The 525,294-nt window shown below is 52.3% G+C and overlaps 169 protein-coding genes across 169 annotated transcripts; 92 read left to right on the top strand and 77 right to left on the bottom strand.

The window, feature by feature from the left end:
• Positions 1 to 5,304: 5,304 nt before the first annotated feature.
• Positions 5,305 to 6,698, top strand: PG997_013457 (uncharacterized protein; the record flags this gene model as incomplete). The annotated part of the gene is made up of 2 exons (XM_066817771.1): positions 5,305 to 5,612; positions 5,660 to 6,698. 2 exons carry the CDS (start codon positions 5,305 to 5,307, stop codon positions 6,696 to 6,698), a joined length of 1,347 nt encoding a protein of 448 aa, XP_066663463.1.
• Positions 6,699 to 7,439: 741 nt separating this feature from the next.
• PG997_013456 (uncharacterized protein) lies at positions 7,440 to 8,164 on the top strand (the record flags this gene model as incomplete). Its single annotated transcript, XM_066817770.1, has 2 exons — positions 7,440 to 8,092; positions 8,146 to 8,164. 2 exons carry the CDS (start codon positions 7,440 to 7,442, stop codon positions 8,162 to 8,164), a joined length of 672 nt encoding a protein of 223 aa, XP_066663462.1.
• A 2,198-nt stretch (positions 8,165 to 10,362) lies between these two features.
• PG997_013455 (Intradiol ring-cleavage dioxygenase) lies at positions 10,363 to 11,513 on the top strand (the record flags this gene model as incomplete). The annotated part of the gene is made up of 4 exons (XM_066817769.1): positions 10,363 to 10,726; positions 10,799 to 10,927; positions 10,986 to 11,428; positions 11,454 to 11,513. The coding sequence occupies 4 exons, from the start codon at positions 10,363 to 10,365 to the stop codon at positions 11,511 to 11,513; spliced, it is 996 nt and encodes a 331-aa protein (XP_066663461.1).
• Positions 11,514 to 14,277: 2,764 nt separating this feature from the next.
• On the bottom strand, positions 14,278 to 15,489 carry PG997_013454 (uncharacterized protein; the record flags this gene model as incomplete). Its single annotated transcript, XM_066817768.1, has 2 exons — positions 14,278 to 15,251; positions 15,357 to 15,489. The coding sequence occupies 2 exons, from the start codon at positions 15,487 to 15,489 to the stop codon at positions 14,278 to 14,280; spliced, it is 1,107 nt and encodes a 368-aa protein (XP_066663460.1).
• Positions 15,490 to 15,970: 481 nt separating this feature from the next.
• Positions 15,971 to 16,873, bottom strand: PG997_013453 (glutathione s-transferase; the record flags this gene model as incomplete). Its single annotated transcript, XM_066817767.1, has 1 exon — positions 15,971 to 16,873. One exon carries the CDS (start codon positions 16,871 to 16,873, stop codon positions 15,971 to 15,973), a length of 903 nt encoding a protein of 300 aa, XP_066663459.1.
• Positions 16,874 to 17,402: 529 nt separating this feature from the next.
• On the bottom strand, positions 17,403 to 18,601 carry PG997_013452 (uncharacterized protein; the record flags this gene model as incomplete). Its single annotated transcript, XM_066817766.1, has 2 exons — positions 17,403 to 18,235; positions 18,313 to 18,601. The coding sequence occupies 2 exons, from the start codon at positions 18,599 to 18,601 to the stop codon at positions 17,403 to 17,405; spliced, it is 1,122 nt and encodes a 373-aa protein (XP_066663458.1).
• A 1,028-nt stretch (positions 18,602 to 19,629) lies between these two features.
• On the top strand, positions 19,630 to 20,667 carry PG997_013451 (uncharacterized protein; the record flags this gene model as incomplete). The annotated part of the gene is made up of 1 exon (XM_066817765.1): positions 19,630 to 20,667. The coding sequence occupies one exon, from the start codon at positions 19,630 to 19,632 to the stop codon at positions 20,665 to 20,667; it is 1,038 nt and encodes a 345-aa protein (XP_066663457.1).
• Positions 20,668 to 21,313: 646 nt separating this feature from the next.
• On the top strand, positions 21,314 to 22,303 carry PG997_013450 (uncharacterized protein; the record flags this gene model as incomplete). Its single annotated transcript, XM_066817764.1, has 1 exon — positions 21,314 to 22,303. One exon carries the CDS (start codon positions 21,314 to 21,316, stop codon positions 22,301 to 22,303), a length of 990 nt encoding a protein of 329 aa, XP_066663456.1.
• A 1,633-nt stretch (positions 22,304 to 23,936) lies between these two features.
• Positions 23,937 to 24,770, top strand: PG997_013449 (uncharacterized protein; the record flags this gene model as incomplete). The annotated part of the gene is made up of 1 exon (XM_066817763.1): positions 23,937 to 24,770. The coding sequence occupies one exon, from the start codon at positions 23,937 to 23,939 to the stop codon at positions 24,768 to 24,770; it is 834 nt and encodes a 277-aa protein (XP_066663455.1).
• Positions 24,771 to 25,332: 562 nt separating this feature from the next.
• PG997_013448 (uncharacterized protein) lies at positions 25,333 to 27,502 on the bottom strand (the record flags this gene model as incomplete). Its single annotated transcript, XM_066817762.1, has 7 exons — positions 25,333 to 25,420; positions 25,473 to 26,292; positions 26,353 to 26,602; positions 26,676 to 26,864; positions 26,921 to 26,951; positions 27,009 to 27,154; positions 27,398 to 27,502. The coding sequence occupies 7 exons, from the start codon at positions 27,500 to 27,502 to the stop codon at positions 25,333 to 25,335; spliced, it is 1,629 nt and encodes a 542-aa protein (XP_066663454.1).
• A 1,199-nt stretch (positions 27,503 to 28,701) lies between these two features.
• PG997_013447 (uncharacterized protein) lies at positions 28,702 to 30,076 on the top strand (the record flags this gene model as incomplete). Its single annotated transcript, XM_066817761.1, has 2 exons — positions 28,702 to 28,861; positions 28,935 to 30,076. 2 exons carry the CDS (start codon positions 28,702 to 28,704, stop codon positions 30,074 to 30,076), a joined length of 1,302 nt encoding a protein of 433 aa, XP_066663453.1.
• A 209-nt stretch (positions 30,077 to 30,285) lies between these two features.
• On the bottom strand, positions 30,286 to 31,804 carry PG997_013446 (integral membrane protein PTH11; the record flags this gene model as incomplete). Its single annotated transcript, XM_066817760.1, is given in 4 exon segments — positions 30,286 to 30,411; positions 30,422 to 30,863; positions 30,932 to 31,385; positions 31,648 to 31,804. 4 exon segments carry the CDS (start codon positions 31,802 to 31,804, stop codon positions 30,286 to 30,288), a joined length of 1,179 nt encoding a protein of 392 aa, XP_066663452.1.
• Positions 31,805 to 34,221: 2,417 nt separating this feature from the next.
• PG997_013445 (uncharacterized protein) lies at positions 34,222 to 36,431 on the top strand (the record flags this gene model as incomplete). Its single annotated transcript, XM_066817759.1, has 4 exons — positions 34,222 to 34,318; positions 34,366 to 34,640; positions 34,775 to 35,182; positions 35,265 to 36,431. The coding sequence occupies 4 exons, from the start codon at positions 34,222 to 34,224 to the stop codon at positions 36,429 to 36,431; spliced, it is 1,947 nt and encodes a 648-aa protein (XP_066663451.1).
• Positions 36,432 to 36,760: 329 nt separating this feature from the next.
• PG997_013444 (uncharacterized protein) lies at positions 36,761 to 37,315 on the top strand (the record flags this gene model as incomplete). Its single annotated transcript, XM_066817758.1, has 3 exons — positions 36,761 to 36,990; positions 37,071 to 37,171; positions 37,239 to 37,315. 3 exons carry the CDS (start codon positions 36,761 to 36,763, stop codon positions 37,313 to 37,315), a joined length of 408 nt encoding a protein of 135 aa, XP_066663450.1.
• Positions 37,316 to 37,662: 347 nt separating this feature from the next.
• PG997_013443 (uncharacterized protein) lies at positions 37,663 to 38,685 on the bottom strand (the record flags this gene model as incomplete). Its single annotated transcript, XM_066817757.1, has 2 exons — positions 37,663 to 38,248; positions 38,624 to 38,685. The coding sequence occupies 2 exons, from the start codon at positions 38,683 to 38,685 to the stop codon at positions 37,663 to 37,665; spliced, it is 648 nt and encodes a 215-aa protein (XP_066663449.1).
• A 450-nt stretch (positions 38,686 to 39,135) lies between these two features.
• On the top strand, positions 39,136 to 40,062 carry PG997_013442 (uncharacterized protein; the record flags this gene model as incomplete). Its single annotated transcript, XM_066817756.1, has 2 exons — positions 39,136 to 39,238; positions 39,341 to 40,062. 2 exons carry the CDS (start codon positions 39,136 to 39,138, stop codon positions 40,060 to 40,062), a joined length of 825 nt encoding a protein of 274 aa, XP_066663448.1.
• Positions 40,063 to 40,199: 137 nt separating this feature from the next.
• PG997_013441 (uncharacterized protein) lies at positions 40,200 to 40,797 on the top strand (the record flags this gene model as incomplete). Its single annotated transcript, XM_066817755.1, has 2 exons — positions 40,200 to 40,449; positions 40,490 to 40,797. 2 exons carry the CDS (start codon positions 40,200 to 40,202, stop codon positions 40,795 to 40,797), a joined length of 558 nt encoding a protein of 185 aa, XP_066663447.1.
• Positions 40,798 to 40,927: 130 nt separating this feature from the next.
• PG997_013440 (uncharacterized protein) lies at positions 40,928 to 42,376 on the bottom strand (the record flags this gene model as incomplete). The annotated part of the gene is made up of 1 exon (XM_066817754.1): positions 40,928 to 42,376. One exon carries the CDS (start codon positions 42,374 to 42,376, stop codon positions 40,928 to 40,930), a length of 1,449 nt encoding a protein of 482 aa, XP_066663446.1.
• A 235-nt stretch (positions 42,377 to 42,611) lies between these two features.
• PG997_013439 (uncharacterized protein) lies at positions 42,612 to 43,399 on the bottom strand (the record flags this gene model as incomplete). Its single annotated transcript, XM_066817753.1, has 2 exons — positions 42,612 to 43,257; positions 43,305 to 43,399. 2 exons carry the CDS (start codon positions 43,397 to 43,399, stop codon positions 42,612 to 42,614), a joined length of 741 nt encoding a protein of 246 aa, XP_066663445.1.
• A 521-nt stretch (positions 43,400 to 43,920) lies between these two features.
• PG997_013438 (uncharacterized protein) lies at positions 43,921 to 45,384 on the bottom strand (the record flags this gene model as incomplete). Its single annotated transcript, XM_066817752.1, has 1 exon — positions 43,921 to 45,384. The coding sequence occupies one exon, from the start codon at positions 45,382 to 45,384 to the stop codon at positions 43,921 to 43,923; it is 1,464 nt and encodes a 487-aa protein (XP_066663444.1).
• Positions 45,385 to 46,412: 1,028 nt separating this feature from the next.
• Positions 46,413 to 49,558, bottom strand: PG997_013437 (uncharacterized protein; the record flags this gene model as incomplete). Its single annotated transcript, XM_066817751.1, has 2 exons — positions 46,413 to 46,517; positions 46,595 to 49,558. 2 exons carry the CDS (start codon positions 49,556 to 49,558, stop codon positions 46,413 to 46,415), a joined length of 3,069 nt encoding a protein of 1,022 aa, XP_066663443.1.
• A 1,528-nt stretch (positions 49,559 to 51,086) lies between these two features.
• Positions 51,087 to 53,900, top strand: PG997_013436 (uncharacterized protein; the record flags this gene model as incomplete). Its single annotated transcript, XM_066817750.1, has 6 exons — positions 51,087 to 51,242; positions 51,311 to 51,629; positions 51,687 to 51,866; positions 51,919 to 52,076; positions 52,124 to 53,001; positions 53,051 to 53,900. 6 exons carry the CDS (start codon positions 51,087 to 51,089, stop codon positions 53,898 to 53,900), a joined length of 2,541 nt encoding a protein of 846 aa, XP_066663442.1.
• Positions 53,901 to 56,366: 2,466 nt separating this feature from the next.
• On the bottom strand, positions 56,367 to 57,862 carry PG997_013435 (glycosyltransferase family 1 protein; the record flags this gene model as incomplete). The annotated part of the gene is made up of 2 exons (XM_066817749.1): positions 56,367 to 57,502; positions 57,625 to 57,862. 2 exons carry the CDS (start codon positions 57,860 to 57,862, stop codon positions 56,367 to 56,369), a joined length of 1,374 nt encoding a protein of 457 aa, XP_066663441.1.
• Positions 57,863 to 58,696: 834 nt separating this feature from the next.
• On the bottom strand, positions 58,697 to 68,586 carry PG997_013434 (uncharacterized protein; the record flags this gene model as incomplete). Its single annotated transcript, XM_066817748.1, has 7 exons — positions 58,697 to 58,802; positions 58,858 to 59,834; positions 59,894 to 63,643; positions 63,766 to 67,613; positions 67,674 to 67,828; positions 67,880 to 67,998; positions 68,056 to 68,586. The coding sequence occupies 7 exons, from the start codon at positions 68,584 to 68,586 to the stop codon at positions 58,697 to 58,699; spliced, it is 9,486 nt and encodes a 3,161-aa protein (XP_066663440.1).
• A 941-nt stretch (positions 68,587 to 69,527) lies between these two features.
• Positions 69,528 to 74,685, top strand: PG997_013433 (uncharacterized protein; the record flags this gene model as incomplete). The annotated part of the gene is made up of 17 exons (XM_066817747.1): positions 69,528 to 69,624; positions 69,684 to 69,814; positions 69,870 to 70,398; positions 70,463 to 70,674; positions 70,731 to 71,247; positions 71,295 to 72,001; positions 72,075 to 72,237; positions 72,310 to 72,781; positions 72,836 to 72,907; positions 72,963 to 73,013; positions 73,067 to 73,153; positions 73,208 to 73,256; positions 73,310 to 73,327; positions 73,395 to 73,879; positions 73,933 to 74,282; positions 74,333 to 74,399; positions 74,457 to 74,685. The coding sequence occupies 17 exons, from the start codon at positions 69,528 to 69,530 to the stop codon at positions 74,683 to 74,685; spliced, it is 4,236 nt and encodes a 1,411-aa protein (XP_066663439.1).
• A 1,203-nt stretch (positions 74,686 to 75,888) lies between these two features.
• PG997_013432 (uncharacterized protein) lies at positions 75,889 to 77,761 on the top strand (the record flags this gene model as incomplete). The annotated part of the gene is made up of 8 exons (XM_066817746.1): positions 75,889 to 75,912; positions 75,987 to 76,075; positions 76,133 to 76,228; positions 76,282 to 76,531; positions 76,576 to 76,899; positions 76,958 to 77,137; positions 77,192 to 77,491; positions 77,552 to 77,761. 8 exons carry the CDS (start codon positions 75,889 to 75,891, stop codon positions 77,759 to 77,761), a joined length of 1,473 nt encoding a protein of 490 aa, XP_066663438.1.
• Positions 77,762 to 77,994: 233 nt separating this feature from the next.
• PG997_013431 (Orsellinic acid synthase) lies at positions 77,995 to 84,431 on the bottom strand (the record flags this gene model as incomplete). Its single annotated transcript, XM_066817745.1, has 12 exons — positions 77,995 to 78,048; positions 78,108 to 78,538; positions 78,590 to 79,372; positions 79,411 to 80,660; positions 80,713 to 81,138; positions 81,200 to 81,565; positions 81,789 to 82,114; positions 82,189 to 82,506; positions 82,569 to 82,600; positions 82,783 to 82,976; positions 83,036 to 83,601; positions 83,652 to 84,431. The coding sequence occupies 12 exons, from the start codon at positions 84,429 to 84,431 to the stop codon at positions 77,995 to 77,997; spliced, it is 5,526 nt and encodes a 1,841-aa protein (XP_066663437.1).
• A 925-nt stretch (positions 84,432 to 85,356) lies between these two features.
• Positions 85,357 to 86,411, top strand: PG997_013430 (Amidohydrolase 2; the record flags this gene model as incomplete). Its single annotated transcript, XM_066817744.1, has 2 exons — positions 85,357 to 85,458; positions 85,512 to 86,411. The coding sequence occupies 2 exons, from the start codon at positions 85,357 to 85,359 to the stop codon at positions 86,409 to 86,411; spliced, it is 1,002 nt and encodes a 333-aa protein (XP_066663436.1).
• A 78-nt stretch (positions 86,412 to 86,489) lies between these two features.
• PG997_013429 (uncharacterized protein) lies at positions 86,490 to 87,860 on the bottom strand (the record flags this gene model as incomplete). The annotated part of the gene is made up of 1 exon (XM_066817743.1): positions 86,490 to 87,860. One exon carries the CDS (start codon positions 87,858 to 87,860, stop codon positions 86,490 to 86,492), a length of 1,371 nt encoding a protein of 456 aa, XP_066663435.1.
• Positions 87,861 to 88,702: 842 nt separating this feature from the next.
• PG997_013428 (glycosyltransferase family 1 protein) lies at positions 88,703 to 90,178 on the top strand (the record flags this gene model as incomplete). The annotated part of the gene is made up of 3 exons (XM_066817742.1): positions 88,703 to 88,786; positions 88,840 to 89,285; positions 89,341 to 90,178. The coding sequence occupies 3 exons, from the start codon at positions 88,703 to 88,705 to the stop codon at positions 90,176 to 90,178; spliced, it is 1,368 nt and encodes a 455-aa protein (XP_066663434.1).
• Positions 90,179 to 90,583: 405 nt separating this feature from the next.
• On the top strand, positions 90,584 to 91,785 carry PG997_013427 (uncharacterized protein; the record flags this gene model as incomplete). The annotated part of the gene is made up of 4 exons (XM_066817741.1): positions 90,584 to 90,722; positions 90,785 to 90,903; positions 90,970 to 91,036; positions 91,121 to 91,785. The coding sequence occupies 4 exons, from the start codon at positions 90,584 to 90,586 to the stop codon at positions 91,783 to 91,785; spliced, it is 990 nt and encodes a 329-aa protein (XP_066663433.1).
• A 521-nt stretch (positions 91,786 to 92,306) lies between these two features.
• On the top strand, positions 92,307 to 93,389 carry PG997_013426 (uncharacterized protein; the record flags this gene model as incomplete). The annotated part of the gene is made up of 1 exon (XM_066817740.1): positions 92,307 to 93,389. The coding sequence occupies one exon, from the start codon at positions 92,307 to 92,309 to the stop codon at positions 93,387 to 93,389; it is 1,083 nt and encodes a 360-aa protein (XP_066663432.1).
• A 1,738-nt stretch (positions 93,390 to 95,127) lies between these two features.
• PG997_013425 (short-chain dehydrogenase/reductase) lies at positions 95,128 to 96,061 on the top strand (the record flags this gene model as incomplete). The annotated part of the gene is made up of 2 exons (XM_066817739.1): positions 95,128 to 95,937; positions 95,996 to 96,061. 2 exons carry the CDS (start codon positions 95,128 to 95,130, stop codon positions 96,059 to 96,061), a joined length of 876 nt encoding a protein of 291 aa, XP_066663431.1.
• Positions 96,062 to 100,239: 4,178 nt separating this feature from the next.
• PG997_013424 (dihydrodipicolinate synthase) lies at positions 100,240 to 101,292 on the top strand (the record flags this gene model as incomplete). The annotated part of the gene is made up of 1 exon (XM_066817738.1): positions 100,240 to 101,292. One exon carries the CDS (start codon positions 100,240 to 100,242, stop codon positions 101,290 to 101,292), a length of 1,053 nt encoding a protein of 350 aa, XP_066663430.1.
• A 2,065-nt stretch (positions 101,293 to 103,357) lies between these two features.
• PG997_013423 (uncharacterized protein) lies at positions 103,358 to 105,297 on the top strand (the record flags this gene model as incomplete). Its single annotated transcript, XM_066817737.1, has 6 exons — positions 103,358 to 103,609; positions 103,735 to 103,798; positions 103,869 to 104,078; positions 104,133 to 104,659; positions 104,718 to 104,924; positions 104,980 to 105,297. The coding sequence occupies 6 exons, from the start codon at positions 103,358 to 103,360 to the stop codon at positions 105,295 to 105,297; spliced, it is 1,578 nt and encodes a 525-aa protein (XP_066663429.1).
• A 356-nt stretch (positions 105,298 to 105,653) lies between these two features.
• Positions 105,654 to 107,024, top strand: PG997_013422 (uncharacterized protein; the record flags this gene model as incomplete). Its single annotated transcript, XM_066817736.1, has 2 exons — positions 105,654 to 105,907; positions 105,968 to 107,024. The coding sequence occupies 2 exons, from the start codon at positions 105,654 to 105,656 to the stop codon at positions 107,022 to 107,024; spliced, it is 1,311 nt and encodes a 436-aa protein (XP_066663428.1).
• Positions 107,025 to 107,181: 157 nt separating this feature from the next.
• Positions 107,182 to 109,053, bottom strand: PG997_013421 (uncharacterized protein; the record flags this gene model as incomplete). Its single annotated transcript, XM_066817735.1, has 5 exons — positions 107,182 to 107,634; positions 107,815 to 107,969; positions 108,026 to 108,505; positions 108,572 to 108,594; positions 108,662 to 109,053. The coding sequence occupies 5 exons, from the start codon at positions 109,051 to 109,053 to the stop codon at positions 107,182 to 107,184; spliced, it is 1,503 nt and encodes a 500-aa protein (XP_066663427.1).
• Positions 109,054 to 110,779: 1,726 nt separating this feature from the next.
• On the top strand, positions 110,780 to 111,642 carry PG997_013420 (uncharacterized protein; the record flags this gene model as incomplete). The annotated part of the gene is made up of 3 exons (XM_066817734.1): positions 110,780 to 110,846; positions 110,919 to 111,237; positions 111,294 to 111,642. 3 exons carry the CDS (start codon positions 110,780 to 110,782, stop codon positions 111,640 to 111,642), a joined length of 735 nt encoding a protein of 244 aa, XP_066663426.1.
• A 677-nt stretch (positions 111,643 to 112,319) lies between these two features.
• On the top strand, positions 112,320 to 112,911 carry PG997_013419 (uncharacterized protein; the record flags this gene model as incomplete). The annotated part of the gene is made up of 2 exons (XM_066817733.1): positions 112,320 to 112,532; positions 112,570 to 112,911. 2 exons carry the CDS (start codon positions 112,320 to 112,322, stop codon positions 112,909 to 112,911), a joined length of 555 nt encoding a protein of 184 aa, XP_066663425.1.
• Positions 112,912 to 114,546: 1,635 nt separating this feature from the next.
• On the top strand, positions 114,547 to 114,920 carry PG997_013418 (uncharacterized protein; the record flags this gene model as incomplete). The annotated part of the gene is made up of 2 exons (XM_066817732.1): positions 114,547 to 114,635; positions 114,710 to 114,920. 2 exons carry the CDS (start codon positions 114,547 to 114,549, stop codon positions 114,918 to 114,920), a joined length of 300 nt encoding a protein of 99 aa, XP_066663424.1.
• A 1,584-nt stretch (positions 114,921 to 116,504) lies between these two features.
• PG997_013417 (uncharacterized protein) lies at positions 116,505 to 117,200 on the top strand (the record flags this gene model as incomplete). The annotated part of the gene is made up of 1 exon (XM_066817731.1): positions 116,505 to 117,200. One exon carries the CDS (start codon positions 116,505 to 116,507, stop codon positions 117,198 to 117,200), a length of 696 nt encoding a protein of 231 aa, XP_066663423.1.
• A 666-nt stretch (positions 117,201 to 117,866) lies between these two features.
• On the top strand, positions 117,867 to 118,553 carry PG997_013416 (uncharacterized protein; the record flags this gene model as incomplete). The annotated part of the gene is made up of 1 exon (XM_066817730.1): positions 117,867 to 118,553. The coding sequence occupies one exon, from the start codon at positions 117,867 to 117,869 to the stop codon at positions 118,551 to 118,553; it is 687 nt and encodes a 228-aa protein (XP_066663422.1).
• An 878-nt stretch (positions 118,554 to 119,431) lies between these two features.
• PG997_013415 (cytochrome p450 protein) lies at positions 119,432 to 120,868 on the top strand (the record flags this gene model as incomplete). Its single annotated transcript, XM_066817729.1, has 2 exons — positions 119,432 to 119,764; positions 119,807 to 120,868. 2 exons carry the CDS (start codon positions 119,432 to 119,434, stop codon positions 120,866 to 120,868), a joined length of 1,395 nt encoding a protein of 464 aa, XP_066663421.1.
• A 2,325-nt stretch (positions 120,869 to 123,193) lies between these two features.
• Positions 123,194 to 124,012, top strand: PG997_013414 (uncharacterized protein; the record flags this gene model as incomplete). Its single annotated transcript, XM_066817728.1, has 1 exon — positions 123,194 to 124,012. One exon carries the CDS (start codon positions 123,194 to 123,196, stop codon positions 124,010 to 124,012), a length of 819 nt encoding a protein of 272 aa, XP_066663420.1.
• A 7,677-nt stretch (positions 124,013 to 131,689) lies between these two features.
• PG997_013413 (uncharacterized protein) lies at positions 131,690 to 133,213 on the top strand (the record flags this gene model as incomplete). Its single annotated transcript, XM_066817727.1, has 4 exons — positions 131,690 to 131,908; positions 132,040 to 132,229; positions 132,284 to 132,612; positions 132,833 to 133,213. 4 exons carry the CDS (start codon positions 131,690 to 131,692, stop codon positions 133,211 to 133,213), a joined length of 1,119 nt encoding a protein of 372 aa, XP_066663419.1.
• Positions 133,214 to 134,193: 980 nt separating this feature from the next.
• Positions 134,194 to 135,675, top strand: PG997_013412 (uncharacterized protein; the record flags this gene model as incomplete). The annotated part of the gene is made up of 2 exons (XM_066817726.1): positions 134,194 to 134,749; positions 135,521 to 135,675. The coding sequence occupies 2 exons, from the start codon at positions 134,194 to 134,196 to the stop codon at positions 135,673 to 135,675; spliced, it is 711 nt and encodes a 236-aa protein (XP_066663418.1).
• Positions 135,676 to 137,787: 2,112 nt separating this feature from the next.
• Positions 137,788 to 139,193, top strand: PG997_013411 (uncharacterized protein; the record flags this gene model as incomplete). Its single annotated transcript, XM_066817725.1, has 2 exons — positions 137,788 to 138,723; positions 138,798 to 139,193. 2 exons carry the CDS (start codon positions 137,788 to 137,790, stop codon positions 139,191 to 139,193), a joined length of 1,332 nt encoding a protein of 443 aa, XP_066663417.1.
• Positions 139,194 to 139,717: 524 nt separating this feature from the next.
• On the bottom strand, positions 139,718 to 140,242 carry PG997_013410 (C6 zinc finger protein; the record flags this gene model as incomplete). Its single annotated transcript, XM_066817724.1, has 1 exon — positions 139,718 to 140,242. The coding sequence occupies one exon, from the start codon at positions 140,240 to 140,242 to the stop codon at positions 139,718 to 139,720; it is 525 nt and encodes a 174-aa protein (XP_066663416.1).
• A 1,369-nt stretch (positions 140,243 to 141,611) lies between these two features.
• On the bottom strand, positions 141,612 to 145,234 carry PG997_013409 (NAD(P) transhydrogenase mitochondrial precursor; the record flags this gene model as incomplete). The annotated part of the gene is made up of 6 exons (XM_066817723.1): positions 141,612 to 141,643; positions 141,706 to 141,780; positions 141,840 to 143,210; positions 143,261 to 143,863; positions 143,925 to 145,049; positions 145,138 to 145,234. The coding sequence occupies 6 exons, from the start codon at positions 145,232 to 145,234 to the stop codon at positions 141,612 to 141,614; spliced, it is 3,303 nt and encodes a 1,100-aa protein (XP_066663415.1).
• Positions 145,235 to 146,546: 1,312 nt separating this feature from the next.
• On the bottom strand, positions 146,547 to 147,038 carry PG997_013408 (uncharacterized protein; the record flags this gene model as incomplete). Its single annotated transcript, XM_066817722.1, has 1 exon — positions 146,547 to 147,038. The coding sequence occupies one exon, from the start codon at positions 147,036 to 147,038 to the stop codon at positions 146,547 to 146,549; it is 492 nt and encodes a 163-aa protein (XP_066663414.1).
• Positions 147,039 to 147,462: 424 nt separating this feature from the next.
• On the bottom strand, positions 147,463 to 147,917 carry PG997_013407 (uncharacterized protein; the record flags this gene model as incomplete). Its single annotated transcript, XM_066817721.1, has 3 exons — positions 147,463 to 147,683; positions 147,752 to 147,814; positions 147,884 to 147,917. The coding sequence occupies 3 exons, from the start codon at positions 147,915 to 147,917 to the stop codon at positions 147,463 to 147,465; spliced, it is 318 nt and encodes a 105-aa protein (XP_066663413.1).
• Positions 147,918 to 150,009: 2,092 nt separating this feature from the next.
• Positions 150,010 to 152,331, bottom strand: PG997_013406 (uncharacterized protein; the record flags this gene model as incomplete). The annotated part of the gene is made up of 3 exons (XM_066817720.1): positions 150,010 to 151,138; positions 151,195 to 151,482; positions 151,547 to 152,331. 3 exons carry the CDS (start codon positions 152,329 to 152,331, stop codon positions 150,010 to 150,012), a joined length of 2,202 nt encoding a protein of 733 aa, XP_066663412.1.
• Positions 152,332 to 153,103: 772 nt separating this feature from the next.
• Positions 153,104 to 153,812, top strand: PG997_013405 (uncharacterized protein; the record flags this gene model as incomplete). Its single annotated transcript, XM_066817719.1, has 2 exons — positions 153,104 to 153,113; positions 153,436 to 153,812. 2 exons carry the CDS (start codon positions 153,104 to 153,106, stop codon positions 153,810 to 153,812), a joined length of 387 nt encoding a protein of 128 aa, XP_066663411.1.
• A 755-nt stretch (positions 153,813 to 154,567) lies between these two features.
• On the bottom strand, positions 154,568 to 155,558 carry PG997_013404 (NAD-dependent protein deacylase; the record flags this gene model as incomplete). The annotated part of the gene is made up of 2 exons (XM_066817718.1): positions 154,568 to 155,154; positions 155,225 to 155,558. The coding sequence occupies 2 exons, from the start codon at positions 155,556 to 155,558 to the stop codon at positions 154,568 to 154,570; spliced, it is 921 nt and encodes a 306-aa protein (XP_066663410.1).
• A 573-nt stretch (positions 155,559 to 156,131) lies between these two features.
• PG997_013403 (uncharacterized protein) lies at positions 156,132 to 156,741 on the top strand (the record flags this gene model as incomplete). Its single annotated transcript, XM_066817717.1, has 2 exons — positions 156,132 to 156,341; positions 156,385 to 156,741. The coding sequence occupies 2 exons, from the start codon at positions 156,132 to 156,134 to the stop codon at positions 156,739 to 156,741; spliced, it is 567 nt and encodes a 188-aa protein (XP_066663409.1).
• Positions 156,742 to 156,798: 57 nt separating this feature from the next.
• PG997_013402 (uncharacterized protein) lies at positions 156,799 to 158,141 on the bottom strand (the record flags this gene model as incomplete). Its single annotated transcript, XM_066817716.1, has 5 exons — positions 156,799 to 157,132; positions 157,199 to 157,359; positions 157,492 to 157,565; positions 157,635 to 157,869; positions 157,965 to 158,141. 5 exons carry the CDS (start codon positions 158,139 to 158,141, stop codon positions 156,799 to 156,801), a joined length of 981 nt encoding a protein of 326 aa, XP_066663408.1.
• Positions 158,142 to 158,645: 504 nt separating this feature from the next.
• PG997_013401 (GMC oxidoreductase) lies at positions 158,646 to 161,037 on the bottom strand (the record flags this gene model as incomplete). Its single annotated transcript, XM_066817715.1, has 9 exons — positions 158,646 to 158,675; positions 158,750 to 159,149; positions 159,176 to 159,282; positions 159,347 to 159,474; positions 159,566 to 159,661; positions 159,721 to 160,173; positions 160,238 to 160,642; positions 160,710 to 160,742; positions 160,818 to 161,037. The coding sequence occupies 9 exons, from the start codon at positions 161,035 to 161,037 to the stop codon at positions 158,646 to 158,648; spliced, it is 1,872 nt and encodes a 623-aa protein (XP_066663407.1).
• A 1,038-nt stretch (positions 161,038 to 162,075) lies between these two features.
• PG997_013400 (HET-domain-containing protein) lies at positions 162,076 to 163,742 on the bottom strand (the record flags this gene model as incomplete). The annotated part of the gene is made up of 2 exons (XM_066817714.1): positions 162,076 to 163,373; positions 163,445 to 163,742. The coding sequence occupies 2 exons, from the start codon at positions 163,740 to 163,742 to the stop codon at positions 162,076 to 162,078; spliced, it is 1,596 nt and encodes a 531-aa protein (XP_066663406.1).
• Positions 163,743 to 164,522: 780 nt separating this feature from the next.
• PG997_013399 (mitochondrial fusion and transport protein Ugo1) lies at positions 164,523 to 166,076 on the bottom strand (the record flags this gene model as incomplete). Its single annotated transcript, XM_066817713.1, has 2 exons — positions 164,523 to 165,599; positions 165,663 to 166,076. 2 exons carry the CDS (start codon positions 166,074 to 166,076, stop codon positions 164,523 to 164,525), a joined length of 1,491 nt encoding a protein of 496 aa, XP_066663405.1.
• A 1,027-nt stretch (positions 166,077 to 167,103) lies between these two features.
• PG997_013398 (Adrenodoxin-like protein) lies at positions 167,104 to 167,745 on the top strand (the record flags this gene model as incomplete). The annotated part of the gene is made up of 2 exons (XM_066817712.1): positions 167,104 to 167,309; positions 167,397 to 167,745. The coding sequence occupies 2 exons, from the start codon at positions 167,104 to 167,106 to the stop codon at positions 167,743 to 167,745; spliced, it is 555 nt and encodes a 184-aa protein (XP_066663404.1).
• A 521-nt stretch (positions 167,746 to 168,266) lies between these two features.
• Positions 168,267 to 169,292, bottom strand: PG997_013397 (Rrp15p-domain-containing protein; the record flags this gene model as incomplete). The annotated part of the gene is made up of 1 exon (XM_066817711.1): positions 168,267 to 169,292. One exon carries the CDS (start codon positions 169,290 to 169,292, stop codon positions 168,267 to 168,269), a length of 1,026 nt encoding a protein of 341 aa, XP_066663403.1.
• A 989-nt stretch (positions 169,293 to 170,281) lies between these two features.
• PG997_013396 (uncharacterized protein) lies at positions 170,282 to 171,442 on the top strand (the record flags this gene model as incomplete). Its single annotated transcript, XM_066817710.1, has 1 exon — positions 170,282 to 171,442. One exon carries the CDS (start codon positions 170,282 to 170,284, stop codon positions 171,440 to 171,442), a length of 1,161 nt encoding a protein of 386 aa, XP_066663402.1.
• A 338-nt stretch (positions 171,443 to 171,780) lies between these two features.
• Positions 171,781 to 174,373, bottom strand: PG997_013395 (amidase chyE; the record flags this gene model as incomplete). Its single annotated transcript, XM_066817709.1, has 7 exons — positions 171,781 to 171,966; positions 172,023 to 172,249; positions 172,302 to 173,024; positions 173,086 to 173,344; positions 173,409 to 173,492; positions 173,549 to 174,051; positions 174,175 to 174,373. The coding sequence occupies 7 exons, from the start codon at positions 174,371 to 174,373 to the stop codon at positions 171,781 to 171,783; spliced, it is 2,181 nt and encodes a 726-aa protein (XP_066663401.1).
• Positions 174,374 to 176,868: 2,495 nt separating this feature from the next.
• On the top strand, positions 176,869 to 178,028 carry PG997_013394 (uncharacterized protein; the record flags this gene model as incomplete). Its single annotated transcript, XM_066817708.1, is given in 2 exon segments — positions 176,869 to 177,371; positions 177,383 to 178,028. 2 exon segments carry the CDS (start codon positions 176,869 to 176,871, stop codon positions 178,026 to 178,028), a joined length of 1,149 nt encoding a protein of 382 aa, XP_066663400.1.
• A 1,354-nt stretch (positions 178,029 to 179,382) lies between these two features.
• PG997_013393 (uncharacterized protein) lies at positions 179,383 to 180,356 on the top strand (the record flags this gene model as incomplete). The annotated part of the gene is given in 3 exon segments (XM_066817707.1): positions 179,383 to 179,473; positions 179,545 to 179,966; positions 179,979 to 180,356. The coding sequence occupies 3 exon segments, from the start codon at positions 179,383 to 179,385 to the stop codon at positions 180,354 to 180,356; spliced, it is 891 nt and encodes a 296-aa protein (XP_066663399.1).
• Positions 180,357 to 181,546: 1,190 nt separating this feature from the next.
• PG997_013392 (uncharacterized protein) lies at positions 181,547 to 181,861 on the bottom strand (the record flags this gene model as incomplete). Its single annotated transcript, XM_066817706.1, has 1 exon — positions 181,547 to 181,861. The coding sequence occupies one exon, from the start codon at positions 181,859 to 181,861 to the stop codon at positions 181,547 to 181,549; it is 315 nt and encodes a 104-aa protein (XP_066663398.1).
• A 31-nt stretch (positions 181,862 to 181,892) lies between these two features.
• PG997_013391 (uncharacterized protein) lies at positions 181,893 to 182,363 on the top strand (the record flags this gene model as incomplete). Its single annotated transcript, XM_066817705.1, has 1 exon — positions 181,893 to 182,363. The coding sequence occupies one exon, from the start codon at positions 181,893 to 181,895 to the stop codon at positions 182,361 to 182,363; it is 471 nt and encodes a 156-aa protein (XP_066663397.1).
• Positions 182,364 to 182,713: 350 nt separating this feature from the next.
• Positions 182,714 to 183,521, bottom strand: PG997_013390 (uncharacterized protein; the record flags this gene model as incomplete). Its single annotated transcript, XM_066817704.1, has 2 exons — positions 182,714 to 183,106; positions 183,312 to 183,521. 2 exons carry the CDS (start codon positions 183,519 to 183,521, stop codon positions 182,714 to 182,716), a joined length of 603 nt encoding a protein of 200 aa, XP_066663396.1.
• A 573-nt stretch (positions 183,522 to 184,094) lies between these two features.
• On the bottom strand, positions 184,095 to 185,786 carry PG997_013389 (uncharacterized protein; the record flags this gene model as incomplete). Its single annotated transcript, XM_066817703.1, has 7 exons — positions 184,095 to 184,691; positions 184,759 to 184,830; positions 184,880 to 184,960; positions 185,017 to 185,076; positions 185,139 to 185,247; positions 185,332 to 185,398; positions 185,471 to 185,786. 7 exons carry the CDS (start codon positions 185,784 to 185,786, stop codon positions 184,095 to 184,097), a joined length of 1,302 nt encoding a protein of 433 aa, XP_066663395.1.
• A 703-nt stretch (positions 185,787 to 186,489) lies between these two features.
• On the top strand, positions 186,490 to 189,025 carry PG997_013388 (uncharacterized protein; the record flags this gene model as incomplete). Its single annotated transcript, XM_066817702.1, has 5 exons — positions 186,490 to 186,566; positions 186,615 to 186,921; positions 186,988 to 188,112; positions 188,214 to 188,699; positions 188,750 to 189,025. 5 exons carry the CDS (start codon positions 186,490 to 186,492, stop codon positions 189,023 to 189,025), a joined length of 2,271 nt encoding a protein of 756 aa, XP_066663394.1.
• An 805-nt stretch (positions 189,026 to 189,830) lies between these two features.
• On the top strand, positions 189,831 to 190,873 carry PG997_013387 (SGT1 and CS domain containing protein; the record flags this gene model as incomplete). Its single annotated transcript, XM_066817701.1, has 2 exons — positions 189,831 to 189,911; positions 189,962 to 190,873. The coding sequence occupies 2 exons, from the start codon at positions 189,831 to 189,833 to the stop codon at positions 190,871 to 190,873; spliced, it is 993 nt and encodes a 330-aa protein (XP_066663393.1).
• A 2,762-nt stretch (positions 190,874 to 193,635) lies between these two features.
• PG997_013386 (uncharacterized protein) lies at positions 193,636 to 195,424 on the top strand (the record flags this gene model as incomplete). Its single annotated transcript, XM_066817700.1, has 3 exons — positions 193,636 to 194,672; positions 194,745 to 195,165; positions 195,227 to 195,424. 3 exons carry the CDS (start codon positions 193,636 to 193,638, stop codon positions 195,422 to 195,424), a joined length of 1,656 nt encoding a protein of 551 aa, XP_066663392.1.
• Positions 195,425 to 196,020: 596 nt separating this feature from the next.
• PG997_013385 (heterokaryon incompatibility (het-6OR allele)) lies at positions 196,021 to 197,560 on the top strand (the record flags this gene model as incomplete). The annotated part of the gene is made up of 2 exons (XM_066817699.1): positions 196,021 to 197,527; positions 197,550 to 197,560. The coding sequence occupies 2 exons, from the start codon at positions 196,021 to 196,023 to the stop codon at positions 197,558 to 197,560; spliced, it is 1,518 nt and encodes a 505-aa protein (XP_066663391.1).
• Positions 197,561 to 201,212: 3,652 nt separating this feature from the next.
• PG997_013384 (uncharacterized protein) lies at positions 201,213 to 201,848 on the bottom strand (the record flags this gene model as incomplete). The annotated part of the gene is made up of 1 exon (XM_066817698.1): positions 201,213 to 201,848. One exon carries the CDS (start codon positions 201,846 to 201,848, stop codon positions 201,213 to 201,215), a length of 636 nt encoding a protein of 211 aa, XP_066663390.1.
• Positions 201,849 to 202,427: 579 nt separating this feature from the next.
• Positions 202,428 to 203,159, bottom strand: PG997_013383 (uncharacterized protein; the record flags this gene model as incomplete). The annotated part of the gene is made up of 1 exon (XM_066817697.1): positions 202,428 to 203,159. The coding sequence occupies one exon, from the start codon at positions 203,157 to 203,159 to the stop codon at positions 202,428 to 202,430; it is 732 nt and encodes a 243-aa protein (XP_066663389.1).
• A 1,219-nt stretch (positions 203,160 to 204,378) lies between these two features.
• PG997_013382 (uncharacterized protein) lies at positions 204,379 to 206,298 on the bottom strand (the record flags this gene model as incomplete). The annotated part of the gene is made up of 1 exon (XM_066817696.1): positions 204,379 to 206,298. The coding sequence occupies one exon, from the start codon at positions 206,296 to 206,298 to the stop codon at positions 204,379 to 204,381; it is 1,920 nt and encodes a 639-aa protein (XP_066663388.1).
• A 554-nt stretch (positions 206,299 to 206,852) lies between these two features.
• PG997_013381 (uncharacterized protein) lies at positions 206,853 to 207,762 on the top strand (the record flags this gene model as incomplete). Its single annotated transcript, XM_066817695.1, has 2 exons — positions 206,853 to 207,197; positions 207,289 to 207,762. The coding sequence occupies 2 exons, from the start codon at positions 206,853 to 206,855 to the stop codon at positions 207,760 to 207,762; spliced, it is 819 nt and encodes a 272-aa protein (XP_066663387.1).
• Positions 207,763 to 209,268: 1,506 nt separating this feature from the next.
• Positions 209,269 to 211,303, bottom strand: PG997_013380 (Clock-controlled protein 8; the record flags this gene model as incomplete). The annotated part of the gene is made up of 2 exons (XM_066817694.1): positions 209,269 to 210,503; positions 210,595 to 211,303. 2 exons carry the CDS (start codon positions 211,301 to 211,303, stop codon positions 209,269 to 209,271), a joined length of 1,944 nt encoding a protein of 647 aa, XP_066663386.1.
• Positions 211,304 to 215,003: 3,700 nt separating this feature from the next.
• On the top strand, positions 215,004 to 216,511 carry PG997_013379 (Adaptor complexes medium subunit family protein; the record flags this gene model as incomplete). Its single annotated transcript, XM_066817693.1, has 5 exons — positions 215,004 to 215,042; positions 215,105 to 215,233; positions 215,285 to 215,839; positions 215,938 to 216,378; positions 216,431 to 216,511. 5 exons carry the CDS (start codon positions 215,004 to 215,006, stop codon positions 216,509 to 216,511), a joined length of 1,245 nt encoding a protein of 414 aa, XP_066663385.1.
• A 1,596-nt stretch (positions 216,512 to 218,107) lies between these two features.
• On the top strand, positions 218,108 to 220,028 carry PG997_013378 (HET domain-containing protein; the record flags this gene model as incomplete). Its single annotated transcript, XM_066817692.1, has 2 exons — positions 218,108 to 218,430; positions 218,813 to 220,028. The coding sequence occupies 2 exons, from the start codon at positions 218,108 to 218,110 to the stop codon at positions 220,026 to 220,028; spliced, it is 1,539 nt and encodes a 512-aa protein (XP_066663384.1).
• Positions 220,029 to 229,554: 9,526 nt separating this feature from the next.
• PG997_013377 (uncharacterized protein) lies at positions 229,555 to 233,206 on the bottom strand (the record flags this gene model as incomplete). The annotated part of the gene is made up of 4 exons (XM_066817691.1): positions 229,555 to 231,998; positions 232,107 to 232,581; positions 232,851 to 233,136; positions 233,181 to 233,206. 4 exons carry the CDS (start codon positions 233,204 to 233,206, stop codon positions 229,555 to 229,557), a joined length of 3,231 nt encoding a protein of 1,076 aa, XP_066663383.1.
• A 1,180-nt stretch (positions 233,207 to 234,386) lies between these two features.
• Positions 234,387 to 235,424, top strand: PG997_013376 (FAD dependent oxidoreductase; the record flags this gene model as incomplete). The annotated part of the gene is made up of 1 exon (XM_066817690.1): positions 234,387 to 235,424. The coding sequence occupies one exon, from the start codon at positions 234,387 to 234,389 to the stop codon at positions 235,422 to 235,424; it is 1,038 nt and encodes a 345-aa protein (XP_066663382.1).
• A 244-nt stretch (positions 235,425 to 235,668) lies between these two features.
• Positions 235,669 to 237,360, bottom strand: PG997_013375 (uncharacterized protein; the record flags this gene model as incomplete). Its single annotated transcript, XM_066817689.1, has 3 exons — positions 235,669 to 236,161; positions 236,370 to 237,205; positions 237,340 to 237,360. The coding sequence occupies 3 exons, from the start codon at positions 237,358 to 237,360 to the stop codon at positions 235,669 to 235,671; spliced, it is 1,350 nt and encodes a 449-aa protein (XP_066663381.1).
• Positions 237,361 to 238,229: 869 nt separating this feature from the next.
• Positions 238,230 to 240,074, bottom strand: PG997_013374 (cytochrome p450; the record flags this gene model as incomplete). Its single annotated transcript, XM_066817688.1, has 5 exons — positions 238,230 to 238,845; positions 238,912 to 239,658; positions 239,727 to 239,778; positions 239,831 to 239,836; positions 239,891 to 240,074. 5 exons carry the CDS (start codon positions 240,072 to 240,074, stop codon positions 238,230 to 238,232), a joined length of 1,605 nt encoding a protein of 534 aa, XP_066663380.1.
• A 1,412-nt stretch (positions 240,075 to 241,486) lies between these two features.
• Positions 241,487 to 243,134, bottom strand: PG997_013373 (Protochlorophyllide reductase A- chloroplastic; the record flags this gene model as incomplete). The annotated part of the gene is made up of 3 exons (XM_066817687.1): positions 241,487 to 242,069; positions 242,335 to 242,625; positions 243,010 to 243,134. 3 exons carry the CDS (start codon positions 243,132 to 243,134, stop codon positions 241,487 to 241,489), a joined length of 999 nt encoding a protein of 332 aa, XP_066663379.1.
• A 189-nt stretch (positions 243,135 to 243,323) lies between these two features.
• Positions 243,324 to 244,784, bottom strand: PG997_013372 (uncharacterized protein; the record flags this gene model as incomplete). Its single annotated transcript, XM_066817686.1, has 5 exons — positions 243,324 to 243,726; positions 243,803 to 243,901; positions 243,957 to 244,404; positions 244,465 to 244,521; positions 244,583 to 244,784. 5 exons carry the CDS (start codon positions 244,782 to 244,784, stop codon positions 243,324 to 243,326), a joined length of 1,209 nt encoding a protein of 402 aa, XP_066663378.1.
• Positions 244,785 to 245,629: 845 nt separating this feature from the next.
• PG997_013371 (uncharacterized protein) lies at positions 245,630 to 247,395 on the top strand (the record flags this gene model as incomplete). Its single annotated transcript, XM_066817685.1, is given in 5 exon segments — positions 245,630 to 245,700; positions 245,873 to 246,515; positions 246,535 to 247,136; positions 247,160 to 247,263; positions 247,328 to 247,395. Coding segments are annotated over 5 exon segments (1,488 nt in total), but the record flags the coding sequence as incomplete, so codon positions are not given.
• Positions 247,396 to 247,825: 430 nt separating this feature from the next.
• On the bottom strand, positions 247,826 to 248,173 carry PG997_013370 (uncharacterized protein; the record flags this gene model as incomplete). The annotated part of the gene is made up of 1 exon (XM_066817684.1): positions 247,826 to 248,173. The coding sequence occupies one exon, from the start codon at positions 248,171 to 248,173 to the stop codon at positions 247,826 to 247,828; it is 348 nt and encodes a 115-aa protein (XP_066663376.1).
• A 2,090-nt stretch (positions 248,174 to 250,263) lies between these two features.
• Positions 250,264 to 252,245, bottom strand: PG997_013369 (MFS multidrug transporter; the record flags this gene model as incomplete). Its single annotated transcript, XM_066817683.1, has 7 exons — positions 250,264 to 250,377; positions 250,454 to 250,695; positions 250,758 to 250,823; positions 250,889 to 251,036; positions 251,098 to 251,377; positions 251,443 to 251,742; positions 251,818 to 252,245. 7 exons carry the CDS (start codon positions 252,243 to 252,245, stop codon positions 250,264 to 250,266), a joined length of 1,578 nt encoding a protein of 525 aa, XP_066663375.1.
• Positions 252,246 to 252,851: 606 nt separating this feature from the next.
• Positions 252,852 to 253,898, bottom strand: PG997_013368 (alpha/beta hydrolase; the record flags this gene model as incomplete). Its single annotated transcript, XM_066817682.1, has 1 exon — positions 252,852 to 253,898. The coding sequence occupies one exon, from the start codon at positions 253,896 to 253,898 to the stop codon at positions 252,852 to 252,854; it is 1,047 nt and encodes a 348-aa protein (XP_066663374.1).
• A 396-nt stretch (positions 253,899 to 254,294) lies between these two features.
• On the top strand, positions 254,295 to 255,254 carry PG997_013367 (uncharacterized protein; the record flags this gene model as incomplete). The annotated part of the gene is made up of 3 exons (XM_066817681.1): positions 254,295 to 254,489; positions 254,551 to 254,667; positions 254,751 to 255,254. The coding sequence occupies 3 exons, from the start codon at positions 254,295 to 254,297 to the stop codon at positions 255,252 to 255,254; spliced, it is 816 nt and encodes a 271-aa protein (XP_066663373.1).
• A 996-nt stretch (positions 255,255 to 256,250) lies between these two features.
• PG997_013366 (uncharacterized protein) lies at positions 256,251 to 258,477 on the bottom strand (the record flags this gene model as incomplete). Its single annotated transcript, XM_066817680.1, has 4 exons — positions 256,251 to 256,373; positions 257,604 to 257,664; positions 257,760 to 257,854; positions 258,181 to 258,477. The coding sequence occupies 4 exons, from the start codon at positions 258,475 to 258,477 to the stop codon at positions 256,251 to 256,253; spliced, it is 576 nt and encodes a 191-aa protein (XP_066663372.1).
• A 1,567-nt stretch (positions 258,478 to 260,044) lies between these two features.
• PG997_013365 (uncharacterized protein) lies at positions 260,045 to 260,872 on the top strand (the record flags this gene model as incomplete). Its single annotated transcript, XM_066817679.1, has 1 exon — positions 260,045 to 260,872. One exon carries the CDS (start codon positions 260,045 to 260,047, stop codon positions 260,870 to 260,872), a length of 828 nt encoding a protein of 275 aa, XP_066663371.1.
• A 381-nt stretch (positions 260,873 to 261,253) lies between these two features.
• PG997_013364 (Isotrichodermin C-15 hydroxylase) lies at positions 261,254 to 262,946 on the bottom strand (the record flags this gene model as incomplete). The annotated part of the gene is given in 5 exon segments (XM_066817678.1): positions 261,254 to 261,604; positions 261,699 to 261,789; positions 261,800 to 262,225; positions 262,248 to 262,810; positions 262,863 to 262,946. The coding sequence occupies 5 exon segments, from the start codon at positions 262,944 to 262,946 to the stop codon at positions 261,254 to 261,256; spliced, it is 1,515 nt and encodes a 504-aa protein (XP_066663370.1).
• A 604-nt stretch (positions 262,947 to 263,550) lies between these two features.
• PG997_013363 (uncharacterized protein) lies at positions 263,551 to 265,290 on the top strand (the record flags this gene model as incomplete). The annotated part of the gene is made up of 11 exons (XM_066817677.1): positions 263,551 to 263,741; positions 263,810 to 263,939; positions 263,997 to 264,015; positions 264,070 to 264,224; positions 264,283 to 264,295; positions 264,373 to 264,396; positions 264,452 to 264,587; positions 264,667 to 264,756; positions 264,808 to 264,841; positions 264,899 to 265,116; positions 265,179 to 265,290. The coding sequence occupies 11 exons, from the start codon at positions 263,551 to 263,553 to the stop codon at positions 265,288 to 265,290; spliced, it is 1,122 nt and encodes a 373-aa protein (XP_066663369.1).
• Positions 265,291 to 266,426: 1,136 nt separating this feature from the next.
• Positions 266,427 to 274,274, top strand: PG997_013362 (uncharacterized protein; the record flags this gene model as incomplete). Its single annotated transcript, XM_066817676.1, has 5 exons — positions 266,427 to 267,009; positions 267,092 to 270,702; positions 271,086 to 271,538; positions 271,591 to 271,659; positions 271,713 to 274,274. 5 exons carry the CDS (start codon positions 266,427 to 266,429, stop codon positions 274,272 to 274,274), a joined length of 7,278 nt encoding a protein of 2,425 aa, XP_066663368.1.
• Positions 274,275 to 274,913: 639 nt separating this feature from the next.
• Positions 274,914 to 275,870, bottom strand: PG997_013361 (HYD1; the record flags this gene model as incomplete). The annotated part of the gene is made up of 1 exon (XM_066817675.1): positions 274,914 to 275,870. One exon carries the CDS (start codon positions 275,868 to 275,870, stop codon positions 274,914 to 274,916), a length of 957 nt encoding a protein of 318 aa, XP_066663367.1.
• A 918-nt stretch (positions 275,871 to 276,788) lies between these two features.
• On the bottom strand, positions 276,789 to 277,772 carry PG997_013360 (uncharacterized protein; the record flags this gene model as incomplete). The annotated part of the gene is made up of 1 exon (XM_066817674.1): positions 276,789 to 277,772. One exon carries the CDS (start codon positions 277,770 to 277,772, stop codon positions 276,789 to 276,791), a length of 984 nt encoding a protein of 327 aa, XP_066663366.1.
• Positions 277,773 to 285,332: 7,560 nt separating this feature from the next.
• Positions 285,333 to 286,638, bottom strand: PG997_013359 (uncharacterized protein; the record flags this gene model as incomplete). The annotated part of the gene is made up of 2 exons (XM_066817673.1): positions 285,333 to 286,388; positions 286,453 to 286,638. The coding sequence occupies 2 exons, from the start codon at positions 286,636 to 286,638 to the stop codon at positions 285,333 to 285,335; spliced, it is 1,242 nt and encodes a 413-aa protein (XP_066663365.1).
• Positions 286,639 to 288,651: 2,013 nt separating this feature from the next.
• Positions 288,652 to 289,878, top strand: PG997_013358 (kinase-like domain-containing protein; the record flags this gene model as incomplete). Its single annotated transcript, XM_066817672.1, has 2 exons — positions 288,652 to 289,162; positions 289,289 to 289,878. 2 exons carry the CDS (start codon positions 288,652 to 288,654, stop codon positions 289,876 to 289,878), a joined length of 1,101 nt encoding a protein of 366 aa, XP_066663364.1.
• Positions 289,879 to 291,890: 2,012 nt separating this feature from the next.
• On the top strand, positions 291,891 to 292,964 carry PG997_013357 (uncharacterized protein; the record flags this gene model as incomplete). The annotated part of the gene is made up of 1 exon (XM_066817671.1): positions 291,891 to 292,964. One exon carries the CDS (start codon positions 291,891 to 291,893, stop codon positions 292,962 to 292,964), a length of 1,074 nt encoding a protein of 357 aa, XP_066663363.1.
• A 1,393-nt stretch (positions 292,965 to 294,357) lies between these two features.
• On the top strand, positions 294,358 to 295,878 carry PG997_013356 (uncharacterized protein; the record flags this gene model as incomplete). The annotated part of the gene is made up of 1 exon (XM_066817670.1): positions 294,358 to 295,878. One exon carries the CDS (start codon positions 294,358 to 294,360, stop codon positions 295,876 to 295,878), a length of 1,521 nt encoding a protein of 506 aa, XP_066663362.1.
• Positions 295,879 to 296,166: 288 nt separating this feature from the next.
• PG997_013355 (uncharacterized protein) lies at positions 296,167 to 296,346 on the top strand (the record flags this gene model as incomplete). Its single annotated transcript, XM_066817669.1, has 1 exon — positions 296,167 to 296,346. The coding sequence occupies one exon, from the start codon at positions 296,167 to 296,169 to the stop codon at positions 296,344 to 296,346; it is 180 nt and encodes a 59-aa protein (XP_066663361.1).
• Positions 296,347 to 298,067: 1,721 nt separating this feature from the next.
• PG997_013354 (uncharacterized protein) lies at positions 298,068 to 298,658 on the bottom strand (the record flags this gene model as incomplete). Its single annotated transcript, XM_066817668.1, has 1 exon — positions 298,068 to 298,658. One exon carries the CDS (start codon positions 298,656 to 298,658, stop codon positions 298,068 to 298,070), a length of 591 nt encoding a protein of 196 aa, XP_066663360.1.
• A 571-nt stretch (positions 298,659 to 299,229) lies between these two features.
• Positions 299,230 to 300,188, bottom strand: PG997_013353 (mitochondrial 54S ribosomal protein uL15m; the record flags this gene model as incomplete). The annotated part of the gene is made up of 2 exons (XM_066817667.1): positions 299,230 to 299,809; positions 299,869 to 300,188. 2 exons carry the CDS (start codon positions 300,186 to 300,188, stop codon positions 299,230 to 299,232), a joined length of 900 nt encoding a protein of 299 aa, XP_066663359.1.
• Positions 300,189 to 300,842: 654 nt separating this feature from the next.
• Positions 300,843 to 301,816, top strand: PG997_013352 (uncharacterized protein; the record flags this gene model as incomplete). The annotated part of the gene is made up of 4 exons (XM_066817666.1): positions 300,843 to 300,901; positions 300,953 to 301,170; positions 301,221 to 301,545; positions 301,696 to 301,816. 4 exons carry the CDS (start codon positions 300,843 to 300,845, stop codon positions 301,814 to 301,816), a joined length of 723 nt encoding a protein of 240 aa, XP_066663358.1.
• Positions 301,817 to 302,403: 587 nt separating this feature from the next.
• PG997_013351 (uncharacterized protein) lies at positions 302,404 to 303,087 on the top strand (the record flags this gene model as incomplete). The annotated part of the gene is made up of 1 exon (XM_066817665.1): positions 302,404 to 303,087. One exon carries the CDS (start codon positions 302,404 to 302,406, stop codon positions 303,085 to 303,087), a length of 684 nt encoding a protein of 227 aa, XP_066663357.1.
• Positions 303,088 to 304,959: 1,872 nt separating this feature from the next.
• On the top strand, positions 304,960 to 305,699 carry PG997_013350 (uncharacterized protein; the record flags this gene model as incomplete). The annotated part of the gene is made up of 2 exons (XM_066817664.1): positions 304,960 to 304,984; positions 305,029 to 305,699. 2 exons carry the CDS (start codon positions 304,960 to 304,962, stop codon positions 305,697 to 305,699), a joined length of 696 nt encoding a protein of 231 aa, XP_066663356.1.
• A 1,069-nt stretch (positions 305,700 to 306,768) lies between these two features.
• Positions 306,769 to 308,006, top strand: PG997_013349 (uncharacterized protein; the record flags this gene model as incomplete). The annotated part of the gene is made up of 2 exons (XM_066817663.1): positions 306,769 to 307,487; positions 307,598 to 308,006. The coding sequence occupies 2 exons, from the start codon at positions 306,769 to 306,771 to the stop codon at positions 308,004 to 308,006; spliced, it is 1,128 nt and encodes a 375-aa protein (XP_066663355.1).
• An 812-nt stretch (positions 308,007 to 308,818) lies between these two features.
• On the bottom strand, positions 308,819 to 310,608 carry PG997_013348 (uncharacterized protein; the record flags this gene model as incomplete). The annotated part of the gene is made up of 3 exons (XM_066817662.1): positions 308,819 to 309,010; positions 309,082 to 310,474; positions 310,550 to 310,608. The coding sequence occupies 3 exons, from the start codon at positions 310,606 to 310,608 to the stop codon at positions 308,819 to 308,821; spliced, it is 1,644 nt and encodes a 547-aa protein (XP_066663354.1).
• A 926-nt stretch (positions 310,609 to 311,534) lies between these two features.
• On the top strand, positions 311,535 to 312,655 carry PG997_013347 (hmg box protein; the record flags this gene model as incomplete). Its single annotated transcript, XM_066817661.1, has 4 exons — positions 311,535 to 311,550; positions 311,633 to 311,919; positions 311,985 to 312,144; positions 312,183 to 312,655. The coding sequence occupies 4 exons, from the start codon at positions 311,535 to 311,537 to the stop codon at positions 312,653 to 312,655; spliced, it is 936 nt and encodes a 311-aa protein (XP_066663353.1).
• Positions 312,656 to 313,998: 1,343 nt separating this feature from the next.
• On the bottom strand, positions 313,999 to 314,313 carry PG997_013346 (uncharacterized protein; the record flags this gene model as incomplete). Its single annotated transcript, XM_066817660.1, has 1 exon — positions 313,999 to 314,313. One exon carries the CDS (start codon positions 314,311 to 314,313, stop codon positions 313,999 to 314,001), a length of 315 nt encoding a protein of 104 aa, XP_066663352.1.
• Positions 314,314 to 315,550: 1,237 nt separating this feature from the next.
• Positions 315,551 to 317,368, bottom strand: PG997_013345 (uncharacterized protein; the record flags this gene model as incomplete). The annotated part of the gene is made up of 3 exons (XM_066817659.1): positions 315,551 to 315,627; positions 315,693 to 316,044; positions 316,100 to 317,368. 3 exons carry the CDS (start codon positions 317,366 to 317,368, stop codon positions 315,551 to 315,553), a joined length of 1,698 nt encoding a protein of 565 aa, XP_066663351.1.
• Positions 317,369 to 318,619: 1,251 nt separating this feature from the next.
• Positions 318,620 to 320,177, bottom strand: PG997_013344 (uncharacterized protein; the record flags this gene model as incomplete). The annotated part of the gene is made up of 5 exons (XM_066817658.1): positions 318,620 to 318,777; positions 318,870 to 319,429; positions 319,510 to 319,855; positions 319,920 to 320,063; positions 320,123 to 320,177. The coding sequence occupies 5 exons, from the start codon at positions 320,175 to 320,177 to the stop codon at positions 318,620 to 318,622; spliced, it is 1,263 nt and encodes a 420-aa protein (XP_066663350.1).
• Positions 320,178 to 321,198: 1,021 nt separating this feature from the next.
• PG997_013343 (60S ribosomal protein eL43) lies at positions 321,199 to 322,048 on the top strand (the record flags this gene model as incomplete). Its single annotated transcript, XM_066817657.1, has 3 exons — positions 321,199 to 321,248; positions 321,709 to 321,860; positions 321,972 to 322,048. The coding sequence occupies 3 exons, from the start codon at positions 321,199 to 321,201 to the stop codon at positions 322,046 to 322,048; spliced, it is 279 nt and encodes a 92-aa protein (XP_066663349.1).
• A 3,867-nt stretch (positions 322,049 to 325,915) lies between these two features.
• PG997_013342 (uncharacterized protein) lies at positions 325,916 to 328,145 on the top strand (the record flags this gene model as incomplete). Its single annotated transcript, XM_066817656.1, has 2 exons — positions 325,916 to 326,333; positions 326,413 to 328,145. The coding sequence occupies 2 exons, from the start codon at positions 325,916 to 325,918 to the stop codon at positions 328,143 to 328,145; spliced, it is 2,151 nt and encodes a 716-aa protein (XP_066663348.1).
• Positions 328,146 to 330,039: 1,894 nt separating this feature from the next.
• On the top strand, positions 330,040 to 330,872 carry PG997_013341 (uncharacterized protein; the record flags this gene model as incomplete). The annotated part of the gene is made up of 2 exons (XM_066817655.1): positions 330,040 to 330,458; positions 330,542 to 330,872. 2 exons carry the CDS (start codon positions 330,040 to 330,042, stop codon positions 330,870 to 330,872), a joined length of 750 nt encoding a protein of 249 aa, XP_066663347.1.
• Positions 330,873 to 331,184: 312 nt separating this feature from the next.
• Positions 331,185 to 332,446, bottom strand: PG997_013340 (GroES-like protein; the record flags this gene model as incomplete). The annotated part of the gene is made up of 4 exons (XM_066817654.1): positions 331,185 to 331,335; positions 331,413 to 331,464; positions 331,542 to 331,664; positions 331,735 to 332,446. The coding sequence occupies 4 exons, from the start codon at positions 332,444 to 332,446 to the stop codon at positions 331,185 to 331,187; spliced, it is 1,038 nt and encodes a 345-aa protein (XP_066663346.1).
• Positions 332,447 to 338,815: 6,369 nt separating this feature from the next.
• PG997_013339 (uncharacterized protein) lies at positions 338,816 to 342,661 on the bottom strand (the record flags this gene model as incomplete). The annotated part of the gene is made up of 4 exons (XM_066817653.1): positions 338,816 to 341,060; positions 341,116 to 341,338; positions 341,401 to 342,222; positions 342,427 to 342,661. 4 exons carry the CDS (start codon positions 342,659 to 342,661, stop codon positions 338,816 to 338,818), a joined length of 3,525 nt encoding a protein of 1,174 aa, XP_066663345.1.
• An 11,041-nt stretch (positions 342,662 to 353,702) lies between these two features.
• Positions 353,703 to 355,219, bottom strand: PG997_013338 (2-nitropropane dioxygenase; the record flags this gene model as incomplete). Its single annotated transcript, XM_066817652.1, has 5 exons — positions 353,703 to 353,808; positions 353,911 to 354,087; positions 354,186 to 354,271; positions 354,382 to 355,017; positions 355,100 to 355,219. 5 exons carry the CDS (start codon positions 355,217 to 355,219, stop codon positions 353,703 to 353,705), a joined length of 1,125 nt encoding a protein of 374 aa, XP_066663344.1.
• Positions 355,220 to 356,118: 899 nt separating this feature from the next.
• PG997_013337 (uncharacterized protein) lies at positions 356,119 to 356,739 on the bottom strand (the record flags this gene model as incomplete). Its single annotated transcript, XM_066817651.1, has 1 exon — positions 356,119 to 356,739. One exon carries the CDS (start codon positions 356,737 to 356,739, stop codon positions 356,119 to 356,121), a length of 621 nt encoding a protein of 206 aa, XP_066663343.1.
• Positions 356,740 to 357,105: 366 nt separating this feature from the next.
• On the bottom strand, positions 357,106 to 359,173 carry PG997_013336 (uncharacterized protein; the record flags this gene model as incomplete). Its single annotated transcript, XM_066817650.1, has 4 exons — positions 357,106 to 357,521; positions 357,605 to 357,964; positions 358,034 to 358,946; positions 359,009 to 359,173. 4 exons carry the CDS (start codon positions 359,171 to 359,173, stop codon positions 357,106 to 357,108), a joined length of 1,854 nt encoding a protein of 617 aa, XP_066663342.1.
• Positions 359,174 to 359,717: 544 nt separating this feature from the next.
• On the top strand, positions 359,718 to 360,297 carry PG997_013335 (uncharacterized protein; the record flags this gene model as incomplete). Its single annotated transcript, XM_066817649.1, has 2 exons — positions 359,718 to 359,985; positions 360,059 to 360,297. 2 exons carry the CDS (start codon positions 359,718 to 359,720, stop codon positions 360,295 to 360,297), a joined length of 507 nt encoding a protein of 168 aa, XP_066663341.1.
• Positions 360,298 to 360,458: 161 nt separating this feature from the next.
• Positions 360,459 to 361,342, top strand: PG997_013334 (uncharacterized protein; the record flags this gene model as incomplete). The annotated part of the gene is made up of 4 exons (XM_066817648.1): positions 360,459 to 360,554; positions 360,602 to 360,956; positions 360,995 to 361,027; positions 361,080 to 361,342. 4 exons carry the CDS (start codon positions 360,459 to 360,461, stop codon positions 361,340 to 361,342), a joined length of 747 nt encoding a protein of 248 aa, XP_066663340.1.
• A 632-nt stretch (positions 361,343 to 361,974) lies between these two features.
• PG997_013333 (uncharacterized protein) lies at positions 361,975 to 362,674 on the top strand (the record flags this gene model as incomplete). The annotated part of the gene is made up of 3 exons (XM_066817647.1): positions 361,975 to 362,224; positions 362,292 to 362,602; positions 362,660 to 362,674. 3 exons carry the CDS (start codon positions 361,975 to 361,977, stop codon positions 362,672 to 362,674), a joined length of 576 nt encoding a protein of 191 aa, XP_066663339.1.
• A 579-nt stretch (positions 362,675 to 363,253) lies between these two features.
• On the top strand, positions 363,254 to 364,084 carry PG997_013332 (uncharacterized protein; the record flags this gene model as incomplete). The annotated part of the gene is made up of 2 exons (XM_066817646.1): positions 363,254 to 363,509; positions 363,573 to 364,084. 2 exons carry the CDS (start codon positions 363,254 to 363,256, stop codon positions 364,082 to 364,084), a joined length of 768 nt encoding a protein of 255 aa, XP_066663338.1.
• A 1,272-nt stretch (positions 364,085 to 365,356) lies between these two features.
• PG997_013331 (uncharacterized protein) lies at positions 365,357 to 365,994 on the top strand (the record flags this gene model as incomplete). Its single annotated transcript, XM_066817645.1, has 3 exons — positions 365,357 to 365,606; positions 365,665 to 365,880; positions 365,936 to 365,994. 3 exons carry the CDS (start codon positions 365,357 to 365,359, stop codon positions 365,992 to 365,994), a joined length of 525 nt encoding a protein of 174 aa, XP_066663337.1.
• Positions 365,995 to 366,607: 613 nt separating this feature from the next.
• On the bottom strand, positions 366,608 to 381,685 carry PG997_013330 (uncharacterized protein; the record flags this gene model as incomplete). The annotated part of the gene is made up of 5 exons (XM_066817644.1): positions 366,608 to 369,727; positions 369,774 to 370,237; positions 370,303 to 372,844; positions 372,925 to 375,678; positions 375,752 to 381,685. The coding sequence occupies 5 exons, from the start codon at positions 381,683 to 381,685 to the stop codon at positions 366,608 to 366,610; spliced, it is 14,814 nt and encodes a 4,937-aa protein (XP_066663336.1).
• A 482-nt stretch (positions 381,686 to 382,167) lies between these two features.
• On the top strand, positions 382,168 to 382,926 carry PG997_013329 (mitochondrial 54S ribosomal protein bL12m; the record flags this gene model as incomplete). Its single annotated transcript, XM_066817643.1, has 2 exons — positions 382,168 to 382,374; positions 382,603 to 382,926. 2 exons carry the CDS (start codon positions 382,168 to 382,170, stop codon positions 382,924 to 382,926), a joined length of 531 nt encoding a protein of 176 aa, XP_066663335.1.
• A 691-nt stretch (positions 382,927 to 383,617) lies between these two features.
• On the bottom strand, positions 383,618 to 385,192 carry PG997_013328 (CTD kinase subunit gamma; the record flags this gene model as incomplete). The annotated part of the gene is made up of 3 exons (XM_066817642.1): positions 383,618 to 384,379; positions 384,527 to 384,882; positions 384,940 to 385,192. The coding sequence occupies 3 exons, from the start codon at positions 385,190 to 385,192 to the stop codon at positions 383,618 to 383,620; spliced, it is 1,371 nt and encodes a 456-aa protein (XP_066663334.1).
• A 508-nt stretch (positions 385,193 to 385,700) lies between these two features.
• On the top strand, positions 385,701 to 386,977 carry PG997_013327 (pyrroline-5-carboxylate reductase; the record flags this gene model as incomplete). Its single annotated transcript, XM_066817641.1, has 2 exons — positions 385,701 to 385,764; positions 386,016 to 386,977. The coding sequence occupies 2 exons, from the start codon at positions 385,701 to 385,703 to the stop codon at positions 386,975 to 386,977; spliced, it is 1,026 nt and encodes a 341-aa protein (XP_066663333.1).
• Positions 386,978 to 387,432: 455 nt separating this feature from the next.
• Positions 387,433 to 389,061, bottom strand: PG997_013326 (histone acetyltransferase type B catalytic subunit; the record flags this gene model as incomplete). Its single annotated transcript, XM_066817640.1, has 4 exons — positions 387,433 to 388,282; positions 388,327 to 388,654; positions 388,713 to 388,985; positions 389,049 to 389,061. The coding sequence occupies 4 exons, from the start codon at positions 389,059 to 389,061 to the stop codon at positions 387,433 to 387,435; spliced, it is 1,464 nt and encodes a 487-aa protein (XP_066663332.1).
• A 789-nt stretch (positions 389,062 to 389,850) lies between these two features.
• PG997_013325 (uncharacterized protein) lies at positions 389,851 to 391,076 on the top strand (the record flags this gene model as incomplete). Its single annotated transcript, XM_066817639.1, has 4 exons — positions 389,851 to 389,883; positions 389,950 to 389,966; positions 390,030 to 390,827; positions 390,884 to 391,076. 4 exons carry the CDS (start codon positions 389,851 to 389,853, stop codon positions 391,074 to 391,076), a joined length of 1,041 nt encoding a protein of 346 aa, XP_066663331.1.
• Positions 391,077 to 392,046: 970 nt separating this feature from the next.
• Positions 392,047 to 392,772, top strand: PG997_013324 (uncharacterized protein; the record flags this gene model as incomplete). The annotated part of the gene is made up of 1 exon (XM_066817638.1): positions 392,047 to 392,772. One exon carries the CDS (start codon positions 392,047 to 392,049, stop codon positions 392,770 to 392,772), a length of 726 nt encoding a protein of 241 aa, XP_066663330.1.
• Positions 392,773 to 393,402: 630 nt separating this feature from the next.
• Positions 393,403 to 394,195, top strand: PG997_013323 (uncharacterized protein; the record flags this gene model as incomplete). Its single annotated transcript, XM_066817637.1, has 2 exons — positions 393,403 to 393,936; positions 394,136 to 394,195. 2 exons carry the CDS (start codon positions 393,403 to 393,405, stop codon positions 394,193 to 394,195), a joined length of 594 nt encoding a protein of 197 aa, XP_066663329.1.
• A 666-nt stretch (positions 394,196 to 394,861) lies between these two features.
• On the top strand, positions 394,862 to 396,472 carry PG997_013322 (uncharacterized protein; the record flags this gene model as incomplete). Its single annotated transcript, XM_066817636.1, is given in 3 exon segments — positions 394,862 to 395,019; positions 395,036 to 395,634; positions 395,691 to 396,472. The coding sequence occupies 3 exon segments, from the start codon at positions 394,862 to 394,864 to the stop codon at positions 396,470 to 396,472; spliced, it is 1,539 nt and encodes a 512-aa protein (XP_066663328.1).
• A 1,193-nt stretch (positions 396,473 to 397,665) lies between these two features.
• PG997_013321 (uncharacterized protein) lies at positions 397,666 to 399,532 on the top strand (the record flags this gene model as incomplete). The annotated part of the gene is made up of 4 exons (XM_066817635.1): positions 397,666 to 397,902; positions 397,976 to 398,083; positions 398,140 to 398,960; positions 399,049 to 399,532. The coding sequence occupies 4 exons, from the start codon at positions 397,666 to 397,668 to the stop codon at positions 399,530 to 399,532; spliced, it is 1,650 nt and encodes a 549-aa protein (XP_066663327.1).
• Positions 399,533 to 399,831: 299 nt separating this feature from the next.
• PG997_013320 (uncharacterized protein) lies at positions 399,832 to 400,868 on the top strand (the record flags this gene model as incomplete). The annotated part of the gene is made up of 2 exons (XM_066817634.1): positions 399,832 to 400,163; positions 400,421 to 400,868. The coding sequence occupies 2 exons, from the start codon at positions 399,832 to 399,834 to the stop codon at positions 400,866 to 400,868; spliced, it is 780 nt and encodes a 259-aa protein (XP_066663326.1).
• Positions 400,869 to 401,043: 175 nt separating this feature from the next.
• On the bottom strand, positions 401,044 to 403,036 carry PG997_013319 (uncharacterized protein; the record flags this gene model as incomplete). The annotated part of the gene is made up of 4 exons (XM_066817633.1): positions 401,044 to 401,763; positions 401,858 to 402,604; positions 402,677 to 402,901; positions 402,998 to 403,036. The coding sequence occupies 4 exons, from the start codon at positions 403,034 to 403,036 to the stop codon at positions 401,044 to 401,046; spliced, it is 1,731 nt and encodes a 576-aa protein (XP_066663325.1).
• Positions 403,037 to 403,886: 850 nt separating this feature from the next.
• Positions 403,887 to 406,292, bottom strand: PG997_013318 (alpha-L-rhamnosidase; the record flags this gene model as incomplete). The annotated part of the gene is made up of 4 exons (XM_066817632.1): positions 403,887 to 405,111; positions 405,191 to 405,723; positions 405,781 to 405,813; positions 405,870 to 406,292. 4 exons carry the CDS (start codon positions 406,290 to 406,292, stop codon positions 403,887 to 403,889), a joined length of 2,214 nt encoding a protein of 737 aa, XP_066663324.1.
• Positions 406,293 to 407,507: 1,215 nt separating this feature from the next.
• Positions 407,508 to 410,850, bottom strand: PG997_013317 (NAD-specific glutamate dehydrogenase; the record flags this gene model as incomplete). Its single annotated transcript, XM_066817631.1, is given in 4 exon segments — positions 407,508 to 407,538; positions 407,599 to 409,771; positions 409,786 to 410,517; positions 410,571 to 410,850. 4 exon segments carry the CDS (start codon positions 410,848 to 410,850, stop codon positions 407,508 to 407,510), a joined length of 3,216 nt encoding a protein of 1,071 aa, XP_066663323.1.
• Positions 410,851 to 417,775: 6,925 nt separating this feature from the next.
• On the top strand, positions 417,776 to 419,143 carry PG997_013316 (uncharacterized protein; the record flags this gene model as incomplete). Its single annotated transcript, XM_066817630.1, has 3 exons — positions 417,776 to 417,987; positions 418,037 to 418,197; positions 418,248 to 419,143. 3 exons carry the CDS (start codon positions 417,776 to 417,778, stop codon positions 419,141 to 419,143), a joined length of 1,269 nt encoding a protein of 422 aa, XP_066663322.1.
• A 350-nt stretch (positions 419,144 to 419,493) lies between these two features.
• PG997_013315 (uncharacterized protein) lies at positions 419,494 to 421,029 on the top strand (the record flags this gene model as incomplete). The annotated part of the gene is made up of 4 exons (XM_066817629.1): positions 419,494 to 419,623; positions 419,685 to 419,927; positions 419,977 to 420,047; positions 420,103 to 421,029. 4 exons carry the CDS (start codon positions 419,494 to 419,496, stop codon positions 421,027 to 421,029), a joined length of 1,371 nt encoding a protein of 456 aa, XP_066663321.1.
• A 1,974-nt stretch (positions 421,030 to 423,003) lies between these two features.
• On the top strand, positions 423,004 to 424,605 carry PG997_013314 (uncharacterized protein; the record flags this gene model as incomplete). Its single annotated transcript, XM_066817628.1, has 3 exons — positions 423,004 to 423,204; positions 423,255 to 424,320; positions 424,397 to 424,605. The coding sequence occupies 3 exons, from the start codon at positions 423,004 to 423,006 to the stop codon at positions 424,603 to 424,605; spliced, it is 1,476 nt and encodes a 491-aa protein (XP_066663320.1).
• Positions 424,606 to 425,110: 505 nt separating this feature from the next.
• Positions 425,111 to 426,819, bottom strand: PG997_013313 (WSC domain-containing protein; the record flags this gene model as incomplete). The annotated part of the gene is made up of 2 exons (XM_066817627.1): positions 425,111 to 426,612; positions 426,678 to 426,819. The coding sequence occupies 2 exons, from the start codon at positions 426,817 to 426,819 to the stop codon at positions 425,111 to 425,113; spliced, it is 1,644 nt and encodes a 547-aa protein (XP_066663319.1).
• An 824-nt stretch (positions 426,820 to 427,643) lies between these two features.
• PG997_013312 (uncharacterized protein) lies at positions 427,644 to 429,018 on the bottom strand (the record flags this gene model as incomplete). Its single annotated transcript, XM_066817626.1, has 2 exons — positions 427,644 to 428,441; positions 428,506 to 429,018. 2 exons carry the CDS (start codon positions 429,016 to 429,018, stop codon positions 427,644 to 427,646), a joined length of 1,311 nt encoding a protein of 436 aa, XP_066663318.1.
• A 1,218-nt stretch (positions 429,019 to 430,236) lies between these two features.
• PG997_013311 (uncharacterized protein) lies at positions 430,237 to 432,954 on the bottom strand (the record flags this gene model as incomplete). The annotated part of the gene is made up of 5 exons (XM_066817625.1): positions 430,237 to 430,890; positions 430,943 to 431,713; positions 431,899 to 432,453; positions 432,564 to 432,817; positions 432,879 to 432,954. 5 exons carry the CDS (start codon positions 432,952 to 432,954, stop codon positions 430,237 to 430,239), a joined length of 2,310 nt encoding a protein of 769 aa, XP_066663317.1.
• A 2,078-nt stretch (positions 432,955 to 435,032) lies between these two features.
• On the top strand, positions 435,033 to 436,241 carry PG997_013310 (uncharacterized protein; the record flags this gene model as incomplete). The annotated part of the gene is made up of 1 exon (XM_066817624.1): positions 435,033 to 436,241. One exon carries the CDS (start codon positions 435,033 to 435,035, stop codon positions 436,239 to 436,241), a length of 1,209 nt encoding a protein of 402 aa, XP_066663316.1.
• Positions 436,242 to 438,516: 2,275 nt separating this feature from the next.
• Positions 438,517 to 441,034, top strand: PG997_013309 (tyrosyl-DNA phosphodiesterase domain-containing protein; the record flags this gene model as incomplete). Its single annotated transcript, XM_066817623.1, has 6 exons — positions 438,517 to 439,225; positions 439,369 to 439,463; positions 439,530 to 439,966; positions 440,126 to 440,441; positions 440,512 to 440,708; positions 440,797 to 441,034. 6 exons carry the CDS (start codon positions 438,517 to 438,519, stop codon positions 441,032 to 441,034), a joined length of 1,992 nt encoding a protein of 663 aa, XP_066663315.1.
• An 11,259-nt stretch (positions 441,035 to 452,293) lies between these two features.
• PG997_013308 (uncharacterized protein) lies at positions 452,294 to 453,898 on the top strand (the record flags this gene model as incomplete). The annotated part of the gene is made up of 1 exon (XM_066817622.1): positions 452,294 to 453,898. One exon carries the CDS (start codon positions 452,294 to 452,296, stop codon positions 453,896 to 453,898), a length of 1,605 nt encoding a protein of 534 aa, XP_066663314.1.
• Positions 453,899 to 456,018: 2,120 nt separating this feature from the next.
• On the top strand, positions 456,019 to 456,306 carry PG997_013307 (uncharacterized protein; the record flags this gene model as incomplete). Its single annotated transcript, XM_066817621.1, has 1 exon — positions 456,019 to 456,306. One exon carries the CDS (start codon positions 456,019 to 456,021, stop codon positions 456,304 to 456,306), a length of 288 nt encoding a protein of 95 aa, XP_066663313.1.
• A 235-nt stretch (positions 456,307 to 456,541) lies between these two features.
• On the top strand, positions 456,542 to 458,053 carry PG997_013306 (uncharacterized protein; the record flags this gene model as incomplete). Its single annotated transcript, XM_066817620.1, has 4 exons — positions 456,542 to 456,554; positions 456,884 to 457,213; positions 457,616 to 457,862; positions 457,954 to 458,053. The coding sequence occupies 4 exons, from the start codon at positions 456,542 to 456,544 to the stop codon at positions 458,051 to 458,053; spliced, it is 690 nt and encodes a 229-aa protein (XP_066663312.1).
• A 2,201-nt stretch (positions 458,054 to 460,254) lies between these two features.
• Positions 460,255 to 461,503, bottom strand: PG997_013305 (uncharacterized protein; the record flags this gene model as incomplete). The annotated part of the gene is made up of 3 exons (XM_066817619.1): positions 460,255 to 460,290; positions 460,581 to 461,063; positions 461,171 to 461,503. 3 exons carry the CDS (start codon positions 461,501 to 461,503, stop codon positions 460,255 to 460,257), a joined length of 852 nt encoding a protein of 283 aa, XP_066663311.1.
• A 1,275-nt stretch (positions 461,504 to 462,778) lies between these two features.
• On the top strand, positions 462,779 to 463,872 carry PG997_013304 (uncharacterized protein; the record flags this gene model as incomplete). The annotated part of the gene is made up of 3 exons (XM_066817618.1): positions 462,779 to 462,905; positions 463,044 to 463,560; positions 463,662 to 463,872. The coding sequence occupies 3 exons, from the start codon at positions 462,779 to 462,781 to the stop codon at positions 463,870 to 463,872; spliced, it is 855 nt and encodes a 284-aa protein (XP_066663310.1).
• Positions 463,873 to 464,372: 500 nt separating this feature from the next.
• PG997_013303 (zinc finger protein) lies at positions 464,373 to 464,895 on the top strand (the record flags this gene model as incomplete). Its single annotated transcript, XM_066817617.1, has 2 exons — positions 464,373 to 464,377; positions 464,511 to 464,895. 2 exons carry the CDS (start codon positions 464,373 to 464,375, stop codon positions 464,893 to 464,895), a joined length of 390 nt encoding a protein of 129 aa, XP_066663309.1.
• A 441-nt stretch (positions 464,896 to 465,336) lies between these two features.
• On the bottom strand, positions 465,337 to 466,422 carry PG997_013302 (proteasome component PRE6; the record flags this gene model as incomplete). Its single annotated transcript, XM_066817616.1, has 5 exons — positions 465,337 to 465,655; positions 465,726 to 466,113; positions 466,211 to 466,263; positions 466,323 to 466,329; positions 466,392 to 466,422. 5 exons carry the CDS (start codon positions 466,420 to 466,422, stop codon positions 465,337 to 465,339), a joined length of 798 nt encoding a protein of 265 aa, XP_066663308.1.
• A 1,523-nt stretch (positions 466,423 to 467,945) lies between these two features.
• PG997_013301 (uncharacterized protein) lies at positions 467,946 to 469,107 on the bottom strand (the record flags this gene model as incomplete). Its single annotated transcript, XM_066817615.1, has 2 exons — positions 467,946 to 468,082; positions 468,177 to 469,107. The coding sequence occupies 2 exons, from the start codon at positions 469,105 to 469,107 to the stop codon at positions 467,946 to 467,948; spliced, it is 1,068 nt and encodes a 355-aa protein (XP_066663307.1).
• Positions 469,108 to 471,052: 1,945 nt separating this feature from the next.
• Positions 471,053 to 471,596, top strand: PG997_013300 (uncharacterized protein; the record flags this gene model as incomplete). The annotated part of the gene is made up of 3 exons (XM_066817614.1): positions 471,053 to 471,163; positions 471,253 to 471,402; positions 471,498 to 471,596. The coding sequence occupies 3 exons, from the start codon at positions 471,053 to 471,055 to the stop codon at positions 471,594 to 471,596; spliced, it is 360 nt and encodes a 119-aa protein (XP_066663306.1).
• A 303-nt stretch (positions 471,597 to 471,899) lies between these two features.
• On the bottom strand, positions 471,900 to 472,371 carry PG997_013299 (uncharacterized protein; the record flags this gene model as incomplete). Its single annotated transcript, XM_066817613.1, has 3 exons — positions 471,900 to 472,112; positions 472,190 to 472,249; positions 472,321 to 472,371. The coding sequence occupies 3 exons, from the start codon at positions 472,369 to 472,371 to the stop codon at positions 471,900 to 471,902; spliced, it is 324 nt and encodes a 107-aa protein (XP_066663305.1).
• Positions 472,372 to 475,038: 2,667 nt separating this feature from the next.
• On the top strand, positions 475,039 to 476,972 carry PG997_013298 (metal ion transporter; the record flags this gene model as incomplete). The annotated part of the gene is made up of 2 exons (XM_066817612.1): positions 475,039 to 476,330; positions 476,432 to 476,972. The coding sequence occupies 2 exons, from the start codon at positions 475,039 to 475,041 to the stop codon at positions 476,970 to 476,972; spliced, it is 1,833 nt and encodes a 610-aa protein (XP_066663304.1).
• A 1,585-nt stretch (positions 476,973 to 478,557) lies between these two features.
• Positions 478,558 to 480,875, top strand: PG997_013297 (Aspercryptin biosynthesis cluster-specific transcription regulator atnN; the record flags this gene model as incomplete). Its single annotated transcript, XM_066817611.1, has 3 exons — positions 478,558 to 479,520; positions 479,589 to 479,732; positions 479,805 to 480,875. Coding segments are annotated over 3 exons (2,178 nt in total), but the record flags the coding sequence as incomplete, so codon positions are not given.
• A 544-nt stretch (positions 480,876 to 481,419) lies between these two features.
• Positions 481,420 to 482,045, bottom strand: PG997_013296 (uncharacterized protein; the record flags this gene model as incomplete). The annotated part of the gene is made up of 2 exons (XM_066817610.1): positions 481,420 to 481,904; positions 481,997 to 482,045. The coding sequence occupies 2 exons, from the start codon at positions 482,043 to 482,045 to the stop codon at positions 481,420 to 481,422; spliced, it is 534 nt and encodes a 177-aa protein (XP_066663302.1).
• A 1,061-nt stretch (positions 482,046 to 483,106) lies between these two features.
• On the bottom strand, positions 483,107 to 485,067 carry PG997_013295 (uncharacterized protein; the record flags this gene model as incomplete). The annotated part of the gene is made up of 4 exons (XM_066817609.1): positions 483,107 to 483,716; positions 483,780 to 483,861; positions 483,919 to 484,635; positions 484,692 to 485,067. The coding sequence occupies 4 exons, from the start codon at positions 485,065 to 485,067 to the stop codon at positions 483,107 to 483,109; spliced, it is 1,785 nt and encodes a 594-aa protein (XP_066663301.1).
• A 1,579-nt stretch (positions 485,068 to 486,646) lies between these two features.
• PG997_013294 (FAD/NAD(P)-binding domain-containing protein) lies at positions 486,647 to 488,233 on the top strand (the record flags this gene model as incomplete). The annotated part of the gene is made up of 3 exons (XM_066817608.1): positions 486,647 to 486,815; positions 486,868 to 487,481; positions 487,541 to 488,233. The coding sequence occupies 3 exons, from the start codon at positions 486,647 to 486,649 to the stop codon at positions 488,231 to 488,233; spliced, it is 1,476 nt and encodes a 491-aa protein (XP_066663300.1).
• Positions 488,234 to 488,674: 441 nt separating this feature from the next.
• Positions 488,675 to 490,367, bottom strand: PG997_013293 (cytochrome P450- family 51 (sterol 14-demethylase); the record flags this gene model as incomplete). The annotated part of the gene is made up of 3 exons (XM_066817607.1): positions 488,675 to 489,586; positions 489,647 to 490,081; positions 490,149 to 490,367. 3 exons carry the CDS (start codon positions 490,365 to 490,367, stop codon positions 488,675 to 488,677), a joined length of 1,566 nt encoding a protein of 521 aa, XP_066663299.1.
• Positions 490,368 to 491,979: 1,612 nt separating this feature from the next.
• On the top strand, positions 491,980 to 494,018 carry PG997_013292 (uncharacterized protein; the record flags this gene model as incomplete). The annotated part of the gene is made up of 3 exons (XM_066817606.1): positions 491,980 to 492,145; positions 492,212 to 493,549; positions 493,603 to 494,018. The coding sequence occupies 3 exons, from the start codon at positions 491,980 to 491,982 to the stop codon at positions 494,016 to 494,018; spliced, it is 1,920 nt and encodes a 639-aa protein (XP_066663298.1).
• A 1,209-nt stretch (positions 494,019 to 495,227) lies between these two features.
• On the bottom strand, positions 495,228 to 496,399 carry PG997_013291 (uncharacterized protein; the record flags this gene model as incomplete). Its single annotated transcript, XM_066817605.1, has 3 exons — positions 495,228 to 495,399; positions 495,462 to 496,265; positions 496,356 to 496,399. The coding sequence occupies 3 exons, from the start codon at positions 496,397 to 496,399 to the stop codon at positions 495,228 to 495,230; spliced, it is 1,020 nt and encodes a 339-aa protein (XP_066663297.1).
• A 5,460-nt stretch (positions 496,400 to 501,859) lies between these two features.
• Positions 501,860 to 503,348, bottom strand: PG997_013290 (uncharacterized protein; the record flags this gene model as incomplete). Its single annotated transcript, XM_066817604.1, has 2 exons — positions 501,860 to 502,843; positions 502,926 to 503,348. The coding sequence occupies 2 exons, from the start codon at positions 503,346 to 503,348 to the stop codon at positions 501,860 to 501,862; spliced, it is 1,407 nt and encodes a 468-aa protein (XP_066663296.1).
• Positions 503,349 to 505,444: 2,096 nt separating this feature from the next.
• PG997_013289 (uncharacterized protein) lies at positions 505,445 to 506,260 on the bottom strand (the record flags this gene model as incomplete). The annotated part of the gene is made up of 1 exon (XM_066817603.1): positions 505,445 to 506,260. One exon carries the CDS (start codon positions 506,258 to 506,260, stop codon positions 505,445 to 505,447), a length of 816 nt encoding a protein of 271 aa, XP_066663295.1.
• Positions 506,261 to 525,294: the final 19,034 nt, after the last annotated feature.

Raw genomic sequence — 525,294 nt, 5'->3', positions numbered from 1 at the left:
GCTAGGGAACTGCCCCCAAAGCCTAATGGGGCCACTAAACCCCACCGCGCCCACCCCCCATCCAGATTGCTGGGTGATGCCCCCCTACCTGCGTGCGCTGTAGCTGGCGTCCCCGGCGGGGAGCTGCTGGCCGGCGCAATTATTAACGGGCACCTGCGTCTAGGCCCTGAACGTTCTTCCGCTTAAGGCACCGAAGGTTGGAAGCCTCGAAGCCACTTTTTCCCTTGGCATCGCTGGGCCTCTGCAGCAACGGCACGCACGTGTTGCCTTCTCGACGTTTGAGCCGTTGATTGATCTCGACCTAGTCGTAAGTGCTGAGAAAACCTTACTCACTATCAACCAAGCTTGCTCGGAGCTGCTGACGCGCAGAACGTGAGCTGGGCTTGCGTCGGTTCACCCTTTGGAGCTGCTTTTGCGCGTTTTTATCCTCCCGTTTGGTCTTAGGTGTTCGCCTAGCCCAGCCATGCATCGATCCGGATCCCGTCATCTTCCTTGAGCTGGAAAAGAAACGCCTCGGTTTACCGAAGCCATCCCCACCATGATGATGATGATGTTAGTTGCCGCCTCCCTTTGGATTCCCAATGCGACGACTCTCGTCGACTCCAATTAAGCCTACGGTGGCCGCAGGATCCGCCTCGGCCACTTAGTTCCTGTAGCTCCAGTCATGGAGGATAGCCACCGACACAGCACAAAGTAGAGACTCGATCGGACAAGACCGCAAAGCCACAAGAGAAAAAAAAGTAACGAAAATCCTGACAACCTGGACACGCCGTCGCATTCTTCTGGAAGCATGGGATGCCTTGCAAGTATTTGCCCGGGAAGGCTTCCGTGTTGACACTGACTGCGTGAAACGGCGGGGCCGACGCACACCTCTGCACTGCATACATACTCTCTCTCAGCTCAGCTCGACATGCAAACGCTATCCACTCCCACGCATCACTTCCCTCTCCAAATGCCAGCCCTCAGCTCGATATCACGCACACATAATGGTGGCAATGCGAGCCATGAATGCATGGTGCTTTCTCCACTTACCCGATCTGGAGACCGGGTCATGTCTGAAGGAATCATCTGCACGCACGACACATTTTCCAGGCGCACTAGCCGCCCGTCTGCAAGCCCTCCGTAACATTATCTTGAGATGACGGGTGACTGGGCCATGCCACGCCACTGGAAGACGATGAACTGATCGACTAGCGATGGCCGATCCTGTCCGTTCGTGCCTGGACCTTCCCTCAAAAGAGTCGTGGGGGTGGTGCGAAGAGGATGTAGGTACGTTACCTCGGTGTCAATAGAGCCAAGCATCACGACTTGATCTGCCCTGTCACATAGTATAGTGCGACCCTGTCGGTCCCTAAAAAGTATTTATTATTAGCATGATGGATGACGGAGATAAAGAAACACTAGCGTCAACCAGTCAGTCTAGCAGAGTCTGAATCGGTGGCGACAGGGGACTGAGGACTTCCTCTTTGGCCACCCTCCGTCCCGATGCGTGCAATGGTCCGGGCTTGTTCATCTCATGTTGCCCTCTTCTGGAGATCATAATTCTGTCAAACGAACCAGGGGAAAGGTTCGACGCTCCGGCAACACCCACTTTGCGGGTTTTGCAGGCTTCCCTGGCTCTGCCTCACAGGGGTATCGCATCGTACAGATGTCAGTTTACTGCGCACGTGTTCTCCTCGGAACAAACGAACCCCCTAGAAAACTCTGCACACTTTTCTAAATGATGTGCAATGCCATTAATGACTAATCTCTGTTCCTACTGCCAATTACCCGGCCGAGTCAGACTCCCAAGGTTACAAGCACTTCCCCCCTGAATCCATTTACATCGAGGTTGCTCAACTCTCAACTTCGACCATCTTCTATTCTATATCGATTTCAATTGCAGTCATTGCTTCTAAAATGAAACCTGCTATATTCATCATGAATTCGGGTTTCAATAGTGGCGATGGTGACTTACCAATCAGATGGCTCTGACACAACACAACAAACACGCGATACAGCCATCCGAATTCCAAAAGCAAAACCACCCACAGCCAAAGGAGCCTGGCGACTATCGACGCTACTGGTATACTGACCAAGAGATGTGATGTGCGTCCGCGCAAGGTGACGAACCGCTCAGAAATTCCACATAGGCTATGTCTGACAATTCGATCACCGAACGGACGTCCCGCTGTCCCCAAAACGGCCACCGAAGAAAAGCAAATACGCAACGCGTCTGGCCGCGGCTGAGGGAATAGTCAGGGTTCTAGACAGCGCGGCCCGCCACACAAGGTCGCCTCGGTATGATCATCTGGCCATATATTATTTGTCGATTTTCATGCCGGGGGTGCCAGCGGCATGCCTTCGGTCAAGTAGCCAGGCCGCCACTACCTCTCAGTCATCTGGAACCAATGCGTATCGTCATGTGCGAGCTCGAGTTAGTTCGTTATCTCCTATTGAGTCGGGCACGGCATCCTCTCATTCAGTGTGCTTGAGTCTGTCTGAAGCGGATTGCCCCTTTAATGAGCGTCCGATCCCGGACTGATGAAGATCAGAGGCCATCACAGCATCAGTTTCCCCCGGAAAGGCAAGCGCCCGTCGAATATGGGCGTCTCTCAGTTCAAGTACGCCATCCAATCATGCGCCTGCGCCTGCAATACACAGCTAGGGACTGGGACTATATGACTGAAAGCATCTGTAGAGACCATGAGTGATAGGTTCAGGTTCCGAGACCAGCATCAAAACGTTGATCCCTCCAATTGCCAGATCGGCCGGCCCGCGTCGTTGCCAGGATCCGTTCCGCAGCCGTAACCTGCCAACCTACACCCTGATGGTTCTAGTCCGACGGGTGGGCCAGGCACATGTTACATGCCGGCAGATTTCGGGCTCACGTAATACGCTGGCTGGTTTGAGTATCAGACAACGCATCATTTGTTGTGGACTTGGGTGAAGAGGCTGTAGAATCTAGTCTTGGAAGGGAGAGTGTGACGGCAATGTTTTGCCGTTCATGAGGCTGATTGTCACGATATAGCTGATGTGAGAATGGGTCGCAATCCTCAAAATCATGAATCCCATTCGGCGAGTGGGTAAAGGGGTAATATGGGAGGAATTACGAACAGACCAATCGTCTTCAGAACAAGAGACATCGACCATCATGCCACAATCCCCCATCCACACGCAAGTAAGTTCCCTAGATCTTACGTGCATAACCTTTGATGGGTGACGACACCTAAGTATGGGGGCCGGAACGCTCATGCGGCCAATCAGAATATATATTAGGGGGAGATCTTCGGTATGGCCTCGTAATACTGTAATCTGGGTTAATAGGATGACGCATGTTTCTAGAATGAAGAAGCATATATCAACCTGATATCCTCTCCCACTCAATCGTCATGTATAACTCACATATATTGGTTGTAGCATTTGCAGACTTCACTTGATCTGCTGCGGTTAATGCCAAGATTGTCTGTTTTGTTCATTCTGTTTAAGGCTTAACTTGATAATGGAACTTACGAAGAGCGGGAGGGACATATTAATAATCAGTGTTGTGACGTGCATTATCATGCTAGCATCCACCTCCTTGCGCTTGTGGTGCAAGGTCACCACGAAGACTGGCATTCACTCGGAGGATTGGACAATGATCTTGTCTGTCCCAATCTTCGTCACGGCTGCGGCCTCTAATATATGGGGTAGGAACCTTCTTGAACATGGCTATATACTGTCTAATCGATGGCAATAGGTATTCACGATGGCGGCGGCGGCAGGCCAGCCAATGAGCTCATTGCGGCTGTTACACTCGAACCCTCGCCCGAGAACGTTGCAGTAATGGAGAGTTACTTTAAGGTGATGCATACGAAGTCTGCCTATTCCTGAAAACCCCTGCTCATTATTTCGTGGACAACTAGGCCACATATGTCGGACTTTGCACTTCCTCTTTCGCCCTAGCAGCCGTGAGGATCTCCCTGTGCCTCTTATACCGGCGCATCTTCGTGACGCCATCTTTTCAACGAAAATCTGCCGTGGTTATAGCCCTGTGCATTGCCTGCCTTATAGCCAGTTTTGTGGTGCACCTCTGCCTTTGCTTCCCACTCAGCAAGTTTTGGAATCCTTTCGAATCAGGAAAATGCCTCAACGGGGGCCTCTTTTTCCTCATTGTCTGCATCACCGAGACCCTTCTGGACATTATGGTCATGGCATTGCCTGTCGGAGCCATCTTCTTTGTCCAAATACCCCTTAGGACAAAGGTCATCGTCGCCGGCATATTTCTGCTAGGGGGCTTGTAAGTGACACTCCCCGGTGGCTAGAGTTTTACAGAGCTCTAAACTCATCGAATTCATAGTGCGGTCATTACGAATGTGCTTCGTATATACTACACATACCAAGCAAGCGGATTAGAAGGTGAGTACTACGGCCAGAGACTCAGGTGTCGCCCCTTTCCTTCCCTTTCTATAAACCAAAATCAAGACCGAGGGACAAAAGAAAAGATAGAAAACCCTGAAAAGCAACGATACAATAATCTGTCGATAAATGCTGACTCCTTTATTCAGTCCAACAGGACAAAGCCGTGATATGGGGTTCTGCTCACTCTGCGGCGGCGGTTCTCTGCGGCAACCTTCCAGTTTACCAACCCATCAGAGCCAAAATAGGTAACATCACAAAAAGACTACATAATTTTGTTACCTCCATTGGGTTTCTCCGAATGTGTCCGATGCGACAAATCAGGGTTAGCGAGTGCGACACAGAGTCGATACTGGAGACTACTCGACCACACACACCGAATGGCAATCAAAGGCGATACAATATATCGGAAGATTCACTGGGTATGGACGTCTATCCCGAGGAAAGTCAGCATGTATTCGGGAGTTGGCAGGCCGAGTCGGGCCGTGATGACGGTGGTGATGTGGATCTCCCCTTGCGCGGAGTTGCGCTCATGAGGAACTCTCAGGTCGCTTAAAGCATCGTATATACCGGAGTCCTCCACTCGGCATTCAGCTGAATCAAATGAAACCCACCACAGGGTCCACGCTTTTGCCCGTTATGTGTGCCGTATCGTATGTTGCCGTACAGTAAGCAGCGAACAACGATGCGAGCGGCCGCCAATCACTTCATTTAGCGGCTTGTATCCCTTGTTAGCGCCTGCGGGTTTCGCAAATAGATAGTGTCACGGGCGCTAAGACCTAAAGATGGACAGGTATGTGTCAAGTCAGCCCTATTTCTTTCAGTTGATACCCCTTTCTCGTGACTCTGAGACATATTTGAATACCCTCCAAATCCTTTTGCGATCAATCACACTCTTCCTGCAGCAGTTACCTACAATAGCCAGGTATGTCAGAGAAAGCAGCCAAACCCTTCCGTGCAATTGTCGTCGGCGGCGGGCTCGTTGGCCTTACCGCCGCCCACATCCTCACCGCAGCTGGCATTGACTTCATCGTCCTGGAGAAACACACGTCCATATTTACCTCGCGCGGGACTCAGCTGGCAATCTGGCCGCAAACGTTCCGCACATTCGATCAGCTCGGCCTGCTCGAGGCGGTGCAGCCGATCTTGGATTGGTGCAAGCGGACGATCGTCCTCTCCGCCGAGAATGGCCGCTTCAGGGGAGAGGATGCGACATTGGAGCTCATGGAGAAACAGTGAGTAGGAGAACAACACGTCACGCTTATATTCCAGGCACTGACAGATACTTGAGGCTTGGATATGCTGTCAAATTCACGCAGCGCCACCAGATGATCAAGTTTCTCTTTGATAGTCTGCCAGAAACCGTAAAAGCTCGCATACTACTCGGAAAGGCTGTGGAGAAGATTACGACTTCCGAAGACGGCGTGACCGTAGTCTGTGAGGATGGTACTTCGCACGAGGGCTCCATCGTCATCGGGGCAGACGGCGTCCACAGCAAGGTCCGTTTATTAACGCGGGCTTCCAGGTTGTCTGTGGAGCCAGAGGAGCTGCCGCAAGTCCAAAAGACTCCATTCACGACGACATATCGACTATACTTTGCCGACCTGCCCGTGCTACCCGGGCTGACGCCGAACACCAAGTATGATGCGACCCACGACGGCATGTGTGCCCAGATTGTCTATGGGACAGATTCGGGGGCGCTTGGCATCTACGAGAAACTTGAAGAGCCGACGTGCACGCCGAAACGGTACTACACGGATGCGGACAAAGAGGAGATGCTTAAGCGTTGGGGCGATCTCTACATCGCGCCTGGACGTACTGTGTCCGATGTCGACTCATTTCGGCTGGGGGAGGCTGGCGTTATCAACTTGGAAGAAGGACTGATAGACGATTGGTACCTGAAGCGAACGGTGCTGGTTGGCGACGCGGTCCGCAAACTGGAGCCGCACGCCGGCTTGGGCTACAACTGCGGCGTGACTGACCTTGTCGTTCTCGTCAACAAGCTGCGAAGGCTCCTTCTCGAGGACAAGAGGCCGAGCAGGCAATCGCTGGAAGACCTCTTCCGCTCCTACCAGGCCGATCGGGCGAAAGATACGCAAGCCCTGTCGGACACCTCCATGAAGGCTGTCAGGATGCTGGCATGGCCTGACTGGAGGTACAGGGTCATTGCCAAATATATCATACCGTACTTGCCGGTGCCCCGAATGATGGTAAAAAGAGTCATTGGACCGCTGGTGGTCGCGTCGCCCGTACTCGAATGGTTGAAGGAGGGAGCGTTGCCTGCTGCCAAGGTGCCATGGAAGCACCATCCCATCATTTGAGCACATGAACTGGGACGCGATGAATGTGTTATAATCTAATATATTCATATATAACCTCTGTCATGTCGTTTCAATACCAAAAGTCCACTCGTAAGCAACGGTGCGAAGTGTTATGTGCTATCATACAACTCAGAGACTCGCCTAATCATATCTCTGGTGCTATGCTACGAGGTTGTTAGACACCTATGCCTCGTTAAACTGGGGCTCTCAATATGCTTAGAGTATAAGCTTTGAACTAATCCGATGTTCTGTAAAACCTAATGAGAATTTTGACGATATCTCCGCTATAATGCACAATTTGTGGTTAAAAGGCTCAGCTCAAGCCTCCCGCCGGCCAATTTCCATGCCACCTTTAACCATGAGTCCCCTACCTGCACCAATTGGTTCCTTGTGTGGGTTCACTGATCACTCCATCCTCCATCCCTCTCCAATACGGGTTTGACTACAGATATTACCTCTGAGTTACCACCGTCATACGGCACTTTCGGGCATGAAATAGTCTATAGCTACAATCTCGTCGAAGATGAAGAGATTACGAGCGATTCGGAACTCCATGAATTGAACGAGATATGTCTACCTAGATGGGAGACTTGGACCAGTTCTCCACCAGTCGAATCTTGCCCAACGGAAACACACGATGGCCGGCATGTCGCACGTCCCGAAAGGCCAGAATATGCAACTGTTATGGGCCAGCCGCCGAATGCGAGGTGGAGGGCAATCTTGATGACTCTCCGAGACGACATGCATCGCTATGGGTTATCTTTGGAAGATTTCCGGCCGTACCGCCTGGTGCTCTTTCCCGTTATCGCAGGTGTATTATACACTCGAGATTGTGAACAGTCGCCTCCGTCGGCTCCGAAAAGACCGGCTACCTTCCCTTACTACTCGACCGACTTGGAGGTCCTCGAACACACACCGAGCGCTGACCTGTTCTCGCGCGCATGGAAGCACATGCTGTGCGTGGATTATGGCGTCCCCGGCGTAACCCCCGTGAACTCCATAGGCAATAATCGGCCCACTGACGTTGCATTGTTCGACTTCGCCGAGTCCGTGGTCAGTGTGGCAACCCATTTCTGCCACCACTGGTCTGTCATGACGAAGCGACAACGCGACCGGCTGTGGCACTGCATCGCCGGGGCCACGCGCCAGCTGGACCCTTCCGACTTCGGTATGATGCTCTATCATCTCCACACGCATCATGAGAGGCCCTACCGCAATGCCAAACTCGGGTACGACCGGAACTACATGGGCGCCCTTCAGTCACTCGTCGACAGTATCCCCTCCAGAGGGACCGAGTGGCTAATTCGCAAGCTATCCGTCGATTATCACGTCATGGTGCCGGCATTGCGCCTCGACCATCCTCGGGAAGCGAGCAGAATGAACGAATCCATCAGGTCTCTTGCAGCGACATATGGCATCTGCCTGACTGTGCCAACTGAAAGGACAGTGGAACGGATGGGTCATGACTCTGAAGAAGAGAAAAGTCAAAGTCATCGAGTCCACATCCCGACAGCAATACACATTCCAACATCGACACGGCTTGCGCGGTTTTCTGGATGGGCGACGTCTCATGGACAGTGATGGGCATTACTATATATTCAATATAGATCGAGATATCACCGACACAAAATATTAAATCTTTCTTAGGCTCTGTTACCCGCAACCCCATACTCGACCAGAGTGCTACTACACCTGCGCAAGTATGCAAGCACTCGGCGTGTAGAGAGACGTGGATAGATCAACAAAAGGAAATGCAAAAAGAAAAGTGTGAGTTTATGTACCTCCGATACGGGGAATCGAACCCCGAGCTCCGCGGATCTTCTCGAGATGAAAACGCAGTATGTTGACCGTTACACTATATCGGATTGGGGTGAAGGAAATAGTGGCCAATACGCCCTATGATTCATCAGAAGTGCAGCAGAAAATTCAAAGAGGGTCTGTTTTCCGACTGACGTAGACTTTCCTGTCCACCTAGTCTCAAGCCGGGCTAGTCTCGAAGTCTACAATGGGTAAGCTGAAAATCAAGGTTGGGTACGGATGGGCTAGGGATGAACTTTGTCTGCATCTGTCTGCATCAGAGTTTAGGTCGGCGACGTTTCGACGACTCGCCCACATATTGGTTTTGACAGGGCGACCAGAAACATAAACAGAGGGTGGAAAGGCAGCGGAGCTTGTGACTTGTCGAAATCATGGTATACTCAGAAATATTGGGTCTGCTCTATCTCCCGTGCTGTCTAAGGGGCCCACCCAGACGTTGGCACGCTTGGTTCGGTGGAAAACCGAGCAGCAGACGAAAGCAGAGCATCGCAGGCAAGCTTCGAAAGAGGCCTCCGTGTTAGAAGATAAACACTTCCAATAGCCGACAGAGACTCCGGGTGCAGGTTCCGGCTGCCCGCCTCTTTGCCGATTTCTGCCGGATTTCATGTTCGGTTCGGAGAGCTATCGCCAACCGGGGGTGAACAATCTACCGAGATCCTTGTCGCGGGGTCCACCACACAGCTCCATCCATGCGGGCTCATGTAGATATAGTAGTAAGGTACGAGCCAGGGAGAGAACCCCGCTTGCAGGCCGGCTGGCTTGACTCTGTTCCGATCCTTTCATCAGATCTTAGATTGGAGGGCAAGAGTGGGTCGGCATCTAAAAATCTCATCGATGTATGTAGATGGGGGGGGAAACAGAATTCGAAACCAGATGAAGAACTCCCGGCATGGGCCATCATATCCTGCGGTGCGCCAATCACGGCAACAATAGTACTAAAAAGACGATGCTTCAGTTTATAGCGTTGTTACCCGAGCGAGTACCGAGATCTCCATGACGCAATCCATGAATTGAATCAGACGATCCTCAAATCATTGGCGAAGTTGGCGCTCAAGGGGATGATAAGCCATGGATGGCATCGCATGTACAATAAAGAAACGGACATAAACAAATATATGAAAAAGCCAAATGAAACTTGGTCAAAAGGTTGACGAACGAACCCCTGAGGCCACAGCCACGCCATTCCGGTATTTACCTAGGTAGGGAAACGTTTCTTCCTCGGTTGGGCCTATCGACTATTGCCAAAAATCGCCCCTGGAATATAACTCGGGGGCAGGGGGGTGGGGGTGGAGACAGATCCGGCAGGGGGCCCACGTACTAAATGGCCAACTGGAAAGATGCTGATCTATGCCGACGCCTTCATTGACTCCGGAACGCCGCCACGATCTTGATCACGATGGAGCCGCATATATTGGTGGTGGTCTCTGTGGTGGGGTTGCCTCCAACGCCGCTGCATTCGAGGTGATGCATCGGCAGGACCCATATTTAGATGCTGATCCCAGGTTGTTTAACGGGTGCCAAGGCTGCGGAAGTGGGCTACGACCCCCGGCTGGTGACTGAATCGGGTTATATCTGCACAGGTTCTGCCGCGTTGTTGCGCCATCCTAGCCAGGGCAGCATGCCAAGACAAGAGGACGCAACGTGAAAGTCGCGGGGGATGGAGACTCTGACGGATACGGGTGATTTGTAAGTTCTTCTTGAGCATCCAAGTGGTCCGCTGGAGGAGCTGATACGGGACTGCCATAAATAAAGCCACCTCGAAGCCGACTTCAGGCGTTCCTTTTGTGGCCAGCCAGACACCATCAGCATCTCGAGCATAGCCTTCAGCCATCCGCCTCACCTCAAAATGCATTTCTCCGCCGCCCTCATCGGCGCTTTCGCCGCCACGCTCGTGGCCGCTCACCCGGGCGCCAACGTCGAGGAGGAGGCCCAGGAGCGCCGCGACTACCTGGCCACCGCCAAACGCACCAGCCTGGACCACTGCTCGGCCCAGATGCAGGTGCGCGGGCTCGGCAAGGCCGCCGCGCTGCGCCGACGGGCCGTCGCCGAGAAGAAAGCGAAGCGTGGAGTCGTGGCCCGGCGTGACTTGGCGGATCTCAACAAGTCGCATCACTCCGACGCCGACTACGACGCTACCACCCCGCTGGACACCCTTTTCGCCAAGGAGAAGTCGTGTGTCCTGGCACCCGAGACCACGGAGGGCCCTTACTGTAAGTGTGTGGAGAGAAAAGAAACAATGAAGGTGTTCTGGGAGCCTGAGGGACTAACCTCGACCACAATAGACGTTGCGGGGGAGTTCATTCGCCAGAACGTAGTTGAGAAAGAACAAGGTGTCCCTCTGACCCTCGACCTCGCCATCTACGACGTGGAGACGTGCGAGCCCATCCCCGATACATGGGTCCAAATCTGGTGTAAGTTACTGTCCAATACCCCAACTGTCGAGGCAGTCGACTAAACTCTGGTATACAGCCTGCAACTCCACCGGCATCTACTCGGGCGTCCCCTCGGGCGCCGACTACACCCCGGCCCCGGAGAACCTAAAGACGACCTTCCTGCGCGGCTTCCAGCAGGCCGACGCCAGCGGCGCCGCCCAGTTCGAGACGCTGTATCCGGGCCACTACTCGGGCCGGACGCAGCACGTGCACGTCGCGGTGCACCCCGAGGCGACGCCGCGCGCGAACCAGACTATCCTCGAGGCCACCGTCAGCCACGTGGGGCAGTTCTACTTCGACCAGGCCCTGAGCGACCAGGTCGAGAAGCTGGCGCCCTACAACGCCAACCCGCAGCCCGTCACCACCAACGACAAGGACAGGCTGCTGCTCGTGGACCTCGAGACCACCGACCCCATCGTCGAATACGTTCTGCTGGGCGACCAGGTCGAGGACGGTGTCTTGGCCTGGTTCAGCTTCGGTGTCAATATGACGGCTACTCGGGGAGGCCAAGGTTGCGGCGACCTACTACGAGGGTGGTGGAGTCGCTACTCCCAAGGAAGAGTGAGCGGATCTATGTGCCGAGGTGAAGAGGGGTTCTTTGAACATTTTCAACAGGACATAAACGCTGCAAACCTGATATATAGGAAAACCCCATATAGCATGGCAATGACAATTGTGAATGGACGCGAGTTCCCAATGCTGACAATGCCGGCCGGCAACAAACTCCCACTGGTTGTATTGTGTCAAGCCAGGTGCACAAGCTCACCCACGTTAACGATTTCGCTCGAGAAGACAGTGAGCAATCCCCGGCAGCGACGGTGCATGAAGCAGCCTCACTGGGAAAGCTGGAAGTGTGTCTGCATGGTAGGCGCAAGGATGACCTTGGCCAGCAAGCGTGGTCTTGAAATTACCCTCCTAGTGATCAGCCGGGCGCCTTCCTCCAGAGCCTGGACGCAGGCTATCATCGCCTGAAGCCGCCTAACCCCAGCTAAGTACTTAGCGCTCCCGCACGCTACCCCAGACGCTAGACGCTAGATCAACGCTATCGCTAGCGCCTGGACCGTGCGCGGATCCTCGGTCGGCTGATAACCGGCTAATAACCGGCTAAACCTGCCGAATTCCGCTGGATGTATTGATATCGCCAAACAACGGCCAATTTCTCTGCGCTGGGTTGGTCTGACCCCTCGACCTCTCACGGTCGTTGTGTTCGGAGGGTCGGATTCGCCTCTCTTTCGAGAGAGGGCCTGTAACTCCCTCTGTCGGACCGGCCCTTTGAGCTGCTCGCCGTCCAACCTGCCTCGAGCTATTGGTGTGGTTCACTTGGCTTCGCCTCGTGGCACCGCCCATTCTCAATATGGGGCACTGGGTAATTCAGTACGGGACCCTGTCCATAGGCACATAGGACAATCCCCGAACGGTTATAGGCGTTTATTTTTTTCTCTCCCTCCTTTTGGCCACCTTCGCTCCTTCCCCCTTGACGATTGCCACTTGGGCGTCCTCGACCGACCCAATCTCTACCCTTTTTCTCGCACGTAGGGCAAGACACTGCTGCCGACTCGCTTCTTACCATGGAGAACTTAAAATTTTACTTATACCGTTCGGGGGTGTGAATATGACCAGTAACGACGTCACTCCAATGTATTGCTGCAAGCTCATAGTTTTTGTAAGGGCTTTTCTTCCAGGGCGGCTGCATGGTGGCACACCGACTGTATCCCCATTGTAAAACTGGATGTATGTAATTGTATTTCCGCATCATAAAGAATGAGGGTTTGGTGATTCCTTTCGTTGTCCATTTGGCTAAGGAGCGTGTCGCCCTCACTCCTTCCACATGGTGCCCACGATTATCAAGAGAAACCGCGTGAAGCAGGATAAAAAGAAGAAAAGACCGGATACAAATACAGGCAGCTTGGGGGAGACCGGGTGGTGCAGATGTGTATCAGGGCGAGCCTGCCACTTCGGCGGCAGGGGGGCGATAGGGGGTGTAGCTAGTAGGCAGATTTTCCTTTTTGGTTCTGTAGGTTGGAAAAAGAAGATAAAAGAAAAAAAAAAAAAGATGCTCCAGGTCGGGCTCGAACCCTGGGGATCTGTAGCTGTGCTGGCGGTTTGGCTTAGTGGTCGATTGTGTAGGTCTGGCACGAATTGAATTGCTTCAGCTATCTGATTGTTGCTGTGGTGCTGTGGGTAGGTGCTTGTACCCAACCGCATAAGCACTGACGTGCCTAGGTGTACTACCTGTAAGCTCCCTGATATGCCACTACAGGCTGCTCCATTGCTACCTAGATGACCTGCGAGAGCTCACTAACTTGCCTGCTGATGCTGTAGAGGAGTGGTCGATCGGGGGCTGCGAGGCACCACGAGGGACCTTGATCTACGCACAAACATATTTCGTTGCCCACGTAGCTACACATGGAGAGATCCTCAACTGTAATGCAAATAGAAATGGAAATGTGTCGTAACAGAAGAGATATCATGGCTGTTCGTAGTAGTAAGGGGAGAACTGCACGTTGTTGCTTCCACCAATTATTTGGCACGATGGTTGCCTTCTTGGGTGCTGTACTACAGGGCCTTCTGGTTCTGGGAGCTCTGTTCAGCTTCATGCAATTTCGACAAAGAAGGCAAAGCTTCCCTACATAAATCCTAACAACAGAGAAATCCAACGCCTAGGGTGCCCCCGGAGCAGTGTCGCTACACCACTGGGTGCCCGCCTGGCCGGACCAGGTGCCCCAAGGCTACTCAGCACGCTGTTTATTTTTTTCTTTTCTATTATTTTTAGGATTTATTTCCCCTGTTCTATTATGTCTGTCTCGGGTGCCACAGGGCTGTGTGGTAAACCGAAAAGTCGTGCTGCTGGTGGGATTCGAACTGCTCTACTATCTACGCCTTTCTTGGTCGTGTGGCTCAGTGGGTTATTGTGCCAATTTGATTTGATGTGAAGCTCTACCTAGGTTATCGAGATGTACCTTGATTAGGTACCCATTACCTTGGGCACGTATCAGCTGTAGGTAATTCAGTTCCCTAAAACCTACGTACAACCCACTCGGCCTTCCTAAGCTGTGGGCAATGGGCGCTTCACCATATATTGGGACACAACCAGCCCTGTAGTTTGGAAGGGCAGTGCTATTTTACTCCTGGAGATCAACACCAGAAGACAAAGCCACCTGACATACCGAACCAAGCTTCTTCCCTATTACTTGTTGGCTCACTTGGATCAGACCACGCCCACATATGGAAAGGGTACGTTCTTTTCGTCTACTAAATGCACCATCCTACAATCCGCAGACCTACCACGATCCATCATCTGATCATACCACAGCCCCAAACAGCGCCATCTAGACTGGCTCATTGACTCCTCGAACAACCCATAACTGATCACTGTGGCCCATACCAATAACACCGAACAAACCGTTCAGCAACCCGCCCTGCTGCTGAGGGCCCGATTTCTGCGGCTGCCCATCACTCAACTCGACAATTTCAATCTTCTTCCAGCCCGCGAAATGCAGATAGTCACCGACCATCTGCAGCCTCTCCTCTTCGCTGATCTTCAGCCATCGGGCAATGGCCTTGGTCGGGAAGCAGCGGTTGCTGATGGTGAGATGAACGGCGCCGCCGTCCTTGGTGACGTCTCTCAGGCTCCTGAGCACCTCGACCGGGTGGATGAGGTAATCGATGGATACGACCAATGTGCTGGCGTCGAACTTCTTATCCTCCTGAGTAGCAGTCCCACCAGCTGACGATGTGTTTTGCATAGGGTCGTTGCTCTCCCTGAGAGCGCGGGCGACATCCGGTTTTTCATTCAAGTCCACCACGATCTTTCCGCAGTTGAGGACCCTATTCGCTGCCAACTCCTCCTGGTTCATGCCCATCCCCGTGATCTGAATTCCTCCTTCGCCCGCGGCGGCCTTCTCGATGTCCGGCGGGTAATGGCTGACCCACGAGCTGCACAAGTCGAGGATCCGGCCCTGGCGGGGCAGCACGGCGTCGTAGTAGTCCCGCAGAGATGCAATGGCCTCGTCGTCGATGTGCGTCACAAACCGCGGCGTGTCATAGAAGGACGTGTCCGGACTGGGGTCCTGCCGCGCAAGTCGGCCTCGCCGTACGGCCACGCCGCGTGCCGTGGCTGGTACGGCCGAGTCTTCCAGGCGGAGGAGGTGGGAGGAGGCATGTCTATTGTTGTCTTCTGCTGTCCGGCCATGCCAGAATACGGTCGATTTTGCTTCGGCGGTGTTAGGAGCGAGGCGAACAGCAGACTGCTGGCGATGGATGTGGGGCGGAGGCGGCGTATTGGCTGCAGCATGAGGGCCGACTTTGAGGAGAAATTGCAGTGGATGTAAGTTTACGTGTTTCCCGGAATAATGTGTTACCTGGGAAGTGACATATTCATGTTTCTATGCATGAGTGAAGAAGGAACGTGACGTGCCAAGTGTTGTCGCCCGACCGGTCCGGATCCACCACCAATCGATGACGTCGGAGATATTGCGCCGGCGCTTTTTGACCCGGGGAATGTGGAGGCAAAAGTTCGGACCTGTGCCCCACAACTTCATGTCCGAGTGATCATCACGAAGATAATCGATTCACCCTATCCAAGATATTTGTTGATCTAGGGAGAGTAACAGAGTAGATCAGTCATTGCATCTAAAGGCATCTCATGAGCTATATTGAGAAGCGTAGTAGTTGCTATTTCTAGTTGGAAGGAGAAAGGCCGATTCTGGCCCTACTCAGGTAGGCAGGATGAATAAACAGTTTGTACATAAGCGGCTTTACCCAATATGAACTCACTTTCATAGGGAAAAAACAGCTTTATAGCGAGGAGGCCGCTTTTGAACCATACAAGTCTTTCTGACGTGCCAACACGACTGGGTGATCGATAGAGCCTGGTTGCATGCTGCTGAACTGCATCTTGCTGCCGGCCTCAATATCAGGGAAAGGTCCCAGGGGTGTGATTGCAAGTGGGTTAATGTCGCCATGGCTTTTGGTGTACTATTGTTGTCCCAAGTCAGCAACAGTGCAGCCGAGATCAGGAGGTCACGGGCGGTTGTCATCACTCACGTTTTCTTTGATATGCCTAAAGTCCGTGGTTTCTTTGAAACCAGGGACGTTCCAGTACAGGTTCTTCAGCCAGTTATGAATGACGGGATAGTTGCCACGGATGGTGCCCAGGTTACATTTGAAGTGCTGCACGTAAATGGCATCAAACCTGACGATGGTCGCATATGCGCGTATATCGAGCTCCGTTAGCTCTTTCCCGAGAATGTAGGGACCGCCGTTCTGCTGAGTGATGGACTCCAGGTGGTTGAGAGCCGCAAAGACCGTCGGCACATTCTCCTCATACTCTTCCTGGCTGCGCGCAAAGCCGGCCTTGTACACGCCGGTGTTCAAGTCGCGCTGCATCCACTCGCTGATCTCGTCGATTTTGGCCCTCAGGTGCTCGGGGTACAGGTCCAGCTGCCGCTCGGGGCTTCCGTCGGGCAGGAGACTGTCGAAGGCGGTGGGCATCCAGCGGAGGAGCTCGTGGCTCTCGTTGTTGACCATGGTGTCCGTCTTGGTGTCCCACAGGACGGGCACGCTGAACCGGCCCTTGTACTCGGGGTCGGCCTTGAAGTAAACCTCGTGCATGAACTTGGACCCGAACAGCATGTCGGCCGTCGCACCCTCGTAGAGGTCACCAGGCCCGTTGGCACCGGGAAACTGCCAGCCCGGCCAGCCCTCGTCGTTGCCCTTCGGATAGGGCTTCACGACAGACACCCCGATCGCATCTTGCAGGCCTTTCAAGTGCCGCACAAGGTAGGCGCGATGGGCGAACGGGCAGAACAGGCCGATGTAGAGATGGTAGCGTCCGGCTTCTGGCTGGAAAGGGCCGTTGGGGCTCACGATGCCATGCCAGGAATCGTCGGGCCCGGCATGAATGACCTTGCTGGCTGAAGTCATTGCTAAGAGAGTTGCGAGGGTGGGCACTTAACGTTTTTATCGTTGTTTGGTCCGTCTGGTTGTTGAATTCAGAAGATCACTGGTGATGCCTTCCTTTTTACCCGCGGTGAAACGAAACCAACCCCTCCCCCAAAACAGGGCCCAATAAACCTTAAACACCCCCTGGAATCCACCTTTTAAGATGCTACGAGATCTAGGGCTCGGAATAATGCTGATAATGCGACATTATGCAAGATGGCGTATTATCATGAACCTTACGGTTTTAAGTGTCATAATCGCATTATTACAATATATCATATAATTATGCGTACCAAGCACGCTAATTGGCATAATGCTATTATGCCAATTCTATTATTCCGAGGCCTAACGTCGAGATCCGATAATGACCCCGCATTGATGGTGTGGAAGGGAGTGGGACGACATATTGAATTTGGCCAGACTTGACCTTGATTAATCCACGGCTGTCACCTAAGCAAGTAAACGTGAGATTGAATTTACTTCGTAATAATATACTGCGTTTACTCCACTCTTAACGGTGTTTTCCGCCGTCAAGGGGATACCGCCTAGTGAAAGTGTCTCCATTCCAACGTTCTACTCCCGCCACCAACGTTCTGTCTGGGAATCCAATCTGCTCAATAGCGAAGCTGGCCACCACGCTCGCCCGGACGATGGTTTCCGTTATCTGAGAAGCGTCGCCCATTACAGGCGCTGCAGCCGTCACCTCCTGTTGCTGAGTTGCTTGTTCCGAGGAATCCGTCTTCTGCGCGGCGGCCACGAGCGACACAGCCAAGGCACCGAGAAAGGTGTTGCCAGCCCCCGTGGCATCCACGACGGCTTTCTGGTCAATGTGGTATGGCCGGAACATGTTGGACAGTCCACCGCCGGCAGCGCTCTTGGCGAAGCAGCCCATCTCGGCGCAGCGGACGACCAGCATACCTTGCCAGGCGCCGTCGGCCACGCCCTCAAACAGCTCCGTGCCGCACTTCTTAATCACGGCCTGCTGCGACTTGGCGCCGTCGTCGTTGGGCGTGTCCGTGCTGTTTGGCTTGGCGTTCCCGAAGAGGCCGAGCAATTCGAGGTGGTTGGGCGAGAAGACGCTGACGAGCTTGCTTGCTTCCTTGTGCGCTTCCAGGTTCTCGGGCGTGCATTTCCAGGGCAGAGGTTCCCAGACAATGAACGTGGGCTCGCGGATGCCGGCTGCCTGGCGTCGGCTCAATAGCCTCGGGAACTTGGGCCATGACGGCTTCAGGGGGAAGTAGCATATGGAAGGCCCTCGCGGCGAGCAGATTGCGGGGTAGCTGAGCAGGCGTGGGCTGAAGCGGCTCGGTGAGATACACGAACGTCTTGTCTTCATGGTGAGTACTGTAGTTAGCGAAAGGGAAACTGGGGGAATATAGAGGGCACGAGACGAGTTACTGTTGAATGCATTGTCGTGATACACCAGCTTGCCTCGGTGGACTCGCGCGTCGGGTCGACCATCATCTCGAGCGTGACGCCCAACCTACGCACCGCCTGCGTCACCGAGTCGGGAAAGTCGTGACCGGCAACGATGAAGCTGCCGACCTTCTGGGCGTCAGGGTGACCCATGGCGATGCGGGCGCCGAGCATGCTCCAGGCGCCGGACCCTCCGATGTCGTCGCGCAAGATTTGACCATCGGGCAGATGCAGCTCGTCGAGGACTAGCATGCCCAAAGAGACGAAAGAAATGTCATCCGAAGCCGAATCCATCACTAATGTTATAAACGCACAACACGTACCGGTGCTGTGGTCGGCACTTACTGACTAAGGACAGAGGTCCTTGGCAGCAGACGGCCTACTAAAGGAGACAGAATAGAATGACGGAAAAGGGGGTGTATTGATATTGAATCTAAGTCTAAGTAAAGGTCGGTCGGTCTCTGAGATAGAGGAGATAGAGCCTTCATGCGCACGTGCCACCTGACCCCTAAGCTAGGATCCCTGCCCCTGCTACAATGTCTGTTTGAGGAATTTGGGTTGTCGTTGCCAATGCAGTGCTGACAGTCCTGTAGGAGAAAAAGCCGAATCGGATCAGCACCCACCAACTGCAGTTTTGTCTGTACACTGGAATAAACGCGTCTCAAATGGCTAACCGCCGAATAAGAATATGTGTAAATGAATAATATTGAATAATTGATATTCTATATAATAAGAGTATGAGCAAGTACCGACCAGAAGTCCAGGGCAGTGCACACCCACCTAAGCCACCTGGATAAAAGAGCGCGGGTAGCTACATGTAAAAGTGCTGCAAGATGCCTGTTTACCACAGTAGGTAGCCCCAGGCAGCAACAACCTTCTCAACAATCAACACCCACCAACCTAGGTACAGTTCAACTGTACACTGGAATAAACGCGTCTTAAATTGCTAACCATGGAATAACAATAGTATGACCAGTGCCGTAGGTTGAGTCAACGTTGTTCCTGGCATTCGCTGGCCAACTTTCTTCATAAACACCTAATTGTTTCACTGTCTTTCCAGTACTACCAAAACTGGTCCCCTTCGACTCGGCAGGTTGCAGCTGCTGCACATTGACCCAGGTGTTGCTTCCCCGCACCAGCACGGCATATATTATTCTCTTTCACTTCGCATGGTTGGAAATTCTTGACAATTGCCTACTTAGGTACCTTGGCTTGTGTCCATCTGCCGGATGGTAGGAGACCATCCTGGAAGACTGCAGTCCACGAACTAACAAGCAGCAGTTTCATTGTAATCGTCGCGTCAACACTGCATCTCCGACACCATGCCCAAGCCACAGTCACGCACCCGTCGCGCCACTGCTCGCAAGCGCAGAGCAGCAACACAGCAAAAACCAGCGCCTCTCGATCACTTCCATCTCTTCCCCAAGTTGCCCCCCGAGCTTCAGTTGATGGTATGGACGATGTGGCGCCAAGACGAGCCAATCCTCCGCCATTACATGAGTCTGTTCCATGACACCCGTTTCTATGCAGCCCTTAATCCGGCAGCCAAAGAGTTCGTACAGACTTCGGCACGCAGTGCTGCCAGTGACCAGGACGACCCATTGGACCCCATGGAATACAAGATTCGCTTCACCAATGAAATCCGGACGGTACAGGGCAAAACCGAGCATCCATTGGCCGTCGCTTTCCGGTCTCATATGGTTTTCAACGAAGGAGGCTACCGCCATCTCAAACCTGCCTTTGCCTGGGTCAATTTTGAGAAGGATATCTTCAGTATCGAGAACATCAGTCACCGCCTCGGTGGCCGCTTCCGATTTCTGATGCACCAAATCGGCGCCAAGGTTCCTAAGCCGCTTGCTCCTGGTCACTGGGCATCTCGGATCCAGACTCTGGCTCTCCACACTGATTGCAGGCCCGTTCTCCGTCAATACGATATGTATACCCATCTGTATCCCAATCTGCATCATTGGGATTATCGCAGTGTGGGCGACCGTTACGGATCTTACCTCATTCCAGCTCCCTCCCTCACGGGTATCGATGACCAAATCCTGGGTATCATGACGAGTCTCAAGCGTATCCTACTTGTGATGAAGGGGTTCCACCTATGCGAAAAGGCAGCATCTCTCATTTCGGCCACAGAGAAGCATACTGGAGGCTACCTTGACTATGCTGCTATACAAGCAGCCCACGACGTGGAGACGCAAGGTACGCTCATTCGGTTCGGGGTAAAGTGCTACAACGATGACTGCCCCGTAGATATCGAATCACTGAAGGTTGTTGGCGATTTGCGCCAGAAGCTGGATGGAACGGGCAAGCGGAGCGTCGAGTTGAAGTTGGTTGTGGACTTGATGACGGTTTGAGGATATGGCCTTGCATGCAACTGCAGGAGGGCCTCGAGCAGGGCCAGGGGCACCAGCAGGAAGGACATCGACATCCATAGCTATGTACCTGTGTAGCAACCGACCGCTCGGCTCCCAGTGGTTAGGTAGCTGCTCATATACCGAATTGACGTCCCTTGGCCGTTGAATGAACTTACTAGCGGAACCAACGTTTAGATAACTGATTATTCCATTCGTATTCAATGGTTAGTGATTTAAGAAGCGTTTATTTTAGTGTATAATTATACTGCGCTGTCGTGGTTGGTACTTGCTCATATTTATACTCTCATTTCAACTCCAGTCACTGACGTAATATTCCACGTCGAATAACTGTTTATTTCACATTTATTTGACACTCAGTATTTGGCGAGTGGCTGCAGTTCATTAGCGACATTCCAGAGAGTTGCACTTGTTACACACACACGGAGCCTGCGCTATGCCTAATACATCAATTAAAAACAACACTCTTAGAAAAGACAAAGTGCCTTTATTAAGGGAGCCCCATGTTTCAAGTCTTTGTTGCCGAGTCCTCTAATATATAAGAACGAAAATATTCGAGTGGTGCTTACTCTAATGCGTTTTGCTCAGCACCACGGGATATACCTGCATTGTTAACATTGTATTCACAATGGCGAGAACAGCTAACCACTGGCAGGTGTCTACTTTCAAGAAGGTGACCGACGCTGATGGCAAGTGTACAACGGAGCAATTCACTGAAAATGTCGAAACTGGCCACAAACTACTCGACCAGTCCTGCTCTCCGACTTTCATCAAGGGGAAACCCGGGAAGCCTCAGTGTGTCGTGACCTCTTACTTGTCGGTTACCACTGCTGACACCGTGGCCTATCGCTGGGGGGCCCAGGAATACACCGTTCCCGAGTACCAAGTTGTGGATCAGGCCCGGCTGACCATGTATTGTGAAAGAAGGTGGACGTCAAGGTTTCGTAAGCTGGTGCATCGCTACTGCGGGCTGGAATCGGTTATGTGGTGGGACTATCTCGAGGGCAAGACAGCCGAATTCACCCGTTTTCTCTTAAGCTTTGCAACCGCCAAGGCTTTCAAGATTGCTGTTTTGCTGTCCATGTTGCTTCTCATCGTACTTGGGTTGCTGGCACAGAGCCTTCCGGATGAAAGACTGGAGAGAACCTTCGAAACCCATCACAGCATTCTGAAAATGCTAAACGACACCAGGCCTGTAAGGAACCTTTCTATCAACATGACTCGCCAAGCCAGCGAGGCCGAGTCCATTAGCTTCCGGATCGAGGGTACTCACCTGCCAGACAAGGCGGTTATCGTCGATGGTATCAAAGACACTGCCGCATCCATGTATGTCATGGGGAGCATGCTGGCGGAATTCAGATATGGCGTTCGCGACATGGCCACGGATCTCCAATGGGCTTATGAATCCGTCCTCTCCAGACTGACGGAACGGTCGCAACGGCCGTGGTACTCCTTCTTGAGCATCGAAAGGAGGATGTCACTTTCGGAGAGGCAACTTCGCCAGGAATGGATTTCTGCCACGATCAAGTTAAAGGGTACACTGGCAAACCTTGTTATAGAAGCCGATCTCACCAGGGAAAAGCTTCAGGGGTATTGGCAAATCTCTGAAGGGTGTTGAGAGAAAGATGACCATGAGCCAGGACGCCCAGAAGAACCTCCTCAAATACAAGGCGAGCAGTTGGCTGTCCCGATTCAACATATTTGACACTCCGATTGCGATCTATGAGTCGGATATCGCGCTGGTAGATTCGTTCCTCCCACAGGTTAAGGAAGCGAGTGAATGCGTCCTCGGTCTGAGGGAAGATATAGCGACGGCATACCAAAGTCTGGTAAGACTTGAGAATATGTCCCCGGTGGGGAAAGGTTTCGACCTGATGCACAATTTTGCGCGCCACCAGTTATATGCTGCACAACAGTTGGAGGAGTTGATGAAAGCGATCAAGTACGAAATAGGTCCGATCAGGGAGACGCAACCGACTGAAATGGCCACGGTCACAATTTCAGCGACAACGGTACCCACTGATTGATCCAGATAGCACGGAGTTGTGGCGTTACTCTAGGGTTTCTGGGTCTCTCAAGCCCATAATGTTCATCTGCCTAGCAATTATTCTTAGCATTGTTTTGTTGTTTTAGGTAGGTATGTATCAAAGTAAAAATAAAATAATACACCTATTTGTCAAAGTTTGTGTCGAAAACAGTGCTATGAAGCACCTGGCAAAGAGTGTATGGCCGATGACTTTTAGAATGTTAGACCTGGCGTCCTTTTGTTGCTCCAGTACCGGCAGCGGCTGACACCTACCGGTCATCGCGGTGTGCCAATATTGGTAGAAAATGACACGATCTTTTAGTCTTTCGTGATAGTGACGATTATCAGCAAGGAAAAAGAGTAATACTGACGCTCTTCGAGTACACCCTTGTTCCAAGTTTTAGCGCAAAGCGATGCGAAGGCCGTGTATTACAGCTGGCGATGGAGCATAGTACGTGTAGAAAAGGAACAGCCATAGTACATGTATTGCATCGCGGTTCTAGATCCATATGTAATCAGCCAGTATACAACGTGAAATCTGCAACGCTTTTGGTAGACAACGTCCTCAGCAGTCCCAGATAAAATCTACGTATGCCCCATCAGACACAGAGCTCCTCGTCTTGTAGCCAGGGCCAACCGACTGGCGGTCACCTGGCTGCTAGGTGGGCAACTTCTTCCCTTTCGTGTGATGTATTTCTTTCCCGCTTTGAATAACGCATTCTGTACAACTCAGGACGTGTGTGTAGGGCACTATGCGTGTGCTCGTGCCACGGAAACAAAACGCCTGTGTCTTTGTCTGCCGAGTCTTTCGCCTAAAACCAAGCAAACAAGCATATTCTTCTTCTTTCAACGCCCATGTCCAATGAACAAACCCTTTCAACCCCGATCTGTTCATGGTATATATAAAGACCAAGTGTATCGAGACCCTAGGGGAGGTTACAGAAGCAGAAGAGTTCGCTACAGAAGCTTCGCCTGTTTGCAAATCCATTCTTGATTGGCCCCCTTTACCAATGACCCTGCAGATCAATCCAGGCGAATCATACACCGAAGCTATGGCAAGACGTATCACGAATATCCTATCCATTGGCACTTCAGTGCTTTTGGTGTTGCTACTTATTGCTGCTGCTGTTGTACCCAGACTAGGGACTCTCCATCTCCCCCAGTTGAGATTTCTCCAGATCCCCTACTCGGGCTCACATTTCAGCCGAATCATGATATTGCAGACATGTACTACAACAACACCAGGCCGAGGCTGATGGTCCTACGTGACCTACTTCAGGATTCGTCCGACGAGGCCTACAAACTAGCGTCAAGTATAGCCAGGAACTGGCTTCCCGACAACTATGCGATTGCTAGGGACCTCCGCGATTCTTCTTTACCCATGCACACCACGACAAATAAGTTTTACCCATTCAAAATACAAGCCAGAAGACTGATCTATCATCTCCGCTTAGAGTATCGTAAGATTCTAGTCGAACTGAAAGATCGACAGGGCTCACGGAAGGTGCAAGGTGATTTAGATCTACGTCGGAGGTGGATGGAAACTTCAGCCCATCATTCTAATATCCTGGTAAGCTTGGTTGCAGAGGCAGATGGTATCATCAACCAACTTGAGTTCCATGGCCAGACAATATGGGAAACTGCCCAAAGGTTAGGAAACAGTGAGAAAAAGCATAAGGAGGATATCAAGAAATTGCAGAACCAGTGGTCTTATCGGTTCAATCCATGGGCTGCTACGATTCACCCGTACAATTACGAAGACGACGCCAACCTCATAGGCACCTACCTTGGCCGGATCCATACAGCGAGAGAGGGGTTCAAGGTACGCCGAGAACTGTTGCGGGCAGCCTACGAGAGTCTAGCTTCGCTTGAGTCAATCGACTACCAAGAAGAAGAAGAAGAAGCATCTCAGCAGTCCTCCTCCGGCTATCCTCGGTTTGGGCATGACGACCAGAGACTGGCGGACTCCATGGTGCGGCATCTGGGAGCGGCGTTCGATTGCGAAGAATGGGCAAGTGATAATGCAGAAGATCCCGAGACCTGCGACGATATGTGGTAGAGGCCCATTGTTGAAGTTATGCGGCACTCGCAAGCCCTTTCGGAACACTGAAGATTGGCCGTGATCTTGGTTTTTGCGAGTTTACCAGGCGTTGGGTAAGTATAGTATCTTCTATTTGGCCTCATGTACTCGAGGGCTATATGCTCCTCGTGTTTCGTTTGTTTCCACAGGCCTACCCATGCTGACACCCAGTCTGGGTGGGTCTTTTGTTTCTGCTGGCGTGCCCGGTATATTGCAATAGTTAAGAAAAAGATGAAAATAAATAAATACACATGAGTAGAGGCAAATCCATAACATTTCAACCGCATTCAACATGTTCGAGTAGAGTGCGGACCTGCACGCGCGGTGCCACGTCAGATCCTTGTCGAGTGATATGAAATACAAGCCGTGGAGGGAGCCGTTTTTCAAAAATAGACAAGAAACATTGATAAAGTTAAGATGGGACCATGGAAATAGTTGATTGGACACCCGAACAGTTATATAACATTATTCTAGACAAAGACATGTCTCATTCCTTCTTTAACTCGCCTGGAAGCTCGACCCATCCCACCCGTTCTGGATATTATACTCGTCCTCCTCCGTCGTGCCGTGCAGGACCTCGTACCGCACCATCTCGCCGCACACCCCATCCCCCTTGCCACGCCGTCGCACTGCCCATTAACAAGACGCGCGAGCCGGTTGCCCACGTCGCGGCCCTCGTACCAGGCGCCCTGCATGTAGCCGAAGTAGGACGCGCTCGTGTGCTCGCCCGCGAACCAGAGCCGGTCCACGTTGGCGCGCAGGTTCTGGTGCTGCTCGAGCGTCGTGCCGGTCGGCCAGCACGAGAAGGAGCCGTAGGCCCAGGGCGTCGTGCCCCAACGCGGGTACTGGAACGCCGTCGGCTCGGGCACGTCGACGTCCGGGAACATGGCGCGCAGGACGGCCATCACTTCGGCTTGCGTCTCGGCGTCCGTCATGCGCTCGACCCGCTGCGATTCGCGTTCGGTCACGGTCACGAAGATGGCGTGCGAGCCCGGGAAGAAGCCCTCCTTGTCCAGGGACTGCCAGATCGGGTACCAGCCGCGCTGCACCGGGTCCGCGTACAGGAAGAACTCGGTGTCGGTCGGCCACCAGGTCTCGTTGAACTGCAGGAAGATCTTGGTGTACGTCCCCAATAGGAACGACTCGATGGCGACCTGCTTCCACTCGGGCAGCGCGGGCTCGAAGGTGACGACGTCCTCCTGCTGCAGCACGCCGAGCGAGAAGGTGGTCACGGCGTAGTCGGCCTCGATGCAGGAGCCGTCTTTGTTAACCACGACGACGCCCTCGCCCGAGTAGCCGATGCGGTCCACGATGGTGCCGAGGTGCAGGCGCGGGTCGTTGGCCGCCAGGAACTCGGAGGCCTCGCCCTTGAGCCAGGTGTTGTGGCCGCGCTGGTCCACGATGAAGTTGTTCTCGTCGCTGAACTGCAGGAATGTGAAGTTGGAGACGGCCGCGTTGAACACCAGAGACGTCTCCTCGGGGGTGTAGGCTTGTTCACCGTCTACGAGACACGGGTTAGTCTGTTGATTTTACAGCGTGGGAATTTGAAGAGGGCTCTTACCATATAGCCACCACTCGATTGCGTCAGCGGCTTGGGGGTACTCTCGCTGGTTCGGCTTCCAGCCGACATGGACCAGACCTTCACGCATCGTGCGGTCCTGGATGTTGTCGGCCAGCAGTTCTCCGGCTACGGCAGCCATGCGCTCGACGGCCTCCTCGTACTCCTCGATCTCGGAAATGAAGTCCACTTCGCCAGTCTCATTGTACGTCAGGATGGCCGAGAAGTTTGAAGGCGGGTTGCGGATGTTCCACTTTTCTCCTATAATATTCCGGTCAGCGGACGTTTGGGTTCTGAAGCGCAATCCTCGATAGACCGTGACATACCAGTGTCCAGATAGGATTTCTTTTGCCACCGGGCTTGCCTAACCCTTGCGCCCAGTTGGCGCCGTACTCGACGAGTAGCGGTTTGCCGTCTGGCCCCTTGCCAAAGTTCTCATGGTGAAGTCTTCCGCCGATCTCGTCCTTGTATTCCACAATGATAAAATCGGTAACTGACGCGTTGGCCAAAGTTTGCTAGAGCTGTTGTTAGATCCACGGCAGGTTGGAGGATAGGAGAGGGTATAGCGCACGGCAATAGTGATACCGGTGATGCCCGCGCCCCTATAAGTCGTCTTCGTTAGCCCACCATACCTGCACACTGGAGACGATTTCCCTTACAAGATGGCCACCTTGGTCTTCTGGCAAGTGCCACTATGGCGACGATGATGTTGATCCGCAGGTATAACAGTGGCCGACGCACCAGGAAGAGTAACGGAGAGAGACTGAAGTGCTATCAGGTTGAGCAACGCCACGGCACCGCCGATCTAGAAGAGAAGCGAAGACATGCTGAAGGGCTTCCTGTGTAACGGTTTGTCTGAGGGTTCAAGGTGGTTGTGTGGAACCGAGAGCAGTTGACGTGTGTAATCTCTGCCCTTTTATATATTTGATCTGAGCAACACGAGCATGCCTCTCTCTCTCTCTCTCTCCATTCAGAGACCGGAGAATGCATTGAGGGGCGGGCATGTGCGAGTATCTAGCGGATCCCAGTCGGGCCCTCCGACACCGACATAGCGGTACGAGGCGGGAGGACTAAGGGATATGGCAACACTTGCTGGAGGGGATATTCCGTCCCATGCGACTTTTCCCACAGGAGATGCGCCAGGTCCAGCCATTTCTGGGGTTGGCGTTTCCCATGGCAACAAAAGAATGCAATATGGACTTTCTGAAGCCTACTGGGCCGTGCCGCTCTAGGATATCCCGTGTCTCTGATCTAAGACACGTACCCCAGTAAGACATATAGCCGCTTTGCATCGTCCGATCCGATTTCTTCGTGTCGCCCAAGATACTTCCAGTCACGTCAGTGGTCCTACCAAACTATTTTGCTTCTCATATACCAGGACACTACTAAAAGTAGCCTACTTTGGATACTATTCCCGCCCTTTCTTGGCTCAACCTAACACCAGCCCCAGATGATTGCAACGTGGAATAGTTGGCTTCAAATCGAACGCATCAGTTTGCTACTTGGTAGACCCTCACCAAAATATGGGTTGCACAGACGGTCGAGGGTGGCTGCACAATCACGGTGCAGTGGCTGGCGGCAGATGTCTCGGAACCGACAACGACGAGGGATCGGCTCGGATCTAGTGATATACGCAAAGGGACACCCGGCTGACCATTCCCAATATAGCCAACTGAGCGCCGCCACAGCTCGATAGTGCTTGAGGTCCCGTGGTGGCGTTATGTAGATATTGATGAAGCAAGTTCTCCCTCTCGTCCCCAAAATGCGGGGCATGAGGGAATGTGATCTTCGAATCTGAGGGGTGGCTGGTCTCTTTCCTGCTACAGCTCGGGCAGCAAATCCATCTGAAAAAAAAAATATGGATTGATATATTGGTATTATCGTAGTGCATTCATAGTCGCATGGAATATGCAGCACGATATCTGTCATACATTGGGGTGGTATCCAGATGAGGAAGGTCGACGGTTAGACGAGGCAGCTAAACCCGGGGCTCCTCCCCTAGAAGTTGCTTTAGTGGGGGTTGGCCGTTGGCGCTGTGGCCAGTGACAGTCACCCCCAGCGACACATGCCAACAACGTCCCGCATCCGATCATTGACTCAGCAATTAACATCACCGCCTAACCTACATTACTTACTCGAGGGTAGCATCCTATTAAGCCCGAGTCGGCTGGTGACTACCACTCTAATGCACTCTTATCACCTTCTCGAGAGGCGTGGCCACGACGATAATGACGCTGCAGGCGCAGATATAAGATTGCAAGATGGCTCGCTGGAGAAAGATGGCGCTGCTGTCCAGCGTCATCGCATTCCCCCAGCCAACCCGCCGCTTGCTGGCAGCGCTGTTCGCCCGCCATGAAGTTTGCTCTTTTTGCTGTGGCGTTCTTCGGCACCCTTTCGCTCCAGCGCACTTTGCGGCACAGAACAAATCAAACAGACTTTAGCGCACCGCTTCAGTTCAAAAAGGATGGCACATTCCAGATTTCCATCTTGGAGGATCTTCACTTCGGAGAAAGTGCGTATCAATCTTTGCCGCGGTATCCGCCACTGATTGAAGTCCCCGCCGCCCCGTGCTGATCAGCCTGCAGATGCGTGGGACACCTGGGGCCCCCAGCAGGACCTCAACTCCGTCAGGGTCATAAACCAGGTCCTCAACGCCGAGAAGAGCCCCGGCCTAGTCGTGCTCAACGGCGACCTCATCACCGGCGAGAACACGTACCTGGAGAACAGCACCGCGTACGTCGACCAGATCGTCGGCCCCCTGGTCGAGCGCGGCCTGTCGTGGGCCTCGACCTATGGCAACCACGACCACAGCTTCAACGTCACCGGCGCCACCATCCTGGACCGGGAGCGCCGCTGGCCCAATGCGCGTACGATGCGGATGGTCTTTGGCGACGACGCGGGCGTCTCCAATTATTACCTGCCCGTGTACGACTCGGTGTGCGCCAGCCCGGACGTATGCGCGCCCGAGCTGCTGCTGTGGTTCTTCGACAGCCGCGGCGGCTGGCGCTACCAGCAGAAGGACGCTGAGGGCAACAAGGTCGGGCAGCCCGACTGGGTCGACGTCGGCGTGGTGAACTGGTTTACGCAAACCAACGCCGAGCTGACGAACAAGTACCAGAAGACGATCCCGTCGCTGGCCTTCGTGCACATCCCCGCCAACGCGTCGCTGGCGCTGCAAGAGGCCGGCATCGACGGGCACCGGCAGCCCGGCATCGATGACGACGTGCCGCTCGCACAGCAGGCGCAGGGCTGGTGCCCCGACGGTCGGGACGACGGCACCTGTGCCTACGGCGGGCAGGACGTGCCGTTCATGCAGGCCGTGACCACGACGCCCGGACTCATGGCCGTCTTCTCGGGCCACGACCACGGCGACACGTGGTGCTACAAGTGGGATGGCGTGCTGCCGGGCATGACGGTCGCGGGTAACGGACTCAATGTCTGCTTCGGGCAGCATACGGGCTACGGCGGATACGGCAGCTGGGAGCGGGGATCTCGGCAGGTGCTCGTCACGCTGGACAAACTCAAAGAACAAGCGGTCGACACCTGGATCCGTCTCGAGTCCGGCAACGTCGTTGGCCATGTCTCGCTAAATGCCACCTATGGCCAGGACAAATACCTCAAGACGCCAAACACCAAAACCTCCTGTCCGACTTGCAATTATACTGTCGTAACGCCCATGCCGGGGACGAAGCGAAAACGGGCTTCGAGTGATCCGGTTGATTTGTAAAGGGGTAATGGACAGATCTACCTCAGTCAAAGAAGGTAAACCCCTGTTCCCATGATTGCATCTCTTAGTCTTTGTATTCTGGGTGAACATCCCTGCCGGTTGAACGAATGATTTGAATTCATATATCCGGGGTATATACTATGTTACATAGAAAGATTGCTTGAACAAAATATGAACGGCCGTTCCCTTTTCAAAGATATTAATACAGCTCAGTCGAAGGACCCACGCGAGGGTCTCCCGTTCAGATTCGTCTCCGTCTTCTTCAGCGGCTCCGTGTCCTCGTACTGCACCTTGACATCCATGGTCCGCATGATGCCGTTGTACGTCATGATGGCCTCGTCAGACCCCGTCGGCGTCGACCCGCGCACCTCGATGTGGCCCGAGTGATTCGGCGAGTCGAATCCGCAGCGGCTTCATGGCGATATTGTTGCCGTTCTGGTTCTTCTGCTGGTGGTGCAACGACCGGGTCCGCGACATGTCGCCGCCGCCGCCGCCGTAGGCCTTCTTGCTGCTGAAGTTGCGGCTGCCTTGGCCGTACGGGTGGCTCTTGCTGCCGGTGCCGGGGCCCTTGGGGTAGTAGTCGTCCTCGCTCGACAGGGCGAAGAGCGAGGGGAAGAAGTGGCGCAGCAGGGGCCGCAGGGCGGGGGCGCAGGCCGTCACGATGGCCGTGTTGACTTCGACGACGGAGAGCACCATCTTGATGTCGTAGAAGGTGTCGCCGCTCGGGTCCGGGTAGTAGAAGAGCTGGATCACGCCCCAGATGCGGACGATGCCGACGATGGTGACACTGTAGGAAGGTGTTAGGTTAGCCTAGGGGTAGGAGTAGAAAAGGGGGGAGGGGGCCTGAGAACTTACACTCCACCCATCGCGAAGATACAAATCACCGCGATCTTGGTCGCCCTGCGCATCTTGAGGCCCAAAAACACGTAAAACGGCAGCGCCACCACGAGGATGTCGGTAAGAATAGTAATGCTAGAGATGGTGACGTGGAACGCATTATCGATGCACCTGGCGTCGGCCTTGGCGGCCATGTCCCAGTTGGCCTCGATGGGCAGGCACTGCAGCAGGACGGCGAAGAAGATGGCGACGGCCTGGAGGGAGGTGAAGGTGATCAAACCAAAACAGGCCCAGCGCACGCCCTGCCGCAGGCCGCCGACGCGCAGGATGAAGACGAGGACGGAGCACTTGACCAGGGCCAGGATCGGGTTGTAGAAGATCTGCGAGAGGTAGAACCACCAGAGGCCCGGGGCCGGGTCAAAGTCCGGGGGCACGTCGGCTTTGTGCCAGCCGAAGTAGCCGAGTTTGGCATCTGTATATTGATTAGGTTTGGTAAGTCAAGAATGAGACTCCAGGTATTACACTTACACATATAGAAAGGAGGCGACATTAGCAATGAGCATAACTAGTTACATGTCAGTCGATATTCTCATGGTCAGTGTGTAAGAAAGTCATCATACCTCAGCCGGGACCATTAGTGTATCGTCTATCCAAAGCACAAGGATCACAAGTCAGCATAACTATCCTCCAACGGACACCACACCAACCGGTCCGGTGTCGGGGAATAGACGTACCTAGACCCCATTGTCGAGTGACCCGCAGCCGGGTCCATACCCTCAACGAGAAGGCGATGAAAGCGAGCACCGTGAAGAAGACAATAATGAAGAGAGCGACAGCCTGCTTGGGCGGCGTGGGCATGGCCAAGATATCTGGAGTGGCAGGGACGGCCATGGTAGCGGGAGGCGACTGCTGTGGCGCTCCGACGCACGCTCGGACGAGAGAGATGGATAGAACGAGTGATATCCTTCTCCTATGCTTTGGTTCGACTAACCGGGCCCTGCGGTTCCTCACTGCAAGTCCAGATGAAAACGGGATGGGCACCGGGGCTTAAAAAGAAAAACAGGGGACGGGAAAATGGCGTAAGTCGCCAAGGAGGCAGATTATGGGGCTTCCAGTCTTTTAAGAATACTGAGCCGCATATGCGCGTGACCCCTGGCAGGTCCCGGGTCTTGACAAGGTCTGGTTGGGGGATGATAATAGAGTGAGATTGTAAGCCGATTGCCCGGCAGGAGAATTATTGGAAAGAAATACGGTAGCGACACGCATTTATGAAGTGATAAAGAACTTTCCCACATATATTACATACTGTTCCCGTTCTGCTTTCTTGCTCTCTTATGTCTCCGTGTTAGAGAATGGAAGTGTTATGTGTGTGTTACATTACTCGCAGAATCAGGGGAGCACGTCGCCCGGACCGCCGATCAGGCAGGCACAAAGTAAGTCATTAGCCTCCGTTTAAGCTGAACGAGCTGCCCCCGGATTGCGCTCCGGGCCCGTGATGCGATTGGTGAGAACCGACCGAGCAGATGGCAGATTGGTGTTTCGCGGTCAGGGGTCACGAGAATGTGACCTTTGGGAGACATTTCTGTAGTTGGCGGTTTCACAACATTAGTTTCTGTACATAGGCGATGGAGGGAACCGAGGGGATTGCAAAATTTGACGTATTGAGGTGATGAGAGTGCATCCAGTGTCGTCTGGATGCGTCCTCAGGGTCGTATTGTGTAATATGGGGAGGCCCGCAATACTGGCGTCGCATCGCTCGGGCTGTCAAGAGTCTGGCTCGGACCCTTTGTGGAGAAGCAGCCCAATCACAGCAGCCAATTTGTTTCTCGTCACAACCGGGTTTATGTTTCGTTTTATGCAGGACTACCCTCATTTGCAACGGATTCAAGATATCGCTTGCCCAACGAAACGTGGAATACCAGGTAATTGAGTCAGTAGCTCGAAGATCTCTGCCGGGCAGTGTATCAATGATAAGAGATAAGCCGGTTGTCCATAGGTACACAGGCAGACTGTGAACTACTGTGCTGATCCGGGGCTCACTGGTTAGAGTCATCCTGGACATGACCCGATAAAGGGTTGCACTGTTTTGACCACGACAGTAAGTTCGCGCAACAAGCGGATGGGTGAGTTCTTCGGCCCAATGCCCTGGATCGGGTTCCTGAACCAACTGATCACTGCCCGTTTCTGTACGAGTAATACGACCCTGCTAGTGATCCTTCTTCCCCGCCAGTCCTGGTCGGGCTGAAGCGGCAAAGATCTTCATCAGGGCCGGTCTTGGCGACGCCGGCAGAACAGGATTGCACTCGTCCCAGGTCAGCAGGCCCAAATGAGTATTGCCAATATGCGCAATGCAGTCGCGCCGGATAAGTAGGCCTAGGGAGAAGCTGTAAGAATAATATGCAAATTTAAAACTCGCATTTATTTACCAATTATTTATTCGCAAACTGACGTGACTGCATGCCATTCCATAGTCGGCCGAATCTTGGATGAGCTGGCACGTCCGTGCCTGGCCCAATTATCTTTGTCTGTCGGCTCGTCACCCGCGGCCGTTTCTCCTCCCCCTGCTCCCCTCGTCCTCGTGGGGCCCCTTTGGGCCTGCAGGGGTATCGTCATGAACCTGGTCAACATCACGGTATGTGGGCCTACGCCTACGCCGGTGGCACAGGTGGTCCATCCCAGGTTTGTCTGGAGTCTGGTCGCTTCTGGGCTCCTCTCACTCGGAGTCACTGCACTTATGGTCATTTTGAAAAGCTATATGTCGCGTATTATATTGCATGCCCAGGCGGTGGTGTTCAACCGGCCTCACAACACCGAAATGAGGGCGTTGGTAGTTGCTGGTTGCCGCGCCCCTTGGGAGCTTGTCAATGGTCTGATATCACGAGCTCGAGGCCTTTCGGGCCACAACTGAATGAGTATTGGCCATGCCGAAGCCGAACAACAGTCCAGTGCTTTCCATTTTTGGCATGCAAGTGTCCCAAATAAGCCCGGTTTCCCATGCGTCCATTACTCGAACCGGGTGGTAGCCACCGAGAGCACCACCTTTCGTGGCCGTTTCCGATCGAGATTAGTCATTCTCCACCAGGCAGGGAATCGTTGATATCCTCTCAACGTTCCTCCCGCGTCTGGGTGTCTCAGCTTTCCATTCCCTCTCCAGCCCATCTGAAGTGATTCGGTCAATTGGTCAAGAGAGCTGGCTAGTAAGTGACTCGTGTCACCAAAGGGAGACACCCTATCCATTCGTTTATCCGCCGATCAGCATCTGTCATTCATTCATCTTACCAGCCCCCGGGCCGTGCGTACTCTGTATAATGTTTAGTCCGTCAGTCTATGCTTTCTTGGCGGCGGCCGTTGCGTTGTCGCCGCTTGCTTCATCGCAGAGCGTTCTGCTCCGTGGCAAGCTCTCACGTAGGTTGCTTTCCCCATACAATGAACAAGAGGCTGACAATGATCAGTCGCTACATCTCTCAATATCGGTGCAGCCTTCGAAACCGTTATACCAGGATCCAACCGCCCTGAAGCATTCCAGCTCACCGACGCCGTTCTTGCTAACCTCACTTCCCTGAATCTGGCCAACGTTACACTCTTTCGATTCGACGATGGCTCACCGCCTCAAACCCCCAAGTGCAAGGCATTCCCAGGAGAGAGTACATGGCCAACCGATGAGACATGGGTGACTTTAAACGTACTCACTGGCGGCAAGCTGATCACGCCAGTGCCCCTCGGTGCTGTATGCTACGGTGGTGACCATTACGATGCCGCCAAATGCAAGGACCTGTTGGACAAATGGGACGACTCGACCATTCAGTGAGTATTACCTACACGAGGCCCTCAAAGCCGCATATTCTAATTACTTCGCAACAGCACCTTGGACCCAACATCCATGATGTGGCCCCCTTCCAGGGCAGCACCTGCCTACCCCAGAACGCCGGGTTCGCCGGCAGGACCTGCGAACGCGGTGGCTCTCCCGTGTACGTGGTCAACGTGACCCGGGTCGCCGACGTGCAGCTCGCCGTCAACTTCGCCCGCAACACGGGCGTGCGCCTGGTCGTGCGCAACACGGGCCACGACTACGTCGGCAAGTCGACCGGCGCCGGCGCCCTCTCCATCTGGACCCACCACCTCAAGGACATCGACTTCATCCCGGCCTACAGCTCGCCCGCCTCGTCGTACACGGGGCCCGCGATCAAGATGGGGGCCGGCATCGTCGGGTACGAGCTGTACGAGGCCGCGGACAGGTTCGGCGTGAGCGCCCTGAGCGGCGAGGGCAGAGTAAGTTGAGCCAAAGGGCCACCGACTGTGTCTATACATAAATAAGAACGAACTGCTGACTGACCATCGCCACAAAAACCAGACTGTCGGTACTGCCGGTGGCTACACCGCCGGCGGCGGCCTCTCGCCCCTGACGGGCAAGTACGGCATGGCCGCGGACCAGGTCCTGAGCATCGACGTCGTGACGCCCGACGGCCGCTTCGTGACAGCGGACGAGGCGAACCACGCGGACCTGTTCTGGGCGCTGCGCGGCGGCGGCGGCGGCACCTTCGGCGTCGTGACCTCGATGACGGTGCGCGTGCACCCGCGCATGACCTTCTCGGGCCTGACCTTCATCGTGACGTCGGGCACCGACCCGAAGACCGCCGCCGTCAGCAACGAGGTCCTCTACGCCGCCCTCGAGGCGTACATGCGCCGCTTCCCGGCCTTCGCCGAGGCGGGGACGTACGCGTACGCGACGCTGCTGCCCTCGGCGGACGGCACGGGGCACACGTGGACCATGATGCCGTGGCTGATCCCGGGCATGGAGCTGGACGAGTACCGCGAGCTGGTGGCGCCGCTGCTGGCCGATTGGGCGGACCTGAACTTCCCCGTCGAGCCCGACTTCTTCACCACCGACAGCTTCCTCGAGGCCTACAATCACCACTTCCCCTCGGACCAGGTCGGCATGCCGACGGTGCGCACGGCGTCGCGCCTGATCCCGCGGGAGAACTGGGCCAACCCGAGCGTGCTCAACGACACCATCAGCACCCTGCTGGACATCGTTGCGCAGGGCTCCTCGCTCATCTTCTACTGCATCAACGGCGGGCACCCGCCGCCGGGGGCCCCGCCGAGCGCCGTGCAGCCCGCGTGGCGGAGCGCGTACATGTTCGCCATCGTGGGCACCATCTGGGACGCGGCCGCGCCCGCGGACGAGGTCGAGCGCGTCAACGTGCGCATCTCGCAGGACTGGATGGCGCGGCTGCGCGCGCTGACGCCGGGCGGCGGCACCTACCTCAACGAGGCCGACGTCATGGAGCCGCAGTACCAGGAGGCGTTTTACGGCTACGACAACTACCAGCGCCTGCTGCGCATCAAGCGCGACCTCGACCCGCGCTCCGTCTTCTGGGCCCCCACCGCCGTCGGCAGCGAGGGCTGGTACGTCAAGGACCAGAAGAGCTGGCTGACGCTGCAGACGGGCCAGCTTTGCCCCGTCGGCGCGTCGGGGGCAGCCCGCGGCGGCGTAGGGAGTCGGGTTAGAATGGGCTGAGTATTCCGCCAATTGCCACATCTAAGCTTCTTCTAGATGACTTCTACCATCAATTTCCCTAATGTTTATTAGCTTGGTATAGTCTGTGCATTGTAAACCATGAAATGCCAAATCATTAGATGGCATTCCTCTTCCAGCGTCCCTGAGGTGGCTAGTCGTGCTTTGTTTCGAGACCACCGTCTTTGAGCTTCGCGTCCCCTTTGTCTTTCCTCTACCCGAAGGCGGTGCCCCCTTATGAGAGTAGTACATTCCATGTATATATTGAACTCCGGTACCTTTGATCTTTTGCTTTCTCTCCATCAAACTGTTTGGGCAACTCCAATCTTACGATGAAGCCAACCACCACCGCGACCGCGATCCTCGCGCTCACCGCCAAGGCCGTCCTGGCCCAAGAGAACCCCAAGACCTGGTCCGACAAGTGCAAAGTCCTCCAGTTCGCCAATGCCGTATCCGAATCGGCCATGCTCAAGGTGGCCTGCGACGATGGACCTGCGTGCGTCCAACTGGACCTGAACCAATGCCTCGGAATCAAGGATAACAAGTTGGTCGGTTTGGAGAAGTAAGTTATTGGCTTTGTCCAAGTATCACGATTTGAAACGGCTCTGCGTTTCGGTGCTGACCAATGGATCCGACGTCTAGCGGCAAGTTCTCGAGTGATGTCGAGGAATGCATCATGTCGCCCCGAACCGGCATGCTGAAGTGCAAGAAAAAGGGCGGCGAAGTCCTCGCCGTCGAGACAGGTAAGTGTTGACTCTGCCGTTTCCTAATTGCCCAATCTCTGCACCCTGGCTGATATCGTGTACATAGACTCGCTGATTGAGCCTGACAATGGTGGCATCAAGTGTTTCGGGCATTCCAGCGTGCCGTGTACGTCAGAGCTCTGAGATGCACCGCCCATCCCACCATGCCGATCGGGCACCTATATCCTGAATGCAGTCGATAGTGTTCGCGAAGCAATATCACCATCGATTTCGCGGGCATCTTGAGACGGTGTATCGTTTTCCCTGGTCTATATATATATAGTCTTAATACCATCCATCTCCTCATGTCTGTAACCCATTCTATATAAAAACCGTCCAATGAACCGCGTTTCGAACCTCTACCCCTCTGTTAAAGCTGCGCCAGGTCCTTGAATTTGAAATGATAAGGTCAAGAACGCCGCGCTATATAATCTCGCATTTTCTTTTCCGCTGTGTCGCGCACCCTCCCGCCCAATTGCCCAAACCTCTCCTCATTCATCAATGAACCCCATGGACTCGGCCGTCTGCCACTCGAGGAAAATGAGGTTGAGCCACCGCTTGCCGTCCCAGTAGATGCACTTCCAGTCGCCGCTAGCCTGCAGCAGCATCATCGCCCCGCGGACGGGGCCCTTGGGCTGGAAGGTCTTGCGCGCAAAGTCCTCAAAGGCCGGGATGAGGGCCTCGGCGGCGTCGTTATTCATGCTGCCGTGGGCCGAGACGTAAAAGTCGGGCTCCTCGTCGGCGGCGAAGACGGCCTGGCACAGCACCAGCGTCCCTCCGCGCACCTCCGGGTCGGGCGCCGTCATGACCCAGTTGTGCAGCTGCCCCTCCATCTGCGACTCCGCCGTCGGCGCGAGCGGCTCGTGCACCCGCACCGCGTCCGCGCCGCCGCCCGAGAACAGGGCCAGCAGGCCCGCGCCCGTCTTCATGAACTCGGCCTTCTTCTCCGCGTACGTGGCGGGGCGGGTCACGTCCTGCACCGTCTTGATGCCCAGCTCGCAGCGCTCGTCCCAGCTCAGCGACTCGTCCGGGACGAGCAGGGCGATGGACAGGAACAGGGTGCCGTAGATATGGGCCCTGAGAATTATGGGTTTGGGGCGGCGCCATGACGGGAGTGGTGGTGATGGGTTTTATGCGGTTTTGCTACCACCCTAGTAGGTGGTATTGGCGGTTGTCGTTGCTGCTGTTGTAGTGCTGCGCTGACTGGGAATGGCCGGTGTCGGATGAGGCCAGGCCGCATGTGAAGAGATGAGGCACAGCTCCTCCAGCCCGCAGCACATATACGGCGCGACATGATGCGAGATATAGAACCAGTTTCAGCCCTCGTCACCAGCTTAATAGTGTGGTGAAAGCAGTGCGAAGAGAGGCGCCAAACATGACAACAAGAAGCGGTAATCTCTGCTGCGTGCGGCTGGACGGATAATGACGAGTTTTGCCCGGGTTCACGTTCACTGGTGATTGGCGACGCCCTCAACGTGGAGCTGAAATTGGGTTGGGCCCGTGCGTTGGGCCATCTTGCCCATCTAAGGTCCCCTGTACAAAGCCCTGTAGAGCCTGTAGCACCTCGTCGTAGCAGTGCAACCCGCTGTGTTTCCAAGGTGCTTAGCGACCAAGCCGCCTAGTCCAGCACCAATTGGAAGAAAAGGAGTCGGCGCGACAAGACAGATGAAGCATTGCTGCGAGTTTGTCAACGCCAAATCCGGTTCTGTTTTCCATGAATTCGCTCAATTGCTCAATTATTCAGGTTTATCTTGTTAAGCCTTTAGTTGAATGGTGGATGTAAATGGATTACAGGGGTGCGATATTGCTGGAGCCTGGATCGTCTGAATCGCGGGGTACAATAGTGACTTAACCCATCCTAGATTCCCAGTAGACAAACCACCCATCTAGTCTAGGCTGGTGTAGAACTGACTACTTCCCGCAACCACAAATCTTCCATCTGTATTATCCCGTCAAGGCTCAAGATGCGCATCCTAGATCTACCCAATGAGCTAATACATGGCATCCTAGTCTCCTCAATTGACGTGAGAGGCGTGAAACGCGGCCTTAGGTTGAAGCTCGTGTGTAGTATGTTCCAGCACTCCCTTCGGTACGAGAAGTATTCGCATGCAGTTTAATCACCAATTCAACATTCACGATACCGTCCCCATTACTAACGAAGGTCTACAGAGCGGTTCAATAAGAACTTCGTGCGCGCTTTGTACGCATCGCAGGCCCTCGACCACTTCTCGGCGCCGCACGTGGGCAGCTTCTGGTGGATGCGGGACGACCGCTACGGCGCCGGGAAGCTATGGCACGACTATCTCGTGTACCGAGTGACGGGGGAGACGGACCCAGGAGTGGGGCGATACGTCGAAATCCGCGAGACCGCCGAGGCGTTATTGGCCAGAACCTCTTCCTCGTCTGGTAGTGACGACCGCCGCCGCACTCTGCGCGACATCGTAGACGGGCTTTGCTGGCTGGCCCTCGAGCGCGGCACCAAATCCCCCGGCGACCGGCAGAACTGGGCGATCCATCCCCACCGCCACCGCTCAGATAGCCCTACAAGCTCTACCCTCAACCTGCTATGCGCCGCGGCCTATTTCAACGAGATCTCGGTCGCCGCCTCCCTGCTAGAGAAAGGAAGAAGTACGCCCGTGTACGAGAGGAACCTGTTCCCGCAACCCATCGAGATCGCCGCCTTCCGGGGTCACGCCGAGATGCTCGACCTCTTCCAGACCCACATCTGGGCCGTGGCGGAAGCGGCCGGCGCGCACAACGTTAGCCTGCCCGACGACGTCCACGAGGAGTGGATCGAGTGGTCGGTCGACCAGTGGCCCGGCGCCATCCAGGGCGCCCTGCTCGCAAACGACCTCGCCATGCTGCAGCGCGCCATCTTCCCCCGGCCCTGAGCGCCCACCCGCCGCCCGCGCCGTCCAACTCCAAGTCCAAGCACAGCTTCGCGGCCTTTCCGAGCATCGCCGGCCCCTGCGCCTCGGAACTGTCCAGGCTGCAGTGTTTCGCCAAGTCGCCCGTCCTCTGGGACTACATGACGCAGCTCGGCGCCGCGCCCAACCCGATCTGGGGCCGGCTGGAGACGTGGTATGCCGAGAACGGCAACCTGGCCATGCTGCAGCACTACCAAGTCCGCTTCGCCGAGGCCGAGTGGTCGGCGCGGATGGGTAGTGGTGGCAGGATGCCGCGGGGAAGTCCGGCCTACACCATGGCTCAGGATAGCAGCCCGCTGAACCACGCGTGCCAGAACGGCTACGAGGACGTGGCGGACTACCTGCTAGGGAGTACGTTGCTGCTGCTGGCGGCGACAGCGGACGCAGAGAGGACGTGCCACCGCCGCCGCCACCGCGGTCCGACCTGTACCTGGTCGCGGCGCGCGCCGGCAGCCTGCGCATCATGGCCATGCTGATCGACTCCGGGATCTTGTCAAAGGCGTTCGGGGACGGAGGCTGCTGGCCGAGGCCATGCTGGGCGAGCACTGGGCCATGGTGGAGCTGCTGGTGCGGGAGGGGTTCGTGTTTACGGACAGTCACCGGCGATTTGCCATCGACAAGGCTTCAAAATCGGGTCTGGATTCGATGGTGGACTACTTACAATCTTGGGAAACGACAGTATTATCTGATGCCCAGTAGGTAACCAACCGGGCATCCATCCAGCTTCAGCGTTACCACTATCTTTCCATGGAAACTTACTGCATCCAGCGATTGAGGCAATAGATGTAGGATATAGTGCGTGTGTTGTACTTACATGTACATCAGACCGCTAGCTTCGGCGTACAGTTGGCCTTTCATCTGCTGGCTCGTCCTCTCCTCTCTTCCTCTTCGGCGTCTTCATAATCCCTTTGTCATCGCCGCCCTCCGTCGAGACGATTCCATCGCGCTTTTCGTGGTTAGTCGACGGACCCTTGAGCCTGGCTTCAAGGTACTCGATCAGCTCCTCCAAAACTTTGGGCCTGGGATAACCATACCGCATGCGTTGTCTCATACAGTTGTTGAGAAGTAGGGAACGCTGGTGGGCCTTGTCTCCTGCCTCGCCGCTTAGCTCCATGAGCCGATGAGCAGCACGCACGCGTTCCGCAATGCCCCAGTTGAAAGTCAGCTCAGTCTCAAAACAAGTCTCCAGTATCGATCTGGGATAAGCGCCGTTTATTGCGGGTATCACGTAGTTAACGTCCGCCCCCAGCGTCTTGAGTGTCTCGAGGACCGGGTCTCCACCGTCCATTGCTGCCGCTCGTGCCAGCGGGGTGAGGCCGCCGGCATCCGTGGCATCGACCGGGACATACTTTTGCTGTATGAGTATCTCCATGAATTGGCACGCCTCCTTGGATGGCGCGAGGGTGGCCAAGAGGTGCAGGAGTGTAAACTTTACGGGACGGTTGGCGCGAGTTTCGCGCATTTCGACAGCAGCTCCATGCTGTAAAAGCAACTTGGCGATGTCGTAGTTACCAAATTGGATAGCAAGGATTAGGGGTGTCACAGCGATGTTGGCCACCCACTCTAGCAACATCCTCCAGGGTGCGAAGAGGGAGGGACGGAGTGTTTCGTAAGCAAGTTGTTGCAAACCAATTTGGTTCGAGACGGCATCGACATTTACACCGCGGTCCAGAAGGAACCGCACGGTGCTTAGATGACTGTTAAGAACCGCGAGGTGCAATGGCGTACAGAATGCGTGGTTGTAATCCGTCAAATAATCGTGGTCTTCGTATACCCACTTGCGATGTAGCTGAGTATTCCCAACATCCTTATCTGGTTGAATTTTATCAAGAAAATTGTCAATAAGATCACCAGACGTTTCCCGAGCGTCTCGAAACATATTCCAATCGATACACCCGGCATCTGGGCATACTGGTTTGCAAGCAGTGGCACAAAGCTGTTTGTCAGCAGCGTCAATCATCTGGAGAATGGAAGTATGACCACGCTCGGCCGCCCAGAAGAGGACAGACCACTCGCTGTCTGCGCAAACCGTTTCGTAGACGATAGGGCGTACGATGACGTTTAGCCATTTGCTCGCCTGGGCCAACATTGCCTGGTCTTGAACACTGTCGCAATGATGGGCGATCAGAAGGACAGTTTCCACTGGCAGGGCCTCGAACGGACACGTTGTTGGGTCTGCCAGGTCATGGTATGGTGGACTGAACGCACCGCCTTGAAGCTTGGTATCTGCTCCTTCTGTGCGTGGAGATGGAGACGTTCCAGTTTTGCGTTCCGCCATTTTTGATGCTTCCACGTAGAGATGTGATGTATCGTTCGGTGGTAATCGGCTTGTGGTAACAACAGGTGGTTGGGGTCATTGATGTAGGAAGAACTCAACGGCAGCCGGGAACTTATATACAAATCGCGACCTGTATTCGGAGATAGCCTATGATGTTTCTTCGGTACTTGAAAAGCTGGTAACGCATGTGTTGTGGGCGGAATAGAGTTCAGACTCACTCTGGAGAACGAGCATCTTATTGGGCGACACTGGAATCCACCATACCCAAAGCCTTGATCAACGCCATTACCACGCCGTATCCAATCTCCAGCTGCTCCTTGCCGATAAGAAGCGGGACGTGCAAGGATACTGCTTTTCCCTCGACGTTCATCTTCCCTGGCGTCTCCTCGGTGATGCGCACAAGTTCCGCCAGCGTCGCGTAGTAAACCAGACCACACACATAGCTCCCCACGTCATCCGTACGCCTGACCTCTGGCAGTAGGCGATGCTTTGGTCTTCCTGCTTCATCCGCATTTTTGCTCTTCTTGCCTTGACCATAATGAACACGCGCGAGTTCTTCGTGCCAAGCCTCCACCACGACAGCTAGGTCGACACTCGTAGCCAACCTCTCGCTGCTCTTGCACCCCCAGATCTTGACCCCTTCGCCATTCGCGAGCGTCCTCCGGTCCAGATCCGGCACCTCGTGGTACCCGTCCCGTCTCGCGCTCTGCTCCACGGAGTAGTACTCCTGGCCGACCGCGACGCCGATCAGGAGGACCAGGTCCACCGCGTCGATATTGTCGCGCATGAGCGCCGGAATGGTATGCAGGAGCCCGTGGTACGACGAAGGTAGTGGTACAGGGTGAGCGACAATTTCGAGGCTGCGGTGCGTGTCACCGTGGCTGGTGGGCGGGAGCGTCGACGACGGTAAGCGCTTGATATCTCGAACGCTGGGTTGGGTAGGTCCCGCGGCTGGACGTGGGAGACGCTGCCGAAGCCGGCGACCAGGATGCGGAATGTGGTCTTGTCTGTTGTCGTGGCCATCTCGTGGGGATTGCGAGAGCAAGTCTTCGTGGAAATCAAGAAGAGATCAGCTGCTAGTCAAGACCATGCTGTAGAACCTCAGTGCGTACCTAAAGTAAATAGCGCTCTCAGGCGGTAGGCACCAACCTTAAGCTCGATTTCTGAAGCTTGCAGTGCCGCCTTCGATCAGGCAGGCGCCATGCAACAGGGTCCATTCACTAGAATTGCAGTGACACCCCAACTGAACACAACGGCATCAGTTGAGAGCACCTAAATTTGTTGTTGATATGTTCTTCGATTCATACATACCTTACCTATCTTTCCTCAAACGAGGTATATACAACACATGAAACAAAAGACATCCCTATACATAAGTAGGATGAGAAACGCCGCCCCAGGATGTTGCATGGAAAATGACCCGAGAATAATATGTCGCCGTCGCGCCATTAAACATTATTTCCCAGTTAGATTCGTCCTCGAGATGTCCTGTATCCCCCCTTCCCAAAATTGCCCACCAGGAAAACAAGCCAAACCCATCATATTCATGTCCGCTGTGTCATTAGTAGTTCCCGCGCCGCCTCCTCGCCAAACACGTCCCGCACGTCCCGCACGTGCTGCCGCGCGAGCTTCCGCGGCGTGAAGTTCTCGAACGCGAGGTTCCAGATCTGCTGCGCCTCCTCGGTCGTTGTGTTGGTGGCGCTCACGATGCCGACGTGCTGCGCCATCATGGGGTACGCGCTCAGCCGCGACAGGCCGTAGTCCCACGCGAAGTCCTTGCTGAGCATGTCGCCGCGGCCGCCGCTCTTGTCGCGCGAGCGGCGCATGAAAAAGGTCGACAGCCGCGTCGCGTGCGCGCGGTTGTACACGAGCGCCTGGTTGCAGCAGCCGAACCACTCCTCGCGCACGCCCGGCAGGTTCGGCACCAGCGACGCCTTGCCCGACGCGAAGAAGAGCCAGATGCAGAGCGGCACCGCGAGCCCGCACACGATCATGATCGTCCAGCCGTCGATGTGGCGCGCGATGGAGCGCGGCAGGCACCAGCGCCGCCCCACGATCAGGAGGACGGACAGGGGGATGGCGACGGCGAGAGAGATGATGTGGGCGTTGTTCTCCTTGAAGCTGGTGCCGCCGGCCCACCCAACGCTGCGATCCTGGTTGAAGAGGCGCAGGTAGATCCAGTCGTTGACCTCGCCCGGCTTCGGGACGCCCTTGGTGGGATTCTTGCGCTCGGGCTCCTGCATCATCTCCCCGACCTTTTTCAGGTGCTTCAGCGTGCGGGCGGCCCACCCCTCGGCGAGCACGATGTCGTCCTCGAAGACGGCAATGTACGCGGCGTTGGTGGTCTGGACGCAGCGGTCGATGGCGTAGCCGTAGTCGTAGAGGCTCTTGCGCTCGAGCGAGTGCTTGTTGGTGCGGTCCGAGGCCAGCATCTCGAGTTGCTCGAGGCGCTGGTCCTTGACGAGCTCGGGCAGGGTGCTGTTGTAGGTGTAGAGCTCGTCGGCGACGTTCAGGTCGTGGAACTCGCGGTAGCTCTCGTGGGCGGCGGCGGGGTCGGGGACGTCGGCGAAGAAGACCTTGATGTGCACGGCGCTCCGCTCGGCCCGCGACATCTTGGCAAGGGCGGACCCCACGGCGGCGTCGACGTACTCTCGGCGGCCGGCGTCGGACATGTTGCGGCCCACCGTGATGAAGGTCGCGCAGATGGGGGCGTCAGTGCTCGCCTTGCCAAGGAGCGGGGTGTCGAACTTGGCGGCATCGTGGAGGTAGCTCAGGGCCTCGACCTCGCGGGTCTGGGAGTAGAAGCGATCGTAGCCGTGCTCGGTGGAGAAGAAGATCGAGAGAGGGTCCCGGTAGAAGAAGCTGAAGCCATAGAGAGTGTAGAGCGAAACGAAGGTGAAGAGCACGAGGGCGGCGCGAATGCCCGGCTTGGTGAGGGCATGCTCGAGGCCTGACGTCAGTTTGGTGGATTTGGCAAAAGCGCCAAGTTGGCGAGAGGGAAGGATCATTGCGGCTTTCATTGCCTATTAGGAAGCAAGCATGGTGCGGGAGAAGAAACCTCTCTCTCTTTCTCTCTCTCGACAGGTCAGCAATAGAAATTAGAGGATGAAATAATGACAGCAAAGTCCAAAAAGGCAAAAAGCATTAGAGACAGTCTGTGAGAAGGGGGGTGGTTGTCTTGATTTTACGAAGGCAAACACGCGGCCTGCCCGCTGGGCATGAGAATTACCTAGAACCTTAGCGGTTGGTTGGTGGGTGTGTAGTGGTGGGTGGCAGGATGGTCAGAAATGGTCATGCTGCATGGGCGCTTTCGGGTGAAATTTCCCTGATTGCTCAGCCTACCGCATTGGAGCAATCTAGACTGTCCTGCGGCCCAAATGCCCCTGCTCCCTTGCATACACGACACGATCTCAGGGGGTAGGCGAGCTAGCATCGCGCCCTCATTACGAACTACAGTTAGTTAGTAGGGGGAGACGAGGGGCTTGACTGGCTCTGGCTGGCTCTGACTGGTCCCGACAGGCCCTGGCCGGCCCTGACTAGGTTTATCGATCGGCAGCACACGCAATACACCCGTCTGAGCCTTCCTCTGAACTCAGCTGGTCCCGGTTCGGTCCCGCCCTTGTTCCTGGAAAGGGTCCTGTCATATTCTGTCATGCTCCCCACAATGGAGCCCAGCGATGGTTTTTACGGGTATCGACCTGCATGGCATGTCAATCCAAACAACACCTCACAATATTTATTCCACTCTTTTTCGTCGGGTTTCGAAGCAACTTGTGTTTTGTGTCTTCACTATCTGATTTGGCATCTATGCAGGCAACGCGGGTGTCCATGTGCTGTTGTTATCTGGCAAAAAAAGACGGTATCCTACGACAAGGGCCAATTCTCCGCCGCCCGCAGCAAAATGTGACGTATCGACTCTTTCTAGCTCAAATGCAAACTCCACTCAGATCCTCTTTCCGAACTCCGTAGTATGAGTCTACTGGTCGTTGTATTGTCAGTAGTAGCGAGCCGCACGTCGCATTTGGCGAGCAAACCACTAGTCGTCGTCGGAATCCGAGTCGTCGTCCTCTTCGGAGTCGCCCTCCTCATCTTCGTCCTCCTCCTCTTCCTCCTCGCCCTCCCGTGCTTCGAGGCCATATGCCTCGTAGTAGTCAGAGAGAGCTGCTTGGTTTGTGTCTTGTAGCCCATGGCGCCGAACTCGGTCTGGAGATTCTCGACCATGATGGGGGCGCAAGTCACAATGACATTGCTGGTGGCCGGGTCAAACACCGGCATGATGAATTGCTTGATGGCGTCCCGGATCTGATCTTCTGTCACGTTGCGAATCTTGGCCAGCAGCTTCTGGTTGAAATCGGGCTCAAGCCCACGGACAACCCCTACCACGAAATTCTGCGCGGCAGCTGCCCACAACGTCGCCTGCTCATCAGCCTGAAGCGAGATGATCTGGCTAATGGCTCCCTCAATCATGGGCTTCTCGAAAGGCACAGTCCCATCCGCCAGAGTCGAAATGGCGTCCTTGGCAGCAGTGATGGCCTTGGCGGCATTAGGCGAACGGTAAGTCTTGAAGTGGATATAGCCGCCGTCAACTTCCTTAGCAATGAACACGCCGTAAGCCAGACCGTTGCCTCGCACCGCGTTCCAGAGCGGGCCCTCCACCGTCTCGAGATACTGAATGGCCACGAGCAAAGCGGGGACCGCAGGGTCCGACCACGACGTCAACCCACGGGCCGTGCTGACCGAGAAGGATGAGTCGATCGATGTCATCGGCAGCAGCACTGCACCTACTGATCCCGGCTGGCGGCCCTCCTCGTTAAGAAGGCTGTACGGTTTGACGATCGGGGTGTTAGTGAGTGGTGCTGGCTCAAGCATCTGGGTCAAAACATCCCAAGACTTAACGGGCTGCGTGAGCTTCCCGTTCTCAATGTCGGCAATGACCAGAGCCCGGATGTTGGCGAACTGGAAAAGCGACTTCCGCAAGGCCTCGAACCAAGAAACGACAGTATCAGGTTCGTGTTCGAGGAGCTTCTTAAGTCGGCGCAAATACACAGCCTTGACGAGAGCTCGCTTAGATACCAGAAGAGATGTCGGCTCGTTATGGATTGCCATCTCAACCTCGCTAGCCATGGCTCTACCATCCCGCTTCTCGTAAGGAATGTCGGCCAGCTGCTTGCTGATGGTTGCCCTGAGCCGTGTAACGTCAAAGACACTGTCGAACATCAGTGTTTTCAGCCAGTCAATCGCCTTGGTGTAATTCTCCGGCTCTATCTGCATCTTGATGACAACGCTTTCCGTGTCTCCGTAGCGGTGGGCAAACTCGATCGAGTAGTCGATAGTGTCCTTCTCAAGCTCCATGACGACTTCCTCGAAGTCCACACGCTTCCCATCGCGGAGGATAGGCGTGTTGAAGAAGTAATCGTTAAACAAGCTAACGAGAGGCTTGTACTTGACTGGAATGTCTGTAGTGCCCACATGCAGAACAACTTGCACGAAGTTGGTCGGCACGCTCTCGAATTGAATAAACAAGGGACTTCCGGGCTCGGCGTTGTCGATGACCTTCTGGGCCGCATTATCCGCCACTCCGGCCTTGCGGGCAAGACCGGATCGCGCCGTCAAGGATTGAATGAAAGGTATGGACTCGGCCGGCGGGATAGGCCACTGTTGCAGGACGGACGCGGGAATTTCGACGTCGTTCTTCTTCTTCGCCTCCTCTACAAGGCGTTTCTTCTCTGCAAGGCCGTCGGCTCCGAGTTCCTCTTTGCGCTTTTGAATTCTTGCAGTCTCATCGTCCTTAAGCTTGTCCGCAAGCTGCTGGGATGGCTTGCCCAGAACAGAGATATGAGGTGCGTCGACTATCCACTTCTTCATGAAAGTTCGCCATTGCTCGTCTGTCCAGGCTTCGATCACATCGTGCTCTTCCAGCGTCTTCATTTCTTGTAATGTTGAGCCATCTCTGTCGCCGAAGAGGAAGTCCTGAATGATGTTGTCGGAATAGAAGTCCTCACGACTCTCCGCATAATACCTTATTTGCCGCTTTGAGCGCAAGATGCATTCCTTCATGTAGGTCATATCCAGAGGTTTCGAGGCTGTCTCCGCGAGAATCGAGTGCAGACGCTTCTCGACAAACTCCAATTTCTCAGTCGAGACTCCCGTCGGCTGGAACCAGATGACACTAGTAGGTCGGTGGTCTATGTAGTAGCTGATGGAGCTGGCCAGTTCTTCCCGCTCCACCATGATGTTCTCCAAGACCGAAACGGATGAACCGCAAAGGTATGTCAATAGACAGTCGAGTGCAGTGGAAGATATCAAGTCATTGAAAGGCGGTCCAAAGAACGCAATCACACAGTCGCCAGAGGATTCATCCTCCTCGGGGAATTCGACGGTTTCGACGACTGTTTCCTTGATAGGAGGGGCTTGCTCGGAATCAACCCAGGGTCGCTTGAACGGCGCGTTGGGAGATGGGAATTCGTCCTCAATAGTCGTCTCGAAAGTGTCAAGGGTCGACAGAAGATCGGCATGATCCACCTCACCGATGATGAGAAGACACAGGTTCTTCGATGTGTACATCTGCTGATGGAACTCTCTGATTCGTTCCGGGGTGAGAACTCGCAAGGGGTCCATCATACCACCAGTCTCATACCGAAAGCCCACGCCGGGGGGATACATCAAGGCACGTGTCTTTTTGTTCATCAGCTCCCCACTGGTGTTTTGGAGGGCCTGCATCTCAGAATAGACGACGCCGGCATCGTTTCCTTCGCCATCTATGTGATGAACCTCTGTGAGGCAAGCTTCGTCTTTGAGGGTCGGCTTGAGTAGATGCTCGAGATAGACAGGCAGTGTCTGAGCAAATCCCGCCCAGCCAGCCGTCTCAAGGGTATAAGCTGTATGATCAATCGCGGTCCACGCGTTAGTGTAACCGTAGGCTCTTGATGCCAGCTTATCCAGAAGACCCTTGTATGCATAGGTCTTTGATCCGGTGAATACAAGGTGCTCCAGGGTGTGAGGAGCTCCAGAGTCGTCAAAGATTTCAGTCGCGAGTGTGAAGTAGCCATAGACCTTGGGCCCAATGCGGTCCACGACTATAACGCGCATTCCACTCCGCTCAGATTCGTACTGGGTGATTGTGGTAGACTTTGCATAGTCAAGCCCGAAGCTTTGCAGCTTCTTGAAGCGCGGAGAGGCCATCTTGGTGCGAATGAAACGGGTAGAGAGATCCTGGGATCGCCTAGGCTGAATGTCAGTACGGTCTGGGAGCCTAATAGATGCTGTGGATTGCAATGATTTGGGTAAGTGAATATATTTATATGTTGGAAAGGAGGCCTGTGGAGTTATATGAATGCAACGGCCCTTCATGTAGGGAGACTGCACGACTCCACAGGATGGAATGATGAAAGTTGAGCAAGAAGCCGCAAAGCAGATTTTATGACGACAACGGCGAGCAGTAGTTTGCTTTCCTGAGGCAATTGGACAGAGTTGTGAGGAGGATGTATGCAGAAGGTCCAAGTTAGCCCTTATGCCATTGAATACACATGGGACTTCAACAAAGGCCATGCATACCAGATGTGAACGGGGTACCGATGCAGAACGAAGCCCAAGACCACAGCTAGAAAGCCGAATAGCAACGTTCTGAAGTATGGCAATGATCTCGTGGTCATGCTGCGATCATCGCTGCCCTGAAGAAAGTATGTTGTGAAGCAAAACTTAGGGACAGGATTGCACAGAGACAATGCGACCAAGCCTGCGACACCCAAAAGCGACACCCAAATACGATGGAGTTTGTGCGACAGTGTGTGGACCGTTCGGAAGAGGAGGTGACGTTTGTTTGGCTTGTGATAAGAAATGACTTACCGGCAGTAGCGTGGGCGCACAGCAGAAGGCCAACGAAGCCGTGATGCTGTTGCTAGAGGCCTGATCAAAGAGAAAGAAATCTTTGCAAGTTTAGACCTGACGTGTGTATGGTATGCGATACCTTCCTGGCCCTCCAAAGCAAGTGGCCTCTTGGAAGTTGGTCAGAGTCAGAGGGGGCATATACTGATCGAACCGGACAGCGAGCGGTGTGATTCCGAGTGAGCGATTGTTCTGTATTCACAGGAAGTAGGAAAGGAACGTCGCGGCTCTGACTTTTCTCACACACCAAGACTCTCGAGCGCAAGTCTGGAATGCGTGTTGAAGAAGCTGATGGGGGTGGGTTGTATTGGTACCAGCGGTATAACCTTGCCTGTCAGCTTGTCCGCTGTGAAGAGCTCTCATCGCCCACCTCACCTTCTTACTTTCCCCTCCCCCGCATTGCAATCACCAGTGGAAGCGTCCGATAAGGCGTCCGATAAGCACTAGCCAGCTCTGTCTGACGCTAATAAGCGCTAAGCGATCGGATAAGTGATGAGCTGCCTGGATGTACAGGCCTGACACCGCCTGGAGTTAGGCGCCAAAGCATGGCAGCGAGCGCGCTGTTCACTCCGTCATAATTGCTGGGCTGGAAAGCTGGCACGAGCTGCCACAGTTGCAATTGCGCCCATCGCCACATATTGCTTGCACGACTGCGACGGCCTTTGCGCGAATTGCGACTCGACGTTAATCCTAGGACTTTTATTAGCGACGAAGTATACGAAGAGACCACGGCTTTCGGCTTTCCTTGGCTTTCTGCGCATTATCGCATTCTACAACAAGCGACCGTGACCCGGCTCCGGCGCCTAGACCGATCGTATGCATCGACATGGCGACAGCTAACCCTGCCCTCGTCGGCCAAGCTCTGGTTGATTTCGCATTGCATGGAAACTTCCCGGAGGACGCCATCTCGTCAAAAAGAGTCGACAAAGAGGACTTCGGGCCTGCTTTGGAAGCTCTTACGGCTGCGAAAGTTAAATTAGAGGTTTGTTGCCAAGTGTATGCTTGCCGGTGCTGTATCGAAACCAGGCTGACAAAGGGCTACTGCAATAGGCCGAGGTACACACGATCAACGAAGAAACCGCCCCCGATGTGCAATCATGGGTCGCCAATGCTAAGACGGTCGAAGACGACATCAACCGGTCCCGAGCGCTAGCGAACGAGATTGTGCGACGAGCGGAGGCACCAGAGGTCTCGGGGCAAACGATCAGGGAAACCGAAGAGAAGGCCGAATTCCTCCAACGCGAAGTCGTCTATAACCAACAAGTGCGAGATGCTTTGACTAGTATCAAGCATGTACATGGGGTACTTGACCAGGTCGAGCAGGCTCGGAATGAGCGGCGAGTGTTGGACTCATTGCATCTTCTTGAGAGTAAGGATACTGTCCGACAAGTGCCGCTGGCGACAACTTTGGCTGACTAGTGAGCAGAGTCTTGGACCGCAATGGATGCAGTAAAGGTCAACAAGTCGTGCCGGGTCATGAAGATCCTGGACATGCGCGCCTTTGAGCTTAAGTCGGCTGTGCATGAAGTCTTCGAACACGTCTGGAATTCACTCGTAACGGTCGATGTAGACGGGCATAGGGTCGAAATCCATGAGAGCCGTGAAGGTTGGTACACTGAAGTGCTTTCGATCATTTTGGCAGTTCTAATTTGGAACAGATGAGCCGATGTCGCTTTCTGAGGCTTTCATTGGTCTGCAGGCGTATAAGGAGGTCCAGCAGCGGATGGCTTTGTTTTGGCACAAGGTGGATGCAGCCATCATTGCCCCACGGACAGCGACGAGCCATGAGAGCCTCCCAGGGGTTGCTGTTCAAGATGTAAGTCCGCCAGTCTATCATGAGGTATCATTGCTGACAGATTTCAGCATGTTCTATCGCTACAAGGAAACTCGGACCAAAGTATAGCATCTCTGTTCTCCGACCTAGGGCATGTAATGGGCTACTTTGCAAAATTGATGCCGACAGAACTGCTCCAAGCTTTGTCAAATGTGATGATGCCCGCTCTAATACCGCGAATCATCAGCTCATGGCTGGATTCGGCTGTCCCCGCTACACTTAAGGAGATGGACCAGTTCCAGGGGGTGATAGCGTCGGTCAGGTTATTCTGCCAGTCTCTGATGGACCTCAAATATAACGGATTTGCCGAACTACAAGATTGGGTTGACAATGCACCCAGAGTGTGGTTGGCCAAATGCAGGGAGAACGCTCTCGACTCGGTACGGACTCAAATGGGCCATGGCTTGGGGTCCCCGAAAGCTGTGGAGCGTGTCGAGACCCAGACCGTGTCGTGCTCTGAGGGGAAAGAACTCGCAGCTAACGGAGCTCCCACGAACGACGAAGATGACTGGGCCGCATGGGACGATGAAGGAGAAGGAAACGCGACTGAAGCACCCCAGGCTGCCATCCAAGAAAACGCAAATCACGGCGCACTCGATATTAACGAGGATGACGCAGATGCTTGGGGTTGGGGCGAGGAAGAGCCAGTGGAGGAAAAGCCTACGGAGCCAGCAGTGGCAGGTACCAGCGTGGAGGATGATCCCGCAGACGCATGGGGATGGGGTGACGACGAACCCATCGATCAACCAGCAGCACCGTCGCAACCCAAAGCCGTCGAGTCTAATCCCGCAAAGAACTTGGAAACACGTGAGATGACACTTAAGGAGTCGTATCACATCTCTTCATTGCCCGAGCCCGTCCTAGACCTCATATCGACTATTCTTGAGGACGGCGCTTCGCTGGTTGGGTAAGTTCTTCTCGCTGATTTGATTCGAGATATTTGCTAACTTGGCCAGGTCTCACAGTAGCCCTGTAGCACCTGCGGCGGCAGGCTTATTTGGTTTGCCAACCCTGGTCCTGGCGATGTTCCGCGCCGTCGCGCCATACTATTACTCGCTCGATCCCAGTGGCGGGGGCAACATGTTCCTTTACAATGACGCATCGTATCTTGCCGAGCGGCTTTCGGAGTTTGTTACCGCTTGGAAATCACGCGGTGATATAGAACCCCGCGCCGTTACTATGCTTCGTCTTGATAACGAGATCAAGAGTCTGCGCTCATTCGCTACTCGCGCTTACGCCTCGGAGATGTCTACGCAGCGCACAATCCTCCGCGATTTATTGGGCGGAGCCCAGAATCTGCTCCAACAAGCTGCAGACACCTCGGATCTGACGGCCCAGATCGAGTCAGCGACGGGCCGCACCCGTGCCATGGCGGCCACGTGGTCTGACGTGCTTTCTCGCTCCGCCTGGTGTCAAGCGGTCGGGTCCCTGGTCGATACGATTGCCACGAAATTGGTGGCCGACGTCATGGACCTCTCCGGCATTGGGCAAGACGAGGCTTACAATATCGCCAGCATGATCGCCAAGATCACGGAGCTGGATGATCTCTTCATAGCGCCCGGCGCCGCCAAGGACGACGTGCCCGCGACTGCGCAGTACGCCGAGAACTGGCTGCGGCTCAAGTATCTGTCCGAAGTCCTGCAGAGCAACCTGCCCGACGTGAAGTTCCTATGGCTCGAGAGCGACTTGAGCCTGTACTTTACTGTCGATGAGGTGGTGGAGTTGATCGGCCTCAGCTTCGTGGATAATGCTCGGACGAGGGAGGTGGTTCGAGAGATCACCGGCAACCCGCATCCCAGGGCCTAGGATTATTGAAATTAGATATACCATGGAAAGAAATAGAGAGACACGATTCATATCACCTGCTGTATTTTTTCTTTGAAAAGACATTGAATTTTAAAATTGGTAATTGTCCACCAGACCTGTAACATCCACAGTATGTATCAAGAAACAATAACATGACATTCTTAGTAGCAGATATATTATACAAGAGCTGAAGCATCTATATCTGTCGCCATGAACACGGTCCCCTGTTACGAACTGTCATTCCCCATCGGACGCAGTAAAACGTAGAATTGGCATGTACCTCACTCCGCGCCGATCGCACAAGGGACTCGACTCTGTCACTGCGGCCTGCCAATTCGGAGCTTTACATTGCATGCTGGGATTTTCTCGCGTAGAAGGCCACCTATATCCCAAATTGAAATCGGAGGAGGATGCCCGGGATATTCGCCATCTTGCAGCCTCGCCTATCTGAGCAAGCCCCTGTACGTAGCATACAGCGACTGGTGCAAACGCTGTGGAGGACCTCGATGCCATTGCTACCATTGGTCTATCATAACTTCAAATGCATACATACGTACTGCAGGTACTAGCTGTGTCTTCCGGGTGGCTTATTCCTGCTTTATTTCATCGTTTACCTCCAGTGGCAGCTCCATCATACCCGAAACCGCATCGCATCGGTCGTACAATGCGCAGCGCGGTTGGCCCACGGTAGGTACGCTCAGCTGTTGCCTTCGCATAATTGCAGAAGCGATGAGACAGCCATTCATGCCATCTTGGACATAATAGAGGCGCGGGAAGAACCTGGCCACTCTATATGTAGTATATGATATACTTGCCTATGTCTGGCTTCGTAGACAGGCCTACTGTCAGACGATGGGATGAGTTCAGGTCCTCAGAGAGGTGGGGAGGGTACTTATTTGCCAATAACCCACTGACCCACATCTCAAATCCATCGGCCGGATGGTGTAGTGGAATCATGTTTGCTTTACATGCCGCAATTCGTTGTGTGTGATCGCAAAAGGTCGCGAGATCGAAACTCGCTCTGGTCATGAATTTTCTTTTTGCTTCATGGTCCTCCAATCTTTTGTTATTTGATCGGCCCAAACTGAATTGCTTCTGTAATTTTTGTCTTACTCTTTTGCTTGGTCACAAAACTTCAAGCCTGCACAACACCACTTGACCCCGCCTAAGTGCACACACAGCTACTTCAAGAAGACAACCGAGAATCAGAAGCGACAGACGTCTGTCTCACAAGCAGACTGCGCCAAACACTCTCCCGGAAAGCAAAAGGTAAGAACTCATATGATGAGTTCTGGAATACGTGATTCGGCTGGGGCTCGATCCCAGGACCTTCAGTGTGTTAGACTGACGTGATAACCAACTACACCACCAAACCAATGATTGCTTGTTGAAAGACAGTCTCGTATGGGACACTATATTAGAGGCGTGGATCTGGTGAAGACTTTTCTCAATAGGCCGGCGCATTGTACGACGGCGTTGGGGTTATGCGTGTTGAACGGGGGCGGCTTCTCCTTGGCTTGCAAGTAAGTGGTTGGGTCGGCCACATCTATCCGGAGACTCAGGGTGGGTACGACACCTTGTTGTAGTGTGAGCATATCAGTATGGAAGACTACGTGTATGTTAGTTGCTTGCAATGTTGTATCGGTTGGAATTTTGTTTCGAGCTTTTGATATGGACATCGCAAGTGTGCAACTGTCGCTCTTGGACCTACGCAGGTAGCGAGGCCAAGTCAAAGGGGGTCCGACGCACATATTGTGAAACGGTGTTTATTCACTGATAACTGTCGCCGCGGTTATGTATTTGATGACCATGGGTTAAAAGATCTGAGGGGGGTAGTGTGCATCGAACCCCCAATGAGGTATTTCCCACGTTTAGGATGTTTACTCTTGACAGTATGTTGTACCATTTGGGTGAACTTGAATATGGAGCATTCACGTAATCTGTAAGGTTGTAGACGGGTTCCTAGAGTGGAAGTAATAATACCTTTGAATACAATAGCTGCCAATTGGGAATAGCTAGTAACCTTGGTGCTTCTAACTTCCCAACTTCAGGACCAACGTGGTTGTATTATTTAGACAGTGTAGAAAAATACATTTAGAACAACAAGAGACGAATAGCATTACAGCGCTCCAAGTATATATGGTGTCTATTTCCCTGAGACTAGAATACATGAAGCACATCAGTGGGGGGAAAAGAGGCAAAAAAAAGAGAGCCCATAAAGGGAGCTGAAAAAGTGACCGCAGAGGGAGTTGAACCCTCTTGCCTCTAAGTATAGGAATAAGACTACTACCGCTAGGCTACCCCGGCCCGGTCAAAGGAGTCCTATGCTGTTACGATTTATATATTGGTAGAGAGGGAGGTATATGCGTCACTTTTCTTCTGGAAAGCTTGGTTGTGGCTGAACTTGAATATATGCCTCTGAGTTGGATCACGGATAATCGTTTACACCGTCGAATCCTCCAGATTCTAAAATGCCACCTTATGCTGGTCTTCCACCAGCTCTTCGATTGTATCAATCACCACGCCGATAGGATTCTGAGTCGCCATCTCGGTCTTGATCTTCAACGCCTTGAGCTTGTACTTCTGGTCTTGGAGAACCTCATCGACAGCTTCCCCTATTTGACGAACGGTAGGGTAGCTTGTCCGGAGGTTCAGGCCCACACCGGCCCATCCGCCCCTGGCAGCCGTCTCTGGCTTCTCTTCCGTCGTTCCTGCCATCACCAGCGGGGTTCCATGGATCAACGCACGCTGGAAGCTTCCGTACCCGGCAGTCGTGACAAAGACGTCGCAGTAGGGGAGTATGTCGTCGTACGGTATGTACTCTTCCACGACGCAGTTCTCAGGGACACGGACATCGGATGGCAGGGCAGCGTACTTCCTTCCCAGAGCAATAATGATTGAAACGTCGGTCCGGTCCTTGAATGCGTTCATGGTGGGAATCACCAGCTGGCTGAAGTCCATGGCCACGGTCCCTTGGCAGACAAATACGATCTTCTTGGTTTTGCGGAGGATCACTCTGTTCCACCACGAGGGCCTCACAGGCTCTTTCGTTTGGCGCATGGTGGGGTAGCCTCCGGCGAAGCGGAGGGTCTTGGGAGCATCGCTCCGCGAGTACTCCACGCTCGGCGAACACATCTGCACGAACCGGTCGGGCAGAGTGTAGAGTGCGTCTAGCAAGAAGGCCTCCGGCTTCCTGGCGCCCACGCTCAAGAGAGCCTCTGTATATGCGGCTTGTGCCGGGGCAAAGACCTGTCTCTGGGCTTCGTTGGCTAGTTTGTTCCGCTTTCTGCCCTCCGGCGAGCTGTCCGGCGGCATGCCCGAGCCAAAAGGCGGGTGGTCCACGCTGGTAAGTAGAATGGGGTTGAGCCCAATGACAACAAAGCCTTGAGGGCGGATCCCTGGAGCTCCTAGCAAGGTTGGCAATCCTCCGAAGTTCAAGGTTTCTGTCATGAGGACGACAGGTCTTTGGGGATGCTTGTCGTTAAGCATCCTCAAGGTCTTCTGTATGGCTTCGTGTTGTGAAGGAAGCGACTTGCAGAATATATGCACCAGGTCGTGGATGAAGCACTCCGGGCCTTCTAGATGCCTCTTGCCCTCAGGCCCTGCATATGGAGGATTGCAAGTCAGCCTAACCAGCCAGGGCCGGCTTTTGGGGAAGTGGGATATTGGATTGAACAGGTGTAGATTGCATGAGAGCCATAGAAAAGGGACTGGGGAAACTTACAATCTTGATCTAAGTCCCAGGATGTAAGATCATAGAAGTCACCGTACCCCTCTACCGAGACGAAGGTAGCACCAAGCGCTTCGATTTGCTGCCGATAGCCAGAACCAGACACGAAACAAACTTCATAGCCGGCAGCGACAAGCTGTTTCGCAATGGCCATCATGGGTATGATGTGCCCCGAGACAGGGGTGCTACATATTAGCACGATGGGCTTTGCCGTCGCTGGTATGATGGCCATGGTGGATGCGGGTTGTGGTAGTGTAAGTGTGATAGCCGGTCACGTGACTGGCGAGGTGCGAAGTTGATGAAAGGCATCCGGCCGCAAGAGCAGAGGAACCAGCACAATATATGGAGGGAGGCTGGGGACAGTTGGCATGCCGGGGCCACTAAAAGACAGTCTATATTTAGGCGATCAGCAGGATCATTTAATCTCCCCAACCGTTTAAGTCGATCTTGCAGTGAACGGGGTTTCCGAGATCCAGCAAGCCAGCCTCCAGCTGCCGTATTGAAAATCGCATGGCGCCGGGGTTAGCACTCGTTCAAAAAGCACGTAGGGGTTACAAATTAATTGTTCGCTTTCATGAGCCATTTCTGATTCCAGGAATCTTCAAAAGGGAAAGAAAATTCAGATGAAATATGAATTTTCCAAGACAAGTAATGTCGGTAGTTCTCGGCATGTGGGCGCAAAAGAAGAAATATGTGTCGCCTGTAGACTATGGTCACGACATTTGGGCAGTCTTCAGCTTCAAGTTGCTTGTTTTGTAAAGTTGTGTTCAAATTGATTCGGGCCCCAGTAACCAATTGCAGGGTCCTGTCAGCGCTGTGTAGGGGTCCTCTGGTTGGGGGTTTTGGGGTATGGTGGGGTAAGGACAGGCGGCTTGTGCGTCTTGTTGCTACTGCTTCGTGCTTTGGCCACGGGAAAATCAATCCCGTCTTTCAAACGTCATGCTACACCAATGCCTACTTCCTTGCCAATAGTATATCGACATACGCTCTTCATCTCTCGCAACGGGCAAACCAACCCGGAATCTTTTAGATACATAGTCCATCTAATAATCGCTGCTGTTCCTTCTCACTTGGTCTCCACGATGCTGCGCACCATTCCTGCCGCGCGGTGAAGGTCGCGCACGAAAGCTGCAGTCCGTTCCTGCGAGCCGCCTGTGAGAGAGAAACGAATCCTGTTTTTATGGTCAGCATAGAAGTACGCCTAATCGCACTTTGGGATGTACTCACTCTTTCTTGTCCGGTACGATGAAGGACCAGAACCCCTCTGTATCGCCTAGCAAGTGCACAAAGTCCTCCACGATAATCTCCGACTTGTCTGACTCCAGCACGTTGACCTGGGCAAATATGGGAGGGTCCGGTCTGCCGAAAAACACAAACTCGCCCAAGAAGCGCGGCAATGGCGTGTCACTCGGCCAGAGGGAGATCAGCGCCTCAAAGACGCGCAAGTAGCTACGTCCGCTGATCATGGTTTCCATGCCCGCTTTCATCTCTTTGGTTGCTCCCAGCAGAAGCGCCCTCAGGCCGGAAAGGTCTTGGCTGTTACCGTCGCACGCTTCCGCCGCTGCGTCACAAAACGAGTTTACGGCCGGCGAGGCTCTCTGCACAGCGTCCGACCGCCCCATATGGAAATGAGCTGAGCTTGTTGGCTCCCAAGAGTTCATGTTCCGCCCAAAGAATAGGCGCACGGCCAGCTGGAACGTCAAATCGATGACTCCCTTGACGGGCGTCCTGGACTGCACAAGGAAGTCGGTGCCGAATTCATCCAGTGGCTCTCGGACATATGTGGACGCAGAGGTCTTCTCGAGAAATCTCGTTCGGAGACATTCAATGTGATTGTCAATCTCAGGTGTCGTTTGCAACACCAACTCATCCAGCTCTACGCCGCCCGGGTTCGCCTTAGGCGCAACGGGGTCAACTGAGTAGTTTTCCAGGGCTGTCCCGACCCATTCCAGAAGCCGGGCCGGGGTGGTGCCGTCGATGGTTCCGTGTTCCTGGATCTGACCGGATCGACCATTTGCGCTTACGAAGAATTGAAGGACTTTGTCGAACCAGCGATTCGAGCCGTCGCCAATATAGCCCGCTCGTGCAACCTCTTCAGGGTTCTCCGGGCTTCCGGTGTCTAAGCAGAGAACGAAAATTGCCGAGTCAATGACATGAAAGTATTGCGCATTGCCAGGATTCATGTCGACTAAGTTCTCTCTGATCTGTACCCAAACACATTAGTCCCAATTGTTGCAACGCGTATTAGACAGCAGCGACTTACCTTGGCCCAAGAATCTCTGTTGTCAGTCGTCAACATACCTGACCAGAGATCATCTCCGTCCACCCTGTCGATTATGGCATCGAAAGTCGTCTGCAGCTGTTGGAATGTCACATCTTGTCCGTCTTTATCTTGAAGCAAGACTTTGAAGACACGGCCTTTCCTCAAGACGGCAATATGATCGTGCATCATCTGGTCATCTAGACTGTAGCTCATCATCTTATCGCACCTGATCTGCGGCACACGCGTCGAGTTCAATAGCCATTTCCAGCCCCACGTACATTCGGGATTGCCGCCAATATCCAGCGGCTCGACTTCGCCCGCCTTGACAGCTCGCTTGAAGGATCGAATTGACGACGCAATGATGGCAGCACGCTCTGCCTGTGAATGCCGCACGCTCATCTCGCGATGCGCACCCATAATGCTGGAGCCGGGGGCAATCGATGCTCTGCTTCTCAGGAAGCGGCCGTTTGTGACCACGTCGGTGAACCAGCCATTGCTCTTGTCGAGCGCATGCGCTTCGTACAAGTCGTTGAGTACCCGGCGTGCTGTACTTTCAGGGCATCGCATCGCTTCAAGCTCCCCACGGATCGACTCAAGCTGCTCGCCGCTGAACATGAGTTCATTTGCCTCGAGCCAGAAGTCCAACGCATCATCCAAGTCGGGCAGGGGCTGAGCCGGCAAGATCTTGTGGTGCTTGCAGCAGTCCCAACCATGTAATGATGCAGTAACGTCATTGCCTTGAGATGTCAAATTGGACAATTCATCCGACTGTGGCTCTGTCTGTTTTCCACCACTCTCATCTCGCAACTCCTCTAGTCCAGCTGCTACCGCTGCGATATCATCCACCTTACAGTTGAGCGCCATTCTCGAGACTATGAGTTTTGCGAGTGCGACGATGCTGGGTGCACTGCTCAACTCGGATGTTTGAAGAGGCATCTGGAACGAATGTTTGACCCAATTCTTGAGTTCGATTGAGACCAGCGAGTCCAGTCCAAGCGCGGCCACGGGCTGGTCGTCCGGCACATCATCGCCCGTGAAAGCTGCAAACTTTTCAAGCAAAGCCTGCTTGACAATGTCCTCAGCTTTAGGGATAGACGATGCTTGCCCCACGGCCTGGATTGCGCTCTGCTTCTGCTTGTCCGAGGTGTTGGTCGTCGTCGTCTGACCATGTCGTCTCTTACTTGGGACATGGTCGAAGATATGGTCGCCTAGTGCCTCAGGACCCATTGCCTCCTCCATCGTATCGCGATTGAAGGGCATGAGGCACTGCCTGGCTCCGTCGCTGCGTGCTTGCGGTGTCATGGCATATGCGAGCGTCTCCATGACTTCATCAAATGAAACGGACCCGACAATGCGCACGAACTCGCTGTTCTGACTAAGGGCTTGAGAGATCAGCCCCGAACCCTCGACCGCGCCAACGTTGACGGTGGTGTAGTGGGTAATACCTTGCGAGTACCGGCCCTGAGCATGAGCGAAGGCATCCAGAAACGCATTGCCCGCCGCGTAGTTGCTCTGGGAGCTTGAGCCAAAGATGCTGGCCACGGACGAGAGCGAGACGAAGAAGTCTGTTGTTTCGCCAGAGCAGAAATATCGGTGCATGTTAATCGTTCCCTGAACCTTGGGCATTATCGCGGTCCTCCAATCCTTGTGGTCCATGTACTCCAAGGGATGGTCAGCAAGTACCGTTGCACTCTGCACAATACCTCGGACGGGCGGCAGCTTGGCTATCTCCTCGGAAGCACCACGCGTGCTGTCCGCGTCGTTGATGTCGCATTTCACGATGTGGAGAGTACCGCCAAGCTTGCTGATTGCCTCCTCAAAGGGCGCGCGTTGCGCGGCGTCGAGATGGCGGCGGGTCAACGCCACGATGTGGCCGGCTCCCTTTCCTGCCAGGAGGTACCCGATCTTCTGGCCCAAATCTCCGAGACCACCGCCGATGATATATGTCCCGTCCTCTTGCAATCGCAGTGGCATGGCTTTCGGTTTGGTGGCCTGGACAAGAGTTTGATCATCGGCGGTCAAGACGACTTTTCCGATGTGCTTCCTGGCAGCCACAAGGCGGAATGTATCTTCGATATCAGCCATAGAATACGTCTTCACGGGCTGGACAGGCTTCAGTAAACCCTCGTCGATCTTGGCGAGAACCTCTTCCAATCCGCGGGTCACAAGTCCCGGTCGCTTTTGGTACATGAGCGATGGGTCAACAGCCGCAAATATCACCTGTCTCTCAAAGTTTGCCATGCTGAGCTGGCTGCGCCCGTTGATATCCGATTTACCAATCTCCAGGAACGTGCCAAACTGGGCAACGCAGTCCCAGCTGTCTACCAGATGCTGACCTGAGAGCGAGTTGAGGACTGCATCCACGCCCTTGCCTTGGGTGGAGGCGAGGATGCGTCTCTTAAAGTTCGAGTATGAAAGGATATGGCTCTCGGGTATGCCGTACTGCTCCGCGAGCAGCTGTTTCTTGCCGGCGCTGCTTACCGTGGCAAAGATCTCGGCTCCGACAAGATTGGCCAACTGGATAGCCGCTTGACCGACCGCTCCCGCAGCAGCGTGTATGAGAACACTCTGGCCCTTCTCAAGGCGAGCTACTTGAGTCAGACAGTACCAAGCAGTGTAGTATGCCCACGGGATGGAGGCTGCGTCGGAAAACGATAGAGAGTCTGGGATGGCCACGGCACCATTGCTGTCAATGCGCACCAGGTTGCCGAAAGGAGCCACCATGAGTCCAATGACCCTATCACCAGCCTTCCAGGATTGGACATTGGCTCCCACGGCTTTGATCACACCGGCGACCTCACCGAGCATTGCTGTTCCAGGCGCTGATCGACCGAGAGCCACGGAGACGTCCTTTTGGTTGAGCCCGTGCGCCCGGGCTTCGATCTCAATCTGGTCAGGGCCAAGCGGCTCTGACATCTTGTCGTTGTCCACGAAGCCGATGGTGTTCAGCAGACCCGGAACTCGGACGTTCAACATCAGAGGTCTGTTGTTGTTCAGATAGGGTGTTGGCTCTGACTGGTCCTGTGCCGGGCTTAGGCTATCGAGGTACGTAGAAAAGCGCTCGTCGGGGATGACTCTGGGGATGGCCAACTTGCCACCTCGAGTGACATACTCGAGCTCTTCTGCTCTTGTGGAGTCCGGCCCAGACCAGAACGTCGAAGTGGCGATCTCGGTCAGAGTCTTGATGATTTGCTCTTGGCTTTCATTACTTGAAGGATCAATTCCGTCTTGGACATCGACCGTAACCAAGCGGAGGCCAGGGTTCTCACGTCGCATGACTCTTGCCATGCCGTTGACCATATTAGCCATCGCTTCGGCCTCTCCCGATTTCGGAGATGTTTGGAAACTGGCCCAGAGGATATTCTTTCCTTGAAGTAAGAGTTGCTTGAAATGCTCGAAAATCTCGGGAGTAGGATCCAACAATAAGGGATGCTCGGCGGAGTCGACGACAATCGTGAGCCCGTCAAAGCTAGCTTCGTCGCTGGTGGTGTCCCACGACTCTTGGCTGCACTTGATCCCCAACTCCGTGAAGGCATCGCTTATCTTGTCGCCGATGGCGGATTGGAATGCATCAGGGTGGCCAGAGCGGATCTTCGCAGCTAGATTCGTATCATGGCTGCTGACTACATTCGAGGATTTTGCTAGCCGTGCAACGATCATGGTGCTAAGGCTGCTGCGCCGGCCGTCGTGTGCTGGAATAGCCATATCAGCGCCATTGAAGCCATGCCGCTTCAGGCACGTATCCCACTCCTGGGGAGTTAGAAGGGGCCCGTCTTTGCGCCCATCTTCGGATACCCACCAACTCGCCAGGGTGCCAAAGATGGCATTGTGTGCCGCCGCAGGTGCCGTGAGCTCCAGCAGAACAAGCCGACCCCGGGTTTGAGCAGCGCTTTCACATTCGCCAACGTATCGTCTATACGGGGTGTAGCATGCAGCTCCAATGAGGCGACAATGACATCGAAGCTGTGGGCTGTATAACCCTGAGCGAGAGGATCGTGTGAGATGTCCAGTGTCTTGAAGTTGATCTGGCTCTCCCACCGGCTGAACTTATCGCGCGCCCGCTCAAACGAACCCGACGAAACGTTGGTGTAGGTATACTCGTCCGCAAGAAGACGTTCGCCGCGCTCCATGCTCTCCAAGACCGGCAAGGTCGCGCCTCCCGTCCCCGGGTCGATCTCCAAGAACTTCATGTATGGGTTCTTGTGGATCAGCGCCTGCATGTATTCGGCCATTTGGGCATAATGACATCTGAACAGGGTGTGTTCGGAATACAGGCGTCTGAGAAGGTCGTCCTGGGCCATTAGCTCGACGGCGCTCACTTTCCCAGTGAATAGGTCTAGGTACTGCGGCCCGAGACGGTTTAGAGCGACACCGACGATGCCTGATTCTTCTGCTTGATGTATGAGTTTATCCTCATCTTCAGCTGCGACACCGTCCAGTAGCTGCGCCCCTTCGCCTTGGTCCCATTTCGTCATCCAGTCTAGCAATTGAGATAGATGGGGGTTACAAGCCGAAGAGATGCTTTGTTCGTGAAGGGCCCGAACTGTGCGCCGGATGAATATACTTGCAGCTATCTCGTTTAGATGCAGCTGCGACTCGGCCGACATTTCCGACTCATCCTCAGATGCACCGACATCGAAGAGGCCCTGTTGGGATAGATGGTCCATGAAGTCATTTTGGGTGACATAGTCGACATCAGGCTTCCACTCTAGGCGGTAGGTCGTTTTTCTGGGAGCAGAGTCGCCCGAGCCGCCATCACCAACAGCCTGAGGACGAAGCTTCTTCGCCGTCATCACTGGGCGGAAGCTACCGTCAGCACGCTGCTGGTATGCGCAGAAGTCGGCGGTTCCCTCTCGACGGCTCTCTGAGAAGAAGCCGGAAGCAACAATGATGTCGGTGCCCGGGGTTTCGTCCATATCAACAGCAATGGACAGCTCGGCGACCGAGACGGGCATGATGGGCGCCACGATGCATTCTCGGTGGAACATGACAGCCACCAACTGGATGATGGAGTCGAACGTTGTGGGATGAATCGTGTGCGGCTGTTGATATTGACCGGGCATCCGCTGCACGACATCCTCAATGACCACCTTGGCGAAGGACTGGCATTTGGTGACATGGACCTCTTTCAGACCCTGGAAGCTGGGCCCATAAGTGTTACCAATCTCGGCCAGACCGTGATATACGTTTGTCGCATCGAGGGCCACGTCGCATTGGATTTGGTACTGCTCGAGCATCTCCGCGGCAGATGAGTCAGTGAGATGACCGAGGCCGCTATCCTCAACATCGGCGACCTCTTCCCCAACGTCGCAATCCCAGGAGGTCATGCCACTGAAGTGTTCTGACCAGGATTCACTCTGGGGGTCGTAGGAGAGAACCCGGAAGTCCTCCCACGAGCTCCCGACATGTTGACGCGAAGGGCTGATGACCAACTGCAATTCCACATCGCGGCTGCCTTCTGACTGTTCGTCAGGTACCACGACTGCCTTTGTGAACTTCACGTTCCGGAAGTTGATGTTCTTGAGCTGACCAGACGTCTTGCGTAACTGGAACAGCTGCTTCATGGCCTCGATGACCATAATCATGTAGCCCGCGCCGGGGAAGATGACGAGACCTTCGATGATATGATCGCGAAGCCAGGGCAGTTGTTCCACGCTGACTATGTTCCTCCATCGCGGCTCTTGCGGGGAACTGGTGACGTCGAAGAGCCCGAGCAGATCGTGGCGCGGGAAAGGACGGAAGCGGTAGTTCTTGCTCAGGCGAGACTCGTGCCAATAGGTGTTACTGTGATCCCAGGCATAGGTTGGAAGATTGCCCACTACACGTCGGGAAGAGGTTATATCCGACTCTATCTTATCCATGCTCGTCACGGCATCGAGATTTACTGAGCCGCCGAACTCGAACACCTGACCTGCCAGCGCCAAAGTGGCGTCCACTGCATTTTGATTGCGGACAAGGCAGGGGACGTAGCTATACTTGAAGGTCGCCCCCGAAGCCAGTGTGAGATTGGATAATGTCTGTCTCAACGGACCCGAAAGTGCGGCGTGCGGGCCGACCTCCATCACCACGTTGCTGGCGCTGCTGCTGCGGGAAGCTTCCAGGTGCTCGGCTACTAATGTGGAGGCGGCGCTGAACTTGACTTGGGAAACCAGGTTGGAGACCCAATAGTACGGACCAAAGTCTGACTTCTTGCGGGCTCCAGTCACTGACGAGTAGAATGCGACCTCCTTGCTGGGCAAGCCATGCGACAAATCACCTAACGTCGAGAGATAAGCCTTTGCCACAGCCTGCATGTGGTGTGAATGGTACGCCGAGTCGACCTGGAGTCGGCGATTGAAGACAGAGGCATCGTCCAGGTCAGCTTGCAGAGCCAGTATAGCATCCAAGTCGCCAGAAATCGTGGTGCTCTCGGGACTGTTCACGCACGCCACAGTGATTCTGCCGTGCTTAGCGTCCAACGCACGTATCCGCTTGTTGACGGCGTTCTCGCCCTCACCCACCGCCAACATCGCCCCGACCGTCGCGTTCAGCTCCTTCGCCTGCGCCGAGCAGATGCCGCGGTTATACGCGACCTGCATCGCGGCCTTCCGGCTCAGCGCGCCCGCCGCGTACGCCGCCGCGATCTCGCCCGAGCTGTGCCCGCACACGGCCTCGGGCCGGATCCCCAAGGACGCCAGCATGTCCACCAGCGCCATCTGCACGGCGGTGGTGCAGGGCTGCGAGAAGCGGGCGTCGCCCAGGCGCGTCGTCGCTTTGTCGCGCAGCAACTCCTCGACGAGGTCCCAGTCGCTGCCCGCGGATCGGATCATCTGGTTGCACGCCGCGATGGACGTCGCGAACACGGTGGAGCCGCCCCGGAGGAGCAGCTCCCGGCCCATGCCGAACCATTGCGCGCCTTGGCCCGTGAAGATGAAGGAGATGGCGACGTCGCGGGCGGACTTGATAGGGCGGGCGATCTTGGTGTTGAGGAGGGCGCTTGCGAGATCCTGGGGGTTGCGGGCGACGATGCTGCAGCGCCAGGGGAGCTTGGATCGTCGCACGTTGAGGGTGTAGGCCAGGTCGGCTAGGGATGTGGAGTGGCTTTGCTCGGAGTTAAGCCATTGGCTCAACCTCGTCATCATGTTGGTAAGTGACAGCTCCGAGTTTGCTGACAGGACGACTAGTCTCGCTGTATCTTCTTCGTCACTTTTCACTTCGCCGGCATGCCCATTGGTATAGCCGTTGCTGTGTCCATTGGCGTGCCCATTGGAGTGACCATTCGTATACCCGTTCGCAACGCTTCTGTCGCCATACGCCTCGAGGATCGCATGGGCGTTCGTTCCACCGTAACCAAAGCTGTTTACCGAGACTCGCCTGGGTCCGACGTATCCCTTGGGCGTGAGCGATGTAAGTTCAAGCGGTACATGTATGCCCCTCTCCTCGAGTTTGAGTGTTGGCTTGGGGTTTTTGAAGTTTAGCTGCGGCGGGATCAGGTTCTTTTTCAGCACCATAATGGCTTTGACCATGCTCGCCACGCCGCTCGCTGCCTCCATATGCCCAACGTTCGTCTTGACGCTTCCCACCGGAACGTCGGTTGTGCGACCGCCTTCGCGACCGAAGACCCTGGATATCGATCCGATCTCCTGGTGATCGCCGGCCACGGTCCCTGTACCGTGGGCCTCCACGAACAGCGTGTCTAGTGGATTGAGGCCGGCTTTGGCGTAGACCGACTTGGCCAAGACTTCTTAGGCTTCGCCATTCGGCACAAAAATGCCTCCCATGGTCTTTCCGTCGTGATTACTGCCGGTATTGAGAATCACGGCGTGTATCGGATCGCCATCAGCTACGGCTTTATCAAGCCGTTTGGTAGAAAACACGCCCTGGCCCTCGCCTCTCGCGTAACCATGGCCACGGTCGTCAAATGTGTAACACCTCCCGTCTGCGTTTGTGAGTTGTCTAAGGTACAGTCAGCGATTGTCACGACTCGTAGTTACAGGTACAACTTACGCCATGGCCATTGACTGGTCAGGGGTCAAGATCAGCTGACTTGCACCGGCAAGTGCCATATCAGCTTCGTCTGCCTTTAGTGTGCGGCATGCTTGGTGGAGTGCTACCAGGCCACCAGACTATATCACGATTGTCAGCGAAACTGTATTGATGGCCAAAGAGCTTACAATACTTACGCATCCTGTGTCGAGTGTATTGGAGGTTCCTTTCAGATCCCATACATACGATATCCTGTTCGCCAGGATAGCCTCTCCGGACCCTATCACGTGTGTCTTATGCAGATTGGGGCCGTCTCTGAACCCCATTCTATCATAATCCCTGGCGAACATGGCTATGTGCACCGAGGTGTTGGAACCGCGGAGGCTCTCGATAGGAATGCCAGCGTTTTCCACCGCCTCGTATGCCACCTCGAGCAACAGCCTCTGCTGGGGGTCCATGCCCGTCGCCTCGGCCCCGAGGATGCCGAAGAAGCGCGCATCGAACGCGGCCACATCCTGCTGCAGGAAGTAGGCGTGGCTGAAGTTGGTCACTTCGCCCATGTCTGGGTTCTTGTGGTAGAACGACTTCCAGTTCCACCGGTCCTTGGGCACCTCGGCCCGGCCGTCGCGGCCCTCGGCCAGCATCGACCATAGACTCTCTGGATCGTGGGCACCTCCAGGTAGGCGACATGCCATCCCAATGATGGCGATGGGACTCTCTTTCTCCATTTTTGAATGTTGGGTATAATACAAGGACACTGCTGTTGGGTATAGAGAAAAAAGACAAAATGATGCTGCAAAACTAAAAGGGACACAACAAGAACCGTTAGGGAGTTAGAACACGTGTGGAAGCTCAAGTCCCGATCCAGGGTATTATGATAGTCAAGTGTTTCTTCGCCAGTCCAAGTTGCTATACCGAGTATGTACATCAATCGCATAATGCGATTATTACTGTATCCGAGTCGCAGGTTTGCATCAAGGCAAGGGTCCTTTTCGACCAGCCCAGAAACCCGTTTTCAGCTAGTGCGGGGTGGTGGATATGCATTTCGGCGGAGCACCAAGTATGGAAACGGGTACAGTAAGATTTTAGTAAGACTATACAACATTTACAAGGATGGGCCGAAACAGCGCATAGCCCTATGGGGCGTGCTGATAACAGACGCAGGGGTCACGGCAGGGGCTAAAATAGTGCCGAGACTCGTCTTTCACTCTTGGGTCAACTAAGAACTTTTCGGGCGGACCTAGGTGGACCTAGCCAGTCAGCCCTCAGAGAAGATGGCGCTTGATGCGGGTGAGACGTTTGGAGGTTTCTTCTTTTGTCGAGTGAAGACAGATATGGGCTTGAGTGTTGGTGCCTGGTGTGGGAATATCCCTGTACGAGGAAGGCATGGTGACAGGCGCAGCTTAATAATTCTCCTGTTAGCCGAGGTAAATCTTACATAGAATTTAGCTATGGAACGGTAAGTGCATAGTGGTTCCAGTCTGCCGGTGCCAGGGTGGCTTGCCGTATTTCGTCCCAAAGTCTGTCCGTCTGCATGCAACTGCGCACGAGGCAGGTAGATGATCTGCAAGGTTGGTGCTATCGTTGAACGCCAAAGTCTATCTACTGTTTCGGCAAATCCAGAGAGTCTCAGTGACTCCGAGTTGCTTCGGCTATAGTCTTCACCAATATGCGGCTCGCCCAGTACGCTCGACTATGTCGTGACGGCACATTTGGCCCGTCTATAGCAGCAATCCCAGAATGCCGTGGTGGTTTCGACTTTACAGGTAATTACTTTTACTGCATTTCCATCGTTGTGTCGCAAAGGCTGACACTTGGTGAATAGTGACCTTCGAAGAGAGCATCTTCTCCATCGGCCCAGCATGCATTGTCATGTTATTCTTTCCGTGGAGGATGTTCTTCCTCTGGGATAGAGCTCAGAAGACCAGAAAGTCGTGCAGGTCTGGTGCCAAGTTGGTGAGTCACGGTCAGATGGTAAAAGTGCTGCACAGCGTGTCTAATGGTGATATAGGCTGGCTTTGTAGCCCTTGTCGTTCTCCAGGCCGTGCTCCTTGGGGTAATATCCATGGAGCATGTCGCCTATCGGACGCTGTTCTTGGCGTCGGTGACGGTGCAGCTGGGTGCCCTTATCCTATTGGCATTGCTCTCGTCATGGGAGCATAACCGAACGGTGCGGCCTTCGTTTCTCATATCGACGTTCCTCATCACCACCTGCATTTTGGATGCTGCAAGGGCCCGCACCCAGTCCCTCATTCCAGGGGACTCTCCCGTTGCTGGCCTGCTCATAGCGAATGTGGTGGTGAAGCTGCTGTTGTTTATGGTTGAGACAATGGACAAGACCAGCGTCCTCTTGAATGAGCATTCCCAGCTGTCTGCAGAGATGCGCAGTGGAGTACTTTCCAGAGCTCTCTTCCTGTGGCTTATCCCCCTTCTTTGGAGGGGTTTCCGGAGCGTCATTGAGCCATCCAAGTTGCCAGCCATATATGAGGAGTTGTCATCAGAAGCGCTCACTACCCGGGTGGAGACCAGATGGAAAAGGGGTAAGTACTTTCCCGAAAGACTACTTCCGACAATTCTATACTTACAACCTTGTCTTGATAACAGGCCATGACGGAAGTCTTCTTGTACAGGTTCTTGCTAGCTTTCCCAAAGAGCTGGTTATCATCTTCGTATCAAGTACTATTCAGGTGGCACTGCACATATGCCAGCCTTTCCTCATCGAGAAAACAGTCACATACCTGGATTCACCCACAGCGCCCATCAATATCGGATATGGTCTTCTTGGGGGCTTTTTCTTCGTGTCGGTGGGAAACGCGGTAAGTGAACTGCCCGTACACCCTTTCCAGCATCGACTGACATTGAAGATGGGAAGCTGGTTACTCCGTGGTGTTTCCACTATCTCTTCCGTCTCACCGTTATGGTTCGAGGTGCACTGGTGTCCATGATCTACTCGAAGCTCTTACAGACCACAGCAAACAGTGCCGACCAGTCTACGGCCTTCACACTCATGACTACCGATGTGGAGAACATCGTCGAGACTTTCTGGAGGCTCGTACTGGAGCCTTGGTCCTGTCTCTTGCAGATAGGCATTGGCACCTATCTTCTCTACTTGCAAGTCGGGGCTGTATGCTGTGTCCCCATACTCTCCATACTAGCCACCTTTGTGGTGGTGGGACTTGCGGCGTCGAAGCTCGGCGATCACCAAGGCGCCTGGTTTCAAGCCGTCGAGAACAGAATCAAGCTGACGTCCCAGAGTCTGGGATCATTGCATTCTGTCAAGCTGCTGGGGCTCTCCAGGCACATGGAAGAGGCTATCAGCACCAAAAGAAAAGACGAACTGCGTATCTCGCAGAAGTTCAGATTTGTCAATTGCGTTGCAATGACCATTTGTAAGTATTTATCCAGTCTCTATTAATACTAGTCTGATGCAGTATAGCATTCTTACCCGTCTATCTCTCGCCATTGATCACATTCGGAGCTTTCGCCATCATGAAAATGGTCTCCCATGACGCTCCGATGCCTGTGTCGACGGCAGTTGCTACACTGTCTATTCTCAACCTCATCACCACCCCGGCTAGGCAGCTTCTCTTTACAGTCGCCGTGGGGCTTCAGTCTATTGGAAGTTTTGCAAGGATCCAGACGTTCCTCAATCTTGGGAGATATCCCAAAGCCGGTATCTCTGATGAACCACAGGAAGCGTCCCATTTCCTGGACCAGGGCGGTGAAGAAGAAGAAGATCACCATATACAGCTTCAACAAATGTGGCCCACAGATACCACACTGTTGGATATACCACCAGTTGCTGCCTTTGAGACCTATTTCTCTGCTGGCACAGTCACCGCCGTTACGGGCCCGATCGGCTGTGGCAAGTCGACATTTCTACGAAGTCTCTTGCCCAAGGAAAGCGATAGCATGCTACCGCTTCACGCAATCGATATATCGTATTGCGGGCAGACACCCTGGATCCACGACGGTACTATTCGCGACAATATCGTCGGCCAGTCCGATTGGGATGCGGTTCGCTACGGGGAAGTGCTCCGAGCCTGCGCGTTGACCGTCGACCTGAAGGCAATGCCCGATGATGACTCTACCCTTGTCGGCAGCATGGGACTGTCTCTCAGCGGCGGACAAAGACAGCGAATAGTGAGTTTAATACATTTTCACCCAGAGAATCATATTAGATGAGAACCCACACTGACGACTTTACCAACTATAGGCCGTCGCCCGAGCCTTGTTTGCGAACAAGAAACAGTGCATATTTGACGACGTGACCAGCGCTCTCGATGCCCACACGTCTCATGCCGTAACCGAAGCTGTTTTCGGCCGAAACGGGCTGCTCCGCGCGTGCGGGAATGGCACAGTCGTTGCGACGCATTCTCGTAAGTCGTCACGTTGCTTCTGAAGTCGAAAGTGATGTCCTCCTGGATGCTGACACAGTTTATTTGTAACAGAACAAATTCTTCAGCTCGCCGATCGGATAATCCTGCTGGGCAGAGATGGCAAGATCGTTGACTCAGGATCGTATGAAGAGCTTTCGGCGCGACACCCATTAGGACACGGTCAAGCCACCGAGCACATATCGACCCTCTCAACCACAGCCCCGAAAGAGGAACAAGAAAAGCCTGTTACAGACGGGGCAGACCTGGTAGAGTTCCGAGCCGAGCTCGACACCAAGATCCAGGACATGCGAAGGCAGAAGGGCGACTGGAAATCATACTCAATCTACATCGGCACGATGGGATACCCACACTTTTCCGTATTTGTACTCGGATCAGCTGCGTGTGTGGCTCTGAGCGCCCTGTTCCAGGTTTGGGTTACCTGGTGGGCTCAGGACTCCAGAGGGAAGCGCAGCCTGGGCTTCTGGCTCGGCCTGTACGCGGTTTGGGCAGTGCTCTCGATGGTTGGGCTTCTAGCCATTGCCCAGTTAGTAAATACAGTGGCTTTGAATGAAGCAACGCCAGCTTATTCGGTTTACAGATTCTTTATGGCAACATTAGCATCGAAAGCATCGAATGCAATACACGCCAAGCTACTGACAGCAGCAATGAGGTACTTTTCCGATAACGAATTCTGAACTACTAGATGACTGACACATTTATCTCAGAGCTCCGATGGTTGTGATTTCAAAGATGGAAATAGGGTCACTGATCAACCGGTTTGCACGATCCTCCTACTGACATCCGAGCATGATGCTAATGTCCCCTGAAGGTTTAGCCAAGATATCAGACTCATCGACTGGCAACTCCCTTTTACCATCATCTTGGCCCTCCTAGGCACGTATTGGAATTTTCCCCAGTAAATATAAAGACCTGGCTAACCAGCACTAGAGTTCCTAACTGCAATTGCCAGTATTGGCGTTGCTATTGCAGCTGTCCCGTTCATTGCTGTCTCACTGCCGGTTCTTATTGGGATCTTGTTCATCCTCCAACTTTTCTACCTACGGACCTCAAGGCAACTGAGGCTTCTCGAGTAAGTAAACCTTCCAGACATGTTGCCATTGTCCGCCTATGAACCACCATGACTTACCGAATAACAGAATCGAGATGAAAGCCCCTATAGTTTCACTATTCCTCGACACTATACAGGACCTCACCACCATCCGAGCTTTCGGGTGGAGCCAGGCGTATATCCGCAAGAGCTTAGCACTCCTGGACACCTCCCAGAAACCGATATACCTGCTTTTTGCATTCAGCGCTGGCTCTTGCTTGTGCTCTCCTTGATTGTTGCCGCACTTCAGATACTCGCCGTGGGCATTGCCATCGCTACAAAGTCCAACACCAATGCGGGCTTGGTCGGCTTGGCCATCATCCAGATCGCGACGCTGACCGAGGCGTTGAGCATGCTGATTATCCAATGGACGGAGGTGGAGACCACCTTGGGAGCGGTGACACGAATCTTTCAGTTCACGCAGGAGATGCCGCGGGATGACCAGCGTCGTGAAACGGAGAAGGGGGTTGTCGCTGACTCAACTTTCGCAGCCCCTGGCTCCATAGTCTTCGAGGACATCAGCGCCACTTACGAGTAAGTACTTCATCTCTTTGACTTTGGACAGTACGAGGCTGATTATTGACCAGCTCAAACGCGGGAGGCAACTTGGTACTGAAGAATATCTCACTCTCGATCGAGCCGGGAGAGAACATCGGCATATGTGGACGGACTGGCAGTGGGAAGAGCAGTCTTGTGTCTGCATTACTATGCTTGCTTCCATGTCACCAGGGTCGTATCCTGATCGGCGGCGTGGATATCGCCACCATGGACCCCGAGGCCGTCCGCTCAAAATTGAACGTTGTCACCCAAGAGCCGTTCCTCATCGAGGGCACGGTTCGGGACAATCTTAACCCCTGGAAGAGTACAGTTTCCGACGAGTCCATGATGCACGCCCTGTCCAAGGTTGAACTCTTGGAGAAGATCACCTCCTTAGGCGGTCTTGATTCGCCGCTGGAGGATAAGTCGCTATCCCATGGCCAACGGCAGCTATTCTGTCTCGCGCGGGCACTATTGAGGAGAGCAGTATACTGATATTGGACGAGCCGACAGGCCAGTAAGTCTACTCTCTGTGCTAACTACGAGCTTTTGTTTGGCTAACGATGTTACGTAGCGTCGACCCAACTACTGATGCCACGATGCAACGGGTGATTCGGGAATGCTTCCAGGCACAAACCATCATCATGATCGCTCATCGATTGAAGGGACTACTTGATTTTGATAGAGTCGTTGTGCTGGACACTGGGCGTCTCATCGAAGTCGGACCACCAAAGGACCTCCTGAGTGATGCGGCATCTTCATTCAGGTCACTCTATCAAAGGGTCAACAACGAGGAACAATGATACCTAAGTAATTAAGATAGAAACTTCCTAATTGTTGTATCATTGCATTTTCCTACCAACCAGGCATTTGGTCCTCAAACCTCTGCTGTGTTATTCGCCATCTCTACCATTGCCGGTTTCGGTCACCCATTTCTCTATTTCTTTGCTGGGAGGTGCTATCTTCCAAGCATCTGCCGTATGCAATTAACGGGACTAACCCAGTTCCTGGAATTACCGGCTGGAGCTTGTTTTGATGGGCCCTCAATCTAGGATGAGTAAGCTTACACTGGACTAGTTGTATACTAGACTATAAAAAGCGCCCCCACTCTACATAGTCAGGGGGTGTATCTAAGAGCCCAGCCACCTCCGCGCAGGCGGCTAGCAGGGTCCCACAGGGTCCACGGATATACCGAACCCTTCGGCGCAAGACCATTTTAGCGTTCCTTATCTTCGGCGTCACACCAACCTGTCACCACCTGCGGCGCGGTTCCTGGATCTTCGCAAGTCCCGAAAAAAAAAAAAAAAATTGGGTTCTGGTATCTGCCGCACTTGCTTTTGCAATGAGCAAGTCAGCCAATATCGGCACTGCCGGATTTGGATATTTTCCCGAGCTGAGATCTGCCAGTAAGACGGCGCGGATCTAGCAGCATGTCTAAGCCTGTTCTTCCCGGCGGAGCTGGTCCTGTAACCCCGTTCTAGTGGACTGCTATGTCTGCCTGTTATTGCTTTATTGCATATTTTGCCGCGAGAGAAGCAGACTCGCAAAGGAAACACGTGGGACGCATCAACCAGGGTTGACCTGAGGTGTGGCAACTTCATGCGTTGTTTCAGCTCCGCTCGTGCAACGTTTTTGACCACTTGCAATGACCAGAACGCCCATCACGTTCAGGGTATCAGGCGATGCCTCCAGGAATAGCGCCTCTGAGTCCATGACGCTCCGCCGGGCCCCAAATTTGGAACACGAGTCCGGAATTTTGCTTACGGGCATACCCAGAATTCGATCAGACCATGGTATGTCACATGTCGAGATAGCCTGTCACGCTAAGCCCATGGAATACCGGATTTGCATGAGTGGTGCATCATATGAAATCCGACCGCAGGCGTTCCGAGCGGCTATTCGTGAGTGTCTACGCCTAGTACTGGCTAAGGTCTAGTTTTGGGGTGCACGCAAACATTCACTCTCCTGGCAAAGGGCATTACATTTTCCATAACGGTTGAGCGAGAATGGGCTTCCTAGACATGATGAGCGTATCGATGCTAGGACTCTTGTGTCTCTCTGTATCCACGATCATATACGCATTCTTCAAATACTACACTGCAAGCCGCCGGCCCCGAAACTTCCCGCCCGGCCCCCGACGATCCCCTTCATTGGAAACATTAGCCAAGTCCCTAAGGCAAAGGGCTTCCTAAAGTAAGTACACAGTCTGTAGCAATTTCAATATGAGGTACTTGTAGTAACAAAAATCAGATTTCATGATTGGCAAGCCGAGTACGGGTCAATCATTGGTCTCAAGTTTGGGTCTCAAAATGTCGTCGTCTTGAACAGTTACAAACATGTGAAGGCGTAAGTGCATGAGTCAAAGGTGAAATAGAAGTCATACTAACGAGACCTTGAAGTCTATTTGATCAAAAGGGCTCAATCTATTCGAGCCGACCGAGCACCTACGTCGCCAACCAGCTCGTCTGCCCCAACGAAATCCATCTCCTGCTCCTCCAACATGGCAGCGAGTGGCGCAAGCAGCGCAAGATCGTGCAGTCCCTCCTCAATGTGAACGTCGTGGACAAGCTGCTGCCCACCCAGCACGCCGAGGCAACGCAGACCATGTTCCAGCTGGCCACGGACCCCGGGGGTACTATGACCATATCCGCCGCTACACGACGGCGGTGATCCTGGCGTCTGTGTACGGCCAGCGCGGGGAGCGCTTCGATTCTCCCAACGTGCAGGCCTTGTATCATGCGCAGGACCAGTTCACTGCTATCATCGAGCCGGGCGCTACGCCGCCTGTTGACGACTTTCCCGTCCTCAAGCTGTTGCCGGAGTGCATTGCGCCGTGGAAAGCTCGGGCGCGGGCAGTGCGCCAGGAGCAGAAGACGTTGTATCTACGACTCCTGAGCGAGGCCAAGGAGAGGATGCAGTCTGGGAAGGGTCCGGCTTGCTTGCTACATCAGTTGCTGCGGGATCAGGAGAAGCTGGACATGGACGACGAGCATCTTGCTTATCTGGCCGGGAATCTGGTCAGCGCACCCCTCACCCTAACTGCAGTGAAATGTCCCCTTACTGATCTTCTGATAGATGGAAGCTGGCTCGGATACGACTGCGTCCACATTGCTTTCGTTTCTTCTCGCCATGATCAAACACCCCCACGAGTTCAAAAGAGCGCAGGCAGAGGTGGATCAAATATGCGGCCCCCTGAGGTCTCCGACCCCTGACGATATCGGCCGCCTGCCCTTTATCAAGGCCTGCATGGACGAAGTAAGTTCGAAATGGCCCAAGTTGAACTATGCGTAATTTGACCGGTCCCGACAGACACTTAGGTGGCGTCCCGTAGCTGCCGGTGGAGTCCCCCATATGCTGACGCAGGACGATACCTACCAAGGCTATTCGCTGCCCAAAGGCACCATCTTCTTCGCCAATGCCTGGTCGATCCACAACGACGAGACCGAGTATGATCGACCACAAGAATTTATCCCCGATCGGTTCTTGAACAACGACTACGGGACCCGGGTGCCCGTTGACCCTACTAAGGATGACCATCGGCGGACATCCTACGCCTTTGGCGCCGGCAGGCGTGTCTGTCCCGGCCATAGGCTTGCTAAGAACTCGCTCGTAAGTGCGTTCCAGCCCCTCAAGTGCGTAGGAGTTCCTATCTAATACGTGCCTCTGCAGATGTTGAACATGGCTAAGATCGCCTGGGGCTTCGACCTCACCCCGGGTCCGGGGCCGCTCAATGATGATATCGCCACAGCATACACCGATGGGTTCTTGATAGCGCCTAAGAAATTCCCAATTGAGATCACGCCGCGCTCAGAGATGCACCGAGACATTATGGCGAAGGAGTATATGGAGATGAAGCCATTTTGGAAGAAGTACGAGTAACGCGAATAAATAGTAAATAAATTTGGATTATCTGAACAATTTTTACTGGAACCACTGTAGCCTACAAGTCGTTTTTGAAATGGCTAAGATATCAATTGACTGTTACTCCTATTCTGAACCCGGGACTCCGGGCTCCGAACCCAACTAAACCCTAATCCCGATAGCTAAATTTAACTACACAACAACGCAACCCCCTTTCGCAAAAACAACCTTCGGATATCTTCGAATTTTAGCTAACTCACTATATACTGACAAGCTCTCCAAATTTGTGCTCCTGTCTTTCGAATCTGGACAAAGGTCAGCAATGAAGACTTTAGCTGCGAGCACAGAGAAGAATGGGACTTACATTGGAATTTGAGAACGGCTCAAAGTGGTTTCCCGGGATAGGCATCACCTCGACTCGCTCCCCAACAAGCCCTTCCCAAGCAGCAACCGCGGCGTCGCGAGATACCTGGCTGCTGAGCCACTCGTATTGAACCCCGCAGAGGATCTCAGTGTCGAATAATTCCTCACTCCGCAACATCACAGTCTTGAGCCTGGTCTGGCTGTTACTGAGAAGGGGAGTTGGACGGTAATCCCCTAGTAGTGATGCGTTGAACTGGAACTCCTCTTTCAAGGCGACATTGCCACCAATCACCTGGCTAATGACCTCGTTTGGAAGCGGCTCGTGGTCAATCGGACTCGGCGAATCGATGAGAATGAGGCCTCTGACGTCGAAGCCGTCAGCCATGAGCTGGCGAGCCGCTTCAAAGGCTACCACGCCACCAAAGGACCATCCTGAAGGTGTATTAGTGAGGAGAATTGCCGTAAAAAGGGGACAGCACTTACCACTAAGGATGATCGGGGAGTGGTCCAATTTGGAAAATTGTGAGATATATGACTTGGCCATATGGCTGATGTTGTGGAATGGTCTCTCATGGCTTCCAAAGTACGGGTCTGAGAAAGCATATATGCTGCGGTCATGACCCTGCAAGCGTGAGTACATGCTGATCTGTCCGCTGCCATCGTGGAATAAGCATAGCGGTACCTGTATCCCGTCCGCTATATGCAATGTGGCGAGGCTTTCCCGCGCATCCGCGATAGGCGAAGAGTGTGAGGGAGTGACTTTGAGACTGTTTGGAGATGAGAAGCTGTCCGAAATGCCTGGATTGGGGAGTGCAGGTGGTTCCTGTACCGGGCCTTGCAGCATGGAAGACAGTCTTGCCTCCAATGCCCGCAGGGTATCGCATTCGGATAACGCGTGGTGGTCCAGTCCGGCTTGACTGGGAAAGGCACGCGTCAGCTTCGAGACGATCTCGATTTGCATGAGGGAGTCGATGCCGAGCTCGTCCAGGGACTTTCCGTAGTCCATGTCCCGCTCCGAGAACCCGCCGACCTCCATAACGATGCCATTTAGCGTCTGGCTGATGCCTTGGGCCAGAAGGGTACCGCAAGTGACCGACTCAACGGGGGAGTTCGGGGCGTCGCCAGTGCTCAGGGAGTGATGAGACCAGTTACTACATGTTGGTGCTGCTGCTGCTTCTTCTGCGGGGACGTGGTTGGATTTGTGCTTGGCAATATGGCTTCCTGGCGAGGCGATGGGTTGGCAATGGACTTTCGTGACAGCATATGCTGGAAGGCCGATAGCCGCAGCCTTCTAAACTCCATACCACGGACGACTGCCACCACCTCACCGGCGGCATTGAGAGCCGTGGCGTCTGCCAGAATCATTCCCTTCATGTCTAGCAAACTGCAGTAGACCGTGAAGGAGCTATCGTAGTCAATGTCTCGGTACTCCACCTCGACTGATTCCACACGGGCACATATGCTGACCTCATCCGAGTTGACGGCAAGGTTCGCGATGAACCCCGCAGCATGGAGGAGCGTGTCTGTGAAAACGGGGTCTGCGATGCAATTGCGCCCAATTAGGTCGGATGGAAGCTTGAAAGAGCCGATTCCCTCGTGATTGGAGCCGGCCACTTTCAGGTACGCCAGGCTTTGGTATTCCGCCGAGTATTTGACCACGCGTGTGAATATCGTTTCGTAGAGGACCTTGGTCCGGAATGTGCTAACGTCGTCGTTTCCACCTCCGGAGAAGTATTGCCTTTGCCTCGCGACCAACGCCGCGTCCCGCCGCCAGTGCAACCGTTCGGACCGTGACTTGATGGTGATGTGACCAGTACAGTGTGCTGTCGGCTGATCTCCCTGGACCGCGTGTGATGTGATTTTGAAGTCTGCTTCAGCGATCGAGCCGACACGGGTAATGTGGACAGTAACGATGTCTGTATCCCGCGTTGGGGAGTAGATCAAAGGACTCTCAAAGCTCATGTTGCTCACGACGAGATCCTGTCCATCGAGGGGCTCAAGGGCAGTGTGCGCCCCCTCCAACGCAAGCTCGTGGAATACCGACGCGGGGCAGATTGGACTTCCGCCGACATCATGTCCGGTGATCAGCGGTCCGAGTACTGCCAGAGTGGTTTCGAGAACCGATTGACTGTGCGAAGATGCCTCGGTGTTCAGCCAGGGCAAAAGCGGGAACCCACTTTCTCTACGAGTATCAGCCGGTTCTCCCTCTTGTGGATCGGATGCACCCTGGAAAGGTTCTCGGTATGGGATCAGGTAGGAGGATCCCTCGAGCACGTGGCCCGGCACACTTGTCATCTTTGCTGAAGAACCATTGTTGACGGCTCGCCAGTCAACCGAGATCTTGCGTTGTGCCAACTCAGCCAAAGCCGAACTCAGGGACTTCCACGCAGCCTGTCCCTTGTGCAAGGTGCTAAGGTAGGTGGCGGAACTTGAAGCAAAAGTGTTCCGCAGCATGGGTAGTGTCGTAGGCTGGGGACCAATCTCGAGGAACACGGCGCCTTCTAGACTGACTCCTCGACTCCAGGGCTCTAAGCCCATCACTGAACCGCACGGGCTGTCGCGCGTGCAGCGCGAAGTAGTTGCTAGTGAAGTCTGCTTCTTCGAACAAGCGCCCGTGTACGTTCGACATGACCGGGATCGTGGGCTTAGAGAACTGGACAGAGCGTCCTAGTTCCCGCAGAGGTTCCATCATGGGCTCCATTGCCGGCGAATGGAACGCGTATGGGACATCGAGCAGCTTAGACTTGATTCTGCGAGCTTTGAATTCCTTCTGGAATGCCTCCAGCTGATCGAGCGGGCCCCCAACGACACAGTCGCTCGGGCTATTCGAGCATGCCACGTTCATACCCGACGTCTCGTGGGTCTCCGATATCATGGACTCGGCTGATTCCAGAGACAAGTTGCATGCGAGCATTCCTGTCGCATCGGGCACGCAGTGGTCCACCATAAGCTTTGCCCTCGTCGCCACCATACGTAAAGTGGTTTCTAAAGTCAACACGCCGGATATACACAGGGCGGCGTATTCGCCAAGACTGCAACGATCCGGTGATTAGTATGTGTGCCAAAGAAAACTCGTCATAGGGGAAGACGTACCTGTGTCCCATAACATAATCCGGTATTATCCCCCAGGACATGAACATCCTAGCGAGTGCGTATTCGAGGACAATGCAGGCGCATTGGGACGGGATGATCGCGTCGACAGCATTCAAGGGCACCGAGTTCGTTTCGGAGTCTCTGAACATACTGAGAATACTTGGGAATCCCAGTTCCTGCAGTATACCCTCGCAAGTCATGACTGTGTCCTTGAAGACCGGGGAGGTGTGGATCAACTCGGCACCCATGCCTTGATATATACCTCCTTGCCCAGAGAACACGAATGTTGTGACAGAAGCCTTGGGAACAGGAGTGGAATTTCGTACGCTGGACATCTGCAATCCGTCTCGCAGACCTCCCAAAGAGCTGCAGACCAAAGAGATCCGATGATCATAGACTTGACGCCGCGCCGTAGCGGTGTAACAAATATCTTTGAGGGAAGGCTGGCTTCGGGAGTTCAATATTTGGCGATATTCTTTGACAGTTTCTTGCAAAGCTGCTTGAGATTTCGCGGATATAGCAAAAACATATGCCGACCGTTCCGGGCCTCCGGGTCTTAAACGCGCAGTCGGCAGCGGCTCAACCCCACTCTTCCAAGAGGAGCGACGTATTCGAACCGGCGGCCCCGAAGTTGTTCAGAACGGCCCGTCGTGGCGTTTTATGCAAGTGTGTCCACGCCGTCGTGCTCCGCGGTATGATGAAGCCGGAGCTTTCCAAGTCGGCGAACTTTGGGTTGACGTTCTTGAACCCGGCCTGTACCGGGATCGTCCGCTCGCGCATCATCAATAGCAGCTTGGCAAGGCCAGCTGCGCCGGATGCTGCCTCGCAATGGCCAATGTTACCTTTGATAGAGCTAATAACTAGGGGGTTCCTTGTCGAGTGTTGAGGACCGAAAACAGCTCTTAGGCTTTCAATCTGCGTGCGTCTCCTGCCTGAATACACGGTACCAAGTCAGCAGCCATAATGAAGGAGAGGATGATGCTATTTACCTGTGTGCCGGTGCCATGTGCCTCTATAACGCCAACGGATCCAGGGTCGACATTGGTCTTCTGGAGTAGTCGCTGGAAAAGGTCGATCTGGGTTGGGCTGTGAGGATGTGTTATAGAATGGGCGTTGCCACTCTGGTTCATCTCGATGCCCCTGATGACTCCGTGTATGCGGTCGCCTTCGGCAACGGCATCAGATAGTCGCTTGAGTACGAAGAGGACACATCCTTCTGCGCGGCAGTACCCATCGGCAGATGCGTCGAAAGGCTTGCAACCGCCCGTGGAGCTGAGGAAGTGGCCTCTATCTAGGCCAAGGTACATCTGATATAGCGTCAGCAAAGGTTGTCCCTGCAAACGGTCTTGTTAGAGAGGGTGATACTAACATCCGGGCTTGAAATGACGTTGACACCACCAGCTACGGCAGAAGTACAGTCACCACTCTGTAAGGCACGACACGCCTGGTGTATAGACACCATGGATGACGAGCAGGCGGTGTCTGTCACCATGGAAGGGCCACTCAGGTTATAGAAGTAGGATATCCTCCCGCGTGAAAAGCCCTTAGTGTCCCAGGGGAGTAGAAGACGTCGATGTCGTCACGCAGGTTGTCTGTGTAATCGCCAGTCGCCACGCCAACGTAGCATCCCATGGAGGCTCTCTGGAAGGACGGTGTTGAGTCAGGCACGTATCCGGCGTCGTCCAGGGCCTCTTGGGCAGCATGGAGCAGCACCCGCTGCTGTGGATCCATGGACATTGCTTCGCGTGGTGATATATTGAAGAATGCATTATCGAAGCTGTTGCATTCTGGTGTTAGCGGTTGAGAAGTGAGACTGTGGCGGTGTAAGGGACTTACGTAAAAGGATCACGAATAAATGCCCCGTGCCTAGCGGACATGGATCGCGGCTTGTGCGGTTCCTCGGAGTAATAGTCGGAGACCTTGAATCGGGTCTCCGGGATCTCCTCCACAGCACTCAGCCCCTGGGATAGGGTTTCCCACAGCTCATCAGGCCCCTTACCCCTAGGGAGATTCACGCTCATCCCAACAATCGCTATGCTGTCTGGAGACTCGAGATATGAACGGGTGCTTTTGCGAGGCTTAAACGGTGAAAAATCCACAAGCTCTACCCTGGGCTCAAATGGTTGTAATTCAGGGAAAAGGGACTCGGAGCCTGGGCCAAACGAAAGGAGCTTGATAGCTCTGATACGGCCTTGACCCAAAGCTTCCCTCGCCGAGAGTGTGATTTGACTGGTGGCCTTGTCCCAATGTACACAGTGAACCAGCAAGTGTCGGACCAACCATTCAGACAGACCAGCCTGTGACGCATCGTATAGCGTGCCGTCTAGGCTGGATAGAATAGGCTTCGCAGAACCAGAGCTTTCAGAGAATACAATGGCCTGGCGGCGGACATCTCCAAGAACCTGCCTCACGACGGGTTCAAGTTGCTCCCTCCATGGTACCACCCATGCACGTGAGCGAAGGTAGTGGGGAGATCAGGAACGGCCTGCGACCTGAATACAGCGAGATCGGCCCTAGGGCCAGAGACTGATGTCACATTGGAGCTTGTGACGACAGAAACCTGCAACTGTCGTGAGCTAGGCAACGATACGTCCGCCGTCCGGGTCGCATAATGCTGGGCTAACCGGTATTCGACCTGATCTGCTGAAAAGCCCCTGATCACCAGCGATGCCGTCGCCTCTGGTGCAGCGCTGTCCCCGGTGTTCTGCTTCTTCTCAAGTTCAGATCCGAAGAGGAACGTGCGGCATGCTATCCAAAAGGCCAAGCGGAAGCCTTCCACAGCGGTAGTGACAAAGTCGTCCAACGTCCGTGAGCGAGAGGCGACCGCGGCTGGGATCAGACCCGAGGAAAAGCCAGCAGTCTCTTGTATTTGGTCGAAGAATCCCTCAAATGTGACGTTCATGTGCTCCACCTCGGCCAGATAATGAAGGACCTGGCACAGGTAGATGGTGGTTGCCTGGATGATAGCATGTGAATGGTATTGCGTTGCCGGTTTGAGAAGAGCAAGTGGACCAGCGAACAGGTCGAGATCAATGCCCAGTTGGGATTGTGATCGCTCGTCCAGGCTCCGTATCTCCTGCAAGAAAGCAGCATGGCATCTCGACAAGAGGATGTTAGCGGCACTCGATGTGCGTGTATCGCTTTCCACAGTTGTGCTCGCAGTGTCCGAGAAGATCGTCGACGATCCCTGACCGCCAAACAGCAGCACATATCTGTCTCTGAATGCCGCCATTGAGTCTTGGCTCAGACCCGGGTGTTCGGTATGCTAGCGAGCTGGCATGCGTCGTTATGCAATTGTGGAGTCGGGCTCAGTCTGATCTGCCACCGACTGCAGACTAAAAGGACTGGCGATGAGGGATCGTTGATCTAGTGCCGCCTCGAGAGTCCTGTCACCGAAAGTTCTACTGCACTTCTTCAAGAGTCCCTTTCGAATCTGTCTGGTTCTTTTCCATTGCCCTGGCTACCCTCGTGTATTTGCATGCCCGGAGCATATTCTTCTAACCGAGTCTAACTTAACATACAGCGCTACTGTGATAGCGAACTTCAAGCACTCAGCACTGCCTAGTCTGGGGCTATATTCTTCAATCCTCGTACGGTTCGGTATGCTATTAGAGCTACATGTATATCGTGTCCGCATCCATTCACAACAACGGCCCCGGAATTCATTACTAAATCTGGTCGCACCATGGGTCTCGGGCGGGACCGTTGCAGTAGCGCCGACCACGTTGATGGAACCATCACTAGTGCTTACCCGTCAGCCGCACCATGATCCCTGTTGCAGAAGAACGGATGTTTTACATTTTTTACTAGCATGAGGTATGCATCTATCGGGTATCTTTGCTGATGTGCGCTCCCAAAGCCCACACAAGCTGACACTGCCACTGACTCGCATGTTGGTTTGGCATGGTGAGTAATTGGAGCCGAGTAGGTTCCCGCTTCGCCCGTCCCTCGGGTAATCGGACTTAGCGTAATGGAACCGGATTTGGCTTTTGACATGCTGCCATAGTTGTATTACCAATAATGTGCGTTGACGGGTCAGGTTGGTACTTGACCTCCTTTGTTTTGTCGTTACCTTTTGGCTGGTATTCCCGGCATTCGACTGCTCCTACGTGTCACTTTCCCATCCACACGATTTGTATCCCTGGCCATCTTCCACGATGAAGCGAATTGACGTCCACTGTCATGCCGTGGCACCTGGCTACAGACAATACGCCATTGACAATGGCCATGAGAGACCTGACGGCATGCCGGCTCTCCCTGTAAGTCGACATACCCCTGTCACGTGCCATAGCATTCACTAAACAAAGTCTAGGCCTGGTCTCCAGAGCAGCACATCGCGCTCATGGAGAGGCTCGATATCGATAAGTCGATTTTGAGCATTACGTCTCCGGGCACACATCTCACTCTCGGTCACGACGTTGATGCTGCACGCATGACCCGCAGGGCCAATGAAGATCTTTCCGAGATCTGCAGGTCACACCCCACGCACTTTGCCTTCTTCGCATCGCTACCTCTACCCGCCGTTGAGGAGTCTGTTGCCGAGATCGACTATGCATTAGATGTCCTTGGCTCAGTCGGGTTCGCAGTCCTGTCCAACGCCAATGGGGTCTACCTCGGGGACGAGGCGCTAGAACCCGTCTTCGAGAAGCTAAACGCCAGGCGGGCCGTCGTCTTTATCCACCCCACGACCTGCAACCTGCTGGGAGACGACGGCCAGGTCCAGCCGGCGAAGCCCCTCTCGAACTACCCCCGCCCCATGATGGAGTTCATGTTTGACGAGACGCGCGCCGTCGCCAACCTGCTGCTGTCGGGCACGGTCGCCAGGTACCCCGACATCACCTACATCATGTCGCACTGTGGCTGTGCCTTGCCCTCTCTGTTGGACCGCATCGGCGGTTTCGCGGCGATCACGGGCGGGGCCGCGAGCCAAGGCGATGATCTGCGGAGGCTACTGCGGGAGAGGTTCTACTTTGACTTGGCAGGGTTCCCCTTCCCAAACCAGATCCATGGACTGCTAAGGATCTTGGGTGAAGGCGGAGAGGAGAGACTCGTGTATGGCACGGACTACCCGTTTACGCCTGAGAAAGTGGCTGTCTCTCTAGCAGATCAGTTGGATAAGGGCTGTGAGGAGCTCTTTGATGACGTGCAGAGACAAGCAGTGTACTCGGGTAATGCGCAGAAGCTTTTAATTTCCCGGATAAACCATAAGTAAAAGATGTCAATAAAAATACATGGACATTTGACATTTTGCAATAGGTTAAAAGTTATATGTTTACATCCGAATAAGTAGCTAAAGGAATCTTCCCACGCCTGGGACGTAGTCGATCAAGAACATACTCGTGGCATAGGAAGCCACAACATCCGCCGTGCCCACCACCCCAGACATGATCAACGGGCCGTAATTCTGCCACACCTTCGATTCCATCCAATCCGGCTTCTTTCCGTCAGGACACAAGACAGAGTCTACCGTTTCTCCTATAACCCACGACACCGGAGAGTGCAGCAGGAACGCCCCGTATGCGTAACGCGGCGACCAAAGCTTCATTTTGGTGGGGGTGGAGTGGTTTCGCTCCATGTAGTTGATGTGCGCAGGAGAGATGGTATTGAAAAGGACCTCTGCCCATATAGCGGATAGAGCGGCTGTCGTGGTCCAGCCCGCTAAAAGGTTCGTCTCCGAGGTGATGTCAGGGGTCTGGTCCGCCTTCTCGTTGTTCATGCCACTGCCCTCTGGCGATGAAGGTTGCTTCTTATCGGAGTCGGCGGGTGCCGTTTTCTTTCGCGACAGATACTTTTCGACCATACCAGGAACGAACAGCACGGGCAGTGTCGCAGCAGCAAAGGCAGATGCCTTGAGCAACGATAGCTTCGGGGATGTGTTCTTGGGGGTGTAATCCGGCAGGCCACCCTCGACCAAGCTCATCAGCCTAGGCTTCTTCGCGTGGTACGCGAGATGACCCATGGCATACGCGTACGCGTACTGCAGCACGAACGACGGCTCGACGTCGATGAGCGGCATCTTCCTGCCCGGCGGGAACTTGGTCCGGATCAGGAAGCTGCCCGCGGCGACGGCGGTCCAGCCCCAGCGGCACAGCTGCACGTAAAGCTGGCCCAGCCGCGGCGACTTGGCCGACAGCATCTGCCGGAGCCCCATGACGTAGACGAAGCGCTTGAGCAGGACCACGAGCAGGTCGAGACTGAGGATGGTCGCCGAGTGCCAGGCCGAGCCCACCGCGCCCTTGAACTTGAGGAACGCGTCGACGTAGGCCTTCTTGACCGAGGCCCAGTCCCATTTGGGCAGCTCGAAGACGGCTTGGAGCGGGTGCAGGAAGATGGAGTACAGTAGCGCCGGCGCGCCCAGGCGCATCAGCTTGTTCTTGATGAACTTGGCGTCGCTCGACTTGGTGAGCGACTCGGCCGAGAAGTAGCCCGAGATCCAGAAGAACTGGCCGAGGCCCCAGGCCAGGTCGACGGCCAGGCACGCCGTCACGAGCGGCGAGGCTTTGTCGAAGCAGGCCGAGTGAGGCCCGTTGGGGCCGCCGCCGTAGCCGTAGGAGGCCGCGGTGTGGTGTAGGATGACGTGGGCAGTGCCGAAGTTTCGCAGATTGTCCAGGTAGTGCTTGCGCCGGGGGCGCGTCGGTGGGCTGGGTTTCGTCACCTCCATGTTGGCAATTGAACTAATCTGATCTGCTGTGATACTGCCAAAGGTATGACGGCCAGACAGAATGACACAATCAAGCGAATATGATATCCCGTCTTCTGTGACCCCAGATCAATTCCCAGCTAAGACTCTTCTTAGGTAGATCTGAGGCAAGCAACCTACTTAGTCGGCCTCTGCTACTGTGAGAAATCACGCTGTAGCTTCTAGTTGCATACCGGGCATTATGCACATATACAGCTTAGGGGCTCAGGGTCCAAGTAGTCCCGGCCGAGTTCCAGCCAGCGTTGGCATGCAGATGCACAATGTCTAGTGTCAATCCAGGGTCTCCTTGGGGCTGACAGAACTTTACTATTCTAGTTGGACATGCCCCTGCAGCATGGGTTGTTTATATCACTTGCGGATCGTGAGTGGAGAGGGGTGTAGGTGTAGATATGATGGCTCCCCACTTAGATAGTAGTCCACTATAATATTTGGCGGCTGTGCGTATACCCACTTCAGCCACTTTATCTATGCAGTTCAGCTCGTTTCAATTTCCTATCTAGGCTCCTCCGAGATCTTGCTTTTGCTTACGTACGCACTAATGATAGTTTATTCTTGAAAAAGCATGGGTTTACTGTAGTAATCTGACGACGTTTCGGCGGCTAACTGGTCGTGACTTGCCTCAATGCAAGTGTATATTTATGCACTTGTCGAGTATTATTCGGTTACCCAGGAGAACGCACTTATCCCGGGCGGATAGCAGTGCCAAACTAGAGCGGCTCGTTGCTTGTTTTGGTTAACGGACATGTCGCATCGCATTTGATGTTGACTCCAGTACAACAGCGGTAAATTTGAGAGATCCGATCATGTCATCCAGCACGAAACCACTGCTTGTTTTGACCTGCACGCCAGGCGCCGGACACATCAATCCCATCAAGGGTCTTGCCCAAGTAAGTGGTGTCAGTAAGTGAACACCGGGGATCAAATGCTCACAGAGGAATAGGCACTCGTTCTCGACGGCTACGAGGTAACCGTCGTGTCGTCTAGCCACTACCAGTCCGTCTTCGAAGGGGTCGGATGCGGCTATGTGGCCGTCCAGGGCTACGGCGACTACTGGGACGAGGATCGTGATGCCAAATGGCCCGAGCGAGCTTTGATACCCCCGGGTCCGGAGCAGTTCTCGTGGACCATGGAGCACAGCTTCATCAGGGTTATACCTGACCAGTTTGCCGCGATCCAGAAAGCCATCGAGATGCTCAGAGAAAAGAACCCCGATAGGCCGGTCGTCCTTCTCAACGAGTCGGGCTTCTTGGGCGCCCTCCCGATCATGAGGGGCGCCAAGGGTCCGAAGCCGGACGGAGTCATCGGAGTCGGCGTTCTGCTCGTTTCGCTGAACAGCGTGGACACTGCCCCGTTTGGGCCCGGCCTACCGCCACCAACTTCAGCTGCGTAAAACTTCCTCTTTCACCAATGCAATACTCTCGTCGCGCTAACTATCCTGCAGCGAGGTCGCCCAGTACGCTGAGACGAGGAAGCATATTGATGGCCTGATATGGGAGAAACCACTGAAGGTTTGCAGAGATATTATGGGGGCGCTCGGTGCGCAGATACCCGATGACGAGGCCTTGAGTCCGGATGTCGTCTACTTCTGGCCAGACCGGTTCCTGCAGCTTTGCCCCCCATCAACGCAGTATCCGAGAAGCGACGCGCCCAAGACATTTCATTTTACCGGAAGGCTTCCACAACTCCCGAAAGAGCCAGGGGCGAGTGCAGTCGAAAAGCCGGTGTGGTGGGACGAGGTGGTCGAGAGTCCGGCCAAGAAGGACATCATTCTCGTTTCCCAGGGTACGGTGGAGCTGAACTACGAGAATCTGATCATTCCGACTCTGGAGGCGGTGAAAGACCGACCCAGCACTCTCGTCATCGTGGTCCTCGGGGTAAAAGGGGCTTCACTCGGGCCCGACGTCACCATCCCCGACAATACGCGCGTCCTGGACTACTTCCCCTTCGACGACATCCTGCCGCACTGCTCGGTCCTGGTGCACAACGGCGGCTACGGCGGGGTCCAGCACAGCATCCGCAACGGCACGCCCATGGTGCTGGCGGGCGAGACCGAAGACAAGCCGGAGATGTGCGCGATTGCCGCGTGGGCGGGGGTGGCGATCAACCTCAAGACGGGAAAGCCCTCGAAAGTGGCTCTTCGGACGGCGATTGATGAGGTTATCTCGGACTCGAAGTACAGGAAGGCGTGTCAAAGGATACAGGAGGAGATAGCGAGCTTCGACCCGTTGAAGATTATTACGGAAACGATTGATGAAGTTGTTGGACAGGATAAGAACTAGTCTTAACTATAACATTAAGAATAAATTGTTGATACAGGTTTTGATATTCCCACTTTGATATCAATAATATAGAAAAATTAAAGCATCACACCCAACGGTTGGTGCTGACTCGGTTCCAAGGAGTCGGAACTCCCCCACTGTCCACGGAATGTGGGTCGGCGGCTATGATAACCAACATCCAACATTTGTGCAGGGTTTCGTTTATGACCAAGATCCAACCGTGAGGGGTGAGCATTCCAGCCAAGACTGCTTTTGACAAGCCCTCGACGTAACAGGCCATCTACCCCCATGACCTGAATCTGCACCCACAACTTTGACGGATTCGCGTATCCAAGCAGCCAACAGTATATTGCTGATATCCATTTCATTCTTGAATTGTCCTCCTGCATCCAAAGGGCCTGCAAGATGGGAACGACTGCAGACTTGGGGCTGCCCCAGGCAGAGAGCAACGGCACGCCGGCTGTCGGAAAGGGACATCTCACCATTAAGGAAAGACTCTTGCAACTCAATGGCGTGTTTCCGATGGACGACGCTGTTATTGAAGGTATGATACACCAGCTTCACTCAGTTATACTTCCAAATGAAGACGCTGACCGCATTTGCCAGCCCTGCCTGGAGGATCAACGTTCGTGTCAGCGGAGCATTTCAGCAAGAGTGCCTTTACGATTACTGGAAAGGTTACAGCCCGGAATGAGAAAGGGGCTGAACAGTTATACTTCTTGAAGGTGTGTCGAGCGTGATTCTGATGCCTCTAGGGCCCCCTGAGCATCTCACATATCCTTCTGAGACAGGTTGCATTTGGGGACCAAGGAAGGACGATGCTACGGGGCGAGTACGAATCCTCAAAGATCATCTACAGTATTATGAACCACTTTCTGCCCAAGCCGTACGGGTTTGGGGATTAAAAAGCCTCAAGCCCACCGACCTACTTCTATCTGTCAGAGTTTGTTGACATGGATGTCATAACCGCTCCCGACCCGGCCGAGTTCACCAAGAGACTTGCGCAGCTGCACAAACTTAGCGAGTCGCCTACAGGGAAGTTCGGGTTCGCCGTGCAGACGTGTGATGGTCAAGTCGCTCACACAGTTGACTGGAACTCGAGTTGGGCTGACTTCTACCTCAAACTGCTGCTCGGAGTTTGCAAGAAAGATCTCGAAGCCAACGGCCCCTGGCCAGAAATGGAACTAGCGACCAAGCAGGTGGCAGATGCCGTGATCCCGCGATTATTGGGAAGGCTCCAGGAAAACGGCAGGAAGCTGACGCCCTGCATCGTGCATGGAGACCTGTGGGAAGGCAACATGGGCATCAACATGAGGACGGGCGACAGCATCCTCTTCGATGCGGGGTCCTATTTCGCTCACAACGAGATGGAACTGGGCCATTGGCGGTGCGAGTTCAGCTCAGTGTTCCGTGCGGAGGAGTACACGCGTCATTACCTGCGAAATTACCCTCCCGCCGCACCAGCAAGCGAGTTTGATGACCGCAACAGGCTTTACTCCCTCAAGGGGGCTATCAACTATGCAGCAGGTCATCCTGGGAGCACGTTGAGGAAGACGTTCGTGATCCTGACTTCTCGCTATGAATCAACTGCTGACCTAGGCTCTTAGGGCGTATAATGACATGTGCTATCTGTGCCAGAAGTACGCGCCAATCAAGGGAATCGACAAGTATGACCCGCGGATTGATCTTTCAATCACGGGTGCAAGAATCACCCCTCATCTAGCTGACGGTTTGCTTTGAAACTCATCGTAATTGGGGGCGATTCAAGGGTGGATCCTTAATGATAGCCGGGGTTGAGCGTCCATTCTCGTTGTCATGGCTGTGAAATAGGGGCGTTTAGTATTATGAATTTGTTCCAAGTAATGGATATCATCAACTCAAAGTTGTACTTTGTGGGCTTTGGCCCATGGGCGATTACACTACTAAATTATATAATGCGTTTGCTGCCTACGGAAGTTGCAACATCCAACAGGGCTTATGCCAGTGTATCTCCCATTTGCGGCGATGTCGGCATTCGGGCTGTTGCTGGCCAATTGGATGCGTCATCAGGCCCAGTTACTACACCCCTCTTCTATATCTCTCCGCAAAGCAAACATGGTTCAACTTGCTGACAATCTCAAATTCAACCATGAAGAATACACTCGTACCAGACGGCGAACAGGCCATGGGCTCGTTTGAAGCATCACCACACAATGCACCAGACCCTGCGGAGACAGGTAACCATTCGGTTTTCTCCAGTCGCATGCGCGTTTACCTGACGTATCTTCTTGGTTTCGTCATCATACTATCGACTCTGACGGCCAACATCTACTTCCCCCTGATCCCCATGCTCAGCGAAGAGTTTTCCGTGTCCATACAGGCCATCAACCTCACGGTCGCACTGTACGCCATCTGCCAAGGGGTGACACCGCCTCTATTCGCATCTCTCGCCGATACGTTCGGTCGACGCCCCGTGCTTCTTGCTTTGGTGATCATGTATGCCTGTGCGAGCTTGGGGCTCGCCGTGAATCGCGACAGCTATGCCTCTCTTTTAGCTCTCCGGGCACTACAAAGCATCGGCGGATCAGCGACCCCGGGCATCACCTATGGGATCGTGGCGGACGTTGCGGTTGTGTCAGAGCGCGGGCGCATGCTCGGCCCAATGCTGTCCTTCTGCAACGGTATATCCGCCATTGGGCCGGTAATTGGAGGAGTGGTGGCCCAAAGCACCGGTGCGTACACATGGGTCTTCTATGCTCTCTTCGTGGTCGCAGTCATCTGCTTCGTCCTCATCGGATTCACGCAACCCGAGACGGCACGAAATGTTGTCGAAGATGGCTCGGTACCACCACCAAGGATCTCAAGGCTCTGGTGGACTGGTGGTCTCGTGAGGAAGTACGGCGTCGATACGCCGACGGCCTCAGTTGGCACCACAGAAAAGGCAAAGCCTATGCCCAGATGGCGACCCGTCATGTTGCTTCAGTCTCTGCGCATCATATTCTACGCAGACGCCGCGGCCGTGTTGTGGATGGTTGCAACATCGTATTGTGTTTACTACACGTTTCAAGTCGCCATACCGGTCATCTATCACGACGCATACGAATACAACGACCTTGAGGTTGGCCTGACGTTCCTACCTGGTCTAGTTGGTATGACTGTTGGCGGCATCATTGCAGGCAAGTTGCTCGAAAGAACAGCTTCCCGATTGACCGTAAAAAGGCCCAGGAGATGAAGGACTTCCCCCTTGAGACTGCCAGATACCGGCGAACTTTGCCATTTGCGTTTCTGGAGGTGGCCCTGGTAGCTGGCTACGGCTGGGCTGTGGTTCGGCGTGTTCATCCCACTGGTTTGCTCATCATGCAGTTCTTCATTTGCGCCTCCTCCACGCTGCTTAGCCATACAGCCAGCGCCTTGCTTGTTGATATGTTCCCTACTCAGCCGAGCTCATCATATGCTGCAGGTCAGCTGATGCGCTGTGGGCTGAGCGCTGCATCGGCCGCCATATTGGAGCCCCTGGTAGAGGCCGTGGGTAGGGGTTGGTATTTTACCATATTCGCTGCCTTTACTGCACTCAGTGCAATAGCTTTTGTGCTGCTTACGAAGTCAAAGGGGATGGCTTGGAGGCAAAGAAGGCATGCGACTTGAAAACTCGTGTTGGCCTCACTTTTCTTTCTGTACGCTACAGCCACCATGCAAGGGGCGAGGGGGCGCGACGTAGCCTTGGACCAATGTACGTGTGATGCATTCATAAAACGATGGAACAAGAACCCTTTCTTATCCGCTAATCCAATTTGTTAATCAGAGGATAAGGCAGCGCTGAGTTTCTTTGCAGCAGTTGCTGCCGAACCGGGGGTCGTCAAGCTGCTCTCGTTAACAAGTGGAACACTTGGGTGACTGTTTGCTACACTAAGCTGCACGCTTCGTATGGGCAATTTTTATGTCCAGTTTGGTGTTTGCAGGGGCCGCCGTAGCAAAAGGTAAACCCGACGTATTCGTGTTGGTTGTGCCTGCATAATCCGAAAGTTGTCATCCAATTGCGACGGAGTTGGTTATCCCACCTAAGATGCAACCCCTATCGGCTGCCCCCCCCCCCCCCTCAAAGGACCCATACATTCCGCAGTTTCCCACTTAAATCGGTAAGATTTAAAATTTAATATAAAACTAAATAAAATAGGTATAAATAAAGAATTTTAAGTATCAAATAAAAATAAAAAATAAAAAATTTAAGCACTTAGTATTGAAATTTAAAATTTTTATTAAGGTTTTATTTTAAATAACGTACTTTTAAAAATATTATATAAATTCGTGAAAAATTAACTTTTTATTTAAAAGGGATATAAGATACTATTTAAATGTAATATTTAAGTAACTATAAAAGAAGGATGAATTTTAAAAAACGGAGTTAAAAGCTATTTTATTTAATTTTATATAATTATTTAAATATTTTATTTAAAGTTTACTAAGAAAAGCTTCTGAGAGAAAATTTTATTCGAAAATAAAATCCGTAAAGATTTTTTATTTTTTATAAGGAAAAAGTATTTTTTATATTAATAATATAAATAGTAGACATTACAATATTAAAATATTACGTAATAACTATAAGTAATAATAGAAATATTTAAAAAATAAAAGATTTTATATACTAATATACCTTTAAATATTTAATTAAATAAAATAGCTATTAAAGTATAGTTTTAATATTTATACGCATATAGAAATGAATTATCAACGTAAAACATAAAAATAATTTATTTAATTTATTATTTAATTTTTAAGTAACATTTACTCTAAGGGTCAACAGAAGGGGGGGGTCAGCCGATAGGGGCTGCATCTTACCGTTTAATCGGTAAGCTTCTAAATGGCTTGGGTTGCAAACTTCACTCCAGTCAAATGCAAAGATACGTCATCAACGTTACATCAACCATACCTTCTCCTCATCTCTTGTTCACCACTCCACGACCACGCCCGCAATGTCGCACAAGACAGTCTTGATTACGGGGTGCGGCCCGCACGGCATCGGCGCCGCGCTCGCCTCCGAGTTCCACACGCGCGGCCACCGCGTGATCGCCTCCGGCCTGTCCGAGTCCCTGCTGGCACCGCTGCGAGACCTGGGGCTGGAGACCCTCGTCATGGACGTGACGTCCGACGCTGCCATTCGCGAGGCCGTATCGCACGTCTCTAAGCTGACGGGCGGCAGGCTGGACATCTTGATCAACAATGCGGGGCTCCTGCATATCATGCCCTTCGCCGACACCGACCCCGCCGACGCCCGCCGCGTCTTCGACGTCAACGTCCTCGGCAACATCGCCGTGACGCACGCGTTCCTGCCCCTGCTCATCGATTCCTCCTCCTCCTCCTCCGAGCGCGGCGGCGACTCCGTCGTGGCGAACCTCGGCAGCATCAACACGATCCTGCACCCGCCCTTCGTCTCGGTCTACAACGCCGCCAAAGCCGCCGTCGAGGTCCTATCCTCTTCCATGCGCGCCGAGCTGGCACCACTGGGCGTGCGCGTCGTTTTGCTCAAGACAGGCTGCGTGCGCACCGACCTGTTCACCAACGCGACACCGCTGCCGCTACCCGCAGACAGCTGGTACGGCTCGCTGCGCTCGTTCCTCGAGAAACGGGAGCTCGCCCAGGCGCCGTTCGCCTACATGGAGCCCGAGGTGTACGCGCGCGGGGTGGTGACGGAGCTGCTGCGGCCCACGGTCAAGGCGGTGGTGTGGCGCGGGGCCATGACGTTCGGGGTGTGGGTGCTGAGCTGGCTGCCTGAGACTACCATGGTACGTGATATGATCGCTGTCTCCATCAGCTTCTGGAACTGTACTAATCTTTGATCAGGATTGGATATACGGCACGAAAATGTCGAGGGTCGCCCAAGCTAAACGAGACTCGAAGGCGGCATGAATAAGGGGATAAGGCTTTTCATCAACATTAAGTTGTATGATTGGTGGCTTCCCCTACCGGTTAGCCTTAGCATGGACTTCATGTACCTCTCGATGTCTTCTGGCCCCTCACAATTGGGAAGGACGCATCATCATGCCGTGTAGATTAATGAGACGTCCGGAGGGCCATTGACCCATCATGTTAAATCAGACGCTGTTGTCTCCACGCCAGCCGCCAGCCATGCTCCTTTTGGGTCCTTCTTCCGATCAGCAGCTATCGTATAATCACAGTCCCCAACCCCCAGTCCCCATACCCCCCGCCTAAGGTGGGACCAGTTGGTGCCAAGGTGGAGGAACGGCTCTGGGCTGCGGCTACACATTTTGCGAGATATCATACAGTTTGGGTAGAGAAAGGAAAGGCAGAAGCAAAAGCTCGGGATTCCCCCGGGGCGGGTTTACCTCACCGAGGGGGCGATGGAGGATTAGCAGTTCAACCTGTTGACTTGTTTTACTCACCGTGTAGAAACCGGGAGCCACTCGTGACTTTGGTAAATATAATGAGCAGAACCTATTAGCTTACAACACAACGTCATCCAGGAATGTCGAGTCTCGAAGTTGTCGACTGGTCTCAGGTACTGACCAGGGCCACAACTCAGCTTAACAATCGTGCTCTGGAAGTGAATGATGACCATCCGATTATATTAGTCTATGCCGGAGTTGGACGGGGGCGAAGTCATTCCTTCGAATTCGAGAATGGCCGCAGAGCGTCTCTCTGGAGGCTGCCGCTCATGATCGAAGCTTAGCTCCCCCGTAAATGTAACATCTCCCCAGGACCTGACCCCCAGATGGAACAGACACGTTGCTACGTGGGGGCTTAGTGAATGTAACTGAGCCGTAGAACTGACAGCAGGAATTTCCAACGTAAGCCGACTTTCTTTCCCAGGTAGTTGGGTTGAATGGCGCGGGACCGGAGTTGGCTCGGTGGTTCGTGACCACGGTGCTAGATAGGAACGTGATATGACCCCTAGTTGCCCATGAGGTTCAAAGCCCCCAGAATAGTTTTCGTGATGTGTTTCAGGCCACTGTATGTCAAACGACATTGATCATGGGACTTGTATACTCCGCCCGGGCAAGTACAGTGGCAGTCACATGTTTCGTCACACCTGTATCATGGCCGCATGTTCGTAGACCGGTCGAGATCCGTAAATAGTTGGGCCGAGCATCAAATGTACCCGTAGGTTCTGTTTCCCCACCGATGGATTTGTTTTCTGTCGCCTTCCGGAAATAGCAAGGAGACCGACGTCGACACGGCGTGACTTCGAGAAAGGCCTTGAGCATCGCCGCGGAGTCCCATCTGTCCGGGGTTTGGCCAAGCTATTCGTTTAACAGATGCCGGTGTCGGAAATATTATGGCGCATGGCCCAGTTCCCCTCATGGTGTGCGTTATATCCATGCATTTGGCCAAAAAGAGAGTCCCGGTCCGTTACGTGAGGCACATACTGCAGTGACATACATGCCTCCAATTCAGCAAGAGCATGCATGTCTTGGCGGAATAGGCATGCTTACACGTGATGCAGCAAATGCCTGTGTCGGCAGGTTTGATCGGTGCGACTTCACTGAACATTAACACCTCCAGCGGGTGGAGTAGTGCAACCCATCCACTAACCCGTCGCCTAATAATTCGCTGCTTGGCGGTAAGTCTTTTAGTTGCAGGGGTCTTCTGAAAAGCCCCCGCGTCTTGCAAAAAAAGACCTAATCAATTGCTTGTCCTTCCACTGGGCCAGCAGCCACAATGCAATATCGTCGGTTCCGGATGAGTGGGAGATGCAAGTCATCATGCGTTACTTAAACCATTGGTCTGTGGAATGGGCCGATGTTTCCCTCCCCTTACGCCAGCCATCCATGGATGGAGAGTTGTTGGTTCTGGATGACGAGGTTGCGAGGGTACCTAATGTCCCGTCAGTTTTGCGGATGCGGGGTTTAGGCCCCTCCCCCGTTGTATCTCCACGACACTGGGGGAGGCATCTTGGGCAGGAGCTTGAAAACATGAATCAAAACATAAATCAACTGTCAGCTCCATTCTTGCTAAAGCCGTGGGGGTCGAACCTATCATGAATTCCCGTAAACTCATGCTTGGGTAAGAACCTTCCTCACCATTGGAAAAAGAACCTTTTGGGGAGACCATCCACTCGTGTGACTTGTTTCTTGCCTGGCGCTGCCCCCAACAGTTCGCCTTGGTAAGTCTGACCCCCAAATGTCTAACTGCCCCCACCTATGCCACCTATGTATGCAACGCCGACAGCGCACGCGGTTTTCGGCTAATCCTTGAAGCACATCCTCTCTGCCGATGGAAACGGTGTCCTGGCTGAAAAAAATATCAAAATTCTTTGCTTCACGCTGGCCTGTATGAGTTTCGCCCTGTTCCCCAAGCCATACCTAGTGCATCAGACAAAGGTCTTCTTCCCGGGGTGCGTAGTCGGGCAAATGGCTTTTGCCAGTATGTAGAACCAGACCCAATGCCGACTCCGAGGCTGCGGATCTTGAAAATGACTGGCTTTATCCGACCAGCGGTCAGGCCCTCCTCCTAGGAGACACGTGGATTATTGAATCCTGCCACGTCCTCGAGCTTCGCGGTCTCGCTTGCCGCACCCCAATTATGATTGGTAAGCGGGAGATGGTCCAAAGCGAGCTCAGGTTTGGGGGTCAACACGAACATCAAAAACAGCATCATGTTATGAGCAAGGGGGATAGCATCATGCAGAGGCCTCACAAGCGCCTCAGACTAGGAACATCATGTGGCTTGTCAGCATCATGGTTGGGCTCCTTCAATCGCCCAGCATACACGAAGTAGCCCCCGACAGTTTCCGGACTTTTTGTAAGATCAGGGCTTCTCAATGGGGGAAGATATGAAGGGGTCGAGATGAAGGGGTCGATATGCATGACCCCCACGTTTTTCCTCCTTACAGTTGACCACTCAACTCTAGGGGGGCTGCAAGGTACAGGCCACAGTACGAGTACAGAAGTACAGTAGGTTCAATACAGGGGCCTAGAGGGTGGTGCTGGCCGGGATGGATGCTACACGCTTGGCGTGGGGTAGCTTGTTCCCTCACCTGGGTTGGGGTTCTAACATCAAGGCACGTAGAACGGCTACGATGCCCAGAACAGGGCTAGATCGTCAGCCAGACACGGCAAGCATTGGGCGAATAGCGGCGATTCGAACCTCACTGCATTTTCATGTGCTTACGTCTCGCAGTTTTCGAGGAATATATGCGGCCACATTGCCTCGGAAGAGTGTTTTGGCGAGAACTTCCAGTCAATCGCCCAACACGCGGGCGGACAGTGGACGCTGTAGTCTGGCTGGAGCCGCACTAACCGGAGAGAGCGTATGACGCCTTCACCCCGCTGGCCCACCAAAGTCCATCGGGGATCGTCCGGGGCCTCCACGGGCACGCAAACTCAACAAAGAAACGTCCGGTCCCCGAGTTCATATGGTATGTATGAGGTTGGCATGACCAATGCCTGGCAGCCACCACACGTGTGCCCCATGAAGGTGTATGTGAATTCGCCATCGAGAATACCTTACACTGGGTGTACCCTGACATCCAATTCATGGACCTTGGTCCAAATGCCGTCTGAGAATCCAGGGGAAGAGGGAGCCCGTTGCACAGCCAAGGGCCAACGCATCCCGGCGTGGCTCCTGCACGTGTAACCCGTTTTACCATACCAAAGGAATCTTTCCTTCCACTGATCCCAGTGCCAGGGCCCCGGCCCGTCGCCCTTGCTTCCATTCGATGTGATTGAACCCGTCCCACCTTCGACACACACCGGCTTCCCTAGTATGGAACATGGTGTGGCTGCACCTACCCTGAGGGGAGGTTTCCAATGTATCTTACCATCCTCAATTCGCTACCTCGTACATTTCAGCATGCGACACCACTCCTCAACACGACCAATGATCTTCCTCTGTCATCTAAGCCCGGCCCGGGCGGACGGCTTTGGAACAGAATCCAGCCAGCCGCACAACTATAAAAAAGACCCGCACACTCCATCCGAGATTCCACAGCAAAGTACAAGGATCGACCCAGACCCTCTTCTTCTGACCCCATCTTCTTTTCATGATAGCCCGAACTGACTTGTGTCGACTCGGCTTGACCAAACTCTATTTGCAACTAGTCTATCCCCCGTCTATTTATCTTCGCCATGCCTCCCTCCGCAGACTTCGACACCACACAGAACGGTAATGGTCGGTCTGCCAGCCACTCCAGCGGTCTTCATCGCGCCAGAATGTCTCACACCACCCGCCCCCTAGTCCCCGGTGTCTACGTGCCCACGGTACTCTTCTTCGACCAGGATGAGGAGATTGACACCGAAACTGTCCGCCGTCATGCCGTCCACCTCGCCCGAGAAGGCGTGGCAGGCATTGCCGTGCAGGGCTCCAACGGAGAGGCCGTCCACCTGACGCCCAAGGAGCGAGACACCGTCACCAGAGCCACAAGAGAGGCTCTAGACTCCGCCGGCTTCTCGCACACCCCCTTGATCGTCGGGTGCGGAGCCCAGGCTACTCGTCAAGCCATCGAGCTCTGCAAGGAGGCCGCGGCCGCAGGCGGAGACTACGCCCTCATCCTACCTCCCTCTTACTATCAGGGCTTGTTCACATCTGATAGCATCAAGAGCTTCTTCAAAGACATTGCAGACGCCTCGCCCATTCCCATCATCCTCTACAACTACCCTCCAGCTGTCGGCGGACTCGACCTCAACAGTGACGTGCTCATCGAGTTGGGGCAGCACCCCAACATTGTCGGCTGCAAGTTCACCTGCGCCAACACAGGCAAGCTCGCCCGCGTGGCTGCCGCCTTCAAGGGGTCCAGCAATGGAAAGCAAAACGGATCCAACTCCGCGGCCGGTAAATTCGTATGCTTTGGCGGCTCGGGCGACTTTACGCTGCAGACGATGATCAGCGGCGGCCAGGGTATCATTGGAGGCATCGCGAACCTCGCACCCAAGACCTGCATCCAGACGATGAAGTGCTACGACGAGGGCAAGATCCAGGAGGCCCAACGGCTGCAGGAGATCCTGGCTCGTGGGGACTGGGCTGCCATTCAGACGGGCCTCGTGGGAACCAAGGTAGCCATGCAGGAGTATATGGGGTATGGTGGGTGGGCTCGCAAGCCTCTACCTAAGCCCGAAGGCGCGGAGAGACGCAAGATTGTCGAGTCCTTTGCTGAGCTGATGGAGCTTGAGAACAAGTTGTGAGGCATGACTGCATGAAAAGGGGCATACTGTGAACAAGTCATGATATGGTATGGTCTGGTTTATGGTATCTAGTGGTTCTAACCATCAGGTACTCCAAAAAGGCTTTCGGATATTTATGCATTTCTTCCAAATAGTCACAACTTAATGGCAACACGATTTTACGATTGAAGAAATGACATTTACCACAATATCTCTGGGTTCATACCATCCGCGCCACGATATGAACTTCTGGGTTGGACACGAGACTTCAACTATGGTGTCAGTTCACCCTCTCAAGCCCCGGTGGTGAATTCGTAACCGACACGCACACACCGTATCTTCCCATCATCAGTATCGGTCAGATCCGAACTTGCTGCCTAGGTATCGCATGATGCTTGCTTACTCTACCCCTAGCCAACTCTGATTTCGGTGTGCCAGGCGATTGACAAAGTACCGGACCCAAGTGCTGCAGTCACCTAGATGGGATCGACTCACACATATTAACCTTGCGCCTGTTTGTGTGACACTTCGGTACTCGGGGCGATCCGATTGGGCCGATCCTCGGCCGGGATATGTCAATGCAGTGCAGGTGATTGAACCATTACGCAGGAATCATGATTGAGGTTGATACGAACGTGAAGTTGTTCTACGACCAGGGGGTGACTTTCGTGGTTCGCACTACCGCACTGCACCGCACCGCGCCGGGGGCTTAAATTCCCGCCTGCAGCACATCGCAGGGGGGTTCAAATTCTGGATCAGCGATCGCCCATCCTTGGCAGGGCTGCTTGCCTTACCTGCTCACCGAGTGTTGAAAGGGCGAGCAGAAAAAGACGAGTCTTTTTTTCCCATTCCATATCATTCGATTCCTCCTTCCATAGCACGCCATCCCCGACGCTCGGGGATGCATGTAGCCGCCCGGCGCAGGGAAAGATGGGCAAGGGAATGCGAGCCTCATGGTAGCATTCGCGTGGGGTTGGTCGAACGATAGTCGAGAGCCGTGGGGGGCGGGCAGTTAGGGCAGTCAGTGGTCAGGGAAAGAGAGGATGTCTGCCGTGTCACCGCCATCCGATGCGATTGATTGGAAATGCAGATGCGACCTACATGTGCATTTCTGTCGGTATCCAATGTGATATGCGATCGGATGCAGGAATTGCAGTTCTCGGCGTACGCACGTAGTACGCCGATCGCAGGTTCTTGGGTTGGTAGTGGTGGTGGTGGTGGTGGTGTCTTGAAATAGACTACAGCACTGGGAGGGCGTGCGGGCGCGCGCGCCCGAATACGTGGGCGCCCCCATGTGGGCTTTCTCATGGAGAGTGTCCCGGCCGCCAATCTGGGTGCTTTCCGATCCCATCGTCGCTCATCCGCCAATTCCAGCAATACACGCGAGACCGCCCGAACGCCCTGGTGGGAAAAAGGAAGTAAGCAAGCAAGCAAACATTCAAGCTGCTATGGACAGGCAAACCAAACCACCCACGGCGCAGCCTGCGGAATGCGACTCTTGGATGCCCGCACCAAACACTCATGGGACCTTGGTATTACTTGGTGCTGGTCACCGTATTCGGATGAAAAGAGCTGACCATGCGAAACAGGTAACCGTCGCAGCAGCAATCAATTCCAAATGATAGCGACAGCCGCATGAGCTGAATAGAGTACCTAATAAGAACATCCCACAGCATTACCGACGATACGGTAATGCCGCACACGACACCCATGTGCCTTGGTGCTTATCAGGAGCCCGCAGGCAGGGGAGCTGACTCGGAGGCCCAAGAGATAACGAGGATCCGGCCGCCCGCCAATGAGGTACCCGCAACCGCGGCAGATAACGACCCCGGAAATGACGGTCTCTCGGATCAGCGATGGGGCCCCCGATAAAGAGTCTGGGGATTCATCGAGCAGACTAATACATACCACGCCCTTATCAAACGTCCGCGTCGGGCTAATTGCCGCGCCCTCGTCGTATATAGTAGTCGTGGTGTTTCGCGTGGTGTTTCGCGGTGGCTTTCGTCTCAGTCAGCGGATACGTACGTCTTCCTGATTGGAATTAAACTCATCTTTGACCCTATTGGAGGAAGATCGACATCAAGACATGACCGCCATCACCACAACCGAGGACGGCGCCATGCGGCCCGGAGACGACGCCTCTGTCACCAAGAGCTCCATGGTCGGCGGCGATAAGGTTGCCGACGCCGAGAGCGCCCGCGGCGGCGATGTCGATATTGGCGAGACGGCGAGGGTCGTGGACACCCAGGCCGAGAGGGCGCTGTGTCGCAAATTCGACTTTCGATTACTGCCGGTATTGGCCGTTATGGTAGGTCCTACGCCCCTACGCTACGCCAAAGTCCCGTCCCACATGTGCTACGCCCCCAGCTTCTCGGCACCTAAGCTTTAGGGTAGCTGCCGCTGGCTGCGGTAACCACTTACATGGAACCAACCAACTGAGACTGACATCAATTCGTTCATCAGTACCTCTTCAATTCCCTCGATAAAGGAAATCTGGGAAATGCACAAACCGATGGAATGTCAGAGGGTCAGTCGGCTCCTTTTCGATGTTATCCGCATCCGATTTGTGTGCTGTGCTAACGTGCCGTGCCAATTAGACCTGGGGTTCGCACCTGGCCAGTACAACCTGATTCTGGGCATCTTTTTCGTCCCCTATGTCATATTCGCACCACCCTTTGCCATGCTCGGCAAGAAGTTTGGGCCTGCTCGCGTCTTGCCTATCTTGATGTGCAGTTTCGGATGCATGACGCTCCTCACCGCCGCTGCCAAGAACTTCAGCGGCATCTTCGCACTACGATGGTTCCTTGGTATGCCCCTCTTCCTTTAACTACTGGATCGTCGGCTAATCAGTATACCAATAGGCATGTCCGAGAGCGCCTTCTTCCCGCTCGTCATCTACTATTTGACTACGTTCTACCGCCGAGGGGAACTGGCACGACGATTGGCCATATTCTATGCTGCCTCCAACATTGCTAGTGCATTCAGTGGCCTTCTAGCCTTTGGCGTCTTCCAGATCCACTCGCATCTGATCGACTACGCCTGGCGCTGGCTGTTCATCGTGGAAGGCACCGCCACCGTCCTCTTCTCCCTGTTCGCCTTCTGGTACCTGCCCAAGAGCGCCGCCGAGGCCAGCTTCCTGAACGCCGACGAGAAGGCGCTGGCGTACCACCGCATCCTGGTCGACAGTTCGTCGGTGGTGAACGAGAAGTTCAACTTGAAGGAGTCGCTGAAAGTGTTCAAGAGACCCACGACCTACGGCTTCTTGCTCATCGAGATCTGCCTTGGCGTGCCGCTGCAGGCGGTGCAGCTCTTCCTGCCCCAGATTGTGCAGAGGTTGAACTACGACAAGGTCAAGACCAACTTGTACACGGTGGCGCCCAATATCACCGTAAGTTCTCGATATTCCCTCGGCTGAACAAGATCAGACATGCTGACTTAGGTAATAGGGAGCGGTCATGCTACTGCTGTTGGCTTTCAGCTCCGATCTGACGAGAATCCGGTTCCCATTCATTACCCTAGGGTTTGCTTTCACATTCATTGGTTTTGTCATCTACGCCACCATTCAAGACGTATCATCTCAGATCCAGGTCGCGTACTTTGCGACATTCATGATGTGCTGGGGCACCAGCGCCCCGTCCGTCATACTGAGCACCGTAAGTATCTGCTTTGCATTTACCAAATGCCACCAATTACTAACCTTCCTAACAGTGGTACAACAACAATGTCGCCCACGAAGGCGAACGCCTCACGCTGACCTCCGTCGGCGTGCCCCTGGCCAATCTCATGGGCCTGGTGGCCAGCAACGTGTTCCAGACCAAGGACGCGCCCAAGTACGAGCCCGCGCTCATCACGACCGCCGTCTTCGGCGCCGTCGGCTGTCTCGTGTCGGTCTGCCTCGGTGCCTTTATGATGTTCGATAACAAGCGCCGGAACCGCCTGCAGGGCGTCAACCTTACGGCGCGGGACGTGCCCACGCTGAAGTTGAGGGACGGGCCGAGGGTGGCGGAGTTTAGATGGTTCTTGTAGATGATAGACTCCTGAGTGTACTTCGATGATAGCGTGGTGAATGCATTTAATTTTGATTTCCGCATTACTTCATTCCAAGCTGTCTCGTGTCGAGTGGAAGAATGATTAAACCGGATAGCTGGAATGTAATAACCAGATACTAATGTAGGTCTTGCATCGGATACTACATCCGAAGACTCGACCCCCTATTAGAGGTGATAAGCTAAAGCGGGGCTTGTATGGCGTGACGATACCCAACTCCTGCTGTCCCTAATCAAACCCCAAAAGTCACCAACACAAGGCTATTTCCTGACATCTCCGTTCACTTCAATTTGGCGTCTATTGAATATTTAGATCGGTAAGTTATAGCTAGCGTCATGTCAGATCCATCAAGGTTTCGTATAGCCATTATCGGCGCCGGCATTGCGGGGCTCTCCGCCGCCATCGCACTGAAGGACGAGCCCAGAGTTGACGCGCAGATCTACGAGAAGACGTCGGAACTTCGGGAGGTCGGGGCAACGATCGCTTTGGGCCCGAATGGAATGAAGACTTTGGAGAGACTCGGGGTTTCCGACGCCTTGGACGAGTCGGTGGCCTTTCGGAATGAGACGGGGCATCCCATGATATACCGGTTTGGCTACCCCCTGTTGGCCAATAGAAAGATATAAATGCTGACTCTGGACGTACTTAGTCACTACAAGACGGATGAAGTAGTATCGTTTGATACACACAGCGAGTCTGTGGAACAGCATCATCACACAGCTCGTTTCTTCCGTCCGCATCTTCAGCAAACTTTAGCAAGACATCTAGACCCATCGACTATTCACCTCGGCAAGGCCTTCCAATCATGCTCCTTCGACGAAGAATTGCAAAAGCTGGTCATCACGTTCGTCGATGGATCGAGCGAAGTCGCCGACATCCTATTGGGGGCAGACGGCATTCATTCCCCCGTACGCCAGTTTTTCGTCTCGACCTCGAAGACCCGGATCACCGGCTGGACCACATTTCGGTCTGTTTTCCCGATCTCGCACGTGGAGCACATCCCCGACCTCCCCCGTGAGGCCGTGCACATCTGGGGTCCGGACCGGACCCTCTTCGTGACCCCTCTGGCCCAAGGTCTATTCTCCGTCGTCGGGAGTCATCAAGAAGACCCCGACGCGCCGCCGGCGGAAGCCCGGCACCAAGCTGCGGCATGGGACTCGGCCGGCGCGGTGGATGATCTGCGCGAGCTCTACAAGCCCTGGAGCCCCCTCGTCCGGTCTATCGTAGACGCGACGCCGTACACCAAGGTGTACCCCAACTCGGCCGCTGATGGGCTGGAGACCTGGGTCCTGGGCGGCGGCCGTGTCACGCTGGCCGGGGATGCCGCCCACGCGCACGGCGGGGCGTACGCGGCGGGAGGGAGCCTCGCCGCAGATGACGGCTGGGCGTTTGCGCAGGCTGTGAAGAATCTACTAGCGGGTGATAGCTTTGTCGGCGGCGCGGACATCGGGGCGGCCCTCAGGCTTTATGAGAGGACGCGGAAGCCGCATACTGACCGTGTGCAGAAGACGGTACGGCGACGAAACGAGAACATGGTACGGCGCATAGGAAAGACGGAGTCCGATGAGGAGTTGCGGTCGAGGATCTCGAACAGGCCCGATCTTAGATGGATTCATGAGCATGATGCGGTACATGCATTCTCGGAAGCGTTAAGTGCATCAACCTCTGGTCCAACGGAGCTCAATGGTCGGCTGGAGTCCCTCTGAACCGGGAGCACGACAGTGACGCACGTCTAAGCTATACTGGTGATGGTATTGGACAGGGCAGGACATTTGATCATGTGGATGAATAGAAACATGTTGATAACCCATGTGTGCCTAAACGCTGTAAGAGCCTTGGAAACTACCACCTTCAAGGAGTATGTTACGCCGCCTTGACTTTCGTGTCCTTCAATCCAGACATGATAGCCGAGTCGCTGATATCCGCGGGGCATTTCCCCACGCCATCGCCCTGCACCTGAGCCCGAAACACGATATCAAACAGCGGAAACGACGAGGGCTTCCGCGCCGGACTGTCACTCAACCAGACCCAGCCCACCACGCCCGAGACAAAGAGTATGGCAATGATCTGCAGTGCCAGAAACAAAGCAAACATGCCCTTGTCCACGCGGAGCTTGTCGTAGCGCTCTACCAAGGAGGCTTCCGTGTAGAACTCAGGCGGCAGCGTCGAGATGGTCTCATTCTCCTTGATCTGCGTGTTGCCCCAGTTGTGGGCGTTGAACAGCCAGAAGGGGAAGACGAGGATGCTCTGGAAGTTCTGCTCGAGGATCCCCCAGGTCGACGGGTCGGAGAGCTGCTTCTGCGAGTTCCAGAAGCTCTGCGCGATGGAGGTGGGAGGGGGGAATGTTGGCGTCCGTGTAGTTTAGGAGCCAGCGCAGGGCTTCGCGGTAAGCGGGCAGCTCGAGGTCGAGGATTGGGGTCGCCTCCTTTTGATGTGGCCCGATCGTCAGCAAACAGTTTCAATGCGAGGTACGTCTGGTCCGTCCTTATTACTTACCGTGGTGTCTACAATACTGGTGATCGTGTAGTTCTTCCGAGAAGAAACAAAGGAAGCTTGTAGGCTGTGGAATGACACTTGGGTAGTGATGTTTGGTGTGGGCCGGCCCGTAGCGCATGCCCCTTGGGCGATACCAGTCTGGCAGACAAACATTCCTGTACACAATATTAGTAACTCAGGTTCATTGCTATGGAGTTGTGCTCTGACGTACCCGCCATCAGTAAGCTTGGGTCTGAAGGATTCCTTTTCAGGCACAGCCGGATACCAATTAGAACATCGTTCTGTCCGAAGATATCACAGTCATCGCTGTGGAATGATATGTTCTTCGCCAATGGCCCTGTGAAATCGGCTTGGATAGAGGGGGCATGTTTCACCCGCACCAGGGAATAATCCGTATGGTCCCTGGGTACCCAAGGTATGACCGTGGTCAGCCCGCCAGAGAGCAGGTATGAGATGCACGGCTCGGCAGCGCATCCCTTTGGCTCTGCCACTGTCGCGATCAAGGGGTTCACAACCAGGGTGTATGCGGACGCGAGATAGTTGTACGGTACTGTCGTATAGGGGTACCCCGGTCGTAGGGTGTGCAAGAATGATTTGAAGGGGTCTACCAGCGATCCGTTGAATCTACCGACTCCCGCAGTGACTGGGTACGTAAATGCAGTGTCGTATACCGTGACGGAAGAAGTATTGACTTAAGCATCCATGGTTAGCATCCATGTTACAGCTACAAATGGTGGTTAGCCTTACAGAATAGCACCAAGCCGGAGATCCATACAAAGGCTGGAAGGGATAACCTGCTCATTGTAAGGGATGTTGTTCACAGTATCAGTGGGGCTCGTATGCTCACCTCAGTGCCGCCAGGCCTTTGGTTGACAGCGAAGGAAATCCGGACTTGATGATACCAAAGACTCCCCAGGCGCTTGTGGAGGGGGATAACGACAGGACTGTCTGGTACGGCAACCCCTGAGGGAGCGCCATCCCGTTCCAGTGAAGAAGAGTAAAAGTACCATCGATTGTGATGTGGGTGATCATGGACAGTAGGCCTTGCGACGTTCTGAGGATCGCAATGATGGTGCTGGCCTTGGTTTCGAGGAGTCCGCTGAGCGGTAGTCCCTGCTGCGAACTCCTTTGGGCGGCGTAGGTGGCCTGTACATAGGTGATGACAAAGGTGAGAAGGGCTAGAGACGCAATGATAGTGACAAGCTGCAAGCTGTAGAGTACGGAACTTCGAAGGGACATCGCTCGGCTTGCTGCCAGGGACACTTGACCAAGGATTGGGGCTTTTCTTAAGACTCCCGTCGCTTAAGCCATCTGTAGATGAGTACTTTAAAGAGGAGACCACAACAGTAGCCCTGTCACCTGGCTGCTTGGGGGATGTACCGTTTGCTGAAACTCTTGGTTCGGGATGTTGATATTCCATGCCTGGTTCTGGCCTGGTCATAGCCCCAGCTGCATTCACCGAGCCCTGGGCATGAGGGACAGAATGAGTTGACGATTGGATCACTAAAGGAAAGTCTTGAGCTGAGTGAAACATTTTAACCTCATGCTTTGTTGTTATGTCGGTATGGGTGTTTTCTGCCTTGTCAAGTATGATTGAAACAGATATGCGTGAGTCGCATTCGCGCTGACTCGAAGGCGGCCGCCATTGCTACTGGCCTCTTATATATCCTGTTCATGGGGAACTACCCCATCTATACCTATAAGCGTTGATCAGCCTTGTACGGACAGTCTATTACTTTCCCCCTATGTGTTGCCTAGTGTGGGTTCCCAAACCCGTGCTTGCATGTCGCATCCACTGGATTCAGGTCGGGGGCTACCCAATGAGAATTGGGCATGGTATAGGTGCCAAGTGACCATTGCAGTGAGGCGTTTTTATCTCAAAGTAAAGGTATTCAGCTGTCTAATCGAATATCTACTAAACTTGAATGGACTAATAATAGTTTAAAAATACGTACACCACAATAACTCTACATACGCCGTATTTCATGTTCGTAGATTCTAGCCACTCAAAGACAGGCCTGATTGATCAACAGGGCCGAATTATTATCTGCATGTTAAAGAGACTGTCACACTCTCTACTAACTGCATGTGATTGTTCCGTAGCTGCATAGCTTCGCCATGGCATACTTGGCGAGCCGTGTGTGCTTGCATATTTGGGGTCCATGCCAACAGCTGGCCAATGAGAGCATTGATTGGGCCCAATGACATTCACTCATAGTTGTGGCATTTATCTTTGGGGGCTGCGGGGGTTGCTTTTTCTCTTGGAACCTGGTGGCGTATCGGCCGTTCATTGGTTGATGGTGTTTCAGGGGCTGCTTTTGTTTCTTGAGCCTGGCGACATGCAAGGCAAATCTGGTTGGTGGAATTCCAGGAGTTTGATATTGCCCGTCACAATTAACCAAAAATAGCATATGGCAGTGCTGACGCGACGATCTTTGGCTTCATATAGCTTTCAGCTCTCACTGCTTTTGAGCTTACTGCCGCAACCTTTACATCTGCATTTCCCTTCTTTTCACCCCCTTTTCTTTTCTTCGACTCAGACCAGGCAACCTATCAGAGACAACATGATACATACTATCGGGTTCTACGTAACATCTCACGCGGCACTCATCCCCTGCCCAATAGACATTGCCTAGTTATGGATACCAGGAGGCCCCCAAAAGCTGCGGGCATGTACTTTATATCCGTGCCATGGTCCGGTGAATGCAATTGAACACTGCAATAAGACAAGCTCATTGGTCCTCTTCTGTCCAATCACCGACATTGTTGTTCATGGCCTCAACGGGCTACTCTGCAGCTTAGGCACTATGGCCATGGGTGTGGACTCTCAGGGTCTTGCCTGAGAGGCACACTGCGGAATGCGGACAGCCTGGTTTATTGAATATAATAGCCGGCTGCTTACTCTCTGTTGATTAAAATAAAATCCAATTTCACTAATTTCGTTACGAACTTTCATTTCATCACGATGGTTTCTTCGATATATTATACCGCATTCTTGCTATTCTCCTGTATCATTGAGAATGTTATTGCTCGTATGTCTTCTTCAAACAAGCCCATTTTTCGAAAGAAACAAAAGAGAAAAGTATTCTGACCTCTTCAAATAGTCATCGCAACCCCGACGACGGTGCAATCTGAAGTTTCAGATGGTGCCTGCGAAAGACAATGTACCTTGATTGCGAATTGGTTCGGTGCAGTAGACGGATGGTGGGATTTGGCCTCCCAGTCGGACTTCCCAGCCAATGAGGCTGTCGCAGGCCCAGCCAGCGTGCATGTCACGGCAACAATCATTACCGTCATCAACACTATTTCCAATACAACGTCGCTGGAGACCAAAATGCCCATCGACTGGATACCGTCTCCTACCAATGCCGCGGGAACCCAGGTGCGGGTTGTGACTGACAGCCTCGAACGCACGACAACGATGTAAGGTGCTCTGCGTTTCCCCTATTCGAACTCATATTGATGGATTACCATATCAGGGCGTTCCCAACTTCCTTCGGCCACTTTGGAGACAGTTATACGAAGTTCGAATGGTGCGGGAATTCGACCACCAGCAGTGTTGTTACCTTCACACCGCCTCAGTTCAGACTCGGCAATGAGTTCGACTTTTCCAATGCCACCTATGGTAATGCGGCAAATCTTTCCGACCCAAGGGGTCTGTTGGCCAACCCCGCTTACGCCGCGGGCCCCGGTCTTTGGCTTATGGGGTTGATGCCATCTCTTTTTCCTCCCTTGCCAACGGAAAGTTGCGATACATTTTTCGGGGGGCCTGTTTGGGGAGGGTTTCTTACGGCCTGGGCAACTGTAACCTCTACAGCCTACCCTTGATAGGGCCAGGTGGTGATGTGACCCATTTATTATTAATGTCTCCCTTTCTTCGACTTCGTTTGTTTCGCTGGAGCTTCCCCTTAGAGTATCTTGTAGTTTCTGTGCGTAAAATATCACTTGTTAAATTTTATCAATAACGTGACGGCCTACAGTTGATCGATTCTTGAGTCTCTCTGTTCTTGAACTACACAGTCCCTGTCCTCACCATATGCTATAGATACTACTATGTTAGGGGCCTAAGTGTACTGGGTAAGACGTACGTAGTCTGAGCATGGAAGGATTGGGGTCGATTTATCCATTGTTGTAGTATCCAATCTTGACACGGTAGGCCTCGTATATTCATAAGCTATACGCGTATGCAGTGCTGTTTTAAGATACATTGGACGTATTGTGGTACAGGACACTGCTAGAATGTTTTGAAGTTATTGTCTTAATCGTTGTGTTGTGCCAGTATCATGACAATGATCTCAGGTGCCCTCTTTATTGTCCGATTCAATACTCGAGAAGTACTAAAGGCTTGTATTCAATGATCTCTTACGCCATAAAGCAGGTTCCCGTCACCGACCTCCCCAAATCTTTCTCTTCCTTTCCCCAGCAACGTTCCTTCATCCACTTCAGCCCCCCTAGAACTGCCATCCTTAATTCGACCAAGCATATCCTCACACAACACCGCCACCATGTGCCTTGACACAACCAAGACAATTCATGCATGCGGCTGCACCACCGCCGAACATAAACCCGGCAATTGGTGTCTCTTGGGCGACCAATGCAAAGAGATTGACCACCGTCACATCACCACAAAGCGCAGCAAGGAGACATGCGCCAAGTGCCTCGAAGCCAAAGAGCACAAGGAAGAGGAGGAGTTCCTCGAGCAGGATGGGTTCACTGTGGTCACCAAGAATGCGGAACCAGCCGACACAGCCACAGCTCCCAAAAAGACCGACGTTCACGCACAAGCAAGGAATTGATATCGCCGAGACAGCCCGCAAAACTCTCCATGATACTCTTGAGAATAGCTGGATTGTCGGCCGGAAGAACCTAGACCTCCTTGAGTACATCCTCGGTCTACCTAACTTCATTCCCAAATCGCGACTCATTGAGACTTGGGTCTGGTGGGCGGTTGGTCGAGAGCCGTACAGCCGACTCCGATCCGCCCGCAACATGGCAGCACGACGCAATTTTGCGAATACATTCGACGTCGCGATGGCGAGCGCACAGAACGAGCTGCAGCAAGAGATGGAAGCGAAGAAGGCGGCCAAGGAGACTTAACGCCATCAACACTGAGAGTGAAGGTTTTACATCGTCGTCGAGACCACAGATGAATGGGAGGACTATGTGGTAAGGCAATCAACGGCACCACAGTTGCCGTCGAGGAGCTCATAAAGACCGACCATGGGCCTGTTGCTCACCACAATAAAGAATAGCACTAAGTGCCATCTTGCTTGTACGTGTGATTTGTAACACCACGATTAGTATACATGAATGGAATCGACTGCAGAAGACTGGAATTGTGTGAATTGATCATTGTCCTGCTACGTATAGCAAGGGGCTGAACTAATTGTGGAGATGGAGCAGCTTTAGGGGGAATTGAATTGGTGGTATGACCTTTGTGTCGATCACTATTGGCCGCCCTAGGAGTTCGTCGGAGTTCGGACAGCTCCTAGAAATGGCGGTTGTCGGAACCTACCTGAGAAGGTCGGATCATTGCCAAAATGCACAGCCCTGTCAGCAATGCGAATATTGACATTGACACATGCAGCGAAAAGAGTTCGAGTGGGTTCGGATGGTAGATGGCATGGTCCAGGCATTCTCTCCATTTCCCCAGTTCCGATTCAGTCATCCATCTCGTACGTTCTGGAGTTCGGTTGGTTTTCTGGTAGCGTGGGGAATGGACCGATTGACAGACAGCAAAATGCAACACCAAACCCAGCCGTTGGGACGAACAGGTTGCATTCCATGGCCGCCAAATACACCCGCACCCTTGAATTATTGTTAAATGGTGGATGCTGTTTTAACCTTCGGATAAAGTACAGACAGGCCAAATTTCTGTACGATATATATCAGCGTCCCTTTCGAAACATAAAAACCGACGAAATACTACACCAAAATTCATGCCGTAATAATTATACGTTTCGGATCGTACGTATCGACAACGTATAAGATACACACACAAGGGCCCTGGCAAAGGGTACAAGCAACTACAATAATTCAAGGGTGCGGGTGTAGACGGTCGGACTCCGCCGGGAATTCATTCCCCCAAAAAGCGTGCGCATCCAATTGACAAATTGCTTCCCGGCTGACCCTGGCGATAAAAACACGGGGAAAGCCTTACCTGATTGCGGACCGGCGGCTGTCCCTGGGTTTTCTTGGGGGCCAGGCCTTACAGCGCCTAAGTCCGGCGGGTGTTGCTGGCCCTCCTGGTCCTTGCTGGGCTCCCGCTGACTCCTGCTGGTCCCTCCCCCGCGGGAGTCGCCGCTACCAGCCCAAGCCGCTGGATCGCTACGTCGAAATCCGGTATGGCTCAGGGTACCGCTTGGGCCAAATCACACCACAGTGTCGTGAGCAGCCAGGAAACATCGGACCACTGCATCGCGGATCTTCTTCGAAGGATTCTCGTCTTGTTCGGATGGTCTTGGGAGCTTGGGGTCTAGAGTTATTGCCGTAGAGTCATCTTCGGCATATGGAAACTGTATATAATATGGGGGGAACAGGCGGGTTCGTTCCAAGATGTTTCACTGCAGTCTGCATCATTCCACCAAAGCAATATCTCGTGCAACGCGACAATCAATCACCACTTAATTCAATCCAGTGCAACGCTGCTACTTCGACCTTTAGCGCTTCGGTCTGACACCCGCAACCACTTGCATCGACATCTGCATATTCCATACCCACCTATACAACACCATGGCTATCACCCACCCACAAGGCATGCGCCCTCAGATGCCCGCAGCCGCGAGAATAGCGGCTACTCGCAGCCCCGTCCTCAGCACAAGGTACGTTTTTCCTAATACGCTTTTATGAAATAGCAGTAATGAATTGTGCTAACATGCAATTCCCCCACCTTCAGGGTCCTCCCCGCTCTGGCCGTCGTCGGTGCCACTTACGCCGTCGTCTCCTACGTCCGCAACGAACTGGGCCGTGAACAAAGCACCTTTGATAAGATGTTCGACCAACAAAACACGCCCGAAGTCATGGCCGCCCGGAAGAAGGCTCTCGAGATCGAGGTCAACGGTGACCCCCGAAACAACCTCCTCAACATCCTGGGCTGGACCAAATAAAATCGCACAAATACCACAATGAAAGAAAGAGGGAAAGCCACCGGGGGATATTGATTGATGGGTTTGGGAGTTAATCATTTTGCATGGGTCGGAGTTTAGGTCATCATCAAATATCCATCTGCGTTTTCACAGACATGGGAAGCGCTAGAACCCCTAACCTATACCATATCACTGCGAACATTATTGTCGCATGCGCTATTCAGTAATTTCATTACATTTACCACCTTACAATATTTAAAAAACACCATCTATCGTATTGACACTTGAGGCCGTGGTTTCTGCTCTGCTACACGTGATGCACAACGATTGTCCCCTACGTTAGTGTGCGATTGCCTCCGCCGCCAGCACCCTTTACCTCTCCCAAGAGGCCTGGAGCCCAATGAGTAGACGCAAGCTAGGGAATAATATTGTTGTGTTTCGTTTTACCTCAAGCCATCGCACGTCGCATCGATATCGTTATCCTTTCTTGTTCTCTCAGCATGGTTAGCCAGAGCCCTTCATCCACTGAGGGGCGTATTCAAGTAAGCGACTTCATATTCTTATCAACGAACATCCGATTACGACGCAGCCGTTCACAACCTTGCTGGGACAGATGTGAGCATAGAAGTAGTCAACTTTTCTAGTTCATTCAAGCTCATTCAGTAAGACTCGAGACATATAGGACATGCTTCGATTGACTTCCCCACTGGCGTCAATTGAGATATGCACCCGAAACCATCGGACAAGACGAGCCAATTCTCGGGCAGTACACCAAAGTGCCGCCCACGTAAATCTCGTGAACGACTTCAACCCCAAGGAAACAAGACACTATGCATGTGCTCAGTAGTGCTCTATGCTCTGAGACGCTGGTCTTAGCTAACGGAAAGCCTACGTCGCCATTACTGAAAGACTCTGGAGTCCATTCGCCAACCCGTAGCTTATAATGTTATGGACGTTTCATTTGTGCTATTCCCCCAGTCACCGTCGTACTCCTGCGCAATGAGATATGGCGTGAATATCTTCAATCCAACTTTGCGATCATACTCAAATATCCCGTTAAAGTCATTGGCTGCTCGTACATTGAGGACATCGGCTGTTCCCGGCCCAGTGTGGAAGTTGAAAAGGTCATGGAGCCTCCTTACCCATGATATACACGCGTCTTTTCAACTGTGGAAGTTGATGAAAAGTGAGGAGCATTATGGAACATGGGTATTGGATACAGCAGCTTCAAGAATAGATGGGCATCCAAAATGCAAACAAGGCCCAGCTCAGGAATCAAACCAGCATTGGGAATTTCCACAAGCACACATTCGCTACAACCCAGTTCTTTCCGGCTTCACCACAGCACCACATGAATCAGTTTCTGCAACTTCTCGCTTCCATCAGGTTAATTGATTGTCATCACGTCCGCAGTAACTCACATCATCCCGATATCAACGCCGTTTCACCGCCCACCTCATCTTTCACCACTCTCGATTTGATTTCTTCCATGGATATCGGCGGGCGATGCTGTCAACCCAGTCGTTGACCTGGTAAGTTTTATCTCCAAAACACAATCACGTCTCCCAATTTACTAATTTTTCGTGATTATAAGGTCCCGCCAATATGCCCGTTAAGCGCGAAGCCAGCAGTGGCTCTGGGCCCCCCATCCCGTCCAAGGCTGCCAAACTTGACGAGTTGGCTGCCATCGACAATATCATAGCTCGCATGACGAGTTATATTTGCGATGGGAACCTCGGTGCAGTCTCCAGTTACATTCGAGCAGCCCTGGCACTACGTGGTAATCGAATTTCGCAATTGACCGAGGAAGTCGACAAGCTCCAGAGAAGTCTGGAAGAAGAAGGCAACGTGGTTCAGCAACTGCAAGAGCAGAACGCAGCCCTCCAGCAGGAACTGAACAACGCCAAACGGTCACGAGACGAATGCATAAAAGACACACAGTCACTGATTCGAAGCGAGAGTGCCTTGCGCAATGATGTAGCCAGGGCACAAGACGAGAACCGTCGTAAGACCGAGCACGTGGAAAAGGCCCTGACGGTGGCTCAGGGTCTGTGTGCGGGAATACGAGCATGGAAAGACGCCCAAAAGAACCTCCAGTCGACACTCTCGGATGACGATACCACTGCAATCGATGTCGGAAGGGCCAACGCTTCTGAGACCCCGCCCAGCTACCTCCTAGACCCTGTCATCGCACAGAAAATTGTCGAGCACTACGAGCACCAAGTTAACCGATCAGTCGAGAAGATGTGCCGCCATCTCGCGGATGTTGAGCCAGATAGGGAGGTACAGGATGAAGCCTAGGTTCCAAGCGGCATCCACGAGCCTGTTGTACCACGGCATTTGGCGAATGAGATGGGGCTGCAAGTGTCACCTTCGACATGGAATTTAGGCAGAATGCTGAGAGCTAAGGAAACTACCGGGGGCAATTCATTGAGATAATCGGCGGAGAGAACCCAGAGACTCGGTTAATGAAGTAATGGCACAATACGAATAAGAATTACGATTTTCGAGAACCGTGTGCTACCTCGTGTATGTGGTATAAACTCGCGATGTCTTCCAGATTAACCTGGGGGAAACTGCGTCTTTTCCAACCTCGATACGATGCCATGTTCTCCAACCATCAACAAAGAAAGGGTTTGTGGGAGCCAGGTTTCCCGAAACTAATTCATAAGACATTTGAAACCTAAAAGCCTATATTCTTCTAGAAATAAAACACTATGAAGTGGCACATTCACCGTGCAACCCCATCTTGACAGCACGCGTATCTCCGAAAGGGTTCAAGCAACTATTCAATTTTCAAGCCACATGTATTTATTGTATAGAAATGTTTCAACCTCTGCACAGTGAAACCCCTACTCAGTGGAGGCGACAGACCCCGAGCGATCAGAATCCCCCCCAGACATAGTATATACATCTGTGAGATTTGTCGACATCTTAGGCCACTAATCCAGCCCACACCTAGTCGAAATGCCATCCAAGCGCGACGCAGAAGACAGTTCTACTGCCTCGCCATCGCCTAAGCGTATTAAGCCAGGCCCCTCCGCGGAGGATGTCTCAGTCCAGTCTATATGCGAGCAAAGCGAACTCGGGGTCGTCAAAGTCGAACTCGCCGACGCCCAGAAGCATATTCAAGAGCTGAGCGATACGGTTGCCAGTCTCACGCACCAAAAGGACGAAATTGTCGCGGCATACAGAGACCTGGTGGTGGAGCTGGAAGAGGACGCGAAGAACAAACAGAGCCGAAACGAACGTCTCGAAGAAATCAAAGGGCGGTACCAAGAGCTCGTATTCACCATGGAGGAGGACCTGATAGAGGAGCGGAGCGAGAAGGACCGCCTGGAGAAGGCGAACGCGGCTGTGCACAATAACATCAGGCATCTCGAGAGCCGGTATGAGGCAGCCCAGACGCAATGCGAGGAACAGAAGTGCAAGTCCAGAGAGGCCCTGATAGTCGTCGACCAATTGTCCATTGGTCTCAAAGCACAAAGAAATGCGGTCAAAGACCTTTTATGTCCTCAGCAAGGCTCCAAAGCTTCTCCGGAACTCCCCGGCTACCTGAACGACCCCGAGGTCAAACAGAAGATTCTTGATCACTACGAGGATCGAGTGGACAAGAAGCTCGAGGACATCCGCGAAAAGCTCAAAGACGAATGAGCATCGATGGTAGTGGGAAGAGACGCCTACATGGACAACTGAACTCCATCCTGGAAGCACTGGATTTCGTATCTTGACCCGATCGGTGCTGGTTCCTCAATTGCATCACGAGTGTTTGTTCGGCTTTTGAAGAGATATTTACATCGATAGATACGAGGCTATCCTGCTGTCGTTTGGCCTACAATATGTCTTTAATATCGTAACCCGCCAGGCGTGCCGGTGCAAGTGTACATATTGATGGAATGATACCCTGGACAACAAAGAATACAACGTTACATCCAGGATAAGAACTAGTGATGTGGACGACATCGTGAAACTTGATATCTACTCCAAAAGTCTCTTGCTGTTTCTGGTAACGCCTACTGAACCGCATTCTGTGCCGCTTGCTGTGCCACTCACCCCACCATATTCTATTAATTCCTGCAAGGGATGGCCCAACACCCAACAGTGTAGTATCAACCCACTAATTACATATCTTCATACCGCAACGCAAATCTCCCATACCCGCTTTACCCTGCCTACCTGGCTTCTGTCCCAGGATATCTGTAGTAGACACCAGCATTCTGTTTTTTCCTCCCCAAAAGCCCTTCCTGTCTCTCCTATACACCTGCAAGGCCCTTTTTCTCACGCAACGCAATGTCGTGGCTCACGGTATTTATCGCACCAGCCCTGATTTTGATGATAGCTTCATGGTTCAGCTGGGCCCGGTCCCTGTACCAAAACTATGCCGCCGCCCGCACGATTGGAATTCCCATTCGAGTCGTGCCCTTTAGCCCTTCCAACCCGATCTGGTGCCTTGGATTGGCTCAGAAAATAGCATTAGCCGCTTCGGCTGGCGCGGCTGGGACATGGAAGACCGCTGGCGGTGCCATTACGAGATGGGCGATTTGTTCGTCCTGGTGACGCCTCAGTACAACATGGTGAAGCTGAACGACCCAGAAGCTATCGTCAATGTTTTCAAAAGATCCCACAACTTTCCCAGGCCGGTCTGGGTCAACGATGTACTCGGAGTCTTCGGACCCAACATCTCCTGTGCGGAGGGTCATTCGTGGAGGACGCAGCGGAGAGTCGCCACGCGCTGTTTCAATGAAGCTAATAACGAAATCGTATGGTCTGAAGCCCTAGGCCTAGCCGAGGGCATGCTCCGTTACTGGTCTTCTAATACCTCGGTCAAGTCCAGCGCAGAGGACATCCGCACCCTCACGCTCAACGTACTAGCCCGGGCCGGCTTCGGCAAATCGTTCAGATTCTAGGGCAAAGCAGAGCAGAGGCCGACCGGCAAGGGGCGATCACTGAGCTACCGGGAGTCTCTGGCGCTCATCCTCGAGAACCTGATTCTTATCTTGGCCGTTGGTCCCAAGAACTTGGCAACACTTTCCCGGTACTGGCTCCCTTCCAAGCTGAGGCAGGTCAACCAAGCCGTTATTGCATTCCAGGCGTACATGACCACTATGTACGAAGGGCAAAAGCGCGCTATTGCTGACGGAGAAGAGAGCTCAGACAATAATCTCATGACACTCCTGGTCCGCGCTTCGCAAGAAGCGGCCAAGGATGGGGAAGTTGGGGGCCTCACCGAAAGCGAGATATACGGCAACATGTTCACGTTCAACTTTGCGGGTCATGATACGACAGCTCACAGTTCGACGTTTGCTTTGTATTTCCTTGCCACCAATCCCGAAGTCCAGGAATGGGTTTCCGAGGAGATCCAACTAGTTCTCGGAGGTCGGGAGCCGCACGAGATAGACCACCGCGTCGAGTTCCCTCGCTTCAAGCGCTGTTTGGTTATATTATACGAGACGCTACGACTATACACCATCGTCCCTGCTATCAAATGGACCGGAGAACAAGCCACTACTCTTACAGTGGGCGACAACACCTACGACATGCCCCCAAAGACGATCATACTTCCCAGTTACGGTTCATTGCACACGGACCCCAAGTACTGGGGGCCCGACTCGCTGGAGTGGCGGCCCTCTCGCTGGATCCGGCCTGGGTCTGGCTCTACAACTGTAGCTAACGAGTCGAAACTGGGGAATGAGGAAATCGACATGAACCAGCGCGGTGTGTTTCTTGGATGGTCTGAGGGTGCGCGTGACTGCCCCGGCAAGAAGTTCTCCCAGGTTGAGTTCGTGGCTCTCATGGTGGGACTGTTCCGGCAGTGGCGGGTGGATCCGGCGGTTAGGAAAGAAGAGGGTGAGACTATCGAGGCGGCGCGGAAACGGGTCATGGGGCTTATCCGGGAGGATAGTGGTTGGGTTCTGCTGCTCCAAATGTTCCATCCAGAGAGGGCACCATTGGTATGGAGGAAAGTATAGAGATCGTACAAGAGACTAGTTGGTTCTGTGACTAACGACTATCGTTGTCGATCATTTTATTCGTATTACCCCATTACCAACTATTCCATTTCCTATCACACCACTGGCAACCATCACAATGCTAGATATCTATTGTATTCCTGGCTATCCTATCTTTGAATATCCAACTCCTCGCCCAGTGCCATAGTCAGATCGTGAAGAAGGCCGGGTTTCGGCCTATCCCACTAGAATCCCTGTTGGCGAGGCTCTATATCATCCAAACCAGTATAGAAATGACATGCATCCCATGCCAATCCAACATCTCGGTACTCCCATCACGGTTCCTCGACGTTTACCCCTAGCCTGCGAGAAATCCGCGAAGTATCTGACAGTGACATTAGCTTCGATTATATAGAGGCACAAAAATGATGTCACTTACAGATATTGATCGCAAACCCGGCCAGCGAAAAGATGCTGAGAGCGAATAACGAGACCAAGGCAATGATTGTGGCGGTCGGCCATTGATCTGGTGCCTCCGTAGACATGGCAACTCCAGCAAATGATTCGTTTTGCATGATGATGCTGTCTCGTAGCGATTGGGATGGTGAATGGTATGTGGATTGTGTCCTGGCTTGATCTAGGGTACACCAGGATCGAGCAATGGGATTGTCGGCGTGTGGGACGATTATATATACACCTGAAGTCAGCTTGATATCACAAGAATTCCCGTATTCACTCTTCAGGATCAGTACGCTATGAGAGGTCGTCGTTGGACCGGAACAAGAAGACGCTCACCGGGTGGCGTTTGTTAACTGTCCAATGAGAGTGTATGCGCTTGGACCGGAACGTGTAGCAACACCAATCAGCGTTTGGCCAGGAACCGGAAAACCGAATTGGGTCAGATCTACAATTCCGGCTGGATATAAGCACACTTGATTGGTCTGGCTTCTTGTGATCTTACGAAAGCTTGCATGTACAATATACCTGACATCCTAGCCTCGCCGGAAACTGGCGGTTGACTCAGGGTATTTAAACGGAATCCGTTCTCCAAATTCTCCAAGGGCTCCAAATGAATTCTCTCCCTCCAGTCTTTCAATCGCTTTCCTCCCAGCCACCTTTTCAGTCCCGGTAAAGTCTCACCATACTTGTCATCAACAGCCTACCATCATCACTGCTCCCTGTACGCATCATGGATAATGCAGCAGGAGATGCGGACTCCCGTCGCTCTCCATCTCAGCTAGTACACAGCGTCCTTGACCCCCTGATGTGCCACTGGAAGCCCTGCTGGGAGATGATCTGCTGGAGCTCCTCAACAATAAATCTCCAAACGAATCGTTTGTCCCGCCGGTCAATACCACTCCCTTAAACAGTCAACCAACTGAGCCTCATGAAGTCGAAGATCCACTTGGGAGAATCTTCTTCGATCACAGCGCTTTTGATTGGACTCAGCCCGCCTCTGAAAGGGATTTGATGGAATTTCCATACCTGGATCCTGCCCTTCTTGATGCCTCCAACTCTGCCGCCAACCATGAAACATTAGTCGACCAGGCCATTGGCCCCATGGGCAACCCCGCCCAGGATTTCATCTTTTCAGGTGCTATCCCTCATGTCAAGGGAATGGACGCTTCCAGACCACTACCGGAGACCATATCAGGAGCCAACCTGCCATATATACGTCAAGAGCCCCAAAGACTGCCCGTTCCGATCCGGCCTAAAGCACCCTCTGCCTTCCGTGAGAATTCTCCGACGGGAGCTGAACACTCTAGCACCAGCCTATCTCGAGATAATAAAGTGAAGAGAAAACTATCATTCTCGAGTATCCCCGACTGCGATCTCTTTATGTTCAACGGGCAGCAGAAACCAGTGTACTCGTCCAGGATCAAAAGACAGAGACGTCCGTATGCCAAGAAGACGTGTCTAAGATGTCAACTGTACAAGGAGAAGGTATGACAGAGAAAACGGGCTAAGTAGAGGAAATTCTCTACTGACTTATTTAGTGTTCAGGAAGTTTCCCTTGTGAAAGTTGTGTCCGCCTAAGGGACAGATGCAACACGCAACGACAGCGAAAGACCCTGACGTGGACAGCGTGTTTCAGTTCAGACCTACGGGATCTCAATTATTTCTCTGCCTGTGAGTCAACCCAAAGTGTAGATTGGCGATCGCTGACCTAGACAAGTGGATTTCTTCCACCTCGGCCTTTTAAACAGAGATATCTACAACCGCATTACGTCGGGGGATGCTCATGACAGGCTTCACAGGACGGATGCAGCGCCGTTCATCTCGTGCTTGGACGACCTATTCGCAATTGCTGATCAGGGGTTCACCAACGACTACACCGAGCCCTTCATGGCTCGAAACCTGGTTGCGCTCACCCACAGCCGTGCCTCCACCACTCTAAATTCGAATGATCTGAGTAGCATCCGACTCTATGGTCCAGAAAAAGTTACGATTCAAAACAGGGACGCTTTGGCGTTCTACGTACTCCGTATGCACCCGCGATACGTGGCGAAGCGGTTGGGGCTCTATGAGTACGAGGTGGCTGTTCTCAGGCGGTGCGCTACCGACGAGCTCTTCAGCCAACTAGCCATGCTTCTCCGGCACCTCAAATCCGGCAAGCCTCTCGCATCCCCAGCCGCCTATGTACTCGGAGTGGTCTTGCGGACGCTGTGGATTGTCGTCAATGACCCGTGGCTGAGCCTCGAGGACTATTTCTCTGATGCTTATATACAGCCTATCTTGCGGGGTGTTCCTACTTGCAGATATTGTGGGGCTTTACTTGGCAGAGAAGTCCAGGTATCGAGAGAGACCTTGCAGAATATTAGGGAACAGCGAGAGCATTTGAAGGAGTATATGGACTGGTGTCTCAGGAAGTACACCGACGACAATTCGTTAGAAGTGCAGGTCATACAGACCATCTGGCTCTGCTCTCATGGATTCAACTGGAATCCAAACAACAGCCACGCCGTCTCTGGCACGATTGACTTGGCTAACAACGACGAGAACAGTGAAAATGAAGAAATTGAGGATAACCAGGCGGAGGAGAAGACGACGGGAGAAGGCAAGGAGACTCATGGAAGCCAGGCCATGGGGTATAATGATGAGGTCGGGCGCGGAGCGGAGATAGAGGATAAGGGCCGTCGCCGATCTTGGTGCAATGCGATGTAACCTTGTCGGAAAAGAGCAAATAAACACTTTTGGGTGGGAGACAGGGCCTTGTACTAGATATGACGGCATGGTTCCCCTAAGGATTCAATCGAGTATCTGTCTATGGCTATTCTCAGATGACCCTGTACCGGCACCTATGCATCTATTTTTGGAAGGAAGCCTACCATTGAATGTTTTCGCCGTCTTGCTGCATCCCTCCGGCAGTCGAAACACCGGCTTTCATACCCGGATCAGCTATTGCACCGAGATAATTAGGTTATTGTTATTATTATAATATTTAACGTTTAAAGAGCGGCGGAATCGCTTTAACCTTTTTAAGAGTATAAGACGCGTTATTTATTTATCTTTTAATAATATATATATAATCGCGGGATTAAAAATACGATTTATGTCTTTTAATTAATTTTTATAATTATTATTTATTTCGATTTAAAAATTCGTCTTTATTTTTAACGATATTTTTTAAAATATTTTATATAAATTAAGAGGATTTAACCCTTTTTATATATTAATTAATTTATAAGCTATACTTTTATAACGTGGTTTACCACTACGCGACGCATATCACTTAGCGACGCACTTAAATTTAATTTTAATATAATTAAACTTTAACGCGTAATACTTCTATAATTATAATATTTAATTAATTTTAAAAAGATCGGATAGTTTTAATAATTTAAACGATACGAAACGAACCGAATTAAATAAATTAAAAAGCAGTAGTAAAAGCTTATAATATACCCGAATTAACTTTACGTTATCGAATTTATAACCAAACTTTAAAACGCGAAATCCGACCGAAACGACGTAAATTAAATCTAATTAAAAAAAGGTACTTCGTAAGTATATAATTAATCTAAATATCCGAGGGATACCTCCCGATCTCGCTAATATAAAAATATAGCCAATCTCCTCACCGCGTCGCGCGGCGGCGACCGCGTCGGCAAGCACTGGGTTAAACGCTTTATCGACCGTAACCCGAACTTAAAAACTAAAATAAATCGTCGGTACGATTATTAAAGGGCTTTTTACGAGGATTTTAAAATTATTTCCGGTTAATTTACGCTAGTCGCGAATATAAAGGCGAAATACGGAATTATTAATGAAAATATTTAAAATTTCGACGAAACCGGCTTTATAATAAATATAATCGGGTTAATACTCGTCGTAATACGCGCCGAGCGGCGTAGAAAAGCGAAGTCGGTTTAGTTTAATAATTAGGAATAAATAACGGCGATTAAATATATTAATTCGTAGGGCTAATATATTCCGCCGTTTTTAATCGTTTAAAGCTAATATTACCTCGCGAACTAGTCCCGCGAAACCGATTTACCGGGCGACTAAGTAATTAAGCCGACTTTTAATAACTAAATTAATAACGAAACAAGCTTAAATTAAATTAAACACTTCGATAAATATATTAAAGCGTAAATAAAAAGTTCTCACCGCTTTTTAATTATTAATAGCCACGAAAGCTATATTTCGGCCGAATTTAAAATATATTACTAAAATAATAATATTATTATACTTAATATACCTCTTTATTTATCTCACTTACTCTAGCCACTCGATATAACACTTTATTCGGCTTTAAAACGTATTTATTTAAAAAAAAATCGAGCTGTTTATTAAAGCCTTAATAAATTATATCACGAAACTCGAGTTTTTTATCGCTTTTAAAACCGCGCATTTCGCTATTTTTACGGAAAATAACATTAAATCCGGATTTAGCGTTTCTAATTTAATCTTTTATAATCTTAACGAAGTAATTAATAAGTTAAATATACGTCTCCGAACGCTTACACTTAACTTATCCCGTTCGAGAACGGCTAATACTTACGACCTTTAAACGCCGTTTAACTTTTAATAAATAACTAAATACTTTATTTATATTAAAAAAGGGTATTTACTTATTAAAAAGTTCTCCGACGCCGATTTTAAATATAGTAGATTAAATAGCGAAAAATATAACTAAAATAATTTATAAAATAACCTTTATACGCGATAAAATATATATATTAAAAAAGGTTAATTTAGTATTTTTTAAACGCTAGAAAGCTAAAAAATCGCGAGTCCAGCTTAAAAGAGCCCTTATTATTAAGGAATCTTAGTAGCTATAGAACGAAAAGGCAAAAAGAAGCGTTCAACGCCCGATAAAAATAAAAATAGGGGTTCGTCGAAACGGAGGGCGACCGGTAAAAGGCGCTGTGGTGTTTACGGCGAGATAGGTTACAATACGCGAACATATAAAAAAAGATATAAAATTAAGCGAGGAATCGGATAACGAGTAGTTTTAATTAATTTTAAACGTTATAATTAAATTAATTTATATAAAAAGGTCGAAAAGTAAAAAAATGCGTCGCTAAGTAATATGCGTCGCGTAGTGGTAAACCACGTTAATATATTTTATAATATATTTTTTATATTTTTATATTCTTTTATATATATTCTTTAATTTTTAAACATTAAAAAATAAATAAAATAAATAAATAACGTGGTTTACCACTAAGCGGATTATATTACCTCTCGCATTATTTTTTTAATTAATTATACTAATTAAACTTTAACGCGTTTTATTTTTATAATAATAATACTTAACGAGTCACTAGAATATCGAATCGTTTTAACGATTTAAGCGATACGAGACCCCTTAAAACCTATTAGTTAAAAGGCTGCTGCGAAGGCCTTCCGAGTCCCATAATCTTTTATAAGCTACCGATTCTGCGGCCGAATTCTACGACGCGAAATCGTATATAATTAAGGTCGATTAAACCCGATTAAAAAAGAGGTGCTCCGCGAGTATATAATTAATTTAAATACCCGAGGGATGCCCTTTAATTTCGTTAATATAAAAGATTTAGTTAATTTATTTATTACGGCGCGTAGCGGCGACCGCGTTAATAAGCATTAAATTAAGCGCTTTATTAATCGTAATTTAAACTTAAAGATTAAAATAAATCGTCGGTACGATTATTAAAGGGCTCTTTATAAAGATTTTAAAGTTATTTCTACTTAGTTTACGTTAATCGCGAATTTAAAGGCGAAATACGGGATCGTCGATAAAAATATTTAAAATTTCGACGAGACCGGCTTTATAATAAATATAATCGGGTTAATACTCGTCGTAATACGCGCCGATCGGCGTAAAAAAACGAAGTCGGTTTAGCTTAGTAATCGGAAATAATCGACGGCTATTAAATATATTAATTCTTAAAACTAATATATCCCGCCGTTCTTAATTATTTAAAACTAATACTATTTTACGAATTAAGCTCGCGAATATAATTTACCGGGCGATTAAATAATTAAACCGACTTTTAACGGCTAAATCAATAACGAAATAGGCTTAAATTAAATTAAATATTTTAATAAATATATTAAATCGCGAACGAAAGGTCGCTATCGCCTCTTAATTCTTAACGGCTATAAAAGCTATATTTCGGCGTAGTTCGAAGTATATTATAAAAATAACGATATTATTACGCTTAGTATACCTCTTTATTTTTTTTTACCTGCTTTAACTATTAAATATAGTACTTTATTCGCCGTTAAAGCGCGCGTATTTAAAAGAAATCGAGTTATTTATTAAAGTATTAAAAAATTATAACGTGGTTTATTATTAAGTCGAATATATTATTAAGTCGGATATTTTTTTATGTCTCGATATTTTTATATAAATTTATTTAATTATAATGTTTTAAATTAATTAAAATTACTCGCTATCCAATTCGCTACTCAATTCTACATCCTTTTTATACGTTCGCGCATTGTGACCGGTTTCGCCGCAGTTACCACAGCGCCTACCGCCCGTCGCGCGTCGTTTCGACGAGCTACCATTTTCGCCTTCGCCGGTCGGTGGACGCTTTTTTTTACCTTCTCGTCCTATAGCGCTTAAAATTCCTTAATAATAAGGGCTCCTTTAAACTAGACTCGTAATTTTTTAGCTTTCCGGCGCTTCGAAAAGACTAAATTAACATTTTAAAGGGTGCGGACCTAATCTTTTAATATAGTTACCTTGTGAGCTATTCGGGTTATACTCTTCGCTATTTAATTTACCGTATTTAAAATTAACGTTAAAAAACTTTTTAATAGGTAAACACCTTTTTTTAATATAAATAAAATACTTAGTTATTTATTACGAATTAAACGGCGTTTAAAGGTTATACGTGCTTAGAGTCCCGGGTCGCGATTACTCCGGTATAGGCGTCCGAAGTTATATATTTAGCTTATTTATCACTTCGTTTAAATAGTGAGGTACTAAGCCGGATACGCTAAATATAGATTTAATATTAACTTCCGTAAAAATAATAAAATATGCGGCTTTAAACGCGATAAAGAATTTAAGCTTCGTAATATAATTTATCGAAGCCTTAATAAATAACTCGATTTCTTTCGAATAAATACGTTTTAAAGGCGAATAAAATACTATATTAAAAAGTTAAAGCAGGTGCGATAAATAAAGAGGTATATTAATAATAATAATGTTATTATTTTAATAGTATACCTCGAATTCGGCCGAAATATAGCTCTCGTGGCCGTCGAGAATTAAGAGGCGGTAACGACCCTTTATTTACGATTTAGTATATTTATCGAAATATTTAATTTAATTTAAACTTATCTCGTTATCGGTTTATTTATTAAAAATCGGTTTAATTATTTAATCGCTTAGTAAATTACTTTCGCGCGATTAATCCGTAAAGTAATATTAGCTTTAAACGATTAAAAAAGGCGGAATACATTAGCTTTACGAATTAATATATTTAATAGCCGTCGACTATTCCCGATTACTAGGCTGGACCGACTTCGCTTTCTTACGCCGATTAGCGCGTATTACGACGAGTATTAACCCGATTATACTTATTATAAAACCGGTCTCGTCGAAATTTTATATATCCTCGTTAATAATACCGTATTTAATTTTAATATTAATAATTAAGCTAAACTAGCCGGAAATAACCTTCGGATTTTTATAAAAAGCCTTTTAATAGTCGTACCGACGGTTTATTTTAGTCTTAAGGTCCGGGTTACGGTCGATAAAGCGCCTGGCCTAATGCTTGCCGACGCGGTCGCCGCCGCGCGACGCGATGAGGAGATTGGCCATATTTTCCACACCAGCCATCTTTAGAGGCATCCCTCGGGTATTTAGATTAATTATATACTTACGAAACACCTTTTTTTTAATCGTATTTAATTTATACTTTAAATATCGGATTTCGCGTCGTGCGGTTCGGCCGTAAAGTCGGTCACTAAGGGTAAATAATAAAATAACGTAGTGTTTCGCCGTAGCTTTTTAATTAATTCGGGTTAAACCGTTTTATAACGTTTAAATTATTAAAGTTATCCGCTTTTTTTAAACTAAATAAAATATTATAGTTATAAAGTTATTACGCGTTAAAATTTAATTAAATAAATCGGTAATAAAAGTATTCGACTTAATAATATATTCGATTTAATAATAAACCACGTTAAATAATAATTTAATTATTCGGAGCGAGCTTTATACTTTTTTATAAACCCCGTAAAGTTTCGAGTATTTTTACGTCGAATATTATTCCGTATTTAATTTTTTTTTATATATATTTTTTTACTTTTTATAAACTATAAAACCGTATCTTAACCCTTTATTTATTTATAATTTATCCGAGAAGATCGTAATATTTTAAGGCGGTAAGTCCTTAAATTACGCTATAAATTCTTTTATAGCCTTTTCTTTCTTTATACCTTTAATAGGGTTACGCCTTGAACCGGTATTGAACCTAGGTACGTAAAGCACTGTCCTCGGCGTCGAGGGCAACAGTTACGCTATTATTTGTAGGTTTAATCGGGGGGCCTGGACTTGCCTGGCCTTTTTTGAGAGACAGTTGGGTCTCAAGACGAATGCCTGTCTATCTTCTCCGCACTGATTTTGCCAGACCCCAGTGTGATTCAGGGCCATAAATAGGACAGGACATAATTCTCATTGGAGATGCTCACTTGGCGCCGTGGAGCTGAAACGTGTGGTAAAGAAAGGTGTCGATGGCGAAGGCAGCTGGACACATCCATTGCCTACACATTTCCACTTTGGTGTCGATTATCTCGCTGAGATGGTTGGCTCATACTGTTCTTCTTCTAGGGTTGCACGGGTGATAACGTTGGACAGATCAACAGCACCCTAGTGTTGATCCTCTCCGGAGCCGCCATCTGATAATCCAAAGCAGATCTCTTGGTGTTATTTTTAGATTCCAGCGTTCTCTTGGAACACGAAACAAGCAACCGCTACGGCGATAAGGGATGCGCTAACCGTTTTGACAGGCGCAAAGTGGAAGCATGGCCGTTATCAAGGTTTCAGTTGGAGGCTTGGCGAAAACGGCGCTGAATCCTCAAGACCTTTTTGTTCCCATTGCAGAAAGACATCGTGTGCCTTGTTGCCTTTTTTCGACCCCAGGCCCTTTTATCCAATCAGGTCAGGACACCCAAATACTTGGGACGTTTCATCTTTTCTTAGCTCTGGGGCTTCTCTCGATTCGCCCGCTAAATGCTTTCAAACATCAAACAACTGCGACATGGGACGACATCGTCCTATCACAATCCTTGGCATCACCATGACACGTCTTGGCGCTCCTGCAGGGTCAATGTTCACCCCCGAATAACCTCGGCACCAAGAGACTAGATGTACCGGGACCCGGCAATTGAACGTCGAAGGCTAATGTCCAATCTCCCGACTTTCTGAGTTCAATTGGCAATGTGACTGAGCTGGAGGCGCGCAGCGTTTTTGAAGGTAGATTGGCATTCAATGCTAGGATCTGCCGACAACAGCGTGCATACTTAGACAACGGGAATTTCCAAGAAGGCAGACTTCAAGGCGCGAGTTCCGTCTATCCTGTGAGATATTACCGACCACTTCGGCACGTGAAATGACGGGGACCCATGTCTTGGCCGCCTCTCCGGATCGACCTTACATGCCGGGATTACCCACTTACCGATCAGGAAGCACCTTGCTACTAGTCGCCGGATCGTCACCCATCAAGATACACGAGATCTTCTCAGACACAAACACTATATTCGATACACTCATGGTACAAACGAGTGCCATCCCATGTCGCCCACCTTGCGCACCTGCGGATGGGACCTGACTAGGTAGCCATGAATGCGTTCTGACATAACAAGCAATCCGCTCGTGTTAACCTGGCCAGGGGTTCCATGTCTCTCCTGCAGCTCCCAATCCATGCAACTCTGTCGCTGCTCGCCAGCAGAAAGCAGTGATTGGTCGTCTCGTTGCTGACCCCTTGGCGTTTGAGCCGCATCTTTGCCAATACCCGCTTGGCCGGATACATGCTAACTGGGGACGGCAGACCATTCCTTGGGGTTTGGTAAACGTTCCAGGGGGCAGCAAGCAATCAGTGTTGCCAAGATATCTCGTAGATGAGGGTTCGCGAAGCTTGGTATCCTTTGCCTTCACTCGCCGCGTATAAGATCAGCGTTCCCCGCCAAGTCACATCCCAGGAGTGCTTAGGAAGAACCACCAAGATACAGCACCGTCCGAGAACACTGTGATTCCTGCTTGTTCGCTTCGCACGGTTGATCCGTTCCTTGTTCACCTAACCTTCATTCCACTATATCGTGGTATTGTTTTTATTTATTTCCTAGTATCCTTTTGACCATCCCTATCAACCCCCCAATCCCTGACTGCTATCCAAGATGAGTCTCTTATTCGTCACACTCTCCGCGCTCCAGCTTGCGCCGGCCATCGCTTTTCCCGCTCAGTCAGTTCGTGCCGCCAAGCGCGTCAGCCTCGATGCCTCGCACTTCGTCTTGGGACCAGATCGTAGGGACATCGCCGCTGCCGGCACCTTTGATCTCCAGATCAGAAAGTCCGGGCCCGAGATCCGAGAAGAGAAGAAAGACGAGATCGAAATCGTGGGCACCTTCGGAACGCCCGTGCCTCTTATTGGGGGGTAATAAGAAGCAGGACACTGCTTTCAAGTCGGTGGGTTTCGTTCGTTCTGCGTGGTTGCTTTACCAAAGAAGGAAACTAACAGTATGTTCAGACCGTCGGCAAGTTTGAGGTGGAGTTCTCGGCCGACACCGCTCGAACCCTCACCGTGACGGAGAACAAGAAGCCCGGCGCACCCCCGAAAGGATTCAAACTGCTTGAGCCCAGCTCGTTCAGGGTCAGCATGGCCGAGGGTGGAGACAAGTTGACCTTTGGCGGCATTGACTACATCTTCGACCCAGCCAGTGAGTCTCCCACACGTTACTCCGACCTGTGTATGACGCTAACCCCCATTCCAGGTGCCGGCCTCAAGGGAGTCGACATCAGCAAATCCCAGGTGGCCAAGCTGGATGCCGCCACCAACGCATTCGTCGTCGACCCCAAGCTCGGCGAGCTCGAGTTCGAGGCCGATGAGAGCGAGGTAGCTTTCAAGAATGTCAAGGACCTAACTGGCGAATGGGCCGTCGTCATCGCTGATGGTACGGCGCCGCCACCCGCAACCGGCGGGGCTGCTGGTGGTGAAAAGAAGAAGGACGACAAGTCTGGGCAGATCGAAGTTCCCGCTGGCTTTGGCACGGCTAATGTGGTCAATGCCAATGCCTTCACTAACCTCAATTTCCCCACGAACGTGAGTTTGCTACTCCTTACCTGGGTTCTTCCTCTACTTGCATGTTCTTGGCTGCGCGCTGTGCCCCAGTAGTGGTTTGGTGGTCTGGTCTTCCAAGCCCCCTTATTGCTGCTGTTACGAGGTGGGATCCCGTGGCGACTTCATCGTCCGTTTCTCTCCTGATGCATACACATATATCTACATGAATAAGGATGCTAATGCCTTGGCCTAATCACAACAGGCCGCCGGCTCTCTCGAGGTCGAGCTCAACAGCACCACCGCGAACCAAGTCGTCGTCGCGCCCATCATGGCGACGCTCCAGCCGCCCGCGGGCCACATGTACGTGGACCCGCTGACGTTCTCGGTCAGGACGGCGAACCCGCCCGCCCCGGGCGGCACCAGCAAGCTCGACTACAAGTTCACCGAGGGCATCAAGGCGGCCATCGACCCGACCAAGGCCGTCACCGGCAAGCTCGACGCCGCCACCAATCAGTGGGTCACGACGGGCCTCGGCGAGTTCGAGTTCGAGGCCGACGAGAACGAGTGGAGCCTCAAGGTCGCCGACGTCAACGGCGTCTGGGCGTTCTTCGTGCCCGCGACGGCTGTCAAGGCGGTGGCGTAGTCGGCTTGCCTCGTCGGTTGTGCCTCCTATTTAAGTCGACTGCTGTCTTGGCGGAGTTGCCCTTTGAGTTGGGTAGAAGGTACGACAAAAGACCTAGATTTACTGGGCAGGATCTTTTACTTCTTGTGACGGGTTGAGGGTGATGTGTGTTGTACATTTGGACCACGTGTCTCACCTAACCCCTAGTTGTGTACCATTTCATTAGCGTGTTGATTTTCGGACTGGGTCGGGTGCATCTCTATGTACATAACCAAATGGCAAAGAAAAGAGTTGGGGAGTGGACTTGGGGATGATATGCCAGTTGGGTTGCCCAATCTATACCCTTGAACCCTCGTGTGTTGCTTGATCGTGCATGTCATTTGGCATGGTTCTGCTAGTAGCCACGCCTCTTGAATTCTCCATGTCATTTCTGAAAAAATACGTGAGCCGTAATTTGAAATACCTTTAACTCATTCTATCTATTGTTGCGTTCGATTTCGTAATTTGCAAGACCGCTTGTGCAAGCAACGCGTACCACATAATGACAGAGTGCGATCAATCACTTCATATATGACGTCGCCCGCAGAACCGATTCCCACTAGGAGTGGGTGGCTGGCTTGAAGTGCATCGTATTGAGGCTTTCCTTCGTCTCTGCATGATTTCCGGAATTGGTTTTCCTGAAACGCTCCTGCCATTTTGTCAAAATTGGAAGGGGAAGGCGCGAGGTACCCTCCTACTAAAAAAAGGATTCTCAATCAATTACAAGCGGAAGCTGCGACGTACGGAAGGAGCCCCAGTCATTCACAAAGAATGATTTTCACCGCAAACACCACATCTGCTGCTTGCCCACCACCCACCAAACTTCAACTTGCCCAAGTACGAGCACCTGACATTCACGGACTTCTCAACACACTTCAACCTACCCCAATACGCCCATCTGATATTCCAGCACTACTGGAGAATAATCAAAGGTCAGAGGTATTGTCGACAGACTCGAAACCATGCCAGCGAACCAGCAACCCGAGATGGCCGGCTCACAGCATATCATCGAATCCACCCAGATATTAGACGAGGTTCGAACCAACACGAATGCCCTAAATTTCAGTTTGAAAAAGTTACGCCATGCTATCACCGCCTTGCAGCACCGCGGCGCATCCCTCGGCAACGATCGGGTAGAAGCCATGTTTCTGATGGGGCAGATTACTGAAGGACACGAGGACATCAAGTTGACGTTGAAGTTCATCGAAGGCCAGCTGTTCATACTGGTCTTGGAGCACAAGAACACGGAGAATGAAATTGGGTGGCACGCCATGCTCCATGCTCATTTGGTGCGCGTGAATAACAAGATACAGGCGGTCAAAACTAAAATTGACCACCTTCACGGCACATGCCTGAAACACATGGGAGAGATGGCCGTCGAATTCCAAGCAGACACCCAGTCGATGGGCGCGGGTGATTTACCGCGAATTTTCCAAGCAGTTGGACAAAACAGCGCCAATGAGCGACCTAGCCCCTTGCCAGGCAATCTCGTCAAACCTGCCGCCGACCATTTGAATGGTACATCTTCCAGCACTCGGGGGATGCAAATGAAGGATCCAAGTAGAGTTGACCGGCTCAAGCACGTCCACAAAGCTCGGTGTTGGTCATGATGGTCAAGGGACGAAAGGCTGGATGACGTGGTACGCCGCGCAATGCGAGCCGCGAGCGGCCTTTCTGGTATGATCTCGACGAGTAGAATGAGCTTCGCATACCAATCTGCGCGCTGTGCAAAACTGCGAGATGATCTGGATATCCAGTACACGGCCAACGACGGGAGACGGGGACTAGTGGATTTATCTATTCATAAGGTCTCGACGAGGACGCGTCACATTCGAGTCATAAGTCATTAGAGAGATCAAAGGCTATGATGCAAATTTCTCGATTCTGCTAAAGAGATTCTATGAAAGACGCAATGCGCGCAGTCAAAGTAGTTAAGTAGCCCATTAAGCTGGGCAGGAAACCGACTGCAGAATTCATTCCCATGTTAGCTGCCTCTCGCACCAAGCGGCAAGATTTCGGACACTGTTTATGAAATGAAAGAAAACAAATCCATACCTGCCCCTCTCTCAGGCCAGTCTAGACGCACAGGTCAGCAAATGGACCATTGCCACGCATGACATTCTGAGATCATCTCAGTTCATGGGTAACAAGGCGAAAAACGAGTGAATGTGTGGCGCGACTTCAAGTTGCAACTGGATTCTTCGCTTTGGCCAACTTTCTCTTGGCCTCCTTGAGCGACTTTCTGGCCTCCTTGCGGGACATATCGAGCTTTTGATGTAGTCCTTCCAGAAGCGGACCTCGGCCTCGCGCACGGCAAACGCGGCCTCGCTCTGGTTCCGAGCAACAGAGCGTTCATGATCGTCCTTCTCGCTCATGCTGCTATTGCTGTCGTCAGAGGAGTCGACATCGCCTTCGACGTCAGCGACAGAATCGACGTCGTCTGAGGCCGTCACGATAGCCTCGCCTTCAGGCATATCCTCATCCTCTCCATCGACGGTAGCCTCGTCGCCAGAAGTGTCGCTGGGCTCATCAGGAATGACGATGCGCTCTCTAGCGTTGATCTCACAACTGTTACAACGAAGAGGGATATCCTCATCGGAGACATCATCGTCCAAGGTCAAGTGACGTTGGAACGACGACATAGTCGTGGTGGGTTCAGAGTTTGACGGCAGGACTTGAGAGAGTGAGTACAAGATGAATTTTCGTACCACCAATGATGAGGAGCCTACCTTCAGAGATCCACGTGTGATGATCGATGGCCGCGGGTGTCGATAACCTGCGAACGATTTGGTGATTAACTGCGCGTTGTAGTTGTAGATAGTGGGAGGGTTGGAAATAAACGATGAAAAAGGATTGAATTTCTTGCCACTTGTGGCAGTACTGAGTTGTTTACCTCGCGAGAAGCCAAATGTACTTGCTTTTGGTACGATGCCTGGAACTTAGGGCTTCAGGTGTAGTTGCCTTGCAGTTGAGTCGATGGTTAGTTGCGCCCTGAAGATGTAGAGGATAGGAGAGGTTTAGGAAATGGACAATGGAAAGGTAAATTCGTAGCAGTTGGTGATGTGATGAGAAACCTACCTTGCGAGATCCAAGTTTGCTTGCTTGATTGTTAGCGATGCTTGAAGATTACAAGTCTCGATATCCTGTCGAGAAGGATGGGGAAGAAAACAACTTGGTGGCGATTTTGAGCAGGAATAGAGACAGATATCAGTGCAAGGGATGGGGGAACAAGGAAATGCTGGGTGGAAGGAGGCCTGTTTTGCAGGATCAAAGTTCCGTATTGAATTCATGCCGCAATCCGGGGCGCCCCGTCCCGGCGGTCTATCCCGTACTTTCCTATCCAGTTTGAATCCGAAGTACACGCCCCGGTTCGGCCGTGTGACGACGGGTGACGGCATTTGGAACCCCGGGTCGCTTGCCACCGCCTCTCCTACGAGTTATTCCTCTTCATCTTAGTCCGGGCCGTCTCTTTTGTCGCGTGATACGAGGCAAACAGACTACGCCGCTCGACCAAGGGCATGGCGGTAATTACGCCTTCTGTGGCTCTCTTATCCAAATATGTCGCATAGCCAGATGGCCGCTGGCAGGCCCTCATGACATAGAATTTCAATTATGGCAGGTGCGGTAAGAACGTACCAAATCAGTGTAGATGCCATTTCTTAAATTCAATATAAGGCTCCTTCTTTCCGTATTTGATATATTGCATTGAATGCAACATGTCGGCCCTGCAATTTTGCTGCCACTGTAGATGTATAAGACTATTAATTCCTCCCTCTCCTTCATTCCTCATCCCACCAACCCACAATATTCTTTTTCCCCATCCCCTCAACACACTTCCACAACTTCGTCAACGTTTCCTGTGACGATCCTCTCGTTACGCGTAACCGAGTTCCTCAGGTTGACCTCTGGACTACAACATTTCCTCATTATCTCTCCTTTTTCGAGGCTTCTTATCTTCCTTAGGCCTCTCAGGTACAATTAAATCTGCGAGGGTATTCACACCTGCAATTCCCAACACTTTTCCTCGCTTTCCATCTAACTCGGCTTTCTCGAGGTTCACGAATCTTGCGATTCACGGGACATTTCATCACGCTTCCACCTGTTCCAAGCAACTCGAGGATTCTTTTCCTCTTCAACAACCTTGCAAGTACCACGTCACTCCGTCACTACCACAACTGCCTCATCTACCTCGAGGTTTGTCGACATCTCCCGTTCGTCACGCAACCAAACGAGCATCTACAACATCGTAAGTACACGCACTGCTACATCTCTTTTGTTCCCATCCTCCAACCGTCATCCTCTACCTACAGCCGCGCACTGGTTTGTCATCTCACACCTGTCCTTTCAGATCTCATCTCACCTTGAAGTTGCCAAACCGCCTCGCAACTTTCACCTTCAACACTGTAAGTAAAGTTGAAGTGACTGAATAAACATACCCTCTGCTATCACTTCCTTTGACACCGACCTCCAGACCACAAACAAAATTTAAGCCAGTTGGTTGTCATTGGCGCTCAATCGGTCTCGTACTCACTTTATACAGAGCGCCATCTATCAAGATGTATGGAAACTTCTTCGCCCGCAAGCAGGCTTTCCATGCCGATAGCGGCATCGACCGCTTTCCTTTTGGCACCCGTGATGTGAACGAGCATGCATTCGCCTCTCCCCCTGAGGGCCCTGCGGGCGTAAGAGGCTCTAGACGCATAGCTCGTGCTCGAGGTCGACGTGTCAACCATGCTCAGCGCCGCAACCACACTCGAAACACAAGCGGCGTCAGCGATGATGAGCCCGGCGACACTTCTGGCAACGATACAGCCTCTGGCGGAGAAGATGACGATGAGGTCATGGCTGAAGGCGAGACTACCACCAAGATATCAGACGACGCCGATTCTGAATTCGAAGGCATCTATACGCGTCAATATTTGGCGGACAACAATGTGAAGACGGCCATGGAGTACTACAATCTCGGTCGCGCCAAGGAGTGGCCTGATCAGATGGAGAACAGCCCGATTGATTTTCTCGACAACCTATTCAACCACCATGACAACCAGAACACCATCTGCCTCAAGCCCACCGTTATGGCTCGTGTCTGGTACCTCTTTCCCAACGCAAATGAAGAGGACTTAAAGATCATCGCCAAGGGTGTCGACAGATTCTTCAGATATTGCACATCGACCGTCGATATGGAATTTCGAGGCAGGAAGAAGGACATTCGCAACAAGTGTCCTAAATATTCCCGTAATCCACTCGTTCTTTCCGTCCGCGCCAGTTTCCGTCGTGCTCTGAATTCCTGGATCATTGGTAGGGACTTCGAGCCTGACTTGCCCGAGCGCGGATCCGTTGCCGCTTGCTGGCTTTGTCATCAGCGGCTCGAAATCGATCCGTTTATCTCCGGCTGCGCCATAACCCTTGGTATTCCTGGCATTTTGACTGGCGGACTGGGCATCAACCGATTCGGCAAGCCGCACCCCTTCGGCATTGCTGCCGGTGGCACTGTTCCCCCATCGACGAGAATCTCAAGCGTGATATCCAGCAGTCCAAGGCTAATATCGAGACCCTCACCGACAAGGTTGAAGACCTGAAGAAGACGGCCGTTACGCAGGACTATCTCACCACCTTTGGTGGCCAGCTCCATGAGCATATTGACACCAAGCTCGAGGCGTTTGGCCCTCCCGTCCAGGATGCACACGCCGTCCTCCAACGTATCACCGACTTGGAGAATCAGATCAAGGAGTTCGCTGGAAAGAATGCCACCCTCGAGAATCGCGTTACCAAGTATGGTGAAGTTCCGCGTAGCAACGCCATCATCCCTAACGAATACGATGACTCGTCCGATGATTCCCCTGGCCCCATTGCTCGCCCTGGTCGCCTCCACCGCTCTGGCATCGCTAGTGGTAACGACATGTCCATCGACCTCACCCAGCAAGAGGATTCGCCCTCTTCCGATGATGAGGTTGGCGAGTAACCTACTCATGCGGCTTCCACCGAGCGCGATGCCAAGAAGAGCAAGGCCCTCGCCACGTCGGACCGGAGCGCAAGTTAGACCCCTGGTGATGTGAATACTCTCTTCGTGGCATTTGATAGTAAAAAGAGAGCATTGGCCTAGAATTCAGGAGATGATTCCCACGTGAAGTCACGTTTTTGGAGATTGAACCGCGCATATTTTGCAGCTGTGATTATAGACCAGATTGTCCGGCTCGAATAATGCCAAAGGCAGGTGGCAGATTGTATGTCCTACGAATACGACTTTCACCCTGAAAATCCCCGAGATGACTAATCAACAATAGATTGCCAGAGATGCATCTGTTATTAAATTGCCGAAATAAGAAGAGCAAGACCGCGTTTTACAATCGCATAGTAGTGTCAATACAAGGCCCAGCAACATGAGCCATCGGTATTATCCGTATATATCCAACGCCCAAAACCAAACGCCCTCATCTCACAACATTATTCAAGGGTATCATTCTCTTTTCCATCTTATCTCCTTCTTCAACCCAACAGGCCGCCGGGGACCTTGGGCAGGCTGGTGGGCAGGTAGCTGCCGTTTTCGTCCTTGCCCTTGCGCTCGGCGCGGTTGGCACCTTCCTTGGAGAGCAGGTCGCCGACGGGCTGGAGGAGGCCGCCCTGGCCGACCTGGCCCGCGGCGAGGTTGTTGACGCCGTCCTGCAGGTTGTCGACCTGCTCGACGCCGGTGATCTTGGTCTTGCCGAGCTGCTCTGTATTGGGGGATGACATGTTAGCGACGTTGAGGTGGAGACAAGTATGGACGGAGGCTGAAGGATGAAAGAACCAAGGCTTACCTTTGGTGGCGTAGCTGGCCTTGTTGTCCTTGGTGAACCACTTCAGGAAGTGGTCCTCGATCCAGGGTATCCAGGCCTCGTACTGCTCGTTGTACTTCTGCTTGGCCCACTCCATGTACGTCTGCTGCTGCTCCTGCTCGGACATCTTGTTGAAGCCGGCCGGGGGCTGGAAAGTGTTGGAGTCCGAAGACTGCTGCTGTTGGGTCGAAGACATGGTGGTTGATGTTTGTCTGTGTACGGCGAACAGTTAGTCTCTGATGTATGATGTCCCTGGATGTGTACAAGACATGTGGCTTGGGAAGGTAGGAAGAGGATCCACCAGGCTCGTTGCGGGCTGGAAACAACTTACAATATTCGGGTTTGGGAGCTGGGGATATGCAGCTTTCGCATGAAGTTGATTTAGAGATGATAAACGGCAGTAATCAGCAAGAGGATGAGAAGAGTGAAATCACAGCGAGAAGCACCAGAAGTCAAGTTTAGATTTAGTCTTAGATATAAGGTTGCCCTGTCACTGCCTACGCGCACCATGACCTCAACCCCCGACCAGGCCAGACCGGGCGGAAATCAGATCAAGGCCACTCAGCCACTTGCTTGGACGACCTCATCGCTGTGTAATGCACCCCAACCGGTTTTGCTGGGCTGGTGCCATCATCCGGGCTTCAATCAGTCATGCCTTGGACGAGGTGGTGTGTGGCTGGGCTACGTCATCCTCCGCTAGCCAACCCCGCGATCATTGGCTGAGGTCATCTGAAACGGCCCCAAACAGGGCATCCTGGCCTTTCATCATGAGCCACACTCTGACTGACATCCACTAACGGCCAGACGTTTGTGGGTGCCAGAAGTCTCTTGCTGGCTTCAGTCCATGTGGGCTGGCAAGTGGTGCTAAAAAAAACAGCCCCGGTTCCTTCTCGACCCTCAAAGCAATATTCTTTAAAATTCGTAGTAAACCAACCACAACCGATATAAAATCAGAGAAAATCTTATAATATAGAATAATCACTTGAATATTTTATACGTCTTACAGTATAATCGTGCCTGTGATAATTGATTTTATATCGATTTTCAAAGATATAGACCCAAAGAGGTTAAATAGAAACCGGAACTGTTTTTTTAGCACCACTTGGCTGGGCGTGAGCGACCGTTGGGAGCATTCCACCCGCCCGGTGCTCAAACCGTTGGACTAATTGGATCTTGTGTCTTGTTGGCGCACATTTGTTTTCGTTGGTCTAGATGCCGCGTGGCAGTCTTTTATCTCGTGCAAATCCACAGATGGCACATGCATCGGAATGTGCACAAAACATACCAGATCGCTGGGCAGTGGTTAATGCACACCAAGATGACGTATTAGCACGCATCATCGGTCCAGCCCACCAAGAGACCAAAACACCCGACAACAGCCTGAATGATGAAATTTGATATGTAAAGTCGTAAGTAATGTGCATAACTCGGCAACAAGAATATTTATATGCCGAACATGATATATCATAAGACTCCATGAAGTAAAATGCCACCCTAGAACGTGACCCAATGCGGAGAATGAAGCAAAGACATCTAGAGAAGATGTAAGGATGCCAGATTCTACTCTAGGCCCGAGATTCGATCGCAGATTTGATCGCTACGTCATTTGTCAGCAAATGGCAGAGAAGCGAGAAATAACAAGCATGCTGGGCGACTTACCGTCACAAGTGACTTTGGCATCCCCGAACAACATCTTAGTGCCAGGCATATAAAACATAGGGTTGGGCACATCCGCTGCATCAAGTGGTTAGCTGTCGATCAATCTAGAGGACTTCTTATCGCACGTGACTTACCGTAACCACTAGACATGCCACGCTTCATGACAATGACCTGCTTCGCCTTCCATGCATGAAGCACCGGCATGCCCGCAATAGGGCTGCCCGGCTCCAGCGCGATCGGATTGACCGTGTCGTTGGCACCAATAACAAGCACGAGATCCGTATCGCCGAAATCGTCGTTGATCTCGTCCATCTCGAGCACAATGTCGTACGGCACACTGGCCTCGGCCAAGAGCACATTGCACTGACCCGGCATGCGACCGGCGACGGGGTGAATGGCGAAGCGCACGTTGGCGCCCTTGGCACGCAGCGCGCTCGTAATCTCGCTGATGGCATATTGCGCCTTGGCTACGGCCATGCCGTACCCAACCACGATGATGACGCTTTCTGCGTTGGCGAGCGCCTCGGCCGTCTCCTCGACGTTCGTCTGGGTTACGGTACCCTCCATCTTGTATTCGTTGCTCGTCGGTGCTGATATGCCGCCAAACAGAACATTGGTGAGCGATCTGTTCATGGCCACGCACATCACATAAGACAGGATGGATCCAGAGACTCCAATCAGAGCACCGACCGTGGTGAGCAACGGGTTCTGCAACATGAATCCTTCAGCGACCAAGGCGAAGCCACTGTACGCGTTCAGTACCGTGATGACGACCGGCATATCAGCGCCACCAATGGCCGATGTCGTCGTGAATCCCTTGGCGAAAGACAAGATCGTGTTAGCGCCCAAGGCCATGGCCGCAATCGTCGGTGATCCAGGCGCCATCGCGACGAAGGCACCCATGGTCCCGACATTCGTAGCCAACATACCGGAGTTGATGAAATGGCGGCCTGGTAGGTGAAGCGGGCGACTGGACAGTTTTCCGGCTAGCTTCATGAATGCGACGATGGAACCCGTGAAGGTGATACCTCCGATGAGGACGCCGAGGTAGGCAGTGACCAAGTGCAAGGTTGTGGCGTGAGACAGGTCGCCCATGACACTACCAATACTGGTAAGGACGGCAGCGAGACCAACAACAGAATGCAGTGCAGCGACAGTCTGCGGAAGGTCTGTGGGCGTGATTCGCTTTCCAATGAGAAATCCTGCGATGCCTCCGATGGTAGCAAGTGTGCCGAATTGCGTGAGGACCTCGGGCGAGAAACCGACAGCAAGAAGAGACGCCAGAACACCAGAGCCGACACCGAGGATACCGAGAAGATTGCCCATTCTCGCGGTCGCTTGGGTCGCCAAACCAGAGATCGAACTAATGCAGAGTACGGAGCTGACGAGGTAGCCAGCTTGAACGAGCCCAGCCGCGCCGGTCGAAGCGGCAGCTAGGGAAGCCCCCGCCAAACAGTACACCGGGAACAGCCCAAAGCCACGGGTACTCCGGGGGTCAGTCGGGCCTTGACTATTATTAGCCTGATGTTGAAACTGATGCATGGGGTAAACTTACGCTTGAACATGTCAAGCATGCGCTTGGTTATCACGAAACCTCCTGAGACGTTCACGAAAGCTAGCAAGACGGAAGCTGCCCCCAATGTCTGCGGGAGAGTCTCGGGCAGGTAGCCACCGCCCATGACGAAGAAGCCGCCAATACCGACCATACCGGAGATCGCGTTGGTGACACTCATGAGAGGCGAATGCAGAGCTGGTGCAACGCCCCATACGACACGGTACCCGATCAGCGAAGCCAAGGCAAACGTAAAGACATTGCCCATGAATAGAGGGCCCGTCATCTTTCCCAAGGCAAGAGCAGTTCCCATTCCGGCAGTTACGCCGGCGACCTCACGCGATGCCTTTTGAAATGGTGTCACGGCCACGACCTCTTCGATCTTGGCCGCAGGCTTGGCGGCTGGAGCTGGCGGAGGCGCTGGTCGTGGGGCAGGTGGCAGAATGTCACCTTTGAGGGTGACGATAGAGCCACGGACGACTTCATCATTCAGGTCGATGCCGAACTCCTTCTCCTGAGGGGTCATAGACAGCAGGAATTTGACAATGTTGTTCGAGTACAGTGTGGAAGATTGGGTAGGCAGCCGGGACGGCAAGTCGGTGTATCCTATCATTGGTTAGCGCTGTCAAGCTTCTCACTGCAGTCTCACTGCGTCTAGGGGACCTACCAATTATCTTGACATCGTTGTATGTGACCAGCTTCCCCGCTTCTGTCTTCTCACAATTGCCGCCCGCCTCAGCAGCCAAATCCACAATCACAGATCCGGGTTTCATGACTTCTACCATGGATTTGGTGAGAAGCTTAGGGGCGGGCTTTCCAGGAATCAAAGCGGTGGTAATGATGATGTCGACGTCGCGCGCCTGCTCCGTGAAGAGCTTCATTTCGGCCGCGATGAATGCTGGGCTCATTTCCTTTGCATAGCCTCCAGCACCAGACCCGTCTTCTTCAATTTCGACCTCGATGAACTCGGCCCCAAGCGACTGCACCTGCTCGCGAGCTGCGCTGCGCGTATCGAATCCACGAACAATGGCGCCCATTCTGCGCGCAGTAGCAATTGCACTCAAGCCAGCCACGCCGGCCCCGATCACCAAAACCTTGCACGGAGGGATCTTCCCAGCAGCAGTGACCTGGCCAGTCAGGAAGCGTCCGAAGTTGTTCGAAGCCTCCAAGACAGCCTTGTACCCCGCAATGTTGGCCATTGAGCTGAGCGCATCGAACACTTGAGCACGCGAGATTCGCGGGATCATGTCCATGGCAAATGCCGTAACTTTGCGGGCCGCAAGTCTCTCGACGACATCCTTGTTCTGCGCGGGCTGAAGCATCGAGATGATGGTCGCGCCCTCTTTCAGGCGGTCAATCTCAGCCGTGTTGGGCCCACGAACCTTCAGCACGATATCAGCAGCGGACCAAATAGCACCGGGGTCGACCAGGGTCGCGCCCGCACTTTCGTAGGCATTGTCTAGAAAGTCGGCTTGGGCACCCGCGCCGCGCTCGACAAGCACCTTTCCGTAGCCTTTCTTCTTCAAGAGGGCAACATTCTGGGGCGTGATGGCGACGCGGCGCTCGTTCGTGAAGGTCTCGCGCGGCACACCGACGGTCAGATTGGCAAAGGGCGTGGTCGGTGGTTCGATGGCGGTCGAATAAGCCGTCGTTTGAATAACGCGCGGTGTCACAGCATGTGCGCCATCGCGCTTCTTCGACGGCAGAGCAGGTATCACAACCGGCTTCTTGACGTGGACGCTGCTCCATCGCTTATGACTGGAAAATACAAAAGCCGACGAGGAAGGCAATTCTGGAGAGAGGAGAATGTCTTAGCTTTCGGGCGCCCTGTGAAGAGGCTGGTCGCATTGGTTAGGGGGTTCAGAAGGGTCTCCACGAACCTAATAGTCGCGATGTCGAAGGGCTAAGACGTTCCAGCGCCCGCAATGAGGCGTGGTTAGCGGCCCACGCTGGCCGGAGCAGGCTCGGCGATATCATGGCACCGAATCATTCAAGGTGTCTGCCGAACACACGCGAGCAGAGCAAACATCCGTCATTCGCTAACCACAGGTGTCCCGGTAGCGAAGACGGGAACTACTCTTCATGGGAGAGTGAGGCACTTTGAGGAATCAGAAAAGAAATAGAACGCGATGAGGAAACGAGAAACAATCTGGAGTTAGGTCCTTCCTGCACGAATAATGGGACGAACGAGGTGCAGCCGGAAAGAGCGCTCCCTTGGCGAAACAGATGCACACCCTGGTCGAATCACTTAACCTTTCCCCTCCTTCCCCTCGATCCAGAGCCACTGTGACAGGCAAGCTGGCAAGTATCACGGCAAGCTAGGAAGCTTGGATGCTGGGATCCATGCCTTATACGCCGCAGCCTAGAAGGGTAAAACGCCCAACGACCCAGCCAAAGTACAGGAGGTACCCCGCAAGGTTACCACTGCGAGGGCGTTTGAGGAACTGCACGCTTCTTGCCCCGTATCAAAGCCACCAACCAACCGACTGTCCGGTCGGTCCTAATGGAAATGGGGGATAAAAGAAAGGGCCGGTTAGACCAGCCGAAAGCCCGATTCCGACTTGACACGGTCGACGTGCCCTCCTCGAAAGGGGAAGGACCGGTATCACAGTGTGTCATCCAGCATGCCCATCTATCTCGCCAGTTCGCCAACGGCCCAATGACCCATGGATGATGGCAGTTGGTGGTGTGCACTATTTTGTGGGGGTGGAGACGCGTGAGGATGCGCTGAGGAACGGTCGATGCGGATGCGGGGGAAGCTACGCCGCTGATGCCGCGGGCGCTAAATCCCTGTACGAGCTACTGCCTGTAGCCTGGTAGCTCTCCCCCACTACGGCCGCTATTTGCAGTCCCAACATTGAACGTCGTCTTTCTGTCAGTGCTGCTCCGGATATTGTTTCTAAACAAACACCTGTCAATCAGATGCATCGGTATTTTCCTCGTGTCTCTGACGTGAGGTATCCTTGTTATACATTTGATTTCAACCCAGGTCTTCCCCGACCGTGGCATTTATAGCAGGTACGCGGCTAAATAAGGGTTATATTCATCATTGGGGTCGTTGGCGTCGTCGCGCAAACACGTAAATTGGGGTTTTCGTGCAACACCACTACTGACACACTCTGGCCAATTGCACAAACCCACGTTACTGGGAAATCGTTTATCAAGTCCATGTTCTTCGTTCCTGGTCCTTGGAGCTACCAATCTGTAATATCCTTTGCCAAACCTCTCCTTTTTTTCTGGCCCCCAGCTCAAGGGAACTGGGTCTAAGGATAGATCCGATGGCGACAGGCTATCCCAGGGCAGCTGGATGTGCCAAGTCGTCCAGGCCCTTGTCAACCCATGCAGTCACACGATTTTGGCAATGTCCCAAACTATGCCCGGGACCCTTATCGACAGATCTCTCCATGTAATCTTCGACGCTGCACGAATGCCTTGGGGCAGTATCGGCGACAGGTAGCCGTAGCCCATGCTCAAGTCGTCCGGCCGGTACTGCCTCGGATCCGTAGGGTCCGGGTTTGGCGACGTGGTCCTGAGCTCCACGCAGTCCCAGTGAAGACACACGTGCTCGCGCGGAGGACCGCGACATCCTATTGGTGCCGGACCAGAAGCCCCTCTCGCGGTAGAAGGCCGTCGTGTTGCAAGTGTCCGCGCTGCAGTCCTCTCTGTTGGAGCTCGGCGCGGCCGGCGCGCCGCCCGTCGTTTCGCGGCACCGGTGCTGCAAGCACAGCGCAAGCATGTTCAAATGCCCGGGCTCATCAAATGAGTGTCTCGCTGCACCCATCATGACATGTATGGTAACCGACACGACGTCTTCATAAACCTCAGATATGGGTACAAATTTACATACACTAGTGAGCACACTCAACCTTTCCAGTTCAAAATTTAGATTATCATATCGTATCACATTGTAGAAGAAAAGAATTGAGACTGATCCGCTGCGTTGGGTTTCACATAGTTTTTATTGCTACGGAGAAGGCGATGTGACCTTCGCCATTATTGTGAGATTATGATGATGCCTCGTGACTCATTAGACCCACGCGCAATCAGGGGCCATTTCCAGACCTCTGTGCTCCTCCATATCGACACCCGGCGGCAGTGTCAAGAGAAGATTGGGTGGCAGAAACCGTTCTCGGCAATATTATGCTAGCTACCTAAGCTAAGCCTCTCGTTTGGCGGCGGCTGGAAGGTGGACGAGCTTTCGCCGTTTAGAAACCCTGCTTCTTGACCTGGGCCTTGGCGTCGGCGATGGTCTGGGCCGAGTTGGGGTCCTCGAAGCCGCAGCCGGTCTTGCCGTTCTGGAACTCGGCGCCGATGCCAGAGCAGATACCGGCGGCCTTGCCGGTGCTGGAGGTGGCGCCGCCGGCGCAACAGCCCTCCTGGCAGTCGGCGTCGGAGACACAGCCACCAGTGGTGAACTGCTTGCCGTCTGGAAGGGGAAAGATATGTCAGTGATGAGTTCCCTTTGGGATATGTCCTGTTTGGGGAGCTACTTACTGCCGTTACCGACATCGCGGGCTCCGGAAGCGTTGGGGGTGACAGCCATGACGGCGACCGCGACTGGAAGGCCAGGTTAGCAAGACGTCCTTTTGAGCAGGGACTGTATGTATCTCGGGTATAATGACTTACAGGTCATGATGGCGGCAATGCTGATCTTAACCATTTTGAAAGAGTGATTTGGGTTGTTTATAAAAAACTGTCAAAGTTTGTAGTGAAAGTAATGGGTTGTGTAAGAAACGAAAGACGACGCCGGGCCGTTGAGTGAAAGTGATGAAGCTGGTAGTAGAGAGATGGAACTGGTTGGTGATGAGGAAAGGGAAATTCGTCTGAAGATTGGGAAGATCCTCAACTTCTTATACGCCTCCCGCCGGCTTGGAACCGTCAGCATTCCCGTTCGCTCTCGTCCCAACCTGTCACCGCGCTGTTTGTGTCGTTTTAGAGCCCGTCGTTGATGGATGTCCATAAACAAAGGCCAAGTTTGATCTGCGACAAGTGACGGTTTGGCTGTTGGGTTCTTCGTCAGAAGCGGTGTTTCATCGACGCCTTCAGACGTTCATCAACGTCTTCAGACGAGCGCTGGGGACCCGCTGGGGACCCGCTGGGGCCCGCTGAGCCGCCCCGCCAATTGCGCAAAATAACCTTAGAATTTAGCTGATTAACCTTAGAAGTTAGAACCATCTAAGCCTAATTCCCAGCGCTTCAGGGCTCCTCCTGGGTCTCCACTCACGTAAAACCAACTCCACCGGGCATCTCCTTGAAATCAACACGGCTCGACGGTTCTCACCCATCCCGGAGGCCCCTGGGCTCGTTCATGCCAACGCCATGCTCCTGCCCTCTTTCTCGCTGCTGCGAATCGCCAGCTCGTTTGGGAAAGTTTTGCAGGCCCAATGACACACACACCGCCGCCAACACGCGAAACTCGCTTCCACTTGACCCTGTTGCAGCGGCTCATACCAGCAACAGACGGCAAAACTGGCATGCGCTGAGTTCCCAGATCCTGGACGTATAGAGGCCGGGGTGCATTAGTCTCGGCAGCCAAGAAACAGCTTGGATCTGCATACAACCACGATGGCCCGCAATAGCGGCCCAGGGGTCTGATCAGTCACGACAAGTGTAGATGAAAATGGCTTGCCCGTCTTGCGCTCTTTCCGTGGACGAGATGAGGTTGGCTTTGCCTGGTTCTTGGCCGTCTGTACAATGCACATCAGGCCAGCTCTCATCCCCAGAACGAATGATGGCCCGCAGATCCGCATTGAATCGCCTCGATCGAGCAGAAGATCGCGCATCTCGCGAATCCATAATTGTTTCACATGGCGTCCTTGGCCACCCCTGTCTATCCACTCGAAAAAGCTGAGGCTTGAGTCGACAACGTGGCAGGCAGTGCGAACGCGAACACCTGCCCTCCATTTGTCGTGGCTCAACGTGGCTCATGCGACTCCGGAGCAGGTGGCAGGTGGCCGCTTGACTCCATAAGAGCAAGCGAGCGCATTCCCTGAACTTACCAGAATGAACCCAGGTCTTGCGCATTCAGCGCGAACCATCTCTGGACTTGCAGTTGTGCGAATGAACTAGTCAGTCCCCCAATACAGCCGAATAGATGGAGTAATTATTCCACGGATTGATCCAGTTCTATAATTCCAGTGCTGCTGTTGGGGCTGGCAAGTTTATCTACACGACCGCGAGCTGGACTCGACCGGCATCATCACTCAGCTCTCGATCAATGCCCTCTTCAGCTGTCTCGCCGTCGCCGCCAATTCAGATCTCCTCCATATCGGGATACTGGTTGCCGTTACCCGCAATGGTCCAGCCCGAGCTGCCGGACATAGACGGAGGTAGGCCGCCATCCACGTCCCCACGGACCGTGCCTGGAGTTCGATTACCCCATAAACAAGAAGGGAAAAGGGGAAAGTAGTAAAGCATGCTGCCAGCTGTGGTCTTTGCTTTCACGCAGCAAACCACTGCTTTATTTCCACCCAACAGGCGCTGTACATCCATGTCAATTTGTCGCGGCTAGACGTCTCCTATGTCACTCACTCAATGTTAACGCCTCCTATCAAAGGCAGAGTTTAACGCGACCAGTATATTCACGTTACAACATAGAAAGCTACCCGGCGACTAACCAAAGATACATTGAAATTACACCTTCCAACCCCGAAGCCGTCTATCCACCCGGGGACTCTCGGGCTTGGAACTGTCCTGCTCCTACCCCATACTCAGAACTATTCAGCCGTTGGCCTCAGCCTCGCATGTCTTCTCTAGCTAGACTTTTGTTTCTTAGAAGGAGGACCGCTGTCGTTTTCCTCTTCCTCTTCTTCCTCCTCCTCCTCCTTCCTTTTCTGTGCGGCTTCTGCTGCTGCTTGTTCTCTGTCATATTTGAGGCACGCATCTACCAGTGGTGCCTTAAGCACACCTTTCGGCAAGGGCAATTGCAGTCTTGTGAGTACCGTTCGGAGATGTTCTGATGTATAATAGCTATAGTCCCGTGGGCCATTATAGTGACGGTAGACCATGGTCTTTGAGTCATCGAAATTTTTATTTCTTGGAAGGCCCAAAGTCCCCATAAGCAACCTAAGGGGTCCCACTTCCATCTCCTGGCTAGCGTCCACTGCAGCGTCATCCGGTACTACAGGAATCGCATATGCCTTCGGCCCCCTTGGTGGCTGCGGTGGAATCTTCGGCTGCTTTGGGTCCTTCTTGTCGACATCATCGGTGCCAGTGTCTCCAGGGCCTGGCGTAGGGCCCGGGCCGGTGTTAGGGTCCTCGTCATTGTCGTCAGGCCAGTCGTCCTCGTCATCTGACAATGGCCTTTCCTGAGTTGCCAGGGCCTCTTCCTGCCGGAGAACCCGTCTTGGGTTATTGACATTGATCCTGACGGCGGTCCCATCGATGTCCTGGACACAGCTCCTGTTCAAGAACCCAGATCGGAGATGAAACACCAAACTCAAATCGAACTCCACCTCATCCGTGGAGTCTACGTCGGGATCGTTGTCATAATTGACTTCGGTCTTTTCCTCTGTAGGAGTGGCCGGCTCTTCGGTGCTCTTTCTGGAGCACTCCGGGTTTCTCTCCTCAAGGTCGGGTTTCTTCGCCACCCAGTCTCGAACCCAGAACAGCATCACTGGCCGGTAATCGTCGTCGTAGAGAATGTCCTCAAACGAGACCGTTTCGCTGGTCTCTTCGTCATCAGTCCCGTGTAGCCGGGTCCAGACGTCCTCCCTTCGATGCAGCTGGGCGTAGTAATCTTTCACAAACTCATTCCCGTCCCATCGGCAAGAGATTACTGCTTGGAGTCTGTATATCTTTTCGTACTCCTCCTCCATCTCCTCCTTCTTCTTCTCCCCTCCCCTCCATCCGGTTCCATCACGTCGGTCAGGTCCAGATATTCTGGGAACTTCAGCGAACCGATGCTGTTGACTCCATCCTTGTCGATAATACTGTACGCGTGCCTCGTTATTAGGATCTCTGGAGGGTAAAGCATGCGCGGGAATTCGTCAACGAGGGTGGACAGCTTGCACTTCGGACACTCTATGGTGAGCTTCTCGTTGGCGATGAGACGCTCGATCCTTGTTTCTTCGGCCCTCGAGAGGTCCAATGGCCACGAGTATCCTTCATTACTGAGTATGTTGTGCCGGGGCGTCCATTGGGACTCGCCACAGCTGCACGGTTTTAATTGCTCACGGGGTATGCGGACTGTGGACAGGATGCGATCAAAGATCCGCACCGCTTCCCTGCATTTATGTGTTAGCCCATTCTACGGAAGTAGGCATATGCCGTCTGGGACGGGCTACTTACCGTGCTCCGCCATCGTCGTCCTCTTTATAGTTCCCTCTATCTGCCAGTGCCCCCTTGAGGGTGTCGAGAAACGCTTCGGGATTGTCTTGATTGACGGGGAGATTCACCGCTTGACGGAAAGCATCCAAGGTGGAAGCAACGAACCCGGCTTCCTCGTATCGTTGTTTATCCCGCTCGTCTTGGAATGTGACTGTACGCGGTAGTTCCATGCCAGCCCTATTCAAGCCGTTCTTGGACTTTTCCCTATCTTCTTGAGTGACCTTCAGCTTGTTCTCGCCTTCGCCCTTCGGACCATACTCCGCCGAGAATGCCGTCTCCGCCTTCTGAACAAACTTTTCAACGAATTTCTCGCTGTCTTGGACCCATTTCATCTCATCCCGAAAGATCTCGCTGAGCTCCAGTAGCGTAACCCAATCAGAGCGGGTTTCGTCATAATATAGCTTGTGCTTTTCGCCAGTGCTCTCGAGCAGATGGAGAAGCGGCGATAGGTTGAGCAGGCACGGCACCAATGACGCTTGGAACCTGTTTTCTACGACATCAGGTTGTATGGGAAGAAGTCTGGCATCATTGTTGGTTGCTTCGTTATAGTAGGCCGAAGGAACTTCCTGATTCACCAAATCCCCATATTCGTCAAGCCCGAGCACGACTCCGCGGGGATCGTTCGGGATGACGCCGTCCCCAGGTTTGCACGGATTCTTGGCCGTGACAACCTTAAAATGCCCAGCCTTCTTCGGCTCCTTGTCGCCCGACAACTGGCTGCCTGCCGATGAGCTTGTATCAGCCATAGCGTTGGTATAGGTGTGTATCGTTTAACTCTCAGGTGCGAAGTTGAGATAGGAGTTTGTCCGATATCCGAGGAAAGTGGCAACAGGGAAGACATCACCAAACTCTGACTCTTGGGATCTACCGAACTGCTTCTTGCGTCTTCATTCAGCCTTTGTTGGTTGCACCGCCGGATTCGACCTCGGCAATTCGTGTAGTCCACGGGGGTGAAACCGGAGCGACAAAGGAAATTACAACAAGGCTTTATCCCACCCCAGCATTCCAGACTTCGAATTTAGTACACTCAGAAAACTCGTTCTTCTTTCTTAAAAAGAGTTTACTAATCAAACAAACAGATTCTGACATTATCTGGCCTATTCCGGTAGGCCATGTTTGTAGCAGGCAAAGTTGCTGTGCTGGGCTCGAATTTCTGTGATACCCCTTGCAGAACCGACTACTTATCTGTATTGAGTGAGAGTCGACACTATTCATACTCAATCCCCATGATATTCGTATCCATAGGCCGCGGTTAGAGAGACCGTGTTTCCTCGACAGCCTCAGTCTCTGTGAGTAGGGAACAAAACAACGACCGGCCAAAGAGGAGTTGTCTAAGACGACGAAGCCCCGGGTTGTCAACAAATGGAAAGAACATACAGAAACTACAGGAGATAGCGTAATTACGTGTAGTCAATAAAAACTATCCGTAACCCATCCGTTCTTACTTCGCGAGTCAGATCGATGGGAGATAGCATGGCGATCCGGCGATAGTGGAGTTAACCGGAGCCGAGAGCGGCTATGGTCACCCGTTTCGATTCCGGCTTGCCCGATGGACTTGAGCGACATCTCGAGCCACAAGATAAAAAGCAACAAGTCCCTAGACCTTGTGGAGTGTCTACATTCTACCACTAGATCGATATTCTCGTGCTTCTCAGCCGTTAACCAACCGCTTCCGAGATTGTACCAACATTCCAATACCTCACACACAATGGCTAGCGAAGCTTGCTGCCGGATCCCTCCGGTGTCAGCCGACTACACACCCCGAGGCACTTGGGATACAGTAGCCGACTACAAAACCTGTAAGCCCCTCCCCCATCGCACAGCGCCGCACGACTGACCCATCCCCTCAGACATCGCGAAATCCCCCACCGCGACCGCGGCCCCCAAGAGCGGCCTCATCTTCCTCTACGACGCCTTCGGCTTCGCGCCGCAGACCCTCCAAGGCGCCGACCGCCTCGCGCAGCTGCTCGGCGACGACGCCGTCGTCGTCCTGCCCGACCTGCTCGAGGGCACGCACCCGGAGTTCGGCTGGCTGCCCGCCGACACGCCCGAGAAGCAGGCGCTGGTCAAGGGCTGGTTCGACAGCGTGGGCGACTACCGCCGGTCCAAGCCGAAGCTGCTGCGCGCGCGAGGCCGCGGGCGCCATGTTCCCGAGCGTCGCGAGCTGGGGCGTCTTTGGGCTCTGCTGGGGCGGCAAGCCTGCGGTGCTGGCGAGCGGGGCGGATAATGAGGGCGAGGGGAGGCGGTTCAATGTTAGTGGGACGGCGCATCCGGGGTAAGTTCTTGCTTTCTTTCTCAATCAATCGAGCGGCATGCAGGTGTTGGGGAATATGGAAATGATTACAGGATGAGCGCTGACACTGTGTTGCGTTGACTGTAGCGCCCTGGACAAGACCGATGCGGAAGCGCTGAATGTGCCGCATATTGTCCTTGCGTCCAAGGATGAGCCCGCCGATATTGTGGCACAGTACAAGGAAATCCTCGAGGGTCAGTCGGACAAGACGGGGGTCGTGGAGACATATTCTACCATGAACCACGGTTGGATGGGAATCCGGTCCAAGCTTCACGTCGAGCACGACAGGAAAGAGTACGAGAGGGGTACAAGCAAGTTGCCGATTTCTTCAACAAGTATCTGTGATGAACAGAAACAGCCTCACAGTTATAAAGATAAGATTCCTACGATAGACTTCACATGAGATTAGAGGACACTTCAAGGTTCTGGTCGTTTTAAATAATACACTGGATTAAATTCAAAGGCTCAATTGCTATTGCCTAAGGCGGGCCACAGAGGATCTGTGGTGGCAGCTCCAACCATGCCCCTGATGGTGATTCCAGAATCGTTACCCTATTTGCCGGTATAGTTTAAGTCTTCAAGATCCAGCTACATATTTGGGGTACTGGAGGTGACAATTAAACTGCGAAAAGGGGGCAGTTAAGGACTCGTCCCCACTAAGTTGATGGTGTTGCGATAGTCCCCACCTCTTAGGCTGCCTGGCCTGGGATCTCAGGCTTGCCGATAATACCTTCGAACAGCTTGGGCAGGATCTCGGCCGCGTCGGCCTCGAAATAGAAGTCCCTACTAGTCAGCCCCTTCTGGGCGCTCCGATCCGGGTTGATCACGGCAATCCTCGCACCCTTTTTCCTGGCTGCGTCGGTGTAACCTGCCGCGGGGTAGACGGCTGCCGCAGTCCCAATCACCAGCATGATATCGATACCTCTGGGCTTGGCCACCCAAGCGTCGACCTCCTTGAGCATATCGCTATCCAGAGCCTCGCCGAACCAGACGATGCCGGGACGCAGAAGCGACGTCTTCCCCGCGGCCTTGCAGGTGGGGCAATGGGGCAGGTCCTCTCGCTTGATCTTGGGGGTGGGCTTCGTCGGATCCAGCAGCGGCATGGTTTGGTCAGCTGGGTAGCGCTCTGAAGCAGGCGCAAGCGCTGGACATAGCGGGTCGCTTAGGTTGTTGGGTTCTATGTAGTCGCACTCCTTGTCGAAGCATTTGACGTCAAATATGTTGCCATGGAGCATCCGAAGCATGTCGGGCGAGTGCCCTGCGCGCTGTGACAGACCTGCGGGCACCTTGTTAGCATCAGCAACCCCCGGGAGAATCAAGCAAAGAGGGGTGATTCTCAAACTCACCATCAACGTTCTGAGTGAGGCACATGAAGTCCTTGTTGTGCTTGGCTAGTTCGGCTAGGGCGTAGTGGCCGGCGTTAGGCTTCGCCTGCAGGGCCATGTGCCGTCTCCACGCGTAGAACAGCCAGACAAGAGCTGGGTCTTTCTTGAAGGCCTCGGGTGTCGCCAGCGAGGTGGCTTGGTGGTTGCGCCATAGTCCACCGGCTCCTCGGAAGGTTGGCAGTCCAGAGGCAGCGGACAGGCCAGCACCGCAGAGGGCCAGCACGCGGTCGGAGTGCTTGAGGAGCCTCTGGAACTCGGCGATGTCAGTGCAAGGCCGGTGGTAGGCTCGAGGCATCTTGGGAGGACTTGGGAGAAATTGATAATCGAAAACGTGAACTTGTGTAGATGTTTATATATCGGAGTACACTTGATAGGATACTTCGATACGTTAAGTTCGTGGGTGAGCAGGCAGGATCTTACGAGAACAGAAACCTGAGGTTTGCAAATCGTGATTGTCAAATGAATGAGCACACAGCGCTTGTATGAAATCAAATACAGCAACCATGGAAGCTGAAGACTAACCGGTGTGACTCCTTCTCGAATTATGGTTTGGAGGTTGAACGATCCCTCCCTACATTGACTTTGCGGCAAAGCTGTAGCCAGCAGATAGGTGTGACCTGCACCGCTTTTGGTGGGCTGTAGCTTCCTTGCGTGCTCTTACAGGCTCCCGCTATGCCACCGGCAGTTGCCTGAATTGAAAGCGGGGCTTAAACACAGCCTCCCAAACTGGATGACAGTTGGTAACCTTCCTTCTGTCGCATGCAACTGTGCAGTGCAGGCAGATATAACGGAGACCAGGCACGTATGCAGTTGGATGACGATCAATTTGACTGTTTGATAGATGCCTACCATCTTGGAATTGGTAAACATGCTCCCTGGATCTGGTGACATCAAGGTACCCCATTTCTCCCCAGACCCGCTTGGAGAATCAGTACTCGTAGAGGGTGAGGGTGGTCACTGTCCCAGCTCCGACGACACGCCTAATCCGCTCGTTTTCTCGCTTCAGAAGAACGCGCATCACCCAACACAAAGTCACGGCTGCAAGGCAGGCTACCGCCGATGCAGCAAACCCCATAACGTACCGCGGCCCGTTCCAGCTGGGCCATAGATAAGGCCCATAGATTGTCCCAATGGAGGAGCTAACGTTGAGCATCGCCACTACAACCTACATCCGCACATTGCGCACGTCAGCGTGGGGAGTGAGTTGGTTGGCATTTCAGCCTGAACTTACAGCCCTCTTTTCTGGGCTCTGCGACAGCGTGCTTGCCGCCCAGCTGAAAATCAACGCGGTGGCCGAGTATCCTCCAAGTGGAAAGATGAAGCAGGCCACATACCGACCAGCTGGGCTCAACGTGGCTGCTGCGGCTGCAAACCCGATCCCCGAGACGGAAAAGCAGCCGGTGAGGTGCCAAGTGCGCTCATGGAACCTACCCGAATTCCATGCAAGAGCTATGCTTGCGAGCCCTGCGCAGAGATAAGGGGGACATGGAAGCAACAGCGCCTTGGTGTTGCTAAAACCCAGCGCGGAGATCACCCTAAGAAAGAACTGTGTCAGAAGCGACAAGATGGGCTGGGAAGTATCGGTCTCTCACATACGTCGGGAGGAAATAATTGAAGGACAAGGGGGTTTGCGCAATGTGTGCCAGGGCACAGAATAGCCACGTTCTCTTGTCCGAGATTGCATGGCGGACTGCAATCCAAACTGTTTCGGTGTCCTTGGCTTCATCAAGGCGGTCTCGTCGCATTCGCTCACCTTCAAGCAGTCTCTCCTTTTCACTGAGCCACCACGTTGTTTGGGGCGTGCTGGGCAAGAGCCAGTAAGAGGACACTGCCGTGAGGGCAGATGCTGTGCCTAGAATAAAATACAGCCTGCAAGACACCATTGGCGCTGAGGATCAGCAGTGGATCAATCTGGGAACGAGAACAAGCGATTACCATCTCCAGCCCTCGATACCACGTTTTCCGTCCAGGCCGCTGAAAATACCAACAGCGATCAGATTGGCGAAGCCTAGCCCCGTCAGGGTGGCACTGTACATGATGGCAATGCGCGACGCAAGCTCTGTTTGTCGCTCATCAGCCTGCATGACTTCGCAAGCCTGATGGCCACAAGACAGCGAACTCACCTTTCCTGGTGTAAAACATGGCGAGGAGATAGACAGCGCCCGGCCAAAACTGCGATATCTCTCAACCTTCTTTACCGCATTCACAAAGGTAGGGGCTCAACTTACCGGGGCCTCAACAAATCCCAACAAGAACCGACAAGCGATAAGAGCGCCATACGAATGTACGAGGCCAGTGCAAGCTACCCAGGACGCAATCAGTATGGCGTTTGGAAACCACCATTACGCGTACTGGTTTGATGTCTTCATACCAGACAGGACAGACCAGATGAGCATCACAGCGGCGAGATACGTGCTGGGCTGAATGCGTGTGAGGAGCATGTTGCTCGGGACCTGCATCAGTATGTATCCGACAACGAGTATGGAAACGGCGGTGTTGAAGTTGGTTCCGTGCATATCCAAATCACGCTCAAGGTGATTGAGACGCGCCTGCGCCAGCGACGAACGATCGATATTATTGAAGAAGTACATGAGCCAAAGGACCGGCTGCGAGGAATCATTTGGTCAATGATGAGAACCTCTTGGCCCAATACCATGGAATTTGATGCCAGTGAGAGCTCGGGGCTCTCATGATCACGTACCATGATCCATCTATCCATCTTTCGTACAAGACGAATCTCCTCGGGGTCCGTTTTGGCCTGGCTTCCGGCGTAATCGATTTGAGCTGTCAGCCCATTGGCAGGATGCGTGGACTTGTCCTGCTCTTGTGCCATTTTGGCAGGGTCTGGAGTCTTCTCTGGACTATGGCATATAGTCATATTCCAAAACTGGCCGGGGGAAGATGAGGAGAGTACACCAAAAAGCGAACCCCCCGACTCCGGCATGCAAGATGAGGGGTTATATATTTGGGTCGCTTGAACATCATGCAAGTCACACGGGGATCTCCTACCTCATCATATCAGATGCATCACTCGGATGTCACCGTAGCACAGCATATGCACCCACGTGCCGTGACAGCTAAATCTTCATGGTATTGGAAATCATACCGGCCCCGTGCAGGATCTGGAAGCCATATCCATTCTACTTACTCAATGGCAACATTTCGCGAGTCTTACCCCACGCATGACCTCGGAACCTGGAGATCTCGGATGGAGCTTGCGAGAGTTGGTTTGTAGAAGGTCGGGAAGAAACATGTACATGTATGCTGATTTGCTGATGCTACATATCTAAGGATTCACAGGAGTGCTAAGACCCAATTAGCTCTTGGCACCACACATTCCCGCATTCCTTCGATCGACTCAATTCTTCCCACCAGTTGGGTTTCAAGCGTCGTCTTTGATCAGATCAGCCGCCTGCAGCGGTCATTGGTCAGCTCCGAAAGGGTTCAAGCGGTTCTCTGGCAGTATAGGCATCTTCATCAACTCACCTTCTCAGCGATGGCATACACGGTCTGGCACGTGTTGGCGCCCGGCAGTGTGGGCATCACGCTCGCATCCACAACGCGCAAGCCCCGCACCCCATACACTTTCAGCTGCTCGTCCACGACGCCGCCCAGATCACGCGGCAGCATCGCGGCCGTGCCGCTCGGGTGGTACTCGGACGGGCTGACGCTGCGGCGGATGTAGGCCGCGAGGTCCTCGTCGCTCGTCACGTCGGGGCCCGGCATCAGCTCTTGCGGGTCGTAGGCTGCCAGCGACGTGTTGAAGTGGTACGTCCGCGTGAAGCGCACGAACTCGGCCAGGATCTCGAGATCCAGCGGGTTACTGAGTGTCCGATAGTCCACGATGGGCTCGCTCGTGCCCGGAGCTGAGGCGTTCAGGCGCACGCTGCCGCGGCTTAGGGGTGTAGGAACACGGTTGAGCCGGCGGGTACGTTGGAGCCGTACAGCGAGAGGCTGTAGAAGGCGGTATTGGGCGAGCGTATGGAGGTGGCTAGGGCGTTCATCTGGGCTTTGTAGCCCTGGAGAATTCTGTCAGTACAATCATCCAGAAGGCCAGTTAGAGTCGAGAGGGCTATTGCTTACGGCAACGACGGTGGGATCGGTGTCGGGCGGCAGGTAAGCGGCGTGGTCTTGGGCCTCGAGTTTCAATGCTATCGTCTCGTGTCGCTCAGGCGAGATGACGGGCATCCCGAGCCACGCGGCTACATTGCCTATGCCAAGGGAATATGGGCCTGCGGATGTCCAAGTTGGTCAGCACTTCCAGTCATGAAGCGGCGTGCGCACGTGGTCACGCCGACTTGCCTGTTCGGTTCTTCGCCCACATCGCCTTGGCCCAGTCACTGAAGTTGCGGTTCGTGATCAGGTCCATTGGACTGGGGTGCACCGTAAAGTTCCGCACTGCGTTTTGGTGTCAGCTACCCAGTTTCGGCCAGAAAATATGAAGGGATTGAACGTACACACGATGGCGACACCGAGCATAGGATGGTCTTGGAAGTTCTGTCCGACGCCCGGTAGATCGACGACTGTTTCAATTCTGGCTTCATCCAGCTGCTTCTCCGGTCCCACGCCACTCAACTGCAGCAGCTGAGGTGTGTGCACAGCCCCTGCGGCGAGAATAACCTCCTTGTTGGCCTTGACCGTCCGCAATTGGGTCACGTTCTGGACAACCGTTTGGAAAGCTACTCCAGTCGCCTTCAAGTCATCGATGTGAATCTTTGTCACTTTCGAGTTGTAGGCGAGATCATAGCTCTTCCTGTTGATGCCATCATAGTGGCCGGTGCGGGCATACGACCGCTGCACTTTTACCGGATCCATGAACGATGGCTGCCAGTACACTCCAGCACGGCCTGATCCACTGTCGGGAGGGAACTCAACGCCAGGAATGTCGCGGAAGGCTTCGACTTGTGGGACTACACCACGTCAATTGCCAATCCAACTTACAGTCCCCTCTCAATGATCTACCGGGAAACTTACCAAGCCCAGGGTACTGATACGTCGGCCACCCCGCATACACCCTCGACGTGTTCCCCCAGTACGAAGCATCATACGTGATATTGACCGCGTCCCGTACCGCGTGGTCCGGCTCCGTGAACATCAGGGCCTTCCGGAAGTACGGCAGCAGCCCGTCCCAGCCCCAGGGCGAGGTGCGCCCGCTGCCGCCGCCGCGGTACAGGAGGCTCCAGCGGTCGTAGTCCTCGGACGTGCCGCGCACCGTCATCATGGCGTTGACGGCGGAGCTGCCGCCCACGGCGTTGCCGACCAGCACCGGGTACGACGAGTTGTGCAGCTCGGGCTGCGGGGCCGACTGGATTCGGTAGAAGTAGGGCGAGCTGAAGCCGCCGAAGCCGCCGCGGACTTCGGTCACGTCGTCGGAGTCGGCTGGAAACTGCTCAGTATCGTTTCATTCTCTAGCTCCCAGACCCCGGCGGGATGGGATTGAACTTACGAAGTGGACCGTTCTCGATTACCAGCACCGTTACTATGGGTTCATGTTAGTTCAGTGTTTCCGAATGATGTTGTCGAGATTGGCAAAAGGGGATAGAGTAGTCATTACCTTTTCCATCCTCCGTCAAGCGGTCGGCCACCGTCAGACCTGAGGTCCCGCCCCCTACGATCACGTAGTCGTATACATCCTTGACGAGAGATGAGTCGTTTATATATCGTGGCTGTAGCAGCCTGCCAGTGTGAGGGCGGGCAATGGCGGCGTTAGACAAGCTCAAGGCAGCGACGGCCAGAGCCACCGCGCACGACGTGACTTGCTTCAGTAAGTACATACTGGTGAAGCGTCGCAGCTTTTACCCTGAGAATGAAGCACGATGGCCTTCCGCGCCGGGCAGATCCATGGCAGTTATAAGAGATGGATGAAGTCGGCGCCGGAACCAGCTTGGACGACATCCGATACCGCCCTACCAATCTATACGAACTGTGCCTTTCAATGGCATGGTGCTCTCCGGGACGTAACCATCAGCATCTTCTTGGCTATATGGTGAAAGCCAGATAGGGAAACAAGATCGTGTCACCAAATGACAGAAAGCCTGGGCAACTCTTTGCGTTCGGCGAATCAGTGGCCAAAACATTACGTGAATGGTCTATAAAAAGGATCACGTTCCTACTGTAAGCGAGAAAAACGCACGTTGGCTGCATACTACCCCGGATTCCTGCTTAACCAGATTGCTTGGCAATATCGCGGGCATATTGCTGCTGACCCTCGCCTGAAGCCATTTGCAGTTTAACCGAGCGGGCTACGGCAGGCGTGCATCGGCAGGTCACAACATTTCCCTACGCTGGAACGACCAGCCTCGATGATTATTCCCAATCAGTTAGCTAGGTAAGTTAGGGCGTCCAATATGCAAATAAAGAAACCTACCTATCATGTACGTAACACTAAACGATTGTAATACTTGTCATCCTGGCGCCTCTCATCCAGTCCCACCTGATCGCGACATCATTACCTACTTTGATGATGCCGATGCGTTGAAATCTCAAACCACTCCTTCGTGCGTCAGACGATAAATCTTTCAACACGAGACAGACCAAGGGGTATAACATGAAAAGGTAAAATCGTGGCATTGTTACACGTCCTCCGGGGCCCAATTCGGGTAGGCACTCGTCGTCCGGGAAGAAGGGTAGAGTCAAAACCATCAGCTCTGCACCAATCGCATTACCGCTCGGGTACTTAATCTCCAAATCGGACATGCCCCCATCCCCACCATCGCAGAGAACGACTTGCTTCAACGGACCTTCGACTTGCAAGGCGGCGAATTGGACCTCGCCGAACGGGTTCTGTCCCTTGGTCTCCACAGAGCAGGAAATTATGCGAGGGGTTTCCATTCCTTCATTGCTCTACCCGCCGGACTCCATTGCCTCTGAGGCATCATGGCTAGCGGCCCGATGGGGGACCGCATGTCCTTCTCCTCCCAGAACGTGACTTTGGCATCCACGGATGCCCATGACCAGGTCGGCCATCTGTACCTGGGCCGTCGGTGACCAGGAGATATCGTGTCGACTCTCCAAGTCAGATGACGACGGATCGATGGCGCCCAGAGCCCTGCCTTATAGCTTCCGGGTCCTAAGATGTCGGCCATCCTGGCTACCAGGCCAGAAAGGGCTGGGAGCCGGTCTGTACCTCGGGTCAAGCTCAGCGACGAGTATTGCTCCACGATGCGAATCCATGCCGTCTCGGCGCATTTCAGAGCCGACAGGTCTTTGCTTTGGTAGCTGGGGTGTACCGTAGGGTCGGTATTCCATTTTGGGGCGATACTGCCATCATTCGCCAACGAGATATTGTTTGCATCCACGGCGAATTGCTGTTTGATACTCGGAAGGACGGGCATGCTTCCGCACTCGCAAGTGGTTATTGACCTGCACTCCCACACCAGTTCTTCATTACAGAAGTGAAGGACCCGGGGAGAGAGAAGACGTTCCTGAAACGCCCATCCCCTAGTAAGTAGGGGATTCTCCCGCATTGATTTCGTAGACATCGGGAAGGTCCAATGAGACAGGCGGTGACGAACCCCTATCCAGGAGATAGACCCCGATGAATCAGTGAAACTGACTTTGGGCTCCTTGCTCCATCTGGATTTCCTTGGGAACATGCCGATATCCCCGGATGCAGCTGCTGTAGCTGCTAGAGTGATATAAGAGTTCTGATAGATATCGGCCATTTTTGCCGACTCCACTTGCCAATCGCCTGGATCGTCTTGGATGATACAGAGGGAATCAATCCATAGATAGTGCAGGTCAAGGCGCAAGCAGAAACGGATGGCATCTTGGAATGTCTTTGGTAGCTCTTTCCACGGAACCCCTGCCTTCATATCTTCAAGATTGGCCTTGGTTAGGGTGCAACGCAGTCCTTGGCCCCAGCAGTGACTCAAGGCGGCATATTTTTCCCTTGCGGTTGAGCCGTCTTTCTCTACGACTTTGACCGATACAGTTCGATGGGAGGCATCGAGAGCGAGTATTCGGCGGGGGAGCGGTGTCTTCGCCTGGCCATAGCATGCGTGCTCGTCGTTGCAAGTTTGAAGCTTCGAAATCACCCAATTTAATGCTCGGGCTGACATTGGGTGCCCGTTCATGGACGCCCGTGGCCGTATTGCCTCACATTGTAGGGCTATGCAGCATGAGTTACCGGAACGCGTGGTCCAAGGAGACAGCAGCAGAACCCCTGAGACTAGTACTCACGTTTTGTAAAGTCGGTAACGAAAAATTCCAGTACGACTTTGGGACGTTCCTGGACGAAGTAGATCTCGAGGGTCAGGGTATCATGTTCGCTTCTAAACCCATAGCCGTATACGGTCGACACGTCCTTCAGCGACCAACTGCTGTCCTCCTTTGCCTGCAGCCCTCTGAGCAAGAAGCCGCAGGATTCACACCCAAGATTAGCCGACTGTAGAAGGTCGTCCGGTTTGCATTCGAGGAACAGTCGGGATGTCCCGCTGTTGGGTTGGAGCCCATGGCAGAGTTGGCATGGTCTTGGCATACTGTGCGACCGACCGGCGGCGATTTCTCATAAAGTTGAGAAAGTGAACGTAAATACTTGTTGGGTGGTCTTCTTTTCTGGCTCGAAATTAATAAATGCTTCCCTGATGATAAGTGAACTTCCATACGAGAAATTTTACTTGCATGTATATGACCAAGAGGCGGCCGGCAGCCAGAGGAATTTGCACGATGCCGATGACTGATGCGCGCATGCTTGCCCCTCCAACTCGCCAAGCAGATCGACAACCACCCAGATTGAACATAGTGCTAAAATCTCACTTCGAACATTGTGGCCTGAGGGTGGGTGGCCGGCAGGCTCCGGTCTCCTGTCTGGGCGCCTACAAGTATCTTTCTGTTCGAAGCTACCCCTAAACCGACAACTTCAGAGTGATACTGACTTGAATCTGCTCCGTCAGTGAAGGATCCAGTACAAGTGGTTAAACTATATTTCAAATAAGTTGCCAACTGTTTACTGAAGCTTTGATCCGTTCGCACAATCTAGATAGGGTGAGCTTCGTTGTGAGACCGTAGTATATATAAAATAATACTGCCTGATCTATATATTGGAGTAAACAAAAAGTATGGAAGGGGGATATCATGCCGTGGACTCATTACATGCGGTGCCCGCAATCTGTGCACTTCTGGGCCATTTTTCAACACCGTTTTTTCGACCGACTGAGACCTACAGGGCCGCAGCACTTCGGCTAGTGGATTGGATAGGGGGAGACTACCGATCTTGCGTCAAGAGGCCCAAGATCGGAAGAAGATGACGGGGCTCGACTCAAAATGCGCCCTCGCCACCACCACCCACCACGCTGGCAGTCCAGAGCCCGACCAGTCCCCACCAACTGACCTTGTAGCCTCGCCAGAGTCCCTCCATCCCCTGGCCCTTCTTGTACACCACCTCGGCGGGATTGGGCTGCTTGTTGACCTTCTTGCCCTTAGCGTTCTTGGTGATAGTAACCGGGACGGCGTGGGTGCCCTCCTCGGTCGTGATGCTGTACATAGTACCCACGACTCCGTAGTATGGCCCGGGCTGGACGATGGTCTCCATTTTACCGGACTCCTCCAGCGCTCGGACGTGTTCCGGATTCCGGAGCACGGCGGCCTGGCCTCTGCGAAGAACCGTCTCGAGCGGCAGCTTAACAAACAGAGATACACACGAGGTGCAGAACTTGGCGACGGAAAAGGTGGTGGGAGAGAGCTCCTTGTCGATCAGGAATTGGGATCGGAGGACCAGAGGAGTAGAAAGAGTAAGGATCGGGTGGATTAGGGAGTGGAGAATGGTGGGTGGGATGAGGGATGAGGGGCAGAGCCACGACGGCAAAGCTCGCATCGTCGCAATGGTTCTTCGCGAGCCCTTGCCTGTGGGTGTGAGGATGAGTCGTGTTCGCACAAGATCCAGAGGGGCCAGGATGAGGCCAGTGGCGACAGCTGCGGTGGCAGCCACGCATAGCGATGCCCACGGATATGGGGAGGCGATGTCGATAAGGCGGTCCACATCGTCCTTCACTCCCAAGTCGGGCACGTTCAGCAGCGCACTGAGAAGACTGCGCGACCAATTCTCCAGCAGGGACTGCAACACTGTATACAGGAAGGTGGCATTGGAACCCTTCCACACACCCCAGGCGCTCTCCTTGGACCACAGCTGAGCTATCACATCGAAAATCGAGTCTGGTCGTCGCAGGTTGAGCTGGTGCGGCGGCAGCTCGGGTTTCTTCGCAATCTCTGGAGACTGCATGGGAGAGGGTGCCATATGCCTGGATCCCGAGGATCGACTCGAGGCCGTTGGTGTATCGTCCCAGGGCGTATTGTTGGTGAAATACGAGCGCTCGTCGTCTGACTCATCTTCGTCATACTAAAGAGGGTTAGCAAAGACCAAGAATACCCCTCTCCCAATCCTCCGGGTCTTTCAACATACCTCGTTGGAAGGCTCGAAAGCCGGTTTCGCCTGGTGTTCGATTCTCGTCCTTTGGTCTTCGACGACGGCGGCAGCAGCGGTGGCCAGCCTTTCCACATCATCCTGCAGGCGGACCTGGAGGACCGTCTTGGCCACCTCGAACGGCTGGGCCATGAGGACACTGGTGTACTTCCATAGCAGCTCGTCCACGAACTCCTTGACGCTCCGGATCGTCGAGGGTGAGGGGTCATTCATGTAGTCCCGGTAGTCCAGGTCGGGAAACATGTCGCGTGCCTTGGAGGCATACTGGGCATTGGCACTTGGTGCCGCCGTAGCGTTGTTCGCACGTGTGTAGGCATCCGACTGCTCGCCTATGGTCGGAGCTCTGTAGTAGGGCCGCAGGGGATTGACCCCATCTCTGTTTGTCGAAGTCATGTTGTTGGTGAGGGGTCTATTCGCATTCTCTTGCTCGATCGGCGGCTGGGTATGAGCAAGAATGGTGGCAAGGGGTGGATAAGATATTTATTATCTTGGTGACTACTGCAAGCACAACCAGAAGATAAGAGGGGAGGTGTGTCTCCCGTTGGACTGCGGTTTTCTCGGATTGATTGGTCGCATCAATGAGGTTGGTGTTTGCATGACAGAAAAAAAGCAGGCCATTTCTAGCGTCCATGCAGCTACTGGCAAGCCGCCCGCTATTGGCCTATTGGCTTTCTCAGAATTCACTTACATAAGGCACCCAAGCTGGAAAAGGCTCCACCACCCACCAACCAAACCGCTGTATCTCCATTACCCGCAGTCACCTCACACTCTCTGGGGTGAGGGGTTCAATTCAGTTCAATCCACTGGAACACCATCAACTATCATGCCTGGGTTTTGTTTTATGCTGTGTCCGTGTGCGCGGCTGCTGTCATCCAGCTTAAGAGCACTTATGAAGTGCATCATGGACCAAATCTGCTAACAAAGCTCGTGTGTTGGTGATCGGACATATCGGCCAGCCGAGAAAGAGCTGCGAAGGGGATACAGAAAAATAAGCAACCTGCCTTAGCCCCGAGAGTGGACATCCGAGAGGCAGGGCACTAAACTGAGAGCAACCCCCATGTCGTGCTGCCTGCCCGCCTGGGCGGCTCGGTGTTGGTGCCGGCAAAGCTAACCAAAAAGCTGTGATATTTTTTACAGATGGGATTTTATTACGTCGCATATTGAACCACCAATAAACCCATTGCTCTGGACATGTGCGTTGGTTCTTGAGCAGCCCTGACAGCGACCATCTAAAAGCAACTTCCAACAGCCAATTTCTAGTAATTTCTAAAGAAGAGAGGGAGAGAGTTGCATCTGTTGGGCGGAAGTTTTCTTCTGTGTGTTGCTCTGGTACATTAAAAGAGCTCCTGCTGCTGCAACTTTGCCGCAGTGCAACACCATACCTCCGACCCTCCGTTTTCCAGTACCCTCACGATCCAAAATGGCCGCAACTACCTCGCGCAGCCTCAGCCGGGCTCTCAGATGCCTCAATGCCCCTTCCAAGTCGATAATCTCATGCGATTTATCGTCCCGCTCGCTGTTCAGCCCGCGGTCCCGGTTACCGAGCCTCACACAGTCCCGCGCATTCAGCATAACGCCGCTCCGGCTCCATGGCCACATAACGCCCCCAAGCCCGGTGAAGAGTCAGTCCACCTACCTCCGGGCCCCTCCTTCCCAGGAAGATTTCCCAACCAGTGCACCATGCTAACCTGTCGTCTTGCGCTCTTACTCTAGACTCCACGTAACCTTCGTCGACAAAGACAGCCGCGAGCACACCTTCGAGGTCTCGGCGGGCGACAACCTGCTGGACGTGGCGCAGGCCAACGACCTCGAGATGGAGGGCGCGTGCGGCGGCAGCTGCGCCTGCAGCACCTGCCACGTCATCGTCACGGACGAGGCCATGTACGACCGCATGCCCGAGCCCGAGGACGACGAGAACGACATGCTCGACCTCGCCTTCGGCCTCACCGAGACCAGCCGCCTCGGCTGCCAGGTCGTCATGACCAAGGAACTCGACGGGCTGCGCGTCAAGCTGCCCAGCATGACGCGGAACCTGCAGGCGAGCGACTTTGGCAGCAAATAGAAAGGAAGCGTAAAAGAAAATAAAAGAGGAAATGGAGGGGTACGGGGATCGCTACAAACCGTGGTTGATGATGATGGCGGGAGGCGCCCGCAAGCAGTTACGTCTTCAATTGTATAGAGTACTCATGTTAGACGGCTTGTCACGATATGCGAAGCCAGGGGCAATATATTGCCGAGAGTTGAAAGGACGGAAGCAGGGCAGAGTTGCTCGTCTTACAATGTACATGTACCGTCACGCAGAATAGGCGTTGTTATTACGACGCACCACATAGACCATCTCCACGAGATTATGAGAACTATACTTCAAAATCTGGGTGTAAGGCATCCTACAGATTATCTACGGTGGTGGCGAGGTGACTTAATACTTCAACCGGATGTGGGATGGGGAGTCACGTACGGAGCAGAGTTCACGGTTGGACAACATCAAACGGCAGATTGGAAAGGATGCCAGGTGCGGCCGGATTGGCTTTATACAAGTGTCTGTCATTACATAGAACTTTTCAGGGGTATCTCCAGCCTCCACTATGCCTCCTCGATCGGTCCCTTCTTCAAATCTCCACCACCGCTTGCAATAAGGTCCAAGAAGCCCTTCCGGCTCATGTCGGTAACCTTGTCCTTGCGGCTCGACACGCCGACGAAACCATCCTTGCGGGCCTCGCGCTCGGCCTCGACACCTCGCACCTGGGCGGCGCGGACGGCGTTGAAGAGCTTGACGACACCGCGCTGGGCGACCTTGCGCAGCTGGCGCTCCTTCTCTATGACCTGCCCCGTGCTGGCCTCGGGCTCGCCCGTGGCCTCGTTGCGCGTCGCCACCAGCACGTTGCGCACGCGGCCCTTCTCGAGCGCCGCCAGCTTCTGCACGCGCAGCTGCTTCTTGGCCTTCTGCTCGAGCGCCGAGTCCGTGATGGCCTGCGCCGCCTTGTGCGCGTCCACGCTGCGCGACAGCACCGGGTCCGCCCGCCGCGTCGTCGGCAGCTTCGTCGACAGGATCTTGCTCAGTGAGGTGGCGAAGGCGCCGGGGTCGTTACGTTTCGACTTGGGCTTCTTGCTGCCGGATAGCGGGTCGTCGTCTTCTTCATCTTCAGCGTCCGAGTCGTCGTCGGCGGCGTCTATGTCAAACTCGTCGTTCTCCTCTTCTTGGTCGTCGTCAGAGTCTGATTCCTCTGCGTCTTTCTTGTCTTCTTGTTTTGCCTTCTTAGGTTTCGGCTGAGCTTTGGTCGGGCCCGCTTTCCGCTTGGTGAGCTTGTCGCGTGTAGATGTCTCGTCGTCGTCGCCTTCTGAGTCTGATTGGCCTGATTCCGAGTCGGAGCCAGAATTGGCAGATGAAGCGCCGTCGTCTACCACTGCATTGTCGAGGTCGTCTTCCGAGTCCATGAGATCGACCGGCTTGAAGCCCTTGCCGCCCTTGTCGTTCTCCTCGGCATCTTCCTCGGAATCACTGTGGTAATGCTTTTGTTTCTTGTGCTTTTTTAAAGGCCTTTGTGCCTTCATCCGTCCTTTTAATGTGTAGTCCTGATGACTCCGTTTCTTTGCGTTGGGGCCAGCCATTTTGTCGTGGCAGTGTGTGGTGAGGAACACTGGAAGCTGTTTCTGTTGCGGGCTGGTGGTTGACTGACACTGATGCACTCAACTCGACTTCCCAAGGCAATTAATTGGATGCAATGCTTGCAGAAAAAAAAGTTGGAAAGTTCACAGGCGATTAGCGAGGGGCCTTCTCTTATCGCACTCTCTGATTGGCTGGAGCGTTTTCACCGCCTGCCTCCACAGCGGTTTGATAGCGCCAGCAGCTGTTTTTAGTACAAACTCCAATGCCTTAGGTAATCAAGCGGGCTGGCCTGCGAACTGTGGATTCGCATCGACTTTACCCGGTGGATACGTCCTCATCTAGATCCCGAGGTGTGACAGTCCACTGGGCCGACTATTTTCAGGCCACCCCTCCTCTCATTACGAGGATGTGTTGTTCCTTATGTTCTGACATGGTTGATTGCTTGTAGACTCTCGAAGATTTATGCGAAAGTCTGACTAGAACATTGTGCGTTCTTTGCTTTGGTCGTTTCTCGTCCTTCGTTACTGCTCGCATCGTCAACATCGCGATCATCTTGCCCTGTGGGGTCAAAGAACCAATACTCTACAAGAGAAGAGAGCTTCGGAAACCAAGCATGCTTAGCAAGCACCAAGAAACACGCCGCTAGACCTGAACTTTATGTGTGGCGAACACAAACCACTGTCCGTTTCAGTGTCTGAACCTGTCTTCGACTTAGATAATGGCTCGCCCATTGAAGATACCTCGGGCCCTCGCCTCGAGAGCTTTAATAGCATCTCCCGCCCACGTCTCGCACCCCGCTTCGGTCTCAGTACCTACTTCATGCCATCTTGCGGCATGTCTCAATACCCAGAAGCGTCTAATCAGCCAACAAACACCTCATCCGCCGTTGTGGGATCCTAGGAATGTGTATGTCCCTTCCAACACACAGGAAGCTACCGCTGGCAGCGCATCTCACCAAGAGAAATGGAATATCAAGGGAGATGGGGGTGAGATGTTGACTGGCAATACTGTCACCCTGACTCATCACGAGACGACTCGACCCAAAGCTTTGGACCGCCATTGGCTTCGTGACGGGTGTGAGTGCACCGCTTGCGTCGATCCTCACTCGGGCCAAAAGAACTTTGGTACAACCGATGTTCCCCTTGACCTGCCAATCTCAAGCTGCCGAAAGACCAAAGAAGGCGCTCTTGAGATTGTATGGCAGAATGACTTCCTGACCGGTGGTCGCGAAAACCACACCTCGACGTATTCAGCCGAGCGGGTTGAGTCGTTCTTCTCCAAACCCAAGAAAGCGGGGTTCCCACCTGTGGTACTGTGGGACAAGAAGACGATTCAGAGAGATCTGTTGTTTGTTGAATACAATGATTGGATGACGAACGAAGAGACTCTCGGGGCCGGTGTGAGAATGCTTCACAGTCATGGCATTTTCTTCATACGAAACGCACCGCACTCGGAGGAGTCTGTCGTCTCCATGGCGAGTAGGATTGGCAACCTCAAGGAGACCTTGTACGGACGGACATGGGATGTGCGCTCGAAACCCGAGGCTGAGAACGTCGCCTATACCAGTGCTTTCCTTGGCTTACACCAGGATATGATGTACCTCAAGGACCCGCCTCGCCTCCAGCTGCTACACTGCCTCGAGAACTCATGCGAGGGCGGAGAATCCCTCTTCAGCGATGCCAGTGTCGCCGCTTTCCTCATGAAGATCGGACCTCCAGAGTTACGGGAAGCGCTAGGCAAACAGATGGTGGCGTATCATTACAAGAAGCATGGCCACTTTTATGAAAACCACCACCCTGTCATCGACGACTCTGACCATGTCCGCTGGTCGCCACCCTTCCAAGCACCACTTCGCAATCTCATCAAGAACGAAGAAGGCTGCCACCATTACCGCCAGTGGGTCATGGCAGCCGTCAAATTTCAACGGCTACTGGAGAAGGAGGAGTTCCTCTTCCAGTACAAGATGAAGCCAGGGGACTGCGTCGTGTTTGACAACCTGCGGGTCGTCCACGGGAGACGTGCGTTCGATACGAGCGCCGGCAGCAGGTGGCTGAAGGGCACCTACAACGCGCACGATGTCTTCATGAGCAGGCTGAATACAGTGTGTGCAAACCGGCCGGTCCCCCGTCGTGGACAATGGCATCGATGGTAGGACAGGCGGTACGGCTGAATGGCATGTATAAGATCTGGGACAAAACGAACGTGGCGGAACCAAGGACGTTCAGACAGATAAGGTCGGGAGGACGGAACAAATCAAGATAGAGGGTATAATGATAGTAGCTGATGGGGGAATGGATTTCCTTCAACTAAGATGATTACCTGGTCCATTCATTGGAATTGGAAGCATTATGTCGGAAAGATTGTACTTTCACGGTCGCTGGGTTTGCCTCCCAAGAATATGGTCGCATGGTCAAATTGGTAACTAAGCACAACGTTTCGTTTTATTTATCGGTAATCCAAGATCTCATCACTCACGCCCTATCCACTCACCTACCCCACGACCGCCGTAGCTACACGGAACCTCTGTGCAATGACCACATAGCCCGCCGCCAGCAGACACCGGCGCAGCGCCGTCGGGTCCGCCTTGTCCTCCTCAGGCCTCTCCCCCGCAAACCCGGCCTCGAGCGACGCGGCGACCGCGGGCCAGTCCAGGAACCCGACCGCGTCCACGTTCGCCTGGGTCAGCAGCCGCCGCAGCATCTGCTGCAGCGGCCCGTCCCGGGCCACGTCACCGGCGCCGTGTACGGGTGCTTGCGGCGCCGGTACAGCTCGTCCGTGATGAAGGGGCGCGCGACCTCGCGCAGGATCCATTTCTCCCAGAACTGGCTGAAGACGGTCATGTTGCCGTTGCTGTTGCCGTCGTCGTCCTTGCCGTAGTTGTCGCTGCGCCACCAGGCGCTTTTGCCGCTTTGCAGCCCGAATCCAACATTAGTGTCCCCGTTGCTGTTGCTGCTGTTGTCTTGTGGTGGGGGCTGGTAGCGTTCCTTGACGCTCGGCGGCATGCCGTTTACCAGCTCGACGAGGTGGTGGTCTAGAAACGGGGGGGCGGCCCTCGATGCTGTGCGCCATCTCGCAGCGGTCTCCGACGACGGTCAGGATCATGGCCGGCAGCTGCTTCTTGTTCCAGCTGTATAGGGAGCTGTGCAGCGGGTGCCAGCGGTGGCGTATGTTGGCTTTCGCTTCCGGCGACCACGAGGCCGCTACAGCTCGCAGGCGGGCGCGCTCGGCACAGAGGGGTCGCAGGGTCGGGTGCAGCATGTCGACGTCGGACATGCCGAAGGAGACCAGATAGGGGACGAAGCGTTCTTCAGTTTTGCCGTCTCCGTTTTCGCCATCCTCCCTGTCCAGCGTCCTAAGCGTCGTCGTAGTCGTCCCCAAGTTCCGATCCTTGTTGCGCACGTGGTCACGTACTTGCTCGTGTAACGCCTCGCGCAACTTGGGGTCTTGCTGCAGCGGGTCTTGCGGCCGCGAGTGGTCGGCCTCCAGCAGGAAGTCGTCTAGGAACCAGTGGTAGCCGGCAAAGACCTCGTCGGCGCCCTCGCCGCTGAGAATGACCTTGAAACCGAGATCGCGGGGTAGCTTGGACAAGGCCCACTTGCCGACGGTGTTCAGGTCGCAGGTCACTTGCTCGTTGTGCCACACGGTGTCCTCGAAGTGCCGGGCGAAGTCGGCTTCGGTCATGTCGATGGTATGCATCTGGACGCCGAGGTGGTCGGCCGTTCTCTGAGCGATTTCTTGGTACCCTCGTAGTTAGCCCAACTGTTTAGATAGTATGCGCACATTTTTATTTCTTACCGGACTCGTCGAATCCCATATCAGTCCCGAACTTGACGCAGAAGCAAGCAATCCTGTCGGTTGCCTTTTGACTACCCATGGACTCGCCGCGCTCCTCGACCAGATGTTTGGTAATACCGGCGACGGCCGAGGAGTCGAGTCCTCCAGATAGATATATTCCGACCGGGACGTCGGCAACCAGTCGCAGCCGCACAGCTTCTATTGCCTTTTCACGCACTTGCTGGACCATCTCCTCCATAGAGCGTGTCTCAACTTGCTTCTATCCACCAATTTGTCAAAGGGCCCCATCCCTACAGACGGTATGAATCGCGAGCTTTACTTACTTTATCAGGGTAATCGAACTCCCAGTACTGTTCATGCTTGATCGTGCCATCCGGAGAAACGGCCATGTAGTATCCAGGTTCGACCTACTCCCGGACACACATTAACGTCCTCCTTTACTACTCTTGCTGCCGTAACTTACCCGTTTGACCCCCTTAAAGTTAGTATTCGAGCCCAGCGACCAGGTATCCAGGGCAATAGCCTCGACATCCCATTCCGCCTTCCATCCCAACGGAAGAAATGCTTTCATCTCGGCCGCGATCCACATCTCCTCTTCTGCCGCCGAATCATTGCCGCTGCCACCGTCGGCCCCGGAGATGGTCCAAAACAGCGGCTTGATGCCGAAGCGGTCCTTGGCGGCGACAACCTCGCCGGTGCGGTCGTCGTACAGCACGAGTGAGAACTCACCGCGCATGTGCCGCAGGAACTCGGGCGCGCCGTAGCGCTGGTACAGCGCGACGGCGACCTCGGAGTCGCTGTGGCCGCGGAAGGCGTACCCGCACTCGCGGATGCAGTCGTCGCGCAGGCGCGCGTGGTCGTAGATCTCGCCGTTGATGACGGCGTGGACGTGGCCGGTGTCGTCGTGCAACGGCTGGCTGCCGTCGGGTGTGAGGTCGTTGATGGAGAGGCGGCAGTGGCCGAGACCTGTTTTCTCCCCGCGCCGGCAGCAAATGCCCATTGTGTCAGTCACGTTGTCTCTCTGTCACCCACCATACCATCCATCTGAGCGCAGGGTTTGAACCGTAACGGATCAAAAGGAGGCCATACCGACTTTGTTGGTCGGGTCTATCCAGACACCCTGTGCGTCAGGCCCTCGGTGAGCGATTTGCCCTAGACTCGCATAGAGTCTCTTCTCCAACTCGAGCTTAGCAGCGCTGTCTGTGCTGCTTTGCGCAACTTCCCCAGCGGCGGCGACGTTGTTCGGCGCGGCACGATTGAACTTCACGACGACGCTGATTCCACACATGGCGAGTTTTCTTCACGTTTCCCTAGCTCGATACGAATGTTACTGGAAGAACTGAGCGACGCCTGGAACTGTAATATATTCCACGCCGAAAAACTACATTGTTGGTGTACGAGCACGAGGTCGGGAATAAGCCGTCGTTGATATCACTGATACAGCTGCCTCTTCCGAGTACCTCGGCGTTCTCCTCTCGTAAGTTGTTGAGTTCGTCATCGCACATTGTTCAAGACGTCCGTCTGCCAGACGATATTGCGAGTTCCGGCATGTTGGACAGCTATGCTCGGATGAGGATCGCCGTGCACCGTTGCCAACGGCAATCTCATCCATGACTTTCCATTGAAAAGCATAATCGATGTCGATAACCTTATCGACGGTGATAGTTCGTCTGATCTGGTTTTGGTGTCAACGGCAGTTGGTTGCGGGATATTCTCGACTGCCTTGAGTGAATCATTACTTCGGTGTCGAACTGGGAGTACTACACGAGGGAAGTGAGGTTCGATTCCCGACAGCGCTATTGTATTCTTCTCATGTTCTGTCGACTGCCATTTTAATGGGATGACTAAACGTTGCGAGTCAGGGCGGCTCCACACCCGAAACTGCTTATTTCCGCATGGCCCTGGCCCTGGAAAGACAGAGGCCTGGCCGCCGGGGGACTCGGCAGTGCCACTAAAACTAACCGGCTTGTCAACTGCCACCTGCATACCAAGCAAGAACAAGCAACGAACCAGACATCAAACAGTTCAATGACGTCTGTAGGTCGAGACTTGGCTTATGATCTTGACCTTTTCTTCGTCGCTTGGCTTCTCACCGACTTCATATTTCAGGAAAAGCCAGCTCACAACTGGCACTGACCAACGCTTAGCTCAAGGTCAGTTGGCAGTTGCAAGTTGCGCGTCACCTTACTGCTTGCTCTTTTGGGGTATTCGCGCAATCGCGTTCGGGGGCAGTTGCAACATTTGAGGCTGCCTAGTGTCCAACTCTGTACCGGCGATGGATTGATAAGTATTCGTATTACCAGCTAGCACTTCCGTGACGGCAAAAAAGCAAGTCCGTTCCATTATATTTCTTCCGGATTGACACTCCACTGCCCTAGGACACCGACACCGACTTCCAGAAGACTCCTGTCAAATCTCTTGATTTGCGACTTGGCGAGTTGGCATCGCAAATCTTAGGTAGTGAACAGGCCTTCCTTTCGTCTGAACTAACCTACCTAGTGCAAAATTCCAGGTCAAGGTGTCAAGTCCGCCCCATTGCGGTTGGCCCGTGTATCCTTCCAAGAACACCAAACTGCCAAAGGATCAACCGATCAACGGTTGATCTCGTCAAGACGGGACGGGTTGCGACATCAGACCAGTGAATCCTTTTGAAGGCGCATCTTGGTCAATCATCTTGGAGCAACTATTTTCCATGTATTTCTGCATGAGCGCTTACTGCGACGCACAGAGTATGGTGAGGCATCACGATGTGGGCAATCCGCCAAACCTCGGCCGGGGCGGACAGTCCGTCCGAAGCTGGTTATCCGCCGTGGTAGCGGGACGTGACTTGACCAACATGTCCAGCTGAGCCGCACGCACAACTGATGAGAATTTCCGTCCAACGCTATTAGCGGACAGCTAAGGAGAAAGCCATCAAGCCATTGATTGGCCAACTCGGACGTCTTCAGGGGATCGACATGGATTCTACAAGGATCGCCCTCGCTATGGAGCCGTTTCAGATCTTCACCAGGGGATTTTCCTACCGACGGCCCCACAGCTGTCATTAATGTCAAACTTGGGACCTTACCCCTTTGCATGAAAATTGCTGTATTAGCGCTCTTGGCATCCTCAGATATGGGCAGAACCGAACAGCTCGAAGCCGCAACGTCACTCTGTGCGCTGTGCATGGTAGGAGCCGGGAGCGAAAGGGGGCCCGACAGGGGACCTGGCAGGGACTTGGTTCAAGTCCAGGAGAGGGTTCGCGACGAGGAGGAAAGCCTCGATACCACCAACGAACCCCCAAGTGCCCCCCAACCCAAATACTGGCTCCCGACGCCCTGCCGAGCCCTGTCTTATTGGTGGAATTTATGAGGCTCTTTCTGCTCCAACGGCATGTACCAAGCGGATGGGCCCATCATGCCCATCATGGTCCTTGCTCATCGAACGACGACCACAATATCTTTGAATCTTTCGGGTGTCGGTAATGTGGACCTCGGAACCATGACCCAAACGAGCAAGCCTCCTTCGCGCCCTGGACCTGGGCACCGCCCGAAGACATGGTGCCAGAACCGGTAGTTATAACAGATGGGATTCTCGCTTCGACTTGTTGATGTTTTTTCCTCACTCACATTCACACTTCTACAGTTTATTCTTGCTCTACTCTCTTTCACATTCCAATCCTCGGCCCTCAGGTTCAGTGGCTCTGTTCCGTTCCATTCTTTCTAGTATCTACTGAGCAAGTTCTCATCCGTATTCTTCTTCAACCAACCACCTCTTTCACCCAACCTCCCAACCAATTTCAATATGAAGGCTGCTACTATCGCTTGTCTCTTGGCCCCTATGGGCGCTCTGGCCGCTCCCGTTGCGTGCCCCCAGCCCCAATCCGCAGCTCCCGGCAACTTCGGTGGCTTCCCCGGTAACCAGGGCGGTAACCCCTTCGGCGGTAACCAGGGCGGCAACCCCTTCCCTGGCAACAACAACGCCGCTGCTGGTGGCAACGCCGCTGCTGGTGGCGCCCCCGCCGCTGCCGCTGGTGGTGCCGCCGACGGTGCCGGTGCCAAGGGTGCCTTGACCTCTGCCATCAGGGCCAAGGGCAAGGTCTACTACGGCAACATCGCCGACCCCGGTACCCTGGGCAACCCGCAGAACACCAAGATCCTCACGGACAACTTCGGTCAACTGACCCCCGAGAACTCGATGAAGTGGGATGCCACTGAGCCCACCCAGGGCAAGTTCAACTTCCAAGGCGCCGACCAGCTTGTCAAGTTCGCCACCGACAACCAGATGAGCGTTCGTGGCCACACCTCGTATGGCACAGCCAGCTGCCCCAATATGTCAAGAACATCAAGGACAAGGCCACCCTCACCAAGGTCATCCAGGACCACGTCACCGGCGTCATGTCCCACTTCAAGGGCAAGGTCCGAGCCTGGGACGTCGTCAACGAGATGTTCAACGAGGACGGCTCCCTCCGCAAGTCCGTCTTCTCCGATGTCCTGGGTGAGGACTTCGTCCGCATCGCCTTCGAGGCCGCCCGCAAGGCCGACCCCAACGCCAAGTTGTACATCAACGACTTCAACTTGGACAATGCCTCGGCCCCCAAGGTCACCCAGGGCATGGTCGCCCACGTCAAGAAGTGGGTCGCCGCCGGCATCCCCATTGACGGTATCGGCTCGCAGACCCATCTTCAGGAGGGCATGGCCGGTAACATTGAGGGTGTCCTGAAGGCCCTTGCCTCCACCGGTGTCAAGGAGGTCGCCATCACCGAGCTCGACATCAAGAACGCCCCTGCCAACGACTACGCCACCGTCACCAAGGCCTGCCTGAACGTCCAGCAGTGTGTCGGTATCACCGTCTGGGGTGTCTCCGACAAGGACTCGTGGCGCAAGGGCGAGAACCCCGTTCTCTTCGACCAGAGCTTCCAGCCCAAGGCCGCTTTCGGCGCCGTCAAGCAGGCCCTCGCTTAAGAAGGTTCGCTTCTCGCGTACAAAAATACTTTGGTGGTGGTATCGTGATGTATAACAATATTCTCATCGGTATCGGGTCTGGGATCGGTTAGAAAGGGTGTGTAAGGTTTTTCTCGAGTGTATCATATTCTCTTCAGTGTATATAAAAAGCAGCAGTGGGCCTGTGATTTGCATAAATGCAAATATCGTATATATCAACTACTCCGTGCATCATTGCCGTCCCTATGTGACTAATTGCTATCTTTTTGTGACATCTAACCAGTTATGATTAGTTATGCATGCAGCCGCCCATAACATCTGAACTGCACCTCGTGGCAGCTGCCCAGGGTCTTTAAGGTCAAAGTAATGCACTTTTTTCAGATTCAGGTTCGAATGCTTGTTTCCCCAGAATAGGACAAGTTGCTTGGATGCACTTAGAAGCTTCCAATGTTGTTCATCAGTGCTATGACGATGAAGGCCAAAGACGGGATTTTTGATGATGTTTGCCAATGGATACTGTAGGGTCCAGCTTGTTGCATCAACACGCACGCTTGAGCTATCAATAAAACCGCTTGGATTCATCTTGCTGATGAATGTAAGTCTTGGGTATCCATCACGTTGTTTGTGCATGGTTGATCATGAAATCAGCAATCCGTATGATTTGCAGTTATCCTCAACTTAATTCATGACATTCATTTGACGCCGTATTTCCGCTTCCGAATTATCTGTGCTAATGGAAACGTGAGTCAAGGTCTGGAGCACCTCAAGCAGCATGGACAGCTCTCACCTCTTTCTGTGTGTAATTAGAATTAATTGTCTGAGATCGATGTCACAATAGGATGTGGAGGTAAGTCGCAAATGATTGTCTTCAGAAGGTCAGATGGCAACTCCTCTCGACCACGAGACATACGACCAACGGCAGAGGTGGCAAGCAAACTGTTGTTGTCTAGCAAGTTAGGATAATCAATTTGGAGTTGTTCACTATAATAAGGGAGGAGAGCATGTTACAAAGTGTAGTAAAGCACAGCATGGCTTATAGGGTTACACGTTGCCTGGTTGTTATGAGCATATCCTGATTCTATAGAGAAATAATATCCAATGCTTTATCCTTATCATAATCATTATATAGACAAGTGCACAGATCATGGATCCTGAGTTGGCATTGTAGTGGCAGAATCAGGTGAAAGTGAGGTGAGTTGGAAATCATTTTTGTACGGTTCAAAAGCTATGTTCTCACTGGGGAACCAAGCAGAAATTTCAACACTGGACTTTTTCACACGCTTTTTCCTGGAAAGAATCCCAACGCACCAGAGCCTGCAATTCTCTCCGTTCTCAAACCACAACTGTTCAGCTCGTCCACACTGTTCAGAGAAAAATGGATCAAGACAAGACGATCCCCGGCTTTGTTGCTCCTGACAGCAACAAGGCTCTTGCTATGCGCGCCCCAGCCCGCACCCATGAGAATGGTAGGTCACTCATTCTGCAAGCAGATAATCGGAAATGAAATGCCCGCTAATGTCATCGTTGTGGGATACAGAGCACTCGCCCAGTAGCCAAGTAGATGGCCATCACACCCTTGCCTCATTGGTGGCCGACTCAGTCGCCGAGGACACCGCCAAGGGTACTGTGGATGGCACCAAGCAGTTGAGCCCTACCGATGGACCGGATGCTACGTCCATTATCCCTTCTCCTCCGCGTTTCGTTCCCAGACCTGTCCCCGCGGCCCACACGACCGTTGGAGGAAATCGACACGCTTCAACCAAGTACCGTGGCAACCGGCTGGCACCGTCCAACATTTCGGCCGCCATACCCGAAGAGCAGAGCTGCGCTCTCTTCATCCGCAATCTGCCTCCTTGGCTGACATACGCCCAACTCTTTGCCGCCTTCCGCGGCGTGGGCCGATTTGCTTCGGTCCACATCAACCAAGCCAACCAAGAGCATGCAACCAGCGCCGCCAGGGTTGCTCTATAGGACAGAGCCTCCGCCGCGGAGCTGATGCGAAGAATCGAGAACGGCGAGATGGTTCTTGATGGATACTTGGCGAATGCAGTGTGGGGTCGGGTCAGAGTGCCCGCCAAGCCTCACGTCGGCGGCTCTCGTGCGATCCGGGTGACAGGCCACCCCTTCGTTGTCAACACTGAGCACTTGTTGTCCTACTTCAATGCTCACTTCCACTGCAACCTGGAGGGCATGCGCCTTGTTAATCGAGGATATGCCACAGCCACAGTGGAAGTCGAGTTTGCTTCGTTCACCAACCAAGCCGAGAACGCATTTCGGCTCATCCGTAAGGACGGGGTGTTCAATGGCGACAGGGTCTCGGTGAATTATATCCACGATCCATGCGAGTAAAGAGGTGTACGTCCAGGAGGCCTTTCGTCTAAGATGTTGTCAGTATGAAGAGGCCAGCAAATCGAAGCCAGTAAGTAGGCCTGGAATCGATTCTGCATGATACGCTGCTAACAGCTACAGGTCTCAGCTCGAGCTTACGAAACCACGCCGTCTACACGACTGAGAGCCTTTGCATTGCTCATATCTGTATGTGCTCCTAGATGAGACACCAGCAAGGCAGCTTCTTTATAGATCCCCAAGAGGTATCGGTAGCTACTTGAAGGCAGAATACACCACTTCTTGATAATCGTAGTCGTCTTTCTCTTATTTTGCCATACATTTCTACAATCTCTCGCCTACGATTATCTATGACATAGTGCGTAGGAACAATGGATAGATGAAAGTAGACAATTTTGCTTCATGCCATCCATTATTTAAACGAACGAGTCGACACGGAGGTAGCTGAAATGTGTAGAAGCAACGGCAGCATTGGATTAGACAATCATCATCATAACACAAAAGTCCAGGCCTGTTGGACATGTGACATGGCATACGATTCACAAACATCGTCCCTTAGGACCCAGGAGGAAGAAGAGCAAAATTGAGAATACTACCAAGTCATGGATATCAAACTGATGGACTGTCTGGCTACGATAACTTGACTCATCTTCCGGAAGTGATAGCAAACTAGGAGGTTATTTATTTCTGGACTGCCTATAATAGGGACTTGCAGGCCTTCATAGGACACAAGAAGCAAAAGATTAAGATAACAGCAATAGTATCACTATGTGAGGCTGATATGCCCTGTTCTTTCTTTCTATTAGTATCAGTAATTCTTTCTTCCCCCGTATTCCCAGTGGCCATAGCCACTGAACATAGCTGTATGAATGTGAAGCTAGTGCGAGTAGGTAGTTCCTACTGGAGCTTGGGTGAGGTACAGTTGAAGCCAGGTTATAAAAAGCCCTACCTGGGTAGCAAAATTTCCCAACCAGGCAACCACTCGATTTTCTCAGCACAAAATCTTTCTCTCTACCTCTCCAAAGATTTCACTGAATACTAGCACTTTTCCATCTGCTTTTTTGTAACAACAAAAACCAACTACAGTAAAATGGATGATCAAACCAGCATCCCGTTTTTTGCGCAGCGAGACGCAAACAGCGCACGACTGGTAGGAGGCCTGTCAGGAGGCCCTACTATGGGTAAGTAATTAATCAGATCCAACACCAGTCATATAAAGATAGGCGGCTGATGATGTAGCAGCACAGCATTTGCGTCGCTTCCATGACGCGTCTCCCAGCCAAGAGGAGACGCACCCGACGCTCGCGTCCCTCGTTGCGGATTCGGACCCGCTCGTCGCCGTCGAGCCTACCAGCGACGGAGCTCGCCGACTCGACACCACCGCCGGACCCAGCAACGCGTCCGTGATCGCACCGCCTCCGGCCCCCGCGCTCGGCCCCGGGCCACGGGAACCCAACTCGCTCGCGCCCTCCGACGAAGCGGCACCCGACTTGCGCTGCTAAGGTCATTCTCTAGGACAGAGCGGCCGCGGAGCGCCTGATGGTGAAGTTCAACCGACGACAGATCGAGATCGACGGCCACGTTCCTAACGCTCTCTGGAACAAGATCCGCGTCGCTGCGCAGCCGCCCGGACCCGACGGTGGATACGGATCTCGCGTGGTGCGAGTCACGGGCAACCCTTCCATCGTCAACGAGGGGTACATGCTGAACTACTTCAGCGCGCACTTCCACTTCGAGCTGGAGACTGCGCCGAAAGTGGTTCACCGTGGCGCGTCCACGGTGTCGATGGAATTTGCCTTTGCTGCATACATCATCCAGGCGGAAAATGCTTACCGCCTGCTCATGCAGGATCGAAGCCATAGCCGTGGGGCCGGTCGGGGTCGCGGTCGTGGGCATGGATACGGCCGCGGCCGTGGAGGACATGATGGTCTATTTGGAGGAATCGGACGCGACCTTACTGTCGCGTACGTTAGAGACCCATGTGAAAAGGATGGCAGTAACTCTATCTAAGTTGAAGCGAGCTCTGCAAGGACTGAGACGTTAGAAAGCGTCTCCGCTACGAATCGTTCGTGATACGACCTCAGAAAATAGAAATGCGTTTGTTATATCAAACAAGATCCCTTTTCAGGCCAACCTGTAACCACTGGTTGAGCTCCAGTCAATTAAGCATTCCAGTAATGCTTCTTTTCCCCCTTCGGACTCTGGATGTTAATAAGATGAGTACCTGTGTAGGCATCTCTCGAACTTTGGCCACATCTATGTAGTAGAATCAGTCACTATGAGGAAAGGTCACGTTCTAAGTATGTGGGATGGTAATGTTTAGAATAAACAGTTTACGATTTTTACGACTTGGTGATATGCTATGACGAAGCTCCCGCACCCGCCTCCGCCTTGCCCTCCACTTTCGCATCGGCCTCGGCGGCGTCCATGTCGACGTCCTTGACGGCGCCCTCGAACCCGCCCTCCTTGGCGTTCTCGGCCTCGACGTTGCGGCTCTGGCTGAGGAAGTACTCGACGATGGCCATGTGGTTGTTGAAGGCGGCCATGTCGAGCGGGATCTGGTCCTTGTCGTTGGCCAGCGCCGGCGAGGCGCCGCGCGACAGCAGCAGCTTCACCGTGTCCAGGTGGTTGCCCAGGCACGCCCAGTGCAGCGCCGTGTTGCCGAACTGATTGGCCACGTTGATGTAGCTCGTGGGCTGCTGTGACGCCGCCGACTCCTCGGATGAGGGCTGCGCGGGGAGCCGGTGTGGATGCTGTAGGGAGATATGAAAGAATGTGTGTCACGGTTTCTGGAGTGCGTGTTAGTCTTGGGATTTGGGAACTCATCCAGCAGGAATATGTTTTGCTTCGATCCGCCGCAGTGAAATATGGTGCCCCTCACCACATTGAACGTATTTAGTCTGCGATGCAGCACTGGAGGCAGGCACTCCGCGATCGATGCCAGAACAGTCATAAAACGAAGATGCACTTACTAGAATGACCGTTGGCAGCTGCCATATGCAAACATGTCGCGCCGCTTTCATCCTTGGCGGCATCTAAGACGTCGGCGATCGTGACCTTCTCCCGGTCCGCCAGCTCCTTCAGCAACACCGTCAGCTCGGCATCTTCGCCGGCACGCGAGAGATAGATAAGATCATCGATCTCGTCGGCCGTGAGCTTGGGCGCCATGATCAGAAATTGTGCGATCGCTGGTTGACACTCTCCCCTCCAAATTGTGTGGCTCGTGCAGAAAGGCGATGCAACACTTGCCGATTTTGGCTGGGTGAAAATTTTTGGGGGGGTTTTCGGGTGCGGAGGTTCTCAAAGCCCAACGGTATTTTCCTCGTCAAAATTTGAGAGTAACGAAGCCAACACGAACACAATCTTCCAGTGTATGAGTGACAATACTTCAGTTTGATCTCGAATTTCCACAAACAAAGCAGCGGGGATTGGGTTGAGTCTTGGTGCACCCGACGAGCAGCAGCAAGGTGAGGTGGATACAATCACGTGATGCTATGTGTGTTTAGGTCGCAATTGCCCATCACCATCAATTGATTCCAGCTAACCTACAGTGAGCGCCAGTGTCGTCAAGCTTCGTTAGAGGCCTCAGGACCCAACGACACAGTATTCCCCGGCTACAGAACCTCTTTGCGCCTATTGAACAAGCGAGCAGCAGTTGAGTCGCCTTGTAAACCACCAAGCAAATAGGACTCGCGCCAACCCCCCATTTCCATAAGTTGCCGACGGAACCAGTTGCCTCCTCTAAACCCAAGCACTGATCCTGGAAAGGCGCTCGTCCAGCCAGTATGCCATATTCTCAGCCCGGTCCACTGCTTGGATCTCGAACTTCATGTTGAGCATCAGCATCAGCTGTAACTCTGAAGCCAGCTCCATCTCATCTGCATCCTGGTGATACTGATCACTCAAAGTAGACAGGAGTCGGATTGCCTTTGCACGGTCTCTGCAGCTCAACGACAGAAGTTTCCATCCTGCCTCGTGACGTCTCGTCGAGTTTGGCAGGTATCGAGCAAGAGTCTCGCTTGACCTCGCATTGCTGGACTGACTTGATGCCAATGTAGATTGGGATTCTCCACCTCCATTGCTTGGTTCTGAAGGAGCCGCCGGGCGCAGTCGCATTTGTAATTCGAGGAGGTCGCTGTTCTTCACACCAAGCCACAGCAATCCAGGCACAGTAATGCGCTCCTCGTGGCGCATGCCTTGACTGCCATGTTTGTAGGTGCGCAGAATAGATACTCCGTCAGGGTCAAAGTCCACCAGGGCATAGATGGGAATCTGAGGCCAGGTCGAGTGAATGCGGTGAAGGAATTGCCGGGAGGCCAGATCAGGATACCCCTTGGCCTGGATGTCGACCGGTTAGTTCGTAGCTTAGAGATGACTTGCTCTCGTCAAACGCGGGAATGCTTACAGTCATTAGTATTCCGCGTCCGGATCTTGAGACTTCATGGTACCGTAAAGACACCAAACTGCGAAAGGTAGCCTGTGTCCATGTGAGCATTGAGCTCTCAGTGTCTTGCTCATACACATACCTCTTTCTCTACAACAAGAATCCACTCGATCGGGCGCAAATCTAGATCGACCACTGCCTCCGCCGGAGGAACCACGACAACCTATAAGAGGTCAACATCCCCGTCTAGGAAGCGCAACAGTAGGATATCGATCATACTTCGTCGCCATGTTCTGTCCCAAATGGTTGCCCGACCACAAGGCCTTTGGAGGCAGCGACCTGGTGGTGGTGATGTTAGCATCGCGTTGCTATCTACCAAGTAAGCATGTTGTGAGACTCACAATATTCAGCTCGTTTCTACCTACACCAAGAGTGAAGGCGACATCATCGACTAGCTTATTCACATAGTCCTGACTCCCAAAAAGCTCGGGATTTTGGTAGTATATATTCCTAGAGTGCGACGTGTCAGTCTCCGTTGGGCCAAGAATCTTGCTAAAGCATTGATGCCCATGGGACGGGAAGATAGGTACATACCGTTTGGTAATGATAGTGCCTGAAACGAGGGCTTCGTGACAAAGAAAGAGAATCTGGAGAAGAGAAGCTGTAAAGAAGTCGAAATATGTGAGATATGCAGCAGATCAAGTTTCGACGGAAGATCGCGAGCAAAACCCACTGAATTTCTTGACGCCATTGGCGGTGGTCGAAGGAAAGGAGACGGCGTACTCATTCCCGGACCGTCGGCTTCGAAGAGGTAACGTTAGAGGTTGATTCTCACCCAGGGAGTCGACCATGGATTCCACAATGTCTTCAATTCTGTCAATGATACTACCTCGCCCTTGGCCCAGGTCGTTTGGGGACTGTGCACTTTCACCAGAGCCTTCGAAAAGGGCCTGGCTATCTTCGGAAAGAAGAGTCTGCGACGAAGCGCGGCCATGCCTTGATACAGATGCATCAAAAGAGGAGGTCGTGCTGGACCGGCGGTGGTCCATTGTGGCTTGCTGTTATCGACAACTTGTCAAAATACACTTGTAGATGTTGCGTATATATGTTTCGGCACCTCAATCTCATAGTTTACTGCAGTGAAGTAGATATAGACAACGATGCGCAAAAATTGTCAGTTCGCTGATGATAAGCTGAGGCTGACTCCGAGGTCGTGATGAGATTCCATGCAGCAGATGACTTCGGCTTGCTGTCAGGCAGATACATTGATCTGATAGACATTTTCACGGACATGAGGAAGGTGCGAACTTGTGAGATTTTTTGCAGGGCGCGTTTTCTTGCGCGCCTTCCTACACATACCCATGGATGACATGACACTTATGTCAAGTCAGTAATTAAAGGCTTCTCAACACATAGAATGACAGTCATATTGGATCGCCATCACAGTCGCTGTCACGTTCATCAAAACGATTGAAGTGACGTGACGAGATCAACTTGCAAGATGGCAAGGGTGGTTTGATTATTAGTGGACACATTGATAGCTGCAGCTCTAGACAGCTAGAGGCTCCCTGCCCATTGGATATACCCCTGCTCTTGCTCACAAAGATCTGGAGCTACCAGGCTTGGCAGGCACCCGCTAACCACAAACAAACTAATTCTCCAGCGTGGGGACACCGCCAGACCCCAGTACCGACTGACTGCTAACCGTACGACTAAGTCGGTGAATTTCAGGGACCCGTGATTGCGAGAGAGATGACAGACAACCTACCCGACAAGACCGCTGACGCCGCCAAAGGCTTTCTTCAACCACCTCCCACTCAACCTGCAAGGTTTAGCTGCCTGTCTCCTAACTTCACCAGCGATTGACGGCACGGTAGCTCGCCGCCATCAAACCTACCCGACATGGTGACCACACGATCCAATGGCGTAGCCAAAACCAAACCAGCCAATGCCACCGACGCTAGCGGAACGATCGAGAAATCCTCCCGGAAACGCAAAAGCGACGCGCAATTGACCAACGAGCATTCCCTCAAAGTCGCCAAACACCAGGAGGAAACCGACATTTCGCGATGGCGCTGCTTGGACGAGAAAGGCCGTCTGACCTGGCGGTACTTGGAGGACGACGATGAAGCTGAGGAATGGCCCCAGAGCTATGCTGACAAGTGGTTTCTGGGTCTTGACCTGGTGAGCACCGTTGGATACTGAATTGGCAGTCCCAGACCCCGTTTGACTGATGAATCACAACATCAGGGACTACCTGACCTTCCCGAGCCCACGAAACCCATCGACTCCTTCCGCAATGGTCTCACATTCTTCGAGAAACTCCAACTCCCGTCCGGCACCTGGGGCAGCGAGTATGGTGGCCCCATGTTTCTACTACCAGGCATCGTCTTCGCCTGGTATTGTACCAAGACGCCCATTCCTTGGTACAAGGCGACCGCGATCAAGAGCTACCTGAAAGCAAGGGCGAACCCGGATGACGGCGGGTGGGGGCTACATATCGAAGGCGAGAGCACCGTTTTCGGCACGGCCATGAACTACACAGTCTTGCGCCTATTGGGGGTCGATGCCGATGAACCCTTCATGGTCAAGGCACGCGGCACGTTGCACAAGCTGGGCGGAGCCACACATGGACCGCATTGGTCCAAGTTCTGGCTCAGCGTATTGGGCGTTTCCAAGTGGGACATGGTCAACCCCATTCCGCCTGAGATCTGGCTCTTGCCCGATTGGGTGCCCATCGCCCCTTGGAGATGGTGGCTTCACATCCGCCAGGTGTTCATGTCGATGGGCTACATCTACTCGAAGCGATGGGTATGTGAAGAAACAGAGGTGATACGCGAACTGCGCAAGGAGTTGTTCGTACAGCCGTGGGAGAGCATTGACTGGTTCAGTCACCGCAACAGTATTGCCGACATTGACAACTTCCATCCGAAGTCATGGCTGCTCAACACAGCCAACTGGTTCTTGGCCAACATCTGGAACCCCTACCTCCGAACCAAGGCTATTGCGGACAAGGCCGAAGCTTGGGTCAGTAAGCTAGTCGACATGGAGGACGCCAATACCGACTATGCGGATCTCGCGCCAGTCAATGCCGCTATGAATACTGTTCTATGCTACATTCGCGACGGACCTGGAGCGTACTCGGTGCGGAGGCATGTCGATCGCCTAGAAGATGCTTTGTGGGTCAAGGACGAAGGGTTGTTGTGCAACGGGACCAACGGTGTACAGAGCTGGGATACGGCCTTCGCCATCCAAGCGGTGATTGACGCGGGTCTCGCGGAGGATCCACGATGGAGGCCAATGCTGACGAAAGCGCTCGAGTTCTTGGATGATCAGCAGATTCGTGAGAACGTCCCGACCAAGACATTTGCCATCGTCAGCAACGGAAAGGAGCATGGGCTTTCAGCAACAAATACCAAGGCTATGCTGTGTCTGACTGCATCTCCGAGGCTTTGAAGTCTGTTATCCTGCTACAGAAAACGCCCGGCTACCCTCAACTTCTGGATGACCAGAGGATCTTCGATGCTGTCGACACCCTTCTGACATACCAAAACCCTTCCGGCGGATGCGCCTCGTATGAGCCTACGCGCGGTAGTGAGCTCTTGGAGATGCTGAACGCCGCGGAGGTTTTTGAAAACATCATGGTTGAATACGACTACGTCGAGTGCTCAACGGCAGTTATTACTGCACTGTCGCTTTTCAACAAGTACTGGCCAGACTACCGCACTGCGGAAATCAAGCGTTTCAAGGACGGCGTCCTTGCCTTTATTAAGCGAAAACAGTATCCTCACGGTGGCTGGTATGGCAACTGGGGAATATGCTTTACATACGCCACCATGTTTGCTCTCGAAAGTCTAGCAAGCATTGGCGAGACCTATGCCACCAGCTCTCATGCCAAGAAGGGCTGCGAGTTCCTGATATCCAATCAGAGGGAGGATGGAGGATGGTCTGAGAGCTACAGGGTAAAATGACCCCAATAACGCCGTGCATGCTGCTGCTAACAGGAATATAGTCGTGTGAAAACCATGTGTATACTGAACACCCGTCCGGGTCCCAAGTTGTCATGACTGCCTGGGCACTTATTGCTCTGATCAAGGCCGATTACCCCGACATCGAGCCGCTGAAAAGGGGCATCAAGCTCATCATGGACAGACAATGTGCGAATGGAGAGTGGAAGCAAGAGGCCATTGAAGGTGTCTTCAACAAGAGCTGTATGATTCTCTACCAGAACTACAAGTTTACCTTCCCCTTGAAGGCGCTTGGAATGTTTGCGAAAAAAGTACCCTGATGAGCGACCCTGATCGAAATTGCTTTTGGAAACAACCATTCTGGATGAGTATCCCAAGTAAGGTAATGTTGCAACATGGTTTCAAATATCCTTATTCTTACAAGGGACGGGCCGCCATTGCCCTACTGTCCAATATATATAGTTAATTGATAATGTCCTCTCAAGTTCACTTTGTTTGGTGCTTTGTAGTGTACCAAGTGCGCTGGACTGCATGCTTCTGGGACGTATTGTGCCACCCACATCTACACCAACTCACACCTCCCAATCCGAGAACCAGGCACTGAGACAAACGATGAGATTGGTGGGTGACTACCCAACGCTGCTGATGGCGAATGAATTAGGTGATGTTTGCAAATCAAACAAACACCACAAAGTGGTTTCGGCGTTAGGGGGCAGGAGTAAGAGCACCAGTGAGCCCAAAGAAGAAGGCGGTCCATCCTGGTTGGTACACCGCCTTCCCCATCCAAAAGGCAACTCCCGCCAACTCCGGCATTCCATCTAGAAGGACCGGATCTATTCTTTCAAGCTCCAGCCCACTTCCATACTGCCCCGCTCGCTGCCTGCCTGGGACTTGACTTTGCCTGTGTGTAAGCGACGGAGAACCAACAAACCCTCCATTCAAGTTTACATGAGGTAGATCCATCTCCGATTCCTTCAGCTTCTCTGCGTCGCATCTATTTGTTCACCAAGTTCGTAAGGGAACTTTCCGCATTACGCACATCCTCGATTGTTCGACCAAGCAAGTCTTGATTACTGCCCCGCACCAGAAGCATCAAGTCAATCACCACTCACCAACCCCGCCAACATGTCCAACAGACTTGCCAACGACGGCATCGACTTGGTGAAAGCCGGCAAGTATGCCGAGGGCATCGAGAAGATCACCCAGGCATTGAAGGACCACCCCCGCCCCCCCTGTGGCTACTCGAACGATCCAAGGCCTACTTGCGCACCCAGGAACTCGACCTTGCCCTCTACGATGCCGAAAAGGCCCTCTCGATTGCTTTCAACCGAGGAAACCGCCCCTTGATGACCGAGGCCCAGCTGCGACGTGCCATCGCGCTCTATCGGCTGGGCCGGTTCGCCGATGCTGACGTGTGTGCCACCTGGACCGCGAACCTCCTCAAGGGCGCCCGAGCTACAGAAGACGACGGCCAACAAAACAAGCTCGACAAGGATGGCGATTACATTGTCACTTCGCAAGAGGTTGCCGAGGCGAACAAGGTCTCCAAAGAAGATGGAATGGCAACGGCATTGGGCGGGGGCGGCAACACAAAGGAGAAGAGTCTCCAGAACCAGGCCTACACTTGGCGCATCCAAGCTCTGAATGCCATGGAGAAGACTCCGGCCGGCAGCCCTGGCCGCAAGGTCACTGTGGTTAAATACCCTACCCCGTCGGCCACGCCGCCTGCCGCAACCGCCAAGAAGGCTCCCGATGCGCCCAAGAAGACGGAAACGCCCCCTGCTGCCGCCAAAGCAAGCACGGAGAGTGCTCCCGCCAAGACGGCTTCGTCAGCCCCCGCAAAACCGGTCGCTCAGCACCCTAAGCCCGTGGCCTCCTCGAGTTCGGCAACGACCAAGCCTGTCTACCCTACTTCCTCAAAGTCCGGCCCGAAGAACTGGGATTTGATTGCAGCAGAGGCCGATGACGAGGAGGACGAGTCGAAGAACGATCCCAACGCCTTCTTCCAGAAGATCTACAACGGCGCCGACCCAGACAGCCAGCGCGCCATGATGAAGAGCTTTGTCGAAAGCAACGGAACGGCTCTGAGCACCAGCTGGGCTGATGCCAGCCAGAAGAATTACCAAACGCAGCCCCCGGATGGCATGGAGCCCAAGAAGTGGGACTAAGTGGAAGGACAGGTATCTAGGAACAGGAAGGAAGAAAAGCATCAATCACAAACGGAGTCCAGGTGAAGTTCTTGGGGAAAAGTTGTTTTTGTAGTATGATACCAGTTTGTATGTGACTCTTGGCTACGGCGAGGTCCCATCAGTTTCTGATTTTTCCATCATGATGCATTCCTATGCGACGTTCAGAGTGTCAAATAGTGTCTGGTGCTGTGGCGCTCTCGATGTGGGATCAAAGCACACAAGACGTAGCATTCATTGAAATCCAAAACAAAATCTGATAGCCTATCATACCATACTCCATCCCATTGACTTTTAAGCATACGTGCCTGAAACGTCACTTCTCCGGGGGGGCATGGGGCGGTCAACAGTCAAGTTGCTGGCAGGCTGGCTGGACGCCCTTTGGCCTTGTGTACTCCGTAGATTAACGTAGCGGTTAAAAGTGGCCGTGCTGATCGATCAAGAGCCACTCGATGGCCAGGATGTTATGTCACACTGCGTTATTACAAGCAAGTTGGTAAGCTACCTGTTACATCAGGAGCTCCAGTTCTCTACTTAGAACGCTACTTAGAGCATGATACATAGGTATTATGTGTTGTAGTCAGAGCGTCCAGCTAGTTAGATGCGAGCAAATTAAGACAATCCAGGCTACGACTTCTACAAATGGCAACCAGGCTGCCAGGCAGTGTTGAGTGTCGAGGTGTGTGCTCTGACCACGCAGCCACGGGTACTACGCACATCCATATTCGATGGAGAATGGCGCTGCAGCCGTGTCGATCCCGTTGCAGGAGAAGTGATAAAGTCACGGCCAATGTGGGTTTTGCGTCGCGATCATCTGTTTCCACGGTGGATTGCGTTCGGAGCGCGGATTTCTGGTCGGATTTATGCTTGTTTCCCCAAGATGCCCCAGTTTCGGCACTTGGGCAAGATGATAGTGTCGAGATAGTTCCATGAGGAATACTGTAAGTCCGCCATGTATGTGGCATCTGAACCGAGACACTGTCTATGTAGATCTGGAAATATGTCGCTTGAGTGCAGGGCATCTCGCAAGCCCTATGAGCCCCCGGGCCATGAGCTCCGGGAGCTGCATACTGTCGGAAATCGAATGAAATCAAATGATTGCTTGAACTGATATGTGATGCTCCTTTGGGGGCTCTGCTCCTTGGTCCCGTCGTGGTGAGACGGACAAAGTTGCAAGCCTATAACGCTCTACCCTGCTCACGAAACCGATAATAGAGCGTGTATCATAGGTAGGTAGTAGTAGTCATCAGAACGGCGTTCGGATTTAGGCGTTATTGTCATCGTCAAGTCTATCGGTCTCCCAGTCCACAGTATCTTGGCTCAATGGACAGCTAGGCAGGTGCCAGGAAAGAAAAGGCTACGGGCCATTCTTCTATGTCCGAGAAATGCGCCAGCATGATCAGCACTGACTGACTGACGCCATAACATTGAACAGCGAGCAAACCAGTCCTCCGCATAGGAATAAGCGTAACTTCCCCAACATTTTAGTGGATTGCTAAGTGGACTTTTAGTCTTTTAGCACCCAGAGAATCTCTCCTAGTGGTGCTACTCTCCCCGCAATCTGGTTGCGCTAGCATCCCCCTCCCAATCCCTCAGTCGCCAGTCGCTCTCTCTGGCCTTCTTGTTCCAGTTCCAATGCACCTCTCGCTTGTCGGCAACGATTTCCGATGCCCGACGAAACGAACGGCAGTTTCCTGATTGGCTGCGCCGGCTACACCATACCGGTGAATAATTCCTGAGTCAAGCAGGGGGAGGCTCCCTCTCCTGCGTGGGCACTACTGCAGACCTGCTCAAGGGGAAGCAGAGCGCCAAGCTGCACGCGAGTGGGCTGAGCCTCTGAAGACTGGAACACAAGACTATTGGCAAGGATCGAGGGACGTCATGCATTGGCGAGGCGATAATTGACTTCCAGAACAAGAGTCTATTGAACCTCGCTTGCCTTGTTCATCAATGTCCTATTGTATCCGGGCCGGGAACACACGTACACGTGTGGCTTATTCCGATCATTATCCGCGATACCGCCGCAGTTCGTATTTTTTGTTGTTTTTGTGTTTGCGTTTCATTCACGCCGGGGGAGCAGGGAGGCAAAGACGTACGGCTCAGGCTCGACGGTCGGGCCACGAAACGGCTACTGGATACGGCAGCTCAGCCAGGTCAGGCCGGGACAGACTAGTCCCGGTGATGGTGGGTAATGGGGAGGTCGTAGGAGAAGTGGTTCCCCCTCTCTTGGGTGGACTAGAGATACATCGCGTGGTGTCTTATTCCTTCCCGCTAGCCAAGTGTCTGGTCTTCCCACAGTATTTCCTGACTAAGGGTTATCAACGCTGCTTGGCTGGACTGTGGTGGACCGATTCGCCTGCGGCTGCTGGGTTCGTGTGTAACCGATGTTGTGGCAGCCACAAGATGGACAAGATGGACAAGATGGAGGTGAGTATAGAAGCTTCGTGGAATCCCGTGTTGGTTGAACACAGTGATTCCCTTTCCCTATGACTGTTTCCTAGAACATCGTGGCTACACACCGACTTCCCCCCTTCTCCTGATAAACCCAAGCACCTCCCCTTCAACAGGCTCGCCCTTCCGGCTTACTCTACGTTGTCTACGTGGTTTATATATATACATACCCAATAACGAGTGTTGTTCAACCGCAAAGGACTCTGTTCTCATCATATATTTCACATCATCTCTTATTCTATCAACTCCATCGAACCCCAAGTATATCCGTGCACATCTTCAACTTCCCCAAGATGCCTGAAGGAGAAGTGGTATCTCCGATCCGGGCACTCGCCTCCTCCCTCGCACCCATCGTCCGCGCCAACTGGCCGCTGCTCCTCGTGGGCTTCGTCCTAGTCCGGCTCTTCTGGGCCCGCTATGCCTCGCCCCTGCGCTCGTACCCCGGCCCCTGGCTTGCGTCGTGCAGCCGGCTGTGGAAGGTGCTGTCGACGGCCTCGTGCAACACGCACTATGACCACATCGCGCTGCACCGGCGGTACGGCCCCGTCGTGCGCATCGCGCCCAACGAGGTGTCGCTGTCGAGCCCCCGCGCGGCCCGGGCCGTGCTGAGCGCGGGCAAGCACTTCTACAAGACCGACTTCTACGCCGTCTTTCCGCCGCCCGAGAACCCGGACATCTTCACCGAGATCCGCGAGCCCGTCCACGCCCAGAAGAAGAAGGTCGCCAACGTGCCCTACTCGATGGCCGCGATGCGCCAGCTCAGCCCTTTCATCGACGACACCATCGACCTGCTCGCCTCGCGCCTCGCCGAGTTCTGCCCCGCCGACTCGGGCATCATGACGCCCGGTGGCGGCATCGGCGGCAGCGCCCGCGGCAAGGTCGACCTCGGCGCCTGGCTGCACTACTTCGCCTTCGACGTGCTGGGCGAGGTGGCCTTCTCGCGCTCCTTCGGCTTCCTGTACGCCGGCGTCGACGTCGAGCACGCCATCCGGACCATCGACGAGATGCAGCGGTACAACGGCATCGTCGGCCAGATCCCCGAGGTCGACTGCCTGCTGCGCCGCAACCCGCTGCGGAAGTGGATCCCCGCCCTCGACCCGAACAAGGCCCTCATCACCCGCATCGCCCGCGAGGAGATGGCGAAGCGGAGGCCCTTTGGCGGCGAGAAGAACGCCCTCGGCGAAAGCGATGTGGATGGAGAGGTGGGCATGCTGGGCGGTTCCAACGGCGAGGGCCGTCGGGATCTGCTGGCCAGTTTGATCAAGGGTCACCTGAAGGATGGCAGTGGCTTCTCCGAAGGTGATGTGTTTGCCGTGGCTCACGGTGCAATGTAAGTGCCCCTGATCATTGCATTTAAACTTAACTTCTTCGACCGATTGACTAACATGCCTTTCAAAAACAGCTTCGCCGGCTCCGACTCGACCGCCTCGACCATGCAATCCTTCTTCCACCAAGTCCTCTCCTCGCCGCGCGTGCACGCCGCCCTGACGGCCGAGATGGAGGAAGCCGTGCGCTCGGGCGCCATCGCGGCCGAGGGCAACGTCGAGTGGACCGAGGCGCAGGCCCTGCCGTACTTCCAGGCGTGCCTCAAGGAGGCCATGCGCGTGCGGCCCGCTGTCGGGCTCAACATCACGCGCGTCGTGCCGCCCGAGGGCGTCGAGATTGAGGGCCAGTTCTTCCGCGGCGGCACCCGCGTCGCCCTCAACGGCTGGGTCCTGCACCGCGACCGCGAGGTCTTTGGGCAGGATGCTGATGTCTTCCGGCCAGAGCGCTGGCTGGAGGATGAGGAGGGGGCTAAAACGATGGAGCGGTACATGTTCCAGGTAAGTCTATTGTCATCACTTTCTTCAGTTACGAGAAGCGTGCTAATATCTTCTCTTATAGTTTGGCGGTGGTAGCCATGTCTGCATCGGTCGGAACCTCGCGCTGCTGGAGATCAACAAGGTCATCCCGCGGCTGTTGCGCGACTTCAAGTTCGAGCTCATGTACCCGAACCGGGAGCTGAGGGCGAAGGCGACCTTCTTCGTGGTGCAGGAGGGCTTGGAAGTGTACATTGAGAAGAAGGGCCCGACGAAGGCGTAGAACAAGTAACGATACCCACTTACGACTGTGTCCGAGTAACACTCGGTAATGACCCGAACATGACATAAATTGAACTAAATACAAATATTTCACACTTTAAATCGCCGTCTCACCGCTGCTGATATGTCCAGTACTGATTTCAATCACAAGCCACAAGACGCAAGACAGCAACTCTTTCAGCATTAGCGTCTGCCACCTCCGGTTGCTTTTCTACTTTTGTCGCACCTCGTTGCGTTGGCTGTGCTCCCGCGTGCCCGGTTCGATTGGTTGTTTGTCCAGTAAAACGCCTCGAGGGGGGCTAGCTCGTGCAGGACAATGTACCGACGCCGTCGAATCATGTCGCGGCCCTGCCAGGACGTTTGCTGCAGGGCGCAGCAACTGGATCGACTCGTCCCACGCAAACTGGGCAAACTGGGCAAACGCGGGTCGATCAACGGTGATGGCGCCGCCCCGAGCTGATCTTGGGGTGATGCCCCCTTTCGCTCTGTGCGAATGTGCTCTCTTCTTTTCTATATTCTTGGACTTGGGGCCTGTTTTGGATATACCGAGGATTGACTGCATCTACTTCGTTTTGATCCACCCCTGATCTGAACGCTATGGAGCGGTTCAAGGGCATATCACCTCATCGCCCCCTGGGTGACAGCCCCACGGAGATCCGAATCGTCAATCTGCTCCCTGGCGAATATGGCGATCCGATCGAGTGTGAGCTGGAGCATATTGACATAGACATCACCAAGGATTACGACGCTCTGTCGTATTGCTGGGGCGAGGCCTCCATCACCAAGCCGATCCGTTTGGATAGCATGTCGTACCCGGTGACCACCAATTTGTTCGACGGACTCCAGCGCCTGAGGAAGTCGGATGGGCCACAAAGACTCTGGATCGACAGTCTATGTATTAACCAATCGGACCTGGTCGAACGCAGTCACGAAATCCAGAAGATGTCCATGATCTATAAACACGCGTCTCAAGTCCTCATCTGGCTCGGCGACTATCTACCGTGGTCGGAAGCGGCCGTCCAGTCCGTGGCCGACTACGTCGCCGACATCACCGCCATCCGTAAGAAAAATCAGCACGTCGAGGCCCTAGTCGCACGCTACGGCTACACCGAGCTCTGGCACAAGCAGAAGATATTCAACGAGTTCTTGCGGCAGCGCCAGTGGTTCGAGCGCTGCTGGGTGTTGCAGGAAGTCGCCGTGCGCTGGCCGAGATGGGCGCACGCGTCCGACAAGCGGCCTGAGATCCTTCCCATCTTTTGGTGCGGCAGTATCCAGATATCGTACTTTAGCCTCCGGCTGGCGCTCATGTTTTGGAAGGTAATGCCGACGGAGTACGGTTCCCTGAAGTTCCTGGGTATCTATCGGCCTGCGGAACAGCACCTCGAGATATGTTTCGGGTACGACCAGCAGCTGCGCAAAGGGACAGTGACGATGACGCAGCAGCTTATTGGGTTCCTCATGGCAGGAGCGGCTCATTTCAAGGCTACCGATCCGAGAGACCGGATATACGCCGTGCTCGGGCTGCTCATAGGCGGCACCTTGCCCGCACACCTGCTTCACGACTATCGGAAGTCTACCCGCCAAGTACTCGTTGAGTTTGGGAAATATCTTCTAGAAGAGAGGATGACCATGGATGGTATTCAATACCGGTCCGGAACAAACCCTGATCTTCCCTCCTGGGTGCCGGACTGGAAGCACAACCCGGCTCACACCATGATCCTCGCGCAAGAGGCTTCCACTAGAAATTTCATCAAAGGAGAAGGCGATGAGTGGTATCTGCAGGCTGATTTTCTCCAGTTCGATGTCCTCAAAGAAGACGGGCTCAATGCAACCTCCGATGCCAGGCCAGATGACCCGGTGGAGTTTGTCGAGGAATTCCTCCGCTCGGCATCTGCGTGGCTCTGCGAAGGGACCCAGAAGCACCGATACACCTCTGCCGAAGACGCCAAGGTCTTGATCAAGGAACTCATTCTCAAATATGATTACACCATGAACGGGACAAACGGCCCCTCGTGGCACCAGCTGATCCTGGATAGCTCTATGTTCCTTCCCGTCGGAGAGGTACCGACAAGAATAGAAACTTCTTCCGAAGACTCATTTCTGGGTATGCCGGATACTGTCAATAGTTTGGATATAAAGACGGCCGTCACCGAATTGTGGCGATCTGTGGCAACATCCATACGAGATAAGTCCCTTTTCGTCGGCGCGAGCGGATCCGTCGGCGTGATGGAACAGGCGGACTTACAACCTCGACGCGGAGATGTAGTGGGTTCTCTACGGGGGACGTGCTGCGAGATGGTCCTACGGCCTTGTGGTTTGGAGGATGGATATTACACGGTCGTGGGGCAGTGTCACAGGACGTTTCAGGCGATGTTTATTCGGATGGAGGATTTGAATGTCAAGCATTGGGGGAGGGGCTCATCTTGAAGGGACATCTGGACGATGCGTTTAAGAAACATGCATCCCGAAGAGTCACATTATGTTAGAGTTAGCCAGACAATTGTACCTCCAACGGTGAACTTGGTTTCCTATATATATCCGTATACTAAAAGCCTATGCAGCCACTCTTATAACGCTTTTACCCACACCGGCCTATTCCCTGAATTTGGTTATCGCAACACTGAGTACACATGTCGTATTGCCTCGAAGTTGCCAGTGGTGTCAGGGGGGAGCGATGCCCACAACTACATAGGCATTGCACCTGCCTATCATATGGAGGATGGACAAATTGTGGTCCGGTTGTGTCTGTTGTGTTTGCCCTTGTATGCGTGCTGCTAGAGTTGGTAGTCCCAGAAGCCTGGCTTGAGATGCTGTCATTCCTGTAGAATCTAGTCTGATCTTCGCTCCTTGCCCCTGGCTGCGTGCTGCTAGGGTCGGTGGTTCCGAAAGCCTGGCATGGGATATTGTGATCCCTGAAAGATCCGTGCTGATATTCGCTAGTATAGCGAGCTGAATCCCAGGCTCTGTAGCTGGTAGTTCCGGGAGCCTGGCTTGGCATACTGTGACTACTGTAGGATCTAGTTTGAAATTCGCTCCTTTCCCATGTCTGCGTCCTGCTAGACCCATAGGTTTCGGAAGCTTGGCTTGGGATCCTGTGACCCCTGTAGGATCCAGTCTGATAATGGCTCCTCGTGGGTTCCATGCCTATAGCTAAGAAGATGTCGCTTCGCTTGCTAAGATACAAGAATGTGTCTCCAAAACGTATTCGTCTGCTTGTGCCTTCTGGTTAGAATACTGTTGGCTCTATGGAAAAGTACACGCAGGGATAACCATTTCATTATATCCTAAGTGCTCAATGTCCAAAAGCTGTGGACAAAGAATGTCAAACCATGAAAGACAGACCAAGAGTCAAGTCGAGCAACCAACAATCAACCTTTCGCAGGGATGACTGGTTCTCTCGCGGCAGCATTGATTTGTGTAGCTTCCGGTAAAAAGGGGAACTGACCAGGAGCAGGCGTGCTATTGTGGTGTTGAGCACGTAGGACTGTCTTTTCTTCTCGGAGCAACAGTATTCTGTGATTCTGGGGAGTGTTGGCTTGGGCTCAACCCCTTTGTGTGGATGCGTGTAGTAGGCGACTCGACGGTATGGAACACTGTGACTGAGCAGGAGGAGCGCTGACTGGGCTCGAATCCTATAGCTGGTGTGTATGTGTGGTCAGGGAAGCGATAACTCGGCTCAACTACTATCGTAGAAGCGTGTGTAGGATAGGGGGCTGTCAACAGCAAGACTAGATGAAGCGTGACGAGGAGTGAGGTACTCTGTCACTGTGTGATGGGCTGGTGGGCGTTGCTTTGCTGGTCGTGTGTATGTGTGTGAGCCATATCGCAACGAAGCGTCTCTCCCAGCCATGACTGTTAGCCATGGCCAGCGTTTTAAAGCTCGACTTGGGAGCCATCCTGACCACGATGCAAACAAAGAAGATGTTTGTCAGTGACTGCCGAGGACTTGTTGGAGGGTGACTTTGCCACTGTATCCATAGCAGAGGCATTACGAGGTTGTCGAGAACAAAGAACATTATGTTTGCTGGCTCCCAACAGAGCCTCCATGGGTGGTGATCCACCGTAGAACGAGTTGGTATTGGTCAAAGTGAAGGAGAGGAAAAGGGAAGAGATACAATGTGAGTGTATATGAGTGAAGAAAACATGGTCCAGGTGTGGTGACTCGACTCGACTTAAGATGCAAACAACTGCGGGCTGTGGTCCGGTTCAGGGGTAAGTCGAGGTCGACAACTAACAGCAGACTACCATTCAATGCAGCTGACTCTCTTCAAAGAGCAAACATGCATCGAGTGTAGGCAAACTGTTCAGTTTAAGTTGCGCATTATTTGATCAAGTTGGGCATACTGCGTGATGATCCGGACATGCCCCCAGAGCAATGGCCTTTAGCCGCGAAGACTGTTCTACAGTCAACATGACGAGAGTACACAACTCGAATGATACGCCATGATGCTAAGCAAAGTACTTCTGGGTGCGAAAAAGAAAGACATCAATTTGTGCTTCAACCAGTTACTACGACTCTTGAAAACAAAGAGCAATGCTCTTGCTCTCTTCAACACGGTTGCGGCAAGTACAGGCTTTGGAAGACCCAGTACTACCCTCGACGTGTAGGCTGTAGGCTCTTTGGGCAATGCCTAATCATTTACAGGGCCATCCCAGCCATTACGTTCACTTTTCGTCAGCATACATTGTGTTTTCACGTTTTCGCACAAACATCGCGAAGCATAGCGCCTATAGGACCATTGCCACGATGTTTGCTCGTTCCTGAGGATCAAGTGGTGGTGTGGGTGGTGGGCACTGGGCAGGGGTTCGGCTCCACAGCCGCAGTCTGCAACAAAGAAAGCGACGCTGGAGGATATGCATCCTGCAGGTCCTGCAGGTCATAGGGCCACGAGGGCGCTGGAACTGGAGGCGCCCCCCTGCCGAGAACGCCCAACATCAGGCAGTGGGCTATACCTTTATCGAGCAAACATTCAAATAAAGGAAAACATTTGCAACCACCGCGAATCAGCGATAAGCATGACGAAGCAGCGTCGCATCGGCGCGAAATCCCAATGCAAGACGAGAACTCGCAATGACTCTGCGCTGGTCATCTGGACTCGACCGGCTGAAGAGCCGCATCCCAGCGCCCAGAAGTTTGCAAGTGCCCCAACCCACCTCCGGCTGACATCCCCGGAACCTGTAGCAAACAAAGGACTATACCCGCCTGAGGCAGCCCAAGAACGAGGACTCGGGGTCTCTCTTGGTCCCAGCTTGCAGGCACTAGTATTGAATTGTCTTTTTCATTGTTGCGCAACTTCTTCTTCCCCTTTCAATGTCTTGTCCTGCTAATGCTGGATTTTCCCCTCCGCAACATGCTAAATCACCATCAGCGAAGCCGCTAGCAGCGCGGGGGCTCAATGACCATTCCCCACTGAGTCGAGGGCAGTACAGCAGTCATAGCGAGCGACGAGCGCCTGATCAGCTCAGAACCACAGAGCAACAACCCCCGCATTCTATCGGCGTGCACGAACTCGAGATTGAACCTCACTCCCTACGCTGGCGAACATCAACACTACTCCGTCAATTTGCAAGGAATTCGTTCATCACTTATCTGGTTTGAAGGCACGTAGAGAATTAGTATTATCACAAGAGTACCAGCCTTTTGTATTAACCTCCCTCCAGCTACAGCTACACCTACGTTTTATCCAGTGTCGACTCTACTACAGTTCCATCGACTTACCTCTATTGACTTACCTCTTCAATCCATGAAAATCGGGCACTCCGGGATGACTAGATGACACGGTCACTCATTAGAAGAATCCAGCACCACCTACCGAGATCGGGTTGGCCTTGCCCGGCTTGCAGTTAACGACACGAACGGCCGCACGTTTGTCTCGGGATTGGCGGGCATCGACGCCGGCGGCCTCCTCCTCCATCACCGGCGCCAAGGGAGCGGCGCGGGCGCGGGCGCGCTCGCTCTCCTTCTTCTGCTGTTTCAGCTGCTCGATCTGGGTCCAGACCAGCTTAGTGATGTCGCGCTTCATCTTCTCGGGGATGCGGTCGGCCTCGATGACGTTGTGCTTGTTGAAGAGGCGGAACCCGTCGATGTGCAGCCGGCTCTCGACGCGGTGGACGACGACCTCGAGGTCGCTGACGGCCAGGCTGTCGAGCTGCGGCACCAGCTCCCCCAGGAACATCATCAGCTCGTCGAACTTGCCGCCGTACCCGCCCTGGCTCTGGCGCTGCTTGTCCTTGGGCGCGACCGTCTTCCAGGACCAGCTGTTGAAGTTGCACGGCTTGCGGCGGCACTCGCCGCAGACGCGGTTGACGACCGCCGTGTCGAAGGGGACCCGCTGGATCTTGATGAGCCGCTCGTAGTTCGACCGGGATGTCGATTGGCCTTCTCCACAACCACACAGGTAAGTAAGTTCGTAGATACGATCCATCTTCTTCTATTCTTCTTTTATGTTTCTTTCTTCTGAGGGTGACGGAGTGAGAGTAGCGTGGATGCTTCTTCTCTCACTGGTGATTCAAAAGAAAAATAGAAGATGGAATGTCAAACTTACTCGGTACCTGAGCTCCTGGCTGGTAGTGTGTGTGGTCTGTGGGAGGAAATGGATTGAATGTGCTGAAGAGTCAGGAGTACATGATGGAGGAGTGAAGGTGGTGGCTTATATAGGCCCAGCTACTGCCAGTCACACAATAGGTACAATGCGTCGGCAGAGACAAAGCTCTCTTGTCCTCTAATTATGGATAGGTCTTTATTTTTACTGCAATACAATTCAATTCATACGTTCTTTATCCATCGTTGTCCGCTTGACGTGGGCCAGACCTCTTTGACAGCTAGCCCGGGACTCTCAAAGCAAACATCATGCGTGATATACTTCTGCAAGCAAACACGATATACTGTATCGGCAAGCACAGGCACAAGATGAGGAAATCGGAACATTGATGGTTTCTGTGTTCACTATGTCTCTACAGGCCGCGGACTCTCCTAGCCAGATCATGCCCACGGCAACAGCCATTCACGGCAACGGGCAAACATCACCTACAAACTCGCACCACTCGACCAAAATTCCCATCTCCGCCAAATTCCGCACCTCCGCGGCAATCGACTCCTTCGCCTTCAACCTCGCCGCGTTCCACTTCCACCGCACCGCCTGCGCCGCCAGCAGCGCCTCCGTCTCCACGGGCCCCTCCGCGACGGGGCCCAGCAGCGGCAGGAACTTGTGCAGGCCCGGCCCGACCAGCACGAGCAGCCGGAAGACGGTGCAGTCGCGCAGGAACCGGTGGCTGTTGGTGACGGCGTGTCTTTTGACGTCCCGCAGACGGCGCCGGGGGACTTGGTGCGCGAAGTAGGCTAGGGTGGTGCTTAGGGCGGCGTAGAGGAGGTGCGACTCGTCGCGGTAGGCGGTTAGGAGGGTGTCGCCGTTGTAGCGGGAGTGGGGGCCGTAGTAGGCGCAGAACCGGCCGGTCCAGGTGCTTTCTTCTTGATTCTCGTCGGTGTCTTTGTTGTTATTGTGATTGGTGGCAGCGGCGTGTTCGTTTACTCCGTCGATGAAGACGGCTATGCTGCGTTGCTGGGGGTCTGATTGAGTAAGGTGAGCCGGGTGGTTCGCGGCTTCGTTGCGGCCTTCGCTGCCGATTAGGTAGGCGAGCTGACACTTTGGGCAGTAGATGAACCAGGTATTGTTGGGAGTTGAGTTGATGGCAGATAGCAGTAATTTCTCCCCTAGAAGTTCCTCCGAGCCTCGCATAACATCCTGTTGTTGTCTGCAGTGAGTAGCGGTATCAAAGCGTGCTCTGCTACCAAATAGGGGCTGCTCGGCCCAATCTCCTGGTGCGTAGACTTGGGGACCTTGGCGGAGTCTGCCGTCTTCCCAAACTCCATTGTCGGGGTCGAGATAAAATACACACGATGGGCAGTATATCCGCTTGTGTTTGCGGCAAACATTCGGGTTGTCTCCCACAGTCCTTCGTAAGGCGGACTTGGGATGTTTTACAAGGCGAGTGTCAGTATCCGGCAGTTTGTGTTGCATAATGCCTGGAGCGGTATGAACAACGACACGCGAGCAGTACTTTCGAAATTGAATACCACAACCTGCAGCGTAGTATTCTCGTTGTTGATCTGTCCCTGGTGGTGTGGCCTCTGTATCTCGACATCTTGGCACTGGCGGAGGATTCCCTGGGTTCTCAAAATGCCTTGCTCCAGACACCATAGATAGAGTACCTCGTATACTGCAAGCTAGCATATGATTCAATTCTTCTGATTCTGATTTTGTTTGGTTTGTGCAGGGATGTGTTGGACTCTGGCTTTTTGTCATATCGGCCTACGATGTCGGCTGGAAGTGCTGCATGCTTGATGAGCAATCCAACTTATACGCGTCTTGAGTGTTCCAGGAATTATGGACAAGTAAACCCATGATAGAGTGGGAAAGGGAAAATAGGTTTAGGATATCACAGGTCATCAAATCAGTTTATAACCCAGAGGTTTATTTAAATACATACATCGGGCCGCACAATCATATAAAGCACCCCAAGTCAAGGAACATGACCCAAAACAGTTTGTGTAGCAGTCTCTAGACAGTCTCAGATGACGCTATTCAGCCCATTGTCAGTTGTAGTGACGGCTATGTCCACATTAACCTTTACGTATAGTGAGACATTGATCACTTCCAGCACTCTCTTGACTTGGCTAGATAGTCTCTTTGTACGAACTGTGAGAATGAGACATGACTCTTTTCGAGACTCATTGTGTTCGGAAGATGTTTCCAGACAATTCACATAGGCACCCTGGAGACCAGTTTCTATCTATAAAGCACTGCTACCGTTAATGTCTCCTCGAAACCTGGCACGGCATTCAGTTCGGTTCGACGACTCAGTTCTACATCTAGTCGACGGGCACAATGCGACAAGCCAAGTCACGGGAAGAGTCTGGAAGAGACAACACTATCATGGGCATCAAGTGTACTCCATTCATACCAGTTTAATAGTCGTCTCCTGCAAGATATAGTTACGGACCAACAACCTCCAGACACCGTCGTTGATACGGACGAACTCCGGATGATGGACCGAGTTAGGACCCTCTCCGCCCGGGTTCGGTTCGTTGAGTGGTGTTTGCAAGCGCGCCGAGGAATTTTGCAAGGCCTCGATCCTTACCAGATTGCCAGCCCGGTACTCATTCATCCAGAGGTTCTCGAGCTCAGCATCGGTGGGTTCTTGGTGTCGAAGAGCCTGGACTCGATGCAATAGATCCACCATGGTATTGTTGACGTTTTCCTCGGTGGGGAGCGACTGATCAATCTCGGTGCCGCTGAATAGGCCCAGGATTCGAGAATAGTGCATCTCGGTGATGGTCATGGTGAAGACCTGCACGGCGATCCGAGCAGGCATGTACGACCAAAACACTGGCTTATCGGAGCAATTACTTGCTTCCAGGGTGTACGAGTCTGCTCCCGCCGGGCGGCAGCGCAACTTTGCATAGTGGACTGGAACCTGGGGCAGGCCGTAGTAATCTTCCCCCGCGTTCTTTAACATAAGAGTCAGGTCTTTTTCTGCAGTGGTATCTTGGCATGCAAGACGAAAGTCACCTGCGAGGGCCTCCACAATGCCCCAGGTCGAGGCATTAGCGTCGCAGGGGAAGACCAGATTCTTTGCGCCACCTACAAGGTGTTCTTCGTGGATGAGAAGCCCTGCCTCCCATTCCCGCGGCCTCCAGGCTGGATGTCGAATGAACTTCAGAGTAAGAGTGTTGGTGATCTCGTCCCACTCCCCTTTTTCGAAGCTCTGCATTGGAAGGCCCTTGAGCATCGTCGGATCTTTGCGCAGGGGGCGTGTCCAGTCGGGTGCCCAAGATGGGATCTCGGTAAGGAAGGCGTTCTCCACCCCGGCCCTACATAATACGCTCATCCACCCATGTTGAGATGCCAGATAGTGCGCCGTCTTGGCGTACAACTGCGAGGCGGTCAGGCTGTAGTCCGCCTCGATCGTGCCCAGCCGCCCTCCTGGTATCACGCCGAGTAGTGAGAAGATCTTGTCCCTGGGATCTGTGGCGATGCAGTTGCGAGCGGCGAAGTCCAGCAGTCTCAGTTCTTGCCCCGGAGTGGAGTAAAGGGAGTGGTCGAAAGCGAAACAGGGCGGGATCGACTGTCGGGCGGAGTCGGCATAAAGCCCGGATCGGACCAGGCTTGCGATCTCACCTGACTTGACCAGCGTCCACGGAACGGATATGTTGCCACAGATGACGGTAGCCTGTCTGGCAAGAGCAACCTCTTGCATGATCCAGGCACGGCTGAAATACCGCCGAGAAACAAACTCAAACATGCCCTGATGGAAGTCGTAGACGTTCCCGTTGCCGACCTCGTCGCCGTAGGACTGGCTCACCAGACCTTGCAGAAAATGATGCGACTGCGGCGTCAGCTCGCCGACGTAGATCTGCACCGCCTTGGCGCCGGAGTAGATGCGCGGCATGAGCTGGACCTGGTGTCCGCGCTCTTCCAGATTGTCCTGGTCAATGCAGATGGCGTCGATCCAGAGCTTGCGGTACGAGAACTGCCGTCGCAGGCGCCGGAGGGCGTTCTCGCAGTTGACGGTTACCTGGTACGGCTTGTCCCCGATCTGGATGGTCCGGGACCTCGTCGCGTCGCCCGACTCGTCGGCCCAGGTGTAGGACACGGCCTCATATTCCGGGTAGAATGTCAGGTCCTTGGTGCAGACCTCGCAGACGATGGGATCGTCGAATGCGCCGTGCTGAAGACGCAAGATGCGGATCTCGGACTGCTGACGGATCGGGGATAAGATGGAGCGGGGCTCGATGGAGCCGCAGGCCAGGCAGCTTCGACCATTGCCAAAGTCGACGATGTCCGGCCTCTTGCAATCAGTACTATGCCAGTCCATGCTACATACAATCCCGTCAGTATGTCAAGCACAGGGCAGCAAGTTGTCGCTCAGTGCTGACGCGCAATGCACAAGTTCGAAGACTGTGGGGATACCAATGCGCGAAGATGGGCTCAGCCCTACAACTGCGTAGCCGTCAGCACCGCTAGCGGGCATAGCCTCCAAGGAACACTCGGCCTCATGGCAGTTCAACTGCGTAGGATAGAGAAATAGAAAGCTTACTCAATAGGAGTTACCAATCCTAAGTCCTCAATGTGTAGTCTTGGCCAGAATAACAAGAGCCAGGAGGGTCGCACCCAACTCCAAAACTCGGGCCTAGCTGACGCGAACCCCGGTCAGACATACCCGGGCATCCACTGCAATAATATAGGCTATTTAGAGGCCGGAGGAATTAACGAGTGGGAGGCCAAACCCCGCCGGTCAGTCGGTCGGTACGGGACCTATATATGAATTCAAGCTCAGGCTGTTGCCGGAGCTGGCAAACATGTAGATGAAATTGCATCGCCAGCATAAGCGTGAGGGCCTGTCTACATACGCGGGCCCAGCAAATCAGCATGCATCTCAACGCCGCGTTCCTCGTAACTCTCCTGCTGTCCTCGGCCACCTTGGCGGGGGCGAAGTCACCATGTAACCCGTGCACATCGAAGCCGCCGGCTTTCATCCTGGCCGGCGACTCCACCACGGCAGTGCAGTCGGCCGGCGGCGGCGGGTGGGGCAATGGCTTCCTGTCGTTCTTAGAGGCGCCGCCGGCGTGGGGTGTGAACAAGGGCCACAACGGGGCAACGACGGTGTCGTTTGTCAAGGGAGGCGACTGGGCTAACGTCACGCGGCTGATCGACGAGAAGAATGCCGAGGGGTTCCAGGTCTGGGTGACGGTGCAGTTTGGGCACAATGATCAGGTAGGCTTACCGTTCTTAAAGTGGTGGTGGTGGTGGTTGAACTTTTGGTCGTCACTCACTGTAGGAATCACGAATGCAGGCCAACTAACAGTGTCACCAGAAACCCGACAAGAACATCTCCCTAGCCCAATACACCACCAACCTCATCTCCCTCACCCGCTCCATCCGGAGGCACTCCGCCCACCCCATCCTCCTAACCCCCCTAACCCGGCGCTCCTTCCCGGCCGACTCCCCGCACAACTTAACAGACACCCTCCAAAACGAGCGCCTCGCCACCATCGCCGCCGCCGCCTCCTCTTCAAACAACAACACGACAGAAACAACGACCCTGCTGGACCTGAACGCAGCGTCCCTGAAATACGTCAACCGCATCGGCAGCGACGCAGCGCACGCCTACGACCTGAAGGAGGGCGACAACACGCACCTGAACGACTGGGGCAGCGTCGTGTTCGGGCGCCTGGTCGCGGACCTGCTGCTGGCGACGGAGGCGGGGGAGTGCCTGGGCCCGTGGATCCGGCGGAACGAGACGCTGAGCCAGGCGATCCGGGACGGGGCGCCTGCCTAGATAGGCAAGTGAAGAGCGGTCGGTTGGCACGTGGTGATGGACCCGTAGTAGGGGGTGAGGAGATTGCGGGGGACAGTAATCTTATTTCGACGGAGGCTGGGGGGACGCTGCAGCGGATCCGATACGCACCGCGAGAGTGGTTGGGACATCATCTAGGTTTGAGAAGGCTGGGAAAGATACATCGTATCCCAGAGTTTGAAGAATATGCAACCTCTATGTAGCAACACAGACCATATGACCACCCGGCTGAGTGAGGTCCGTCAAGTGTCAATCCACAGAAGAACACTGGCACTTCGTTCTCGGCCATCTGTGGTTTCCGACCTGCCCCAGTGATTCTAGCGGCATATATTGACAATACTAGCATGGGCGGGAGGGAATAAGCAAACGACGGCTTAGTCAGTCAAGGAACTTTAAGATTTTAGTTGGGTATTCGAATCCCGAGTTCAGCAGCTGAGCTTGCCAACAGCATGGTTCGTTTACTAAACTGGCAGGAGCCTAATAAGCAATGATCCGATGGTGAATAAGACCCTGCTGGTGACAAGCTATTGAGCTCCATGGCGGGAGTCAATCCCGATCACGATGGCATCGGTCCACAGAAGGTTGGACCCGCGGAACCCGACTTATGTCAAGCGGAATGCCGCAACTCAAAAAGCTGCTAGTGACGCAATTCGGAGCATGAGTCGCCAACTGGTCGTTGCTCTTCCATTGCTCGTAAAGGGAACCTGAGGGCGAGAAAGCGTTCACTACAAGATTGGTGACTATGATAGTGTGCGGTCGTACGATATATATTCAGTAAATAGCAATAGCCCAATTGCGAGCCACGCGAGATTGATATGCGCAAAATGAGTACAGACAACTCCTCCATCCGTCCTTGGTAGAGTACGTAACGACATCTTCAAAAACAATGCCCAGCCACGTACGGCCAAATGTGCCTCGTTTTCCGTTTCTTTTTTCAATCCATCCCGGAAAGCGATGCCGTGCCCGTAGTGAAACCCAACCAAAAGAAGCCCTAGTATAAATTCCCCTAAATGTGAATAGAAGGAAGAGGTAAAAAGTTTGAAAAAGGTATGCATGCGGCGATTCAGCAAGCAGGCGAAAGAATCCAAGCTTGAATACATGTACAAGGCGTTGATTAATCTGCCGAAAGGGTATAAGCTGTCTCACGCAACACGTTTCGTAAAAGTAAGAGAAAATCGTGGTTCGTAGAGATGATGTGCATGTCGTGCCAGGCGACATGGGTGGGTGTTGTGAAAGGTGAGAGGGGTCCGTCGAAGAATCTCGGTATCGGTAGAAAGGAAATCGGCCAGTCCGTCGTACTAGTGATGTGGTGTACTGCCGATCTTGTACGTCGGCTCCATGAGATGCCTGGTGAACCCCACACCCTAGCTATCCCATCTCCCCTCGGCATCGCTCGTTTTTTTTTCGTTTTCCCCGGAACACCAAACTTTTTTGGTCTTGATATGCCTTCCCGCGTCGCTCATCACGTCTTGCTTTCATCGTCATCTTCTATTGGTCGGCCATCTTGACGTCCATCTTGCCATCGTAAATAGGGAAGTGCGGCAACCGCGGACCTTCGAGGAGCTCCTCACGCTGTTGCCTCCTCTTTCGGCCTAGCCTCTCGCACCACTCTTCGGCACTGACAATGGTCCCGTCCAGAACACCAGACACCTGCGCCATCATGTCGAGGCCCTCCTTGGCAAGGACGAGAACCTTCTGCACACCTTCACGCATCTCCTTCTCCTTGGCGATGCCAGCCTCCTCATCCGACATGTCAGTCTGCTGGTTGGTCCTCTGGCCATCCTCAGCCATGGACGCAATGCGGAAGCGTTGAGGCAGGCTAGTCAGGTGACGGCGGACGAGGATGCGGGCGTTGTCGGGCAAAGCACCGCCAGCGTACTTGCTGACTGTGCTAATGACGTCTTGAAGAGTCTTCAGAACATCGGCCCTCAAAGCGTTGATTCGTGCTGCGATTTGTTGCTGTTCGGCGCTGCTCGATGCACTGGACCCTTCCATGGTCGCATCGTTCGTAGATCGCTCCATGACCGACTTCAATGAGTTGATGACATTTCCGATATGTACGTTAGCCCAGCGTAGCCAGCTGAGACAATACTTCAGACTCCTCAGACTCTCTTCGCTCATGGCAATACTCAGGCCCGACGTCGACATGATGAGTCGTGATTGCCATGCGGATGCGCTTGCCGGTCGCGGTTCAGATTGCTCAGTATAAGCCGGGGATCGGTAGTCGTCGTATGCGGGTAGGGTGTCGATGGTGCTTGCGACAGACAGTCGGCGATCGCGAGGGTCGTTTGTCGCTCTGGGAGTTGCCGTCCCCGACATGTGTTCATCCTGGCCCATCGTCTCTGCCGATCCCGCATCGACTCTGCGTCTCTTGTTTGAAGACCCATAATCGCCAGCTTCCAGATCCGACCCGTGGGATTTATGCCTCCGCCCTCCGCCCAAGAACCAACGCACGCTTCCTTCCACGCCGGTTTTTCGACCGACAGTGCCGACCGTGTTTGCGATAGGGGTCACATACCCCTCTACGTATTCGGCGCCCGACTTGAAGCGCGGAGAGTAGTTCTTTCCGGCAACGTATGCCGATTGTGTTCCCTCGATCACATTTCCAAGGAGTGGGTGGTTCGTAGTAAGTAGTTGTAGCAGTGGTTCTGGCGGTGCGTTCGATTGTGACCTAGGTGTTGATGGTAATGTTGTGCTTTGATCTGGTGGTGAGGATACGAAGTCTATACACAACGACAACCAATTAGTACACCCCCGACGGGATTAATACAACATCGCTTGCTCTGGACCGGAGTCCAGACGACCACAACTTACCTGCTCTCAAGTCGCCCAGAGCTTCAGCGGCGAGCCTCACGTCTGGGTCATCTAGACTAACGCTGCTTGCCCTGCCCGTTTCGTATCGTTCCGGTGAAGCCGCGCTTGAGACGCTGCTGTTTGTTGAGTCCCCTTCCATCTGCATTGGCTCTGCACCTTGCACATGGCTTGGGGCGTAGTAGGCTGTGAGAGGGTTGAGGCTCGGCCAGTGGGTTTCCTGGGGCCGAAGGGGTGCCGCGACCGAGTTCGAGGATGAGGCCGATGCTGTCACTGATAACGGGGGAGGCGGCGGGTTGTAGGTCGGAGCCACAGGGATGGGCGGGTTGGCCTGAGCCAGCGACGAGGTGTATGGAGGCGACGACGAGGCGGTTAAGGATGACAGGGACGGTAGAGTATGTTTCTTTTTGTCGTCGTTGACGGTGCCAGTGAAGGTGTGGATCGGGGCGAGTTCCGTCTTGGGAGCGTCGGGGAAGGCAAGGGCTTTGTGGTCGTGGTGGTGTGTTTGAGCATATGACGGTGGAGGATACAGTGGAAGCTTAAAGGTACGATCGAATGTTTTGAAAGCCGCAGGGTCGGTTGAGGGAGTTTGTTGTCGATGGTCCTGCTGCAAGATGGCCGGCTTCTGATCGAGAGGGTGGTGACTCGCAGCGGTAGTCGAGGTAAAATCAACAGTGTTTGCCGGCCGGGGCAACATGTGATTCTGCTCCATGGTGGGTTGTTGGGTGTGCGCCGGTGCTTATTTGTTGTTGCATCAGCGCGTAGACAACCGAGTAATAAACCGATAAAACCAGTCCAGGAGGCGCAGAGGGTAGGTAGTAGGGTGGCCAGCAGCGAACTCAACTCAAGCCTCAAGCGCCTTTCTTCTTTTGGGGGGAAGAGGAGCCTCTAGCTTGCCAGTATGTCACTGAATACTGTATGAAATCATTTGGGGCCAGTCCGAGAGGAAAAAAAAAAGGCTCGAGCGACAGAGTTGGCACCGTCCGAACAATCCAGGTTGTATTTCCGAGGCGCTCTTGCAAAACGTCCGCCGCAGTCGGTCCCGACCCGTGGAGATTGAATGGAATATAGGGCCCTGACTCGTGCTTGTGGGAGGAATACACTTATCAGCACGAAACAGTATGTATGGGTAATGGTATATAAGCGGAGAATCCGGGCGTGGTTTTGCTTGGTACACGTGCGAATGGGAAAAAGGAAAGACTGAGCTCTGCGCTCATGCAACGCTCAGAGAGAGACGGGAAGGTTCACAGTCTCAGAACGGGGAACGGGGGTGGGGACGGGTAGTAATAGCAGTACAACAGTTTTTGTCAGAAGCAGAAGTAAAACGGAAGGGAAGATGATGATGGTATGGCTATCATGAGACGATGATGCCAGTCAAGACTAAACCGATCTCAACGAAAGAGGCGTGGGGGGTAGTGCCGTAGAATAGTGGCAGCTTTGCTTATGAAAATGGCAGCGGCCGCGAAATGGTCCCGCTGAACAGTTCAAATTGAGCAGGCCCAGCTCGAAACGGACTCCAAGTCGTGCAGTAGTGGGTTGGATGATGAGATGGGATTAATTAGAACGGGAGGTGCCAGGTGCGTGTGTTGATTGACCAGCCAGGGAAAATCTGGGGGCGGCAAACCACCGGCAGCAGGGCAGGCGAGTGTGAGACAGGGGACAAGGCGCTCCCCGTCTTTTAGGCCGTCGCTGGTTTTCTGGTCCTCCCAATCAACCGGCGACAAGCAGCATCATGTGGCAGTGGCATAGTCCCATTGCCGTGCCAGGCATTACGTTGGGTTATGTAACTAATTCCCAGGTGGCCGCACCGTCTGCTCGAAACCCCCCATCCTGGATAACCGCCTGCCTTTCTCCCACTTGCTCAAAACTAACGTGATCATATGCCTTGCTGAAAAATCCCACTCGGAACGACCATCCATGACTCAATCCGGGCCCCTTATGTGCCGCTCGTCTGGGTAAGAAATCAACATCAGCACCCTTCTGCCTCCCCGCCGGTTGACGTATGCGGTCAGCAGCGATCGTCTTCCTGCTTGTGAAAGAAACACACCACCGCCCGCTCTTATTGGTGCAGACGTAGCCGGTTGTCGTCGTGTTTGCATGTAGGGTCCGAGGTTAGCAGGTCCCAACTACAGGGGGGTTGTGCTCAGGTGCGCTGTTCGGTGGAGCAGATCCTCTAGAAATAGCGTGCTGTTTGCCCTGTCCTCTTTTTAGGGGCACACTCTTCTCTGGCTTCCATGTGAAAGGGCAGGCTTCTTCTGGCAAACGCTGGGCGGCACCCAGCACCGGCTGCGGGCAGCCAGCAGCCAGAAGCAGGAGGATGGGGCAACCCGTTCCAACTTCCAACAGATTCGGGGGTCGGAAGGGATCGATCATTTCCACAGCCAGCCCAATTATTCCAGATTCCACGCACAGCTGAAGATGCATTGCCGAAGTTTAAAACGAACGTCAGCATCTTCCCGTTTTACACGCACAACCTCGCGAGAGCAGCATACCGCTGTATTTCATCTGCATCCTTCCTTGCCTCACGCCATATGTTGGGGAAAGGGGGCAGCACAAATTGCTAAACCCCCGATTGATTCCTACCACTCGATTTGAAAACGGTTCCAAGGTACATTCGTGTTGTCACAATTTGTGATTGCGCCCCTGTCAGCCGGTCCTCGCTGCTCGCTCGACACGCCATGCTGCTTCCAGGGCTGTTTCCGTTATGAAGTCAGCCATGACGGGGACGGGTACTTACACAAGGCAAGGCAGGGCAATGCATGTGTTTGGCTGTTTAATCAGAGGGAGATGCAGCCAAGAGCGTGGGCTTTTTGCGGAACCGACTCTGCCAGACTCGATCACATGCGACACGCTAACCATGCTCGCGATGTACAAATACATGGCATGTCTTTCTGCAATTTGGAGATCCGTCTCCACTACAAGCTCGGAAACTCGCTTCTGATTTGCCCAACTGCTGGTAATGGTGGCCCACATGAAGCATTACAAGTAACGATGGAAAAAAAACATCTGACAGTCACCAGCGAGTACCGTTTTTACCGGTGGCTGTCGTTCTGACGCTGTCGGACTGCATTTTTTTTTCATATGCGTGCCAACCTACCGACGCCGGATATTGCCCGGCTCTAAGGCGATAGATGTTTGAGATGGACTCGATTGGGCCTGCCTAAGGCAGACTATTTTTGTTCTAGTGGTAGGAGTCGCATGAAGATTGGATATCGGGTAACCAGTTTTTCCCCCTGGACCACAAACATCTCGGGATTACTTACGTAGACCCCAGTACTGCAACATGTTTGACATGAAAGGAGCATAACCTGGATTTCATTGATTCCTCCTCAACGCCGAGAACGTTGGGGAGAAAATGCTGAAAAAGAGGATCTGGTGAATAGGATCATCCGATAAAGCCCTGATGTTGCACCCTTATTACTGTCGAATCTCTACTGCCCGAAACCGAGATCTAGATCTGGCATTCAGCGGTAAAGGTCGACCGACAATCACGAGATGACGGCTCCTAGCTTTAGCAGCCGGTGAGGTGGTTCGATATGAAATCGCCAAGTGAGCTCGGGGTATCGCACTACACTCTGTCACTTGTCTGCAGCCGAGGATTTTCGCTGGCAGCTGCTGCCAGATGGCAGATCTAGATCTGAAGCATCAAGATTGGAGACAACGCTGTTCTGGCAAACAGACATGGCAGCCAAAGCGAAGGCCTTCACCTTGTCATGGCAAAATTCTAGACTACTGCTGAGACGCTGGCAGCTACGTAGACAGAAAAAAGAAGAAAAAAGAAGCTACTCAGTTTAATCGTGATGTTCGGTCCCTCTGACGCCGCCAAAAGCAACAGAAGAATTTGCTCGGGCAGCTCTTATGGTACCATATTCAATTGAATCTTTCTCCGCGCCTCGAAATCGCAAACCACTTCCACGTCAAAAGCAATGGCCCAGCAGAATGCCGGCATTGCGAGGGTTAAGAAGTCGTGCACTGTCTAATGGACGCGTTGTTGTAAAGGAAGAAAGGAAACCAGAAAGCATGCAGCGATTTTTGGTGATAATATATGTTTTCGGAAGCTCCACTTCTTGGATAAGCTGGGCGATTGCGTCACGTGAGCCCGGCTGCTAAGATGTGGTCTGTGCCTCCTTGAGCTCGTCGACGTCCACTCCTGATTACGTGGGGTCAATCTGGCCTGCTCAGGTGTTATCGAGGTTAGAAGGGTCCAGCTCGTGTATGTCCTGTAATTGCGCCTGTTTCGACGTTCGTCAATAGTTCCCAGGCACCAGCATTTCGACCTTGACGGAAGCCTATTCGAGCACCGAGACGCATGAATTAACGCTCCTGGCATTCATTGTCTGGCCTGAGTGCCAATTGGCGTCCCCCTTACACAACATCAACATCCACTCCTTACCGCCAAGCTCCTGTACATCATGGCTTCCGCGCTGTTCTTTCTCGACCTCAAGGGCAAGGTATGCGATGATTACCATTGGAATTTCCGCCCAATTATGATGCTAATACATGACTGCCATAGACCCTTCTTGCCCGAAACTATCGCGGTGATATTCCCATGTCAGCGGTCGAGAAGTTCCCTGTTCTCCTGAGCGACGCTGAAGAAGAATCATCGGCCGTGCCGCCATGCTTCTCCCACGAGGGTGTCAACGTAGGATATTTACGACCCTTGCCCATCAGAATTGCTTCTCACAACCGATAGTATCTCTACATCCGACACAACAATCTTTACCTCCTCGCCCTGACGAAGCGCAACACCAATGCCGCCGAGATCCTCCTTTTCCTACACAAGATCGTGGAAGTGTTTACAGAGTACTTCAAGGCCCTCGAAGAAGAATCCATTCGCGACAACTTTGTCATCATCTACGAGCTGCTAGATGAGATGATGGACTTTGGCTACCCGCAAACGACCGAGTCCAAGATCTTACAGGAGTACATTACACAAGAGTCGCACAAGCTCGAGGTCCAGGCGCGCCCGCCCATCGCAGTTACCAACGCTGTGTCATGGCGCTCCGAGGGTATCAGATATAGGAAGAACGAAGTATTCTTGGACGTTGTGGAAAGCCTCAACCTGCTGGTGTCAGCGAACGGCAATGTCTTGCGATCCGAGATTCTGGGCGCCATCAAAATGAAGTGCTACCTCTCGGGTATGCCCGAGCTGCGATTGGGCCTGAACGACAAGGTCATGTTCGAGACGACCGGAAGGACGACACGAGGCAAGGCCATCGAGATGGAGGATGTCAAGTTCCACCAATGCGTGCGATTATCGCGCTTCGAAAACGACCGCACCATCTCCTTCATCCCCCGGATGGCGAATTCGAGCTCATGAGTTACCGCCTGAACACACAAGTGAAGCCCTTGATCTGGGTGGAGTGTGTTGTAGAGAGCCACTCCGGCTCTCGGATAGAGTACATGCTGAAGGCGCGCGCACAGTTCAAGAGGAGGAGCACAGCCAACAACGTCGAGATTATTGTGCCGGTGCCCGACGACGCTGACTCGCCCCGCTTCCGCACCAATGTTGGAAGTGTCCACTACGCCCCTGAGCAGAGCGCCATCGTCTGGAAGATCAAGCAGTTTGGTGGCCAGAAAGAATTCTTAATGAGGGCTGAGCTGGGCTTGCCCAGTGTACGCGGAGACGACGAGCACGGTGGTGGTATGACGGGTGGTTTCGGTGGCAGTATGGGCGGTGTGAGCGCTGGCAAGGGTGCCAAGCGACCGATCCAAGTCAAGTTCGAGATCCCCTACTTTACGACAAGTGGTATCCAGGTGCGATACCTCAAGATTACTGAGCCCAAGGTACGTCCCCACATATTTGCTCTTGCTGCTACAAGTCCTGACCTGTCACTAGTTACAATATCCGTCCCTCCCCTGGGTACGGTACATTACGCAATCCGGAGATATCGCAGTGCGTTTGCCGGATGCTGTATGATGATGGACAAGATAATGTTGAAATGTGGCCTTTCTGTCTGTACGACAAGTGCCAAGGAGGCAAGGCTAGAGAAAAAGCGACAAGTATAGCGAATGGCCAGGATGCGATGATTATGACGGAGAGCACAGAACATCTATTGAGGATCGAAAATATCAATGACCATATCCTCTTCAATCTCTTCTGCTTTGCATATACGATGTGATCATTGGCCTGGTTTCTCCACACACACCGGCATAGCTACAAGAGCCTAGGTGGGATTCCCGGCCTTTCAAAACCTCAACTTCTAGCAAAAGAGATCAGTCAACTCTTCTGTTCTCTTGAGCCGGAGAAATTGCTCAGCTCTGATGTGAATCCTGAATCCTTTTTCTTTGTTCTTCACACCGACTGTCTCAGTGCTTTGACCAATAGTTCGTATCCTCCACCATAAGTTATCTATGTGACAGCCGCGTATATCTGACTGAATGTCACCTCTCACTTCTACGGCAGCCATCAGATACCCAGATATGACGGATAGAACCCCCGCCCTCAATTGGTCATGATGCTCCTGTCGTTTTTGATGTCACTGACATCTTCGAGATGAATGCTGCGTAAGCGTTGGGATATGACGGGAGGTTGCCTGCTCCGTTTGTCGATATCCCACTCATGCAGTTCCGGGTTTACCGTAAATATGACCAGCCACCTGACAATGCATCCTTGCTCGTACAGTTGCCCGACTTGTACGAATCGGTATCGCTCGGGAGCCAGGAGCTAGCCGATCGATCTTGCAGCTGAGATCCTGTCATATCTTGCTTTCTCTGACGCATATGATATGCACGGCTGGATATTGGGCTCGGTTTTAGACAGACCCTTTTGATACGCGGAAATATTCAGCACTCGCGAAGTACGAACTTTTGGACGCAACAAGATGGCCTTCGTTTACTGGTTCTATGTTTGTTGTTGACATGGAGATATAGTTCTTGGACATCGCCCATTCACCCTGCATGACTTGAATATGATGATAGATAATCCAGACTAGCCCCGAAGATCCAGTAAAGCTGGTGGTTTCTTGCAATGCAGCTTGCCGGCTCTCAAGCCAACCAGCCATACACAGCGGTCCATACACACCGAGATGTCGCATCAAACGCAGCAACGATCATGTAGCCGACAAACAACTTGACCAGGGCCATCTGATGCCACTACTTTCGGAAGTTACCTGTAAGCCAGCCTGACTAGGGGCTGACGTCCTGTTGAGCTATCAAGACAGCCGGTAAGTAATCTCGGAGTATTTTCTTGCTCATATGTTATATTTCATATTCACCTCTCATCTGCATGTCTCAGGGCAAGGCGCCTGTGCCTGTTAGCGAAGGAGGTTTCCAAACAGGGGCGAAGATGGAATATCCAACATGTTGACAATGTGGGATGATCCTAAATATCTGCATCGGCTCGATGTCCCAACTTCTTCAACTGCCAGACAACACAGTTTTGTTCTCTCCATCACTTGTTGTAACACCTCTCAGCCAGGCAGTCTCCTACAACATTGTAAGCATCACTTCAACGCACAAACACCTTTTCCCGTTACTTCAGTACTCCCCATCGTCTCGACAGCACACCTTCGCCATGCGTCTCATCAACACCAAGACCTTCCTCCTGGAGTCCATCTACACCCAGGTCCCCTACGCGATCCTCTCGCACACCTGGGGCCCCGAGGAGATCAGCTTCCAGGAGTGGGAGGTGGTCCACGACTCCGGCGCCATCCAGGGTCAGTGCCCGCACACGCAGAAGATGTCCAGGCCCAACGTCACTCGGAAGAAAGGGTACGAGAAGGTCATCGGCGCGTGCCAGCAGGCCGCTCGCGACGGGATTCAGTACCTTTGGTGTGATACCAACTGCATCGACAAGACGAGCTCGGCGGAGCTTAGTGAGGCTATCAATTCTATGTTGTAAGTTCCATTCGTTTGTCGTCGATACGCCTCTCAGAGGTTGAACCGTGACCCAAAGCCATCATGTTTGGTTGTTGCTGATGAATATCATATATAGTGCTTGGTATCGAGACTCAAAAGTTTGCTACGTCATTCTCACCGACGTCCAAGTCCCGACCGCCACTTCCCTTCGCGGTTACAAGAGCTACACCGAAGGCTGGTTTTCTCGGCAACAGAAAACCAAACACCAGAACATCAACATCTGGGAAGGTTTTCAGAATAGTCGTTGGTGGACCCGCGGTTGGACACTTCAGGAGTTGTTGGCTCCCAAGGATCTGGTTTTCTTTGCCCGGGATTGGTCACCTCTGGGAGGCAAGACCAACCTATCAGATTGAATCCTTAGATTCACGACCATTCACCGCAAAGCTTTGGAAGACTCCTCGTCCATACCGACATTCTCTATCGCCCAACGCATGTCCTGGGCTGCTGACCGACGAACAACTGTACCCGAAGACATGACTTACTGCTTACTCGGTATTTTCGACATCAACATGCCTATGCTATATGGGCAAGGAACTAAGGCTTTCCTCAAGCTCCAAGAAGAGATCATCAAGGTCTCGGATGACCACAGCATTCTAGCATGGGACCATACCAATTTGCCATCGGAGCCAACAAGTGGGCTTGCGAAATCACCCGCAGCATTTAAGACATGCGGTGATATTTCCAGATGCAACGATATTAAACAATCGTCTCATGCAATTACGAATCTTGGCATATCTATGCGATTGGAACTCATGAGAACGACAATTCCAGATGTCGTCTTAGCAGGACTGAATTGTTGCCGCGCTTTGTATCAACCACAAACCCAAAAGACGACTTCTACTCGTCTAGGTCGAGAAGAATTCCAGATTTGGATACCTTTGCTGGCAACGGGAAATAAAGGTGACCACAGATGGTTGCGATCTCATACTCCTACTTCAAAAGTTTACTTGGATGCACAGTTTCAAGTGATGGGGAATTCAACAACCTGTGACTTATTCATTTTGACGGAGCTAAGGACACAGCAAATTGCTGCCAGTGTTGAGCCCCAAATTCTCCAAGCCCGATATTGCCCAGAATCCTCCGGCTTCCTCACGAGGATTGGCTTTGGGGACATCGACCATATCCAGTCGTACCTTGACGTTTACGATGTTAGGGGCTTTACTATCACAACAATGAGACGATGTAGATCGCGAGACTTTTCACATCAACTCGTATCCAGTGGTCTATTTAGTGTATTGTTTTCTGCTGTATGGGGCCTCAATGGAAGCCCCGTCACAACTCGTCACACAGTGATACAAGCCAGGCCCTCGGATATATTCGCAAAGACACGCAGTGAAAACCGATGGGATATTTTATACGACCAGCATGGCCAGCATGCACAGACAGTCGAGGAACTATGCGTAAAGCTATCTACACTGCACGAGGAGGTGCTAGCATACTTCCCCGAGGGATCACACCATTACAGTGACAAGGCGTGGCCACTCGTCCAGCAATCAGAAAGCCCACTTCATGACTTTCGTCGCCGATCAGTGCTTCCTGTAAAGGTTATTTTCAGGGACCCGACTCACATCCATTAATTGTGGATGCCCATCTCCTTATTACAATGGCCACGTTCTTGAGGAAATCCATCAGGTCGTGAAGTTTGGGAAAGCCGTACGGCACAACTGACACCTGAACCTTGAGAAAGGCGCTGAATCTTGTAAGATTGTTGGTCGCAAATAAAATATTCATACTCCCAGATATTACGGACTATACTATTATGTTTAATAAATCGCAACGGTTTTTATTAAATTAAGAAATTTTATTACTTAATTCGTAATATTGAAATTTCGGTTAAAATTATTTTTTATAACGTAATCCACGGTTTAATTAAATACACGGTTTAATTAAACACTTTCTTTTAATTTTATATAACTTATATTTTATACCTTATATTTTTACTATTTACGATAATAAATTAACGTGGTTTACTATTAAGTCGGATATATTATTAAGTTAGACACTTTTTTTTATATCTCGATATTTTTATATAAATTTATTTAATTATAACGCTTTAAATTAATTAAAATTACTCGCTATCCGATTCGCTACTTAATTTTATATCCTTTTTACACGTTCGCGCATTGTAACCGGTTTCGCCGCAGTTGCTACAGCGCCTACCGCCCGTCGCGCGTTGTTTCGACGAGCCACTATTTTCGCCTTCGCCGGTCGGTGGACGCTTCCCTTTTGCCTTCTCGTTCTGTAGCGCTTAAGATTCCTTAATGGTAAAGGCTCCTTCAAGCTGGACTCGTAATTTTTTAGCTTTCCGGCGCTTCGAAAGGGCCAAATTAGTATTTTGAAGGGTGCGGACCTGATCTTTTAATATGGTCACCTTGTGGGCTATTCGGGTTATACCCTTCGCTATTTAGTTTACCGTATTTAAAATTAACGTTAGAAAACTTTTTTAATAGGTAAACATTTTTTTTTATATAAATAAAGTATTTAGTCGTTTATTACGGGTTAAACGGCGTTTAAAGGTTATATATACTTAAAGTCCCGGGTTACGACTACTTCGGTGTAAGCGTTTAAAGTTATATATTTAACTTACTTATTACTTTATTCGAATAATAAGGTATTAAGCCGGATGCGTTAAATTTAGATTTAATATTAACTTTCGTAAAAACAGTAAAATATACGGCCTTAAACGCGATAAAGAACTTAAGCTTTATAATATAATTTATTAAAGCCTTAATAAATAGCTCGATTTCCTTCGAATAAGCACGTTTTAAAGGCGAATAAAATACTATATTAAAAGGTTAAAATAAGTGCGATAAATAAAGAGGTAACGTGGTTTATTAATAAGCGGGATATATTATATACCGGGACACTTTTCCGACCGACTATATTTTTTAAACTTTAACACGTTTTAATTTTATAATTATAATACCTAATTTTTTATTAAAAGAACGGATCGATTTAGCGATTTAAACGACGCGAAACCCCGTAAAGTATATTAATTAAAAAGCTGCTACGAAAGCTTTTAATATTTCACGAATTTCTTTAAACTACCGACTCCACGGCCGACCTTTACAACGCGAAATCGGACACTTTCGACGAAAATTAAATCCGATTAAAGAAAAGGTGCTTCGTAATTATATAATTAATCTAAATACTCGAGGGATGCCTCTTAATATAACTGGTGTGAAAGATATAGCTAATCTCTTTACCGCGTCGCGCGGCGGCGAACGCGTCGGCAAGCACTAGGTTAGGCGATTTATTAACCGTAACCTAGACCTTAAGACCAGAATAAATCGTCGATACGATTACTAAAGGGCCCTTTGCGAAGATCCGAACGTTATTTTCGGTTAATTTAAGCTAGTCGCGAATATTAAGGCTAAATACGGCATCGTTAATAAGGATATATATAATTTCGATAAAACCGGTTTTATAATAAGTATAATCGGGTTAACCCTCGTTATAATACGCGCCGATCGGCGTAAAAAAACGAAATCGGTCCAGCTTAATAATTAAGAATAGTCGACGGCGATTAAATATATTAATTCGCAAGGCTAATATATCTCGCCGTTTTTAATTATTTAAAGCTAATATTACCTAGCGAACTAAGCTATTAAATACGACTTACCGAATAATTAAATAATTAAACCGACTTCGAATAATTAAATAAATAATAAAATAAGCTTAAATTAAATTAAACACTTCGATAAGTATATTAAGTCGCGAATAAAAGGTTTATATCGCCTTTTAATTCTCGACGGCCACGAGAGCTATATTTCGGCCGAATTCGAGATATACTATAAAAACAACGGCATTATTACGCTTAGTATACCTCCTTATTTTTTTATTTACTTTAGTTATTAAATATAGCACTTTATTCGCCCTTAAAGCGCGCGTATTCGAAAGAAATCGAGCTATTTATTAAAACCTCGATTAATTATATTACGAAGCTCGAGTTTTTTATCGCGTTTAAGGCCGCGTATTTTACTATTTTTACGGAAATTAATATTAAATTTAAATTTAACGTATTTAGTTTAATACTTTATAATTTTAACGAAATAATTAATAAACTAAATATGCGTCTCCGGATATTTATACTTAGCCCGTCGCGTTCGGGGACGGCTAGCACCTACGACCTTTAAACGCCGTTTAATCTTTAATAAATAACTAAGCATTTTTTTTTATTAAAAAAAGAGTGTTTACTTATTAAAAAAGCTTTTTAACGTTAATTTTAAAAACGGTAAACTAAATAACGAAGGGTATATATATAATCGTATATAAAATAACTTTTATAAAAGATTAAATACATATATTACAAAAGGCTAATTTAGCCTTTTCGAAGCGCCGGAGAGTTAAAAAGTCGCGAGTCTAACTTAAAGGAGCCTTTACGATTAAGGAATCTCGAAGGCTGCAGGACGAAAAGGTAAAAAGAAGCGGCCAGCGACTGATAAAGGCGAAAATAGTAGTTTATCGAAAAAGCGCGCGACGGGCGGCAAGCGCTGTGGGATCTGCGGCGAAACAGGCTATAATGCGCGAATATATGAAAAAAATATAAAATCGAGTAGCGAATCGGATAACGAGTAAATTTAATTAATAAAGCGCGTTATAATTAAATAAACTTATATAAAAATATCGAAAAGTGAAAAAAGTATCCCGGTATATAATATATCCCGCTTATTAATAAACCACGTTATATTAAATATAATAATATTATTATTTTAATAATATATTTTAAATTCGGCCGAAATATAACTCTCGTAACTATTAATAATTAAGAGGCGGTGGGAATTTTTTATTTTACGCTTTAATATATTTATTAAAATATTTAATTTAATTTAACGTAATCCACGGTCTAATTAAATACACGGTTTAATTAAATACTTTCCAGGCCTCGTATAACGAAACATAAATCAATTCTACTATAACGTATTTAATATATTAAAATTAATCGGAATCCTTTTTTTAAATACTTTTACATTATTTTAACAAGTACGCGTATTATGCCCGGGCTCCCCGTAAATTTTACAGCGTCGCGGGCGCGTTTTAAGCTTTTTTATACGACCACTACTCCGGCGCGATTTATTTTATAACTGTTTATTAACGTCCTTTTAAGATTATAAGTTTTCTTTAGTTTATATATAAAGTAATCCTTTATTTTATAGCCGTTTTTTTTTTATACGGCGGCGCCGGCTAAGCATTTTATTTACCTCTCGTAGTGCGGTCACTTTACCCTTTAAAAGAGCGAGCCGGTATATTATTTACATTATACTTTTCGTAATTTAATTAAGTTTAATTAAAATTAACGTCGGAGAGCTATTTTAATGCTATATAATACGGTTTCGAACGTATTCGGTTTAAGATTAAGCTTTAATCGGGTTATTTAAAGTTTTTAATTTTTAAGAAATAGGTAGGCCGGAAAACGTCCCCGGAGGTGTTAAAGTACGTAGCTTTACATTTAATTATAAAATAATATATTCCGGATTATACGGGACGAGTTTTATCCCTCGAAAGCTTTTTTATATATTTAAAACGGTAAAAGTCGCTTAAAACGCTTTTAAAAACGCTAGTAGGAAGTCTTCTTTTAAAATATAAGTAATATGCGCCCGTATAAAACCTTTAATTTCTTTCTCGTACGCCCTTTTTAACGCACGAAAACAGCCGATATTAAAAGGCTAAAGCTTATATAACGAATAAAAAAGTATATAAAGTATAATAATCGAGTTCTCTTTATAATAAAATTCGAAAACTATCGAGTAGTAATTTTTATAACTATTAAGAATTAATAGGCGGTAAGTATTTTTCGTACGAGATTTCGTGTATTTATTAAAGTATCGAATCTAGTCCTCGTTTTTTTTATTCGTGGTCCAGCTATTTTTAGTAACTGCGATTACCTAGTCTTTCGGTAATAGGCTGTTTTCGTACCAGGAAGAGAGGTACGTTTTCCCGGCAAAGATAATATACGGAGGGATAGCGTAACCGTATAATCCGACGCCCTGGATTATTATAACTTATTCCCGGTTCCTTTGCTGTACTACCCTAGGCCTTCCGCGTCGATCGGAGGTAGTTACGACTATTTTAAACAAGATTTAGCCTATAAAAAACCCGGTTTTATTAAAATTATATATATCCTCTTTTTAAATCTTATATTTATTAATTATATTCCGTACGAGAATAAACTACGCGCGATACGCGTCGGGATTTTCGTAAAAGACTTTTTAATAATCGATTTTTCGGTTAAAATACGTCCGGAGATTTAATTATCGTTATATAAAGTTAAAGGCCTAATTAACGCCGACGCGTCCCGCGTTACGTAAATTAAATAATTAATTCGCTATATTTTTAATATTATTTATTCGAGGCGGAAACGATCGCGAATTTAAATTAATTATATATTATACGATTAATTACTTTTCGGAATTCGTAAACTTTTACGTTAGCGATTACGTATTTCGTCGTAGAATACTACCGCGACGCCGGTAATGTAAAGTTATATAGGGAATATTATATATTCGCGCTGCGGCTCGTACGCGTAATATAGGGTTTTTTAAAACGCTTAAAACGCTAATTGTATATCGTTCTTTTTTTATTAATTTACTATCGTAAATAGTAAAAATATAAGGTATAAAATATAAGTTATACGGAATTAAAAGAAAGTATTTAATTAAACCGTGTATTTAATTAAACCGTGGATTACGTTAAGCTTATTTCGTTATTAATTTAATTATTAAAAATTAGCTTAATTATTTAATCGCCCGGTAAATCGGTTTCGCGAGACTAGTTCGCGAGGTAATATTAACTTTAAACGATTAAGAACGGCGAAATACACTAGTTTTACGAATTAATATATTTAATGGCCATTGTTTATTCCCGATTACTAGGCTAGACCGATTTCGCTTTTCTACGCTGCTCGGCGCGTGTTACGACGAGTATTAACCCGATTATGCTTATTATAAAGCCGGTTTCGTCGAAATTCTATAACGTAGTTTATTACTACGCGACGCATATTACTTAGCGACGCACTTTTTTTACTTTTCGACCTTTTTATATAAATTAATTTAATTATAACGCTTAAAATTAATTAAAACTATTTATTATCCGATTTTTCGCTTAATTTTATATCTTTTTTATATATTCGCGCATTGTAACCTGTTTCGCCGTAAACACTACAACGCCTTTCACCGGTCGCCCTCCGTTTTAACGAACCCCTATTTTTACCTTTATCGGGCGCTGAACGCTTCCTTTTTACCTTCTCGTCCTATAGTTACTAAGATTCCTTAATAGTAAGGGTTTTTTTAAATTAAACTCGCGATTTTTTAATTTTCCGGCGTTTAAAAAGTACTAAATTAACCTCCTTTAATATATATATCCTATCACGTATAAGGGTTATTTTATAAGCTATTTTAATTATACCCTTCGCTATTTAATCTATTATATTTAAAATCGGCGTCGGAGAACTTTTTTAATAAATAAATACCCTCTTTTTAATATAAATAAAGTATTTAGTTATTTATTAAAGGTTAAATAACGTTTAAAGGTCGTAGGTATTAACCGTCCCCGGATAAAATAAATTAAGTATAAACGTTCGGAGACGTATATTTAACTTATTAATTACCTCGTTAAGATTATAAGGGATTAAATTAAAAACGCTAAATCTAGATTTAATGTTATTTTTCGTAAAAATAACGAAATACGCAGCCTTAAAGGCGATAAAAAAACTCGAGTTTCGTAATGTAATTTATTAAGGCTTTAATAAATAGCTCGATTTCCTTTAAATAAGCACGCTTTAAAGCCGAATAAAGTGCTATATCGAGTGGCTAAAATAGGTAAAATAAATAAAGAGGTATACCGAGTATAATAATATTATTATCTTAGTAATATACTTTAAATTCGGCCGAAATATAGCTCTCGTAACTATTAATAATTAAGAGGCGGTGAGAACCTTTCGTTTACGCTTTAATATATTTATCGAAGTGCTTAATTTAATTTAAGCTTATTTCGTTATTAATTTAATTATTAAAAGTCGGTTTAATTACCTAGTCGCCCGGTAAATCGGTTTCGCGGGACTAGTTCGCGAAGTAATATTAGCTTTAAACGATTAAGAACGGCGGAATATACTAGCCCTGCGAATTAATATATTTAATCGCCGTTACCTATTCCCGATTACTAGGCTAGACCGATTTCGTTTTTCTACGCCGCTCGGCGCGTATTACGACGAGTATTAACCCGATTATACCTATTATAAAGCCGGTCTCGTCGAAATTCTAAATATCTTTATTAATAATCTCGTATTTCGTCTTTATATTCGTAATTAATATAAACTAGTTAAAAATAACTTTAAAATCTTCGTAAAAGCCCTTTAATAATCGTACTAACGATTTATTTTAATTTTTAGGTCCGGGTTGCGATCGATAAAGCGCCTAACCTAGTGCTTACCGACGCGGTCGCCGCCGCGCGACGCGGTGAAAAAATTAGCCATATCTTTTACACTAGCGAGATCGGGAGGCATCCCTCGAATATCCAAATTAATTATATATTTACGAAGTACCTCTTTTTTAATTAAATTTAGTTTACGTCGTTTCGGTCGGATTTCGCGTTTTAAAATTCGGCCGTAGATTTAATAATATAAAATTAATTCGAGTATATTATAAACTTTTATTATTACTTTTTAACTTATTTAATTCGGTTCGTTTTATATCGCTTAAATTATTAAAACTATTTAATCTTTTTAAAATTAATTAAATATTATAATTATAAAAGTATTACGCGTTAAAGTTTAATTATATTAAAATTAAATTTAAATGCGTCGCTAAGTAATATATATCGCGTAGTAGTAAACCACATTATATCTTTATTAATAATACTATATTTAGCCTTTATATTCGCGATTAGCGTAAACTAAACGGAAATAATACCCGGATTTTTATAAAGGGCCTTTTAATAATCGTATCGACGGTTTATTCGAATCTTAAGGTCCGGGTTACGGTCGATAAAGCGCTTAACCCAGTGCCTACCGACGCGGTCGCCCTCGCGCGACGCGGTAAAGAGATTAATTATATCTCTCATAATATTAAAATTAAAAAGCATCCCTTAAGTATTTAAATTAAATATATAATTACGAAGCACCTCCTGTTTTATTAGATTTAATTTATATTATCGCTATCGGATTTCGCGTCGTAAGTTTCGGCTATTAATTCGGTCGCTTAACGTGGATAGAGGGATATCGTACGCTTTCGTAGCAGCTCTTTAGCTATTTTTATTCGGTCCTTTTCGTGTCGCTTAAATTATTAAAATAATATAATCTTCTTTAAATTTAATCGGTATTATAATTATTAAGTTATTACGTATTAAAGTTTAATTAAATAAGTTAATAAAAAAAGTGTCCGGCGAGGTGATAAACCACGTTATATTATTATTAATATATTAAATAAAAAAGAAAAATATAAAAAAAGTAGTAAAAGTATATATAAAAGCTCGTTATAAACCCGGTTAACGTAAAAACGAAAAAAGAAAGTAATTACGCCTTTAAAAAAAGCTAGCAGTTTAAATATAAATCTAGAAACCACAGTGCAGCAATTTAATACTGTCAGGAAGAAGGCCGATGTAGTGTAAGAATCCGTAGAATATAATAGGCATTATTGCCAGCACTTTGTTGACGTGGGTGGATATACGAAAGAGAAACCTTCTCGATGCAGTCCTTTAACGTGGGATATCCCGGACATTGCTGCTTGTGGCACCATATTTTTTCTGCATCTAATAGGGGGAACTCCGCTGGTAGCCTGAGTGGTGCTATGTTCGCGACTGTCTTGCCGAGATTGTAAACAACGAGAACAGGCTTGTAGTTCTTAGTTGTGTAACGAAGTAATTGGCGGCGCAAGAGCTCCCTAATATCTGACGCCAATATATTGAATCTTTCAGTGGTGTGGTCTTCACCTGTAGTAGTCGGAGTCGGGTTTTCCGCTTCTTCCAATAACGAACTTCGGATGTACCATTGGAAAGTCATTGTATTTGTTGTTTCTCAAGGAATCCATACAGATAAACCCAGTTGCGAGATGCCATCATCTGATGATGTTGCTGGAATTGTGTCTATCCCCAGAAACAAAAGCTTTGAGTCGTTGGCAGTCCTGACGAGTTCAACGAACTTTTCGTAGTCTTCCGCGCAGGAATCAACATATGATATTTGGCGTGACTCTCCAGCGGCACTCCTGATGAAGGGCTTGGGGCATTTTATCCAGATCTTGATGAGAACATTTTGACAAAACTCTGGTAGTACCCATCCCAAAGGGCGCAGTTGGCTGAAAGCCGAAAGCCAGTGAAAAAAGCCAATCATGATCTCAATTTTTGCTACATCACAGCGAAGGTGACAATTGAATATGATGTGATAGGGCGTCTTGCGAACATTTGTAGGGAATCTCTTTATGAACCAGCTCCCACCGTTCGTATGGCGTTTTTGGCCGCAAGCAACAAGAACCGCCGAAAGCACGTTGAAATTCAAATTTGTCTCAAAACTCACCCAATTGGATACTTCCAATATAGCCGATTGGCCATAAAGAATGCCATAAGCGCCGAGTGGCCTCGATCACGGGCCTGTGTCACCGTGTGGCGTGCTTTGTCTGGCATGTACGGTGCCGCGTTGAGGAATGCCCGGGCGACCATAAAGGGGGCAGTGACCCAACTGGGCCGCGACTTGCCGCACTCGGCTTTGAACGGCTCTACGGTACATAAAGGCGAATGATGTCCACGAGATAAAGAACACCGCCGAAGTGCACGTCATGAGGTGAACAAACCGAGGCAGATTAGTGAACGTGTGATCGGAAATGGAGGCAGAGATTAGTGATGGTATTGAGAAAAGGCTCATTAATCAGGTCCATGGCTCGGCATGTCGAGCTCCAATATCTCGTATCACGTAAACCGCAAGCTGCCGCTGCATTCCTGCGCCCGAACTCCCGCGCTGCAGATATCCGTTTGCTGCAAACACGCTAAACCCAGCCGCGACCAACCAAATATGTAGGCCTCTCGTGAAATATACCGCTTGCTAAGCTAAGACAACATTCATGAGGTCAGCGATCGCCTCGTACCGCAGAAAGTCACATGCGTATTGACACCCCTGCGTCATCGCATCGCTCTTCCTAGTGCTCTCCCCGCCAATATCTCTCTACACTGCTCCAGCCGCCCATGCGCCTCCTGCAGGAGCTCCGAATGCGACTCCGCCGCAAGGCTACCCACGGTATCCAGTAGATCAGGCAGCCCCGCCCCCAAGTTAGCCGAGGTGTTCTTGTCCAACGCGTGCAGGCCTGAGACACTCGTCAGATACTCCGCGAGGCTCATTCGCGATGGAGTGTTGGCCATAGAACGTAAGTTGTCGTGTCCCAGAGCCTGGACGAAGCACCAGATGCTTAGCGTGGCGTAGTACAGGATCCACGGGCGATGCGGGTCCGGGTCACTGCGGCACGAGTATTGCCTGTTCTGGATCAGCCCGCCAGTGCCCACGTGGTACCTCGGCCGCGGGCGCTGGAATGGATCCACGAGCACTTGGTTGAGCAGCTTGAAGGCGTGGAGCACCGCGTGGCGCGTGGATGGCTGGCTCGACCACGTCCTCATCCTGGCTACGACGTTGCCGAAGTCGCGAGCCGTGATCTTCCGCCCGAGCAACCGCTTGGCACCGGCGTACACCTGGCAGTCGACGATGTCGATGTACAGGCTGAACTGGGCGAGGTGGTAAAGGACGGCGGCGCTCTGAATCAGACCATTGGCCCCCGTCTTTGCCTCGCCGGTCGGGTTAGACTCGTTCGCCCCCATGGCCCTGTCGAAGCTGGTCTTCCACCCGTCGAAGGCTGTCAGTAGCATCTTCGACCATTTCTCTCGCCGGTCCGAGGATACGCCCCCTCCGAGCTCCAGCCAGCTCAAGTGTGTCTCTCGGTGGTTGAGATGCCACCCGACACTAAGAAGCCCGCTCATGATGATCATGCGACCGAAGGAATGTGTCTGTACTTCCTTGCCGTGGATGGCCCGTTTCAGCCCATCGAGGAACGACACCGGCTTCACGCCGTACATGCGAAAGCTCGCCTCCTGTTCGCGCACCTTCTCCGGGGTAGAGGCCAACCATAGAGTTTCGTCGCATGGCAGTGGCAAGCGTATCTCGTGAGGGGCCATGTCGGCAGTGTGGCCGAACATGGCGGCATGGATGATGTCCATCATGAAGGCTGCGTACACGACCCGGTGCATCGCTTCGGTGTCGGCCCAGCGGGACCACCATGTCTTCGCATCTGTCGCGGCCGGGTTCTCGGTTCCGCCTTGGGGTTCTGGCGGCGACTCGCTTCCAGCACGTCCAATCAGCGGACTGCCGCGCCTCAGAAGAGTCAGAGTCACGCTGTGGTAGATGTGGGCTCTTTCATGGAGCTGGCGGTTCGAGAGCATCTTCTCATAGAACTCGACAAGCAACAAGGCCTGGGCGACCCACAGCTCAGTAGGAGGGGCGGAATCATTGTCCGTAACAATCTCCCACCGGGAGTACGTGATGACCAGATCCGCGAATGGCCGATACTCCCGATAAGCGTCCGTGGGGGCTTGACTGCTGAGAGAGGCAGCGCCCAGAGCAATCATCACCATCAACAGCAGGATGGCACAGCGGTTGGACGAGAAGGTGGGCTGGTGCACGATCGGCACGCGTGGTGACACGGTCTCCCAGAACTGTCGCACACACGCCCGCATCATCTCCAGGCTTAATCCCGGCAGGTCGCCGTTAGCCCCTTGCATGACCAGACCCGGCATAAGCGCGTCGGACGACGGCTGCTTCTGCCGGAACACCTGAACCCAGCTTAGGAATTTGGCGGCGGCGCATTTCCGACATGAGATCATCCGAGGGCTCTGTAGCATGTGTCGAGGTTGACTCAATTGCGACCGACTGGTCAAGGACTCGTGGTCATAGTGGATGTTGTTGTTGAACGCCGACTCGAGACCGCCGTCGAAGAAAGGGGCGTTTGCCATGCTAATTTCACCATAAGTACGCTGAGGGTCAAATAGCCACATGGCAAAGTTGTCCCGAGTCAAGGGACTGTCATAGGGCGAGATTGGCATGGCACTGTAGGGGAGAAATGTGGTATGCTGTTGCTCGGATGCCATGGGCGGTAATGCATCGCGGCTCAGGAAGCTTGGCTTGGGGCGCATCATGTTGGCCGGGTCCATTGGTCCAGTCGGCCATGCGGTGCTTGGAAGTATCGGGGCTGGTGGGATAGGCGGAAGCGGGTGTGACTTTGGCCTTGAGACATCCGAGTCTGGTGTCAAAAGAACTGATGCATTCATAGGTGCGCTCTGTAATGATGGTTGGGGGAATGGCTGGGCAGATTGGGTCTGCCTCTCAGCTAACATGGCCGGCGACAGAGGTAACACTGGTGGCTCGAGAGGAGGGGACTCGGGCGGCATGTTGAAGCTGCTCGCGCGGTTCCTCGGCTGGTAGCTTGCAGAGTGGCGTTTCTCGTGCCTGTCGAGGAGATCTTTGCGCACGAAGGCCTGGTAGCAGCCGGCGTGCTGGCATTTGTACACCACCTTTGGGTTATCTGGATACGTATCCCAGGACGAGTCAATGATTCGCAAGCAGGTATTCACGAATCGTTTCCCCTATCTGGTGACCAAAACATATTGTAGCCCAAGAAATCAGGACTTACGATTCAATTGATGGCGCTGAAGATGCTCAGCCCTAGAGTAGACCTTGGAGCAGTCGGTACATCGAAACTTCTTCTCAGCGCCTTTGCGACTCGCGCGCTTGTAGGTGTAGCCGGGCGCACTTGGAGACTGTTGCGATCCCGTGGGTGACTCCATGACTGGGGACGGAATCATGCATTGCCGCAGAATGTCGACACGGCGAATTCCAAGATACGTATCTATGCAACACGCCGTTGAATGTAACACGCCGTTGAATCGAGTTGCAATTGAGTTATAGATAGAGTTTGGGGAGACGAGATGAGATGTAGGAGCTGTCGAGCTGTCAAGCTGATGTTCGAGAACGGAAAAGTGGGGAGGCGGACTTTCTGGGCTGGCACCGCTAGAAACGGTCGGGTTGACAGCGCGTGGGGGCTTCTGGGGGGAAGGAACCTCTGGGGAATAGCGTGGGGGCTCCCCTATTTTGGGTTGATTGGGGTGCTACAGTGTCACTGGTGCAGCTGCAGCAAGTCCCAGTGCTTTCAAGCTTTCGCCATTCATGGCCACAGTCTACAGCTCTCAGCCTACCAACGGCGTGCAGGTTATTTGGTATATCATTGGTAGAGTTTACAGGGCCTATTATCTATGTATTATATTACGTGTATTTAGAAGAAGAAGAAAATAACCAAGAACAAAGCCTCCGTGATGCCTCCCACCCAATCCGAAATGCACCAACCGCGCAGCCCAGCAGCCCCTGGCCTGATGCTTACATCCCGGTCCTGAAACCACCTTGCTAGTTGCAAGCCACCAGCTGGCGCAGTGCGACCTGGAATCCCCTCCGCGTCGCAGGGACGGCAAACCCGCTGCGCGAGCGCCTTGACGTACCGTCTGGTCTCGTCGGGGCTCATGCCCTGCATCTCCCCCTTGACCTCGCGAATGGCGCTGAGGGGCAAGCAGGTGATGGTGCTGCTCACGGCCGAGAGCACGACCCGGCGGATGCACAGGCGGCAGTGAGCCTCCACGGGGAGGATCTCCTTGATGACCTTGTCGTCCCCCCTCGCGAAGAATGGCGCAGCTCCTGGGTGTGCCCACAGGCGTACTCCCAGACGGTGGCGAAGGAAGGCATTTTTGGGTAAGTGAAGAAGGGAAAGTCTAAAAGTAAAGCGAGTGAAGATTGGAATACCTGAGAATGAATGTCTGATGCTGTCTGCTATTTTTGGCATTAGTTGCCTGACTAGGGGGTCAACTATATACATGCCAGCTTAATTTAACGGATGATCTAGAACGTTACTCATAATCTCATTGAAACAAAGAAGTCTCTTGTATAATCCTATTCTACGGGATTACTCTTTGTTCATACTTCTTTGTCGTCTGGGCTCTTTCATGTTGGATGAGCCTTCAAGAGTTCAGGTGAAGGGTTACAGCTCAAAGGATCCGGCATCTGCAAAGTCCGATCTGAAGCCTCTTGGCTGATCAATGAATCCTCATCTGCCACACAGGCCTTGTCGCACCTTCCGTCGACAATATTGGGCCTATAATCTAGCCCCTATATGTCCCTTTCCAGACCTCATCAGTTTAGGGTTGGGCATAACACATACATTAGCATAACTCGGTGGGTGAAACGTCAATATCAATCACGATGATAAACTCTCTAGCGTCTTCTCCCGACCCAGGTACTCTGATGTTAGCGTACAGGATCCGATTAAAGTAGGAGCTAGTTGCGTAGGCGTTGAACTACCGCCGGGCAACTTAGGCACCCCAAACTTCAAACCTGACAGTGGTCTATTGGGAACTAATTATCAGGGAAAACGTATCACCGCCATAATGGCCACACTTTTGTCACGGCGAAAGGCGGAGTTGTAGGAGAGTTTCTCCCTGTCGGCTCCGCGGGGAAGTTGCCGATCATGATCGGATAAGTGCCGGGAAACCTCCACACACCCCCGCTCCGCTATCGCTAACTAGGACCCTCTTGGTGATAACGCCATCTTGGCACAACCCACCGCGATATCTACAGACTACCATCCCCACCTCACTTGGTTTTTATTGCTACACAGCGCAGACGGAGTACAATATCAGCCAAGGCGGGGAATACGCGCCCTATCACGGAACCGTCCCGAAAAGGCAGGAGAGTCTGTAACGGGCAACCTCAACAGTTCAACTCCCGGGCAAAGTGATATCGGCCATTAAAAGCGATGATGCGGCTCTTGCAGATCTGGGATAGATTTGCGACTATAAGTATGACAACCTCCAACTTCATCTCCCAACCCGCCGACTCCCAGGCACCTCTAACCTCCCAATCCACCAAAATGGCCTTCCAACCCCCCTCCAACGTCGTCGTAGTCGGCGGCGGCATCGTCGGCGCCTCCCTGGCCTGGCACCTCGCCCACGAGACCAACGTGACCGTGGTCGCCGAGCACCCTGGCGGCGTCGCGACGCCCAACTCGTTCGCGTGGGTCAACGCGGCGTACGACAACCCCAAGTTCTACTACGACTTCCGCGTCCGCTCCATGAAGCACTGGGCCGAGATCGCCGAGGCTGTGCCCGGCGGCCTGCCGCTGCACTGGGGCGGCTCCGTCACCTGGAGCATGCCGCCCGACGAGCTCGAGAAGTACGAGAAGCAGCACCAGGCCTGGGGCTACGACATCGTGCGCGTCAACCGCACCGAGATCGGCGAGATCGAGCCCGGGTTCGAGCTCGAGTCCGTCCCGGAGTGGGGCCTGTTCGCCGGCGGCGAGGGCACGCTCGAGGCTAGTGTTGCTGCGCAGCAGCTGCTTGACCACGCCGTTGAGTACATGGGCGCCAAGGTCATCGTCAACACCGTCGAAGGCTTTGCCAAGAGCGACGCCGCCGAAGACGGCAGCACCAGAGTCACCGGCGTCATCACCAAGGACGGCAAGCAGATCCTGGGCGACCACGTCGTCCTCGCCGGCGGCTTGGGCAGCGTGCCGCTTTTGGCGACGGAGGAAATCAAGCTGCCGGTCAACGGCCGGCAGGGCATGCTCGTCAACTCGAAGCCCGTGGCGGAGAAGCTGCTCAACACGCTCATCAACTCGGACCAGCTGCACGTGCGCCAGACCGTCGACGAGGGCCGCATCCGCGCCGGGGCGGACTACACCGGCGGCGACCCCGGCGACAACCCGCAGGAGGACGCGGACAAGCTCTTCGAGAAGGTCAAGGATGTGCTGGTGGGCGGCGACGATCTGGAATATGATTACTACACGATTGGCACACGCCCGGACCCGGAGGATGGCATTCCCATCCTCGGCAATACGGGGTTGGAGGGCTCACGGTTGCTGTCATGCACTCCGGAGTCACCAATGCCGCTATCGTGGGCGACCTCTTGACGAAGAAGATCATGACAGGCGTCAGCGATCCTGCCCTTGTCGATTTCCAGCTGGACCGATTCAATAAGGAACAATAGATGAAACACGTATTATCGAACATAGATGCGAGATGCGTAGCGGCGTATCCAAATCCTCTATTCAATGACGTTAGAGCAGCTCCAATAATCTACTCACTTCCGCATATCTTTGGTCCCTTGGGTAGCCCCTATTCACATTCTTGCCCTCCTAGACATCATTGCTTTATTCAGCGAGCAGCGTGCCCACGCTTCAGCTTATATCCTCCCGGCATCAAGCTCTGAAAGACAGCATCCGGGTCATACTCCGCGGCAGTGTCCATCATAAACGCCCTGTTTTCCTCGCCATAGGTGGAGATGGGATCTTGGATGTGGGAGGCATGGTTCATCTCTACCCAGTGCCAATCAGCCCCCACCGACTTGACCGCGGCGGTGCAGTCCGCCAGCAGCTGGTCTGCCGCCCGGCTGACCCTGCTGTAGTCGGCAGCATCAGGGAACGCCGCCGTCAACTGGACCTCGTGCAGCCCCTCCTTGGGCGGCCGACCAATGCCGAGCACGTTACCGCCCCGAGCCGCCGATGCGTCCGTCATAAGTCTCGTGAGCGGCTGGAACGATACTGTCCATTCTAGGCCATGGACGGCTGACACTGAGGCGATGCTCGCGTTATAGGTCTTGTGTAGCTCTGCCAGGGCATCTGGGTCATTGACGACCGTGATGGAAAAGCTAATCTGTCTGCCAAATGCACATCGGCGTCAATGCATGACCATTTTCTACCTGGAAAGAAGGACCTCTGTAAAATAGAAATACGGGAGAGGAAACGAAAAATATGACATACTGAGACCCCTTTGGCGTGTTCAAGTTATAAGCATAGGACAATCCTGGTAGTGTGTTGGATGCGTTGGTGGCCCTGTACAATTCCCCTGGCAGGGACAGCAATTGGTCAAAGCCAGCTGGTGACTGCACAGTAGGGGCCGTATATACACACTGCACGTAGTAAATGTTCCCGATCATAGGGGTGTATGAGAAGGTAAGCAGCAGAGTCTCTTTCGGGTCAGGCTCCGGGCGACCTGTGAAGCCGGCAGCGGCGTCTAGAAGGCGTGGCAGTTGGCTGTCCGGGAGCGCGTAGACGACATCTGTGGTCCAGATCCGTGACGTTGTTGGCACCGTCCGGAGTACGAAATTGGTGACAATGCCAAAGTTGCCACCGCCTCCCTTCAGCGATTTCCAAAGCTTGGCATTGGTTTGCTGGCTGGCGGTGACAATGGCGCCGTTGGCGAGGACGACTTCATACTCGACAACATTGTCGCAGCAGAAGCCAGCCTCATTCGACAGCCACCCCCATCCGTTGCCCAGCGTCGAGCCCGATACCCCAACATCGTAGGACCTCCCGCCGGAAATGGCGATGCCGAGGGGGTGCAGTGCGTCATAAACGGCACCTATCCTCGACCCGCTCCCTACGGAGACCAGCTTTTTCCCCGCGAATGGTTTGATAGAATCCAAACCCCGAAGGTCAATCGTCACACCGTCTTGGATGTTTGCGAGGCCTGCCAGGGCACCATGCCCGCCACCGCGGACGGCGAACTTGCAGGCTCCAGGCACGAGAGTTTTGAGTGCCGTTGATACATCTTGAGCGGATGAGGCGCGCAAGACGCACGCTGGATACGTTGTTTGCTCCTGTGCGGACCAATACGATGCCAAGGAGCTGGAGTAAGCAGTCGAATCTGGATATAACACCTTTGATCCTAGTGAAGCTGCGAGCGATTGACACTTTGGTGTCATACGTGTTAGCAATTACGAGAAAGAAGATATCTGGAAGCTGCACTGAGTCTTACGCAGGAAACGGCTTCAGCGTATGGTATCAGGAGGCACCAAGTGGCCAAAGTTGCGGCTATGCTGCGTACCGACAGACATAAGCTGTACATGATGGTTTCACTAGCTGGAAGAAGGCGTAAATGTTCCTTGAAGATGTAATTTTGACGGCAGTTCTGCCAGAGATCAATTTGTACGCGTGTCCTGCCCCAAGGCAGCTCCTGATGTCACACGCATGTTTTGTTGGGTGCCTGGCTACTTTTAAGAGTCCCATGGGGTGGGCTTATCAAAGCATCCCTGCAACCTGAAGTTGGATACATACACTTATGTAGTACGTGGAATCAGAGACATATTTCTAAGATTATACCACAACTCGGTTGCCAATTACCACATCATCTGGTGGAAAGGAGGCGTGAAGGTTGAGGGGTAGCATTGCAGTGGGATATCCGGTTATTCCGCCGCGCCCCCAAAATGCGGGGTTTCTTGAAAAAAGGAATTGATCGTTGGCGGTGCGAAGCCCACTCCAAGAGAGGCGTGTGTGTAAGAGGGCGGGTGTGGTTCACCTGCATTCAGAACCCTGCTCTGGCTGTTGGTTCCAGTGTATTAGGATCGTGCATTGCTCCGCCACCAACGGCCTTGGCAAAGCCGGAGAGGTATGGGACTGCAAGCAAACTAGCTGTGATGGGCAGATATTGTGAGGCTTCAACAAATGAATACTAGATAACCAAAATGGTGAGCGCAGAGGGGTCTCGATACATATCAGTAGAGACATTTATGAAATATATTACTTAAGTCCATTCCCTGTTTCTTTGAGAGCTGCCATAGCGCTATCTCAAATCGGCGATATGCCAGAAAAGAAAACAAAGAGTCCAATTAAGATATGAGCCTATTGCCTATAGCTAGAACTTAATATGTACGCATTGCTTAGTCAAAGTCGTGATACCCTTCATGCCTGGACCATACATATAAACCACTGCCGCCTTTAGATCCTAGAGGTCAATCTCACAGACACATCCTGTCCCTCTTTGCGATCGGCCAGTCCTAGAACCGGCTTGCCCAGGTCGAGTTCCATCACCGTAGCGTCACCATCCAGCTCGATATCGAAACGCTGCAAAACCATCGCCACGAACATGACGGTCTCACGCTTCGCGATGAAGTGGCCAGGGCACATGGTTTTGCCACCGCCAAATGGCCGCCAGCTTGGTCCCTTGGTGAGCGCGGCGGCGCGCCCATTGAAGCGTTCTGGTCGGAAGCGCTCGACCTCGGCCCCAAAGACCGCCTCGTTGTGATGGAGTAGGCGGTAGGGTATCAGTATTTTACTTCCCTTGCGCACGAGCCGGCTACCGATGACTGTGTCTTCGGTGACAACGCGTGCAGATGCCGAATTGGAGCTCAGACGCAGTGTCTCGAACCAGGCATTCTCGAGCGTGGGACATCGCTTGTGCAGATAGTCCAAGTTGGTGATAGTGGCGCCGTGGAACGCCGAGGCGGTTTCATCGCGGATCAGGGGGATCAGAGATGGATTGTGGAGGAGATGGTATAGCAGCCAAAAAGGCCACTTTGCGGGTGTTGGTGCTAACACTGACATACGTGTTAGCCTTCAGGTAAGTCTAAATTCATTTCGTTGCAGCCTTGTCATCGAACGAATCGCAGTGGTTGCTTACACCCAGTACACAGTACACATGAAACGTGCCATGTCTTTATTCGAGATATCGAGAGCTCGGCATTCCTCCTCGATGGCTTTTGTAAACCACGCATCCCCTTGACGATCGTCTCGAGGTACCTCAAAGTAGCGCAGGAATATCTCCTGGATCCTGTCCATGGCTGCGTGCATTTTTGAACTGAAGACCCTTGGATATTGATACAACACTTGCCAGCTCAGGTCGTCATACTCGAGGAAGGTTGTGGCCATGTTTGGTTCGACTTCGCCGAGAGTACGCCCAAAGTATGCCATCTCACCGGCCCGAGTGAACAACTCCGAGCACCACTTTGCAAGTGGGACCTTGACAGCTTTCGGGTTGATGGAAGTATCGTAAGGGGCACACAGAACCTTGAGTCCCTCGAGGCGAAGATGGTTGTCAAACCAGTTCACCATAACTTCCTCCAGAAGATCGAGGTTCTGACCGGGAAACAGTTGGTGGTGGTGCATATCCCGGACGAAGTGGCCAAGTGGTTGGCCCTTGGGGTTGGCGAACCCCGCCTTGTCGGCGGGAAGAGGTGTGTGGAATACCGCATTGATAGTATGGCGACTTAGGCCGAGATATTTCATCAAACCGACAATGAATTCCTCAAATGAGAGAGACTGCGTGTTCTTATAAACCTCTGTGGTATGCGAAGGTTCTGTGATGACGCAGAATGTTGAGCCGAAGGCGGTTATGGTAAATGGATCTCGATTGTTTCCGAAATACTGGCTAGACGGGAAGTGTGTGTAAGCCAGGGAACGCACTCGGACTCTGAATCATTGTGATATACGCCTTACCTTGCCTTGGCCAATAGACGACTAGAGTTATGAAAAAAGGGGAACCCATGGCCTGCAATTCCGTCAGTGGTTTTTTTGGCCAAAAGTGAAAATCTTGATCTGACCTAGAACTAAAAGAATTTCAGCATTTGGATGATGTGATCAAGGGGGAATGATGCCTTTACCTGGAATCCAGCATGGAAACTCCTTCGGCTCATTGGGGTGAAGAATAGGGTACACAGTAAATTTCCACACTCTCCATGACAGCAAAAGCAGTATGACAGTGAAAACATAGCTAGAAAGCACAGTATGACCCAGTGCTAACAAGCTCTGCCAAGCGGCGTATAGCTTACTGTCTGATAGATCCATGACGACCTCACGGGTTCAATGAAAAGGGTATGAGAAGTCGTTTCAAGGTTTGAGCAGCGACAGTAGAAATATCTGAGAAAGTGCAAAGCTAAACCTGATTCTCGGAATAGAGGTGGTAAAGGCTTCGCTCAACAGTGACATGAATGCTCCATCCATCATTCTATACTATCCAACGACCAAATGCGAAGATGAAGCCGGATGTGACAAACCCCATACGCTGCCAACCCAACACTACCCCCATCTCATTTTGTGTTACTTCTTTTTGCTCAGCTTCATCTTAAAGTTAGTCCCATGGAACCAGAAATACAACAGCATAAGCATGCCTCGATCCAGTTAAAAATTGGGCGGGTAAGTTCTGGTGCAACCCTCCAACCTAATAGTATATCCAGGAAAGGAGGCATTGTTAACAATGTTTGATGCAGAAATACCATGCTGCATGGTTGTAATCTGTTAGACGGGTCCAACGTATGGTCACAGGTCCTACGTTACCGATTTGAGGTGCTGAAGCCGATGACTGTATGAAGGGCGTGTTGATATCCTGTTGATCGGTCCCGGTAGCGTTGGTTACGCCTGCAGCTGCTAACGAAGCGTGTGATTTCTGCTACTACCCAAGGAATGTCGAATACGAACGCATCATTTCAGCTGCATGCGACTTAAACGGATGAAATTACTGCAAGGAAACGCTTGCTGCGAACAGGTGATGAGGGCGGCAGGCCCATCCTTGCGTAGGACCTATATGAATGAGATCATGTAAAGTCGTGCAAGCATACAGAGTTGTAATATGTCCACGCTTTGATGGATGCATGGCTCACTTGGCCAGCCGGAAGGTCTTCATCTCCTAAACAGTATGATGCCGAGAACGTTGAAATGATCCGCGGATCAATTTAAGCGAATCATGATTAAGAAATGCTTGGAGAGATTCTCCGGTCGATCTTGGCGGCAGCAGGAGGTCGCACAACGTCAAGGGTTGCATTCGATGACCCAACCAGTCGTAACGTTGAATTGCTGGGGGTACCATGGATAGCGAACCGATCGATGCATCACTCACCTTAGCCATACCGAAGCACATCACCACACGCGTTACATTTGATATGCGTGGATTGCATATGTAGGCCCCAACTAGGCATAACACGACCGAGCAGGGGATCGAGCCAAGCCGTCTGCGTAAGTGGTGGCGGCTGCTGGGGACCGATTTTCTGGTCATACAATCCTGCCGGAGCAAAGCACCGAAAGTCCATACACACGTCGGGTAATATGTGCGTATAAGTCCATTGATCGCATCGGTAGGGATAAGCCATCGTTAATTCCGTAGGATTCTGCAAGTCAAAGGTACGAAACGGGCCGCAATTGCAGATTACGTACTTAATATGGTACATGCAACAGCAGAGGGCAACCAACAATAATTTCGATCTTCATTTCCACTGGGTGAGTATGGTATCTTGCTCCTCCAACTCCGCGTACTTGACGCTATCCCTCCACACCATAAGCCGTTTTTGTACATCCGCAGCTTCGGGTACCACATCCGCCACCTCTGACCCATTGAGAAGCTTGCCCCTTACTTCATCTCCGGCCTCGAACGCAGCCGCCAGCACGTCCCCCGCAGACTTGCGGATCGTCCGGACGTGCCCGTTCCGGTCGAGCCAAGTAAGGAACAGGGCAAGTATAGGCACAACGATTGGCCAGAGCAGCACACGGGTGAACCAGTTGCTCCGACGAGTGAGACCCGTACCCATAGCGCCGGGGTCGATTCCAGCAATTGACACCCTCTTCAAGACTGGGTCAGCATCAAGCCGGCGCTGAAGCTCTGCTACCATCATCACGGCGCACATCTTGGCCACACCATACCGGCGTGTACCGGCGTGTCTGGCGAGGACAGCGTCCCCGTTTGTGCTCCATTGTCCATGAACAATTGCATCAAGATTATCTTGGCGGAAGAAAATCTTCCACTTGTCTTCCTTGTAATGCCCGTCAAGTAGGTGGTGAGGGTGCTCTACACTACGAGTCTGTTAGCTCCGAAACGACAAAAGATCTTCGAAGGAGGACAGCGGTTGTAGCGGTCATTCACCTACTCGTACGAACTGCTACCAACCACGACGATTCTACCCAATTCTTGGTCCATGCTTTCCAGCAGCATCATAGTTAGCAGCCAATGCCCCAGGTAGTTGGCTACAAATGCCGTGTCAAACCCCTCATCAGTCCACGAATGCTCTCCCGCATCCATATATCCGGCGCCCAAGATGAGCGCACGAATGGGCGCTACCTCGCCCCCGCAATGCGGGCCTGGAGATCCTGGGCGATCCCGCGCACGTCGGGGAGTCGAGCCAGATCTAGCGAGATGATTTGGTAGGAATATGAGTTGGGTGCGTTTGCGAGTGTGGCTTTGAGCGCAGTGGCATGTTGGGCGTCGCGAACGAAGTAGATACCGTGGTATCGCAAAAGTTCTGGTGTGGTGATGATGCGGCGAACAATACCACACCCGAGGCCGCCGTTGGCCCCTGTCAAGAGGATGCTGCCCTTGAGGAGCTCCATCTGGCCTATGTTGGTGTCCCTTCTAGTGGCAAAGTAGATAGCAATCAAGCAATTCCAAACGGGTTGGATACTGATGGTCCAAGATGGCAGGATGTCCGGTGTTATTTGACCAAATCCGAAGTTCAACCCCGCACGACTACCCTTGTTGTTGGGCGGCTACCTGGTCCTTCCGGTTGATCCCTTGCCTGAGTGTCTAGCGACAACTGAGGTAGGACCAACTTTATGGCATGGCACCCTTGAGATGGTTCTTCATGTATGCACAGCCTTCCTATGTTAACTGCAATTTTGATAACAATCTAGCTGGGAAGTCCTACGCCGGAGGTGGGGATCAAGGAGAACGTGTCTGCAGCACCCCTGCTGCATTAGACACCAGTTTAGGCAGGGAACTACACCTAAGCGAGCTTACCTGCACATCATGCCACTCGTCATGCATGTTGGCTCATATCCGGCTCGGGACGAAACCTCAGACGGAGTTATAGCATCTGGGTAGAAATCAGCCCATCTATCTTCAGCGGCATGAAGAGCATGCATGTTTATTCGGATGCGACTCTTTACATAATGATGCTTCCATTGATAACGGAATATCTCAGCGAATGGTCACACACCCTTGTCCACTCGAGATCCATCCACATTCATACTTATGTATTCGGAATTACATCAAGGTAGTCCAAGAATAGAGTAAATACAATCCCCAGCTTCTCAACCAAGAGACCTGCTCCATCACACGAGTCGGTCTGTAGAATCCCGTCCCCTTCTGAGCTGCGAAACCGTCACTGTTTTGACCACACCGTTGTATCCATGTTCGCCCCCTCTATCATCCCGAGCGTCATCCTGACTACGGTCGTACAAGGCGGTAGCAACTGAGTTTGCAGGCCTTGGGTCGGTCAGCTCCCAGCCATTCTTCGGCTGGGCGCCCGGATCTGCACGCGGAGACCCAAAAGTCCAGAGCGGCCGGCCTCGGTGAGTTTTCGAGCTTCCCTCTGAGCTCTGTCTACCGCTCTGCGTCGATCGGAACACGGACCGAATGGAAACCCATGCTTCTGTTTTAGCTATGTGCGCCTTGAAGTAGTTGGCCAGCGCTGGCCCGGAGCCAACAATAAGAGCAACGCTATTTTCCGCCACGCTGAACGATGGGTGGTTAGAAATGTAAGCTTTTGGTTGTCCTTTATCTTTCGGAACGGTGAACTGAAACTACTCACTTGGAAATTGCTACTGAGGCTTGGTACCATGTGCTATCAGATGCACCTATGAGCAGCTCAATGCGGTAGGCCATCGCTACTATACCGGCAACAACTCCCCTGTATCGGTCAGCGAAACCCCCAATGATGAAGCCCATGTCAGTGCTGTGCTTACATGAGAGCCATCCCGAATACGGCCATCAGCTGGAAGCGCTTGGAGGCAGACATGGACAATTGTCGGATCACAGGCAGCGGCAGGACGAAGATGTACACATCAAGAATCACGGATGCGATACCTGTGGCAACTGCCCAGGGGAGTAGCGGCTGAGCCCTGTTGGGGTCGGTTATAGATTCCCAAGGCTGGCCCGCGTGTGGCGCGTTGTAGTAGCTGGCCATAGGGATGAAGGGGATAAATATCATGGTATTGGCTGCCAAACCAACGCAGACAGCAATACGAACATCGCGCTTGATTCCAAATATGTCCAAGTAAAGCAAGAGAATTGCCGCCTTTGACAGCAACAGGGTGGTCCCGAATGTGAGTACTTGAGCGTACAGGCGTTTCAGGTAGCTCGCATCAAACCAGCATACTGGGAGGTCCCACTGGTGGCGGTTGTATCTGTGTACTGAGGAATATGATAATCAGCGGCGCGTTGTATCCGCGGAAAGGTGATAGATATACGTACGCGACATAATGATGCCGACATTGGCGGCATGAAAGAAAAGGGCAACAACAGCAACGTCTTTAGATGTCTCTTGTAAGCTTAGGCCGCGATCCTTTGGGGTATCTAAGGAATCACTTACGATCTGACCACCTGAGTCTATGTCTATTAGTCCAAGTCCGAATGACGACGGTGATGCATGACAAGGCTAATAGGATGGACGATATCACCAGAGTTGTGATCGAGAGAGAAACAGGGTCAGTGAGATTAGAAGCAGTCTGAGAATCCGGAGGTGTGGTGGCTGGAACAGCACACAGGTCTATGCCAGGCGGTAGAGAGTCCATGGTAATTGTGGATGATACCGTTCCAGCAACAATGCCAGTCAGAAAGAAACGACAGGGCTTTTGACTTTTATCATTAACCACCAGAGGCCAACATATGGACTTTACTCCTGGTAATTGCGTGCCAATACGATCAAGTAAGCAGGGACTGCCAGGAAGGTAATTTGATGCATGCTGTCAACTTTCACAAAGGATTTGGCCAAGACACGGGAGCCGGGGAACGCGTGTTGGGGGTGGGGTCTGGCTTGAACTGACCTGGCAAGGGGTGTCACATCGTGTGCGTACTTCGTGATATCAGTATGCACGTTGGTTGTTGGTTTGTGAATTATGCAGTCAGCAATATTACGACCTAAGTAACTGCCAAGCAACGGGCCGAATGCCGCCCCCGGACGCCCTCTAAAGTTCCCGTATCTTCAACATCCCGGCTTATGTCTCGTAAGCTGGGGTTACAATGGTTGCAGCCAACTTGATACTACGTCTTGGTGTGATTATGGGTTACCATTCGCCCTATCCACGGAGGATTCATGAGGCAATAATGTTGGAAATATTTCACGGAAACACTTCACTCAATGCATCAACCCCCGGCGTGAAGACCGAAATTAGAAGTCCAGTGTAAATAATGTATCGTAAGGTGGGCTCTTGGTATCCGACAATTAAGATTGCACAACTGTGACTTCAAATACAATTGCCTCCAGACAGATAGCGTGACGAAGCATTGGTTGGAATGAGAAGTCTAAAGCTATGTAGGGCTGCCTTGATTTTAAGCGCCGGAACTTGGTATATCAGCCGTCTTGATTACTCCGACATTCATGGCAGATTACGAAGAACAATAAACTCTATGCATCACCATGAGCCGTTTCATGTCGTCTCTTTTGCTAATTGTCGGGCTTATTGCTGTGGCCCTGATTCGATACATCCGGTCTGTTCGGAATTACCACAAGGCCCGCAAGAATCATGGTAGTGGTCAACTTCCACCCCCTATCCAGCTTTCGTCCCTTTTCTGGGGAATGCCCTTTCCTTTGCCTGGGACACTGGAAAGTTCTTGGGACTTGCTACGTAAGAGCAGAAGACTATATCACCCCTGCCAGCAGCTCTTTAGAAGGACATTTCACTGATGTAATGGCAACGGCCTATAGGTCCTATGAAGGTTCATTGACTTCGACCATGATATCCCTACTAGGGACTGATGTCTACGTCTTTCAAGGCCAGGAAACAATATCTCGCATCATCAGGCATCCAAATCTTTCCAGCCCTATGGCGTTATATGTCTTTGGGCAGCGTTTCATGTTCGGCATGCCAAAGAGGGGCGTCTCGGCATACATCGCCGATGACTCGGGACCTTCAGCTAAGCCTCTCCCGGGGAGTCATGTAGCGCCCGAAAGACGTGTTGACTACTTGCTCCACAAGGCCTTCAATCAGGCCTGGGCAGGTCGCTCAATGCCAATGGTGTCTCGGAGGTTCATGGATCTGCTGGTCTCGCATACAGACAGTCTGGGTATCAAGGAGGATTGGACCGACATAGGCGACTTTTACAAATTCTTCGGAAAGCCAGTCAGCACTGCAGTAACCGAGGCAATCTTCGGCCCCTCGCTCCTCCAACTCAATCCGGACCTTATCGAGAACTCTTGGTCATTCGATAAGGTCTTGCCTTTGGCTGTTTTGCCAAGTTCCTTCATTTTTGATGTCTCGTCCCTACCGTTTGAGAAAAACACTGTCGGAGCAGATTCAGAGATGGTATGTCTATGCCCGGCAGCGGTTTACAGAATCTAGCATTTATCCAGACGGGGACGGGGACCCTTTCTGGGGATCGGAGATTATACGACATCTGCAACAAGAGCTGCTCCAGCATGGCAGCCGGGGGTTCATCGACGACGAATGTCTTGCAGCCCATGACATGGGCTTGATCTGGGGGGTAAGTGGCTGTCTCACTTCACTGAGCGCTCGTCCACCCGGGGTTTACGCTAATACGGACCACCTCCCTAGGGCGAACTCCAATGTTATTGCGGCTGCAATGCTCGCGGCTTTCCACGTGTTCCAAGATTTGACGCTACTCCGTCGTGTACGTGATGAGATTGAGAGCAGCTTTCCCCAACCGTTTTCCATGGATGACGTTACCTACAAGCAGCTATGGGAGTTGCCGCTTCTATCATCAATCCATGCGGAGGTGTTACGACTCTATGTGAATGTTTTCCTCATGTTCAGCTCGCCGCATGAGGATGTGGATCTTGGTCGCTGGCGGCTCCCCAAAGGCAAAACGGCATTGGTCAGCACCGCCATTGCACATCGAAACGAGTCCATCTGGAATACGAAAGACGGGATGCACCCCTCGACACCTTCTGGGCCGACCGCTTCATTGTAGATCCCTCTGATCCATCCAGTGGGGCTTTGAAACAGGGTATGAAAGCGGAACATAACGATATGGAGGGCGATAGAGCGTACTTTTCTACTCAGGGACTGGATGGTTCATGGGTTCCCTTTGGCGGTAAGTTGCTGACAGAACAAGAAATCATGCATTGATCTCTGCCTAACTTATACGTTACCTATAGGAGGGCCTACAATGTGCCCTGGTCGGTTCATTGCCAAGACTGTCATGATGTCTACATGTGCTCTGCTAGTAAGCAGATACGACGTTCAAATTTTGACCGCCCCGATAAAGATAGCCCCCATGCGATTTGGACTCGGGGTGGCAAAGCCGAGAGACCCCATTGCGGTGCGCATCAGGAAGAGAGTTCAGGGCCCTGTTTGAAGAAGTGTATGGTACCTGTAAACCATTTATACCTGTAAACCATTTACACGTCATATCTTTTGTTTTTTCAAAAGTGAAATTCGATCTCTGTGCCGGTCTTATTCATAGCGAGTAGTAATCCTCACTTGTCTATGACCACATCATCCGCTCATCTGTCTAATATGTGCTAAGTTCGAACTAACTTGCCGCTCCTTAGAAACCGGCCGTACTTATATATATTCTATATAAGTTGATCTGTGCTGAGGATGGACAACACCATATGACCTTGTCATGGGCGCAGGGCACGTGCAGTTGCACACTAACGTTGAATGTGCGTTGATGGTCGCTCATGCGACTGAGCGAGATTCGTTGTCTTGAGAATACCTCGTTCGTCTTCCGCCAGATGTTTCCCAACCGGCTTGTGGTCGTGCGCAGCAGAAAACTGTGTCTCTCGGACAAGACTCGTCTCATCCATCTCGTAGTAGTACGATCGGCCTCGGCGGGTCTCGCTATGCTTGCCACGAAAAGGGGCATACGGCGCGGGTGTATTGGACTGGGCATCCTTGCTGGCGCAGCTGCTACTTCCGTGCCGGAGCTTTGAGAGGAGGCTCTGGCAGAAAGCCGAAGTCGAAGCTTTCCTCTTGATGAGACCAGCGAAACCGGGCATGCTGGCGACAATCAGCGCCACGTTGTGTTCGACCATACTACGGTAGGTATGGTAAGATACTATTGCTGGCTTGATTGCAAATACACCATAGAAGTCACTCACATCCAAATGAATAGATTCGCCTGTTGCCAAGTGGAATCTCCCGACCACCCAAAAAGGACGATGAATCTCCATGTGCAGGAGGCCACGCTCGACATAATACCACTAAGGACCCCGTCAGCACTTTTTTATCGGTAGGCTATCTCAAGGATGACCAACTGCTAGTCCAATAGAGAATGTTGGCGGATGGGAAGGACTAAGTCGAAGATCAACAGAAAAGGGGTAGGCTCACAATAGGGCGACGGTAAAGACTGAGAGCAGCTGGAACTTCTTCTTCCTGCTGACTTGGAGCTTGCGAAGAACTAATATCGGAATAACAAAGATGTATGAATCTAGCAAGATGGATCCGACTCCGTGGACGGGCGCGTAGAAGGATATGTTTTGAGGCCTGCCGTTGGTGGCCAGGTCCGCCCAGCTTTCGTTTGAGCGAGGGGTCATGCACACGGCGACCACGATTGGATGAGGCAGGTAGAGCGCCCCCATCAAGATGATGCCCGCAGTGATGGCGTGGCGCGTTGCTCGGCTGGTTGCAAAGAGCTGTAAATACAGGAACAGGATAGGCGATTTGGTAGTGAACTGCGTTATCCCCAGCAGCAGGTTTTGCGAGAAGAGAAGCTACACAGCGTGTTGAGTTAGCTTCCTGCGACGGGCACACTCAGCTCCCGATATCAAAGCTACCTTCCATGTGTAATCTGCGATGTAGCAGCAGGCAGGCAGGTCCCACGCATGCCGGGTCAACTTATTGCACTAGGCGATGGTTAGTAAGAGTTCATGGCACCTTGAAAAATCTGTTCTTACTAGCCAGGACAGTGCCAGTATAGCCGACGCTCAGAACGAAGCCGGTGATGGTAAGATCTTTCGTTGTCTTTTAGCATCATGAAGGCGCTGGAGATATTGAGTGGGGTTCAACCGACAGTCGGAAATTTTCAAATGACCCCAAGCATTGCATAACCTTCCGATGACAAGAGTTGTAGACAGTGAAGTCAGTAAAATGCCCACTCCAAGGGTTGCGCTTGAAAGATCAGGCGGGTTGTTGAAATTAGGCGTCACTCCGCTCGGCACAGGACCAACCGGGATGGAGCAAAGATCAGTACCTGGCGGGATAGACATGTCGTTTGGTGGTGATACGGATGTATGAATCTGTTTCCAGTGAAGCAAAGGTTACACAAAGTTATGTATAGGTCAAGAAGGCGTGCAGACCCAGCATTACGTGGGGGCTAGGTGAACCAATGGAAGAAGATGAAAAAGACGACGCGGAACTCAAGCCAGGCATCATAATCCTTCTTATCTGCATCGATCAGCCTCTTTTTCACCGGCGCTTATACTATCCAGTTTATAACATCAGGTCTCAGAGTCTTTGTAGCTCTCACTTTGTACTAGGCACTTGGACCAAATGATTACTGAGGACACGATGTTATGTTCGGTTGTATTGTGTTGGTGATGGCACTCGTCACAACGCATCGGACCCAACGTCCATTGTGCTGGGATGATTGGAATGAGCAAAGCCAACACAAGTGGTGAGCGGCGCAGTAAATTACATATATCCCGTTTGCCCAATGATCAGTCTGATGTTTGGGGGTGTGGCTGCAGGGATCATATGTCGTTACATCGGGCGCGGGGCAGCTCTCGGTTGCGTCATGCATGAAGCCGCTTTCAGAACATCACGGCGGTATCACTCCAAGGGACCACACTCGATCTCCAGATCATGGACTGAGGTGCTGCTTCGTCCAGCAACTTGCATTCCCACTCCTGCAGGACGATAATGAGATAAAATGTAGTAATAGAGTGGCTTGTGTATCAGCTATTCGATATCTTCGCCGACGACCCTATGACGTTCTGTCAATGCCTTTTCCCGGTGTTGCTATTATCAAGGAGCTCAAGAATATAAGGTAACGCAGTACGTCAGCTCTAATGCCAGTAGATTTAGGATGATATCCCAGGGATATCAGAAGCCTCGAAACAACCGCTAACTCAGTAAAGCTAGTTCACCACTATTTCATGGTGAACGCGAATTTGCTCCATCCACGAATCTTCTTGCCGTAGACGTAGAACACGATGGGCGCCGGGATGAATGCCACACACAAAAAGCCCAAAATCGACGTTGCCTGAACTATAGGTTAGCGATGTGTCCAGTCCGCAGCCCCTCAGCTCTGAAAAGAGATGCTGGGAGATACGACATACCCAAGCCACTCCAAGGTTGGCGAACATGGGGCTCGCGAAAAGGGGGAAGGCGGCCGCGACAGCACTTCGGATGATCGTGTTGGCCGCTAACGCGCTGTTTGCATCGACGAGGTAGCACTCGATCAGGTAGTTCAGACAAGGGACGAACACCATGTTGATGCCGCAGCCGATGAAAGGACCGGCGAGGACTTGCGGAACCCAAGTGATATTCGGTGATGATGTCCACGCAAACCAAAAGAGGCCTGTCATTACCCAACACGGGTTAGTGCGAAGCCAAATGACATGGGCGTGTGGTTATACTTACCAATGGTAAGAATGAAACTTCCGAGAATCATTGTTGGGAGCTGATCCTCTGGGGTAGGACGAATGCCTAGCAAAGGTATGTCAGTCGTAAAGGAGGCGGTAAAGTCAGGTACCAGCCATACTGCCACGTACCCTTGGCTAGCTTCTTGTCAATGATCTGGAGGTGGAAAAAGGTTTGAATGATGGCTGCCCCTAAATACCCGACCAGGAGGGAGAGGAAGGGCAGTGAAGATACCCCATCTTCCCATTGCCGCACCGTACCAAATGTATATGGGTATGCCTATACAACGTCAATGACCTGACTCCCGAGTTTACGCATACCCCTGAAGTGGACTACTAACCTCGAAGGTAAGATATATGACCCCATATATAAGACTGTTATACAGGCATATGGCCACAAGGATGGGCTCGTACATGATCATTTGCCATGGCTTCAGACCGTACTTCCACAATAGGGCCATCGTATCGACCGGGGCTTCGTCTCGTTTCGAATGCAGTGCCCAGTTCTTGGTTTCGTATCGCAGTCGCTTAGCCTTCTTCTGCAGAATGACGGGCCCCCACGTCTCTTCAAAGCATATGAGTACAAGTATGAAGAAGGAGGCGGAGATGATCAGAGTGAACCTGGAAGATATAAGTCAGACAGTAACATACGGTGTCTGCTTATGCAGTGATTGATGGGCACTTACCACATGGTCCACCGCCAGCCGAGGCTCTCGTTCTTCACCGTGAAACTCCCGATGATGGGTCCCATGGTCGGACCGATGACGATAGTCGCAGACCAGGCGATGGTAGCGAGCGCACGGGTACGTATATCCCAGAGGTCGACGAGGACTCCCGGGGTGACGGTGACGGTCGCGATGCCCCAGGCTCCCTGCATGAACCGGCAGATCATGATGGTGTGCAAGTTCTGCGCGGTGGCGACGCCCACCGTGAAACATATGAAGCCGACGTAGCCAACCACAAAGGGCCAGTACCGACCGATATACCTGGGGGCTCACAGGTCAGCTGGATCGGGCATCAGGGGGGCCTCTTGTCGGGGTTCTCCTTTCAACTGAACCTACTCGGAGGCTGGGCCCCATATCCAGGGGCCCGCGGCAAACCCCAGCACGTAGAGGGTGACGTTCAGGGTGGTCACGGTGGGACTGACGTGGAACTCGGTCGAGAGCACGGCGATGGCGGATGCCAAGATACTGCTTCCGAAGGAGACGGAGAATGTGCAGAGGGAGAGGACGACCGTTGTCACCAGCTTCCGCTTCCAGCTCCAGTTCTGAGGGTTCTTCGGATCATCTGCTCCATCCCAGTCGACGAGATTGGGGTCTTGGACTGGGAGCTGCTCGCCTTGCATCACGGACCCATCTTCATCTTTGGGCCGGGTGTGCGGTTGCGTCAGATCTTCCTCGGTCGGGGCTTTTGTGCTGGAGCCCGGTGTGTATCGGACGGCTTGCATCTCCAGCGCGGAGGAACTACTTTGAAACGGTTCTCGATCCATTGCCATGAATTACGGACTAAATATTGTACTAGAGATATCGACGATGATAGTCAGGGGAACAGTGGCAGTCATCCATGAATGTCTCGCATGCGCGACTGTGGCCCAGCAGCCCGGTTCAGGGGGCTTTTCTACCCCAAGCTGATAAATACCGGCTGAAGTACATGACAGACGGTACGGCAATTTCGGTCTCCGTCGTTGGTGCCGAACTCGCGAGCTTGTGTAACGCCGCTTACATGGAGGGGTGGCTTGGACCAGGGCCTGAGTTGATCGGCAGCCAGCTGAATGTGATATGAGGTAAGATAGGTTGAACTAAGCGGCGTATTATGTACATGATCTTCGCATTACATGGTGATGAGATAGGGGATAATAAGTCCCTATTTCTAATTATGGAATCTCAATTCTCGGTCTTCGGACGGACTTTGATTACTCTAGACAGTCAATTATCTTTGCCGAGTTCTAATCACTATCCGACTGAATCCCGTAGCATCCGGATGATCAATGGTGACCGGGCAGCTTCGTCGCCGGGATAGGATGTCGTGTCAGAGTCGCTACTTCGGCAAGCCAAATTCTCAAGTCCCTCGACTACTGTCCTCGACCGTGTTTCCCTCAAACCCATGAAACCAAGCAACTTTCCCAGACGCTCGAGACCTCATCTGCGACGAGATGCGGCTCGGTAGCAATAACGGCATGTCCACTTTCCAACGCCTGCACGAATCGACTGTTGGCCGATAACCGCATCTGCTCCCGCTGTAGGGCATTATCCCGCACATCGAACTCCTTTTCGACAAAGTTGTGAAGCTTTTCGAGGACCCGACTAGCCTCAGCATCCAGATCAGAACGCTGTCGGGTAGCGGCAATGACGCGCCGGTAGTCTCGCTTCGTGTCGCCTCGGATGACCGTCACGGGTCGAACCCCGAGTGCCATGGTCTCGAGCTGGCTTTTTTGGGCGAGCGCGTCGGAGCTGGCTTCTAGACACGCTGTCTCCAAAGCCGATGTGTTTTCTTTGGCCTCTCTCTCCGCGTCCACAGTCAGACGCTGGAGCTCGTCTGATGTGTAGTGGTCCCCGCCTGCCAGTAATCCCGACTGGTCGAGCAGCGCCAGCCCTCTGGGCCCGGCCAACGCGGCGAGCGGCTTCAGCGGCTCCTCAATGGCCTTGTACGCTCTCTCCTGGTTCGCATCCACCAGAACCAGCCCGACAACATCATCTGGCTCCAAGGCGGCCATCACTTCGCGGGCGACGAGTGCGCCAAACGAGTGCGCCACCAGGATGTAAGGAGGCCTCACACCCGCCGACGAGAGCACATCTAGTAGCTCCTCAGCCAGAACGCCTGCGGTGCGTGGAGAGCCAGCCACCGGTGCGGACGGGCTGCGACCGTACCCGGTGCGGTCGTAGCAATAGCTGCGGATGCGCGGGTCCAACAGGCGGCGGACGGGCCCCCAGCTGGAGCTGCACGCGCCCACTCCCGCCTCGAAAATGACGACGGGGTGTCCCGGAATCCTCGGTGGGCCGTTTGTGGATAAGAACAGCTCCATGCCGCACGACCCGCGCATAACGCCCTCCAAGGGAGCCTCTCCCGGGACCCAGTCGGGTTTTCCGTCGTTGTCCGTTTTGCGGGCGCCGACTTCGGCCGCGTGGTATTGTTGGGCTGCCATCCAACTCTGTTGCAAATGCATATATGAAGAAACCCAGTTGCCTTCTAGTTTCCAGGCTTTTCTCTTTCTTGCTATAGGCAATCGTGTAGTTTCGTCCTGGTTGTTGCTTAATGTCTCGTTTATCAGCTAGCCCCTTGTACTATGTCAAGGCCACCACAGCGCCAATTCTGATGACACATGTCCACTCGCGACCTGCCGTACAGATCCCGGGGTGGTGCCACCCGCATCATTCTATTACAGGCACCCCACAAGGACAACCTAACATGGCCGATTTCACTGTATGCTGTTTTATACCAAGCTGTCCCCATTGGTGCCCACTTCTTCCACATCCGTGTTGGTAATTGAGAGTGAATACACATATATTTGTGAGCCATATCGATGGGCGAAACTGCTAATATGGGCCTCCCTACTATTGATATATCTCTTTTCTACGAGTTCGAAGACCCCTCAAGGGAAGGTCTGTACGAAGATCCGCTGGCGGAGCGTACCAAAGCCATCAATGCCCTCTTGGCCTCACTCGCTGCGTATGGCGCATTTAAGATCGCCGGTCATGGCAACCCAGGAACTACAGTCCAACGCGTGTTCGATGCGGTAAGGATGAGATTATTCCGATGTTCTGTAACGATGCTTGGTTCGCTAACCCAAAGAACAGAGTGTAGAGTTCTTTGGTCTGCATAAGCACATCAAGAATTCAGCGGCAGGCTCACGGCACAAGGATGGTCGTTTGCGTGGATATTGGGGACGGGGAACGATCGATCGTGACTCTTCCGTGAGCAAAAACAGCATCCACATCCACATTGCCTAATGAAATAACAATGCATTTATAGCTAACGTCACGGAATGGTTATACAGGAGACATTCATTGCAGGCCCGGCAACTGACCGTCAAGCGCCAACGCCATGGCCGATGGGAGTGCGCGGAGACATCCTCCAGATGACGATGCAACCGTTCTCCCGCGAATGCGCCAACCTCCACCACGATTTGCTCCACATCCTAGAAGAGGCCCTGGGATTGTGGGACAACGAGCTGGTTTCGCACTGGCCCTCTGCGGATGGCGAGGTTCACTGCACACACCACCCCACACCTCGTCCCGCCTCGACATGTCAATTGGAAGCGCTTGTATCACAGATTGAGGGCCGCGATGCTCGGGTAATGCTGGCGCTAGGCTTCGAAGATGGCACTAGCGAAGAGATACTGGTCGTGTGCGGTGCTACAGTTCGGAAATGGGCACAAGCCCGGCTTGGGATACTGGGTGGCGAGCCTAGACCCATCTCACAGACCGGGAGGGATGGCCATCAACCCAAGTACTCGGTCAGTTATGTTGGATACGAAAATAGCGCAGCATTCATTACCTAGAGCAGTGCCAATGCCGATGTCACCGCTTTCTAGCCTACAATAGTTGTGTAACGAGATATTCGTATGACAAGAGGGGAAATATCGGATGAAAGTCTTCCATTGCGATGCACATGTCAAACGATTCATGGTTAAGGTTTAGTTAGATAGCTTACTATAAGCGTGCAGCATTTGCATCAGGCCGCCGACTTTTAGAGGGATTACAGCGCAGCAGGGAATCTTTAACCGGGAAGTCGAAACATCACCACACGGGTGGCCTGACAGCATGACCAGTGGTGCATCCCCTGATTCTTTACCCAGATCCACGTGGTCGGTGAGGGTGGTGCCACTAGTCGGCCCCTGTCGTGGAACTGGATCTGGATCTGATGAAATAGACTTTTGAGTCCCGACACTACTGAGACCCGCAGTCGACCCTTCCAGCCCGGCAAAACTTCCCGCTTCCCGCTTCCATCCCGAAAACAAACGTTTATCGGATTAGGGTTTTCGCGATGCTGCTGCACAGGTCTTAGGGTTCTTGCAATTTAGATAGCGCCTTCAAAGTGTCACTTGGTACGAACGCCACGCCTGGGTGCGGCTTTGAAAAATCTACGAGCTACCCCTATCTTAGACCCATGGTCTCCAAATAGGGGTAGCTCGTATATGTTTTAGGCCCACCCCTAGGAGCGTCTTTCACTAGTGATGCCCATGCGTTTTCTCACGACGAACTCCAAGCTTCACATTATGGCCTTTAATGAGTGTGACTTCCTGATTTGACCCATAGCGATCTGTCAATCCTGCGTGCATTTGCTTTGGGTGAAATTCCCTCCCCACCAGATCAATTGTGAAGTAATGGTTCAGCAAATTTCACCGTATGATCCCAAACAGGTGTGGTTACAATCGTATCAACGTTTTGATTATATGACAACCTCTCGGAAGAGCAATTGTTTCACCTAGGATGCTACTATGAAAGGCCTTATGAGCTCATAGCTACACCAATCACACACGCCGATGATGCCAGTACTACGCCACGTGCGCCATCGTCGGCTTATCCCCATTCTTCTTCTCCTTGACACTGCGCCACTCAAAGAACAGCGAGGCCAGAACGCCCCCGACCCCGAGCCCCATGCCTACCTTGAACGCATCCTGGAGGCCCCGCGTATACGCGACCAGGACCGCGGGCCAAGCCGCGGCCTGCCCCGCCCGCTCCAGCGCCTGCTTCAGCCCCGTCGCGCCCGTCGCGAAGACGAGCGCGGGGTCCACGGTCGGCGCCAGCTCCCGCAGCCCGCGCGATAGGCCGTTCTGGAAGACGGCCTGGCCCACGGAGACGAAGATGGAGCCGCCCAGGTTCTGGAAGAAGATGAGGGCCGACGAGCCGACGGGGATGTCCTCCTGGGCGAGGACGGTCTGGACGGCGGCTTGGGGGATCTGGAACCCGGCTCCCAGTCCGGCGCCGGCGAGGATCTGGAAGCCGATCCAAGTGGCGTCTTTCATCTCCGTGTTGTACGTCGTGATCAGGCCCGCGCCCACGGCGAAGATGGCGGTGCTGCCGATCAGGAACGGCGTGTAGAAGCCAAAGTAAGAGACGAGACCGCCCACGAAGCCCGAGGCCACCACCAGGCCCAGCAGCATGGGCAGCATCTGTATACCCGACAAGATAGCCGACGAGCCCCGGATGCTCTGGAAGAAGATGGGCAGGTAAAACATGAAGAGGACGGCGGAACCACCAAACATGATCACAAAGACCGACGCCGCCGCGACGGTGCGCTGGCGCATGATGCGCGGCGGCAGCGTCGCCCGCTCGCCGAGCCGGACCTGCCAGCCGACGAAGACGACGAGCAGGAGGCCGAAGCCGACCAGCAAGCCGACGATGCGGCCGTCGCTCCACGCGTGCTGCTTGCCGCCCCACTGCAGGACCAGGAGCAGGCAGGTGATGGCGGCGACCAGCAGGGCGGCGCCGACGAGGTCGAGCTCGCGGAGGCGGACGAGGGTGGTCTTGTCCCGCTCGTTCTTGGGGCGCGACGGGGGTTGAGCACGAGCATCACGACAGCGGCGGAGACGGCGCCGATGGGGAGGCTGGGGAAAACATAGAGTTAATACAGTGGTCCCCGAAACTTGTGATGGAACTGCATGGATATGGATATAGCATACTTGATATAGAAACACCAACGCCACGTGACGTGATCCGTGAAGGCGCCACCGAGAAGGGGCCCCGCGACGAAAGCAGCTCCCCAGACGGCACCAAAGAGACTGAAGGCGAGCGGGCGTTTCTCAAGGGGCACTATTTCGCATAAGGTCCAGTCAGTATTCGAAATGATCCCGACACGGGGTATTGAGCGGGGTTTGATGGGGGACACGCGAGGGCAACGCACCAACAAACGAGGTAATGACGGTGCAACCGGAGAAGATGCCGGCCACTCCCAGACCGGCAATGGCGCTGCACGCAGAGCAAGGTCAGCCCCTGTCGGGAATCTTCGGGAACCGATGGTAGTAGATCGGGGTCCAGTTATTATCCATGATTTATTAGCTTACCGGCCGGCGATCAGGACCGCGCTTGTCGGAGCGACGGCGCAGATCAGGGATCCCACCTCGAATAGGAAGATGGCCAACAGAAAGGCCCATTTGGACTGTGCCGAGAAGGAAAATGAAACGTCGAGTCAGCCATGTGGACCGATCCGAGTGGATACTTATCGAAACGAATAAAAACTTACATCAAAGCTCACGTAGATGCGACCGTACGACGGTTGCAGGGCTGGTGCGTGCGCGAGTCAGCAATCAGGGGGCAGGGAGCCGGGGAAAGCTGGGATGGGACGTTACCCGTGCTCGTCAAGAAGTAGGCGCTGCCGTACCAACCCACGTCCTGAAGCTTTGGTCAGCCATGCACCGAGAAATAGGGAACTTGGAAATGCCAAAGAAGAAAGAAGAAGAAGATCAAAACAGAATTGTGACATACCTGTATCGTCTTGAACTCGTCGGTAATCTTGGGGATGGCCGTCCCGATAATGGTTTGGTCGAGGGCGACGAGGAAGACGCCCATGAAGAGACCCGAGACGATGAGCATGGCCTTCCACATCGATGGGTATTCTATACTGTCGGCCAAGGTATCCGAGTCATCGCCGTTTTGCGGGGAGACATGTTCAGATGGCAGGTCGTGGGGTTTGCTATCGGGCACGTTATCTGTCGTCGGGGACTCATGAGTCGGCTGAGAGATATCCTTCTCCCGGGATTCTTCAACGAGTGTATCTTGCATAGTGATGGGTGCCGTGCAGCAGAATTCGAATGGACGCGGTGTTTGGGCAATGGCTCTCTAGGTCAATCTGCAGTAGCCGGGGTCTTATACATGGTCTTGCCCACTTCCCCGGCGCAACTTGTCCGTTGCTGGTTCCATTGGTGTTGCGTGTGTGTTTCTTCTCCTCTGCCTCGACGGTCGATTGAATTCGATTGTGTGGTATGCAGTGGTGCCACCGCCAAGATCTGATCTTCCTATCCCCCTGATTGTCAACTGCCATCAGTCATATGGAGACGTTGGTACACTTTGGACTATGCGACCTGGGCCAGATGCATCTTTCACGGTGCGGGAGATCGTACGATTTGGTTATCTGATCGATTCAGGCGGCCGTTCCAGACTGCCAACGGTCGTTGTTGTAATCCAGGGATTCGGGTCTTTCTTGGGCGCCAAGGGTTCCTGTCGTTGGGCCAGGGAACATTGCCGAGCCCCTAGGCAAGTCCCGCGAGTAGTGCACATCACGCTAATGGCCCGCAACGGGCGCCGAGTAACAGGTTACGTACGACCTGCGACCGTGACCGACATAGGTTCGGTCCAAATCTGGCAATCCGGCCTCTGCCAAGTTGGAAGCCAAAGTTTGTTAGAGTGGTATCTCCAGCCTGGCGCGCCAGATGAGACGGCGAAAGTTCACGAGAGAGTTCACACACGGGCCGGTTAGGTGATGGATTATATGAGGAGTTGCCAAAGCCATGGTAGAAGTTCCTCCTCTCGTCTGGGCAGATGTTGTGACCAGAAACGATAACGAGAGGGACCCGTTCCGTCCAATCACGAGGCTTGCATAGTCCATGGGGGCGCTGACACGTCCGATGTTGCGATCTGTGGTAAGAGACCGCACCCAATTAGATTAGACGAATCCCAGCTAGTCTTATACCTGGCTCCACCATTATTAATGCTCTTGGCCGGCAGCGGGAAGCGAGCGCGAACGTAAAGGGCATCGGCAAGAAAAGGTTTGGGGCGATAGTATAAAGAAGCGGCAGCGTAACCACGGTGCAGTACTCTGCACGCAGAGGCACGGGAACTAGAACTCGGTTTTCAGCATAAACCATCAAAAACTAAATTTCAGCTGGCAGCTTCGTCCCGAGTCTGCTTTCTAGTCACTTATCAGAGGCGCTTAGGCAAAGGCGGACGAAACAGGCTACTTGGCAGCAACGGGAACTAGCCGGTCCATCATGTCTCTGCCATGCCATGCGTTCAATGCTGCTGCGGAGGCGGGTGGATCTACCCCGAGCCGGAGAGAGCAAATTGAGGCATCACTCGAGGCTCTTATAGATCTCGGCTGTCTGAATTTTGACATGATCCATGGGGGCCCCCCGGGTCACACGAAAAACGCCATTTTGCGCCGCAAATTCGTCATCACGATGCCCACCATACCACACCACCACCACTACCACCATTGCAGCAGTGGGAGGATTCTCCGTCCCATCATGCTTGTGTTGCCCCAACTACCCGCTTTGGGCACGCCTACGGCAGTGGACAGGCTCGCTATGTTCAAGCACTCAAGGACGCCCTGCTGCTGCTCACCACCCAATCAATGCACGGCGGCAGAGCCAGCTACGACTTCCCGCAATCTTCGGTGCCACATCTCGACTTTGAGGCCGATAGCAACACTTTGGGCACGCCTCTCACCCCTGAGGATCCGTGCGGCAGTGTCTCGCCAGACGATTATGACTTCTCCAGTTCATTACAGTTTCTGGATTTCGAGCCCAACTCCAGGGACATCACGATGGACTATTACACAACCAATACGCCAAAACAGGTATCACCTTCTCCGTTACTTGCAGATTCCATCACGGTAGCACCGCCGCCACCCCCACCACTACCGCAACCAACATCACCACCATTATCGCCCCAGCCACAAAGTTCGGCCAGTGATAAACCCAGCAAAAAGAGGCCCAGGGTCAACAGTGCTTCTTCTCCTCATCCAGCGGCTTCGAGGTCCCCATCACCCCAAGGCGAAGCGCAGAAGCCGCAGCGCCCCCACGCCGCGGTCGAGAAGCGGTACCGCGTCAGCCTCAACGACAAGATCGAGGCCCTGCGCGTCTGTCTCGAGTCGCGAAAGCGCCCGAAACGCCAGTGCCAATCCGCGGGTGACAGTCCAGCCGCGGGTAGTGGTGGTGGTGGTGGTGGCACCACCGATGGTGTGGCGGCACCTGGCGGCAGTGGTGGTGCCACCCCGGCATCGTCTGCCCCTGCGATGAGGATGAGCAAAGCCGAAGTCTTGACCGAGGCCGTCGAATACGTCCAGCAGCTGGAGGAGGAGAACGGGGTTATGCTGGGGCAGATCCAAGCACTGATAGAGCGGATGCAGGCGACCCAGCGGGCGTTGCAGCTGCCATCGTTCACGGCGGGCAAGAACTGAGGTTCAGCGAGTTAATTATGTAAAATATAGAAAAACGAGTATATTTAATATAGCTGCTTAAATTAGACGGAATAAAGACTTTGTCTGCACTTACAACATCTAAATACTAAATTACCGTCCCGTGGTGGACAAATCGACGTAATTCAACGTTTCAATATTTCTTTGACACCTCAGATATTTACGCTTGAATACCAGTTTACACCATTCTCAATAAACAGTTGGGAAGCGTCCATTTCAATGGATGCCGAATGATCTACAGGGTGACCCTAGTATACACTACGTTACTATTCTACTAGGACAAGCTAAACCAGATGAACCGAAACCCAGTTTGCAACAGAGTGCCCATCCTTCGTCTCATCATCAGATGGCAGAACCCAGTCCTCATCCCGCCCCCGGACGACGCCGGAGCCTGATCTCCAGCGGCCCCTTCTCCGCCAGCGTGAACACGCACTGCCCCGCCATCCAGTCCTCCTGCCCCGCCTCCCGGACGAAGTCGAAGTGCCAGAAGAGCCGCGCGATCGCGAGGCGCATCTCGGCGTACGCCAGGATCTTGCCGGTGCAGTCCCGCGGCCCCGCGGAGAAGGGCCGGCACGCGGCCCTGTTGTCGCCGGCGAACTTGGCGTCGTACAGGTCGTGTGTGGCCGGCAGCCAGCGCTGGGGCGCGAAGGCGTCCGGGTCGGCAAAGTGCTCGGCGGAGTGGTGCGTGGCCCATTGGTAGACGGACACGATGGTCTGGCGGTGGGAGAATTTGGGGTTTTAGTTTAGTTCAGTTCACGTGGGCGGTCTGTCAAATTGCATGACTCGGGAGACAGAGGGGAACACTTACTCCTTTGGGAATGTAGTAGCCCCCGACGTCGGCGCCAGGGGATACCCGTGGAGGGGGTATCCGCGGCAGGCGGGTAAAGACGCAGGGTCTCCTCGATGCACGCGCACAGGTACGGCAGCTGACTCGTCGCGCGGATCGTGATGGCGTCGGCGGACGAGAAGGCGGTGCGGATCTCGTGGGCCAGCGTCTGGTACGCGACCGGGTTGTTGGTGATGTAGAAGGCGAAGCCGGACAGGGCGGTGGCGGTGGTCTCGCCCCCGGCGAGGAGGAGGACCCTGGTGTTGACCAGCATCTCTTCGTGGCTCATCCCCTTGCCCTTGTTCTCCTCGTTGGCGCGCAGCATATAGGTGATCAAGTCGGTGCGGGTGCCCGTGCCCAATGCAATCCTCTCCTCGGCCTGGCTGTCCAAGCGACGCTGCATGGCGAGCATCTTGGTTATTTCTTTCTTTCTCAAGATGTAGGTTGCGATGGGAATAAATCGGCCCAGGAGCGGGATACCCGTCATGAACAGTCTCCTGGCGCTGTCCCTGACCGTGGCCGTCACCACACCGACCAAGGGGGTGGACCGAGTCCTTGGAGTCCAGGCAGCCGAGAGAGGTACCAAGCGTCAGCTCGCCCACGATATCGAATGTCAAGTAATTGAACCAAAGCATGATGTCGATGGGCTTGTCCTGATCCGCGTGCTCAGCCAAAACGTCGACGAACTTGCCGACCTGTTTTTGGAGATAGATTTCTTGGTCGGCGAGCGCAGCAGGGGAGGTGGCGTGGGCCATGACGCGGCGCTGCCGCTTATGGACGTCAGGGGCCGCGCCGAGGATGGCCAGAGGGCCGAACCCGTAGAACTGCCAGATCTTGCCGAACTCCTCATTGTACCGTCGCATGAAGACGGGCCAGGCCACGGCGCCGTCAACGGCAATGCGGTCAGGCGAGATCCGTACGACTGGGCCGTACTTCTTGTGCAGTGCAGTCGTGTCCCTGACGAAAGTGCCATTGATCTTGCTCTGGATCTCGAAGGGGATGCTCGAGATTGTATAGAGTTTCGGCCCGGGAACCTTGGACAGCGGGTGGATGTAGAGCCGGTACACGGCTGTGACGATCCTGTAGATAATGGCCTACGACAATGTATCAGTAAAGGGGAGAGATGCCGAGTTTTCCGCTACTAACCAAGGCAGCGGCCAGTCCTAATACTCGAGGAGTAGGGTACACGAAGTCTCTCTGCTCGAGAAGAGCACGTATAGAATCGATCATGTTGAGGTCAGTTGGGCCAGAGTATTGGGGTGCTTGGGTCGTAGCACAGTAATTCTCAGTAAAATGCCACGAAAGAGTCTTAAAGCAGAGTCGGAAACGAGCGGAATTAATTCAACTATAGCAAACCCGATAGGGATGCTAGCTGGCCACCAATTTTGAAAGCTGATGCATAGTAAAAGATCGCCGTCGGGATGTGGAGTATGAACCGTCGCCGCCAGTGGCACCACGTCCTCCGCAACGCAACACAGAAAGGGTATAATGAAACCCGAAACAAGCAAGGAAAGTTGGACATTTGCGCGCACTTGGTATATCTGGCCAAAAATGAAACATCTCTATCTCGGGCCACCCACATTGATGGTGGCCGACAGCTGTTACATGCATGACTGGTGCTAGTGGTGCCACCGGCCCCGTAACCCCCCGTCGACCTGGGGGTTAACTACCCAGTATTCTATGCCTACATAGCCATCCTTGAATCACCGGGCGTACACAAATCTTTCATCACATCCTTTTTGAACTATATCCAGACATCCCTATACAAGGTAATTATACCAATATCCCAAAACACTTCATACATAGTCTCTCTCAGACGTTATCCACCGAGACAATGGCTCCGTCGCTCATGGACCCCATTCTACCGAGCGCACCCGCGATAAACCGCACGACGGAAGAAAATGTCGCCGCGGGCGAGGTCGAGTTGGTCGTGCCGGACATGTTTACCTCCATCATGTCCGTCGAGCTCGTCCAGAACCCCCATTACGCCGAGGTCAAGAAGGAGGCCGACGCGTGGGTTGCAGAGTACGTATGACATAGCCATTTGTGTGTAACTAGAACACGGGCTCTAACGATACCTTCTTTTCCAAAAGGATTCTGGGTTATAGCGAGAAACAAGCCGCCCGGAACAGCCGCGCCGACTTCGCCTACATGGTCTCGTGGTGGGTAGGACCGCAGTGCGACGCCGACACCCTGCGGACCTTGATAGATTGGAACCACTGGGTGAGCACTTCTCCCGTCGGTATCGACAGTGCGCGACTCTGCTAATGGTGCGCCTAGGCTTTCTATTGGGACGATCGTACGTTGCCTGTCCTCTTGGTTCGTTGTTTCCATGCTGACATCTCGTCGGTAGAGTTCGACGAGGGCCATCTAAAGGACGACATCTACGGAGCGGCACGCGAAATCATCCACATGTTGTCGTTGCTGGATGATGGACACCCGGGGGTAACGCGTGAGGAGGACCCGCTGGGCTACATCTTCCAGCATGTCTACCGGGAATTCCAAAAGGTGAGTAATTAGCGCACTCTTAACATGTTCTTGAGCTGACTCTGAACCGTACGTCTAGCGGGCATCTCCTGGTAGGTTGAAGATGTCGCGATGAATGATAGCGTGAGATTCGATGGGACACGGGCTGACCGTTCTCTTTATCAACCAGTGCTTCAGTACCGGTACAAGAAATGTAAGTCGCAGTACGGTCGGGTCCAGATATTGTACTGACAAGCCCCCTCCGGCAGATATTGAACAGTACATGCTTGGCGTCCTGGCTCAAGTCAACTCGCGCAAGATGGACCTCGAGACGATAACGGTGGAAGAGTTCATGGTCTTCCGACGTTCGACCGTTGCTGCAATGCCATGCATGGCCCTTGTCGAGTTCGTGGACTAGCCCCCTTTTTACGCCGATACCGTGCGCATTTACCATGGTCTGTACTGAGCTGACGCGTCTATACAGGTACGCGCTTGGGATTGAAGTCCCCGAGGAAGTGATAAACCATCCATCGTTGAAGGCTTGCCAGGAAGTTTCTGTGGACCTCGTCGCTATGTGAGTGTAGAAACAATTCTTAGGTTGGGAGAATTTTCTGACACAGCATAGCCACAACGACATATTGTCGTACAAGAAAGATGTGGTCAGTTCACAGAAAAATATCCTCCCTGCGTACTTACATATCTGATGGTGTTGGTAGCTGGCGGGAGAAGACCTGTCCATAATCAACATCCTGCGTAGCCAGGGCTGGACGCTCCAGGACGCAGTTGACGAGACCGGGCGGATGCTGGACAACTGTTACCAGCGGTGGTACGAGGCACTTCTGAATATGCCCAGCTGGGGCTCCACGATCGATCGCATAGTCTATATATACCTCGAAGGTATCAGGAACATCTCCCTCGGCTGTCTCTTGTGGAGGTGAGCTTACTCTCATCATTCTCCCTGACTTTGAGAAACAAAAATTGCTAACTTGGACACAGCTTCTGGACCGAGAGGTATTTCAACCGCGAAGAGGGCCGGTTAGTACGCGAGACACGCAAGTTGCGGCTGCCCATTCCTCCACCTTTGAACGGTTCAGCAGCAAAGGTTTGATGGGCAATACCAATAGATCTTTCGCTCAACATCGGTTGCCATGGCTAGAAGGCGTGTTGTACACCAATAAAATACTCGTAGGAAAATAGTTATTTAAATGCAACGCTCTTGGTGTTTCAAATTCTTCTTTATCATGTTGACATTAGAAATGGCCGTGGCGATAGTCCCATCGCCTAGGTCGTCTTCACGTTTAGAAATGTTAGAAAAGTCACGTGTATAGAATCCTGAATAATATCTGAAGACTTCATTGAATTGCCCTGTTATAGACCTTACTGCATTACTAAGAGGATGAGTCCTATTAGTCTACAGTGATTCTAGAATATTTAGTGCGTAACAGGTAGCAGGTCTCCTTCTTCCTGCCTCTTTCCCTCTTCTTCCCTCGTGCTTGGGCTTCGATTCGATGCCAGATCATACAGGGATGCAAACCATCTTTAGGCCCATCTAGGGCCAGACTACAGCGCGCACGTGGGAAAACATCCAGGAGCGCATAGAAGGTCACACCACCTACCAAGTCTCCACCAAACAAGTATAGTCGGAAAGATCCGAAGGGATCCTATAGCCAAGCCAGAACCAGTTGGGTAGTGGTTTCGTGGGGTTGGTGTGGACCCCCTGAGCCTGAGTGGTGTCACCGACGGATGGCCCCACGTCCCTAGCCAGGGCGAGTCAGCATCACCCAACGGCTCCCAAAATGGATGCACATATCGCGTACGACCGAACCGGTGCGACCACCCGTGGCTCAACAGGCTCGACAATGCCTGCCAAGAGGTGAAGTCTCAGTACGGGCTGTTGCCCAAGTTTCAGAACCTACCGATGTGAGTTTGCTCGCCAATGCACCCCAGTATAGGAACCGCGGGGAATGAGATCCCGGCAATATAGCATAGTCGTGCCACAGGAGTCACGTCACAGCGCTGATAGATATGAGGTCGCTCTCCTGGCCAAGAGTTGTCGGTAATGGGAAGAGCAAACAAGACCTGTTTCGTACATAATACTACCGGCCATACATACCATAGGCCAACCCACCTTCAATCCAATCACCTAGACAAGCTGTTCCACTACACTTTCCTTTACGAACTAGCTTGGGAGACGCCCTGCTTGTCATCCACACGTCCTTCATAATCACATATCACATCTTAAAGATGGGCGCCTTGACAGAGGGACCCATCCGCTCCGAGCCCCACGGCATGACTATCCCTCACGCAGTTAACATCAGACTAGATCGCGAGACGATCGAGACCGCCGCTGTGCGAGATGGCCATCTCGCACGGCTCGAAGGACCAGCGGAAAAACAGCCGGTGGACGAGATCGAGGATGCCGCACGGCGCTTCTGGGCTCGCACGCTGCAGGGCTGTGTGGCTCCCAGCTTTCCCGAAGTACCAGCCGGACACAGCCCCCAGGCGACCAATCACACCCACAAGACCATACAGATACACTTTCCCACCCAAGATTCGCTTCAGTCACCCACGGCATTGGTGCATGGAGGTTGGGCTCTCACTCTTTCCCAGTACCAGGGGTCCGAGGTCGTCTTCGGCGCCGGTTTGCCCATCCGCGGTCAAGCCCCGACATCCGGCGCTACCTTGGTCATTGTACCGCAGCGCGTCACCATAGACAACCTCAACGGTAGCATTTCGGGGTTCTTTCGGGGCGTGCTGGCGCAGCTTGAGACCATGGCAGACCACAGCAGCTACGGCATAGATAACATCAAAACCCTCGATGATCATTGTGCGGCGGCATGCGCCTTTCAAAGCCTGATCATCGTAAATCCCCCAAGCGGACAGGGCCAGAACATCAAACAGAGCCCCAGTCAATTCGTACATGACTGCGCCCTGGTCCTTGAACTCACTCCCCCAAAGCGACGAGGGCTTAATCTCAGTTGAGGTGGGATACGATCCTGTTGCGCTCGAGCTCATCCAGGTCGAACGTCTTGTATCCCATTTCGAGTACGTCCTCCAGCAGACCTGCGCCATGAACCCCGATACCAGCCTGAAGGAGATCGATCATGTCCCGAGCTCCCACTGGGAGGAGCTTAAAGCCTGGAACGGCAATGTTCTTGAGCCCCTGGAGCGGACGGTACACGACTTCTTCGAGAGCCGGGCGGACTCGCAGCCCAATGAGCTGGCTATCTGCGCCCGCGACGGCGAGTGGACATATGCGGAGCTGGACCGGGTGTCCGAGCAGTTTGCTAGGTTACTGCGCTCCGTCGGCGTCAAGCAGGGCTCCTACGTACCTCTGCTTTTCGAGAAACGCGGCCTTACTATTGTGGCGATGCTGGCTGTGTTGAAGGCGGGCGGCGCCAGTGTTGCCTTGGACCCAGCACAACCACCACAGCGTCTTGCCAACCTGGTGGCAGGTATGGGAGAGTGCATCGTCGTATCTAGTGCGCGAAATCGCGACCTAGCGACCGGGTTCGGTCGCCGCAATGTCGTATTGGACGCCAACACGCTTCGAGCTCTGTCCAACAGGCCAGCACAGCCGCGTCTCAGCACTGAAGTGGCGATATCGCCCGACGTCACGGCCTTCGTCCTCTTCACTTCGGGTTCTACGGGCACTCCCAAGGGCATCTTGATTCCTCACAAAGCCTTCGCCAGCAGCATCCGAGGTCACGGCGAGGTCCTCCGCTTCTCGACAGGTCCGGGATCGCGCAACTTTCAGTACACGGCCTACACCTCCGACGTAAGCATAGGAGAGATCTTCACTTCCCTAGCTCTTGGTTCTTGTGTTTGCGTACCATCCGATTGGGATCGCAAAAACAACATCGCAGGCTCGATGCGCGATCTCAATGTCAACTGGGCTTTCTTCACCCCCAGCGTCGCGACGCTGCTAGGGCCTTCGGAGGTGCCGTCGTTGAGGACACTGGTGTTCGGTGGAGAAACGGCATCACCAGAAAACTTCGCTACATGGGCCCCGTCACTGTATCTGATCAACAGCTTCGGTCCGGCCGAGTGTTCCATTTGGACGCACTGCATCCCGCGGCCTGTCCAGCTTAGAGATATTGGCAGTAACATTGGGTATGGCGTTGGCTGTGCGACTTGGATCACTGACCCCGACGATTATAACAGACTGCTGCCGATTGGAGCCATCGGCGAGCTGCTGACTGATGGACCAAACGTTGCCGCCGGCTACCTGAACGCTCCCGAGAAGACTCAAGCAACGTTCGTGGCGGACCCTGTTTGGAAACCGGCTAACCGAAAAACGATGAGGCTATACCGGAGCGGCGATCTCGCAAGGTTTCTCCCCAACGGCATGGTGCAATTCCTTGGCCGCCGGGACCACCAAGTCAAGCTTAACGGCTTGCGCGTCGAGCTGGGCGAGATTGAGCACCAGATTCGTCGACACGTCCCGGATGAGATGATGGTTGCGGTCGATGTTGTCAATCCCCACCCCGCGGGATCGCCGCGGATCCTCGCGGCCTTCATTGCTCCCAAGAGACCGGGTGCAGCGGCCAGCCATGAGCCCCCACCAATGGCAAGCTCAGAGACTCAGAACTTGCTCTCTCTTCTTTCACATGAGGTCCCAGCGCCTCTACAAGATGCGCTGGATGGCCTCGAGGACGCCCTGAAGAGGGTGCTGCCGAGTCATATGGTACCGGCTGCCTATGTCCCGCTGGGCGAGATGCCCCTGACGGCATCTGCCAAGACGGACCGCAAGGTGCTGAAGATGCTCGCGTCCATGGTGCCGACCGAGGAGCTAGTTCGCCTAGGCACCAGGTCCTCCTCCAGACAGCTGCACACACCCGGCACGGTCATGGAGAATCTTCTCGCACGACTATGGGCTGCCACGCTCGGACGCGAGCTCGATCTAGACGTGAGGGACAGCTTCTTCAAGGTCGGCGGTGACTCATTATCTGCGATGCGTCTCGTCTCGCTTGCCGGACGTCATAATCTCAAGATCTCAGTAGAACAGATCTTCAAGAGCGCAACGCTGGGCGAAATGGCAAAGGTGGTTGTTGTAGCAAATGACAGACAGGGGGTCGGTAAGGTGGCCCTCGAAGGATCGGAAGATGGCACGACCACTGCCCCACTGCCCTTCGCCATGGTAGGAGGTGTTGCAGCTGCTGAACTTGGGGCTGCCAAATCCGCTGCAGAGTACTTCGGGGTCGAAGCCGCCGAGGTCGAGGATATATACCCCTGCACACCACTCCAGGAGGGCCTGTTGGCGCTGTCGCAAGATGGTCGCGGTACCTACGTCGCCCAGATGGTGCACGTCCTGTCGCCCGACATTGACCATCCCCGGTTTCAAGAGGCCTGGTCTACGGTCTTGGGCGATTGGCCGGTGCTACGGACGCGCTTCTTTCCTTGGGCCAAGGATGACGGTACCATCCGCCTGATGCAGGCGGTCCTGCGGTCGAAGCCGCGGTGGAGGCGAGCACGGAGCTTGAAAGAATATCTCAAGCTTGATACAAGAGACAAGATGCAGACCGGAGACGATATGATCCGGTTGGCGCTGTTCAGGGACCGCGAGACAAATAAAGACCACTTCGTTATGACGATTCACCATGCAGTGTTCGATGGCTGGATGCTGGCCCTGCTCTTAACGGCCTTCCGACGCGCGTACGCCGGCATGCCGAGACCTGAGTTGACGCCATTCAATGTCTTCATCCAGTGCCTCGAAGGAAGGGGTCGGGACCAAAGCCGGGAATTCTGGCAGCGTTATGTCGACGGTCTCCCTAGACTGTCTTGGCCCGAGCTGCCAAGTCCAGACTTCCGCCCAAGATCCAACCGCGTACAGAGAAGAACATACCGTCTACCCGACACTCTAAGCTCCGGGAACTTCACACCGACGACGTGGCTTCGTACTGCATATGCCATCATCCTTGGAGCATACTCATGCACCGACGACGTGGTCTTCGCCTCAACCGTCTATGGACGTGCATCTCATCTCTTGGCATCGGCCGATATCGTGGCCGGTCCGACACTTGCCACTATCCCAATCCGCGTGCGCGTCCCGCGCGAGATGCGAGTCCAGGATGCCCTCGCCGCGGTCCAAGCAGAGTCGGCCGAGATGCTGGCATATGAGCAGGAGGGCCTGCAGACCATCAAGCAGTATAACGCCGAGGCGCTGGCTACCGTGGACGCCCAGAGCCTACTGGTGGTTCAGGTCGACGAGCCCCACGCCTCTGCGCCGCAGAACGTGGACGCCGAGGCGGCTGGGGCATCCCAGTTCAAGATCGAGCCGCCTTCTGGGCTAGATAACGGTTACCACAACTGCGCGCTGGTTCTTGAAGCCACCGTGTCGGGACAAGAGCTGCACCTCGTCGCTACCCATGACGACAACGTATTGCAGCCCGAGGAAGTACAGCGATTCCTCCGCCAAATGACGCACGTCGTGGGTCAGATATGTGGCAACGCGGATGATAGCGTGCTTCGCATTGCGGATCTAGACCTCGCTGCTCCCGAAGATGTCGAGGAGCTGCGCGTGTGGAATGGTGTCGTTCCCGAACCAATGAGGGCCTTGATTCACGATCTATTCGGTCAACGGGTAAGTGACGTTCGGAGTTTATTACCTCTTCTTCCAGTGGTTATTCCCAATTAGTCCAGTGTCTCGGGAGTAATGAATGGGCTGCTTATTAGAAGACTTACGTTTATCCGCTTTTGGACGTCCTGTCTATTCCTGGAAGAAAAATATTAACCTCCGTGAGTCGATAGGTTCTGGATCAACCGGAGGCCGAGGCCCTCGTTTTTCACGAAGGGTCACTGACATACCAGGAGCTCGAAGATTTGTCTAACCGCCTAGCTGGCCACTTGTGGACATCGTGCGGTCTCCGACCGGGCATGCATGTACCCCTTGTGTTTGAAAAGAGTCTTTGGGCCGTCGTAGCCATGATGGCTGTGCTCAAAGTTGGCGCGGCCAACGTGGCCCTGAACCCGGCGCAACCGCCCGATGTGCTGCAGTCGCTGGTATCTGACGTTGACGCCGAGTTCGTTCTCTGTAGCGAACGAAATCTTTCCCTCGTGAAAGATTGCTTTCCCCGTTACATGTGCGTCGGGCCGTCCATGGAAGCGGATGCCAGCCTGTCGGGAACAAATGAAGCGATCGTTACACCCGACCACCTAGCGTTCTTGCTTTTCACCAGTGGCAGTACCGGAAAACCGAAAGCCATCATGATTGACCATGCTGCGTTCTGCAGTAGCATGCGTGGTCACGGGGAGACGCTTTGCTATAACAAGGGCGGGAGAAACTTGCAGTTTACGGCTTACACGTCAGACGTCAGTATCGGAGAGATCTTCACGTCGCTCACACGCGGCGCCACGGTAAGTTATGCAACACCCAGAGGGCGTTGGAGTGGTGCTAACTCGGGCCTAGGTTTGCATTCCCTCGGACGAGGAGCGCATGAACATGAACGACCTTGCTGCGGCTATGGAACGCATGCACGTCGACTGGGCCTTTTGACTCCGAGCGTCGCATCTCTTCTGGACCCGAGCAAGGTACCGAGTCTTCGGACGCTGGTGTATGGAGGTGAGACGGCCACCGTCACCAACATCAACACGTGGGCCCCGAGGCTGCATCTTATCAACTCGTTTGGCCCGGCAGAGACGTCGATTTGGAGTCATGCTCACCCGCACTTTACCACGGCCAACGTGGGCTCCGACATTGGTTGGTCCCTGGGTTGCGCGACCTGGATCGTTGACCCTGACGACTGCCAGAGACTCATGCCGATCGGGGCCATCGGGGAGCTCGTGGTCGAGGGCCCCAACGTGGCCGCGGGATACTATAACAATCCCGAAAAGACGAAGCATGCATTCGTGGAGAAGTTGGCGTTCCTCGGCAATGGAAAGAACAGGATATATCGCATGGGTGACCTGGCTCGTTGGATGCCCGGCGGTCGCGTGCAATTCCTCGGCCGGAAGGATACGCAGGTCAAGCTACATGGGCTCAAGGTGGACGTTGGCGACGTGGAGAACAAGATCCGCATCGCTTTGGGGGGACTGGGCCAAGTCGGCCTTGAGGTGGCCGTCGAGATGATCGAAAACCCACCGGACAGGTCAGAGTCGCGCCTGGTGGCGTTTGTCAGCACGGCGTCGTTTGATCGCCCTCAAAATCGGAAGGAAGTGGCTGTCGTCGATGACGAAGAGGTTTTCCAGAGTTTCGTTGCGCGTACCGAAGGCCTTCGGGGCAAGCTCGCCTCGGTCCTGCCGGCTTTCACAATCCCCAGCTTCTTCGTGGCGCTGACTAGCATGCCGCTGAACGCGTCGGCAAAGACGGACAGGAAGCGCCTTCGTGCCCTTGTGGCCGACCTGGGATTTGGTGGCCTGGCTCGCTTCGCCTTGACGACGCGGCGCGAGGTTCAAGCACCACAAACCAAAATGGAGAAGCTCTTGCATAACTTGTGGTCGACCGTGATGAATCTCGGGCCGGAAGACTTTGGTGTCGAGGCTGACTTCTTCGAGTGCGGCGGAGACTCGATCGTGGCCATCAAGCTAGCCTCCCTCGCCCGTACCATCAACGTATCACTGGCGGTGCAAGACATATACAAGTGCCCGCAGCTGGGTGACCTGGCAGCCTTGGTCGAAACCAGGACGCCAGATCTGCAGGGCACGTCACCGGCAGAGGTTCCTGCCTTCTCCCTGTTGCCAGAATTAGCGGCTGTCTCGGGCATAGACTCGCTCAAAGAGAAACTTGCAAAGGATTGCGGGGTTGAGGTGGAAGAGGTGGTCGATGCATATCCCGTAAACGCGACACAACGTGACCTATTCCACTACGGTCGTGTGAGGCCAGGAGCACTATGGATGCAGAACGTGTTCAAAATCCCCGATAACGTCGACTTGGATCGTCTCGATCGCGCCTGGCGTCGCATTGTTTCGAGCCACGACATCCTGCGCACCCGCGTCGTGTCTCTTGAGGATGACCTTCTGCAGGTCGTTTTACGTTCACCTGGGAAGGTTAGCCGCACCGAGTATCAACCCGCCGACTTCGAGGTCTTCCTCGCATTCGAGCAGAAGCGGACATTGAGTTCCGGGCAGCCGCTGAGTTACGTTACCGTAGTGAACGAGAGGTGGTTGGTCGTGACGCTACATCATATCATATATGATGCGTGGAGTTTGAACAAGCTATTCGGTTTGCTCGACCTTGAGTATACGCGGATAGCCGACGGAACAGATGAAAAGGCGGTTAAGCAGGAGCAGAGAGTGGACTTCCGTCACTTCATGAAGGCAGTCCTAGATCAACATGAACATACCGAAACCTCGGCGTTTTGGCACGATGCGCTGCTTGGGGTATCAACGCGTGCGCTCGCCAGGGAGACAGCACAGGGTCTTTCGTCCAACTCTTTCTTGCGACACAGTATCGAGCTACCTCAGGGCGTGACTGGGGAACGTGCGTATAAAACACCTGCCGAGCTGGGATATGCGGCTCTGGGGCTCGCCTTCCACGAACAATTGCGAACGGCCGATACTGTCCTGCGCGTCGTCTCTACAGGTCGGACCATTGCTTCGGTCCCTGGGATCGAGGATCTGCTCGGCCCTACGGTCAACAACTTGCCGCTACGTTTGCGGCACTCTGAAGGGCAATCAACCACGACGAGCTTCATCGCCCACGTGCGGGAGCAACTCATCAGCCTTGCACCCTACGAGCAATTCAGCTTCGAAGCTGTGGCAAAGTTGCATCCAGAAGCGCAGGCAGCTTGTGATGTGGCCCCGCTGGTCATTGTGCAGGCGGTCGATCCGTATGCCGAGCCGCCGGCTGATGGAATTGGTCTGGAGAGGAGGCCTCAGCCCCTGTTTTGGGACGATGGGATGCCGTTCATCGTCGTCATATCCCCGATAATGCGGGGCAAAGAGCTTCAGAGTATGGACGTCATGGTGTACTTTGCCGACTCGGTGGTCGCGGAGAAAGAGGTGAGGAGACTTATAGCTGTTCTCGACTTCGTCGTACGTGCCATGTTCGTGGCCGAGGGAGACACGGGCGTTTCGGAACTGCTGGAAATAAAGGAGGAGGATTTGGAAAGGGTAAAAGTGGGAATGACCCTGGTACGGGCGGGCGATCAATAGGGACGGAGGATGTGCGTGGCAGACTGTCTGGAATACGTTGGGCGGGAGTGCAATGTGCGCACGAGATGGGTTCAAGATAGAGCGGTAGAAAGGATCAATTCATCGTTCATATTACTCAACTTGAATCAATGACTGGGTTGATGTTTATTCCAGAGCAAAGCGTGACGTCCGAAAGTAATTGAAGATGTCAGAAGGAAGAAGTGGTCGGTCCCCAAGTACTGGCCTGGTTGGTGGTTGGTAGGCGCTAATGGCGGGGGTTCAAGCAACGCCTGGGGTTCGTTCCGCCTTTGCTTTAGCGGATAGTCCAGATCGCTTCAGGGCTTGCTACAGGCTCGTACTTCCAAAATCTTCCTCAAGGCCTCAACACGGAAGGTTTTTTCCATCGTTTGAAAACTAAGTTTAAGCCATCAAACAGGCCTAAATCGACCTGTAACAGATGTTTAAATCCGCTGATACATTAGGTACACTCCAGTACGATGCAAGGTGCAGCTGCCTGACCAGTTCGACGATTGATGAGTCTGGCAAATCCCATCACAGCGCTGGATCACCCACTCACCCAGGCGTCTTGGTAAGACTGTAAAAAGTAGCATAGTACGATAACATATCTGATTACAGATAATAGGATATGTCTGTTTCTATTTACTGTTCTTTGGCTATCATCTGTCTCAGCTTCTTCATAATCTCATCCGTTTTGCAAAACCCGAGTGTATGCCCCTCATTTTCTTCCACGATGAGCTGCGCTCCATTCATTTTCGCTACAGCTTCTCGGGCCATTCTAAGGGGTACATGAATATCCTTACCCCCATGATAGATCACCAGCTCCCCCTTTCTCACGGGCAGTTGCTCGAGGTCGAAGTCCCAGGGATTGCCAAACAGCGCCGCCTCGTACGCGGCCCCCGCGGCTCCGTCCCGGAACGCCTCCCGCATGCTGGTGGTGAAGATGTCGAGGAGCTCGCCCCCGTCGGCCTCTACGACGCGACGGTCTTCGGGCGGCATGCTCTTGAAGCCCCCCTGAAGGGTTTCCTTCAGCCGCTCCGGGTGCGCCACGTCCTGCGCGGCCGCGCCGATGCTGCTGTTGAAGAGGAAGCCGATGAGCCAGGGCGCCCAGGGAGCGATGTTGAAGATGACGCGGTTCGAGAGCATCATCTCGCTGAGACCTAGGCTCGTCGGATACATGCCCGAAACCACCATGGTGCCGGCGAGCCGATCGGCTGGGATCTTCAATAGGCAGCCCAGCGCGTAGGGTCCGCCTCCGGAGATGCCCATGACGGCGAAGCGCTGAATGTGTAAGTGGTCGGCAAGCTCGAGGACGTCGAGTGCGAAGGAGCTGATGGTACGCTTGGGCTCTGGGCTGGAGCCGGCGTACCCTGGCCGGCTGACAGAGACGATCCGGATGCCGTGGGTCAAGGCGGCCTTGTGGATTGCATGGCCCTCCTGGTGGGATCCGGGAAAGCCATGAAAGAGGAATGCCGTGGGGAGCTGGGCGGAAGCAGCGGAGTTGGATCCGCTCGCGCCATTAGTACCATAACAGAGCGTCCGTCCGTCCTTCAGGGTAATAGACTGTGTAGTGTCTGCGGTCGAGTTGTTGTTGGCCATGACGTGAGGTTGCGAGCCCGTCCTGCGGTCTTAGAAATGAAGGTGCGTCTACGTGTATATGCAGCCCCCGGGGCCAATGGAAGCAGGGGTTGCAGTTCAAGTATCGTATTCGAGGGGTTATCTAAAGTTCGAGAGTACTCAAGATGCAATGAACATGTACAATGTGGTTTGGTGTGAAGAAGCTTAGGAAACATGAAATCTTCATACGTTAGTTACCGTGAGGTTGCGACCGGTACTTAACACGATATTATCCAAAAGATTTCAATTGCAGATCGTGGTACCACCAGACACGATTGGCACCTCCTCTTCGACTGCACATCGCATGAGGCGTGGTCCAGGGGTCGGATGAGTAGACATCCAAGGAACATATTCAGGAAAAAGGGCGTTAGAGCCCGAGAGCCCGACTCATATGAAAAACCCTTTGCCCGAACAGCCAAGATTGCTGAATTATGGCCAAACTTATGAAGGACAGACCCGGGTTACATGTCCTATGATATCCTGTTTCTGCAGGAGCCGTAGAGTTTGCAAACGTCTTGGCTAAGGTGGCACCACCATGCGAGTCAGTACCGTCGTCGTATTTTGGGCGACCATCATGGGGGCTGGTACTGGACAGGGTTCAATGTTGCAGCTAACGCCTGGACTGGGCAGCGTTTGAGAGGTCTAGGTCGCCTACCTACCTAGGCACCCGCCTCCTAATGTTATTCAGCATACATATCATGACAGAATGGGTTCAAATTACGGAAACACGAATTCAGATTCGGTATTGGTGTTGGGGAATGGATATGCGGTAGTTGCATTCATATGTGATGAAGTATGTCCTTGGAACGCCGGGCTCTAGATCCAGCCATCACACTTGGGATAAGAACCCCGTTCACTCGTGCGTTTAACGCACTGGGTATTAGCTCTCCATGCGCCGGTCTAAGCGCCTTCGGCCTGCAACTGCTGCGCTGCGCCATCCCCTGCCAACAGTCCCGTGCCAGCCGCGATAGAAACAAACTTGTGCCGGGATGCACAGTCGCCCGCCGCGAAAACACCCGGCTGCGACGTCTCCGCGAACGTCCCCAGCTTGATATCACCCGCATCGTCGAGCTGGACACCCAGCTCCTCCACGAGCGAACTGGCCTGCTCCGTCCCCGCATGGTACATGGCAAAGCCATGCATATGTTCTTTGCCGGCGAGCCCGTCCTCCTCGGCCCCCTCTAGCACCACGAGAAGCCGCTCCTCGCCCCCGCCGTCAGGGTCCTTCACCATCTCCAGGCGCTCGATAACCCCGGCCTCGACGTCGCAGCCGGTCACATTGGCAGCCACCGGACGGAGCTGCGTCGCGGCCCGCTTGTTGCCGTTCGTGTAGATGCGCACGCGCTTCGCGAACTGCTTGCACGACCGCACCACGCGCAGCACCCCCGACGGTTCCGCGAACGCGTCCAGCGCGAGCACGGCAACGGACTCGGCCCCGCGCTGCTCGTGGCCGTGGCATAGGAGGCAGTGCACCACTCCGCGGCCCCAACAGTCCTCGAGCCCGTCGATGAAGGGCAGGAGGTCGCGCACGCCCGTAGCCAAGATGACTTTTCGCCCCCGCCATTGCTTGCCGGCCGCATCGGAAGCTTCGAAGATGCTCGGTCCGTCCGAAACTCGCTTGATGGAGGCAACCTCGCCGTTCACAAATGTGTACTGACCAGGATATCGCTGTGTGAGCTCGGCTCGGCCGGCTGCCAAGAACTCGCCCGGAGGGCGATGGTCCCATGTCGAGACCATGTGCATCTCGGCGGCGAATCTGTTGCGGTAGCTGCCCGAGTCAAAGATGATGGACGTGTGGTTCTGGCGGCACAGGGCCAAGGCAGCAGCAAGACCTGCTGGTCCGCCGCCTATGATGAGAACGTCGCTTGTCGGTCCTGAAGACATTGCGTAGTACCCTTTGCAGTGGTGATTTGGCACGTGAAATGATGAGATAGTCAGCTTTCGGCTTCGAGAACCATAGTATAGCTTTGAAGTTCTAGATAAGCATTCAAATGATGAATGACTTTTGATAGACACCTGTTCCAGGCTCGTCAGATCATGCGATTGCTTTCTTCATACCTGGCCAACAGCGTGCAGCGAAGCCTCTGCGCTTTGCGACCACACCATACGGTGTAGCAAGGTGGCGCCACGAAGTTTTCGCCAGTGAAGTGGCTAGTTAAGCAGACATCGTGCATGAAAATGCCGTCTTGAGGTGGCACCACCCCCTGGTCACTACTGCGTAGAATAAAGGAAGACAGATATTGCACGTACTTCTCGCAAGGTCCAAAGATGAGCCTAAACCGTTTGAGTATATCCCAGCTAGGCTGGCCCTTGTCAATTACCCCTGTCAATCATTTCCATCTATGAACGAATACCTAGGAAACAAGTCTCTGAACATACCCCGGTTTACAACTAGAGGAATAATCAAAAGGGCATATATAAAAATAAATATAACGTACGAAAAGTGAATTATACCATTCAAGTGCAACTCTTGGAATGAATAGTCTATTTATTATTTCTGATTTACCGGACTAATAAGGAATACCATTGGAAAAGGAGTGAATAAACGCCCAAAGTCGCTAGATTTACCATCAAGGCAATGCAAGCGTCGTCTTCATCTTCGTTACCCGAGCTTCGTTCCCAGATCCTTGGTTCTCCCTGGCGTATCGTTCCATGAACCGTACTCGGTATGGCAGATTCCCACTGTGACAGTACTCTCCGACCTGCCGGAAGAACTTGGTACACAAGAAGATGAGATCTTCATAGTCCGCTGTCTTACAATCATAGAAATAGGCGTGGAGTTTTCTCTGAAATTGATTGCGCATATCCATCATAGCGTACTCTTTGGCGCCGATGCGGACGTCGTCTGTGGGTTCGAACAAGAGCCAGGATCCTGGACCGGACCACTGTGGTCAGTCACCATTCGGTATACTTAGGCATATAGGTTCCAGCAATAGAGACTTTACCTGTAAATGTGAAATCCACTTGCACCCACCGTTCCCCAACCTCGTCGCCATACTGCGGACCTGTTCGTGGTGCTGTTCCAGACATTAGGACGGGTCAAGTAAGACTGTATCTAGTGGTGGTACTTCGAAATTAACGTTCAGCTTCAGATGCTTCTGGTCGTAGTGGTTCGTATGTCAAGGAAGGCGGCTCGCGATGAGATTATATATCGGCTTCACAGCGCAGATAATCACTGAAAGGTCTTGAGTAAATTGAGTGTCTATGAGTAGATGGTTTCAATTTGGCATACTGTTGGTTTAGGAATTCCCGTCGTTACGTAGTCACGAGGAGCAGTTAGTACAATCAATGAATGTGTGCACGGGCAAGATCACTGCGAAGTCACTTCAAGTCACTACAGTAGATCTTGGGTGTCGTGCATCAGTGTAGATAGCACCTACACTCCAAGTTTTATTAGCCGACGATTGTGACAAGACACTGATCAAACCTGGGGTGAGTGGAAGTCGTACATAAGTTTGTGAGTTGAGCACGAAGGTGCATTCTAGGCACTGTTGATTGCCATTGGCTGCGGTCAGGAACCTTGACTGGCCCAAGACAGAACGGAAACATTGATGTCCGATTCGTTTGCTGCATCTGGCGAGGTTGGAATCAGTACACACAATCAAACGTTGACCTTTGCGTGCGCATAGTGACCATTGGCTTTTGATTCTGTCCCAAAAGTGCAGGGGATTCGGAGACAACAAATATGTGTGGGCTTGCAGAATGGCGGAACCTCAACAGTCTGGGGGTTAGGTCCTAGGCGAGCAGTCCAACGAGATAGTTGTCTTGGAGACGACAATGACGGTGCACCTGGGATCGAATGGCAAGCCATAGCGGATCCGGGACGTCGGCGACGCTCGAAGTAGTACGCTTGTTGAAAAAGGAGGGCATCTCTTCCGGCATCGTCGGCACTCGCCCACTGGATAATACCACTCAGTAATACCACTCGAGTAGTACCACTTGGAGAATACCACTTGGATAATACGGCACGATGAGCTCCCTTCGTGAGTCGACACATGCCCGGCCAAATGATAGACAAAATGCTAAACATACGAAAAGTCTGGGAGTTGTGTGTAGCGGATGACCGACTCGAGTACGCTTCGGAGCTCTTCTCCTTGGAACCCTTGTGTCAGCTGTATTAGCCATGGGCTGTGAACGCACTTCCGCCGATGAACTTCCTGCATACATTCCCTCGGTTCCACCTCAAGGTGTCCAGTTTCTCTTCCTTGTATACGCCAGCGACCGCCTTCTAGACTGCGACAAGTCTCGCTGCCGGAGAATCTGGACGGGCCTTCCATATCCCAAGCTCGAGTACTCTTACTGGGTGCGCAACGGCTGGCTGACTTGGAGGACCTTGTTGATGAAATGAACCTGAGCAAAGAATGGGGTGAAGAACATCTCGACCTTGATCGGACATGCGACGTCGAGTACGCCCGGCGGAAGAATCGGCGGATCCGTGCTTCAATTCCGCAGGCGCCTTTTTCGGAACTCAATTGTTGGACTACTACCCGAAGCCACTCGACCAATCTGGCAGGAGATTGTAGAGACGAAGGAGCGCCGCAGGGTGTCGAACTGCCCAAGAATCACTGTTTGATCAGGTTCTTTGCAATCGTTCGGGGAGATGCGCGGCTGAAAGAAAGGACGATGTTGTGGTGTGGTTGGAGTAGTCGTTGCATGGCCAGACTCCTAGGAGTGTGTGATTGAATGACCTTGCTGTGCTTCGCCAGTACCGGTGCAGATTGGGCGTGCAGAAATGATGCGTCTGGTGCAATACAATCATCACAGGTCAAAAAATGAAAACAGGATAATAGATGCGAAGAGACAGATGCGATGCCAAGAGTGCGCAGCGATGCGAGCCACGATGCAAAAGAGACCATGCAATATGTGCGTGACAGGCCAAACAATCAATCACCCAAAGGCCAAAGAAAAAGACAAGTCGTTGGGCGTGCACAGGAGTTGAACCATGACCTCGATTTAGAGTGGGCGCACGGGCCATATGGTGTCCGTGCTAGCGCCCTTTCTGAGCTTATTCATGGCCGAGCTGTGCACAATATCGCAAAATGGCATCACGATATCTTCAGTCCTCGCCAACAAAATCAGCAAAAATGAGGTTTGAAGAAGAGCTCGGGCTCTTCCGGGATTCGAACCCGGGGCCTCGTCCATTTCAGTGTCTAACCGAAGGTGTTTCCCGAAGGACGAATCATACTGGTCGGAAGTTAGCAATGTATGCCTGAAAGTATGAAAGTGGTGATGATGAACTTACCCACTAGACCAAAGAGCCGTGTTTGTTGGAGAAGATAGCAGTTCTAGACCATTATATTGGAGGGGTTGGAGCGGTCTGGTGTGGGCGGGGTTGGGTTGGGCTGGTTGGATTGTACATGTGTGTCAGTATGCGTGTAAGTGGACTCAAGGGGATACGAGCCACACACCACCAGAAACACTTCACGGCTGTTTTGGGGGCTACGGAGGGGTCACTCGTGGGGCAATGGAGTCTATGTGGAGCAGGGTCGCTTGGCTGGGCGTACAAGGTTAGCTCTGGGAGTGGGCGACCGTGGCGTGTAAGTCGCTTGGTGCTACGTTTGTTAGAGTTGCCTCGAGCACGTTTGGCTGTATGCGACCATGTGAGACACAGCCAAAAGACAAGTGTTTGTCTTGAAAGGCCGGCTGTTTCTACGCTTCCTACTGCTACTTCTAGCGCATCCGGACCTTGACAGGGGCAAGCGGCTGTAGCCGAGAGATCTCCGAAAGACACGGGGATTTAGCCCCGCCTTGACAACCAGCGTCATGGCGACTAAAAGCTACACATAGAGTACGACAACATTCAGAGTTCATGCGACAAGAATGCCCGAAGAATCTTCATAGCTATTATTGAGAAAAGAAAAACACTGGTGTGCTATATATTCCAGCCAGCTACTAATTGACTTGATTGAGAGAGCATATGGCCCACATCCACAGCAGCTAACGGGTGGCGACCAGCTGGTCTCAGCTGGTCACCAAGCAGACTGACATCGGCCACCTGTTGAGTACAACAGAAGCCCACGAGAGCAAGACTAGACAACAGGTTTGTGGAAATGGTCTCACGGCTTAAACATATCGTAGCCATGGCTATGATACTTACACAGACACCTGTAAGCGCTTACGCCATGATGGTTATGCCAGTGGTTGACGCCCTGATGTCTGTTCACAGGACATCGACAATGGAATTTCGGCTGATTATCCCATTGCTCTGAATTGGAGATATAATAACGCAAAATTCGGATAGCTGATAGACCAATGGCATAGCTATCATTTCAAGACGGTTGCCCAGTAGTGATCATAAAGCTGACAACGGACTAGCTGGTCCAACCGTCTGGCAAAAGGTACCTACGCTGTCAACATATCCAGTTGGCCATCGATACTGCAGCGAAAATTTTGGTTGGCTGTCTGGCACAGTGGCTGTGGACAGCAGCCTCGTGTCCGTTTGGGACGACCGGCTCGATGCGATGGTTGGAGGTAGCAAACTTTTGATGGTGGATTTTGGGGTTCTACTTTCGTTATCGTCAGGCTTCTTCTCACGTTGCAATTCCAAGCCATAGAGACCATCGCATGAATCAGTCTCCGTTCTCAACCAAAGCATATATGGTCGGTATCAACATATCGCGCTACGCCGGCAGAATTCTGTGTTTGGACAATAGAAGCTAATCAAACTGCGCCAAAAGTCTACCGACGCGCACGAGGGGCTCCCTCGCGAAGCTCCGACGTACATCCAAAGCTTGCAACTCATAGCTCCCTTCGTCGACGATGACAACACTTGCCGATAAGTTCATTGATTGCGCGGAACGGCTGGTCACTCTCTTGGGACGAGTCAGCGCAATCCACCGAGAAACCAACTAGACACGGGATTCGACCAGGCAACGCGGTCCTTCGCGAAGAGAATGAAACACCGCGTCAAACCCGAGGGATGCAGATAATTACATGATCACACGAGGAGGCTGAGCGATATTTCTTGAGCCAACAGCGAGCTACAATATATTTCATTGATTCATGCCCTGCATATCTAAAAGATGGGATTAATGAGGCTTTGGCGTGTGCGCTGTCGCAAAATGGTATTGAGCATAGGATAGTAGCATGAAATTCGATTTACCCAAGTCAGGCGTCGATTACCAGCCACATGTAAAGATCAATATACCTTCACTTGACTGCTTGAATACGTTTGTCTGCGTTGGCCCAGACCTGTACCACAAGCTATTGACCAAGCAAGAATACGAAGTCTGGTTTACCAGGTGGTACCAAGACGACTAATCGCCATTCGTGGAGGTGCAGATCCGATTTTACCACCCGTGCAGTCCGTCCTCATGCCTCCCTCCATGCCCGTTTCGAACCCCGGAAGAACCGGGCAGTGTCGGAACAGACTGGTCGGAAAACACTCGAGAGTACACCCTCGGCACTCGACGTTCCTCCATTGTCTCCAGTGGACGTCTGCGCCAGAGGAAAATCCGTCATGATGCTATACACTCGGGAACTGCAACTCGGCGCACTCACCCAACCTTTCGGTGGGCGTCAACACCGTTCAGCCGTGTTACCAGCCGAACCCTCCGCACGTTACCGATTGGAAGAAGATAGCGTCCGTCTTCATGCGAACACTCGAGAAAGAAGAGGAAGGATGAAGAAGGGAAGAAGAGAAGAAGAGATTCGGCAGTGGTAAGATTGCCTTTAAAGAAGCAGATTGTGGGGATGTGGGGCAAGGAAGCGCGGTAGACTTGGAAGGCACACAATACTGACTACACACAACAATCACGTTGGACGCGTCAAATATTATGGGCACGCGCTGGAAACAAGGCAGGAACATAGATGTACGTACCTACTATTGGGGTCTGGCTTCCAAACCTGACAGGCCTGTGAAGCTCATATGCTCAGGACCAACTCGCGAGTCCAAGGCGAACTTTGGTCACTTTCAAATCCACGAGTATCCAACACCACGGCAATAGCAAGCCAGTATCTATGGCATGGCAATACTTCATTTTTTGGCATCAGACCTGAGCAATCTAATATATCCAAAAATTTTGAACTAGATCCAATATCCCCATGTGAGCCATGAGGGAGTGTTGTTTGGTCGAAGTCCAGCCATACAGGCCACTAGCGGATGCCACCAAACTCATCGGTTTTCTTCTACCCAAGACCCTGCTTAAGGACCATACTCGGCTGGTGTGATAGAGTCAAACGGGATAAATATGAGGCACATATCTGCAATTAACTACCGACATATGGCAAGATATCACTACATGTACCGGATACTCAGCTATGATCATTCCATGCTTATTCCATATCGGACATGGAATTATGGGGGACTCGTTACTTCACCTGGGCGGTCAAAATTGATTATTCCCTTTGAAATGATCGTTGTGGTATCCATATTGGACAAATTGCCACATCTATATGGGAGACTACAAATGGGAGGACGTCAAGGAATCGGACCTTGAGATACCACTGGAGGATTGCTTGAAATCTACCTTGCATAACCCAGGGATCTGGCGGATACAAGTTACTAAGGGAATATGCAGTCATTAAACATTCAAATCTGGCCAACATAATGCTGCTGCATGGCACAGCATCGGAAGTCACCCAGACAGCTGGTCCCGTACCAGTTGGTATGCCGCAACAAGATAGAGATCTGACTGGCAGCATGAGTCGTCCCACCTGCTAGGTAAGCGAGATGTGATGGACCGAAGTGGCATGGCCCCAATTTGTGCGGTTCACGCTCTGCAGCAAATAATAGGGGCAAGTTCTCGGAAGTGCCGGCTGTGCTGTTCTGGCTTAGCGTGGACCACCAGCCATGTAAAAGTATTAATCCCAGTCGGTATTTGACGTAGAAAATCAGCCCATTCGTATGCAGGAGGTATTAAATGGCAAGCCCCCTTTTAGGGGCTCTCGCCGGGCTAAGTGGGTTGAGTCTGCGATTCCGCCAGGTTCCGTGGTTTTCAGTACCAAATGTGGATGTTGTATGACAAACGTGAGCGAAAATGGACTACATCTCACAGGAGAAAGATGACATGAGCTGAGTTCGGAATTGTAGTGCCTTCGACGAGCCAGCAGGGGGCCAATCCTCCCAGACGGACAAGCCTGGTACCGGCCCAGACCTAGAATGAGGGCGGTAGTAAATCATCCCACGGTATTGCTCGCTATCTGTATGCCACAGCACAACTTCAAAAGCTCGCTCATGCTGCACATTTGGCCTTACAGCAGTTCGTATGTAGGAAATACATCCAGGGCTAGTACTGGTCTGCTTCTGCCGCTGATATTATTAGATACATGTAGAAAAGGCTTCTCCTTTCAAAGTGAAAGAACAACAATAAGACATTTTGAATCGCTACATATAATAGAGGGGAAAGAAGGCCATGTATTGGACAGACACAGGGATCGCATCCCACGCTTCATGTTGTTCATGCCTGGCGTGCAACACCTGCCAGTCACCAGTTTGATCGAGGTTTAAAACGCCTGGGGAATGCCATGGCTAGCGCCAGCGGCATGCTGGAAGCGGTTGTCAGGGTAGTCGATATGACTGTGGTCGCTGTGCTCGGCGTGTTCGAGGCCGTCGGGACCGCCTGTGATGCTGCTCTGCTCGACCTCGCGGGTGACGTGGATCATGCGGCGGGTGGATTCATGGTCGTCGTTGTCGACCGAGTTGTCCGTCGGCGTGTTGTTCTCGTCCTTTGACATCCTTCGATCGGGGAAACGGCGTTCGGTCGCGCTGAGATGGGTCCCGTTCTGCGAGTCCTCCAGCTTGTAACCCTTTTTCTTCCGTCCTCCGCCAATAGTCACGAGCGTGACGTCGCCCGACCTCCCCGGGATCGCGGAGTCGACGTTGTTGGACGACTTGGCCTGGGACGGGTTGAGATTGGGGAAGAGGCGGCGCAGCATGGGCAGCGATCCCGCGATGAGGCCCAGGTCGCACTCGAGCACCGTGAGAAGGACGATCTTGCCGATGTTGTAGATCTGCTCAGACGTAGCGGTGTAGGCCCAGGTGTAGCTGATGCGGATCGTAGTGGCGACGGACGCGAAGACACCGAGAGACAGGATGGCCATGGTGAGGTATTTGGCCTTGGCCGGCATCTGCAGGTGGCGCAACAACAAGATCGGCGTCAGGGCGGTCGCGAGGTCGGTGAAGATGTTGACGGCGGAGACAAAGTACGAAACCTGCAGGATCACCTTCTGGCCCGACTTGCAGTCGCCGATGCCCGTCCACGCGGCCGAGACGGGCTTGCACTGGAAGATGGCCACGGGCCACGAGATCTGCCAGGTGGCCCAGGTCAGGCCGAACAGCGTCCAGAGGATGATCTTGTACTCTCTCCTGTTGGCGAGGCGCAGCATGGTGACGACGATGCTCGACTTGATCAGGGCGCCATCCAGCACGTAGATGAACTGCCAGATGATGGTCCACATCGAGATCTTCTGGCCCATGCTCGCCGTGAGCTCGTAGTCGTGCGCTCCCATGCCGTAGGTTGCGAGGACGATAACCGAGGCATTGTGCGCGAGGTTGAGAATCTGGGCCCATGGGGCAGTGGATGTCAGTGTTGGAATCACGGAGGATAATGACCAAGCTACTTACCCAGCCGGCAAACATCATCCAGTCGTCTATGGCAAGAGCATTGTACAGCCTGCGCACGTACAGCCGCGTGACGACAACGATGCTGGACAGTATGGTCATCACGATGGTCACCACCAGCAGCGACCGCCCCAGTCCCTCGGGCATGATGGGGTCGGCCACCATGCTGGTGTTGTCTCTGACGGTCATGCCTGCGAATAGAAGGGATAAGAATTAAAGTAATAATGGTAGTAATATGGAACCCTCAAGGCTTGGAAGCCGCTAGCACCTCCGCACACGGCAAAGGGGGTACAGTTGCATATGCAACCGTGTATCGTGAAAAGGGCGTGTGAACGAAAGAAATATGCAACAAGTGTGAGCGTCAAGACGACTACTTAACCGTCTGCATTTTGGCAAGTTTAGATCGATATGGATTGATACCAGGAACGAGTCATGGTATAGAAGACATCTGCATCTCACTTTTGGCTGCAGCCTCGGAAACTTAGATTTTCTTTTGCAAGGGAAGAATTGCAACCTTACAATATCAAGCGGCAGAGTCATATGCTGATCAATGCTGGCTGCCGAATCCCAGCGGCGAATTTTTGCGACATGGGGTCCCCAATAAACAAATCGGATTTTCCTACCCGTGGGCGAAGAGCATGCCTGAATGCGTCTGCTGGGCCCATCGTGAGGCGTCCCGGGAGGCGGCCCCCGTTCCCGTTGCAAAAAGCAATGCTTGGGCCAATGGAGCGTGCTGGCGTTAGTAAGGCCCCGGGTGAGCTTATGTCATGCCACCAGCGAAGACGCGAAGGCGAAATGACAGGAGACGCCATCCATGTCTCGGGCATTTGCTGGCATCGTTTCCCATTGGCGGGTACACCACCGTCGCGGACGATCGTTACCCAATTTTAAGTACGGAGGCCCTCCCGGGTCAGCATGGGGCAGTTTGAAGGTGGAAGGCGGGCCAGAAGAGCGTTGCAGCCAACAAATCCCTATTCTATTATGTCACCATCGCGTGCCATATGGCTGGGTATCTGCCTGCCTGGGATAATAGACTTTCTCAAAACCATGGAATGCATTGAGCTTTTCGTGTATGCATCTCATGATGTGATGGGCAGTCCCGCGCGGCAACAGCTTGGACAGGAGCTGGAGATATTTCATGCTGCGTCGTACGTGCTGCGCTGTATGGCCACCGACCCACGACCGCAAGAACTGATAAGTCGCATCGCTTGGCAAGGGGAGAAAAAAGCTTTCGCTTACACCTACCACAGCGTTACATTGCAGGTTGTTAGGTCAGAAATTCGACCGATGTTCCTTATATATTGTTCAGCTCGCTTCTTCGTTATATGCGATGCGTCTGACGACTAGGCAGTTGATTGCAGGACCTCGGGATCCTCGGCTGTCGATGTACCTTTGTTTCCCACCCTTGTTACGTGGTGGTGCTGGGGCTGCTGCAGCTTCATCTTCACGTGCGGCACATCATCTCATGTGCATATGTACAATGCTATATTGCAAAGCCATGCCTGTTTCTGGGTGTCTGCGTAACCTCTCATATCCTACTAAAATTACGCGTGGCCAGTCTGCCAACCCGACAAGGACATTCTGGAAGGTTCACACAGCAGACCAGGAGCGCTTTCTTATACCCCAAAGTGAACCCCTTGCACCGAGTGTGGTTGTCGGGCGTTTCTGCTACGGCTCCATAAGCAACAGCAGCCCCTCATCTATTCTTCATACGTCCAAGCGGCATTGCAGTTCAGCCCAATAGCCTTGCATCCGGAGGAACATCGCTGTGGGTCTTTCTTCTATTCCGGAGAAACATCCCGGCATCATCACCACATTCGCGGGTAGTCTCGTATGAGGGCGCCTCCTGCTCGCGATGATTATGCGCTGCTCGTAGCTGTGTCCGGCAATTCACAACTTCGACCCAGGCACCATTCCCGGCAATTGCCCAGCAACAAGCAGTCAGCACTCAATCTGATTTGCCAAAAGACAGCCACTGGGATCCATTGTTTCAAGGGTCGGACTGCACCACAGATATCAGCAATTATCAGGGTCGCTCTCTCGGCCCACGTGGCTTCGACGGCACATACGGCGTGGAAGGTCTATATAAGACATTGGGAGCTGCTGCCAAGCCCAGGGTTCAGGCGTAACCTCTTTGCATCTTGAAATACTATCCACGTTTGCCCACCGTTAGGAACGAAGAGACGCAGAAGGCTAAACACCATGGCTGACACAGAAGCAAAGCAACCCGGAGAGGTGCTCCCCACCCTTCCCGAGCACATCACCCCCGAATGGCTGAGCGCCAAACTCAACCAGAAGGTCAAATCGATTGAGAACACGCGCAATATCTGGGGGACGGCCAGCAAGCTGTTCTACTCCATCACGTACGAGGATGAGGGCGATGGAACCGATAGACCGACCGACATCTGCATCAAGGGCGTCTTCGACCCCAAGATGATCGCGGCCCAGCCGTGGACCGTCAGCCTGGCGCAGCGCGAGGCCGAGTTCTTCTCCCAGATCGCGCCGCAAGTGGACCACATGATCTTCCCCAAGGGCTGGTGGTCGGGCGTCGCCGAGACGCAGGGCATCGCCATCATGAACGACCTCACCAATGAGGGCTGCTCGTTCGCGGCCGAGGTCGCCTCGTACCCCGTCTCCAAGGTCATGAACGGCGTCGAGCATCTGGCCGGTCTTCACGCGAAGTACTGGGGCCAGAGCCAGGAGGACCATCCATGTAAGTAATCCACGTTCTTGTTTAAGTTTGATTTGTTTCAGTGCTCTTCGTTTCTTTCTGATTTTCAAGGAAGTGTTCCTGCTTCTTCCCTTGCCCAGGTCCAAAGCTAACGCGATGTCTCGACAGGGATCTGGAACAACTACGACCCCGCCATGACCTTCATGGTCCGGTCGTGGGACGAGGTGGTGCGACTGCCGGGCCGCCCCAAGCTGCCCGAGTACCTTATGGACGGAAAGCGGTGCAACGAGGCGGTGGACCGGTACTACGCCGAGCGCAACCCGCGCTTCCGGACGCTGCTGCACGGCGACACGCACATCGGCAACATCTACTTCACGGCGGCAGGCGAGATCGGGTTCCTGGACTGGTCGGCCTTCCACTTCGGCTCGTGCTTCCACGACATCGTCTACCACATGACGGCCATGCTGAGCATCGAGGACCGCCGCGCGCACGAGATGGAAATCCTCGACCACTACCTCGAGACCTTGCACAGGCTGGGCGGGCCCAAGTTCGACCGCCACAACGACCCCGAGGTCATGATCGAGTACCGCCGCTCCTTCATGACCAACGTCATCTGGCTGATCTGCCCCGACGGCCTGCAGTCCAAGGAGCGTATCGCGTCGCTTTGCGAGCGCACCGTGGCCACCTACGACGACCACCAGGTCATCGACGTGATCCTCAACGAGCCGAAGCCGGCCGCCAAGGCCCCGGGCTTGTGATCAATGCAAAGAGTTGCAGGACGGGAGGCGCATCTAGCAATCAAGACAAACTGAAGAAAGAAATAGAAACACAACCCCTCATCTTGGCTTGCTCCCCGCCAATTGGCAAAAGAAAGTGCGGCACATGGCGAATGGCGTGCATTGGCTTTGCAGAACTGCCCCCTTTTTCCCGAGCTACCGAAGCCCTGGGAAATGCCAAGACCCGACAGGGGTAGACCCAGGGCTCGTCCCGTCCCAACCTTGGCATTTGCCGTGTCACGACAGCGCCCGTTGACTGGTCTCTCCCCGGGTAAATACTTAATATCCTACTTGGTCAACCGCGCGATGATACCATCCTGTTTGGGAATCATATCGTACGACACTTGTCGATTGCGGAATGCAACTCGGGCGAGTCGGGGCAGAAGCTCGTGGCAACCCGGCGGCTTGGGCTGGTGTGATGGGCCACGATCCCACCCGTCTTGCCGTCAAATATGCAAGTCTAGGTATTCACGTTGTTTGCGGCAAGATCTTCTCTTACCTTGCGCCTTGTTTGCTTGCTACTCTCCGCATCACATTTCCCTTTTCTCAACCACCTGCATGCATAACTCGAACGGATTGCAACCTGGAAGAGTCACATACCCCGCCGTCGGCAAGACCTACGCCCCTGGCACTCGCATGAGACACGGAACTCGGGCGTTCTTCGTACGAAATTGTCCCCATCACACCCAATGCGGGGGTTGGCCTGTCGTACTTTGATGTACGGATAGCGAGTGCATAAAGTTGACAAGGCATATATGCATATGTATATGCCTGTGCGCTGCAGCTGTCATCCGATAGATGGGCCTTCCCGTTACCACTAGAAGACACACAAAGTTGACCACAATCGATCTTGCCCTGAAGGTTCAAAACCGGTCTGGTTCTCGTCAAAGACTGCCGATCAATACGAAAAATGGTCGAATTAGGACTCCCACAGCGAAGGACTCCGAAATCCAAGCCCGAAGTGTGGGGTTGTCAGAGAAGAGGACCTGACTAGACTCTAAACAGTGAGCGTCGTCGTCTGCAACAGCCGTTTTAGAGTTTGCGCGAGTCAGTCGTCGTGAGGTTGGGTGGTACTTGTAGTATTTCCTGTTACCAATGGAACACTACAGCGCTGATATTTTTTCTATTTAGACCAGACACTTCATTCGTTTGCTTGTCAGCTTCTATCGCTTTGTGATTCGGGACGTGGTAGCATAGAATCTGGAGTTGTGCCGGTGAGTTTGGTTTTAGGTTGGGGGCGGCAGTTTGGCATATTGGGCCCCTTATCAAACCCCCTGCATTTGCATTGTTCTTCATAACCAGCATCCACATGTTGCATTATCTTTATGCATTTCCCCATTCTAGAACACTGCCTATGTAGGGACAGGGCTAGTACATAGGCGCTAAGAGACTATTATACATGTCACATCACGTCTCACCGCAACCGAAACTTCCCTGCGTTGCACTCAACGTAGCAAAGCGCATACATCTTGAATAAGTCCAAGGTGTCACCGAGGCTTGGCATGCAATGGAAAAAGAATGAATACACCGGAGTACCATCCATGAGTATACATACACGTGCATTGCTATATTCGTGCGGTTCCTCCGTACTTCGGGTGGATAAATGAGACCATGTTGGTTTCTTGCAGTTGTTTGCTCGTCTTTTGTTTGCTTACTGTTGATCCCTTACCGCTGATCCCTTCCTAGCGATACTCAGTTGCTGATTCCTTGCTGCTGGTCTATCGCTATTGGTCCCAAGCCGTCGGCCCGCTACTATTGGTTCCATGCCGTCGGTAACTCGGGCACGGTTCTTCAGTAGATAACCCTATGCCCTCGCCTATCTCTACAAGGTCCTGGCTCTTGATCATGCTACACGGATTCCCACCAAAGTCTCCAGGCTTCAGTCAATATGATATCGAAACTGCTCGAGGTAGGTTCTCCAAATATGACCTTGAACCACTTGTTTTATTCCCGATGGCACAGCTTAGCCTACTCACGTCTACTGACAATGGAACATGCAGGCCGATGACGCCAGAATTCGTGACACCCTTTCGTACTTTGTACACGAGGTCACTGGCGGCCGCAGCATCGACGAGGATGCCTTGACGGTGACGAGCATGGACGACGTCCGGGCCGAAGTCGTGTCGCGGCTGGAGTCGAGCAGCCTCCGGGACCACATGGACGTCATCACCGCCCGAAACCAGCTCAACTACTCGTGCTTCGTGGCGGTCGACTTCGCCAACGCGCAGGGGTTCGAGTACCAGGTCGTCTACGCCCTGCTGACCCTCATGTTCTTCCACGCCGAGGACATCCTCGAGGACAAACCCGACGTGATCCGGAACCTGCAGCGCAACCTCGCGACGGGCCGGCCCTTCGGCGACCCCATGCTCGACTGGTTCGCGCGCGAGCTGAGCCCGCAGCTCTGGGACCACTTCGACCCCCTCGTGGCCAACATGATCCTCGTCGCCTGCTACGACTTCGTCAACGGCATCGGCATCGAGCACGCGACGCGGGACGCCGCCGTGCACGACGCGGCGCCCCGGTTCCCGGACTGGCTGCGCTTCAAGACGGGCCTGTCGCCCATGTACGCGCTGCTGGCGCTGGCGCGGCCCGACGACGTGGCCCGCCCGCACGCCGACGGCTTCGGGCGGTACGTCCAGGCCGTGCCCGACGTCGTCGTCTTCACCAACATCGTCAACGACGTCATCTCCTTCTACAAGGAGCTGCTCGCGGGCGAGAAGGGCAACTACATCGACATGCGCGCCGAGAAGGACGGCGTCGACGTCGTCGCGGCGCAGCGCGCGCTCGCGGAGGAAGGGGTTGCTGTCTATCACCGCGTCCTGGCTACGCTGGCTGATGCGCCGGAGTACCGGGCCAACTTTGAGGCATACGCGCGCGGCATCACGCACTTTCACACGTCGTCGCCGCGGTATCGCCTGCGGGAGCTGTTTGGGAAGCCCTTGCATAAGGGGCAGAATGGTACCAACGGCGTCAACGGCGTCAACGGTGTCAACGGTGTCAAAAAGGTCAGCGGAGTTAATGGGGTCAACGGGGCAAATGGACACACTGGTCAGAGTGGATGTGGTTGAGGGGCATTACACAACATCCTTTGCCTTTCTTCCTTCGATATAAACAGATATATGAATAAAAGGTTATAAAACTTTGACTATGGCGTTATCGTTGAGAATTTCGAAGGTATAACATCTTCCTTGCGAGCTCATCTATTTGGAGGTTATTTGCTCCGTTTTGTGTCTTTTGCTTCTACTTCAGGGGAGTTAGTGAGTGGCATTACTACTTCTCGAAATACTCCTTGAGGTCTTAATCCAGATACAGACTGACCTAGGCATACCGGGATGAGTCGAGAAAGTTTAAATCCGAAAACAAAATAAAAGAAATAGCATTGAGCCTGGGGCAATGTGTGGGTGGCTGAAGGGCGTAACTGTCAGTCTATCCTGGCTATGGATGTGTAGTAATCGCCCCCTGGTTGGCTGATTGTGTTGCATCTCTGCATGAGGAGCAAGGATTCTCGGAAGATGGTGTAGTGGTTGCCTCCCCATCACGAGGCGAAGTGCTCAAAATCGAAGAGCCTGATGGGACCCCGCATCAAGTTGTTTCCAGGCTTTAGTATAATGACTCAAATCTTTCATCGACTTCACCCGTTAAGTGTTTGGGAGCTCAGAGTGACGACGTTGGTAATTTAGTGCCAGCACGGATCCCCTATCGGCATTCGGTCTCGCGGCCAACATCCTGACGTTCGTAGAATTCAGCTGCAAACTTTTCGCAGATTCTCGGGCTGTTTACAATTCCGCAGCATGTACCAGTGGCAACAACCGCGTGCTGGAAACTATTGCGACTCACATCACCCAACAGAGCAGTAAGCTCATTTCGTCGTCCGCCTACCCGGCGGACATACAAGTACTCTGCGCCGAGTGCAGCAAAGTAGCGAGCGATCTTCTTACTGCTATCAAGAAGCTAAGGGGCAAGGCCAAGAATAGGGGATGGGACAGCCTTCAATTGGCACTCCGGGAAACATGGTCCCAAAGTAAAATCGACAGGATGGAGGACAGGTTGCAGCAGCTACAAAGGCAGCTAATCGTCCGGATGCAGTTTCTCATCCTGTAAGTCGATCGAGGATTTCAAATGTTTCTTCCAGAAAGCTAATGCAATGACCAAAGGGACGAGCAGTCAGTGGTAGGCAGAGAGATTGCCAAGATAAGTCTGATGAATAGACGGTTCGACATGGAAACCAACCGTCGCCTTGCGAGCTTGAAATCGAATACTCTTCAACTTTTGGATACTCTCAAATCACACCCAGAGAATTTCTTTGAGCAATCAGAGATACTGGCAACCTCTCTGGGCGATTATAGTGAAGAAGCAAAAGCCACGGCTTGGTACCAAAGACTCGTTAAAAGTCTGTACTATCCACGGTTCCAATCTCGGCATGATGCTATTTCCATTGCGCATTCCAAAACTTTCGAGTGGATGCTGAGCGATACCGACGTCCCATGGAAGAAGCCCAGGAAGTTTGTTGAATGGCTCCGTTCCAAAAACGGAACCTTCTTCGTCCAAGGGAAACCCGGCTCAGGCAAATCGACTTTGATGAAGTTTCTCTGGCATCATAACTCGACACGGGAGCATCTAGAAGCATGGAGTGGTACGAACAGATTGGTCACGGCGAGCTACTTCTTCTGGGCTGCTGGTGATGAACTCCAAAGGTCCGAGGAGGGGCTCATGCGAGCGCTGCTCTTCGAGATACTCAAGGCTTGTCCCAGTCTCAACAGGTGCATTAGAGACAATTTCAATGCCTCTGCTGAGTTTTTCCAGCAACCGCACGCACAAATGTGGACATACTCAAACCTTTTGAGGATGTTTGATGTTTTGATGAACCAGGAATTTGAAGCAAGGTTTTGCTTCTTCATTGATGGGCTTGACGAATACAAGGGCAATACTCGGGGACTTATTGAGCTGGTTCAGAAGCTCGTGTCTTACCCTAGTGTCAAGATCTGTTTGTCGAGTCGACCTTGGGCCGCGTTCAGGCATGCCTTCGGAGAAGACGCGAATGTGGACTGGCACATCAGCCTGGAGGAGCTCACGAAAGATGATATTCGGCAATACGTCAACGACCAACTAAACTTGAGCAGTCGTTTTAGTTCTCTTCGATATAACGACGTTGGGTACTTCGATATAGTCGAACAAGTCATGTTGAGAGCCGAGGGGGTCTTTCTCTGGGTAGTATTGGCAGTACGGTCCCTGTTGGAAGGGGCAGATTATGATGACAACATCGCGGACATGCGCCGCCGGCTCGACGCTATACCCGAGGACTTCGACGATTTCTTTAGGAAGATTCTCAACGACATACCGGAATTTTATCGAGCCCAGGCGACTATGACTTTCAAGGTTGCAATAGCGGCTGAATCTCCACTGCCATTGGCAATCCACGGTTACGCGGATGACATCTATCGAGATCCAAAGTTTGCCATGTCAGCCCTTGTCAAGCCGTTGGATGAAACAGCCATAGAGCAGATGAACAAGCAACTCATCAACAGACTCGATGCTAGATGTAAGGGACTGTTGAAGGTTGTAAAGCACAGAGACCCTCCGAATGCATACCACGCTTACGAGGTCAGCTTTCTACACAGAACGGCTCGAGATTTCCTCTACAACTCACAAGAAAGCACAGGGCTTTTTGACAATGGCCTCAAGGACGACTTGGATGCACACGTGATACTGTGCCATGCATATCTGGTAAACCTCAAAAGGGCTTGGCCTAGATATACTATTGCATCCAAGTCTGGATTTGCTGCCCATGGAACAATTACACCACTCAAGAACTTCATGCACTACGCTAAGAAGTTTCAAACACGTTTTGGAGACACTCAAAGTATAGGGGACGTCCTCGATGAAGCGAAGAGGGTGTTTTACGCCTCTGGTGTCAACCAGGACGAAGCAGTATTCGATGGCACAGCCGTACAGTTCGGGTTAGAGTCGTATATCACGCAATAATTGTTCAACTCGGCACGGGAGGAGCAGCCAATGGATGGACAAAAACACAAATTACTCGGCTATGCGCTTTTTGATCGACGGTTTGCTCAAATCGGTAGGGGCTTCGTGAACCCGACGATTATCAGCTGTCTTTTGAACCGCGGTGCCAACCCCAATTACCATCCTGGCGGAAACGAGGCTCTCACACTTTGGGGCACTTTCGTGAACCACTGTTATCGAGGAGGAAACCTGAGTAATGCAAGAGCGCTCCGAGATTCTAGGGATTGTGATGAAGCAGTATTCACCATCATGGGCGACCTCATCAAGCACGGAGCCGACCTGGGCTACGAGATCAGGAGGGGAGAAACGACGCGAGAGGTGCTGCGGGAAGTCTTTCCCGAAAAATACCAGGTCCTATTTGCCAAGGCACCGCTATTGATGGCTATGCGGAGTTCACTTTGGAGAATGAGATTACAGCTGAGGACATGACAGCAACAAGTTACATTGGCCAGCATCTCAGAAACACTGAAGGTGGGTGCTGAAGAGAATTAGCACAATGGATGTTAGCTTAAGGAGGTCCAAATAGACTATGAAAGTAAACTGAGACCTTCCTGGTCAAGTAAGAGAGTTGACAGAACGATAATGGTTGCTGGTCCTTATTTCCACGTCGATCTTGCAGGTGCACAGACAACGATCCCAATGACGGTTCCAACGGAAACGCCTACGACAGTTACATGACATAAAGCCCCAATATTAATCCGCAGCCCAACGGCTAAGAGTATCCTGTTTGTGATAGGAGCTCCTGCTGTGGTTATAGGTTGACACTCGGGGCGGCCTGCCCGTCATGATACCTTCGTTCCCCCTTTTTGATGCGGCGCTCAAAGCCCAGATCAAAAGCGTGGCGGGCCAGCCAAAGATCCAGTGAGCCGACAGTGCCGATCTGATGGGTATTGTGATGGGCTGTAGAGCCAAGATTAAAACAGTTGAGAAGCGCTGGGCCATCTGTGTCATATTGACACTAGAGTTGGGATAATATCTAACATATCATAATGTTCTGGTCAACAAAACTACTCCAGTGGAATAATATTTATCACATGATATTCTGGCAAACAAAGCTACTCCATTTCGTATCAGACCTGTAGCGGCCATCACATTGGCGTGTGAACGAATATCACGATAGATAGCTCACATTCTGGGATATCTCATTGTTCTTTAGCGTAGTAACTGTGGCCTAGGCAGGTCCATACCACAGGCCCCCAGACCCCTATGGGATAATTGCATAATCATATAGTCAATATAGCGCCTTCAAAAATGGTTTAATAGCTGAGTATGTAACGATAGCTGTAATATGGAATAAGTTACCACGAGTTCTCGCTGCCTCTTCTCCTTTCCTTGTCTCTCTAGGCATTTCGAATAGAATCTGCCAGGGAGCTTACTGCTACGATATATAAAAAACTAGACAAATTACCTTCTATCTTTGAGAATCATTGTTTGTTGGTGCAATACCCATAATTGCAGGTACGATGTTCTAAAGTTTCGTGGAGCAGTTGTTTCTCGTTCTAGCAATGAAGTTTCTAACAGGCCAAAGAAAGCAAACATTATATATCTCCCTCTCCGTCTTGGTCTCTGCTCCACCAAGAACCCTCGCCAATAAGCATGTCGCTATGTCACAAGTGCGAAAAATGCACGTTGGTCTTCAGAGTCTCCGGCCGAGACCACAGTGCTGGCAGGACCTTCGGGATGTGCGAAGATAAGGAATGTGGGAACTGGTTCTGGCTTGACGACCCTACCTGCCCCGAGTGCGGACTCGGCCGTCTCAAACGGCATGAGAGGATGACCAATGAAGGGGGTACTTTCGTACCTGCCACAAAAAGGGTGTCATTATTACGATTCGCAGGATGGCAGAAATAGGGCAAATAGCATGTAGGTGATGATGGTTGCAGTGTTCGAGGGGAGTAGTTAGTGGTTGAGATTCGGTATGGTGTTGTTAGCAACGTGGTGTTATCCTTTGAGTTGAAACTACGCTGCAGCACTGAGAGGTGAAACTGATTACAAAATAAAACGTACAGTGCTCTTGTCGTCTGTTACCCGAACCACCCAGCGTGAGAACCTCCATCATGCGCAAAATCAAAAGACCTAAACTACGGTGCCATCAGCCATGGTATAAGCACTACGCGTAGAACTCCTATTCATCCATCCGCCAACCGTCGTTATAGCTTGGCATCCCCTTGAATCACATCCTTCAGCAACTTCAACCCCTCCACCGCGAACCTCACCATATTCGCCTCCCGATCCGCCCCGAGCCCCGTCTCGACCTCGCGCGTAAAACAACCCTTATCGCACGCGACCGCGAGCGCCACGTACCCGGGCGTGCGATTCCGCGTCTCCCCGCCCGTGGGCCCCGCCGTGCCACTCTCGGCCAGCACGTACGTGATATCGGTCCCCTTGTGCTTCTGCTCGTCGTCCTCGCCCTCGCCCAGGTCCGCGCGCACGTGCCGCGCCAGTCCCGCCACGATGTCGGGCGTGGGGCCCGCGTACGACTTGAGGCTGTCCTGCGTCCAGCCCGCGTACCGCAGCCGCGACGCCAGCGTGTACAGCGTCAGGCCGCCGCGGTAGTAGCTCGAGGCGCCCGGCGCCGAGATGAGCGCCGCCGAGATGAGGCCGCCGGTGGCGGTCTCAGCGACGGCGACGGATTCGCCGCGCGATTTTAGCAGGGTCGTGACTTCGGCCAGGACGGACCGGAGCTCCTCGGGTGGGAAGCTGCCGGAGGTGCCGGAAGGCGCGGGGGCGGAAGAAGCCATAGTAAGGTTGTATTAGACGGTATTCTTGTGATGGGTTATGAGATGGTCAGAAGGAAGCCGTAAGTGGGGTCTGTTTGGATGAAAACCAGTGTTAGATGTGATGCTGGTATTTGATTCAAAGCCGCGGGTACAATTTGAGAATGGTATTTGGAAGAGGCAACGAGGGGTGTGGGAAAGTCGTGCCAAAAGGTTACACGGCAGATGCGAACTGGGTTTCCCGGTTTGTGACGGACGTGAACGATGTCACTAGTGGAGCATCTGAGATTTGTAATGTTCCCCGGCCGTAGCCGGAATTTCCTAACAGCAAAGCCCAGGTTTTCTCATATCACCTTGGGGGCTCCAAATTTTGTTCGGCATCTTAGCGGGGTTGATCAGGGGTTATCCAGTCATCTGGTTGCTCATAGTCAGGTCGTCAAGTCCAATGGGCATAAGTCTTGGGCGATAGAGTGTGCATCATCATGATCAATCCAATCCGACACGGGATATGTTCTTGATTCTGATACACAGGAGAACGTCCTGATTGACATCTCCGTATATACATGTATTGTACAGTGCGCCCAAATCATACAGCCTATAGCTTCTCCCAGAGCTTTGTGTCCTCCTTCTTCTCTGCCGCCTTCTTGACCTTCTTCTTGAGCTTGCTCGGCGGCACCTTGAAGAACAGACTGGGCGACTCGCCGGGCTGCAGCGTGTGGCTGAGGTAGCCTCGGTGCGCGGGATCGCGGTAGTACTCGACGTCCCATCGGCTCGTCGGGTCGGGCAGTCGGTAGAAGAAGCCGGTCTTTCGCACCTGCTCCAGCACGGGCTGCACGTGCTCGGCCCCGTACGGCAACGGCAGGTCTGTGTTCATGCTCTTGCCCTGCACGAGGCGCTTGATGGACTGCTTTGTATAGTATCTCGTGACGATCTTGCCACCGGCTTTCTCGACGGCGTCAATGGCCGAGGCCGAGGCTCGCGATACAATAATGTCAATGGGCTGCTTCAGCACGTCGGCGCCGCGACCGAGGAGCTTGATGCCGTCTTTGATGGAGCCGATCAGGTTCGATTGGATGAGCTCTTTGGGGGTGATTTGTTGGGTGGGGTCGATGCGGCCGGCGTCTATCCAGTCTTGCAGTTTGTCGAGGTTGACTTCGGACATGACAGGTGCCCGACTGCGAAACAGTCAGTAAAACGTAATCCCTTGTATTCTGTATGATTTGGCGTAACCTACAGGTTCTCAAAGCCCAGCTGTCCCTTCTGGCGGATCAAAGGCGTCTGACCACCCTGGAACCACGCATTGACCTTTCCATGCTGCTTCTGACCCTTGTGACCACGACCAGACGTCTTGCCCTTGCCGGAAGACGGACCTCGACCGACACGAATGCGCTTGTTGTAGGCGTCCCTGTTGTCTCTCAGATCGGACAGAATCGAGGCGTTACGGGTCTGGATTGCCAAGCCATTGAAGAGGCCCGTTAGGGAGTTGACGTTGCTGGACTCGAAAGGCGTCCGGCAGCATTGCGCAGCCAAGCGCGCCGGTATCCGAGGAGGCATCGTGTGTCGTCGTCCTTGGTCGGGAAGGAGGTTGATGATCGTCGTCGGTGCTGCTATCCCACTCCCAAAGATTGTTTCCAATAATTTTGGAGGGCCCGAGCTTCAACGACCAGTCTACCGGTATTGGCCACAATAGGTGGGGCCTATCAGCCACAGATTGTGGCCCATCACTTCCAAGATCACCACTATGAGACGGTTCCATCACTCTACCTCTACACAGAAATTATCCCATCACGACCTAGTAAATGAGTAATAGAACTTGTTGTTCTCGCAACCTGGAAACCCTGTTCTGGGCTAAGAAACTGCTGTTCCAAGGTACCTAAGTAGCTGTGTTCTGGCATCGTTCAGTGGGCCCTAAGCTGTGTAAGCCAAAAACCATTGAATGCAATCAGAATACATTCACGGTTGCTTCACCCAAGAAGGCGGCCATTGCATGCCGTACACAGCAGAGGCACTGCTGGCTTAATTCGGTCCCTACCTTCTGCTTCTCTTGTCCATCTTGTCTGCTGCAATCTTCCTCTCCTCCACCACAACATTTGTCTCGTCCACTACAACTCGATTTTCCCCTTCACCACAACCACCAGCGCCCAAGATCTGATCCCGAATGCAATGACAAATTAGTCACTTGTTCCTCACTTGCCTCACCTCACTATCATGGCCGCAACGAATTCAAGAAACCAAATGTCCAGACGAAGCTCTCAAGTTGGCTTAGAGTATGTTGGCAACATCCAGCGTTGACGTCTACGTGTATCAACCTCTAACAGTGGCTTTAGCGCGCTCATTGGAGGCAAATTCGCAGATGCCCAAGTTGAATGCGGTGGAAAAACTTGGGCAGTGCACAGAGTCATTGTCTGCAGTCGATCGAACTGGTTCGACAAGGCCTTTGGCGGTGACATGAAGGAAGCTGCCGAAATAAAGGTTACCATCCATGACATTCCCTCGGCCCATGTCGATTGGCTCTTGCGATACATCTATGGCGGAGGTATGTCTATTGCAATATTAGACAAGCCCAGAGTTACTGGCAAGGTGTAGATGGCATGTTAGAGGACACTGACGACCTCGACATAAACCCGTTCGTTGCATTCTGTGTAGCTCATCGTCTTGGAGACTACTTCGATATGGACGACCTGTGCACAGCCGCCATCATGTGCATACGCAAAAGCCTCAATCCTGCCATCAGAATCTTCCAGTCGGGTAAAGATCAGATATCTGAGAAGGACTTTGTGACAGAGGTCGAGATGTCTCGAACGTGTTTCTACGAAAACTTCTTCGAAGGCGTGAGTATGGCAGACGGAATGCAACATGCGAATGTCGGATATTTAAGAGAGACATTTGTTGAATTCGTTACAAGAACGCGGTATGTCGTTCTGGAGTGCCAGCTGTTCTCCAATTGGTTGCTTGATCATGGGGAGTTTGCGGCTCGTATTCTGCAACGTCTATCCAGTGAGTTCAGGGGTAGAACAATGCCCTTGACCCGACGTTTTCCTCATGCCTGTTCAAAATGCAGGCAGTCCAAGGCTGAAATGGGCGGTCATTTCGCCCAGACCAGTGGTAGAACTCTCAGTGGAGGAAGAGAGCGCCACCTGGAAGGAATGTGCTCTGATTGTCTCCAGCAGGAGGATAATTGAGCAACTCTATCGGTAGCATAGAATTTGGCCACGATGGCACGTCGAGCCCTACAAGAGTGAATATACAAATTGATATACTTTCGCTTTCCCTGTGAGACGAATGATTGATCCGTAGTTGAATATGCCTTTCACGAGGCCTTGGTATCCAGTGTTTCGACGAGGCGTTCATTAGCAATGAGATTACTAGTAACAGTGTAGCTGGCAAGAAGGTAGCTGGCGATGTGATAGGTGTGTGGTGGGGCGGATCTGCTTAGTTAGAGTTTTAGTTGCTTTGTAATTGCTTGCAGGTAGCTATGCCGAATCGCGAACCGTATCTCCACCCCCGCATCGGCAAAAGAACTTACTTTCCTAAAGTTCTTCCGAAAACCCACCGGCTGCCCCTCCGGGTTTCCCCGGATGCCCCCTGTCCTCTCTCTATGAGATAGACACAATCTTCAGTGAGGGGGATGAGGGAAATTCAGTAATTTGAAGTCCAGCTCGATCCCATACATACGTTGAGTCACCACTGTCTATCACAGTCCCCTAGAATTCACTACAAGGAAAACGACAAACGAAACATAAAAACGCCACAAAGCATATATCCCAAAATGTTCTACGAACCAGGCAAGACCCCGCACAACCTGCCCTTCGACCCCTTCAAGGCGTGCGTGGTGCCGCGGCCGATCGGCTGGATCTCGACGGTGAGCCCGGACGGCCAGTCGCACAACCTGGCGCCCTACTCGCAGTTCAACAACCTGACGTTCGACCCGCCCTACGTCATGTTCAGCGCCAACCAGGTCTCGCCCACGGAGCGCAAGGACACGGTCCGCAACGCCGAGGCCACCGGCAAGTTCGGCTGGAGCCTCGCCACCTGGGCCCTGCGCGACGCCGTCGCCGCCACGGCCGAGCAGGTCGCGTACGGCGTCGACGAGTTCGCGCGCGCGGGGCTCGAGAAAGTCTTCTCCACCGCCTTGCCGGGCGAGCCCGTCCCGCTCGTCGCCGCCTCGCCCGTCCGCTTCGAGTGCGTCTACCACACCACCCTGCGCCTGCCCGGGAACCCGCCCGTGGGGACCGTCGACGTCGTCATCGGCCGCGTCGTCGGCGTCCACATTTCCGAGGACGTGCTGACGGACGGCCGCCTCGACGTCCGCAAGACCCAGCCCATCGCCCGCTGCGGGTACTACGAGTACGCCGTCATCCGCGAGACGTTCGAGATGACCGTGCCCGGCCTGAGCGAGGCGCTGCACGCGGGTTGGAAGGAAGCACCATGCGCTTTAAGGAGTTGGGCATGAAGAAGACGGACGAACCAGAAGAAAACGGTAGCGTAAGTAAGCCCATATAGAATCGGGTACCGATCTAGAAATTATTGTTGTATATATCTTATCATCCCCGGAAATAGGACAGGTCGAGCCCAAGTCTCGGCTACGACAGTGATAGTTACCACAAACAGGATTCTTTGTTTTTCTCCATACCGGCATAAAAGGCTAGTACTCTTACTTCCTCTTGGGCGGTCTCTTCTTGAGCTTGCTTCTTTCCTTCTTCGGCTTCTTGTGTTTGGAGCTAAGATGATGTCTTGACCACGTGCTAGCGTTGGGAGAGCAACAAACATTGTGGCCAGCGTCTCGGTCCTTCTTCCCTCCTATGCCCCTCCTTTTCCAAGCCCACACAAGATCATTCTTGCTTCATCAGTCTATAAGACGATATCAATATGGTAGGGTTTGTAGTCTCGGCTCGGGTCGATATGATGGGGTCCTTTGGTATTCTTTGTTTTCTTCGGGCTGTGGTGTGTATGGATAGAGTGAATCCTGGAGATGGGTTTGCGTCCGGGGTTTGGGGGATATTGCTCTTCATGCCCCAATACTTTATAAGTCCACACGAGCAAACAGGTTCGCATGATGTAGTTGCTAATCCTGGTGTAAGTAGGTGTCTCTGGATGACAGTCCCCAAGGGCCTGATGGAAGCCTACCTTGCGACCCCTTTGTCCCTTCTGCTCTAGCTAGAAAAACATTTCACCCTCGTGGGTTCTGGAATCTTGCCGATGTCTCGAATTTTTGCATATGCCAATGCATGACTTACGCTCCTCCAGGCTTGGGAGTCCTCTCCCTTCTTCTACTTAACTCCTTGACGTTCCCTGGGCAGCTTTCCCCTGATCACCTTCATCGCTGCCACCGCGATTTCTAACTTCTGCCCTTCTTCCTCATGTTCGCTTTGCACTGCCTCTACTACTCAGATGTCTTGATACAAGGGACACCTGAGGAATTGCCGTTCATGACTTTAAGTCTTCAAATTTTTGAGATCAAGTATAGCCCCTTACCTGGTCTACGTATTTGTAGCTTACGTACAGATACAGCAAAGTGTCTCCAGCTGCTTGTGTCGAACTGATTGATACCTCGGTTCTTTCTGGAGCCTTGCGGCGAATGCTACAGTGGTCCGCATTTCCTTTTTGTTTGCCGCATGACGAAACTCCGGGATATAGGTGACGTACCCGAACCACCTGCCTCATGTCGGGTACCTCGGCATTCCAACTCCAAACATTCCGGCTAATCCAGGAACAACGGAGCTGTCTACAAACATGCCCATGGTATGTACTGGTATAACACCTAACGGCCTTGATGGAACCATCTGATACGCACCACATACCGAAGCAACAGTGGACCATGGCCAAGTAAATCCATCCTGTTATGGAACCTCTTCTGGTGAGCCTATTCCAACGAATTATGTCGCAATACGATAGCTCGGTCTAAGTGCAAGCAGTTTCCATTCGTGAGGCCAGATCATTGGGTAAGATGCACCTGACAGCAATAATGGATGGGTGACGCATGTATTGGAGTTCGATAGGTGGTCAACAATCAGCAAGGATCGTGCTGTTGAGGCACCGTGATTGGCGGACATCCGCAGTCAATCCTGGACACGGAAAGTTCGTCAGATCGATCCCCTTCACAGCGCGTATCTACACCAGTCACAAGAGCTTGGGCAGGGGGTCGGAGCGGGTGTGTATGGCGGCCAGGGTTGACGCAGGCTGGCTGACCAATTCATGGAATGCGCTCCATCCAGTAACAAAAGCAGTGTTCCAGTTATTCCAGTGACCAGCTAGCTATACACCGTGCCACTGATCCTAGCCAGTCACTCAACGGCCAGCGTGCAGGTTCTACACTCAACCGCCAATGCCCACCAGGAAGCCTCATGTGGGTATGCGCACAAGCTAGGTAGGCCCGCGACCAGAGGCTGCAGAGGGAAAGGGCTGGTGGCGCTGCTGCACGGGACGCCCAGGTCGGGTAAGACGCTGACAGCCGAGACGGCCGCCGAAGGGACCCGGAGAGCGCTCGTCATGACGTCGGTGGGCGAGCTGAGCAAGAACAACTACGCGGTCTCGTTCGAGCGGGAGCTGAAGCGCGTCCTGCAGTACGCGACGACCTGGAGGGCCATCGTGCTCCTCGACGAGGCCGACGTTTTCCTCGAGGCGTGCGAGGGCGGCAAGAACACCGACCGGGACTTGCTCGTTGTCGTCTTCCTCAAGGAGCTCGAGTACTTTAGCGGCATCGTGTTCCTGACAACAAATAGGGTTGGGGCCTTCGGCACGGCCGTGAAGTCGCGCATCCACTTATCACTCGGCTACCACCCGACCAAGCATGAGGTGCGGCGCCGCATCTGGACCCTGTGCCTGAAGGGGGTCCCCGCGAAGGAGAGCGATATCGAGATCCTCGATGTCGGTAGCGGCGACGGCGAAGCGCTGGAGCATCTGGTGGCATCAGAGCTCAACGGACGCGAGATCTCCAATATTGTCAACACGGCCCGCACCATCGCGCGGTTTGAGGAGAAGCGGCTGCAGTGGGGGCATATTAGTACTGTCTTTAAGGTCCGCAGCGCGTTCGATGTTAAGGTTCAGAGCGAGGTCGTACAGTAAGTGTGAATGATTCAAATGCCACACGGGCATCTCCCGTTAGATAAGATGCATCTCAGTTCTCAATGCAATATCAATCCTCATGTACTTTTCCATGGAAAGAAAAGGGTTCACGTTGATTAGCAGTGATAGAAAGTCGAGGGAGATGTGATGTGATGACCTTCACGTTATCCTGTTGTGAGTCTTAAGTCACCCCTTATCACAAAGGGGAGATAGATATGTGGTGTTGGAGCTGTATTGATGCACACGAAGTGAGGGGTCAAGCCGAGTCAGGGGACACCATGTAAATCCGTCTCCTCCAATACAGGATATCTCCGAATGGGGACCCGGACGCATCCATGGGGAAGAGCAGACCAACGATAGTTCACTGGCTCATCAGGGATGCTTTAGCGTGTGTAGCAAATACCGAACACAGTCCGAACAATTCATCGGTTCGTGGGGTGTACTATCGCCGATGCCAATGTTGACCATCTCCGGGGGATCGTTAGTGACAAACCCCAAAAGGAGTCTTTGACGGCCCTTATCGCGGGAGGGATGTGATACTGTAGCATTGTATGCCATACTTTGGGAAACCCAGGCATCAATACCGGCGAGTGCCACATTTTCTCCGCATCAAACCACATATTGGCTGCAGTCGGTGATGCGGAGGGCGCAGACTCGAGACGGGGTAACGCTTGACGGGTAAGGGTCTCGGGAGCTTAATTGCTTCCCCCGCCTTCACCCACTTGATGGAACTCGCCATACCTACTTAAACAACATGTTCTTATTCGTGTCTGCCTCCTACTCGGGCCTCGCAGTTTGATTTCATATAAAGGCCCCTCTTTTTAATTATACCTAGCTTCCACTTTACTTCACTTCCTGTATCATGCTTCGTCGGTCTGTACCTTCTAGATACACCATCTCCAAGTACACGACCTCGCCAAAACAGCACCTCCAACCAGTGCACCCCATACCTAGAGCCCCAATCACCAGTCGGACACCAAGCAGTTATCATTACTCTACTTCATCTTCAAATCTTTCCAACCACATTCCGCCAACCTTAAGGAACCTGAAAGCACTTGACTTCGCCAGCATGCCGCACGCAGAAAGCCCACCATCCACCGCTTCGGGGTTCAACCCGTCGGAGTACCCGCCCTTCCCGTCCGGCCTGCCCACAGTAGACCTCGAGACCATCTCGCTCTCGAAGCTGCTGGCGCGGGACGCCGCCGAGCAGTCGCGCGTCTTCGACATCTGCAAGGGCCGCGGCTTCTTCTACCTGGACCTGGCCGGCAGCACCGCGGGCGAGACCATGGTCCGGGGCGCCGACGCCATCGCGCGCGCGGGCGAGCGCACCTTCGCCCTGCCGCTCGACGAGAAGATGGGCTACCTCATGGGCGCCACCGGCCCCGCCGGCAAGCCCCGCCAGCTGTTCGGGTACAAGCAGGTCGGCGCCACGCTCGCCGACAAGGCCACCGGCGTCCGCGACACGGCCGAGTTCTTCAACGTGGCCAAGGACGACATGACGGCGCCCTGCGCCGACCCGGCCGACATGCCGCGGCGCGGCGACAGCTGGCCGGCGACCATCCTCGAGCAGCGCGAGCTGTTTGCGGGCTACATGCGCGCGGCGCACGGGGTGGGCATGTTGATTCTGGGACTGTTGGTCGAGAAGCTCGGCGTGGAGCCAAAGGAGATCTGGAATCGGCATCGGCTTGAGGGGTTGGCCGGCGATCATGTTCGTATCACGCGCGGGCCGCCGCGGGATCAGGAGGAGATGCCCGAGATCCAGACGCCGAGTCATACCGACTTTGGAACGTGAGTTCCCCCTCCCCTTTTCCTTCCTTCGCCCCTAAAAGGGAGCTTTCTACATAGAGCCATTGGGTGTTGACCATGTAATCAATCACTGATCCGAAAACGGCCAACAGCATCACCCTCCTCATGAACTGGCTCGGCGGCCTCCAAGTCTGGTCCGAGTCCTCGCGCTCCGCCACCCTGACCGACGGCCAGCCCGACGTCCCCGGCGAGTGGCTCTGGGTCGTGCCCAAGCCCGGCTGCGCCATCATCAACCTCGGCGACGCCGCCGTCAAGTTCACCAACGGCGTCTTCTGCTCCGGCCGCCACCGCGTCATCCCCGCGCCCGGGCCTCAGGGCAAGTTCCCGCGCTACAGCGTCGTGTACTTTGTGCGGCCCGAGGACGGCGTCATCATGGAGTCGCTCAAGGGCGAGGGGATTCCCGAGAAGGAAGGGGAGGCGGAGGAGGAGAAGCTTACGGCGAGCGAGTGGATTTATCGGCAGGCGATGAATCTGGGAACCCAGTTCCCTGGCTCCAAGTGAGACTGATGGAGATTGGAATCTTCGACAGCCTGGGACTCAGATCCAACCTGCAATATTGACGACACGCTGAGCGAGCCTTGCGTTCATACTGCAAGCTTTTGGTGGCATTCAACCGGGGACGCATTCACACGTGAAGATGTCGAGGAATGAAGCATGGCACATCCAGACTCCCTAGTCATAGTCTGCACAGGGAAATACACAATCCTATAATCTACATGAATTCGCCTATGGACATTCCTCATCTTGCCCTTTGCTCATACATTTACCCCTGAGCATAGTACGTAGTCCCTTTCAAGAGCCGTACATGCATTTTAGCATGAAAGTTGATGGTTGATGAATTGGAAGTCCTTGCTGCACCCCATCAAGATATAATCAAATCCCAGCAGAGAAGAATAAAATCGCAAGGCTCGTTGTCAAGAGAAAATCCCAAGCTCACACGGGCACAACATGGCGGCTGCAACTGTAGATGCTCAGTCTGAAAGCTTACCTAGTTATGGTCTCTGCACCGGCTCGTAACACGGGTGGCCTTCATAGGCAGTAGACACTCGAAATGTATCCTATCACTCAGGTATACAGTAGCTCAGCCTGTCTCGTCATGTTGGCAACGAGATTTGGCCCATCTTGCCAATATACATAGTCCAGGTCACGTCACAGGTAATGCTGAGGGTACTGTTTGGAGAGAGCTGCGTGACAGCAGCTAGATTGTGGGTATTCGATAGACCATCCACCAGCTACCAAAACGCCGACCTTGATTTTTTTTCTTTTCCTCAAGGCAGATACATGAGCGCTCTAGGTTCTATACAATAAGCTTTTTAATCCTCATCCCAGTTGGGGTTGGGTCCCGGAGGCTTAGGGCCACCGGCTTGTCGTGCTACAATGATTTGATCTACCGACAGCACCGTGCGAGCGGCCTCGGTGGCGAGCTTGATAGCCCATGCCTTCGTAATCATAAGATCCAGGATGCCCTCCTTTTGAGCATCCAGTGTGCCAGAGCCATCGTTGTTCTAGAGTTCAGTCAGCATATTAGCCCCTAAAAGGTGGATACTTCTCGTGTTGGAGTAGGGGTTGGGCTTACCTCGATATCGACACCGGTCTTCCAGTCGTCCTTCTTGTGGTGTGCTGTGTAAAGTCGGCTGAGGACTTCCGTAGCATCAAGACCGGCGCTCTCGGCTATTGTTCGCGGCACGACCTCAAAGGCCTCGCCGAATTTGCGGATAGAGTACTGAGCAAGACCCGACGTCTTATCTCCGAAAGCTTGTATACGCTCGACAAGCTGGGTCTCTGAGGCACCAGCACCTGGCACTAACCTAGGGTCTTTGGTGATGGCCTTGACCACGTTGACACCGTCATCGACAGCACGCTCCACATCCTCCAAGTGGTTCTGTGTAGCACCGCGCAGGACAAGGGTGGCTGTTCGGGTCACGTCGTTCTCTTGGCGGAATACCGTAACTCTGTCACCACCAATCTCCAGCGTCTCGACAACATCGACCGAGCCCATCTCGTCGGGCATAGGAGCACCAAGTCGTGCCAGCGGGGTGGCGCCGACCACGCGGCAAATCCGGCGCAGCTCGAATTTGCTGAGAATCTTGATGACCAGGATACCATATCGGTTCAGGTAGTGCATGGCGAGCTCACCGACGGTCGAGCCGGCAATAACCACGCGCAGCCCGGCGTCGTACAGCTCCTTGATGGCGGTGTCGATCTGCTCCTCCTCGCCCTTGGTGAAGTCCATCATCTCCTTGGCGTTGTGCAGCAGCACGGTGCCCTTGGTCTCGGTCTGGCTCAAGTCGAGGGGACAGGAGTAAACACCGACCTTGGCCTTCTGCGCCTTCTTGACCGAACCATCCGGCTCCTTGGGGAAGACCATACCCTTGACGACCTTGCTCTGCTCCAGGCTTCCGCCCATAATCTTGACCACTCGGATGTTGTCGACGTTGAAACCGGCGGGGTTCTTGGGCAGGACGGCGAGGATGGCCTCGGCGACCAGGTCGGCCAAGAAGTCCTCGTGGCCGTTCTGCTTGCTGGCGACGACGGTGCGGATGGCCTTGCTGAGCTCCTCCTGATTCCTGATGTCGTCGACCTTGTCCACAACCAGCTCCTCGAGAGCCTCGAGGGCGAAGTTCTGTGCTCGCTCGTAACCGGTGACGATATCGGCGGTCTTGAGGCCCATGCGCAGGAGATCCTCGGCCTTCTTCAGCAGCTCGCCGGCCAGAACGATGACCATGTTGGTGGCGTCTCCCATCTCGGCCTCCTGCTGCTGGCTGGCCATGACCAGGAGCTTGGCGGCGGGGTGGACGACATCGAGTTCCTTCAGGATGGTGGCGGCGTCCGAGGTAAGGATCATCTTCTGGAGATGGTTGATGACGATCTTGTTGCGGCCATAGGGACCCAGGGAAGTCTGAACTGTCGAGGCAATGGCGCGGCAGGCGTCGATGTTGCGCAGGACGGCGCCATCTTCGGAATCGTAGCTGCATGCGAGGAGGGCGGTTAGATATGGCGATGGTCAGGGTGTGGAAGGTGGGGTGTGTAGACTGCGAACTTACTTGTTGTAGCCTCCCTTGAACAGGCCCGCATTGGGGGCGTTCGGGATGTTGAGAGACATGATGGGCAGGAAGATGCTGTAGAGGCACCTGGACTATCTTCTGGTGGAATGAAAAGACAGTTCGCCGTTTGCCAGTTGGTCTCGCAAGTCTGTTCTGGTTTAAGGGCCTAGGACAATGGGGGGCAGCCTGGATGGAGCTCTCTGACTTTCCACTGCCAAATGGAAAAAAGTTCTGTCGGGCTGCGGAACGTCAGTACCTACAAATTTGGGGACTCGGGGCTAAAAGCTGTGTGGGGGGACGACAAGCAGCCTGGGCAGCCTTGATGGGACCCATGCTCAGCGGGTGGATCAGAGCTTGTCAGCGGTAGCCAATGCCAGAGCTCAGGCCGCATGCAGCTTGCCTGCCAGTCAACCAGTCCAGTAACAGGGTTGCGATTCCAGAGCATCAGCCTCGCCTGCTGCTACCGTAGTTGCGTAGCAAAGCAGGCTGGACAAAATCAAGTGTTAAACTGCAGTACGTACGGGATATCCAATTGACGTTGGAAACGCTTACGACGGTCGAGTGACTGTTGATTCCAGAATCAACCATTGGAATATTTGACGGTCTAATAGGTGTTTATTCCAGTGTGTATACAATTGAACGACCGTTGGTGCGCGCGTGGAAACGATCCGGCCTTTTCTGCTACGGCACGGCGTTTACTGCGTTTACTGAGGTTCGCTGAGTTAGTTCACTGTGCTGCAGGTCACTTTTCAGAGTAGCTTCGTGGTAAGCTACTTCCGGTTGATTGGCGTGCAACGCCCAACATCAAACAAATCCATCTCATAAACCACGGTTCTTTTAATTCATTGATTGACTTGTTCATTCCAGCTTCCTGCCACCATCCCCAACTCTTCTCTTCCCCCAGAATCATCACCAGCAAAAGTCACCAACCACTTCACTTAGCCTTACCTCAATTGCATCACAATACACTAGCCATCCCGTCGCGATGGCGCCCTCGAGTGGTACGTCGCATTCCCAACTGCTGCTGCTGGCACGCGTTTCTCAGCCAGAGCTTCCTAGAACTCATGACCTTCCCCCGTCAAGGTCAAGCCCTTGCAATCGTTGTGTACTCACTGACATCTCCATCGCTTAGCCAACCCCCGTCGCTTCCCCCTACCGTGGAGGAAGCTTATCGCCGCAAATGCATCCAGCTGCGAGCGCGAACCAACGAGATCGAGGAGGAGAATGACGCCTACAGACTGCGCGCCACACGACTGAAGCGCCAAATCCAGAAACTGCGTCTGGAGCGCGCAATCCTGCTCGAGCAGATCCAGAAACGGACTAGTACCAACGTCGAGGACTCGGAAGGAAGTCCTAGTCCGCCACCCACTGTATGCCAACCATCCGACCGCCCCTATACCTGCCCCATTTGGACTATAACTAATGCCCTGTGCAGCCTGAGGACAAGCCGCTTCGTGTGAAGCGTGGTCATAGGAAGACCTCACTAGTTCCCGGCGGCGACCGCGAGACAGGCTCGGCCGGCCCTTCCTTCATCAGCCAGACTATGCGCGGTCTCTCGCCTGGATCCGAGTTCTCGCACGGCGACTCGTTCAGCGGTCGCCCCACCAACGGCCATCACCATTCTGTGCCCAAGCCCCCAAGCGCCCTAGCAATGCGTTCGAGATATACTGCAACGACATGCGACCGGTTCTGCAAGAGAAGCATAAGGATGAGATTGCCGCCGGCGAGTTCCGCCTCGAGGAAGAGCTGGCGCGCGGCTGGAAGGACCTCCCCCAAACCGAGAAGGACGAGTTTCAGGCACGCTACGAGCAAGAGCTGACCAAATGGAGAGAGGGACGCGACGCTTTCCGTCGCGCTAAGAAGGGCGGTGGTCGCGCACGCCACAGCGACTTCGATCTCGGCCGCTCATCAACCAACATCAAGCTGTCGCGTGCTACGCGTCCCGCTGACGAAGAAGAGCAGGACCAGGATGTCGAAATGGGCGACGCCGAGGCTGAAGCCGCCGCCGAGGCTGCCGCAGAAGCTGAGGAGGCTGAACAGGAAGAACAGAACGATACAGACCCGGAGACCGAGGTCGACGATGGCCAAGATCAGGGTGACGACTAGAGGGTTTTTGAGGCGTTATTAATGACGGATTAGTATTGTTTTTTGTGTTTTTCCTCTTTTAATGGCATGCTGCATGATTTACAGCGACTTACCATGTTAAAGGCTCCGGATACCCTTGTAATAAAAAGGAGGTTCGTGGATAAGGCCCCAAAAAGGAGTGGAAGTTATAGCATGAGCCTTGTACGAATAGGAATAATCAGCGGTTATTTAAAGGCTTGCAATTGACAACGAGTTACGCTATTGGGATGGTGGTATCTGGATTCTACTGGATTAGTGATACTTCCAGCTGGATGGGCTTGAAAAATGCCTATGTATACCGTGGAATATGGTGGCATAACTGGTAAATCACAGAACAGAACAGCCACATAAGATGCGTGTGCTTTCGAATAGCTGGCCAGATAACCTACGTTTACCAGTGGATGATTCGTATCAACTTCCTGGAATTGCCAGAATAAAATAGCTACGAGAGTGTCTGGCTAATAAAGGCGGTAGCTTTGTTATATAACGAGTTGTGTTGCTTTTTCACATTACCGATATAAATCATGTTCCTATATAGGATGAGAGAATGGGACACTGCTTATACCGAGCATTTCCAGGTGTCTACCTACCCCCGATAGTACCGTATATGAGGCATCCAAATATATTATACATAGATACGTTTTCTTAATTCAACCCTCCATCCTGAATTATGTTCTTTTTTAACTCTTGTTTTAATAACCCGATATATAATGTATGTTCATATTGTTATGCTGCCAGGCTTGTGATGACATTCCATGTCTCGTATCGAAAAACAGTCGCCAGTCTGAACACCTTGATATTATACATATCCTGGATAGAGACGGCAGAAGATATCATCATCTTGACTGGTTTCCCAACCCCATGACCGTGTTTCCAGGTCCGACAACTCCGAGAGACCTCAGGAGACGGGCGAGTGCTGCCAACTCGTGTTTTGTTTGATGCCGTGGGCAACGCAGAGCCATCGGGGGTATCGAGGCAGTAGCTCTTCCATAGGATAACGGCAGAGACCCAGCCCCTCACCCCGGTATGTTCGGTCCCATCAGGCCGTCGATTGGGGCGGCCGAGCCATGGTGATGGTGGCAGGCGTCATATCCAAATCATAAGTATTTGCTCTCTGTCCAATGGATGTTGGGGTGGTCACCTCACGATCGCTGCTATCCGTATAGCCGTGACTGACTGTGTGTGGACATGTCGTGTTTCCTCTAATCGGTTCTTGCGAGACGTGTCCAATGCGTTTTTTTCTATATACAGATAGGTAGGCTAGTAGCATGCTCGGCATACATTGAATGGTGCCTCCATAACTGGCTTTCGCTGTTTGAAACCTCTCAACTCATCGTGTGTGTGTTGTTCTCCAGCCTCTGCTGACCCTCGGGGGCATTGGTCGACTGCAGAGTTTTCTTCTGTGCTGGGTGTCGACTTGCGGCCCGGTCCGTGACGTGCCCGGGTCTTGTACCTCGGAGATGAGAAGTCTCGACTATCAGGAGAAACGGTTGGAGCGAGCCCCGCTCCTCCTCTATCGGGTGCCGGGCATGGATGTCGCCGTTGCCGTGCCGCCAGGTGTGGAATCGGACGCCTGCGTTTGTGCACATGGCTTGTGACTTGGAGAGATCTTCAATGTGCAGCATCACTAAGATGATCATGTGGACTGTGTCAGTGTATCCACAGTGTTATCAGGCTCGCCGCCGCTGCCGTTACCGTCGTAAACGAAACGGCAACAAGGTGGCCGGCAACCTCATCCACCCGATCGGCATCCGCATCCGGCGCCTCTTTGGGAAATGTCCTGTTGGACAGGTTCGGCTTCGGTCCTGACTCCAGCAGCACCAACAGTACCAATGTACAACGAGCGGGATTATTGTAGCATTGAGATCTGAATCGACCAGAAGGTATTTCATAGACGTCCTACTTGACCAGAGTTTGTATATCGCATTCAGCCTCCGCCTGATCCTGAACGACGTCACCTTCAGGCCAGATCGGATAGATGTATTCCTGGGCGTCTTCTCCGTGAGCGTGTACCACTGCAAAACGATGCTACAGATTGCAATGCCCAAGGTCGAATACAAACCGCTCGACTTCTCAACGCAGCTTGCAGCTGAGGCGGTTGGAATACACATATTGATTCAGCCTCCTGTCTTCAATACCATTATCTTCTTGTCTTCTCCTTGATAACGGGCTTATATAACAACGCCCTGTTGCAAAACTCCGATATCTGACACTGTGGTTCATCGTAGTGACATTGACTGCCAGATTACGAATCGGACAAGGAAAGTAATGTAATCGCTGGTGGACGGTTCCGTCTCGCGAATACCGTGGACATCTTCTACTGTTACGTCATGACTAGTTTTTCTTCATCTTTCGGCGACCTGACCTTGGATTTAAACCTGAATCTATATAGATGTTATGCAGCACCCTTCTCCAACTCATCCAACCTCCCGAAGGCCCACGATGATGTACTGCCTGGCACCGACGACACGTTACCCAGAGTAACATATTTCTCATTGACGTCTACATACGGCTCGGTTCTCTTACTCATGCTCGGATTCAATCATATCGAGAGCTCACCTATTACCACCAAAGATGCAAAAGTGTTACAGTTTCTTTTTTAATATCAAAATCCGGACGCCGAGTAACGAAGGGAAACAGCTAAGATACAATATTCCACTAGCGCCATGCTGTTCTGTGCATATGATGGTTTCCTGCTTTGCCAGCAATCGATTTCACCACCGAAACTATGTATGTATACAAACCCGATGATGGTATTAAATTGGGGTTGATGGATAGGACGACGGGGGTTGTTGTTTCGAATCCACAAACGCCGCTGGGAGGGATGTAAAGGGGTTCAGGCAATAGAGAGACAACCGTAGGGGTCGCGTCCTTCGCCTACTCCACGCCAGCATACAAATCAACCACAATGTTGACCGCGGCCACTAGAATCTCGGCAGCGATAAGGATAATAACTGTGGGTTGGTCAGTACATCGATATATCAAGAAACTGGGATATTGCAGTAGAGAGTTGACCTACCAATCCACTCCAGCATTTCTCCATGACCGTGGCTAAGTTCACCCTTCAACACCGCCAACAGATCCGCAATGACATCCAACCGCTCTGTGAGGAGTCCAACTCTCTGGTCCATCTCGAGGTAGCTGCGTACGGCCTGGTACACCGGCTCGAGATGCGGTTCCACCCAGAACAGCTCTGGCGTATCGAGGACCGAGCCGTTGAGATGGATGTTGATGCGGAGGATGAACAGTTCGCCGATCTGCATGTTGATCTGGCTACGAGAAAGTGCGATTTTACCCGTCATCGCAATCTGGGAAGGGATATCTTTGCAGGTCTCTATAGTGGAAGCAATCAGCTCTTCAAAAAGCGACGTCTAGAAGAATATCAGGTTAGCTCTGCTCGGTAGACGAGTCGGAAAGGCCACATACCTTGACACTTTGCGCGAGTGCATGGGAAATGGCAAGTTTTGTCATGTAGTTGCCCTTGTCCCTCAGGGTGATGAAGTCATTGTATATCCGCGCCTGGTACTCCCGGGTGTAGTAGAAGTTGAAGCACTCGGTTTCCACGTCCTCCTGGTCTAGCTTCTCCATCTCGAACTTGGCGATGTCCTTAAGGAAGCGCTGCTCATGCGCCGGCGACATGCCCCAGATCACCACCACACCGTATTCGAAGAGGAACACCTCGGGCGTGTGTACCTCCGTGTCGAAATCAAGGTCCTTTGTCTGAGAGGACGGGCTCTCTGATATCGCGCTCTCGTCATCCATCGAGGGGTATGAAAGGTTGTGCTGCGCGTCCCGGCCGTTCCCGTAGCCCTCCGTCATGGCCCCTGAATCGCCCGAGCTATCAACGACATCAGTCAGCTGTCCTGTCGAGTGCCTGCGCTCGTAGTCCATCATGGTTGGCCTCGTGGGCGTGCTCGGGCGCTCGTTTCGGTCCTGGCGGTTGTGATGGTCCTGGCTTTCCTGGCTCTCTCTCCGCGTTCTGACCTCGGCCGCCTCGGCTCGCTCTGCACCTTTGCCCGTAGCATAGTTGTAGGGAGAGTATATGCACTCGTCGATCAGCTTGGGATTCGAGGCGCGACTCCGAATACGGCCCTTCAAGAAGCGCATCAGGCCCTCCATCTGATATTTGTTGGCCGTGCAGTAGGCCGTGACTCGCGGCAACCTCTCGCGATCCGCCTTGCCCAGTCTCGCGGCGTCCCTACGAGCATTAGGGTCCTTGATGCGTGTATATTGGCTGTATACATCACGACCGCTCTCCTCGAAATCATCCACGCTGCCATCATCGCCCAGGTCCGGGTTGGGGAGGAGCTTGAGCTTCTCGGCGTTCTTTGTTGATCGCTGAGGTCCTCGCTTCGGCAGGGAGCTAATCGGGGCTGGGAGGCCCGTAAAGGGAGTGCTGCCGTGAGAGTTGCGGCGGCGCAAACGGCTGTTGATGGCCGAGAAGGGCGTGTTGTTGTTCGGGAAGGAGGAGGAGGATCCCTGGCTGTTTCCGTGTTGATGGAAGGGATTGGAAGTTGGCGCGGCGATCAATGTGCTGCCGGCGGGCGAAGAGCTGAGCGAAGAGGGCTCGGGGAAGATGGTCTTGGTGACTGGATTGGGATTGAAGGTGACGTTTCGGGGTGCGCGCGGTCGGTCGGTGTCTTGACGGAGAAGAGGTGTTCGCTCGGCTTGCGAGCGGGCACTGGAAGACGCCATCGTGGAAGGAGAGTTGAAGGAATTGCGCTGCTCAGCGTGGTCTATAGATGGGAAGGCTTCTCCTGATCATTGATCAACACCGACAGAGAAGATGTTTAGCGCGGGTACTACTGCGTGGCCGGGTCGGGCTGTCGGTAGCTTCAATGGGGATGGCGTATTGCTTTGATGTTATCGAAATGCCATGTGAGACAACGACACGAACAAAAAAAAGTCGAAAGGATGGAAATGTCACACTACCACGACTACCGGCAGCTCCTCTGGCAAACCGTTCCAATGCAGCGCGACAAACAGGATGAAAACCGAAAATGCGACGTTGGTACGCCCGAAGTGATTGTTCAATGGCTCGGGACTGGACTCTCTGAGTCTCTGTGTTTTCACCCGATTGCAATGTAGTCGAACGTAAGGTTAGGCCATGGATGTCAAGCCCAAATCCGATCTGAGCTCAAAGTTTCTGTTTGTTTTCCTTAATGACGTCCTAAGCTCGGCGCAACATCCTCGACCACTTCCGGCAGTGCAGAAATTGCGGGGCAACGTCAATCGAATGTACATCAACTCCCTTCCCTCGAAACACACCGACTGGACTGATGATATCTGCTGCAACAGTACGATAAATATCAACAGGTGGCGAGGCTGACGAATCTGATTCACGATACTATAATGAAGTGTTGACAGGGACAGAACAGCACATGTACGCTGCGTACTCCTGGAAATGGGCCCTGACTCGTCTATGCATATCGCTAGATGCAAGTGCGATTTAACATACGATGGGTACATGACAGACTCCGGGACTTGTGCGTCTGTACAGCCACTGTTGAGCCCCGAGCATTGCTCTTAGATGGCCTCAATTCCTGTTATTCGTAACGATACAGTTTCCTGGTTGCATAGGGCAATAATCAGGTGTACATCGTTATCCGTCTTAGCCTCATAGCTACAAGTTTCCCAACCGAGAGCGCCCGAACACTTGGTCCATGTGCAGATCATGGAAGAAGGAAAAAGAAAGCAAAGAACCCATCCGATCACGATATTTAATATACTCCTTCGCCGAAATCCGATAGAGCTGCATGTAGATAGAACAGGGGTAATAAACGGATTGGGTGGGTTAAGCGTCATGAAGCGCCGTTACAATCTTGTGCAGCGACTTGGCATCTTTTTGTATATACACATTTCTCTTTGAGCAGCTCTCCGGCGTACTGCCACAAAACCAATGGACTCAGTCGGTTGATTCATAGGCGATAATTATCACACCACAAATTACGCATCCACCAGCTTCGTCTCGATCTTGAATCCTTCACCGTCCAGACGATCGATGAACCGTTGGCCCAAGCACGCCGGTGTGTACACACCACCCTCGAGCTGATGGTCCTCCTTCAAGACGAAGTAGGCCGCCTGTGCGAGACATGTCGCGGTCACTAGTTGGAGAATTGGTGTCAGTACGCATGTCGCCAACTTTAAAAATGCTCTCTGCGGTCAAGTGTGAGGGGTAGATAGGCATGTCACTTACAGAGATAGGGGCTGGCCGGGTACTTCGCCTCGATCATGGCCATCTTGTCGCTCTTGGGCTGCACATCCGGCACGGCCGTGCCGCGCATCACAATGTACTCCTTGGCGGCCTCCTCCTTGCTGACGCCCTCGCCGGGCTGGAAGATGTAGCGGCGCATCAGGTTGCGGACGGGGGCGAAGAGGACCAGCATGGTCATGCCGATGACGAGACCGTAGTGGGCAATCATACCCGACAGGGTACTTTTGGCACGGGCGTACTCGTGGTAGTTGAACCGAGGGCCGTAGGCCTCCTTCTGCCGCGAGCGCTCTTGCTGCAGCAGGCCCCACGTGCGCTGCACGATGGGCTCGTCCGTGGCGGCCGTCACCGAGGTGGTCAGCAGACCCAAGTGGGATACGGTGCGAAGGCCGGTCAGCTTCGTGAACAGGGACGGCTTGGGTCCCTGGTACGAGTTGGGCACCGGGGACAGGGCGAAGGGAGCCTTCGCCGCGCCGATCTCCTTGAGGCTGTACGTCTCTACCAGGCCGATGATGGTCGCCAGAGTTCCTCCAGAAGGCTTCGTCCTGTTATTATGGTTAGCTCGGATCTTTGAGAGAGACAGCGGGAACACAGCGGTTTTACCACCCGACTGCGATTTACTTACTTCAGGTCATGGATGCTGACCACAACGTCACTGACGGGGGCTGACAATTTGGATCGGACAAGCTGGGCCATTGACCACGTGAGGAGATCCGACGGGGCAGAATCGAAACCGCACTGGGGAATCATGACGATGCCGGCCTTCTTGGCGAGGGTTTCGTACTTTTGGATCATGGACAAGGTCCAGACCACCTCACCGGTGCAGTCAATGTAGTGCGTGCCGGCCTCGGCGCAGGCCTTGAACGCGTGCTCGCCAAACTGAGCAAAGGGTCCCACGGTGCAGATCATTGCAGAGGTCTTCTTGGCCAGGGCCAGCAGGTCTTGGTCGTTCAGATTGCATACCTCGATCTCTGTGTGTTTTCGTCAGAACGTGTCACGACGCCAAAGGGAATAGAGGCACAAGCATCTCCTTACCTGGTTGGACGCGATCTGGGTTCAGCTTCTGGCATTCCGATACTACACGCTTGAGCTTCTCTTCTGAGCGACCGGCTACAGCCCACTTGAGGTCTGTGGGAAGTCTCTCGGCGATATGCTCAGCCGTCATAAAGCCAGTATAGCCTGAAAGGAGCGAGGTTAGTTTACTGAGGACGGGGTTGTAAATCGCTAGCGGTACTTGCCTGTAGCCCCAAAAACGACAATGTTATATTGACGCTGGTTCTGTCGGGGCGCCATGTTGGCCTATTTAGTGATGTTGATACGGGTGGTGAACTTGGAAAAAGATAGGATGAAGTCGGCAACAGCAATGTTTTCTAATATGTGGGAGATGCAGTGAAAACAATCAAGGGGCGTGAGCTGCAGCTACGTCCAATATAATATTCGAGCGGGAGGAGCGGATGCTACAAACTATATACTTTCTTCATCAAATCTTCAGGCTACTTGGTACTTAGTTTCATCGACTCCATTGCAGGAAATTCGGAGGGCTCGACGATGCCATCCATGTCCATGGCAGCATTACTAAGGTGTTTAAGCCCGGGAGATACAGCAATGACAAACCAGTGACAGTCGACAATGTGATTTCAGACGGTTCTAGCCGTGGGCGAATGGCTGTGTAGGGGAAAGCATCGCCGAGCAGGCTTGGCGATAAATGGGTCACTGCCTCGGCCGGCCAAATCCAGAGGTTTCGTCAGTCTCGCGTTTCATGGATAGCGAGAGCCATGCAGCCCGCCGCAAAACGGCAAAGACCCCTCATAGGGCCTAGCATGTGCTGCGGATCATGGCCCGCAAGTCATACGTAGGTCGATATGTAGGCGGGAGGGGATAATTCCTAGCAAAGGCAGGCCGGAAGCTAATGGATTGGTGCGCAAAAGGAACTTTTTTTTTTTTGGTCTCTATGGTGATGTAAGCAGGACACACGAGCCGCCAATGAAATGCGACGTCGGCAGCTCCGTCAGAATTCAAAATCAACATCATCGATTGGCTGTGTGGCTGGTGTGGGCTGGTGCTGGCTGATGCAGATCTTGGGGGGGCTTGCCGTGGCTGATGTGGCTCCAGCTTCGAAAGATCTAGCACCGTCCAATCCCAGCTCGAGAGGTGGGTCGCCCACAAACGAACACACACTTGGACAATTTCGAGCCCTTTGGCCAAAAAACTCGAGCACCGTCAAAAACTCACCTGACTTTTCTGAAGCGGTAACCAGCGATCAACTTCACCACATCAACCCCTCCCGAAGTCGACCACATACACATCAATCAAGATGACGAAGCGCACCAAGAAGGTCGGCGTGACCGGCAAGTACGGTACCAGGTAAGTTATCGCAAAAAATTCCGATGTCTCCTTGATCGAAAGCGGCGCCCGAAGACCCCAAGAGTTCAACATGGCAACACGACGTACTATCACTCCCACCACAACCTATTCCTCCTCGAACCGGGAACCGAAGACATCATGACGGACGAGAGCCGACGCAGCTGGGCAGCTGCAATTTTTCCTTTCGCATTCTCGATTTTCCCTGGGATGGTCGGGAGCCGAAATTTCTCGAAAATTCTCATTGACCTTCCCTTGGGGAAAGGTCTTGATACACACACGGAAGGAAGTAGTTGCAGCTACTCGTCCCCGTATGGGACTCTCGCCGAAGCATGCCTCTGGATCTGCGTGGGAGTGATCTGGTCGAACTTCCTGCTTGTTGTCTTGGGGTTCGGGTGCTCGCGGACGACAATTTGTCTCCCGGGCGCTCAACAGCATGCTAACCCAATGTTCTACCTTACAGATACGGTGCTTCCCTCCGTAAGCAGGTCAAGAAGATGGAAATCACTCAGCACGCCAAGTACACCTGCACCTTCTGCGGAAAGGTCAACGTCAAGCGCACCGCTGTCGGCATCTGGAACTGCAGAGCCTGCCACAAGGTTGTTGCCGGTGGAGGTGAGCACTTTCCCAAGGACGAGCCTGGGTGGATTGACATTTTGCGTGCATTTGTCGATCGTCCTCGCCGTCCTCTTCCCAAAGTCGAATCTGGTGACTAACTCGCGACAGCTTACACCGTTGCCACCCCCGCTGCCGCTGCCATGCGATCGACTCTGCGCCGTCTGAGGGAGATTGCTGAGGTTTAAGGTGGATGCATGGTCACGATTTCTGCATTTCGCTTGGGGTCAATGGGAGTAACGGTTTTCATGAGTTCAATACCACAAAAGGTTGAATGATGGTACAGCTTTGGTCCTCGGCCCTGATCCAGGGGGAAACAAGGCAATGGAGTCTCACCAATGACAAGAATATGAAGAACACATCAAAATCCCCGTTTGCGAGCATGTGAGATGCGTAGTTGGACGATTCGAGAGCTGGATGACGCGGGGTGGCGATGCGACGATAGATACTATCGTACGCACCCGCACCCATGACCCAGTTGAGAGCCCGCAAGGCGTCGATTTAGATGACACGGTCCCAACGATTCCTCAACAGCTGGCTACTTCTCGATTTCCATGCACACTGATTTGGTGAAATGTGTTCTGCTGGCCGCCTTGGCGTCACTTGGGTGCAATCTTGCGATCAACCGAATAGCCATGCACAGCAAGCGAGAAGCCGACATCTTTTGCCATCTGGAGGTATCCTTGCGCGAATTCTCATCGGACCCCCCCCCCAATGCACATACTTCATGACAAGCATATGTGTGAGCCACAAGTTTCTGCTGTCCACAATCAATTGCTCAAGAGCAACTGAGGAGGTGGGTCTCCGACCACTGCTGTCAAGAGACAGAATTTCGGCGAATGGTGACAAGCCCGTAGATATAGTGTCAAGGTCAGGGAGCCAAGGATCTAAGGTTCCAAGCAGAAGTTCGCGTCATCCGTCCGTCTTTCACATGGGAGCGGGCTTTGTCCTTTTTGTTTCCAAACCCAAGCAAGCGCTGTGGTGGCACTGACGTCGAAACGTCTTTCCAGACCCTCAACTTGGTCGAATCGGACGTCTAATACTCCGATGGAAACCTTGGCCCCTGATTTGATTTCCTATCCCTTCTGGACACCAAGCCTGCGGCTCCTTTTCCTATGAGGAGTTGCTTCTGATTGTCATCATCCCATTTTATGGACCAGTGAAGCCCGCCACGGAGAATGCTAACGGGACTAAGTGGTCTCGATTCCGTTGGGTCGATGGCAGTGGTGAAGCAGTAACCTCTTCTTGAGCTGAACACACCTCGTCGATGCCCCACCCAAACCAGTGCCTCTTACCTAGCGGAGAACAGGAGAAGCCGCCAAAGATTGCAACTTAGAATCTTATTTTAGTTTTCTATCAGGTCAAATTGCGCTTTCTAAAGCACCGCGCCTCGTCAAATCCTCGATACGATGTCTATATTTAACACTTGGGTGGCTCGTGAACAACAGGGATGTTTCCTTTTTGATCACTGACTGGCCTATTTCGCAGTTTGAAGAATTCACTGTGAGAGATGCCAGAAGGGTTGTCGCATACATAGTACGTACGTACGTATATACATACATTATGTAGTTACCAAACACCCGCATTTGGTGATCATTACGCTGTCAATCAGTGATGGTGTGTGCTTCCTAGGTAGCATTTTGCCCCTGCTCATCCATGGGGTGCTTGCCATAGACAAGTGATCCTGTGTCAGCCACAGGCTAGACGGTCTGTGGTTGGCCAGGATGCAATATGTGCGACTACCACCCCAAGTGTACGCGGATGTCATGTAATGTATGCACCTCTAGTTCAAACCCGTCCACCTACGTAGTAATCGACCGTGTGCCGAATGATCCCGGATATGAGCATGGGAAATAATAGACACATATGAGTCCGGAGAATTCGACACTGTCCAGCAATCACCAACCATAGATACAGGCCGACCTGATGTTCTTTCGTGCACACAAACAATTACACCAGACGCACATATCTGACGTGAATGCCCAATTCTTGCAGGCCCGTAGGCCCCTGCTGCCCTGGTCTTACTCTCAGCTCCAGCCCTGTACGTACGGCGGAGCACATATCAATGTGTACATGATAGCAGGTACCTGGACCGATCCGGCTGCTGCACTGCACTTGGATTGATGGACGTTCCTGCAAGTTCAAGCCAACAGCTCGCCGAGTCAAGAGGAGACAAAGGAAGTCGAGGTCACGGTTCTTCGACTTGCAAGCCATTCATCTATCTAAGAGACTCTGCATTCTCTTTTTTCTCCGTGTTCAGAGGTGCCGGCTGTCCGTCTGCCCGCCTTGGCTTGGACTTGGTCTCAAAGGCCGCCGTACATAGTGGCTCCCTCATATCGTCACCGGTGGCATCAGCTGATTGGGCCTGCCTCTCCGGGGGGGGGTAGACGAGCGCTAAGCTCGTCAGAAGTGCAGGCGGCGACGAGCAGTGTGACTGTGTGAGCAATACAGGACGCCGGAGTTCATCTCGTGCCGCCTAAAAGTAAGTAGGAGGAGGTCAGGTAGGTAGTACCTGGCCTGACCTGACGTGCCCTGCTTTTTGCCCACTCTGCTCTCTGCTCTCTGCGGTTACGAAGATTGGGATTTGGATCGAAATCACCTAACCTACCTTTCCATGTCGGTAAGCGGTAAGTTAGTCGAGGCTATTAGGCTCCGCCCCTCTTTCTCCAATTGTCCTGTCTTTCATTGATTGCTTGTTCCCGTGCAGCGCAGCAGGTAGCAGCGTGCGTTGCCTCGACCAGTGCCAGTGCCAGTGCCAATGCCAATGCCAGACCAAACCCGACCAGACCTGGCCTCTCAGTTCTTCTTATTGTTGTTATTACACACCCAGGTTGCCTGCCTTTGATTCTTTTTTAACCTTGGGGACTACCAAAGACTAACTGCCTTGGACCTGGTCAGACATCCATCCAATCCATCCAGTACTGGCCCTGGGCTGTGGCACGACGCCCACCCTTTCTGCCTTCCAACTCTTTCTCCCTCCCCCAGCCTGTCTGTCTGTCTCCAGTTTGCCAGTCTGCAGTCTCGCCCTGCAACTGCTGCTGCTGCTGCTGCGTGCTGCGTTCTGCGAGTCCGTCCTGCCTTTTGGGACAAACCACCCCCGAAAAAAACAACAAAAAAAAAACACTCAGAGGCATTTTGGTCTTTGCCGTGCAATCACATACGGGGAAGCATCCAAAGTGGGTTTGTTCTAAACGGTCCCAGACACCCACTTCCGAGAAAGGCTTCCTTCCTATTATCGTCGCCCCCAACACCATAACCAGCCCAGCCCTCTCTTTTGTCCTTCTCCATTCACCCACCTACCAATCTCATCTAACCTACCTTACAACTTGGGAAGACTCATCACATCACTCCTCCCTAACTTCCAATACTCGAACGAACTTGTCTGTCCCTTTTATTCACAGAACCAAAGGAGTCATTCATCATCAATCATCCTTCTTCTTCTTCTTTCTCAGCTACTACCACCAACAGTTGGACTGCTGCACAACCGCCCTACTCTACTACTCTATTCACTTGGCGCTTGGTCTTAGATACTTTTGGCCTTGCACTCCGGTATCAAAAAGGGCCAGCCATTGACTGATCCATTCCATCCATCCTACTTTACTCTGCTCCCCCGACTCTCCTCCCTCCCGGCTGTTAGTGCCAAGAAACGTCGTCCACTCTGTTCGCCCTGTGGCTCTCTTACACGTTCTTGCCTCCAACTTTACTTACCTCCGTCCTCCGTGACCACCCAAACCCACATCACCCTTTTTCGAAGCCTTCCATACCACCATCACATATATTTCCATCTGCGCTTCATCACCACCTGGAATTCCCGTTCCACCAAAACAACCCAACCCCCAACCCACTTTCAGAGATAGGCTTTTAGCGCGCCGGCCATCTGCCATCTCCCCTCCCATTCGCCACAGCAGTTCATCTCAAAACCCCGACGACGCAATTGCACCAAAGAGTGGCTGCATCGAATTGTTAGTTCGACGCAGTCATTTTTCTTCAGACCAAAAGCTACTCCATTTATATGTCTGAGTATTGTCATCGGGATTTTATGAAATTTTGCCCCCATGGCTGATCAGTGCATCGTTTGTCTAGAAAGCCTAGACGTGCACCCACTGGTTGTTCCACCTTTGCAGCAGAGTGACCCTGATGTCGTCGATGTGCCACATGACACAGCCGGCGCACCTGCAGCTGCAGATGCAAGTACCAGTGCCAGTGACAGCACTCTCGCTGTTAGTGTAGCACCAGCACCAGCAACAGCACCAACGCCTGCAAAAGCAACGTCTGCTGAATATGATGCCGTAACAACGTCCACATCCACACCCGACGGCTTTGTCTCCGACGAAGACAGCAAAATCGCCGAGATCGAGATATGTGGTCATATACTTCACGACGTCTGCCTGCGACAATGGACAGGAAAGGCCAACAGCTGTCCTATATGCCGCCAGACATTTAACTCGGTCGTTGTTTATGACAGAGTTGGAGGTAAGTCTACATATTTACTACCCGCACTTATAAGCCCCAAGTCCATGTGGAACCCCCATAACTAACAGATTCGCGACAGGCAACAAACTCGACTCGTACGCCGTGGCAGACAAGAAACAAATCGCCGAATTTGATGCGCCATCATGGCTCGCAGAGAATCCCGAACCGGAGGAGCCTGCCCAACCATGTCCCATTTGCAACCGGAGCGACCAAGAAGACATTTTGCTGCTCTGCGACAGCTGCGACGCACCGTACCATACCCATTGCATCGGGCTGGACCATATTCCTCGCGGCCACTGGTTCTGCATGGAGTGTGCCGATGAGGGTGCAGCGCTTGCCGCAGCTGAGCTGGTCGACCCCGAGAGTGGCCTGTCGAGGCTGGCCGGCTCGTCTGACCATCAGTCCGACTTTATGCCCCGCACCCAAGCTACACTACGCCGCGAACGCCAACGAGCTCGCTCGGCCGAATGGCAGGGCGCATGGGGCGAAATCGCGGGCCGCGTCTGGGATGTTCTGGATATTGACTTGAATAACCCCGAGGAGGACGAGGCCCTGCTGAATTACCGCCGAGTAGAGCGGCGGCGCGGGGGAACGCGACTGGGCAACGGGAGCTACCAACGAAGCGAGTTTGAGAGATGGCAACAACGCCTTCACATTGCGGATCGCCTCGGATCGCTCGATGTATTCACAAACGGCATTCCTCAGGGCCGAAGCCTGGCCCGGTCTGTGCGACAGACCCCTCCGCCACCGCCGCCCCCGCAGGAGACTCCGGAAGAAAAGGAGGCCTGGGGCGCTTTAGAGATGGCGAAGAAGGCTTTGGGCACGGATCGGTCTGCCGAAGCTACTACACCCAACCCCCGGAAGCGCCGCAAGTCGCGCTCGACCACAGCGTCGCCACGAGAGCCGGCTCCGGAACCCGAGCGAAAGCTAAAGCGACCTCGAACAAGACGAGTCCCCCATGACAGCGCTGAAGCCTCGTCCTCTAGACAGCCGCAGGCTGGACCGTCTTCGTCATCTGCGGCACCACCATCAGCAGCAGTGACATTACCAACACAACCCGCTACTCAGGCTGCTTCTCCTCAGGGTACGGCAGTACCTTCGTTCTTGTCTACTCTTTTGAAGGAAGTGGAACTGAGCACGCCCTCGGACGACGAGAATGTACGGACAGTGCTCGGCGTTTCTAAGTCCAACAACGAGCACTCGTCGCCTGCATCCTCTCCCTCGCCTTCTGGGTACAGCAGCCCTCGTGCGCTATCGGCTACGCCGCCGCCGCGAGGAATCAGTGAGCGCTCCGCTTCGCCTCTCACACTTACATCCCGCATCGAGCCCATCTACCCGCCCGCCAATTTCTCACCGAACCGGAACGGATCGCCCAGCCGAATGTGCGGGAGCGATAGTAGCGACTCGGAATCAAAGCCTCGCCGCCAACAACACAGCCCCAAGAGAAACGGAACTACGTCTTTGGAAATCCGACATCCCCGCCCTCGTCGTCAACATACTACTCCCATCAAAACTAATGTGGCGGGACGGTCGCCCGAATCGTCACCGACTCGTGGATCTCCCACCCGAATTGCGCTCCCTCTAGAGACCAAGGAAAACATCTCTGCCATCACCAAGGCAGCTTTGAAACCACATTTTAGGGCTGGTAGTATTAACGCCGATCAGTACACCGCCATCAACCGCGATCTGTCGCGCAAGCTCTACATGCAAGTTCCGGACGAGGGATTGGATCACGATACAAGACTCAAATGTGAGACTTTGGCCTCTCAAGAAGTTGCCAAGGCCGTTGCCGATTTGAAGACCGGAGTGTAATGGAGACACTAATTTTCACGACTTATGAGAGCATGCTCTTTACGATATCCGGCGTTTTTATCTGGGGTCTATGGCTTGCTTTTACATGGAGAAACTCATCCGGCCGTGTTTGCCGGTGGATTTCGGTCTCACGGGGTGACTATCTGGTGCCATTTACACGGTGCTTCAAGGTCATGCGAGACAGGGAAACAGTTGTGTTGGGGGTTTAGGCTGTTTTGTACACCACCAGGCTCACATCTAGAGCGCTATAGACTTCTTGATCACGGACGGAGTTTGGCCAGCATATATGTGCATATCAGCGGCGTTCATGGGCATTCTCATACTTCTGAGCAAGGCATGGCTTATGGTTTTGATTTCAAGTGTCCGACCTGTACTATTACTAGTCTTTGATGTTATTGGGAGTACAGCAGCTTATCGGGCTTGAGAGTGGTCGGCCGATCGATCGAGCCTGGGTGTCATGGACAAACAGCTGGGAGTCAACCATGTGCGGGTGGCCTTGTAAGGCTGGGTACTCAGGGCAAGATCGGTCCAAGGGTTTTGAACGGGACTAAACGGGGAGAATTGCCGGCGGACCTCGTGTCCGTTCACGGCTCCGGAAGTAGAGTTTTGTAGATAGCTAGAGAGAGATGGTGCAACGAATACACTGGTTTCTCGTCATCGATTAGGGCTTATGGTGATCCGCCGTGATATGGACGAGCCGATGGATCAGATGGATGGCACATGCAAGTCTGGGATTTGTGGATGTCCATATCTGCCCAGTCCCATTCGCATGGCTGTTGCCCCACGCTTCATGCTAGATTTCATCTACGCTTCCCGGCGGACGACGAATACGAGTAGAGCAACTAACTATGAGACGGACCGGGACGAATTTCCTCATGATTGCCCACCTCACCTCACGGGAAGGGTGGCAGGTGGTGGTGGCAGTGGTGGGGAGGCGGTCAAGCTCAGGGCGGCAAGTGATGAGGGGCAGCACAAAGGATCACCTGCTTCCTTCCCTTGTGGGACTACTGCGATCTATTTTCGGTGGCGTCGTAAACATGAACACGACGATAACCACGTCGTGCGGCATCAATCGGATAACGCGGGTACCTGGCAGATCAGCGCCAAACAAAAGATAGACGGGGTTGTTCAGAACGTTTGCCAGAGCCAGCCCCAAATGGGAAATTGTAGATACGTGCTGTAGATCCGTGCATGAGAGCAAAAAGTGCAAATTGCAAATACGCTCACTCTACATACACATTGGATCCAGACACGCACACATGCAATGCAGGTCATGAGGCTACGGGTGCATGATTACACAATATTCAATATTAAGATCACGAGAGAGAGAGAAATGTCAGCAGTATCTATCTAACAGCCAACCCAGTATGGTTTTGCAGGAGCCGCTAGCGAAAAAGACTGCGTTGAGTCGCTCTGGGCACGCGTAAATGATCATGACTTCGTGGGGAAAACGCCTGATAAGAACAACCAAGCGTTTTCTGCGTATGTCCTGAAGATAAGGATTTGTGCCGGTGAAGAAGGAAAGAAGAAGAGGAAACGGAGAGCGAACGCAAACGCTGATGGTTTTGTCTGTTGGCGGGAGTGGTTGGTGGTGGGGCTCGGCAGTATGTGCGGCTGTGGCTGCTGCTTGCTTGTGGCTGATACCGCCCGTGGCTTCAGACTGCTTGCTGCATGGTTGCGTCGATGCCTCCTTTATTTCCATGGCAGTAACACCCGATACGCATAGCAAACTATCGGGTTTTCTGAAGTCCGTTGAATCATAGAAACGACTGTCGCAAGATCCCCTCTAACAAATTTTTTGGTTCTGTCTTCACGGGCAAGTGAGCTCAGCACCAACTGAGAAGGACACCAGCCGTTGTCAGCTTATCAGCTTGTTGACCCCACCAGCGACATCATGGCTGAGCCGACCACGACGACGGGAGCCTTCTCTAAGTTCATGCAACTGCCCAAAGAGCTACGGGATTCAATCTGGGCATACGCCCTGCCAGAGGACGTGCCGGAGCTTCTCTTCTACGACGGGCCCGAACTGCTGCTGACGGACGAGCGGGCATCCTCCGTCTTGGTCAACACGGGGTATCCGGCCCTGATGCACGTATGCGCCGAGTCCCGCGCCGTGGCCAGGCGCGAAACCTACTTTGAGTTCTCCCGCGACGCAGACGCGGAGGTCCCCCGGCGCAGGTTTCGTCCGGAGCTCGACGTGCAGCACCTCACCGTCTGGGACGCCGAGGACGCGGCCCCGGGCCCGGGCTGCCGGCACGTGACGGGGCTGGGCATCATGCAGATGCGCTACCAGTGGATGTGCGCGTTCGAGACGTACACGCACCTCGTGCCCGCCGATTCTGTGCCGGCCGCGCCAGGAGCAGCAGCGGCAGGACCAGATTCGGCCACAGACAAAGCCACTGCTACTGTTGCCGTCACGCCGTGGGCGACGACCGGGGGCTCCTGGACGACCACGCGCCCGGCACTTCCAGATCCCCCGGCCCGCGGTACCGTTCCCGTGTCCGCTTCGTCGACGTCGGGTCGCTGCTGCTGTCGCGGTCGGGCGTCGCGGAGACGGAGCGGTTCCAGAAGATGGAGCAGTACATGCACAACGTGTACAAGGCGCGCTGCGAGATCGACCCGTCGTTGGACCCGGACTCGCCGAGGCCGCACTTCCGGATGGGCGTGTTTGAGATGTGGTTGAAGGATAGCAACGGGTCTCCTGGATGGCATCCTGCTGACTACTGATGCGCACGACACATGATAAATATGGAGTGCTCCGTAAGAAGAAGAATAATATACCTACCTACACTGAGGCGGAAACTGTTTGGATTTGACATCCGATGTATGTACTTTGCGATTGCAACTGAGGTGACGCTGTCGGTCACGCCGCCAACGCTGATAGTTGATTCGGCCTTCACAGCTGAATTAATGATACCATCACTTGAAGCCAGTGCATGTTTTTTCAAATCAACATCTTGATGTTTTACTTCGTTGTTTATTCATTTGGTATTTGATGCAGTCATCCGCAAAACTACAGCCGGTGTCTTCAACACTAGCTTAGAAGGGGACGACAATCTTCTTCGCAGAAACGCCAGCCTTCAGCTTATCGAAGGCCGCCTGTAGGGAATCGACACCCCTGCCCACGACCTCGGGAGCGGGCGCGGGCTTGAGCTGGCCCGACTTGAGGGCGCCGGGGACGAAGTCTTGCCTGTAATGGTGGAAATACTGTTAGCCAATTGACCACGAAGTGGTCGAGTGTATGAGATTGGAAGGTTCAGAACTTACCAGACGGCCTTGCCAACGTCGGGATATTGGGTGAAGATGGTGATAGCGAAGACTAAGAAGCAAGAAGTGTTAGATCACGTGCACGAGATATTACGACAACAATGTCGAACTTGGAGTGAGAGGGCTTACCACCAGCGGCCTTGACGTTCTCGGGCAGGCCTTCGGGAGGCGGCAGGACGGAGGTCATCTTGCCTCCACCGAGCTCCGACACCACTTGAGCGGCCTGCTTCTCGCAGTCGGGCAGACCGATCGCTACAAAACCCGCTAATTAGTAACTTGTCATAATACTGGAATACCCGCTCAGAAAAGGGGGAGAATTTACCGTCGTAGACACCGGCGAGCTCGCCCTTCTTCAGCTCGGCCACCAGGTTCTGCACGAGGTCCTTGTCGCCGTAGTCGAGCACGGCGCGGGCGCCGAGGCTCTTGACCAGGTCGAAGTTGCGGGGCGACGCGGTCGAGACGACCTCGTAGCCGGCGGCGACGGCCAGCTGGACGGCGGCGGTGCCGACGCTGGAGCTGCCGCCCCAGACCAGGACGGTCTTGCCGCTCTTCTTGGCGACGGGGCTCAGGCTCGGCTTGTCGAGGCCGAGGTGGTCGGGCTGGAACAGGCCGGCGGCGGCGGTGGACAGGGCCAGGGGCAGGACGACGCCCTCCTCGAAGGAGACGTGGTCGGGCAGCTTGGCGGCGCTGGTGACGGGCGCCGTCACGACCTCCTGGAAGCCGGCCTGGTCCAGCTTCTTGTTGCCGAGGTACTGCGAGTGCACGATGACGCGGTCGCCCGTCTGGTAGGTCTGCTCGGCGTCGCCGCCGCGGCCGACCTCGAGCACCTCGCCCGCCAGGTCCTCGCCCAGGACGGCGGGCCACTCGCTGATGAAGGCGCCGTAGTCCTGGATCTTCCAGTCGACCGGGTTGATGGCGACGGCCTTGACCCGGATCAGCAGCTCGCCCGGGCCGGGGGCGCCCGAGTCGCGCGAGGCCGTCCGCAGCTTCTGGTCCTTGCCGTCGAGGAAGGCGGCCTTGTGCTGGTTCACCATCTTGTTGTTGTTGTTGGGGGTATGTAGGTATATAAGTGTGTAAAGGGGTGTTGTTTGAAAATAGTAAAACAAGGAACTATAGGTGGGAGAAGTAGGTGTATATAAGTGTACTTATGTTAGTCGTGTCGGTCACTGAAGAATGAGAATGAGAATATTACTCCACCACATATGGAGCTAGGGGGATAAAGAAGGGTTCACAGCAGGTATTTATTTGACATCATTGATAATGAAACCCCCTTCTCCCCCGGTGCCTCCGCCCTGTCTATTCTTGTAGGTTCGGGGACGTTCCACAACCGGCATGCAGCGATACACTTAAATCCGTGTCGGCTACAAGCACATCCATCCAGCCTCTAATGCCTCCAAGCGGGCAAGCGATCAAGGCGGGGCCGGGGACTCTGCAACACGACGACGCAAATCTTGCATATGCCATTGCTACTTCACACAGCGAAGGGGGCGATCCCCCTGTTTTCCGCCTCCGCAAAGTTGATGCGCAGATGCATTCGCTAATTAAGCCTGTAGGTTAGCGACTGCGCTGTACGTACACTAACCGCTGCCACGTTGATCGCAGGATCTGTTCTCGTCGGACTTGAAGCCCCGATTAAGGCAAATGCATGGTTTCGACCCTAATTAACCGTTTAGGTTCTAGACCGCATTAATTAAAGCACGAAGGCTTTTTATAATTAAGGTTATTAGAAAACCGGTTTTTTATTAATTTATTAAACTATTTAAGTATTAAAAAAACTAGTTTATTTTATTACGTTAAGTTTTTAAAAGCACGTAATTTAATTTCTTTAAAAACAATTAAAATTTAAAATTTATTATTTTATAATAATTAATTTTTACTACGCTTAAAAATATTATCGCACCGTGTATTAATTATATAATACGAAAAACTCTTTAGCTTATTTATATAAAGTTAATAATTAATCGAGTAATTTTTTAAGTCGTAAAAATAAAAAACAAAAAATATATAAATAATAAATAAAAAACGTGTTAAAAAACACGATTAAAATAATATTTAAATTTACTTTAAAAAAGCTATATTTAAGTTATAACGTGGTTTACCACCGAGTCGCTTATATTATTAAGTCGCTTACTTTTTTACTCGACTTATTTTATTAAACTTTAACACGTAATAACTTTATACCTATAATACCTAATCTATTTTAAGAAGAGCGAATTGTTTTAATAATTTAAATAACGCGAAACTCTTTAAACTGTTTAAGTTAAAAGCACGCTGCCGCTACGTATAACGTTTTATACGAAACTTTACGCGATTAAATAAACGGCTGAATTTTACGACGCGATACTCGAAACTTATAATATAAATTAAATTTAATTAAAAAAAAGTATTTCGTAATTATATAATCGATTTAAATATTCGAGGGATGCCTTTTAATATTAATATTATAGGAGATATAGCTAATTTTTTTACCGCGTTACGTGGCGGCGACCGCGTCGGTAAGCTCTGGGTTAAGCGTTTTATTAATCGCAACCCGGACTTTAAGACCCGAATAAACGTTCGATACGATTACTAGAGGGCTTTTTATAAAAATATAAGTGTTATTTTCGGCTAGTACGCGCTAGTCGCGAATATAAAAGCTAAATACGGTATTTTAAACGAAAATATATAAAATTTCGACGAAACCGGTTTTATAATAAATATAATCGGGTTAATACTCGTTATAATACGCGCCGATCGGCGTGAAAAAGCGAAGTTAGTTTAATTTAATAATCGAGAATAATCGACGGCTATTAAATGCATTAATTTATAAAGCTAATATATCTCGTCGTTTTTAATCGTTTAAAGCTAATATTACCTCGCGAACTAATCGCGCGAATACGACTTATCGAGCGATTAAGTAATTAAACCGACTTTTAATAATTAAATTAATAATAAAATAAACTTAAATTAAATTAAACACTTCGATAAATATATTAAGTCGCGAACGAAAGGTCGCTATCGCCTCTTAATTCTCGACGGCCACGAGAGTTATATTTTAGCCGAATTCGAGGTATATTATTAAAATAACGATATTATTACTATTAATATACCTCTTTATTTATCGCACTTATTTTAACCTCTCGATATAGCACTTTATTCGCCTTTAAAACGCGTGTATTCGAAAAAATCGAGCTATTTATTAAAGCCTTAATAAATTATATTACGAAGCTCGAGTTTTTTTATTACGTTTAAAACTATATATTTCGCTATTTTTATAAAAATTAATATAAAATTTAAATTTAACGTATTTAGCTTAATACCTTATAACTCGGACGAGGTAATTAATAAGCTAAATATATATCTCTAAACGTTTATACTTAACTCGTCGCGTCCGAGGACAGTTAACACTTATAACCCTTAAACGCTATTTAATTCGTAATAAACGACTAAGTATTTTATTTATATTAAAAAAAGGGTCTTTATTTATTAAAAAAGCTCTTCGATATTAATTTTAAATATAATAAATTAAATACCGAAAAATATATAACGTGGTTTACTAGTAAACGGGATATATTATATACCGGGACACTTTTTCGACCGATTATACCTTTTAAATTTTAATATATCTTAATTTTATAACTATAATACCTAATCTTTTATTAAAAGAACGGATCGATTTAGCGATTTAAGCGACGCGAAACCCCGTAAAGTATATTAGTTAAAGAGCTGCTGCGAAAGCCTTTAATATCCCACGAACTTCTTTAAATTATCGACTTTACGGCCGATTTTTACAACGCGAAATCGGACACTTTCGACGAAAATTAAATCCGATTAAAAAGGAGGTGCTTCGTAATTATATAATTAATTTAAATACCCGAGGGATGCTTTTTAATATAGCTAATATAAAAGATATAACTAATCTCTTTACCGCGTCGCGCGGCGGCGAACGTGTCGGTAAGCACTAAGTTAAGCGATTTATTAACCGTAACCTAAACTTTAAAACTAGAATAAATCGTCGATATAATTATTAAAGGGCCCTTTACGAGGATTTAAACGTTATTTTTAACTAGTTTAAGTTAATCGCGAATATTAAGGCTAAATACGGTATCGTTAATAAAAATATATATAATTTTAATAAAACCGGCTTTATAATAAGTATAATCGGGTTAATTTTCGTTATAATACGCGCCGATTAACGTGGGAAGGCGAAATCGGTTTAGCTTAGTAATCGGGAATAGTCGACGGCGATTAAATGTATTAATTCGTAAAGCTAGTGTATCTCGCCGTTTTTAATCGTTTAAGGCTAATATTACCTAGCGAACTAAGCTACCGAATACGACTTACTAAGTAATTAAGTAATTAAACCGATTTCGAATAGCTAAATAAATAATAAAACAGGCTTAAACTAGATTAAATACTTCGATAAGCATATTAAATCGCGAACGAAAAGTTTATATCGCCTTTTAATCCTCGATAGCTACGAGAGCTATATTTCGGCCGAATTCGAGGTATATTATAAAAATAACGGCATTATTATACTTAGTATACCTCTTTATTTTTTTTTAATTTTTTTAATTATTAAATATAGTATTTTATTCGCTTTTAAAGCGCGCGTATTCGAAAGAAATCGAGCTATTTATTAAAACCTCGATTAATTATATTACGAAGCTCGAGTTCTTTATCGCGTTTAAGGCCGCGTATTTTACTATTTTTATAAAAATTAACATTAAATTTAAATTTAACGTATTTAATTTAATACCTTATAACCTTAACGAGGTAATTAATAAGTTAAATATGCGTCTTCGGATATTTACATTTAACTCGTCGTGTTCGGGGACGGCTAGTACTTACGATCTTTAAACGCCGTTTAACCTTTAATAAATAACTAAGCACTTTTTTTTTATTAAAAAAAAGGTGTTTACCTATTAAAAAAGCTTTTTAACGTTAATTTTAAAAGCGGTAAATTAAATAATAAAGGGTATATATATAATCGTATATAAAATAACCTTTATAAAAGATTAAATACGTATATTATAAGAGGCTAATTTAGCTTTTTCGAAGCGCCGAAGAGTTAAAAAATCGCGAGTCCAGCTTAAAAAAGCCCTTACGATTAAGGAATCTCGAAGGCTGCAAGACGAGAAGGTAAAAGGAAGCGGCCAGCGATTAATAAAGGCGAAAATGGTAGTTTATCGAAAAGGCGCGCGACGGGCGGCAGGCGCTGTGAGATCTGCGGCGAGACAGGCTATAATGCGCGAACATATAAAAAAGATGTAAAATCGAGTAGCGAATCGGATAACGAGTGAATTTAATTAATAAAACGCGTTATAATTAAATAAACTTATATAAAAGTGTCGAAAAGTGGAAAAAGTGTTCCGGTATATAATATATCCCGTTTATTAATAAACTACGTTATATAATTATATATAAAATAACCTTTATAAAAAATCGAATACGTACTTTAAAAAAGGTTAATTTAACTTTTTCGAAACGCCGAAGAGTTAAAAAGTCGCGAGTTTAACTTAAAAAAACCCTTACTATTTAGGAATCTTAAGCGCTATAGGATAAAAAAATAAAAAAAAACGTTCAGCGACCGGCGAAAGCGAAAATAGGGGTTCGTCGAAGCGGCGCGCGACGGGCGGTAAACGCTATAGTATTTATAGCGAAACAGGTTATAATACGCGAATATATAAAAAAGATATAAAATTAAGTAGCGATTTCGATAACGAATAGTTTTAATTAATTTAATATATTATAATTAAATTAACTTATATAAAAATATCGAAAAATAATAAAAGTAAACGACTTAATAATATAAGCGACTTAATAATAAACTACGTTATATAAATTAAAAAATAAGTTTTCTAAAGTTTAGTTTTTACCTTAGTTTTTTACTAAAAAACTAAGTAAAAACTTTAAGAGATTAAAAAACCAAAAACCAAAATATGGGGCTAACAACCCTATCTACAACTGGCCCAAGATCTAGCGGCGGTGCTATCGACGTTAGAACGTTGTACGTCAATTCTTGCAAGGCGAATCAGGCCGAGGCTGGCCCGTTTTGGGGCCCCTGCTAGGCCCTGCTCAAGACAGAAGTGCCGCACATATGCCGAGGCACTCTCAGGCACTCTCGCTAGCAGGCTGGCTTGATAATCAGGCTTGCTTACATATACGTTTTGCTTCAGCACCCAGCAAGGAAAATCTGTAACATCCCTCGCATTGTCTTGGCTACCGGGGTTTACGGAAATATAGCAAGACAACTATGCAATGTCAATGCAGAAACTACCAACTGCCCTGAACAAGCCAGCCGTATCCTCAGCCAACAGCCAGTCTCAGTGAGTGGGACAAGGGGAGCAGTAAAAAGACGAAGAAGAAGAGCAGTAAGGCTACGTCTGAACACATACACATCAATTAGACTGCGCAAGTCAAACACATGAAGACCCTCGTGTCGGGCTCTGGATCGGATAACCAACCACCATAACGAGATCCCAGAGGACAACACACCAGACTGTAGCATCACCAGCCTATTCTTGTCAAGGGGGCGTAATTTCTTGTCCATCTGATCAAGTCACACAGAGCTTGTCCTGTTGTCGCTTCAGGCCGGCTTATACCCCTAGATATCTGCTGAGCCCTGCTCAGCCGCTTGTTGTGCACCAACTCTTCTCATTCACGTCTCTCCTAAACATGGGCACACAGTCACAAGCAAGATGGCTTCGAATGAAGAAATGGGGGAATGATTGAGAACTCTTTGACTCTCTACACACGCAAATGTGCGGATAAGGGCGTGGATCGTCGTAAAACTATACATCAGGTACACATCCGCAAATGACAAGGCAACCCGCTATCCTTCGATGCAACCAACTCCGTACGCACGCGGGGAAAGCCCGCGGGCCCCCTTACGACAGGACCCAACCCTTGCCCAGCACCCAATTTGTTTCCCTCCCTCTTCTTGCCTGATGTGACCTTCGCTTCCCTTCATTTACCAAAAGCCCAAACCCATTTCGGGAACCTAGTTTTCTCCACACAAAATCAAAATAGAAGCTGGGAAATGGCTTCTGTGGCAGGAAGCAGAAATGCTGCGCTATGCTGTAGCCAACACGTTGGAGCGAACTCAACAAGTATGAAAAGTCGTGAAGTGGTATCATGTGATCTGACCAGAAATAGCAACGAAGTCCCCCAGAGACAGACGCCTGGCAGAGGCGGCCAGAACATAAAAACCAAGTATGCGAAAAGAAGATGATGCGAGAAATGAAAGGCGAACCACAAAAGGTGCCGATCAACAGCAAACTCCGATGAGGTATAAAAAGGATATAGGGAAATAACGTGTTCCCGTAAAGGTCGTAGGCCTATAGGGCCATCGTATGTATAAAACCTTGGAACGATAAAAAGTATATTCCGAAAGAAAAGAAAAAATGGAATAGGTGGCGGGGTCAAGGCTCTTCGACAATGCCCTCTCCACCGGCATCGTCTCGCCACTCGCGGCTCTTGTCGGTGAGCTTCTTGACGCCGCCAATCCGAGCTGCCCAGAGGCTTTCGATGGGCGTGCGGAACGTGTAGGCCCGTTGGCTGCTGATGACGCCAATGGCTTGAAGTACTGCCTTGCGGCTGTCGCGGCTGAAGACGGCAGGGTGGTTCATCCACTCCAGGCTGGCTTCGAGTTCGGCGTCTAGTGCAGACACCGTGCTGTTATCAATGCCGACCGTGTTGCGGAGCGTCAAGGCATCGTTCGACCGAGATCGAGAGAGAGGAGGCGGGTAGCCGTTGACTGCCGAGGATGCCGCCGAAGCCGTCGGCGAGGGGCTGTGCTTTCGATCAGGCGTTGCCGACGTAGGCGAGCCGTCCGCGCCGGGGTGTGGGGTTGACGGAGCTGACTTTTGCCCAGGTAGGGGCGGCGGCGGAACAGGTGGCAGGCCACCCTTACCGAGACCCCGGAGAATGGTTCTGGTCTCGTTCAGGAGGGTGTGGGCGCGATCGTGTTGGCCTCGAGACACCAGCGTCAAGGCTCGTGTGAGCATGTCCGAGGTAAGAAGTTCCATCCGACGTTGGACAATGTTGGGATGAGGAGGAATCGGAGGAGCGTTCTGCCATGATGACTTCTTCTGGTCGGCGGCGGAGGGAGGAAGCATGGTGATGGCCAGGAGCGACGGTCGTGGCAGATGGATTATGCTGCCTTCGCGCAGAATATCACCCCATACCAGGTCCGCTTGCAGCAGAGGCAGTTCTTCGACCGACAGAGTTCGTTGGTCTTCCTGATCCATTGGCCCGCCCAGGGCTTCCAACCCAGATACGATCGTCTCCCACGGATCCTGCGGGAGTTGGTCCTGAGAAGCCGTGTCGGGAAGAATGACCAGCTGCACAAGGATGTCCCTCTTGTCGCCAAATCGAAGGTCCCCAAGGGACGCTTCCGCGTCACGCCCAGTAGCCCTCTTGGTGATCTGGAGGGCGCCGCTGATCTTGTGGAACTTGGCTGGGGAGCCTTCGGGCAGTTTGAGCCTGAGCTTCACATTCTGATGCGACAAAGTCTGCATGGAACCCAAGCAGCCAGCCAAGCACTCCCGAAGCATCATCCAGTCCTTGACGTACGTGTACGACGCCTTGGTCCTCGTGGACAACTCAATCATTGTATCGGGCTTGTGCGTCATACCCAGGCCAAAGGAGTGAATGCTGATCTTTGCAGCTTCCGCCCGAGACACCACAAAGTCGACGCTGTCGGCGTCTGATGTCGATGCATCACTGATAAGCATGATGGACGCAATCGGGTTGTTGTACTTTCGCTGCATCAACAGATCCATAGCCACGTTGGCACCCTCAACAACATCGGCACGGTGGCTCTTCTGGCCAACAGGTCGGATGGATGCAAGCACGTTGTTCCATCCATGCCAGGCTTTGGTGGTCATGCCAACGATTGGCACACCGCCACCTCCCGACCCAAAGGTCACCAGACCCATGCGGTCACGCTCTCCCAAGTTGCCCACCATGAACTTGAGGGCGTCGCGAACCAGGTTGATCTTGACTCCCTGCATCGATGATGAGATAGGCACAACCACCACAACATCGATCGGTACGTGTACCGTGGAGAACAGCGGGCTCTTCACAAAGTTGGTGTATTCGGTCGGGGCAGTGGTGCTGGATTTGGGACCGCCCCATGACGATGCCTGGGATGAGACGCGCTGCGGGCGTTGCGAACGGCCCCAATCGTCCTCGTCGGTCTCGGACATATCGGCTCGGTCGAAGTCGGGGCTCCTGACTGGCGATACCTCGGTGGCGTTCAGGTCAAGTAGTGCCTGCTGCCAAAGCTTGAGCTGGTTTCGGTTGCCAAACCTGAGATGGAAAGACGGCAGCTCGGACACGGAGAGACTCAGAGTAAGTACGTTCTCGTCTACTGGGGGCTGTGTCAGTTTCGTACGCCTCTCTGAATTGTCCGACGGACCAAACCTACCATTTCCAGTCTCGGTGACTTCATTGAGGTGCTTCTTGATCAGGATGGAACCCTTCAAAGTGCACCTAGTCGCTTTCCTGGGATTGCCGTTCTCGTCCCACTGGTGCGCTGCCGCCAAGTTCTTCTTCTCTTTCACACAGATGAGCATTTCGGCAAACAAGAAACACTCCAGCTCCTGCCACGAGACCTTGTCCTTGCCGACACGCAATGTGCCATAGAGACGAAGTTTGCCGAACCTGATGGTCTGTTAGTACAAATGAGCGACTAGGTCAAGAGCCATCGCATCCTTACCTGTTGAAGTCCAGGCCATGCCAGTTGTCCACGCGATTTCGTAAGTTCTCCGTCATTTCTTCGAGCACCTCTGGGGGTTCGTAAGGATAGAATCGGGGCTTGTTGCTCCTTGCGGGAGAAGGCGGCCTCTGCGGGAAGGCATCTTCGATCCGCTGCTGAGGCATCGGCGCTACGGAGCCGAGGTCCTCCGGGTCGGGTCTCCATTTGTTGTCCGGGACTTCGACTGTCACCAGGCAGGTGAGAGTCTGTTGTTGCCGAGACTTGTTGATCGTGGGGAATTCAGACCGTACCGTGACGGTAGGCGGGGAATAGGGTTTCGTGTCATCGTGCGCGGGCTTCCTGGCGTCGTTTCCATTGCTTGCAAATCGTAATCATGACGGCGCGAGGGGCCGCTTTGGGCCGTTTCGGCGTATCCAGTAGACGAAGCAGCGCCAGTTGCTTCACTATCGCTGCGGGCATGGCGCGAGTTGGTTGTATATCGCTCCGAAGGTGGCGCGTCACGACTATCTCGATCCCGGTTTTCTCGAAGACTGCCCCTGGTCACACTTTGGCCTCCACTAGACTGCGGACCTCGACTGGACGGCACCGGGGGGTCATCCCAAGGCCCTCCTGATGGTGTAGGTGTATGCTGCGATCGGGAGTCGCTGGTAGATGCGGATCGTACCATGTTGGTTATTTTCTCTGCAGAATGGGCAGGCCCATCAGAATTGTGGCTCGCATTGTAAGCAGCAGATTGGACCTTACCGATATCCAACACGTTGCCCCCGCGACTCGTGTCGAGGTGCAGCGGCGCATCGCACGAGGGGCAGTACTGCGACTCGAACTCGCGAATGAATTCGTAGAAGCAGGCCTCGTGGGAGACATGCGAGCATTGGAACTGCAGGATTCGCTCGCCGCGGAGGGTGTGCTCCAGAGGCTCCTCGCAGACTGAACACTCGCTGCCGACGAAGGTGCGCTCCCGGCGAGTGCGAGTCCGGTCCGCCATCATGCCCGACATATTGCTGACCGCACGAACCGTGTCCCGCGAGGACACGGAGGCTCCTGATGATCGAAGCGACGGCGTTCGGCGCGGGGAGCCGTGGATGTTGCCGGCGGCAATGGAATGGTCTAGAGGAGGACGTAAGTTAGCTATTGCTGTCTGACCGCAGTGGCGATCGAGCGTTGAGTAGATGCTGGGCGCTTCTGCCCGACTTCTAGTGGCCACGCGAAGAGGTGGTGGCTCAGTCTAGGGATTGGGTGTTTTGCGCCAGCTCTCTCAACGGCTCGGTGGTGGTACAAGCCAGGAAGGATGGCGCCTCTCGGAGAACTCACTCTTTTCAGGAAAGGAAGTGTTTGGGTAGTTATCCCAATCGTCCCGTGCGGGCACTGGATGTTGCGGTTGTTTCGGCTGTCTGTTCTTCTTCTTGAAGGAACTCAAGGAGCGGAAAGAGCGGGAATCAGACGTCTTGTTGGACACTCCAAGCTCAAGCAGGCTGGAGACCTGTGCGTCCCGGGCCCTCTGCTCTTTTGCAAGACCTTGTGTTTTCGACGATGACCGACTAAACATGTGGCCAGGTACCTAATGGAATTAGGTGGGTGGCGCAAGGGTTGAGTTTAAAAAAGAGAAAAGGTTCAGTATGCTGGGTACGCGACGGTACAGCAAGCACTGCATGTAATGTAGTAAGGAAGTGGTATCCGCCGGGGCGAACCTGGGTATACGGATTGGTGATCCAGACCCGTCGAGGAACTTGGGTGTTCCAGGGTCGGTGGGTTGGTTGGTGGTGGTTTCTTGGGAAAGTTATGTCGCAGATGGTTTGCGTACCCCGGGGTCTGTTTCAAAAGGTGGTATCCTTAATGCTGGTAGTCGAAAGTCTCAAAAAGGTGGCGCATCGCGTTTATGTATACGCTTCGTTTCGTTGGAACGGTTTGCTTTTTTCTGCTGCCTCTTTTTTACACCCCTCTGCTACCCGAGTGAGACGGTCTGACGGGACGGTTGAAGCTTTGTCGCCTTGTCGCTGGCAGTTGTCGGAGAGAAGCTTGAGCTTATTTGCCAATTCAGCCCGGAGGGAAAAAGACCCGACGCTTTCCTGATACCTCGTGCAGCGTGGGTGTGTGCTGGCAGGCAGGGAAAAGGTACTTTTTGAGATGAGATCCAAAGCGTTGCATGCGCGGTGCCTGGCTAATTGCCCGTTTCCTTCCCTGATCCAATGAGGAGAACAAAAAAAAAACAGGGTCTGCTGGAATTGGCCAAAAAGCAGGATCTAGCGCAGGTCCGGTCCCGGTCCCAGTTTTGGGTCGGTTCGAGGAAAATAGGCGTCCCAAGGTTTGGAGTGGTTCGAATGTAGGGATTGCGCTGCGATGCGATGCTGGCCTGCTGGTCAAGCGAGGCCAATCAGAGCCGACAAGGCACGACCTCGTCCTTTCGGCGTCCGTTTCAATCACTAAAATTCGGGTTCCGCCTTTCTTCTTCTTCGTCGGTCGTTGCGAGTGCGCGTGAGCTTAGCTGCTTCGAAGCCCGTTACAAGTTGAAAGGCAACAGAATGGCCTGCGAATCCGGTGCTTCCTTCGTCTGGTTGGGTGGCTGCGCCACGTCCTACCTAGCCTGGATTGGCGATAAGGGAGATAGAAGGAACAAATAATAGAAAACCAAGTCGTTCGAGTCGTGAAGAGAAGAAGGAGACGTAAAGTAAATATGCGAATAGGTTCGGCCGGATTGAGCGCCAAAGTCAGCGTCACGGAGAAACAGAGAAAATCCTAATAGTAACGGGATGCCCTTATATGAAGTAGGTAACAGGTGCTGCTTGCTGCTGCCTGTACTTTGATTATAAGAAAGCGACCTGCAATTTGAGCGTGCCGGTCAGGGTGGTCAAATGGATGCAATGGGTGCCCTGGGCGCGGCAGTCAGTCAGCAGTGTAAAGGACCTTTCCAGCCGATCGGTAAGAGGGAAAATTTGGGGACTCCTATGGGATATTATTTCATTTCGAGGGCCGTCCTCTTCTCCCCCCAGGCTGCTACACTACCACTGAGCATCGTGCATCTCGACCCTCGCCGCGCGCATGGCCCTGCTGCCGTGGGCCAAGCATCCAGACCCCTCCCGTGGCTAGCCCACGGCCAGTTTGCCCAGTCTCAGTAATGAAGAACCTAGTCGGGAGGGCACCGCTTACAACGGCCAGCAAAAAAAGTGACAGGCTTGTGAGGGTGGAGGCAGGCTACTGTAAGAAGGTGGGGTGCCTGCAGAAGAGAAAAAGAGATGGTCGCCATGCGCTTGCCGGGGGCCCCTGTCGATGACACTCCAAGCACTCACAAGTACCTCGGAACTGTACTTGGAGATACTCCTCGACTCGCAGCTCCTCCTCCCCCGACGGCCTGATTAGCAGAAGCCGGGGTCTCGATGTTCGCTCCTCCCCAGCCAGCCATGAAATTCTGGGTTTCCCTTTTCCGTTGGCCTTCCAGCGAGTGCCCGTCTCCTCTGCAATAACGTTTGAAGCCGCGGCAATGCGGGTAAGAGAGGGAGGTATTCGCTTTGTGAAGCATATACGTAGAACCAATTGATAGGAGCTCGTGGACCCAAGTACGCAAAAAGCAAACACTAGGCCAGCCTACCAGAAGGATCTCATGATGTGCACCTAAAGTATTATGCGCCAATCCCATCCAGCGCAGGCTGGGCAGGCATCAATAAGCGGCAGTCTGGTCAGAGAGAGCCGGGCGATCAGCCCTGACTCCTTCGGGGGTTCTGTCCGGATGCGTGGGTCTCCTTCTGCCTGGCCATGCCTTCGAATGCTGGAAGAAAGAGAAGGCTACGGGTATAGATGTACATACCTACTCCATACTCTAACCCCCACCAATCTGGAAACGCCCACATGGCCCCCTCAGGACCTCAGCCCCTTTCGCGTCGGACTTTAGAAGCAGTACACCAACCTGAGAACATACCTGTGTACGTATGCAGTCATCTGCCCCGGCTTTTTGACGACATGGCAGCTTTGCCATGTGTACGGACTTGGCACGATGAATCCTACCCACGCGACTGTCGTAAAGGCAATTCCAACCACGCAACGCGGCCGTTTCCAAGGCAGTTTTTGACGTGTGCGCTACGGCGGAAGTTTGTGCAATTGAGTTCGTCGACACGCCACTTCCGGCAAGGAGCGCTTCTAAGAAAAGAACCGGGGGTGATGCAGCTAGTAGTACATGATTCGCAAAGTCCACGGACTAACGTCTAAGGGATCAGCTGAGGACTGAACTACAAACACATGTAAGTACTAGTTGCTCGCAGGCGAAAGGAGACCTTATTAGTGTGAGGGATCCGAGCGCAGACCTGACGCCACTGCAATGTGGTAAGAAGAAGCAGTGGTACTATCCTATCCTGTTTCGTTTTTATCTCAGCAGTATTCATGTTGCTGGGCAAGGTAGCATTCGCCCATGGTAAAATCAAGGTAGACGAGACGCATAGTCTTTGACGTCGAAGGCTATAAGTCTAATGATATGTGTATATTATTAGCACTTTTGTCGGCCGTTTGTACGTGGTGGCCACAGAAACCCTCGGCTCATAAGGCGGGGTTGCAGAACCGCCTCCATCGTATTACGATATAAGTGAGATTGACACGCATACAAGTCTGCAGTGTGCTCAATGCATAAACATGGATAGCCACAGGAGGGCGAGGTTTTCGCCCACGATGATCGCGGATTGGCGTACTTGAGGGGCGAAATTTGTCGTCTGTACTGGCTGCCAGTCTATGATCCCTGAGCAAAAATTCTTCAGCTGTTGTTTGATCCTGCTAGGGTACTATGCATACCATTGGTATTTCGCAAGGTTGAGAGTTCAGTCACTAATAATAAATCAGAGTTGACCAAAAGCAACTCGTCCTAGGCTTTCCCGGACAGATTGCTTCAGCTGTAATCTTATCTTGGACTTGCGCATCTTATGGGCACTGGAATCGATGCTTCGGACGACGTCAACTCTGTCCAGTAAACTCAGTCCAAGATGCATTGCAGATTTTCTGGAATACGATCATCATATTTTGTGCTTGAGTCGTGCTTTTGATTGTATTGATCAATGCAGATATATTCCGTAAGCGGCGCATTGTTCTATTCCCTCACCTGCTTAAACATTCGCTCCCACATAATATCGCGAGGGTTGATAATGACCAAAACCCTGAGCTGATGTACTCATGAGCGTCAGAACTACCACTGCTTTCTATCAAAACTACCCTTCACAGGACACTGACAGAGTGACATAGTGACAGCGCGCAAATCATGGGGTGCGGGCCGTATTGGCCCCCGCGTCAGGGCTGTTTGTGGCTGTCCGTTGTGGAGTGTCTGTTCACCTCTCACACCATTATGGCCAGACTAGGAGGTGATGGGAGTTCGCAGTAGCATCCTACTCATTACTCACAGATGTCTATCATGCGGCACCTGTCGTCATTCATCAGGTATTGCGAGTCATCAAGGTGGTGGCTAGCCACCTGCAACACCTTGAACCTGTTCTTGAATGTTCCTGACCACGCTATTGCGGAGCAACACCTCCCCCACCTTTGCGGAGCGGGACGAGACCTACAGCTCGGCAAGCGAAAAAGCAATATCATGTACCTTGCCAGAGCCGACCTGTATCACCGGTGGCCTTTTGGTGTCGACAGCTATGTAAAAGAAAAGGGCACCCCTCGCAAAAACGCATCTTGACTATCTACGCCTCTCCTTTCAGTCGTCTTGCCTCAGCATACCTGCGCAGTTTACCTTTGCGGCCAGCAAGGGTTGCATCTCAAAGTCCCTTCAAGGGTGAGACCTCTGCATTAGCCCCAACAATGCCGGTGGACGCTTCCGCTCCCAGCAAATCGGAAGCCGATCCAGCAATCAGGGACCAGTCAGAGAAACACCTGAGCAAGCTTCAAACAAGCCTCCTGCGTCGTGGCTCTGGCAGGCCGGCAGCATCTCAGCGCAGCGCAGGCATCCTCGATACTGTATCTGCAGCATGCAGTGTGTTCTTTCCGACCTGCATTCCTGGTCTGATCCGACGCCTTGCTGCCATACTCACGGCAATCCCGTGCTCACAACCGGAATGCGGAGTGCATCTAGCTGCCGATGTATACAAGTCAAAATATAACCCTCCATGGACGGATGACCATTCTGAGGCTCGTCCGACTTATCACGTAAGGCAGCCTACCTAGGGGTCTTGAAGGTCTCGATTGATGCTGCGGGGCTTTCTTGAATATGATGATGATGGATGACCTGGACATTGTTTATGACGACTGACAACTCACAAAAGACGCGGGTCTTTGCGTCTGCAACGGGCGTCAAGTAGTCCGGCTCCGATTGACCGTCTGCGACTCAAGTCTCACCAAGGCTGCTAGGTTTCTCAATTCTAGAAACTTCCGGTAATCATTCAGCACTCGATAATCGTATCCTATGTTAACACAAGCACTTGCATACATTATTGAGTTGGGTAGTGGCCTGGCCAAGGGTGTGCGTCGAAGACTCGACTGCGACTGGGAGTGAACCACTAAACAGTGGGGGTCGGGGTTATCGTCGAAATATGACATGCGTTCCATCGCCAACAAGGGGGAATGCGATCAATACCACTTGACCGGTCATATCGGTGTCTCGAGCAGAAACAGTCCTGCCCCTCGTCTCGTGGCCTCTTCCTCCGTTTCTGGGTGAGACCAGCCAGCCAAATGTCATTCTCCGGACACAAAGCATGCCATTTTCCACAGCAGAATGGATTTCGAAAACTGCCTAATTCCGGGCCGTAGAAGTCGAGAGGCTGCTGACGTCCCACGATGGAGGGACCCCGAGGTCTCTCCTCTCTGGGCTTCTTTCTGTCAGACGAAACATGGTGGGCGACAGCTGGATCTTGCCTGATCTCAGATCTGCCGCCAAACCCCCCAGGCCGTGTTTCAAGTCAGGAGTCGAAGATCTTATCTGTCATGGTATGATATGCTGGATGGAGATCCGTCGGCTCCGGCATACCTTAGCGTGCAGACAAACAGTGCTCTCCTATTCCTTCCTAGCTTGGGTCGCTTCAGTAGACTATGGCAACACTCTCACCGGAGACCAGTCCGTAAAATCACGCTCTGCAATGGCAGCTTCCTATCCTGGAGGTGGTCACCCAACCCAACATAGCGCGGTACACTGGGCACCGCTGCCGTCTACTAGTTTCGCCCGATCATGTTTGTCACGCCAACAACGGCTTGGTATGCTGCCGCGCGGTGCGTTGACACCTGCAACTCTGGAGACATGGAACTAACTATATCCTCCATTGGCGAGATCTGCAACGCCTGACGTGGAGGTCGACGTCTCCTGGTGACCGAAGGCTAGCTGCCCGGCCTCAAGGGTCCCCCCTATTGCAGCACTGGCCAGAAGTGTTATTGGGGACACACAATATCGTGGGTTGAGACCACTGAGGTATGCACCATCAGCACACTACATGCGCGCGCTAGTGCTGTTGCGAGAGGGCTAGCTTCAGGACAAGAAACATGTAACCCCCTAATGTGATACCGTGAACGTCTTTCTGGAAGCCGTGCTACCCACTAGTTCCAATAGCCCCCGACGCGGAACATTACTAAGGCTCAAGCTGTTAGTATAGCTCCGACTTGGCGTCGTCTAGTTTTGCGTGTTGCTCTGCAAGATGAGGTCGTGCAGATCGTCCCTCGAGTCAATCAACCTGCATCTTGTAGCCAAACTCGAATAAGGGCAAAGTGCCATCGGGTAGCGGCCAACAGGTTTTGTTTTGGCCAAGATGCCAGTCGGTCGGGAGTCACAGTCATCTTCGACTACGCACCACGGTCGATCAAGCGCTTGCCGTATCAGTAAGTGAGTCCCCTCCCCCCATCATCACCAAAAATCAGCGGAGCCGCCGATCGGATGAACTGTATTCGGCGGGGCAAGCTTCCAGCTACCATCACCAGACTGTTACATAGCTACTGTACTCACTAGCACGCACAGCCTACATCTAGGCTGGGTCCGTACTGTGGCCCGATTCCAAATGAGGCTCCCGTCAGGTTCGACTCCTCCTGTCATTATCAACTTGAGCCGCATTGGAGCATGACCCAGACGAGAGATTGCGAAACCCTTCTGATCAATTCTTTTTTAAACAGGACTCGACCCGGTTACCAACCTGCAGCTGTGTGTGGCTCTGGGATGAACGATGAAACGAAGTGGCATCATGCATAGGTAGGTAGTCGGACATGCCGGTATTCCACAAACGCCCATGAACGAATATGCAGGAAGAAGGAGGGGCATGTCTTTTCCCTTGCACTGATGTCCGAACGCATACACACACACACACACAAAAAGAGTATCGAGAATGAGGACCTACATATAATTCAATTACTTTACAGATGACAGGGCTACTGGTCATTATTTCACTAATGCTGTTGCAGGAGTCGCAGGCCTGAACTACAACGCTGAGTTGGGGCGGTCAGCGACGATGGCGTCAAGAAACCACCAGTTGCAGCTACTGTCGGCCCCGGATAACATGTATTACAGCTGAGCTGCATCGCTCCCGCCATCGCTGGTCAAGGAGATTAACGGGCTGCGAAGAAGTGCAACACAACTTCTTGCCGAAGTTCCAGGTGCATTCTGAGCAGCGTCATCTTCATCACCGATTCTGATAGACGGGCCTCTTTTTCCAGGTTACAAGGCCAAAAAGTGGAATGTCGATGATACTCGGGTTTCTTCCGACGTTGGTTCAGGAGGACGAAGGGTGAAAACTTTGGTCCTGCTAATGGCGAGGATGCGTTGCTATAGATGTCCACTCATATATTGCGACCAAGGTTTATTTCCTTCTTTTCTTTTTTACGCAGGACGGCACTCGCCCGGCTAATCAACCACGCATATTGAACCACACGATACTCGTGCCTGCGCCGCACGTGGGATGGAAACATGCAAGAAAGTCGCAAGTCACACGAATGAGTCTATTTCACACACCTCGTTTCAAGTCCGCCTGCTTGTCCCTTTCAAACGAAATGACACCGAGCCTGGCCGGCCATTTTTGGAATCTTTCTGGTATCCTGACCGGATGACGTGCAGAAGAGGAGTGTGGAGTGTGGTGAATAGAGGCAACTAACGTCGGTTGTTCGTGTAACAGACAACCCATCTGCCATCGCAAGGGGGAGAGAAAAAAAGTGTGACCCCTCACTCTCCGACCGGAGGTGAGGATCGGCCCTTGGGTGAGATTGGACTGTCCGTTCGCGACTCCGCCGCACAGACGCTCGCTCCCTTGACATCTGGTGTCAATCGGTGATACGCTGGCCTACACAGAGTCTACAGGCAGACAGGCCTAACATGTGGTCCATTGCCAGCTGCCATTGTCCACACTGTAGCGGGCTGGTTGCTGTTGGTTACTCCCTTAACCTCAGATACGAAACAACCGCGGATCTGACCTCCTCGCAGCCGCGCCGCCGATCTGTTAAATGCTCCGAAAAGAAAACACCAGCATGGCGGGAAGGGAGGGGGAGAACAAACAACGTGTGAGTCAACCATGGGCAAGAAGAAGCAGGTACATCTCATTGCATTTGATACCCTCGCCGGCCCGGGCTGGCGAGTTGAGATGAACAAACGAACGATGTTGCATTCACAATGTCTTGCGACTGCTACATACCGTCATATCGCGTTGTGTACCTGAATGTACTTTGCGCTTGTTGCAGCTGGTTTTGCGGTAGCGGGCCTCTCCTCCTTCCCGGAACCCAAGGCTGCTCGTCCGCTGGTTCGTTCGCTTGCTCGCTTAATGTACTCTTCGAGTACTCCAACAGCATTCGCGCACACACGTCGCCGTCGGCCGGTCTGTTCTGTCTGCGTCGTCCTACAGGTTCGCCATATGACCAAAGGTCGAAAAGAAATTTCTCGTTCCTTTCTTTTCCTCCAGCTCGATTCGTGTGGTTTCTCTGTCCCCCTTCTTTTCTTCTTCCATGCGACTGAGGAAGAGGAAAAGCAACGACGAAAAAGTACATAGCAAACAGTAGGTAGTTACTTGCCAAGCACAGACAGACTACCTACTTGTACGTATCGCTAGCGCCCCAACGGGTCTTCCCCTTGGGATCGTCGTCTTATGGGCGAGCAATGGTGGTTCGACAGCGTGACATCGCGTGCCAGGCCTCCTTAGTCATGAAGGGATGCCTCGACCCCTGTTCGACCGCCCACACGATGTCCCGAATCAACACGAGGAGAGCAAGGGAGAGAAGATGGCTTTGCCGCCGGCTTGGGTCCAATCCATCGAGCATGCACCCAAGATGACAAGTTGGCCATCTTCATTGGACAGTGCACCTGTCTCTACAGAGATATATTAAGAAAGGATAGGAAGGTGTCAATTCCCATTGCGGGTCTTTGGGGGGTTTGGGGGTATAATGTCCAGGAGCGACAGCTATATCAAGCTGCAAAGACGCAAGGTGTGCCCTGGCACTTGCAGCAAGGTGGACAGGAGCGGATAGGGTTTTCAAAAGTAAGGCAGGCACATGGACTGCATATCATCCAGTGTCTGACTCTCTGCCGACTACTGCCGGCACGCAATGCAGCTGCTGCCGGGTTGGTATTCCTTCGCGAAGAGCTCGCTTCTCGCCTGAGTGCGCAATCGCGTTACCTGCAGTTGCGGTTGCATAGTCCCACTACGAATTTAAAAGTCCGCCGCCAGTAGCCCCAGTGGGCCGTTGCGTTGTGGCCTCCTCCTCCACGGGAAAAGAGCGTGTCGCGAAAAGGTATGTAGGTATCCAGTGAGAGGGGAATGGGGGGGGGGGCGGGGGCCCATTGGGCTGCGCTATCTCAGAGACGAACAGGTAACATCCAGGCTTGGTTTCTTTCCATAGTAGCAGTGCTCTCGATTTGGGCGCCTCCTCGATTTGTTGACGATTTGTGTTCAAGCAGAGTCACATTCAATATGGAAAGCACTACTGGATATAGGCATTGAGAATCGGATCCCTGTCTTATCTCTCTTCCTGGCGGATTGCGATCTCGACTCCAAAGACTTGGCTCGGTTGAACGAATGAATGAATGGACTTACTCAACTTACTCGAGGTCTCCAGCCACTGGCAGCGACCCTATTCCGCCACCACCTTCTCGATCGGGCCATCTGAGATAACTCGATATCTAGTAAAGAGCCATACGAAAATGGTATCGCATGCAGCGCATATAGGTATATCATTCGTTATCTTAGAGAGCGGTGAAGAGAATCTTCACCGATGGCCTTCGGTTTCCATGCCTGTATTGGGTATTGTACGTGTGTGTGGCACCACGTCCAAAGAAAGGAAAACCATAATGTGTCTTGTGCAGCAAATTTGACATTTGACAGTAGTATGTAATAGTAATCAATACATGTAGGTAGTTGATACAATTCTGCTTCGGTAGCACGACGGCGGGTACGCGCACCATGCCTCCCCGGGCACGCCGCCCACTCAATCGTGTCTCGCCTCGGCATTCCTACTGCCGCGTGCAGTGGGGATTGTTGAACAGATACATCAGAGAGAAAGACAAAAGAAAAAGCCGTTAGAGAGGGATCAACGGCTGTGCTGGCGAATTGTATGGGGATTGCGGTTCTTTGCACAGCCGCCCGCATGTCTCTCGTGGCCCTGCGTGTCTCATCGTCCCGAGTTCTTTGGGCGGTTGAGGCTTGTGCCTGGCTGGGAGTGTGTGTGAGTGTGTGTGCACGCGCGCGACAGACCGACAACCTTGCCAGGTGCTTGTCCGGAGATGAGAGGGGCCGAACATCCCACTCTATCCCAATTGACACCCCAACGTCCGGGCTTCTCGCCCGAGTGGCTATTCATTTAGGCTTTAGCCTCACGGATGGGGGTCGCGAGCCACACGAGCGAACGAACCTATGTCATATGTGAGTGTCGCGCATGTGACGACCCGTCAACCGTGGCATGACGAGAAGAGGGACTCTCTATTTCGGTACACCCGATAGTAGGGAAAGGAGGGGGCTGCCTTTGTCCATCGTGGGACTCGTGCTTACTGGTGTGCCTGGTGTGCCTGGCTCAATTGGAGGCCAATGCCTCGATTGGTAAATGCTTGCGAGAAACGTTGGCGGCGACCAGCGACCGACGACCCGGCAGTCTGGTGTCCGTCCCGCGTTGGGTGTTTGGAACAAAACACTAAAAGCCCGTCGCCGTCACAATGCAGGACCAGAAAGAGCCCGCTGCCCGCGTAACGGCCGCGGGCGGCACTTGGAGCGAAGACGCTTGTGTGGCCCTTGGCTATCTATTGAAACGCTGCTGGCGCTATGCCGTAGCATCGCTCGTGTGAATCAAGCTGCACTAAAGCCTAAAGTCACAAAACTATCATAATAGCGTGTAGTATAGTAATACGCTTCTTGTTGCCATTACGTGGTGGTCCAGATCGTCGCCATGGCAAATTAATCAAACCAGAGAATGGCTCGGTTGTTGTTGCAATACGAACAAGTGCGAGGCTGTCGAGTGAATGACCCTACAGCCTGCCATCAGTGCTGTTGCTTTCGGCAGATCACGATCCCATGAGATGGAGCAATGACGACCGGCATTCAAGTTTTCTGTAACCAGCCCTTGGAATGCGCGCTATGATATGTACAGCCTCCATGATGTCTCGTCTTGACAGTTGACAGGCGCTCAGACCTTTACACCGCCACCCCCTCCGGAGCCCCGTGCTACGAATTCTATAATACGGGCTTCACTTGCAAGGCTTGGGTCGCGGCTTCTCGAAGCTGCTTCACCATCTCACCCGCCGGCAGGCTCTCCTTGATCAATCCGACACCGGTGCCACTGCCCGCGAAGTACGTGTTAGACAAGTTGAACGTGGTAGACGCAAGAGAAGCGTCCTGTTTGGGAAAGGGGGAAAGTGCGAGATGAAATTGATAAACTTACGACCATGTAACCATCATCGAGTTATCGCCGGCTTCTTTGGCCGTCTTAAACTTGGCCGCGTTCTCTTCCAGGGGCACGCCGGCCACGTGGTCATGATAACAAGGATGAACCACGGCGCGGCCGTCGTAGATGTCGGGCCACGTCATATTGCCCTGGATGTGATCATGTAATTGTGACCTGCCGCCGAGGTTAGAACATTCGCTTAGGGGCAACGTCCACACGAGGTGTATTTCGCAGACGACAATACAAGAGTGAAGAGACGAGATCCAACTTACTTGACCGTGTTCATGCCGCCATCTGATGTGGATAGAATGGCCTTCCTCTTGAAATCCTGCGTGTCCGACTCGGTTGCGACCATGAACTGCGCGCGTGAAAGAAACACGGAGAGTTAGCTTTCACTTTCCTTGATAACTACCCTACGTCACTCGCCGATGAACGACGACGCCAATTACGGGGAAGACTGTAACGAACCTTGGTGCCCAACACCGCCGCCTCGGCCCCCAGGACCAAAGATGCCGCCACGCCACGCCCCTCCGCCAGACCGCCCGCCGCCCACACCGCCACCTCGCGACTCTTCGATGCCGACGAGACCATGTCCGCGATCTCAGGCACGAGACTCACGACGCCGGCGCCCCGGGCCCACTGGTGCCCGCCGGCGTCGACGCCCTGTGCCACGACGATATCGGCGCCGAACTCGACCGCCTCGCGCGCCGCGGCCACGGAGCCGACCTGGACTGCAACCTTGACTTGGGAGTTCCAGCCTCCAGGGGACGAGGAGGAAGAAGATGACCGAAGTGCACGGATCATATCTCCGATAGTGCCGGGCTGATCGGGCGCCGGCGCGAAGAGCCACACGGCGGCCGGGCGGTACGACGCCAGGATCGGGACCGCGGTCTCGGCGAAGTGGCTGACGGACGGCGCATAGGCGACGAAGCCGACGCCGAGGGGCAGGGTGTCTTTGGTCTGTCCATCCTGGCCGGCAGTAGTGGCGTTACCGTTGCTGCTCCCCACGCCAGAGAGCAGGCGACGGGCCAGTCCGAGTTCCTTGTCAAGTTTGGTGAGAGCAGCGCCGCCTGGGGGTAAAGTCGCGGCCACCTTGGATGAAGCCTATCGTGGTGTCATTTAGTCTTGTGCGACATCGTCCAGGAGAGCAGAATGGGAACAAACCTAAACCACCGGCCTTGCTTACTTCGGACGCTAGAGTCGCATTCGTGACAAAGTCCATGGGCGCGCTCACGATGAGCGGCGACGCGGTGGTTGGGAACCAGCGCTGCATGCGCGTTCGCGGTGGTGCCGTTGACGAAGCCATGGTGGCGAAGCGGCGGATGGCCGACACGGAAGGGAGTGCATGGCAGCGTCTATACATACTGAGTCAGGTCTATATCTCACAAGACGATATATCCGGAGCGCCGTCGGTTCTGGCATCGGCTATGTTCGGTAGTCGAAGAAAGCTGTCGCCGTCGTTTACGGGAAATGTGGAACCGGCTGACTCGAGCAACTCCGAGGAGGTGGTGGACAGGCGGAAAGCGCCCTTCGCTTTGATTCACAATTCGCATGTGCTGCGTGCATAAAATAGGGCTATCTGAAGTACAATGACATAAGGGGGCGCGAGAAAGTGTGAGACAGGGCCTGAGAGCATTCCATCATCCAGGGTGCTTACGAGTACTCGACTCAAGCACCAGACGATTGTTGGATTTGGCGCCTTCTGTATTTCTTCATTTTAGGTGCTTAGGTAGTAGGTACATAGAGGTAGGTAGGTACTTTAACCTTAATCAACTGTTTTCTGCCTGCCATCCCGTAATATGAGAAAGTCCAGGCTGTCCAGCCGCTTCTAATTAGCTTTGCAGGCTGGGGAAGAACCCAGCTCTTGGCGTCTGTCTGTCTGTCAACTGTCCCGACCTCATCACTTGCAAACTCAATTCTCTCGAAAGGGACGTGAGTAAGCCCCGAACCTTGTAGTTCGGCACAATCGGGCGTCCTGCCAACTGTCTATGCTGTCACCCAAAACCCTAATTCACTGACTCCCGTTCACCCAGTGCTAGCATTGACACGAGCCCGTCTGCATTGGTTGCTTGCTTGTACCTGGGCAGCCAGCGCTTCGCATCGGCTCAGTCCTGTGATTCGTGCAACGCCTGTTGCTACCATCCACAGACACAGCGACTCCGTCTTGAGAGATCCGCACAGAAAGAGGCGCAGTTCCGTTATTGGCTACTTGCGTTGGCTTTCGTGGGAGTATGCGTTGTCTCCTTCTGATGATCCCTTTCGACCGGTACCGGTAGGTATGGTTTGTCCGAGGTTGAACGATGTTGCGCGGCATGCTTCTGGACTTCCCTGTTTGTTGGTGACAGGTATCCCGCCAACATCGCGCGTGTCGTTGATTGGGATACACCCTCGAAACTCAATTGGTGTCCTACTATCGCCGCGCCCAGCCATCAACGTCAACTCGCCTTGGGACTCCTCTCGACGAGGCCGAGGACGGTACTCCCGCACCACCGCGGCCATTGGCACCGGCCTCGTCGACGGCTTCTTCGTCGTACCTGGGAGCATGTCATCAATGAACTGGGCCTCGAGGTCGCACAAAATGCAGCCAAACCTCAACTTGTGGTCCCATCGCATCATCACCTCGGAGTGCATGTCACTCCAGCCCGTGATGCTCCCCTCGTCGTCCCGGTCGTAAGCTACGTACTTGCGCTCCAGGTGCCAGATGGCCAGCGCGACGAGAAGTACAAAGACCACATTGCCCACGTTGGTGCCGATGCGCTCTTCGAGTGACAAAGCGCCGAAGCCGGACAAGTCGTCGGCCATGTGTGATGGTGACAGCTCCGCCATTACGATAGATGCCGTCCTCCCTCATTCCTTCTTTATTGTACTGGCCGTGGAAACAGTATGTACATACCCTGAGATAAGATTGCTTGGCTTTCATTGCAAATTGGCAGCGGTTAGGTATCTTATACAGTATTCCTTCAGCTGCTGCCTACAACATGCGCTTGCTCTGGTCGTCCCTGCTTGCGGTACGACAGTATAGTGCCCTAACTACGGCCACTCGCCGAATCCCACTGCGGCGCATCCTCTGCTACATGCAGGGGCTCCAGTATATGCTTAAGTCATATTGATGGAAACCCCATCATTCATCTGTGCTGGCCACAAAACACACATAATCCTGGGTACTGTTCCGGTGACAACTCCGTGGCTGGGCTAGTTGTCAGCCGACGACGATGTGCTAGGAAGCATTGCGGGGCCCTGCCACTCTCTTTCGGTCACCTCTTCGAACTCGGGGGTGACGGGATCCTTCCAGCACGGACTATAATAGTCGTCATCGTCCGGGTCCAGCTCCTCCTTGTCAGCCTCGAGCGTCGTCTCTCCTCCCGCATTGCCATCAGGGGACGTGGTCTGACCATCCTCATTCCAGGGGTCCTTGAGCTTCGACGGCAGCAGCCCGAGCTTTCGGAAGGCGTAGTTACGCACGGGCTGGTGGTTGGTGAACAGCAAGAAGATGCGGTACCCGTCCCAGTCGTGGACGAAGTGCGCCAGTTCTCTTCCGCGGAAGATAACGCAGTCTCCCGGCTGGTACTCGAGCTTCAGAGCGAGCCGAGGGAAGCACAGATCCCCGCCTGATACATGGAAGTGTTAGCCAACCTCATTGGCGTCCAAATGAATGATATGGTGTTGCTGTCTCTTCTTTTACTCGTCTTACCTGTGTAGGAGCCAAGCCCCACCAAACTGGCAAAGCCGAACTTGACATCGGTCTTGTCGAGATGCCGCTGTGTATAGGAGTTGATTCCTAGAACAAAGAGCGTCGAGAAGGTCGGCTCTGAAAGGCGCGTTTTGAAACCATCCGGCAGCGCTTTGTACACGTCGAGGCACTTGGCGTATTCGTCCGGTGCCATGGTGCTGAACAGGAAACGGACGGCTTCCGACGCCAGGCCCACAGCTTTCGTGGTGAAGATGGGGAATACTTGAGAGGGGATATCCTCTAAGACCTTCCGAGGCAGACCCCTGGCGAGTCTAGAGTCGAGTGTCTTATGAATGTGGTCTGGATTGAGACGGCCTTTCACTGCAATGCGGTACACGGTCAGTATCATATGGGCGGTCTTCTGAGTCCAATCCGGGTCTTCCAACTTACTCGCCCAAGTACCGTAATGCACTACGCATTGCACTCGCTTCTCAACTTCCTTCAGCGTGGTAGCCTTCTCGAGATCCATGTGGGGATTCTCGAGCCGGATCATCTCGTCGACCATATGTCGACTTGTCTCGGGGAGCGGCAGGGGCGGAAGCGCAGTCCACTTCCGCACGGCGTCCTCCATTTTGGCAACGCTCTTCTCATGAAAGAGGAAGTCGAGCAGCTTGCTGAACTTGGCGAGAACCACCTTGGAGTCCTTGTCTAGGACGATGACAATGTCGTGGTTTGGCTTCTCGTAGATGGCATCATCTGTGGCTGCGGCTCGGCCGCGCTGGTAATGGTAGAAGTAGTCCTTCGACTGGCTTCTGTCTTCCTTCTCGATCTGGGCAATAAGCGGCTCTAGAGCCGGGTCACGCCGGGAATCGAGGTGTTTTGCCTCTTCCCGAAGCACATCGCGCTCCTCGCGTGACGTTCCCACCCAAAAGACGTTGTAGCTTTCGGATCTCATGACCTTATACCAAAATTTCTTGTTCTCGGTTCCATCCCTATGCATTGGCATCTTGGGTGCCTCGCCTCGCTCCATTCGCTTTGCCATGAGCATGTTCTCGACGTCGCGGCTCATAGGGGCCTCTGCCACGCGCTGGTCAGATAAGTGCTCCAGTCGACGTGATCTTGTTGCGTTACAGTAGGACTTCGGATCGAAAACGGATACGTCGCACATCTGCATGATTCTGACGCTGAAACCTTGGACCTGGTGTTCGACGACAACTTCTTCCTCCGTATTGCGCACAATCTGTCCATCTTCAAGTACAGCATCTATGCCGCGATGGTGTATCTCGGCCAAGTACTGCTTGACCTTGTCGGCTCTCTCCTCATCACGGAGATGAAAGTCTTTGTCAGTGAACTTGGGATACTCCTATACAAGTATATCGAGTAAGCAGATGATTGATTCTGAGTGATGGAGACTCCTCTACTTACATCGTAGCGGCGGGCCTCTTCCCAATGGCTGATGTTCCCGCACCCCGGCAGCTTCCAGCCATAGGGATCGCCGGGTATGATCTTTCGCTCCTCGTGGTAGCGAATAAGCGGCTCAAAGTGCTCTTGCGTGATTGATTCTATTGATTGGGCCTGCTTGGATCCCATCTTGAAGACCGAGAAGGCGTGTAGCTAGGCACTTGAAATGCGCAAGCAATACGTACATGCGAGCAAAAAGGAAGCTAGGTGCGGCCCTTGTGGACGTACAGAGTAATTCGAGAAGTTATGTTAGGATTCCTGAAGGAAGAAAGCACGAATTTGAGGACTCGTGATCGACTGACCATCTAGCTGCGTTTGCACCATTTCGTTTGCTTGTTCAAGTTGTCTTATATGATTGAAACAGAGCTATGCTCTGAAGTGCACAGCCATTGCTGGCTTTCTCATCAGGTTGAACAAACATTCCCTTCTTGGTTCCATGTACAAGCCATGCGAGTTGGTTGTCGATGATCAGAAGCCCTGTTCGGGCTTTTCACGGCAGACGAACAGATAGAACAATACACACCATCGTTCTCGTCAAGCACACCTCCAATTCACTTAACCAGACCACTTCTACATTTACAAGTCGTCCTGGAACCAAAACAAAGAGCCCTCACTTTTAGTCCCTCTACACCATCAACACCCAACCCCGGGAAGCAGACGGCTATACGCAACCATGAGCGGGATGCTCTTCGACCCGAACGACCTACCTTGGGGTACGTCGGTTGCCACTGTGCTACGACTCGACTTCCTTCTTGCCATCGATCAGTTCAAGCAGACCCTTCCTGCCGACTATGTGCGGGACTCATGGTTCAATGTCCTCCAGAAGCAGTGCTCAGTTCTGCACTCGCAGTTCAGCCCTGGACCCAGAGATGGTGATTCGGATCGCGTATCACTGCTGTACCTGCAGGTGCTCTTCTTGAAGGGCCTGTACCGCTCTGTCTGTAAGTACCAGGAGAGCCTGAAAGGGATTGCTCAGCCCGAGGAGGAAGCTGGTTTGCTAATGGCATATGGCAGGCGGCGACGAGGCAGAGGCATGCGGATGGGAGAAGATGCCACTCATGCTCTCACCGCATCTCAATGGTCTTGACGATACCTCGCAATCCCCCTTTGACCTATTCGGTCTGGCGATGACGGCAACCACCGAGGAAGACCTGCTTGCGCGCATCGCATACGGCATCGTGGACCCTGATGGGACAGCCCCAACCTTCATCACTACAGGCTGCGTTGTGGCCAGCAGAGCTGCCCCTCGATAGTTGCAGAGAAGGCTTGCCTGTTGCCCACCAGTGCTTCTCTTGAGTTGTACCTGGGATAGGTTGCATACGTATATCGGTGATGGGTTCTTCACCGCAGAAAGAATTACTACATTAGATACAGTACGCAAGAAATGAGATCATGATAGATTTGATATTTCACAATGGGAGAGTTTGCTGCTGTGCTTACACACGCCGTGGGCAACGCTATGATTGCTGCTTGTAACCCCAGCACTGTACCTGGGATAATAAACAATGGTGTGAGGCAACAGTGAATCTGCGTGTCAGGCAGAACTGATTTGCCTAGTATTCTAACCTGAAGTCCCACCTGCCGGTACAATCAGGGTTTGCTCACCTCATAAGGGCTACCAACTTCCCGAATCATTCTACAGCCAACGGACCACCCAACACATCGCCCACAACACATCCCTCCAAACACATCACGCATGCAATCATGAGCCAGAAGGCGCTCATTGATCCGGGTGACCTGCCTTTGGGCACGTCAGCCGTTACTGTTCTCAGCTTCGACTTCCTCGAAGCAATCGAGCAGTTCAAGAGGACGCTCCCCGCTGACTACCTTCGCGACTCATGGTTCTGCGCTCTCAAGAAGCAATGCGCTACAGCAGTCTCACAGCCCCCCAGCCAGGATACGTCAACTGCGAGTGGGTTACTAAGAAACAATCACTGTTGCATTTGCAAGTGATGTTCCTCAATGGTTTGTACCGCCTTGTGTGTAAGTATCATCATTTACGACTCCAGAGGTGTTTTTCTAACGGCGTTGATAGGTGGCGATGTCGCGCCGGAGTCTGGATGGGCAAAAATGACATGTATGATCTCGACTCTCTGTAACGGACCTGAAGACGATTCCTTTGACGGCCGCCAACTGTTTCTTAAAGCTGCGAACAAGGAAAACGAGATAGAGCTGCTGGGAACAATCGCGTATGGCTTGAATGCCGATGAGGACAGCCCGACAAGCATCACAACTGCAGTCCGTGTAGCAGCCCAGGCTGGTGCTACTGTCGTCAAGGGCGAGGCAGCTGATAACTAAGATTCCGATGACCATCTCAGAAAAATGCCCCTGTCCACACCTGGCAGCAGAAAACGCAAGGTAAGTATTTCTCATTCGAAGAGAGCCCGTTTTATAGCTAACCACCATGCTCAGATCTCTGGACGCTGAGTATTATTCATGATGAGACGAACTGATGCCCACAAGAGGGGTTGGGATGAATTCGACTTCATGGCCTCTAGACTACCCTTCGAGTCTCGAACATGAGACCATGTCAATAAAGGCCTAATACTTCTGAATGCTCTGTGAATTTTGACCTGTCCCTTTCCACCGCATATCTGATCGCGAATTCAGCCTACAGTATGTAGCAGAGATGAAACCATTCACGAAATAATAGCTAGCAATGGAACAATTACTTCCTGCAATTGCATAGAAAATAATCATGTAGCTGGTAGCTGCAGGTACTAGTTGATGCAGTTGGTGGTGGAGTGAGGAAAGGGTGAGCCGCCTTTGAGCCTTCACACTGAACCTGTTAGCTTTTGTTTTCTCCCCCAACCTGGGACCCGACCTGGAGGTAAAAGTCAACAACACCACTCTGGAACAAAACTTTGCAGTTCCTTGACCAGGTTATTTTATTTCCATCACTACCTACTCCAGACAAGGTGCTTGCGATCATGGAGGAACCCTTCAAGCCCGAACATCTGCCTCTTGGCGCGTCTGCCGTCAGCATGATGGTGGTCGAGTTCAATTTCTCCGAGGCAATCACCACGTTCAAGAACACCCTTCCTAGTGATTATGTCCAAAATAAGTGGCAGGATGACCTGAAAAACCAGTGCTTCAGTCTCTCCAGAGAATTGTATGTCAGCAGCTGCTCGCAGCTCTATGTACAAGTGAGATTCTTGACCGGCATCTATCGCACCGTGTGTAAGTCGCCACATCACAAAGATTTCTCCAGGTCCAAACAAAAAGTTTGACTGACACTACTCAATAGGTGGCACCTCTGCTCCCAAGTCCGGTTGGGAAACGATGCTGCCTAAGCTCTTGCAGCGTCGGAACAGCCATGATGATCGCGAAGTGGATTACTGTTTCCTTCAAAAGGCCAGTAAGATGACCGAGAAGGACCTGATTCGCTTTATTGGAAACAGTAGTATCGACGAATCTGAACTCAAGCTTTCCATCACAACCACGTTGCCCGTGGCCGGTGCCTCCCCGATCATCGTCAAGGACGAAGCAACCAACGAGGATGATTCTTTGCCTGTTGAAGAGGCCGGTTCATCTACTGACGGACGCAAGAAGCGTAAGGTTAGTACACCAGAAGCGCTGAACACGTTTTTCATGACAACTAACAAGTGAGCCTAGATCAGCAAAGACTGAGAAATGGTTACGAAGAGCTACCGGTCGACAAGAGACGACGACTGGGGTACTGCAATCATGGACTTAGTGAGAGAAGACAAGAAGGTGCTACGGCTGCACAGACTGGTCCTCATGAAAGGACCGCTGGGATGTACTCGACCTTATGGCTTCTAGACTACCTAGGTACTCTGCACGTCTCGGGAATGAGACCCTGAATGAAAAGATACACGATACTGCTGAATCCTCTCCAAGAAAGTGATCGCTGCGAAGGGCCTATGTGACTGTCGACCTGTCCCTCTCCACCACGTACCCGAAATAGGTTTCATCGGTATCTGCATCACAAATTTCATATATTTTCAATGTTCAGTGTGTAGTAGAGATAAGCAAGAACGAAATAAAAGATAATAATGGATAACAATCTGCCATGGTCAAATTCGTGAGATTCAAGTAGCGGACAATATCATATACGGAGGACTGGGTACATGAATCTACCGCCAAACCTCCAGAACCTCTTCGACACCAGCAATCTGGAAAAAGCCACTTCCCTCAGCTATTGATCAAATTGCCTCAATAAACCTGACCAAACCACCCATCGACACCATGGAGGTCGCACGACTCGACGCAGCGGATCTGCCCTTTGGCACCAAGGTGGTCAGCATGCCAGTGTTGGAGTTCGATTTCCTCGAAGCCATCCAGAAGTTCAAGAAAACTCTTCCCTATTACTACATCGAAGGTCCCTCCTGGTTTGAAGAGCTCAAGCAGGCGTGTGTCATTCTCATCGCCAGACACAAGAACTCGACCTTGTCGCTGCTTTACCTGCAATTGGACTTCTTGACCTGCGTGTACCGTGGAGTTCGTAAGTTACAGAATACGAGGAAGACTTAATAGAATTACAGATGTACCTAACCACAGCCCACAGATGGCGGTCCCGCAACCGAGTCAAGCTGGGAGAAGATGAAGGCCAAGCTCGCGACCGAGAAGAATGGTCCTGTGGACTATCTCGTCAAGAACAAGGATTTATTCGAGCAAGCCATGCTGAAAGCAACCGAGGGAGACCTGATCTCGTACATCGCGAAGGGCGGCAGTATCTCACTAGACGGATTCACCATCATGACGCCGGTAACACTGGCAGCCCTGGGTAAGCCACACGACGGCGAAATGGACTACCAAAGACCCGACACTTGGCCGTTGGGCCTCAGTTCAGCACCCACAACTAGATTCAACCTGGCAGTTGCATTGGAAGACATCAAGAAGAAAGGAGAGTTCGATGACGAACACTGGCTGAGTATCCTAAAGGATCAGTGCAAAAATGAGTACAGGTGTTGCAGTTCACGAGAAGTCAAGTCATTATTGTCCCTCCAGTCCGTCATCATCTATGGGGTCTATGACCAGGCCAGTAGTAAGTCTTTTCCGGATCTTTCCACAATATGACTCCTCGGGAAAGCTGACACGTTTGGACCATCTCTTATAAGCTGATCATGATAAACTGTCCCCTGAGAACCCGTGGGAGTTGCTCGCGGACTCTCTCGCCATGCAACACATGAACTCCGTTGATGATGTCCTCGTGGATGGGAAGCTGCTGTTGGCTGGTGCCCTGGAAAAGACGACGTACGCGGAGCTTATCCAGCACCTTTCCCAGGGTCTTCGACCACGAGATAGCGGATTCATGGTGCTCACTTCCCTCGGTGAGTCTCATACGGTTGAATTGAAGGAATGAAACTAACTGCTTGAACAGAAGGTCGTGATTGCTTGACGGGCGAGACGTATATCAAGTAAGCCGCCGTCCGGGGTTGGATCATCGCCACAAAGGCGTGCTCGTAGACGGACACATTCCTACCCTCCGAAACAAGGCAGTCTTTGGCAAGGACTAACCATTTGGTGCCCGAAAAGAAGAAGCGCAAGGTATGAATGTCACTTGAAAGGACAAACTCGACACAGCTGACATATATCTACCTAGATCGCCGGACGCTAAATCATGCGCACTTCCCACCAGTCTCAACAGTAGTGGAAAATGGAGAAGAGGGATCTGGATCGAAGCAGATAGATGCTCATTAAAGGGGGCGCCGGGATGGATCCGCCACATAGATTCTACAGATAGACTGTTCTCCAGGCCCCGGGAATGAGGCCATATGGCTGCAAATACACTCGATACTGCTGCATAATATTCCGTGTGTCTCATTACATGCGTTCCCATTTGTTTTGGGGCGTCGTAGAACTGTTGCTGGACAATGCCCCTACATATGTACTTTTCATAAGCCCGGTACAATTTGATGACTTGAGGAGCAGAATAAAATTGAATTCTTGTGAAGCAGAGGCCCGTCCCGGAGTCGCCACGATAAGCACCTGAATTTAGAAAAGAAATGCAAGTGCTGCCATATCCGTACATCGGGGGCGCAGTCTGCTCAGCAACGCATGCATTTTAGCCCTGAGAGTGGCATGAAGAAGAATGGACCGACAGCAAACTCGCAAATTCAGCCCAGTGGTTTCAATCACCTGCATTGAATTCTCTTCTATCCCAAATTAGAGGGACCTTATTATTGATTTCAATGCCAAATAATAGGTAATTGTTTTCGCAGAGTTCGTTTTGCCTTGTTGACATGTTACCACTTCCCCGTTCCCAAATGCTTCACCCTCCTCTCCCCCATCCAGAACAAAACAAGCTCGTCCTTTCCACGCCATCATCCGCACAACCAAAGTGGCACGATGATTCTAGAAGATCCCGCTCAATGGCCTCCGGGCGTGATGCCGATAAGAACGTCGAAGTTTGATCTGAGAGCTGTATCGGACGACCTCCTCCCCAAATTCGGGGATGATGAGGATGAGTGGTTGCGCATACTGAGAAATCAGTGCACGATCGACCTTCATAACGAGTACCCCGAATATGTATCTGAGCCAATGGTGTCATTGCTGAGGCTCCAATTGGAGTTTGCTAACGACATATATCGTCAGCTGAGTGCGTTCTTACCAAGTTCTCACACCACATGCACTGGCTGACTACCCCCTCTTTCTAGATGGCTGGATCCATTGTGATTTTGCAGGTGCACCCTGGGAAGAACTCTGCCGAGTTCTCGACTTCCATTGTCTGAACTCCGTGGATGATGTCCTCGTAGACTGGAAGAGCCTATTTTCCGGTGCGTTGGACAAGAAGACCTCCGAAGAGCTCATCGAGCACAATTCTACGGGCGGCGGTATACGCCAACACAAGTTCATATCCCTTATTTCACTTGGTAAGGTCTCCCGTGTGTGTCTTTATGGCCAGAGCTAATCGTATGGTATGAACAGATGGCGAAGATCTCATCACACATTGGGATTTCGAACCATATGCGCCGCTGCAAAAGTAGGAACATTGCCCTGATTACGGCTTCAAGGAGCGCAAGGTAAGGGAAACGTCTGAAGTACCACCGGGAGTCCAGCAACAGCTAACATGACGTGCCCAGCTGGGGAAGGGACTATACAGCCTGATTTACGAAGTGAGACGATCTGCGGTTCGCCTGGGACTCAACAGTTACGATAGCTACACAGACTTCGAGACTTCATGGAGTGAGCACCAGAAGTTGCCAGTATGGACATCGAGCCAACCGCGATTCGCGGAGGTGATCAATACATACCTACCTAGGCTAATAGACTTCACAAACTTGAATTCTTGGACTATGACACGTTGGCTTACAGTGTGGCTGTAACCAACGATCGCCAGCTATTTCATGGCTAGCCCATTGGACCCATGCCAGTATCTTGTTGAATTTGGCCTCAACCCGAAAACCAAGGTTATGTGAACGTACCTTCATAACTCTCACGCAATTGTTGCCAAATATGATGACGGCGAGCGAGTTCACGTAGACGACCATATTAAAGTGATTACATCTTATTTCTATGAAAGGGCTAACTAATACACATAAATTGCAACCAACACCTGACCCCCTGACTCCGAACATACTTCTTTCCTTCTAGAAGTACCTATGCATTGACCTCAGCAAACCAACTCCTCAACAAGCCAGCCAATGCCGCCGGCAAGTCCTGCAGATCGTGCACAATGAGATAGTACTGGAACGGGAACGTATCCAGGAAGGCCTCGGTCTTGATACCGACCGTGTTGCCAAGCTCGTCCTTGACCCACTTGACCGACCTCAAGTTGAGGACACCACCACTCGAGACCTTGTTCTGAGCGACCGCACCGGGCTGCTGCTGCTGCGACTGCGGCTTGCTCTTGGATCTCGCATCGTCCATGATGATGAAGACAATCATGATGCGCTCCTCCATGGCTTCACGGAGCAGACGGCGGATCTCGTCGTGCTCCTGCGACGGGGTGAGGCCGTCCGAGAGGATCAGGGCGAGCTGCCAGAGGTCCTCGCCGCCGCGTCCCGGGTTCCGGAGGCGCGCGGCGCGGAAGCGGGCGATGGTGTCGCGGACGAGGCCGCGGATGTCGGTGTGGTCCTGCTGGAAGCTGAAGCGCTGCAGCACCTTGGCGCCGGCGTCGTGCGACGCGAACGGCTCGGTGAAGTCGTGCGCCATGAATGTGTTGCCGCCGAAGCCAAGTACGCCTACCTGGCCCACCTCGAGCAGCGTCAGGGCGCGCGACACCATGACGAACGACTCGAGCGCCAGCTGGCCTGAGGCCGACTCGCCCATCGACTTGGAGTCGTCGACGCAGAGCAGGATCTGGTACGAGCGCTTGGTCGGGATGGCCCGGCGCATCCAGATCTTGTCCCGCTTGTACGAAGAGGCGATATAGGGGATGATGCGCTTGATGTTGAGACGCTTACCGGTGCGGTAGGAACCCGAAAGCTTGGTCGATTGAGATGGTGTAAGAATCAGACGCAGCTGAGACGTAAGGGCCAAGGACAGCGGGTTGGTCTTGGCTTGGAAGTCCGTCCACTGCTTCATGGCCTCGTCAAAGTCGCGGAGGTCCGAGGACGGCTCTGTGATATAGGTCGATGATAGCTGGACAGAGGTCTCGTCGACGCTTTCCTCGTCTTGGTCCTCGCGGTCGGCACCGTCCATGGGCGGTGTAACTTCTCGATCGTAAGCTCCCTTGCGGGTGGAAACACCGGTTCGGCCTTCCTCGCGCTGCGACTCGGATTTGTCTTGTGCCTCAAGTGGTTCAGAGGTATCCATCTTGTCAGCATCGTTGGCGTCGTCAGCGGCCTGCTGTTCGTCCTCGGGCATAACCCGACTATCGGGATCCTCGTTCTCGTCGTCAATTGCCATGGTATCGTCAAAGGGACGCGATTCTTCCTCGGTCGTAGTTCCGATGGCTTGAGTGTCGGCCGCCATCTCGTCATTTTGCAGATGTTGGAACTCCTTGGGAGCCATCTCGTCATTGTTCTTCTCGGCAATGTCCTTGAACTCTTCGGCTTGCGCTTGCTTGATCTCGCGTTGTTGTCGGTGCCATTTCTCCAGAGCATCACCGAGAGCCTTGAAGGGCTGATCGACGGCGGAGTCCTGAAGGTCGTCTCCCTCGGATTGGGCAGGCTGCTCTTGCGATTTAGCAATGCTGCCCTTGTCGCCCGTCGATGTATCCTGGTCTGCCGCACTCTCACCCATCTCCCCACTCTCGCGTTGGGCAGTGTTATCTTGAGATGTGTCTTGGTCGTCGGTCTGATTGGCGTCCTGGTCTTGGCCACCGTTTATCACATCGCTGGGAGCGACGTTGTCGTTGTTGGGGTTTGCCTGATCATATGACGGCTTCTCGTTGTCTTCGCGCTCTTCAGGTTGCTCCTCTTCAGGGTTTTCGCCCATCTCTTGATCAGCCTCGCCTCCTGCATCGTCGTCCTCGGATTTCTCTGCCGCATCTTCATCCTCCTTTTGCTCATTTGCAGGCGTAGTGTTATCTGCAGCATCGCCATTCTCGCTGCCCATATCGCTGTCCTCGGCCTTCTCCTCGGCCTTCTCCTCCGTATCTTTCTCTTCAACGTCGGAAAGCTCGTCAAGGTCCTCATCGCTGATAGAGGACATGTCGTCTTCGTCCTTGCCATCGAGATCCATGTCGTCGGGCAGCGCGAGAGCGTCCTGCTCCTCAACGTTCTGGTCTTGTCGGTTCGGCTCCTCGTATTGCACATCCTCGTCTTGTTCAGCGCCAAGCTCTTCCTCTTCCTCCTCGGCATCTTGTTCGCCTTCACCTCCGTCCTCTTCTGCCTGTTTCTTGTCCTTGTCAGGCTTGTCATCGGCAGCCTCCTGCTCGTCCTTCTTCTGCTTTCCATCCTTGTTATCGCCCTCCTGCTCTTTCTCGGCGTCATCCTCTTTCTCACCATCCCACATCTTTTCGTCAACAGTATTCGGGTCCAGGTCATCGACGTCGCCAGTCTCTTCGTCCATCTCGTCATCCTCGTCGTCGTCTCCGGATTGCGAGCCCTTCTCGTCGTCGTCTTCACCAGCAACACTGCCCATCTCGCCCTCGAGCTCGCCATCAGCCATATCGACTGCATCCTTCTCATCCTCAATCTCTTCCTGCTTGGGCTCCTGGTTCTTCTCTTGCGCCAGCTCGGATAAGTCTTCATCGGGCTGGATGTCCTTGCTGATATCCTCGGCACCCTCTCCTTCTCCAAGGCCGGTGCCACTCTCCATCTTTCCAGCGCCTTCCGACTTCTCGTCTGACTGCTCCTGCGGCGTGCAGAAACCCTGGCCAGATAGCTGCACGAAGTGCTTGCTCAGACTATACGCAATATGGGATGTGCTGTGGTTAAGTTTGCCGTAAGTCGTAACAGCGTGCTGGCATATGGTGCTGTATTGTTTGACGATGGGATAGGCGGCAGCCAAAAGCGACTTGGCCAGTTGGTTCACGTGGCCGTCTTCCAGATTGAGCTGAAGCAGGATGGAAAGCGTGCGGTCCAGAGTCGTCTGGATCTTGTCCATATGGAGGGACTTGAGCGAAGCCATCATTGCCTCATCCGACATGATCAGCCAGGCCGACTCTTCGGTTGATGTGGGAATCTTAGCCACCGCCTTGTTGAATTGCTCAACAGCGACCAGCATGCTGTCTGTCAGACTCTTGACGGCAGGCAGCAAATGCTTTTCGAGAGACTGCATCTTGTCAGGGATCTGAACTGGCTGCTCATCGACAGCTGCCCATAATTGGACCTGCTCGAAGATGAAGGCAAGGTCGGGGCGCGTTTCCAAGCTCTACCATATTCTGTTTGATCTCGTCCAAGCAGTTGGCGACTGCATGCTCAGTCTTGAGGTCAGCATCTGATAAAAGATACTGGGGAAGAGGGTTCTCGGTTTTAGCCGCGGTTGCGGTGGCCAACGCTGCACGCCATGTCTTCAGCGTATCCACGACTTGGCTGTTGTCAATGGCACCAAACTTAGCATGGATTTGCACAAGCTGTATGGCGACATCCAGGATCTCGGTTGCCCACGTGGCGGCAGCGGAGACGTTTGTAGTCTTGGTTTGCTTCTGTAAACGGCTCTTGTCCAAAGTCACAATGCTCTCAACCTGCTGCACCGTGGAAGTGAGTTTGTCCAATCGCTGGTAAGTTGTCGCGAGCGTGGTACGCTGCGCCAGGATAACGTGCAGCATTCCCTCGACGAACCCAGTGCTTCTGCTGACCTCGGCACCAGTCAAGTCTTCCGAGTGAGTTTGGGAAGCGGCTCTGACCCGGGGCATCAGATCCAGGAGTTTGTGGAAATAGTATTCAGCGCTGCTGCTCCCTCACCCGTGTATGGCTCTAGTTTTGACAGTATCATGGAGGTGGAATCCTGCTTGGCGAGCGCATCTGTGCCGAGGTTGAAATGGAAGCCCATCTCTCGAAGATCACTCAGGACACCCGCAAAGAGCTTTCGCTTCCGAGTCTTGAGATGTTTGACTAGGCGTGTATTCTCTTCGGTCAAGAATGCCGGTGTCTCCTTGCGCAGTTGAGCGGCCGAGGACTCGAGCTCCGAAAGGAACGAGTCCAGTTTACTGGCCACATCGACACTGGAAGAGGGCGAGCTGCCCAACTTGGTCATGATCTCAACAGTGCGGCGGGCGTTGGCGACACGCTTGTGATCACTGACCCACTTGGGAATTCTTTCCTGGCAGAACGCCAGCGCTTTGTCGTCCACTTCGGCAGTCAGAAGAGCGACCTGTCCGTTTTCGAGGTTTTGTAGGGTCTCGTCCGGAAGCCCCGTATCGATAATCGTTCTCATCGGCTGGCAAAGAACGTCTCTGAACTTCTTGACTACCCTGAACAGCTTGTGGTGGGATTTGCGTGCACTCTCTCGCAGAGCCGTGATGTTGGTATCCTTCCAGCTAGCTAGAAGCAGAACATCCTTCATTTGCTTCTCTATAGGCGCTTTGCCCGACCTGATAGTCTCTTGTACGGACCGTTCAAAGCGAGCGTAGTAAGTGATGAAATTCTGGACTGCGCGGTTGACTACCGACATAGCCGGCCAGTCCTCGACCAAAAGTACAACCTGTCTCTGCAACTGTTTGAGCAGACTCAACCGGCTTGCAAATTGACCGAGTTCAGCCGTTGCAAAGTAAGACTCCAACGTTTTGAGCAGGTTGGCGGCATGCTGTTGGAGGTCGCTTCCTGCCTCGACCATCTCTAGAGGTCCGGCGATGACAGCTTGGTAAGCGACGAACCACCAAGAATTGGCATCGTTCTCGCACTTCTCGAGTTCCATATCGAACAGCTTGCCCCAGGTTGAAAGTTCAAGGCGACGCCAGCTAATCAGCAGGTCGGTAAGTCGGTCGTATAGGACTGGCACTCCGTGAACTTTGCTTGCCCAGCCTCCATTCTGCCACTCGTAGACAAAGCCATGGAGGCGCTCTACGGGAGTGATCAGTTTGGCCAAGGGCATCGAGTGGACTTGCTCGAGAACATCGTCGCATGCTTGAACGACGTCTTGCAATGGCTGTAAGTGGCCGATTTCCTCGTCCTTTTGCAACTGACGGAAACGGGCCCGAGTATCATTGACCAAAGTGACAAGTCTGCGGGCTTCAGGCAAATTCTCACTGGTGTAGAAATTGTAGCTTGCGCTGGTATCGTTGGCGTTGTAGTCAGACATCTTGTCATGCAAGACTTGAATTGCAGGGGAAAGCAGGGTGCGATCAGTCACGTCCAATGCCTGGTCCTTGGAGGCCTGCCGAAGCGCAGAGTCCCAAAGGTTCTTGATGCTCTCAGCTGGGACGAGAGGAGTCAAGAATATATTCCGATGAATCTTCGCCAGCTCTATTGCTAGAGATCGCGCATCGCGGACTGGTGCTGGCTTGGCTTCGCCATTCAATTCGCTATCGGCATCAAAGGCGGGGAACATTTCATCGAAGGCGGCTTGGTCGGCAGCCTCTTCATCCTCGAAGCTTCCCTTGAAACGATACAAGCTCCTCTTCTCTTCTTCCGCTTTGCGATCGGCTTCGAGTTTCAGGCTCCATTGGCCATAGAAGAAGTGGACTGCCTCGAAGACAGCGTCACGCAGCGAAGGGCTGAGGGCACCAGATCCCTCTACGGCAACACAGGTAGCAGCATATTTTAGGAGGTCCATTCCTTTTGGTTTCGCTCCCTCCTTGGAGAATGCTGCTAGAGTACCATTCATGAAAGGCACACATTGAGATAACGACTTCGAGGCGGACGCAGTACTGTTGCCCACGAGGGCTGCCCCTTCACCCAAGGAAAGTCCGATATCCAGGCAGTGAAGTATGTTGGTAGCAGGCATACCCAAATCCTCATAGTGGTTAGACTTGGGCAAGGTAAGTCGCGCCACGATCTGCGCAACGTTCTGGCGGATAACCTGCAATTGCTGGGTTGCAACTTCCGACCCAAAGCAGTGTTCCGAAAGTGCAGACAAGACATCGGCACCAAGAACAGCTTTGAGCACGCCGTTGAATTCGCCTTGGATGGCACGGTGCTCCGAGGTTTGGTCCTCGCTCGATGGCGATCGGTAAATAGTTTCAGAGAGAGCAGGCTTGTCACCAAGGACGCGAATCTCCTCCTCGAGGAGCTCTCCTCTGAGGTTGTTGGGCTGTCCAGTGAAGAAGACACCAAACCGTTTAACAGAGGACAGTTGAGCGTCGAGGCCACTGACATGCTCCTCGTAACTTTCCAAGTCGACGAGTGGTCGCAGCTGGGGGTCATACATCTTGTCAGGGATGTAGAGCTTTACCAACGCCAATGAGAATTGTAGCCAAGCATTAGCTAGGAGAGCTCGCTTGGTTCGATCCTCTCTCTTAGCTGCGAACAAAGATACCAGAAAAGGGACGAAATGCTGTGAGGCCATCTGTGGAAGGTGTCCGTTGTTGCCGTAGATTTGCATGGATCGCGGCGGCTCAAAGTGCAGCCCCTTTCGTCAAAGCCGACCTGGGCCTCTTTCAGTTCTTCGGTCAGCTCTCGTTGAAGCGTATCGAATGCTGCTGCGAATTCCGGACCCAATGTAGTTACTGTACTTCTCATGAGCATCAACAACACGTCACCTAGCTTGTCCAAGGAGTCACTAGTCACAGACTCGGAATACTTGGAGATTTGCTGGGCCAATACAGGGAGTTCTGCTTCCAGCATGGCCAGAGACTGAAGTGTCGCGGAATCGATATTGGCAAGCTTCGAGGCAATATTGGTCGACAGGCTCTCGGTCCATGGGTGTGCCAGATCGAATTGCTTGTCCTCGGCGATTGGGCGGGATGCCTTTGTGCCCATGAGATATCCGATCAGCTGCAAGGGTTTGGACGTGGGAGTGGCGCTTTGCAGGCGCATTTGCACAAGTATGGGCAGATCCGAAAGGGCGACCATTTCATCCACAGCTGGCAATGCCTTTTGCGCGGCAAGAGACTCGAGAACAACCAGTTGACGAAGGTACTCGAACTCCTTGGTAAGATTGGGCGGAATATACTCCTTTTCGTCAACCTGAGCGGCGAGCTTCTCAATCTCGGTGTCGAGACTCTCGATGAGATCGCCACAGTTCGGCTCATCATTGCGGACAATGCCATAGACCTGGACGAGAGAAGTCATGATCTGAGAAAGGTTCTTGGCGGTCGCCCACGTGTTCCATTTGACCTTGTCGAACTTGGGCGCCAGTGACTCGATGCGTTGGACCATTTCGCTTATGTTGGCGTTGGTGATGGGGATGGGTCGGTAAGCCTTCCACAACGGCTCCATGCTCAGACCGGTACTCAACTTGAACCCAGTAACGAAACTCTCGTTTAAACCTCTCACCAAGTAAGTAAGAAGTTCGCGCATAACACTGTCTTGCGTTTGGTTGATGTATTTGGCCAACGTGTCTGCACCCTGCCCTAGATGGGCTTGGAAACGCGCCTCGTCAAACTTCTCAAACGTGGCTGTCTGGGTCGACAGCAGATGGAAAGTTCGCCACCAATAAAGCATCATGCCGCTGAGGACATGAGCTCGCTGCTGCCATGGCCCTGGGTTGGTGATTTGTCCACATAAGAAGGCTTCGAAGGCTTGGAGAGTGCCATCCAGGAATTTGTAAGCGCCAACGGTAGAGTCTTTAGACACAGCCGCGATACTACCAGATAGAGAGGATCGTTGCAGGCGGTTGAGTAGTGAAGGCTGTCGGCCCTGCGCTTGAGCTGCCTGGTAGCGTAAGTGCTTTTGAGCCTTGATCAGACTCAGCGACACTTCATAGCATACTCCCAGCCACATTGGTAGGCCCATGTCTGATCCTTGCAGCAACGGCACAATGGTGGAGTTTTGCAAGGGATGCCGGGGCTGGACAGATCCAAAGCCCACGGAAATGGACTCATTCAGGGAACCATGCATCTTTTGGATAGCTGCATCGAGCTCAGCTTTCACCAACGAGTCCGAGGCCAAGAACTGCTCGAGAGGCTCTAGGCGGTGATCATAGGTTGTATGAATGCTCTCGGAATAGCTTGAGACCACCGCGGAATCTCTGGGAAGGATCTTCGTCTTTGTCACGGCGCGATACTGCTCGTAAATAGCCATGTCAGCCTGAGAAAGACTGTCGGCAGCAATATGGCCAAAGGGCAAACGGTCCTCGCTTGCATCCAGCAGAACCGCAGAGTCCAGAGCTTCGAACCGTCGTAGGTTAGATTCGACATGAGCCATTCGATGGACGTAAGCCGGCGTACTGACATCAGCATGATCGAGATAAATCTCGATGGCACGGTTGCGCATGGCCCGAGAAAGTTCACCGTATCGTGGATCCATGGTCAAGAAAACCCTGAAGTCCGGATGCGGCTCGATAATTCTAGGCTCTCCATTGGGACCACAATGTTCGTTGATGATCAAGAAACCGTTCGGTTCAAGCAAAGAGTTCAGTCTGTCCAACACGGAAGCACTGCAAAGGTTCGCGTTATCCAAGACCAACCACTCTCCCTTCTGCAGAGCTTTCACGATAATGCCATCAAGCCACTCAAATGTCGGATCGCGGATACCATTCTCCTTAGACAGAAGTGAATGCGCCTTGTTAGCAAGGTCGGCAAGCTGTGTGCCAGATTGAATCTGACTGCGGAGGCCTTGGAGCTTTGACACCAGGTACTGAGAAGCATCGGCTCGCTCATCTCGGCTTTCGAGGGCATTGAGTAGATCGACAGCAGCTTGTGGGGACGCCTGAGGGACGGTCGTGAGAACGGATTGACGGACAACCTCTTCAAGCTCCTTCAAGGTTTGATTGACTTCGCGGAGAGGGTCATGCTGTTCAAAGCCACCAACAAGATCCATGGCATCAATGTCGGCATTCATGGGGAAAACCACCAGAGGCTTGCCAACCAGAGATGCGACATGCTGCAGAAGCGTAGACTTGCCGCTTCCGGATGGACCGGCAAGGATGCATGGTAAGTTCTGCTTGATGCATATTAAAATTGACTCGATCTCATGGAGTCTGACAACCTCGTCGATGCACGGAGGCGCTGAAAGCTGCACGAGGGGATCACGCTGGAGAAGTGCAAGCCCAGTCTGCATGATAGTAGAGTTCCTGTTGTGGTACAGTTGATGGTCTTTCGGGGCGGATTGGAATGCATTGGCAAAGAGCTTATTGACGAACTGTCGGTCGTGAACACCACGGAAGCGTTGGCGGATGACAATATCGAGGAAGTCATCGACCTTGGCAGTGGCCAATAAGGGGTCTTGAGATGTGAGCAACTGGAGCCAGCGCAGGGTGTCTCGCAGATTGAATTCCCAAGGAGCTCCTGAGGCACCGAACGATCTCCCTTACGACAACCTCTTCGTCAAGACTCGAGATGAAAGAGATCAAGTTCTGGACAGTTTCGACGGGGACATTAGGGAAGTTGTGTTGCGCGATCATGAGCAAATCGGTCTCAGTGAACACATCAGCATAGACGACAATGAATCGGTTGACAAAGGAGCTTGGCAAACCCTTTCGGCCACCTCCCTGGTGATGCGGGTTCTGGGCAGCGAAGAGCCGGAAGTTAGGGTGACGCTTGAAGGTCTGGTCGAGCTCCGAGATGTAAACCTCTCCACGATGGTCAAGACAGGCGTTCAGACCCTCCAGGACGGATTGGGACGCAAGATTCATCTCGTCCAGAAGGACCCATTCACCATTCTGCATGGCACGTAAGAAGGGTGCATCCCTCCATGCAAAATGACCAGCTTCGGCACCTTCGACTGGCACATCGGTACCAAACAAGTCCATAAGATCAGTCTGATCAGACAAGTTGATACGCGTCAGGGGTTGGCCGCAGGCCCGCGCCAAAGCACTGACCAAAGTAGTCTTACCCACACCTGGGCTTCCTTCGAGGAGGATTGGCTTTTGCACCTGGAGCGCTCTGATGACTCTCATGGCATTCAGCTTCGTAGTTGGCGCATGAAGGGCGAAGCCTGTCTCGAAGTCATCATCAGCAGTTCGGGCTATGCTGAAATCACCAATAGCGAGCTTGCCAGCTTCTACTGATAGTTCCAATGGTGCTCTGTAGATCTTCGTCGCGTCACAGCCAAGAAGCTCGGTGAGCTTGTCTAGGCATTGTTGGCGCTGGCCATCCATGCTTTTGGGGTCCATTGCAATGAGCGCCGAGGGGTTGGCCCCCAAGGTATCGATGAAAACGGTGGCAGCTCCGTGGATGACGGCATTAACGGGCTTGATATGAGCCGACTCGTTGATAAACCTCGCCCATACCAAGATGTCTCTGATGGAGAAAGCAGCAGTCGACGTTGAACGGAACTGCTGACCGAACCAATAGGAAAACTTGACAATGCTCTTGGCGAAATGCTGAAGTTTCGGTTTGAGCTTGGAAGAGACAATCTGTAGAACATCCTCGTCGGCGGAGAGACCGGGGACCCAGATCTCAGTGAATCGGTTTCTCAACGCCGGGGAAAGCTCCTTCTTGCCGAAATCACCACCCGGGTTCATGGTGGCAAAGAATTGGAAGCCCTCAGTTGCCTCAACAAATGAGTTGTCTATACCCTTCTCGGCCAAAAGCAAGGTTCGCGAAGGCTCCAGGACGGAGTTGAGCCTTTCCAAGACGGAATCGTCGGCCAACGAAATCTCATCCAGCAAGAAGTATTGGCCGCTGCGCATGGCATGAACCAAGCTGCCATCTGCCCACTCAAACAGAGCCTTGCTCTTGATCTCGGCAGCTTCAATCTTCTGACGCATTTCCTCGGGTATCCTTTCCAGCTGGCCTATCTCGAGCGCATGATAATGCTGCAGGAGCTCGTCAAGATCATCCCTCACCTCAAGTTCAAGCGATTGAAATACTTGAACAAGATCCTGTCTCAGTGTATCCGCAATAGCACCTCGGTTTCTGACAGGCCGCTGAGATCCGATCAAATCACCCGTTTCTGTGTTTTGATGAGCGTTGACGATATGCAGCTCCTTTCCGAGTGCCTCTGCTAGCAGTTGGCAAACTGTTGTTTTGCCGCAACCTGTCTCGCCGACAAGGAGAACGGGCTCGTTATTGGAAAGGGCTTGCGCCACCAGAACATAGAGACGGCGCATGGCCTGTGTCCAGACAACACCCTGGGCATTCTCGACCGATTGGAGTTGCGTAAGGTATGGAGACCTCCTTGCGCTGTAAAGCAGTTGCGGCTCAATTGAGGGCTTGTCTTTCTTCAAGGTGCCATCACTGTTCTTGTTGTTGTGGAAAACGGTCTCAATAACATCCTTCACAGCTGTCCGCTCTTCTTCGTTCCGCACACGTTCGGCAAGGAGCATAAAACCTTGGTTGGCCATCTCCTCTCTGGGCGTAGAACCAGGTAGAGTTGGTACACGGGTGTTTGCGCCGCGAAGCGCCCATCGGAACAAATCTCTCAGGGTTGCGAAACTGTCCTTGTTCTCAAATAGGCGGTTGGTCTGTCGGAGCCTGGACAACTCTTTATACACCTGGACAATTCTCTTGCAGTCTGATGGCGCCGTGTGCACGCTGCGCTTCTGTAAGATGGTCTCTAGCTCGTCCTCGGGGATATCGTCATAATGGAGTTCCAGGAAACGGTTGCGGAAGGCGCGAGATAAGACCTTTCGTCCTCCGTAAAGACCGGGAGGGTTCTGAGTGGCAAAGAGCATAAAGTTCTCATGGGGGCGGACGATCTCTTGAGTCTCAGGGATGAGAAGCTCGCGGTTGTCATCAAGCAAGCGGTTCAGCGCCTCTAGTACATCGGTTGGCGCGAGGTTAAGTTCATCCAGAACGATCCAATGGCCTTGACGCAGAGCCTGAACTAGCAGACCCTCCTGGAAGTGCAGCTTCCCATCGGCGCCAGAAACATAGGTACCAAGGTACTCTTGAAGATCGGTGTGTTCGTGGTTGTTGATACGGACGAACTTGTTTCCGCTGTAATTGGCAAGAAATTCGATCATACTGGTCTTTCCAGCCGAAGTCGGACCTTGAATGAGGACTGGGAATCGCCGAGTCGAGGTTGCACGAACCAAGTTCAGAAGGTTTCTCTCCACTGAAGGGGTAATGATATAGTCATCCCTTTCCCGCGGGACTTCTTCACCCTGGAGCAGCCAGTAGTGTCGATCCTTATTCTTGTTCTGAAATCGGACGTATTGCCTGCCGTCGCCGGGGTGCTTTGGTTGTTGAGACAGCAGCGCTTTTGGGTTACCGCGCTTCTCCAGCAGGTGAAGTCTTATCTCGGGCACCAGAATATCTTCCGACTCCTTGCTCAACAAGGTGAGGAAACCCATGGAGAATCCTTCGTAGAGCGCACGTCGAAGTCCGTACATTGGTGCGATATCATTGACATACGTAAGTACTCGAGTCAATGTTCTCAAACTGAAATGCGGCACCTCATTGGCGCCATCGACAAGGCGCTTCTCGTCGGCGAGGGCTTTGGTCTTGAGATACAACCTGGCAATATCGTCGGCAGCCTGCTCGTCTTTCGAACTGTTGCTTCTCAGATACGCTTTGATGATAGTGAGGAGATCCTTCAAGTCCTTGTCCGGACTGCTGACATATAGCTCTGTAAATCGAGATCTAAGACCGAGAGGCAGGTCACGCTTTCCGATATCTGTGGCGGGATTCATAGCGCCGAATATGCGAAACTCGGGGTGAGCGACAACTCGTTCGATCTCGCCCGTCTCGGAAAGGAGCAGTGACGGTTCATTGTTCGGGCCAGAGGCGAGTAGGTCCGCAATACTCTCCAGTGTGTCTGGTGATGCAAGGTTGATCTCGTCAAGGAGAACCCAGTCACCGTTCCTTGCTGCCTTGACGATGTTGCCTTCGACAAAAGCAAAAGCAAAAGTGCCCGACCCACCGGAGATTTGGATAGCGAATTGATCCAGGGCGCGTGAGAAGGCATCCCAACGTGGCTGAAGGTTGAGTAACGACTGCAGCTTCGATTCCGTTTTGCGTCTCTTGGCCACTGGCCCATCCTCGGCAGGCGGGTCGTCGTTTGCCTGTGCTGACCTGCTCTGCAACTCGGCCAGAATCTTGCTAAACATCTTCGGAGCTTCTCGCCAGAGTTTCAATACCTTGGGCCATTGTCCCTTGGCGATGAATTTACCTATCTGCTCCAGGTACTTCTGGTTCTTGGTAGCAGAAATACCTGTGGTGGCAAATAGGTCTTCGAACTCTTCCTTCAGTGGCACGGCCAGCGTACGGACGTTGACTGGCTTGAAGCCGCCCAGGAGATCTCCTACTTCGCTCTGTTGAGACAAGTTGACAGCCACCAGTTTGTGGCCCAGTAAGTCCGCAAGCTGTTGCACCACAGTCGTCTTTCCGATACCAGTCTCTCCAACAAGGAGAGTCGGCTCGCGAAGCTTGACAGCGACCGCGATCTGTTCGAGTACGCGTTTCGCGTGGTTCGTGTTCGCAAAGGTCTTCTTGGCCTTGGTGATCCTGTTGGCTCGCGGCCTCTTGTTCAACGACACACGTCCAACTTTGATGTTACGCGGGGTTTCTTCAAACTGCGGGATATGTGCCTGCACGTAATGTTCCCTCATTTGCGGCGCGACGTGCATCTCTTCGGCAATGCTGTTCACGATGGCGGCCTTTGCTTCCAAACTAGGGATGGAGCCACAGAAGCAGTCGGCGGCCTCCATGAACATGGAATACTTCGTCTCGTCGCTGATGGCTTCTTTGCCAGTTCGGCAGCCGGAAGCAACGAGCAACTGGCTCAAACGCCTGCACCACTTTAACAGATCTCGAGGAGTGACGGGACGGTCCGCGACAGTTCTACCACCGCCGGAAGCTCTGCTGGATAGGGTACAGAGGCGATTATAGACGGAGATAATCATAGGGGCGTATAGGCGTAGTAGCGGGTAGGTGCCAAGGATTATTTCTTGCAACTCAGAAGGTTGCGCCATCCTAATGGCGACGGAATGCCAGAATCGCTGGCCGAGGAGGGTCGGAAGGCTCTCTTGGCCGTACATTCCTTTGGTAGTTCGGACGGTCGCAAAGAGGCGGAAACCACTCGGTGCTCGTATCGTCTCTCCACGACTCGGTATCAAGAGTTCACCACGTTCTACAAGAGGCAGTAAAGTGCTCATCACCTCATTGGGTGCACGGTCTAAGTCTTCAATCAGTACCCAGCGGCCTTCACGGACCGCTGTCGTAAGCACACCAGGTCGCCAGGAGAAAGAACCGGGCTTGGAGTCGGTCGAGTAGAGACCAATGAGCATTTTCGCGTCGGTCTGCTCGTTCAGGTGCAGGGTCACCATACTAGACTCCATTCCGAGCTCACGCGCCAACTCATGCACAGCGGAGGTCTTTCCGGATCCCGCCAGACCATGGAGCATCACAGGTCCGAATTCTTGCAGACTCTGCGTCAGGCATTCCAAGTTGGCCTTGGTGGTCTCGGTGAGAACGAGGGAGGAGGAAGTTTGCGGAGGGCCTTGGGGCCGAGGAAGCAAAGTTGCGCCATAACGAACGACGAGTGGCGTCAGGTTTAGGGGAGGAAAACAGTCGGATTGGTTATCGGGAATTTCTTTCAATTCCCGTCGAAGGTTTTCTATTTCTCTTGCTCTCTGCTTCTCACATAAAGACAAGAAAGTCAAGTCCAACTTCTGACCGTCGAAATCGTCAATGAGCGGCATCTGCTTCTCGGGGGTATTGGTGCCGTCGCTCCCTATTTCCACCCGGGGAATGTGTTCTTGAATGAGCGCCTCCAGTCGCGAGTCAGAGGCTGACATCAAGATGCAAAAATTCCTTATCGCCAGGTATCTCACTGACGGCTCAGGGTGGGTGAAGAGCGTTTGCATCCATGAAGGCTCTACGATTTGTCGATAGGCCTTCTTGTCGAAGTTTAGCAGTCGCCATGCTGTAATGAGGGCAGGCGAAAGAGTAGATGCGGGCGACTGGTTAATGGAAGGCAGGTTCAGGGAGTTGACCCTAAAGGGCCGCGATCCAGCTTCAGTCGGCGCCGCCGAGGTCTCACTCAGATACTGTTCCAGAAAAACAGATAAGTAGGGAGCAAACGGGAGGATTCTCGCAAAAGCATTGATAATTTGGTCCTCTTGGCCCTTTATCCGAGGTTTGAGGACCCATCGCGCGCATATGTCGGCGAAAACCTCTTCGAAATAGACAAAAACTTGGCTCGTGAATTGGGGTATCAGCGCCGTAGCAGCAACGGCATCTAGGAAATTCGTGGGGTCGTGACTGCGGATGACTTGCAGTATTTCGGGCGGCAGATGTGTCATGAGCTGCTCATCGGACAAAAGGTATGCCCTATTTGAGCTGACATCTATTGTCGCCATGATTGCTGCCGTAGTTTGGAAAATAGTGTCGTATTGACAGTGATATCTTCACTCAATGCAGAGCGAATCTCTCACTTGGCCGGTACGCAGCCAGCGGATTCGCGATGCGCTCGAAAAAGTTTATCGATAAGGACTTTTTCTGCCCATACCTGCTCATGGTCCCGCCAAGTTCAATTGGCATGGGAAATTTGGGCGGTGAGGGGCCACCTGCGGTACCTGGGAGCAGCAGTCTGAACCTCGCCGAGAGCGACCCGGAAAGCGGGAATTCTGGGCTGCCGGGCGCGCCTGCGATCCAATAGGCCTACCAGCCCAAAGTCCCACCCTAGCAGCGCCTGTCGTGCAGCGAGCTTTGGGACGCCAAAAATCTTCGAGAGGCATCACGAAGCTTTAACACAACCCCGACGAGACGCCCACCCACCCGATCTGCTTCGTGCATCTCTGCCTCCCCATCCACCAACAAGCCCACCCACCAACCGCCCACGATGTCGACCCCTTGCAGATTCGCAGCCCGCAGCTGCGCCCGTACGCTCCGAACCCGGGCTACCATGCGCCCGTCCGTGGCATTCGCACAGAGGAGGCACGAGTCGACAGAGGCCGCCGCCAGCACGAGCCCCAAGATCGCTACCATTGTGGACCAGATCAGCCAATTGACCCTGCTCGAGACCGCCGACCTTGTCGCTTCTTTGAAGGTAGGCCTTTTCACTTTTTTATCCGCCAGCGAAATCGCCACGTACATGGTTAAGAGGGGAGAGGAGAGCTTTGAGCGCATGAACAACTTGAACCTCTCTATGGTGTTGGTCAATGGCAGACATAATTGCGGGTTCGGGGACTTCAATGGCATAGATTGAAGGATAATGCTTCGAAAATGTATCTTGGGGCAGAATCGAACTAGAACACTAACTCGCAACTCCTCACAGTCCCGCCTCAACATCCCCGATCTGCCAGTGGGTGGCTTCGCCGCCGCGCCAGCCGCCGCCCCCGCCGCTGTTGAGGAGGCCGACGAGCCAGCGCCGGCCGCGCAGGAGAAGACGCTGTTCAGCATCAAGCTGACGGCGTTCGACGCGGGCTCCAAGCCCAAGGTGATCAAGGAGGTCAAGAACCTGCTCGGCCTGTCCCTGGTCGACTCCAAGAAGTTCGTCGAGTCCGTGCCCAAGATGATGAAGGAGAGCGTCCCCAAGGACGAGGCCGAGAAGATCATGGCCACCATGAAGGAGCTGGGCGCCACCGTTGTCATGGAGTAAAGAAGAAAATATAAGGGCAGAAATCAACCAACTTGCTTGGAATCATTTTCTCTATTTCTCGAGAGACATGTGTTGCGGGAAATAGCAGTGCCATCCAAGGCTGTAATTTCACCAGCCGAAGGGGACATACCATGGCGGGCAGATGGCGGACATCGAACGGGGTTATGGATAACGAATTCAACTTTACCCGTCTCCTCTAGCGAGAGCGGGGGAGAGATCATGGTACGATAGACGAAGGAGGCAAGTGTATACATGTAACCTACCTTGTAACAATATACATAAAGATCACCTACATCTGCATTACCCGCTATTGGGGATTGATATCAATTGGCAAGTGGAACAGAACGGATTGGGAGCTCTTCAACATCGTTGTTTTTACCATGAACAAGATTGAGTCTTTTTATTGAGTTTTATTATCATTATGTGTTGTTTATATCTTGTAAGCTACCAAAGCAACGGGATTGCATATCCTCGATGTCTCGTCTTATTTAAAGTTGTTCATGTGGAAATGTTGCAATGGCACACACTTCCTCGTGCTGATCATTTGCACATTTCGGGTATCAAAATTTGGGGGCCTTTGGTCAGAAATCAGGACTGGACCAAGCCGCCGGGACTGAAACAGAGAGACTGAATGCAGGCTCTACAAGCAAAGAGTGTGCTGAGACGGGCTCGTACGTATGCAACGACTAGGTCAGCCCTCGTCCATTCGGTCGTGGTCACGGTCTTCGTTTCGTATGGAATCGTCACGACGATGCTCTCGTCCGCGGCTATGCTCACGTCCGTTAGGCGACGCCTGGCGCCTAGGCCGTAAGTGTACGCATTTTACGTTTTCCACCTCGTCCATCAACGCTGCTCTCTCCTCGCGCTCGAATTTGAAATCGTCGTCGTCCACTTCGCTCGCGTCATCCATGATCTTCGCACGCTCGTCGACCTGGGACCGCGGGACCACCCAGAGGTTCTCACGCCGCCTCTTGTGTCGTTCACGATCCTCCTCGATGCGCTGCTCTATCTGGCGCTTGTCGAGTCGGGTCGTGTGGCCGGTACCGTTCGTGGTGCGAGCATCGCCGGAGGAGTGGCCAGCGGCAGCGGCGGTTGTGGTATTTGCGGCGGCGTTGCCGTTGGCAGGTAACGCAGTGGACATGACAGCGTCTCCGTTGACGGGCGACGACAGGCCGGCTTCCGCCTGGGAAGCATCGCGATCTTTGAGGCATTCTTCTAGCTCGGTGAGGGTCTGATCTAGGAGGAAGCCCTTGCCATTGAGGCCCTGCAGCACAGTTCTGACCACCTTGACGTTGGCGGCGCCGGATCCATCCTCGGGGCAAACAGCATCGACGACCCTAATAATGTCTCGTTGCATCATGCGGACGTAGGACTCGGCGTGGCGCTCTTTGGATGCAATCTCGAGGAAATGCTCGATGAAGTACATAATGTTGGCTCTGGTATTCATGTTTGTCTGCCAAAGCACGAGTTCCAGGTTAGCTCATTCTGTTACCAGCAACCCGAGATGCAGCTTGCATATTGCAGCAGGCAAGTATCATTCGCCATGTAAAATTCCGGGTGATAAATGTGCATCCCGTGCAACTTGTTATGGTAAACGTACCTTTTCCAGTTGCTCCAGGATGCAACTGTGCAAGTCCTCGCTCAGATCCCTGTACTTGACGGCATACTGAGCCGCCTTCTGCGCGCTGACCACGGTAGCATTGAGATGTTGCAGCTGGCCGCTGAAGCGCATGCGCACCTCGAACGGGTCGGCCATGCTGGGCGCGTTGGCGGCGTCTATATTCCAATCCGGACCGAGAACCAGGCGCTGCGCTGCCTCGTTGCCAATGTGCCAAAAGGCCTGCTCGCTCGGGTGCAGGTAGCAGAAGCCTAATTCCTTGCTACCGTAAAAGCCAGGCCCATAAGCTTCCTCGACTGATATGACCCTTGGTCTCTCTTGCTCTTGCTGCTGGAGTGCTGGTTGGTGTTGTGGATGAAATTGTTGTTCCTGTTGTTGCCGGGCAGAATATCTACGTCGCGTGGACTCGTTGATATGGTCATGATAACTATTAGACCCAGTGACGAAAGTGGGATTGTTGCCGGTGCGGTTTGCAGGCTGAGGCGCCGCCTGTGAGCTGAAGCTCGGAGAGCTTGGGCTTGGGCTTAGCAGGTCGGCGGAATCCTTCGACTTCTTCCGACCTCTCCACTTGGCGGCTCGGCGTCTAGCGCGGTTATTGCGCCCAGCATTAGAGCGCTTGGGCGGAGGTGAAGGCGCGGGGGGTGGCATTGAGCCCGCCATCTGTGGCTTGATGCAAATGTGCTGGCGGCGGGAGCGCTAGACGATCCTGGGACTAGTTGGCGTCACCTGTCCCAGCAAATCGAATACGTTTAATTGCGTACGGGTGGGCTTGGATCCCAATCCCAGGGGTGTGTGTGACTTTGTCCAGCGTCAATAAATTGCGATTGTTATGCGCCGATCCCGAGGCGACGGCGGAATCTGGTTCGGATGATTTATTAATAGCTACGATTGCAGCAGAGATGGGTTGAGTAGCTGCACAGCTTAATTTCAGAGTGTTCCCGCATTTCCAGCACCAGAGGAACCTCCTTGGACATCGTGATCTAAGTCGGCGAAGGCACCCCGGAGTAGCTCGGCAAGTGCTCCGCTCTCCACCGCTAAGCAGATTGCCCAACTCATAAAGAAGGAGGGGGACCTTTTGTGTTACTCGACGTCTTTTTCTCTTCCATATTCAAACATATCCACCTAATCTCAGAGTTCGAATATGCCCCTCAACACGATGTTGGCCCTACCTGCTCATGCTAATGAGGGCAGTGAGTTCACTATGGCCGTCCTGGGCTGCGGTACGTGCGATCAATAGGAGAGACTCTCGTTCACTAGCCCAAACCCCTTTCCCTTCGTTATGACCATTCGGCCTCTCTTTCCTCTCGTTTTGCGCAATTGAGAGCGAAATTGAAGTCCATAACCCGGCTACTTGGCTGTAAAAGGCAGGCATTGCCTTTGCGCATACTTCTCCATGCCGCCGTACCCCAGAAGATGCCACCGTCCGAGAGTCGCTTCCGACAAAATCGAAGCTAATGATGCGCTTGTACAGGCACCATGGGCATAGCCATCCTCTCAGGCATCTTGAGCTCCCTCTCCGACCTCGAGGCCCCGAAGCCGCTCCAATCGCCCATGCAAAACGGCACGTCCGACCCCATGGACGACCCCCTCCCCTCGCGGCTGCCCTCGCGCTTCATCGCCTGCGTGCGGCGAACCGAGTCCGCGAAGCGCGTCAAGAAGGCGCTGTGGGCGCACAGCTCCGTCGTCAAGGTAGTGCAGCGGGAGAACGTGGCGGCGGTGTCGCAGGCCGAGGTGATCCTGCTGGCGTGCAAGCCGTCCATGGTGTCCGAGCTGCTCAGCGAGCCCGGCCTCAGCAAGGCGCTGCACGGCAAGCTGCTCATCAGCATCTGCGTGGGCGTAACGGCAGACCAGATCGAGACGGTGCTGCACGGCGCCGTGCCCCAGCACGACCCCGAGGTCGACGGCCGCTGCCGCGTGGTGCGTGCCATCCCCAACACGGCGGCCCAAATCCGCGAGAGCATGACCGTGGTCGCCCTGCCCGACCCGCCGCTGCCGGCCCCTGTCGCGAGCCTCGTCACCTGGATCTTCCGCCGCATCGGCGACGTCGTCTACCTGCCGCCCAACACTATGGACGCGAGTACCGCCCTGTGCGGCGCCGGCCCGGCCTTCTTCTCCCTCATGATGGAGGCAGCTATTGACGGTGCCGTGGCCATGGGCGTGCCGCGCGCCGAGGCGACGCGCATGGCTGCGCAATCGATGCGAGGTACCGCGTCGTTGGTTCAGGCCGGAGAACACCCGGCCGTCTTGCGCGACAAGATTTCTACCCCGGGCGGATGCACCATCGGTGGCCTTCTGGTGCTCGAGGAAGGTCGCGTGCGGGGCACCATCTCGCGGGCAGTCCGGGAAGCGACTGTTGTTGCATCCCAAATTGGCAAGGGCCGGGAGAATGTCAATGGAACCCGTTTCCCTCAGACCGACAACGGTGGATTTTAGCACGGACGATCTGCAGCGCCAAGATAGACTGGACGAAACGCGGCATGGAATGGACTTAGGGTTAGATTTGTGGCATGACTGCAGACGAACCTAATGAGTATCAAAAGAAAATAAGGCGGAAGTGAATGCTAAGACCAAGTCTCAGAAGAACGTCTTTCCATTTCATCAAGGGTTCCTAAACCAAAGCAGCTGAGAGCCGATCTTAAATAAGACCTCATGCAACAAATCTTGCTGCATCGAAGTGTATCTTCCATTTATATGGAAGAAGATTTTGTGTGTTCGTAAAGTTACAAGCCCAGAAACCATGTGCAATCAAAGGAGGTATCATGAGAGCCAACCCGGCCAAAAACTCCTCTCCGAACAAAACCACCCTCCCGAACTTGTTGTTGAAGTTCTGGGTTTCGGTAGTTCCTAGAGATCCCGAAAAACAGTGCAGATAGTGACAGCAAGCTAATTTACTCGTCATCGACTCTTGCCTTCTTACTGGAAGGGCCCTCTTCCTCGCCATCGGATTTCCGCTTTCCATGAGACGTACTAGCTCCATTGGCTTGGGTACCAACGCCGGGCTTGGGTGCCTCCAGTCTCTCCAAGATGCGCGCATACTCCCATTCAACGTTGTCGAGCGTGTCGTTGAGTTTGATGATTCTCTCGGTGACCTCGAATTCGCCCAGAATCGATGCGTTGCGGCGATACAAGCGCTGTTTGAGAAGGATTCGCCAAAGCATGTATGCATGTTTGTCAGCCTTTGACGCCACTGGTCTCTCGACCTCTTCATCGTCAGGTAGAGGTTGGACGGAAAGCGGAAGTTTCGACATCAGATGCATCTCGACCAGTCGCCAGAATTGTCGTGGGGCGATCTTGACCTTCAGCCGCAGCTGCTCCAGTGCGTCAACATCGACAATTCCCTTGGCCGAGGTGCTGGCGCTACTGTCTTTCTTGGAGATTTGCGTGCTGTGGTGCAGAACGGCTCCTTTGTCGGCGACAGCGACGTCAGGGTTGACAGCCAGATTGGCAAACTCGGGGAAGTTCTTGCGAAGATACTTCATGTCGCAAAGATCTCGTAGTAGATCAAAGGCCTCATTGGGGTCTTCCACGGTGATCTCTTTGGTTGACTCATCTTTGGACTGGAGATCAAAGATGGTGTTGTACAGCATGGCTCCCGCACCCTTGCCTTGGAACGGGGGCAGTATGAGGAACTGAGAGATCCTGGCGCGGTGGGGCAATTCCGTATAAGGAAAGTCGCCAGAGGGAAGCTCCCAGCTGTCATTCTTCTTGGGCTCAAGTAGAGACGAGGCCTTGCCCGGGCTGGCAGGGGGCGTGGGTGTTTGGTAAAGCCAGAAGTGGTAGACGGTCGAGTAACCCTGGAAAAGGTATTGCTCGTTCGCGGCCGAAGGCTTCTTGTAGAGGAAGAAGACAGACCAGCGGGCCAGGAATAGTCAGGTTCGTCCTTGCCATCCGCGTCTTCGCCAATATATGATCCGCCCTCGATGTAGAACAGAACAAGAAGCTGGAGACGTTTCACCAGCTGCTTCACTGCCGGGTCGGCGAGGCTTCCCTTCCAGACCTCATACGTCTCGCCATCTCGCTCTATGGTGTTGACAAGCTCGCCGGGCGGTGTCCAGTCGGTCGGTGTCTGTTGAACGGCCAATTCGAAGTCGTTCTTCTTCTGAAAAGCCACTGCGCGCGATGTTTGTTAGTCACGAACCAAAGTGATCATCGAGTTATTAGAACACACCTCCGGGAAGGAACTCCTTCATCAACTCTAGGACGTCAACCGCCTCGGCATCTCCCACGGTCTTGAACTTCTTGAGCCATGATACAGACAGGTTCGGTCGCATATCGGTTGCGTTGTAAGTGAGGTTGACCTTGAGGCCCTTGTATCCGAAGATTTGCTCATTCTCGAAAACGGCGTAGGTGAACTTGGGATTGAACGAGTCGATTTTCTTCAGGCCAGAGTCGCTGGGGGTTACCAGTGAGATGGTGAAAGCCTCGTTGGCGTCGGAAGTCCCTGCAACATGGCGTTAGCAAATTGCAGATGCGCCGCCTCGGACAAAGTAGGTGAATCGCATACACTCCTCCTCCATGTTGGATAAAACTTGCGATCCTCTGGTTTGGTAAATCTGGAGTTGATGCGCTTAGGCAATGCGAGGGTTGTTTTCAGCACAATGGGCGCCCCAAGTTTTGCGGATTGTACTGGAGGTAAGGTGATGTGGTGATGAGATGTAATGCCTGGAAGGCTGGTGTCTGCAGGTGATAACCAATTAAGCAGAGGTTGCCTTGCGTCGCGATGCTGGACGCGATGGAAGCGCGTAACGACGAAAAGTACGGGCTCCGCTCCAGGTGCCAATTGGCTTACATATTGAATGCGAAGAATTGGCGTATTTTGGCGGCTCGTTTGCAGCACGGTTCAGGTACTCAAGCACGCTAGAATCTGAAACCCTGCCTGACTCTTTAACGGGGAGTTGGCAAATTACAAGTACGGTACCTGTCCAGAAATGCCCAGGCGGCAAAATCGGGATAGACGTGACGTACCCATCTGCAAGGAATCGAGACGGTAGTGTAGCGTCTCCCTTGCAGGGATGCTACCGCTGCCCTGAGTAACGGTCTCATTGAAACAAGAAAGAGGAGGCTGAAAGCTGTCAAAACCTTGGAGGCTTGGATTGGTATTTGGTCGGTGGTGCCCGTCGTCGCCGTTCTCGTCGCCGTAGCACGTACACACGCAGCACAGCCAGCTAGCTGTCCTAGTTCGATTTCTCCTATTCTGCCGTCCTCGACCGGGTTTTCCTTTAATCAGTTCCAATGCGTCGGTAGCAAGTCCTGAACAGACTGTCAAGAAACCCAATCGACGGCAGTTTTGCGTCTCAACCCCTACAATGGCAGGCGTGTTTGTTCTGCTCGCCCAGACGGTAAGCGATCCATTGGAAGAAGTGCCCGTGGTCATTGGTTCACGATGCTAATGCTTCATGTCGCAGGTGGTGATGGCTTTGGCGTATGTGCAAATTACCCCCGACCGACACCTTGCGATACATGGCATACTGACTCGACCGATCAGCTCCTTCCTGGCCGGCGCGCTGCCCCTCTCCATGACACTATCGCAAGCACAACTACGACTGATATCGAGTATCGGCATTGGGCTACTAGTCGGCACGTCGCTCATAGTCATCATACCCGAGGGAGTCGAGGCGATATCAGACGCTTCGCTGTCGGGACATAACCATCTCAAGGCCCGAGAGGACGATCCACCAACGTCGATCCCTTCTGGCAATAAACCACCGGAGCCAGTTCCCACCTTCTACATCGGTCTTTCGCTTATTCTGGGCTTTGTGCTCATGTTCCTGATCGACCGGCTACCGCGACATGCCTCCGAAAACTTCCAACAACCCCCCGCGCCGAGACATATCAGCCTCAGCAATCTGGCAGGCACAACGAGACCTGTAGATGAGGAAGAGACCGAAGGCTTTCTGGGCTCTCTTGCGCCCAGCCCGAAACAATCAAGGAGCCTCGCGACCACCATCGGGCTTGTCATCCATGCCGCAGCCGATGGAATCGCTATAGGCGCTTCGGCCACTGCGTCGGATATGCAGCTCGGATTCATTATATTCATCGCCATCATGGTGCACAAGGCGCCTGCCGCTTTTGGGTTGACATCGATTCTCCTGAAGCAAGGGTTGTCGAAGCGCGCGGCTAGAGGCCACTTGATCGTATTCAGTTTGGCATCCCCTTTTGGCGCATGGGCAACCTTCATTCTCGTGAAACTGCTTGGTGGTGGCACCATAGGTCCCGATGGCGAGAGCCACGTGAGCCAGTGGTGGACTGGGATGTTGCTACTCTTTTCAGCTGGAACTTTTCTGTGAGTAACGCCGTGGTGTGTTGCTTTCGAAGGATCTGTACTGACATCTAGAACAGTTACGTCGCTATGCATGCGATGCAAGAAGGCGATGGCGCGGGCCATGAGCATAGTTCCAGTCCCAACGGCTATGCTGACAGCCACACATCTCAACGGAAGCAACCGAAACCCCAGATGCGAGACACGCTCGCTACTGTTGTTGGCATGCTGATTCCTATGTTGACGCAATTCGGTCATCACCACAGCTCGTGACTTGGTATGACGTGACATGATCACGCAGGATTATAGATATACCGTCCTTTTCCACTGATGTACGGCCGGCACGGATTGCAGGGATAGACGAAAGCGCCGCCATTATGGACAGGGCGACATTACTACAGCGTAGATTGCTGGATTTGGAGGACAAGGCGTATAATTGCAAGCAGCGAATCGAGGTGATAGTGACGGGATGTAGGATAGGATTATACCCCCATTGAAAGTATTGATTGCGTTGCAGCCTTGTCTCATTGCAGTTCAGCTACCCGTTTGTTTACTTGGGTCATTTCAAAGAATATTTTACACCTATCACTTTGCTCACTGTTTACACAAACGAAATGTATTCGTCCCAATGCGATTCAAGGGGCGGCCTTCAAGCATCCAGTCTTCTTTGAACATTGGCTAATTCGTCCTTAGCTACTATCAATGCTGGGCAACTTTGGCTTGGATATCTGTAGATTTGTACAATTTGGGAACAATCACCAACTCTCGTCAGTTACTTGGCATTTTGAGCATTATACGGAGTCATGTAGGAGCCCAAGCCCCTTTACAGAAAAGCCGACACAACAAGCAAGCTTCTTCTCCGGTTTGGCATACCAAGCGACTTATGAAGATCATTGTAAAGCTGCGGTGGTTGAAAACAGAAACGCCTGGTTGATTTAGCCGGCGGAGGTCACGATGTGTGAGCACAACCAATCGTACGATTTCAGCCGTCAGCCGCAGCAGTTGAGGCTTATTTTATCAGCGCAACAATTGTGTCGCTTACGGCGCGATCCTACTCTTTCTTCTAACCGAGAGACACGTGATTGGTTACTTACCATGTCAGCTCAATCGGGTGTTCAAGTTCGTACCTAGATTGTCCATCCGTGCTTCGTATTCTCCAGCCTTCTTCGTTTCTAGTTTACATCCAATAGTGAGACGGCAGAAACATATTTGGTTTGCTTTTGGTAGTCGAATTGAAGGAACAATGCTGCTCCCTGCGTTGGTCTGGGCCGTAACGGCACTCATCTGGGTTGGCCACGGTGCCGAGTCTCATCAAACCGCTGCTGCTCCTGCAAGAAGAGACGATAACGCCGATTTCGACTGGGGCTCTATACGGTGCCCCGCAGCAAACTCCCAAGAGACCTTTCCAACGCCCTCCTACCGCACCGAGAAGGGCTTGTTCCTAGTGTGCACGGAGCTGGTCATCAACGCAACACCCCAGGAGGTCTACCATGCCCTCTTGGATTTCCAGACGTACCCGGCGTGGAACAGCTTCGTCCGCAACGTTGCGCTGCCAGCCGAGGTCGTCAAGACCCCCGACGACGTCTACGTCGGTCTGGAGATGCGGTTCACGACCGCAGGGATCATACCGTTGCTTAACACGACGAGCGACGAGATTGTCACCGTCATGAAGGGGTCGTTTGACGACGGTGGTAGCCCGGGAGAAGGAGAAGCAGAACCGGCGACGACAGAAGGCCGCTACCTGATGGCGGCGTGGCGCTACGATGACGGGCTACACGGCACGGCGTCGAAATCGGAACACCCGAACATCCTCGTGAATCGCGGCGATGGCACGACGCTGTACATCTCGTATGAGACGTTCTTCGTGGGACCCGGCACGCTGCTCCTTCTCCCGCTCAAGGACACGCTGCAAAAGCAGTACACGCAACAGGGGCTTGATCTGAAGGCGTATGTCGAGAAGGCGGCATAGGCGGGCGCGATTTTTGATGGTGCTGCCATACGGTTTGATATTGTCGACTTACATACTGCCTCAGGAGTTTTGGCAAGGACTCGATGTTCAAGATCTCACCAACTTGGCATGTACTTGGTATGAGGGTGGTAGCTATTGCTTGTCAAAGGGGGGCCTTGCTCCAGCACTCAATGCGCAGCCTTATGTTGGCTCTCTTTAGTTCATAGCAATCAGTGCAACATAACGACTTTGGTACTTATATACGTTATTAATTGTTCCTGTCATCTTAAAAGTCTAGTTCAGGTAATATGAAATGGTCATCCAGGCTTTTACTCGAATGGTACCAGTTCCAGGGACAACGCAAACTGTGATTCTGAATGATAAAGTCTAAGCGGTATATATCGAACGATATCTATTATTATATAGAAAACCAAGATCTGGCTCCGATTCCCCATGAAAGGGCCATGGAACTCGGGAAATAACATTCTCGGAAAGCAGTGGTTCTTGGACTTATCTTTCGGAGAACCCCCTCTGGACACACATATATCATCACTTTTTGCTTTCACCAAAATATTACCAAAGTTCTTCCATCTCATCCCACCCAGCCTCAACCAGCGAAGATGTCCATATACCTGTCAATACAGTTGCAATATGAATCGACTAAGCGCTCCTCTTGGCCCAGCAAGACGGCCCTGGTGGCACACCGCGCTCGATATAATCTACGGATTAATCGCCGTCGTCGCCACGATCAGCTCGGCACGTTCTGCATTCTCGGTACTCGACCCTTGCCATATTGCCGAGGACCTCTATATGATGATCTACGTCGTGACCGCGTGTGCACTGGTGGCCCGCCTTCTCTGGTGCATGACGCAAGATTATTCTTGGTCGGCGGTCTATCAACTCCACAGCCGCGCCCTCCTAGCCGCTGTCTTGGCGCAGTTCGTCTACGTGTGCAAGATTAGCCCCGACGTGGAAGGAAACGACAATCCCGTCGTGATTAAGTCGGTGATGATCTCGATTGCATACGTATATCATGCGGTCGTGATGGCGTACTTCATGGGAGACGAAGAAGCGGAAGCTCATTATTATCGAGCCTGGGCCCAAGAACTGAAGAGGGACTTTGAGGAGTTCAAAGACTGGCTGCACATGCCGAAAAGCTGTTACATGGCATGGCGAGGTCGACTGGTACGCCAGGTTGTCTGCTGGGTGGACTTCGTGACTATAACGGGGTTGTCGATTCCAGTACCGATACCTAGGATACAAATACGGAAATTGGACTTGGCTGAAAGGAGGCTTGGCTGATCTGGGCAGAGGCTCGAGGCCAACAGGACGCTTCTACAGAAAATGATATCGCAATTGAGTACAGTTTCTACTTCACCCCCAGGCAACACCCGCGTTCGCTGTTCCTTTCTCACGCACCGGATGGGCCTACGAACCATCCTGAATTGAGACGTCTGGCTCATGAACGCGCATTGCAAGGGATATAGATTGTTAGAAAGACAAAAACAACACCGTGTGGTCGACTCACACTTCATCGTGAAGGTGTCGGTGTCTGGCAGCACAGTCAGGCAATCATCACCGTATCAGCAGACGACTGGTGACCTAGTTACTGCCCAGTGTCGACATGGTCCGGTTGCTAGTTGCGTAGAGCCAGCGAGAGGCGCCAAAGCGAGGCGGCGGCCTTCTGTAGGATTCCCGCATGCCGGTGATGCGTAGGCGCCATTGCCGAGGACTAACCCCGCGAGAGCTCGGCAACCAGCTATATGGAACGCAACGCCACTTCAAATACAGTTGGAGTCATTCGAATCCCGTCACGCTCCCTCTATGATAGGTGGATTCTAGGGAAGGTGCGACAGAAACCAGAATGCTACACCGAAGCCACCTACCTCGGCTCGACAGAAAAGGCCTGGCGATTGACAAATAACATGGCTCACATCTACCATCTCCCTCAATCATCCGTCGGATTTGACTGGCGGAAACCAAATGCGTGCAGCACGTGCTTTTCATTCAGCCGAACGGAGTTGGCCAACCTGCGATGGGCTCCTTCAACTTCTATGAACTTTGTTGATTAAGCCATTGCGAGTCTCACAGCGCTTCCAATTTCACCAAAATGAGATGCATCGACACAATACTCAAGCAGCTTGTGCAAAAGACGGCATGCGCTAGTTTCAAGCCGTACGCCATTCTATCGCACACGTGGGACAATACAGAAATCACCTTTCAAGATTTCAATGAGGCAGGACTCTACGGGTGCCGCGACAAGGCCGGGTACGCCAAGCTGAAGGGGAGCCATTGACCTTGCCCGCGAGCAAAAGTTCCGGTACCTATGGGTCGACACGTGCTGCATCGACAAGACGTCCAGCTCCGAGCTCTCCGAGGCCATCAACTCCATGTTCGAGTGGTACCGCAACGCCGAGGCCTGCTACGTGTACCTCAGCGACTACTCGTCGTCCCACGACTACAACCGGAAGGCCCCGTCCGTGCTGGGCCAGAGCCGTTGGTTCCGCCGGAGCTGGACGCTGCAGGAGCTCATCGCCCCGAATCATGTCGCCTTCTACTCGCGCGAGTGGAAGAGCATAGGCACCAAAGCAGAACTGTGTCAGACGATCGCCGGCATCACGGGCATATCGACTGGCGTCCTGATGGAGCCCGACGGGTACAAAGTCGCCAGCACCGCGCAGAGGATGTCCTGGGCCGCGAGCAGGGAGGCCACGCGGGGCGAAGACCATGCCTACTCTCTCTTCGGCATCTTCGAAATCAACATGACCCCGCTGTACGGGGAGGGCGCCGAGCGCGCCTTCCGACGGCTGCAGGAAGAGATTATCCGTACCAGCACAGATGACTCCATCTTGGCCTGGCTTCCATCGGAAGAGGCCTCTGGGGGTGTTTGCCGAGTGCTCTGGCTCCGTCGCCCAGTTGCTTCATGCGAACTGGCGCAGTTGTGCATTTCGTGTCGAAATGGGCCTTGGAACTCGATCACTTCTCCATGACGCCGCGAGGTCTGCAAATCGAAGGCCCCGTAATCGAGGAGGAAGGAGGCACCATGGTCATTGTATTGTCCAGCCGCTACGTAGGCGACTTCCGAGGTCCTCTTGGTATCAAGGTCGAGGCACTGTACCCAGGAAAGCCAGGACGGCTGGCTCTCTGCCAACGCCAAGCTCGAGCGACCCAGCTGGTTCCCGTAAACTCCTCGGCCAGTCTGGCCAAGCTGGAACGGCGCAGGATCTGCATCCTCGAGAGCTCCGCCATATTGGAAGGCCGAGGACGCGGCCTGAAGACCAAGTCGGGCTTGCCGCGCATGTGGATCCGGACCGTGGCCGAACCGCTCCAAATTGTCGAAGTAGGCCCCCGAGAGGTGTACAATTGGGAACTGAGAATCTTTGAGGCCTCGACACGAGCGTCTAACGTGCTGCGCCGTCGAGTGCTAGTCTTAAGTGACAAGCACCACCCGGACGTTCGGCATGTCGTGGTCGCCTTCATTCAGGTCGCCGGTGGGGGTGTTCAGGCAAACCTCATCACGTACCCGACACCCTCGGCCCGGTCGGCAGACGAGGTGGCCGGAGCGGCGATGGCGGCAAACTGCAGTGAGCTCCGTGACGCCGACATATTCAAGGTCGTTCGCACGGCTCAAGGGGACTCTCGGATCCAAGTCAAAATGCAGCATGGACTAATGCTGGGCGAGGAGATCTTCACCATTGACATTGACTTGTGGGGGCGTTAAAAAAAAAAAAAAGAACAGTAGCCATAAGCACTAATCAGATTCCCTACTGCGATTTAGCGCATTTCATTCCTACACAAAGTCAGCTGTGGTGACGTATAGACCCCCCGTGGTCACTTTTCTGGCATTCGATCAATCGGTGCATCGAAAATCGGATTTACTAGTCGAAGTCTTCTGATGAAGTCCTTTCTTTAATCCAGGCCAGGCGACACTGCAAGGTGCGGCCATTAACAGGAGACAAGCTTTGCCTAGACCGACTTAACCGTCCCGTTATATTCGGCCCGGCTCAGATTAAGCAAGGCCACACAGCAGGGGTGGAAGCACGAGAAGCGAGCGAAGCCCATTTTCCGGGGCCCAACTGCAGCCAAGGAAACGTCTAGAAAGCCCACTCGGACATCCACTCCCCAAGACGCACGAGAGATCTCCCGTACCCGTTTTCCGAATGCCTAGGGGGGAGCATCGTATCCCCGACCAGATGGGCCGATATGGAGCCACTTGGGCCTGCCTCGCTGCCTCGGCCTTTGCATCGCCCAGCGCAATCAAGGCCATGAGGCTCTGCTCAGGCTTAAATCCGTCTCCTGCCGGGGGCGACGTGGAGCCCGTGTGGGCACTTGGGTTCGGTGAGGACCCAGGTGAAAGTAGCTGTCGGCAGAGGCCACGGAACTCATGGGGGGGACTTTTGGGTGTGCTGCTTATATCGAGCGAGCTCGCTGCTTCTACGGGCCCGAAGGCTCACCCTTCCTCCTGCACAGGACTTTCTGCCATCGACCGCAGGAACCAGAAGGGACTCACAATAGACGGAATAGATCTTCTCTTGTTTATATCTGGTTAGAGGGTCGGAAATCGAAGCGACAAAGTCTTTCTTAGCTTTGGATATCTCACTTTCAAAGAGCTTTTCTCCTCTGATAGATCTCAGTCTCGGATCTTTACTCCTTGGCGCTTTAGGGGGTCAGGTCCCAGAGTTTTCGCGTGCCAACGGTACAGCACAGCAACTTCGCATTCCCAGATCCGGACACGCAGGTGACTCCTCGACTGTGTGTGTGTGACATAGCTTTCGCGGTCTTTTGCTGCTGTATGATTCCTGTTCTATAACCGCTACGGAAGTTCCCGGCGAAGAGATCGGCCACGGGAGCCAAGTGCGCGCGCTATTGATCGACTAAGTTCCGGCCAGGCGATTCGGATCGTCCAATGCGACGATGAGCAAACTCACACCAACCTTGTCCCGGGTCCTCAAGCCGTACCACACCCACGAATTGCACTATGAGGAGTCCCCTCCCGCCCTCGACGACGAGGGCCACCTCGCCTTCTCCCCGGGCGATGTAGAGAACCCCAAGAACTGGTCCTCGGCTAGGCGCTGGTGGATCAGCTTTGCCAGCGTCGTCGCCGTCATCAACGCGACGTTTGCGTCCTCGGCGCCCTCCGGTATTCTTCAGGTGCGTATACTTTCGTTCTCGGACCGGACTATGGTTCCTAAAGATATCCGACTAACTTACCGACGCAAAACAGGGCATATCCGACGAATTCGGCGTGACGAGACAGATCGCCGGCCTTACTATCACACTCTTTCTACTGGGCTATTGTGCCGGCCCTATGGTCTTCGCACCTCTAAGTGAAGTAAGCATATCCATCGATTGGGTAACACTGGTGTCACGACTAACACAACTTCCCAGTTCTATGGTCGCCGCTGGCTGCTATACTCATGTATGATTCTTTACGTCGTCTTCAACTTCCTTTGCGCCTTTACGCAGAACTTCGCCGGTCTGCTCGTCGGACGTTTCCTGACTGGGACCTTCGCCAGCTCCACCCTGTCCAATGCACCAGCCATCATGGCAGATATATGGGATAACAAGGACCGCGGCAAGGCCATGGCCTTCTTCACCATCATGCTGCAGATCGGCCCCGCGCTCGCCCCCGTCGTCTCGGGCTTCTTGCAGCTGACCATCGGCTGGCGCTGGTGCTTCTACGTGCTCACCATTTTCGGCGCCTTCTCGCTGTTGTTCATCTTCACCATCCCCGAGACCTACGAGCCGGTGCTGCTGCGGCGCAAGGCGGCGCGCATCCGCGCCGCCCGGATCCCCGGGTTTGAGGACGTCCTGGCCCCTGCCGAGGCCGACGGCGGCGCGTCCTCCCTGATGGCGATCCTGGGTACGGCGCTGCTCCGCCCCTGGCGCATCCTGTTCGACCCCATCTCCTTCTGCGTCGCCGTCTACATCACCTTCCTCTACACCCTCATCTACATGCTTTTCAGCATCTACCCCATCATCTACCAACAGCACCGCCACTGGAACGTCGGCATCGGCCAGCTCCCCGTCCTGGCCACGGGCATCGGCGGCATGATCGGCGGCGCCATCATCTTCTACTACGAGCAGAAGACGGCCGGTCTCGATCTGGGCCGACCGAGGAGGCCTGAGGATCGGTTGCCGCTGGCCATGGTGCCGGCTGTGCTGTTCCCGGGCTTCTTGTTCTGGTTTGCCTGGTCCGGTAATTTCAAGTAAGTACTCACCCCCTATCCAAATGACTGGGATGCCCGACACTTCTATTCATAATCAAATGGACCTCGCGACTAACACTTCTAATAGCTACGTCCACTGGATTGTGCCTCCCATCGCCGGCACCTGCGTCTCCCTCGTCATTGTCATCATCTTCAACTCCTTCACCAACTACCTGGTCGACACCTACAAGTGGTACGCAGCGAGCGCCATCGCCATCAACACGGTGTGCCGTTCCGCCAGCGCGGCCTCGGCGCCCCTCTGGACCGGCTACATGTTCGACGCTCTCGGCGTGGGCGTGGGCGGATCCGTCTTGGGCGCCGTCGCGGCCGGGCTCGCCATCATGCCCTTCGTCTTCTACAAGTACGGCGAGCGGATCCGCGCGCGGTCCAAGTTCGCCCCGACCGCCGTGCCCAAGCCGCCCCAAGACGAGGAGGCCAAGGTCGGGGGTGAGCACGGAACGGAGAGCAGGGACCCTACTCGGGGCGGCGTCGTGGGAGGCTCGAGCTCCGAGGGCGAGGATACGTTGGTCAATGTGCCAGCAAGCACGCCGCCGAATGAACGCGAGAAATGATTTGAACGAAGCATTTGAACGAAACATATAAACCCATCTAGACTCAGGTCCCAGTAATTAAATATAATATAATCATATACTCTTAAATTTCATATTGAACTATTTCATGAGCGGCGGTCACTTGTAGGTTTCAGGAACCATGGAACCACCGCGACCATAGCTACGAAGGTTGTCACTAACTCTACGTGGCAAAGGTAAGGATAAGAGGACACATGATCAATTCTTGTATATATAACGTCAGGGCATCAATCATCCTCCCTTTACCGAATAATAAACTCTCCGGTTTACAATGCTTAGACATGTTAGAACACCAACCACCGAAAATGGGGTGGTCTGCACTGCCATCCGAGTTACGAGCGATGGTGATGGGAAGAGTCACTAGGCACGCTCGTATTGGGTCCCTGGCCAGTGTTTGCCGAGAATGGCAGGTCGCTTTCGCATATGCCATTTCCAAGCTGTTCAGCATACTCCATACCTGGGACGCCTCCGCAGTCACGCAGGGCATCGCCCACGGGATCGAGCTCGACCTCAAAATCACTTTTCCAAGCGACCCAGACGACCTGACGGGAAGAGTCCGGTCCCCCCGCTCTCGTTCCCGTCCGATCCCCGAAGGTCCTGCAGCCTCAAGGCCGTTCCGGTCATCACCAGTTTCAGCACCGGCGGGCGCCCCATCCTCGGCCGCTGCACGAACCTGAAGCGTCTTTGATTGGGTTGGGCCGCCTGGTTACTATCGACATCCGGCGACGTAGAAGCGGGGCGGAGTCTGAAAATATGGCCTGCGTCACTGGAAGGAATCATAGTGCAGCCTCAAGGACAGTTACGAACCAATCCCCAGAGTGTGTGCAAGCAAACGGCCGCGAAGTCACTCTTGGCACTGAATTTTGCCAGAAAAAGTCAGACTCTGAAGGCGCTGGTTGCAGTAGGCCTCTTCGACGCCCACGACTTCCTCAATTATTGCCGTCCGGGTTCGGCGGTGGCACCAGGCGCCTGGGGCAGGCTGGAGGTGTTGTGGCTCACCTCAGGCTTCCTCGTCCCGGGCGACGAGAATATACGACGACTCGAGGCCGTCTTGAAAGCCGCAGCGAAGGCGTCTTCCGGCATGCTCAGTCTCCAGGCCATGCAGATACTTACTGCGAGGGACATGAATAGACAGGTGGGATCCTTTGCATATGCTCAGTCACGTTGCGGCACGGCAACCGTTACTTGGAAAGCAACTTGGCAGTACAGCCTGGGTGAGTGTGTCAGGGAGGCATGGATGGAGTGTGCCGACTACAAAAGAGTCACCCTTGGCTCCAAGGAGGATACCCGTTCAATACTCAAAGGAAAGATCGACTAGTCCGTGCAAAATAGAACTGGGCTAATTTATCCCATCAGATAGCTTAGCGAGGGTAGCCGGCGTTAAAAACGGCGCGCCGAACGTACTAAATTATCCCTGATCTGTACAGTACTTTTATCGTTTGATGAATTAGAAGATCGTCGACCTCGAATCTTCATGTTTGCCCATTCACCCCTCACTTCATACTCATAACGAGAAGAACTGCTACAGAGAACGCATGGGCGGCCCCGCCAATCACGAGCAGTAAGAGGTAATCCCTAACCCGCCACTTCGAGAACTCGTCTCCTCCCACTTGATCCATCATCGCCGTCGCATCGGGCAGCATGCCGCCTCCACGTTTCCGGATCCAGCAGCGCTCCATAGTATAAGCCACGAGCCCGGTCGCGAAGCATGCACAGGGGTAGCCAAGGAAAAAGACCCAGATGACGCCGATCCGCGTGAAGAGGGCCTCGGAGACGAGGAACTGCGGCTCGAACCCCATCATCATGTTGAAGGTGGCCGCGAAGAAGGCAAAGGTCATGACTAGGAGGAGGCCGCTCCCGCAGACCAGTGACACGCCCATCCAGGGCGTGGGGTAGCTGGGCGTGTTGTTCTCCTCTGCTGGTGCTGATTCGTCATCGCCATCTTTCTGACCAGACGTGATTGGTTGACTGGCAGTTTCCTTCTCATCCGCGCTCTGGCCAATGCATTGGTACTCGGAGGACGGACGAGATACATTGACAGGCAGCAGATACGAGTTGGTCGCCACAACGAAGGGTACGACCCAAAGCGCCAGTGGTAGCTGTTGGGAGAAGCTCCATAAAGCCTGGCCATTCGGGATCTGGCCTTCGGATTTGCGCATCGATCCATAAAGCCTAGCTACACCCCATGCGAGGAGGACAAGGAGGAGAAAGATCTATGTTTGGTTCCAGTTAGCGTTTAGCCACGATACTGGTATAGCTGGCAGGCAGCGCGATGAAAGGACGTGGGAAGAGAAGGGGTGTCATTACCTCTGCGAGCCTGGACGTGAGCAAGTCCAGGTTGAACCTAACGAAAAAGACAGCCGCATCCGAAAGAATACCACCAAAGGTCCTCGGGTTTGGTCGTGCATCGACCAGACTCAACGACGATTCAACATCTTCGAGGTCCTCCAGATGAATCCCGCCTCTTTGGACGCCAAGCCATCGGCTGACGGTGGTGCCGCTTGACTTAGTCTGCTGCGAAGGGCACTCCTTCTTCTCCTCCTCTTTACTAGGAGCAGAAATCGCCTTCGCCAGCACCAGGATCGCCACAGACATGAGCGCCACGACCGAGAAGGCCGCCAGCTGGAACCCGTGGGTCTCGCTCAGACTCGCGGCGCTCCCCTCGCCGCCGCGGAACCGCCGCAACTCGCCGGCCAAGTCGAACAGAAAGCGCCGCGCATCGGTCCCGAGCGCCGCGGCACTGGCCTCCTGCCGGCCATACTCCCAGTTGAAGAAGAACGTGGGCGCGGTGCCGACGAGCATACTACCGAGCAGGGCGGCGAGGGCCACGGCGCGGCCGAGCCTGGGCCATTCGTGGGCATCGCCGCGGCCATTGGTTGCCGAAGGAGGAGACAGGACCGATATGCTGCACATGCAGGCGATGGCGGGGAACCAGGCCAGGTGCATGAGGAACTGCCACTGCGCCGCCGAGATCTCGGCGTCCACGGCTTCGTACAGCTCGTGCAGCAGCTTGAAGCCGAGGATGGCCTGCATATCGGCGACGTTCACGAGGCACTGTGCGGGACGAAGAGGTCAGTAAATGAGGTCGAGATCGCCATTGTTTAGTCGCCCAGGATGAAAACTCACCATACGGAGCCACCCCTCCATTGAGGGCGCAATGCCCGAAAAGCCAGACGACTCCTTACCAGCAGGAGTGCCGAGCACGGACGCCGTGAGCTGGCGGAAGCACCGGCGCGGCCATTCCAACACGACGGAGTCCATCGCATCTCTTCTCGGCTTATACGCGACAAGGTAGTGTATACTTAGCAAGGCCAAAGTCATGCAGTTTGCAGCGACGAAGGCGGCGGCGAGCTGGGCAGAAGGGAGGATCAAGTCAGTATATATCCCAAGCGGATGACAGATAGAAACCACGAGAGGTGGTGTTGTCGCCTCGGACGCATGACTTACACTATCGCTGCTGTACCTCTGATTGGCCGAGTCAATCATTGCCGGATTCAATATTGATAAAAGATCTCAAGACTCCGAGATTTGAACGTCCCCCAAGATTTTAGCTCGATTAGAGTAGATGGGAAGAAAACAAGACGCAAGGAGAAGATCGAAAACGAAACAAAGCAAAAACTCGGACGTCTATGTCTTAACAATGATTCCACCGAAGCGATCTAGAACGCATGGATTGAAACGCATTGCCTACTAGTATGCTTAAACACCGAGACATCGCCAGCCAGCCCGCCCGAGGAAAAAGTAACCTTGCCCTCTCCTCTCGCGGTCGGTCGCGTGGGAAATGACAGTGCATAGTATTCCGTAGTGGCCGTGCCGCTACCGACGACTCCATAAAATTCAAAAATAGGCTTCTGTCGACGCCGCTAAGTACGCAGAGAAACAGGACTAGGGGCTTACTGTCAACCTGCCCCCCCTGCAACGTTCGCCTAGCTACAGTAGGGGCAATTGACGACGATCGCTTCGCCCTTCAACTGCAAATGGGCATCCACCCAAGGACCAAGCGGAGCGGGATCCGCTCGTATCATACGAATCGTTCATGCCGAGACGGCTGGTCCGTTCCCTACCGGCGGTGTGTACTTTATAGAATTATAAGGCTTGCACTTTTATATAAGCCCGACTAGTCCACGAGATGGACGAAAATGTCAGTTATTGCCGCTACGAGAGCCTCGTAGTAGCATTCTTGCCTTTGAATTACGGTTTCGGATCGACACCAGCGACCGGTTGACTACTAAATACCCGAGACTGTGAATGAAGCACCGATAGGAAAGGGCGCAAAGGCAAACCCACGATAATTCCATATTAATACCACGCATTAAGGTACACACCATGAAGCTACTTACACCCGGAACTCAAGGACGTGTCTCGTGCCACCCTCGACTTGGACACTAATAGCCCGATCTTGATCTCGGCCCGTCACCACATTGTCGGCCATGACCTTCGTTGAGCCGCCGTAAACCACTTGCCCGTCCAGTACAACCTCCGTCCGCCGCCCTTGGCCCCCATCCTCGTCACTCGCACTTGGCACGCTGATCGTCCCTGTTGTGCCGGCTGGCGCATCCACGTCCACATCAATACGGCCGTCCTCGACATCGTACGACCAGCTGACTTGCATCGGGCCTTGCGGGGTTGGGACCTGCCCCTTGGCCCACTTCAGGTCGCCCACGACTGGCTTCACGTCCCAGGTGAGGAACCCGGGCGTCGCCGGCGTGACGCCTAGCACGTAGTTCATGCACAACGGAATGATGCCTGTACTCCAGCCGTGCGCCATACTCGTCAAAGCGGCCTCGTACGGCTGTCCGCCGGCCCCGATGCCCTCCCAGAATGTGATTCCCGGATCTTGCGATGCCATCCAGCCGTACATGCGGCGCATCTGGTTGAGCGCCGACTCGGTCTTGCCGGCACGGAACCTCGCTGCTATCTCGAAGTATGAGATGAACGGGTAGACGAGTTTTGAATACCCGGGTTTGATGCCGTCGCCGTCCGCGTCATAGAAACTGTTGCCATAGCGCTGATAGTTTGCCTTCTCGAGGTAGTCTAGGATGTCGTTCGCGGCGGATGAGGTGTTGGATGGCAGTGGAACGATGCCCGCAAGGATAGCAAGACTGTTTCCGTCCTGGGCATGGGCTTTACAGCCACTGCCGGTGCAATTCCGGTCGAAGAAGGCCTTGACGGCGGGGTCCCAGAGCTCGTCGATAAATGCCTTGGAGACCATGGCGGAACGATTACGCCATCGGGCCGCATCGTCGGGTTTGTTCAGCATGGATGCTAGCTCCGCGGCGCGGTCCAATGCCAACACATACAGCGCGCTGTAGTATGCCGCAGAGCCCGGTCTATCGATAAACGCGTAGTCGCCGTAGTTCTCAGGCCAAGCAGGCTTCGCAGGCCGAAGAAGCAGGAAAGTGGAGTTGTCAGTGTTTGCTGGATAATACGTATCCAACACCTTCAGTAATGCTGGGTAATAGGATTCGATATACGAAACATTCCCCGTGTACAACACGTAGTCCCAGCCGCATGACACCCACCACAAGGGATAGTCAAACAAAGTGAGTGCGTAATTTTTGCTGTTCATGTCAGAACGTAGGTTTGGAAATTAGAGAGAGAGAGAGAGAGAGAGAGAGAGAGGGGAGGGTGGATACTCACATGCTGGCAGGTGGGATCCATCCGTCGTCCCTCTGGTGCTGGGCCAAATCTTCCATGACGTTTCGAGCGGCCTCTTGGATGTCATGTGTCAAATAGCTGGTAAGCGCCGACACGGCCAAATCGCCCATGTAGGGGTCGCGGTCTCGTTTGGGGCCATCGTGGATGACCGTCTTTCCAACGAGAGACTCGCTAGAAGCGTTGCGAGGCTCTGTGTCGTTCTTGCGGAAGACGTCAATATTCATCTCAGTGGTGTACGCGGCGTCGTACCACCACTGTGTTAGGTTCGCATCAGAGCACTCGAACCAGCCGGTGAATGTGTCTGGCGTCCCCAGATACCCGGACCATTCCAGACTCACAGACGAAATTGCCACATGGCCAAACGAGGTGGTATGGGGTGCATCATCGGGCAGCGCATCCATCAGAATCTTGACGTATCGGAACCCATGCAGTCCGTCAGAGCAAACTTTCTTGTCGTGCTCGTGCTCGCAGCCCCATTGATTGGTCCATTCGTACGGTTTGGATTTCACCGCGATCTAGTCATCCGCATTTAGTGGTCTATAGGGTGCAGTAAGGAGCTCGGCGACGCTTACCTGGTCAGATCCACAGGGGACGATCTTGAGGTCCTGACAAAGAAATCAGTGACTAAGCGCGAGGCATCAGGAGAGGGCAGGAAACGTACGCCCACCGCATTATCCGATCTTGTGAAGTCGCTTCTGTCGGTGAGGAACTCCTCCGTCTCCGAGAAGATGAGCCTGAGCCCCGGGTCGCCTCTAGCGAAAGTGTCGGAGCCAGCGAAGGCGATCTTGAGCAAGCCCACCACGTTCTGGCCAAAGTCGAGGACGAGGGTGGGGACGTCGTGGTCGCTGGACGCGTTGCGCGCGCGCGTCAAGTGTGCCACGCTCTTCCCCGTAATCAGACCCTGGACATTCGTGACGTTGCCGAGCGTGTAGTTGGTGAGAACCGCCTTGGGGGTGATCAGGCCGCTCGACGGCGCACGCACGTACTTGTGCCAGCTGGGCTCATCGCCGGCCGAGGCAGAGTGGCACGAGATCCAAGTATTGAATAGGGTCCATACCACTAAGAAATGCAGCCGCATCAGCATGTTGGGCAGAGAGAGAGAGAGCGAGCGAGAGGGCGCGCGAAACAAGCCAAGATAAGAATACAGGCTCACCGACCAGAACAAGCGAGGGCAGCGATCAGAAAGTATGGTCGCTTCGTCCTAAATACCCAGGCAGTGGACGGGATCAATCTGGAGGGGATGAACCAGGAACATTGCCCAGCGGAAGGTGCATGTGCACTCGGCTGCAGTGCAACGTTCTTTCCTCCCGCATCATCGCTTTTGGCCCTGATCTTGGGATGGGGGTTGTCATAATAGCCATGGTCTGGATCATGATCATGATCATACCCATGCCCGTACCCTCCTTCCCTCTTTTCGGAGTAGTTGCAGGGAAGGCGGGAGACTCCAGAACTACTGCTGCGGGGTGCAGGTGCAGGTGCAGGCGAGGGCGGGGCATCTGCCCTCTCCATTACTCGCTCGTGCATTGCTTCTTCGTATTGAAAGTGCTGTTGGTGATCATCCCGTGCCGTGTCGAGTCGGCGTGACGCTGGACATTGATGGGGTGTACGCGGGGAATATTAATTGTGTCTCGGGATCTCTTGTTGCGGGATGATTGTTAATAAACGATCCGCCTCTCGGAAAGGGAACGGGTGTCACGTGTGCTTGTTACACCCTGGTTTCTCCCTAGAGTCAAACGTTAGGTATGTAACCAGCTCGCCGGCCAGGCTACGCGCATATACGAGAGCCTGATAGGTTGGCTTATCAACCAGCCCTTCCCAGGTCATTGGAGCAAAGCAGCGACTGCTGAATTAGCACACCATCTTTCGTTGCATTCGAGATGGTGCATGCAAAAAAATCGTATCACGGCTGCTCGATGCCGGAGGCATCTCGGCAGATTCACAGCAACATCAAATGCCATCATTTAGAACCTAGTCATTCATTATTGGGGCAATCAGTTGGCCCTCTTCTACCATCTCTCTATATATGTGTATGCTAAAAGGAGACCGAGTCCAATTCCCCTGCGCTGCCGAACAGCGTAGGGGATTGACCTCGCCCTCCTCCTCTATATATCCGTGTCCCACAATACGCACACCAAAAATAAACTCAACAAGAAACACGCATAATTTTAGACACCGTTTCGCCTGCAAATGCTGTAAACACGAGCTAAGGGACTTGTACATCAGTAGAGCCAACATGCGCCACCGTGTACGGGCGCATGCTGCCTAACTGAAGAAAATAAATGATCATGTCGTAAGGCCACTATGCGATCTTGGCCATTCTCTTCGCCATACTGTTCCAGCTGTTAGTTTATATTCTCGGGGCGATATCAAAGTGAGTGGATGAAACTTACAAGTCATAGAAGGCGAACTGCGACGGGCTGGCGCCGAACTCGTAGACGAAGCGGGACGCCAGGTAGCTTCCGAAGATGGCCCGCAGGTACGCGTTGGGGACGCGCTCAATGATCGTATCCAATCCGATCTGCTCAAGGAGGAGCTTGGGGAGGGCATCTGCCAGAACCGAGCGTCGGATCTTCTCGTTCTCCCACAGATCAGACTTCTGAAGCTCCTCGTCAAGCTTGGTGATGGCTTCCGACAGCTTGTCCGAGAGGATCGAGCGAGCAGTTCCCGTCTGCTCGTGTTCCCGCCAGATCGCCTCGAACTCGAGATGTGCGTTGTTGCAGATGGTATCTTGGACCGATTTGACATAAGCCTTGTAGAACTCGGGAGCTTCGCCCCTGGCATTGTGGCACATGTGCGTGACGAAGCCTTCGTCGTCGAAGCTCAAAGAGGCCAGGACTTCTAACGAGGAGGACGTGACACCACCCTTGTTCGCAGATGCGTCCTTGAACAAGATGCAGCCGGCATCCTCCAGTGCCAGCTTGGCATCCTGGGTAATGAACAGGTTGGCACCTTCCACAATGTATGGGATAGTCGACTTTCCGTCCTTAATGAGCTTACCGACAGAGACGAGATCAATGGACTCGGGTCGACCACCACAGGGGACGAAGCAGTCCGTGAGGCCGCTCTCGCGAAGGTGGTATGTGTTTCGGAAGGCGGTTCCGTTGCTGATGACTTCGCCGGTCGGTAGCGTCAGGTTGCTATCCTCGCAAAGGACACGGTATCCGTCCTTGGAAAGCTTCGAGACGTCGAATTCGCCAATCATGGCGCGCTTCTTGGCGAGGCGGATGAGCTCCTCCTTGTCGATTCCATTGGGGTCCACCAGAACACCCGAACCATCGACGATGGACGTGTAGCTCTCGTTGCTGAGAAGAATCTCGTTGCTTCCCAAGTCACCATCGGGACCGCCCGTCTGCATCTTCTTGACCGTCGCAGGGTCGAGGTTCTTCTTGCGGTAGATGCCCTTAACATATTCTCGAACAGAGAGCGTCGTCATGCCGTAGTGATCGTGAGGAATGCCACCGAGCTTGGGCGACTTGCCGGTGAAGAAAGACTTCCACCAAGGCGCTCCACGAGCGCGGGCATGCTCGGTTGCCCAGTTGACGAGGTCGGCCGTGTTCTCATCCGGGCCCATGAAGATGATCTCCTCCTTCCTGTACAGGTCGACGATGGGGTTCTTGATGCCCGGGGTCTTGGCGGGGAGGAGAAGGTCAAGGATGGAGTCGATGTACTTCTCGAATGCCTCTTGCGCCTTATCCTGCTGCTTGGGGTCCAAGAGGATGACACCCTTGGATCCACCTTCAGGGATATCCTTGTTCTTACGCTGCTGCGTGCTCGCCAGGCCGTAGTTCTCGTCGAACAGGTTTCTCGCGTTGATGGCATAGGCTTCCTTGGAACGCGACTTGACAATGCGAATGCCACCACGAGCGACGTCGCGGAACCGCAGGTGGAATCCGCGAGACTCTCCCGAGATGACGAGGAACATGCCGTAGAGGCGCTTGGGGTACTCGATCTCGGGAAGGAAGGCGGGGTCTAGACGGAAACTGAGAGCCACCTTGGTCGGGGTGTAGTAGTTGGTCTTCAAGATGGCGTTGTTGAATATTCTAAACGCAGTCATCACCATCTCGTCGTGCTCATTCGCGACCTCGCGGCTGATCTTCTCCTTCATCCTAGCGTCGGAAAGAACCTCAACGGCAGGGGTGGGTGCGACAAAGTGCTTCTCGAACCCGGCGCCGGCGCTCAAGTGGACGCTAGCGAATTGCGCATAGAGCGTGCGAACCAGAGCCGGGTACGCCGTGATGATCTCCAGGATGTAGTCCGGAGTGAACGTCTCGCTGCGCAACCTGCGCTTCAGCTTGGAGAGAATGCCGGCGTGGACGTTGTTCTTGGGATCCAGTGCTTGGGTAAGCGAGACGTATTCGGAGCCGAGACGGTTGAGGAAGTGCTGAACGAAAACCCAAACACAGTGGCCATAAATGGCTTCCTGGAGACTCAACTCGCCGTGGGCGAAAAGGTCGTGCAGCTTGTTCTGCGGAATGCAGTACAGCAGCGAAATTTCCTTGGTGATCTGGTGGATCGACTGCTCCAGCGGGGTGCTACCGACTCGGTAGCCGTGGTAGGCGCGGGCTTCAAGTAGATACTCATGACGGTAATACCGTTTGAGAATTGCTCCACGTACTTCCTGGTGCTGGTAACACCATAGTAGTGGTAGAGATCGCTCAGGGCACTGAACATACCCCTCGCGGTGCGGGAGCGGAAGGCCACGACCAGACGCTTCTCGGGGGAATCCTCAATGTCAAACACCTCGATGACCGGGCCGGTCCTGTTCACCGCCAGGGTGATGATGTCTTGGTAGATGAACTTGGTGTTCTTAGTCGCCTTGGTCATGAACATGCGGTCGGCAATGACCTCGAGTCTGGTCTCGTCGGGAGGGGGGTTCGAGTCTACAAATTGACATTGGTAGACAAAGTAGCACCGCAAAGACGCCTTGGAGTCGGGAGACTCGGACAAGGTTCCGGGAGATCGGAAAGTCTCGACGCGAAAACGCTTGGTGCCGACATGGTCCAGGTACTTGGCCTCCAGTCTCTGCTCATAGCGGGGACCAGAAGTCGCCGTTTGACCCGGCTCGCTTGTGTCGATGTAGATTGCGTGGTCTGATGCCTCCATATCGAGACGGATCTCTTCTTGTTTATTCGGGTGGTTGTGCGCGGCCACCTTGGCAGCGTACAGCGAGGTAATGTGAGTCGCGATGACCTCGGGGCTTTCCAGCTGGAAGTAGACATCGTCGATGCCGAGAGAGCTGTAGAACCACTCGATTTGAGCATCTACGAGGCGCTCGGGGATCCATGCCTCCTTGAACAGAATCTCCTTGACTTTTTGGGGGGTTAGCAGGGACCGTAGGGACACCAGGACAGCGTCGACCTACCTGATTGCTTCTGTTCTGCCTTTCCCTTGAACTCGGGCGCAATGTATCCGACGGTGGCAGATCGCAGGACCCGGTGTCCGTTGCCATTAGTCTGGGGAACCGAGAAGTGGGTGGGCTGAGGGGAGGGAGTACGGCTCGGCTCCGCCCCTCCCTGGAGCTGCTGCACCAGCTTGTTGATGGGTCCGTTGACCGACATGCTGGGCGATCTGGAGGCGTCAGGTGATTCGGCGTACTCTGGAAACCTGTCTAGTGGCAGGTCAGCTGTCTGAAGGCTCAACATCCTGAGGAAACGTGCTGCTGCTGCAAAGACAAAGACCGAATGCGAGTATCCGACTGCAGGGCAGAGAATAGCCTCTGTGGAAACGGCGGCGCCAAAGACTTTATACCCCGAACCAAAGGCTGGGGGATTGGGCCTGTGCCGTGGGCATTGGCTAGACTACAGCCATGACAGAGATCTGCAGATCGTGTCATTGCGAGAGATGGTGCTATTCAAAGCTTCAGGGGCTTCCGGTGCGTCGTTGGCGGGCAACCAAAAAGTTGGGCAAGGCAGAGGCGAAGGCAAATGCCTGCGATACCCGAATCGCCAAAAGGTACATAAACAATTGCAGGGGCACTAGCGGGCATTGGGAATGCAGGGGATGGGCTGGGCCGGGCTGGGCTGGGCTGACGGGGCAAAAGCACTGGCACGAACGAGATAAGCCGCTCAGGTGGCACCTCGAATGCTATCTCGGCGACCCGTTTGACTGGGAGCAGAGTAGAGTAGCGCCCGCTTCACCGCTCGACCTCGTGTGATCGTGGCTGGGTACGAGAGAGATAAGACAGGCCGGGGAATCAAAGAGCAACTTACCGGGCTAGCTTTGGCTGCTGTGACCCTTGACTAGCGGTCACTGAAATCGGCTGCAGTGTATGCGGAAGGATGGGATGAGGAACAAAAGTATGGTTGCAGCCGGGGCTGTCGCAGCGAGAGCGTCGGCGGTTTTGTGGAGGAGTGTTGCGTTGGACGGACGCAAGAGGTGTTGTTGTTTTGATTGGGTTGGTTATGACGATGTTGGTGTCTTTTTTTGGAGGGGCAGGCTGATGTACGATGTACCCTGGTTCGTAAAGGTTGGAAGGTTTGGAGGGGGCAATCGAAAGGTTCGACAAAAGCAATATCCACCACAAGAACACGATAATTTCACTCCAGGGCTCCCGAGAGATTGAGGATAAGGACACACGAGTAAGTAGGTAAGCTGGAGGAAGCGAATCCGCAGCAGGTGCCCGGCTACAGTCGAGTCGAGCAAGGGCGAATAAGGGGTAGGGAGGTCTCGTTGGTGATGATGCTACCAGCTCTAGGGCGAGAAGAGGGAGGGTCTGCACAGCCAAGACCGGAAGCTTGGGCTGATGACGGGCTTGGGAGAGATCAAGGCGATTCCGACGAGATAAGGAAGCCTTCCCAGCTGAAAGAAGGGGAGAATGGAAGCAGCTAAAAGATAACGGGAAACTCTGTCCCCTGGAACTAGGTGATTGGTGCTTGGAGGTTAGGTCGTGATACCAACCAGACGGCAAGGGCCCAGACGGACGGGCGTTAGGGGCCTCTTATATACTGCGCCCGTCGGATCCGCGTACGGCGCAATGGCGTGCGATTCCCCTTGACCTCATCCAGGCCCAGGCAGGGCAGGGAGAGGGCGCGAGAGGGTGAGAAGCTACAGTCGACGACCAGGACCATGACTCTAGTGATCATGAGCTTTGCTGTCATTACCAAATAGAAATTCCAGGTCGCCCTGGGGCTGTTCGAGGATGGCGGGCAGGGATGCTATTGGCCCGGAGGCACGGTACCTGATCGTCGTACATGAAAGGCCGATCCATTAGATGCCTTTAGCGTGCTAGCGCCGCTGCCAGTCATCCACGACACTAACTCCCAAGGGGCATGTGCATCCTCAGCAGTGCTTGTAGTACGTCGCCGCACCCACCGTGGTGCCGGTTATTCGAGGCTCATTGTTCATCCCAACTCCAGCATCCAAGGTCCAAGGTTGCTCCACCTGCTGATTGCGACGCTCTCCAAACCTGCAGCATCGTGAGGTTTTTGTTGTTTCTGATACGCCTCAAGCAAGGCAAAATTCCCACGGCCTTTCGGCGGATGTTTTAGTGAGGCCGGTGGTGTCGACACCCGCGGAGCTTTTGGTGGACTCGGCCCAAATTGCCAATTGATCAGTGTAGATTGCCAGGTACGTGGCTACATACTTGCCAAATACCGCTGGCAGGTAACAACTGTCTCGTATCAAATCAATTGCCATGTATTGAAGAAAGAGCCTCTAGATTGCCTGCCTAGGTAGGTACTCTACTTACACGCGGCTTGCGAAACCGGCTCTCGAGGATGGCCCCTTTTTTCCATGACTTGTTCTGTTGGAGCCGGTCGTACAAGGACGAAAACGCTTGTTCTTTTTCTTTCGCCCTTTCTAATTTAATCAGGGGTTCTATCGAAGTCCGGGACTCGGTAGTGCAACAATAACGGCTTTTCCCTCCCGCAGCCCAGGAATGTTTGGATCAAGCGACCGTCTGGGGTGCGCTGGCCGACGATCGAGAGCGGCCTATGGATAAGCTTCTTTTACCGCCTCCTGTCTCCTGCCTCCTGCCTCCTGCCTCCTGCCTCTTGCCCCCAGGTCACGAACGTGGAAAGATGCAAACTTAGCCGTCCCCTTTCTCAACTGGGAAGCCCGCTGATCTACCCAGACGGGGACCGAAACGAAGGCGATCAATCAAGCGAGACTTGCCCAGCGCCCTGGCCCATTACCTGAGGCAATGGGACCTCGCCCCGTGATAACATCATCGATGGAGAAAAATCATGCCAAAAGGGTTTCCCCAAGCCGTAATCCGGGGAAGCAATTTGGCATGATGCCTTCTAACTGTTCTGGGCCTCCCCCATACAGTTCATTAGGAGATCATTAGGGGATGGCCCTGGCGAAGAGATTTCAACCCCGAGCATTGGCGGTCCCCCGGCATCCCCCCCAGCATCTCCTGGCATCCACCTTCCCCGCGAAAACCCAGCTCCTATTAGCAAATTGCAAACCATCGCGGAGTAGCCAGCGCATTTAGATTTGCTAAGATTTGGTAAAATTTGGTAATAGCATAGTCCGCCGACCCCATGGGGGAGCCACGAGGAAGTTTTTTTTTCTTACGGCGGTCAGAAGCGGGTTGGCAGTGCTTGGTAGAGCGAGTTGGGCCTGTTGGCGTCGAGTCGAGTGGCCTCGTGGTCGCTAAGCGTCTGCTCTGCCCCTTGCGATCAAGTAAAATGGGGGTAATAGTTACCCCATCAGAACCACGGGCTACACGTCACGAGCATGGCAGAATATTACCACGAAATTGCGTAAAAAATCGCAGCGACCAGAGAGACCAAGAGCAACGATCGGAACAGGGGCCCTCGGTAACACTGCAGCGGGTCCGGGGTAGGCAATTGCAGTTTTCGCAGTTGGAGAGTTGAGGCGTTGAAGCACGCCTTTTCCTCCATGTCGTCGTAATCCCAGCAATGCATCGAACTTGGGGTTCGGCAGGTTCCAGGCAGGTTAGCGTCGCGGCGGCGGCTCAGGCTCGGTCGGGTAGGCCTGGTTGGAGGGAGAGCATCAAACAGGCAATTTGATCGATCAAATCAATTGATCTGGAAGTATTCCAAGGTACGTACTGGGTGGCCTGCTAGCCGGCTACAGGCTGCTGCCCTGCACTGCATGCTCAAAGCCCGGCAAGCTTCCCTGCGCAGCCGTTTATTCAGGGGGTGAATCGTAAAAGAAAAGAAGAAAAAAGATCAATTGTCAACAATGCCTGCTGGTCCAAACCCCGTCGCTCGTGTACCTCGTGTAAATCTCGATCGGCGCTGCGTGCATACGGGAAAGCGGCCGCTGTAGCGTTGAAGCGCACTGCCACAGCCCTCTGCAACTGGAGTTTAACGTTAGCAGTCTTGCGTTACGTGTGCGGAAGACCCGCCAAGCCAATTTCCGTAACCCAAACTCCGTGACAGAATGCGTTGAAACCCACGGCCGCATATCACTGCTCCTGGTAAAACCAACATGAAGAACATCAGAACGGAACTTTAGCTGTAATCTGAAGCTAGACACATCAGATGACTGCCCCGAGATGCACAACACGGCTACAGAATTATCAGACAAGAAATGCCGAAGATGGCATATCGACAACAGACGACAAAAAAGCATGGGGAATTGGGGGCGTTGCTTATTTGTCAATCGGATAAGCCGGCGATGTCATTCTTTCATGCAACATCACGCCAGGGAGGGGCCCAGCACGAGAAAAAAGTAAAGGCCGTGGGCTATGTACTACGCATCTACAGGTACGCGGCACTGTCATCTTTCGTTGTTCGTGCTCCTCCCTTCCGCTTCGTGCGTTTTTGCTTCTTTAGGGGCGACAGCGATGTGTCCATCTCCCTGTCGCAGAGCTGAGAGTGATACCGGACGCCTTCGAGAAGCCTCCGCTCTCGTCTGATCAGCCCATTCGAGCCCAGAGGGTGTGACAGCTCAATGTTTGAAGGTCCTGCTACCCAGCTTTCCAGGTCGTGTCTATGGCGGCGACGGCCATCCTATCCACCAGCGAGAGAGCATCAGAGCACAGGTCAACGATCTGCGTGGAGTCCAATACAGGCTTGCGCAACCAGCTGCATAATTGATCATCAGGCACCGGGCCCTTTCCCTCCGCAGCGCTTCCCTCGTCAGTACTATGGCTTGGGCAACCTGCTGCGATTACGGCAATGCATCGCATACATCGAGCTGTGCACGTATACTCCCAAGAGCCGGGGTATGCGGCTCGCCTCGGCACTGATACGCATCGTGTACGTGCACGGCGTCCGTGACGGGGCCGGCTCTGCATTCTACCTCGACGGCAGTTGGGCGCACCACGTCCTACGTAGCATCGTGCTTGATTTGTCGCCCACTCATGGCCGCTGTCGACAACTTCCTGCATCACGCCAGACTCTTCTCCGAGGAAATGCATTGCCGGTGGCATGCGGCGAGATGCAGTGGTGGCCTGACTAATATCGACAATTCATGTCAGCCACCAATGCACTCACGCCTGGGATATGGCAAAAGCCTGTATCACGAGAAGGACTTGGGTATAGAAGGAAAGGACTAGCCTCGTCGGTATGTGCAGAGTGTCGACATGTCATGCCCAAGTAAGCGCGTAGAATCATGAAGAGCATGCGTGATGCGGTGCAACTCGGACATCGTAAGCACGCCACATGAGCCCATTTAAGAACTTGCTCATGTCCCGAAGGTACAATAGGCAATTTCAATGTCTGTGAGTACCTCGGGAGTCAGGGTATGTAGCCATCTGTCACTTTCCAGGGGCTAAAAAGTAGGATAGTAAGTAATAGCAAGTGAGCTATCACCACTATCACAACTACCATCATGCCCTTGGGGACAGGCCCATACGTTTCCTCAGATCATGCCTCTGACGACTCCTCTAACTCTTTCGTCCATAATTTAGCCAACTCCTGGGGCAGGCCGCAGCAGCCCACTGGCTGTCCTTAATCAAGTATCTCTCATCCGTGCTCTTATCACTGGAGACCCCCAAGGCGCCAATCAGTTCCGATGTAACTTGATTATTGGCCCCTTGGTCCAGTGGGACGGGAAATAACGTCTTCTGGCTCTTCGGTTTCCAGTTTCGGTCCGTGTAGGGAGCCAGTAGTCGTGTTATCTCTATCAGCCGGACTCTCCAATTCGACTCTTCCTCGGCGATCTTGGTGAAGGGCAAAATGTCGAGCACTCTCACTTCACCTTGACGGATAGCCGCCAGAAGAGCTTCCCCGTTTTTGATGTCAGCATTTTCCTTGTGGTGGAGCAGGAGTTTGAGGCCCATGACATCTCCCGTCACTGCGTGATAAGCCTCTGTGAATAGTTTACCGGACTAACCGATCTCTAATGGCCCGTCCTATCCTCGTCAACTCAAGCTGGGAAGCCCTATCCTCCACAATAGTCACCTCTTCAAAGGCCTCCTTTAGCGAATCCAGACTGGGGGTTGCGTGCAGAAGCCTCCAGAAAGAAGCAGGATCTCAACGCCAATACTTGCATCCAGTCCATACCGCAGAAAGCATGAGACAAATTCCGTAAGATAGGAGTTGTGCCAGACACCACTGATAAACTCTTCAGAAGCCCATCGTGTGTTGATCGTTAGTCCGGCAGCAGCTGGGCCGGTAGCAGCAAGGAGCAAGTTTAGAGCCGGTTTATTGTGATATGCCAGACTGACTGGGGTGAGTAACACACACTATAAACGTCCGTGAGAGGAAGAACAGTACCTGCTTCAAAGGTTATACTGCATTGCCGGGCTACTTGAGCGTATTGAGGGAAGACGAGCCCAAGGAAGATGTTGTTCTGGCCGAGGACATGAGCATCCAGACTTTGGTCAAGTCGTTTGCTCTCGAGTTGAACGATTTTATCGGAAAGGAGTAGTCCATCGACTTCGTAGTCACGGCAGCTCTTCAGATCGAGTCGTCTTCCACCGATGTAAAGAGCGGGTGCATCTCTCTGGAACCTTTGATCCCGGGAGATGATGTCAAGTACAACTATATTGGCCTAGAATCCTTGAAATTCTTCTTCTCTGTACAAAAATGCAACCACTGCCGAAAGCTGGGACGAAAGCCGACGACGAAAAGGGGGATATTTTAGGTCAAGGGACGTAGTATTCGAAGCTCAGTCGATAATCCCTGCTGCCGATCCTTGTTTGCTTTCTTCTCGGCCTTTTCACTTGATTCCTGTTGGCTTGCCTCGATCTAAGTAATTCGTCCATATTTTCGATAGTCTCATGACCTATCGTAGCTTGGATAGTAGGCATCGAACTCATCAGAATGTAATCTTTTTTTTTGAAGCACACCCCACGCTTCTAAAGCAACACAGCATGACCTCCGTGTTCTTGTTGGAAAGTATGGGAATAGCCAGACAAAACTTGACGATTTGAACCAAAATGCCTACCAAAGAAATATTTGAAACACTGACCTGATTGGTTGTGTCGTTTTTCGTCTTCACAGGTGCCGAATTTACAGCATACTGCTGCGCCTCAGAATCTGCAGTTTGCCTTGTGGGTTGCCTAGCGCCTTGGAGGTGCTTCGCCCCCAGGATTTGGAGCGGACTGGTCCTTGATTATGCCTTGTCGCCGTAAGCACAGAGAGCAGGAATACTTATTGCCCTTCATCACATTATTGCAGGAAATCTGAAGCTGACCAGCTTGTCAACATGTCCAGTAAACTTACGAGCAGTATGTCCGCTGAGCGCTGTCTGAGCATCTCGGACATCACTATCATGTACTGGGCACAGCAACAACAGGAACCGGAGACTATTGGTTGCACTCAGCCGGCTTTGCGCCGCCAGTTAAAATCTCAGGAGTTCCATGAGGATACCCTTCATGACTCTTGCTGGTTCTCTCGAGATTCCTCCATGTGTATCTTGTAAGTCGCAATTGGATGCCTGCATTTTTTCCCTTGCTGATCGAGCTAGGTTCGCGAGCGCCAGTAGGATGCGCGGCTGTGAGCGCTGCCGGCATACGCTCCAGAAGACCTTCGGCATACCAGACCTATGGTGGACGGACCATTGCAAGAGCTCCAATGGGTATTTCGGCTGTGAAGTAAAACGAGATGCTGCTGGCCTCTTGAGTATTAGTAGGTCCAGGATGAGGATGGAGCCGCGCACGGTTTCTGACATTTAGCAGATACTTGGGCGTACTTTGAGATGAAGCTGGTGGGCCAGGCCGCCCAGTACGAATGGCTAAAAGTGAATATCTTCACACACTGGGTAGCATCATCAAACCAGCTGTCAGTCCTCGTATTCGATGCCCATCCATCTTTGTCCGAGCGTATCGCTACATCGTTTCCCCCCTTGGAAACGGAGTACAGGCGGGATCCTTTCTGGGCATACACCAAGTTGATGGACGAGGTTGTACGCATTGAAGATGTAGCCGTCATGGCGATCCGAGACTATGTCAGGGCGGTAGAAAAGGAGGCGCCACAGGAGAAGCCGGAACCGCCATACCGCTTTCTGCACGACATTTCGCGCCACGCTGTGCACGTCACGGAAACCCTCGATGTCGCGATCGAGACCATGGATGGGATGCTGTCGCTGCACGAGTCTGTCAATGCCCAAGTGGGAAACGACGATGGATGGCAGACGGTGCACGGGCACCTGTTGTTCTCTCAGCAGCTTCTCAAGGGCCTGCGCTGGCGATCAAAGGCGAACGAGAGGAGGCTTCAGAATGAGATCCAGCTTGCGTTCCACATGGTGACGCAGTACGACTCCGGGGTGTCGGTGGCCATCGGCAAGGCTGCCAAGGAGGACAGCGCAGCCATGAAGACGGTTTCCATGCTGACTCTGGCCTTCCTGCCGGCCACCTTCATTTCCAGCATCTTCAGCATGTCGTTCTTCAAGTTTGACACCGACACGGGCTGGACCGTGTCCAACAACTTCTGGATATACTGGGCCTGGGCTGTGCCGACGACTCTGATCACGTCGGCGCTCTGGTACTACTGGCAGAAGCAGAGGGTTCCCGGGAGAAGCCAAACAGAAGAAGGACGAGGACGTGAGCGGCAAAGCTTGAGTTTGGGTGTCTGAGTTTGGGGATTTTGTGCGATGAGTACCTCCTTAGGTAACTTACCTCTTACGGAGACCTGCTAGTAAATTGACCAAGAATTCCTGTACCCCACCTACTCGATCTGGCCTAAAGCGAAAGGCGATGCGACTCGAAGGCGGGGTTTCATCTTGATCTCGTCTCAAGCATCCGCCCGCAGCTAGCCGACGTCGCCATCTCAGATCCCAATATTCGGGCAATTGCTTATCTCGACTACCTGCCTTCCTACCCCATTTCACTGCAACATAAGACTTGCTCGCGGTCGTGCAAACTTGTCGCTGATTACCTCCGGTGTAGCCTTGTCCCTGTCTCTCCCCGACCAACGTCATCCCCCATGTCTCAGCCGCTCGATCTCTCGGCTCAAGCCGAGGTACTAGACAGGGAGGACCAACTCCGTTCCTTGAGGGACGAGTTCGTCATACCTACCAAGGCTGATATCAAACGACAGACGCTAGCCACCCAAGGTCGGTCTATCTACTTTTAGCACCTGCGTAATCTACATCTCGTGCTAACCGGTATCCTCAGACTCCCATGCCGTGAGCCCACAAGAAGACCAGGTGCCATGCACCTATCTCTGCGGCAACTCGCTTGGACTCCAGCCCAAGAGGACATCCACGCGCATCAAGCAATACCTAGACACATGGGGAACCCAGGGCGTCCAGGGTCACTTTAAGCCCCTCGACGATTCGCCATTGCCCACCTGGCTACATGCGGATGAGAAGGGAGCACAACTAATGGCTCCGATTGTGGGGGGCAGACGTGTCGGAGGTTGCAGTGATGCAAACGTTGACGGCCAACCTTCATCTCTTGATGACAGCCTTCTATAACCCGGATCCTAACGGCAAGCACAAAATCATCCTTGAGCGCAAGGCATTTCCCAGCGACCATGTACGTGGCCCAAATGACCCTTACCCCTATTCGAGACTAACATCGACGTTTGCAGTTTGCGGTACTTAGCCAGATCCAACACCATGGCCTGTCGCCAGAAACGTCCATGATTACTGTCCAGTCTCCATCTTCTGAGGACAATGTCTTGACGACTGACGACATCACCTCGTTGATAGCAGAGCATGCCTCGGACACAGCTTTGATACTCCTCCCCGGTGTCCAGTACTACACTGGTCAGCTCCTCGACATCCCAACCATCACAGCCTTCGCTCGCGAGCGTGACATCTTCATCATCTGGGATCTCGCCCACGCCGTCGGCAACGTGCCTCTGTCTCTTCACGACTGGGACGTAGATGCTGCAGCTTGGTGCACCTACAAATACCTCAACGGCGGGCCTGGCTGCATTGGTGGAATGTTCATCAACTCCCGGAACAGCCTGGTGACAACAACGATTGCCGACAATACACCCGAGCGTGGCTACGGAAAACGGCTGTCTGGATGGTGGGGGAACGACAAGGGCACACGCTTCGCCATGGAAACCAAGTTTCATCCGGTGAAAGGGGCTGCCGGTTTCCAGCTCAGCAACCCCAGCATTTTCGACATTACAAGCTTGACTGCTTCCCTGGAGGTCTTCGAGCTCGCAGGGGGTGTGCCCGCCCTCCGAGAAAAGTCCAAGAAGCTCACCGCATTCCTACAACATTGCCTCGAGTCCATGTCGCAGGATGCCAGAAAGCTTTTCCGCATCATCACGCCCACGGAGCCGGAGCGACGAGGCGCCCAGTTGAGCCTTTTGCTTGCAGACGGCTTGCTCTCGGTCACTATGAAGGAGCTCGAGCGAGCCGGAGTCATTGTGGATGAGCGAAAGCCGGACGTCATCCGCGTTGCCCCTGCTCCTCTGTACAACACTTTCAGCGACTGCGTGGCTTTCGTACAAGCCTTTGAGTCGGCGCTGTTAACAGAGAATGGAAACAAGACCGCTTAGATGTGATAGATAGATTATGCCACTACAAATTTTAGTATTTATTAATTCTGGATAGATGAGCCCGTTTATACATGGGACTATCATCCTTGTCCGCAGTCTACATGGATCTCCACAGGCCTATCAAAGTGAGATACCACTGGAACTTATTTTCGTCGCCACAAACAAAGCTTCGCTTATTTGTTTCCAGCCCCATATTGGGCAGGGTTGGCATTCTGTCACACGCAGATCCAACAGTCACTCTGCAGAACCAACTGGCATGCAGCATCGGCCCAACAGGGGCCTACATTCCGGAAGGGCTACGGCGCCTAAGGGTAGAAAATAAAGGAAGGAAGGACCTTAAGGTCCCCTACGATATATATATAAACCTTACACTCGACCTCACTTTAAGTGAGAAAAGAACTAGAGACCCTAGAAGTGCCATAGTTAAATATTAGCTGAATCAGATCCAAGCCCTTCAAGCCCTTGTCACATATTCCTGGCGGCGGCACGAGCTCCTGTCGCGTCATGGGACCAGATCAGTTCGTACCTCGGCGGCGTTTTTCCAATGATGTTCTTTGGCTCGTTGGGAAACATTTCCTAGCGTCGCCCAGAGATATCCTGCGCTTGACCCGGACGTTATTTGGGGCGTTGGAGCCAGAATTATACATCGCCGATGTACTTCTCGCCAAAGCATCATCCCGAGAGTACCAGAAGCCATGCCACATTTGCTACAGGAGGCACCTCATGTGTGTGTACCTCGACGGCGGCGGCATTATCCAAGCCATCCGACAGAAGCAGCATCAAGCTATAAAAGTCCATCTCGGCCTCCCTCCGCATCTGGCCGACATACTTGAACGCTTTCCGTGACTCGGGTGGACCTTTGCATGTTGCGATGAGGCTCTACGTCTTTGACATTGCGGACATGTTTGACCATGCTGGGAGCGATCCTGAGCGGCTAAGGTTTCCTGGTGTACATCGTTGTCCAAGCCGAAATCCGAACACCCCCCCCTTTGGGGTCCTCGTGCTAACATGGCTCTTGGTTCAAGAATTCCCTAGGTGCTCCCGTGTTTGCTTATATCTGCGGTGTCATCACCGTTGTCTTGAGTCAACCTCGATTAGGCTGTGTTCTCTGCCAGTGCTCGCTCTGCTGAATGGTATCGATGAGGCGGATTGCACTGTATGGATCCGGATACACAAACTCGTCGATACCTCTTCTGCCACCGACTGGCCGTATGCCTCCGAGAACTTCCCCGTGGCATTGCTGTCATGCCCCTGCGAGAAAAGATCCCGAGGTTAGAGTTTTGGCGAAAACTTGTTGGCTTATGAGTACTACGAAGTACGCCCTCAAATTAGTAATATGCGGCTTACAAGGGCTATACTCAGATAGTAAGCGTCTCGGTTAATAATACTAGGTCAGTCGTGGCGATCTTTCCCCAATTTGTTCGTGAGTATAGATACATTGCTTCAGGAAAAATGAATCCATAGAGCCAGACTGTTCCCCGTAATATCACACCAGGCAAGTACGCAATTTAATAGACTCATGAACGAAAAGCACCTGCAAAGATGTGTCGAGGTCAAGCCATTTTCTCCACAAAACTAAACGCCGGAATTCGGAACCCAGTGTCCGCCAGTATATCTATAGATTAAGGGGCCGTAGTAATAACACGCACATCAAAACACAACAAAATCCGCCGTCAACTACTCCATGGCCCTTGGTGCGAAATATGCGTGTAGTTAGATGTTGAGGCAGGGGACGATGAGAAAACCGCCGGAATCCACCGTGATGGGTCTGCCATCGGGCCGTCATTGCACATTGGTGACGAAGCCAGCCTCCTTACGATTAGGCAACCAACGTGCGATCCACCCACGGAAACGATCAATCAACCGCCATCGCACCGGGATGATTACTTTGGTAACACCAAGCATATAGTGAGTAAGAACCCCCCTTGCCTGCAGCAAACTGTAGACTGTCAACAGATTCTTCTCGCCCCAAACATGGCCACCACTTTCTTATCCAGCTCTGGCCCAACTGAGCTGCTTGTCCTTGTTTTACGGTCTTGCGATTCGATAGCAGACGTCCTGGCTTTTGGGGACACATGCCGATATTTACGCAGCGTGTTGCGCAGTAATACATCAACCATCCTAAGAGATGTCGGAGCCGGCAGTGTAGTCTGCTTCGACGAGGCCCTGGTTGCTGTGAGTCCCGACTTTCTTCTTTGTGTACTTGCCCGGCTTGTGCTGACCAGCCCACCCGCAACAAGGTCCGCGCCATACAGATATGCATCGACGCAGAGCACCAGGAGCAACTACCGCCAGCAGATCTGCAGCTCGACGATATCAGCGCTCAGCCTCTCTCCCTCGAAGAGCTCCCACGCATCCTGGACCTTGACCATTGCGTGCACGCCCTTGAGGTATCGATCCGGCACAAAGACGACTTCGACTTGCACGAAAACTGTCTTCCCGAGAGTCCGGAGGGAATGCCCGAGTGGAGTACGCGCCTGCGCAAAGCCATCTACCGCAGTTTCGTCCTCGGCGCTGCGCTGTCTCGCGCCTACAGGGACCCCTTCTTCGACGACACGGAGAAGTGGCGCGGGATGGAGGAACAGGACTACTCTCGCGAAGACTACCGGTATCTGGAAGGCTTTGCAGCGTACAGCATGCAACCGACCCCGGAAGCCGAGCATGCGACGTTCGGCCCAGTCGCCGATTGGCTCGTGGGCAGGATCCTTTCCGATGATGCCGGTCGTCGAGCTCACTCTTCGGCCTTTGAGCAGAAGGAGGGCCGCGCTGCGTGCTGCAACGACTTGATCGACCCCGAGAGCTGGGACAGCGACGCAGACCGCCCTTGCCCTCTCCCGAAAAGGGAATCTTGTCAGCATTCCGACTCCCACTTTATCGCCTGGGAAGTGATGCAGGTGCTCTGGGTGAGCTGCCACATACAGTCGTGGCCCGCCTACTCACGCGCGTGTTGTGACACCAGCCCGGTCGACCGCAGCCGCCACGAGGAAGAAGGAGAACCCCAGGATCTTGATCCCGACCCCCAAACCTACCCCAGAAAGGCCCACGTGGTTCTTTTCGGCCATTTCAGCCCCGAAGAGCTACGCATCCCGGGTATTATCCTCGACGATCGCAAGCCTAAATACGACGAGCCCAAGATCCTGGCACGTCCCGCAGTTCGAAAGTCTGCTCCGTCGGCGTCAGGGGCTGATGACCAGCAGCGGGTGTTCTACAGTGAAGCTGGGTTCGACGACTTCTTGGGATTTTTGGGCTCTGTTGAACGTCTTCAACAACGCCGGCAAGCCAAACACGGTTGTAGACTATTGCGAATCTCCATTGCCACCCCTGACTTTCAAAATCTTTGAGTATGTCTTACGCCGCCATCTCAAAGTTCGCTTCCGAGATGGCGTGTTTGATGACGACGATCCCGGTTTCGAAGTCCGCGCTGATTTCCATGAGTTCCTCATGAGAAACGCCATAGTAGCCAACAACGAAGAATGCCAAAATGACGCATGCTATGCCGAAGGGTCGGGTTTCCTTGTCGGCCTCGATCCTCTTCCAGAGCTGATTCATGGAACTTGGTACTGGGGAACTAGATGATTGTATTCAGTATGCTTCTTGGGATTTTGTCATGCCCAGTCGAGTTGACAGTCTCTCCTTGCTAAGCCAATTGTGTAGCAATCTATTCTGCATCAGCAAGAACGAGACAGCAAATCGAAAGGGCAAAAAGAAAACATACAACACCGAGGATTCCCAGGTCGTCACCGACCCTAGTACTAATTCGGCTCTCTGCTGCTTATATATGGGAGAGCGGACGGGATCCCTAGTATTCAGCAGGATATGGTCGTATGTGGTAGAAGTCTGTCGCGAGAGGGTTTATATTGCAGAGCTGTATACTGTGTACCTTGGCAGCTTGGAGATATCATGACACCCCATCACGAAACCCTCTTTCTTGAGATTGAGCGGAGGTTCATCCCCATCCTTCCCCTTGAAATGCGAAGCTGGGCGTCTCAAGCGGTCACATCAAGTTGAAATGTTTATGGTGCTGTTATTCAATCTCTCATTATTCATCTATGTGATTATGTCATATATCCGTTTTGTATATCTATAGGGGTTTGCAAGCGACACCAGCCAGCTCGTTCGTGAGCAGGTGCGTGACCCGCTTCTCGCCCTCGCCCTCGCCCAGCACCAGGTCCATCGTGGTGCTCCAGCTGGAGGTGGCGAGCGGCATCTGCACCTCGTACAGGACGTACTCGTCGCTGGGCGTCTTCTTGTCCGAGCGCTCGAGCGCGAACATCTTCTTCTCCAGCTTGTTGATGACGATGCCCTGGCGCGGCGTGCGGAACGCGAGCTCCATGGCGGCCTTGGCGCCCTCGGCCTGGTCCTTGCGCACGGCCGCCGTCACGGTGAAGGGGAAGGGGTTGGTGGGCGTGGTGGTGTCCATGCACGACTGCGACTTCTGGTACAGGATGGCGTCCTGCACGGGGTAGAAGCCGGTGCCCTCGTTGTCGAAGACGGTGGCGGCGCCCGTCGAGGGCTTGGTGAGCTCGATGGTGAAGCCGCGGATGCCGGTGCTGGCGTCGAGCTGCGTCTCGAAGCTGAACCACTTGAAGAGCTCGTTGAATAGACCCGTGGACGTGCCGCCCCTGAGGCGCTCGGGCTGCGTCTCGATGGTGCCGTTGGTGGCGCCGTCGCGGCTCGTGTAGGCGAGGCGCACGGCGAGGTCCTCGGGGTCCCGGTCCGTGACGCCCTCGGTCACGCGCACGCGGATGCGGCCGGCGAAGTCGAGGGTGCCGTTGCTGTTGAGCGCGAGCGTGGTGATGTAGGGCTTCATGTCGAAGGACTCGAGGGGCTCGGTCAGCTCGACGCCGGCGGGGACGCTGTCGATCATGCGCGCGAAGATGTCGGCGCACATGGTCTTGAACTGGGCCGGGTCCTTGAGGGCGTTCATGGTCTTGTTGCCGTCGGCGCCGAAGATGCGCTTGTCCGAGTTGGTGGTGTCGTTGTGGCCGACGACCAGCGGGTTCTCGGTCGAGCCGTCGAGGTACTGCGTCGCGATGGCGTTATCGAACTGGTAGGGGTGCTCGTTGTCGTTGCCCTCGAACCGCGACGTCTCGCCCTTGTTGGCGTTCTCGTTCATGTCGGGGAAGTCCTCGTGGTGCACGCCGCCGAGCGTGTGGCCGCAGGCGACCATGGCGATCATGTCCTCGGTGTTGAAACCGGCCTTGGCGAAGATGGCCTTGTGCTTATCGAGGTCCTGCTGCGGCTCCGGCACGCCCAGGACGCCGGCCTCGGTGGCGTCGATGCGGCCCATGCGGAAGGGCACCTTGGGCCCGCCGCAGCTGGTCGTCGCCGTGACGAGGCCCAGCGCGATCAGGTCCGCAAACGACACGTCGCCGTTGTAGTGCGCCGCGAAGAAGCCGAATGTGTCGTTGAACGCCGTGCCCGGGTTCTCGGCCCGGTCGGTCTCGAACAGGATCGAGGCATCGAGGCCGCCCGTTCCCGCCGCCGCGTCGTGCGTCGCCGCGTCATGATACGCGGTGCGTACCCAAGCGGCAGCATCCTGGCGGCCCTTGACGCCCGTGTTGAAGGAGCAAGGGTTCACGTCTGAGTGGAGCCTGTTAGCGGGCGCGGTCGGGGGGCTTTGATCGCGGTTAAGGATTGCTACTCACTGTCGATGAAGCCGTGTCTGATGAAGCCGGCTTGCAGACTGTACAGATCTTCGAGATAGTCGTACTTTGACGGCCATACGAAAGCGGCACTGGCGAGATGGGCGCCGGTGATGACGTATGATGTTATCGTGGTCGACCTCATATTTGCGGTTTTCGTTTTCTAGTAGCGACTGTAATCCGAGGGCAATTGGTTTCAGAGCCCGGTTGAAAAACGTTCGGAACAAAGTCCGAATAAATAAACGACTGGATGCGATCTGAGATGCGCAAGTGGATGATTGATTAGACTGAATGATTGCAACATCTTCGCGGCAGCCCTCGGACTCTTATAACGAGATCGCAAGAATGTCGAGCTTGAAAAAGGATGCAATCTCCGGAGCTGTTTGAAAGAAGCAAAGCTTGCAGTGCGGACCGTGGATTCTCGTATCGATGCGACCGGGGGCTTGGCATTGCTACTTCATGCGGGTGGGTTTCTGCTTGCAGAAGCTCGTGAAGGCCGCACTTCTGAGCGGAAGAGGGTCTGGAGGCGGAGTAATAGCTAATAGAGTCGAGACTAGACTCCTGGCCCTGGGATCTATCCGATCCAGAACCCTGCAGCCCGAGCCAATACGGCGGCCCCTTGAATTACAAACGCCATCAGGGGTTGAGGAGTGACAGCTCGGCAAATGAGTGCCGGATCCTTGGGCTCCTCGGGCCTAACCGTGCCGGGGTGCTATTTTTACCCCTAAGCGGAGACGGAGGTGGGTTGCTCAATCACAGAAACCGCCGGGTAGCCCGTGTAGCAAATGGGTGGGCGCGCCCGTGATTGGAGCACGAGAATCGACCCAAAGCCACAATTGAGTCTCGTCTCGTATCGTATCGCTAGTTCAGACACTCCAGAAAAGCACCTCTGTAGAGCGGTAAGGGGGAAAGGCTGCCCTGCCCTTTGGGACACCGCCAACGATCCAAACTCAACATAGTTGTGGTTGGTTACAGCGCCATCTCTCCTTGCAAGTTGAGGACTTCCTGTTCCTCCACCGCCAATGTCGCGATAGTATACGGCAGTCTATACGGCAGCCCATCTCCATCGAGCCCGAACTCTTCATCGAAGAATACCCAGCCGCCCGTTTGGTTGAGAGTGAATTCACACATGCCTTCCAAGATTCCCGTGCGCGGCCCGTCGTCGTCTTGACGAAGAACATTACAGTCGACTCTTGCCTTCCTACCCTCGACCCAACTCTGCTCGTATATAGGCCCATCCCATGGCCTCTCCCAGTCGCCGACCCAGAAGGTCACGCGCTCCAACTCGGCCGGGCCTACTTTCTTCTCCCTCATGAACCGGAAGATGTCCGATACCGACGTCAGGTCGAGAACCGGCCGCCGGTATTTTCTCCGGCCTTGCATGCCCGCGAGGGCCAAACTTCGGTCGTTGGGCCACCACGTATACAGTCGGACGCGAGGTCGAGCCAGACGTCGGCCGAGACTAGCTGTGGGACCGACGCGACCGCCTCGAAAATATCCCATACCCTCGGCAATGCGCTGGATCTGCGACACGTTGAGCGCCGCTTTGGCCGGGTCAAAGTACCCGGAGTACCACGGCTCGTGAGACCATATCTCGAGGCGTCGCAGCGACGGGCCGTGACGGTCCAGGATGGGGCCCAGGGCTGCGGGGTCCCAGCTAGGGTCGGTCCACACCAGGCTCTCGAGCCGCACATCTCGCGGCAACGCCGCAGTGAATAGTCTGACCGCAGCATGGCGGGGCCCATCGCGCCCGGCCCCAACGGCGAGCTCCTTGAGACGGCTCGTTAGATGCCGGGCGCCAACGTCGACAAAGTATGCTGGGGCCCCCTACGGCGAACTCGAGGCGCTCCAGTGCGCCCCAGTCCATGGCCTCGAGCCACAGGTCCAAGTTGCGCAGTTTCAGCCGCTCACGGGGCGTCGACCACCATAGCGCCCACCACCTCCGGAATCTACCGCTCTGGATCCACCAGAGGTAGTTCCAGTCCTTGGGCTGGAGGTCAGCCCAGTCGCTCTGGTCGAACTTGTAGCCATCGAGCTTCAGGGACTTGAGGGTGGGATAGTAGTACGAGAAGGAAGTGTCTCCTTGCTGTTGCTCTTCCCTGCCACCGTTGCCACCTGTGAAAGGGAAGGGAAAGTTCCAGCGGTCGGGCCACTCGGAGCAACCTGCTAAGTAAACGCGAAGGTCCAAGTGCTCAATGGTGCCGCGGCAGGCGATAAGATGATCATGCACGGCAACCATAGTGGACAGGCCCTTCCAATCCGGGATCTTGGCTTGGAGGATTCCATCGGCCGGGCAATTGGGACTGTCGGAAATGCCGGCAGCCGCACTAAGTGCCATTATCATGACGAATAGCAATGGTATGGACATGTTGCAGAACCGTTCGCTGTCTGGTTGGATTGTTACGCGTGGTTGACCGTCACTAGGAGTTTAAGGCAGCTTCAGCAGCCAGCCCAAGTTAACACGACACTGTAAAACTGATGCGAAGACTTGTCATTCTTAACAGGTGAAAAAATGCAAATGTGAAAAGTCGCCGACCTCATGCCACCAACCGAGCCGTGAACCAACAGCCTCTCCCATCTCAAGTTGCGGTTCATCTTCCAAAAATTGTTGCCTAGAATAGGGCGTTGCCACAGAATGTTAGGCGAGGTTGCTAGGCGGCCACCAACCTACCTGGTAATGAACCCCCGGCCGGCATGATGCTTTAGCGCTGTTGTAGTATCTGTTGCAGTCAGGCATCGGCGGGCGAGAACAGAACAAACAAGACGGCCGAAAATGTATTCCCAATCAGTTTATATTATGGAAAAGTCGAAAACTTCGCTGTGCATGTATGGTATCAAGAAAACAAAATATAACAGGTTCTCGTGGCTCTCGTCGTTCGTTGCATCCATGGAAACTCCCCACCAACTCCAGCTGTAGCCCTGAACTCGTGATCGTGGTCGCAGTCGTGTTTGCCAGTCTCGAGGTCTACATCGAGCTCTCGTCGATGTCGTAGGAAGAGGGCCGGCGGGCTTAGTGTGCCTTGAAGCAGTTGAATTTTCCGAAGCTGAATCGCCACGGTCCGCGGTGGACGCCATCTCGGCCTGCATGGACCGAAGTACCGAAGTGTCGGCCACCGATGCCTTTGGACCAGAAGAAGGGCATATTGATTGAAGTGGTAGGATGAATGTGGGTGTCTAGGCTTTTTCGTTAATTGCCCGTTAGCAATCTGATCGAAACCCTCGTGTAGACGATGCAGTTGACTTACAATGAAGGGTTTGTTGTGTGTAGTGAATTGGTCTTCACTTCGGAGTCTTGAGATTTTCTGTTGTTGGAGGAAAGAAGTAGAGTCCAGAGCCTTTCGCAACAGAGGCACCGCCAGTTTATCAAGTGAAACTGCTGTGTTATGTAAATGACGTCTCAACGCGATGTGCTGTCTCTCCAACCTTTGGACCTTGGCAGTTATTGAGCTTGCAAGGTCCAATACGTCCAATGACGTCTGCCCAGAGCGCCACAGTCCCCCAACCTAGCCACCTGGGACGCATTTCCCCAGCCCACGCCACGCTAATAAGTCCCGATCCGATTTTATGGTACCGTCTGCGTCCAATCCATGTTCTCCAGCCATTGCCTGAAGTCGTGATCCGGTCCAAGGTACGGCGCGTCAATCGCAAAATTGAAATCATCCATCACCATGAACGAGGTGTGGCCCAAATCGTCGCTCTCATCGTTTGGCACCATCCCCTGCTGGAACCCGTCCAGCTCCGACTGTGGATGCGCCTGTTGGTGGCCGCCCGTGTGACAACATGACTGACATGGTCGATCGGCCGCATTCGGCGGGCTGAGGATCTTGTCGAGGATGCGCGTCAGCACTTTCCGGCCTTGTTCGCACATTGGCAGAATTCCCTGCAGCAGCTCAACTTTGAGGATCAAGTCTAGCCTGGACACGAACACGGAGAGGTCCTGGATGGTTTGGCTTCGCGGCAGCAACGGCTCCTTGGGGTACACCGGCAGCTGTTCCTGTCGCAGCAGCTCAATGGCTAGCACCGCAGCGCAGCGCAGACCGTGAATGGCCACCATGTGGTTGGTGTTGATCGACGAAATCTTGATTAGCTCTGGGTCTTCGCTCATACGTATGAGGTCCTTGAACATCTGCTGCGCGACTTTGATGAGCCCTTCTACGCTCGCTCCGGCCTTCTGGAAGAGCACACGCTGGAGAAGAAACTCGTTGGCCCGCGTCCCCTGTCGAATAATATGGCCGTGCAAAGTTATCCCTGTCTTTTTTGGCGCCTACGAGCAACTCTTCGTCTCTGCATCTCGCATAGATGGCCGGCACCTTGGTCCATTGCTCCTTGGTTTTCTGCTGGATCTCATCTGCTCGCACACGCACCTCGTGGGCAGGCAGGTCCCCAAGCGCCAGCTCGAGGATCTGCTCCCGTAGGATCGCAAAGGGTATCCAAACCTTCCAGAAGGTAATGGGTCGAATGCGGCCATCCGAGTTATAGCCGCCCTCGAGTAATTTAGACACATTGGCCGCAAACTCGCTTTCTTCTGCGAGGACCTCGTCGCTCGTGAAGTCGTACCCGGTATCAAGGTTGATGTAGCGGTATGACAGGCGTGGCGGCCGGCCAAGGAACGCTGATACTGAGATCTCTGTGCTGTACGTGACCATTCGCGCCTGCTTTCGGAGCTGGGCCAGGAAAGGTGGCACACTCGTGTTGGCTCGAATATATTGGTGCAGTCCCATGGCCAGGACTGTACTGGCCAGCTCTGCCCCCGCCCGATACACTGCTGAGCTGACTTCGCCCTTCACAAAGCCGATGAGGGCGTAGTACTCCGCCGTGAGCCAAAGGAACGTATCGTCCAGGATCTCGCATTCGCGACAAAACGTGAGGCACGTGGCTGCAATGTCGAGCATGGAACACATGACGGCTTCTCGAGTGGTTTGATACTCTTCAAGGAGCTTCTTCGAGGTGTCTCCTGCCGCCGCTGCCGTTGCCACATAGCAAGCAATCAACCCGATGACGTCCCATCGAAGGTTCACTCCGGTCGACAACTGCATCCACTGTTTCGGCAGAGTCTTGCCGTTATATGACAATGGAGATTGGGTATTGCGCCACTGCAGTGCCGTGGAATGGTTAGTGTTGAGCCATCCGCAAATGTTTTCAGCGCCATCGGGCACCAGTCACTTACTGACGGACACTACCGACATGCCTCTGGGGGGACCAAAAGAAAAGGGGGCTCACTCACGATAAGCTCGCAGAGTTGTCGGATCTTGTCGGGGTTCTGGCTTTTCAAGACGCCTCCGTGGAAGCGCCAAAGCTCCATAAGCCACATCTTCATGATCGGCTGTACGCAGAAAGCAACATCGCCTTCCCAGTTGCCATAAAAACAGTTGATGAACTGGTTGACCATCGAGTCATTCCTGAGGAAAGCAAGGACTTCACACCCTTTGGTCATGCGGTCATAGGAAATCGCTACGCTCTGGGCGGAGAATGTCTGCAAATCCACCGAGGGTACCCCCAGTTTCTCCAGGTCCTCTGTCAACATGGAAGTCAAAGATGTCGAGCCAAGGAAGCTCTGCTTCTCGCTACGAACAACCTCATGGTCATAGGCATGGTGTAACGGCGGCGCCGAAGAAGCGCGGTGGACGACTGGTGCTTCCTTACACACAAATCGCACGGGGCCCCCGAGCTTCGTGCTTTGCGGCGGTTCTATCGACCGCACAAGCCCTAGCGAGCTTCCGGCAGAATATGATGGCGAATCAGCTGTCGCCGAGGCTGCTTGCGATACGGTATGCCGATTCTGTGTCACATTAGCTTCTCGAGGCTATTCATCAATGTATTCGAACACCGACCACACGCAGAGCTCGGTATAAACCTCGGAGCCGATGGCTACGGAATGCAGGCACTTACACGCGTTAGAGGGTTCGGATGGTAGAAGCACTTGTCCACGCACCGTCTCCTGATACACCGACCGCAAGGGACACTGTGATCGCACGCCAATTTGGATTTGCGGCATGGCTCGCAAGACTGCAATTTGCGATTCCGACGGTATTTGCCTATAAGAGTCTGGCTTGTCTGTTGCAGCTGGATGACCTGTCCGCCGGGTTCGTGATCCATGGTCGGCATGCGGAATTCTGACTCAAGTGCGCCGTTTTTGAAACGCACTTTCTTATTAGTATCCTTGAGCAGGGCGCATGACGGTGCCGAAGCGGCATATGAATATACTTGATGAGCCCGAAAACAGGAGAGCGATCTTGTCCATGCCGATACACGAGGTGATGGGGAGAATAGAGATAAGCATGGCTGGGACCGAGAAAGAACGCCGAAGTTGACTCCGACGCTGCAGTGATCTTATTGGCCAGATTCCATGATCTCGGACTTCGGAATACACCTCGATTGGGCTAAGCGCGAGTAAGCATCATGGGTCGTCGTCCTCGCTCCCCACATCTGGGGATGCCTAGCCTCTTTGCGGTACGCCGCGTATGGATGTTGCGTATCTGAACTGCGCAACTAGTTCGATCCGGAATAATGTATCATGACCGGCGTGACGAATTCGGAACGGCCTGACTTATCATCGGTGCTCGAGGATTGGCCCACACCCACGACTCGCAGATTTCCCACCCCAGACCGGTCACTGGCCGGACAAGCTGTACACGTCAACAGCCTATACGTCGTACGCACTGCAATGGCAATTCGACTACCCCGGCTATATTTGTAGTGGATGCCTGGGCTTTCGAGTATATAAAAGGCGAGGCCTGCTCCGTACTATACAAGTCAGCATCACGAACTCGAACAACACTCAACCTGATCCACTCCGAGGCCACGACAGCACCGATTTCTTCTTCCTAAAACAAGCATCCAGACATTCTAGCTGTTCTTGTTTCTACTGAAAATCGTCATGTCTTCTCCTCTCAGCAGCGTCCCTTCCCAGGTTTCCTCGCAAGGATCTGGCAGTTCCGCCAGCGTAAGCCGGGACTCATCATCGACGTTCTCCTTCGACCTGAAGCAAGACAAAAAGACTAGGACAGACGATACAAAAGCAACCCTTGAACAGTGCATGAAAGGTCAGTAATCAGCATCATGTTCATCCGCATAACCACTAACAAATCGGACATCAGCCGCTCGGAAGAACGCCCTGAAGCAGTGGAGTTAGGTTTCGATATTCTACGGTTCGGGTGGATTTGCCTTTGTCTACATGTTCCGAGGCTGTGTGGGGTCTGTTTCTGAGGCTACGAAACCTCAATATGCGTGGTAGAGGAGTTCGGGGTAGCTGATCTGAGCGAGGAGTTTCGATCATGGCTTTGGTTGTTGAGGATATGGAATTGATCGAGTTGTTCCATGCCACCTCCTAATAGTTACCGGGCTGAAATGTCAATTGGCGTCCTATTGTTACCGTTGTTCAATTTGACCCTTTAAGGTTTGGCAGTTTGTATTTACTCACTCAATACTAGATACACTTTCTGGATCCAACGGTTACGAACGGTTTTCACAGCCCCGGGGACTAGAATTCCATATCACTAGCGATACCAAGGGAAGTTGCCTAGACCAAAGGGACCATCGCCCACCGAAAAGCCATCGGTTGCAATTGCTGTAGCAGATGTGATTCAATATGCCAATTTCCTACACTCGGGGGATGGTTGACCAGAACAAAAAAGGGCCATGTACAACTTGACTCTTTCCCCGTGGGAAGCTAGATGGACCGAAGAAGAAAAACGTGCTTCTATCTAGAGCTGCGTGGTTCGAAAGGTGGCTATTCTTGCGTGAAAAAGAGCAATGCCCCCTCATCCTGCATGGTTGGCCCGAAGTGTACCGTCGTTCACGCATCGGGTGCCTGTTCGTATGGGTTTAGCATTACCGACACCATGGTACACAACGTCTGTCCGCCTCTGATTGGCCGAATATGCCCTATTGATATAAAACTCTGAATACTCGACCATAGTTCAATGATGAGGCAACAGTCATGCTGAGGCCCGGAGAAAGGGCCAAACTCTATCTGAGATTCATATATAAGGGATCTCTCTCCCTGCGTGCCCGAACTTCCAATTGTTCTGACTGATTTATCATCCCATTCTCTTCTGCTTATATTGAGCCCCCTTCTTGAGACCCAAGACAGACCAACTCTTCACTTGACATCTATATCTTGATTGTCTCGAGCATCCTTCTCTATACTCAGCTCGCCATCATTCTTCACTCAACACCTTTGACTTATTGAGACCCAAGACACGATTGGATTCTATCCACAAAACATTATATACCATCTTACATCTGATTGCCACGCAATTCAATTGGAGATCTCCAAGAGTCACTCAAGAGTGGTACACTTTCAATCTCGCACTCAATACATTCACATACTTCAAAGACACACACCATTTCCTCATCATGTCTGTTTCTCGGGCCTTCTACCAGGAGGGGAACTTCTGCCTCAACAAGCACGAGTCCTGGGAGCCAGTCAAGGCGTCCATCCGCAGTCTCTCCGCCGTGGCCGCCCACCTCTTCAAACTCAAACACCCCTTCATCATGGTCGGCGAGGCAGCAGCCTTTGCCATGAACGTCAAATGGGAGGATCCCACCACCGTCGACCTCTTGGTCCGGGCCTCCACTCTCGAGAAGCTCAAGACCGTCCTCGCCATTACCAACAGCTGGACCGAGATAAGCAGCAAGACCCGCATCCAAAGCGGTTACCGCAACACCCAGTGCCGCCGGCGGGATGCCTGTCTTCTCTTCAAGCGGAACGTCTCCCGGGGCGGCCCATGGTGCAAGTATCTACGACTCTGGACCGAGGAGGCCTATGGTCTCAAGATCGACGCCGACTCCTTCATCCAGATCAAGCCGACCTTCCAGCTCTTTGAGAAGGCCGAGCAGGAGGACCCCATCGACGAACGGTCCACCATCCGATACATCCCGGAGACCTACGTGCCCACGCTGCCGGCGCTCCTCCAGGCCACCATCCGCAGCATCAACCGCGGTCGCCAGGACCAGCCCTACGCCTACGTCGACTCCCTCGCTCGCCTCCGGGCCCTCGTCAAAGTCAATTGGCTCGAGGAGTGGCCGGCCCGCGAGGTCGTCCTCGAGCAATGCCGGGAAGGATGGCAGTACACCTACCTCAACGGCTTCTTCGACAGCTACACGCGGCCCCTGCCCGACCAGGACGGCAGCCGCCGCGAGCGCAGCCTGCGTCTCCAGTGCCGCCGCGCGGCCCGCTGGGCCTCCCTCGACCTCTACCGCAGAACGGGCTACGATGCCGAGGAGGAGGAGCCTCTACCTCCCCTCGTCCCCGAGCTCATGGACCTGGATGCGGACGTCGACGTCGACGACCGTCCCATGGTGCCTGGTTCTTGCCACTACTACAACTCCAACTCCGACGACTCCGACTTTGACAGCGACGTCGACGACCAGGTGCAGCAAGCCTACCCCATGGAGCACTTCATGGCCCGTGCGGAGAGTGACAAATCCTCGGACTACGAGGCCGCCATCCGGGCGTGGCACGAATTAGAAAAGGAGAAGTCACAGGTCGACCTCAGCCCTCAAGCTCGCACCGGTTGGGAGAAGCCCGGAAACGCCACTCGTGGGCCCTGGGGTGGTTCGTGAAGAAAGGTATCGGTCGGATACGGCGGAGGAAGTTATTTGTTGGATACGTACGGTACAGGAAGGACGATCCGGGGTTTGGGTCGATCGGGCGTTGGTTGGTCTCATGTGGGCGGTAATATCAGGAGGCGTTTGGCTGATTCTTTTGATACCCATTTGGCATTTGGAGGTTTGGGAATATCTTGCAATGGCAAACTATTGGAGGGAGGCACATCATTTCGTGTTTGCCACGTGGATAACCATGGCTGCTGGACTTGAATTACTCAGTTTGAGACTTAGCAATACAAGTTGAACTACATAAGCCTCATATGTTTATTTCTGTTGTGATTATGCCACTGCCGACTCATCGTGACACCAACCAAGGAGCACCGGCGTGACATCTCCCTTTGTGGGCTACTACCGTGGTGCTATCAGAACATCGGTCTCGCCAAACCGTGTATCGTATAGAATCTAGACCATCCATTGGGACGGTTAGGAAACAAAGTATATCATGGCGCAAGCGGTCGAAGCCTGGAAGATGCCTCATCAGTCAGGACGGCATCATGTTCATGAGTCAGTTCCTACATGCACGTGTGCAAAATACAGCCGACCCTGATACATTGTTCAAGTCACGGTAGGTATCTCGACATCGGTCGCTGCTTCTAGACATGGCGTGTAGTTGAAGAAAGTACCAGACGATCGTTCGCATCGACCCGGCTACTAATAGTTTATTTTCTCTAGTGAGAATTTACTCAACGGGCCCCTCATGGGATGCTGCTCTAATGCTTCCCCTGTGCAGGGATATAAGGTGTAGATGGGACCTCGTTCGCGTCTGTAACGGCCTTGTTTTAGAGGCGACGTGATGGGACTGTTCCGACTTCTCCATGGGGAGTTAGTCTACTGTACCTCGGCAACGCGGTCAGGCGCGGTTGATACCTTGCGGTTGCTTGCGCCTCTCGTCATAGCCCGTTTCGGGTGATTGCCCGGAGGCTTAATATATTGGTTGGTCGTCTGATTTCCGACGGTGGGCGAGTTTCTTCCTTGGCTTTAGTCGGGAGATGGAAAGTACCAGTAGAAAAAAGGGTCTAAGGATCAAGGTCCGGTGACATGGTCTGGTCGTTTATCCCCGGAGGTAAGCAAAGGAAGGACATGCCATCCTTGACCTGAGATCGACTTGACTGCAAGAGCCGGACAGCGATCAGGTCTGTAAGGTAGGTAGCACCTGGCCAGGTTTTGGAGCGACATCCCGAGGTAGAGGGACCCGCGAGCTTGGGAAACTTGCTCACACCAATTCCACGGCTCCGGTAAAGCCACCCGGGGAGAGGTGGGAAAGCATTTCCGGTCGGTAGATAGATCGATCCTCTCCAGAGCGCGACGCAACCAACACCGCCCAGGCCAGAACTTGTGGTGCGGGGGGAGGGGGCCTTCGCCGGGGACCACTATGTACATACACAGCTTCAAGCCGGCGGCGCGACAGACACACCGACCTTGTTGATATTGTCTGTCAGTCCAGTCAATATTGTCACGCCCGCCAGACAATTTACCAACCGGGCACACCCATTGCGTCGGCTCGGCTATTCTAGGCATACGGGTTCTTCCGATCGTCAGTCAAGCGCGATTCACCGTCCCAGCGCAGTCCTTTGTAACGCCCAGAGGCTCGGCGCGGTAGGCGTCGGTGCCACATGCCCATCCCTCAATCAATATCGACCGAAATAGCACCGTTTCTTTTTCGGACTTTAGGTCGCTGGAGGCGGGGAGCTGTCCGCTGCGAGTTGTCGTGGTGGATGTCGGTGTTTAGGGGGTAGGAAATAGGTTGGGTACTTGTTCAACAAGTCTGGTACGTAACATTCAAAGTAAGGTAGCAGACGGTGCCCCCCAATACTTCCAGGTTGACATTGTCCCACCTTGGGCGAGGGTAGGTACGTTGGTACATGCAGGTACGGCATTTGGTTACCTAAATTTCCATGTTCCAATCCTTTGGGCTGTCCAATTTCTTATCAGATCAAACTGATCCAATTGATCAATTGGTTTGCTTTGCCTTACCGTAATCAATCAGATCAATCGGCCTTGGAATTCATGCAGCTGGCAGGGAGCGGGGATCACGTGCCAAGCCCCGTGAACAAACAAACAACCGTCGCGTCTGTCCGTCCATTTCCATGCAGGGACCAACATCCAAAGAGACCACTAGTTCAATCCAATCCAATCCGGACTCGCTGCCTGCTGTTGGAATCTTTGACTGTTCCGCCGGTTCCCCATGTAAACCGCCCAACTTGAAATTTCGCCAAAGGGCCCGTTTTCGATGGACGCCAACGGGGGTTTTGAGGACGATGAGGCCGCTCTTCGTTATGCCATCGCCCTCTCCCTCCAAGATGGGGCTGGGGCCGGGCAGGGCAACCCTTCGACATCGGATGACCCAATCCAGCTTAGTTCGGATGACGAGGACGAGGACGACCTGGAGAAGCCTCCCGTCTACCGCCCATCTCACCGACTGCGACAGCAGGATGATATGCAGGGCACTAAGCGGGAGGAGGAAGAGGAGGTGAAACCCTCATCACCTGCAGCTCAGCAGCAAACAACACAGCCCGCCCAGAGTGGCCTGGCTGCATTAGGTCTTGATCGAAAGAAGATGGAGGAGGAACGCTTGGCGAGGCTCGGCAAACGAAAGGCGCCCGATTCAGAGCAGGACTCGCAAGATCGCAATCGCCGGCCAAGAACGGTATCTGCGTCTCCGGGGAAGCAGCTTCAGCATGCCACTGCGCTGGTGGAGGGTGCATTCCGCGCATCCCCCTCGACAGGGGTCCCGCTGTCAACGAGTCAAGGCCGCCCGTCCATGCCCATGCCCATGTCCATGCCTCTGCCTCTACCTCCTCCCACTTCCGGAGGTTTGCGCTGGCCAAAGGGCGTCGTGAGGAAGACATGGGCCGCGGGCTTCCACCCGCAGGGGACCAAGTCAAGATCGACGAAATACTCCAAAAGGACCAGCTACAGTTGGCCATTATCAGCTCCTTGTAAGTTACACCGACTAACAACGGGGATCAAAAAGGCGTGCTGCGGTCTAGACCTGACCGGCAGCGCCCACACCATCTCAGGATGGGAGCGTCGACTCCCCTCTTTCCCGTGCATGCCACCGCTCGCCGTCGCTGATCAGCAGGTTGTAGTCAATGGGACGATGAATGGATGTTATCCAAAATCAATGTGTCCAGGACAAAGCTCATGTGTATCGCGTACGCATCCAGCGATCAACAGGTATGTCCGCATCAATTGTCACAGACGCCTCTTCATGTTTTTCTCTCTCTCACACCATTGTCGCAGCGAAAGGAAATCGAAGCAAACGTACCCAACGAGAATGTCCGGTTTTGTTTCCCAACGATGCTTCCCATGGGTTCGATGCACTCCAAATTGCAACTGTTGCGGTTCCCCAATCACCTGCGCATCGTCGTCCCGAGTGGCAATTTCGTGCCTTATGACTGGGGTGAGACGGGGGCTATGGAGAATGTGCGAAACCCCTCCCACCATGCCTACCCCCCTGCGTGTGCTGCCGCAGCATCGCTGACTGCTATGCAGGTTGTCTTCATAATTGATCTCCCCAAAGTCCAAACGCCCGATGCGGCCGCAGCTAATAAACTTACCATGTTTGGAGAAGAGCTCTGTTACTTCCTCACGGCCCAGGGTTTGGACAAAGGTTTAGTCACGAGCCTAACGAAGTATGATTTCTCAGAGACGAACCGTTACGCCTTCGTACACACGATGTGAGAAACCTCGCAACCGTTTCCCAGTTATGCTTTTCCACTAACGCGCAGGGGCAGCGGAAGCACCCACGTGGATGACGGTTGGAAACGGACAGGTAAGCTTAAATATGGTGGAAGTCAATAAGACTTCATTCCCTTTGCAACCACTTTCGGAAGCAGTCGTGCTGACCCTGGAGGGCCAGGATATTGTGGGCTGGGCAGGGCTGTGTCTGCGTTGGGCCTCAACACACCGAGCCTGATCGACATTGACCTTGTCATTTCGTCGCTCGGGTCCGTCAACCACGAACTGCTATGCGCCCTGTACTATGCCGCACAAGGCGACGACGGCCAGAAGGTGCTTCGCGAGAGAACCTCCAAGGCCAAGGCCAAGACGGCCGTGGCCAAACACGAGCTCTCTTCGGCCACCCTGGACGATCACTTCCGGATCTACTTCCCCTCCCACGATACTGTTGCGCAGAGTCGCGGAGGGCCGCGGGTACGTCAAGTCTGAGGCCTGGTGGCCTTCTCTTTCTTCCTGAAGCGCGTTTCACTAACCTACAGGCCAGTCTGCCGGGACGATCTGCGCGCAGTCCAAGTGGTGGGATTCTGCCACTTTCCCCCGCGACCTCATTTACGACTACAAGAATGTCCGAGATGGTCTCTTGCTCCATAGCAAGATGATGCTGGTTCGCGGGCAAGGCCCGAACGGAGTGCCGGCCGCTTGGGGCTACGTGGGATCCGCCAACCTCTCGGAAAGCGCTTGGTAGGTGCTGGATTTCTTTGTCATCGGGGATAATACTAGCTACTCAATGTAAGCTGACCACCGTGGGCCCTCCCATTCCTTTTTCCAGGGGACGCTTGACGAGCGACAGAAAGACTGGCAAGCCCAAGCTGAGCTGCCGCAATTGGGAGTGTGGGGTGGTGATCCCTGCAACCGAGCAAGGGGTGGGGAGCGTCCCAACGAATGAGACGTCCCCGTTCGATATGTCTGTCTTCCTGGGCAGCATTCCCGTCCCAATAGTTGCAACCGGCGACGACAACTACGGGCGGACCAGGTCGAAGCGGCCGTGGCTGTTCCTCGAGAACTGACCATCTCTATGCCACGCGCGCGCGCGCAAGTATCAATAATGTATCGTCAGCTCATCTGCTGTTGCGCGCGCTCGTTCCGATTGGGCCCGGGGCGCCCGGGAGGGCTGGAGGGCTGGAGGGCTGGAGGGCGAGCAACCCGCGCGAGCGCAGTGGTTGACGCCAAAGTCATGCATCACATCACGGCGCCCAGTCCTGAAAGATGACAAGCGTTAGTCCGCATTCGTTTGTGGCGTCGACGGCCGAGGTCGATGATGGGCTTTTGCTGTATGATTTATCTTACGATTGTCTGTGCGCCAGAGATGCGCGCCATAGAGCTACCTACCTAGTTCCCGATTCGATACCTGAAGAATTGACAGCTATCATCACCACCTACATTGAGGAAGAAGAGGGGCTGGCTAACAAGCATCTCGTGTATACTGTCAGATGCATGCTGTCGAAGTGAACGGCGACTGGGCAGTACCCCGTCGTACTTAATTAGTCCGTCTGGGTTCCTCTCTGGCTAATCAAAACCAGCCAGGATCCAGCTCCGGGCGCGCCATCGTGCTCGACAGGCGCGCCGGTGCATAGGGAAACAGAGGACGGCGAGCTTGAGCTGCTACGGACAAGCGCATGTGGGACCAATGCTGTCACTTCGGGGCTTCAACTCGGGAGTTGCTGCAACCGACCTAGGCTAGAACCTAGCAGCCATCAATGACTCTGTACATAGGGGATCGCCAATCTTGCAGAAACACCTTTTGGCACAAAATGACCAGTCAAGTCATGAACCTGCCTGCATGGCGCCGCTAGGTCTGGCCATATGTTTCGAAGCCCCCCCCTGATGTCGTACCATGCCGACTACAGAATCGACACGATCCTGCCGCCTGGGCACCTTGCCTTATAGCGTACATGTGTTGTACTGCAGCTGCGAATGCGGGAAAGCCCGCACCTCTGCACGGTGTGTGTTGAATCAATTTGATTGTTGCCCGAAGAGCAGATAAATGCGAGAGATAGCGCGCAGAGCAAGACGGCTCGTAGCGGTACAGGTGGGACTAGGCCGGGCACTATTTGACGCAGGCCTGTACATATGTGGGATCCATTGATACCTACAAGGGCAGCATGTACGACGTAATTGCCGGACATTGGGAGGTACATGTATGTAAGAAGTAGGTAGGCATTGGTATGTGGTATGGTGTAGGTATCTCCATACTACCACGTCGTCTGCCATGGATGGATGTTGATATCTGAAGGAGAGGGAAACGAAAGCGAAGAACCCCACGCCAATGCTGCGTAACACAAGACAGAACATTGGCCAGTTGTTAGTTCCAGCCCGAGACTACCTACGGTACTGGGATACTGCATCTCGGCTTTCAGTCAACCAACCCATTTGGCGGTGGCGGGTCGTTTGACCGGATCCGATTTCACATGTCGGCCGCGGGCGTGGTTACAGTATTTGGAGGTTCTCGTATACCAGGGACCCTTCGCTTTCACATTGGAGCAGCAGCAGCGGCCGTCGTCGTGGTTGGTGAAGGCGAGGGCGAGCCAGCGAGGGCGAAGGCGCGCTAGTAACATGGATTCTTCAAGACATGGGCCATGGGCTGATGTCGAAACTGTGACTTGCCGCGAGCGACAGGGTTACACACATGGCCGACGAAACATGGATGCCGATGATAATATGCAGCCCGCTAACAGCCGTGGGTCGCCGTTCAACTGTGTTGCTGGGCGCTGGCTACTTACGGGCATCGCCCTCAATCAAATGAGATCATCACCCAGCAATCAATGAATGAACGAACGAACGAATGAATGAATGAACCAGGACAGGTTGGTTAGCAGAGAGGGGGAAGCTACCCGATTGCTCTGGTGGAGATGCTACCTACCTGCATCCGTGATAGTGGGAAACGACAGAGCATTTTGAAAGTCTTACCAGCCGCTACGGTACTGGCACTAGCAGCAGTAGACATGGAGCATTTTCATGTTGTCGGGTCTGGTTGTTGAAACGAGGGTGGAAATAATGGAAAATGATGGGGCACACTTTCTGGTGCGGAGGGACCGTGTGTGCGTGCATGCTCGCTCGCCTTGTGGACTGGGGCTACTTTACCTTACATGTACCCTGCTCCCCCAAGCCCCCCAGCCCTCCAAGCTTTGCAGGTCCTACGTACCATGCATACTAATACGTCGTAGGTTTGGTTGCCTCTTTCTGACAAGCTTCTTACTCCGGGGCAATGCAGCTGTCAGATCCGTTATGAACATGGAAACCGGCTTATGTTGCTCTCAGAGTCGGCACTCCAAACGCGCGACTACAGGACAGTACATGGACATGCACTTGATCGCTCGAAACCGCTCGTGAAAGGTTGCCGTCTGATAATGGCTTTATAAATATCTCTCAAACCCCCCCAAAAACCGATGGACCGTTTTCCCAGGCCCCTCAGTGTCCCCATAATGTAATCTGCCGGTATCAACAAATAGGCCGTCGCTGCCCCGTACTGCTCCGTACCTACCTCTGCTCCGTCATGGGTTGTACACAACACACGCACAACTGTGAAGGCGGGAGTTAAGCAGGGTCCGTCCGTGTGTGTGTGTGTGTGTGCCTGTCTAGCGGTGCATAGTGCCAACTGCCACAGCTGCAGCAGCCAGCAAGCAACATGAGCCCGTCGTAAGCCGACGCAGCGGTAGGCTTGCCGAATTGGAGGCGCATTAGCGAGCAAGACCAGTTCAACGATCTTAGTTGCACAGTTCGTTTGGACTAAAAAGTACCTTGCCTCTAGTCCCGGCGACCCCCTCTTCTGGACTGGACTGCCAGGCCCCAGCACGGAGTATTGTGCTCCGTACGGGCACCACTAATCAACCAGCAGCGTTCGTTCGTTCGTCCGTTCAATCTTTCGTACGAGCGAGCAGGGCCAGTGCCACCGAAGCCCGACGACGAGCTTGGGCTATTATGGGCTATTAGTAGGTCGTAGGTCGGTACCAGCCAATATTGCAGCATCAACCACGAACAACCATCATCCCCAGAACCACCCCCGAGCTGTGCCCCCCTTCCCAGCGTTACACTGCGTTTTTACCCAAATACTTGGCAAGGAGATTGCATCCAGCAGGGGTGGTGGGGGAGGAGCTGGGGGGAAGGTCTCGAGGCCTAGACAGCCTAGACAGCCCAGGCAGCCCAGGCAGCCCAGGCAGCGCCTCCTGCTAAGTAATCTTGGCCCAGCGAGTGCCGGATCGACCTCTTCTTCTCTCTCCCTGCTCCCTCTCTCTCCAACCACCACGCCATTCCCCACCAAGCTAAACATCTAAGTCGGTAATGTAGGGCAGTGCCCACCATCTACTTGCTACCTCTTGTCATATTCCAAAAATGGCAAATCTGGCCCTGCAACGCCCAGATTAATTGCCTTCCACCTCGGCCTGCGGAAACCTGCAGGCACACCTGCACGCGCGAGCAAACCGTCCTGCCGTTGGACAGATGGCGCAGAGATATCACTTACCATCCTGATCGCCGAGCTGGGTAAGCGAGAGTGCACGCTGCAGCCAGGATGCCGCGGGTGCCGAGGATGGCGATGACGCATTGAGGCTCTGCTTCTGCTGCTACTGCATATCTGTCTGTCGGGTACCTACGTACTCATGCCGAGGGACGAACATCAATTGATTGTCGCAAGCAGCAGCAGCAGCAGCGCGCGCACGCCCGCCCGTCACGAGTCTGCCAGCAGTGCAGCAGCCCCCAACGGGGACAGCGACGGCTGAGGCGGGCCGAATCAAGCCAATTCATCATTGCTCTTTCGTCGTGTTCTATTTTCTGTGTCTTCTTTCCTTTTTTATCATGCGATGATGATCCTCGAGGTTGAGACATGCAGGTAGGAGTGGGAAGCTCTCACTACTTCGGCGCTACAAGCGGTTGGCCAAGGCTGGATTGCAGGTCAAACACCTCGAAGTCGGCGCAATTACGCAATATTGACATGGGAGAGTCAGATATAGCAATTTTGGGAATTCCCATCTGAGGGGAACGAGCTACCTGCAATCCATACCAACTTACCTACGAGCTCTCCTGAGCGGACGGAGGGTCGTGGGGACTCCTCCCCTCTCCTGGGGGAGCCGCTCTTTTCACCAACCGGCTGGCTTTCCTTCTCCTCTCCCTTTAGGTAAGCGGACTGCGGACGGACTGGACACTGGAGAGAGGGGCGGCATTTTACCAGAATACCAGATGCCCGACCGGCCAACACCAAGAATTGAGGAACTGGAGCCAATGCCAAGGGGGTATTCCTTTTAAGGTTTATTCCGTCAGATGCTAGCAGGGATGGCCCCTGCTGGGCGACCAGCCAAACGTCAAGATCGACAATGGGTCATGCTAGGGTGCTTGACTTGCAGGGGTAGCCGAGGGTTGAAGAAAACCTGCATGACGGCTGCTGTGTATTGGCCGTATTCGGTCTGGCTGTTGTCCCTCAGCCCACAAACTGTCACCCTCTCTCTCCCCTGAGGCCCTGAGGAACTGGGCTTGGCGACCCTGCTGATCATGGTCTGGCCAGAGCCATGTTCCCAGACGGCTTGGAGGTCAATGGCAACCCAGGCACCGCTCCGCTGGGAACATGAAAACACGGCAATTTAAGCGATGTAACCGTGATCATCCATGGTTGATGCTTTACAGGGTCCCTCTCTCTCTCTCTATCCCTCTCCCTATTTACTGTGCCAGCGAAGACGCAGAGACTGGGTGCTTTCGCTCGTCCGAGTCGGTCAGAGACGCGCTCTGCGGTACCGCATACCCTTTGCCTGCCGTGGCGCCTCTTGGCTTTGTCAATGTTGAGGCTGCTATCGGTTGCTGCATGAGATTGCGACAGTAGGCTGCCGTGGCTGATCTGATGAAGAAAAAGAAGAAAACACGGGCAATAACCACCCCCACTCACACAGAACAGCTGGTTCCTACTGCCTACTGGTACCGGCCACGGATAGGATGCACGGATCGACCATAAGGTGCATCGGAACTACTGCAATGTGGCTTCGCCACTTACGGACTTTTGACGACTTGCTTGGACGGCCGACACGGGACTTTGGGCCAATCGGGATCTACGAGCTGCCCAGTTCCTGCGTAATAAACAAAGAAAGGGAGCCGAGGCCCGCGCGAACGGTTCGGCTCATGTCAAAGAAGCTGCTGTCGGTTCGTGTACACACTTGTTCTTCGTTATTGAAGACGCTTCTCAGCAACCGGAATGGGAACCGCTTCTTCTTCTAGCCAGTACCAAATAGCGCATGAGGTCATCGACAGGCCAGTGTTTTTTTTTCTTCTTTCTTTCTTCCAGGAGCGGCTAGGGGCTCGGACGAGTAGGCGACCAAGACTTCGACGATCCTTGTATGGAACACCACTGCTCCGATATAATAGGGCAACCCGTGAAAACACGCACACACACATACGCAGCCAATGTACCGCCCTCCAGGCCTCCACTACTGCATCTTGTCGTCGTTCCTTCGCTCCGATACCAGCAACGGTTATTACGGGGTTACATCGGTAGTTCATCTCCATACTACGCCGATTGGAGACTGGGGCTCAGTCTAATGCCTTGATAGCCCTGGCAGCCTGGTTCCCCGATGACACTAAGTCTGGCTTGGTAAGAGTGCTGTAACCAATCTAGGTGAAGAAATTGCCGCTTGAAGCCCACCGGGCAAAACTCCGGGCAGGGTCCTGAGCTGTGCGCTGGCTCCTACTGCACTGCACGTACGTCGCCAGTCGACAAAGTCTCGGCGCCGGGCACATATGCACGTAGCAATGGTTGACAAGTGAGATGTTTCTGGGTTGGAGAATTTCCGCAGATCCTACCAGATATGTTTCAGATCGCAAATGAGCAGCGCCGCTTATTGGCTCAACCAGTGGTCGTCAAAAGAAACCGGGCAAGTCTGCTGCTCCAGTATTTCCACTCTTGCAGTTCACGTTACCGGCCTGTATTGGTGCCAGGGCATCTCACTGAGGCTTGTCACGTTGAGGTAATGCCATCGTAATGGTTCTGCTGACTACTGGGGGATAATTGCTTTGCGTTAGATGCTAAGCCATTCCCGAAGCCGCAGCCAGCTTGTCGTCCTCCGCTTACATGCTGACCATGCCCTCTTATCGAGCAATTTCTTAGTGGTCCGGACGACACGCAGCGCGTTTCCCGTCCATCTTGGCCAAAGAAAAGACTCGATATTTCTCGACATCTCTTGACGGCAGCCAAGGGATTCCACCGGGCTCGTCGGTCTTGGCCAAATTTGGCGGATGGAGCGTATCCATGTCCGCAAATGACCTCATCTTCAAAGACGTCGCGTCGCGACTGGCATCCGAGAATTCGGTTCCAGCTGCCAACGCCAATGCCAATAGTGAGTCTACCAGCCATCAACCGCCTAATCTCGATCTACGCTCCCCAAAAGCCTGGCTTCCCAAAACAGTTCCGTCTGTTTCCATCCTATATTCTCAGCTATAAACGGCAACTATTCATCCCCTCATGAGACCCGCTCATGCACTATTAAGCACCAGAGAAACGGCATGCCGGCGCACGATCATCTAGCGCGGCAGCGTCGGACATTGATTGATAGGCAGCTCTGACACGGGGGAGGGCCATATGCCACTATCTCATCCAGTATAGTCTATTCCTACCAGCCAAGACATGGCGTATCTGGTCAATCCCCATGCCACTACGTAGGGACTTTTCTCTTGGCATCAACTGGTCGATTAGGTTTTCCTTGGGCGCCAATGGGTACGTAGGGCCAGGTACACACACCAATCTCTCACCCCGTAGGCACCGCTCCGTTTCCCCATGCTGGCACCCTTACCTCTGCCGTACCCGGGCAGCCGTAGGCTTCCCAACCTTATTCCGTGCAGGCCTGTTGGCGGTGGACTTGGCGGTGGACTTCGCGTTGAAACGAAACAGCGACCCTGTGCCGAATGCTACATAGCATTCGCCGCGGAGACCCGGGGACTGCAAGGAAGAATTCGCCGATTCGCAGCGGCCTAGGGAACCAAGGACTAATACCTCGCTCTCTACATATATGGTCTTTGAGTGCTTGCATTCAAAAGGCCTTCTCCGCCTAGTAGAAAGAACCCCGGGCATCGTACTCGGCTGGTTCCGTAGGGCTCCCCCTCCCCCCAACAACAACCACGGCAACAATGGCAAGCCGTGACGAGTGCGACCGCACCTCCTGGGCATTTTCCCAGAGGCAAGCTGTTGGGTTTCATGAGACTGGCCGACTGACACTGCCCATACCCATTAGGGGGAGGGCGGGCACATTTCTTGGTATTGTTGCATTGTCCCAGTCGCAAGGCGCGCATCGATGATCCCATCCCATCGTACTTTTCTATTACACTGGAGCCCTTTCTCCTCACAATCCAAGTTTAGATCAGTCCGACGGCCGTGGAAGTGCCTCTATCCATGTCACAATGTCAGTGCTTCCTCCAACAAGTCGTGCACTCATCTCGTTTTCCCCTTTGCTCCGTCTTCGGCCCATCTAGGTGGTAGTAACACTGGACACCGTAACTGAGCACCATGTCTCTCTCTCCACGCTTGCTGCTACACGTGCCTGTCCTGTCTGTCCACACAGACGTATGCTCACTCGCCCAGCTAGCTGTGTTTCTCCCCGATGTTTTACAGCCAAAAAAGCAGGAAGAGCGGTTAGCGCATGACATGGTCTGCCAGGGAAGCAGTCGCGCACCACCACGCAGCACCCGAGAAGACGATCGATAGATAGATAGCGAAGAGCAGAGCAGCCAGATGTCAGTACGTAGTATCAATGCATGCTGTCTGAAGTCACATGGGCGGGCACATGGCACGACGGTGTTGGGGGGAGCGATGATCTACATACATACATACATGCCATACCACTGCCTACTGCCTGCTGGGCGAGTGGGAGGAAAGAGGAAGAGAGGCAGTTGTGCTATGCCGGTTCGAGGTAGTTCTTGTCAAGTCTCCATCAATCCTTTCTTTTTCGCTGTTCCCCTGTTCCCTCCCCTCCTCCATGTTGAGACGAGAGTCTAACAAGAGGTACCTAAAGAAAGAAAAAAGGAGGCCCACTTTGGCCCCAAGCATGCCCAGCGCAAGGGCAGGTACCCAGGAGGACCCTCCCAAGACGCATACCAGGCCCCCACCCGCAGTCAAGTAAAATCAATGGCTGCTAGGGCCGCCGGTGGTCCCTGGTAGCGGTGCTGCTAGCTGGATAACAGGACAGCTTTACAGGGTAGAGGCCTCAATTGAACTGGATTGAAAGCAGACCGAGCGAGGGGAGCAGGGAGAGAGCGCGCGCCAGACAGAGAGGCAGAGAGGGCTGCCAGGAGGAGCCAAATGAAGGGTTCCCCGAGCAATCATGCTGGCGGCCATGTCGTAGGGGTCTTGAGTATTTGTCGGCATGCCTACCGCAGCAGCGCCATGCCTCCATGCTACATCAGATCCACCGCCAGGGCTCGTGAGGTGCTGCTGCTAAGGTAGATCAAATGTACATTGGTTTGATGGATTGATGGATTGATGGGTTGATTGATTGAATCAGCAGCCCAGGAGACAGCCCATCGAATTGCAGGGCGGGCAGTGAACATGGGGGTGGGTGGTGGTGACATTGGATCTCTGCTGCTGCCGGGTGTGTTAGGTAGGCAGGTACATTGATGTACCTATTGACCTGCCCTGCCATTGGATTGGACTGCAATGGTAGGTGCAGCAGGTACAATTAGGTAAGGCAAGGTAGGCAAGGTTGAAGGGCAGTGTGGTAGGTCATGTCAGGTATGCAAAAGAACAACCTATCCATCCATCTTGCACTGCCTTGACATCCCAGCGACCTCCTCCTCTCCTCCATCGTAAATGGGCGGCTACTATTAACACTGACAACTCCCGTTTTCTCGATCACCTTTCTTTTTCCTTCTTCGTTCTCTTCGTTCGAGTGTAACAATTCTTTTTTTATTTATTTACTTGCTATCGGGTCGTGGCTGCCCGCTGCTCTTGTTGCTGTGCTGTGTCGCACTAACGAGCCTTTTTTTTCTTTTTTCTTTTGAGCCTTTCTTCTCGTGTCCTTCCATCATCCCAACAGCCCCCTCCGAGCGTGTGTGTGTGCAGGAACAGGAACGTCTTTGCGCAACCTCCATTGACATATCCAAGCCTGGGAAGCCGTCAGCCAAAGGCATCCTTCGGACCTGTGCAGCGACTATCTTGCGCACCCCCGTACCTACCATTGCCTCCAGTTCCAGACATACCTCCCTTCCCCCATAGTGTACATACCTACACACGCACTTACTCGCCCACGCACATATACATGCGCATAGTCCGGACCAAGGTACTACTACTACTACTACCACCACCACTGAAAGCTCAACCAACCACCACCACTGAAAGCTCAACCAACCACCATCACCACTGCGCGCGCTTGCCTACCAGACGTCTTACTCATCTATCCGCCCGCTCACGCACTTACATACCCATACTGGTCCTCCTCCTACTCCTCCAGCTCTTCTAGGCGGGGCCTGCCCTTAGGTCTGGTCGTGGCTGCTACTGTACGGCATAGAAGAACCGCTTCATGTGTAAGCCGCGATTTCACCCTACCTCCAGATTATCCAGGAACCGTGTAGTTCAGTTACTCGATTACGACGTGTAAACCACCCACTACCGCACCTCGCTCTGGGCTGGAACGCCTCGTGCTCACCTTTTCTGGGTCCGCGAAAAGCAGCCTCAACCTTCTTGGGGTCCCCACATCCAGACACAGCCCACGCCAGAAGACACTTCTAATCGGCTCAGAACCCCATCAAAGGCTCAGTAATCGCCGTCCTTGACCTGGACCGGCTGCTTGACACACATAAACACACACTCTCTCTCTGTCTGTCTGTCTGTCTGCCTGGAATCTCAGCCCCCTTACGAGGAAAGAAGACCTCCTTGGGTGAAAGACACAGTGGACGGTTGTCCTCTCACAAGGATAGACCATCATCAGACGAGGTGCATTAGCCAGCATCGAGTCCATCATATTCCCTCAGCGCTGTGCCCGCCACCCCTTGGAACCCAAGTACATGCTCGAGTACCATTAATCGGATCCCGGAGCTATCGTGGATCTGTCGGCTTCCTTTTGACCAAAGGAGGCCAGTCACAAAGCACCGCCTGCCTCTACCACAGGATCACAGCTGTCGGATCACGTCGGCAGCACTCTTGGACGGACTCCCGTTGGTGTCATCTCCCCTGAGCCTCGCAAAGCTTAAAAAGCCTATGGCATCCGCAACACTCGGCTCCAAGTGTAGTTCTCAGGTTAGGAAACAGTGTGCACACACTCGGTACTGCCATCCTTCCACTGTCGAGTAGGAAGGGGGACATGTACAAGCTGCAAGACATTTAGAGCCGGTCGAAACCTTAAAGTGCCTGCGGTGGCAACCGTGCTCCGAGTTCATCCAAGTACCTTGCGAAGTTTGCGTGCCTTGCACCAGAGAACCCCGCGCGTTGCCTGTGCTCTCGATCCATCATCCCAGGGCCATCTCTGGGGGACACAGCTCCTGAGAGAGGAAGTGACGCGATTGGGTTTCGCTGTGCGTGGAGTCGCTGCGCAGTTTCCACTCCCCATCATCCAGTCTTACCCGCTGGATAGGCTTGTGGGCAGAACGAGGGCGAATCTCTCCCTCAACCAACAGCGTGCTGGAGCGTGTCGAGCACCAGAGAGATCAGAAGATAACCAACTCGCACGAACCGGACGAGCAGTTATATTGGTTGTATCCACCAGTACGCCAGGCATCTGACCAGGCAATCACCTGCATCTACCCTCTCCAGAAGCAGACCTTATCTGCCTCTCTCCCTCACCCTCACCCTCCCCTCCCAACTTGCGGCTTGGTCCCAAAGCTCCGTGCTCGTTGGGTCTAGGTACCAGGTCTCTGATATAAGACCGAACACACAACATAAATTTATTGAAACGGCCTGACATACATCCTTTTTTTTCTCCCTCTCTTTCCCTTTGCACTTTAGCCTACGTTTCACATCACAACTTGACTTTCGACGGCTCGGCACTTTAATTCCTCTTGGGCTTCCTAGAAACGTACCAGTGTGGGGGGTTGAACCTGGTGCTGGGCCTTTTGGAACCATCATCCTCTTGCTCTCCGACTTGCCTTTCCAGAAACTCGAGCCGGCAAATTCTTTAAAGGTATATACTTTCGCTTGTCACAAAAAGAAACGCCTTTTACTCAAAACCTCGTGCGGCAAGCTTTGGATAGATACAGCTTGCTGTCCACCTCTAAAGTTCCTCTGAACAGCTGCCTGCAGAGCGAACTCTGGCCAAACCAAGCCCGTCGTGGGTAGCAGTCGACGCCTGTCTTGCGAGCTGCCGCCCATCATGTCGGACAGAGTGCCGGGAGGAGCAGCAATGGCTCACCACCATCACCACACATCGCCTGGAGCCACGTTGCAGCCGACGTTTGTCGGCTACATCAGTTCGACCATGGACGCCCTCGTCCTGTTCGAGGCGTGTCTTACTGGCCACATCTCTCACGTACCTCGCCGTCCGCACGACCGAGAGCGAGCGAACCTCATCCGCAGCGGCAACGTTTTCATCTACGAAGAGCACTCGAGCGGCATCAAGCGGTGGACCGACGGCGTCCCGTGGAGCCCCAGTCGCATACTGGGCAATTTCCTGTTGTACCGCGAGCTCGACAAGCCCTTCCAGCCGGGCGAGAAGAAGCGCGCCATGAAGAAGACGGCGAACAAGGACAGCAACGGGGTAACGAAGCCTGCTTCCAACTCGAGGGCGAACTCGGTCGGCTTCAGCGGCATGAACATGAGCGGCCTGGCCTCCCAGTATACAGACGCGTCGGGTAACAACAAGGACGCCGAGAGAGCCTTGGTGGGATCGCTCGTGGACAGTTACCAGTTTAAGCCGGACGGTTTGGTTAAAAAGACCATTAGCGTTCAGTACAAGGGAATGCAGCACCACTTGGTCTCCTACTACAACCTCGACGACGTGGTCAACAAGAAGCTCCGCACGCCACTCGAGTCTCCCGAACTGCAGCACATCACGCCACGAGCTGCTTTGATCTCGGCGGGAAACTTCCGAGCGCCAGTGGACGATCACGAGCTGATCATGGACGACCGTATGAGACTGCTCATCGCCCAGGGCCAAATGATGGCCCCCGAGATGAACCCCTACGCCGCCGGTTCTCGGTCCATGTCGGTGCCTAATGTGCACCACGGCTACCACCAGGCGGGATGGTCTACGGGTTACCAGATGCAGCCCAACTCGTACGCCGTGACTCCTCACACCTTACCACCGCCGCAGCCGGTTTCCTTTCCTCACCCGCCCCCGGGCTACACCTACGAGACTTCTCGGATGCCAACGCAGCCGCCGAACTTCCCCTCGATGCAGATGCCGTCCCGGCGTCACAGCACGATAGCTAACAACGGTTACGATACGAACGGCAGCGGACACGGCAGCTATGGGTCGATGCCGTCCCTTGGCAGAAGCCATCTGAGCAGCACGCCAGTCGTGCCGAGCAGCGGCATGCCCAGCAGCAGCATGATCGATAGTCACGGGATGGGCCACGGGTCTTTCAGCGGGCAGTCCATGTACGACTCCCCGGCGGCCTCGGCGGCATCGTCCCAGCACGGGGCCATGTACGACAGCAGTGCCAGACACGCGACATCCTACGAAAGCAACTCGTCTCAACATCAGAATACATCGTACGATACACAGGCGAATCCCATGTTCGACTCGACCAGCACAGCCCAGGCGACGGGCGATTACGAGTCGGCCTTGCAGTCGCAACAGGGCCTGGGCTCCTTCGAGTCGCCTAGCGACGACAATACGCCATCGGCCCTCAACGGCATGGACCTCAACTCGTCGGTCAACAGCGCCGAACTCAGCGACGGCGGCCACTACAGCTCCTATTCGAGCCACGATACGGGATACAGCGCCCGCGGACCACACTCACAATCGATACCCTAGAAAGAAAGGAAGGGGTGGGGACAGGCACGGTGACCGGGACCGGGACAGGAACAGCGATGGGAACGGCAACGGGAAACGGAAGCGACGTGGGATAAAGGAATGACTGGGGGCCAGGAGGCCGCAAAGGCCGGGAAGGCCAAGAAGGCCCCCGAGGAAAGGGGTTATAAGACCAAACGTTCTGATTTTTTCTTTTTCTTTTCACGGCGCATAGTTTGACTGGCAGCATCAGCGGTTCGGTGGACAGGATCTCTGGGCGTCTTTGGTGTTTGGCCTTGCTATTGTGTGGTTTACTCGGGTTGGGCATACACAGGAGGTTTGATTGAATCGGTTTACGCTGTTCTCGACCCAAAAAGAGGCGTTTCGCTCCGTATCACAGTTTGGTTGCTAGGAATTACCCATAACCCTTGTATTGTTACGCACCGCACAGACGGGTGGTGCTCCGGTGAGGAGAGCAAACATACTCCATAGAACATAATGCCGCAGTGCCATATTAGCAGTTCTCTACGACCAGTAGCAGCAGCGGCCTGACCAGTCTGTCTGACTGCACGGCATTCATTAATCACATTACCATGATATCTGTCCGTCCGCCATTGGCTGGCTGGGTTTCTTCTTACACGTGGATGTTTCAAGTAAGGCTGGGAACGACGGACGACACTGTCGACGGATGGATTGTCATGTGAAATGGGTTGCAGGTCTAAGTAGTCATGGAGATTGGCATATCGGAGGCTACTGCCGACCTCAGCTAACTTCTGTCCATCTTACCTTGTCCGCTGAGGATGAGACGGGAAGTCTAACATTAAGAGAAGAAGACGACAGGGGACTGCTCTTGGGCGGTGGTACCGTGGTGGGTGATGCTGCTAGCGTTGAACTGATCGTCCGTCCGGGGCAATGTTGAGGACGGCCAGAGCGTGCGTGCTGTGGTATGCTAGGTACTTACGTAGTACGGTAGCAGACACCCTCGCACACACCGTAGGTTAGGTATGGACACTGTGACATGCCCAAAGTCAAAAAAAAAAAAACATTGCACCGATTGATTGATCAGATCATTTGGATCAATTGTAGGTTAACCTTATATGCAGTGTTTTACTTCACGGCCGCTTAGATCCAACTCGGCGAAACTTCCGCGCGCTTACGCAGGCGAATTAATCGTGTCGTTCAGCGGGCTTGCGCTAGCAGCCCCTCGCGATGGCGGTACGACGACACTACTACTATGTACCTACACGCATTGTCGTGCCTTTACCCGGGTGAGAGGGTGGGAGTGCGAGTGCGAGAGAAGAGGGTGTGTGGGTGTAGGTATTGCTATGGGGCCCCAGCGAGATTTCAGATTTCAGATTTCAGATTTCGGGGTGCATCTAGCATAAGCAAATCCGAGATACGGACAAGCGAACGGGCCAATGCAGCAGTGCAGTGGCAGCAGCAGCGACTACATAGAAGGGGGCGGAGGAGGGGGAATGGGGGGTAGAGAGAGAGGGGCGGGCCTTTTTCCGTCTGGTTCTGGTGAACACGGTGCTGAACAAATTCTTCGCGAACTGTGACGCGAAACAGCTGCAACCACCAGCAATCAATCCCGGAAAGAGCGCCGAAAGCCCCAAGCCCCAAGCAGGAGGCGAGATATTCCCGTCGTCGGGCAAACAGCCTCAACGCACTCGACCTCTTCGCCCATTCAAGCTTTGGCTTTCAGGCACGCGACGTTCCCTTGTTGCTTGTGTCTTATCCGCCACAGCACGACAACACACATTGCAGCACAGCTCTCTCTCACTCTCTCTCTCTCTCTCTCTGCGCTGCGCTGTTTACACGCACCCACCTTTTAGGCGGGATATCTCTCGCCTACATACCTAAGCTTCCCGCGTCATAAGCTCGGGGCTCTCTTCCTCCTTACGTCATCTTCAGCCAGGACTGGCCCGCTTCAGCTCTGCATCTGGCTGTACGTACGTTGCGTTGCACGTTGTGCTGCTGTGTCCATCGCGCGAGTCACTCGAGTCACTGGCACCCACCCCATCTGCGGCCTGTGTTCTTCGGGGAAACAGGAAGTCCGGCCAACCACTGTTTGTTTCTCCTCGTTCTGCTGCTGCCGTCGCTGCAGCTACATGTGAAAACGAGCGCAGAGCGGACCAATCACGATGAGTTCTCGGCTTTTCCTGGCCAGCAGCGGCCGCGGCGCCAATGCGATCCGCACGACCGTGGAAGCTCCGATGCTGCTAGGTTTCGGCCCATCTTCTTTGAGTTCGGGCACCACGACTCCTGGTGCTGGTGCTGGTGCTGCTGCGTTCGTGGGACGAACGCCCCTGCTAAAGCTCGCCCGGAGGTCCTTGCATACCCCCTGCCCGTTGCCAGCAGAGGCTGCTGCTGCGACACGACGGCCAGCCCCTTGGCACCACACTGGCCACCACACTTCTTCGGACCAATGAGTCAAACCCCGCCGTGGTCCGCAGCCGATGCAATATCGCCAGCAGCAGCCCCAGCATCGGCAGTAGACGTGGCTACTACAGCGGTGCCGTGGCTTTGTTACCGTCTCGCTCGCGCTCGTCCTGCATAGCGGGGACACTGCACTGTCACAGGTCAAGTCGACTTGGGACGGCCCTGCAGAGCTCCTTCCGAAGCTTATCCTCCCAGAGCCGACGGTTACAGCGACAGGGGGCAATCATGGTCTCGATGAGTGAGTTTGGCCCCCGCCCCTCCCTCCCTGTTTGTTCTCCGCTCTGTTACCGGCCGGTGGCGCGCAGATGCTTTCGATTCCTCCCCCATGCATTTGAGTGTGAGGCGACGCGCATCGAGGCGGCAACTCAACCTTGGCTGTCGGGGACGACGACGACGAACCCCTGTTCAGTCGAACGTTGTCGATCTCTGTTCTGTTGACTTCGACTCGCTGAACTCGTCGTCCGCAACGGGTCTGGCCCTCCTGCACCGCCAGGAAGTCAAGTCGTGAGGTCTCTGCTTATGTCCCTGCTAATCCCGGTGCGAGTAGGCCTGCTGCACCTCCTCCAGCCGACCCGAAGCCTGCCCCTCCTAGCGGCCTCCGAAAGGTGCTTCCCATCCCATCCCTGACACCGCATGAAGACATCTACACAATACCGAATCTTCTCACCGCCAGTCGCCTGGTTCTCGCTCCTTTCATCGGCTACGCCATTCTCCACGACGCACATGCCTGGACACTCGGGCTGTTCGTCTACGCCGGCGTTTCGGATCTCCTCGATGGCTGGATCGCCCGGCGCTGGAAACTGCAGTCGGTGGTGGGCAGCGTCATTGATCCCATGGCCGACAAGATACTCATGACCATCTTGACCGTCTGCCTGGCCACCAAGGGTGCCCTTCCCGGTAAGTCTTTGGACCCCTCTCGCCAGCTTCTTTCTGACTTTCACTCCTGCCGATTCATGCTTCTGTCAACCCATCCTCGTCGAGCCCCTTCCTTTTCTTCCGTCCAATGTATTGTCGTCCCAATGCATGTTGACATCTCCAACCCAAGATGTCGATTGTTTCCAGCATGGCGTAACCTTTTGTCTTTTGTGCTTTTTTTTTTTTTTTTTTTTTTTTTTTTTTTTGCTTCCTCGTCTGCCTATCCCTTCTGCGGGAAGTGAACCAGATACGGGAGAAAGCTTGCAAAGGCCAAGCTCGCAAGCATCGCGATTGACTCGGAGCCTGCTTGTTTCCGTTGGCTTCATACATGTCAAGTGGTCTCAGAAGTCGGTCGAGGTATAGAATACGAGCTAACGACTGCAGTTTGGGTGGCGGGTATTATCCTGGGCCGGGACGTCGGCTTGGGCATCGCCGCCATCTACTACCGCTGGATATCCCTTCCACCGCCCAAGACCTTCATGCGGTACTGGGACTTCTCCCTTCCCTCGGCCGAGGTTCGGCCCACGACGATCAGCAAGTATAACACGTTCTTGCAGCTAGCCCTTATGGGCGCCACCGTCGTCTCGCCACTGCTAACAGTGGACGTTGCAGTGGCGCTGACTGGTCTGCAGTAAGTCGCCTTCCGATGCGGTTCCTCTGGCGAATACGACTCTGCTGCAAGTGGCCTCCTGGCATGAACCAATGCTAACATGGATTCCTAGGTACACTGTGGCAGCTACCACCGTGTGGAGCGGGCTCAGCTACGTGTTCAGCAAGGACGCCGTCAAGATCCTCTCGGACAGCAAGGCCAAGAAACAGTGATGGGGAGTCGTCTGACCAAGTCCCTTGTTGAGGCCCGGCCCTGTTTGCGTTGGGCTTCAGTCGTGCTCTTCTATACATTGTATCATTAGTGCACTCTGTAAGCATATATGATGAGAGCGTAGCATACTGGCACAGCGTATATAGCGACTGTTATATTTTGAACATTACGTCGACCATGTCGTTTTCTATCTGTAAAGCTCCTGGCTGTGTCGGCTCGGGCGAGGCCCTTGTTCTGTCGTCGTGCTACTCACTGCCTGTATCGCATCATCATACCCGCCGAAGGGGCTCAGCCCTACTTGGTCCATCGACTCTAACATCTGCCACTCTTAGGGCATGCCCTCCTTACGTACAGCGGCCGGATACAGGCCCCATTGTAATTGCCACTCCAAAATGACTCAAAAGTCTCACGAACTTGACTGGAGCCCGCTGAATGAGGTTATCCATGGGGGGATCGCTTGAAACATGCTGGACTAGGCAGCCAACTTGGTACTGAGCCGACGACTTCCGAATCCAAACGCCCCCACACGGGGCCAGGCGCATCTTGAACTCTTCTTCCCGTATCGAAAGCTTCTGTAATAGGCATCTGTTTTTTCTTTCTCTTTTCCCAAATAATGGAAGGAGAGAAAATCGTCTCTTCCGCGTGACCTATTACTACGGCGCCTCCCGTGAATCCAGAACCACGCCTCTGCCCAACTTTCTTGACACCTCTGTCCGCGGAGGGGCGTAGGTTATCAAAACGCGTGGTTTTATCCTTGTGACATTCACCCCTGGGTGTGAATACGGATCCATTCCGGGGGCGTATGGCTGTGTCTTGTCTGAAAACATCTTTCTCGTGCATGCCACAGCAGCGGAAGTTTCTGTTGTTTGGACAGGAGTGGATTGTTCAGCGCAAATCTTTTCTTCTCACGTGGTAAAATCCCGATACGTTGACTAGGTTAGGACGCCCAAGGTCTACTATATTTGCTTCGCCGTGGTCCTACCATCCATGGATCCGAAAAGGGGGGAGCCGAATCCCAAAGGTCGCGGGCAGGGAGGGCGAGGATGGAGCCTGACCCTTGATTTACCCCTTTTGGTCCTGCTGGTTGAGGATGCCGTCTTTGCTCCCGTTTGAGCGAGCTTTACTAGAGTGTCTGCTGATATGTCTTTGCCATTCACTGTTCCTCTGGGTCGTGTTGGAGGGGATCTCTCAACTTGGGTTTATGCATTACACCATGGAAAGACCACCGTGATATGGAATCACAAATGGCTTGTCGTTTCTTCTTGGCACGGTATCTAGTGTTGAGCGGCAACAGACAAAGACATTCACATTATTTGTTTGTAAGCTGTCTTCATATATCCGGCCGCTCGCGTGGTACACTGTCCCAGCCAAAAATGAAAGAGGCATGTGTCACTTCCTTTGAAGAAAGAATGTGCAACATATATCATCGTATACGAGACGGGTTGACAATCACAGCTGGTAGTCGGAACGAATAGAGAGGACTAAAAACGATATACTACTGATTACGCACTAGATGGCACCAGCCGGCACCACCACAATTAATATTCATTGCGGCTAAAATCAACTGCCCGGATGCCCAGAAACCGAGACAACTTCAAAAATATATCCCTGCATCAAAAAATGCATGTATAACGCCCAAAAAAGAACTCTCTGGCGGGGAATTGAACCCCGGTCTCGAGCGGTAATTGTTATTGGGATTCCAATGACAAGCTCGCATACTGACCACTATACTACCAAAGACAAGTTGCCAGTTGATTGGATGAGAGAAAGTTGCTTTAAGTCTACCTATATTGGTGGGCGACGATCCCAGCTTGATCTGGTTCATAAGCCCGCTCCATACTAGCCTGCAAGATACCCCCAAAACTGTGTCCAGATATAAATCATGTCATATAGCAGGTACGCATATGCAGCTTATTCTGTGAACAAAGAGTCGTTGCATTATTGTGATGACCCCTTCATTCAATCTCGTTGGCCCTTTTAGGCTTCGTAGACAATTCCCCTACGAACAATTACTGATTCAATAAGGCTGTCTCAATGAACATGTCAACTAGATCTCGAGATGGTAACGTTTGTGGTCTTCCTGATTCTCGGCGACAGGCCTGCTTCCACGTCATGTTTATGGTGGTCGTTGCCCACCGCGGCGGTGTAAAGAGGCACATGGATCGGCAATTTGAAGTCGACAGAAATGAAGTGCTCCGTGCTACTACTTTCTCCCCTGAAGGGCTTTGTCTTTGGTGTTCTGTTGAGTTGGTAATTAGCCCTCTCCCGAATCGGAGGAGCTTCCCTTCGTGTTAGGGAATATCCCATCGCCCGCGCCACTCCTGACCCCGGCTTCTTTGTTTTTGGATGACGTGGATCCCATGAGGTGCGGCAAGTGCTTGCGGAAGAAGGGTTTCAGTGTACTGACGCACGCGCAGATTATGCCGAGATCGATTTCGATGAAGCTAGCCCGGATGGACAAACAGTATTAGCGAGGTACAGTACCATAGATGTACGGGGACAAACGCGGACAAACTCGTGACTACTCACCACATGACGTACTGGTCGACCACCATCCAGGTGTAGTCGAAGCTGCCCCACAGCTTGGGCATGGAGACGGTCTGGACAATGGCCACGATGCAGACGACGCCCCCCCGCGACGAAGAGGCTGATGAGCGCCACCTTCTGCCGCCGCGGCATCTGCAGGTGCCAGAACATGGGAATGGGGAGGAGCACGATGGTGAAGTCGGTGATGATGTTGAGGGAGCTGGTGGCGTAGATGGCGTTTTTGCGGTCGAGACACACAGCCCCCGCCTGAACGGCCGGGCGATAGTCACAGGTGGCATGCACGGGGGAGCAGCCGAAGACGGTCGTGAAGGTGGCGATGAGCGAGTACGAGACGACGACGAACAGCGTGGAGTAGACGGCCCAGCGGACCTTCTGCACAGGGGACAGTTGGAGGTACAGCAGAAGGATGGACATCTTGGCCGTCGTGACGGAGAGGGCCCAGATGACCGTGGAGGCTGTCATGTACTGTGTTTATCACGTATATCGTCTGTGTGAGTGAGGATTTCGGGTATGTGGGGTGTCACGGAAAGTGAGAGAACAGAATCAAAGGGAACGTGGCATATTTTGCTTACAATCAGAAAATGCGGCGAATACTCGTCGAACGGCACGTCGTACAGATGACGGCCCATGCCATACTCGGCGGCTTTGAACGTGGTAACGATGAAACCCAGCGAGAGGACCATCGCAATGATGACCAGGTAGTCATCCGCAAGCAGTCCGCGCCTGAGAACGAAGACGCGGTTGTACAACCGAATCATGAACACAACGAAAGCGGCAATGGTGAAGCCGTAGCCGACACGGTACACGATGCCCGAGTGGTCGTCCGGGTCGACAAAGTTGGACAGGAGCCCTTCGGGGGGTGGATAGGCCGGTTGCGCCGCTGGAGAAGGAGTTTGTGCTGCCATGATTTTGCATTTGGGCCAAAATCGGTAAACTTGGCTGTGGCGGTTCTTTGTTGAATCGGAAAGCGCCATAAGTAGAATATAGCAGTGGTTATATATAACCGTTTTCGGCGATCGCACGATGCATCCTTCAGGAGCACCCTTTTCGCAACACCGTACATTACTCCCATTTCCATCCCTTATGCTACAAGGAATGAACGGGATGTGGGCCTTCTCTAACTGAGAGGTCATGTTGTAGACCCTGCTTGGTTTCTGTCACTACGCCGATCAAATTTGGCTGACCTGTATCGGCTACAACCGAGACTTATTCTCCAAGCAAACAGTAATATCTCCGTGCTTCACTCACGTTGCATAGCCTACCGATCTTGACATCTAAACCAGATCAAACACCAGCTAGAACGCTTATACGTTTCCAGTATGTGAACCAGTAGCAGAGGAATGCGTATCGGATATCTGTGGCAGTTAAAGGGGAACAATAATTCCACAGGTCCTCCCTAAAAATGAAATTTAGTTGGTTCTTGGTCGGCCAGAATACGGATGATCAGTTGCCCACCGTATGCAATCCTCGAAGATTCTGTCACATATTACCTCATATGTCCCGACTGGATGGTTCGCTACAAGGGTTGCGTGGTTTTTGGGCAGGCCACTTTCGATCAAGGTTGAGGCAAGAGAGAGCCTTGCATCAAAGTAAGATGAAGAATGGCATCGTTCTTTAGAGGTCATTGCAGTTGCACGATAAGCTGGTGGTTTCCTGATGCAGTATTCGATATCAAGAAGAAGGACCCGGCAAGTGCCGATGCTGGGACGTCTTCCCAGTCGTCTGCTTGTTGGCTGTCGTTGTAATCAGGGCTGTGGGATGCTCGTCTTATGACATGACGAGAAAAGGGAGAGTCCTGTTGTAAAATATGTGACGGTTGTTGCTGTTGAAGTAAGGGAACACGCAAGGGATTGCCCAATAACGGGGACAATGCGACTCTGTAATACCTGAGCTTCCGCTGTAGCAAAATGGGCGTTGATCCTTTCCGTTCGCGTAGGGCTGACCGTTTGATGCCAGGGTCTTTGACGGGATCCAGATCCGGGGATCCGTAAATATGCTTCCCCGCCATTGCCCAACCTCTCTGTTCTCCTCCTGCCCTGCCCCAGCATGATACTTTGATGACCTGTACACTCGAGTGGGATGGGGTTCCAGGCGCTCGGGAACAATAAGTAGCTGCTTGAGAGCCGATCTATAGCTGCCTCTTCATAGAGAGTCTCGAGACATTTCAAGTACACAGCAAAATGACAAACAACGACCATGCGCACCCGGGCAGCACTGCCACTGACCTTATACCGGAGGGCATACCCCTCGAGGCAAGCCTGAAGGGGAAGGTCTACGCCATCACGGGTGGTTCCTCTGGCATGGTGAGTACTGCCCCTTGTGTTTGACAAGCGGGGCCTCTTCAGGCCGAATGAGTCTGTAGTATATACATGGGTTTGCACAATGGAAACGATGGTGACTGCGTCTACGTGTATGCTGATTGACACGCGCAGGGCCGCTCAACAGCACTGGCTCTAGCGACCTTCGGCGCCTACGTGTCCATCTGCGGGCGGGACCCCGAGCGGCTGGCGCGGGTGGAGGCGGAGCTGGCGTCGGCATCGCCGCACGGGGCGGCGGGCGCCATGTCGTACCAGCTAGACATTGCGGACGAGGCGCAGGTGGAGACGTGGATCCGGGCAACGGTGGACAAGTTCCCGGGCCGTGACGGGCGGAAGAAGCTGGACGGGGCGGTCAACGCGGCGTCGCTCGAGGCGCCCGAGGCCGTGCCCATCACCGAGATGCGGGCGTCGACGTGGCAGGCGGTGCTGGACGCCAACCTCACGGGCGTCTTCTACAGCATGCGCGCCGAGCTCCGCCGCATGGAGGCCGGCGCCGCCATCGTCAACGTCGGCAGCATCCTCGGCACCGTGGGCATGGAGTGCTACGCCCCGTACACGGCGGCCAAGCACGGCGTGCTGGGCCTGACGCGCGCGGCGGCCAAGGAGTGGAGGCCCAAGGGCATCCGGATCAACGCCACGGGACCGTGAGTCGTTCCTTTGACCTCGTTCTATCGCTTCTCCTACGCCGAGAAGCAGGGGCGCGCGAAAGAAAAGACCAAGAAAGCTAACCACTTTGCTTCTTTAGGGGCCATACTGCGACGCTCATGTATGACAGGGCGATGGAACGGCTCAAGGAGGGCGGGGTGACCGAGATGCCGGACGTGGCGGCCCATACGATCCAGGGACGGGTTGCCGAGGCCCATGAGCAAGCCAAGCCCATCTTGTTCTTGCTGAGCGACTACTCGTCTTTCATTTCGGGCCAGAACCTTCCAGTAGATGGCGGCTGGGTTGTATGACGGCGACCGGTTGCTGCAAACAAGAGCAGATACGGCGTCTGGTAATTAGCACGGTTGCATCAACTCGTAGGGGTGATTGTCCCATCATCTGTAGCCTAGTTTGCTGTGGTAGCTCTTTATAGACCTTGGAGTTGTCGTATTATCATATCATCTCGTATTAAGAAGTCACTTTTGCCGTACCGAACACCAGGCAGCCAGGCAGGTGTGCTAAGAACAAGTCTGGGGACCGAAGCTGATTAATTAAGCAGTTCGCTTGCAGGGGCAACTTCACTAACACCAGACGCAACTCCACCGCCCCGCGCTACTCTTTTTGAATGGGCGAAAGAGCCGAAACCACCACCAACGAATTGACAAGTACATTGACTTGCGCCACGACGATCCTACGATATCTTCTTGGTGAAGACTCGGGTCCTGCACAAGCACAAGAGATACCGGCCACCCAGGAACGTGCCCGGGAACACAACCACCACACACAACAGCTCTAGTTGTACAAACACATCATGTGGTACGCCGCCCCTCCTGTCCCTCTACCCGACAACCGGCTCCCCGACACCATCCAAAGTGACCACCAACTCACAGAAACATGCTTATCTTCCCGCGACCAACCTTTACTAACCCGAGACCCCCCTCCCCAACAGCAAACACATCCTCAACGCCCAAGTCAGCATCCGCAGCCCCTGCTGCCGCAAGTGGTTCGACTGCGCCGACTGCCACCACGAGCAGGAGTCGCACCCCCTGAAGCAGACGCTCGAGCTCGTCTTCGCCTGCAAGAAGTGCCGCAAGTGCTTCCGCAAGGACGCCCAGGAGTTCGAGGACGCCGACGAGTACTGCCCCCACTGCGACAACCACTTCGTGCTCGAGGCCGTCACCCCCAAGCCCGCCCTCAAGGTCGAGGGCGAGGACGCCCGCGTCGACAACCGTATGCTCAAGGACGACCGCGTCAAGGATGGCAAGCAGGGCGGCGATAGCATGGCCATGCGCACCGTCTTCGACATCGACAAGGACGCCGACCGGCTGGGTTGAAGGGGGAGAACGAGGGAGAGAAAGAGAAGGTGGCTGGCAATGTATATACGGAGAGGGATATGGGCGATATCTGACGGTTGGCAGCCGAATACGTATGGCCTAGAAAAGTCTATACGGGGCAATAATCAAAGGCCACATGAACCGAGCATCCCTGGCCATTGACGGCGATGGGGAGTATGATACCACTTTATAGATTTCACGGAGATGGCGCATGGGCAGGAGAGAAACGACACGCGGGAAGGTCCCCAAAGTGTGATCCGACAAGGCTACCGTGGATGCATTCGGGTGTCTTGTTGATAGTGTACAAGTTCGTGAATAGGACCCGTCACTCTATGGCTGTGTCTACTGGGCCACCCTACCAGCCCGGGAACCTCGGGAGCGACACCCGTTCCCTTACATAAACCTGTTGGGCCGGCCACTAATGTATCGTCATCATCATCATTACTCGCCGCTGCCTCTCGTCAGGATGGCAGCGCTGCCTTGACCCGGTGTCCGGCCGGTCTTCTTCTTGGCGGCCTCCTCTTGCTTCTCCTCCTCGATGGTCTTGACGTAGTTCTCAATGTCATCCACCGGCAGCATCTCGACCGTCTTGCCGGGTGCCATGATGGCAATCTCGATGTTCTTGGCGCCGGTCTGCACGACCTCTAGTAATGACTTGATGGCCAGTCGGATCGTGGCCTCGCGATCCATGTCCTCCTTGTAGTTTCGCTCCAAGAACTCGCGTACCGTCTTGCTGGAGCGGCCGATGGCATTGGCTTTCCTATTTCCATGGTCAGTTGCCGCAACGTCATGTCGCTCGCACATGGCGAGCAGAGGGTATCGGGACGTACCAAGCGGAGTAGATGCCGCTGGGCTCCGTCTGGTACAGCCGGGGGATCTTGCTGCCCTTGTCGAAGCCCACAATCATGGTGCTGATGCCAAAGGGCCGCACGCCACCGCTCTGGGTGTAGCGCTGCTGCACGCCGGCGACGTACTTGGTGATGTACTCGATGGAGACGGGGTCCTCGACGGTGAGGCGGTGGGACTGGGCCTCGAGGCGGGCCTTGTCGACGAGGATGCGGGCGTCGGCGTTGAGGCCCGCGAACGCCAGGCAGACGTGCGTGTCGAGCAGGCCGATTTTGGAGGGCGTGATGCGCGTGTCCTGCAGCTTCATGGCCGACCGCTTCTCGCAGCCCAGGACCACGATGTCACTACCCTTGACTCCGACCGCGCAGGTTCCTACACAGCAGCACAAGACGGCATGTTAGAAGTGATGATACGTAACGAGCGGACGGACGTGCGTCGGGGAGGTCGGGTGTTTTATATGGGTTCGTACCTCGCTTCACAGCTTCGCCGGCATATTCGACTTGGAAGACGTGTCCATCGGGACTGCAAGGAATGGTCAGAGTCGGTTCACGGTCGGGACGGGGCTCATTGCCACGCATTACCTGAAGACTGCGATGATGGGTACGTATTAGCTTGAGATGCTGGGAGAGAGGGCGAGGGCCCATGCTTACCTGAAAGTGCTCTATCGTAACCCGACGCCATGATTGCAAATCACTGAGAGCAGGTCCTTGGATGGTGCTCGTGATTGTGATTGACTAGGAGGTTGTTGAGTGTGGCGTAGTTTGGGTATCTTGGGATCTTTCGTCGACGTCGTTCAGCTTGTTTGGTCTGGGGGCATGAGGTAGAGGTACAGGCACAGGGCCAGCAAGCAAGGCTGCCAGGTTGACGAAGCTCCCAGCTGCTGCGGGTGGGTGCACTCCAGCCTGGGAGCTCATCCTCCCCCTCTAGCGGGCTAGCTCCAGCCACATTTGGTGTGATGCATCAAGCCTTAGCCACGCCATTTGTCAAGTCCAGCCACACGTCCTCTCACCTCGGAGTTCAAAGCAATTTCAGACAGAGAGATATTTATTTGCCTTCACTTACACTAATACCAAGAACCGGGTCGGTGTCGTTCTCACTGACCAGCTGGCGAGACTTGCTACGGTGGTTTCAAAAATGTCTGGCACAAACACCGGGATCATCCAACTGGAGTCCTTATCAAGTATGGCAAACTCGCGCCAGAACAAGCAAATATCTGAGGATCCAGTAGTGATGATATACTCAACCAAGCATGCTTGGTCAGCTTTATTGAAGCATAGTCTATCCGTGTCTAGTATGCCGTTACAAGTGTTGACCATGCCATTGTACATCACCAAAATATTTCGCCTGTTTTTTTTTCTTTCTTTCCTTCCTTGTGTCCTGCCCCCCGATATGAACTTCGCTGCTCGTAGGGCCCATCACATAGATAACCCCCCTCACGCCAAACCATGATCGCCTTTAACCCCGGACGTATCCATCCTACCCGGTACTGAACTCGTACCGGGCCTTCAAGAATGCAGCCCAAGACATCAAAGTCATGATCCCATAGATGCCAGTAAACCAGGATCCCCCTCGGCAGGGAGCCAACAGTCCGATTCCGTCGCTTCCCGCCGCCTTGAACACCAGATTTGATGCATACCAATGCTGCGCCGTCGATGCTGTGCCTGAGAGCGGTGCTCAGAAGATAGAGACAAGTGGCGCCTTGATGAGAATATCAAAGACCATACTCCGCCGTCTAGTAAGCCCAAGCTCCGTGAACGCTTCAAAGTGGAAAAAAGGTTCAACGTCGCTGCCGAGAATTCAATTCTCCAATGTGCTCTGTAATACATTACTGAATGAGAGAAAAGCAATAATGTAAGTGGCTGAGATCTCTTTCCCAGAGCTCCAAGATGCCAAAATGCCAAATCATGATCAACCATAGGTATCGTAGCTCAACAGACTCTGCCAGTCCATAAAGACGCGAAGCAGGCCACGTAGGGCCTGACCCCCAGGAACACCCGTATAAATCAAACCAAATAAAAAGGAAAAGCAGCATTCCGTCATGGTGCTACCCAGCGGGACCAACTCTCCTCCGATCCCCGACGAAAAGACCACAAAACGCCGTGGCACCATGCAGAACGCCTTTAGAACAAAGGGAAGCGGAACAAATCGCTGCGTACGCTGAGACGGGAACGCCCGTGGCGAACGCAATGTACCGGAAATTTCGACTATGCGGCGGAGTCCAACTTCAGCACCCGCCGAAGTGAATCCTCCATGAACCGCATCTGCTCCGACGACTGGGCGTTGGAGGGCGGCGGGCTCTGCATCTGTTGAGCCTTGGCACTGCCGCCGTTTAGTACAGACGCTGGGAACATGCCGCGAGGGAGCTTGGGAGGCGTCTGTGTAGCCCCCCGTCGAAGTGGGATGCTGGCGAGGCGGCGTCTGGGGCTGTTGCATACCCCCGTTGCCACCAGAGAACAGGTACCGCTTCAATGCGTCGCTACGGTCCGCGTCCAAGTTGCGCGCGCCAGTTGGGGCGGCTTGGTGGACGGAACTGTTGGCGGGGCGCGCTGCCTTGATACGTTCCGAATAAGGAGTCGAGAATGCTGGTCCGAGGGATTTCCCAGGATTGCCATCCAGCTCCGTCGACGAAATGCCCGACGAGGGCATTCGTGCTGCAGCAGGGCGCTTTTGCGGGGGAAGCGCGGCCACCCTGGGCAACGTCTGGCATTCCTTGGGTGAGTCATGCGGTGGGGAAAACGGGCCCGGGGGAATGACAGTGATGTTGGAAGAGCTAGCACGGCGGGCAGTGCCCGACTTCTCCGCTCGCTGGGCCTTGAAGAAGATTTCCAGAGGGGATTCTTCATTGCGCGGGACGGGCGGAAGAGGGCTACCCAAGCCATCTTCTTCTGAATCAGTAGTCGGCGGCGAAGGCTCCTGGCTTGGCCCCGTCGTGATGGGCTTCTTCACCTGGCTCGGAGAGTCCGGAGCAGAGGTGGTCCTGGCGAGGAAGCTTGGAATAGGCAGCGCAGACGGAGCCGGCGAATGGTGGAAAGTTGCACCGGCGAACGCGGGAATCTGACTAGGAGGAAAAGAAGGACTGTGACGCTCCTGCTTGACGCTGTTGGCATGGGCAAGACCGGGAGACGCCGCCCCGTTCTTGTTGCGGCCCTTGTGCGAATGCTTGCGCTGCTTCTGGGTCGTGGACTGCGAATTAGGCGCGGCCAAAGCGTCGCCAGAGGCTAGTCTCTGAGGGGTGCTGGGGCTGTCGGAGTAACCCTGGCGATAGTTTGCCGCGTCGTTCTCCGAGGCGTAGTTCTTTTGCGAATTGCCGTTACGACCAGGGCGGCGTCGGCCAGGCGTGTTCTTTGGATGCGGTGATGAGTGCATGGTATAGTGGACGCTGTGATGGTATTTGTTGTTGTGAAGATGACATGTATCCAGCTGGATTGAAATAGGAGAGAAATAGTGGGAAGACCGAGTCGTCTTTGAATAAAAGAGAACAAAAGGCTCGACTTGTTGATGTTGTAAAAAAAGCCTAGGAAGAGACCTGGAGGAGATGGATGGTTGAGGGTCGAGACAGTGTCAGGGGTCGCAGTCAATGCGGATTGCGGGGTGGTTGATGATCGAGACTTGGGTTGCGCAATGCGACAAAGACGAGAGGCAACCGAGAGGTTGAAAGATGTCAGAAGAAGTTGTCGGGAGAAAGACGAGAGGAGCTTTCGGCTTCTGGCAGTTGTTCGGAAGAGAGAGGTGAGAGCCGAGATTAGCTTGGCGGGCGATGTGCGATTTGAGAATTTGTCTGAACGGGTTGCGGTCGCAAGCTGGATTGGCTCATATTTGTTGTTGATGATGGGAAAGAGGAAGAAACTTGACGATGGCGGGTGCGCAGAAGGGGGAATCAAGGAAACAGCGGCTGAGTTGGGAAGAATTATGGAGTCTGCTCCATTCAATGCCGCCGGTCGCTGTTTGCCGCCCTGAGACAGAGGGAAAAGTACCTTTGGTGTCTTTGGCCGCCTTTATTTGCCCTTGTCTGCGTGAAGCGGTACATTAATGTTGCATCGAGACCAGGCCAGGGAGGCCTAAGTGGCAGCTAACCTACCTACTTCTTACCTAGCCAGAAATCGGACGGGGGCAGGCAGTCAGGCGATTCAGCCAAGGCGAACCCGGAGGAATGACGACAGTTGCTGCTAGCTGCCAGATCCTACGACACATGTATGGAGTGCGCGTCCCAGGATTTACCAGGTGCAGAAGTGGAAAGCACGGTTCGAGTTGAGGTCAAGAAGTTTCAGAACCAATATGAGGAAATGCAAGATTTCGCCTGGACTGGCCTGGCCTGATGATGACTTGGTAGAAACTCACTATTTTCGCGATGCAGGCAGGTATAGCCTAGATCCGTAGCATGGTTTCGCAGGCAGCTAGTTCAATTGGGTACCTAACCTATGGAACCTATCGTCAAAGCGCCATCAAAATGTTTAGCAATCGCAGGCAGCTGGCAAGAAAGCGGAACGGCTTTGGAGATTGGTGGCGGACAGTGACCCAGCTGCACGGGAGAAGACTAATAAAGCTGATGGGAAATTAGACAAAACGTAAGATCCCCCATCTGGCACCGGCTTTGGGAGTTTGATTTGCATAAGTTATTGTGACTGGAATCGGTGATAATGATTGACGGGTCGTCCACAGATTGCGCGCCTTATCTAACTAAAGCTGGGAGAGCAATGGAGGCGTTGCGTTGCGTTGTTGGATGAATGGCTGGCTGGCAGGCTGGAGTGGGAGCAAGAAGGAGGGGCAACATTGCTGCTATCTAGCGCATATCGGCAGGCAGCTCACCTGCACCCTCGAAATGCACTGAGCTCGACACCTTTCAGGTCACCACTTGCGTCTCCTTAGCATTCATTGCACATCATACCCAACGAGGCTGAGAGAGAGCAACGCTCCAGACATTGTATTGACCAAGTTGCTCGTTGGATTCTTTCATTCAAGAAAAGTTCGGCGTATTCGGGTCGACCCTGTTGTTGCGGCCTTTTGACTGGAAAAAGGTGAACTTATTTCTACCTACATACTTTCTTCCCGCAGACAAACCAGACCATAATAATCTATCCCTCTTCTCTCTCTCTCGTACATAATTGACAGCCATCCACCATTCAGTCACCGATCGGCGTTAGGCAAACGACCAAAATTGACGTCTGCGCATCCGAAACCACAACAGTCTCCCGCGGCATTCTCTCCTCGACTTGTCAAGATAGGGAAAAAGTAGAGCTTGAATCCCCGGGCGACTCCCTTCTATCCACCCAGTTGCCGGCCCTCTTCTACAGCTTCCAACAACACCAACAACATGGCCGACGTCGATATGACTGATGCACCCACCACTTCCGTCGCCAAGAAGGCAAAGTCCGGCGACGCTGATGCCAAGGGCGAGGGCAAGAAGCGCTTCGAGGTGAAGAAGGTACGAGTTTTACTGCTACTGCTGCGGCTGCTGCGGCTGCTGCTGCTGCTGATTCGGCCTGTTACTGACTTGAATGACTTCATTATTAGTGGAACGCCGTCGCGCTTTGGGCGTGGGATATCGTCGTCGACAACTGCGCCATCTGCCGAAACCACATCATGGACCTCTGTATCGAGTGCCAAGCCAACCAGGCATCGGCTACAAGCGAGGAGTGCACAGTGGCTTGGGGTATTTGCAACGTGAGTATTTCCTTTGTCATATGAAGAGTCGACTTCCCACGCGATTTTGCTTCCACTCCCGGCACCCAAGACTGACAAACCCGTCCTTCTGCTAGCACGCTTTCCACTTTCACTGCATCTCACGTTGGCTCAAGGCGCGTCAGGTGTGCCCCTTGGACAACCGAGACTGGGAGTTCCAGAAGTATGGCCGTTAAGAGCATGCATGGCTGGCGTGGGAGAACACGAGGAAACATCTGAATTCGGGACGCTTGGAAAGGGACAAAAAGCGGTATGGCAAGGTTGGAGTTCCCCCAGAGTCACGAGGCGGTTCATGACAGGCAGGCACCGCGTTTGTTTCCTAGCATGCAATATGATACAGGCATTCCTGCCCAAGGCAGCGTTTTTGGCACGGCGGGAGCCAGATAGAGGTTGTACACGTTATACGAATTCTGATTTTATGTACCGGCAGTCATCGGCGGCCTTTCTCTCCCCCCTCCCCTTGGCAAGTAGCCGACTGCTTATCGCGTAAACATCTTCTCGTCCACCACTATACTCTGATGTGCTTGTGCGACGGCTGCTCCGCCCCCGACAGGCAACCACTTGACGGGGTTTTTGTTGAAGAAGGGCCAGGGAGGAACGACGACGAGGAAGGTGACGACGGTGCCGGCGAGGCCGACCTTTAGAGCCAGTGCGATGTCTTGCATGAAGTAGCCCACGAAGAAGGCGATGGTCTACCCGGATTTCTGTCAGCAAGGGTCGTGGACACTGGGGAACGGGTTGTTGATAGGATAGATGGGTCAAGACATACCCCGACCAACGATAGCATAATCGTGGAGATGATTTCAGCAAGCTTCTGGCCCTCGAAGTCCTGCGGCAATCTCAAGTCAGTACGCGACCCGATGCGTGCGTAGCGTGAGGAGCAGGTAATCGTAGTCTCACAATCTGGCCGTCGACCAGGTCTCGAACCTGATCCAGGATTTGTTCTGCCATTGCTGCTGCCGAAGTGCAGAAGATTGTAATCAATGCTCGCTGGGTAATTGCTGGGTTGGAAACTCGAAGTTTTTTCGTGGTCGTCCTGCTGGTGCCTTGTGGATGTATCACGCAGTCTGCATCGTATGTAGCCTCAAGACGCTCAGGTACCTTTCTTTGGGAGGCGCTCTCCACCTATCTGGTCATCTTGGCATTGATTGATCTGGCCAGAAGCCGACCGAGAGAATGCGCACGGACCATCAAGCTCAATCCAAGCGATCAATGACTTGATCAGCGGGATGCCGGCTGCGTCAGTCAGCCCTGTCCGTCCTCTGCCGTCGGCCATTTCGGATGGCGATTGTTCCAATAGCCCCGTGGACCAATCACGGAGCATCACCATATCCATGCCATGCCATGACTCCAGCCGCATTAGGGATTCCAGACCGCAGTTGTCAGTGGTCACACCTCCTACTGCTAGGACGACTTCATCCCGCCACTCTCGGTATTCCCACCATCTCTCTGCTCACTGCTATCTCTCCAGGCAACCCTAGACCATTGCCCGGCACACCGCTGTATGCCCGCCATGTGCTATATTGCCCGTGACTGATATTGACCGGTTTGGTCGGCAAAATGCCTCAAAGGACCCCTCGGTCAGAGTAAGTAGAGATCACGAGGAAATTCGCGAGATCACTTCTATGCTCCTAAACCTAGTAGTCTTTGGTCTTTGGTCCCGGGTGGGATTAACGGTAGATCTTGCCGACAGGACGGGAAACGTTGCCGACAGCAAAGGTGAGATTGATGGCTTTATCTACTAGCAGATATACTACTGCACTAATGGACGACTGTCAGATGCTGCTAACGGCGTGCGAATGCATGCGAGCAGCCTCTTTGTAGATAGAGATCTGTAGCTTGGAGGCAATTGCCCTCGATCAAGCTCTTTTGGTGTATCTTGCGAACGCACGTGGTTATACTTTGAGCCAATGGGGACATATCATGGGGATAACGAGAGTTGGTCGACACTTGAGCTTAGCTGCTCGTTCTAGGCACTCGGGACTAAGGAGAGGGACTTTTGTGTCGTGGGGACTGGAGAAGGACTTGCGTGCAGCGCAACGGCTTGTTGGTGGTGGCAGGACTATCGATGTGGGAGTTCTGCACCGGACGTGGAGAGTCACGTCTAGGGCGGGCGAGAGAGAGAGCAGGGAACGATCTCGTTGGTTCTGCTCTGCAACCCGGTGGCCGCCCATGGCACAGGGATGTACGACCAGCCCACTAGCATCTAACCTTCGGTAAGTCTTCTTTTTCTCTCTTCACCTTGCCTTTCCAGATGGCAGAGTCAGGCTGCGTGACTCCACTTCAGGCCATCTCAAGATTTTCTGTCAAGCACGAGCCAAATGGGCCACTCGTTTGTCACGTTGTTTTTGGCTTCCGCTTCCGTCCATAGAATAAATCCTTGAAACTAATCAAACCACAACAACGCATCGTTCGTCTGAACAAATTCCCTATCCAGAGTCCGGTCTCTCGCCAATTCGTTTATATTGAGAGCCTCGCGACCCTTTCTTTTCCATGATTGCATCCAGAGAGGGAGAGAAAGAGTTCCCCATGACCTTGCTTGCACGGCTTTTTGCTGTTTCGAAACCATAAATCTGGTTTGGACAGAACCGAACTCTTGGCACAGACGGCCGTAGCCCAGCCCTCAACCTCAAGACTTCCCGCTACCACTGACCACTGACCACCGACCACTGTCCGGGACCAGTGCTGAGAAAAAGAAAGCCCTGACCTCATAAGTCACCTTCTTGGCAGTACCTCCCCCTACATACACTTACTTACCACTTGCCTTATTGCCTGCCTACCACCTACCTACCTACCTACTTTCCCCCGGCTTGCATGCACTCGTAGTCAGCAAACAAAGGAAAAGGGATCCAAAGTCTTGTACCTGGGGCTCTCCTGGCACCTTCTTTCTCTTTTTTCCCCATCCTCGCTTCACGTCCACTACCGACAATCGCATCTCTCCGGTCGCATCTCACCACTTTTTTTTGTCGCATTCCCGTGTCTCCAGTACCTTCGGCACCAACTCACCAAGCTCCGACTGGACAATTGCATAACCATTCTCGAGCTGCGACGATCCTTCAGCAGAAGTAGCTCGCCACCGTACCAAGCTCTCTCTTGCGGCCGACAGACCGCATCATTCCCCAAAAGTCACCAAGTTGGCGGGCCTCATCAGCAAGCAGTTTTCCTTCTCCCGACCGCTCTTAGGCCCTCTGTTCTGGGTCTATAGCGGCGTCAACAAGAAGCCTCCTTAACTGGTTGTACCCACACGCTTTATAGTCTGATCCAACTTCACCAAATACCGTTCTCTTTTCCGCGAACAAAGCCTTCCTATCCGGAACGCTGTCACGGTTCCCTCCGCACCCTCCTGCGCTGGAGCCTCGACGAAACCCTCCTGCAGTCGGCGTGCTGCCACGCCTGCTGCTGCGTGCAAAAGCCCGATAGCTGAGTGCGCGGTTCAGTATGGTTGCCTTCCCTTGAATACCAGCGGAGGGCTTTTCCTTGTCTCTTTATAGAATTGGCAGGTTCTGTTCAGTTTGATACAGCCAAAAATCACTAAAAAAAGACCTAACAAACACTTGACGACGGCGGACACTCGCCGCCTCGACACAAACCCCGAACAAAAGACGGAAGAGTCCAAAAATGTCGGACCACGAAGAAATCTCGGAGAGAGGCAGCGGGTACGACACCCCTGTCCCGGAGTTGGACGATCACCGCCACCAGAGCGCATCGGTCCAGAGACCTGACCGGCCTCGACGAGGCACCGTGGACACCCTATACGGCACGCGCCACCTGGAGACGCCGCCTGATATTCGCGTGCGCGACTTCGAGGAAGCCATTGCAGACGACGAGGCGGATGATGTGTCCCCCGTTCGGCCTCGAAGCCGACGGCCTACCGTTGACACCGTCAACGATGCGCGCTCCCTGTCGCCTCCGAATTCGGTCAAGGCTTTCGCTGAGGCGCGTCGCCGTGGACGTGCGTATTCCACCAACAACAAGGAAGCCGAGGAGACCAAGGAGGATGGCGAGAAACTGCACCTGGCTCGCACCTTCTCAGGCGGCAGTCGCCAAAGTCTGCGCAGCTACCGCTCGGTTCGCAGCAAGCACACTGTGGCCGACGACGCTGCCAGTTTGGGCACGAACCGGACGGTGGAGGACGATGTTTGTTTCCCCATGAACGACGAGCACCGACAAGACAGGCTGTACATCGACTTTGACTACCTGGAGAACTTTATCGCCGCCGAGAATGCGGCTCGCAAGGAGGAACTCGATGCGGCGAACGCCACCAAGGTGTTCCCGAGCCTCCAGACCGAGCAATTCCGTTCCCCTTCGCCCATGGTTACGGCCGATGGCGACATTTACCAGCTCCCGCCGGGAACGGGCATGACCGACGAGAAGCAGGTCGAGGAAACGGCGGAGAAATCCGATGGTGAAGCGACGAAACAAGATCCGATTGACCCTAACAGATTCAGCTTCTTCTCGACCGCTTGGGAATCCACGATCCATGCTGCAGAGTTTGGCGACCTGGTGCTGCCTGGAGAGAATGTCCGGGGACTGTTTCAGTTCCCGGCCGATGTCAACGATGGTGTGTGGTGGCTGAACATGAACAGCCCCACGGAGGAGGAAGTCCGCACCATCTGCAAGGCCTTCGGGGTTCATCCCTTGACGATTGAAGATATCACGACGCAGGAGGCACGCGAGAAGATCGAGCTGTTCCCTTCGTACTACTTTGCTTGTTTCCGGTCCTTCAGCGTCACCCAGGAGGAGGACGGACCCGACTACGAACCCTTCAATCTTTACGTCATCGTCTTCCGCGAGGGCACACTCAGCTTCAGCTTCGAGCCCAATAGCCACGCCTCCCTTGTGCGGAAGCGAATTACGATGCTGAAGGAGTACGTGTCGCTGAGCAGTGACTGGATCTGCTATGCCTTGATGTAGGTTACCCTTGACTTGCCACTATGCTGTCACATTACGATACTGACTGTTGTTCTTTTAGTGACAATATTGTGGACTCGTTTGCTCCAGCTATCCATAGAATTGAGCTGATCACGGAAGGGATTGAGGATTCCGTGTTTGTTGCACGCGCCGATGACATGCACTCCTTTCTGCGGAGGATCGGCGCGGTCCGCAAGAACACACTCGGCCTGATGCGTATCCTCGGCGGCAAGGCCGACGTGCTGAAAGGATTCACCAAGAGGTGCAACGAGAACTACAAAGTCACGCCTCGGATGGACATTGGCATGTACCTTGGCGACATTCAGGATCACGTTGTCACGATGATGACGAACCTGACGCATTTCGAAAAGATCTTGTCCCGCGCCCACAGCAACTACCTCGCCCAGTTGACAATCGACAGCATCGCTCAGGGAACCAAGACCAACGAAGTCCTCAGCAAGATCACCTTCTTGGCTTCGGTCATTGTCCCCCTGAACGTCGTCACCGGCCTCTTCGGCATGAACGTGCACGTCCCTTGGCAAGATGTCGAGAACCTGCATGCCTTTATCGCGATTCTCTGCTCGTTGGTGGGTTTTGTTCTCATATCGCTATTGATTGCTCGGAAGGCACGGTATATCTAGACGGGCATTGGTGCCATTTTTTGGTTCGTTGGCCGGGGAGGAAACATTGGACGCCATTTTCCTTCTCTTTCTTTTCCTGTCATCTCTATTTTACTGCGTCGTAATGGTGATGGTAATGATGATCTTCAGAAGTACGCTGTTGATGAATAGACGTGAAAAGCCTCTACTTGGCATTGCGATGCGAAGTCTTATTAGATGCTAGGCATTGGCAGATAGACGACAACACGATGAATACTAGAAAACAAAACGTCCGAAGGTGTAACGTGAGAAGAAGGCCGGGACTTGGCTGGGTCAGCTGGACGCCCGGCTTGCTATTCGCTGCAGTACGGGCCTGCAGTCTGACGGATACGCATCCGTCGAATAAGACGGCGAGGCCGGCTGGGAGTCAGAAGGAGTCGCTCCCCACCACACTCGGTAACCCCACCGACCATCCCTGCAGGCTGCAGCCCTATGAGGCGGATGACCCAAACGACAGGTTTTGTGTCTCGGTTCTGCCCGCTTGTCCAAAGAAGCGAAGCCCCGACCGACATACGATATACGACAGGCATACGCAGGCACATGGCCATTGCGCAGGCTGATTGGGTCGAGGGCCGAGAGGGTCTGACTGGCCGTGTGTCGAAGAGCCATTTGCCAGGGAACCGGGCTCGTATTATGTGTCCAATCCCACCATCAGATCGCAGCGCTACGGGGATGATGGACGCTTGCCACGCGGGGCATTTGCGACGACAAGGCTGGCACCGCGGAACTACTAACTCGCGATCCCGGTCCTGTCTCGCGGTACTTGGACACTGCCATGGCAGGGATGCAGAGGCTGACGATGGCCCCGGGCAGCCAGCGGGCAATGAGACGCGAGATGTCAGCCGTGGCTCACCGGGATTTTCTAGAACGTGGCCGACAATTTCTCAACACCCTGTTCCATGTCCCCCATGCGTGACAATGTTCACGGCACTTGGGCGTCCTGATTGGCCCCGGCCGCTCAATCCTGCCCCCTGCAGTTCATACTCATCTTCTATATGACCCCTCCAGCTGAGCAGCGCCCCGCCCCCATTTCTGCGCTTGGGGTCTGAATCTCTCTCTCCCATCGACGACGTGAAGATACTTTATCCCGGCGAACCATTAGACACCTGACCCTCTCCCCTATTGCTTACTCTGGGGCATTCTGGCGCGAACGCTCCCTCCTAACCCCCTCCGTTCGCATGATAATTAGCCATAATACCTTACACGCCGTATACCGGCCTTTTGCCCAAATCCTTCCTCCCTTCTCGAATTGGCCATGCGAGGTTGCGGTTATGGCCGGGCCCCTACTACATCTAAAAAAGTAACCTCATCCCTAAACGACGTTATGTTTCGGCCATGAAGAAGGAAAGGCGACGCCTCTTTTTTGTTTTCACTTTCAGTGTCTGTCTGACAATCGGTTCCTGTTCCGGCTTGCCCTTTTTTCCCCGCAACAACGCCTCCGTACCGAAAGGGGGTTTCTGTCTCCGACCAACCAGTAAAATATCAAAGGAAAACGCTTTGGCGGTATGGTGGGCGTCAAAGGGAAATATAAGGGCTGCAACACTTGCCGTGTAAGGCGAGTCAAGGTGAGTCGGCGACGCCCCCTGATGCCCATCTCCGTAGCACAGTCCAAGCCTTCGGCAGAGAGCCTCCACCGCTGACTTGTGCCGCCTTGTCCCCTTTCCAATCATTCCAGTGTGACAATACGCGCCCCTTTTGCAAGAAATGCACAGATCACGGCCGCGCCTGCGAAGGGTACGAGCGCGAAACCGTCTTCATCGTCGGCACCGTCGACGACAAGGGGCGCTGCGCCTCGCACCCGCCTAGAAACCTCGGCCAGCCGCAGGCCTCCTCCTCCTCCCCTTCGCCGTCGCGGGCCAACTCCAGAAAGAAGCAAACCAAGGCGGCCGCCGCCGTTGCTGCTGATGCTGCCACCATCGGGTCCTTCTCGTCCTCTCCCAGTTCCTCGGCAGCTTCGCCGTCGCTTTCGCTGCGCGAAACGGCCTCGGCTTCTCCTTCGGCATTTCTGCCCTCGTCATCTCGCCGGGGCAGGGTCGGCTCCTTCGCTACGACGCTCGGAGCAATCGGCGGTGTCAGTGCCGGCGCTAATACTTCCTCGACGCCGGTTGCGTCGACGACAATGGCGGGACTGGAGCCCCTCGAACCCCTGATGTCGGCATGGGACGACGGCGACGCGGTCGCGCTCGTATCAGCTGCCGCGCCCATGGCTCCCAGCTTCTACCGAGCGCGCTTTCTTGCTCTGCGGACGTCGCGGCTCGACGCCGTCCTCAAGTCCCTCGATCCCACGACACCCGAGGGCCAGCTGACGTTACGCCTACCGCACTCCCGGCACCGCGAGGCGGCGGCGGCCATGGCGGCGGCGCCGCCGGACGAGGTCGGGTTTCGGTTGAGTGCGCAGTGCTTCGTGCACATTCCGTTTCGCGCGCTTGGCGGTGCCACGATACATGACGCCGGCGGGCCCGGTCCTATGTTTCCGTCGCTGACGCCGGCCACCGCCATGTCGGAGGCTGTATGTCTCTTTCTTTACGAGGTAAGCAATCTTTCTGGTTTGCTTCTCGTGGATATGTTCTCTATTATACTGACTGATCTTCTCACTAGCATAACGCATCAGCCGCTCGCAGTAACCAACCACCATGGCGGGATCCCACGATCCTCGCAGATGCTATCCTCAGTCTCGGGCCGCTACACTTCCAAAGCTTCCCAGCACATCATCTTTTCGCCCGGGTGTACCGACCGAATGCCGTAAGTCGATACTATGCGTCTCAATGAAACCCAGTCGTTACCATCGGGTTACTGACCACTCTTCCCAAACAGATCATGGCCTCGCTCCTAGCCCGCACGCCTTGCCACCTGGCCTCCCCCGAATGGACCACGGTCCCCTACGAGCTACACCCCAAGAGCTTCCTCGACTCGCTCTTCGACGTCGTCTCCGTCATGCCCGCCCTCTTCCACCGCGCCGACCGCATCCTGCCGCTGCCGCCCGCCACGCTGGGCCGCCGCCTCAAAGCCAAGGACCTGCTGAACAACTGCCTCAACATCGAGGCCCGGCTGGCGCGGTGGTACGCCGGCATCGAAAGAGCGGCGGCCGGGAACCACGACATGCCGCTCTTGTACTGGATCCATGGCAGTCTCAACTTGGGCCGCGGTGGCAGGGTAGAGGGCCAGAGACATGCGCAGATCCCGTTTGCCGACACCTACGACTTTGCCAGCACCGCCATCGGCCTCGGGCACGTGTACTACTGGACGTCTCTGATGTTGCTGTACGAGTGCATGGCGGCGCTCATTGACGCCGTCTTGTACGACGGGGGCGGTGGCGTCTCTTCGGACCCCTTTACAGACCCCGCGGGCGCCGGGCTTTCTTCCTCGAGTCTCGCGACGGGAAACGTGCTTGCTCCTGCTGCTACCATCGTGCCCCCGACGTTCGGGGGCGGCAGCAACGACCTTTTGCCGCCCGGATGCGAGGCCGCACGCTACCAGGTTCGAGAGCGACGAAAGTTGGCGGCCAACATCTGCCGGAGTCTGGACTGGATGATCGGGTCGTCGTCTGTATCGTTCCCACCGCCCGTCTTTTCGAAACGAGAACCGGAAGAATGGGAAGGAGAAGGAGAAGAAGGGCAGCAACCACAGCGAGACGGTGCTGCTTCTACGATACAAGGCCACTCGGACCTGGCTCTCGTGCCCCTCCACGTCGTCGAGCGCTTCTACGGCGCCCTTTGGAGCCCCGACGGGCGCGACGGCGAGCTCGAGCGCACGTGGTGTCGCGACTTCCGGCGGCGGCTGGAGCAGAGGGGCCGGGAGGTCGAGGCGTGGATTGGGGGCCGTGGGGGCGGGGGGCGGGGGCGGCCGGGGATGGCTCGAGGTCGGGAGGTTCGGTTAGATTGGTGACTCCTTGGGGGCCGCGCGGCCGGCGGCTGCATTGCCAAGGACGCGGGAGGTGGGGGTGGTGTAGGTATGAGAGAAAGGGAGGGGTCCGGAACCGGTGACAGTGGTCGGGGTTGGTTGGAAAAGAGTACCGCCGCAAGGCGAAGGGTGTTGTTTCTTTTGACCGTGTTGTCTTGATTTCTTTCGCTTCTATTCTGGTCTTCGCACTCGTACGGTTGATCTGATATGCTCCTCATGTATGTACAATTGGTTTGACGGTTTGGGTCGGCAAAGATTTGCTCTTTCTTGGCTGGAGTTGATCGGGTTTTTTGGGTAGGCCTTCCATGACAAGCTTTACTGGGATGGGTCTCATGAAGTTTCGGTAGCTTCGGTACATTCATGTATCAATGTTTGTGTTGCTTCTTGGTGCGTATTTCTCTACCTGCGTCGTCCATTACACTCAATATCGTATGTACCAATTTAGCTGCATACATATGTTCTAGCCACATCGATGTGGCCTTGCACACATCTTTCTACCTTAGTATCAAATCCAAATCAATGAATCTGTCTACCTCTGGATCACCTGCGACATCGCCAACGTCCCAGCGATTAGCGACATGACCATCCTAACAAGATTCAAACGCCTCCATCGCTGAGCACACTCCTCGGCCTTCTCGACTTGGACCGTGTTCAGCGACTGCGCGCACGACTTATCCTTCCCCTTGACTGTGCCCTCTTTAGCAAGTGCGGCGAGGCGTACATTAATGGGCTGCATGTTGACGGCCGAGTGCACAACATTGACGAGATTGCACCCAGCGGCAATGGCGAACAACCTCCAGCTCCCGCCGACAGAAGCGGCTGCCCACGCGGCGGCTCCGTAGCCCGCGATGCCCAGCATGCTGATGGGCCGAAAGACCCGGTCGCCCACCGCCCAGAAGACGAGCCACTGCCGGCCTAGCCGACGCGCTCGCTCGGCGTGCGAGGGGGACTGGGGCACTGGGAAGTCTACCAGCAGCGCCGGTACGCTCATGAACGATTGTGTGAAGGCGTTACCTGTGGGGGTAGCCAAGTTAATAAAGGGAACGTCCGAACGCGATGGGGAAAGATACAAAAGCGTGGCAGACCGGCGAAGAGAAGAGACGTACCGGCAAGGGCAAATGAGCATGCGATGGTAACGCCCGCAACGGCCTTCATTGCTGTGGTGGCGGACATAGCAGCAAACCTGTCAGCTGTCGACTTCTCGTCTTACGTTATCGTTGGTGGCAGGATGCTGTAGCAAACACCTGGACTTCTCCGAATCTTACTGAATGCATAGAAGCAAAGAAAATCCGATCACGGTCCAATTCTTAACCGCCCCTCAAAGTAGTCAGGAGGTTATATGTCAATCCTTATCTGGGGCACCTCGGCACTGTATTGGTCACGCCAAATGCATTTTGTCTTCAACCGGGACCCGAGAATGCAGGATCGTAAGCGAGGTTGGGGGGCGTTCATGGTCAGCTGACGGCATCGTCTGAGCTTGGCTTTGGATTGCCTGTGCTAGCTCCGGGCATGGGCCGGCTGGTGCGAACTCTGCGGAACTCCGAAAACTATCCAAGCCCGGGCCCATGTGATGGAAGTGTCTTTTTATTTTTTTATTTTTTTTTGGGGCTCCGGCGAGCTTCAACTACCAGACAAGAAGCTCATCTATGACCAGTCGAACAAATAAACCATGGTTCATAGCCAAGACACTACCGGAGGGGAGGCTGATTTTTCAGCTTCGAAAACAAGATACTGCTCTCGAAGTCTTGGGGAGTACGAACCAGGCTTGCGGAGTGCCACTGATATGAGTTTCGGGCATAATAATATGCTACCGGCACTACCCATAATAGATGATACGACGGTGGGTGTGAGAAGGCAAGCCCAACGGTATCATATCAGTTTCCAATGCTAGGGGTAAGATGGACACTGCTGGGAGCATGTGACTACCAACACCAGATAGTGTCGTATTATCGCAAGTTGTGATGCAACGGTAACGTGGACACGAAATCTTTCTTTTTTCTACTTAGATCTACCTAGTGTTAGCCTTCTAGATCTAGTCTAACATCTAGTCTTTTTCATCTAGCCGGCTATGTACGGAAAGCGCCATGAATATCAAAGGACCTTTCTGATCCTGCCAAAGCCTTCCGTAAATTCAGTACAAACTCTCAAACATTGTTTCTGCTGGGCTGCATGGTATGAGCTGGACAAAGTAAAGCAAACAAACAAAAGGAACTTGTTTACTGAAGTGTCAAGGGGAAGACGGAAGCAGGGGGCAAAAGCTGCCAGGCAACATCGGAGTCGACACCTCCTGTGCTTCCCACCCGGTATGCTGTTGCATCTTTCTTCTCATCCACCGAGGATAGATCCGTAGTAGAGGCCTCGTGAGGCGCTGTCGTAGTCGTCTCCTTCGTCGATGTCGTCTGCAGTCTGTTCAAGAAATCGGCGCGTTGCTGCGTGTCCTTCGCCTCGGCCTCGCACCAAAGCCGCAGCGCCTCCTCGCGGCGCTTCTCGCTGCGCGGCTCGAATGCCATCTGGAACGGGTCCGGCTTGATGATCAGCAGGCTGTTGGACTTGTCGAGCGGCACGGACAGGTCCAGGCCCGTGGCGGCGTCGCGCTTCGGCCGCAAGTTGAAGCACCAGGCCAACGCGCCGCACGCGATGAGCAGCTCGTCCTCGGTGAGCGACTGGCCGAGACACTGCCGCTGGCCCCAGCCGAAGGACGTCATGCCCTTGAGGGTCGGGTACTGGGTCAGGGGCTCCTGGTACGTGGGCCAGCCGGCCTCGAGCCAACGCTCGGGGCGAAAGTTGTCTGGGTCTGGGTATTTGTTGGGGTTGCGAAGGAAGGCCCTGGAAAGGGGTAAGTGTTAGCGCAAATCACTTGATCGGTGTACATATGGGAGGGGAACATACCAATCCAAGGGCAGAATGCGAGTGCCTTTTGGTATGAAGTAGCCAGCGTAAACGTCGTCTGCTTCAGTTTCATGTGCAACGCCTATGCCACTGGGTCAGTACGGGCTTAAATAGATGCATTTTCTATGTCACGCTTTACCTGTCGGCACGTTTGGCTTCCATCGCATAGTTTCCTTGATACAAGCCCGCAAAAATGGCAGCTTCGGCATGTCTGCTAACGTAGGAAGCTGCCCATTGCAGGCCTCGTCGATCTCCTTTTGGACCTCGGCCTGCCAGCGCGGGTGCGTGACCATGCTGACCAGGAAGTAGCTGAGCGGGCCGGCGACGGTAAAGACGCCGACGAGGGCCAGCATGCCCAGCATGCTCGACGCCTCGAGGTCGCCGGTGATGCCGCCCGACGACGTGACCTTGGCGCGCTCGAGGAACTGGCGCGTCCAGCAGGGCCGCATCTCGCCGCGCGCCATCTTCTGCCGCACGCACTCGAGCCGCTCCATCCACCAGGCCTGCTGGGCGTCGTGCCGGCGCCGCTCGTCGCGCTTCCACGGGTTCAGCGGGCCGACCTCGGGCAGGTGCCACAGCGGCGTCAGCACGTTGGTGATGGGCCCCGCGGGCGACATCTGCCGCAGCAGGCCCCACGCGCCCTCGGTGCAGGTCGCACTCAGCGTCGGGTCGTCCCACACCAGCTGGCACATGACTTTCGACGCCATGTCCTCGAGCGAGGCCTGGAAGTCGTCCGGGTTCTGGATCAGACGCGCCAGCCACCGCTTCGCCTCGAAGTCGATGACGCCGTAGTACTGCGCGTTGGTGGCTTCGGTGAGGTAAGCGTGCGTGAGCTTGCGTTGGCGCGCCCAGTATTCTTTTTGCAGGTTAGACGGAAATTATGGAGTCGCATAGAGAGAGAGGAAATCTTACTGTTTCGCCCCATCAGCGGCAAGTATTCCATCGAGCTCTTGTTGTTGAACAACGAGCGTATGACAGGCCTGTCCGAGTTTGTACGGGCCCGCCGCACAAGGAGGTCCTCGGCCACCTTCTCGTCCGTTACAATGACGAAGTTGGCACCCAGCATCGTGGTCCGGTAGAGGCCGTCCACCGCGTGCACGTCCGCCCACTCCTTGAACTTGAGCCACATGAGCTCGATCGGCAGGTCGTGGATCCGGCCGATCCATGGTATCTGCGTCGGCCCTGGTGGGTATCTCGGGCTGTTGATCTCCTTGAAGGCCCGCACAAAGTGGACGAGGGCCAGCCCTATCACGAAGGCCACCAGCAGAAGGACGGTGATGAGCTGCATCTTTTCTCTCCAGATTAGGGGAGGGGGTGCTTAGTAAGTCGTGTTCGCCTCCAATGCTGTCAGGACTCTGGCGAGAGCTGGGGAGATGACGGTAGGCCACTATGCCGAAAGATCCGGGGATGTTGGGCATTTTGAAGACCGTCAAGATGGGTATACTTGCCCGAGATACGCTGACACATGTTTCCGGGCGGCACACCCCGTTTACCAAGAGTACCAACGATAACCTTCCAGTTCCCAGAGTCATGCGACAATCGATATTTACACTTCTTGGCAATAGTCGACATGTAGATCTTTTGCGAAGCTTCACAGGGGCTGCCCAACAATGCATGAGGCTCTGGTGACAGTTCTTGGCAGGGGGTATTCAGATAGCAAAGATCTACACGCTATCTTTCCAGGGGTGTCTCCTTTCCGATTCTCTATTGGCCCTGTCTGTGTAGGTCTAATCGGCCTTGTGTAGGTGTATGGCAATCCTGGTGTGGCCCGAGATGAATCATTGCGTATTGCCGTATGGCTTGGAGCTCTGGCGTAAGCATGTGCTATGCTATGCAGAAACCGTGTAGGGTTACATACTGTGTTTCCGCCATTCAAGCCGGATGGCAGATCTTGTCACCAGGGGCCAGCATCGGCTATCGCTAGGCAGACAAAACACGTGCTTTATCCAGGGATATCCTCTTGGGCAGCCCATCGGGAAATACAAGCAGACAGGTCACTACATGCCAGTTGTGATAAGAAACCCATGGGCCGCACAATTTGGCCAAGACGCCGTCATAGACTGCAGATAAGCAGAACCTATCGCCAACCACCAAGGGTCCAAAACCCAAGATTGGGTGGGTGTTGAAGCTTGAGGGGCATCTTGCCATCAAATTACAGTGGTGGAAATAGGCATACGGTTTGGGCAGGAGCCCAAAGGCCCGATGGTAGGCATCGCCTATTGAGTTGAGGAAGGAGCAGGCCCCACGATTGCTAGCGCCGAGTCTCTATCAGTAAGTACGACTTGGGATCGAAATTCGAGGAGGCAAGGTATGGCATTCTGCTTGGCGGCCCATTTTTGCCTTTAGCCGGTTGGCATAGTGGCCGATGGACGTCGAAGGTAGAGGGTGCGGACGATGCGGACGATGCGGACGATTCCCTAGCGGCGAGGCTACGATCCCGGGCCCGGTGGTTGTGAAGCTTTTGGTGCGAGGTTTGATTACTGAAGTGTATTAGGTCATCCTCTTTGTCTGGACGTCGAACGCGGAAGCCCCTGTGCGAACCGAAATAGACGAAGCGAATTGCCCATCGCCTTTTCGCAGGGCCCTGCTGCGAACGGATCCCGCCCGTGTCCATGTCTACGCAGTATCGATGAAGTGCCTACGCGCTCAGCTGCGAAGCCCCTAAGAATCCCGGCTGCCTTAGTGCGCTGACCCTGTCCGTCGGACAAGCTAAGGGGTGGCTGGTAACCTGCCACCGGAAGTCCAAGCCACGTGAGGAAGGCGCTTCGCCGTACATAAAGCAAAGAGTCGGCACTTGTATGACGATGGCGATACCGCTCTTCATTTGACCTGGTATCGGAGCTTTCTGCATCAACAAACTCGCCAGCATGACTTCTGACCACAACGTTCCGAAGCCGGTCGGGTCTTACCCCGATTCCGGCATTGACGTGCTCATTGTGGGCACTGGACTCGCAGGACTCACCGCTGCCATCGAATGCTTCCGCAAGGGACATCGGGTGCGGGTGCTTGAGAGACACACGGAAATAAGCACCATGGGTATGCTTATTCTGCGGGCGATTGTTTAACCTAGGTACTGACTTGAACACAGGGGACATGTACTTCATGGGACTGAGCGGGACAAAGTTCTTCAAACATTGGCCCGACATGGCCAAGGAATACGACGAGATCTCGCTGCACAACTGTTGGATGGAAACGTTCAAGCACGACGGTACCCGCATGATCCCCGTCCTCAAAGTCGCCGAGCGTCTCAAAGAGGCCGGGCTGGACCCAAACACTCCACCCGGAGCCTTCCAGATGCGGCCGCTGGTGTACAAGATGTTTGTGAATCAGGTCACCCGGCTCGGAATCAAGATCGAATTCGGCAAGCGCGTGGTCCGGTACTTTGAGGACGAGGCGCGCAGTAAAGCCGGCGTCGAGACCGACAATGGCGAACGCTTCGAAGCAGACGTCGTGATTGCTGCCGACGGTGTGGGGTCCAAGAGTCAGGAAGTCGTCGGCGGCCAGGTCCGCGCGGCAAGTTCCGGCAGGGCCATGTGGCGAGCCGTTTTCCCTGTCGAGGTTCTTGACAAGAACCCGAAAGTCAAGGAGTTCTTTAAGCTCAAGGATGGGAAAGACCCCATCGTGCGAACGTTCCTTGGTCCTGGAAGTTACGGCCTCACTTTGACTCGTCACGATGTTATTGTGTGGATCGTGAATCACGATGTAAGACGAATCTGCTCTATTGCCAAGCCTATCCCCCTTATCTGACACCCAAGATCTAGGCCACTGGAGACGAACGCGAATCGTGGAACCACACGGTCGAAGCCGAAGACGTCTTGGAGAAGATCGACGACAGTGTACACTGTGCCGAGGGCTGGGCCCCCATCTTTAAGGATCTCGTGCGTATCACGCCTCCGAGAACCATCGTCAACTTCGAGCTGTTCTGGCGCAATCCCCAACAGTCGTGGAGCTCGCCCACCGCGCGCATCGTCCAGATCGGGGACTCGGCGCACTCCTACATGCCGTCCTCGGGCAACGGAGCCACGCAGGCGATCGAGGACGCGGTCTCGCTCGCGTCCTGCCTCCAGCTCGGCGGCGGGCGCGACAAGGTGCCCGAGGCCGTCCGGGCGCACATCAATTTCCGCTTCCTGCGGACCGCCTGCGCGCAAAAGCTGGGCTTCGCCAACGCGGAGCGCCTGCAGGACACGGACTGGGCCAAGGCGAAGCTGGATCCGCGCAAGGCGCAGCCGAAGCACCCGCGCTGGGTCTGGGATCATGATCCCGAGGCGTACACGTATGAGAACTATTCGAAATGTGTGGAAGGGATGCGCAAGGGTATCTCGATGGATGAGAACGATGATATACCGCCCAACTATCCGCCGGGGTATAAATACGTCCCTTGGAATATCGACGACATCATGAAAGATCTCGACCAGGGCAAGTCGGTTGACCTTGGTGCGGGGGATTGGGATTAAGGTGAAGGTACGAGTTGTGGGAGCAACTCTGATTTGGAGAAGAGCATCTCAGAAGTAGGGGCTGTCTTTGTGCTGCGTGCAGTGAGCATTCTTCATAGTCGGCAACATAGATCAATTTGATATGTGTACTTTGTGCAAAGCCGATAAATTGCCCGTCGTGGTATTTCAGCTGTTGACAACGCTCTTTTACTTTCACCACTTTGCAGATGCTATACAATTGAGTATTACCGATAACGGCAAATGCTTTTGTCCTATTGGACAACCACTAGAGCACGGACATCTTACTATACTACTGATTTTTGCAGGCAAACTTGATTATGAATCTTGCCAACGTTAGTAGTGCTACCAACATTTTGATTCTACAATCAACGGTCGAAGCGGTTTTGCTCTTGTATTTGCTGTTGCCTTTTCCCACTTCGTCCATTCCCCAGTGATACCCCCTCACTTGTACTCCCGCCGGGCCCAACGGATGAAAGAAGGCTGCGGCGGGCGTGCAAACATGGAACTGTGATCCGTGGGCGGCACGATGCCCTCCTGTCCGTCCAGGGTGGAGAACTCAAAGTTGCGCACCAGGGTGCCGACGATGACGCCGAGGTTCAGGTACGCAAACTTCTCCCCGATGCAGCGATGACGCCCTGCCCCGAACGGGAGGTAAGGGTTCCTGGACCCCGACGTCGTGGCGCCGTATCCGTAGTCCACCATTTCTTCGTCGGCCACTGCAACTGCAGCCTTGGCGGGCTCGTCCCAGCGATGCGGGTTCCAGCTCTGGGCGTCTCGAAAGAATTCCTCGCTCGTCGCGGTCACCATGGAGGACGAAAGCAGCACTTTGTCGGCGCCGATGACGTAGGGTTTCCCGGCGACGAGAAGCGGGTTCTTCACCTTGCGGAGGATGCTGTGGATCAAGCCGTGCAGCCACAGGGTTTCCTTCACCACGTTGCGCAGGAGGGGAAGCTTGTCCAGGTCCGAGTACTGCAGCGGCGGCAGGCGGCCGCCCTTGCCGTGCTGTCCCAGATTCTGTGTCTGCTCTTGAAAGAGCTCTTCGGCGATGTTGGGGTGTGCTGCGAGGCGGAGCATGATCCATGAGCCGGCGGAAGAGGACGAGTGTTGGCCTCCCATGAGAAGCGTGATCATCATATGAGCAATTTCCTTGTCGGGGATGGGTGTCCCGTCCTTGTATCTACAATTCATGAGGTTCCATATCATGTCTTGTTCCACCTCGGACTCCGGATCACGCTGGCGGCGCTCTTGGATGATGTCGAGGTAGACGGCTCGCATCTTGATATGGGCAGCGTCGCGACGGCGGTTTCGGGGCAGGGGTAGACCGGGGAAGAGGAAATTGATAGGAGAGAAGCCCTGGTTGGTCCATTGTTGTCAGCACGAGCTTGGGAGATGGACGATATCGCAAGTACTTACTAGGTCCAGGTCATGGTATAGCCGGGCGAAGTCGGCAGTCAACTTATGCCGCACCTCTCTTCCCTGCAGCGCCCGCGCCGCCGTGAACAGTGTAATCTCGGACATGGCGGTGGTGACGTCGACAACGCCCGATGACCCTTTCCACTCGGGGGTGGATTTGATATAATCGAGGACTTCCTTTTCGATCAAGGGTACATGGGCTTCCAGAGCTGCTTGGGTCAATCCGAATTTGACAAACTTCTTCTGTTCCATGAGCTTGGAGTTCGGGCAGTCGTAGACAACGTCGCTGCCAAACACGGGGATCGTGAGCGGGCCGTAGACTTCCTCGGCATTCACGTCCTGGAGCTTCCCGTTGAGGATGAAGTCGTTACCCTCGATGCCCAGATAGCAGGTAATTTTCCTGCCAAAAAGAGTAAAGGTGAAGACATCACCGTACTGATAGGTGTAAGTAAGGAGTGGAAGAATGTCGAAAAGCAAAAGGTTGTCCTTTGCGGGAACTTACCTTTGCTCGATACTTGTGGAAGAACCCGACGGGGTCCATGCCATACGAAACGGCATTGCCGAGGTAGGGGATCCAGTGGAAGACGGCTGGCGGCTCGCTCTTGGGGCGGACGAGGATTTGACGACAGGCGTTGACGAGAATGAAGACCACAAGTCCGATGAGGCCATGGGCTGCATGACGAAGTGCCGATGGCTGCTGCAATTCCACGAGAGATGTCATTGTCCGGCTTGGCAAACGATTGTTGGTATGAAAGGAACAATGTGCTCATTGAGTCTTTTGTAGGAATTTATTTCCATGGATGACATACCTTATTACCTCTATAAGCCCCAATAGTTATAGACAAATGCTTCATGCCCAAGATACACGTACAAATGTACTGATTTCTCAATACCTCCGGTCTATACTGGAACGTGTTCGTATTCGTATCAGAGGTACGTACCCCCATTATAGAGAATCCCCCGGCCTAAGCGAGCCAATCAAAGGGAACCAGCCTCTGTTACTCCGTTGCACACTAAGCAAGTATTATTCGTCGCAGGACTAGCAACATGAAAACTTCGTACTCGGGATCTGTCTATGTCCTCTCTGACAGACTTTTGCGCAGCCGCTGTTATGTTGATTGAACCCCGGGATGACAAGAGGGACAGCCACTTGGCAATTTTTGCTAGGCAGACTTGGCATCGGCCGGAGTTGAGCAAAGAGTAGAAGAAGAAACTGGGAAACTCGGGGTCAAGCATGAGCAAGACCATTCTGCCCGCCGTGAGAGAGATTAGGGCCCCTACAGACCCTCCAATCTGCAGCGGAGAGGCGTCGGTTTGAGCGTTGCGATGCTGTTGGACTGAAGAGGCCGGACCAGTCCAGGTTGGATAAGCAAAACTGGTAAGGAGTTCCGGTACTCTTGCAAAAGGTACGTAGGAAAAATGCGACATCTTTCTTGGGCCAGGGTATTCGGCGAACACATATCGACATGAAGAGCCTGCAAAACGCGTAGAAGGGACTGGCGGCTGGCAGCGAGTCCTGGAGCTTTCGAGTAAGACCCTGCCGTGGCCTGGCGCCTATCCGCACAAAGGCTTCCGTTTGGGATTGTCGACGTCGGCTCTGTCACGGATCTGGGCTATTTGGCTGGTGCCGGTAAGCAAGACCGCTTGGCTACGTCACGCAGGAGACTGAACCCCGCAAACCGATTGAACTCGACGTCCTTGGCATGACATGCTTACAGCCTGCAGTGACGGTATCTGCTTCGTGTTGGTGGTCGCAAGGTCGACGATGGATATGGTTGCTACAATTGGCAGGCCCCGTAGGTCGTGGATGTAGCCAGTCGTCCGCCTATGCTTATTTATGCAAGGCGATTATGCACATGCAGTCATTATCCCGGACCCCTAAGCAACTAGAGCTCGGACCATGACGCCCACCTAGAACGCGACCCACGCCAACGACGCGTCCGTTCCTACTTTATTTCGCGTTCCGCCCAGTGGTCCCTGTCATCAACCAATCCAAGCCCGGACTCTGTGATGTGCCTGTTGCAGGAGTAACTTCCTCGAATCCATCCTGATTGAGACGCCCTCGTCCCCGCCAGGCTTCTCGGTCAGATTTCGAACGGCCTGAACCCGAATTATTGAATTGCCAACTTTCTACCAGTTTGAAGGCACAGCACGCCAATCGCGGCTATCGACGAGACCGATTCGCCGTGACCATCTTGCCCCCCTTCGATCTCCGCCACTTCAGCGATCCTCCGTCCAACCTCTGCTTGCCCGAATGGTCTGACTTGGCGGCCAAGCTCTTCAACTCACTCTGGAGGCGGATATTTGCGCTCCGTTGTAAAAGGACCTCTTCAATGCCGCTATTTGATATGTCACCCAACGTCCAGCAGTCGGAAGCTGCCTCCAGAAAGCGTAGTCACGACGAGTATGCCGAGGCGGCCGTCAAGGTCGACGTTGATGCCGCAGTCACACCTGCCAAGGAACCCATATCTTCTGCCTCAGTCGATGAGCAGGTTGACCGTAAGTAGTCTCTGCAGAAACCCATGACGTCCCTCCTTCTAATGCCTGACCCCCCCACTTCTACAGAACCTCCCAACACTGCTTTGTCAAGCCCGCTGTCGTCTCCGCCTATGAGTAGCAGCCCTCCAGCTAACACTGACGGAGGATCCAATACCTCGCCACACAACTCCCCTTCCCCCAAGCACACATCCGCGCCCACTACTACTATGGCGCCCTCAACAAAAGGTGCCGGCGGCGCTCGGTCGCCATTGACGCCGAATACCCCAGCCTCGACCAGTGCCCCCGCCAAGAAGAAGAGGACACCGGCCGAGGTACAAGCCGACAAACTTCGCGAGGAACAAGAGCGGGCCGCAAAGCGCCAGAAGAAAGAAGAGGAGAAGGCGGAGAAGGACAGGCTGAAGGAGGAGGAGAAGGCGGAGAAGGAAAAGGCCAGACTCGCCAGAGAGGCCGCTCGGAAAGAAAAGGAAGCAGAAAAGGAGGCGGCACGGAAGAAGAAACAGGAGGAGGAGGATAGGAAGAAGGCCGAAGAGGAAAAGAAGAGGCGACAGCAACCGACCTTGGCGATGATGTTCGGCAAGAAGCCCAAGGCCGATGCACCATCGACTCCCGTTAAACAACCAGTGGCCAAACCAGAGCCTTCTCCCACAGCGCACCCGAGCCCGGCCATCACACAACCAAAACCGGAAAAGCTGCCTTACGACCGACTGTTCCAACCTTTCTTCGTCAAATCCGGCATGACCCTTGCGCAACCGAGCTTTGCACAGATGACAAGCGAGACGGTGGCAGCCAAATCTCGGATACTTGACGAGTACATCCACGGCCAGCGCGGCGAAGAGGCCGTCAAGCCCTTCGACGCCGTGCGCACATTCCACCTAAGCGGCCTTTCATCTGAGCGAGGTATCATCCACCCAAGCGTCAAGAAGATCATGGCGGAACTTCTGGGTGACCCGATTGAGAGTTCCGACCGTACTGAGTCGCAACAAGCACGGTTCAGCGATGTACAAAAGCAGCTCAGCAGTATTCCTGTCAAATTGGTGTCATTCTACGAAGATGTCCGGCCGGCATATGTCGGAACTGTCACGTCCTTCAACCCGGAGGAGCTTCACAAACTGGCGCGACGGCCGACCCGCCGAGTCCTAACAAAGCTCAACTATGAGTACGACTCGGAAGCCGAATGGGAGGAAGAAGAGGGCGAGGATCTGGACGATGCCGACGACGACGAAGAGGACAATGAGGGCGATGACGAGATGGCCGACTTCCTTGACGACGCCGACGACGCCGTCGCTGTACGAACGTCACACCTACCCGAGGAAGAGCCAAAGAGCACCGGCATCTGCTTCGAGAACCGGCACAGAGCCGGCCCGTGTCCAACTGTGTACAAGTTCCGGATGGAGTTTCTTCTCGGTAAGCGCATGAATGACACCCACTGTATTGCAGTACACTGCTAACCTCGCTAGATTCCCTTCCCCATCATCATGGCATCGACCCCTTCACGACCGACTATTGGGAACAACCCAAGCCGGCCAAGTCCGAGCCCATCTCGTCTACCGTGCCAGTGCGATCGTCTCCCTTTGACAAGAACGCGGGGGGCGCAGCAGGCAAGGCGATGCCTCCGCCCTCGAACCCGGCCGCTGTCGACCCCAAAGACATGGTCCCGGCTTCGGAGCTGGCCAACTTTAAGCGTGCCATCGTTAGTGACGACATCAGCATGCTTACCAAAGTGTCCATGATCGATATGTTGTCGAAGCGCTTCAAGACTTGTACAAAAGCACAGGTCAGGGCTACGTTGGAGATAGTGGCTCATCGCGTCCCGAAGCCTGGCGGCAAGAAGTCCGACAGGTATTGGTCCTTGCTACCGGAACATGCTCTGTGAGAGCAGTCGTCAGTCACCTGATAGCATTTGATGTGTACAACATTGGCATATCCGACAGCTATTGAGTTGCAATCATACCTGAGCTCAACGCCAGCAGATTTTTGTGTGGAACTCGACATCACGGCCACAGCCCATTTGCTCCTCCACCGAAATGTTGGGGGGTCATCTGTTTATAGAGTCGGAACCGGAGTTCAGTCACTTTATAGACCATGCACCATCAGTGGCCTCACACGAGCCCAGTCACGCTTCGCTGCTCTACGGTTCGGGATAAGTCCACAGCAGCACAGCCGACGCCGCCTCTTGGGCGAACTGATCAAAGGGGTACATTGAGAACCGGCGTTGATGGAGTTTTGAGGGCATCGGAGGGAAAAGCGCCTGTCTGATATTTGAAATAGCAGGCGAGATGTTTTGGCTGGGTACTTACTACTACATTCTGCAGGGGGTTCATTGCAGGCATTGATGATCATGGACATAGATGACGTTTTCGCGTGGCTTAGTTCACCAAACCCCAAAATAATGTACGATACCCATTTTGGCGTTTCCTGCAAGACGGCGCGCAAGTAACTACTGTGTATGATCTACTCGATTGCGGATGGCATTGATGTATATTGACAGCTTCCTGCCTTGTAGCAGTATAACGGCTTGTTGTTTCATATCTACAGCTACTAGCAACACTCCATCCCGCACGCAGCAGTTCCGTCATTGACGATTACATCCGTGGTCAGTGAAGCTATCCCTAGCTGATGCATCAGCTGCCACTATGCCGCTACCGATGGGACGGAGCGGCCGTGAATAGACAACCGAGATGTAGATCACGTAGGCAGCCAGTTTTCGCAGCCAATGTTTCTCAGATTGGTGCTAAATAGTCGGCGGCGGTTTCCCGTCGCCCACTCCGCTTGCGAGCCTGGTGCGAGGGCGGTTCTTTCCGCCCGTACGTCGCCCAACCCATATGCCCTTCCCTTCTTTCAAGGGACGAATGCTTCATAGTGTACAGATAAGACATACAAGAAGTTCCAAGCGCCAATTAAATCCTGCTGCTCAACGCTAAGACTTGGCATCCAACCATGCAATCCATCATCGTCGTCAAAAGTCATGACTAAACATCATCGAGGGGTTCGTCCGTCCATTCGAGGTCGGCTTCCCCGCCGTCCAGGGCACTTCGCCACGTCATCTTGCTGGGCGCGGCGGAGGGGGTAACTGCGAAACGTCCTAGGCTTGTCTGCTAGCCCCGGTGCGCTTGTTGCTATCGTTGTTGTGGTTGTTGGCGGCCTTCTCGCGGCGTTGCTCGTCGATCTGCGCACGCTGCGTCATGCTGTCCGTGTGGCTCTTGAATTCGATGATTGTGTTCGCGGGGCACTTAAGCCACGCCTTGAGCATATCCCTGCAGCCCATTAGTTGAAAGTCAAATGGCAGAAAGAACATGGGGTAGTAGCATGCACATACCTAACCTTAAGGACGATACTATCGGTGCCCGACGTCCAGATGCTGAGTATGTCTTCGCCGTTGCGCACGCTCAGCACCATTCCGTTGATGGCTTTGTTCATATCCTCGGTCCCGTCCGACAGCGCGTTCCCGATCAGGGCCATCATGGTTTCCGTCCAGTAAAGATCCGCGACGCCCTTCTTCATCCGCAGGGTCCACTTGCCACCATCCTTGTTCTCGTCGTCCTCCCATATCGGACGAATGCCCTCCTTGAAGAAGTGGTAGTCCGTCACGACCGGCAGGTCCGAGGGTCTCTTGAGATGTCGGTAGACGGTCCAGAACTCCTCCACCGTCGACACCCTGGCCATGGGGTGCAGTGTCTTGTCGTAGTCCACCCGGCCGTTGGCCTTGCTTATCGGCGGCCTCGTCCAGAAAAACCAGGTGTATCGTAGGGGGTGGGACGGTCCCGAGCCCGCTTTGCCAGAGACAGATCTCAGTGCTTCGGACGAAGTTTTCTCGGTGGCGGGGGTCTTCTTACCACCCCCAACAGAGCCCATGGCCATCTCGAAGGGATTGCCGGGCGTCTTAGGCCCCTTGCCAGCAGCGCCGAACGACGCAAAGGCGCCGGATCCCAAGCCGAACGCACTAGAGCCTCCGCCGGTTGGAGAGGCTAGACCGCTGCCCGGAGTGGTTGCCGAGAAGGGATTGGGTTTTCCATGGGACGAGGTCGGCCCGCCAGCGCGGCGGGCGGAAGATAGAGACGAGAAGTCCCGGGCGGCAATGGAGGGGTCGGTCTGGCCCGTCGATAGAGAAAGAGTGCTAGTGCTGGACGCACGAACCCGCCAGGTCAGCCAACAGTGCGCCGGGATCGAGTCTCGCGGAAAGACTGTGAAACGAGAAGAAGTCAGGACTTACTTGGGTCGGCGGTTCCAGATGGAAGAGGAGTTCTTGTTATCCATGGGGAAAAGTGGCGATGGCGGGTTTGTAAAAAGCGGTTTGATTTAATAGTGAAATCCAACTCGTCCCCCAGAGCGTGAAAACCTATCTTTCGAACTATTCTAACTTGGCAATATGGAGTAGGGGTGTCGCCGGTCGGAGAACGAGGTGCAACTCGGTAGCTCGAGGTTGGCGGGCGGTGTCCGTGACAATGGTCTCGTTCGCAAACGGTGGTCTTTCGCCAAGAGCCCTGGAGGCAAGTATGCAAGGGTGGTGGTGGTGGTGACGGTGTGTGTGTGCGTGTGTCGCGTAGGCAGGTGGATGATGTCAGTTGCAGTGGGAAGATGCGAGGGTCGTGAACGGAAGTCAATGAGGATGATGGCTGGGTATAGAGGGATGTTGGGTATCAAGAGGTGATGCAGTCGAGTGTGAATGCTTTGGCTGGAGAAAAAGTGATGGTTCGATCTGGAGATTTTGCTTGAGGACGTTAGGAGGGCAGGTGGTTAGTGTGGAAGGTTAAGGTCGGTAGGTCACCATTCAATTGTACGTACATCAATGTATGGAGGTACTTTGCCGGTTGCAGTCAATCTTTTGGCTGGCAAAAGTACCGGCCAGCCCAAAACTGCTGGAAATGTTCTCTCACTCCGTCAACCGAGCACCAATAGGCCTCTGGCCATTATTACTGGGGGCTTCCCTACGGCTACTGCTACTGCTACTGCACACCCAACCCAGACAAAGCGAAACACTTGATTGATCGATTGGGCCTGCATTCCGCCTCAAAGCTGTGTGCATGTAGCGTGAAGTCACCTACCGCGGTACCTACATTATCTTATCGGGCTGACAATTCCACTGCAGCCGACGACGTAACCAACCCGGTCCAGTTGTACTTCTGTAGGTACCTAAGGTAGGTAGCGTGTACCGCGGCCGTCGTCGTCAATTGGAGGCGTAACCCCTCCAAGAATAATCGAGCACTGTTACCCTCACTAGGAGCCTAACCTTAACTAAAGAGAAAAAAGAGGCTCACGGCTCATATCAGCCTCCTTGCTTCTTCGTCCGTGTGGGGATCAATAGCAGCCCACCTGTGGCCTGTGGTCCCTGGAAACCTGGCTTTGCCTGCAGCAGCTCGCTGTGTGTCATAACGAGGCTGACACTGGAGAGAGCTGGCTAGCGAATTGATAACTTTTTTTCTTTCCCCTGCTCGGTTTTTTTTTCTTGTCCCCTTCTGGCTCGTATTGAGTCGGTACCTACCTAAAGCCAGCCCCTCCCCTCCATCGAGAAAAATCTACTAGTCGGCAAATCTGTGGCTAATCCCCACCAGGGTCCCCATCGTGGCCTACAAAACGTTTTCTGCCGGTCCCTTCTTTTCCCTTCCTTTCCCTTTCTTCTTCATTATGCAAGACCACCAACTCAAATCATCGCCAGCCTGCCTTGTTACTTTTCCACGCTGCTGGCGACTCCGATGAGTGTGTCAAGATTGACCTCCGAGCCATTGCTTAAAACCATCATCACGAGGGCCCCTTTGGGCGGCTTCCATGATGCGGTGATGACCTACTGCAACACCGGACATTCTCTGTTGACTTGATCATGTTGAAATCTGTAAACGCATGCCCATCTCCGCCTACATGGCGCGTATGTAATTAGGTGCTGTAAGTGTGTAAGTCGTCGAGCTCTTCTCTCTCTCTCTCTCACAGATGGCCGTGATGATATCGCTTTCTGGTAATCCGAGCTGCTCAGCCAGCATCATTCCTAGAGTGCATTCGGCGAGGTTGATCCTGTGGAATTCGGCAATATCTGAGCCACACCCGTGCTACTACGCGCATGTCCTTTCTCAGCTCAAAAGCTGACCTTGGTCTTTTCCTGATAGAATGGAGTTACCTCCACAGCACTGCCATTGGCTGCTTCACGATCGATCTGTCTGTATGCTGTCGCATGACTAGGACTTTACCATCGCCAACCTCTAGCAGTCTTCGTATTCGGATCTGTCTCAGTCTATCCTACTTCGTGTCGGCTTCATATAATCTGTGCAACTTTCAATTCAATTGCTTGCTCCCTCGATTTTCCACTTGATGTTGTTAAGACTTACGGTATGCACGATCTAGTGGTTCGTTCAATAGAGCGCCGTGACACTTGCTGCGCAGCCAATGCTTTCCTAAGTGACAGTCGATTCTTGGAAATCCAGCCAAGTTTACACTCATGATGTAGCCTCTTGCGCCATATTGCGCATTTGCCTTTTCATAATCCTCTTCCAACTGGACGTTTGGGCCGGTACGGCGTCCACCACCTTCTCTCCCACCGGCGCACTCCCTAGGACCGTGGCCGCCGCCGTTCCATCATCGACGAGAGACACCCTCACCAGCGACGATGAAGCCGCTACAGCGCATGTGTCAACTAGTACCTGCCGGAATTAGTGAACAGCTAGGGATATGCTCCTCTTGGCCAGGGGGAGGCTATATGCCGAGATGAGCAACCCTCCCGAGTACATACTGATTGAAGACGCCCGGGGAGTCGGCCCGTCTCAGGGACGTGACGATCGCGGCAAGTTGCAGGCCCGCCGGGCAGTCGGTCTCGTCCTCCTCTGCAGTAGATGCCCGTCGCAGTCATCCAGCCGCCTTCTCGTTTGGGAAATCCTGGTCGCCATTGTCGGGCTGTGATTGGCCCATAGTGGGAGGGGAGGTTGAGCTGGGATCTTACTACCGAGATCAGCCTTGGGGGCTCAAGAAGGTCTCGCGTGCAATAGGTAAGATAGGGTGTGGGATGATGTACCTGTAAGTAGGTGAGTCTTGCCTCGTCCACAGAGGCCCTATCATGGCACTTGGGCACCCAAGGTAGGTAACCATAGACACCTAGATAGCACAATCAAACCAAAACAAGTAGGCTTTGGACCAAATAGAAAGTGAGTGAGACTTACTTTGGTATTTGGTGCCGACCTTCCCTCCATCAACTGCCCAGAAACAATCTCACCGCCTTCACTTCGAATTTCATGGCTCGTGCAAGAAACTCTCGTGGCCGTCGTGGCCGCCTCTTTGTCCTCGACGGCTATGTGCTCCGTGCAAGCTTCAAATGCCAGTAGCAAACCGAATACTTGTGCCGCCAAGATCGGCAACGCAACAATCGCAGAGTTGAGAGTCGTGTGCAACACTTGGATAATGCCAATCCTCAAGGTGCAGTGGTCTCTTTGCAACAGCTGCAGCCAGCTCAGCAACATGTCTCTACGGCGGCTGTTTTCATGTCTTTCCTACTTGGGGATATGTATTGCCCCCTCTAGCAATGTCCATGAGTCCATACCAGGCGTTCGTACCCCTGCCTGCTCGTCACTCACCTCCTCCCCAGCCTCAACCAGCGACGGTGAACCCGTTCAGACAGATCCTCGTTTTGCGGAGTGGGAGCCATATCGAGACTTTATATACGGCCTAGGAGAGGTGGTTCCTCGGAATCAGACGGAGGCCACGGCCGACACGGACACCAGAAGCAGCGTCAAGCTCGAGAATGACGAAGAGGCTTAGATCATGATCACCCTTTCTGCGTCTACATCACGATCCGGTGATCATGAGCCACATCGCTGTCTCGAGGCTAACGATCTGTCGCACTTTCCTAAAGATCGAATTTCTGAGCCCGTATCTGAATATCTTCAAACCGCCTTGGTGGCTGAACGCCCGGCTGATAGGTAGTTCTCACCTAGGTACTACGCCCAAAATGTGTTGATGCTAGCTCTGTGATACTACCTTCTCTGCCTTGTTCAGGCTCCTTGCAACCAAGCATACCTAAGGTACAGATCGGCTCTTCAGATGTAGCTCTATAGATGAGAAATGCTGCTAACGCGAATCCCCAAGCCCTGTGAAGTCCCGAGTAAACGACTTCCGGTGTTTATTCATTCCTCTTTCAGTGGTTCTTCCTCGTTAGTCCAGTGACTCAGGAGTAACAAACGGGCTGTTCATTCCAGGAAACACGTTTGTTCTCTTCCAGTGGTTCCTCCTCGTTAATCCAGTGACTCAGGAGTAACAAGCGGGCTGCTCATGTCAAGACTTGCGTTTGTTCTCTTCTCGGACATCATGTTTATTCTCTTCTGGGTCATCTTGCTTATTCCTCAAGTGGGAGACCAAACCCCGAGGGTCAATGGAGTTGATGATACCATCGAGGCTGGCTCGCCTGCTTATCTTGCCACATCACTTGTGTAAGATTATGGCGCACAAGTATCCTTCTACCGGCGGGAGAGCTTCCAATTAGCCAGTCACTGAACACCAGTCGTGACGCGAAATCACATGTTGCCGGCTTGTACGGTCGGCTGTCTGATGCAACGGATCATATCTCGATGCAAAGTAGGGATTGTGATGTGACTGGATGGCGGTCTACTTAATCATGAAGCGTTGCGTGAAGTCTTATCCAATCTGACACAATTTGGGATTGTTTCTGCGAACAATGCCAAGCGGCATGGGTGGTAGTATGGAGGATATGCAGAATGTTGATGATTCTAATTATCTGGCCGTGGGAAATATGTAGCATCTCCCAGAATCTTTATAAATACGCGTTGAAGCACAGCATTTCACATGAATTCAATTATCCATACGTCAACTATGGGTTACTCTGTAGTATTCGTCTATCTAGAGTATCGAAAAACTTCATTTTGAAGTAAAACCCTGTCGAGCCTACGGGTGACTTAGGCTCAGATTTGATGGATGGTGTTGCAACTGTTGAATCGCCCTCTCTGATCCAATGGACCATGGCAGAGCTATGGGGATAGTTGACGCTGTAGTTGTCGTAGAAGATTTAGGACGTGTTTGGTCTCGTTAGTTAGGTAAGCTTTTGGCCCGGTTAAAGGGGCTAGAAGCATGCGTCCGGTGACGGCCCCCTTTTTTTATATATTAGCCGAAAATCCAGCAGTGCGTTTGCTCGACCTTTTGGCTGAAAGAGGAAAAAAGCCGGCTGATCGTCGTTTCGTCTCTTCCCGTTAGCTGGCTAATCGGATCGACGAATTTCGGCTGAATGGTTTAGTCGACTTTGGGGCGGCTGATCCAGCTTTTCGAGGGCCTTACAGGGCGTTACAGGGCGTAGAGGGCCTTGTAAAGGGTGCTGTAAAGGGTGCTGTAGCTTGTAAAGGGTGCTGTAGTTTATAAAGGGTGCTGTGTGAGTGAGTGTGGCATTGCTCGCGCTCGGCCCTTGACGTACGCTCGACCTCCCGAAACGTTGATTTTTATTTCGAATAAGCTTCGAATAAGCTGGCTGAAGAGGTGCGTGTATCGGCCGATAAGCTGTAAGCTGGCTGACGAGACCAAACACGTCCTTACTTCCGTGCATTGCAGTCCCTAGTGTGAGACTTCACCGGTCGATCTCGAGCACTTTGCTTCCAATTCTTCCTGTGTCGAAAAACGGCACGTTCATCAGTTATAGGGAGTGGTCAGCAGTGTCACGATTATGTATTGGCTTGTATTGACCCCGATTATCCAGGCCGCCTAATACTTTCGGGCTTGATGAATCTAAGCCCCGTCTCACTCATGACTCGGACTGTTTCCTAGGATTGGACTGTTTGCCAAACTCGGACTGTTTTCCAACGAATCCTGGCTATCAAATATTTCGTCTTCAGCGATATCTGCCGCTCCCGATGGCTGACGCTCCACTTGGAGCCTGCCTCGATTATGCGGCAGTGCCTCTGACTGGGATGTGGGAACTGGGGACTCGGCTATCTCGCGACTCTCTCGTCGCAGCTCGAGGGTACTCTTGGTCGGGAATAACAGCTTCTGAATGCGGCTATCACATTCTGGTGCTTCCCAAAAAGCCATGCGTTTGTGGAGGAGTCTGTCCTCCAGGGGCATGTCGGGTTCTCCAACTATCTTGTCGTGGGCCCGATTGATGGCGATATACTCGTCCCACTCGAGGACTTGTGATTGGCGCTGTGGCGGTAGCGTCTTCCAAAGACTCCCTATCTGGGCCGTGTACCCCATGAAGTAGTGACGTACCTTACAGGTCCAGAATGGCATTGGCTGTTCCGGACCGCCAATGAGCGAATCCAGGGTCTTTCGGACATTCACGACATCCTGCTGGCAGATGGCGAAGTGAACTTGGTCTTCTGGCGACGAGGCCCATGTCAGTCTACCAGCCACTTGGCTTTCCAGAGCTTCGAGGACGGCTGGCAGAGGTCCCTCCACATTAACATATGCGTCCCTGCAATAGTGTAAGGCTTCTTCTGCCAGGTTCATTGGCATGCCTGCAGAGCTTGATCGGGCTCGTGTTTCCCGCTGTCTATACTTCTCGATGAGCCCGGTTGCTCTTGTGCGACTCAAGGGTCCGAGAGGATGTAGGTGCCCTTCAACGCGGAGTGCGACGGCCTTTTGGAGAACAAACCTTAGGATTTCGAGTCTACCGTTCCATATGGGGTGTGGTAGCAGCTCGTTGAGTTCCCTTACGGTATCCTCCGCTTTGGGCGTCATCGGGTCTTCCATCCGAAGACCCCAGGTAAATAGATCCTGGGGAGTCTTTTTGGAAAATGTGTAGCATCATTTTCCATAGGTCCATCCAGTCTGATCCTTCACACAGTCTGTGTTGTGAAGCGGAAACGTCGGCGTCGCGGAGCAAGTTGAACGTTGCGGGCGACGGCTTCAAAGTCCTCGTCAACTCGTCGTCGTCGACTATGTTACACCAGGGTACCAGGCGCGGTAATGAGGAAGGTTGTTGTCCGTCTTCGGCAACATCGGCGGGTCCATCGCCTCGCCTTGCACGTTTGGCGGCTCGGGTTTCGGCTCGCCCTGCCTCGTCTGCTGATTCGTCCTCCAGCGGAGGCTCCCAGTCGTACGCAGGTGCCGGACGGGAATCTGCCTGTTTGTTGGCGTCGTAGGCCTCGCGCACTCGCTGTCGCTGTGCCGCCTCTGCCCGGGTCGGACGTTCGGGTCGGGCTCTCTTTTCGGGAAATGGGCCAGGTGATCTATTTTCCTTTCGAGGTCGGCCACGCCTCTTGGGCACAGGGTCTATATTCTCTTCCATTATATGATCTCGGGTTAATCGATTCAATTATGTGTCTTGGAGACTCGAATCGGATTTGAGGGTTAGGTTAGGTAAGTACTTAGCTGGTTTCTGCTCGGTTGGATTTGGGCTGCTTCAGGTAAGGAAGGCAGCTTTTCAAATCAATCAATTTGATGGATGTTGGCAAACGTTTCTTGGGTTGCTTGAATCCAGCTGTGTGTCCTATTTGGGGGTGCTCCTTCCGCATCACAGGCATCAATTATGGGGGAAGGCACACATAGCAACACACTTGAGCACTTCCAGATGTACCTACCTAGTTTCCTCCACTGGGCCCCTCCGTTGAACAGGACGTTGTCTGACCCAACTTGTTCTCGCCATTCGAACTGCGAGCGACTTGATACTGCACGGAATAACCTGTCAAGGCACGGAATAACCTGTCAAGGCATGGAATCGTCGATACAAGGTAATACACAGAATTCCAACATGGTCAGGTAGCCTTCAGCACCGGAATATTTGCCTACGTGGGACATACTCATCGTGACCAAACATGGCCTGTTGTATCTGAAAATCCTGGCGTGATAAGCCATATCTGCCTCTAGCCCTACTTCATAATCTTTTTACTGTCAAATAAGAAACTCTGCTTGCTTGACCGCACGTGTGATTTGGGCCCCTGCGACATTTCCCATTGCCAACAGGCATGCCATGCTGCCAATCCCCATTGAACTGAAAATGCAACGACGAATACACATTGAAATCCTCCCCTGGCATGACGCCAATGCTGGTGTACTTGGAACCCTTCAAATTGCCTTCTTCTAGTAAACAGCGAGGTTGCTTTACATAGAAACATGATACTTCCAACACGAAGCTGGACAAGTGATAGTAGTTTTGGGTCGAGACAGTCTATTAGCGGATTGTAATACCTAATCTCAGCTGATCTCTAGGTGTGCACAGAAATATTGAAATCTTACTGTCGTCACCCCCTCTGCCTTTCGTATCTCCGCGTGCAGAATCTGCACCTTTTGGAGCACTTTCCGATGTGGCAGCCCTCACTTCTGCTCCGCATGCTCCTAGCTCTCCTTGATATCTGCCTCGCTGCTTGACACCAGCGTGAATAATCGAGAACTCTGAGGGGCCTTGGTCAATGAGCTCAGCTACTGTCCTTGTCCGCCATCCACTTGGTAGGCCTGGTTGGCACAAGCGAGACAAATCTTGAGCTGCAAGTTGAAGTGATTAAAATAGTAACCCGTATTGCGATCACCTTCCGTCTGGAGAGGCTTGATGAATACCGAGTTCTTGGATCCTGGACCAGTTGGTACTTGGATTCAGACACCTAGCAACCCTATAATCCGCGCCGGATACAGCGCCACAGGATCGGTTGATGTGACTTCACACGGGAGTTGGAGCATAGCTCTCACTCAAAGTCATTGGTGATGTGGAGGAATCGTTTACCGATTTCAATTCGGTAGACTGGGGAATTTGGAGGGTCCAGTCCTGTCAACCACGGCCGAGCTTCCGCCAACGGCTCCAATGGTTCTGGGAAATGGACTGACCTCAGACGAAATAGCCGGCTTTGCACATCAATTTGCTAGGCCATTTGCCACGAACGTCTTGGGTGTGGGGAAACAGGTATCGAACCAACTGCTCGTTCTTCCCGTACGGAGGCAATGAACGGCCAAGCCAGTTTTCTTTGATCCATGCTATCCGTCTTAGCAGCAACAATTTGCCTGGCTACGGTGACATCTTGGTCTAGAGGAAACAGGCTTCGAGACCAGTATTGGCTCCACGCGAGTGCATCACATTCCCATATTTCTGGGATGCCTTGTGACTCGGCTTGTAAAACAAAAGGAAAAGACTGGCTTACCGAGTTCGCCAAATGTAAACCGCCCATTATCCTCAAGGGTAGCTGATCAACAAGTTCCTCCACCCTGGTGCCTATGCCAGAGCAGACTTGGATTGTCTCAAGCAAGCTATCTCCCTTGGTTTCGGACGAAGGTTTCCGTATCAGCCACGCGATAGCGTTGCAGCTCTTGATACGAGGTTCAACATGAACACGCTTTTATCTTCGTGCTCCCTGGAAGAACGGATGTGAAAATGATGACAAGGAGGGTACCTGTAGGTCAAGGTGTCTTAGGCTCAGACTTTATGTCTGGTTTTGCCAAAGACTGCGAACCTGTTGCTGCTCCTGTCGGCGAAGAATCATCCTCTTCTTTGATGTCATCTTCTTCTTTGACGTCATCCTCTTCATTGGCATCATCCTCTTGTTCAACGTCGTTCGATTCCACCTGAGATGCGGAATTTGACATCGTAACAGGATCATGCCGAAGGTTCAGCAATCGTTGCCTATTCCTCCTGTTCCTCCTTCTCCGCCTGCGTGCTTCTACGGCATTAGACAGTTCAGGCTGAGAGCCTCTTGACTGACCTTGACCGACGTTGGAGGCATGCCTTCGCTCCCATTCTGCAAAGCGTGGATCCCTCTGCGAATAGGGATTTGTCACTGTTACAGCTGGTTGGGGAGGCGGAGGTGGAGGCGGTGGGAGCTGCCCGTATGCATGGTATTGGGACTCAAGCATCTGTTGGAACAGTTGTCCATATGCCTGGTATGGTACCAGCATCTGTGGAAGAGGGGGAGGAGGCGTGTAACCCCAAAGAGGCGGGGCAAAACCATTTCCACCGTAGGGTATCCCAAAGGGACCGTACCCATGTGGAAGATGGTGAAAAAAGCCGTGGTACTGACCTGGTTGTGGCTGTTGTGAAAAAGCACTCGCGACCATCTGAGACACGGCGACCGCTAAAGCGGATGCCCTTGTGCTCTCGGAGGTCGTACTATCTTGCACACCACTGTTGTCATTCCTTTGATTATTGCCTTGTTGGTTTTGACGACCGCCGCCACGAGGGGGACGGCTGCTGGCACGAGACTTTCGACGGCGAGTCATTGTGTAAAGACCAGATGGTGGTTTGTCATTTCTGGGGTCTTTGTTTGTACAAGGAAAGAAAGAGAGAGCAGGGAGGAGCAGGGAAAAATTGTTTTTGACCAAATCCTCCCGCTGCGTGGTGGGGGCAAGCCCAGGTATGTACCCTATTGCTTCTTGTGGATGGCAACTGCAGCTGCCTTCATTGTCAGGTATTGATGTACGCACCTGCAGGTAGGTGCCTAAGGACGACGGATGCAAGAGGTTTGTGACCAAATCCCTACTGCATAGGCACCTAACCTTGGGACCTCGCCATTGCTGCCCAAATCGGAATAAGGTGATGAAGGTGGACGATACTCCTCCTAGGCATAAGGTTAAACTGCATCTATTTTGAGTTAAATTTTTTTGGTGTATATTGTGTGTATTTTAGACCAGTAGAGTTTATTAGTGTAGCCGGCTTTCTTTACGCTCCCTTTCTTATATTTCTCACCCCCTTTTTTTGTTTAAGTTTATATTTTTAAGCTTACCTCTTAGCTTTTTTATTTACCTTTTCGAGTTTTTTTATTAGCTTTTTTACTTAATTATTTTTATAATATTTATCGTTAAATAAATTTTTTAAACGTTTTTTACCTTTTTTAAAATCGTTAAAATGTTTTTTAAATTTATTATAACGTGGTTTATTATTAAGTGGCCCGTATTATTAAATGGTTTACTTTTATTACTTCTCGATACTTTTATAAAAGTTATTTTAATCACGATATTTTAAATTAATTAAAACTACTCGCTATTTAAATCGCTACTTAATTTTATATTTTTTTTTATATATTCGCGTATTATGACCTGTTTAGCCGCAAATGCTACAGCGCCTGCCGCCCGTCGCGCGCCGCTTTGATAAACTACTATTTTCGCTTTCGTCGGTCGCTGGACGCTTTTTTTTTACCTTTTCGTCTTGCAGCCTTCGAGATTCCTTAATCGTAAGGGCTCCTCCAAGCTAGACTCGCGACTTTTTAACTCTCCGGCGCTTCGAAAAAGCTAAATTAGCCTCTTTTAAAATACGCATCCGATTATATATAAAGGTTATTTTATAAGCTATTTTAATTATATCCTTCGTTATTTAATTTATCGTATTTAAAATCGGCGTCGGAGAGTTTTTTTAATAAATAAATACCTTTTTTTTAATATAAATAAAATATTTAATTATTTATTAAAGGTTAAACGGCGTTTAAAAGTTATAAGTATTAGCTATCCCCGAACGGGATAGGCTAAGTGTAAACGTTCGAAGACGTATATTTAACTTATTAATTACCTTGTTCGGGTTATAAGGTATTAAACCGGATACGTTAAATTTAAATTTAATATTAATTTTTATAAAAATAGCGAAATATATAACTTTAAACGCGATAAAGAACTTAAGTTTTATAATGTAATTTATTAAAGCCTTAATAAATAGCTCGATTTCCTTCGAATAAGCACGCTTTAAAAGCGAATAAAGTGCTATATCGAGAAGTTAGAGCAAATGCGATAAGTGGGGAGGTATACTAATAGTGATAATATCGTTATCCTGGCAATATGTTTCGAATTCGGCCGAAATGTAGCTCTCGTGGCCGTCGAGAATTAGGAGGCGGTAACGACCCTTCGTTTGTAATCTGGTATATTTATCGAAGTGTTTAATTTAGTTCAGGCTTGTTTTATTATTAGTTTATTTATTAAAAATCGGTTTAATTATTTAATCGCTTAGTAAGCTATTCTCGCGCGATTAGTTCGCGAGGTAATATTAATTTTAAACGATTAAGAAAAGCGGAATATATTAGCTTTATAAATTAATGCATTTAATCGCCGTCGATTATTCCCGATTACTAGGCTAGATCGACTTCGCCTTTCTACGCTAATCGGCGCGTGTTACGACGAGGGTTAACCCGATTATATTTATTATAAAGCCGGTCTTATCGAAATTTTATATATTTTCGTTTAAAATACCGTATTTAGCCTTTATATTCGCGATTAGCCTAAACTAGCCGGAAATAACGTTCGGATCCTCGTAAAGGGCCCTTTAATAATCGTATCGACGATTTATTCTGGTTTTAAAGTCTAGGTTACGGTTAATAAATCGCCTGACCTAGTATTTACCGATATATTCGCCGCCGCGCGACGCGGTAAAGAGATTAATTATATTTTTTACACTAGCGATCTTAAAAGATATCCCGCGGGTATTTAAATTAATTATATATTTACGAAGCACTTCCTTTTTATTCGTATTTAATTTATGCCGTAGATGTTAAATATCGCGTCGTGGGGTTCAGCCGTGGATTCGGTGACGTAAAGTAGTTTTAAAAACGTTATATATTTTTATAGTATTTCTTTTACTTAATAGATTTAAAGGCTTTCGTGTCGCTTAAATAGCTAAACCGATCCGGTCTTTTTAAATTAGATTAGGCATTATAATTATAAAGTTATTACGCGTTAAAGTTTAATAAGGGTCGAGAAATAATGAGGGTGAACCACTTAATAATACGGACCACTTAATGGTAAACCACGTTATTATTTTTAAATAACGTACCTCACGGTTTAATTTCTTACACAGTTTAATTTCTTATTTTTTTAAACGTTATATAATAATATATAATTAATTTTATTATAACGTGATTTATTATTAAACGGATTATATTACTTTTCGTAATTTTCTTTATATTTTAATATTTTTATAACGTGGTTTACTATTAAGTCGAATATATTATTAAGTCGGACACTTTTATTACCGACTTATTTAATTAAACTTTAACGCGTAATAACTTTATAATTATAATATTTTATTTATTTTAAAAAAAGCGGATAACTTTAATAATTTAAGCGTTACGAAACGGTTTAACCCGAATTAATTAAAGAGCTACGGCGAAATACTACGTCGTCTTATTATTTACCCTTAGCGACCGACTTTACGACCGAACCGCACAACGCGAAATTCGATATTTAAAACATAAATTAAATACGATTAAAAAAAGGTACTTCGTAAATATATAATTAATTTAAATACCCGAGGGATATTTTTAAAGATGGCTAGTGTAGAAAATATGGCTAATCTTTTTATCGCGTCGCGCGGCGGCGACCGCGTCGGTAAGCACTGGGCCAGGCGCTTTATCGACCGTAACCCGGACCTTAAGATTAAAATAAACCGTCGGTACGACTATTAAAAGGCTTTTTATAAAAATTTGAAAATTATTTCCGGCTAATTTAGCTTAATTATTAATATTAAGGCTAAATACGGCATCGTCGACGAGGATATATAGAATTTCGACGAGACCGGCTTTATAATAAGTATAATCGGGTTAATACTCGTCGTAATACGCGCTAATCGGCGTAAAAAGGCGAAGTCGGTCCAGCTTAGTAATCGGGAATAATCGACGGCTATTAAATATATTAATTCGTAAAATTAATACATTCCGCCTTTCTTAATCGTTTAAAATTAATATTACCTCGTGAACTAATCGCGCGAAAATGGCTTACCGAGCGATTAGGTAATTAAACCGACTTTTAATAAATAAACTAATAACGAAATAAGTTTAAATTAAATTAAGCACTTCGATAAATATATTAAATCGTAAATAAAAAGTCGTTACCGCTTCCTAATTCTCGACGGCTACGAAAGCTATATTTCGGCCGAATTCGAGGTATATTACTAAGATAATAATATTATTACTATTAATATGCCTCTTGATTTATCGCACCTGCTTTAACCTTTCGATATAGCACTTTATTCGCCTTTAAAACGTGCTTATTCGAAAGAAATCGAGCTATTTATTAAGGTCTCGATAAATTATATTACGAAGCTTAAGTTTTTTATCGCGTTTAAAGCCGCATATTTTACTATTTTTACGGAAGTTAATATTAAATTTAGATTTAGCGTATCCGGCTTAATACCTTATTATCCGAACGAAGTAATAAATAAGTTAAATATATAACTTCGAACGCTTACATCGAAGTAATCGCGACCCGGGATTCTAAGTATATATAACCCCCTAAACGCCGTTTAATCCGTAATAAACGATTAGGCACTTTATTTATATTAAAAAGAGAGTATTTACCTATTAAAAAAGTTTTTTAACGCTAATTTTAAATACGGTAAATTAAATAGCGAAAGGTATAACCCGAATAGCCTATAAGGTAACTATATTAAAAGATTAAGTCCGCACTTTTTAAAATACTAATTTAGCCTTTTCGAAACGCCGGAAAGCTAAAAAATTACGAGTCCAGCTTAAAAAGCCTTTATTATTAAAGAATTTTAAGCGCTATAAGACGAAAAGGCAAAGGGGAAGCGTTTATTGACCGGCGAAGGCGAAAATAATAACTCGTCGAAACGACGCGCGACGGGCGGTAGGCGCTGTGGTAACTGCGGCGAAACCGGTCATAATACGCGAACGTGTAAAAAGGATATAAAATTAAGTAGCGAATCGGATAGCGAGTAATTTTAATTAATTTAAAGCGTTATAATTAAATAAATTTATATAAAAATATCAAGATATAAAAAAAGTGTCCGATTTAATAATATATCCGACTTAATAATAAACCACGTTATAAGTTAATTTAATTATAACGCTTTAAATTAATTAAAATTATTCGCTATTCGATTCGTTACTCGATTTTATATCCTTTGCATATATTTATACATTATAACCTATCTCGCCGTAAATACTATAACGCTTACCGCCCGTCGCGCGCCTTTTTAATAAACTATTATTTTCGCCTTTATTAATCGCTGGCCGTTTCTTTTTTACCTTTTCGTCTTATAGCCTTCGAAATTTTTTAATTATAAGGGCTCTTTTAAGCTAGACTCGCGACTTTTTAGCTTTCCGGCGCTTCGAAAAGGTTAAATTAGCTTTTTTTAAAGTACGTATTCGATTAACGTAGTTTATTACTACGCGACGTATATTACTTAACGACGTATTTAAATTTAATTTTAATATAATTAAATTTTAATATATAATACTTTTATAATTATAATATTTAATTAATTTTAAAAAGATCGAATAGTTTTAATAATTTAAACGATATAAAACGAACCGAATTAAATAAATTAAAAAATAATAGTAAAAGTTTATAATATACTCGAATTAACTTTACGTTATCGAATTTACGGCCGAATTTTAAAACGCGAAATTTAATTAAAACAACGTAAATTAAATTTAATTAAAAAAGGTACTTCGTAAATATATAATTAATTTAAATATTTAAAGGATACCTCCCGATCTCGTTAGTGTAAAAAATATAGCTAATCTTTTTACCGCGTCGCGCGGCGGCGACCGCGTCGGTAAACACTAGGTTAGGCGCTTTATTAACCGTAACCCGGACTTAAAAACTTAAAATAAATCGTTAATATAATTATTAAAAGGTTTTTTATAAAGATTTTAAAGTTATTTTCGGTTAGTTTATACTAATTATAAATATAAAAGCGAAATACGGGATCGTTAACGAAAATATTTAAAATTTCGACGAGACTAGTTTTATAATAAGTATAATCGAGTTAATACTCGTTATAATACGCGCCGAGCGGCGTAAAAAAATAAAATCGGTTTAGTTTAATAATTAAAAATAAGTAACGGCGATTAAATATATTAATTTATAAAGTTAATATATTCTACCGTTTTTAATCGTTTAAAATTAATATTACTTCGCGAACTAGTCTCGCGAAACCGATTTACCGAGCGATTAAGTAATTAAGCCGACTTTTAATAGCTAGACTAATAACGAGATAAGCTTAAACTAAATTAAGCATTTCGATAAATATATTAAAGCGTAAACGAAAAGTTCCCATCACTTCTTAATTATTAATAGTTACGAGAGCTATATTTCGGCCGAATTTAAAGTATATTATTAAAATAATAATATTATTATACTCGGTATACCTCTCTATTTATTTTACCTGTTTTAATTATTCGATATAATACTTTATTCGGCTTTAAAGCGTATTTATTTAAAGGAAATCGAATTATTTATTAAGGCCTTAATAAATTATATTATAAAGCTCGAGTTTTTTATCGCTTTTAAAGCCGCGTATTTCGCTGTTTTTACGGAAAACAATATTAAATCAGGATTTAACGCTTTTAATTTAATCCCTTATAATTTCGATAAAGTGATTAATAAATTAAATATATATCTCCGGACGTTTATAATTAATTTATTTCGTTTAAAGACGGCTAATATTTATAACCTTTAAACGTTGTTTAATTTTTAATAAATAACTAAGTATTTTATTTATATTTAAAAAAGGTGTTTATTTATTAAAAAAGCTTTTCGACGCCGATTTTAAATACGGTAAACTAAATAACGAAAAATATAATTAAAATAGCTTATAAAATAACCTTTATACGCGATAAAATATATATATTAAAAGAGGTTAATTTAACACTTTTTAAACGCCGGAGAACTACAAAATCGCGAGTTTAATTAAAAAAGCCCTTACTATTAAAGAATTTTAGTAATTATAAAACGAAAAAGTAATAAAAAAGCGTTTAGCGCCCGATAAAAATAAAAATAAAGGTTCGTTAAAACGAAAAGCGACCGGTAAAAAGCGTTATAGTATTTATAACGAGATAGGTTATAATACGCGAATATATAAAAAAAATATAAAATTAAGCGAAAAATCGGATATCGAATAGTTTTAATTAATTTTAAATATTATAATTAAATTAATTTATATAAAAAAGTCGAAAAGTATAAAAAGTGCGTCGTTAAATAATATACGTTACGTAGTAATAAACTACGTTATACGATTTCGCTTTATAAAGTTTAACCGCGAAGTCGGTAATTTATAAAGAATTATAAAACTTAAAAAGCTTTCGTAGTAACCTTTTAATTAATAGGTTTTAAGGGGTTTTATATCGCCTAAATTATTTAAACGATTCGATATTTTAATAACTCGTTAAGCATTATTATTATAAAAATAAAACGCGTTAAAGTTTAATTAATATAATTAATTAAAAGAGTAATATAAAAGGTAGTATAATCCGTTTAATAATAAACTATATTAACGTTTTAAATTAATTAAAACTATTTAAAATCGTTTTTATTAAATACTTTTAATATAGTTTATTACTACGCGACGTATATTACTTAGCGACGTATTTTTTTTTATTTTTCGATCTTTTTATATAAATTAATTTAATTATAACGCTTAAAATTAATTAAAATTATTTACTATTCGATTTTTCGCTTAATTTTATATTTTTTTATATATTCGCGCATTATAACCTGTTTCGCCGTAAATATTACAGCGTTTTCCACCGGTCGCCCTCCGCTTTAACGAACCTTTATTTTTATTTTTATCGGGCGTTAAACGCTTCCTTTTTACTTTTTCGTTTTATAGTTATTAAAATTCTTTAATAATAAAGGCTTTTTTAAGTTAAACTCGCGACTTTTTAACTCTCCGGCGTTTAAAAAGTATTAAATTAACCTCCTTTAATATATATATTTTATCGCGTATAAAGGTTATTTTATAGGTTATTTTAATTATATTTTTCGCTATTTAGTTTACTGTATTTAAAATCGGTATCGAAAAGCTTTTTTAATAAATAAATACCTTTTTTTAATATAAATAAAGTGTTTAATTATTTATTAAAAATTAAACGGCGTTTAAAAGTCGTAAGTATTAATCGTTCCCGAATAAAATAAGTTAAGTGTAAGCGTTCGAAGACGTATATTTAATTTATTAATTACCTCGTTAAGATTATAAGGGACTAAATTAGAAATATTAAATCTAGATTTAATATTATTTTTTATAAAAATAGCGAAATACGCGGCTTTAAAGGCGATAAAAAATTTAAGCTTCGTAATATAATTTATTAAAGCCTTAATAAATAGCTCGATTTTCTTTAAATAAATACGCTTTAAAATTAAATAAAGTATTATATTAAATAGCTAAAGCAGATAAAATAAATAGGGGGTATACCGAGTATAATAATATTATTATTTTAATAGTATATCTCGAATTCGGCCGAAATATAACTCTCGTAGTTATCGATAATTAAAAAGCGGTGGGAACTTTTCGTTTATGTTTTAATATATTTATTAAAGTATTTAATTTAATTTAAGCTTATTTCGTTATTAATTTAATTATTAGAAATCGGTTTAATTACCTAGTCGCCCGGTAAATCGGTTTCGCGAGACTAGTTCGCGAGGTAATATTAATTTTAAACGATTAAAACCGACGAAATGCATTAGTTTTACGAATTAATATATTTAATCGCCGTTACCTATTCCCGATTATTAAACTAAACCGATTTTATTTTTTTACGCCGCTCGGCGCGTATTATAATAAATATTAACCCGATTATATTTATTATAAAGCCGATTTTATTAAAATTTTAAATATTTTCGTCGACGATTTTATATTTCGCTTTTATATTTATAATTAGCGTAAATTAACCGGAAATAACTTTAAAATCCTCGTAAAAACCCCTTTAATAATTATATCGACGATTTATTTTAATTTTTAAGTCCGAGTTACGATTAATAAAGCGTTTAACTTAGTGTTTACCGACGCGGTCGCCGCCGCGCGACGCGGTAAAGAGATTAGCTATATTTTTTATACTAGCGAGATCGGGAGGTATTCTTTAAATATTTAAATTAATTATATACTTACGAAGTACCTTTTTTTTAATTAAATTTAATTTATATTGTTTCGGTCGGATTTCGCGTTTTAAAATTCGGTTATAAATTCGATAATATAAAATTAATTCGGGTATATTATAAGCTTTTATTATTACTTTTTAATTTATTTAATTCGGTTCGTTTTATATCGTTTAAATTATTAAATCTATTCGATTTTTTTAAAATTAACGTGGTTTATTATTAAGTGGCTCGTATTATTAAGTGGTCTATTTTTATTACTTTTCGACACTTTTATAAAAGTTATTTTAATTATAATATTTTAAATTAATTAAAACTATTCGCTATCCGAATTGCTATTTAATTTTATATTTTTTTTATATATTCGCGTATTATAACCTGTTTAGCCGTAAATGTTACAGCGCCTGCCGCCCGTCGCGCGCCGCTTTAATAAACTACTATTTTCGCTTTCGTCGATCGTTAAACGCTTCCTTTTTACCTTCTCGTCCTGCAGCCTTCGAGATTCCTTAATTATAAAAGCTCCTCTAAGCTGGACTCGCGACTTTTTAACTCTCCGGCGCTTCGAAAAGGTTAAATTGGCCTTTTTTAAAATACGTATCCGATTATATATAAAAGTTATTTTATAAACTATTTTAATTATACCCTTCGCTATTTAGTTTACCGTATTTAAAATCGGCGTTAAAAAACTTCCTTAATAAGTAAACACCTTTTTTTTAATATAAATAAAATACTTAATTATTTATTAAAGATTAAACGGCGTTTAAAGGTTATAAATATTAACCGTCCCCGGACGGGATAAGCTAAGTGTAGGCGTCCGGAAACGCATATTTAACTTATTAATTACCTCGTTCGGATTATAAGATATTAAGCCGGATACGTTAAATTTAAATTTAATATTAACTTCCGTAAAAACAGCGAAATATATAGCTTTAAACGTAATAAAAAACTCGAGCTTCGTAATATAATTTATCGAGGCCTTAATAAATAGCTCGATTTCCTTTAAATAAGCACGTTTTAAGGGCGAATAAAGTGCTATATCGAAAAATTAAAACAGGTGCGATAAATAAAGAGGCATATTAATAATAATAATATCGTTATCTTAGCAGTATACCTCGAATTCGGCCGAAATATAGCTCTCGTAGCCGTCGAGAATTAAAAGGCGGTAGCGACTTTTCGTTTACGATCTGGTATATTTATCGAAATACTTAATCTAGTTTAAGCTTATCTTATTATTAATTTATTCATTAAAAATCGGTTTAATCACTTAATCGCCCGGTAAACTACTTTTACGCGACTAGTTCACGAGGTAATATTAGCTTTAAACGATTAAAAAAAGCGGAATACACTAGCTTTACGAATTAATATATTTAATCGCCGTCGACTATTCCTAATTACTAAGCTGGACTGACTTCGCTTTCCTACGCCGATCGGCGCGTATTACGACGAGGGTTAACCCGATTATACCTATTATAAAGCCGGTCTCGTCGAAATTCTATATATCTTCGTTTAAAATACCGTATTTAGCCTTTATATTCGCGACTAGCTTAAATTAACCGAAAATAACGTTCGGATCCTCGTAAAGGGCCTTTTAATAATCGTATTAACGATTTATTCTAGTCTTAAAATCTAGGTTACGGTTAATAAATCGCCTAACCTAATGCTTACCGACGCGTTCGCCGCCGCGCGACGCGGTAAAAAATTAGTTATATTTTCTACACTAATAATCTTAAGAGACATCCCGCGGATATCTAAATTAATTATATATTTACGAAATATTTTTTTTTTTATTCGTATTTAATTTATACTATAAATGTCGAATATCGCGTCGTGGGGTTCGGCCGTAAATTCGGTAACGTAAAGTAATTTTAAGAACGTCGTATACTTTTACAGTATCTTTTTTACTTAATAAATTTAAAGGCTTTCGTGTCGCTTAAATAATTAAACCGATCCGGTCTTCTTAAATTAAATTAAGCATTATAGTTATAAAATTATTACGCGTTAAAGTTTAATAAGGGTCGAGAAATAGTAAGGGTAAACCACTTAATAATACGGACCACTTAATAGTAAACCACGTTAATTAAGTATTATAATTATAATAATATTACGCGTTAAAGTTTAATTATATTAAAATTAAATTTAAATACGTCGCTAAGTAATATATATCGCGTAGTAGTAAACCACGTTATATTATTTTAATAAGTATACATATTATACCCGGGCTCCCCGTAGATTTTATAGCGTCGCGGGCGCGTTTTAAGCTTTCTCGTACGACCACTACTTCGGCGCGATTTATCCTGTAATTGTTTATTAACGTGTTACGACCTAACCTATTTATACGGCCACGAACGAAGCATAGGCAGCCACGGAAGTGCGATACCCCGCTAAAAAGACTAGAAACCCCGGACAAAAAGAATTATCATAAGTATTAGCTATAAATTACGTAACGGATTAGTCGGATCACGAAGGAACAGCTATTAATTTAAGTGAACTAACGGATTAAAAGCTTATTTTAAAATAATAAATAAACCTTTAATTTAAAGCTTAAAAGTTTATTTTAAAATAACGAATAAGTTAATAAATTAACTATTAATAAAAGAGTAAAACTAAATATAAAAAATAAATATTTCTTTATATAGCTTTTTAAATACTCTCGCTCACTTAGTAATTAATTTAAGTATTAATTTTTATTTATTAATAAAATATATACCTTAACGACTTATTATAATATTATAAACTACGCTTTAATATTTGTTTAAAACTTAATTACTTTATTACTTTATTAATAATATAATTCTATTACCTATTTAAATATTCTCTCGTATTATTAATATAAACCCGCGTATGTTCTATTAAGTTTTTATTAAACCCTTAATAAATATCGTTATATTTTAATTATTTTTATTTTTACGAGTCGCTATTTAAACTTAAAATAATATTCGATATTATAATACTTTAAACTTTAGCCGAAAGCACCGTTAATAACCTTACGAAAAAACTTAATATTCTCGTAATAATCCGACACTTATAAGTATAGTTTAAATAGGTAAAAAACGAGAACACCTAGCTCGTCGAACAAATCACTATTATGCCTGTCCCGACTACGGGACACGATAAGTTTAAGCTTACGCCCCCGCAGACCTACGATAATAAGGAAAGAAATATTTAAAGTTTCCTCACATAAGTTAAGGCCTACCTACGCTTTTATGCCCATATTATTACTATTAAATAAAATAAAGTTTTATACGCCGTAGGATTTTTTAAAAGAGACGCATTTATATAATTTAAACTTATTATACGCGATTACTTTAATAACCCCGATAAAAATAATTAAAAAAAACGATATTAAGAGACCTTTCCGTAGTTATACCGGGTTTAAAAAGAAACTAAAAGCTATTTTCGAAAATCTCGATAAAATCCGGACTATAAAACGAATGCTTATATAGTTTAAATAAAAGGGATCGGTATTTTAATACGCCGCTAAGTTTAAATAAATCTCTTTTAAAACGAAATAAAACGACGATAACGCCTTAATAACACTTTTTTACGCCGGGCTACGAAAAGAAGTAAAGAACGAAGTAAACCGGGAAAATAAACCGGATAACTTCGATAACTACGTCGAAAAAATTATTAAAATTAATAACCGACTATATAAACAACGATTCGAGCGACGAGGACATTAAAGATTCCAAGCTAATAATAATAAACTAAAAGCTAATAATAAGCGACTTATTTAATAATAAACATTAAAAAAAACCTCTTTTAATTACTATAGCGAACTTATAAACCTCGACGTAACTTAATATAATAAAAATAATAAAAAATAAAACGTTACCTATTATAACTATTAAAAAAAAGATATTATATTAAGGACTGCCGAAATAAAAAGGCATTTAAACTAATACTTAAAGGATAATATATTAACGCTATTAAAGAAAAACCGGCTATAATAGCTATTAAAGGAAATAAAGAAACGCTACATAGTAACCTTTTTTAAATAGCCTACTATAACGATAGCTGCGCCACTTACTTAGTAAATAAAAAAGGAACCGGATAATTCCTTAAAAAACTACGAAAAAAAAAACAAAGAGCATAAAACCGTGGTTATAATACGCCGAACGTATAAAATAAACCCTAGCGATTTCGATTCGAATATTAATAATATTAAAGAATAGTTAATAAACCTCGAACGGCTTATTAAAATAACTTTAAGTAACCTCGTAATCGAATTATTTAAATTTCGAGACCTCGACGACGATAAATAAATCGCTATTATAAGAATAATTTGTTTAAAATTAGAAGCAAAACGATAATAGCTTATTACGAAGGGATTCGATAAGGGAATCCACGCTAACTACGCCGTTAAAGACGACCCTCGGGTCTCGCCCGTTAATAATATATATTTCACGCTCTCTTAGATTTCGTGTATACATAACGGATATATAAAGTATCTCGAGGAAAAACTTACGAACGAGTGGTTTCCTCGACGAATTAGGCGAATATTTATTATACGTTTATATTTAAACTATTTAATCGAGAAAGTTAAAACGTTTACACTTAACTTTTAAAAAGCTTATTTACTAGTAAAAAAAGACCCTAAGTGGCCTAAGAAATATTATTTAAAGGAATAACTATAAAACTAATATAATTAATTATAATATATAGTATACGCTTATAATAAAGTTACGGTATTATAATAAATATACGAAAACACGACGCTCGAAATATAACTAGCGATAAGATTAAAATTATTAAAAATAATCTATTATAAGACTTATAACGCGTTACTATTAATTAATAACGCTTTATAATAACGACTCTTTTTAATAATAAAAAGAGAAACTATTAAAATTATAAAACGAGCTAATCGATTAATAGTAAGCGGTAATACTCTTATAATTTAATAGTATTAAAATAATAATACCATTAAACTTATTTACTAGCTATAATTCGTAAGGCTTAAAGGAATTAACCTACGAACTTTAAAACGACGCCACGAAACGTTATCACTATTAAACTACACCTTTATACTTACGCTTATCTTTAATTAATAAACGACTCTACGCTAATAAAAAAGTATAAAAAGAGACCTCGGCCGTAAAAAGTAATAGTCGAGAAATAAAAGCCGCCGATTATTAAAAAATAATATTAAACGGGATAAAATAAATCCCTATATTATATAATAAATAATTAAAACATTTACGAGTATATTACACTAGCGATAAGCGTAAAAAAGCCTACGTTAACGCGCTACTCGATAACGAAACGTAAAAAAATTATATTTTATTAAGAATTATTAATAATTTAAAATTAAAATAACTAGAAAAAACGCCCTATATTAATTTAAAACCGTTAATAAAAAACTTATAACGTACGAAAATAAAGAGATATAAAAAGAAATCGCGAACCTTTTTATTATTATTAAATAACGATATAAACGAATCACGTATAATATTACGAATATATTAAAATACGATATAATTTTAAGGATACTTTAATTACGAGTAAGTAATCTTAAAATTAATTAAAAGACTAGCCGTTTTTAATAAGATATACTAAAAAGAAGCTTAGCCGTTAAATAGCGTTTATAAAAAGAACTTTTAAGTAAACTAATAATATTTAAAGCTTATATTATAATTAAAAAATTAAAACTAAACGTTATTATATAAATACCGGATAACTATAAAGAATTCAGCGATTTATTTAATAGAGAATTAAAAATAAGATTATTAAAATACACACGATAAGATTATAAAATACCCCTTAAAAAAAACCTTATTTTATGCCGATATATCGATTAAACTAAAAGTATAAATAAGCTTTAAAAGATTACATCGAAGAGAACCTCGTTAAAGGATACGTTTAATTATTTACGTTACTAGTAAAATACCTTATACTTTTCGTGTTAAAAAAGAGTAAAAACGGGAAATTTAAATAGCGAATATATAACGTAGTTTACTACTACGCGACGTATATTACTTAGCGACGTATTCTTTTTATTTTTCGACTTTTTTATATAAATTAATTTAATTATAATATTTAAAATTAATTAAAACTATTCGTTATCCGATTTTTCGTTTAATTTTATATCTTTTTATATATTCGCGTATCATAACCTGTCTCGCCGTAAATACTATAGCGCCTTTCACCGGTCGCCCTTCGTTTCGACGAACCCCTATTTTTACCTTTATCGGGCGTTGAACGCTTCCCTTTTTACTTTCTCGTTCTATAGCTACTAAGATTCCTTAATAGTAAAGGCTCTTTTAAGTTAAACTCGCGATTTTTTAGCTTTCCGGCGCTTAAAAAGTATTAAATTAGCCTCTTCTAGTATATATATTTTATCGCGTATAAAGGTTATTTTATAAGCTATTTTAATTATACTTTTCGTTATTTAGTTTATCGTATTTAAAATCGGCGTCGGAGAGCTTCTTTAATAAGTAAATACCCTCTTTTTAATATAAATAGAGTATTTAATTATTTATTAAAGGTTAAATAACGTTTAAAAGTTATAGGTATTAGCCGTCCTCGGACGAGATAAGTTAAGTGTAAGCGTTTAAAGATATACATTTAACTTATTAATTAGTTTATCGAGATTATAAAGGATTAAATTAAAAGCGTTAAATCCGGATTTAATGTTATTTTCTATAAAAACAACGAAATACGCGGCTTTAAAAGCGATAAAAAACTTAAGCTTTATAATATAATTTATCGAGGCCTTAATAAATAGCTCGATTTCCTTTAAATAAGTACGCTTTAAAGTTAAATAAAATATTATATCGAGTAATTAAAATAAATAAAATAAATAGAAAAGTATACCGAGTGTAATAATATTATTATTTTAATAATATACTTTAAATTCGGCCGAAATATAACTCTCGTGGTTATCGATAATTAAAAGGCGGTAGGAATTTTTCGTTTACGCTTTAATATATTTATCGAAGTATTTAATTTAGTTTAAGCTTATCTCGTTATTAATTTAGCTATTAAAAGTCGGTTTAATTACTTAATCGCCCGGTAAATCGGTTTCGCGGGACTAGTTCGCGAGGTAATATTAATTTTAAACGATTAAAAATAGTAAAATATATTAGCCCTACGAATTAATATATTTAATCGCCGTTATTTATTTTTAATTATTAGGCTAAACCGACTTCGCTTTTTTACGCCGCTCGGCGCGTGTTATAACGAGTATTAATCCGATTATATTTATTATAAAACCGGTCTCGTTAAAATTTTAAATATTTTTATCGACGATCTCGTATTTCGCCTTTATATTCGCGATTAGTATAAATTAACCGGAAATAACTTTAAAATCTTCGTAAAAAGCTTTTTAATAATTATACCGACGATTTATTTTAATTTTTAAGTCCGGGTTACGGTCGATAAAGCGCTTAACCCAGTGCTTACCGACGCGGTCGCCGCCGCGCGACGCGGTAAAGAGATTAGTTATATTTTTACACTAATAAAATCGGGAGGCATCCCTCGGATATTTAAATTAATTATATGTTTACGAAGTATTTCTTTTTAATTAAATCTAGTTTACGTCGTTTCGGTCGGATTTCGCGTTTTAAAATTTAGCCGTAAATTCGATAGCGTAAAGTTAATTCGAGTATATTATAAACTTTTATTATTGCTTTTTAGCTTATTTAATTCGTTTCGTTTCGTATCGTTTAAATTATTAAAACTATTCGATCTTTTTAAAATTAATTAAGTATTATAATTATAAAGGTATTACGCGTTAAAATTTAATTATATTAAAATTAAATTTAAATACGTCGCTAAGTAATATACGTCGCGTAGTAGTAAACCACGTTATCGATTATTATAAGCTTAACGATATTATTATTAAAAACCGATACTTTTTACTTTTAATTAGTAACCTACGAAATAAACTATATCGAGCTAAGACTTTTACGGTTTTAAACTTACCGAATACTTACGGGCTTATTAAGATTAAAAAAGAAGAGGAATAAAAACTACGTTTCGAATTAAATACGAGCACTTTAAATACCTCGTTATATTTTTTAATTTAATTAACGCTTTAATTAACTTTTAAAGTATAATTAATTATATACTACGAGAATATATCGATAAATTCGTTATTATTTACCTTAATAATATTTTTATTTACTCGAAAAACGAGGAGTAATATAAATAGCATATAAAGTTAATACTTTAAAAATTATAAAACGTTAACTTATTAATTAGCCTTAAAAAGAGCGAGTTCTATAAATAATTAATTACTTTCGTAGAATACGTAGTATTCTTAAGAGAAATTCGAATAGAATTTTTTAAAGTATTAATAATTAAGGAGTAACTTACGCTTATAAGCGCTATAAAAGTCCGATCGTTCTTTAAACTAATTAATTACTATAAAATCTTTATCCTTAGGTTTAATAAAATAGCGATACCTTTAACGAACTTAATTAAAAAAAAACGAACCATTTCGATAAACGAAAACGAAAGAATTAGCCTTTTAAAATCTTAAAAAAAGAATCGCCAGCGAACCGGTGTTTCGCATAGTAAATCCCACTAAACTATTCGAAATTAAGATCGACGTATCGAACTATACGATCGGAGGGTAACTTAGTTAACGGAATAATAGCGGGAAGCTACACTTAATAGCGTTCTTTTCGAAAAAGCTAAATAGTTTAAAGCTTAATTATTAAATTTATAATAAAGAGTTTATAGCTATTATTAAAGCTTTTAAAAAATAAAGATATTACTTAAGCGAAATAAAAGTATTAATAAAAGTTTATATAGACTATAAAAACTTTATATCGTTTACTATTAATAAAGAATTAAATAAACGATAAATATAATAGGTAAAATTCTTATCGGAATTTAATTTCACTATTACTTACCGGAAAGGTAGTAAAAATAAACGAGCCGACGCACTTAGCCGTCGATTAAACCACTAAGAGAAAGTTCTAACCGAAACCCGGACTATTTTCACGCAAGACTAGGATGGTAACCTTATACTATCCCGATAAATTAATACGACCAGCAACGTAATATATAATAATAAATAAATCGTAAAATTCCGAACGTATTACGAATAAATAAACATTATATAGTTTACGTTATTAAAAGCCGGCTCGAAAAACGGCTTAGTATATTACTATAGTAAACTATATATCTTAAAATAATATAAATAAAAGTTTATTAAGGAATTCTACGAGCACCTCGCACACGGTTATTAAAGAATCTATAAAACTTAAAAATAAATTATTAAACTATATAACTACGAAAAACCTAAGGATTAAATCGTTAAAGTTATAAAGGAATACGACCTTTATAATAAAGTTAAAATAGCTAAGCATTAACTTTATAAAGAATTATAATTAATTTTATCACTTAATAAAGCTTAGAGAATTATCGCCTTAAATTAAATTATTAAATTACCACTATTAAAAAAACTATTAATTAAGGCTACGTACGATAACGTCTTAATTATTATAAATAAACTTACGAAATATACTTACTTTTTATAGTATAAAAAAGTTAACACCGCCGAAGATTTAACGTATACTTTCCTTAAAATAATCGCTAATTAATATAGGTTACTAAAAGCTATTATTTCGAATAAAAATAAGCTACTTATATTTAAATTTTAAAAATCGCTTATAGTATAACTCGGTGTTAAGTATAAACTATTTACGGCTTACTACTCGTAAATAAACGGCTAAACCGAATAAATAAACTAGATATTAAAATAATACCTCCGATATTACGTTAACTACGAATAAAATAATTAAGTACGATTATTATTAATAATATAATTTATATATAACAGCGTAAATAACGAAATAATACGTATATTATTATTTAAAATAAACTACGGGTTTAACCCTAATATCACGAAAAGCCCCTTAAAAAAAGAGTTAGCACCGATAGCGATTATTTAAGTCGAAAAACTAAAAAAACTATAAGCATCGCTATAAGAAAACCTTACTTTTCTTTAAAAAAAGATAAAAGAACACGCCGATAAGATAAGGTTAAAGGGATTAACCTTTAAAAAAAAAAAGCTTACTTTTTATAACGAAATATTAAAACTAAGCGATTAAGCGAGAAGCTAGATTTTAAAAAGATTAAACTATTTAAAATCGCGGAAATTATTTTAAAACCTAATTATCGATTATCGTTATTAAAAACTATAAAAATATACCTTATATTTTATATTTTTTTACTCGAACTAGCACTAGAAAATATTAAACTTAAAACATAGCTAAAAATCGAAACAAATTAATATAAATACGAAATTAAAAAAATACTCGATAAAAAATAAATAAGACGCGAATAGAAGTACTTTATTTAATAAAAAGATTACTTATTTAAAGAAAATATTTAAAAACTTAAAAAACACTTAAAAAACGCTTTTAAAAAGCTTTAAAAATTTAAAAATTTAAAAAAGCGAGAAATTAATATCGGTATTAAATTAATTA

Source organism: Apiospora hydei (assembly GCF_038363865.1).
Source record: "Apiospora hydei strain CBS 114990 chromosome Unknown utg000009l_segment0_segment0, whole genome shotgun sequence".
Classification (NCBI taxonomy): Eukaryota; Fungi; Ascomycota; class Sordariomycetes; order Amphisphaeriales; family Apiosporaceae; genus Apiospora; species Apiospora hydei.
Note: the sequence above shows the minus strand (reverse complement) of the source record. Positions and strands in the feature narration are given on the sequence as shown.